Below are 576,716 nucleotides of genomic sequence, written 5' to 3'. Positions count from 1 at the left end.
CAACATCTACATCTGCTTCTTCCCTTTAAATTTGAAGTTGCTCTTGTTTGTTTTTCCATGATAGCAAATATTCTTCGTTCCCATGATCTTTTAGCTGCATTTGTTTTTCCATGTTTGACAAAATTTATGCAAATGATTGTTCTTTGGATTGTGTGCTTGAAGATGTTGCCTCTCTATTATGTGAAACTATGACCTCTTGAGCTGATTTCAAATTACTACAACACTGCAATGGATTTGAGTTTCCTGAAATCATGATTTTCTGCCCATTGTAGGGAAATTTCAGGCACTGATGACATGTTGATGGAATAGCTTGTATGTCTTGTATCCATGGTCTTCCCAAGAGTATGTTGTAGGATAAATCTAAGTCTAGAACTTGGCATGTTGTATCTTTTTGCAAAGGTCCCACTCTGATGGGTAATACCACAATTCCTTTAGAGGAATGTTGTTCTTCATTATGTGCTTTGATGTTTATCTTTTTTTGGGGATCAACTGCATCTTTTGAATAACCTAGAGCACGTACAAGACTCAAAGAGAAAATGTTTAAGCCAGCTCCTCCATCTATTAGGACACGTTTATCAAGCATTCTATGAATGAGGACTTCAATTTGCAATGAAGCGTTATGGGGATGCTGTAATGAATTAATGCTTGGATATGAAGGAGATGATCTTTGAATAGGATCCTCTGAAATAGGTGTGATGGGTATATTGTTTGGTGAGGATGCTATGGAAGGTTCTTGAAAGCTTTCAGGAGGTGTAGGAATAGATGCCTTTGGAGAATCAATTTGCTTATGAGGGGATGAGCCTTTTCTAGACATAGGTGCATAATTTTTATCTTTCTCAGCCAAATCCTTTAGGGATATCATTAAGAGTTGCATAAAAGAGCCACTTTTCTTCGGAGATGTGTTTGAATCCTTGTGAGGTTGTGACATAGTTGGATTTTGATTTTGGACTTGTTTGATTTCTTTGATATATTGGTTTGTCATGTTTTCTTCTTGTGTTTTGCTTTGGTATGTCATGTTGATATGATTTTCAGCTATTTCAAATGTTTTTGTTCCATTTCAGGGGTTTGATTGTCCAAAATTTGTTTCGATAAGTGATCAACTGTCAATGTAAATGTGATACCATGATATGACACAAAAAGATGATTCAAGTGTTTAAAAGTTTGCAAGTTTTTGATCTTCGGTTTTGGAGTGCAATAATGATGATTTGATAAGAACCAAGTCCAATAGGAATGATATATCCTACGATGTGGGACAAGATTATTCTGACCAAGCATTGTAGTTTTGTGATAAAGGATAATAGATCCTGATGAGAAACTATGTTAAGGGTGCTCAGTTTATCAAAGAGGGTGATAATGCACTTTGAGATGCTTAGATATTGAACTTGTTGAGGGTGAATACTTGAAAATCTTGAGGTGTTTATTTCTAAAGTTTGATTCGATAGATGATAACTTGACCAAGTGAACAAAGGAGATAATCCAAGCACAAAATGACAAAGAACATGCATTTATAATCACTATAAATTGATCAAGCAAAAATGATAGATCCGAAAAAGGCATGCAAGACACAACTCTGGACTGCTAAATACAAGGATTTGTACGACAGACTACACAGCCCCAAATGACAAAAGATTCAAGACCATACAACAAACTAGGATTTTCATGTGAAAAAGAATAGGCTCATATGACAAACTATACAGCCTCAAACGACAAAAGATACAAGGTCATACGACAAACTAGGATTTTCATGTGAAAAAGCATAGGCTCGTACGACAATTCCTACTAAGCCATACGACTAAAGATGAATCTCATACGACAAATGACTAGACCATACAAAAAAATTTCTTGAACCATGCGACAAGATAAATGACTCATACGACTGAGAGAAGAACAGAGGTAAATGTGTTTGTTTGGTCGAATGAGGTTTTGCTTATGTTTTCTTGTTTTAGATGTCTGATTTTTCAATTTAGGGATGAATACACAGCAAACACGCGATATGTTAAGTTACCTCAAGCATACTAAACCCTAAGGAAGTTGGCTTAGAGAGAAAGCCTTTGCTTGCAAACTTAAGTACACACCTAATAGCTAATCAGAATACGGCCACTGAGTCTCATGCAAGGGATTCTCAACATCGTATTATTCAGCTCCAAATGCTAATGGGGGCACAATATGGCAAGTATCTTGGGAGAGTTACTATCTCTCTTGCACAAAGATTATCACCCTTTCGGAGGTGAATCGGGTAGCTTTTAATTTAACTGGCACTAGTAAGGGATCTGTTCGGTGTGTCAGGGTATAATACTCAGTTAAGAGGTCTCCCAACCTTGAAAACCAAGGTTTGTTATACCCAAAGGTACAGAGGAGAGCTATTCCCGAGCACTTCCATTGACTTGATTTTCATCAAATCACATTTATTTTATAGTGGGTTGGATTACTTGGCATTAGTCATTCCCACTTAGGTCGTTCCCCTCTCACCGGCCTTAAAGGCTAAGAGTTATTAGCTCCTTGGGAGGACAGGCCTGCTAAAGATATGTACTAATGAAAGTAAAAGATGATTCTAGATTTCTAATCACCTAAGAAAGGTGAGAGCATACTCACCTATCATCAAAAACACAAAATACATGATTGTTCATTCCTTTAGCAAAAGATAAGTGTGCCTAGAAAAATTTAAGAAATACACAAAGTTTTGTTGAATTCTTCTTAGGCAACCTGCAAAATAGATCCATTAGTAATCATGATGTGTTTGGTTGAAATAAGTCTTTGGCTAGCGTATCTTTGATAATCATCCTACAAAACTAGTTAGGCTGCCAAAAAAGCTCATAAACAAACCTGAATTATCGTTAATAATGATCAGATTAAAATCTCCAAACCCTAAAATATTGTCTATTTAAAAAAGAAGCAGACAATCATACAACACGCTTTACCAGCTTGTACGACAGAACATTAGATCTTGGGAGAAAGAAGAAACAGATTCGTACGACACAGAAATGAGCTAATACAAGTAAAGAATGATTTTTGTGCCAATTCACAAAGAAGTTCGTACAAGCCAGCGGAGGAGCTCGTACGAGTTTCTGGTTCCAGCTCGATCAGAAATGAAGGTTGATGAAGCTTGGGAGGCCAATAATGATAATTCTGGCCCCACGGTGGGCACCAAAATGTCATGCCTGTGAAGTATATACCTGCAACTGTAACACAAAACACTCAATAGATCATTACAAGCATGGTTAGCAAATTTAAAACAAATAAAGATAAAACCATGGCTAATCAATCTATTGCCTCCTAATAAATGCGAGTGTAGATTTGCTCTTAGATCTAGATAAGCAAATTCCAATGACTTGACTACACCTAGATGGAGGATTTGGGATGATAATGATGCATTTAAGCTAGAAAAGAGAATGATTAAGCTACATGATTCAACAATTATGCTAGAAAGTAAGCTAGATCTAAGAATGCAATTGCCTATAATAACAATTCTCAAATGATATGCTAAGATCAATATGCCTATAGTAACAAGGCCTGAAATACAAATGAGATGGGATGATTATTGCTCCAAAATGGGGTCTATTTATAGGATTCCAAGGCCCAGGGTGAGGTGGCAAGAATCAACGATCAAGATTAAGTCTGAAGATATCAATGGTGAAATTGGAGGAGGTTGGAAAAGAGGTTGGATGAAAGGGAACATTTTCCATCTCTACGGTGACAAGTGTCAAGAATCTTCTAGAAAGGTTGGATGAAAGGGAACAGTTGCCATCTCTATGGTGACAAGTGTCAAGAAGCTTTGCTCATGATAGAGAAAGTGTCTAAGGAAAGGGGACATGTGGACCAAGAATGCCATGTGTCTCAAGGGAAGAGTAGGTTTAATTAAACCCAAAGTTAGATGGAAGGGGTTAGGTTAGGTGGTTAAAAGTTAGGAGGCATGTGAGTAATTTGAATTGAAAATTCAAATAAGACTAATTAATTCTCAACAGCTCATAAATTGATTTGTTTTAATTAATTAGAAGATTAGAAGAATTAATTGAAGATGGGGGGAAATTATTTAATTTGAATTAATTAATCAAAGGGGATTATGAAAATGAACTTATTAAATAAATCCTTAGATTTATTGATAAGTAGATGAAAGTGGGAATTTAATCAAATCGCTTAATGAATTTAACTAAATTAGGAAGGGGGATTAATTAAATAATTTCTTATTTGATTAATTATCTTCAGACCATTTTTAGATGTATACAACAATCTCTTCATATTCTTCAAGAAAATTCCAACTGCTCCATGATCACCACTTCATCGGACTTTGTAACTCATCACGCGTTGTGCATTAGTTGCAATCCACTTTTCTCCTTCCCTAGACAAAAAATAAACATGCCAAAACACTTTGAACATATCCTCATACAATGATCAAACATGTCTCCATCATTAACGCTTATCAAATAATAAACCAACAAACTTGATCGGTTAGGGTTTAATAGTTGATAGGGTTTACTGGTTACATTACATAGAAATTTTTAACCCTTTACACTGGTTCAACTCACAAACTTTACATACCGGTTTACAACATCTTCCACAAAGCTCTTCTTACCAGTTACTAGCCAATATCAAAAACAACAATATCAGCAATAACATGAATACCATTACCGGTTCAATTGACATCAATGACAACATATCATTAATGCAATCTCTATGCCAAATGCCAACAAAAACTTCTAAAATAAGACTACCCGAAAATCCATCAACCTTCAACCAAATCTACAACACAAGATAAAGACTAGAAATGAAATGCTACCCAAAATACTATTTTTTTTTCGGATACTGTGTTCTAGTTTGTCGGACTTGAACCAATCTATATTCTAACTTCTAGTAGGATCAAATCACATACTGTGGATGGGTTAACAAACTTTGGTTTCCATCAATGACAACACTAGATGATCTATGTAGTATCTCTTACCAACAATAAAATCCTATTCGAGGAGAAGTTGCATTTAACATTTCAAGGATATCATGAGATGAACCGAAAACAAGTGAGAACCTGGATGGGATTGAAGCGAACTTTATAAGAAGACTGAAGAGAGGAATTGGAAAATACAAAGGTTATTTTCCCTTAAAATTCTTTAATTATAGAAGAATTGGTCATTATTCTTCTAAAATATATATATAAAGAGGACTACAAAAAAATTGATGATGATGAAAAGAAAAGTGGATATAGAAGATAGGATTTTAGGAAAATAACATATGATAGAGATAAAGGGAAAAAGAGTTTCTACTCAATGGAGGAATATTTATTTGAAGAAGAAGATGTTGAAGACTCAAATGAAGAATCTTTATTCTTGGATATAGAAGAGAAGAATCGGGATAGGTCTAGAAGATCAGAAGAGAAGACTGCACTGAATGCTAGAGTTGAACCAAGATCATGGATCATTGATTTTAGATGTTCAAATCACATTAATGAATACAAAGACAAGTTTATCAGTCTCAAGAAGTATGATGGTGGATCGGTGAAATTTGAAAGAGAGGAAGTTGCACCGATTTGTGGAATAGGAAGTATCTCGATTGATGGTAAGCATAAAAATGATGATGTTTATTATGCAGAAGTTTTGAGACGTAGTTTGTTGAGTGTTAGTTAGATGTGAAATGGAGGTTATGAAGTTGTGTTCACCAATACCAAATGGATGATCAAAAAAGGAAAAACCAAAAATCTAGTAGCAAAAGGTATCAGGACAAGTGGAAATGTTTATTGCATAAATGACAAAAGTGGAAACAGATGTTATCTGAGTCAGGGAAATGAATCTTGGTTATGATATAAAAGGATGGGACATGTTAGCTTTGATAACATGATGAAGATCAGTAACTCTAAGGAAGTGAGAGATTTACCAAATATTATCAAGCCTATTGACACTATGTGTAGGGAATGTCAATTAGGGAAGAAAACAAAGATAAGTTTCAAGAATAAGAAGTATTCTATGTCATATTCATTGGAGATAATTCATATAGATCTGTATGGATATACAAGGACAATTTAACTTAATAGAAAAATGTATTTTATGTTACTCATTGATGATTATTCTAGGATGACACGAGTTATATTTTGAGAGAAAATTTTGAAACTTTTGAAAGATTTAAATTTTTCAAGTCAATAGTAGAAAATCAAGTTGATGCTAGAATCAAGTGATTGAGATCTGATAGAGGTGGAGAATTTACTTCACATGAATTTGACAATTTTTGTGAGAAATATAGTATTAGAAGACATCTTTCTGCTTCAAGAATTCCTCAGCAGAATGGTGTGGTAGAAAGTAAGAATAGTGTTGGAATGAATGAACACTAAGAGGGGGAGTGAATCAGTGTTCTGCAAACTTTAAACTTGTTATGCTTATTCTTCAACCACTGAATGCATAAGAAATAAAGTAAAGTGCAACAACACAAAACAAGTAACCATGCAACCATAACACCAAGATTTTAATGTGGAAACCCAAATGGGAAAATCCATGATGGGATTTGAACCCACAATATAATTCCACTATTGCCAGTAGCAAAACAATATTACATAAGGGGAATGCACTTGCATTCAAGCACACTACCTAGAGCTCACTACTCAAGTTAAAAACCAAAGCAACAACCCCAGAGGAAGGCTCGCTACCTTACAACAGATTACAAACTGATTACAATAAGTAGTAAACTAGAAAATAACATCTAATTATGCCAAAAATCAGTTCCAATTAAATGCAAAATGATCTGTTGTAACTAATCTTCTTATTTGCTCTGTTTTGTTCTGCAACTGCTGACCGGATCAACCAAGATCAAGATGCACACATGAAACTATGCTCAATCACTTCAAAATAGTATACCACATCATATCTCACACCAAATGCATCATCCAAATCAGTCTTATATATCCATACATACAAAAATTAATCTTTCACAAGTTGGCTTCACCAATTATCAAAATATAAAATGTGTAGCTGCAAGTTGGCTTGGATCTATCACCAAACCATATTCCAGGCCCAAAATAAAAAGTCAAATGCTTCCTATAGGTCTCAAATATCGCTCCAAACACATTTCTAATCACCGAAATCAACTTAAAGAATCTCAACACATGATACACAATCAAACATTAAGAATACTCTTCTTTACAACTCTACTAGATACCGAATCTTCAAACTGGCATAGGAATTAATATCGGAGGGTGGATTGTCATGATAATTTGCTTCATATACCCAACCAGCTAATCACTGATCACCAAAACCAAATCTTGCTTCACCATAAATGAGAATGACTACAAAACCGTATACTGCACTGACAATCTTAATCCAGGAACACTTTATCCAAGACATTCAGTTAGCCAAAACTTCATACCGGATTAGATCAAAAGGTTGAGTTGTCATCAATGACAACTCCTAAGAATTTATAAGTATCAGGAAACACCAATCTTCACTGAAGCATTACCGGAACATCAAATGCCAACAATCTCCCCCTTTGGCATTGATGGCAACACTGGTGAAAAATGATAAGTATCCCAAAATGTGTAAAACACCAACAAATCTGAATTTTGTATACTCAATCTGATTGACTCCCCCTAAACCACTTACTCCATTTTTCACTGCTCTCTCTCTCCTCCTTTGACATCAATGGAAAAGGGTAGGAATCCACCAAAACTTATGCACAAAATAATGAATGAACACAATTGTTTGCATGGACTTAAAGGTGTCAGAGTAAGTCACCTTTAAGTATTTCAGATACTCATTCCATCATCTTAGGAAACACTCCAAAACATTTATTAAGGAACTATACATGAATGCATGAACCTCAAGACTCCGAAGATCAGATGGAACTAGTTTACCTAAGGCAATTATTGCATCCTTTTGTGCTCCCAACAAGGTATCCATCTAGGGAGTTATTAAACTCCTCAATTCTCCTACTCTGCTCAACATTTTCTCCTTGTCTTGGTTCAATCCTTTTATTTTATGAGTATAATCCAAAATTTGTGCTTCAAGGGTATTTGGGAAGACCGACTGAGGTGCAAAAGAATGACCGATACTGGCTAACATACCCTCAAGATCTTTCATTTGTCGATCAGTGTCTACTAGGAAACTTGGGCAAAAAAAAACATGATTTGAAAATTTTCCTACCTTCATCCAATGCCTCTTCTACACTCTTCATTGTAGTTTTTAGGATTGCTCTATCTCTTTCAACTTCTTTCAATTTATTTTTTAATCTCATCTCATTAAATTTATTCTGTACAGATTCATCTGTAGCCTTCTCTAGAGATACAAAATGAGTGTTAATAGCATTTAGCATGTTATTAAGCTTTTTGTAGGGAGAAGCACTGGAATCCTGACTGAAACTGGGTAAAACCTTTTCCAAAACCTCAGTTGCAAGAGAGATGACCTCTTTATCTTCGGACTGTGATTTCAACAAATCTTCACTTACCTTGATTTGAGCTTGAGTAGCAAGTTTCAATGCTTGAAGAGGGGAAAGAGTGCTTAATTCAACCAGAACATGAGAAAAGTCATACTCAACATCAATCTCCTTACCTTTTCCAGTGATATTGGTTGCAGTCATGGTTACCAGAGGTTTCTTTGTTGACTCATCACCCTTTTCCTCTGCACTCATGCTCTTTTCAACTTTTGCAATCTCCTCTACTATCATCTCTGCAATTACTTCTATCTCAGGAGGGTCCTGAGTAGCTTCACTAGAGATATTTGTTGTTAGATTCTCAGTAGGTGCATCTTGTGTTGCTTCTTGCTCAATCAAATCAATGGGTGGTTGATCTTTCTGACCACTAGAGACTTCTACATGTACTTCCGGAATGAAAGTGTCTTCAATATTTTGTCCTTCTGAATGGGTGGCATCCTGAGATTGATTTACCTCATATCTCATCTCTAAAAAAAAGTCTTTTATTATTTCCTCTGTCTCTTTTGCAACTTCATCAAGTTTATCAAGCATTATTTTGTTGACCCTTCTCTTGCTTCTGAATTTATCTTTTGCCAATTTCAATAATCTTTCAATTTCATCCCTGGATATAACTGAATAAGTATTAACCAGTACATACTCTTGCATTTCTTCATCTTTTCGGTAGGCAGTATTTCTCCAGATATCAAGAATATCATACAACTCTTTGAGTAACTCGGATGATAATTCAATCAAAGTTATACTAAAGTTTTTCATATATTGAACAACTCCTTCTTCAATCTCTCTCCACACCTTATCATTTGCATTCTCATAATATATAGCAATATTATACAAATTTCCATACTTAATGATTTCATTCTTTATATCTTCTAAGGACTTTAGAGAGATAATATTAACCCTACCAAACTCCAAGGCTTCATCTAACTCATATTTCTACTTCTTGGTTCCTCTAGATCTTCTAGATGGCTCACCTAGAGTCTTGGTCTTCTTGGAGGGTGGAGCATCAACGGATGGATTTCTGATTACTCTAGCATAAGTAGCAGTCTTCTTAACTTTCCAGACTTCCTCATTCGACTATGTCTCCTCCTTAGATACAACATACTGCCTTGAAGGCTTCTCCTTTTTCCTTTTCTCAACTCCACTACTAGATAATGTTGGTTTGGTCTTAGGTGGAGGTATCGGTTTCTTCACTCCGGAGAGAGGGGCAAATCTGCTAAGCTTTACCTTGGATTACTTAGGAGGGTCTGCCAGTTTGGTTTGTGGCTTGATTACATCCTCTTCTCTAAGTATATTCTGAGCCCTTGCCCTCTATACAGCCTCCTTTGTCAATCTTGTCTACACTGCAACAACCTTCACTTCCTTTCTGATCTTTCTCTTCCTACCGGCATCAGTGAACTTTTGTGCAAGGAGAGGTCCTTTTTCTTTAATGTACCAAATCTTTCTTTCTTTTCATCCACCAGCTGGCTCAACATGTGTTGAGCATAGGCATCAAGGGTAACTGCATCAACTTCATAGCCCATGGGAAGGATCCACATAGTCCTTGGCTCAACAACTTCCATTAAACATTGATCTTTGGTAACCATGAAACAAATGGTTTTCTCATGCTTCTCTACAATCTCCTTAGGGATTCTTTCTTGGGCTTTCATAGAGGCTTGAAAGGTCTTGAAATATCCCCATAATGTGGATATTATCATTGTAGCATCACCAATTCTCATTATCTTTTCTTGATTTGCATGGCCACCAGTTTGTCATAAGCCCATTGGACTTTGCCAACACTGGGAATCTCATTCATGAAGTACAGGGAAAAACAAACAATAAGAGTACCAAACTTGAAGGTATTCTTTTTATCTTGTTTGATCTTCTTTAAGTTACTCAGCAATTCATTCAAGAGAACTCCACATAGATCATACCTCTTATCTTCCTTCACAATCTAATATGTTGAATAAATTGCAGTCCTGGAGACTGAATTTTGTTTGCTTGATTGATAGACTTTATAACCAACCACCATTGATGCAAATATGAAATCATGCTCCAAGATGTCACTAATAGTCATTGCTCTGTTGTCAAACTTTGAACGGGTAGTGGCTATTATAGTGCTATTTGATACCTTTCTCAGACCAGGTACTTCACCAGTTGCACTCAGGCATTTCACAGCTTGAATAGTCTGCTTAGTGTTCCTATAGGGCCTATCACACCACATGAACTTGTTGTGGACTCAATTAAGGACATACTAGATCCATTCTGGTTCATCAAATAACGGGAAATGGATTAACTATGCAAAACCCCTGTCCTGCAGATTCTAATATTTTGGTTTAAGGTTCCCCAAGTTGTCTACCAAATGCATGTTATATAGGGATAACATATCAGCACTACCAAGCTCCTTAATATCAAAATGGATGTATGCCCTAATATCCTCATTACGATTAACGTTGTAGGGTACCGAATAAAATTCTCCATCTGGATCATCTTCGACGGACTTGAAGGGGTGTTTCTTGAAAATAGATCTAGCCCTATCCTTAATCTCAACAACCAACGGGGTAGAAATTCCAAATGTTGATGCCATTTTAATTCTAGGGTCTGAAAATGGATAGCTTTGTGAAATAGATAAATACCTTTTGATTCAATCAAGCGCAAGAAATCACTTTCGGATTGCTACAAGCTCAATTTAGATCGCCAAATCTCCTCTCTTTACTGCACTGCTCTTTTCTCTTGATCGCATTGTGAAAAATAAACCTTTGAAATGCCTTTTTAACCCCTAAAAACCTAATTCTGCGTTGTAATAAATGCTTCAATCGGTTACCTTGATTTTCATGAAATTTCTTACCAAAGCCTCAAATATTCATTAGATCTTCTAAAAAATATCTACATACATGATTTAAACCTTCTAGAACCTTCTAGAATTGGTTACAGATAATCAAAGAGGGGGTTTTATGAATCCACAAGTAAAACTCCCCCTAAGGCCAAAAAGCCCTAGTTGTCGGATGAGGTTCCATCACTGGATTCAAGCGTGGAACCATTCTGCACATTGGAATCATCTTTCGTAACCCGCATTTTCTTATGCTAATCTCTAATTTCATCTACCATTGCTTTGTCTTTCTGATCTGATTTGTTCATGTTTACCAGACCATTATTCTTGCTTTTGCAATATTTTACAATGTCACCTTGTTTGTTGCATGCATGGCAAATAATGTTTCTCTACATAGGCCTAAAATTCATCTGATCTGGTCTCATCCTACATTAGTTAGAGATATGTCCAAACATCGCACAAGTATAACATCTCTTGTTCTAAAAATTATTCATTACTGCTCTACACATGTTTGACTTGTGACCAAATTGTTGCATATGAAACATCGATTGGTAAAGGTAGGACCATTGGTCACATTATTCATCATTCCATTATTCATCCTAATTCTACATTGATTTGCAATATGACCAAATTTATTCCAAGTTAAACATCTACCATTGAATTTATAAGCATTAGGTTGTGTTAGCGGAGGATTCTTGCTCTACTGATGATTAGGTTTTGCATTTCTCTATCCAGAACCAGAGGATTCTCCTTTCTCATATCCAAGTCCTCAAATGTCTTTTCCATGTCTCTAACTATCCAACATCTCATCCAGGCTTGCTGAGCTAGCATTAATTTTTTCTTTGTATTCATTTACAGTAGCAAGTTCATCTCTTAAGGCAACAATTTGTCTTTCAAGTTCTTGTCCATCATTACTAGATAGCATCAATTCAAACTTCAACTAATCATTCTCATAGGTAAGTTTGTAGCACTCATCTAATTTTCCTTTCAATGATTGATTCAAACTTTCTTCATTCTTCTTCTGGTCTTCAATCTCCTTAGTCAGCTTCACCACAATGGGTTGCATCTCATTCTTCAATACAACATTCTCTCTAGCAATCTTTTCACATTCTTCAGTTTTGCTTTGGTCTTCAATGCTTTTCTCTTGTTTCTCCTTAATCTTGTCCATCAACTCTTTCCTCTTGTCTCTTGAAGTGTTGACTTGTTCTCTCAAATCCTTAATGAAGTCTTTAGTTGCACTCAAGTTTCTCTTTAAGGGGATTATTTCATTTCTTGTTGCATCAAGATCCTCAAGTGCCACACAAAGTTGTCTCTGCAAATTGGAATCCATTGAGTCAATCTCCTAGACCTTCCTCAAGTGGTTAGGCTTCCTCAGAGGAACTAGGCTCTAATACCAAATATTGGAATCAATGAACACTGAGAGGGGGGTGAATCAGCATTCTACAAATATTACACTTGTTATGCTTATTCTTCAAGCACCAGATGCATAAGAAATAAAGTAAAGTGCAGTAACACAAAACAAGTAACCATGCAACCATAACACCAATATTTTTACATGGAAATCCAAATGGGAAAAAACATGGTAGGATTTGAACCCACAATATTATTCTACTATGGTCAGTAGAAAAACAATATTACATAAGAGGAATGCACTTGCATTCAGGCACACTGCCTATAGCTCATTGCTCAAGTTACAAAATAGGGCAACAACCCCAAAGGAAGGTTCACTACCTTACAAGAGATTACAAACTGATTACAATAAGAAGTGAACTAGAAAATAGCATCTGATTATGCCAAAAATTAGTTCCAGTTAAGTGCAAAATGATTAGTTGTAACTGATCTGCTTATCTGCTATGTTTTGTTCTGCAACTTCTTACTGGATCAACCAAGATCAAGATGCACACATTAGATTGCACTCAATCACTTCAAAACAATCTACCATATCATATCTCACACCAAATGCATCATCCAAATCGGCCTTATATATCCGTAGAAATAAAAATTAATCTTTCACAAGTTGTCTTCACCAATTATCAAAATGTGAAACATGTAGCTGCAAGTCAACTTAGGTCTATTATCGAACCATATTCTAGACCCAAAATACAAGATCACACGCTTCCTATAGGTCTCACATATCGCTCCAAACACATTTCCAATCACTATAATCAAATTAAATAATCCAGACACACAATACACCATCAAACATGAAGAGTACTCTGCTCTACGAGATACTAGATTTTCAAATAGGCATAGGAATTAACACAAGAGGGTGGATTATCATGATAATCTACTTCATATACCCAACCAACTAAGAACTAATCACCGAAACCAAAACCTGCATCACTAGAAATGAGAATAATCACAAAACTATATATTGAACTACACTAACAGTCTTAATCGAAGAACACTTTATCCAAGACATCCAGTTAGTGAAAACTTCATACAAGATCAAATCAAAAGGTTGGTTTTCCATCAATGACAACTTCTAAGAATTTGTAAGCATCGGGAAACATCAATCTTCACCAGACTATCATAGGGCAAACAAATAGGACTATTATTGAGATGGATAGAACTATGTTGAAGGATGCTAACTTGGATAATGTGTACTAGAAATAAGTTATGCATATTGTTGTTTACATTCTTAATAGGGTTTAGATAAGAGAAAATCACACTAAGACACCTTACGAGTTGTAGAATGGAAGACCACCTAATGTGAAATATTTTAGAATCTTTGGGAGTAAGTGATATATTAGAAGAGATGATAATTACCTCAAAAAAATTGATACCAGAGTAGATGAAGGAATATTCTTAGGATATGCTACAAATATCAAAGCCTGGTGGTGTTACAATAAGAGACTAAACAAGATAGTGGAGACTACAAATGTGAAAGTATGGGAGGTATTGGATCAAACTACCCTTGGAGATATTTAAGAGACCGAGTTTGAGATCATTCCCATTGCTATAGAGGAAAAGATAGATCTACAAGGAAACACTAAGGAAAAATTAGATGAAACTGAAGAAGATAAAGAAGAATTAGAAAAAGCAATCAAGACACCAAAATATGTGCAGAGGATTCATTCAGGAGATTAGATAATCAGAGACAAGAACAAAGGAGTTTAGACAAAAAGTATTACATAAGTAAATAAGCAAACTAATTGTTGTTTTCTTTGACTACTTGAACCTAAATCATATGAATAAGTGAGCAAAGATGAAATTTGGGTAAAAGAAATGGAAGAAGAATTGAATCAGATACAGAAGAATCAGACCTGGGAGCTAGCACCTAGATCAGTGGACAAAAATGTGATAGGAACTAAGTGGGTGTTCTGGAACAAACTGAATGAACAAGGAAAATTCACAAGGAACAAGGTAAGATTGGTATGTAAAAACTATTCTCAAGTAAAAGGTATTGATTTTGAAGAAACATTTTCTCCAATTGATAGGATGGAATCTATTAGAATATTTCTTATTTTTTCTTCCTACAAGAACTTCAGAGTATATTAAATGGATGTTAAGTTAGCATTCTTGAACAAAGAACTAGAAGAAAAAACATACATTGAGCAACCTGATGGATTTAGATTGTTAGAAGACCCAAAGGTGGTTTGCTGATTAAAGAAGGAAAAACAAGAACCTGGAGCTTGGTATGTGAGATTGGATAAATATTTGTTACATAAAAACTTTAAGAAAGGAACTGTAAAGAATAATCTTTATTTTAAATTTGAAGGCATTAAGTTGTTGATTGTTGTTGTTTATGTTGATGAAATTATCTTTGGAGGAAGTGATGGCTTCTATAAAGAATTCGCAAAAGAGATGCAAAACTAATTTGAGATGTCTATGTTTGTAGAGATGTCATTCTTTCTTGGTCTTCAAGTTACTCAATTGGATGATGAAATCTTTATTTCTCAAGCTAAGTATATTAAAGAGATGTTAAAGAAATTTTATATGGACAATTATAAACCTGTTACTACCCCTTTAGTTGCTGGTTGCAAATTAGGAAAAGAAGATACATCTCTAGATGTTGATCAAAATAAGTACAGATCTATGATTGGAGGGTTGTTATATCTTACTACTTCTAGAGCAGATATTATGCAATCTATATGTTTGGTTGCAAGTTTTCAAGCTATCCTGAAGAAAACTCATGAACAAGCAGTGAAGAGGATTTTTAGGTATTTAAAAGGAACTCTATATTTTGGCCTATGGTACAAAAGGGATGCAGATTTCATGTTGAAATTATATAAAGATGTTGATTGGTTCGGAAGTATTGATGACAAAAAGAGTACTAGTGGTGGTGTATTCTTTTTGGGAGACAAACTGGTTTCATTGATAAGTAAGAAAAAAGAACTAGTGTCATCATCTACTACAGAAGCTGAATATATTTCTATAGCATCTTGTTGTACTCAATTTGTGTGGATGAAGTAGACTCTTAAGGATATCCAAGTGGTATATTATGAAGTTATTACTATCATGTGTGATAATACTAGTGCTATAAACATTTCCAAGAATTTGGTTATGCATTCAAGAACTAAACATATCTCAATCCATTATCATTTCTTAAGAGAGAAGGTTGTAGAGAAAGAAGTTAGACTGGAATAGATTTCTACAACAAAGTAGGTAGAAAACTTTTTACTAAGGCATTGGTGAAGGATACTTTTGAGTATCTCAAGAAAAAGTTAGGGGTTATTGGCCCTCTTTTTTCTAACTAGATGCATTTTCAGTGGTGCATCTTTCCAGGGGGAGACTTAGTTCTTATCCTTGTCTCTTGGATTGATGTTATTGCCACTCTCAAGGGGAGTAGTGGTGTGAGTTGGTTATGTTGAATAGATCAAAATACTAAGAGAGGGGTGAATTAGTATTCCCAAAATAAAACACTTTGATAATCTGAAACTCAATTTGATCTTAGATATCCTTAGCATGAAATGAAGTATGCAATAGAAGTAAAATGCACAATAGACACAACCATAAGAGAGACACAAAATTTTATATGTGGAAAACCCAAATGGAAAAAACCATGGAGAGGGTTTACTCTCAAGATAATATAACTAGTTATATGAGATTACAAAAGAGGCTCACTATCAAAGGGCTCACAGCCCAAATTACAATGGCTCACTGCTAAAAAACAAAGAAATGAACCGAGAAAATTGCATCTACATATGCAAGGATCAGTTCTTGTTAAGCTTGAACAAAAAAACTAAGTTTTTGTAGTACATTCAATTAAGAAACTCTACAAATTACTTTGCTATCTTCTCACTCCAAAATACTATCACGCTAGATCTGTCCTTCTCCTTTTCTCATTCAACATCAACTTTCTCGCCTTTTTCACTGACCACCTTACTCTTCACTTACTTCATCACAATCCATCTATCTCATACCTCAATAATGATGTGATCATTTATATATATGTGTGTCAATAGGAATATACATCAAGTTGGCCTCAATAACATTTTCCCAAATTATATTCCAATGGTCAAATCACATGCTACAATCATCGAAGCAAAACAACAACATAATTTTTCAAGTTCAGCATGACTTGAAATGAGAATATCTTCAAATATTTATAACAACACGCTACCAAAGCATAAAGAACATGATCTAACTCACTGTTATGAGGTTAAAGACATGAACAATAAATCATTAAAAGATTATCATCAGAAATCAAGAAACAAGAGCACATAGAGCTACTCAACATTGCACAAATGAATATATTTTTGGAGAACGACTTCTAGAGCACAAAAACCATGAATACAAAAATATCAAATGATGACAATAAGCATATAAAAAATTGCACTACCATATCTTTATCAAGACACAAATGCAAAGGACTGCACCACTGAAATAAGCTAACTGAATACTATCAGACTGCATGAACAACTGGACCATGAAACCAATTGTCACAACCAACACCACATCTCGCATATCAAGATAATTGTATCCTCATACTGACAATACATATTTTCAAAGAAGTAAATGTGTATGAAATAAATCAACAACATCTAGGATCTTCCATCTTCATCATACATACCTATCTTCCACTATTTTTCATCATACATACCTATCTTCCACTATTTTGTATCATATCCAGACCAATCCAAATCACTAGGTTTGACATAAATGACAACTAAGAGATGTATTTCTAACAATCTCCCCCTTTTTCATTGATGGCAAAACATTTATATCAAAAACTTGCCATAACTCCCCCTTAGATAATGCTTCCTTATTTCTCCAAGATTCCAAATTTTAAAACTCAATATTTCTCTCCCTTTTACATCAAGGACAAAGGGTAACAACAAAAAGGTTACCAAAAAATTTGCACAGCAAAAAAAGAATGCTTTACTTACGCTTCTAAAAAAATCTTTTATGCTTCAAATTCAATTTTGGAAAGAAAGTCTTCCAAGAGTTCATTTCTAAATAGAAACTCAAACTCAAACTATCATTATTGACTATTACATCAACTAATTCATATAAGGAACCAAGAATAGAAGGGTTCCGTACACACTTCTCCACTTCAATAAGGAGACCAAAAATATGTTCTAACCTATCCTCAACAATCTCTTTTACCTTTAAGAAAACATTCACCATATCTTATTTCTACTTCTAATAAAATATAAGTTATGACTGCAGAGAATTGATCTTCTTTCTCTGAGAGCCATCTGCATCACTAAAAATGTCAAACATTTTACCCATGGAATTCAATTCAGATTCAATAGAGTCAATCTTAGATTTGAAATGTTCAATAGGTGAAGGCCACTAGAGACAATATTTGTACACTTTTCCTAATTCTGTAACATAGACTCTCATATCCTTAATATCTTCTGATAATCTCTTTTGAGCATAGGCACACTTATTTTCCATGTCATCTTGAACTATATCTTTCACAATAGATACCTCAAGAGGCTTCTTCAAGATATCTTTAATAACTTCACACAGAACATCCAGCAAGATGTACGCAAGATTACTAAGATAAATATTGTTCAAGACCAAGTAGTCAACTAGAACTTCTTTAATCTGATCATGATCATAAGAGGATCTCTCAAGCCACAAATCTCCAATCTTCTTCATTCCATCAGCTTTCTTAAGCATACTCAAAATATTCTCAATGTTGCAGGGGTCATCTTCATCTTTACTACCTTCAACTAAAGCCAATTTTCCCTTATCCAGTGAAGGTGGTTTTAGATCATCCAGGAAAATAATCTATGTTTCTTCTTCACATTTCATCTTCTTCATCAGTTCTGGAAAAGACACAACTATTATTCTTTTCAAACTTCTACTGTCGTAGGAGGGACTCCTCTTAGGAGCACTGATAATGCTAGGAACCAGACTAGAGAACAACTTCTTCTGAAGGTTTATGAAGTGATTCTTACATGCCTGATCTTTATCATCCAAACAAGCTAGATATCTATAAATTTGTTTTCCAATAGAGACATTTGATTTCCATACTACATTTTGCTGGTATTTTGGATATGTTGATATGGTTTTGTCATTGATGTCAACACCTATTAACACTTATCAACTTTGGCACTTGGAGAATTGGCAATGTTCACTGGTAAGCTAGTGACTTATGCACAATCACCGGAATCTGGTACACCAGCAGGATATATTGTTCACCGGCACTTGGAATGGCATGGAAAACACTTGGTTGTGTCGAAGACATCATTTGGACACTTTGTCTTGAAGATTTATTCATTGGTATATTCGAGTTTGCATATTTATTGTTACCAACAAATAGGTCCAGGATAAGCACCGGCAGGTTTATCTATTCTAGATCACCACAACACACTATGGAGATGATTTTGTTGTTATTGTAAATGCATTAAGCCAACATCATGCATCGGATATTTTTTTTATTTGTAAATTGATTTTATTGTAATATCCTTTAGAGCCGACCTACTAAAATTAGTCTTAGGTTATGGTATAAATGTAAGATCTCATTTGTGAGATCAGTATGCAAATGTGAAAAGGATTGTAATTCAGTATATGCAAGAATAAGCAGAGCTATACATGCAGACATCATTTGAAGATTGAAGGAAGGTTTTTGTGAAGGCAATCAGAACTGAACCAGTACTGAATCCACAATATGAAGATGCTATTTTGAGTAGTACATCTTTATTGCATTTAACCATCCAATTGTAGTCAGTGTGACTCCAATTTGTGTTTGAGCAGTGAGCTCTAGGCGCTTGGCCTTTCTGCATATGCATACCCCATTTGTATACACATACTATCTGCAATAGTATCATCTGATTGTGGGTAAGGTTTCCAACCGTGGTTTTTACCCTTACAAGGTTTCCACGTACAAATATTGGTGTTATGTGTTGTGGATGTTATTGTCTTTCTGTTTCATGCATTAATCTTTAGCGGTACTGCAATTAACTGATAAACCGTCAACCGGCATAAAGTTTGGTTTACGGTATTAAGCATTAAGGTTGGTTACGTTGTTTTTGGTTTAAATTTATTTGACAACTGATTCACCCCCTCCCCCTCTCAGTTGTCTCCAGGACCTAACAATTGGTATCAGAGCTTAGTCCTCCTTTTTTTGTAGAAGTTTAACAGCTTGAGGAGATCCAATGTCTTCTAACTATTTCAGGAAGGACAATCCTAAACTTGATGGAACCAACTATGGTATATGGAAGATCGGGATGGAGACACATCTAAATTGCATTGGAAAGGACATCTGGGATGTTGCAAAGAATGGCTATATTGCTCCTACTCAAAGTCAATCTAATCCACCTAACTTGACTAAAGATGAGGAAAATGATTGCAAAGCAAGGGAAGCACTTTTGAGTGCATTATCAAATCAGAAAATCATGGGATTATCTAATAGATCTACTACTAAACCTATTTGGGACCATTTGGAAACATTGAATGAAGGAGATTGCACAACTTGAAAGCTTCCAGGTTAGGTATGAAAATCTGAAAATGGAAGAAGATGAAAGTATTTCTTCTTTTATGGAAAGAGTTAATGAAATTGTTTTGGGTATTAAATGTTGTGGAGGAACCTTAATTGAAGATGAAATTGTTTCAAAATTTTTAAGAGGATTTCCACCAGCATGCAAAATGAAAATTACTACTATAAATGAGTTAAGAATGATGCCTAAGACATCAGTAACTAGGGACACATTGATCGGAAAACTTTCAACTTTTGAAATTGAGGGATTTGGTCTTGTTGCTACTATAAAGACAGATTTATCTTTTAAGGCATCAACATCATCTGTATCATCATTTGACAAGTCTGATTGGAAATCCTTTTATGTAAGAGAACTTGAAGAAAGTAGGAGAGAAAATGAAGAACTTGAAGAACTAGAAGCACTATTTGCAAGGAAAATGCCTAAAGGTCTAGTTGGAAGTATGTATGAAGGTAAAGCACCCTTTAAATGTTTTAACTATAATAAGATTGGTCATATGGCTTCAAGATGCCCTAATAGACATGCTAGATTGAGAGAAGAAGCTAGAAGGACATACAAGCCTAACCCTTAATATCAAAGATACAAATTTAAGAAGAATAAAGACAAATCTTGTTATCTTGTTGATGCAGGAGTCAATGATGATTCTGATGAGGATCCGGTGGGCAATGGATGGGTCTTTGTTGCTATAACATAAGATCAACTGACACCTGCTATTCAACTAGTAGAGTAGGCCCTGGCAGCTAAAGTTGAAGTTAAGGATGAATGGATCATTGATTCGGGATGTTCACATCATATGACTGGTGATAAAGGTAAATTCTTGACTTTTCAGGAATATAATGGAGGTCTAGTAAGATTTGGAGATGATAAAGCTTGTTTGATCAAAGGAAAAGGTACTATATCTCTTGATGGTAAGCATAATACTGAAAATGTTTACTATGTTGAAGGTTTAAAGCATAATCTATTGAGTGTTGGTCAATTAGTTGAAAAAGGATTTTAGTTACAATTCAAAAATGGAAAATACAAAATTATGAACATAACTAGTTTGGAAATTACAACCTGTAATCAAACTAGAGGTAATATCTTTCATTTGAATAACAATGAAAAGACATGCTTGATTGCATATATTGATGAAAGTTGGCTATGGCATAAGAGACTCTGTCATGTAAATTTTGATTGCATTGTGAAAATCAGTACAACTAAAGTAGTTAGAGATTTACCTAAGATTGTTAAACCTCACAATCCAGTATGTAAGGAATGTCAATTTGCAAAACAAGTTAGAGCATCTTTTAAAAGTATTCCAGAAAAATCCAATAATGCTCTTGACTTAATTCATACTTATTTATGTGATCCGACTAGAACTAAAAGCTTACAAGGTGATAGATATTTCATGTTAATCATTGATGACTATTCTAGAATGTGTTGGGTTACTTTTCTCAGAGAAAAATCAAAAGCACTTGGGAAATTCAAGCTATTCAAGGTGATGGTAGAAAATGTAACTGGTAAGAAAATCAAATGTCTGAGATCAGATCAAGGAGGTGAATTCACATCTAAGGAATTTAATACATTTTGTGAAGTAAATGGAATTAGAAGATAGTTGTCAGCACCCCGAACACCACAGCAGAATGGAGTTGTAGAAAGGAAAAATAGAACTATCTTGGATGTAGCTAGAAGTATGTTATCAGAAGCAAATCTACCGTATGTATATTGGAGAGAGGCAATAAGCACGGTAGTCTACACATTCAACAAAGTTCACATCAAAGGTGAAACTGGTAAGACCCCTCATGAACTATGGTTTGGTCTTACTCCTACTCTTAAATATTTCAGAATATTTGGAAGTAAATGCTATATTAGAAGAGATGAGTATATTGGAAAATTTGATCATAGAAGTGATGAAGGAATATTTCTTGGTTAATCATCTAAGAGGAAGACATATAGATATGTTTTAACAAGAGATTGCAGAAAATTTTTGAGAGTACAAATGTGAAAATTGATGAACAGTTTAGAGGAACTTTAAGATATATAGACTCTTAACTGGCAATAGCGATACTGACAAATGAACCTACATTGAACACACCGGTACATAATGAAGATCCAGTTACACCGGTATCATCTAAAAATTCCACTGTAACTAAGGAACAACAACAAACAAAGACACCTCGATATGTAAGATTGAACCACTCTGAAAATCAAATAATTGGGAAAAAATATCAAGGAGTTATGACAAGAGGAAGATTGGAAAATGAAGAGGTATGTCTTATTTCTCAAATTGAACCAGCATCAATTAATGACGCATGTGAAGATAAACATCAGATTAAAGCTATGGAAGAAGAATTAGAACAAATTGAAAAGAATAACACATGGACATTAGTTCCCCGGCCTAAAGACAAAAATGTGATTTGAACAAAATGGGTATTCAAAAACAAACGTAATGAAGATGGTAAGGTAATCAGAAATAAAGCAAGACTAGTATGTAAGGGATATTCTCAGAAAGAAGGAATTGATTATAATGAAACCTTTGCACTGGTAGCTAGAATTGAGGCAGTCAGATTATTCTTGGCTTTTGTAGCACACAAGAACTACAAAGTATATAAAATGGATATTAAATGTGCATTTTTGAATGGAGATCTTGAAGAAGAAGTTTACATTGAGAAACCTGATGGATTTTCTTTGACAGATAACAAAGATATGGTTTGCAGGTTAAGGAAAGCTTTGTATGGGTTGAAGCAAGCTCCAAGAGCTTAGTATGCTAGACTAGATAAATATCTTTTGAAAATTGGTTTTTCTAAAGGTAATGCTGACAACAATTTATACTATAAAGTGACTAATGATGACATCTTGGTTATAGAAGTTTTTGTTGATGACATAATCTTTGGAGGAGAAGATGGATTATGTAAAGACTTTTCTATTGAAATGCAGGAAGAATTTGAAATGTCTATGATTGGAGAGATAAAATTCTTTTTAGGATTGCATATTTTACAAACTGATAAATGTATATTCTTGAGTCAGTCTAAGTAGTTGAAGGAGTTACTAAAGAAATTTGGGATGGAAAACTCTAAACTGGTAAGCACACCTATGACTACAAATGACAAATTATCACTAAGGGATGAATCTACACCTGTTAATCCGACTAGGTACAAATCTATGATAGGAGGTTTACTGTATTTACACAAACAAGACCTGATATTATGAATGCAGTATGTATTGTTTCAAGATTTCAAAGTAATCCTAGAGAAAATCATGAATTAGCAGTAAAAAGGATTTTTTGGTACTTACAAGGCACTACAAATTTTGGCCTATGGTATCCTAGAGATGAAAACTTTGAATTATGTGCATACACAGATGCAAATTGGGCAGGAGATGTAGATGACAAAAAAAGCACCATCGGTGGAGCATTTTTTCTTGGAAGCAGATTGATTTCTTGGTTGAGTAAGAAACAAAGTTGCACATCTTGATCAACAGCAGAATCAGAATATGTTGCAGCAGCAACTAACTGTACACAGGTATTATGGCTTAAGCAAATGTTGAAGGACATAAAAGTAAAATGCAAGGAATCTATAACTATCTATTGTGATAACACTATAGCAATTGATATATCTCAGAATCTGGTACTACATTATAAAATTAAACATGTTTCTATCAAACTAAATTTTCTAAAGGAGAATGTTGAAGCAAAAGAAGTAAAACTAGTTTATGTAAATACTAAAGAGCAGATTGTAGATATTTTCACTAAGCCTTTGCCTAAGGAGACTTTTGAATATCTCAGAGATCAGCTTGGGGTCATACCCCCACCGGTAGTGACTTAGACAGTTGATGTTCGTCATCAACCAACAGAACTAACAAAGAAATCTTTTACTCCAGCTTTTGATGAGGAGAGCTACTTCTTAGGGGGAGTAGTTGGTATACTAAATAAGTTGGTATTTTGTATTTGAACTTGGTTTTTGTATTGCTTTGGCATTTGATGTCAAAGGGGGAGATATTTATATGTAAAACCACATGTTACTCCTAGGGGGAGAGATTGATTACTCCCTGTACCTAAATTTTGATTTCTGGTTTTGATCCCTTTTTGGGAGATTGTTGGTTTTTGGTATTTGGCATTTCTGTTTTGGCACTTTGATGGTTTTTCCATCTTGTGTTGCCATAAATTCCAAAGGGGGAGATTGTTGGTATTTTGGATATGTTGATATGGTTTTGTCATTGATGTCAACACCTATTAACACTTATCAACTCTGGCACTTGGAGAATTGGCAATGTTCACTAGCAAGCAAGTGACTTATGCATAGTCACCAGTATCTGGTACACTGGTAGGATATATTATTCACCGACACTTGTAATGACCTGGAAAACACTTGGTTATGTTGAAGACATAGTTTGGACACTTTGTCTTGAAGATTTATTCATTGGTATATTCGAGTTTGCATATTTGTTGTTACTGGCAAATAGGTCCAGGATAAGCATCGGCAGGTTTATCTATTCTAGATCAGCACAGCACACTATGGAGATGATTTTGTTGTTATTGTAAATGCATTGAGCCAACATCATGCATCGGATATTGTTTTATTTGTAAATTGATTTTATTGTAATATCCTTTAGAGTCGACCTACTAAAATTGGTCTTAGGTTATGGTATAAATGTAAGATCTCATTTGTGAGATCAGTATGTGAATGTGAGAAGGATTGTAATTCGGTATATGCGAGAATAAGAAGAGCTATACATGCAGACATCATTTGAAGGTCGAAGGAAGGTTTTTGTGAAGGCAATCAGAACTGAACCGGTACTGAATCCAGCATATGAAGATGCTATTTTGAGCAATACATCTTTATTGGATTTAACCATCCAATTGTAGTCAGTGTGACTCCTATTTGTGTTTGAGCAGTGATCTCTAGGCACTTGGCCTTTCTGCATGTCCAAACCCCATTTGTATACACATACTATCTACAATAGTATCATCTGATTTTGGTTAAGGTTCCCACCATGGTTTTTCCCCTTATAGGGTTTTCACGTACAAATATTGGTGTTATGTGTTGTGGATGTTATTGTCTTTCTATTTCATGCATTAATCTTTACTGATACTACAATTAACTGATAAATTGTCTACTGGCATAAACTTTGGTTTACCGGTATTAAGCATTAAGGTTGGTTAAGTTGTTTTTTGTTTAAATTTATTTGACAACTGATTCACCACCCCCCCCCCTCTCAGTTGTCTCTGGGACCTAACACATTCTCCTTCAAGGGTAAAGATATTGTGAAATAAAACATTAAACACACAATTAAAGAACCAAACCAAAATGATTACCCCTGATCTTTTGTCATGTTAATATTTTCTACTAATTGTGTCTACAACAACTCACACAAATCAATTTTCTTGTCTTCTTTCACCATTTTATGAGCATTATACACTATAATTATTGAATCAGATCCTTCTCTATTTCTGTAATAAATTACATATGAAACATACTTTACAATAGGGCTAATAATATTATCAATTATTAATTCCCATTGATCACCTATGATGCCAGTTAGGGCTTTGACTTCTTTGTTCTTGATTGATTTCTTCACCGGAAGGGTTCCATTATCACATAGACTAGAAACAACAAGTATTGTTTCCTTCAAAATTTGATAATCAATATATGATCATCAACAATACAATTCAAAATAAATTTAATCATGTCCTCTTTAGCAAACCACAAAAATTGGCTCCAAATATCCAAACCCTTAAGCCCTAAATCTTTGATTTCTCGCAATCCTTCACTCGACAAAGAATTTCCCAAATTTCTTTTTTTCTCATGATTGTATTCCTCTAATTGCACCTTTTCAATTTTCCAAACATTCTTACTGCTAGATTCACCTGCAACTGACTTCTTAGGATCCATAGAGAAAAGATGTGAAAAATACCTTTTATGCAAACTTTGCTCTGAATCTTCTTCTGCTCTCCAGCTACTTGGCTCTTTAAATTCCTCAATACATGATGCAAAAATTATCAAAAGATTAGATATTCACCTTGTTCGATGTGCCTAGGGTTTTGATACCAAAAAAACCATCTTATCATAGTGACGTCAACCGAACTTTGTACTTCAGCATACGCAATCCACCAAAGCATATAACAATAGATTTTTCTTTGAAGCCCCCCTAAGACAAAGCTACTAGAACAATTTGGAGGAAGAAGCACCAACACCGGACTCAAGTGCAATAGACTCAATTGTTTCTTTCTCTCTCCACCGTAGAAATATTTTTCTTAAGATCATTAGATTTCACTGAATCATTCACATTCCTTCATTTGTTAGCAAAATGTCTATACTTGTTGCAATTATAACATTTTACATTCCTCTCTCCTGAATTCACCTAATTTGTTCTAGAACTACACTAATTAGCTCTATGTTTAAAATTATAGCATACATGACAATAACCTCAAAAGGGATTATACATGAGTGATCCATCTACTCCATTAATAAACTTTATATAGCTTCTATTCATGACTTGATTACTGTAATTATTAGCCTTGTGTCCAAAAATTCTACAAGTAAAGCATTGAATAGTCTGATTTACATTGGGCTTGCAATCTATACCTTTATGTCCAAAATAATTGCATTGAAAATAATATCCATTAAATGATGAGTACCTTTCAACATTAGGTTGCCTAACTGGAGGCCTATTTATAGTAGGTCTAGGATTCTGGGCTTTGTTTGAATCTTCAAGTTTCTTCTCAACTTCCATTTTTTGTTTCCCTTTACTTTTGTCATTCAAAAATTCATCAAAAAAACCTAATCCTTATCCTTGTGATATTTCTACATGGTCAATAGTTTATCCAATAATGCACTGCTTTACTGACTTTTTCTTCTAACTTCAGCTTCAATAATTCTTGCTCCAACTTCCCATTTTCTTCTGTCTTTAGATTGATTGTATCCTTCAAGATTTCTTCAAATTTCCTTCTTTCTTCAATCTGCAACTTCAGATTCACAATAGTCTTATTCACTTGCTTCAATTCCTTGTTAACTTCCTGATGCCTTTCTTTGAACTTTCAGATCTGATCTCTTAGCTTCTTCACACATTCGTTTTCTACCTTAACATTCTCTTTCAAGTCTTCATTCTCAGATTCCAAACTCTCAAGATCTTCAAGGGTTGTCTTCAATTCTTCATCCAAATGATATTCTCCATCCATATCCATAGGAGCCACCTGTTGAAATCAAGATCTTCCTCAAGTGGTTAAGCTAGCAACAAGGGACCAAGCTCTGATATCGATTGTTGAACAAATCAGAATACTTCGAGGGGGTGGGGGGGGGGGGGGGGGTGAATCAGTATTCCCAAAATAAAACACTCAGATAATCTGAAACTCAATTGATCTTAAATATCCTTAGCATAAAATGAAGTATGCAATAGAAGTGAAATGCACAACATACATAACCATAAGAGAGACACCGGATTTTTATACATGGAAAACCCAAATGGGAAAAACCAAGGAGAGGGTTAACTCTCGAGATAATATAACTTGTTATATGGGATTAAAAAAGATGCTCACTGTCAAAGGTCTCACTACCTAGATTACAACGACTCACTGCTAGAAAGGCTCACTACCATAAAATAAAGAAATGAACTGAGAAAATTTCATCTATATATGTATAAGCTTGAACAACACAACAAATGTTTGTAGTAGATCTAGTTAACAAAATATGCAAATTACTTCACTATCTACCTACTCCAAAATACTATCATACTAGATCTTTCCTTCTCCTATTCTCATTCAGCGTCAACTTCATTACCTTTTTCTCTTACCACCTTACTCTTCACTTACTTCACTGCAATCCATCTATCTCATACCTCAAGCATGATGGGATCATTTATATATGTGTGTGTCAATAGGAATATACATCAATTCAGAATTAATAACATTTTCCCAAATGATATTTCAACAGTCAAATCACATGCTATGATCACTGAAGAAAAACAACTGTAGCTAAAAATATTGTAAAACATCAAATACATCATAAGCTATGCAACCACAAACATAACCTAGTATTTGATAATTCTAGCAAAACATTCAAAAGAAGAAGGAAATAAAAACACTATTATATTATGCAAACCATATATTTGAGCTCATTCCTTGACCTCCATTGTTTCTCTTTCTCCTCCAAATTATTGTGGATCTCACCTCCAAAATGCAAGTATATGCAAGCAAGATTATAATTCGAAAATGATAGTGTAAAGATACTAGAGACGTGGTCCTTAAATGATTGAAAGAGGCCTCCAATTTATAGAATTTGGAGAGAGATTAGACAAGAATTCGACGGATGAGATCGATTCAATCTAACAGTCGACATCACATGCAAAGGGGAGTCTCTTGAGAAATTGCCATTTTGATGGCAAGTGGAAGATGAGTTAGAAGGACAATTCCATTTTCGACACTTGGTCGAAAATGGAAACTTTGCCTTTGAGAGAGGAGACAAGTGATTCACTTTTTAGAAAGTGAATCACTTAAGTGAAGACATTTGAGTGAGGTGGAAATTAATAATTATTAATTATTAATTTCACTCATAAAATCAAATTAGCCAATTAATATTAAAAAAAATATTAATTGTGACATGGACAAAAATATGGTGAATAAATAAATATATATTTATTTATTCAAAAAGGGACATGTTAGTAAGAAAGGGGATTAATTAATTAACCTAGGGGAAATGATTTGAATAAATTAAGATACCAACCCTAATGATGAATTAAGTCCCAATAGTGATGATTGATTGGCTAATAATTGATGAAAATTAATGACAATTGACTGAATTTGACAAAAAAATAGGACAAAGGATCGAAAAAACCCAAAATTGATAATGATTTTGATAAGAGACTGATAAGATTGATTGATAACGACTTGATAATATTAATTGATATTGAGGTTGATAATTAATGACTAATTAATTATCAATAAAGAGGGAATTAAGTCTAATTGTCAAGATGATACCAATTCGAATGATTTAAAAATGTTTTAAAAAAATGCCAATTATAATGATTTAGGACCAAATGTGATTGAACGAGATTGATGAGGGTTGGATTTGAAATGAATTGAAACCACAGGAATGACACAATGCCAACATATGATGAAAATCAAATGTGACATAATAAACATGATAAGAATTAGGTTAGCAATGTAACAGTGATGACCATTTTTGAGTGACTACATTTTGCCCCTCTTTGAGACAATGTGATTATGAGCATTCTTTCAAAGAATAATTAAGAATGTCATGCCCCAGTAGATCGAGGGACGGACGTGGGTGCCCCCTCAAGAGATTTTTTATGTATGAAAGGAATGAATGATCTCTCGAAAAGAAGAGAAGAAATGTTAGAAAGTGAAAATATGATGAAAGAGAAGAATACTTAATTGATTAGAGATAAAGAGTTGAATGAATGATGTTGATACTAAACCAAGATGACTACAAGGACTGACAGAAGAAATGTTAGTAAGAGGAAACTAGATGGAGAAGTGTTAATGATGAAGAAAAATCTTGCTTTCACAAATGCACAAAGAGTAGGTGAGAACCTTTATTTGATATGGCAAAATGGATGCAACGCACCATGGCAAATGAAGGCCAAGGACGATAATGCATTCCCTTTGCATAAGATAGACATGTCATAGACAAGGAATGTTCCAAGCATCCTAAGACATAATTGCCCCAGAATTTGATGAAACGCCCCGCAGACAGAAATCAAAACAATGATGATCATGAGCCATCCCGGCCACTCTAAATCACTTGGTGACATCATCAAGCAACATAGGATCATGATCAAAGATAAATCAATAAATGATAAGACTCGCTAATTCCAACAAGTCAAACAAACATCTTGATCTTCATTGTCAAAAGTTGAAAGTGTTGATAGGACAATCATGTTGTCTGGTTTCAGGACATGCGGTACCCCGTCTAAGACAAGACACAGTCTAGTTTCGCGTATACCACACCCTATATAAGACCCATGATAATGTGACAAGGACAGATAATGTTGATGTTGATGTTCGATTGATAAGACAATGTTGATCAGTTTGAATGCTTGGTTGAACAGTTCATCTATGAATGTGTGATTTCATTAAAACACAATGTTTGAAGTGAGTGTCGTTGGAGGTATGCTCAGTGATTTGTCTATGCACAAAGGGATCATTTATTGACAAAATGCAAAATGCTTGTTTTTGGATTTGGAGTTTTTTCAAGACATTATTTGATTTTTTTTTGGATTTTTTCAGGACATTATTTGTTTTTTTTGGATTTTTTTCAGGACATTATTTGATTTTTAGGGATTTTTTCAGGACATTATTTGATTTTTTAGGGATTTTTTTCAGGACATTTTTCAATTTTTATAATTTTTTCAGGACATTTTTCAATTTTTATGATTCTTTTCAGGACATTTTTCAATTTTTATGATTTTTGCCCCCAGTGTCTAGCAAGGCAAGGAATATGATAGGTGAATAAATAGGCTTTCTGAAATGTTGGTGGATAGAGGGAAGACAAAGGCCTTTTAGTATGGAGACAATACGGATGCAATTTTCAAGGTCTATTGCGTGATGGGACAAGAGACTGGATATGACAATGTAAAGCAGGAACATGGTATGAGGGACATGTCAAGAGGTTTTTGAAACTATGTTTAAATTTTGCGTCCTTATGTCAAATCAAGATCAAGGGACAAAAAGAGTGTATGGATAGTGATAAGATATGGATAGGATAAGCAAGACCAAGAATGGATAAGGGACATGGACTGAAGGTCGAGGTAGGCTAAGGGATAGTGGCAGAAAGTTGCAATAAGCTAGGGAATATGGATGAAAAGTTATAATAAGCAAATGGATAAAGACCAAAAGCTACGATAGACTAAAAGCTGCAAACAAGATGCATGATGCTCATGACGATCCTCAGCCTTGTCAAGATCAAAGGTGGAAAGGGAAACTAGACAATAGGATATGAAGGGTAATGACAGGGGTTCGATAGGATAATGAAGGGCAATAGGATATGAAGGAGGAAACCTGCCCCCAAGTGTGGTGTGCAAGAAGTTCATAAATTATGCATGATGCCTGTTTGCCAGGTTTTCATCACGGTACTTGCCCAAGGCACCTATTTGCCAGGTTTTCACCAATGGACGAATTATTTTTGCGTTATTTTTTTCTTTTGTCTTTTTTTTTTCACTTTTTTTTGTATTTTGACTTTTTCAATAGAAGATGGACACATGATAGGGGATGGAAGAAGGACTCAAGCATCTTTTTTTTTTGGATAGTAGCCTTGAAAAAAAATGGACCATGACCTTTAAAAGTATGCTCAAAGACGTTGGTAGGATAAGGACATGGAAAAAGAGATGAAACTAAGGCAAGGATTTATGTAAAGGATTGGATCAAAGGGATCGAAGGATGGAAAATATGCACTGGATAATGGATAGGGTATTGGAAGAATTGGGCTTCAGTGGATGGAAATGAAGGCAAGATCAACATTGGCACACACCTTGAGGGGTGGTGGACTGATGGAGGAAAAATGTATTTTGGATATTGAGATTTGGATGGAGGAAAGGATATGGATTTTGGGACATAAGGGCCCAAAATGGATAAAGAAGGTGATGGAGGAATAGACTTGGAATGTTTGGATGGAGGAATAGCAATTGTAGATGCCAATTTTGATGTTTCTTTAGGCTTTTGTGCTTCAAGGAGCTGCTTAGGGATCCACATGGTTTTTGATTTTTCATGCTTTTGAGGTTCCTTGGAGTGCATTGCTTGCACAAGGGATTTAGGAACCCATATAGATTTTGACTTTGCTTTATTTTGCTCAGTGGGCCTCTGTGGCATTTTGGATATATTTTTTTCTTTATAGATCATATTGTTCTTTGTTTTGACATGTCGACTATATTGGACATGTTGATCCTTGAATACATGTGGATTTCTAGACTTGTGACTTTTATACTTGGCATCCAAATTGCTTGGAGGGGGAAAGGAATGCATGGATGGATATGAATGAAATGGACTTCTTTTGGATGGATGAAATTTGCTCAAGGATGTGTGCCTTTGTTGACCTTGCATAGAGGATGAAGGGATATAAGGACCTAAGATGGATGGAAAGTATGATGGGGAAGGTGTATGTTTTGATTTTGATGGAGGGATACCAACGTCTTGAGAGTGAGTTGTGTAGACATGACCCTTAATGTTTTCTTTAACATGAAGGGATGCTTGCTTATGGAGATCTACTCCTTTGCCTTTATGAATATCTTGACTTGTAGGATACTCTTTTCTTTGGGAAGAAGACGCGAGTCCATTATGAGGTGGATATGATATGTGAGAAATAATGAGATCTTGAAGTGGATCAAATTGGACCAAAGAGGAAGAAACCATTGTTAATGTCAGGGGTTCATGAACATCTTGCACTGACATGTTTGAATCATGAGGGGGATTAGGATCATGAGGGGGACTAGGATTGTGAGGGGGACTAGGATTGTGTGGTAGACATGGATCAATGACAGGATATTCAAGAGATGGAATGGGATAAATAATGGGATCATCAAAAGGACTGAGATCTTGGAGAGTATATGGAGCATTAAGACAAGGAGATGGAGGAACAAAAGGATCTTGTGGAGGATTTAAAGGAATAATTTGATCTTGACAAGGAGGAAGATCATTGGAATCGTCTTTAAAGTTGCTTTGCTCTTGACTTTTAATGGGATTATCGTAAAGGATGGAAAAGATATCTTGATCTTTCTTAGGAAGTGGAATGCCAATGGGATTTGAAAGGACATTTTTTTCATGAAATGGAAGGGGATCATTGGGGATTGGATGGACTGGGATATCTCGATCTTTCTCAGAGAATGGAGTGTCAATGGGACTTTGGATAGGATGGACAAGAATAGGGGAATCGTCATGAGTGTCTGGGAAGATGGGGTCTTGGTCAACAATTGGATGGGATGATAAGGTTTCAAGATCTTTATCTTCATCTATTTCAAGACATGTTTCTTCATGCTCTAAATTATCCTCTTGACATGAGGTTGGACTTTGGATATGCATGGGGGATTCTGACAAGGGATCAATGTTTTGGCATGAAGGAAATGCACTTTGAACATTTGTGATGGATTCTGGCAAGGAATCAATGCTTGAACATGAGGAAGAGGGACTTCGAATGGGGTCCTCTAAAATAGGTAATGGCAATAAAGTGCATGGTGGCATTGGGTCTTGTATTTCTGATAAAAGACAAGGATGTGCATCATGAATTGGATTATCTTGGCAATCAATTATGGATAGCCCTTGGGTAATTTCATCCTTGGGTGTATTGTTTGATGAGGACAATATGGAAGGTTCTTGTGAAACTTCTAGAGGTGTAGGGATAGATGCCACTGGAGAGTCAATTTGCTTGCGAGGGGATGAGGCATTGCTAGACATAATTGTATTATCTTGATCTTCCTCAAATAAGTCACTTGGTAATTTCCTTAAGATCATTACAATAAAGCCACCTTTCTTTCGAGGTTTTGACATGATTGGATCTGGAATTTGAACTTGTTTTTGATTTGATATCATGTTTTGATATTGGACTTGGTTCAATTGTTCCAACATGTTTGAAACTTGGGTTGGTGTGTTCTGCAACCTTTGTTTTTGAATGTTTGGTTGTGGTTGTTGACATTGATATGTTGGTTGAACTTGTTGATATTCCACCATTGGTTGAACCATTTGTTGACATTGTATAGTTGGCTAGAAATGTTGGAACTGTTGAACCATTGGTTGTGATGGTTGAAAATGTGGGAACTGTTGAACAATTGGTTGTGATGGTTGAAAATGTGATTGTTCTTGTTGTGGAGGCACATAATGTTGTTGTCTCTTTTCTTGAAATTGTTTCATCATCTCTATTTGTGAGAGGAGAGATGGTATGTCTGATCATTCAATAAGAGATCTTACATCAATTGGCTCAATCTTTGGATTTCAACCTAGAAATTTTTGAAACATTTTGGACATTTGTGATCTATTCTTCTCAATGTTTTTCACTCTTTGTTCCAATATCTCCTTTTCTTGAGCTAGTTTCTCCTCTAGTTTTTGTATTTGGACATTTACATCATTATGATAAGTTTGATCCAAGTTCTGAGACATGTAGAGATTGGATTGACATGATTGATTTCTCAATTGTGATGACATGGCTTTGTAAGAAGGTTGAGACCTCATTTCAACAAACATGTCACTATGCAATGCAACTAATGGGATTGACGAATGCATCCTAAAAGGATGTCAATGCAACTTATGTTTTTGTTGTTTTTCAAGATTTGGACAAACTTTTTGGAATGCAAACCTAAAGACTCATCCTTGGGAAGTTGAAATGAAGCCAAGACCTTAAAGGACAAAAGACCAAATGACAATAGGAGAAGTTGACAATGTCTCACCTATATGCTTGGATACTAAGCTAGGTTTGACAAAAATTATATTAATGAAAGGACAAATTTTAGACAAGGTCAAGACTCCCTTAACAACAACTTAGGGTATCATCCAAAGTTTTGATTTTTCAAGTTTGACAAACCAAATTTTTGAGACTAAATGCAAGAAGGAAACGATTATGACAATGACTTAGGATATAACATGAAAATGATCTAAGGATATGATATGACAAGATGAAGCCAAGACAAGATGACAATACAATGATAAGGATATGCGAAGACCAATGACTTGGAATATGCAAAATGCAACCTAGGCAAGTCCTAATGCAAATCTATCTTGGATATGACAATGAAATGCAAACTTAGGGAAATGATTTTAAAACCTAAGTGCAAAATGAAGACACTTGTAATGAAAAGGACTAAAATGAAAGGAGATGACAATATGCCCTAGGACCTAAGTTGGACTATGCAAAACCTAGCCTAAAGTGACATGAATGTTGAGACAAAGTTTTTCAATGTGTTTGAAAGCCATGTTTTGAAAATGTTTTGAACTTTGTTGAATGAAATAATCTTGTGTTTAATCTTGTTTTGAATCAATTTGTCTTGTTTTTGAAATGAGACACAACTCAACTTTTGACAAGCAAAGAAGACAAGATATTTTAACTTAGACTCAAGACAATCATGCTCATTCACACATTTCTTATGGTAGGTAAGGACAGTAGGTACTTGAGAGGTAGACTCGTTATGAGATTCAAGGAGAATACATAGATGCTTGACCCCATGGGCTCCCCTCCATGACACTCACTTCTCAGGGCAGCCAAGCATCAGTCCCCATGGAAATCTCCCCATGGCAAACTTAGTATCTCTTCCAAGTATCCGAACTCCTCCTTCTCAAGCAACTCCTCCTTGGTGTCACGCAAGCATGATTGAGACATAGGCCCACCAAGATACCAAACAAATGTAGTCGCACAAGCATGATTTAGACCGTGAGGCCCTACTTAGATGCTGATATGAGAAAGAGTCCAAGGGTCATCACTTCCCAAGTAACTACAATTCCCACGTAACCCTTCCTTCAAAGCTTTCGCCCATCAGGTATTTATTTATAGTGAGTTAGAATGCCAAGGTACTCTAGCTGTGCTCACTTTGGGTTGTTCCCTTCTCACGATTGTCACTTGCTTGCAAAAGAAAGCAAATGGTCGGGAAGGCAGGCCCTCTAAAGGTAACAAACAATCTAAAACATGAGAATGGTATCGAAGATCTGGATTTTTGATCACCCTAAGAAGGATGAGAGCATACTCTCCTACTCCAATGTCAAACTCGACAAGCAAAGTGAACACATGTTCATTCCATCCTACTTAGCAAACATACTAGGTGCCTAATTAAAAATCACAAACACAAAGTTTGGTTGGAATATAAGGCAACCTGCAAAATCACTAAGTTAGAAGTTTGATTTGTTTGGTCTTTGACTAGCGAACCTGCAAACAATTCATTAGTAGTTTGTGAAATAATTCTTTGTCAAGCGTTTCGCCACAAAGCTACCAACAATGTTAGAGAATCAAGAAAAATGAATCACCATCAAAATTAATCCATAAAAGTTGTGATTCTTTGTCCTCTTAGATTAATCTATGTGAAATTTATCAAATTTACCACCCTAGATTAATCTAGATAAAATTTGCATGAATGCATGATTAATTTGCCAAGCTAAATTAATCTAGATGAAGGTTGCATGATTTTGTTTTTGAAAATTTTGACCATTTACAGTAGCATAATTAAAAATGTCATGACTTCCTCAATATTTATCCAAATCACAAACTGTAAGATAATATGGAAAGGTAAAAACGTGATCTAATATACCCAGAAATCGTTTATTTTAATTCTGCACGAAATTTTTTACGTGATCAATTGATTATGACTATTTTTTTTTAGAAGAAAAATCTGCAATTTCTCCACAAAAAAATCTGCAACTTCACAAAACATTCAAAAAAAATATTAGATCCAAGCATGTTCACGTCGGGTTAACCATTTTATGTAGCTAAAAATATTGTAAAACATCAAATACATCATAAGCTATGCAACCACAAACATAACCTAGTATATGATAATTCTAGCAAAACATTCAAAAGAAGAAGGAAATAAAAACACTATTATACTATGCAAACCATATATTTGAGCTCATTCCTTGACCTCCATTGTTTCTCTTTCTCCTCCAAATTATTGTGGATCTCACCTCCAAAATGCAAGTATATGCAAGCAAGATTATAATTTGAAAATGATAGCGTAAGGATACTAGAGACGTGGTCCTTAAATGATTGAAAGAGGCCTCCAATTTATAGAATTTGGAGAGAGATTAGACAAGAATTCGACGGATGAGATCGATTCAATCTGACGGTCAACATCGCATGCAAAGGGGAGTCAATTGAGAAATTGCCATTTTGATGGCAAGTGGAAGATGAGTTAGAAGGACAATTCCATTTTCGACACTTGGTCGAAAATGGAAACTTTGCCTTTGAGAGAGGAGACAAGTGATTCACTTTCTAGAAAGTGAATCACTTAAGTGAAGACATTTGAGTGAGGTGGAAATTAATAATTAATAATTATTAATTTCACTCATAAAATCAAATTAGCCAATTAATATTAAAAAAAATATTAATTGTGACATGGACAAAAATATGGTGAATAAATAAATATATATTTATTTATTCAAAAAGGGACATGTTAGTAAGAAAGGGGATTAATTAATTAACCTAGGGGAAATGATTTGAATAAATTAAGATACCAACCCTAATGATGAATTAAGTCCCAATAGTGATGATTGATTGGCTAATAATTGATGAAAATTAATGACAATTGACTGAATTTGACAACAAAATAGGACAAAGGATCGAAAAAGACCCAAAATTGATAATGATTTTGATAAGAGACTGATAAGATTGATTGATAATGACTTGATAATATTAATTGATATTGAGGTTGATAATTAATGACTCATTAATTATCAACAAAGAGGGAATTAAGTCTAATAGTCAAGATGATACCAATTCGAATGATTTAAAAATGTTTTTAAAAAACATCAATTATAATGATTTAGGACCAAATGTGATTGAACAAGATTGATGAGGGTTGGATTTGAAATGAATTGAAACCAGAGGAATGACACAATGCCAACATATGATGAAAATCAAATGTGACATAGAAGACATGCTAAGAATTAGGTTAGCAATGTAAGAGTGATGACCATTTTTGAGTGACTACAACAACAACATAATTTTTCAAGGTCGGCCTGACCCAGAATGGGCATATCCTTGAATTTCCATACTAACATGCTATTGGAGCATAAATAACATGATCCAACTCAACATCATGAGGTTAAAGACATGAAAAATGAATCATCAAAAGGTTATCATCAGAAATCAAGAAACTGGAGGAAACCGGAGCACATAGAGCTACTCAACACTGCATAACCAAATATATTTTTGGAGCACAACATCTAGAGCATGACTTCCAAAGCACCAAAACCATAAATACATCAATCTCAAATGATGACAATAATGATATCAAAAATTGCACTACCATATATGTATCAAGACACAAATGTGGACGACTGAACCTCTGAAATAAGCTAATTGAATACTATTAGATTGCATGAATGACTGGAGCATAAAATCAATTGCCACGACCAACACCGAATCTCTTGTGTCAATATAAGCATATCCTCGTACTGACAATACATATTTCTAGAGAAATAAACATGTCTGCAATACATCAGCAACAACTAGGATCTACCATCTACATCATGCATACCTATCTTCCACTATTATGCATCATATCTAGACCAATCCGAATCACCGAGTTTGATATAAATTACAACTAAGACATATATTTCTAATAGGTCAGTATGTTTTGCATCACCCATTGTCATTTTTGTCAAAGGGGGAGAGAGTTGTTGTAAGATTGGAGAGAGAGTTTTCATTAGATATCCCGATCAAGTGATGTGTTGATGTTGTCAAGTGTTGTATTGGTGTTGTCATCAATGACAAGGGGAGATTGTTGTAAGCATGAGCTTATATGGTTGTCATTAATTTAAAACTTAGTTATCAAGATGGATGTTGGTTTGGATATGCTCTTGGTTTTTGTATATTGTGTTTTGTGTTGTAGTTAATGTTTTTGGTGTTGGTTGTGTCATCTTGTATTTAGGATAGTCCAAAAATATTTTGGTGCCCTTTGGTATGTTGTTGATTATATTGCGGCTGAGTGGATCATATTATTTTGGTCTAGATATGTGTTGGAAATTGTGTTGAGATTTTGTTTTGGGTATCACCATGGTGTGTGGAGATCTACATAAAGTATTTTGCATTGGAAGAGGTTATGTGACCGACTGGTTGTTATTTCTACATGTTACATTTGGTAATGGATTTGGAGAATATGTTAGCATGTGTGATCATTGGATCAATCATGGAAGGATGTATTACAATTTTTTTGGTCCCCTCTTTCTCCTGGAGTGGACCAATTTAAGTATTTTAGGTTCGAGTGGCTTATTTTGTGTAATATTGCTTATTCTATTTTGGTCAACCCTTAATTGAGTTTTCAATGTTGTATCTCATATTTAAGATGTGCAGATGGATGAATTGTGATCTGATGAAAATTGGATTGTGTGAGAAGTGTATGGGAATGATTTGTAAACATATTTGCACTTGTGGTTAGATGTGTGAAAGTTAGTTTGAGAAGAGCTTTGAAGGTGATTATTTTGCAAGACAATGTGTTGTGATACTAAATATTATCATATATATTTTCCATGATGTTAGTCACTTTATCTAGTTGTTCAAGGACAATTTCAAGTTAAGGAGAATCCTTCTCAATTTCAATTCAGCTATTTCATTCATTGCTAACTGACAGTGAGTTTTTCGATAGCAACTTGTATCTTGTCCTGAAGAAGTGATTTTGAATTCAGCAAGTCCTCTTTGTATCTTTCCTAAGGTTGTGCACCTTAGCTCTACAAGTCCTTTGGGTTTTGGTGCTCCTTGGTACTAAGCCTAAAACATTGTAAACATTATTATTTATAGTGAGTTAGATTCTCACTATTTTTTTTTCCTATTTGGATTTTCCACGTAAATCTAGTGTTCATTTGTTGATGGTTGATGCTTATGTGTTGGTGATTAATGTGCTATTTCTAATTTAATGTTGTCCCTCCCCCTTTCAATCCTATCAGGTGTTCAACATATGAGACTAGAGTAAGGATTTTCTTGGGAGCTTAGTCAGAGCATACACATTTGTGAGAAGATTAAATTCACCTGATTCCATATTTCAAGTAATCATAGTAATAGAAGAACTATTAGACATCCACCATAAAGAAACAACTTTTTGTGTGTCCTAGAAACAAGAAAAATCACCTAAATATCCTTGATCCCCAATACACTGACATTGTCCTCTATCTCAAATCCTAGTGGACAAATTCAACATACCTTCTATAGACATTTTAGTTTCCTATATGTAAACAAGATCTGGAGAATACAAATAGATTAAATCTCAAATAGCCTTTTGTCGAGGGACACTATTTAGACCCCTTACATTTCATGATAAAACTATCAGTTTTAAGATAAAGAGAAATGAGAATCAATGGTTTTCACTGGACTAGACTCAACCAGCATCTCACTAATTAGTTTCATTTTTTCTTGGTCTTTCTTTCAACCCACCTTGGAAGGATTCTCAAGAGAACCCTTTTTAAGAGTATTTTGTTGTATCCCAATGTAGACAAGGTACCCTTACTTTTACCATCATACAGAGCATCCTTCTCTTTAATAGTCATTGATCTAGTCAAATTTGGGTTCTCATTCACCTATGTCCTCTCCTTTATTTCTACCTCACTAGAATTCAACAAGGGAAGATCTATAACAATTTGAGTATTTAGTCCTCCATCTTCTGGAATATCCTGATTGTTCTTCTCTAGATCCTCCAAGAGAGCTTCACCTGAGGAACCAACATTAGCATGAAACTCTACTAGAATCCCTTCTTCTTGGGCCAAATAATCTAAGACATCAAAACAGTTATAGTTTCCATCTTCCTGTCTATCCTTGAGAAATATCTTTTTTCTTTTGTTCTTATTGTGAGGCTTCATGAGAATAAAAACCTCCTTATTATATACACTCTTTGCTATAGGATATTTCCCTTTATCTCCCTTAGGTGCATGATGAGGTTCTTCTTTAGCTGAATCCACTAAATGGTTGGCTCTTGGGAATCTCCTCTAAAGGTGTCCATATTAATGGCAAATCCAACATTGAAAGGGAAGTGCTTCACAACCCAACTATTGAGTCAAGGAAGAGGACCCAAGAAAATTTTCTATGGTATCTGGAAAAAGTTTATTTAAATCAATTTCAATGCAGACTTGAGCATAAGAGCTTAACTTTTCTCTAACATTTTACTCAATGGGTGAACCAGTTTTTGAATCAAAAAATTAATCATATGTAGCATGTCATTCCTTCAAAACTTCAAATAAAGTCTCAAGATCCAAACCCAGATAGACACTCTCAAAGGCAGATCTTCTATTGAATTGAATCTTGTGTTTCATGTTTCATGATTTGATAAACAGTACCACTTGATTGTAAAAGTAGGGGGCCCCTTATAAGCCTTGTTTCTATCAGCCATGCATGAAAACACTACCAAAAACTAATTATTAGTTTCCAGCATTATTTCAAAATCACTCTTAAGATTCTAGGTTCTGCAAGCCCTTGTTTCAATAAATAGGTGAGTCAAAACACAAATCCCCATAAACCTACATATAAAAGCATGACTACTTAGATAGTTGATATCTTTTATAATGAACTCGAGTTGGATAACTAGAATCTTTCGATCATAGCCTCTTTCTAAGAATCCATTCACTTTTAGAGGTTGAAACCCTTTGTTCATAGAGGACCCCTTTCAATATTTCTCCTATTCTCCAGATCCTTTGCATGCAAAGAGGATGCCAGATATGCTCTCACTAGAGCCTTGGAAAAATACATGCTTGAAACAAAGTTGTTGGTATAATTATTTATTCATGTTGGATATAATTACACTTTACTTAAGTTTACTTAGGTACATGCATATCATATTAGTTTGCATATGAGACACTTAGGAAGATGTGCATTCATTGGGAGTGTGTATGTAGGAGAATTTCCACCTTTTATGGTGTGATCTTATTGTTACTTTATCATATCCACTTATTGTGGAGTGATAATTCCATCTTCTGTGGGTGATCCACCTCATGTGGAATATTTTACTATTTCTCCTACATACCCCTACCTACCCTTGCATCTCATTGAGCCACATTTCATCATTGTGTTCTCTCTTGTCTCTTAGCATTGCCTTTATAAGCAAGCTCATCTACGTTGTATGTAACTTTTGATGATCTAGTTGACCAGTATTTGCTCTTGATAGAACACAGTTTATTCCTATCAATATTTTGTATCTCTATTTTGTACTTTTCATTGAGCTCTTGATCTTGGAAAAATATCACATGGTATCAGAGCCTTTAGGGCTTCATTGACTAGTCATTTTGGAGGCTTCAATTTTTGGATTTAGGGATTTACATTTTGGGGTGCATCCTACAGCAATTTGGACATCATGGTTGCATCCGGGAGGCCATTTCCATAAAAATTGAGTACAAACTCAACCTATTTTGGAGAAAATCAGTTTTGGGGGAAAAAATTAACCTATTTGGCTAAGTACGGTACAGTTTTTTAAAAAGAAATTAATATTATTTTTTTATTCTGTGAACTATTTTATTTCATTTATTTTAAAATTCGCATTATGTTTTTTTTATATGTAAAAGGTTTGTATTGAAAATATTTCAAAAAAGAACTATTATATATTTTGGGGGGGGATTTGTGACGTCCCCCCCCCCCCCCCCACCTGACATTGTACTATCTCGGCTATATTTTTGTGCAAGAGTCATACCCTACACTATCTACAGGGTCGTACTCCCACCGCTGAAAACATCTCCCTCATCGGTTTCTGACGCCACCACCAAGGACCTCCCGTGCTCCACCATCCTCCAGTGACCCCTCTTCACAGCGCTGCCACCCACCTCCAACCGTTTACACCTGCGTTGCTGACATCCCTCTTCGTCGACGCTATCATTTGGCAACCTCTTTTCATAGTGATGCGTTGGAAATATGTGCCATGTCACATGCACAACATAGTCACCTACCACTTGGACGTCGATTCAGATCCATATGACGTGCACAGTCAGTGCCACACAAGTGCCACATCATCGGGTTGTACCTACCACATGTAAGACCATACGATTAGTCAACAAGCACTATCATCCGCCACATCGGATTTTCCATATTGGCCATACGACACTTGGCATATTTTGATTATGCCACGTCATCATGTTCTTACAGTACGGATGCCACGTAGAGTGGAGGTGAAGTTCTCACGACAGCCAGACGGGCATCAAATGTAAGCCCATCATTTGTTGATGTTGGTATTACATCAACAATATTTTGAAAAAAATTTACCCCCCTCTCATTTCGCTTTTTTATTTCGTAGTTTGACTTCAGGAGATCGTAACTTGCTCATTTTTGCTCCTTTTTTGGTGCAATTTTTTTTATTTGGGCTAATTTTTCGTGCTCTTCACAATGGTGGAGGAATTTGCTGATTTTGATGGACATATTTTTCACAAATTTCAGTTTTAATGACTGTACCTATCTAATCCTCAATTTTGCAACTTCAAAGGCTTCATTTGGGGTCATACGACCTCCATTTCAGGTGCCATTTTTTTTTTTTGTGCATAATTTTTCATCTACTTTCATAATCTACCATTAGTTTGCAGTGATTTTGAGTAGAAATTGTACTTTCAGTATTTGGTCATTTTTGGCCTATTTGGTACTTGTATTTTGCTTGGATCTCAGCTTAGATCACTTGCAGTATTTTTTGGACTCTCTTATAGCCTATTTGAGACAATTGTAAAGTTGAAATCAGAAGTCCACCTTTCCTTGTTTTGCAAAGTTGCCCATTGTACACGCACTAAGTATAAAGTGTCAAATCATCATTTTTTTTGGCGGGGGGGAGGTTTCTTGATTGATTAATTTGGGGGGGTGTCTTTTGTGATTGTGCCTCTCTCTATCTTGTGTTTTTTCATTCTAGTGTTATGGGTTCTCCTAAATTTCCACTTTTAACTCCTGATAATTATGCATCATGGAAGATTAAGCCTTGGAGTAAACTAATGGAAAAAGGACTCATTCACTATATAAATGGAACAATATCAACACCACCTCATCCTAAAGCTGATCCTAATGCTCAAGTTGAATGGCTCACTAAAAATTCTATGGCACTTGGAACATTAAGAAAGTATGTATCAGATGACCTCATTTTTCACATTAAGAAGTGTACAACAATTAAAGAGACTTGGGATATTTGTGAAAAATTTTATGGTCAAGTTGATGAGATTAAGGGCTACAAGCTTGATAGTGAACTCACAACATTGGATCCCAAGGATTTTGATACAATCCAAGATTATGTCAGAAAAGCAAATGAGCTAAGAGCAAAGCTAAAGGATTGTGGCATTAACAAAAAGGATTCTCAATCAGTTTATAACTTGTTGGACAAGATTCCATTAGAGTATGCAACCTTTGTATCAATCTTTCACACCCATAGGTTAGCTCAAGGTGCCTCATACACTTCTCCATCATTTGATGCCTTCATGGAGATGTTGATACTTGAGCAATCTAAGTTTACCAATATGGGGATTCTCAAATCTTCAAAGTCAAAAGCATTGGTGGCTAATAAAGGGAATCAAAGAAAACAAGGAAAAGGAAAGAACCAAAAGAAACCTAAGTCTAAACTATAACAAGATGGAGCACAATCCTCCTCTCCACAACAAGGTGATTCTACATCCTCATATAAGAGTAAATCAAAGGATAATCTTTTTTTTGGCATATTGCAAGAAGTCAGGACATGATGAACAACATTGTTACAAGAAGGATATTGATGAATTGAAACATCTTCTTGAGAAGAACAAAATATGTTTGCCTTCTAGAATGTCTACATCGACTTCTTCTTCCACAGAAAAGGATAAAGGAAAGGGACAATCTCTTTATCCTACTACAAGTCATGATTTAGGAAGATGGCTTCTAGATTCAGGGGCTTCTCATCATATGTCATCTTCGCAATCTATGTTCTCTTTATTTGATCCTTGCACCATGCCAAATATTTTGATGGGCAATCATACATACATTAATGTGATTGGGAAAGGATCTATTTCCATTAGGGATAACTCCTTCAATGATGTGTTGTGTGTACCTCACTTGACAAATAATCTTCTTTCCATCTATCAAATCACACATGAGGCAACAAGGAAAATTGTGGAGTTCACACCTGATTCAGTTATCATTAGAGACTTGGAGACTAGAGCTATCATTGAGATTGGGGTGGTTGATCATGCATCTTGGTTGTACTCTTTTTCATATTTTGGTCATATTGATGAGGTTGATTCTTCCTATGTTGATGATTCATATTTTAAGGAGAACTTTGGGTACTTGAACTTGGGTGTTCTCACATGTGACCTCATTCTTGAGCCATGCATTTCATCTCCTCTTATTGATATCACACCACCTATTGTACCTGATGACGCAGATAGTGTGACAGTTTTTCCTTCTTGTGATTCAATGCAACAGGATATTTCTTGTCTTCCAGCTTCAGTTTATTAGGATGATTACTTGATAGACATTGCAAGTTTGTTTATGGAGTCCTACATTGCAAATTTGGGAGACATAATTGATGGCATTCATCTTCTCTTTGATGAATATGATCCTTCTTCAATTTTTGCAAGGGAACACTTTGACCCTCTTGTGAATTCTCTACATGATCATTCTTTGAGGTTGACATGATTGTGGATACTTTTGTACAGCAGTTGGAGGAGGTCTCTTTATCTTTGGAGGATACATGTGAGTCTTTGGATATTGTTCTACATTCATCTCCACTAGATCTTGGAATGCCTTTTTCATTAGTGTGGAGCAATTCACCACCTTTGGAGGGGGTAACTTTCAATATCGACATGGGGACACTTGAGCAGTTTTCAAAGATTCCATTCATCGTGAGTTTTTTTCCTACATCTTCCCTTCATGATTGGGGAGACTTCATTGATACACCTTTAATTTTGTTTCTTCCTAAGGGTAGGAATATTGTTCGACATTCATGGATTAGTTTCTTCATTCACCATCAACCTTCTACTATTGGTGCAGATTCTACATTGAGGTGGGGCTACCTAGTCTCTCTTTTCTCTCATATGGGGGGGACTTTTTCCTCACATGGGGTTTTGTCCTTCACATACTTCTTTGAGAGTTCCTTTATATATAGTTTTCATCTCTCTTTTGGGGGAGGGTTTTTTCCCATTGGATTTTTCTCTCTTTCCCTGCTTTATGAGAGATTGCATTTGTTTGCATGCATTTGCATTTGTACATGGGTACCTAACCTAGCCTAGTTGCATTGTAGACTTAAGTGCATTCCCCTAAGTTGCACTTAAGGGGGGGTGTTGGTGTAATTATTTATTCATGTTGGATATAATTACACTTTACTTAAGTTTACTTAGGTACAATCATATCATAGTAGTTTGCATATGAGACACTTAGGGATATGTGCATTCATTGGGAGTGTGTATGTAGGATAATTTCCACCTTTTATGGTGTAATCTTGTTGTTACTTTATCATATCCACTTATTGTGGAGTGATAATTCCACCTTCGGTGGGTGATCCACCTCATGTGGAATAGTTCACTCTTTCTTGTACCTACCCCTACCTACCCTTGCATCTCATTGAGCCACATGTCATCATTGTTTTCTCTCTTGTCTCTTATCCTTGCCTTTATAAGTAGGCTCAACTACATTGTATGTAACTTTTGATGATCCAGTTGATCAGTATTTTCTCTTGATAGAATATAGTTTATTCCTATCAATATTTTCTCTCTATTTTGTACTTTTCATTGAGCTCTTGATCTTGGCAAAATCTCACAAAATCAAATCAAACCCCACAACACACCAAAAATAGCAATACAAAACCCACACCAAATCTTCTAACAAAGGAGAAGTAAAAAATAACTTCCACTAGCAACCTCACCAACACTCACACTGATTAGGAAAGAAAGACTCAACACACACAAAAAAAGTGCAAAAAATACCAAATAAAATAGCAAACCCCACCACGAGGCCACCAAGTCACCCATGCCCCTATGGGCACCATAAAAATACAAGTCACACCCTATAGATGCAACCAAGATAATTAACAATAGTGGTTAGGGCCAAAAAGACCTATAGTATCTTGCGCCAACTGCACACAACTTCTCTCTCATTCATTTAAAATATTGGTTGAATCACATAACACTTCCATTTTTTCGGTAATATTCAGATCTTTTTTTTTTTAATTTCTACTTTTCCATTTTTTGTTCTATTTTTTTGCCTCTAGGTACATAATTATGTCTATTCTATATATGTTAGTGCTTTTTCTATTACGTTCTTAGGCTTTATAGATCAGCACTTTTTCTTATTTTCATTTTAAGCTCTTGATTTTTAGTTTTCTACTAACTATGTTATTTGATCTTGGAACTAAAAAAGTTGTGCAACTTATTTTTATTGGTCAAAGAGGAAAACACTTTCCCCTCATACTTCAACCCAAACTTTTCAAATATTCATTTCTTGGTTATATTCATTTTACCTAATCAACCATATATGCATAGTAAGATTTTTCATATTCATATACCCACAATTGTCATCCCAAATTTGCCATAATCATCCAACCCCCATATTGGACTTGGAATTTAGATCCTTCTTAATCCATTAATCTTTCATCTATACATAATTATCAAAGTTTTATAACCCATATGATCCAAATGAAAAAATAAAATCATCTTTTATTCATCAAAACCTCAATCCAAAAATCAAGTCAACCTAGAGTTTAATCTAGATCAATTTTAATCCTTCAATCTAAAGCTTGCATTTCTCTTGAGAAATTTTGTATTTCAAATAGAGTTTCAAGGTATACCTTATAAAACTTGGATATACTTAGCCTAGGAACCTTGGCAACTCCTAAGTTAGTGGACTCCAAAATCCCTACTCTATTTATGCATAGGGGCTTTCCTATACCAAGTAAGAAAGGGAAAATACATATCCTCTTTTTTCTTAGGAAATTTTCTATCCTAAGTAAAAAGGGATAAACCCCATGTTACTAAAGGATGTATATTTGCTTGAACCCATTTTAGTTTCTTCCAATAATTATCGTGATCTTTCACTCTTGATCACTATCAATCCATTAGTTAAGAATTCCAAGTCCTTCAATCAATCTATCCATATCCCATAATCATATTCACCCTCATCATCAAAATATCACATCCCAATATACTAAAATTTAATTCCATGATCCAAAATTAGTTTGCAAACTGCCTTCACCACCTTGTCTAACTTCCAATTCTTAGAATCACCTTTAATGATGGCATTGACTATGATTTTTGAATCACCCTCAGGTGAATCGACGTGTTGGTTCCCAAATGAACAAATTACAAAACCCTAAGAGTATGCCAAATTCTATAATCAGGCTTCACAAGTGATTTGGCCAACGAACAAGAATCACCCAAAGGTAGATATCTTCTTCTCTTTAGGGTCTACTTGCCTTGGCAGGTATACCTTTATCATCAATAATTATTCACTTCTTCTGATAATAATAAAGTAGATTACAGTCTGCACACAAATTATGAGAGCAAATATCTTCAATCATACAATCATTCTCCCTTATCTATTTCATTCTGGCATGAGGATACTGAAATAGATAAATCAAAATATAAAACTACTTTCTACTACTACTACTGAAATGAAAAATATATAACCTAAAAACTTAGTTGAAAGAAACCCTTAGCACACCTTAGATTGGTGCCTTTCCTACAGGGCTATGGATTCCAAATAACAAGTATCTTTCTTCTTATTATAATTCAAACTTTTTAACACTTCATTGGTTCATGCCTCACACAAATGTGTAATAATGTAATGTTTTATTTTTCTTTTCAATCCAATTGATTAATTCAAATTACTATGACTTATTAAATGAGTTTAATTCTACCTTGTAGAAGCCAATTAAATAAATCACACAAAACAAGAAAGTTGCTTTGATAAATCAAAAATTTCATTGATATATTGAATTAAATTGCAATAATGAAACTAAATTGGAGACAACCACACAACACTTATCAAGATTTACCACAAACAATTGAAATCAGAATTGAAACACAAAATTCTTTCCTTTTTATTATCGACATTGTAAAAAGGTGTTGCAGAGTATTGCATATGTTCTCCTTGAAATTTTTCTTCCAACCCCTTTATTGGTCTTGGTTTCTCCCTTATATACAAAATGGAAGAAGAAACAAGCTTCAGAACATTACAAAATGACCATTCAGTTTTTCCACCCAAAAATGAAAGGACATGCCTTTTCATTAAAAACAACAAAGCATAATTATAGTGTTTTCAAATTAGTACAATTTAAACAAAGACAATATAACAAGAGATAATTAAAACATGAGAAAATTTGATGACCATGAGTACACTCCTTATCTTTATATTGCAAATAGAAACCCATGACCAATGGGTCTAGAAAAGTTCTATTTTTAGTTGGAGCAGGCCTCATGACCATTGGCAGGCACTTCTTTGCATCATTCTTCTGAGGGCTTTAAATATTGGCTTTCCCAATGATAGACATCAAAATCACTAGGCCACTTATATTTTTGCACTTCTGGTACATTCAACATGTGATCTTTCCATTTTGTGTCTGTAATGGCACATACCTCAGAGATGAACCTAGTATATTCATTATCCATTTTTATCACTCTATCCAGAAAGAGATTGAAACTTTGCACACTAATATTCTGTTCATCCTGCATATGAGTGAGAATTTGTGGCACCATTTGATAGAATTCAATTTTCCAATCACTGAAATCTTTGATATGCTTGTCTTTATCCACAATGGAAGGGATAGTCCAATGTTTGAATGTGTGGAAGGACTCAATCTTAGCCTTCACCCTAGGTTCTTCTGTAGAGATATATTTAAGCTCTTCAATCACATTTTTCACCATTTTTTCAGTTATTTTGATGGCAGGGGAAGCACTTGGATCTCTTTGCAACACTTTGCACAATGTGATAAAAGTATGATGCACTAGTTTCCATCTCTTCGATAATGACTCCAATACAGATTTATTTTCCTTGAACATCTCTAGTATCTTTATCATTGAGTCATATCCCTTATACACATCTTCCAACTCATCAACAACGTATTTTACCCTGTGAGTCAATATCTCTTCAAATGTTGAGAGAATTTGTTGTGATAGTTTTATTGCTATCTTCATTCATTTTCCTCAACTCTTCTATTTCTTTTTCATATTTTTCCTTTTCTACAATCCAGCTCTTGGTATCAACACTTTTATCAATGACATTTGGTAGTGCATGCCTATGAAGACGTGTGCCTTGCTTTGACTAGCCTCGCCATCCTTCAACTGATCTTTCAACCTAACATTTTCAATGTACAACTTATTTACCTATTCATTCATATCAATTTGATTTTTTTCAAACTCAGCCAATTTTTGTTGCATGCCTTTTACAGCATCTCTTGTGAACATTGTAGAATGCATTTTCATGGTGGCCACCTCCAAGGGGGAGGAATCTTTAAGTGTTTTCAATACAGTAGCTCCTTTGGTTTCTTGTATCATGTCAACTAACTTTGGCTTGTCAGTGCTCTTGAATATTACCCATGCTACTAAAGTCTTTGTCTTAGGGTTGAAGCCCATCCCACTTACCCCTTGTTTTCAATAAAACTCTTCCACTAGCAATGGGTTCTCCTGATGCCTGAATTGATCCAATAGGAACATTTGTTTAACTATCATCCTAGGGATAATTAGCATATTACTTTTCAACACCATCTCTCTAACTTCATTTGGGCTTACATATATCTCATCAGATCTTAGTCCCCTAAAAGTTTTCATTAAAATTTCATTGTGTTGTGATTCATCAGCACCCATCATATTCATTTGTTTTTTCTCTTCAAACTGTTTCATCTTCATGTTTATCCAAAAATCTTTGAATTCAGGTGTTTTGATGAATTTGTCATCTTTTATAAACCTCGCAAAATTAGCAATTCTTTCATCCTCTTCATCTCCTGGTAGTGCATTCCCCTCAATCTATACCCCATTTCCATGTACTTCTTCTTCATATCTAGGGGGTGATCCTTGAGGTTGATCAACTCCCTCTCCATCTTTCAAAGTTTTCAAGGCACCAACAACTTCATCAGTATCGCTTGCTCCTTTAGTGTCATCATATGACACTAAAAGCACTGGATCATCCCTCTTCTGCCTTTTAGGTGGGGATGGATTGGGTGAAGATTACTGGACAAAAATTGCATCTAGAGCATCAGCAATTACAACCCCTTTGGGGCTTTCTCACATGCAATTTTTCCTTTTTGGGTGAAGGATCATCACCAATTGATTTTCCATATAATCTTTCATAATTATTTATCTATAAATCAATTCTCTTGAGGATATTAGGTTCCTCAGCAAAGACTCCAGGGAAAATTGGATCCGTCTTCCTCTTCTTCTCTTCCAATTGTATTAAAATATTCCATTTTCTTATTCTCTAAAAAATATCATCAAAGTTTTCACAATTTCTAATGACATCCTCATCCAACAACACTTCATGGGTGACACCTAGCCTAGTTAGCAATTTTATTTTTACAAGATTGATGTGACCCTTAGGGTCACACAACCTTTCCTTTATTTCAAATAACAGTTTGCTTTTATGTACCCTACAATTCCTCAATCACATCTGACCCAATTGAGAATCTTGCACATCTAGCAACATGGGGTAAAAAGGTCCCCTTCTTCTATCTCTCTATGGCCCCCTTCTCCATCCACATCATTTGCCACATGAATTCCAAGAAAGAAATCATGTCAGAAACAAATACTGGCAATTGGTAAGGGGCCAGTGGACATCCATACACCCTAATCAAAGTATGATCTATTATGTAGAACTAGTCACCGAAATTGTGGGTGTGCCTGCCTCGGGCTTCTTAGCCAAGGGTCTTATCATTTCTATTATTTGTTGTGACAACCTATCAACCTAGTAATTCAAATAACATAGAATTTAAACAACAAAAACATAATGGAGAGTCTTGTAATCATTTTTTGCACATTTCATATCCCACACATAGAACCATGGTTGCACAGTCATCCTATTTCCCATATTGTCCACAATACCCAATTTCAACTTCTTTTACAACACCTATCTATTTTCATACAATATTAAATAACACAACAATGAATAATGGTGAAAATAACAGTATCTTTTCTTCTCTTCAAATCCACAAACTGTACATGAATCATTCTCTCAATTTCCAAAGCAAAATCAAACTCCAAGTTTAATTCAAAATTTTGAATCCTCATAGCCATATACATCATGGAAATTGGCATATTTTCTCTAGCATCCTCACCCAATATCTAGCACAAGGAAAAATAGGTCCTCTGAAAGTAAACCTAAAACCCATCCATAGAAAAGGGCTCATTCCCCATAAACTCCACAATTTGGTTGTTAAAACCCCTTTTGCGGTATAGTGGGAACTCATCTTTTCTGTATATTTTCCTCAACCTGTTATAATCTTGTTCAAATTTTACCAACTCCATTTTATTTAAGGCCTATTTTTTCAACATGAAACAGTCCATGATAGCTGACCTTGTTACTACCAACAAAGGGTTTCCACTAGGCATTCTCATTGTCCTAGTAACAGGATGATAATTATTAGCTAGTACTTAAATCAACTCAACATCAATAAACACATTAGACTCTATTAACTTGGCCAAGTCCAAAGTCCAAGGGTTTGATACTAGAACTTTCCCATCCTAGTTTCTATAAAAGTACGAAAATAAATCTCTACCAGCTATGGGAATTACAGCATCTCTCCACCCTTGCATACTATCCCTAAAAACCTTCCTTGACCTAATATCCTCAAATTGTAGTAAATCATCTAACAAAGACTTTTGGAGAGGCCTTTTCTTCTCAGCAGGGTTTGATGAATCTCTTTTTTGTTTAGAACTCTCCCCCTTCTTAGGTATTGTTGCCTATGTATTTCTAGCTCAAATTTAGTTGGCTACCCTTTAAATTATTTGGAACTCATAGAGATTTGAGAAATTTTAGTACTTGTTAAGTTTGTAGGCAGTTTTGTGCATCCCTTTGTCGTCCCAAAGCTCCAATTTCCAACTCCTCGGGTATAGAATGAATTTCTCAAGTGGGAATTATGAATTTTGTATACACCTAAAAATGGTCTGAAAATAATTAACTAAATATGCAATTATTTAATTAATCCCCCTTCCTAATTTAATTGAATTCATTAAGAAATTTGATTAAATTCCCCCTTTCATCTTCTTATTAATAAATCTAAGGATTTATTTAATGGGTTCATTTCAATAGTCCCCTTTAATTAATTAATTCAAATTAATTAATCCTCCCCCCACTTCAATTAATTCTTCTGATCCCCTAATTAATTAAAACAAATCAATTTATGAGTTGTTGAGAATTAATTAGTCTTTTCCTATTATTTTAATTTTTAAATTCAAATTGCCCACATGCCTCCTAACTTCTAACCACCTAACCTAACCATCCCTCTAACCTAACCCATTCCACCTAACCTTGGGTTTACCTAACCTTATCCTATCTTGCAAATCCTAACCTCCTATGGTGTGGATATTTTCTTCTTGAGACACATGGCACTTTGGCCACATGTCTCCTCTCTTGGACACTTGCCCTTTTATGAGATAATCTCCTTGACACTTGTCACCACAGAGATGACAAGTGTCTCTTCCTCCAACCTCCTCCAATTTCACCCTTGATATCTTCAGACTCAATCTTAACCGTTGATTCCTGCCACCTCACCCCCGGCCTTGGAAATCCTATAAATATCTCCCATTTTGGAGCAATAAGGATCCCATCTCATTTTCATCTTATGAATTGTTACTATAGGCATATCCATTCTAGCATATCATTTGAGCATTATTATTATAGGTAATTGCATCTTAGATTTAGTTTAATTTGATCATTTTCTAGCATAATTGTTGAATCATGTAGCTTAATCAATCTCTTTTCTAGCTTAATTGCATCAATCTTTTTTATAGCTTAATCATGCATATCATTAGCTTAATTAGTCTCTTGGATCAATCTAGCATAATCACTCTCATCTTTGCATATCATTATCATTTCAAATCCTCCATGTAGGTGTAGTCAAGTCACTAAGATTGCTTATCCAGATCTGAGAGCAAATCCATACTCGCATCTCTTAGGAGGCGATAGATCGCTTTGTCATGGTTTTATCTTTCTTTTGCTTATAACTTGCTAACCATGCTTGTAATGATATATTGAGTGTTTTGTGTTGCAGCTGTAGGTATCACACTTCTCACTGAGCACGACATTTTAACGCCCATCGTGGGGCCGGATTTCTGATTTTTGGCCTCTCAAGCATCATCAAATCTTAATTTATGACCGAGCTGGAATCAGAATTTCGTATGAGCTCCTTTTCGATCTCATACGAGCTCCTTTTTGGTCTCGTATGAGCTCCTTTATGTAGTGATACGATAATTCATCTTGACTCGTACAAGCTTTTAAGGAGACTTAAGTGTCGTATGAGCTCTGTTCTTCACTCGTACGGTCCCAGAAGGGTACTCGTATAGTCAGGTAAATTGTGTCGTACGAACTTTTGTTTCTATGTTTTTAAAGAAGTTTTCATTTTAAGGGTTTCATGCTTCAATTTGGTTATTACTAATGCTAACCCTGGTCTTTTTGTGAGTTTTTTGGCAACATAACTAGTTTTTGCAGGACGATTGTCGAAGATAATGCTTGTCAAAGCTTCATTTCAACAAAACACATCATGACTACTAATGAATCTATTTTGCAGGTTGCCTAGGAGGACTCAACTAAACTCTATGTCTTCTTTAATTTTTCTCAGCACACTTGATTTTGCTAATGGAAATGAACAATCATGTTTTTTGTGTTTTGATGATAGGCGAGTATGCTCTCACCTTGCTTAGGTGATCAGAAAGCTAGACTCATCCTTTGCTTTCATTAGTGCATCTCTTTAGCGGGCCTACCCTCCCAGGGAGTTAATAACTCTTAGCTATTAAGGTCGATGAGAGGGGAACGACCTAAGTGGGAACGGCTAATGCCAAGTAATCCAACCCACTATAAAATAAATGTGATTTGATGAAAATCAAGTCAATGGCAGTGCTTGGGAATAGCTCTCCTTCGTACCTTCGGGTATATCAAACCTTGGTTTTCAAAGTTGGGAGACCTCTTAATTGAGTATTATACCCCGACACATCGAACGAATCCCTTAATAGTTCTGGTTAAATTAGAAGCTACCCGAATCACCTCCAAAAGGGTGATGATATTTGTGCAAGAGAGATAGTAACTCTCCCAAAACACTTGCCATATCGTGCCCCCATTAGCATTTGGAGTTAGATAATACGACGTTGAGAATCCATTGCATAGACTCAGCAGTCGTATTCTCATTAGCTATTGGGTGTGTACCTAAGCTTGCAAGCAAAGGTTTTCTCTCTCAGCCAACTTCCTTAGGTAGCATAATGTGCTTGAAGGTCACTTATCATATCATGTGTTTGTTGTGTATTCATCCCTTAAGCAGAAAATCAGACATTTAAAACTGGAAAACATAAGCAAAAAAATCAAACTTCACTAATCAAAATTCTGCCAAACAAACATTTTTATCTTTGTTCTGTCCTCTGTCATAGGAGTTTGTTATTCTATCGTACGTAGCATCTACTTTGTCATATGGTCTAGTGGGAATTGTCGTATGAGCCTGTTTAGCAAAAAAAATTATGTTATCTTTCATCGTCCGGTCCAGTGATAATTATTGTACGAGTCATCTTAGCTAAGGATTATATGCCATCATTTGTCATTTGGTTCTATGAGAAAGCTCGTATGAGTTAATGTCTTCTGTCATGCGAGATTTTTGGTTTGTCGTATGAGCCTATATAAATTGTCGTTTGGGGCTATGTAGTCTATCGTACGAATTTGTCTTTGTTGGTGCAGAGCTGTCTTCGTGCATGTCTTTTTCAGGTCTATCATATTTGCTCGATCAGTTTGCAGTGAGCATAAACACCCGTCATCTATCATTTTATGCTTGGATTGTCTTCTTGGTTCTCTTGGTCAAGTTATCATCTGTCAAATCAAATTCTAAAGCTAAACACCTCAAGATTTTCAAGTACTCACCCTCAACAAGTTCAAGGTCTAAACATCTCAAAGTGCATCATCAACCTCTTTGATAAACTGATCACTCAAAACATAGTTTCTCATCAAGATATATCATCCTTTATCATGAAATTACAACGTTTGGTCAGGATAATATTGTCCCACATTGTAGGATATATTGTTCCTATTGGACTTGGTTTTTATCAAAAGAATCATCATTGCTCCAAAACCGAAGATCGAAAAACTTGCAAACTTTTAAACACTTGAATCATCTTTTCATGTCATATCACTCTATCACATTTACATTGACAGTTGACCCCTTATCAAAACAACTTTTGGACAATCGAATCCTAGCACAATATCTAAGACACGTGTATGCTCATTTTAACCAAAGCTCAGAGACAAAAAATCGCAGAAACGGAAATCAAAACATTGGAAATAATTGAAGAGCATAGAACCATGGAACACGAAGATGAAATACAAGTTGAAGAAGAAATAACAGAACAAAATGTCAGAGACATCAAAAAAGATCCCCAATTTGATAAATTTATGGAGAAAATATTGGAGGGAGACAAAGAAAAATACTTCCTAATGCTAGTAAGAATTGGTGCTACATTTCCCCAAGATTTTGATATGAACAAATTGACACAAAAGAAAAGTGATCCTCCTCCTAGTAATGAACAATATGAGGATATTTTTGGTCTTAAAATGAATGACACATCAATTCCTAGTAACACCAGAACCAATGAAGAAACTTACATTCCCAAAAGAGATGAAGTAGAAATTCTGAATACCGTTCAACCCAATGAAGATACAAGAAGAACTAGAGATGACACATGAAGAGATCCAAATCCCCCTAGAATAAAAAATCATGGTTATGCAAGAACAAATCATGTTGATAATCCTATCACAACTCTCACACAACAACTACAAACACTGCAAACACAAATTCAAGATATTCAAAGAGGAAATGTTAGAAGATACTCACTTCAAGAAATCTTTCCTTATCCATTCGATAGAAATCTAAACATGATAACATTTCCTATAGTTTTTGAAACTCCTAGATATGAAAAATATGATGGAAGCACTGACCCTCAAGATCATATACGAGAATTTTGCACAATGAGTATGGAGTTTGCACATGAGGATACCTACTTAATGAGATTATTTTTTAAAAGCTTAACTAGACTAGCTATGGAATGGTTCTCCAAACTTCCACCTGGAATCAGATCATTCTCAGAATTGGTGGATAAGTTTGTTTCACAATACTCTTACAACATACAACATGAAGTAACAATGCTAGACCTATGTAACACCAAACAAAAGAGTGGAGAGCCTTTCATGACATTTTTACAATGATGAAGATGGTTAGCTTCACAATATCCTCGTATAGTGTAATGCCCCGCCAGGAAACCCCTAAGGGTTTAAGTTAAAAACACTCGAATAGAGTGTAAATAATTTTTTTTTTAATAATAATATTTAAGAGTATTACTGATAAGTTACAACATTAAGATAATTTGGAGCTATCTGCAAACTTAGGTAGCACAGCGGAAGGCTAAACGAACCTAAGGAGTTTCCCAACGTGATTACATAACCTTACACCTAGCTCAACTTGCATCAATTGATCTGATAAACTAGATGACTTAATTACGAGATAATGCATACGACATGGTCATATGTATGTTCAATGAATTGATGTCTTAGAATAGTTAGGAAGCGTTCATTTATTTTGGGTGATTAGGAGGCCGTCGTGAGGTTATTTACTCAATGCACATTAGCACCTAATTAATTTAAGAGGCCTCCCTTAAGGTTCAATGCAATTAATATAACGAAGTTCATTCATTGGTTTTAAGATAATCACCCACAACTGATATCTTTCTTTATAATTAAGAGTATGGCTAATAAGATGAGATTCGTTCATTAAGGATTAAACTTCCATTAATAGAGTGAGGTTCCCTCATTAAAGTTTAAGCATCACCAACTAAAGAGTCGTAGTTCTTTTATGGAGGGTAAAATGTAATTAGCCATAGGGTTCATTCATTGGAGTTATAATAATGCTAATAGAAGGAGCTCAAATCATTAAGGTGAAAATGTATTAGGAACACATGAGTTCATCCTTTAAATTAAGATATATTTAGCAAGATGATAATCATCATTACAGGATTTAAATATAAGTTCATAGTGACGTTCTCCCTTTAGGATTTGAATATAACTATCTTATTGCATGTCACTCCTTTTATTTAAACGAAGTTAATATGAAGAGTTACATTTACTAAGATTAAGATACAAACTACTATACGAATACTTCTCTTTTTAGTTCATTATTAGCAATCATAAGAGATTCTTTTATTAGGGTTATAGTTATGGATAAATAGTTGAGTTCACCCAATTACCAAGTTAATTTGGTAGGGATTATTTGTTGAGATTTAAAACATGTTAACAAAACAATTCATCCAATATAGTGAAACATAATTAACATGGCATTACTCATTTACTAAGATAAAAAGGTAGATATCTATATGATGTTCATCCTTTAGATTTCAATCTAGGAATTATAACATTAATTCTAGCTTTGTTTTCCATTCACATTCGTTCAATTTACATGCCTAATAACAAGTTAATCCAATGTTGGTAACCCAGCAAGATTCTTTCGACTATTACTACTCTTAATTAACATTATCAAAATACTTTTCCATAATCTTACTTACAATGTTCTATGAACCTGATTACTACATTTGTCAAGATGAATGATTTTATGCACCTTGATTTAAATTCGTTAATTTCCCATCATACACTTATACAAGATAACAACCATACATGATAACTTAAAGCATGAAACAAGGGAAGCTAAAACATCACATAACACAAATATGATCTCGAGGTTCACCCCTAAAGGGCTACATCTCCGGGTCTTCTCAACTGCAAGACCCCTATGGCATTTAATATCGTTAGGAATACTTAAATTACATGTCTTTTACATCTTTGCCACTTAGGTGCATACATCTAATATACAACTGACACCTCGGTCGGAATTTACATAATGATCCCTTTTGAAGCGGATCCAACTAAACACTTCAAAGCAATTACAAGTACTAATGACTGACAATACTCTGACTAGGGACGTAACCGGCTATGACCAACACAAGAAACTAGATGACAGGGTCCAAGAAAACCTATCTAAGCCTTGCCAGTACTTAACACAAGCGAAAACATAAAATAAACTTGCCATTTTTTTTTTCATAATCTATTTCACATCATCGGGGAAGAAATAACTAAACTATTTATTTTACTAAAAGAAGGTTTCATTTTCTTCCAAACTTCCAATCGTCACATTTTTAAGTTTCTGGTGGTCTTGTTAGCATATTATTTGAGTTTTTTCCAAAATTACCATGACGAACTTCAAATACTAATACATTTTAGATTTCTACTTCGAAGTTCTCAGAATGATCAGATAAAATCACTATGTGTTTCCTAAATACTATACTAATTAAAAATCACTAGTTATTAATTTACTATTCAATATATTCATACAAATTCCCTTAAAAACTATATATATTAAAAAAAATGTTGTTTACTAACGTTCAAATTCCAAATTAATTATTTATTAACACATATATTAACTTTCACATTAAATAAATGCATTAATAAAACAAATTAACTATTAACAAAAAAAAAACATATTTAAAAAGGAACACTGTCATAAAAACCATTTTTTTTTTTTTTTATTGTATTATTATGTTTTATTTTTTTTCTTAAAACTAATAAAAAAAATAAAACTAAAAAAAATTAAAATAAAATAAAAAGGAGGGGGCACTGCGGGGCCCACCTTCCAACCCGGAAGAGGTAGAAACCCCACAGTCTCCCTTGCTGCCGAACGGTGGCACAGGGACTACCCTGCGGGCCGCCGTGGATGCAGGGTTTCCCTGCGGACACTGTGGTCGCAGGTTTTACCCTGCGGCCACAGTGGACGTAGGGATTCCCTGCGGCCACAGTGGTCATAGGGTTTCCCTGCGGAGCCACGGGGGAGGGGAGGAAATGGGGGAGGGGGCGGCGGCGCAAGCCGAGCTTCGGCTCCTCCGCCCGCCAAACCCTAAGCCCAAAAATATATATTTATTTTTTTTTTTGTGTTTCTTCTTTATTTTTGGAAGATTCACAGTGTATAGCTAAGTCAAATCCTTTTTTTTTTTTTTTTAAATAAGGATACAAAAAAAACCAAAACACAGTCACAGCCATTCCTCCTCTCTTTTTTTTTTTTTTTCAGAATGTTTAAGCCAAGAATGGGGAAGATTTTCTCCTTTCAAAATGTCCAAGAAACCATGACAAACCTTGAATCCAAGAACAACCAAGCTATTCAAAAACTGAAACTAAATCTTAAAGACATTCATGGGCATTATCATTTCCTTTTCCAGCATTTCATGGAGAACATTCCATCACCAAATTTTTTTGATTCAGCAATAAATAAAAGGGTAGATTGGAATCCTACCTCCAAACGCATTCCAAGAAGAGTTTTGATGAAGAGCTCCACCTGCAACTCAAAGCAAATCTCCCATTTTTCCAAAATTTCCCCCATCTCCATTTTTTTCCAAAAAGCTCTCAAGAAAGAAACCCCCCAAAAATATTCAAAAACTAGGTTAAATGAGAAACCTCTTTTTTGCCCTAATTTTCAATTTTGAATTTAAGCATTTATTTTTTTTTTGAAAATAAAAGAAACATGAAAATGGAAATCATTATTTTCCACTACTCAATAAATTTAACTTGTTTTATTCTAATTAAAATTAACATGCTTCTATTTCTTATTTAATTCTAATTTTAATCTCTCAATATCAATTTAGGCCTACATTTATATTTTGAACTGTTAACAAGGGTGAGGTATTTAAATTAATTTAAATTTCAAAAATCAATCCTTTATACTATATCAATTTTGCAAGTAAAAAGAATAGTTTCCTTTTAAATAATAAAATCTACCCTTTCTATTCCAAAATGCGAAAATGATAAATTTATTTCTATTTCCCAAATGACTTTAAATCTTTCCTTTCTAAAAACACATAACTAATTGAATTTCGTTATTATTAAAATTAACTATTAAACTAACTCGCTATAACATAATAAAGTGACCTTTTTAAATAAATGACTAATCTCATGAAGGAGATCTATTTATTCTAATTTTCTCAACCACAAATGCGTAAATGAGCACATTAATCTAAGTTAAATACCTTAAGCTTGCTACAATAATAATTAAAGCAATCTCTTTAAATTAACGATTAATCGTATAAAAGAAAACTACCTATTTTAAATTTCTAAATTACAAATGCGCACATCCACACATTAAATTGAATTGAATATTTGGGATAACAAGCTCCACTTACCCCGCACTAGGCACGCAAACCGGGGAAGTCCACCAAATCACATGACACGCAACCCAATGAAAAGAAAACCACACACGATGCTCACCTGACCATGGTTAAGGCAAGACGAGAGTTTTATGACCACCAAATCTGAATTCTAAGGATGAAGGAGGCATACTCAACCTTGCAAATCCCAAAGGAGATGAACCTCGCCCTAAGCGGTGTTGTACCTGCAATCTCCTGCACCCATGAATTCATACAAGCATACATATACATATACATATTCAATGAGGGCGTTAGCTCAAGATTTATCACAAGAGTTAGGAAACAATTACATTTACACAAGAATCGGCGCAAGAGCACAATAATAAGTATGCACAATTATTTATATTATCTAAACTACACATTGCATCACGGTTAACCTACCATTCAAGAATGCCACATAGGAAGTCAACCAAGGTCAAACGGGTTTTACAAGTCCGACTAGGGTAGGACATTACATATAGTGCCAGAGTATGAAAAAATGGACATATTCATCGACAACCTAAATGATCAAATGAGTTATCATCTAAAAATACAAGAAAATCAAAGTTTTAGAAAGATGATTAATAATGAAATCAGAATGGAAGAAGCCATGATAAAGAAAGGTGAATTGAAAATATACAAAGATGGAGTTCATCCTCTTAACACCAATAACAACAATCACAATGATAAGCCAAAGTTTTGGAATAGATATCATAATATCGTCAATGATGGAATAGTGGATAACAACAATGTGAAACTAAAGCAACCGGTTTTTAATTTATCACATCACTCAGCAGCGGCTCAGCAAAACAATCATCACCAAAAAGCAACTATCAAAAATTTCTTTCGAAGGCAATTTACAAACACTGGTAAACCCCTTGGGTCAGCACTAAAGACACTTCTCACAAACAAATTGATCACTTTACTAGAAGGAACTACGAATCTCAAGTAAAACCACCTTGGTGGAATGATAACCATTATTGCGATTTCCATCGAAACAAGGGACATCACACAGATACATGTCAGTGATTGAAACATGTCATCCAAGATTTGATTGATAATGGATTAATAATAGTGGATGGATATACAACAAACAAATCTTATACAACTTTTAAAACTGCACTTCCAAACTATGAGAAAGGTCAATCATCAACAACAAATAATGGTAAGGGTAAAGCGAAGGAAAACTATGCTCATACATATGATAATGTGGTAAACGTGATTGTAGTTAAAGAAAAGAAAAATCAAGAACCTGTTCATGTTATCACAAGAAGCAAAGATAAATTTGTTTTGTCGGATCCTATGACAAACACATCATCCACTACCCAAAAATACAATCTAGTGGATCAATTATAGAAAACACCCGCCCAAATATCCATCTTAGAAATTTTAAATCTTTCACCTGCACACAAATAAATTATTGAACGAGCATTAGTAAATACCACAGTGTCTAAAGATCTTGATATCAATCAATTCCAAACCATGGTGGGACACCTCACAACCCCTCATTTCTTATCATTCACTGAATAAGATGACATGTCTCTACAACATCCCCATAATGCTCCCTTTCATATCGAAGTCATCATTCATGAGATGTGAGTTAAATGCGTCCTAATAGATGGAAGAGCTAGTTTGAATATTTGCTCTTTGAGTCTAGTCCATGCTTTGGGTTATTCAGAAGATGCAGTTGATCCCCAGAAAGATATCACCATTAAAGCCTATGATGAAGAAGAGAATTCCTCTAAAGGAATTGTGATGTTACCTGTTAGAGTGGGACCTTTGCAGAAAGACACAGCATGCCAAGTTCTAGACTTAGATTTATCATATAACATACTCTTGGGGAGACCCGGGATACATGAAATACAAGTTCTTCCATCAACATATCATCAGTGCTTAAAGTTTCCCTACAATGGGCAGGAAATCACAATCTCAGTAGATTCAAATCCATTTCAGTATTGTAGTAATCTCAAACCAGCTCAAGAAGTCATTGTTCCTCATAATAGGGAGGCATCATCTTCAAACACACAATCTAAAGAAAAATTATTTGCCTCAATTTTGTCAAGTATGGAAAAACAAATGCAGCTAAGAGATCGAGGGAATGGAGAATATTAAATATCCCAATTACCACTTTCTCCTAAATCCTTTGGAAAACCATCAAACTCTAAACAACAACCAATTGTAAAACATTTTCCGATATTTGATGGAGCATTTGTTAGTACTAGAACCTTATCAGAGGAAATAGAAGACAAAGATGTGCTACAGTGGCTATACAAGGATGAAGAAGTTCAACAAAAGATCAACAATGTCCACATACCTACAGAAAAGTATGGAAAAGGATTTAACATCCTCAGAAAAATGGGATACACTGGAACAGGTCCTATAGGGAAAAGAAAAGAAGGTATATCAGAACCTATCCAACCTTACACTCAACAGGCTACAAACAAAACAAGCTTAGGGTATGGACAAGTTACTTTACCAGAAGACACATCTTTTAGCCAACAACAAGAGGAATATGAAAATAGACAAGAACAACTAGCAATTGAAAGAGAAGAGACATCAACTAAGAAACAAACACAAGCAAAAATGAAATGTGAAAAGAAGAAAGATTCAAATCAACGGGAAAAACAAACTAAAAGCACCTCCCAAGCAGCATTAAATCTCAATCAAAACAAGAAAGAAGCTAATATAAGTCAAGTACAGCTCATAGAAAAGTTGACAGAACTCAATCTAAGTACTGAAGAAGTTGAATATGAAAGAAGAAAAGATATAACAAGAAAAGTTGAAGAAAACAATCAAATACTATATGAACAAATCTATAGATTGCAGGCTACAAGTGATACAGATTCTAATGAATGGGATTGGGATTCCTATCACTCTAAAGAATCAGCTAAAGAAAATTTCTTTGAAGGAGATGTAGGAGTCGATGTAGTTCACACGTATGCAGGGAAAACGTTAGGAACTAGCTCACTTGAATCAAAATCACATTCGGTTGACTTGGACTTAATCGAGGACAATCAAGAACTTCTTGTGCGAGATCATTCTGATGAGAGCATCATTCTAGACATCGACATACATATTGAAAACTTTGATACATCCATCATGACTCTTGATACTTTTGAAACATCTCAACCCAATGACCCCTACCTCTAATCCACCCTGAACTTATTGATTGGGAAAATGAAGGACATATTACCATTAATACCTTTCCAAATGACCATTCCATATTTGTATATCTTAATGCAATCAAACCCGCAAAAACTCTCACCAGAAATTTCAGAAACACATCTTCCAATCAAGTGGATGCCAAATCTTCTAGTCACAAAAAGAAAAATAAAGAAAACAATATCAGGTCTAATGCTGAAAACCATTGCTTGGCAACATTAGATCAGGAAAAAATAAAAAGAAAGGATGCATCTAATGGTGAAAACCTCCTCGAGGCACTGGAAGATGGGAGATTTGACACTTTACTTGCACACTATCAAGAAAGATCATCAATTTTGATCGAACCAATAGAGGGAGTTAACATTGGAACAACAGAGCAACCAAAGATCCTACATCCAGCGACTTCTCTATCAGAAGAAGAAATACAACATTATATAGAATTCTTCAAATGATGGTAAATCAATTTCGCCTGGTCATATGCAGACATGCCAGGGTTGGATCCAGAGCTTATTATGCATCACTTGAATGTTGGTCCCAGAGCTAAACCAGTCAAACAGAAGTTAAGGAAAATGCATCCACATATTGCTCTCCTGGTCAAAGCCGAACTAAAGAAATTATTGGATGTAGGATTCATCAGACCCATAGCACAGATTTAAGAGATCTTAACAACGCATGTCCAAAGGATGACTTTCCTTTGCCTAAAATTTACATCATTCTAGATTTAACCGCTAGACACTCCATGTTCTCTCTAATGGATGGTCTCTCCGGATACAATCAGATTAAAATAACACCTAAAGATCAAGAAAAGATAGCTTTTACATGCCCGTGGGGTACTTTCTGCTGGAACATCATGCCTTTTGGACTAAATAACGTAGGTGCTACATATCAAAGAGCTCTGAAAATAATATTCCATGACATGATGCATACATTCATGGAAGACTATGTGGATGACATCTTGGCAAAATCATACAATAGAGAAGACCATTTAGGAATACTAGAAAATATCTTTGACAGGTTAGAACAATACAAGCTACGACTCAATCCTAAGAAATGTACCTTTGGTGTCACTTCAGGAAAGCTATTGGGATACATTGTTTCAGCTAGAGGTATCAAAGTGGATCCAGCCAAGGTAAAAGCAATCATGGAAATGACATCTCCCCAGAATATCAGTCAACTAAGATCACTCCAAGGAAGGCTCCAGTCAATCAGAAGATTTGTTGCTCAACTAGCAGATAAATGTCAACCATTTAGTCATCTATTACACAAAAAATGTTCATTTCAAATGGGACCATCAATGTGAGGATGCGTTCAACAAGATCAAGGCATATCTCATGCAACCACCCATTCTAATGTCACCAATTCCAGGAAAGTTGTTATTACTCTATGTATCAACCACTAAAGCATCATTAGGAGTTCTGCTTGCACAATAGGATAATGAAGAAAAAGAACAAGCCATCTACTACATCAGCAGAACATTAGTGGGATACAAGATCAAGTATTCTCCAACAGAAAAAGCATGCTTGGTGGTAGTTTTTGCTTCTCAAAATTAAGACACTATCTACTATCTCACTCCATCAAGTTGATAGCTAAAATCGATCCATTAAAGTATTTACTCAGCAAAGAAACATTGATAGGACGATTAGCAAAATGGATCATGATCAACTAGTCGAGGCACCACTTCAGGATAATCGTCCTTTGCAGATTGAATTTTCTTATGCTGATATCCTAACAGTCACAACAAAAACATGGAAAATGTACTTTGATGGTTCATATACATAACATGGATCAGGAGCACGACAAATTTAATGGAGGTTTGTGAATGTCACCTCGACATTTAATTCATGTGTGCCAATTTACCTCCTTATAACCTTGCCATCCTTTTCAAAAAGCTCATCTATGATGTGTTGATGTCATCCTCCACTTGTATTACTTATTTTTCCCTTTACTTTTGTATCACAAACCTTTCCCAATCACTCTCATTGACTATTGTGGGGATGGGATAATGGTTACCACATGACCACAAAGCCTTTTATGTTAAGTTTGTGTTCTCTACGGTACTATGATATCAATGCTTTTATTCATTTCTCTACTGCAACATCATTTATTCCCAACCACTAACACCTTGTGGTTTAGTGGGGACATCATTTTAGTTTATCGCTCCACCGCAAAGTTCATTATCATGCAACATGTCACTTATGCGAGATTATGGTGACAATGTTACTTCATCCTTTGACCGCTACCCAACAGGCCACCCAAATGGTTGTGATTTAAGGCTTGCAGTAGCACTGTAAACTAGTAACTTGTCTCCTTCTTACCGCTATACTGCCAAAAGTTTAATAAGACATGGCTAAGGGTTCACATGATTGTGGTAACTGTATCAACACCTTTCTTCTTACCGCAGCCCCATAGCTTGCTAGCTATTCACAAAAATGTCATCTAAAGGATTGCAGTAACTTGTGATGGGGCAATGCTAAGATAATATAATGGGTTGACTGTGACCACAAGGGAAAAATATGAAATATAAAGGGCAAAAAAATAGGAAACTTGAGATATGAGGGATTTCACAAGGGTGATTTAGAGTTTGAAAGGTATAAAGGCAACAATATAGACTCAAAATTTATGGCTTCTCAAGGAATTTTGAGAGCACTTTGCCAAGTCAGACTACAAGGTATATTTCTCTCACTTATGACACATCATTTGAAGCCACACCAAGTCCCTGCCTACACCAACCCAAAGTTCTACCTTTGTGGTCTCAAGCAATACATCCAACACCTGCATAACCAAGATTGCCCTACAAAGTGCTATCAAAATTAATCTTAATCCAACTTGGATCAAGAGGCGCCCATACTATCATCTAGGACTTGAGGAGGATTAACCCTTCTAGGCCCATTAATAGGCCAAGGGAAGTTGAATAATTAATTTAAAATGAAAGGAGAAAATTAATTTGGAAGAATTAAATTAAATTAATTAAATAATTAAAATTATTTAATTAATATAAAAAAATAATTAGTAAAATTGGTGTTTACAGGTGCGGGACAATTTTAGGTGTCTACATTTTGCCCATCTTTGAGATAATGTTCGAAGTAGCATTCTTTCAAAGAAATAGTGAAAAATATGCCCCAATATGCCCCCTTGAGAGATTGTTTATGCATTAAAGGCATGAATGATCTCTTGAAAGAAGAAGAATGTCATCTAATAGATAGTAGAATAGTTAGTTGATGACATGTATGGGTTTGATTGGGTAGAAGAAATGGTTGGAGTGATTTGTAGGTTGATTGGATTGATGGGTAAAGATCAAGTCTGGTTTTAGGAAGGACACATCCTGTATAAGTCCAAAGATAGATGATCATCGGGTTTTAGGAAAGACACATCTTGCATAAGACCAAAGATATATCAAAACATCTAGTTTCAAGAAGGAAACATCTTGTATAAGGAAATGATAGATGAAAGTTGGATGAATGATGAAATATTATGAAAGTGACAAATGATTGGTAAGAAGTGAAGAATTTGTTGGTTGAAAATTTTGCAAACTAGATAAGTTTAAAAAATTGTGGTTTCAGCCATAGTGTGTGAGATTGAATCTCTCCTAATTTTTAAGGTAAGGCTCCCCTTTAACTTACTACTCTACCTTTCTAGAAAAATATACAACTTTTGATTTCTAATCTAAACTTGGGCGGTGCATCATCCTATCATCTTTTTCAAAATAGATGTTATTTTCTACTCTTTCTTCTAGAAAGAATTTACAATACAGAGCAGCAATAATTCTTATAATTTCAAGGTTACAAATTAACTTAAAATGTATGAATGATCAAAATACAAATAATTAAAGAAGCAAAGTTTCCATAAAGGCCCAAAATCCTCCATTGCTTCTCTGAGATGGGAAAAGGTGCTTAAGCTCAAAGTCTTAAAATTACTTATGTCCTATCAACCTTTCTTTAAATAACTTTTGTCATCCAAAGTGTTAACTAAGAAAATCAAATTAAAGCACAAAGTCTTTAGCTTGATTCCTTATTAAAAATTTTGATAATATTTTTTTGAAAATAATGATAAGGAGATCAAAGTCATCAAATCACAATCTTCTTACAAAGATGACAAAATAAAGCACAAAGTCCTTGAAATGCTATCTTACTATAATCCCAGTAATTTTAATCTTGAAAGTACCAATATGAAGCTCAAAGTATTCAAAATGATATCACTTTTGCCTATTCTTAATTCTAATAACAAGAGCTAAAATATGGCACAAAGTTCACAAGTCAACACTTATTATACTCTTTAACAATACTACTCCTACCAAGAACACAATTAAGCCAACACAAAGTTTGATTGCTAAAGGTATCTTCTTATTTGAATAATTTTCCAAAATAACAATAGGAACACAAAGTTTCACTTTTTCTCTTCACTTCGGTAGAGTTTTGTTCTAATTAATTAAAAAAGAAGGTTTTCAGGACCCAAAACCTTTAACAAGAGATATAAAGATAAGTCACCCATAGTGCTTAAGAACCGCATACAAAAAGACTGGCAAAAAGCCAGTAAACCAAAAGGACAGCAAAACAAACAACGGCAAAGAAACTGAGAGGGCACTACATAGTAATTTTCTTCAACAAGTCCTCCGCCTGCATCACCAGCTCGTCGTAAGTAGCCCCAGCAGCTTTAAGGTCTTCCAGATCCTTGTTTGGTTTTTTGTCCTTCTTTTTACCTCTGGTACGGGTTCTGGGACCTTGAACTTCTCCTGTTCCTTCCGTTTTCGAGTCAATGTTCAGAATTTCCTTATCATCATCCAGCTTGCTGATGAGAGTGTTGGTGTTGTTGGCTGAAATCTTCAAGATGCTGAGGCTCTGTTCGGTATTTATCTTCAGACACTCCTCTATTTTACCAATTTTTCTAATAGTATCCATGAGAATGTGGTCGTTGGTGTCAGCAAGATTCTTTCTTTCCAGCAAATCCTTCTCAATTTTTTCAAACCTGGGATTGAAAGCATCTCTTATGTCTTCAGCTTTGACGATGGTACTTTTCAGGTCCTTAATGAAGTTTGCCATGGTTTTCCCTTCCCCTGTATTGATGGTTTCCAGGATCAAGATTCTGTTACAAAGTTTTTTATTTTCGTCCACAGCTTTCTTGTAACCATTGATGAGCCACTCGATTATTTCCATAAAAACATGCAAACCCTCGGGGGGAGGATTAGATGGGTGGTCAACTTTTTCAGAGGTAGCCATTTCCACTTTAGGGGTGTGTAGGGTGGTGGTGTCAACAGCCCTAAGAGCCTCTTCCAATGTCTCCTTTTCTGGATTATGGTCATTATTTGGGTCCCTAACCTGCTTTTGAACTTTCGATTCCTTAACAGTCTTCTCTTTCTTCTTGTGCATTTTTCTGGCCTGGGTGTGAACTTTAGTCCTCTTCTTCAGCCACCCTTAAGGGTACTCTTCCTCAGAGTCATCTGAAGTCTCCTCTTTCAAAGAAATGCTAATCAAGGGTTTACCTTTGGGATTTTTTCCCTTGGAGGATGAGGGTCTAGTTTTGTTGTATTTCCTCTTCTTTCCACTATCATAATCCAAGACATCCATGCTATCCTTAGTGTCGGTCGTGGGGTCACTTTCAGATTCCTCATCCTCTGAGAAGGTAGGGTCAGACCCCTCATCCTCAGTATCCACAGAGGGTTGCATGCGAGCAATTTTGTTGGCCTTAAGATGGTCATAGATGAGGACCATCAAGCCTTAGTGCATGGCCGTATCACCACGTGGGTTCTCTTTGTGGGCCTTGAGGGATGCATTCATCGAACAGAGCAGAAAATAAGGAAAATTTACCTTATCATTGTGCCTAAAGTGATTCAATAGGAAAAAGTGATAACCATAGACTTTGGTGAACCTACCATCTAGCGTGATATATCACATTAAAACAAAGAGAACTTCCCGCCAGGGTTTGGCAAAAGCCCTGGGCGGGTAGTAGGTTTCGCTCAACTTTAGCAGTCGTTTCTTCTCTTTCTCCATGTCTAGGTATCTTTCTATAGCTTCCTTGCTAACTTTCCTATCTCTGTAGAAGTTTCACCCATCTCTTGTGAGGCCCATAGCTTGAGCAATTAGATCCTTGTCGATTTCTACAGTCTGATCTCCCATTCTTAGCATTCCCTTCTTCCAGTTTTTACAGAAAAAGTTGGTGACCATGGAGTCTCTCCATGAATTTCGAGAGGCCACCCTTCTGTAGAATACCCCAAACCTCCTCCTTCTGTTTCCATTCTTTACAGCTACTTGGTTCATATCGCCTCATGTTGCCACCCATTTTGTCGTTATTCAATACCAGATTTCGAAACTTGCAGAGTAAATTAGCCGGAAAGATTTTCAAAACAATAAGAGTCACCTAGAAAGCATGGGAACTTATTGTGATGATAATATAATTAATGAATATCTCATTATTACAGTGACTCGAAGTACTCAAATCAATTCTTTTCATAATTTTCCTGTCCATCGAGAATCTTAGGAGTACTTCTATAACGATCATGACAAATGATTTGCCTGACATCTTCGGGGAGTACATGTTCTCCTATCCACATGGTCATTACTTCCTTATTAACTGTCGTGGTGGCGGCCCAGTCAGCAAAACCATTGGCCTCCTAGAAAATGTGGGAAATGTGGCTTTTTTTGAAGGTGCAAAAGAGGTCTCTAGCAGAGGTAATAATGTTGTTGATCGACCAAGAAGGTTTTGAGACCCCCTTAAGACAATTTATGATATTTTTTGAATCCCCTTCGATCCAAAGGTAGGGACAATTCCATTTTTTGGCTAGGAGGATACCTTGGAGAGAAGCCATTGCTTCGGCTTTATGGTTAGTTTGAACCCCAATAGGGACATCAACCATTTCCTTGCACATTCCTTTGTCATCTCTTAGAATAGCTGCACAACCTGAAGGACCCAGGTTACCTTTGGCAGCACCGTCAAAATTAACTTTGAACCAACCTTGGGGAGGAGTTTTCCAAATAGCATCAAGCCTTTTATTATGAAAGAGGTTAGAGCTATCAGAACACTTAATGTTCCAAGCCCTAAGAATGATAGCTTCCTAAAGGTTGTTCGCAACACAAGGACCCTCATTGATCTCTATATTCTCCTAAATAGCCCATTGAATTTTCTGGAACACAATATCCTAGTTGAGTGAAACATCCCTGAAGATTCAGTTATTTCTTTCTTTCCAAAGACCCCACAGGATGTGAGGAAGCGAGAGCTGCCACAAATAACTCAAAAAAGAGTTAGACCATTTTATGTTCCAGGAGGAGAACAAATCTGAGATGGTTTTGGGGAACACCCAGCTAATACTAAAACTAATGAGGAACCTTTCCCAAATGGAGGCTGAGAAGGGGCAGTGGATGGCCAGGTTAACCACAGACTCTTCTTCCTAGAGGCAGAGAGCACATCTGTTGGGGAAAGAAAAGCCTCTACATTTCAGGTTGTCAAGGGTTAAGATTTTGTTGTGAAGGACGGTCCAGAAGAAGAAGTTGATCTTGGGGGTAAGGCCTCTAATCTATACTTTAGACTAGATGGGATTCACTGAAGGATCAAGGGTCAAGATACCAAATATGGAAGAGACAGTGAGGGTACCTTTAGGATTATGTTTCCATATCAAGGAGTCAGCTTCATTGTTCAACCAGACTGTAGACAGGTGAGTCTTAAGCTTAGAGAGGCTTGGGTGAATGCTTTCAATATTTTGCCATTCATTGCTAGTCCAAAACTCAGCAACTAAGGAGCCATAAGATCTAATACAAGAGGGAGAAAAGGGGGCCCACTCTTTTATTTCTATCAGAGGTTTTTCAAAAAGCCAGGGATCCTCCCAGAATTGAACTTTCCTACCATTTCCAACTTTCCAGATCACTCCTTTAGCAATACTTTCTTTACATTTTGAAGCATAATTCCATATGTGGGAACCATTAATACTAATTTTAGAGTTGATAAAAGAAGACAGGGAAGAGGAAAGAAGAGAGTACTTACTTCGCCAAATTTTACACCATTTAGTATCAAGATGGAACATTCTCTAGACTTGTTTGGACAGAAGTGCTTCATTTAGAGTATGGATCCTTCTCAGTCCCAGCCCGCCATGTTTCTTCGGTTTACAAACTTGATCCCAAGCCACTAGGGACATTCTTTTCTTGTCCTCAACCCCAGACCAAAGAAATCTTCTTTGTATTTTCTCAATAGCATCAGCATACTTCACAGGAATTCTGAAAATGCTGAGCGCATATATCGGAATACTTTGAAGAGAAGCTTTAAGAAGTTGGAGCTTGCCAGCCTGACTAAGGAGGGCTCCTTTCCATCCAGCTAGCTTTTTCTAGAATTTGTCCACTAGAGAGCTCCAGAAGGATTCAAGAGGAGAAATGCCCATAGGGAGACCAAGGTAATTTGTAGGAAGATCAGCAATCCTACACTCCATGATTCTACTAATTCTTTGTTGTCTTCTCTCCAGAGTGTTGATGAAAAAGACTTTGCTTTTGGTCCAATTGATAAGTTGGCCAGACGCAGAGGCAAACTTGCAAAGATTAACTCTTCAAAATTTTAGCTTTAGAGATACTAGAGTCCCCCATGATAATAGTATCATCGACAAATTGTTGATGAGAACAAATTAGATCAGCAGAGGATGGGTGGAGGCCCTTAAAGGAGCCTTGCAGCACCAAATTATCCATACTCCTTCCAAAGAATTCTGCCATAATATTAAAAAGGATAGGGGAAATAGGATCCCCTTACCTCAGACCTCTGGAAGCTTGGAAAAAAGGGGAAGGTGAACCATTGATAAGGACAGCAAAAGAAGCAGAAGAGATAAGATGGGTGATGAGATCCACAACTCTGGAGGAGAAACCAAAAGACCTGAGGACCTTCAAGAGAAAATCCTAGTCAACCCTATCATAGGCTTTGGAGAGGTCAAGCTTAAGAATAAGACCCTACTTCTTAGCTTTAACTAGAGAATGGATGTTCTCATGGACAGTGATAATAGAATCTAGAATTTGATGACCAGGGATAAAACCAGTTTGTTGGTGGTTGATAATAGTTGGAAGGACAGAAAGCAATCTAGTCGTAAGGACCTTAGATATTATCTTATAAAAGGAATTGTAGAGACTAATAGGTCTGAATTTTTCCATGGAGTCAGCCCCTTGAGATTTAGGAATGAGAGCCAGAAAAGTGTCATTAATTTCTTTCAGAATTTTCCTAGCCCCAAAAAATTCCTTGACTCCATCGGTAACATCTTTCCCGACAATGTCCCAGAAATCTTGGAAGAAGAACATTGGAAAACCATCCGAGCCTGGTGCTTTGTTACCATCAAAGGAGAAGACAACATTTTTTATTTCTTGATTAGAAGGAATGGAGGAAAGGGAAGCATTCTTATAATCATCTATGAGACAAGGGATGTTAAGGAGAAAAGAAGATTGAAGATGGTCAACAGAGTTATGTTGCATATAGATTGAAGATAGATAATTACAATAAGAAAACTCAATATATAGGTGAGGTGCATTGAGAAAATATAGGGGAAACTATGACTAAATAAAAGAAGAGTCCTATTTGATTTTGGACTCATGCATTCCCTAGATGTCAAAACTTAAATACCAAATGACACTTAAGTTGTCAAATTCTTATTACAAAAATGTATCTACAATTTTTTTAAAGTATAGAAAATGATAAGTTTCGCTAGACACTCCATTTTGATCTTGTTTCATCAAGTCTTCGAACTTCTGTAGAACTGCTTTAATATGTTCTTTATCAGGTCCTTTGGTGTGACTCGTGATAACCTTGACCTAAGTAATAGAGTCTTTGAGGCTTATGAAACATTTCTTATGCTTTTTCAAAAGAGAAGATAGATCGTCCAGATTAACTTGGATATCTATCAACTTATCAATTGAAGATAATGAGAGTTCATGTTTGTCAACTTCTTCACCAACAAGTAGATTGAATTCTTTGATGATGACATCTTCATGAAGAGGTTTCTGATTCTCATCAAGGAAGGTGTAAGGAAGTGATTATATCTTCTAAATGATGTCTTTTCCCTTGTCATTGCACTCCTTCTAATATTTTCTCATATCTTTGAGAAGTGCCTCCAGAACATTCATTTGATGTTCTAGTATCTCCCTCGGTTCAATGTACATATTTATTGAAGGGAGTACTCCATTGTCAACTAGAACATCCAATTGGAAGTCTTTTAAATTCAACCAAGCATCAAAGTCCTTCTCATATGCCTCCAATTCATCTGAAAATAAATTCAAATCTTTATCAATCTAAGTTTTTACCTCCTTCAGCTTGTTCATTAGAGTTACTGTTGAACATAAGAGATTAGTTCCTTGGCTTAACAACCCATCCATCCATTCTTTAACTACTCTCCCATGAGAATTAACATGTTCAGCTTGTTTAATGGTTTTCTCATCCACTGAAGAAGTGGCAAGCTCAACTATCTCTGATGATTTAGCTATCTTGATCAAAACTTATGTGATTTTATCTACCTGTTTCTTCAACTTGTTTTTCTTGACCTTTTCTTCATTAAACATTATCACAAGATGCTATAAATATGTTTGAGCATCCTCCTTTGTACCTTCATGTGTTAATTTGCCAAGGTTAATTCTATTGATAACATAGCCAGAGGGTTGCACTTTATCCAAATCTATGTTCGGAGGAGGAATTGACATTTCAACATACTTGTTCTTTGATTTATCCACCTTCACCCTAGATAGACTCTTGGCCTTCTTGGTACCTTTGGGCTTATTATAAATCAACTGACTGAATTTGAATTCATCTAGAGAGTGATAATATGATGAAAGTATAAAGATTCAGTCAACCACTGAGAGGGGGGTGAATCAGTAGTTGGAAAGTAAACTAAATTTTCACCAAACTTATTTTCATCTAAGAATCAACTCACAAAGTATATCGGTTTAGACACTTTAATAAATCTGCAACTGCACTATTAAACCTTATCGGTTGACCTAATACTTTAGTGATACAATGCAACAGATCTGAAACTTAAATATCCTTTGACCAGAACCTTAAACCACTTCACTAATACCAATAATAACATATTTCAGATCATTTCCAATCATTTAAATATATCTATGCAGATCTACCAATCATTCATATCAACCATACCAAAAGCACATCCACAAAATCATTCACCACTTGACACAGTGATTTTAAATGTGGAAACCGAAATGGGAAAAACCATGGTGGGGATGAATACCCACAAGTATTTTGAACTCTTCTAAAGTTCGCCTTGTTAGGAGCCAAGCCTGGTTAGAATATTTACAAGAATGTTCTGTTAGGAACAGATCTGGTTAAGGACCACCCGATTAAGGGATTGACTACAAATACCCTGTTAAAGGTAATATCGTGTTAAAGGTAACTTCAGTGGAGGATTTCAAATCCAAGGTAATGGATCACCTAGTTAGAGGATTTCAACAACAAGCCTAATAGAGCTTACCCGATTAAGGGATTTTACTATTGTAATGGTTAGAGAACAACAAGTTCTTTGATCGATCTGGAAATAGCACTTCCTTGCTGAATCAGATCCTTTATCGCTCCTATCTCCCTTCACATCATTCTGTAGACACACCTCTTGAAGTGGCAACAATCACTTTCACACTTAATCAAATTTACCAACCACTCATTCAATCAATCCATTGAACTTATAAATAAATATATTAGGTCGGTAACACAACACAAACCCTAAAATTCTCATAGAGATTACAAACACATTGGTTCAATCTTGACCGTTAGATTTCATGCAATCAACTTTACATTCTTCTACACATCTACAACCACTCCTGGATCATCGCACTTTGAATCTTGTAACACAACACATGTTTGTCACTTCATACTATGCATTTGATCATTCCAAAGACAAACGTATATCTTTACGCACCAAAAAAAAAACATTCAAAACTCACCACATGCAACATGCTTACATGGCATCTTCATCACCAGTCATCATTTAGTCATATATCATCACAACTGATCTTCGAGCTTCATCGATTAGGTTATGCTTCTCAACTGGATAGGGTCACCGGTTGATCTTCACTGCTTCATTACCGATTGCTTTACTGTTGTAGAGGTATAAATCTGACCACTTTCCTAAATGAATATTTAATATTTATTTAAACTCCATTCCTCCTAGTAATTAAATTTTATATCATTAATTTCTTTATATTCATCTATTTGATTAAATAAATTACTCAATTTATTTAATTAAGTTCACCTAAGCTTTTTCTAAAACTTTAATTAAATAAATCACTTTATTTAATTAATTCTCCTTTCTCCCCTTTTAATAAAATTTACATTTAATTAAATTGATCCTTGCAAATAAATAAATCTAATTTATTTATTTAAATCCCCCACTTGTATTATGTAAGTTGCATCTATTTGATTGAAATAAAGTAATTTTATTTTAATTAAAATCCTTTTTCGTCCACTTGCATTTTCCTACATCTCCCACTTACCTCCTAAACCCCTTCTAGATTCTTCTAATCGCTTCCAATTTAGCCTAATCCATCTCCTAAACATTGTCACAATCCTAAGCAAAGAGAAGTCACTTCTCAAAGCCTCCAAAGTCTTTGAAAACCATTAAAGGCTTAATTTCCTCAACAAGTAAAGCCTCCAAAGTCTTCCAAACCATTTAAGGCTCTTACATAACCCTTAATGGTTAACTCAACCTTCTTGCATGATTAGAGAATTTCTCTCTAACTCAACCCTCATCTAACCCAAGGGTCTCATCAAGCATTCATGGCTTTAACCTTGGTTATCTCTTTAACCCTTGCACAAGAGTTTACCCCTTGGGTAAAAGCTTTATCCAATGGATAACCCTAACCTAACCTTAACCCTTACCTCCTAGGGTAACCTTCATGTCTTCTCAAGCATTTAATGTTTCTTTCATCTCCTCTCAATCAACCTCTTGTTGACAATCATCACCAAATCATTGATGAGAATTATGAACATGGATTGATTAACTTTCAATCCTGGACCTTGTTAAGATTATTCAATCCTGACCATCCACTTCCCTATTTTTCCTATAAATAGAGCTCTCATTCTCTCATTTGATATAGAAGTCTTTGTGTATCAAACTTATAGTCATTTTGCTAGTGATATAGAAGTTTCATGCATCAAACTTATAGTCATTTTGCTAATCAATAATCTTTCATACATCAAACTTATAGTCATTTTACTAAACATTTTAGCCTCTCTTTGTTAAATCATCATAATAGCATTTAGAGGCATTCTAATATCATAGAATATCCATGTTAGACTATTATATCATTCCTAAGATAATTATCTAATCTTATCATCATCTTTATGATAGCTTAATCATTATAGATTCAATTGCATGCATGTCTTAGGAATGCATTCATGCATAATACTCAAACATCACTCGTTCTTGGAGTTGTCATTCCTAAGTCACTTTGCTCAGTGATTTGAGAGAAAAGGCATTGACTTTAGGGATCCTGTGAGATAGAGAACAATGGGACACCCCTTGGGAAGTTGAGCTATTTAGATATAGTTCCTATAACTTGCACCAAGAGTCTCATTGATGTGTGGGCCTTTTGAATCGAGCTTTTACATTTTTGTCACCCTCTTTTCCCGCACACATTTCTGGTGCCCATCATGGGGCACGTCCCAAAAAATAACATTATTTTTTATGCAGGATCAAGACTACAAGAATGCGGGAATGTTGTTTTAGTGCGTCAGGAACTTTCATTAGTGCATTTGGGGCAAACAATGGCACTTTTAGTTCACTGTTTAGTGCATCAGACCCTTTTTCTAGTGCATTTAAACTCTTTGTTAGTGCATAACAGTTCAGTTTCTTTCCTGCATGATTGGACAACAGTATAGAACATTCGGTAACCAGTGTAGTGCATAGGAGACTTTTTGTAGTGTATCTATGACTTTCTGTAGTGCATCTATGCAGAAGTCCAGCGCGTGACTTTGACAAAGATAAAAACACAATTTGTGACAGAAGTACAAATTAGGCTTGGATAAGTTCATCAGAGTTAAAGTTTTTCACTAACTATTTCTTGCAGGTTACTAATCTTTGTTCGCAAGTTGAAGGAGTTTACTTAGGCATTTTATTATTTTTATTTCTAACTTTTTTTAAGTTAGTTTAAAAATAGTTCATTTTCTTGTTGGTTAAAAAGAACTACAAACTCACTTCCTTTTGCTAGTTAAAAAGAGCTACAAACTCACTTCCTTTTTGCTGGTTAAAAAGAACTACAAACTCACTTCCTTTGGCTAGTTAAAAAGAACAACAAACTTGCTTTTCAGTTTTGCAAAGGGTAAAAAGAATCACATTTTCCTTTGGTGCATAAAACGAACTCATTTTTATTTTGCAAAGGATAAAAAGAACCTCACTTATTATTTTGCGCAAAACAAAGGACTTTTTCATTTCGCGATTTTCCTTTTGTTGACCAACATTACGATTTATTTTGTTGACCAGGATTTCACTTTCTTAGATAGAAAACATTTTTCTATAAAGAGTTAAAAAGAACGCCATGCTTTTTGGAGCAACATCTCCAAATAGGAAGTTAAAAAGTCATTGCTTTGAAGGTTAAAAACAACACTTGTTTCCTTTGTCTCGAAAGTGGAAGGTATATGCTCTCCCCTTAATTGGGTGACCAAAAATCCAAACCACTCTTATTCTTTCTTTTACTTCAAGCATTTAAATCCTTTAGAAGTTCTACTTTCCCAAGTTTCCCTTAGGGTGCCATTAATGGTCGGTGAGAGGGGAATGACCTAAGTGGGAAACGGTTTTATCGCCAAGTGTTCCAACCCACTATAATCAAATGTGGAGGCTGACGAAAGTCCCCTTCAACGGTTTTGCTTAGCGATTAGCCTTCCCCTTGTATCTTTAAGATACGTAAAGCCTTTATTCTAAAGGTTAGGAAGCATCCTGAGGGAGTTTATCACTGAAGACCGAATGAAAGTCTGATTAAGAACCTTAGCATTAGAAACTTTGAGCTAAGTTTGTTACTACTTATCAAATTTCAATTATTTTATATCCAAAGTCATTCTATATATTCTAGTCGGTTAGCATTACTGAATCATGCAGTCGGTACACACAGAGAAGTCGGTATGAACAGTCTAGTCAGTTACAGAAGAAAGCAGTCACAGAACGCAGTATACACCGAGTTGTCTACTGAGTGTTATTTCATGTCTACCGAGTAGTAAAGATAATACACTGAGTTGATATACACCGAGTGAAACGTGTTACCAGATTCATTGAACCTAGACACACATATGAAAACGTGTTACAAGATCAAGGCACATAGAACCGTTATCGCATTGGAAATTGCACATATAGATTTTGTATAATTTTGAGGTCATCTAGCCAATGAAATATTTTGCATGGTTATTCATACGAGAAATCATGTTTGTAAGATCGAAGTAATGAATCAGACCACCGACATAAGAAATCTATTTATACAGCATGAATTTAGGGTTAGAGATATATGTGAATGAGAGAAATGTGTGTGCATATGTGTATGAAGCAAGACTTATGTGATACATGAGAAATCACAGAGTATTATGACTGTTACAGAGACACAGAGGTCACCGAGAAGGTTATCAGAGAACAGTCAAAGAACAGAGTAAATAGAAGGGTTTACCGAGTTACTTTATGAGTTACCAAGGTATGATATAGGCAAGGTAATCTTATTTTGAGCATATAGAATCTGCTACAGCATTTCAGATGTAAAGTTGCAGATATTTGTAAAGTCTTATTGTAATATTTTTAAGTTGTAAGAGAAACCTTTAAAAGGGTAAAAGACTCTAATCAAGTCTATAAATTGTAAATCTTCTAGCCAGGTGCAGCATTTATATAAAGTGTTGTAAAATCCTTTAGCAAGGTAGATCTAATAGATCTTGTTACTCCTAATAGGGTAAGCTATCAGAAATAGCTAAATATGTAGGTCTAACCGAGCACTCTTTATTACTACAGTAGTGAAGTTGTGGGTGCCATCCCCACCACAGTTTTTCTCTCTAACCAAGAGTTTCTGCATATTCAAAATATATGTGTTATGGAGTGAATCATGTATGATTGTTACTTATTTGTTTTAGCTTTATGTTATGTTACAGCAGTTTTTGGTTTATGCATAACAGTAAAGATATTGTTGATAAAAGGATTTGAAGTACTGATTCACCCCTCCCCTCTCAGTACATTAGCTTTCCATATTGGGCCTAACAGAGTCAATTGCCAAACATTGGCAATATCATAGTGCAAGGGTGGGGAAGAATCCGCCCCCAAGATCACTCACCATATATCTCCCAAGATAACTACTAAATTATGAATCAATTCACTTTCAGTTAATTTTTGTCAAAAGGCAAAAAAACAAGCGCCCCCTAGGGGGTGACAAGGTTGCCTGGGCTGACAGAGTATCGAGACTAGTGGGCTATGATATTGTTGATGACCCTTGAATAAAGATTCTACTTGATTTATCTTATTTGCTATCTAAACTAGTGAAAACATCGGGGATTTGAACACATCCTCACAGAACATACACTACTTGTTTAGCATAGGCAAAAATTGTTGTTCTCTTCTATGTGTCATGTTTTCAAGTTATTTTTCAGAAAATTATCCATCAAAATTACAAGTGTTAAAAATTCAAAACTGCAGAAACAAAGAAATCAGGATAGTTAGTGCATAGGAGAAACATCCTAGCACATAGCCAGCATTCAATAATGCATTTGAACCAAACCTTAGTGCTCTCATTAGTCAACTTAGCCCATAATCAATATCATATTGGTGAAATTCCTAGTAGTTCTTTCCAACATCAATCTAGCACATTAAAACATCGGTATAGAGCATCAAAAGCATTTCATAGCGCTTTCAGTTCAAACAAAAGTGCATAAACAGTACATATTAGCACATAACCCATCCAGAATAGTCAGTTTCAAACATTCTAAGACAATGTGCAACACAGGCATCTTAGCGCATAGGGAGCATTTTGTAGCACATTCTGAACATTCTTTAGCGCATTCAATCTCTATCTTAGCGCATGATTAAAAATAGGAAAAACAAAGCGTGAATCCTGCACTTTGAGAAAATTTTATTAACAGTCTCGAATACCCTTTCGGGTCCTTTAGAAAACTCAGCAAACAAACTTTGAATCCAATCATCAGTGAGGAAAATTCCCAAATCCAACAAGGCACTTTTAGAACAAGTTTTTCAAATCATCAACTAGATTGAGATAAGACTTCATCCAACAAAATCAAGAAGTATCAGAAACAGTGATCAAAGTTTCACCATCCAACGGATTCTATCAAAAACACATACCTAGTTTAATCCTTAAGTTGTCAAATCAAGTTTCTATATCGGGAGACTTTATCTATATCATTTGACACACTTTGTCATGGAGGTGAATCTAACTAAACCTCTACTTGATAAAGTAAACTTGAGTATTCAAACAAAGTATACAAATCCAACATCAACGTCAACCTTTGATCATTCGTGTATGACCACTCCTCATATTTTGAGAAGAACAAGTCTTCATCACAAAAGTAAGTTGAAGAAGAGAAAACCTAGTTCTAAGGCACTTGCGAGAAGGAATAAATTTCTCTATATCAATCATCAACTCTTAACATCACATCGTGCATTCTTGTGTCACATGTGATTGTATATCCAAGGCAAAACAAATGAGTTTGACAAAGAACCTTTAAGAAATAGAGATTACATTCAGAAAGAAGCATTCAACCAACGCCTAAATCATGCACGAAATATTAACCCCATTTTATTCCCACAGTTTTGTATCACATATAACAAAGCTCGACCTAAACCACCAACACCACCTAGAACTCCCATAGAAGATGAAGAATTTATCATGGTAGAAATATATTAAATGCCCAATGTCACTCGATCTCAAAGAAACAAACAAAAAGAATCACAACCAAAATAGAGTATGGGTCATAGATTATCCAACCCTTTTGATGAGTATGCCAATATGGGCAAAACAGAGATCACTGAGGAACTTCTCCAAGAATGTCAAGAAAATGCAGCATTCCAAAAACTCATGGAAAGACTTATTGACGTAGATAAGGAAAAATATATACTCATGCTAAATAGCAAAGGAGTTAAACTTCCTAAAGATTTCGATACTGGAAACTTAAGGAATGTAGAGGAGAGGATTTTAAGAAAAAGGTCTAGAAATTATGCTTATCAAGACCAACAAAGAGAAGAAGAAACACATGACCCAGACAACACCCACGAGAAAGACCATACCCGCAACCAGGACAATCTTAATGAAAGAGAGGAAACTCTCCCTTGGAGGACAAATGTGCCCATGATCTCTCTTACACAACAAATCCAAATGTTGCAAACACAAATACAGGACATGCAACAAGGAACCACGGTGTGATACTCCTTGGACGAAATCTGTCCTTATCCTTTTGATAGGAGATTGAACATGGTACCTTTTCCCCCAAATTTAGATATACCAAAGTATGACAAATACGATGGTAAAAGTGATCCTCGTGAACATTTTCAAGAATTTTGTACCATAAGCCTAGAGTTTTCTCATGATGACACTTACTTAATGAGACTATTCCCAAGAAGTTTGGGAGGGCAAACCATGGAGTGCTTGTCTAAACTAACACCTCCCAACAGATCATTTGATAAGTTGGTAAACAAATTCATAACATAATACTCCTATAACATTCAACACGCAATCACCATGCTAGATGTGTGTAGCACAAAACAAAAGAGCAATGAAACATTCATGGTGTTTCTTCAGCGTTGGAGACTCATGGTTTCAAGATATCCTCGAGATGTGCCTGAAAAGGAAAATATGGAGATCTTTATCGATAATCTAAATAGTGAGATGAGTTATCAACTCAAACTCCAATGCATACCATCTTTTGCCAAGTTGATAGAAAATAGAATCCCAGTGGAGGAAGCCTGCATCAAGAAAGGAACATTGAAGTTCTTTAAGGAAGGAGTTAACTCATCAAACACTAACCCCTTTAACAATCACAAAAATAGCAACACTTTAGACAAATTCAGATTTTGGACAAGGAACAAAAATGTTGTTAATGATGGGGTAGTTGATGCTAATAATATGAAATCCAAACAACCGGTGTTAGCTTTATCAAAACTTCAACATCAAACACCAACAACAATAACCAAGACAACAACAATAACCAAGGCAACAACACTAACCAAGGCAACACCAATAACCAAGGAAACAACACTAACCGAGGGACTAATGCAAACTAGAGAGGCAACACCAACACTTTCTCATATCAACACATCTACACACCATTAGGACAAACCTTAGAATCAGCATTTCGAGAACTCTTAGCAAATTAAATTATCACATTGCCAGCCATGAAAAACTTTGAACCCCAAGTCAAACCACCTTGGTGGAATGACTCACATTTTTGTGATTTTCATCGAAACAAAGGACATCACACAAATGATTGCATGAGGCTTAAGAACATCATTCAGGACATGATCGACAGAGGTGATTTAACAATTGATATTCACAAAATGAATGGTGACCATGATGCCTTTAAAAATCCTCTTCTGAATTACAACAAGGGAGGAGCTTCAACATCAACCGATACCAGAGGAGCTTGTATAAGTCACCTATACAATAACACATCAATCACATAGCGACAGATGACAACCAAGTAAATGTCATAAAAATCAAGGACAAACAAGAACATGCGTCGATCAATGTGACAAATTGAGCACAAAAATACGTATTGAAAGGGAATACTATTGGCAAATGTACACTCCAATGAGAAATTGTAGGTGATTGAAGGTATTGTCATTGATGGAAACCTTGTAATCATGTGATACTAGTAGGTAGACACAGGCACCGGCACCGGCAGACTCTACACCGGCACATAGAACACCGGCAACGGAAAAGGAAGAATACCGGCATCCTGGCCGACAACAATTTTGTATTAATGTATTTTGTAATTCATTGTAAAATATTTTGTAAGCCGACATGGCGGATTGTAATATGACTCATATATGTATGAGATCATTGTAGATCATTTTTCTAAAAGAGATAGGATGTGAAGTATGGAAAAGTAATAGCAGACCTAATATGCGAACTATTGGTTAAAGGTTTATGTTGTAGCAGAGCTTAAAGCGGTATTGAATCTAGCATAGCAGATGCTAATCTGAAGTAGTACACGACATTGGATTAGTATAATCCATTTTTGTAAGTCAGTGTGACTTCTTTTGTAATTGAGCAGTGAGCTCTAGGCACTTGGCCTTCCTACATGTGCAAGCCCCTATTGTAAGAGTAATATTCCCTTATTGGCCAGTAAGCGAATATTGTGGGTCACAAATCCCACCGAGGTTTTTCTCACACCAAGTTTCCTCATTAAAACATTGTGTTATGGTGTGCTTTTCATGTTGTGTTTCTTGTTCTTATTTGCTACATTATTTCTAGTTTACCAGTACTCAATTTTAATATGTTTCATGTTCTAAATCAAGTAATTTGATATACCGGTTAGATACTGATTCACCCCCCCTCTCAGTATCTTTGGGAATCCTAATAATTGGTATCAGAGCTTGGTCCTCTATTTTTGAAAGCCTAACATCTTGAGGAAGATCTTGTCACCGGTAGAGATGGAAAACTTGAGAAAGCAATTGGAAACAACTCTTTCAGACTATGATGCAGAAAAAGTGAAGAATATCAAACTTGAAGATGATCTGAAGGCTGCTCAGGATATCATTCAAGCACTTCAAGAGAATTTTACTATTGCAAGGAACAAGAGGAGAGAACTTTGTGAAAAGATGCAGAATGAGGAAAATGAAAAGGAAACTCTTAATGATTTGGTAAACAAGCTAAGACAAGAAATCAGTACAATGAAGAATGAGATGCAAGATATGACTATGAGATTTTGTAAAGAAATTGAAGGCAGAAACATGAATGAAGAAGACTTGGTTAGAAGACTAAATGATGCTGGAAATGAAATCACAAGAATTAATCATGAAAATGATATGTTGAAGACAGATCTAATGCATACATAAAATGATAGAACTGAGCTCATGAGACAGAAAGGAATCTTGGAGAATGAATTGACTGCTGCAAATCAACACAAGGAGAAATTCAAGAAAAGTTCAGAAGAACTTGTTGACATGCTGAAGAATCAGAAACCTAATGGTGATACAAATGGCCTTGGCTTTGAAGTTGATGAAAGCTCTGGTACTGCAAATAATCATGATCATAGCAAACCGGTAAGACAACCTAATACTTACAAATTCAATGGGAAATGCTTTAACTGTAAAAAGTATGGTCATAGAGAAAATTAGTGTAGATCTAGAAATCATCATAACACTAATACACCCACCGATCAAAGTTCTAAATGCAACAAAGTTGGTCATAATTCAGAAAATTGTAGAATGAATGTAAGATGTTATATTTGTGGAAGATTTGGACACTTATCTAATCAATGCAGAACACATACTGGCATAGGATATGGGAAAGGTATTCAGAAGAACAATGTGACTTGTTATGCCTGTAACAAAATTGGACATATTGCAAAAATGTTGTAGAAGGCGTCACCGGCAAATACCAAAGGTCTTAGTTTGAAAGGTAAAGAAAAGGTTGAAGAGGTAAAGCAAGAATTCTCAAAACAATGGATCAGAAAGTCAGATCAAAATGTTGAAGGGAATACCCCTCCACTGACAGAACAGAGTAACACTCCACCAACAAGAGACTCTTCATCTAACTAAAGGAAAATCTTTTGGGGGTTTAGTAACAAAATGAAAAACATGTTATTATTCCCTCGGTTGATGGTGAGAAGTTGAAATTACTTCTATACCGGCACATGAGTTAAGTTGTGACTTAACCGGTGAGCATTAAATGTGGTAGTTGGAGAAAATAACATTATAAAGCAAATGTTTTGGCTCCTTTTTTCATTCACCGAGCATTCAAATCTTTGAGAGCGCAAAAATTCCTAAGCGAAGGCATTCTAAGTGAAGGAGTGAAGCAATTCATCAAAGAATTCATCCTTAAGGCAGATTCAGGTATTTATACCTATGGCATCTTCATCCACTCCTGAATTTATTGCAAACCCTACTGTTGTTGAGGTTGTTAAGTGCCCTAGACCCGTATTCCAACTGGTTCCCAAAATTGCAAAAAAGATGATAGCATAGGTGCATTTTCTCAAATTCCTAAGGGAGTAGTATATCCTGAAGACCCTAGGATGTATATACATTGTCATATTGAGGAATTAGGTGATAATGAAATCAATAATATGTATAGGACTGTGATTTGTGATGAGTCTAGAAATGTCAAGCCGGAACATAAAATAGTGGAAACCCTAGGTATTACTGAAATCCTTAGTATCCCGGATTTTCCCAAGGATATCATAAGGATTGTGTTAAGCAGAGTACATGGTGAATTTTTCTGGTTAGATTCAATTCATAAAATCACAAAAGAAGTGGTAAAAGTTGTAACAGGGTTACCTTCCACTGATAACAGACCTGACAAAACAAAGGTGGTCTCAAATGACACAGTGATAAACCTAACCGGTGCAACATTTGATAAAAGGTCTCTAAGGGTAAACGATGTAAAAGACATAAATGTCAGATTTATCAGTATGATCTTAGGTTATAAGGCGACACATGCAAATAGGTTGAACTGAGTTTCTAGCCTATGTATCAAAAGTGCCTATGATATGGTTAATGATAATGCAAGGATAGATGTATGTGAATGGCTCAAAGATGAGTTGATAGACAATCTGGGAAAGATTAAAAGAGATAAGAAAGGAACATTCAAATTTGGAAATTTGCTTGTTTGTCTAATGTGGTACATAACAAAATAAGTACTCGGTATTGGTCCAAGAGATTTTGGTTTTGACATTCCGGTAGGAAAATAACTGTTGGATCTATTGAACAATATGGGAGAAAACCGAGAGAAAAACCTAGATGAACATTTTCAATCATTGAAGGCTCGAATGAAAACTAGAGTAAGACTGTCACAAGCTATTGTGGATAAATATCATAAGGAAATTTGTTTTGTAATCAAGAAAGATGAAATCTGGATGGAGGCAGTTGTCCCTAGAACTATCTGGGTAGCTGAAATGGGCTATGAAACAGATGACAATATCATTGAAACTTATGCAAAAGCCCTCCTTGAAGCACCCAAGGAACCTACTGAGGAAGTTTTTGGAAATGCTGAAACAATAGAAAGTGGAATTCAATCAAGGAAAAGGGTTAAGAGAGTTGAAGCAACCATAAGGAAAGGAACCCGATAAGCTAAAGCAATCAAGGAAGATGTTTTGAGACAAACAGGTATAAGTGAAAGTGAGTTGGAAGCACCTCAAAAGGAAACTCATCTTTCACCGGTTGGAACTTCTTCTGAGAGTGATATACCGGCAATATTTAAAAGGGTAGAAAGGAAAAGAAAACCCACATCGGCACCCTCTCCTACACCAAAAAGAACCAGACAAAAACAATAGGCAGTAAGGCCTCCAGCAAAGAATGACTCCTAAGAAGAAGAAGGTAAAACAAGATATCGCTCCAATAGGCAAACTTCTTAGTGAAATTATAGAGGATGTAAGCTGAAGAACATCAACAAAATATATAATACACTATTAGCTGAAGATAAGGAAAGCATAGAGAATGGTGTAATTTTACACTTAGATATATACAAGAAATTTTTGATGGAAGTTGTTGATGAAATTCCAAATGATTTGTATAGGAAACTTGAAGCTAGAAGGTTAGCCATCGTTGAGCTAGACGAGAAAATTAAGATTGAAAAACTACTTGTAGTACATCCAGTCAACTCAACTGATGAAATAGATAAACTAATCAGTGAACCAAACCGGACAATATTCTCCACTACTCACTGGCATGTAGCACTGATGGCAGGTAGAGTAAAGGAATTCTCTGAGGAAACAACAGATGCGTGGGATATATTCTTTGTGGAAAAAGAAAAATAGGAAGAATTACTCAGACCAAAGACTATTAAAGTATCAAAAGGATAGAGATAAGGGGAAAGGTAAGGTAGGTGGACCTCCAAGCCTAAAAATAACTGATAATGTAAACCCACCTCCTTCGGATACTCCACTGGTAGATACTACTAACAGTCAACCGGCCACAGAGAGTATTGAGACTCCACTAGAGGATACAAATCCTGAGTCTGAAATTTTGTATACTGTGAATGTAGACACCCAAGAAGTAAATGTTGTGGTTGACAGAGAAACCACTAAAGATAAGGAGGAAGATGTGACTACTGAGTCATCGACTGCAGAGGTTAAGATAAGCGTATAAAAACCTACATAGGCAGAGCTACCGGTTGAGGATACCACTGAGAAACTAGTAGAAACAATTGAAAAACCATCTAAAGAACCGGCAAAAGAGAGTTCAGAGGTACAAACTAAGACTACATCTAAGAAATTGGTAGTTGAAAGCTCAAAGAAACCTTTTGAGACACATATAGAGAAAACAAAACCAGGACAGGTTGAAGCACAAGTTCAGACAGAGACAGTGCCACCAGCCCAAACTAAAAAGCCCAAACCCTTACTTATTGAAATGAAAACATAGACTGACCTACCAGAGGTCGAATCAAGCAAGGTAATTACCACAACTGGTAGCATGGCTATTGTAAAGAGTGTTGGACAAACATCTGGTACATCTATGGCAGAATTTAGACCTACAAATGTAACAGAGGTCTTATTGGATTCAATAAAGAAGATCACAGAATGTAATGCACAAGCCTATAAGGCTATTGATGATACAATTCCAATTCTTAAATTGATAGCACCAAAGTGCATTGTTGATAATAAGGATTCTTTAGGTCAACTAGACACATTGTCTAAGTTCATCACTGGCAACATATTGACTGTTGATCAAATAAATAAGGATACATTTAAGGAAAGAATGATTAAAGAAAAAGAGAAATTCTTTGAGGAAATTGTGAAGAACAAGGAGAAAATGGATACCCTATTACCGGAACTTGGAGAAATAATTTTTGACTTCAAGAAACTGTACAGGGACACTTGTAAGGCAAATATCTTAACAGAAGACCTTGACAAGGAAATTAGCAAAGCACAAGATAAGATTAACAATATTGCTGACAATCTGATAGGATCATCGGATTTATTTTTGGAGATAGAAAAGAAGATTGTAGAGCTAGAAGAGAAAATAAAGAAGTTAGAGAATGACAAATAGAGAATAAAGGATAAAGCAAAGGACTTGAAATGCAGACTAGGTCCAAGACTAGAATACCTCATTTCTTTGAGAAAATAAATATCTGAGGCTCTGGTTCCCAGACTAAAGACACCGGAAGAGAAAATGCACATATTCATCGGTACAGTGCAGAGAACACAAGAGACAATAAAAAATAGCAAAACATTCAGTAATGGTATAAATTTGATTTTGACAGATATCTTTCAGATTGTAACCCACCGGTTACAAGAATCCAGGCAGGACTCCACTAATGGCGAATGACAACCTTTGTCATTGATGTCAAAGGGGGAGTAGTGTGATGAGAAAAATGGTCAGAAGGAAGTAGAGATTATCTACTCAGGGGGACCATACATTTTTGGCATACATTATTGATAACACGGTTTTTTGGCAAAGATTTTTTTGGACTTCAGTTTTCGGATGCATTCTTGAATTTTTCTCATGAGTGCTGCCATCAATGCCAAAGGGGGAGATTGTTGGCAAATTCACACTCCAATGAGAAATTATAGGTGATTGAAGGTATTGTCATTGATGTAAACCTTGCAATCATGTGATACCGGAAAGAAGACATAGGCATCGGCACCAGAAGACTCTACACCGGCACACAGAACACCGACAGCGGAAAAGGAAGAATATCGGCATCCTGGTCGACAGCAATTTTGTATTAATATATTTTGTAATTAATTGTAAAATATTTGATAAGCTGACATGGTGGATTGTAATATGACTCATATATGTATGAGATCATTGTAGATCATTTTTGTAAAAGAGATAGGATGTGAAGTATGGAAAAGGAATAGCAGACCTAATATGCAAACTATTGGTTAAAGGTTTATGTTGTAGCAGAGCTTAAACCTGTACTCAATCTAGCATAGCAGATGCTAATATGAAGCAGTACAAGACATTTGATTAGTATAATCCATTTTTGTAAGTCAGTGTGACTTCTTTTGTAATTGAGCAGTGAGCTCTAGGCACTTGGCCTTCCTGCATGTGCAGGCCCCTATTGTAAGAGTAATATTCCCTTATTGGCTAGTAAGCGAATATTGTGGGTCACAAATCCCACTGAGGTTTTTCCCACATTGGGTTTCCTCATTAAAACATTGTGTTATGGTGTTCTTTTCATGTTGTGGTTCTTGTTCTTATTTGCTACATTATTTCTGGTTTACTGGTACTTAGTTTTAATATGATTTTCATGTTTTAAATCAAGTAATTTGATATACCGGTTAGATATGGATTCACCCCCCCCCCTCTCAGTATCTTTGGGAATCCTAACAAACACATAAACATCCACAACTATCCCCAAGACTCAATACAACCTGGTTAATCAACTGCGGAGAACTCCCACTCAGATATCCATACTCGAGTTGCTCAAACTCTCGCCAAAACACAAAGATATCTTAGAGAAAGAACTTGTTGAAACAAACGTTCCTAAAGATCTGGACATTGATAGATTCCAAGCCATGGTGGCTCATATGATAGGGCCTCATAACCTTACCTTTTTTGAACACAATGATGTCTCCTTGAATCATCCACATAACACTTTGCTCCATATCAAAGTCATAGTCTATAAACATTGAGTAAAAAGAGTGTTGATAGATGGAGGAGCTGGTCTCAATATCTGTACTTTAAAGCTTATACGTGCATTCAGCTTCTCTGAGCAGTCTATTGATCCAAACAAGAAGATCACCATCAAGGCCTATGATGATGAAGAAAGTTCATCCAAAGGAATAGTGGTACTACCTATTCAGGTAGGACCCATACAAAAGGACACTATGTGCCAAGTCTTGGACATAAACTTAAGAAACAATATTCTATTGATTCGTTCATGGATACATGAAATGCAAGCAGTGCCTTTGACATACCATCAATCTATCAAGTTCCCATACAATGAATAATAAATTTCTATATCAGTAGATAATAACCCTTTTTAGCATTGCAATGCTATGGGGGCAGCTCAAGATAGCCTGGTTCCACACAACAGAGAGGCCCAAGCTTCCTCAGCATTCGATCATCATCAAGAAAAACTCAAGTCTTTATCCATAGACTTCAAACAAAAGATGAAAATCAAAGATCAAGGCATGGGAGAATACTCTTTTGAACCCTTGTGTCTATCAAAATTGCCAACATCGCCAAAATCTTATGGATAACCTTCTGCATCAACACATCAAGCAACACATTCCATCACCAATTTTGATAGTAAATTTATCCAATTGGGCACACTGGCCAATGAATCAAAAGAGAAGGACATCCTTAGTTGGCTATACAAGGATGAAGAAGAAGTTAGAGCTGCTACCATAAAGGTGGCCATACCAACACAACAATATGGAAAAGGATTCAGGATCATGCAACAGATGGGATATGATGGCAAAGGACCTATCATCAAGTGTCAAGAAGGAATTACAGAATCTCTGCAACTTCCTTCACAATTTGCAAGGGATGAAACAGGACTGGGATATGGACAACAGGTACCGCCTCAATAGAAGCAAAATAACTATCAGAAACCTCAGTGGAGAGCAAAGAATAAATATAATGAAAACTCATGGCAAGAGGCACTACACCAAGTAGTAGAAATAACAAGGAAAGAGCAAGAACATCAGAAAAATGAGAAACGAAAAGAGGAACTAGCCATTCAAAGGGAAGAAGCCTCTTATAAGAAAGTGCATCATGTGCAAGAACCTAATCAAATCAAGGTAGAGCCACCACCCAAAGAAATTACTATTCACCAAAGGAAAACAATGTATGAACAAATGCAAAGGGTACAAGCAGGCTCCGATTCTGAATCAGAAAAAAATACAAGACTGGTATCAATTGTCAGAGATCTTTTCTCACCATACAACATATCTGTTAGAAGCAGCAAGATACTCTGGGACATTAATTATGAAACTGATTCTAATGAATATGAATGGGCTAGTTGTTCAGATATTACTGAGGATATTGAGGTAGATACCATCCACTCATACACACCTCTTTCTCAGGAGGGACGAGGTGTAGAATCTCAATCACTTGAATTTGGACCATGACATATCTTTGAGGCTAATGAGAATGAGCAGTAGCAATACAAACAATTCTACATCGAAGATGGTACCATCAAAGACCTTGACAATATTATAAACCTAACCAGTATCTCAAACAACTATAATGATGCCTATATCATGACACTTACCGCAACTGATCTCAACCCACCAAATGAATCCTTACCACTTGTATAACCTGATCTCATAGAATGGGAAGAACCCGAACATCATGATCTACCGATATTCCCAGATGATGAATCCATTGTCTTGTATCTATGTTTAGTCAACCCAGAAACATGCTCTACTAGCGAACAAAATAATGATATCTACAATCAGAGGAGTGCCAAGTCTCTCAGTCGCAAAAAAGAAAGAAACAAAGGATCTAATGTTGAAAACCAGTCAATGGTAGTATTAGATCACAAAAAAGTAAAAATAAAGGACGCATCTGCAGGTGAAAACCTTTTTGAGGCACCTAAAGATGGGAGACTTGACACTCTTCCTAAACATTATCAAGAAAGGTCACCCAACTCAATCAATAAACATTAGTACTGAAGCAGTAGTCAAAACCATACACCTAGCAGAATCACTGATAGAGGAAGAACAACTAGATTTTATCAAATTCTTCAAGGAAAAGCAAATCAATTTTGCTTGGTCTTATGTTGATATGCCTGGAATAGATCTAAACCTGATCATGCATCATTTATCCATCTCTCCAGCAGCTAAGTCAATCAAACAGAAATTAAGAAAGATGAATCCACATGTGGCATTATTGGTCAAAGTAGAACTAAAGAAGTTATTAGACGTCGGATTCATCTGACCTGTAGACTATGCTAAATGGATTTCAAACATTGTACCAGTTTCAAAACTTGACAAAAGCATCAGAATATGCATAGATTTTAGAGATGTCAACAAAGAATGTCCAAAGGATGACTTTCCTTTGCCAAGCATCAGCATAATTGTGGATCTAACAGCAAGCCATGCAATGTTATCATTAATGGATGGTTTCTCTGGCTATAATCAAATCAAAATTGCCCCAGAGGATCAAGATAAAACTGCATTCACTTGTTCATGGGGAACATATTGTTGGAACGTCATGCCTTTTGGCTTGAAGAATGCAGGGGAAACTTATCAAAGAGCCATGACAACAATCTTCCACGATATGATGCATACCTTCATGGAGGACTATGTGGATGATTTACTAGATAAATCATTCACCTGAGAAGAACATCTAGGCATATTAGATAAAATATTTCAAAGGTTGGAGAAATTCAAGGTCAGACTAAACCCTAAGAAGTGTGACTTTGAGGTCACATCTAGTAAACTGTTAGGCTACATTGTGTCAAAAAAGGGCATTGAAGTAGATCCAGCGAAGGTACAGGCCATCATGGAGATGCCACCTCCCAGGAACATTAGCCAACTCAGATCTTTACAGGGATGGATGCAGTCTATCAGGCATTCATAGCCCAACTAGCAGATAAATGTCTACCATTCAATCATCTACTACATAAGAATATAACTTTTAGATGGGAAGACAAGTGTGCAGAGTCATTTCATGAGCTCAAACAATATCTGATGAATCCGCTAGTTTTAGTACCACCGATAGCAGGCAAGCCGCTTAGTCTCTACATATCAACAACTGAAGTATCATTGGGGGCATTGCTAGCACAAGAAGATCCCGAAGGCAAGGAATGAGCTATATATTACATCAGTGGAACTTTGAATGGATATGAGCTAAATTATACATTCATTAAGAAGGCTTGCTTAGCCATGGTGTTTGTCTCTCAAAAGTTCCACCACTACAGGCTAGCTCACACAATCAAGCTAGTAGCAAAGATTGATCCTCTCAAGTATTTACTCAGCAAGGCAACTCTTACAATACGATTGGCAAAGTGGGTCATGATTATCAGTGATTTTGATATCTAGTACACAGAATATCGGGCTATCAAAGGATAGGTAATTGCAGATAAACAACCACTACATGTGGAATTTCCAGACATGGATGTACTCACTGTCACACCCATACAATGGACCATATACTTTGATGGATCCTATACACAACATGGATCACGTATCGGCATCTTGTTCATCACTCCAGAAGGGCACACAATTCCACAATCTTATAGACTGGTGTTTCCATGCACCAACAACATCGTTGAATATGAAGCCTTGGTAACAAGAATCAAAATGGTTATGGAGTGGAGAATTACATAATTAAGAGTCTATGGGGATTCTCAATTAGTTGTCAATCAAATCAATAATTAATATTAGACAAAGGATGATAAGATAATGCCCTATAAGAGAATGGTGGATGATTTCAAACTGTACTTTGTACATATCACCCTTGAGAAAATACCAAGATTGGACAACAGAGTTGTCGATGCAATGGCCACTATCGCTTCACTGCTACAAATTCTAGAGAAATAGAGTCGTTACGAGTTCCTGGTAGAGAAATTGTTTTCCCCAGCCTATAATAATTTTGCATCCCAAGTCATCTATGCCTTAACCAGTTCAGATTCACCTCTATATGGGACAATCTATGATTACCTTAAGAACAATACTCTTCCACTTGATCTATCTTGCAACCAAAAATGCAGCTTCATCTGGCAAGTTGCCCGTTATACCTTAATCAAGGTCCAGATGCTACTCTTCTTCGATGCCGCAATCGTAACGAATCTGACTATTCCTTGCATGAGCTTCACGAGGATATTTGTGGTATACATTCAAGTGATCCTACTCTCACCAAGAAACTTTTGAGAATGGGATATTACTGGCTCACAATGGAGAAAGAGTCTTATCAATTTGCAAAGAAATGTCCTAAGTGCCAAATTCATGGAAATCTTATCCATGCACTAGTATAGGAGCTAAAGTCGTTTACCACATCTTGGCCTTTCTGTCAGTGGGGACTCAATTTAGTAGGGAAAATTCATCCTTCTTCTTCAAATACACACAATTTCATTATCACTACAATAGACTATTTCACAAAGCGGATTTAAGCAGTCCCGATGACCACTGTAACTAGAAAATAGATCGCCTCATTTATTCTCAATTATCTTATTTGGAAATATGGCATTCCCAGTTCCATCATCATAGACAACAAGCATCCTTTCAAAAATCAACATGTACGGGAGCTATGTGAAAGATTCAAAATCCAACATCGCTTCTCTACACCTTACTACCCATAGGGGAATGATCAAGCGGAAGCATCAAATAAAACAATTCTGAAAATCCTCAAGAAAATAGTAAATGATGCGGGCAAGGATTGGCATGTACAACTCAATCCGGCACTTTGGGCATACAAGACTAATATTCAGACACCTATAGGGGCTACACCATATTCATTGGTGTATGGATCAAAATAAATTCTACCTCTTAGGATAGAAATCCCCTCTCAGAGTATTTTTGAAGGGCCTCATACTAGATGAGGAATACCGAGTAAACAGGTTGCATGAACAAGAGTTTCTTGATGAAAAACGAGAACATGCCTATGACCATCTCAAGGCATACTAGCAGTGAATGTGCAGGAGCTATAATCATGGATTCATCCCTAGGGATTTCAAAGTTGGTGATCTTGTACTAAAGGAAAATCCAAGAAATCAGCAAGATCGAGAAAAGAAGGGGAAGTTTGAACCTAACTGGTCGGGTCCTTTTGTCATCATCTCAGCCTACGGATCAGGCACCTATCAGTTAACAACTTTAGAGTAGGACGTGCTCGAAGAACCAACCAACAGTATCCATCTAAATAAATTCTACACTTGAGTCGTCCAATGCAAGGAAAAATCGAGAAAAAGCAAAAAAAATCAAAAAAACAAAAAAAAATCAAAAACAAAACAAAAAGTGCAATAAAAACTAGTGAAAACCTGGCAACAGGAACTTTTTGTGAGAGAATGGATCCTCTATCTATCAGTTCTCATATCTTTTATATCCATCTAGTCTCAGCTAAGGGCCATCTCCAGAACACTTATTCACGCAACATTATCCTGAACATACTTTGCGTAGTCATTGTCCTTGATTATCCAAAAATAGTTCTGCATATCATATCCCACCATTGCTTGGTAGCCAACGTGTATATCCACATCAATACATATATGTGACTAGGGGCAACATTCCTCTCACTTCAAGCATTCCAACAACAAACGACAAGGATCACAGCATGCTAAGAAAACTAATGTCAAACAAAGGCTCATCAGGCTAGAAAATAAGACCATTATCCAACTACAACTTTAATACACACATGATGGATGATTTTTTGAATTATGATTTGTTTACATATAGCATGAAGTTTTAACTATTTTATATCTTAGTTATTGAATCATTAGATCTCCTGAGCTACTCGAGGATGCATTGAGCTAGAGAAGCAATGAAGAAATCTGATATTTTTTGGGTTTTTTGTCTGTGATGTGATCATTCGTAAGGTGAAAATTTGTCTCCAGACATGATTGGAAACATATCATTGAAGACATTTTCCACCTTGCACATGCAAATGGTTAACTCTTGTTTGTTTTATGCAAGCAACACTCAGGTCATTGTGGTTCAATTATACCTCGATGCTTATGTCGCCTTGCAATATCAAAATATCCATGTAAGTTTTACTCAGGTCATTATGGTTCAATTATACCATTATTCTTGTATAAACTTTCAACATATCAAAATCTCAATGATGACAAACAAAAGCAGAGCATAAACAAGTGACTAAACAGGAATGACAACAACAGAATTAAAGTGATCATTTAGTTTCACATCATTTTAATCTTGCATTTTGTTGCATATCATTCTTAAAACATGCATTAGTTTCATATCATTCTTAAAACATGCATTTAGTTGCACATCATTTTAATCTTGCATTTAGTTGCATATCATTCTTAAAACATGCATTAGTTGCATGTCATTCTTAAAACATGCATTAGTTGCATATCATTCTTAAAACATGCATTTAGTTGCACATCATTTAAATCTTTCGTTTAGTTTCATATCATTCTTAAAACATGCATTAGTTGCAGATCATTCTTAAAACATGCATTTAGTTGCACATCATTTTAATCTTGCATTAGTCTCACAGCATTATCATTATCATACATCTCATTTTCAAGATACATCTCACAACATTATCATTATCATACATCTCATTTTCAAGATACATCTCACAACATTATAATTATCATACATCTCATTTTCTAGATACATCTCATAAATCACAGTAATCAATACAATACATCATCATATTCTCATCTTAGCATGAATCATACATTGTCATCAAGATCAAGAGCATTATTATCTAAGCAGCATATCATCATCATAGAATCATCATATCAATGCATATCATCAATCATTATCAATAACAAATCACATATGGATCAAAGAAAATCAGTTCCATCTATATATCTCAAAAATGGTTGAAATGTACAAGGGATATCATGTCTGTCAAAATACAAAAAAATGATCAAAATGCAACAGAGACAGGTCTCAGGTATGACTATCTCCTGAGGCTAATGGTATCACGGTAGATGCCCCAACCCTTGGATCTCCACTAGGTGGATCATGTCGAGTAGGCCTTGTAACACCTCTTCTCTCTATCCTCGTATGACTACGACCGAATCGACTAGCTACCACTATTGCATACCTAGGAGCTCTATGACCTCTAGGGACCACCTCCTCATATAGATGCCTATAATACTCAGCCTCCTTGGCCAAGTACTGTTTCTCTCTTAGTGTGTCCCAAACTGGGGCACCAGTCCTTGCTCTCTCCAATCTATCAGCAAGATCCTCTGACTGACCCCGGTGCTCTCTCTGTATCCCGCTCTGCAATGATCTACATAATCTGGCATTGTTGTGTTAACACCTATGCCTGTAGCTCCTACACTGTGACCTATAGCACTCTGATCTATGAATCATGTCGATGGATGGGTACCCTAATCTGAATGGGTGCCTGTGTCATGGTCCCACACATACCTGTTCGTGTCTGAGGCATCGGTGGAGGTAGCACATCAGATCTCCTCCTCTATGCAGGTCATCTAACATCCTCTATACCACCCATCACCACTAGCACTGCACCTACCCTACCAACCCCACCAGCACCAATAACCAGCCATCATGCTCTATCTAATCCACCACCTCCTCTATCTCCCCCTCATCCTCTATCTAATCCACCACCTCCTCTATCTCCCCCTCATCCTCTATCTAATCCACCAACCCCTATCCCACCTCCTCCATCATCTACACCTCCCTCTCCTACCTCCTCTCCCTCCTCATCTCTCTGTCTGGCTCCCTCTCACCTTTGTGGCTGATCATCCTCATCATCATCAAAGGTAGGTAACATCTCTTTCTGATGAGATATATGTGCCACTGCGTGTGCCACGAAGTAAGCTACAAACTCCTTTGTCATCCTAGCATCCACAACCCCAACCCCATGATCCAAGATCTGTCCTACCAGTTTCATATACTCCTCCACCACTACTACACTATCTAGAGTGGGTCCCCACTCTGGCACATCCTGTCTCCAACAAACATATAAACAAGCTCCATGTGGCATCCCCTGTTGTCTACCATACTGTCACTGAACATGGTTGTGCAAGAATCGCTCAATAATAAAGGGTGTCCACCCAATCAGGTACCCTGACATATACATATAGGGCATCTCTATCCCATCCTCTGCCCACACCTTGCAATCCATATACAGTCTCCAAATGACCATATCGATACCATTCAGTGTTCTCTGCTAATGCTCTGGTTTTCCCAGCTTACACTAGACAACTACACCTATATACCCGTAAGCATAAGCTCACCCAACTAGCCTATCCCTATCTACAAGCGGTCTCGACATAGGAATGTGCTCCCAGGCCCACACTTGTAACAATGTCACCCCAGCTGATAAACTAATATATCCAAGATATACCACCTGGTGAAGCTCTCTATAAAGATGGGCCAACATATAGGACCCCCATGCAAACCTGTGTCTCTGCGTCACCATGTACTCTAACACTAGTCCCCATCCCACGACTAGTCCCTTTGACCTACGGTCGGGACACATAAATCCACCAATTTACCTTGCTACTACATATGGAAATAGAGTGTAACCAAATTCCAAATTCCAAAAACTCCTGCCATGGGATCTCGTACCTGCTAATCTGATCATCCTAGAAGATGCAATGGAGAGCCTCTGTCCCACCCTCCTCAGTATTCTCATACGACAATAGGGCCCCAACTATAGGAATCTGCAGAATCTAATAACAATCCTCTTGTGTGAATATCATCTCGATTGTAACCAAGTAAAAGGTGTTTGTATCACTATGCCACCTCTCTGCCAAAGCTATCAACAAACCCCAGTTAATGATATATCAAGGCATGTCTAATAATGAGGACAACCCACATCTCTCAATCACATCTTTGTCAGCCTGTGATAAGCACGGAATCAATGACCATGGTCTGAAAAATCGCTCTCGAGATTGGAGCACGCCAAGCTCTGCCTGCAAAACAACAAGTATCCATCATCAGTTCCCAAATCTATCCGATATATCCAATCAAAGAAAAATCAACTTGAAACAACGACGCGTCTCAAGAACACAACATCAATCAAAGACTCATATCGAGAAATAAAATCAAAGTTCCATATCGCAAGCATCAAATCAGACCCATATCAAGAAATCGCAAATCTGACCCATATCGAGAAATCACAAATCTGACCCATATCAAAAATTAAGACTCATATCGAGAAATCAATCAAAGATCCATATCGCAAGCATCAAATCTAGACTCATAATGCAAGTAATCAAAGAAAAAATCCATATCGAACATCAAATCAGGACTCATAATGCAAGCAACATTAGGACCCATATCGAAAGCATCGATTCAGGAATCATATCGAAAATCAAACCAAACTCATATCACACATTAACTCAAAAGGCAAACATCAAAGATCCATATCAAACTCAAAATCAGGATCCACATCATAAATAACATCATTTTTATGCAGGATCAAGACTACAAGCACGCGGAAATGTTGTTTTAGTGCGTCAAGAACTTTCATTAGTGCATTTGGGGCAAACAATAGCACTTTTAGTTCACTGTTTAGCGCATCAGACCCTTTTTCTAGCGCATTTAAACTCTTTGTTAGCACATAATAGTTTGGTTTCTTTCTTGCATGATTGGACAACAGTATAGTGCATTCGGTAACCAGTGTAGCACATACGAGACTTTCTGTAGTGTATCTATGACTTTTTGTAGCGCATCTATGCAGAAGTCCAGCACGTGACTTTAACAAAGAGAAAAACATAATTTGTGACAGAAGTACAGATTAGGCTTGGATAAGTTCACCTCAGAGTTAAAGTTTTTCACTAACTGTTTGTTGCAGGTTACTAATCTTTGTTCGCAAGTTGAAGGAGTTTACTTAGGCATTTTATTATTTTTATTTCTAAATTTTTTTAAGTTAGTTTAAAAATAGTTCATTTTCTTGTTGGTTAAAAAGAACTACAAACTCACTTCCTTTTGCTGGTTAAAAAGAGCTACAAACTCACTTCGTTTTTGCTAGTTAAAAAGAACTACAAACTTACTTCCTTTGGCTGGTTAAAAAGAACAAACTTGCTTTTCAGTTTTGCAAAGGGAAAAAAGAATCACATTTTCCTTTGGTGCATAAAACAAACTCATTTTTATTTTGCAAAGGATAAAAAGAACCTCACCTATTATTTTGTGCAAAACAAAGGACTTTTTCATTTCGTGATTTTCCTTTTGTTGACCAACATCACAATTTATTTTGTTGACTAGGATTTCACTTTCTTAGATAGAAAATATTTCGTTGTAAAAAGTTAAAAATAACACCATGCTTTTTTAGAGCAACATCTCCAAATAGAAAGTTAGAAAATCATTGCTTTGAAGGTTAAAAACAACACTTGTTTCCTTTGTCTTGAAAGTGGAAGGTATATGCTGTCCCCTTAATTGGGTGACCAAAAAGCCAAACCACTCTTATGATTTCTTTTACTTCAAAAATTTAAATCCTTTAGAAGGTCTACCCTCTCGAATTTCCCTTAGGGTGCTTAATGGTTGGTGAGAGGGGAATGACCTAAGTGGGAAATGACTTTATCGCCAAGTGTTCCAACCTACTATAATCAAATGTGGAGGATGATGAAAGTCCCCTTCAACGGTTTTGCTCAGCGATTAGCCTTCCCCTTGCATCTTTAAGATACATAAAGCCTTTATTCTAAAGTTTAGGAAGCATCCTGAGGGAGTTTATCATGAAGACTAAACGAAAGCCTGATTAAGAACCTTAGCATTAGAAACTTTGAGCTGAGTCAATTGCCAAACATTGGCAATATCATAGTGCAAGGGTGGGGAAGAATCCGCCCCCAAGATCACTCACCATATATCTCCCAAGATAACTACTCAATTATGAATCAATTCACTTTGACTTAATTTTTGTCAAAAGCCAAAAAAATAGGCACCCCCTAGGGGGTGACAAGGTTGTTTCAACTGACGGAGTGTCAAGACTAGTGGGCTATGATATTGTTGATGACCCTTGAATAAAGAGTTTGCTTGATTTGTCTTATTTGTTATCTAAACTAGTGAAAACATCGGGGATTTGAACACATCCTCACAGAACATACACTACTTGTTTAGCATATGCAAAAAAATTTATCTCTTCTATGTGTCATGTTTTCAAGTTATTTTTCAAAAAATTATCCATCAAAATCACAAGTGTTAAAAATTCAAAAATGCAGAAACAAAGAAATTGGGACAGTTAGCGCATAGAAGCAACATCCTAGCACGTAGCCAGCATTCAATAATGCATTTGAACCAAAACTTAGCGCTCTCATCAGTCAACTTAACGCATAATCAATATCATACTGGTAAAATTCTTAGTAGTTCTTTCTAGCATCAGTCTAGCGCATTAAAACATCAGTCTAAAGCATCAAAAGCATTTCAAAGCGCTTACAGTTCAAACAAAAGCACGTAAATAGGACATATTAGCATGTAACCCATCTAGAACAATCAGTTTCAAACATTCTAAGACAGCATGCAGTAAAGGCATCTTAGTGCATAGGGAGCATTCTGTAGCGCATTCTGAACATTCTTTAGCACATTTAGTCTCTGTCTTAACGCATGATCAAAAATAGGAAAAATAAAGAGCGAATCCTGCCTTTGAGAAAATTTTATTAACAGTCTCGAATACCCTTTCAGGTCCTTTAGCAAACTCAGCAGACAAACTTTGAATCCAATCATCAGTGAGAAAAATTCCCAAATCCAACAAGGCGCTTTTAGAACAAGTTTTTCAAATCATCAACTAGATTGAGATAAGACTTCATCCAACAAAATCAGGAAGTATCAGAAACTGTGATCAAAGTTTCACCATCCAACGGATTCTATCAAAAACACATACCTAGTTTAATCCTTAAGTTGTCAAATCAAGTTTCCATATCGGGAGACTTTATCCATATCATTTGACACACTTTGTCATGGATGTGAATCTAACTAAACCTCTACTTGATAAAGTAAACTTGAGTATTCAAATGAAGTATCTAAATCCAACATCAACGTCAACCTTTGATCATTCCTGTATGACCACTCCTCATATTTTGAGAAGAACAAGTCTTCATCACAAAACTAAGTTGAAGAAGAGACAACCTAGTCCTAAGGTACTTGCGAGAAGGAATAAATTTCTCTATATCAATCCTCAACTCTTTACATCACATCGTGCATTCTTGCATCACATGTGATTGTATATCCAAGGCAAAACAAATGAGTATGACAAAGAACCCTAAAGAAGTAGAGCTTACATTCAGAAAGAAACATTCAACCAACACGTAAATCATCAAGGAAAGATTAACCCCACTTTATTCCCATAGTTCTATATCACATATAACAAAGCTCGACCTGAACAACCAACACCACCTAGAACTCCCATAGAAGATGAAGAATTTATTATGGTAGAAATATATTAAATGCTTGATGTCACTCGATCTCAAAGAAACAAACAAAAAGAATCATAACCAGAATCGAGTATGGGTCGTAGATTATCCAACCCTTTTGATGAGTATGCCAATATGGGCAAAACAGAGATCACTGAGGAACTTCTCCAAGAATGTCAAGAAAATGCAGCATTCCAAAAGCTCATGGAAAGACTTATTGAAGCAGATAAGGAAAAATATATACTCATGCTAACTAGCAAAGGAGTTCAACTTCCTGAAGATTTCAATACTGAAAACTTAAGGAATGTAGAGGAGAGAATTTTAAGAACAAGGTCTAGAAATTATGCTTATCAAGACCAACAAAGAGAAGAAGAAACACATGACCCAGACAACACCCACGAGAAAGACCATACCCGCAACCAAGACAATCTTAATGAAAGAGAGGAAAATCTCCCTTGGAGGACAAATGCACCTATGATCACTCTTACACAACAAATCCAAACGTTGCAAAGACAAATGTAGAACATGCAACAAGGAACCACGGTGCGATACTCCTTGGACGAAATCTGTCCTTATCCTTTTGACAGGAGATTGAACATGGTACTCTTCTGATTCTTTTCTTATGAATGTAAGCTTCCAGATGTAGTGGGTCATTATGAAGCAATTTATCACTAGGAATATCTTGTTCTTTGAATGCAATACGTGTGCCTTGTGTCAGATTTCCTACCATAGACTGGAAGGCATGTTCATCTATATCTCTATCCACTACGGAATCTTGAAGTGCTTTGTCCAATATAGCTTTGTGATTGGGTGAAATAAGAAATAGTTCGAATAATGATATTTGTGTCAGAGTTTTCTTAAGTTGCTCAACTACATTGTAAGTCCCTACTGCTGGTGGTTGATTTTGTGGTATCCCTTGTAAAGTTACCTTTGACCTATGAGTAACCACTGCATAGTCTCTGTCTCTGGGAGTAATTGTGATTGTAGCAATTGTATCATTTGTATCATAGGTTGTTTTATCAAGATTTATGTTAAATCCCTCTTCATAGTCTTGATGTGTATGCTTGACATCCATAATATGTCCAATGAGTTCATCTTCAAACCAACCTAAGTGAGATGGTTGATCATGTCCCTAGTCTCTGAGACAAAGATTTGTATCATCATCGTACTTTGGTGCTTCAGATATCATGCAAACTTTGTTATCATCTCTATGAGTGTCTTGGTATTAGTCCTCTTGATCAGGTGTTTCTTGTGAATCATTGTTTGTTGTATCTCCTGAGCTAATGCCATGAATAGTGTAGCTGTATGAGACCTTTGTGTAGTTAGCCGTATTGTCTTGGGTACCTAATGTGGTAGCTTTTCCCTTGTCATGATTAAAAAAAGGATCCTTAAAAATCATATGATTTGTGTTTGCTGAGGTCTTATCGGTATCAATTGTGATGTCCCCTTGGTCTATCATATCTTGGACCAAGTTTTTCAATTTGTAGCAACTTGTCGTTTTGTGACCTTTAGTCCTATGATAATCATAGAAATCATTATCATTCCACCATGTGGGTTTGAAAGGACCTGTTTAATACACTTTTACTTTAGGTAAAGTGATCATGTTTGTCTGTATTAACTTTTTGAGCACTGACTCAATTGGTTCTCCTAAAGGTGTGTAATTTCTTCTTAGAGTGTTTACCCTGGGGTATCTTGTGTTCATGTTTTGTGTAGCATTTACATTTGTTGATGTTGTGTTATTCCATGTATGTGAATTTGTTGACTGACTCGTTCCCAAAGATAAAACGAGCTGAGTTCTATTTATCGTTCTGGCGTCTACAATACCATCATTGGTCACATTTTTGTTTTTCAACCAGAACTTAAATTTGTCATTGTTGTTGGTGTTGCCATACTTAATAAGACCTTGTTCTACTAATCCCTTCTCACATTTGACAGCATTTTCTGCAATTTTTTTGAATGTGGTTAGACATTGCATTTGTATCAGATATTTAATCTTAGGAATCAAATTTTCTGTAAACATATCCACTTGCTCTATTTCTAGGATAACTGTCTTGCACCTCCTATAGAGAGCCCTCCATCGTTGTATGAAGGATGCAAATGTTTCATTCTCATATTGTTTAGTGGCACATAAGTCCATCAAAGTAACCGGGGTGTCAATGTTGTGTGAGAAGTTTTCTATAAATTGTTCAGCTAATTCTCCCCATGATGTGATGGTTGGTGGTAAATGTGAAAATCACTCTAAAGCCGGACCTCCCAGACTTTCAGGAAATAGTCTCATTAGATAAGTATCTTCTGAGGCAACTTCTATACATGCCGTAAAAAATTCTCTGACGTGATCTCTAGGATCACCCTTCCCTCGATATCTATCAAATTTGGGCGTTTCAAAATGTTGTGGGAAAGGTGGCATGTATAATGTGTGATCAAATGGATAAGGACATAGGTCCTGCATTATGTAGCTCTTTTTATCGTTACCCATTTGCATTGTCATCATTTGTTGTTGCAAATTTTGTATTTGTTCTGTCAGAATATATGTTTGTGTCAAAGGTATACCTTGTGTTTGTGTATGTCCCACAAAAGGATTTGCGGTTGCTTGACTAGGAGGTTGTTGGCAGATACCAATATTATAACCTTGTGTGTTGTGTGTTCCACTAGGTACTGTGAAATAGCTGATATGCGAACCCATGTTTGGTTGAGTCATATTTGTTGTATTGGCAATACCTAGATTTGCATTTTGTTGACTATATGTGGATCCCATAGAATAGGAAACTGGAGGTTGGGTTGCACTTATTGCTTGTGTTTGAATAGGTGTGGAGACACTTGATATTATCGGTATGCTCTGTGATGGTATACTAGCATTGATCGCTAAGGATGACACACTTGTTTGAAATTTTGCATTTGTGTTGACATTTGTTTGGATAGGTACGTTTTGAGGAAAACTAGAGGTCATTTCTTGTATTTCTGTCAAGGGTGGTGTTTGACTATTATCTTGACCTAAAGTTTTTCCTAGTGGTAAAATCTTTGTGACATCAAAATCCTTGGGTAGTTTTGCCCCATTTTGTATTAACAGTGAAAGATACTTGTCCCTATCACTATGTATAAGTGCATCTAGGATCATGAGGACATGTGGGTCTTGTTGTGCAGACTCAATTTATTCTTTTGTCAAATGTTGTTGTAATTCGTTTATGGTGGACATTGTCTGTGTACTTGAGTGTTGACCTATTGACATGTCCATGTTCCAAGTAGGGTTTATAGACTGTGTGTTGTTCAGGTCCATTATTCCTTTCACTTTCTAGGACCCTGTGACGGGCATCTAAAATTGCTTATATGAAGGTGGTTCTATACAAGACGATGGCCTAACGCTAAACTGTAGATGTAAATATGAGGTATGCAAGACTATACTAGACTCTATTGAGGATACTAGCATTGATCGCTAAGGATGACACACTTGTTTGAAATTTTGCATTTGTGTTGACATTTGTTTGGATAGGTATGTTTTGAGGAAAACTAGAGGTCATTTCTTGTATTTCTGTCAAGGGTGGTGTTTGACTATCATCTTGACCTAAAGTTTTTCCTAGTGGTAAAATCTTTGTGACATCAAAATCCTTGGGTAGTTTTGCCCCATTTTGTATTAACAGCGAAAGATACTTGTCCCTATCACTATGTATAAGTGCATCTAGGATCATGAGGACATGTGGGTCTTGTTGTGCAGACTCAATTTATTCTTTTGTCAAATGTTGTTGTAATTTGTTTATGGTGGACATTGTCTATGTACTTGAGTGTTGACCTATTGACATGTCCATGTTCCAAGTAGGGTTTATAGACTGTGTGTTGTTCAGGTCCATTATTCTTTTCGCTTTCTGAGACCTTGTGACGGGCATCTAAAATTGCTTATATGAAGGTGGTTCTATACAAGACGATGGCCTAACACTAAACTGTAGATGTAAATATGAGGTATGCAAGACTATACTAGACTCTATTGAGGAGGTTGATGTGAGACCTTTTTAGCATTTCTAGATTTCTCTAATGCACGTCTTTCCATTTGTTGATGAAGTTGTTCAGCCTCAATCTCTCTATCAATTATACAGGAAATCCTAGACTCAATGTTTATCTCGTGTATAACTCCTATATATTGAGGTGCGCTTCTTCTTAAATCCCAAGCTAAGTTAGCTAGACCATCAATGATTTCTTGTTGACCGCTGTTTGGAACTAGATTAGGTTGCTCGAAGGGGAGCAAACCATCACCTGGGAGACCCATGAATGCACATGCTATGAACCTATAACTGACAATGGACTTAGACCTATATGATAATGTAACTAATATTGATGATAATGCAAAAAAGACTTAGGATGATAATGAGGACGTAAGTGGGACTATGCAAAAGATGTAGGTCGATAATGAGGACGTAAGTGGGACTATGCAAAAGATGTAGGATGATAATGAGGATGTAAGTGGGACTATGCAAAAGACTATGTAAAAGACTACCTAAGGTCACAAGTATGTAAGGACTTTTGAGTTTTGGTTTCAAAATGGACTTTGTAACTTCGTGTGTAGGACAATGTTTTGTAGTTTTCCAAATCTGAGAATATTTGTTGGTAGGTATGTATAGCTGACTAACTCAATTTTCATACAATCTCAGAAAATTCGGAGATACGTGGGATAGGGCTTGAAATATCCCAAGGGACTGACTCAATACTGGTCTAGCACAACGATACATAAAAAAGCACAGAATACAATCTTAGGCTGGATAGTAGATACCATTCAGTGAGACCCTTACGAAATATCGAGACAAAATGAATAGATAGAGAGTCTGGCAGCACTGGCTCCACTCCACGGCACACACTTCTCAGGCATGCCAATCTCTCTTACCCTGAAGATCCGATGATCTTTTAGCTGAGTGATTCCCATATCATAGTGTAAGGTACATGAAGGGTATCTATGGGGTACGATCCGCACTCCCAAAACCACTGAATGTAGGATTTTTGGCAACTAAATTGGTTCTTAGTATTAGGTTTCGAGGGGTCCTGATCCAATGATGGATTCTTAGAGAAAGCCACTTAAGGCTTTAGTTGAGCTTATTAGTGCAGGGAAGGCCCCCACATACGTCGAATTCACTCAACACTCTAGCTGCCTTACCAGTATATTTATATAGCGGCTCGAGAAACTCGCTCGAGAGTACACTGGGAGAGATGATATCCCCAACGCATTCTAATTCAAAGTACCTCTATGGGGTGATGAAATCCCCAGTCAAAGATACCCCTCACTACGTAGAACAAATGAAAATTTGGATGTCATTGTCACCTTCCTTCTTTCTCCCAAGAGCCCGATGGCGGGTAGAAAGTCAGTTAGTGCAACTGTAGGTCCACCCCAGACACAATGAAAAGTTCTTTACCTTAAAAAACAAATAAAATGATTTAATCTAATACAGCCTGATTCACATTCATTTTATAGCCCAAATTTAGGTGTTAGATCCGCATGTGCATGTCAATTTTAACCATTTGTTTGATTTTTAAGCACCAAAACCAAGTGTAAGATGCATGCATGTCAATTTTAGCCCATGTTCATTTTAAGCACCAACAAAAAAGTGTGAGATTATCCATGCATGTCAATTTTAACTATTGTTGATTTTAAGCACTAAAAATTGAAGTGTGAGATTATCCATGCATGTCAATTTTAACTGTTGTTGATTTTAAGCACTAAAAATTGAAGTGTGAAGTGTGCATACAAAATTACTAATCGAATCCCCTCTGCAAATCCACCACAGGCTGCAAATAGAAGATTAGTAGTAAAATTAAACCGACAAAAAACATAAACTCAAAACTTGACAGAGGCGATTGCGTGATACTACCTGAGCGATTACATGGTACTTACAGACCAAATGCGTAAATCTAAGAGGCTGAATGCATGACGGTATCAAGTCGATTGCATAGCACTAACAGCTCGATTGCGTGACAGAATGCAGACAACAAAAAATGTTAAAAACTAAAAAAAAAAAAAAAAAAAAACTAAACCCGATCAGGAACCTGCGAAACCAATTATGAAGCCCTAGCCAAATCCCTCATCATCCATTCAATATTGATTAGATCATATTTAACTGTATAAGAAAGAACTAGGCTATTATATCTATCTAAGGCCGGTTGTTCTTCCGAATCCTATATCAATTTTTCTACCTGGAGAACTTTTTGATATCATTTGGCTTCTCTCCTTTGTTGTTTCGTCCTTCTTGCACCTGAAATCTTGAACTGAACTTTTCTTGCCATAAACAGTGTTAATAAAATTATGAAATAAAAATCAATTTGATCCCAGATGAACCAATTTTAAGACAAAATTAAATAGAACAAATAACAGACGGAAGAAAAAATTAAACAGCATAGTTTCCTACGAATGCGTGATCCCAAAAGGGTGATTGCGTGATCTGGACAGGGCGATTGTGTGACCCTGTCTAAATGAATGTGTGACCCCGAAGGGTTGAATGCATGATCCTATCTATGTGTTTGCATGACGATGTAAGCTCGATTGCGTGATGGAAATTTTTTTCTTGAAATTCGTGGAACCTGCAAAAAAATGAAAAATCCGCACAATTTGCAAAAATCACACAAAACACAGAAAAGGTTAAATTGTTGTTAGTTCACGTCGGGTTCACCAAAATGTGGGATGCAAAATTCATCTTCTATTAACAAAGTAATCAATTAGAAACAAGGGAAATCAGGAATCCCTATCCTAATCAAAATTTAACAAACAATACAATTGAATAACGCAATTAAGAAATAGGAATTATAAATCAAATCAATAAAAACTCCCTTTTCCGTGACTGCGTAGAACTTCCATTGCTCTTCTCCTCTTCGTGGTATGATGGCTCTCAAATATTGCACTGGTAACTTGCAAGTGACACAAAGATTCAAAGTTCGTGATTGTTGAAAATGGAGATTGGATGCTCAATTTATAGAAAACTGGAGAAAATTGATTGAAAGGTGGAACGGATTGATCAAGAGGTGTGAACTCAGGTGAGCTCAAATGAAAATTGATAGTTGAACTGTTGATTGTAGGAGTGAAACTCAATAGATTGAATAGATTAATTGAGTCAACTGATTGAGAAAAAGCTGACTGAATGAAGAAAAAGAATGATTGGTGGAAATAAAGAGGATGACAAAGAAAGCTTAATTTAGAAAAAGCTAACTGAAAGATGGAAATAGAAGTTGAAGAGATAAATGATTTAATTAATTAATTGATTTAATTAATTAATTTAGCATGTGCTTGCATTTAGATTTAGATTATCAATTTAATCTTTGCATGAGATTTATTCAAATAATTCAATTTATTAATTCAATTTAGTATTTGAATATATTTAGAACTTGACTTTGATTTTCAATTTGGTTTTTGAAATCATGCACATGTAATTGAATTTGGAAGAAATTAGAAGAATATGAAATTAAATGAAATTAGAATTTGGGGATTTGGAATTGAAGAATTAATTAATTAATTAATTTAAAGAAACTATTTAATTATTTAGAAAGTGAACTTAATTAAATAATAAAGATTATTTAATATAAAGGATTAAATCATAATTAATTAAATAATAAATATTTAATTATTATTTAGAAGAGGGTTGAATGATTAGATTATTAGAGATAGAAATTGAATAATTAGTAATTTATTTAAATAACAAAGATTATTTAAATTGGGGAATTAATCATAATTAATTAAATAATAATTATTTAATTAATATTAGAAAATGATTGATATGTTAAATAATTAAAGTGTCAAATGTGGAAGAATGGCGAGCGAAAAAAAGCCTGTAAGCGCACGAAAAAAACATAATATCAAAGGAGATCTTGGGTTTCATGCGAAGCAGAAGGAAGCAGAGGACACCAGCGATACTGGAGTATTTGGATATTGCTCTAAATGCTGGCTTTACGGGCATAAAAACATTGATTGCAGACAAAGGATTGTAAGAGCCCAACCAGATTATGATCATTGGAAACCCTTTATTGCAGAACAAAAACGAAGAAGTTTGGAAGATGATAAGTTAGCTATTGATACTCAGGTTAACAAAGCTAAGGATCTCCGGATAAATAAGCTTCCTGGGGAAACTAGGGCTTCCACAAGAAGCAAATTTTCAGAACAGGACAGCTTTCAGCTACCTAAAGTCTTCACTGTCAGCAATTTGGATGGGCAAATCACTAGGTTTGCTAAAACAAAATATTCTTTGCAGAAAACGAGCCTTCCTGGGATCGAAAGGACCCCAAAATTCAGATTTGATCCAGTCAAACGCGCTAATGAACCCCATTCTGCCTTGGGAAGAAGTGGATTTTTTGTGTCCGAGGAGGATCCCAGGAAGGCCAGGTCAAAAGACTACGAATGGCAAGAGATTAAAAGATATAAAAAGGCAAGATCACAAAAGGTGGAAAGGATTGAGATTCCTCTGAGGAATTCTTTTGATTTACTAAAGAAAAAGGAGAATGCCCTAACCAAAAGCCAGTATTCCCCCTTTCATAGGCGACCTGGGGCTTTGGGAAGCAAGGGAAATCTTAGGGTTAAACGGACAGTGCATGAAAATGCAGCTCAATTCCACACCACACCTTCCTTCTCCAAAACCCTTACCAGCAATGAAGGGCCGGCTAGGGCAGGGGAGAATATTGCAAAAGACAATTTGAAGTCTCCTACAATCAGTGGTAAGCACTACACTCCTCCTCATCGGCGGGAGATTGGTAAGTCTTTAAAGTTTGTTTCCAATCATATTTCCTTCAAAGCTAATACTTTGCAATCGAAGTTTTCCTCCCCTGTTTATACTCCGCCACACAGGAGAAACTATAATCATATGCACATGCACAATAAAAATATTTTTTCTAACAATGACTTTAACAAAGTATCCCTAGAGGATAGCCATATAGCAAGATTGCAGAAATACTTTGAGGATGCAGGTTTAATTGTCAGATGGAAAGGAGTGGGAGCGAGCAACTTGGATATCACAGAAGCATTGGCTAAAATGCTCCCTAGAGAGGTAAGTATCTCTAACCTTGTCGATTCTTTCCTTCTATTAGATTGCAAAAATTTAGAAACTAAAAAGAAGATATTAGATAACTTGGATCTGAAATATAGACATGAATCTTTTTTTGTTACTAAATGGAGACCCCTATTCAACCCACTATATCTTGAGGATTTTGAGGTAGAAAAAGCTATAGTACTAAAAAATTTACCAATTGAACTCACAAGCACAGAAACTATAAAGACTATTGGCAGCAATTTAGGCAAATTTATTAGAATTAGTGATAATATAAATAATGCAACAGAGAAAACAATTATTGTCAAAATGAGCATTCATAGAAAGTTCATTCCTCATATGCATCTAAAATTCAATGCCAACTCAATTATCATTAATCCAATCATTAATGACAACTTTTTGGAATCAAAGCATAATTATATGGTTGCTTTATCGGAACATAAGAGTATAACTAATCTTCTAGATAAAAGACAGGATGAAAACATTTATTTTCTTTCAGATAGAGGGGGATTCACTTTTACTGATATAGATGATTGCTTCACAAAAGTTGTTCTTCCCCAGCCTATCTCTGATCCCCCTTGCGAGCCTTCATTTGAAAAAAGAATCACTAACAATCAATTAATATCTATGGAATCATCTCCCCCTACGAATATGAAAATTTCCCTCCAACTTAGCAATCCACTGATAAACAACAATGACAATCCTCAGAAATTAGCACAGTCAGGAGGTTTCCTCACACCTGAGAAAGAAAGAAATATTCCAGAAATAACAGAGAATGTGTTACCCCTTGAACCCATAGCTCTGTCTAATGATATGAACTCGCCAACTAAGGAGACTTTATGTACTAAGGAAGACCTGATATGTTCTCAGATTACCTCACCGCCTATGAACTCAGTACAAGCATCTCCTTCGGAGGATGAAAAATGCTCTAAAGAAGTCAAAATTATAACAGACTACATAGGAAAAACGCTACCAGATGAACTCTTGGATCTGTTTATAAGTGAAATTGTTGATGAAGAAGAGTTGGAATATCAGAAGGAAGTCTTGATTCAAGAAATTATGTCCCTTAGAAACTCTAGAGAAGATAATGATGACACAATAGAGTTGCAGCAAGAAGTAATAGAGGTTCAAAAGGTAGACCTTTCCAATAACATTGAGAATGTGATTAATTCTGTTGAACATGAAGCCTTAGAGGTCAAAGAAGATGGTATTGAACTAGAAAAAGAATATGATGAGGAAGCAATAACAAACTTTCCTAACCCATCCTCCCCTGCGGGAGATAATGTAGATATCCTGGATGGTCTTTTTGGTATCACAAATGAGGACAGACAACTGGGAATTGCTACCAATTTGGCTGGCCTCTCTTCCCCCAAAATTGACAAGGTCAAGAAGAAAAGAGGAAGGAAATCATGCATAGCGCTTAGATCCTTAGCAGGTAATGCGGAAAACCAAATGAAAATATCTGACATTCTGAATAGCGGGAAGGGGAAGAGCCTTCCCAAGGAGCAATGAGAGTGACTACTTGGAATGTTAGGGGCCTAAATGCCCCTAACAAGCAAATACTAATTAAGAGATATCTCAAAAACTTTGACTCTGATATTATAATCTTACAAGAAACTAAGTTAAATAATGAAGATAGTAAGAAATTAAGTAACAAACTCGGCTTTTGGAATTCAGATTTTGTACCAGCAATAGGCACATCAGGAGGCCTAGCAGCATTATGGGACCCCCAGAAAATTTCCTCCTCAGCCGTGAGCAACAGTAGCAACTGGATGGCTATGAGGATATGCAGCCTCAAATCAAATCTGAGATTCACCTTAATCAACATCTATGGTCCAATCCATAATACAGACAAAAGAAGAGTTTGGCAGGAAGTTCAAGCTTTCCTTCACCTAAACAGTGGTGAGACTTTCATCTTAGGTGGAGATTTTAATGCTATACTGAATACAAATGAAAAATATGGTGGTTATAAATTCATATCACAATCACAAAAGGATTTTACCCAATGGGTGTCAAACAATAATTTAGTTAACATTGAGACCATCAACGGAACTTACACCTGGAACAATAGAAGGTCGGGCTTTAGCCACATCGCGGAAAAAATTGATAGATTTCTAGTTTCAGGTAATACGGATAATTTTAACCAACTTTTGTCAGCGGAGATTCTCCCAGAAGTGGGATCTGACCACTTCCCAATTAGACTAACAATCACTGAGGACAGTAAACCCAATAGAAATCCATTCAAATTCGAATTTATGTGGTTTCAGGATCCAGATCTCATTAATCTCTTAGAACAATGGTGGAACCAGACAATAGTGGAAGGATCCAAAATGTATAGCCTAGTAACCAAACTCAAAATTATTAAAAATAAAGTCTTGGAATGGAACAAGAACAAATTCAACAATATCTTCGAAGAAAAACTTCTTATAGAACAGGAGATAGAAAGTCTTAATAACTTAGTCATAAACCAGGGTATGGATGAAACGAGCTATCTTAAAGAGAAGGAACTTATGGCTAAATATAATGCAATTTTACTTAAAGAAGAAATATATTGGAAACAGAAATCTAGGGAAATCTGGCTGAAGGAAGGAGATAATAACACTAAATTTTTTCATAAATCAACCAATATAAGGAAAATTATTAATAGGATAACCAAGATTAAGGATGAAAGAGGGCAACTATCGGAAGACCCTAAAGTCATCGCAGACCGTATCACTAACTATTACAACTATCTTCTTAATAACTTCGAAGCAGTTATCCTTCAAGAGCAGTCTGAAATGATTAAGGCTATACCAAAGTTAATTTCGGATGAAGATAACTCCATGATGAATAGCAAATTTACTTTGGAAGATGTCAAGACTGCCTTATTTCAAATGCAGCCTAACAAAGCCCCAGGCCCGGATGGATTTCAGGCCGGTTTTTTCCAAAAATGTTGGCACTTCATGGGAACTGACATATGGCAAGCGGTGGAAGCAACCAGGAATTCTGGAGCTATTCTATCAGAAATTAACAATACTTTTTTCTCTCTCATACCGAAAAAACAAAATGACTGTATTGACCCAGGAGACTTTCGTCCTATCTCATTATGTAACACTATCTATAAAATATTATCAAAATGTATGGCAAATAGACTTAAAACTCTACTCCCGATTTTAATCTCAGAGGAACAAACGGGCTTTGTAGCCAAAAGGTCAATCCTAGATGGCATTATCATCTCCCAAGAACTTGTACACACTACACAAATCTCCAAAGAACCAAGCATGTTTATAAAAATAGATATCCAAAAGGCATATGATAAGGTGGACTGGAGATTTTTGTGCAAATGCTTGGAAGCCTTCAGCTTCTCGAAACAGTGGATCAACCTCGTATTTATATGTATATCTACCCCTAAGATCTCGGTCCTTGTCAATGGTACCCCAGAAGGTTATTTTGGGATTTCCCAAGGTATCAGGCAAGGTGACCCACTGTCGCCCTTCCTTTATGTCATCATGGCAGAAGCACTGGGTAGAACCATCTCCAAGAAACAGTTAGAAGGCAAGATTTTAGGTTTAAAAGTCGCAGACAATATCCCTTTCGTTACTCACCAACAATTTGCAGATGATACCATTCTTCCTGGTTCCGCCAACTGTAATGAGGCTAAGGCCTACAAAGCAGTTCTAAACACATATAAGAAGGCCTCAGGCCAACAAGTTAACCCTCTTAAATCAGAAATCTTCTTTATCAATACGGCCCATGATTTGGAAAAGGATATCTGTGATACCCTTGGTTATCAACGGGGCACTTTTCCGTGTAAATATCTAGGTATAGAATTGGATAAGGGTCAACACTCTTCAAAACTTTGGAAACAAGTACTATCGAAGGTTCAAGATAAGAAAAGCTCTTGGAAAGGTAAATGGCTCACCAAGCCTGGTAGATCCACTATGATTACATCAGTTTTGTCAGCTATCCCTTCTTATCATATGTCCATTCTTCCCCTCCCGACTAACATCAAGTGGGACCTAGATAAGATTATGCGTGACTTCTATTGGCAAGGCTCTGCTGAGGATAAGAAATTGGCCCTAATCAAATGGGACAACTTATGCAAACCTATTTCTATGGGGGGTCTGGGGTTTAAAAACCTTACTTGGCAAAACTGTGCCCTAGGTGCTAAGTTAGCTTGGAGACTCTTCAAGGAATACAACTCAAAATGGGCTTCTATTCTACTACACAAGTATGTTCCCGGGGCTGACCCTATAAATATTTTTAGAGCCCATTCACATGTCAAGGGTTCACGAATTTGGAACTTTATCAAAGACTCTATAGGCATAATCAGCAAATTCCTCACTTGGGATGTAGGTCTTGGGAATCAAGCTTTATTCTGGGAAGATTCCTGGGCAGGTTTTTTGGCGCTTAACACAGCGGGCTTCTCACCAAATTTCATTGAAATGTGTAAAGACACCATCAGTTCTTATCTTAAAGATTATATTAGCCTTAACAACGATTATGATACAAATTTAACCTCAAGAGGAATATTGTTTAATCTAGAAAGTCAAAAGTTATTTAGTATCTTAAAAGATAGGAATATCACTATTAAAAATAGGCCTGACTCCCTTGTATGGGCTGGCTCTAATAATGGAGAATACACAGTTAAAGATGGCTATAAAACCATTATTCGAGACGAGAAAATGGACAATCTAGACATTCCCCTTAATTTATGCTGGAACAAAGCCTGTCTTCCCAAGGCTGGGATGTTCCTGTGGGCTGCTCTGCAGGACAGAATTTTAACATCGGATAGGATTCGTAAGATAGGCTTCGAGGGTCCTACAAGGTGCCCCTTATGTGAAAGTCAGGAGGAGGATGTGAATCATCTGTTGCTTAACTGTCCCTACACTCAAAATTGTTGGATTTGGCTTCAGCAATGTCTAGATTGGAAGACAGCCCTTCCGTTTGACCTGCTAAGCCTCCTAAAAGCCTGGCCTACTCTTTACAAAGATAATCTTTATAAGGATATCTGGACCATTTCCCCATGTATATTAGCATGGGAGATTTGGAAGGAACGTAATCGCAGAATTTTTACTAACCAGAAATTAGATTGGAAAAACATAATTAACAAAATTGAGGCCTCAATTACGGAAAACATCAATAGCAAACTCCGGAATATCTTTTGCTATGAGGATTCATTTAGATCCTGGGATAATAAGATCAGACTTAAATGGCCCTCTTTAATCATTCCAAATCTTTTTGGTAGAGGAGGCACAAAGACTCAAGTTGACAGAGCTAATTGCTCCTGGGTTCCCCCCGAAGAAGGTTGGGTAAAACTGAATTTTGATGGAGCATCCAGGGGTAATCCCAGAGTGGCGGGCATTGGTGGGATTATTAGGAACTGGAAGGGAGAATCAATTTCCAAGTATGCCCACCCCATCAAGCCTACTACGAATAACATGGCGGAATGCCTTGCCGCTCTAGAAGGCCTCAAAATCTGTAAAAATCTAAACTTGTCCAAAGTTGTGATTGAAGGAGACTCCCAAATTATCGTTAATGCTATCCGCACAAAGAAGACTCCTAATTGGATTATGAATTCTAAAATTGAGGAAATCAATCTTATCATAGAAACCTTTTCCGAGGTAATTATCAAGCACACTTACCGAGAGGGTAATACTGAAGCTGACTCCTTAGCAAATCTAGGTGCTAACGGCAACCACATTATGGAATGATTGCTTATTAGTTTCTTTTTTAGTTCTAATTCTAGCTTTCAATTATATTAATATATGTCTGATAGGTCTATTAATGTATAGTATAGGTATTTGTATACTTTGAGATATCAATTGGGTATATAGATATACGTCTTTATATATATACTTAGAGTGACTTATATATCCTCAGCTATATCCTATTTTATTCTCACATTCGAAACACTCATTTGGCTATATCTATATATATATATATATATATATATATATATCTTCTAGCTCTGTCTTTCCAGATTTCTTTTTATCAGACACATATATTTCTATATATGTAGCTGAAATATATATACTGATATATGTTTAGAATTTTATCATGTAAGCATTCATGCATCCTTCCTTTTACATACACATATGTTTATACAAGATTTATGTGTTTTCTGATCTGTATATTTCCTTACTTATTAGAACAGAGCTAGATTTAATCTAGTTGAATGTTTTTTCGTTCTAGCTGAGGTAAAGATTATCACTGAGTTCTAATTGGTAGCACATATAAATGTAAGGTAATAATGTTAATTCAGGCCCATTATGGCAAGCCGGCTTTTAGAATAAGTATGGAGATCTGTAAAATAGGATTGCTATTATTTAAATTCTATTCTCTACTAACATGGGCAGATAGTGGATAGTTAATTAGAATGGATAAACAATCCATTGCTAATTCAGATATCTTGATGAGGTAATCATTTCTTTATCATTTTTAACTCATTTTTCTTATATGGGCTAATAGTCTCTTTAAATTAATATGCATCACTTTGTTATTGTGATAATGGGTAACTTTTGGAGGAGGAGACTACTTGTCTGATACTCAAGAACCTTTCTCGACAAAGCAAGAGGATAACATTTATCGAGAATATACGGGACATAGGTATGCCCATGTATGAAAGCACAGATCTTAATGAATATCAAACCGTGGGTATGCCTACGGAAATTTTGTATTTAATAAATCTCGTCATGATACGAGTCATGGGTATGCCCATGTTAATTTTGTATAAGGACAGGACCTATGGTCCCAGGCTAGGCTGGAGGTTTTCTCAACCCCGCTCTTTCCTACCAGCGCCTGCAGCGAGTGGGGTCACACTGTAAAATATTTATTTATATTAATAAAAAAATTCTTCAGGGCTTCGGCCTTTTATCGATCAAAAAAAAAAAAAAAAAAAAATATTAGAAAATGATTAAAATGTTTAAAGAATAGGAAAATAGAATAATTAATAAGATGATGAGGAAATATGAAATTAGAAGAAATAGATTAATTAAATTAATTAATAATAAAGATTATTTAATCAATTAGAGGAATAATTAGTACATTGTCAATGAGACATTTTTAGGTGTCTATATTTGCCCCTCTTTGAGACAAAGTCAGAACGACATTGTTTCAAAGAAAATGAAAAATTAGTATGCCTTGGTACTGTTGTATAGTGTAAATATGCCCCCTCGGAAAAGGTGGTCGGAAAATTCCAAAATTGAGACCATGTTTTCGATATCAGTCAAATGAGCAAGCGCGTAAAATTTCGTGTGATTTCGAGATTGTTTGAGTAGGCTACGAGGTGTTTGAAGCTGGCGGGGACCATGGGCGTCAAGGTGTCAGAAAACCCTAATTTTGAGCTATAAATAGAGATTTTTAGGTTTTCATTTGCTCATTTGCACTTTGGTAATTCCTTGGTTTTCTCTGCAATTTGTGTGCTTTTTTCTGAGTATTTGATCATCATGGCTGGTTATAGAGCTCGATTGCACCTATCTGACCGAGTACGTTCATATCAAAGACCTCCTGGGACTGGCGGCATGGTATTTTTCCAAATTTTTCCTGAAATATGCCTGTTTTATGTCTGTTTTTCAAAAAAAATTCCATGATCAATTTTTGCTATATGTTACGCAATCGCTTGTCTAATTTCACGCATTAGTGTTAAGTGTACCGCAAATTCTTTAAATGCTACACATGCATCCTAAGTGTTACACATTAGTGTTATCATGTCACATTCATGTATATCATTACACATAAGTGTTAATCGTTACGCATGCGCCCATTTCATTACACATTGGCTTTAATCAATATGCAAGAGTCTTATTTGTACCACATAAGTCATAACTGTCACGCATTCGTTGTATATGTATTTTTTGTCATGCATTTGAAAATATTTAAGTTTTTCGGGATCCGATATCTAATATTTTGATCATTTTCTCATTGCAGGAGAACATTGGAGTGTTATATTGCCGACAGAGCAGACCTAGTGGACTTGATCTTCGAGCTGACTTACCAGATGAGGAGATTGAGCATATCTGACAGCTTGGTCTATACCATGTTTTACATTTGCCAGAGGTTACGGCCAACAGGGCCATGATTACAGCTTTGATAGAGCGGTGGCATTCCGAGACTTGTTCTTTCCATCTTCCGACTGGTGAGGCATCCATTACATTAGAGGATGTATGGTGTATACTACGTATTCTCATTCATGGTGAGAGAGTTATATATGACCATGATGATGGCATTGCTAGACTATGTGCACTTTTCGAGTGTGAGATTCAGGATTTGTAGATCAGTGGCTGTTATGACATCCCTTGGGCCTGATTAGACTATGATGACCTGACTATTGTATTATGCAGTGTTGTCGGTGGTTTACTGATACCTGACAGACAAGGTCATGGGTTTCCAGTTGGATGGGGTAGAGTGCTCCATGATATGATTATGCATCATCGACTATATTCTTGGGGTCCTTGTCTACTAGCCATGTTATACTGTCAAATGCATGGTATAGTCTATCTAGGATACCGTTCTATCAGTTGTGGTGTTACTTTTCTTCAGACATGGGTTTCTAGGCCTTTCATCCATGTAGACTTGCAGCCTAGTGAGCCTTATGCTTCCAGGTATACTACAGGTATCAGACACAGGGGTTCGGGGAACACCTTGTACTGGAGACATCAATTTGACATATTGCAGCATTTTATTTGGAGACCTTACTTAGATTGCCCTGGTTGGCCTAATGATGTAGTGCATTTGTCTTTCTGCCGATAGCAAAGATATCTTATTGGGAGGACCTTTGAGACCCAATGGATTATTGAGATGTATCTTCCAGGGCGGGTTCTCAGACAATTCGGTGAGGTACAGGTGACACCTGTGGTTACTGCCTATTTTGTTCGTGTATCGCGAGAGGTATCTGATTGGGGTGTGTGCATATAGCCACATGTTGCTTCTGCTGAGTTTGATTCTCTGCAGCCATTACTCTAGGGTTGGGGTAGAGGTGAAGCGGATCCTGGGATGACAGCGGAGTACGATGCGTGCTTTGCTAAGCACAGGCCAGTGCCTTTGACTGATCCTGATGTTCTGATTACAGCACAGTAGATTCACCATCTTAGACAGCAGTTGAGGATAGACGCAGGGGAGAGAGCTGGAGGAGGAGGAGAGGGTGGAGCTGAGGGAGGAGATGGTGGAGATGAGGGAGGAGATGGTTGAGATGAGGGAGGATGTGGGGAAGATGAGGGAGGAGATGGGGGAGATGATGGAGATGAGGATGTAGACATTGGTGGGGAAACCAAGTCTATTAGCAGTGAGGATGGTGATGATTCTTCTGATTCATCGAGCAACAAGGATGGAGATGATGATGAGGATATGCCGGAACTGGAGGATGTGCCTGGTGTTGAGGATGGGAGAGGACAGGTTGATGATGAGTTGGAGACTCTCAGAGCGCAGGTTTAGAGTTTGGAGGACAAGGTTGCCAGACGAGATATCGAGCGAGATCATCTCCAAAGGGAGAGAGGTGAGGCAGTGCGGAGATGTCAGATTACTATGGATACCTTCGATCAGCTATTTAGAGTAGGTACAGATGTGCACGACTAGGTAGATAGGTATTTCACTCCTGCACAGAAGCTGCGCAGGAGTCTATTTATTATCAACAAGCATATGAGAGAGCCATCCCTGAGGGTTAGAGAGAGCCTAGCTTTAGTGCATACATGGGGAGGAGATCGAGTAGATCTACTTCACGACGGACTAGCAGTGGTGGTGTTATCTATTGGGCAGGATCTAGTGGACAGGATCCACCTGCTGACAGAGGCAGTGTTGGTTGATCATGTTATCTGAGCCTTCGGGCTTATTTGTTGTATTCACACACATTATCATTTTTGAGTTATATATATATATGGCATGCGGGTTTTGGTAATGATCTATGTATGTTTTATATGATGTTATGAGTTTTATGCTGCATATCTATTTTAAGTCTATATGATTCTAAATGCAATGGTAGTACATGTATGTAGTAATGATGTAAATGAATGCAAATGACTCTATAATGATGAAATGCAAATGAACTCTATAATGATGAAATGCAAATGAACTCGATAATGATGAAATGCAAATGAACTCTATAATGATGAATGTTTTTTGTATGATAATGGTTGAACCAATTTTAACTCAAATATAAATTGAAGAAATGTTAGTCAGATTGATAAAGAGAAAAATTGATGATAGAAAGAATGTTAGAAAGAATGTGATTTAGACAGAAGATGAGAAATCAACAAACTATCAATAAGCAATTGACATGAGAATAATAATGAAATTGAATGAATCACGAACCTGTGTCACATATTTTATTGCTTCAATATATATTCATCACTGAGCCTTATTATTGAACAATGAAGCTTTAGCACATCAGGGTATAAGGAACCAAGAAGTAAAGATATCTCATTGAAGAAACAAACACGTACCAGACAAGGAGTGAACCCTCCATTCTGGGAATTGTGTTAGGGGTCGAGGTATGTGTGGCGATTTCACCTTGATGTGAAGGCTCTTATCACAGACACCCACTAGAGAAATTTCCCTAGAATTTCATCGATTCACACCATAAACAGCAAACAAAGAAAAAAAGATAATGCCCATCATAGCTCCTCTAGTCACTTGTGGACATCCTTGAGTAGCATAGGAACAATATCTGTCACCAAATGATAAAAAGATAAAGACTGGCCCGGACAAAATTCAGCAACTATACTGACCTTGTGCCTTCGTTCTTAGTTGTTTGATGTGATGGTTGATAATGTTTGATCTCATAAAGTTGCGGACCCCGTTTAAGACTGACCTGTTTGATTTCGAGTGTATCCTCTTCTATTTAAGACAAGATAATGATCATGTTGATATGGATATGATACGATTGATAAGACAGTTTGATCAGTTGATTGCAGATGTTTGACTGGATAGTCGTATCCTTTGTTAACTTTGTGCGAAGTGTTTGTTGGATATCTGCTAGGGTATTTATTTCTCACAAGACATTTTATTGCAAGTTTTTCTGATTAATTGATTTTCAATTTTTAGTTCTTTTCCAAGAGATTTTTCAATGTTTTTGGATTATGTAGATAGAGGTTTGAATGTTTTTGGTTGATTTTTTTCAGGATCATATTTGAATGTTTTTGGTTGATCTTTTCAGGATTGTATTTAAATGTTTTGGTATTTTTAGATTTTTTTGTTTTTGGATTTTGTGGTTTTCGTTTTTTGTGGTTAGGAATTTTTTAGGACTTTATACAATTTTTTTGGATTTTTTCAGGACTCTATCTAATTTTAGGATTTTTTCAGTTATGCCCCCAGTGTGCAGGCCTATATGAGATGATGATCTGTAGAATGTATATGGAGAAAAATGAATTTTGGACATGACCTATGTGAATGCAACGTGCGGGATGAAGATGCATTTCCTATTCGAACAAGGTTGACTGTGTTTGTTTTTGCATTTGTAATACACCAATTGAAATGGAGGTGCAAAACATTTCATAGATAAGTGGTCAATCAATCTCTAAGGCCCTTCGAAACATTCATCTCAACACACTTAGTGAATAGGATTTACAAATGGAGACATGGGAAACTTCCCCACTGGTTCTTGAAACTTTGATCTTCTTTTGCCCATGTGTGTGCAAATGCGTTAATTCCCGCTCTTATGTTCACTAAAGATCCTTAGCATCCTATATGACTAGCTACATGATTTTTCTAACTTCAAAAGCATCCTGAATAGAGCCTCGCTGCCAGCAAGCCTTGAGAGCTCTGACGAGGTTATAGACTATAATTTCTCAAATATTGCTCCATTTCCAGTAGGTGTTCATAGTCCTGATGGAGTTACTTGCATGTTCCCATAGTCAAGCTTTTTATCACATTTGTATACATGATATTTCAGTTATATATCATTGCTCTATTTGCCTTTAGATGGATATTTGGCATAGCTCTTTTTCTCTTTTTTCTTTTCTTTTCTTGCCTTGACTTGTAAGTAATGAAACCTACTTGGGTGTGATAATTACAGCGGCGCTGAAGTAGAATTTTAGATTTTTCACTAGTCATATGATCAACCAGGTGTCTAGAATGAATTAGAGATCTTCTTAATGTGTGAGTTATAGCAATTGATAGATTGTGGGTTAACAAGTCTCAAATAGTGAAATCACTACCCAACCATGAGTAAAGCATCGTCATAGGGTAATGTTGAGAATGAATGACCTTAGAACCTCAAATACTTCATGTCTGAATATCTAAGAAAGGAGATGACCCTTGTTTTCCTTAGATGCAAACAGATGATAAAATTGAACAGTTGCCTTGTTTTATTGATGCTTCTATATGCAAATGTGGAAAATTGAAGAATGTGATGCAGCTAAAAAAGAAAATACATGCAATGCTATGTTTTAAATGATATGATATGCAATGCAGAAAATAAAACCTAAACTAAACAGCCCTTAGGTATAATATTGCTTAAGGTGCATGTTGTTCATAGGGTCAGAGATTGGATCTCCCTCCATGGTAGCCAAATTATAGGCTCCATTTCCTATGACCCTTGTTATAATGAAAGGACCTAGCCAGTTAGGTTCGAATTTCCTTGGCCTTTCTCGTTCTACTAGGTTCCTTTTATTCTCTTTAAGTACTAGATCTCCCACTTGAAAATTTCATGGGCGGACCCGTTTATTATAACTTCGTCTCAGTCTATTTTGATATCCTTGTAGATGGTTAAATGTTGTTTGTCTTTTTTCATCAAGGGTTTCGAGTTCTTCTAACCTTGCTACCCTATAGTCTTCCTCTGATATGATCTTTTGTAAGGAGACTCTTAGAGATGGTATTTCTATTTCAATGGGGAGTATCGCTTATGTCCCATAGACCAAGGAATATGGTGTTTCTCTTGTAGGTATGCATACTCCTGTTCTGTAGGCCCAAAGAGAGGGATTTAACTCGAGATGTCAGTCACGTCCTGTGTCGGTGACTACTTTCTTAAGAATTTTCAATATTATTTTTTTTGTAGCCTCTGCTTGCCCATTTCTTTGTGGATAATATGGCGTGGCGAATCTCTGTTGTATGTGGAATTTGTCACACAATTCTTTCACTTCCTGGTTTTTAATTGGATGCCCGTTATCTGTAATAAAGCACATTGGAATTCCGTATCTACATTTAATGTAGTTGAGCATGAATTTTGCTATCTACTTTCCAGTGGTGTATGTTAAAGGAATCGCCTCAACCCACTTAGTAAAGTATTCAGTGGTTGTCAAGATAAACTTGTGCCCAATAGAAGAAGTAGGGTTGATTTTACCCACTAGATCTAATCCCCATTGTGAAAATGGCCACGGTGATGTGATGGGTTGAAGATCTTGTGTTGGTGCATGAATAAGGTCTCCATGCATTTGGCATTGTTTACACTATTGTACATACTTGTAAGCATCTTTTTCCATTGTTGGCCAGTAATACCCTGTTCTTGGCAATTTCTTTGACAATGGTAGACCACTTTAGTGAACCCCACAGATTCCATCATGGACTTATTTTAAAGCAAGGTGTGATTTATTCTTGTCTAGACATCAGAGAAGAGTTCCATCGAAACCCTTTCTATGCAAAGTATCAACTATAATGGTGTATCTAGATGTCTGACGAATAAAGGTCTTCTTTTGATTTCTGGACAAATCTGGTGACATGTATTGGGTGTGTAAATATGTATATATTTCATTGTACCAAGGTGATTGTGGACCCACAATTGCACATACATAGTCTGATAAGGGAGTCTCATATGCAGGTAGCATTAACTGTTCTATGATAAACTCAAACTGAGTTTCGTTAGCAGGCATATTTAGAAGAGATCCTGTGGTTGTCATTGCATCTGCTGCCTTGTTTTGTATTCTTGGGATTTGTTCAAAGGTAATTTTGCTGAAGTGCTCCTTGTAATCTTCAACCAACTTCTTATAAGGCATGAGTTTGTCATCCTTCGTGTTGTAATCATCATTGACCTGGTTTACAATCAACTGCGAATCACCATAGACCTGTAACTCTTGTATTTTCTATTGTACAATTGTACAAAGCCCTATGAGGAGAGCTTCATATTCAGCCATATTGTTGGTGCATGGGAAATTGATCCTAAATGACTGGGTATAACATCCCCTTGAGGAGTAACGAAGAGAATACCTCCTCCAGATCCGTGATTTGTATATGACCCATCAAAGTATAATTTCCACATTATTGAGGTAGTTAATGTAAACATGGATTCATCTGGAAAGTCTATCAGCGACGGATGATTGTCCTGTATAGGAGCCTCTACTAATTGATTTGCTATGATTTGTCCTTTGATGGCTTTTCTATCTATGTATTCTATATCAAACTCGCTCAAGATCATAACCCACTTAGCCAATTGCCCGGTCAATGTTACTCTGCTCAATAGATACTTGAGTGGGTCAAAGCATGCAATGAGTTGTACCTTATGACTCAACATGTAATGTCTAAGCTTTTGTGATGCAAATATTACTGCTAAGAATGCTCGCTCTATGGGGGTATAATTACACTCATAGCCGATTAGAGTCCTACTTATTTAGTAAATGGCTCTTTCTTTTCCATTTTTGTCATGTTGTGCCAATAGAGCTCCTAGAGCTGAGTTTGTTGTTGATATGTATAACAATAGAGGTTGTCCTGGAGTAGGAGATATTAACACTGGTGTGTTCAAAAGATAATCTTTCAAAGCTTGGAAAGCTTCTTGGCATTGTTCTGTCCATTTAAAAGTAACTCCTTTCCTGAGTAAATGCTGGAATCGATGACACTTATCTGCTAACTGTGCTATGAATCCCCTTATGGATTTCAATCTTCCTTGTAACCCTCTGAGCTGTTTAAGTGTTGACAGAGGTTGCATATCAATGATTTCCTTGACCTTGGTAGGGTCTATTTCAATTCCTCTATTTGATACTATAAACCCTAACAGTTTATCTGTTGTTACACCAAACACACATTTCTTCGGGTTTAATATGACATTATATTGTTCCAACCAATCAAATATCTATGTAAGAACTGCAAGGTGACTTTCTCTGGTTTGTGATTTAGCCAATATGTCATCCATGTAATCTTCCATTATGTTATGGATCATGTCATGAAATAATGTTGTCATGGCTCTTTGGTATGTTACTTCGGCGTTTTTAAGACCAAATGGCATCACATTCCAGTAGTACGTTCCCCATGGGCATGTAAAGGTCATTTTATGTTGATCTTCTGGTGCAATTTTAATCTGGTTGTATCCTGAAAAACCATCCATTAATGATAGCATCTCATTTCCAGCTGTTAGGTCAACTATCATGTCAATATTGGGTAGTGGGAAGTCATCCTTAGGACAAGCTTTATTTAGATCTCGAAAAATCAGTACAGATTCTTATGTTTCCCGTGGGCTTAGTCATAGGTACCAAGTTGGATATCCATTCCGCGTAGTCAATAGGTCTAATAAAACCTACATCTAGCAACTTTTGTAGTTCTATTTTAACCAGTAATGCGATACTTGGATGCATTTTTCTCAATTTTTGCTTGTAAGGTTTAACTCCTGGTATCAATGGTAAGTGATGCAATACTAATTTAGAGTATAAGCCTGACATGTCTGAATAGGACCAAGAAAAGTTGATAAGTCGTTGCTTGAAAAAATGAATGAATCTGTCTTTTTCTTCTTTGCTCAATGATTTTGCTAGATGGATGTTATGTACAACCTCCCCTTCTACTATGTTTACTTCTTCTGTTTCCTCTGTAAGTAATGCTGAACTTTCTCTTTCCATAGGAAGATTACCCAGGTCACTTTTGACATTATGGGTAGTTTGATCCTTATCTTCTATTGGAGAAGTACTTTCATCTCCAAAGTATGCCTTTCTATTTAGGTCTATAGCAAACCCTGCTTTATGATCACCTTGCGGAAATCCCTCTCTGACTCCTAGAAATTCTGAAATTGCTTCGTCATTTTCAAATTAATCCAGCGTTGGTTTTCCTTATTGCCCCCAATCAATCAAGTGTGAATGTAGTAGGGGTAAATCATTACTCCCTTCTTTAGTAGACTTGGATAGCATGAAGACTTGATTGTTTGACTAGCTTTGTGTATCTTCATCCTGTATAAGCCTTATTTGATTCCTTAATATTACACTTTCTGGTGGGCTAGAATCATGGAGTGATAAGAATTCGTAATCATGAGAGTCTGTCTTACTTTCAATATATGTTTCATCATATGAGTTATCATCACTTATTTCTTCTTATTCCTGTCCCTGATTGTGTTGTAGATTGACTGGTCTTCATTGCACATTAGTGACCCTTCTTAAGCTTGGTATAAGCCTTTACAATCTTTCTTTATCTATTTTGTTAGGTTGAGCCTGAGTTGCTTCTCATGGTAGAAGTAGTGACAATAACCATGGGTGGGATTTAGATGGTGGGGGTAATCATGCATCTGTTGCCACATTAGCCTATACTATTGTGTCAATAAGTGCATCATTTTGTAACTCACTGGTACGTTCTTGCAAGAGTTGTCTCATGTCTTCCCCATCTGATTCTGCACTTGGTGATGTATGTACCTGATTACTCGTTTGTGATCAAGATGGAAGCGCCTGTGTGGATAAATTCCTATGTGATATGTAATCTATTGTTTTGCTTGGTCAATTTAGTATATCAAGAGTATGTTGTCTTGCTTTGGTAATATGTTGTACATGCTTGTATCCCAATCCTTGATTCCCTGGATTATCATTAGGAACAACAGGTTCTAGTCTTCCTTGTTTCTGTAGCCCCAGGCCTGTGGTACCATCATATCCATGTCTTTGGAGTATTTTGAATCCATTGCCATACTGATCTGTGTGTATTTTGGGTATTGTCATATGATCTTCTTCTATATATATCCAATGGTTAACATCTTCATTTAGGGATTCTTCTTGTAAGTCGCCCCATCTAATGAAAGAGCATGAATCTGTGTATTTAACAATTTATTTTCCTTTGTCTCGCTTTTGCACTGTAGTGTGAGGTTTCCTAAAGGACTTAGGAGAAAGAAAGAATTGTTTCCCACTTAAAGTATTTGCAATAGAGTATTCTCCACAACCCATATCCTTTATTTGTAAGGAGGATGTTGTAGGCATATATTTTTTTGTTTTTGTGATCTTTAATGTTTCCAACTTTGTAGTGAGAGGTGTAGCCTAATTGATAGGTACCTGATTATCGACACTATCTTTCAGATAATTATAATGTTGGAACAGATTTGGATCGCCCTTTATGGTGATTTCAATACCATTATATGGGAATTTGACACACTGATGAAATGTGGATGGTACTGCTTGCATGGTGTGGATCCATGGGTGGCCCAATAACATGTTATATCCTAGTTCTCTATCCAAGACTTGAAAAGCGACCTCTATTGTTATTGGTCCTACTTGTACAGGTAATTTCATAATGCCTTTAGATGGACGTTCTTCGTCATCGTAAGCCTTGATATTTATCCTTTTGGAAGAATCAATGTGAAGTTTAGAATATCCCAGTGCTTTGACTAGCTTTAAAGTACAAATGTTGAGACCGGCTCCCCCATCTATGAGTACTCTTCTGATTCTTTTCTTATGAATGTAAGCTTCCAGATGTAGTGGGTCATTATGAAGCAATTTATCACTAGGAATATCTTGTTCTTTGAATGCAATACGTGTGCCTTGTGTCAGATTTTCTACCATAGACTGGAAGGCATGTTCATCTATATCTCTATCCACTACGGAATCTTGAAGTGCTTTGTCCAATATAGCTTTGTGATTGGGTGAAATAAGAAATAGTTCGAATAATGATATTTGTGTCGGAGTTTTCTTAAGTTGCTCAACTACATTGTAAGTCCCTACTGCTGGTGGTTGATTTTGTGGTATCCCTTGTAAAGTTACCTTTGACCTATGAGTAACCACTGCATGGTCTCTGTCTCTGGGAGTAATTGTGATTGTATCAATTGTATCATTTGTATCATAGGTTGTTTTATCAAGATTTATGTTAAATCCCTCTTCATAGTCTTGATGTGTATGCTTGACATCCATAATATGTCCAATGAGTTCATCTTCAAACCAACCTAAGTGAGATGGTTGATCATGTCCCTAGTCTCTGAGACAAAGATTTGTATCATCATCGTACTTTGGTGCTTCAGATATCATGCAAACTTTGGTATCATCTCTATGAGTGTCTTGGTATTAGTCCTCTTGATCAAGTGTTTCTTGTGAATCATTGTTTGTTGTATCTCCTGAGCTAATGCCATGAATAGTGTAGTTGTATGAGACCTTTGTGTAGTTAGCCGTATTGTCTTGGGTACCTGATGTGGTAGCTTTTCCCTTGTCATGATTAAAAAAAGGATCCTTAAAAATCATATGATTTGTGTTTGCTGAGGTCTTATCGGTATCAATTGTGATGTCCCCTTGGTCTATCATATCTTGGACCAAGTTTTTCAATTTGTAGCAACTTGTCCTTTTGTGACCTTTAGTCCTATGATAATCGTAGAAATCATTATCATTCCACCATGTGGGTTTGAAAGGACCTGTTTAATACACTTTTACTTTAGGTAAAGTGATCATGTTTGTCTGTATTAACTTTTTGAGCACTGACTCAATTGGTTCTCCTAAAGGTGTGTAATTTCTTCTTAGAGTGTTTACCCTGGGGTATCTTGTGTTCGTGTTTTGTGTAGCATTTACATTTGTTGATGTTGTGTTATTCCATGTATGTGAATTTGTTGACTGACTCGTTCCCAAAGATAAAACAAGCTGAGTTCTATTTATCATTCTGGCGTCTACAATACCATCATTGGTCACATTTTTTTTATTCAACCAGAACTTAGATTTGTCATTGTTGTTGGTGTTGCCATACTTAATAAGACCTTGTTCTACTAATCCCTTCTCACATTTGAGAGCATTTTCTGCAATTTTTTTGAATGTCGTTAGACATTGCATTTGTATCGGATATTTAATCTTAGGAATCAAATTTTTTGTAAACATATCCACTTGCTTTGTTTCTGGGATAACTGTCTTGCACCTCCTATAGAGAGCCCTCCATCGTTGTATGAAGGATGCAAATGTTTCATTCTCATATTGTTTAGTGGCACATAAGTCCATCAAAGTAACCGGGGTGTCAATGTTGTGTGAGAAGTTTTCTATAAATTGTTCAGCTAATTCTCCCCATGATGTGATGGTTGGTGGTAAATGTGAAAATCACTCTAAAGCCGGACCTCCCAGACTTTTAGGAAATAGTCTCATTAGATAAGTATCTTCTAAGGCAACTTCTATACATGCCGTAAAAAATTCTCTGATGTGATCTCTAGGATCACCCTTCCCTCGATATCTATCAAATTTGGGCGTTTCAAAATGTTGTGCGAAAGGTGGCATGTATAATGTGTGATCAAATGGATAAGGACATAGGTCCTGCATTGTGTAGCTCTTTTTATCGTTACCCGTTTGCATTGTCATCATTTGTTGTTGCAAATTTTGTATTTGTTCTATCAGAATATATGTTTGTGTCAAAGGTATACCTTGTGTTTGTCTATGTCCCACAAAAGGATTTGTGGTTGCTTGACTAGGAGGTTGTTGGCAGGTACCAAGATTATAACCTTGTGTGTTGTGTGTTCCACTAGGTACTGTGAAATAGCTGATATGCGAACCCATGTTTGGTTGAGTTGTATTTGTTGTATTGGCAATACCTAGATTTGCATTTTGTTGACTATATGTAAATCCCATAGAATAGGAAACTGGAGGTTGGGTTGCACTTATTGCTTGTGTTTGAATAGGTGTGGAGACACTTGATATTATCGGTATGCTCTGTGATGGTATACTAGCATTGATCGCTAAGGATGACACACTTGTTTGAAATTTTGCATTTGTGTTGATATTTGTTTGGATAGGTACGTTTTGAGGAAAACTAGAGGTCATTTCTTGTATTTCTGTCAAGGGTGGTGTTTGACTGTTATCTTGACCTAAAGTTTTTCCTAGTGGTAAAATCTCTATGACATCAAAATCCTTGGGTAGTTTTGCCCCATTTTGTATTAACAGCGAAAGATACTTGTCCCTATCACTATGTATAAGTGCATCTAGGATCATGAGGACATGTGGGTCTTGTTGTGCAGACTCAATTTATTCTTTTGTCAAATGTTGTTGTAATTCGTTTATCGTGGACATTGTCTGTGTACTTGAGTGTTGACCTATTGACATGTCCATGTTCCAAGTAGGTTTTATAGACTGTGTGTTGTTCAGGTCCATTATTCCTTTGGCTTTCTAGGACCTGTGATGGGCATCTAAAATTGCTTATATGAAGGTGGTTCTATACAAGACGATGGCCTAACGCTAAACTGTAGATGTAAATATGAGGTATGCAAGACTATACTAGACTCTATTGAGGATACTAGCATTGATCGCTAAGGATGACACACTTGTTTGAAATTTTGCATTTGTGTTGACATTTAATTGGATAGGTATGTTTTGAGGAAAACTAGAGGTCATTTCTTGTATTTTTGTCAAGGGTGGTGTTTGACTATTATCTTGACCTAAAGTTTTTCCTAGTGGTAAAATCTTTGTGACATCAAAATCCTTGGGTAGTTTTGCCCCATTTTGTATTAACAGCGAAAGATACTTGTCCCTATCACTATGTATAAGTGCATCTAGGATCATGAGGACATGTGGGTCTTGTTGTGCAGACTCAATTTATTCTTTTGTCAAATGTTGTTGTAATTTGTTTATGGTGGACATTGTCTGTGTACTTGAGTGTTGACCTATTGACATGTCCATGTTCCAAGTAGGGTTTATAGACTGTGTGTTGTTCAGGTCCATTATTCCTTTCGCTTTCTGAGACCTTGTGACGGGCATCTAAAATTGCTTATATGAAGGTGGTTCTATACAAGATGATGGCCTAACACTAAACTGTAGATGTAAATATGAGGTATGCAAGACTATACTAGACTCTATTGAGGAGGTTGATGTGAGACCTTTTTAGCATTTCTAGATTTCTCTAATGCACGTCTTTCCATTTGTTGATGAAGTTGTTCAGCCTCAATCTCTCTATCAATTATATAGGAAATCCTAGACTCAATGTTTATCTCGTGTATAACTCCTATATATTGAGGTGTGCTTCTTCTTAAATCCCAAGCTAAGTTAGCTAGACCATCAATGATTTCTCGTTGACCGTTGTTTGGAACTAGATTAGGTTGCTCGAAGGGGAGCAAACCATCACCTGGGAGACCCATGAATGCACATGCTATGAACCTATAACTGACAATGGACTTAGACGTATATGATAATGTAACTAATATGGATGATAATGTAAAAAAGACTTAGGACGATAATGAGGACGTAAGTGGGACTATGCAAAAGATGTAGGTCGATAATGAGGACGTAAGTGGGACTATGCAAAAGATGTAGGATGATAATGAGGATGTAAGTGGGACTATGCAAAAGACTATGTAAAAGACTACCTAAGGTCACAAGTATGTAAGGACTTTTGAGTTTTGGTTTCAAAATGGACTTTGTAACTTCGTGTGTAGGACAATGTTTTGTAGTTTTCCGAATCTGAGAATATTTGTTGGTAGGTATGTATAGCTGACTAACTCAATTTTCATACAATCTCAGAAAATTCGGAGATACGTGGGATAGGGCTTGAAATATCCCAAGGGACTGACTCAATACTGGTCTAGCACAACGATACATAAAAAAGCACAGAATACAATCTTAGGCTGGATAGTAGATACCATTCAGTGAGACCCTTACGAAATATCGAGACAAAATGAATAGATAGAGAGTCTGGCAGCACTGGCTCCACTCCATGGCACACACTTCTCAGGCATGCCAATCTCTCTTACCCTGAAGATCCGATGATCTTTTAGCTGAGGGATTCCTATATCATAGTGTAAGGTACATGAAGGGTATCTATGGGGTACGATCCGCACTCCCAAAACCACTGAATGTAGGATTTTTGGCAACTAAATTGGTTCTTAGTATTAGGTTTCGAGGGGTCCCAATCCAATGATGGATTCTTAGAGAAAGCCACTTAAGGCTTTAGTTGAGCTTATTAGTGCAGGGAAGGCCCCCACATACGTCGAATTCACTCAACACTCTAGCTGCCTTACCAGTATATTTATATAGCGGCTCGAAAAACTCGCTCGAGAGTACACTGGGAGAGATGATATCCCCAACGCATCCTAATTCAAAGTACCTCTATGGGGTGATGAAATCCCCAGTCAAAGATACCCCTCACTACGTAGAACAAATGAAAATTTGGATGTCATTGTCACCTTCCTTCTTTCTCCCAAGAGCCCGATGGCGGGTAGAAAGTCAGTTAGTGCAACTGTAGGTCCACCCCAGACACAATGAAAATTTCTTTACCTTAAAAAACAAATAAAATGATTTAATCTAATACAGCCTGATTCACATTCATTTTATAGCCCAAATTTAGGTGTTAGATCCACATGTGCATGTCAATTTTAACCATTTGTTTGATTTTTAAGCACCAAAACCAAGTGTAAGATGCATGCATGTCAATTTTAGCCCATGTTCATTTTAAGCACCAACAAAAAAGTGTGAGATTATCCATGCATGTCAATTTTAACTATTGTTGATTTTAAGCACTAAAAATTGAAGTGTGAGATTATCCATGCATGTCAATTTTAACTGTTGTTGATTTTAAGCACTAATAATTGAAGTGTGAAGTGTGCATACAAAATTACTAATCGAATCCCCTCTGCAAATCCACCACAGGCTGCAAATAGAAGATTAGTAGTAAAATTAAACCGACAAAAAACATAAACTCAAAACTTGACAGAGGCGATTGCGTGATACTACCTGAGCGATTACATGGTACTTACAGACCAAATGCGTAAATCTAAGAGGCTGAATGCATGACGGTATCAAGTCGATTGCGTAGCACTAACAGCTCGATTGCGTGACAGAATGCAGACAACAAAAAAAGTTAAAAACTAAAAAAAAAAAAAAAAAACTAAACCCGATCAGGAACCTGCGAAACCAATTATGAAGCCCTAGCCAAATCCCTCATCATCCATTCAATATTGATTAGATCATATTTAACTGTATAAGAAATAACTAGGCTATTATATCTATCTAAGGCCGGTTGTTCTTCCGAATCCTGTATCAATTTTTCTACCTGGAGAACTTTTTGATATCATTTGGCTTCCCTCCTTTGTTGTTTCATCCTTCTTGCACCTGAAATCTTGAATTGAACTTTTCTTGCCATAAACAGTGTTAATAAAATTATGAAATAAAAATCAATTTGATCCCAGATTAACCAATTTTAAGACAAAATTAAACAGAACAGATAACAAACGGAAGAAAAAATTAAACAGCATAGTTTCCTACGAATGCGTGATCCCAAAAGGGTGATTGCGTGATCTGGACAGGGCGATTGTGTGACCCCAAAGGGTTGAATGCATGATCCTATCTATGTGTTTGCGTGACAATGTAAGCTCGATTGCGTGACGGAAATTTTTTTCTTGAAATTCGTGCAACCTGCAAAAAAATGAAAAATCCGCACAATTTGCAAAAATCACACAAAACACAGAAAAGGTTAAATTGTTGTTAGTTCACGTCGGGTTCACCAAAATGTGGGATGCAAAATTCATCTTCTATTAACAAAGTAATCAATTAGAAACAAGGGAAATCAGGAATCCCTATCCTAATCAAAATTTAACAAACAATACAATTGAATAACGCAATTAAGAAATAGGAATTATAAATCAAATCAATAAAAACTCCCTTTTCCGTGACTGCGTAGAACTTCCATTGCTCTTCTCCTCTTCGTGGTATGATGGCTCTCAAATATTGCACTGGTAACCTGCAAGTGACACAAAGATTCAAAGTTCGTGATTGTTGAAAATGGAGATTGGATGCTCAATTTATAGAAAACTGGAGAAAATTGATTGAAAGGTGGAACGGATTGATCAAGAGGTGTGAACTCAGGTGAGCTCAAATGAAAATTGATAGTTGAACTGTTGATTGTAGGAGTGAAACTCAATAGATTGAATAGATTAATTGAGTCAACTGATTGAGAAAAAGCTGACTGAATGAAGAAAAAGAATGATTGGTGGAAATAAAGAGGATGACAAAGAAAGCTTAATTTAGAAAAAGCTAACTGAAAGATGGAAATAGAAGTTGAAGAGATAAATGATTTAATTAATTAATTGATTTAATTAATTAATTTAGCATGTGCTTGCATTTAGATTTAGATTATCAATTTAATCTTTGCATGAGATTTATTCAAATAATTCAATTTATTAATTCAATTTAGTATTTGAATATATTTAGAACTTGACTTTGATTTTCAATTTGGTTTTTGAAATCATGCACATGTAATTGAATTTGGAAGAAATTAGAAGAATATGAAATTAAATGAAATTAGAATTTGGGGATTTGGAATTGAAGAATTAATTAATTAAATAAATAATTTAGAGAAACTATTGAATTATTTAGAAAGGGAACTTAATTAAATAATAAAGATTATTTAATTTAAAGGATTAAATCATAATTAATTAAATAATAAATATTTAATTATCATTTAGAAGAGGGTTGAATGATTAGATGATTCGAGATAGAAATTGAATAATTAGTAATTTGTTTAAATAATAAAGATTATTTAAATTGGGGAATTAATCATAATTAATTAAATAATAATTATTTAATTAATATTAGAAAATGATTAAAATGTTTAAAGAATAGGAAAATAGAATAATTAATAAGATGTTGAGGAAATATTAAATTAGAAGAAATAGATTAATTAAATAATAAAGATTATTTAATCAATTAGAGGAATAATTAGTACATGATCAATGAGACATTTTTAGATGTCTATAGTACCTTTTCCCCCAAATTCAGATATACCAAAGTATGACAAATACGATGGTAAAAGTGATCCTCATGATCATGTTCAGGAATTTTGTACCATAAGCCTAGAGTTTGCTCATGATGACACTTACTTAATGAGACTATTCCCAAGAAGTTTTGGAGGGCAAACCATGCAATGGTTGTCTAAACTCACACCTCCCAATAGATCATTTGATGAGTTAGTAAATAAATTTATAACACAATACTCCTATAACATTCAAAGCACAATCACCATGATAGATGTGTGTAACACAAAACAAAAGAGCAATGAAACATTCATGGTGTTTCTTCAGCGTTGGAGACTCATGGTTTCAAGATATCCTCGAGACGTGCCTGAAAAAGAAAATATGGAGATCTTTATCGATAATCTAAATAGTGAGATGAGTTATCAACTCAAACTCCAATACATTGTTAGGAATCCCACAGATACTGAGAGGGGGGGTGAATCAGTATCTAACCGGTAATTAGAATTTCTTAACTTAAAACATGCAGAACATATTATAACAGAGTACCAGTATGCAAGAAATAATGCAATAAACAGAATCAAGAACATCCACATGAAAAGCACACCATAACACAAGGATTTAACGAGGAAACCCGGTGTGGGAAAAACCTCGGTGGGATTTGTGACCCACAATATTCACTCACTGGCCAATAAGAGAATATTACTTACAATAGGGGCCTACACATGCAGGAAGGCCAACTACCTAGAGCTCACTTCTCAATGGGAAGTCTCACTGACTTACAATGTGGATTATACAAATCCAATATCTTGTACTTCTTTACAATAGCATCTATAATGTCAGATCCAGTACCAATTGCTGCTCTGCTTCTTACAGAAACCTTTTAGCCTATATTTCGCATAATAGGTCTGCCTTATATTTTTTTATTTTTTCCCTTACCAAATGTCTACAATGATCTCTTTTATATATAAGAGTCATTTTACAATTTGCCAAGTTTTCTTATAAATTTTTTACAATAATAAACAAAATATAATATAACAAAATCATGTCGGCCTCTGTGCCAGTATACTTCCTTTCTTTGTGTTGGTGTCAGTGTCCTGAGTGTGATCTGTTGATGCCGGTGCACTATCTTGTCGATGTAATGCCTTGTCGGTGCCATAGGATTGCAAGGTTGCCATCAATGACAAAACCTTCAATCACCTACAATGTCTCATTGGAGTGTGCATATGCCAACAATCTCCCCCTTTGGCATTGATGGCAACACTCATGAGAAATTTCAAAAGTGTATCCAAAAATTATCCAAAAAATGTGAAGTCCAAAAATGTTACCAAAAATGTGTGTGCTCCCCCTGAGCATGTGATTCCTGTGATGTTGAATTTTCTCATCCCACTACTCCCCCTTTGGCATCAATGACAAAGGTTGTCAAGATGTCAGTAGAGTTTGTGGTTTCAACCTTGTAACTGGGTAGTTACAATTTGAAATAGATCCACCAAAATCAAGTTTATACTCTCCATAAACTTTTTACTATCTCTTATTGTTGTCTTTGTTCTCTTAACTGTACCGGTGAGATGCTGCAAGTGCTCTGCCAATGTTTTCTGTCCCTGAATTAGTGCCTCAGATACTTCCTTCCATAGTGATGCTAGATAGTCCAATCTTGGACTCAGTTTTAATCTTCGATGCTTTGCCTTATTCACTATTCTTTCTTTCTCTCTTTCCAATTTAAGTAAATCTTCTTCAAAATTTGTTATCTTCTCCTCAAAAACTGATAGTGTATCTGGTGAGTTAACAAAATTATCTGCAAGTTTATTAATCTCATCTTGTACCTTTCTCATCTTCTTGTCTATATCTACAGTCAAAAGGTTTGTCTTACAGGTGTCTTTGTACAGAGTTTTGTACTCTTTTAATAAATTACACAATTTCGGTAGAAGTGTGTCAAAATCTTTGTTACACTTCTTTATTTGCTCATCACAGAATTTCTACTTTATCTTTTAATGTCTCTTCCTTTATTTTCTCAATGTTTTCTGTGATATATTTACACAAGGTATCAAGTTGCCCGAAAGAATATTTATTGTCTATATTACAATTAGGAGCAATTACCTTCAAAATTGGTATGGTGTCATCAATTGCCTTATAAGCTTGTGAGCTGCAATTTGTTATCTTTTTAATTGAGTCTAATAGTACCTCAGTCACATTAGTTGATTTGTAGCCTAATGATGAACCAACATTCTGAATACCGTCAGTGGAAGTAACCAAGCTTGTATTGACCTCTAGTAGGTCTGTTTGTATCTGCATTTCCTTAAGCAATGGTTTTTCTACTTCTCCAGTTGCCGGTGGCACTGTTTCCTTATGAACCTGTTCCTATTTCTGTTCCTGTTGTTGTTCCAGAGCCTTTTGCTATGTTTGTTTCTCTGTTTGTTGCATTGTCTCAGTCTGGGTCTGAGTCTCTACCTTTTGCTCTTTGTCTTCTACCGGTCTCTCCTGTGTGTTATCAGTTAGCTTAGCTACCAGAGGCTCACTAGCCATGTCAGTCTAATCAGTTGTATCTTTGTCTACCACAATGTTGATCTTTTGAGTATCAACATCCATAGTATATAAGACTTCAAGATTAGGATTACCATCCTCTACATCCATACTTTCAGTTGTCGGTTGATCTTCTGTAGCTATTGTTTTTACCAGTGGAGTAATCAAGGGAGGTGGGGGTAAGTTGTCTTTAACCTTGATGCTAGGTGGTCCACCAATTTTACCTTTACCCTTGTCTCTTTCTTTCTGATAAACTTTTATAGGTTTGGGGTTCCTATATTCTTCTTGTTTTTCTTTTTCCACAAGGAAAATGTCCCATGCATTTTCTGTCTCCTCGGTCACCTCATTAACTCTTCCAACCATTAAAGCAATGTGCCGGTGTGAGGTAGAAAATACTGACCAGTTGGCTTGAGAAATTAAGTCATCAATTTCTTTGGGTGAATTCACCGGATATACAGCAAGTAGCTTTTCAATCTTTATTTTCTTGTCCAGTTCTATTACTGCTTGTCTTCTTGATTCCAGTCTCTTAAATAGTTCATCTGGAATTTCATTTACTACTTCCATCAAAAATTTCTTATACATATCCATATGCAATATAACACTGTTTTCAACTTGTTCTTTTTCATCAACTGTTAGAGTGTCATATATCTTCTCTATATTTTTCAGTTTCCCTTCCTCTGTTATTTCATTCAACAGTATGTCAAGAGGGGCCAAGTCCTTATTTATCCTCTTCTTCTTTTTGGGTGTCAGTTTCTTCTTCTTTGGTGTAGCCTTTCTTACCGGAGATCTCACTGCTTGTTGTTTTTGTCTTGTCCTCCTGGGTGAGGGTGTGGTTGCCGGTGAGGGATCTCTTATCATTACAACTCTCTTGAAAGTTGCAGGCATGTCACTTTCCGAAGAAGTACCTACTGGTGATAGGTGAGTTTCAGGTTGTGCAGCTTCTAACTCATCCTTTGTTATACCGGTTTGCTTTAACACATCTTCTTTAATGGCCTTTGCTTGTCTAGAACCTTTTCTTACAACTGCCTCAACCTTTTTCACTCTTTTCTTTGATTGTATTTGGCTTTCAATAGTTTCTGCACTACCAAATATTTCTTCCTTAGGTTCTCTAGGGGCTTCCAGAAGTGCTTTAGCATAAGTTTCAATTATATGATCATCTGTTTTGTAGCCCATCTTTGTTACCCAAACAGTCCTGGGGCTGACTACTTCCATCCAGATCTCATCCTTCTTGATTATAAAGCATATTTCATCCTTATATTTGTCAACAATCTTTTGTGATAACCTGATTCTTTTCTTCATTTTGACTTTTAGTGCTTGAAAGAAATCATGAATATTAGTTTCCTTATCTTCTCCCATATTATTGAATAGTTCGGTTAACTGTTTGCCTACCGGTATATCATATCCAAGTTCTTTGTAGCCTATACTAGGAACCTGCTTGGTTATATGTAGCATCAGACATACTAGCAAATTTCCAAACCTGAAAGTTCCTTTCTTATCCTTCTTAATCTTTCCAAGGTTGTCAATTAATTCATCCTTTAACCACTCACATACATCAATCTTTGCATTATCAGTGACCATATCATAAGCACTCTTAATGCATAACTTGAAACTGAATTAAGTCTATTTGCATGAGTAGTTTTATACCCTAATATCATGCTGATAAATCTCACATTAATGTCTATTACATCATTTACTCTTAGGGACCTTTTATCGAATGTGGCACCAGTTAGGTTTGTAACTAGGTCATTGGATACCTTCTTAGTTTTGTCTGGTCTTTTACCGGTGGTCGGTAACCTTGTGACAGCTTTCACAGCTTCCTTAGTGGTTTTGTAGATTGCACCTAGCCAGAAAAATTCACCATGTACCCTACTTAAGACTATCCTAATCACATCCTTGGGGAATTCAGGAATGCTAAGGATCTCTGTAAATCCTAGGGTCTCAATGATCTTGTGTTCATCTTTTACATTGCCGGATTCATCACATATCATAGTTTTAAACATGGTTTTAATCTCTTCATCTCCTAATTCCTCAATGTTGTAGTGGATGTAAATTATGGGGTCTTCAGCATAAACAACTCCCTTAGGAATTTGGGAAAAAGCACCTAAGGTATCATCTTTATTTTCTACCTCGGGAACTAATTGAAATATGGGCCTAGGTCTTTTTATCACTTCGACAACAGTAGGATTTGCTATATATTCAATTGCAAAGGTGGATGCCATGATAAAATACCTTTTACTGCCTTTAGGATAGATGATTGCTTGAAGTGTTCTTGCCTCTTGCTCGAAAATGCCTTAGCTCAGAATCTTCGCGCTCTTCGTAGGTTTGAAATCTCGGTGAAATGAAATGGAGCCAAAACCTCAAATTTATAGTATCTTTTTGCCATCTACCACATTAAATGCATGCCGGTTAAGTATTCACTTAACATTGTCTGCCGGTAACAAGTAATTTCCAACTTCTTATCTCTAGCCGAGGGAATAATGGCACATGTGTCATTAGATTGCCAAACCCTCAAGGAAAATTCCTTCAATTTGATGAAGAACTTCCTGTCGGTGGAGAATTGCTCTGTCCTGTCGGTGAAGCATCACTATGTCCTTCCGGTGAAGCATTGCTTGGTTCTACCGGTGGAGGAGTATTCCCAATATTTAGATCAGCTTTTCTAATTCATTGTTTTGAGAATTCTTGCTTAACCTCTTCAACTTTTTCTTTGCCTTTCAAGCTATAACTTTTGTTGTCTACCAGTGATCCTTTACTTCTACAGAATTTTGCAATATTCCCAATCTTGTTACATGCATAACAAGTTACATTATTCTTCTGAATAGCTTTCTCATAACCTATGTTGGTTTGTGTTCTACATTGATTAGATAAATGTCCAAATCTTCCACAAACATAACATCTCACATTCATTCTGCAATTTTCAGAGTTGTGACCAACTTTATTGCATTTTGAACATTGACCGGTGGGTGTGTTGATATTCTAATAATTTCTAAGTCTACAATCATTTTCTCTATGACCATACTTATTACAGTTAAAGCATTTTCCATTGAATTTATAAGCATTAGGTTGTCTTACAGGTTTGTTGTGATCCTGAGTATTTGCAGTACTAGAGCTTTCACCAACTTCAAAGCCAATTCCAGAAGTGTCACCTTTAGGATGTTGATTCTTCGGCAAGGTGCCAAGTTCCTCTGAGCTTTTCTTGAATTTTTCTTTATGTTGATTTGCAGTTTCTAGTTCTCTTTCTAAGACCTCTTTCTGTCTCATTAGTTCATTTGAGTCATTCGGAGTATGCATCAGATCTGTCTTCAACATGTCATTTTCATAGCTAAGTCTTGTGTTCTCATTTGTTGCATCCCTTAGTCTTCTAGTCAATTCTTCTTCATTTTTCTTCCTATCCTCAATTTCTTTACAAAATCTCATAGTCATATCCTACATCTCATTCTTTGTTGTCATGTTCTCTTGTTTCAGCTTGCTTATCTGATCATTAAGTGATTCATTTTCATCATTCTCATTTTGCAACTTTTCACAAAGTTCTCTTCTCTTATTTCTTGCAACAGTAAGATTCTCTTGAAGTGCCTGAATGATATCTTGAGCTGCCCTTAAATCATCTTCTAGTTTGATATTTTTCAATTTCCCTGCATCATAGTATGAAAGAGCTCCTTCCAGTTGCTTCATTAGATTTTCCATCTTTACCAGTGTCAAGATCTTCCTCAAGTTGTTAGGCTTCTGAAGATAGAGGACCAAGCTTTGGTACCAATTGTTAGGAATCCCACAGATACTAAGAGGGGGGGTGAATCAATATCTAACCGGTAATTAGAATTTCTTAACTTAAAACATGTAAAACATATTATAACAGAGTACCGGTATGCAAGAAATAATGCAATAAACAGAATCAAGAACATCCACATGAAAAGCACACCATAACACAAGGATTTAACGAGGAAACCCGGTGTGGGAAAACCTCGGTGGGATTTGTGACCCACAATATTCACTCACTGGCCAATAAGAGAATATTACTTACAATAGGGGCCTGCACATGCAGGAAGGCCAACTGCCTAGAGCTCACTACTCAATGGGAAGTCTCACTGACTTACAATGTGGATTATACAAATCCAATATCTTGTACTGCTTTTCAATAGCATCTATAATGCCAGATCCAGTACCGGTTGTTGCTCTGCTTCTTACATAAACCTTTTAGCCTTTATTTCGCATAATAGGCCTGCCTTATATTTTTTTCTTTTTTCGCTTACCAAATGTCTACAATGATCTCTTTTATATATAAGAGTCATTTTACAATTTGGCAAGTTGGCTTACAAAGTTTTTACAATAATAAACAAAATATAATATAACAAAAGCCTATCGGCCTCTGTGCCGATATACTTCATTTCTTTGTGCTGGTGTCGGTGTTCTGAGTGTGATCTGTTGATGTCGATGCACTATCTTGTCAGTGTAATGTCTTGCTGGTGCCATAGGAATGCAAGGTTGCCATCAATGACAAAACCTTCAATCACCTACAATGTCTCATTAGAGTGTGCATATGCCAACATGCATACCATCTTTTTCCAAGTTGATAGAAAATAGAATCCAAGTGGAGGAAACCTACATCAAGAAAGGAACATTGAAGTTCTTTAAGGAAGGAGTTAACTCTTCAAACACTAACCCCTTTAACAATCACAAAAATAGCAACACTTTAGACAAATCCAGATTTTGGACAAGGAACAAAAAACATTGTTAACGATGGGGTAGTTGATGCTAATAATATGAAATCTAAACAACCAATGTTAGCTTTATCAAAACTTCAACATCAAACACCAACAACAATAACCAAGACAACAACAATAACCAAGGCAACACCAATAACCAAGGAAATGACACTAACCGAGGGACTAATGCAAACCAGAGAGGCAACACCAACACTTTCTCGTATCAACACATCTACACACCATTAGGACAAACCTTAAAATCAGCATTTCGGGAACACTTGGCGAATAAGATTATCACATTGCTAGCCATGAAAAACTTTGAACCCTAGGTCAAACCACCTTGGTGGAATGACTCACATTTCTGTGATTTTCATCGAAACAAAGGATATCACACAAATGATTGCATTAGGATTAAGAACATCATTCAGGACATGATCGATAGAGGCGATTTAACAATTGATAGTCACAAAATGAATGGTGACCATGACGCCTTTAAAAATCCTCTTCTGAATTACAACAAGGGAGGAGCTTCAACATCAAATGATACTAGAGGAGCTCGTATAAGTCACCTATACAATAACACCATCAATCACATAGCGATAGATGACAACCAAGTAAATGTCATAAAAATCAAGGACAAACAAGAACATGCAACGATCAATGTGAAAAATTAAGCACAAAAATACGTCTTGAAAGGGAACACATCAACATCCACAACTATCCCCAAGACTCAATACAACCTGGTTAATCAACTGTGGAGAACTCCCACTCAGATATCCATACTCGAGTTGCTCAAACTCTCACCAAAACACAAAGATATCTTAGAGCAAGCACTTGTCGAAACAAACGTTCCTAAAGATTTGGACATTGATAGATTCCAAGCCATGGTGGCTCATATGACAGGGCCTCATAACCTTACCTTTTCTAAACATGATGATGTCTCCTTGAATCATCTGCATAACACTTCACTCCATATCGAAGTCATACTCTATAAACATTGAGTAAAAAGAGTGTTGATAAATGGAGGAGCTGGTCTCAATATCTGTACTTTAAAGCTTATACGTGCATTGGGCTTCTCTGAGCAGTCTATTGATCCAAACAAGAAGATCACCATCAAGGCCTATGATGATGAAGAAAGGTCATCCAAAAGAATATTTATAATACCTATTCAAGTAGGACCCATACAAAAGGACACTATGTGCCAAGTCTTGAACATAGACTTAACATACAATATTCTATTGAATCGTCCATGGATACATGAAATGCAAGAAGTGCCTTTGATATACCATCGATGTATCAAGTTCTCATACAATGGATAATAAATTTCTATGTCAGCAGATAATAACCCTTTTCAGCATTTCAATGCTATGGGGGTAGCTCAAGACAACCTGGTTCCACACAACAGGGAGGCCCAAGCTTCCTCGGCATTCAATCATCATCAAGAAATACTCAAGTCTTTATCCATAGACTTCAAACAAAAGATGAAAATCAAAGATCAAGGCATGGGAGAATACTCTTTTGAACCCTTGTGTCTATTAAAATTTCCAACATTGCTAAAATCTTATGGACAACCTTCTGCATCAACACATCAAGCAACACAGCCCATCACCAAGTTTGATGGTAAATTTATCCAATTGGGCACACTAGCCAATGAATCAGAAAAGGACATCCTTAGTTGATTATACAAGGATGAAGAAGAAGTCGGAGCTGTTACCATAGAGGTGGCCATACCAACACAACAATATGGAAAAGGATTCAGGATCATGCAACAGATAGGATACGATAGCAAAGGACCTATCGTCAAGCATCAAGAAAGAATTACAGAACCTTTGCAATTTCCTTCATAATTTTCAAGAGACGAAACAGGACGGGGATATGGACAACAGGTACCACCTCGACAAAAGAAAAATAACTATTAGAAACCTCAGTGGAGAGAAAATAATAAATATAATGAAAACTCATGGCAAGAGGCACTACACCAAGCAGTAGAAACGTCAAGGAAAGAGCAAGAACATCAGGAAAATGAGAAACGAAAAGAGGAACTAGCCATTCAAAGGGAAGAAGCCTCTTATAAGAAAGTGCATCATGTGCAAGAACCTCATCAAATCAAGGTAGAGCCACCACCGAAAGAAATTACTATTCACTGAAGGAAAATAGTGTATGAACAAATGCAAAGGGCAGAAGCAAGCTCCGATTCCAAATCAGAAAAAAATACAAGACTGGTATCAATTGTCAGAGATCTTTTCTCACCATACAACATACCTATTAGAAGCAGCAAGATACTCTGAGACAGTAATTATGAAACTGATTCTAATCAATATGAATGGGGTAGTTGTTCAGATATTACTGAGGATATGGAGGTAGATACCATCCACTCATACACACCTCTTTCTCGGGAGGGACAAGGCATAGAATCTCGATCACTTGAATTCGGACCACGACATATTTATGAGGCTAATGAGAATGAGTAGCAGCAATACGAACAATTCTACATCGAAGATGGTACCATCGAAGACCTTGACAATATCATAAACCTAACCAGTATCTCGAACAACTATAATGATGCCTATATCATGACACTTACCGCAACAGATCTCAGACCACCAAATGAATTCTTATCGCTCGTATATCCTGATCCCATAGACTGGGAAGAACCAGAACATCATGATCTACCAATATTCCCAGATGATGAATCCATTGTCTTGTATCTATGTTCAGTCAACCCGGAAACATGCTCTACCAGTGAACAAAATAATGATATATGTAATCAGAGGAGTGCCAAGTCTCTCGGTCACAAAAAAGAAAGAAACAAAGGATCTAATATTGAAAACCAGTCAATGGCAGTATTAGATCACGAAAAAGAAAAAATAAAGGACGCATCTACAGGTGAAAACCTTTTTGAGGCACCTAAAGATGGGAGACTTAACACTCTTCCTAAACATTATCAGGAAAGGTCACCCATATTGATTGAGCCAACTCAATCAATAAACATTGGTACTGAAGCAGTAGTCAAAACCATACATCTAGCAGAATCACTGACAAAGGAAAAACAACTAGATTTTATCAAATTCTTCAAGGAAAAGCAAATCAATTCTCCTTTGTCTAATGTTGAGATGCCCGGAATAGATCCGAACCTGATCATGCATCATTTATTCATCGCTCCAGGAGCTAAGCCAGTCAAACAAAAATTAAGAAAGATGAATCCACATGTGGCATTATTGGTCAAAGCATAACTAAATAAGTTATTAGACGTCGGATTCATCCAACCTATAGACTATGTTGAATGGATTTCAAACATTGTACCAGTTTCAAAACTTGACAGAAGCATTAGAATATGGACAGATTTTAGAGATGTCAACAAAGCATGTCCAAAGGATGACTTTCCTTTGCTAAGCATCGGCATAATTGTGGATCTAACAGCAGGCCACGCAATGTTATCATTAATGGACGGTTTCTCTGGCTATAATCAAATCAAAATTACCCCAGAGGATCAAGATAAAACTAATTTCACTTGTCCATGGGGAACATATTGTTGGAACGTCATGCCTTTTAGCTTGAAGAATGCGGGGGAAACTTATCAAAGAGCCATGACAACAATCTTCCACGATATGAAGCATACCTTCATGGATGACTATGTGGATGATTTAATGGCTAAATCATTCACCTGAGTAGAACATCTGGGCATATTAGATAAAATCTTTCAAAGGTTGGAGAAATTCAAGGTCTGACTAAACCCTAAGAAGTGTGTCTTTAAGGTCACTGTTGGTCACAAATTCTGATTTCCCTCCTATCCTCTTGTAAGAAAATGAAAAACTTTGTCTACATATGAAGAGATCAGGGAAATAGAACTCAAGAACAACATAGAACAAGGTTTGAGAACCTTCTACACTTTGAACTTGTCTGAAGTTCAGGTGGGTATACCTTTTGTGAATAAATTCACACTTTTAAACAGAGATCCACATTAAACTAATGCATAAAAAACCTATGGACCTCATCACCTTTGCAAATACTTGAAAACGTTTGAAAAGAATATGCGTTTATCTTGAATATTGATCACCAAGAAGGTTTGGAACCTAGAAAAACTATACCAGTGCCTTATCCTGGGCTTCAGAGTCACCTAAGCTATACAAGAATTCTAAATTTGGACATTTCAATACATTCTATCACTTCAACTTCATTAACTTAATATATGCCTGACGTATACGTAAGTTTTTTCTTTATGCTAAACCTGTTCATCAAATTCAAGTAGAAAACACTATTGATTAACTAACAGAGGGGTTCTACATATATTTAATTCCTCCCCTTGAGAGAAAAACCTAAAATACCTCTGCAAGATTGCCTTGCAATCCTCATCCAATCAAATAACCCTGGATTATTTAGAAGAATACAGTAAATCAATAAATGCATGCAAGAAGACAACAGAAATGTGAGCTCAAAATGATATGGTCTTTATATTGATATCCATCATCAAATTCTACATCTAACTCAGAGTAATTCTTCAAATCCAAAAAAAGGCCCCCAAATATATTTTTGCCGGAGTTTTTTTACAAAATTCTTGAGATCCCTTTTTTTTACTAGTCCTGGTATCCATTTATAATAATATGGATGCATACAAACCTTTGGACTTTCCTAGAAGAGTTTGTTACAATCATTACTTCTTAAGAAGAAGTTACAAAACCTTTTCCAAATGCGGTTACAAGTCTCCTTCAACATCCGCGGCTTCTTCCACTTGTTGTTCTGTTGCAACATTTTCTAACTGCTCCACATCAAGCACTACATATTTTCTTGTCCATTCCTGATACACCTCATCAGTAGGCCATGAGAAGTTAATCAGTTTTTCTTTTGTCTTGTCTAATCTCTTCCAAGAGTTCCTCATTTTGTTGACCTCTGAATTCAGGAAACCATAATGACATTTGATTTTCTCAATCTCCTCAATTGTTTTGATAAATATGGAGGCATCCTCTGAATTAACAATTCCTTTTATTCTTAGTGACAATTTGGCTTCTAATTCCTTAAGCCATATTTGTTTGTCCTTTAATTGGGTTGGGCTAACAAAACCACCTAGGAGTAACTCAAAAACTTGATCAGTGTACTCCTTCTTGTATAGGTTGATCTTTCTATCTGCATTGTCTACCCCTTCAGCTATCTTTGCTAAATCCTTTGTCATATCATAAGTAGATTTAATAATGGGATCAGCCCCTGCCTCATCATAAGATATACAAATAAGTTCTATATCCTGCTCTCTAGGTTTCCACTTGTCAAAAAGAGGCATACCAACTTCTAAGGCAACCGCTTCTCTGCAACAACTTTTCAAAATGATGCCTTCATTCCATTGATGCGAGATCATATATGGTAGTCGGGCTCTTAACTGCGACATTGATACCATATGCTTCGGCCCTCCTTTCAGAATTGAATTCATAGAAGAATTCAAAAAATTTGCTCCAACGGGTCATAACATGCCTGTATATTTTCTTTTCACTCTTTCGCCATTTTGTAGAGCATAACATCCTAGCAATTTTGCCTAATGAAATCGCGCCAACCATCCGATCAGATGAGACTTGATTGGTCTTTACACTATTTTAACCTCTTTGCCTTAGTGTTTGGGCCCTACCTTCTTTTTCGCCATTTTGCAAGCGTTAACCCCCAAGCATTTTTCTTTTGTGAAGCTACGCCAAGTGTTAGATGGAACTCTAACCACCCGGCCTTTAACTCCTACCGGGACCGTCAACTTTTTCACTAACTGCACCTCATCTTGACGGCTAATAGTTTTTCACAATTTTGCAAGGGTTAATCTGCTTCCATCTTCGGGCCACGAAACAACGAGAAGCATTGGATCAATCTTGAGATGAACATCTTTTAAGTGAGACCTTTATCCAAACATTACTTACCCCACTTATTCACCGGTTAACAAATGCCATGCGGCATTCGGCCATTAGCCCTAGAAAACTCTTCGGGTTTAGTTCAGAGTCAGCCATGTGTCTTACTTCCCATATAACCGCCAGTTACACCTTGGTGGGCCCTTAATCACCTTTTGCAAACATGTGTCAATCGACACATCACCATCAAGCTTTACAAGAAGTAGTAGCTGTCATTCCACGTCATGCTAGAAAGAACCTCTCTTTCTCTTTCACCATTTCGTAGGTTTTAAAACACTAGCATCTTACCTTCGCGAATTCATGTGAACAGTTAGATCATATCAAACTCGCTTGATGCTTAACAACCTACTTGAATCCGGCAGACATGGGTCTTCTGACTCAGCTTTATCCATCTGGTGTTTGGTCATTCCTGAGCTGACATGTCAACTTTTTATTTGCTGAAAGAAAACATCGGGATCCACTTTATCCTTGCCACCTGTATCTGCTAGGTCACTTCTTATCTCACAGCATGACTCATCTTTTTGGACCCAACTATTAGTCCTCAAATCCAATTCACTAACCACTTTAATTTTTGGCCACATGTCATTGTCTTACTTGCCATCTCAACTAGCTAGACTGCTTGCTTGGGACGCCATGTCATTTCGCTATTTCGCAAAAGCCGTTAGATCTCGAGGACCTGCGCATCTGTTATGCCTATTATGAACCTCTTTCGCCTAGACCCAAAAAACCTTTTACTATTTCGCAGAGAAAAAATTGTGAGCATCTCCCAACCATGAAACAATGAGAGTCGTTAGATCTTGAGAACCTTGATCGCCTTTTAGCCGTGGAAAAGTCTTCACTGCTGGGTCTCGCCAAATCTTTTCGCCACTTCGCGAAAGATAACTTGCTGGCATATTTTGGCTACGAATCAACGCCAACCGTTAGATTCAAAGCGAGATGGAGTCTCGTTAAACTAGATCCAATACACACAGTCAAACATGTTTTTTCCTTTCGCTATTTCGCAGAGCATAACATCCTTGTAACTTCACCTAACGAAATAGCGAAAGTCATAGATTCATCTAAAAATTGCACGACACTTACTGGACCCAATAGCATTAGAAGGAAAAGGCATAAGGCATAGATTTTTACAATTATTTAACGACCGCCTAGGCAAAATAACAAGGGGGGACACTTCACACGACCACAAGACCCATTACTTAAGTGAATAAAGTAACGTAGGAATAGAAGTCAGAGGGTTTTTGATCAAACATTTGAGCGATTAAAAACTAAAAACCCTTAACCCTTAAAGACCTAAAACAGACTTTGAAGCAACTAATAGCACTTGACTCAAAATTTCAAAACTTAGCCAATCATGGGAAAAGAAAACCCATGTCTTAAACAGTGATAACAGTCGCATCAGGAAAACTGTTAGGCTACATTGTGTCAGAAAAGGGCATTGAAATAGATCCAGCGAAGGTATAGACTATCATGGAGATGCCATCTCCCAGGAACATTAGCTAACTTAGATCTTTGCAGGGATGGATGCAGTCTATCAAGCATTCATATCCCAACTAGTAGATAAATATCTACCATTCAATCATCTACTACATAAGAATATACCTTTTGGATGGTAAGACAAGTGTGCGGAGTCATTTCACCAGCTCAAACAATATCTGATGAATCTGCTAGTTTAAGTACCACCGATAGCAGGCAAGCCACTCATTCTCTACAAATCAACAAATGAAGTATCATTGGGGCATTGCTAGCACAAGAAGATCTGGAAGGCAAGAAACGAGCTATATATTACATCAGTGGAACTTTAAACGGATATGAGCTAAATTATACATTCATTGAGAAGGCTTCCTTAGCCATGGTGTTTGCCTCTCAAAAGTTTCGCCACTATAGGCTAGCTCACACAATCAAGCTGGTAGCAAAGATTGATCCTCTAAAGTATTTACTCAGCAAGGCATCTCTTACAAGACGATTGGCTAAGTGGGTCATGATTCTTAGTGAGTTTGATATCCAGTACACATAATATCGGGCTATCGAAGGATAGGTAATTGCAGATCAACTAGCTGAAGAACCACTACCCGATCAATAACCACTACATGTGGAATTTTCAGACATGGATGTACTCACTGTCACACCCAAACAATGGACCATGTACTTTGATGGATCCTATACACAACATAGATCAGGTATCGACATCTTGTTCATCACTCCAGAAGGGCACACAATTCCACGATCTTATAGACTGATGTTTCCATGCACCAACAACATCATTAAATATGAAGCCTTGGTAACAAGAATCAAAATGGTTGTGGAGTGGAGAATCACATAATTGAGAGTCTATGGGGATTCTCAATTAGTATTCAATCAGATCAACAATGAATATTAGATAAAGGATGATAAGCTAATGCCCTATTAGAGAATGGTGGATGATTTCAAACCGTACTTTGTACATATCACCTTTGAGAAAATACCAAGGTTGGACAACAGAGTTGCCGATGTAATGGCCACTATCGCTTCACTGCTACAAATTCCAGAGAAATAGAGTCATTATGAGTTCCTAGTAGAGAAATTGTTTTTACTAGCCTATAACAATTTTGCATCCCAAGTCATCTATGCCTTAACCAGTTCTGATTCATCTCTATACGGGACAATCTATGATTACCTTAAGAAAAATACTATTCCACTCAATCAATCTCGCAACCAAAAATGTAGCTTTATCTGGCAGGCCGCTTGTTATAGCTTAACTGCTAACACCCTTTACCGTCAAGGTCTAGATGCTACTCTTCTTCAATGCCTCAATTGTAACTAATCTGACTCTGCCTTGCATGAGCTTCACAAGGATATTTGTGGTACACATTCAAGTGGTCCTACTCTCCCCAAGAAACTTTTGAGAATGGGATATTACTAGTTGACAATGGACAAAGAGTCATATCAATTTGCAAAGAAATGTCCTTAGTGCCAAATTCATGGAAATCTTATCCATGCAACAACATAGGAGCTACAGTCATTTACCACATCTTGGCCTTTCTATCAGTGGGGACTCGATTTGGTAGGAAAAATTCATCCTTCTTCTTTAAATGGACACAAGTTAATTATCACTGCATTAGAGTATTTCACAAAGAGGATTGAAGTAGTCCCGAAGACCACTGTAACTGGAAAACAGATCGCCTCATTTATTCTTAATTATCTCATTTACAGATATGGCATTCTCAGTTCCATCATCACAGACAACGGGTGTCCTTTCAAAAATCAAGACATATGGGAGCTATGTGAAAGATTCAAAATCCAACATCGCTTCTCTACACCTTACTACCCACATGGGAATGGTCAAGCAGAAGCATCAAATAAAACAATTCTGAAAATCTTCAAGAAAACAGTAAATGATGTGGGCAAGGATTGGCATGTACAACTCAATCTGGCACTTTGGGCATACATGACTACTATTCGGACACCTACAGGGGCTACACCATATTCATTGGTGTATGGATCAAAAGCAATTCTACCTCTTGAGGTAGAAATCCCCTCTCAGAGTATCTTTGAAGGGCCTCATACTAGATGAGGAATATCGAGTAAACAGGTTGCATGAACTAGAGCTTCTTGATGAAAAATGACAACATGCCTATGACCATCTCAAGGCATACTAGCAGTGAATATGCAGGAGCTATAATCACAGAGTCATCCCTAGGGATTTCAAAGTTAGTGATCTTGTACTAAAGGAAAATCCAAGAAATCAGCAAGATCGAGAAAAGAAGGGGAAGTTTGAACCTAACTAGTTGGGTCCTTTTGTCATCATCTCAGCCTATCGATCAGGCACCTATCAGTTAACAACTTTAGAGGGAGACATGCTTGACAAACCTACCAATAGTATCCATCTGAATAAATTCTACACTTGAGTCGTCCAATGCAAGGAAAAAGCGAGAAAAAGCAAAAAAAATCAACCCCTGGATCTCCACCAGGTGGATCACATCAAGTAGGACCTATAACACCTCTTCTCTCTGTCCTCATATGACTGAAACCGGATCGACTGGCTGCCACTACTGCATAGCTAGGAGCTCTGTGACCTCTAGGGACCACCTCCTCGTATAGATGCCTATAATACTCAGCCTCCTTGGCCGAGTATTGTATCTCTCTCAGTGTGTCCCAAACTAGGGCACCAGTCGTCGCTCTCTCTAATCTATCAGCAAGATCCTCTGCCTGACCCCAGTGCTCTCTCTCTGTATCCCGCTCTGCAATTATTCTACATAATCTGGCATTGTTGTGCTAACACATGTGCTTGCAGCTCCTGAACTATGACCTATAGCACTCTGATATGTGAATCATGTCGATGGATGGGTACCCTAATCTGAACGGGTACTTGTGTCATGGTCCCACACACACCTGTCCCTATCTGAGGCATCAGTGGAGGTAGCACATCAGATCTCCTCCTCTAGGTAGGTCATCTAACATCCTCTATACCATCCCACCGCCGCTAGCACTGCACCTACCCTACCAACCCCACCAGCACCAAGAACCATCCATCATCCTCTATCTAATCTACCACCTCCTCTATCTCCCCCTTGTCTTATATCTAATCCACCACCTCCTCTATCTCCCCCTCATCCAGTATTTACTCCACCAACCCCTATCCCACCTCCTCCATCATCTCTGGTGTGCTCTATGAAGTGTACCTGTACCTGTAACCACAATGCACTCAATAAATCATTATAAGCAATGGTTAGCAAATTGAAACAATGAAAGAAAAAAACATAGCTAATCGACTTATTGCCTCCTAGTAAATGTGAGTATGAATTTTGCTCTCAGATCTTATTATGCAAATTCCAGGGACTTGACTACATTTAGATGGAGGATTTGAATGATGAAGATGCATGATCTAGCAAGAATAGCATGATTAAGCTATGTGAGTTCATGATTGATCTGGCATGATTAAGCTAAGATTTTACCTAAAATTGAGTATGATAACATTGCTAAAATTGACAAACTATAAGCTAGATTCCTATAGTAATAATGCTTGAATGCAAATGAGATGGGATCCATATTGCTCAAAATGAGGTCTATTTATAGAATTTTCCAAGGCTAGGGGTGAGGTGGCAAGAATCAATGGTTAAATTGGAGGAGGATGGCAAAATGGGGGTTGGATTAAAGGGAACATCTATCATCTCTATGGTGACAAGTGTCAAGAGGCTTCTAGAAGGAGTAGGATGAAAGGGAACACTTAGTGGCAAGTGTCACAAAGTTCTAGAAGATGTTGGATGAAAGGGGACATGGTGGTAGGTAGAATGGGTTAAGTTTAGGAATGGTTAGGTTTAGGAGTGGTAGAAGTTAGGAGAATATGAATTTAAAAATTCAAATAATATGAAAAGGCTAATTAATCTCAACAACTCATAATTGATTTGTTTTAATTAATTAGGGGATTTAGAAGAAATGATTTTGGATAGAGGGAATTAATTAATTTGAATTAATTAATTAAAGGGTTGAAATGAAATGACCCTATTTAATAAATCCTTAGATTTATTAATAAGTAGATGAAAAGGGAAATTTAATCAAATTGCTTAGTAAATTCAATTAAATTAGGGAGGAGTATTAATTAAATAATTGCTTATTTAATTAATTATCTTCAGACCATTTTTAGGTGTATACATTTTTCCCCTCTTTGAAGCGAGGTGTGATGACCCGTTGATTCAAAGAATAATCTCATTTTGATGATGATATTGATTTGATAGGATGCCCCAGCTCTTGATTGCTAAATTTCGGTATGATGATGCCCCCTCAGTAGTTCAATTGAGATAATTGATCTTTGGAGTTTTTGCGATATTGATATCCCAATAGATTTGATTTGATTTCTGCAACTGTGGTTGATGAAAATGTGAGTTCTTCGATTAGCTTCATTGCTTAGATTGATAAGATTGAAAAATCTTGATCGATTAGATTGATAAGATTGAGATTCAGTCTGGTGTCAGGAAGGATTCATCCTGTATAAGACAACAATGATCAAAGCATCTGGTTTTAGGAAGGATTCATCTTGTATAAGACATGATCAGAACGTCTGGTTTCAGGAAGGATACATCCTGTATAAGAAATGAATCAGAATCAGATCGTCTGGTTTGAGAAAGGATTCATCTTGTATAAGACATGATCAGAATAATTAGGTTTGATTGATGGATTTGATTTGATAAGGTTGATAGATAAAGAACTGACATTTTATTGATATCAAGATGCAAAAATATTTGGATATGTTGATTGTTGATTTTGTTGAGGGAGATAGCATAAGATTTTCGTTGGGTTGATAATATCATGAGAGAAATGAATCATCATTCTGATTGCGTATACACTTGTGATGATACTTTGATGATTCCTATGATAGATTTAACCTTGGATAAAAGGAGCCTTTAGGATCCCATGCATGAATGAAATGCAAGCTAAAATGCAAATGAAAATGCAATGGAATGCAAACTATGACCGGACTAGTCACTGGATTATTTTGCATTTTTGTCATCATTGAGCTTTTGAAATGTGGTAAGTGAGTGCAAACATCGATGGTATAATGAAACCATGATGACCTGAGCACTTCTTTCCTAGATTTTGATATAGCAAGTTAACACAAGCATCGAGGTATAATTGAATCGAGATGACCTGAGTGTTGTTTGCGTAAAAGGGGCAGTATTAATCATTTCAATATGCAAATCGGAAATGTCTCCAATGATATTCTAATGATCATGTCCCCAGACAAATTTGCACATATTAATGATTAATTTTCAGATAGCAAACAAGAAAAATATCATGTTCCTTCCTTGTTCCTCTAGTCAAAGACATCCTGGAGTCACTCAGAAATCACGATAGCGAAAATCAATATAGAAAAGTTGAACAATCATGTTAAAATCATTATTCAAAAAGATAGTATCCACTTAAAAATGTGTGATGTGCTTAGATTGATTTCATGATAGCTTGATAGTTGATATTTTGATCTCGTGTTCAACGTTGGATGTGTCTCAGTTTTCGCTTAAGAAGAGTTGTGTAACTGTTTGTTCTACTTGTTTGGTTAAGCTCAAAATGATCCAAAGTTTTGCCCCCAGCTAGGTGTAGGATTTTGCCCCAAGCCTAGAAACAAAGTTGTTATGATATATCCAATGATCCAAACCATGTTAAGAAGCCACCTGAGATGCTTGCATATGTACAAAGGCTTTATGATGATCCGCGCTGATGGAAGATGAATGAATGCAAGCGGAAAGAAAATGCATGAACTAATAGATGGAAGAGCTAGCTGACAGATAGCGCCTGTTTGCCAAGTTTTCACCATCTATTTTTATTGCAGTTTTTCTGATATTTGATTTTTTTTCTTTCTTTTTCTTTTTCACTTTTTTTTATTTTTCTACTTTTTCACTGTTTTTTATTTTTCTGCTTTTTCAAACATAGAATTTCTTCAGGTGCATGCTATTGATAGGTTCCTCTAGCTGATCGTCGTTCTGTGTTGATAGTTGATATGCTCCTGACCTGAATACTGTTGTGACCACAAATGGACCTAACCAATTTGGTTCAAATTTTCCTTTATTTTCTCGATCTGCCTGGTTGCATGGATTTTCTTTTAGCACTAGTTTTCTCACTTGAAAGATTCATGGTTTGACCTTATGGTTATAGCTCCAGCACATTCTTTGTTGATATACCTTTAGATGATCAAAGGCATTGTGTCTGCATTCATGGATCAGTTCTAACTCTTGTAGCCTAGATACTCTTTGTTCTTCATCTGGGATGAGACCTTTTAGTGATACACGTAGAGAAGGTATCTCTACTTCGATTGGCAATATGGCTTCTGATCCATATATAAGAGAGAAAGGTGTGGCACCTGTCAGTGTGCGGATACTAGTGCGGTAGGCCCATAGAGAAAGGTTTAGTTGGATATGCCAATCTTTGCTAGCATCGTTCACTATCTTTTAAAGGATTTTTAGAATAGTTTTGTTAGATGCTCCTGCCTGCCCATTTCCCTGTGGATAATATGGTGTGGAGAATCTGTGTTGGATTTTGAACTTCTTGCATAGCTCTTGTACATCTTGATTTTTTGAATGGTCACCCATTATCAGTGATAATGGTCATTGGTATTCCATAGCGACAGATGATATAATTCAAGATAAATGCAGCAATTTGTTTTCCTATGATATTGATGAGAGGTATCGCTTCCATCCATTTTGTGAAATATTCAATAGCTACAAGAATGAATTTGTGTCCATTAGATGAAGAAGGATTTATCTTTCCTACCAGATCAAGTCCCTATTGACAAAAAGGCCAAGATGTTGCTAAAGCATGTAGTTCTTGTGTTGGTGCATGAATCAAGTTCCCATGGATCTGACATTGTTTGCATGTTCTTGCTATTTTAAAAGAATCTCATTCCATAGTCGGCCAATAATAGCCCAAGCGTATCAGTTTTTTCGAAAGGGTAAGACCACTTGAATGAGTGCCACAAATGTCATTATGTACTTCATGTAAAGCCTTCTCAGATTCTTCTTGTTTGAGACATCTTAAGAGAGTACCATCTAGACCTCGTTTAAATAGGGTATCTGCGACGAGAGTAAAATGATATGATTGGCGGATAAAGTTTCTCTTTTGGTTTTTTGATAAGTTAGGAGGTAAAATGTTATCTTTCAGGTATGTGTAAGTTTGGCCATAGCGGGAGGATTCGTGTCCAATAAGTTGACAGATGGTTTGGGAATCAGGACAATTATAGGCGGGATGAAACAACTCTTCAACCAGGAATTCATAACATTGTTGATTTTCCTGTGTCTGTAATAGAGAAGCAAGTGTAGCCATGGCGTCTGCTGCTTTGTTGTCATTTCTTGGAATTTGTTCAAAAGTTATTTCTACAAAGTACTTCTTGATATCATCCACTATCTTTTTATAAGGCATTAGTTTGTCATCTTTTGTTTGATAGTCATCATTGATTTGATTAATGACAAGTTGTGAGTCTCCAAAGACTTGAAGTTGTTTAATGTTCCATTCTATAGTCATTTTCATACCTATTACCAACGCTTCATACTCTACTATATTGTTTGTACACGAAAAGCTTAATTTGTATGCTTTTGGGATTGTATGTCCTTGTGGCGTGATAAATAGAATTCTAGCTCCTGATCCATGTTGTGTTCCTTTATTGATGTCTACTCCTGGACTGATATTCGGGTGATGTATTGTAAGATATAGATCAAACCTTGGAAAGTCTATATATGAACAAGTAAAATTGATTTTCCATCTTTTGAATGGTTTCAAGTATTTTTGTCTTGCTAGTTCTGATAGAGAGATTGTTGGATGTAGATCAGTTGTGCCAATGATAGTTGCCTCTGCTGGTTCTATTATGATAGATAACTTCTCTTGATAACATTCAGGTATGGTGTCAAATCTCCCATCTTCCAGTGCCTCGAGGAGGTTTTCACCATTAGATGCATCCTTTATTTTTACTTTTTCTCGGTCCAATGTTGCCAATAAATGGTTTTCAGCATTAGACCTGATATGGTTTTCCTTATTTTCACTTTTGCGACTAGGACATTTGGCACCCACTTGACTGGAAGATGCGTTGCTGAAATTCCTGGTGAGAGTTGTTATGGGTTTGATTTCATCAAGATATAAGGATATGGCATGGTCATTAGGTAAGGTATCAATGTCAATATGTCCTTCATTTTCCCAGTCCATAGGTTCGGGATAGCTTAAGGATAAAGGATCTTCAGGTTGAATTGCTTCAAAGATATTAGGGGTCATGATAGAGATGTTAGAGCTTTAAATATGTATTTCCATGTCTAGAACGGTATTCTCGTCAGAATGACCTCGAATAAGAAAATCTTGATTGTCCTCGATTAAGTCCATGTCATTCGCATGTGATTCTAATTCAAGTAGGCTAGTTCCTAACATTTGTTCTGCATACGTGTGAACTACATCGACTACTATATCTACTTCTTCATCACTCTCAATTTGAAGTTGCTCTTGTTTGTTTTTCCATGATAGAAAATATTCTTCGTTCCCTCGATCTTTTAGTTGCATTTGTTCTTCTATGTTTGACAAAATTGATGCAAATGATTGTTCCTTGGATTGTGTGCTTGAAGGTGTTGCCTCTCTGTTATGTGAAATAATGATCTCTTGAGTTGATCTCAGATTACTACAACACTACAATGGATTTGATTCTGCTGATATTGTGATTTCTGCCCATTTTATGGAAATTTTAGGCATTGATGACATTTTGATGTAATAGCTTGTATGTCTTGTATCCATGATCTCCCCAAGAGTATATTGTATGGTAGGTCCATGTCTAGAACGTGGCATGTTGTGTCCTTCTACAAAGGCCCCACTGTGATGGGTAATATCACCATTCATTTAGATGAATTCTCTTCCTCATTATGTGCTTTGATTTTTATCTTTTTCTAGGGATCAACTGCATCTTCTGAATACCCTAGAGCACAGACAAGATTCATAGAGTAAATGTTCAAGCCAGCTCCCCCATCTAATAGGACACATTTAACAAGCATTCTATGAATGAGGACTTCAATTTGTAACAGAGCGTTATGGGGATGCTGCAAGGAATCAATGCTTGGATGTGAAGGAGATGAGCTTTGAATAAGATCCTCTGAAATAGGTTTGATGGCCATTATGGATATCCCTTGGGGAACTTCAGCTTTCGATACATTATTTGGCAAGGATGCCATGGAAGGTTCTTGCAAGCTTTTAGGAGGTGTAGGAATAGAAGCCTTTGGAGTGATAATTTTCTTATGGATGGATGGATCATTGTTAAATATAGGTGTACGATTTTGATCTTCTTTAGCCAAATCCTTTAGGGATCTCTTTAAGAGGTGCATAAAAGAGCCACCTTTCTTTTGAGATGTATTTAAATCCTTGTGAGGTTTTAAAATAGTTTGGTTTTGAACTTGTTTGATTTCTCTTATATGTTGGTTTGTCATGTTTTCTTCTTGTGTTTTTCTTTGGTATGTCATGTTGATATGATTTTCAACTATTTCAAATATTTTTGTTTCTGTTTCTGGGGTTTGATTGTCTAAAAGTTGTTTTGATAAGTGACCAACTATCAAGGTAGATACGATAGAGTGATAGGACATGTAAAGATGATTCAAGTGTTTAAAAGTTTGCAAGTTTTTTGATCTTTGGTTTAAGAGTGCAATGATGGTGATTTGATAAGAACTAGGTCCTGTAGGAATGATATATCCTACGATGTGGGACAAAGTTATCCTGACCAAACATTTCAGTTTCGTGATAAAGGATGATTGATCCTGATGAGAAACTAAATTTGAGTGATCAATTTATCAAAGAGGGTCATAGTGCACTTTGAGATGTTTAGATCTTGAACTTGTTGAGGGTGAGCACTTGAAAATCTTGAGGTGTTTATCTTCTAAAGTCTGATTTTGACGGGTGATAACTTGACCAAGTGAACCAAGCAGACAATCTAAGCACGGATTGATAGATAACATGTGTTTATGCTTACTGCAAATTGATCAAACAGAAATGATAAATTTGAAACAGGCATGCAGGACACAGCTCTGGATCGACAAATGCAGAGTTTCATATGACATAAGATTCAGCTTTGGATGACACAAGATACAGAGCCATATGACAGAACAGGGTTTTTCATATAAACAACAGCAACTCGTACGACTTGGGATTATAGACCATACGACAAAACAGATGACTCGTACGACACAGGATAGAAGATAGTACGACAAATGATTTTATGCAAGTTAACTTGTCTGACAAAGATTACAACTCATGCTACAAAGAATAAAAGCTCGTATGACAGGTTGCAGAGAGTGGTAAAAAGTGTTTGTTTTGCTGATTTTGATCTTTGAATTCTAATGATGTTTTGTTGATGTTTTCCAGTTTTTAGGTGTTTGATTTTCTCATTCAGGGATGAATACACAGCAAACACATGATGTGATAAATGACTCCAATCAAGCTAAACCCTAAGGAAGTTGGTTGAGAATGAAAACCTTTTCTTTCTGACTTAGGTACACACCCAATAACTAATCAGAATACGGTCGCTGAGTCTCACGCAATGGATTCTCAATGTCGTATTATCCGACTCCAAACACTAATGGGAGAATGATATGGCAAGTGTCTTGGGAGAGTTACTATCTCTCTTGCACAAAGATTATCACCCTTTCAGAGGTGAATCAGGTAGCTTCTATTTTAACTGGCACTAGTAAGGGATCTGTTCGGCGCATCGGGGTATAAACTCAATTAAGAGGTCTCCCAACCTTGAAAACCAAGGTTTGATATACCCGAAGGTACAGAGGAGAGCTATTCTTGAACACTGTCATTGCTTTGATTTTCATCAAAAACACATTTATTTTATAGTGGGTTGGATTACTTGGCGTTAGTCATTCCCACTTAGGTCGTTCCCCTCTCACCGGCCTTAAGGGCTAAGAGTTAATAACTCCTCGGGAGGGCAGGCCTGCTAAAGAGATGCACTAATGAAAGTAAAAGGATGAGTCTAGCTTTATGATCACCTAAGAAAGGTGAGAGAATACTCGCCTATCATAAAAGACATGAAATACATGGTTGTTCATTTTTAGCCCAAAATCAAGTGTGCCTAGAAATTTAAATGAATACACCAAGTTTAGTTGAATTCATAGGCAACCTGCAAAATAGATCCATTAGTAGTCATGATTATGTTTTGAATTATGTCTTTGACAAGCATATCTTCGTAAATCGTCCTGCAGAAAAGAGTTAGGCTACCAAAAATCTCACAGACAGAACAAGATTAGCATTAGTGATCCGAACTATGAAATTTTCAAAAAAAAACTATATGAAATTTTATCCTAACTTCAAATAGTCATAACTTTCTGCTCGGGACTTGAAATTACGAGTCGTTTAACTCATTGGAAAGGTCTCCAAGAGTTGTAGATAAGATTTTGAAAGAGCATGCCTAGCCAGGCTCTTACACTTTCAAGGGCTACAAATGACCAGAAGGCCTTCAAAAATGCAAATTACCAACGTATAGACAAACTTGAAAATTCTAACTTGCAGTTTGTGGAAAAACACAGAGGTAGAGAGTCGTACAACAGAGATTTCCAGTTAATACGATAGAACTTGAGATTTCACACAGAGACCAAAATGAACTCGTACGACATAGGATTTTCTAGCTAGAAATTTGTACGACGCAAATTTAGCTCTCGTACGACAATGCAATGAAGCTCGTACGAGTCAGGATGAGATAGTACGAGTAAAGAATTTGCAACATAGAAATTCGTACGACGTGCATTTAGCTCTAGTACGACAAGGAAAAGAGGCTCATACGAGTCAGGATGAAGTTTCGTACCAGACTAAAAGTTAGTTCGTACGAGTTGGAAAATCAACTTGTATGACATTCTGATTCAGGTCTGGCAGAGATAGATGTTTGTTGAAGCTTGAGAGGCCGAAAATGATGATTTTTGCCCCATGGTGGGTGCCAAAATGTCATGCTCTATGAAGTGTACCTGTACCTGCAACCACAATGCACTCAATAAATCATTATAAGCAATGGTTAGCAAATTGAAACAATGAAAGACAAAACCATAGCTAATCGACTTATTGCCTCCTAGTAAATGCGAGTATGAATTTTGCTCTCAGGTCTTATTATGCAAATTCTAGTGACTTGACTACACTTAGATGGAGGTTTGAATGATGAAGATGCATGATCTAGCAAGAATAGCATGATTAAGCTATATGAGTTCATGATTGATCTGGCATGATTAAGCTAAGATTTAAGCTAAAATTGAGCATGATAACATTGCTAAAACTAATAAACTATAAGCTAGATGCCTATAGTAATAATGCTTGAATGCAAATGAGATGGGATCCATATTGCTCAAAATGAGGTCTATTTATAGGATTTTTCAAGGCTAGGGGTGAGGTGGCAAGAATCAATGGTTGAGATTGATCTGAAGATATCAATGGTTAAATTGTAGGAGGATGGAAAAAAGGGGGTTGGATTAAAGGGAACATTTGTCATCTCTATGGTGACAAGTGTCAAGAGGCTTCTAGAAGGAGTAGGATGAAAGGGAACACTTAGTGACAAGTGTCACAAAGTTCTAGAAGATGTTGGATGAAAGGGGACATGGTGGTAGGTAGAATAGGTTAAGTTTAGGAATGGTTAGGTTTAGGAGTGGTAGAAGTTAGGAGAATTTTAGGGAATTTAGAAGAAATAATTTTGGATAGAGGGAATTAATTAATTAATTAATTAAAGGGGTGAAATGAAATTAACCTATTTAATAAATCCTTAGATTTATTAATAAGTAGATGAAAAGGGAAATTTAATCAAATTGCTTAGTAAATTCAATTAAATTAGGGAGGAGTATTAATTAAATAATTGCTTATTTAATTAACTATCTTTAGACCATTTTTAGGTGTATATAATCTCCACCTCCCTCTCCTACCTCCTCTCCCTCCTCATCTATCTGTCTGGCTCCCTCTCACCTTTGTGGCTACTCATCCTCATCATCATCAAAGGCATGTAACATCTCTATCGGATGAGATATAGGTGCCAATGCATGTGCCATGAAGTAAGCTGCAAACTCCTTTGTCAACGCAGCATCCACAACCCCAACCCCATAATCCAAGATCTGTCCTACCAGTGTCATATACTCCTCCACCACTGCTATGCTATCTAGAGTGGGTCCCCACTCTGGCACATCCTATCTCCGATGAACATATAAACAAGCTCCCTATGGCATCCCTTGTTGTCTACCATACTGTCGCTGAACACGGTTGTGCAAGAATTTCTCAATAATAAAGGGTGTTTGCCCAATCAGGTACCTTGACATATACATATAGGGCATCTATATCTCATCCTCTACCCACACCTCGCAATCCATATACGGTCTCCAAATGACTGTATCGATATCATTTAGTATTCTTCGTCAATACTCTACTTTTCCTAGCTTACACTAGACAACTACACGCATACCCGTAAGCATAAGCTCGCCCAATTGGCCTATCCTTGTCTGCAAGCAGTCTCGACATAGGAATATGCTCCCAGGCCCACACCTATAACAATGTCACCCCAGCTGATAAACTAATATATCCCAGATATACCACCTGGTGAAGCTCTCTATAAAGATGTGCCAACATATAGGACCCCCATGCAAACTTGCGTCACCATGTCCTCTAACACAATTCCCCATCCCACAGCTAGTCCCTTCGACCTATGGTTGGGACACAGAAATCCACCAATGAACCTTGCTAGTACAGATAGTAATAGAGTGTAACAAAAATCCAAAAACTCCTCCCATGGGATCTCATAACTGCTAATCTAATCATCCTAGAAGATGCAACGCAGAGCCTCTATCCCACCCTCCTCAGTATTCTCATATGACAATAGGGCCCCAACTATAGGAATCCGCAGAATCCGATAACAGTCCTCTGGTGTGACTATCATCTCGCCTATAGCCAAGTGAAAGGTGTTTGTATCATTGTGCCACCTCTCTGCCAAAGCTATCAACAAACCCTGGTTAATGATATACCGAGGCATGTCTAATAACAAGGACAACCCACATCTCTCAATCACATCTCTGTCAACCTGTGATAAGCATGGAATCAATGACCATGGTCTCGAAAATCACTCTCGAGACTGGAGCATGCCAAGATCTGCCTGCAAAACAACAAGTATCCATCATCAGTTCCCAAATCTATCCGATATATCCAATCAAAGAAAAATCAACTTGAAAAAACAATGCATCTCAAGAACACAACATCAATCAAAGATCCATATCGCAAGCATCAAATCAGACCCATATCAAGAAATCACAAATCTGACCCATATCAAGAAATCACAAATCTGACCCATATCAAAAATCTAACCCATATCAAAAATTAAGACTCATATCAATAAATCAATCAAAGATCCATATCACAAGCATCAGATCTAGACTCATAACGCGAGCAATCAAATCAAAAATCCATATCGAACATCAAATCAGGACTCATAACACAAGCAACATCAGGACCCATATCGAAAGCATTGAATCAGGAATCAGATCAGAGATCAAACCAAACTCATATCAAACATTAACTCAAAATCAGGATCCACATCAAAAATCAATCAATTTGGCACTCCTTATCAAAAGCAATTCATCTTGACAATAGCAAACTCCAATCATCATATCAGATCAAACATCATCACAAAGCAGGACTCACATTGGCTCAGGAACAATAACAGAACAATCTGCAGACATATATCGACATCTATCTAATCTATTCGACTCATGACGCATTCTTCCTCATCCCTTTTTCATCAACTTTGGCCCCTACGTGCTAAACCAGGGCTCCTAAGTGCTACACTGCCACTCATGCGCTATCCTTTTTCACCAATGTGCTAGAAATCATACTCTACGCACTAAATCCCTACCACGCGCTAATTGGTACTTCCATTGCACTAGCCTGTCAACCCTATGTGCTAACCTACCCGACGTGCAACCCAACCTACCCCATACGCTTTTATGCGGACCCTATGCGCTAGAACACCCTACGCGCTAGCCTATTTCTCACCTGCGCTATCATATCCTACTCAGACGCTAACCTACCTAGGTTAACCTTATGTGCTAACATGTCTATCGTATGCGCTACATGGTTTAACCTACGTGCTAACACGGCAAAATCCAATGCAAAAATTGAAAAACATGATCAAAATGAGAAAAATCAATCAAAAACGAGGAGAGATTTCGACCACTTACTGGTGGGCCATAGGAGGCGGGTCTCTAGTGTCTCCTAACGTGCTCAAATTAGTGTGAGGAGTATGGAATCAGCATCATTGTCAGAGAAACAAATGTCACAATCACAAAGAGACAAGTGTGCAAATGTTTTTTCAAAATCACTTTTTACCTTTTTATAAGGTAAAATCAAAAAGGTTAATAAGTGGGCCATGTATTTTCCTCACTTTTTCATTTTTAACCTTATCAACATAATTTTTCAGGAGATGAATCAATAATGTGCATTCAACACAGTCAATATTCTCAAATTGCAATTAATCCAAAAACTCTCATCAACGTGACATTTTTTTTTACTAAAATCTCTATTCATCTCCCGAGGGGGAATCATCAATATCGTTCATCAAATCTGGGGCATCATATCGACATTTTTTGACACACAGCATCATATTGACAAATTTTGACAACATATCTGACAATTTTTTCCTTGAATCAACATGTGCACACACGTCACTTCAAAGAGGGGCAAAATGTAGATGTATAATTCTGACCACTTTCCTACATGAATATTTAATATTTATTTAAACTCCATTCCCCCTATTAATTAAATTTTATTTAATTAATTTCTTTATATTCATCTATTTGATTAAATAGATTACTCAATTTATTTAATTAAGTTCACCTAAGCTTTTTCTAAACCTTTAATTAAATAAATCACTTTATTTAATTAATTCTCATTTCTCCCCTTTTAATTAAATTTACATTTAATTAAATTGATCCTTGCAAATAAATAAATCTAATTTAGTTATTTAAATCCCCCACTTGTATTTATGCAAGTTGCATCTATTTGATTGAAATAAAGTAATTTTATTTTAACTAAAATCCTTTTTCCTCCACTTGCATTTTCCTACATCTCCCACTTACCTCCTAAACCCCTTCTAGATTCTTCTAATCACTTCCAATTTATCCTAATCCATCTCCTAAATATTGTCACAATCCTAAGAAAATAGAAGTCACTTCTCAAAGCCTCCAAAGTCTTTGAAAACCATTAAAGGTTGTATGTCCTCAACAAGTTAAGCCTCCAAAGTCTTCCAAACCATTTAAGGCTCTTGCATAACCATTAATGGTTAACTCAACCTTCTTGTATGATTAGAGACTTTCTCTCTAACTCAACCCTCATCTAACCCAAGGGTCTCATCAATCATTCATGGCTTTAACCTTGGTTATCTCTTTAACCCTTGCACAAGAGTTTACCCCTTGGGTAAAAGCTTTATCCAATAGATAACCCTAACCTAACCTTAACCCTCACCTCCTAAGGTAACCTTCATGTCTTCTCAAGCACTTAATGCTTCTTTCATCTCCTCTCAATCAACCTCTTGTTGACAATTGTCACCATTTCATTGGTGAGAATTGTGAACATGGACTGATTAACTTTCAATCCTAGCCCTTGTTAAGATTATTCAATCTTGACCATCCATTGCCCTTATTTTCCTATAAATAGAGCTCTCATTCTCTCATTTGATATAGAAGTCTATGTGTATCAAACTTATAGTCATTTTTCTAGTGATATAAAAGTTTCATGCATCAAACTTATAATCATTTTGCTAATAAATAATCTTTCATGTATCAAACTTACAGTCATTCTGCTAATAAATAATCTTTCATGCATCAAACTTATAGTCATTTTACTAAGAATTTTACCCTCTCTTTGTTAAATCATCATAATAGCATTTAGAAGCATTCTAATATCATATAATATCCATGTTAGACTATTATATCATTGCTAAGATGATTAGCTAATCTTATCATCATCTTTATGCTAGCTTAATCATCATAGATTCAATAGCATACATGTCTTAGGAATGCATTCATGCATAATACTCAAACATCACTCATTCTTGGACTTGTCATTCCTAAGTCACTTTTCTCAGTGATCTGAGAGCAAAGGCATTAACTTTAAGGATCCTGTGAGATACAAAACAATGAGACACCCCTTGGGAAGTTGAGCTATTTCGATATAGTTCCTATAACTTGCACCAAGAGTCTCATTGGTGTTTGGGCCTTTTGAATCATACTTTTACATTTTTGTCGCCCTCATTTCCCGCACACAACTGTTTCATTACCGATTGCTTTACTACTTCATTACCGGTTGCTTTACTGCTTCATTATCAGTTTCTATTGACATCAATGACAACACTATACTTTTTCAATGCAATCTCCATGTAATGCCAATATTCTCCCCCTTTGGCATTGATGGCAATACAAATATCAATACGAATTGATTGTCATGATTGAGAGTAAAACATATACACAGGTATAGGAATCCTGGTTTACATTTTCAAAATAAACTATCCTTCAACTATATCTTCATGTCTTCAACTAGTAACTAGTCTACAATCTATCTTCTCTCCTTAACATATAAGGCTATCAATCATATACTATTCTCCCCTTTTGACAGCAATTCCAAAGTGAAGGTAAACCATTTTGTTTCTTATCCATGCTTCGCCGATCTGCAGTTAGATGCTCCCCCTGTGGAGTAGCTCCATTCTTCACCAATCCTTCTTCAATATTTTCAATAAGCTCCGGGATTGATGTCTTCCATGACTGCTTAATTGATTTCATGTAGGGGTACAACCCCTAACTTACCTCTAAGATATTCAAATGTAGCCTTAGGTAGAGGCTTAGTAAAAATATTTGCTAGTTGTTCTTTACTGGAAACATGCTCCAGTGATACATCTTTTCTTTGAACTTTCTCTGTTAGGAAATGATACTTCAGCTCTATATGCTTTGTCCTAGCATGCAACATCGGGTTCTTAGAAATATTTATAGCACTTGTATTATCACATAAAATTCTTACCAGTTCTGATATCTTCAACTTCAAACCTTCCAATATGTGTTTCATCCAAATTGCTTGGGTACAATTCATGTAAGCTGCAACATACTCAGCTTCTACTGTTGATTGAGAGATACAACTTTGTTTCTTTCTTTTCCAAGACACTAATCTGCCTCCAAGAAAAAATGCTCCTCCAATTGTACTCTTCCTATCATCAATATTGTCTACCTAATTTGCATCGGTATAGACTTTTAAGTCAAAGCTTCCTGCATATGGATACCACAATCCATAATCTATTGTGCCTTTCAAGTATCTAAAAATTCTTTTGGTTGCAATCATGTGTGACTCCTTCGGATTTTTCTGAAATCTAGCAACCAATCCTAATGCATGAGAAATGTCTGGTATGTTGTGGACAACATAATGTAACTTACCTATCATGGATCTGTATTATTTTTCATCAACTGGTGCAGAATCATCTTCCTTTGACAATTTGCGGCCTATAACCATTGGTGTTCCAACTGGTTTACAATCTCCCATTCCAAAAGTTCTCAACACTTCCTTCACATACTTCGATTGTGATAAAAATTCTTTCCTTCATCTATAATACATTCATACACTGCAATGAAACAATTTATTTTTCCTTTTCCTTTAAACTTCCTATATTTCTCTTGTTTTCCCTTGTTAGATTCATTAGGATAGTTAGTAGCAATATGTCCTATCTGGTTACATGCAAAACATTTTAGTGGTAATTTACCTCTATACTTATCGGTACCTCTGGGTAACCGCTTGGCCAACAATGCTTCGAGTTCCATCAAGCTATCATCATCATCTACCTCTTTGTTGGATCTAGATTCATGACTGTAACTTACTTCTCTCCTTTTCCTTACTGGTGGGGTTGAGACTTAGGCTTTAAATGCATATTCTGACCTCTAAACACTTCCATGAAAACTATTTAATTTGAATGTAGTCAATTTACCAATGATAGAGTCAAGAGTTGCCTTTGTCTTGTCAATAGATTTGAGTTCTTGAATGGTTGCAACTCTGATAGTGTAGACTGGTAGAAGGGTTCTCAATACCTTGCTAACCACAGTGGCATCCTCCACTGTACCTCCATCACTTTTGATTTCTCCAACTATCTCCTTGATTCTCTGACCATATTGTTGAATGTTTTCACCTTCAGCCATTCTCATGTCATCAAATTTTCCTCTGACACTCTCTTCCTTGGTTATCTTTACATGCTCATCACCGCCATAGATTTCTTCCAGTTTCTTTCAAAATTCATATGCAATCTCCAATCCATGAACATCAACATATTCTGAATCTGGCAAGGTAATGATGATGGCCTCCAATGCTTGGTTGTTCTCCTATTGCTCCTTCTTCTAATCATCTATCAAAATTCCACTAGGCAAGTTATACTTAGTAACAACATGATCCCAATACTGACTTCCTAAGCTCTTGATGTAAATCTTCATCCTATCACTCCATATTCTATAGTCATCTCTATTGAACTTCAAACCTTCTCTCTTCATCATTTTCTCCTGGATCTTTTCCTCAAGCTATTAGGCTTATACTCAAGAGGACCTAGAATTATCTAATACCAATTGATAATATGATGAAACTATAAAGATCTGGTCAACCACTGAGAGGGGGAGTGAATTAGTAGTTGGAAAGTAAACTAAATTTTCACCAAACTTATTTTCATCTCAGAATCAACTCACAAAGTATACTGGTCTAGACACTTTAACAAATCTGCAGTTGCATTGTTTAACCTTGTCGGTGGACCTAATACTTCAATGATATAATGCAACAAATCTGAAACTTAAATATCCTTTGACCAAAACCTTAAACCACTTCACTAATACCAATAATAACATATTTCATTTCATTTCCAATCATTTAAATATATCTATGCAGATTTACCAATCATTCATATCAACCATACCAAAAACACATCCACAAAATCATTCACCACTTGACACAATAATTTTTCACGTGGAAACCCAAATGGGAAACACCACAGTGGGGATGAATACCCACAAGTATTTTGAACTCTTTTAATGTTCGCCCTGTTAGGAGCCAAGCCTAGTTAGAATCTTATACAAGAATGTTCTATTAGGAACAGATCCGGTTAAGGACCACCCGGTTAAGGGATTGACTACAAATTCTCTATTAAAGGTAATACTCTATTAAAGGTAACCTGAGTGGAGGATTTCAAATCCAAGCTAATGGATCACCTAGTTAGAGGATTTCAACAAAAAGCCTAATAGATCTTACCTGGTTAAGAGATTTTACTGTTGTAATGGTTAGAGAACAATAGGTTCTTTGATCGATCTAGAAATAGCACTTCCTTGTTGAATCAGATCCTTTATCGCTCCTATTTGCCTTCACATCATTCTGCAGACACACCTCCTGGTTTGGCAACAATCACTTTCACACTTAATCAAATTTTCCAACCACTCATTCAATCAATCCATCAACCTTATAAACAAATACATTAGGTTAGTAACACAGCACAAACCCTAAAATTCTCATAGATTACAAACACATCGGTTCAATCTTGACCATTAGATTTCATGCAATCAACTTTATATTCTTCTAGGCATCTACAACCACTCTTGGATCATCGCACTTTGAATCTTGTAACACATCAAGTGTTTGTCACTTCATACTATGCATTTGATTATTCCCAAGATAAACGGTTATCTTTACACGCCAAAAACTTTTTCAAAACTCATCACATGCAATATGCTTATGTGGCATCTTCATCACCAATCATCATTCGGTCATATACCATCACAACCGATCTCTGAACTTCATCGGTTAGGGTTCTGCTTCTCAACTGGATAGGGTTATTGGTTGATCTTTGCTGCTTCATTACCGGTTTCTTTATCGTTTCATTACTGGTTGTTTTACTTCTTCATTACTGGTTGTTTTACTGCTTCATTACCAGTTGCTATTGACATCAATGACAACACTATACTTCTTCAATGCAATCTTCATGCAATGCCAATAGAGAGATGGCTTGCTTCTTCCTCTTAGGAGTGTTGTTCGTTAGCCAATGTGGTATAAATGTATCACCATCTACTCTTGCAATTAACACTTGTGATGCTAATTCCTAAGACTGAATACTTGTAGTAATGATGGGTGAAGTGGAGGTAACAATGGTGCATGGATTTTGAGCAATAGAAACCCTAGAGAGAACCTGATTTTTTGACATAAACTTATCAAAATCTTCCAACATGGAAGAAATAACCTCAGACAGATTAGGAAGAAAAACACTATCAAGGTTTTGATGAGTTGTGTCAAGACTCACTAGTAGTTGTGGAAGGGATAACATGAATTTTAGGAGCGTGAGATGAAAGTAAAATGGTAGAATCCAAAGGAACAGTGTCAAAAACTAAAACTGAAGTAGCATCTGTAGCATCACATGATGTAGGAGGAACACCTTCTAGTGTCTCTTGAGACTAGGAAGTACTGGGGATTTTGGGTAATCCCTCCTCATCAAATTCTCCTTCCTCTTGTTCCTATTCCTTTTTAGGTTCATCCTCTTCTTATTGTAATTCTTCATCATCTCCCTCATCAGCTTCATCATCAACTTGAGTCTCTTGAGTCGATGACTCCCCTTGATTCTTACCTTTACCCAATGTGAATTTGAACTTCGGGGCCTTTGGAGCAATAGGATCTAGTCTATTATTCATTCTCAATTCTGAAGTCCTTCCCACAAGCTCTGCAGTATCATCATCAAATTCAGTTTGAAAAGGTTTCAATTGGATACCTTGCTAGGCTAACCAAACACTAGTGTTGGCAAGGATATTCTAGAACATGGCCCTTATTGAGGTATTCTCTTTTTGAGACCATTAGATAAGAGGCAAAGGTGATATAGAAACTTTATTCTTCTTATACCTGGGGTCTAAGATATCACCATTATTTTCAAGGTCTTCAAGGATATCTACAAGGTTTAGATTATTAATTTGTTCTATTATCATACGATAATAGTCAAGCTTCCTGATATCCTCTTCAGTCCTACAATCAACCCACACCTCTTCAATCCAATGAACATGAGTGTAGCTTTTCTTGATTTTTTTCTTCATGTCCCTGTGATCAAAATAATTTATGGTCTTAAATAATTTTATTGTAACCCTCCTCATTTCATCTTCCATGGCTTGGGCCTTGTAGATAGAATTAATAAAGTATCTCCTAGTGATGATGGAGAACTTGAGACCAATCTTATGAGCACCAGACTGACGATTGTGTATTGATATCAGCTGAAGATCCATCTCCATGAGGATGATCTTATCTGATGGATACCTTGGAAGCATGAAAGGCTCTCCATCGAAGAATCCAATCCTTAGGTATGTGAATGTAGGGAACTCCAAAAAGATACATCCATATTGATTCACTACATTCTAGGCCTCATCTGACACTATATTCTTTTGAAGTTCCTTATCAAACATGCACATTTAATGGGCAAAGAAAACATCATTCACTCTCCCAAAGTGATGCAAACTCTCCTTGAGAGTTAACTAAGTGAAATATTGATAAACAAGAATCTATCTCCTATCGCATGCGGTAGATAATCCTAGAAAATTCCTCATTGAGGCGGCTGCATATACAATATATGAAATCATGTATAACTTCAAGGTGGTAGGAACTTTCATCAACTACTCACATAATGCATCTACAATCTACTTGCCCAAGTAGATTTTCTACTTGTTTTTCCTAATGATGTGAATGTACTGATACATCCACATGTGATATGTAATGGAAGTTGGGAACCCTTTTACTCTACTAAGTAGAGTAATCATATCCTTGACCTCCTCAATGAATTCACTTTGAGGAATATTTGTAGGCCACCTTGCAATTGTAGGCCTAGGAGTCTTCAACAAATACTCATTGATGTTTCTCATGCACTTGTCTGAGTTATTATCATAGTATATCATTGTCGATTACATATCAATGTTAGCATATTGATCTATGGGAAAGCACTTGAAAATGGTATCAAAGAAATCATCATCAAGCTTGATAAGAGTATTTTTCCCTTCTACATCCTTCACTGATCTAGTCATAGGATCATATCTATTAGCTATGGCTAACACAAATTCAAGATTTTGCATTGACATAAGGAATGTCATGACCAAATGAATTCCATTATTAGTGGTGGGCTCCATCTTGTAGGACACTGGCAGATCTCTGACTCTTTTTTATGAATTCATCAAGATCTACATGTCCTATTTCTATATCTCTAATATTATTAATGTTGGATGATACGAAAGAAGAAGGAAAAACTAGATGAAGCTCTTTCTTTTTTAACTTCATTATTCTTTTGCTTGGTGACGGCTCTGTCATTAGAAAATAATTGCACTGCAACATTTGAAAAATATCATCACCATATTTGAGTTGATTAGCCTCCTTACATGGATATAAGAATCTCGTTTTGGTAGAAAAAAAACTTTTGATCGATCACAAACTGGTTAAAAAACTCCCAATTTGTAAGTGTGTGTATCAAGTGCAAATCAGACTTATAAGTCTGATATGCACTTTGAAAAAGTGAAAATCAACAAGAAGTGCATATTAGACTTACAAGTTCGATTTGCACTTGGTGAAATTCAAAAGGCACAAAGGAGGTGCATATCAAACTTATAAGTCCAATATACACCTAGGGAAAACCACAAAACAAAGAGGTGCATATCAGGTTTATAACCCCGATATGCACTTGGAAAGATCAAAACTTGCAGGTGTATATCGGGGTTGTAAACCCGATATTCACTATGAAAAGAAAAAGTTCACAAAGCAACAATCAGCATGGTGTTAGTTGAGTTTATAACCCCAACTTACACCTTGGCATAAGTATATGGTGGAAGTCGGGGTATAAACCCGACTATTACCAAAAATGGGCATTGCACAAAACCCAAAGGTAAAGGTGGGTGACGAGGCCGTGGAAAAAAAGATAAATGATGTGAGTTGGGTTAGAGCTTGAAATACATTGGAGCTTAGAGCTTCAGTGTGTTTCCGGTTCTTAACCCCAATTCACACCGAAGTGGCTTCGAAAATCAATATAAATTATTAACTGTTGGAAAAAATAACTCAGGTTGAAATTCACAATATACATCGGAGTGTAAAATCTGATGTATATTGTGTGTTTTCAACCCTATGACAATGACAAACTAAAAATCAATTGAAATATAGAAAGAACGAAGGAAGGTCGAAATGACTTACCACAAAAAGAGATGAATTCGGTCTAAGTAAAAGAGCTTAGGGCTTGCAAAATCCTCCACACCATGAATGAAAAGAAAGAAAAGACTCTAATCAATTAATAAAAAGGGAGGAAGAAAGCCCAAAAAAATCAAGCACTAAAGCATTAAATGATAAATCGTGCCTCATTATGGTGTCATTCGGACTTATAGGTCCGATTTACACCATAATGACCAAAAGAGGTGTAATTCAGACTTATAAGTCCGATTTACACCTAAAAAGGTCAACCAAGTCCAATTTTGGGATTTAACTTTGATTTACATATAAGGACGTAAAATGGTGTCAAGTCGAGTTTAGAACCCGATTTTGCACCAAAACGGGGAAACCATCATTTTAAGTTAAAATTTAAATTTAAACTAATAAGGTAAGATTTTCAAGATCGAATACCAAGTATTTGAAGATGAATGAGGCAACCAAAATGCCTCAAAAACCAAAACTCAGAGAAAAGAGGATGAATTTGGTGAAAAATTCGTAGGGGGTTACCTTGTTTTCTCTTGAAATGAAAACAAGGATAATAGAATGTTAGGGAATATAATTGATTGATGAATAGAATAGTTGATATAAGGAAATGAACTATCACAAATTCTTATGCTTCTTAGGTAGTGCAACAATTTCATCAGCGAGCCTTATTATGTATCAATGGAGGTTTGCACACCGAGGTATGAAAGACTAAGGTGTTGATATTTTTCCATTACATTAACAGACATGTAGATAAGGAGAGAATCCATCCATTCCAAGGTTGTTGTACTAACACTCAAGGTATGTGTGATATTCACAAGAATAGATATCCCTAACTTCATTTTTATATAGGATACTTGTCGAATGAACATATAAACATAAACACCCAAAATACCTATGCCCCAAAACTTCATGGAAAAATACCAAAAATAGCAAACCAAGAAAATGGATCACGAATCATCCCAACTTCTCTAGTCACTTGTGGACATCCTTGAGTACCATAGGAACGTGATGTAAAGATAAATAAAATAAAAGATAAGACTCACTAGAACAAATGAGTCAACAACCATACTAATCTTCTTGCCAGGGATAACTGTTTCTTGATAGGATGATTGTTTGATAGGATGCCCATTGTAGAAAAGATGTATCCATTGGGACATGATATTCTAGGAATGATGTATCTGTAAAGGCACTTTATTTGATATATTTGTTGAAAACTGATAGGTAGTTGATCAATTAAGTTGTAGGGTAGTTTCATAGTTTGTATGATGCTCATTGTAGAAAAGATGTATCCATTGGGACATGATATTCTAGGAATGATGTATCTGTAAAGGCACTTTATTTGATAGATATGTTGAAAACTGATAGGCAGTTGATCAATTAAGTTGTAGGGTAGTTTCATAGTTGATATATTAAGCTCAATGTTTTGGATGATGTTTTGGTTGTGTTTGCTCAAATGTTTGTCTTTGCAAAGGATAATTTATTGTGAATAGTGAATGATAGATGGTTTTTGGGTTTTTGATTTATTGTTTTCTAGTTTTTAGGATTTTTAGAGTTTATTTGATGTTTTTGGATTTTTTCAGGGCTTTTTATGATTTCTATGGATTTTTTAGATTTGTTTGATTTTTTTATTTTTATTTTTTTCAAGATTTTTAGGATTTTTGAGATCTTTTTTTTTTAGTTTTTTTTTTAAGATGTCTAGATCATTGATTAAGGTAAAATATATATGTCAAGATTTTTTCTCAAGCAAGATGTATTTATTTTCCCCTAATGTCTAGCAAGGCAAGGAATATCATGAATGGATGAATGAACTGTTAAAATGGAGATGGATAGGAGAAAGATGGAGGTAGCTTATTATGAAATTAGTGTTGATTTGGTTTCCAAGGACTATCTTGCAATGAGATAATATGTTTATCCAAGCTAGGGAGCTCAATACAATGAGGTAAGGTTATAGCTTTGTGCAATGAATGGTATGGTCCATAGGCATAATATGTCAAGAGAATTCTAAAAAATGTTTTGCATTTTATATCCTTAGTTTTGATCAAGATCAAGGGATGGATTTGGATAGGATAAGAAAGGCTAAGGATGATAATGGATGATGAGAGTAAGAAATGGATAAGATAAGGGATATGGATTGAAGTGTGGATAAAGTGAAGCAAAAAGGATGTGTGATGCGTATGAAGATCCTTAGCCTTGTCAATATTAAAGGTGGAAAAACAAGATGGATGTCGATAAGGTGATGTATAGTGGATGAGAGAGAATGGGATATATGGTAGGTAGGATAGCATAGATAAAGTTTTCCCCCAATGTATAGTGCAAGGGGATGATGGATTACACATGACGCTTGTTTTCCAGGTTTTCATTATGGTACTTGCCCAAGATGCCACAAGAAGTGGTTTTCATTAGTGGATGAATTATTTTTCTTTACTTTTTTCTTTTTTTTTTGGTTTTTTTGTGATTACACAAGATGCTTGTTTGCCAAGTTTTCATCAAGGTGACATTTTTTATTTATTTTTATATTTTTTTCTTATCTCACATTAGATGCCTATTTGCTAGGTTTTCATCAAGGTGATGATTTTTTCTTTACTTTTTTTTTGGATTTTTGAATTTTCGAAAGATAATGGATGCATGATAGGAGATGGATGAAATACTCAAGCATCTCGTTCTCTTGATGGTGCCCATGAAAGGTGTTACATTGGACCATGGCTATTAAAGGTTTCCTTAAAGACGTCAGTAGTGTGATGGTAAAGGAAGATGAAATAGATGATATAATGGAATGGGGAAAGGATTGACACAAAGGGGCGTATGAAAGGATGAAAAATAGGTGTTGGATAATGGACATGATGTTGGAAAATTTTTGCATGAGTGGATGGGATTTTTTTCCATTTCAATGTTGGCACACACCTTGATGGGTAGTGGAGTGATGTAGGACAAGTGGATTTTGGACTTTGAGATTTTGAGGGAGGAGTGGATGTGGATTTTGGGACATAAGGACCCAAAATGGATGAAGGAGATGATGAGGTATTTAATATAATGTATTTTGAAACATAGGAACCCAAAATAGATTTAAAAGGTGTGATATGTTCATGGATATGTTTAGATGGATGAATGAAGGAAGCCTTCTGAATAACAAGTTTGGATGCCAATTTTGATTTTTCTTTAGGATGCAATGCTTCTATGAGTGACTTGGGAATCCACATGGTTTTTTATTTTTATTTTCTTTGTGGTTTTTTGGAATGCATTGCTTCCATGAGAGACTTAGGAATCCACATAGTTTTGGATTTTTCTTTTTGCTTAATGGCCCTTTGTGGCCTTTTGGATTTTTTATTTTACTTGTGGATCAAATGTTGTTGTATTTTTACATGTCTTTTATACTGGACAAGTTGATCTTTGGATGCATGTGGTTTTTTCAACTTATGGATTTTATGCTTAGCATCCAAATTACTTCCAAAGGGAATGGATGAATAGGAAAGATATGGAGTTCTTTTGGATGCGTTGATGTAGGTAGATGGTTGGAAGGTGCTCAAAGATGTGTGCCTTTTTTTATCTTGATTGATGAAAGTATAATTAGATTGTGGGCTAGGGGCCATATGGATAGTGGATGGAGGGATGTAGGGTCCTAAGATGGATGGAAGGGAGGAAGGATTTGATTTTAGGATACAAGGACCCAAAATGGTTTTGGAGGATGGGGAATGTGCATGTTTGGACTAATATGGAGGGATGTGGGATTTAGTAGGGACACCAACATTTTGAGAGTGATCTATGTATCCAAGGCCATGATAATTGAGATTTTTGTTTAATATGAAGTGATTATAATATACCTTGCTCATGTAGGCCTAACCTTTTTCCTTGATATTGCATTTTTTGACAAAAATTTTTAGCAATGGGATACATATTGCTTTTAAACCAAGAAGTGAGTCCATTTTAAGGAGGATATGGTATGGAAGGAATAATAGAATCATGAATTACACGGAATAAATAAGTGGTTCATGACTAGCTTTGATAGGGGTGATGGGATCTTGAGGTGAATTAGGATCATGAGGGGGATTAGAGCAAGGAGATGAAGGGATACTTTTATCTTGACTTGGAAGGTGATCATTGGAATTTGTGCTTTGGTCTTGATTTTGAATTAGATCATTGGAGGGGATGGAAGGGATATCATGATATTTCTTAGGAGGTGTGTGTTGAATGGGACTTGGAAGGACACTTTTCTCTTGAGATGGAAGGGGATCATTATGAATGGAGTACAAAAGGATAAGGGGATCTTCATAAGAATCTTGATCAAAAATTAGATTGGATTGGAGAGTCATGGTATCTTGATCTTTATTTATGCTAGGACTCCTTTATTCTGACATTGGATTATCCTCTTGACATGGGGTAGGTGTTAGGACTATCAAAATTTTGCTAAAATTTTGTTAGTATTTTTCTTCTTTTGCCCCTTATAGGGTTAGGGTTTTGAAAATTTTGCCTAAGTCCTAAGTTATTTAGTTTTTACCTACGTGTTCACCTTCCTTCTTTCTATTTTTATGTTGATTGGCTCAAGCAATTGATGGGGTCCTTATTTATGACTTTAAGGGTTTTAAAACCATTTATTTATTGGTCCCGTGTTCTAAGAAATAAATTCCTTTTCTGGCTAAATTTTGTTCATGGGTCACTCATAATTTTATCTAGGTTCTAAATTATCCTAGTGTCTAAGGTTTCTACGACCCCTTGACCCTCAAGTTTAAGTGGTCATGTGCAGAATTATTTCACTTAAGTGATGGATTTCCCTCTACCCCACAAGACCTTTTGTGATAATAAAAATACGTTGCAGGGTAGAGGGAAAACATTTTGGTTCCATCTTGTATGCTTCCCCTCACCCCCGCACAATTATCTCGATGATAGAAATGATGTCATGGGAGGGAGGGATAGACTTGTTTCATTTAAATTATTGTCACCCCTCTATCCGACAAAGATATTTGAATGATTAAGTAAATCACGAGGGGTAGCGGGGCCATGTTTTGTGCTGCCCAAAAGATATTCCCCTTGTCCCCACATGGTCTTCTACATAAGATAAATAATATTGTGGGCTAGAGGGAAACACTTATTGTTATGACTCTTGATGCTATCCCTCGGTCTCGTGAGGTTACCAAGGGAAGATGAAAAATATCAAGGGATAGCAGCGACAGATAACGCATGAGTTAAAGGGTTGTCCCCTCATGACTTAGATAAAAGGTAAGATAACATCGCGAGATGGAGGGGAAAGGAGAAAATAGAGGAATTAGAAGGAATAGTCTTCTCATATCCCCGTAATAATGAAATAAAGGTAATGTAACCCCACAAGATGGAGAGGGGATTAAAATTAAAGGGGATTCTTTCTCCTCATCCCCACAGGACCATTAATAAGAATAATATGACCCCACGGGCCAGTGGGGAAAACAAAAGAAAAGGGAAAATGCTTTCCCTCTATCTTGCAGGATAGAAGCAAAGAGTAAAGTGATCCAATGGGCTAGCAAGGAGAAATATTTAAAATATTAAGTGCTCCCCTCTACCACACTGTAATAAAATAAAGAGAAGAAAGGTAGTGAGGGGTAGTGGGAGACATGGAAAGAAATAAAAGAAAAGTGATGAAAAGAATTAAAGAGTGCCACCTCAATAGTCAAATGAATTCAGAGTAAGATCTAGGTCATCCATTCCTATATTGACAATGAAATTCAAATTTCAATGCTACCAACTCATAATGCTCGCACAAAGTAAATTAATGATGAATGAATTTTGCAATACTGGTGAGAAATAAATTTGATTTTTGCAATTCATTTATTCTCCAGGTGACCAAAAGCAATTTCCAATGATAAAATTGTGCTTGAAAGCTCTCTGAACACAAGTAGCGATTACAATCCATTGTTCTTTAATTCTATTAAAAAGTTCATTAGGTCGGTTGTAGGGTTTTTGTGTGTTTAGAAGGAGAAAATTTAGAACCCTAGTGTGTCATCATGGCCCCAAAACATAAGACCACCACTAACTTGACCATTAAGCAAGCTCTCAAGAAAAGGGAAGGCTCAAAACTGAAGCAGAAGAAGTCCACCACCCTCAACAAATCACTGAAGCCACTCCAATTATTGTCATTCCAGCTGCACCACAAATTTCCAATGAGCATGTTGTTGAGAAAACCCCAACGCCTGAGCTGAGAGCTCAAAGCCAAAGAAAAGGAGGGCTTCCACTTCCAAGAAGGCTACAACTTCATCAATTATTCAAACCCAACCACATGTTCAAGTTATGCCACCTTCACATGCCCCAATCGCTCTCATTGTAAGTGTTGAAACCCTTGACCAGTAAATTGAAAAACAATTAGCTGAGATGCAAAAGAAGAAGAAGGATGTGAGGGGACTCCACCAAGATTTGGTGGATTTGTTTAAGGGGTCTACAATGCATGATTCCCTAAAATGGATGTCCTTTGATAAAAGTGTTCAAAGTGTGGGGATGCACACACCGAAGATAGGGGCTAGGATATATTTTATTACTTGTATGCAAATAGGGACAAGGATGAACCTGTTTTAAACCCCTAGGTGTTAGATTTAGCCAAGTTGGTGATTTTGAATGTCTTTGTGGAACCTGAGCTCATAATTTTTTTGTCAAGATATTATCATCCCGAGTCTATGATAGTTAGAACTATAGAAGGAAACATTTTGGTGGATATAGGCTAGGAGACCATAATATCTTGCTTTGATCTAAATAGAAATTCTTTAAAGGAGATTGATTTAAAGAAATTTGAATATGAGTATAATGTTGTCACAAAAGTGTACCCTCTTAATAAACAACCTTGATCATCAACCCTGTAACACATTGAAACAACCTCCAAGTGTGGGACCTTGCATAGTTGAGGCTGAGTCTACAAAGAAGGTCGGTTTCCTTTCCAATTAGATGTAGGTGTTGGTCTAACCCAACACAGAATAAAACCTAATCTATCTGTCTAAGGGGGAAAAGGGGAAGAAGAGATGCTTGAAAGGGGAAAATAGGTTTGCACCTAGATTGGATTTGATCTTCGCTTCCTATGACTGCTCATAACACTAATAAAACTACCCAAGGATGCACAAAATCCTATCCTAATTAGTCTCCTAAGGGTGAGTGAAGGTTATAATTCTTGTAGGATGGCAAGAGAGAATGATTTAGTCCATAGATGACATCCACAGAAGGATTAATACAATCACTAAAGACTAAAGAAACAAATGAGAATGCATTCAAACAATAAGGTAACACATTACACAAATTGTCCAAACTGAATGAAGGCAAAAAGAGTATATTTTATTAATGCAAGGCAAGGAAAATTTACATATGCAAAGAAAAACATAAGTTTTCTCTGAAGAAAGAAAGAAGACCCTCAAAATAGGTTACAAAATTGCCTTATTAGTTTAGGCATAACTCAGGCTGGATTACAAAATATCAGAGGGGGGATCACTTCAAGAAATTGATGCGATATTGTATGTGCAACTCTCTAAAATATCTTCTTCAGTCTGGGAAGAAACAACAAATCCTTGCAAATGAAGAAATCTTTGATCCGATATGCATCGTGATGGTACCTCAAAGGCAAAAAAGTCTTCAATCTGCATTGTAGGGCCTTAAGTGACATCTGGATTCGGTCTACAAAGTCCCTTCTAGAGTAATGGAAAATGTCTAAGAGTGGGTAGATCAAAATCAAATCAGATTTGGCTGCTGACGAGGTCTAAAAGTCAATCTTGACCATCCAATCGGCAACCAGATCTAGCAAATATTTGAATTCTAATAGTCTGTGGGAGTTTCAAATTCATTCATTGATTGATCCATGATGTGCAAAGATGGATGTGCTAGATGGAGCCACATAGCGCACAAAAAGGCCCAACAAGAGTTTATGAAGTAGTCACCGATGAGGAGGGACCTCAAAGAGATCAATCTGGACCGGTTAGCAAGAGTAAACACAATGAAAACACAAAGATATGATGGAGGCAATGCAGTTAGGATTGTTTTATTGCATGAAAATTGATTACATCCAATTGGTAACAACTGGGTTACAACATACCGACTCACAACCCTGGTAGAACATACATAATAGGTCACAACTAGGACCTTGAATCATGAGATCAATCTTCTATGCACAGTCTAGCTACTTGATTCTCTCATTGATTACATTTTAATGTGCAATTACAATTTTATATATATATATATATATATATATATATATATATCGATCCAAAGGATCCAGTCGGCCCAAAAGGATCAAAACACGAAGAACAAGACCTAACGTGCAAAATAACAAGGTTGGACTCTGCCAAGAGATTCCTCTGAAAAATACAAAGGATGAAACGTAGATCATGGGAAAATGTCATCCATATGCCAAGGAACATTGAAATCAATGCCCAACGCTCCACAAGCTTCGAAAGGGGTTCTAGTAGATCACCAAAATAGGTTTAGGCAACCGGTAATCAAGAACTGCCAACTGGTAACAGGAAACTATCAAGGAAACCAATAGAGATATCATGCTGAAAAATGATCCTAAGGCGATACGTTCTAGAAGCAAGAAAGATGATCAAGTCTTCAAGTAGAATACAACTCCATAGGATCTGGTGAGCAAAAATCGGGACACACGGAAAGGAAAACTGAAATTGCAAATAGAAAGCAAAACAAAAAGGAAAATATTTTTAGTTGATGCAAGATTGCTATGAACCGGGGATGCTCCTGCATCAAACATCTGGGGTTATTGAAAAAGTGAGTATATCACTTTATCAGGGTCAAAAGGAAACCAAGGCGGTCTACCTCTCCCTGAGAAATCCAAGTTGAATCTTCAACTAGTATGTCCTTCCACTTCACAAGATATTCCTTATACTAACTACTCCATGTACTATGCCCAATCCTACTATCCAAAATCTCTTCCATCTGGTCTAGTTCCTTCTAGGGAAACTGTTTCTCCAAATCTATAACACTATCCTCACTGAATTCTTATTCTCTACAATGTTAAACACTGTTGAAATACTTAGACTATCCGGTAACTCCACTTCATATGCATTTCCAGAACTGAACTTCCTCAAAATCCTGCAAGGTCCAAACTTCTTCATCTGCAACTTATTATAAGTTCCAACCAGGAATCTTTCTTTTCTTAGATATACCATCACTTCATCACCAACTTCAAATTTCTTATGTCTCTTCCTCTCATCTACCTTCTCCTTATATTTGTTGTTCATGTCTTCCAAATGTTGCTTAACCTGAATATGCAATGTTGCCATGTGCTCTGCAAAGTCTTCTACTTCTAAACTTCTCGGGTCTTCACTGATAATGTCTCTCAATTCTAAAATACCTCTAGGATGCACTCTGGTAACAATCTCAAAAGGTATTTTTTTGGTACTTCTATTCACTGAATTATTGTAGGAAAACTCTTCTTGTGCAAAGATAAAATCCCAACCTCCATTTTTATCTCCAACTAAACATCTCAACAAATTTTCAAAACTCCAGTTAACAACTTCTGTCTATCCATCAGTCTATGGATGAAAAGTAGAACTGAACTTCATATATGTCTTCATCTTCTTCCAAAGTGTTCTCCAAAAATAGCCAACAAACTTAGTGTTTATGTCTGAAACTATGCTCCTAAGTAATCCATGCAACCTTACCACTTCTTTGAAAAATATTTCTACTACATGCAATGCATCTGATGTCTTCTTACAAGGTATGAAATGAACCATCTTCAAAAATCTATCCACTACTACAAATATAGAATCAATCCCTCTCGATGTCTTAGGCAATCCAAGTACAAATTCCATGCTTATATCCTCCCAAGGTCTTACCGGTACTGTCAAAGGTTTATACAATCCCACATTTTGACTACTACCCTTTGCAACTTGACAAAGTCTACAACTCTACACATATTTCTTAACATCCTTATGAATCTAGGACCAAAAGTACTTCTCACTCACCAATGCTACTATTTTATCAATGCCAAAATGTCCATCTAGTCCTCCACTGTGTTTATCCTTTATCAAATTCTCCCTCATAGAACTCTTAGGTATGCACAACTGAACTCGTTTGAATAACATCTCATCCTGAATGAAGTAATCCAACCACTTGCTTCTATCTACCATAACTAGTTCTCTACATGCTTTCCAAGGTTCTGCAAAATCCGGGTCATCATCATATAAGGTCTTCAAATCTTCAAATCCTAATACTGTCACTCTCATCTCTGTCAGCAAATTCCTTCTCCAACTTAATGCATCAGCAACTTTGTTAGATTTCCCACTTTTATGCTTCAACATAAAGTTGTAACTCTACAAGAATTCTACCCATCTCATATGTCTCTGATTCAACTTACTCTGACTGTTCAAATACTAAAAAGCTTAATGATATGTATACAACACAAACTCCTTAGGAAACAAGGAATATCTCCACTTCTTCAAGGCTTGAACTATGGCATAAAACTCCTGATCGTGCACTAAATATCTCCTTTGGGCATCATTCAATTTTTTACTAAAATAAGCTACTGCTCTCCCTTCGTGACTCAAGACCACTCCTATTGTTATTCCACTTGCATCACAATCCACTTGAAATACTTTATTAAAATCTGGTAAAGCTAACATAGGCTGCTTAGTCACTTTCTGCTTCAATAGTTCAAAATTGTTTGCTTTTGTGGTCCACTTGAATTCCTTCTTATCTCGTCTCATGGTCTCAGTCATAGGGTTACAAACTGAACTGAAATTTATGATAAACTTCCAGTAAAAACTAGCCAATCCATGAATGATCTTACCTCTCTAATGCTTTTCGGTGTAGGTCATTCAACAATTGCTTTCACTTTCTCAGGGTCCATCTTCAAACCATCTTCAGATATCACAAATCACAAATAAACTAACTCATCCTTCATGAAAGTGAATTTCTTCATATTGATCAGCAACTTCTCTTCTCTCAACCTCTGCAAAAGTTTTCTTAACTACAAAAAATGCTCCTCTTTTGTCCTACTGAAAATTAGAATGTCATCCAAATACAAAATAACAAACTTACCCAATAATTTCTTCAATACCTCATTCATCAGCCTCATGAAAGTACTCGATGCATTAGTCAATCCAAAAGGCATCACCAACCATTCATACAATCCTTCATTTGTCTTAAATGTTATCTTCCACTCATCACCTTCTCTGATCTTGATCTAATGATATCCACTCTTCAAATCTATCTTTGTAAAGTATTTTTCTCCACTCAAATAGTCTATTATATCATCCATCCTGGGCAAAGGAAACTAGTATTTTACTGTGCTCTTGTTTATTTCTCTAGAATTAATACATATTCTCCACTCTCCATTCTTCTTAGGTGCTAATATTGTTGGTACTAGACAAGGGCTCAGACTCTCCCTAATCAAACCTTTCTTCAATAGCTCCTGCACTTGTCTATTCAGTTCTTCATTCTCTGGCAGTGCCAACCGGTGTGCAGCTTTGTTAAGTAAACTAGCTTTGGGAACCAAGTCCATGCAATGACTAACACTTCTCATAGGTGGCAATCCATTAGATATATTATCTGAAATGATGTCCTCATATTCTTTCAGCAAATCTTTTATCTCTTCCAGGTGTTCTCCTTCTAATTCTGGTTTCTCAGTCTTCTTAGGAATTAAGGCAAAACACACATTCTCATGTCTCGATCCATCCAAGAATTTCCTTCCATCTACCAAATAGATTCTAGCTTTCGTACAGACTTCATTCTTCAAAGGTTCCTCCAAGGGTAACAAGGTTTGCTTCATCCCATTGGCCATAATAGTGTATGTATTCTTCCTCCCATCATGTACTGCATGTCTATCAAACTGCCAAGATCTACCCAAAAAAAAGTGATAGATATCCATAGGCATAATATCACACAAGACTTCATCGTGATAATTCTTAATTTTCAATTTCACCAAACATTGTTCACTTACTAACAACTTATGTTCATCCTGAATCCATGCTATCCGATAAGGTTTAGGGTGTTTCAATCTCTCCAATTTCAATTTGTTCACCATTTCTTCTGAAACAAGATTCTCTTAACTATCGCTATCAATAACAACTTTACAACACTTACCGGATACCTTACATCTGGTCTTGAATAGATTCTTCCTCTGCAAGGGCTCTTCATCTCCTCCGGTATGACACAAAGCTCTCCTCATCACCAACAGTTCTCCATCTTCCGATTTATTGTCTAATCCAGTGGGGTTTTCTTCTACCACTGCTGCTCTTTTGGTAGTTTATGTCTTCTTACACTCAAACGCATGATGTCCTTCTCCTCCAAATGTAAAGCAGGTTCCTCTAAATGTCCTCTTGTCTTCCAAAATTCTCATTCTAGTAACCATCCGATTCTCTCCTCGGTTAGAAATTTATATCATCCTTCCAGTATGAATTACCTTATTTTCTCACTTCCTTGTCCTTGTTCTTATCTGTACTGGTTCCTCTTCCTCCGGTATATCCTTTTCCTCCTTGAAATATTCCTCTGATAAACCTTCCACCTCTGTCTCTCTGCCTCTGCTCATGTCTTTTGTTTAACTTTTATTCTACCTTTAGGGCATACCAGTAAGCCTCTTCAACACTCTCCAATTTGATCACACTTATTTCATCTTGTATAGACATCCGTAATCCATTCAAATATCTTGCAACTTCTTCAAATTCATCATCAACATGTCTAGATCTGATATTCAACTTGTAAAATGCTTCGGTGTACTCCTTCACACTAGATTCCTTATGTCTCAAATTCTGCAACTTCTAGAATAAATCCACTTGATAATTCCTCGACACAAACTTTGACTTCAACTTAGCAACCATCTGATCCCATGTTTTAATCTTCTCTTTACCTCTTCTCTGTCTATCAACTTGCAAATATTCCCACAAAAGAGATGCATGACCTTTCAACTAGGTACATATATACTTCACTTTCCTCTCTTCTGTAGTGTTTTCAAAATCAAAATACTTCTCCATCTCTGAGATCCAATCCATCAATTCATCTGAACCTAACTTCCCATCATATTCTAGTGGGGTAAAATGAGTTTTAATATTTGCCCTACTCAAAAACCTTTCCTCATCCGGATCAACCGCTGGTAGGTTTGCTTGTTCTGTCGAGGCTTCTTCTCCTTCATCTTCACTTACATCTTCAATATGTCAGCCTCTTCTCTAGATTGTCTCCATGGCATCCAACTAGGCTTCTATAACTTGCAACATCTTCATCATAGCAGGGTCTGCATTCCCACGCACTCCACCATTCCTAGCTCCTTTCTGCGCCATCTTTCATGCTAGACCTCTGCTGCTGCTGGTCGGATCCACAATCCGCCACCCTACAACAAAATTTCTGGACACGCAACCTCTAGAACAAAACTTTGCTCTGATACCACTTGAAGTAGTCACCGGTGAGGAGGGACCTCAAAGAGATCAATCTGGACCAGTTAGTGAGAGTAAACATAATGGAAACAAAAAAATATGATGGAGGCAATGCAGAACGAATTGTTTTATTGCATGAAAATTTATTACATCCAACTGGTAACAATCGGGTTACAACATACCGACTCACTAGCTTGGTAGAACATACAGAATAGGTCACAACCGGGACCTTGAATCGTGAGATCTATCTTCTACGGACAGTCTAGCTACTTGATTCTCTCATTGATTACATTTTAATATGGAATTACAATTATATATATCGATCCAAAGGATCCAGTTGGCCCAAAAGGATCAAAACCCGAAGAACAAGACCTAACGTGCAAAATAACAAGGTCGGCCTCCGCCAAGAGATTCCTCCAGAAAATCCAAAGGATGAAACATAGATTGCGAGAAAAGGTCATCCATACGCCAAGGAACATCTGAATCAACACCCAAGGCTCTGCAATCTTTGGAAGGGGTTCTGATAGATCACCAAAATAGGTCTAGGCAACCAGTAATCAAGAACTACCAACCGGTAATAGGAAACTATCAAGGAAACCGATAGCGATATCATGTCGGAAAATGATCCAAAGGCAATGCATTCTAGAAGCAAGAAAGATGATCAAGTCTTCAAGTAGAATCCAACTCCATAGGATTTAGTGAGCAAAAATCAGGACACACAGAAAGGAAAACTAAAACTGCAAATAGAAAGGAAAATGTTTTTGGTTGATGCAAGATTGCTATGAACCGGGGATGCTCCTGCATCAATTTAAAACATAGCTGTCAAATTCCTTCTTTATGAAAATCCAAGGGTCGTCATCGTGTCACGTAACGGGTTGGACCCACTAGACCAAATACTTCTCATGGAAGGGGCCCCAGCATGGAATGTGGCCCTTTTCAGCAAGACAAACCATTTCGACAAGATGCTTTCTTCATTTTGTAGCCCATACGAGGTCTAGCCAAAAAGGCCCTTGCCACTCAGGGCCCACAAATCCAAGTGTCCACCGAGACCACCTGGCAACCGCCCACTTGTCCACCTAGGATGACATATCATGTGGGACCCTATAAGCCTTTTGGCCCTTTCGACAAGCCATGACTTTTTAGCCAGACGCATTTTCGCCTATATCACCCTTGGTAAGCTATATAAAAAAGCCTTGAAGTTCGCCAAGAGGAGGCTATCATCTTGTTGAAAAGACCCAGAGTTCACCAAGACAAGGCCTATGGGCAAGACCAAAAGCTTGCTCTACTGACTTTGGAAGCTTTGCCGAAAAGGCTGACGACCCCGCTAGCCGGTAGAAGGAAAAGAAGAAACCAGCCCTGCCATGGACTTTAACCCTCTAGTCAGTGGATCCTTAGTAATTCAACCTCTTGAGTCGGTCAACATCTTATTAGAATTTTAGAGCCCCAAAAGATTTAAAAGGCTTAAAATTCTTAACATTTAGGATTTAGGGTTTTAGGGCTCTAGAAAGAGGTTTACCCTCAGGGTTTAGTAACTAGTTTGAAATGTCTCAGATCTATAATCTTCAAGGCTAATAGTTGACATGAATTTACTCAACATTTTTGGCGACTTGGAGGGGAAAAAAGCCTACTTGGGAAAAAGATCAAAGGCCTTAAATATTCCATTGGGCATAGAGTCAAGGTTTGAAAGAGAACAAAATTTATATCCCTGCAACCTGTGAGACATCAAAATTCTACCATTCTGTAAAGAACAGCCTGTGCACGTGCACTTCATGAGAAAGGTGAAAAAATATTTACAAATATTTACAAGAAACCTGAAAATCACCCTAAGCATGTGCTTTGAGGTGAATACCATTAAACTGCATTAGGGAGGGCTTCACCATTCGACCTTGACAAATTGAAAGAATTTGCCTCCTTGTAGCTTGTAATCACATAAGGACCAATGTTGGCAATTTAGTGGAATTGATTATGTGTTGCATTGATATTTGTCATTGATGTCAACACTAGCTTGTTTGGTTGTCTAACGGGTTCCGGTAGAGTGGTTGGACTGTGATGTTGATCTGGAGATCATCTCCAGTATTCTTTGGTATATTTCGCTTGCTGGAATTGGTTTGGTTCGGTCATTCATTCTATTCAGATGCGTGTCACATTCAATTGGTTCTATATTTGGTGATCTGGAAGCTATCATATGTTCTAGTAAGCCTTTTGGTTACCGGTAAGGGTTTTACCGGCAAAGATTTGTTGAATATCTTTTGATGTATTCGATAAGTGGTGGTGGTGTGGCTTCTAGAAGGTTTTTAGAATGTTGATGGTTATCTTGTTCATGTTCCATTTGATCAGTGTTGTTGCATTTAGCACCAGACCTAACACTATTTTGTAAGGTTATAGACCGGTTTATGTAACGTGTTGGTGGATGCTCCCGATGTGTTACCGATTGGATTTATTGTTTGGTTAATGTTGTTTCGGTCTTAGGAAGACTTGAATTATCATTGGTTTATAGGTTTATGTAATTGATTTATTGTATTATCTTTTAGGTGGCTGACCTAATTGTTTAGGTCTTGGGTTGGTATAAATATGATGTAAGATCTCTTTGTAGATCGTGGCATGTGGTCGTGGGTTATGGGATTATTTGTGTGCGAATAAAGTTGTAATCATATGCAAAGATTTTGGTCGATCATAGGTGATAGAATTGGGTTTGTGTAAGAGGTTTAAGACGTTTGGTATTGAGCCTAACCAGAATTGTACTTAGACATAGGATATGCTATTCTTGCAGTTCATTCTTATTTCTGGATTCTAGTCCGAAGATCATTTGTAGTTAGTGAGGCTCATTTTGTGATGAGGAATGCGCTCTAGGTTGTTGGCCTTCCTACATGTGTAGGCCCCTTATTGTAATATTTATTCATATGATCAGTGGATAGATATTGTGGGTCTCCAATCCCACCGTGGTTTTTCCTCATTGAGGTTTTCCACGTATAAATCTATGGCTTTATGGTGTTCATCTTTGTGGTTGTATTACTACTTATTGTTATCTGCTTTTATGTATATCATTTTCTAAGTTGTTGTGTTAATAAGGTTAAATTTAATCATTCTAGTAGAAAACTGATTCACCCCCCCCCCTCTCAGTGTTCTTGGATTCCAACAACCACTCCATATTGCATCAAACTTTGAGTTTCTTCCTGACTTTTCTCTATCAGCATCCCACTTCAGGACAAGGTCTCCAACTTTGAAGGTCCTAAAAGTAGCCTTATTGTCAAAATATCTCTTCACTTATCCCTAATGGACACTTAGGGTTTGCATATCCTTTTCTCTGACTTCTTCCAGCTTTGTGAGCTCTGCATACCTGATTGACATGGCAACATTTTCTAGGAGCTCCAACTAGTATGCAAAATCAAGAGAAGGTAACTCAAGAGATAAGGGAAGTCTTGCTTCCCTCCCATATACCAACATAAATGGTGAGTTTCCTAATGCCCTTTTTGGAGTGATTCTATTATCCCATAGGTTTGTTCCCAACTTTAGGTGCCAAGACCTTTGATTATCATCAAGAGTCCTTTTGATGATCTTGATGAGATTCTTGTTGGAAGACTTAGCTAGGCCATTACCTTGAGGGTAATAATTTGATGATGTCTTCAATAATACATCATATTGGGCTGCCCATAAGATGATCTAAGATTCTACAAAGTCATTTTCATTATCCTATATGATTATGGAAGGAGCTCCAAATCTAGTTGCAATCCCCTCAAGGAACTGAACCACTAAATTCTTAGTTGCATCCTTTAGAGAAACTGCCTCTTTCCACCTTGTGAAATAGTTTATGGCAGCCAAAATCCACTTATGGTCTAAACTTGAAATGGGATTGATGGGACCAATGAAGTCAAGGCCCCATTGTGCAAAGGGATGATCACTTGAAAGAGGATGAAGAGGAAGAGCAGCTAACCTGTATTTCCTTGCAAAGAGTACATATTCTTCACTGTTTTAACCACCTGTGGCAACCACCAAATAAAGATGGCCAATAATAGCCTGCCCTAATGATCTTCATGGTTCTGGTTCTAGTTCTAGCTGATAAATGACCACCTGATCCTCCTTTATGCACCTTAGTAGGACACCATTTAGGTGTCTTTTGAGTAAAATGACATCCACTAAAGAATAGGGGATGGACCAGAGTCTAAGATGCCTTCTTTTGGTTCTATCAAAGTGAGGATAATAACTACCATCCCAAACTTAACCAAATTAACCTTAACTTCAAATCTGATAAGAAACACTTTGATAGAAAAGATGAACACCACATCAACAATACACATAACACAAAAAATTTTGATGTGTAAAACCCGGTCAAGGGAAAAACCACGGTGGGAACCTGCCCACAATATGATGATACTCTGCAGTAGTATGTGTAAATAGTACAATGGGGAATGTGCATGCATTTAGGCACACTACCTAGAGCTCACTGCTCAAAAGCAACAAAGGGCTACAACCTTGGGAAGGCTCACTACCTTACAAAGATCGGACAACAATCTAAATTATATGAACGGAAAGAATAGCATCTCCAAATGCCTGATCATAGTTCCAATTAAGCACACATACTCAAACATTGCTCTTCACACTTCTACACACTCTTTCATACTTCTTTTCTTTTCTCCTCTGCTACTAAAGGATCAAAATAATATTTGCACATGCAGATGTATCTCACAAATGAATATTACATGTATTTATATAATTCATCAACCTTAACCTCAAGGTCGGCTCAACACATAAGACCTTATTACAAAATTACATCACACAATACATAAATCCATATGCAGACCAATACAGTATCATCAAGGACATAGCATGGACCCAAATGAAACTCTCAAACACACAACACCACCAAATATCTATTGGCAACAACAAAAAAGGAAAACTAAGAGGGGGTGAATCAGTTTTCACCGGATCTACAAACTTAACCACAAATACAAATCTAATAAACTGCAACAATAACAAAGATAAGCAAATAGATAGCACAATACACAACACCAATATTTTGATGTGGAAAACCCGGTTAAGGGGAAAACCATGGTGGAAACCTACCCACAATAAGATGATACTCTATAGTAGTATGTGTAAATATTACAATGGGGAATGCACATGCATTCAAGCACACTGCCTAGAGCTCACTACTCAAAATATAATGACCCAGAAGGCTACAACCCTCAGGGAAGTCTCACTAACTTATAATAAGATTCGGACTACAATCTAGAAGAAATGAACTGCAATAATAGCATCTCCAAATACCTGATGACAATTTCGGTTAAGCACAATTGTTTGCTCTCCCAAACCAATCTCTGCTCAATCACAAAGCTGAAGGATGAATCACTTGTTTTCACATATACCACTCTCTGATAATGCAGACATAACCTTGACACCAAAATTACATGACAATGTCACCTATTTATACAATTAATCAACCTTGACAATAAGGTCAGCTAAACCCTCAACTCACAATTACAAAATTACATAACACGATACAAAGATCGACCACCCGACCAATACAATGATATACATGAAATAAAATGGACCTAATTCAAATCTCCAAACATGAAACACCACCAGAAATCACGCCAAGATCAACTGCAACACGCTACACCCCCAGGAAAACTGCATAACACGAAGAACATCACCGGTTTAGCAAATCACCAACAAATTGCACAAAAATCAATGCAGATCATCAAGACAAATAGGACACAATTAGGAAACACCAGAAAGCACCTTAGAATCATCAAAAATAGTTGTACCTATATCACTTATCAAATCTTCATCGATCAACACCTAAAACTCAAGAACACTCAAACAATAGCAACTGTCACGAAGAAAGATAACTTGCGAAGTACCAAATCACGAACCATCTGAAATAAAGATACACAAGACCATCCTAGACAATATCCTAAAGACTCAGATCAAGATCAGATCACACTGGAATATACCAGAGGAAATATTGAACTCTGCAAAGCATTGATCAGAAAAACAAACTGCAAAACCGGATCATATGATATGATCAATTAAGCTTCTTGGATCACCAAAACCAATACAAAAGAATATAGTGATACTCTAAATCATCCATACACAAAACCATGATCCCAATAAACCAATATGCAATCACCAGAGTAGGAATATGTTGACCTCAATGACAACAACATATCCTAGCAGCAACAATGTCCAACAATCTCCCCCTTTGGCATTGATGGCAACATATGAATGTGAAAAACAATCAATGCAAAGAAAGAAATTGACTCCAACAAACTCCCCCTAAGATCAAGTAGATAAAACAGATTTTCACATGCTTCTCTCCCCCTTTGATAGCAATGCCAAAGATATCAAAATAGAAAACCAAATTCACTTAGAATATAAAGCATGAATCTCTCCCATAAAACACATAACCAGACTACTCCACCAGAGGAGTAGAACCAACTCATCAATCCAGATAAAAGGAATAAAACTATGAAGTCCATCGTATTGATGCAACACAATGCATCTAGTTCTCATCAAGAGGGGTGGATACCCCTAACTTGTCTCTCAAATAGACTAATGTATCTACAAGCAAAGGCTTAGTGAAAATATCAGCAATTTGTTCCTTTGTAGAGCCATATTCCAGCTTTACTTCCTCTTCACTAACTTTTTTCTCTTAAGTAATGATATTTGATTGACACATGGTTAGTTTTTTAATGTTGCATAGGATTCTTTGATATGTTAATATCACTCTAATTATCACAGTATATGATAGTAGGATCATCATAGATAACTTTGATATCCTTCAACATTTTCTTCATCCAAACCACTTGAGTGCAGCTACCAGTAGCAGCAATGTACTTAGCTTCAGCAGTAGATAAGGACACTGAATCCTATTTCTTACTAGCCCATGAAACCAATTTCTTACCCAAAAAGAAAGCACCATCGGAGGTACTGTTTTGGTCATCAACATCACCAGCCCAATCAGCATCAATGTAAGAATATAACATGAAATCATCATCCCTCATATACCACAAACCATAATCCATAGTCCCCTTCAAGTATCTGAATATTCTCTTTACAATAGTCACATGACTCTCTTTCGAATCAGCTTGATATCTAGTAGCCATACACAACATGCATAATGTCTGGTCTAGTCTGAGTAAGATATAATAGTCCACCAACCATAGATCTGTAAAAGCTTTGATTAGCTTTCGGAGATTCATCATTCTTAGACAATTTGCAGCTAGTCACCATAGGAGTTCCAACCGGTTTGGAGTCATCTAACCCAAACTTCTTCAGCAGTTCCTTCACATATTTAGTTTGAGATATAAAAATACCTTTTCCAGCCTATGAAATCAACAAACGTAAGAAAAATTTCATCTCTCCTATCATAGACATCTCAAATTCTTTCTGCATATCACCGACAAACTTCATGCTCAAGTTATCATCACCTCCAAAGATAATATCATCAACAAAGACTTCAACAATTAAAATGTTATCATTCTCAATCTTAAAATACAGATTACTATCAGTACTCCCTTCATTAAATCCCAATTTCAACAAGTATTTATCCAATCTAACATACCATGCTCTAGGGGCTTGTTTCAATCCATAAAGAGCTTTCTTCGGTTTACATACCATGTCTCCATCTTCTGATAATGAAAATCCACCAGGTTGCTCAATGTAGACTTCTTCCTCAAGATCATCATTCAAAAAAGTTAACTTGACATCCATCTGATATACCTTTAAATCTTTATAGGCAGCATATGCAAGCAACAATCTAACAGCTTCAAGTCTGGCTACCGAAGCAAAAGTCTCCTCATAATCGATCCCTTCTTTATGTGAATATCCTTTGCATACCAGTCTTGCTTTATTTTTGATAACTTCACCAGCTTCATTCAATTTATTCTTGAATACCCATTTAGTACCAATCACATTCTTAGCTTTAGGTCCGGACAGAAGCTCCCATGTGTTATTCTTCTCAATCTGATCTAATTTTTCTTCCATAGCTCTCATCCAATTTTCATCTTTGCAAGCCTCAACAGCATCTTTAGGTTCAACTTTAGAAATCAAACATACCTCTTCAGCAACTAGCCTTCTTCTAGTCATCACACCTTTATTTTTTTATCTCCAATAATCTGACTTTCTGAATGATTCAATCTTACATACCTCAGAGTCTTTTGATTGTTCTTATTTTTTCAAGTTCTTGCACCTCTCTACCAGCAGAAACAACATCTGGATTAACTGTCTCTACCAAAACATTATGCTTTGATTCTTCAGTCTGAATAGGATTCACAACAATTTGTTGACCATCATCATATCCACAAGCTCTGATTTCTTTTCTGAGGTTCTCATCCACCTTCACATTTGTACTTTCTACTATCTTTTTTAGTCTCTTATTGTAGCACCAGTAGGCTTTTCTCTTTGTAGAATAACCTAAGAAAATTCCTTCATCACTTCTTGCATCAAACTTTCATATGTCATCATCTCTCTTGATATAACATTTGCTACCAAATATTCTGAAATATCTCACAGTAGGAACATGACCAAACCATAGCTCATAAGGAGTCTTACCGATATCACCTTTAATATGAACTCGGTTGAATGTGTAAACAATAGTGCTACTAGTTTCTCTCTAATAGATCTTCAGAACATTTCCTTCAATCAGCATAGTCCTTGCAACATCCAATACAGTCATGTTATTCCTTTCAACAACTCCATTCTGTTGATGAGTTTTAGGAGTAGATAATTGTCTTCTAATCCCATGCTTCTCACAGAATGAATTAAACTCACTGGAACAAAATTCACCACCTCTTTCAAATCTCAAACATTTCACCTTCAATCCTAACTCACTCTCAACCTTAGCTTTGAATATCTTGAATTTGTCTAATGCTTTAGATTTCTCCTTCAAAAAGACAACCCACATCATCCTAGAATAATCATCAATTAGCAACATAAAATATATGTCTCTCTGCACACTTCTAACATTTGTAGGTCCACATAGGTCAGTATGCACAAGATCTAGCAATTCACCAAATGTATATTATTTGCTCTTGAAAGAAATCCTTGTTTGCTTACCCAACTAACATTCCTTACATACCTGATTAGCAGGCTTAACAATATTAGGCAGATCTCTGACAGCTTATGTAGAACAAATCTTAATCATTGACTCAAAGTTAACATGACACATTCTCCTATGCCACAACCAACTTTCATCAATTTGAGCAATCAAGCAACTTTTTTCACTAGCATTCAAATGAAAAATATTACCTTGAATCTAAGTTCCCAATGCAATCTCTATACCAGAGGCATTTAGGATCTTGTATTTACCATTCTTGAATTGTAAATCATAACCTTTGTCAACCATCTATCCAACACTCAAAATATTATGCTTCAAACCTTCAACATATAGAACATCATTAGTATTATGCTTACCATCAAAGGAAATAGAACCTCTACCATAGATCACACAAGCTTTGTCATCTCCGAATCTCAATATTCCATCATCATACCTTTCCATACTCACAAATATATTTTTATCACCGGTCATATGATGTGAACAATCAATGTCAAACATCCATTCATATTTTTCTTTAACTTTAGAAACTAAAGCTTTCGCGTCAATAGTGCAGCTAGTGGAGTCAATAGGTACCGGTCCATCTTCATTAATGGAAAGAAACACAACTTCATCTCCTTCTTATTCTTCATCTATAACACCTTCATCAATAGCATAATAGCAGTTATTTTACTTCTTATACTTCTGGTTAGACTTGTAAGGCTTATCATACTTCTCATGCTTCTCATATTTATCATTTCTATCATGCTTATCAAATTTATCATGCCTATCATACTTAGCCGTTCTCTCTGGGCACCTAGAAGTAAAATGTCCTACCTTATTGCAAGAGAAACATTTCAAGGGCAATTTTCCATCATACTTACTAACTCCTATAGGCAATCAATGCTTCAAGCTCATCCAGTTCTCTTTCTTGTTCTTCCATCTCTCTTCTTTCTCTTTCATATCTAGATATTTTGCATTCTTTAGGTTCATACTTCTACTTTCCAGATACAGATTCTCTAAATGTTGTCTCAGATGTTCCATGTGATTCACCAAATTTGCTCAGCTCAAATGCACCAATCTTTCCAACCAACATATTTCTTGTTACTGTAGTCACACTTTGAATCTCATCAATAGAAGTTACCTTATGTTTATAAGCAAGAGGCAAAGATCTCATCACCTTAGCAACGATTTCATCTTCTTCAAGGGTTCCATCGGCACATCTAATACCTAGGACAAGGTCATTCACCTTAGCCATAAAGGTATTTACATTCTCATCTTTTCCCATCTTCAACATCTCATATTTTCCTTTCAAACTCTGCAACTTAGCAACTTTGACTTGTTTATCTCCTTCATATAGGGTTTCAAGCTTCTCCCAGATCTCATGTGCAGTCTGAAGTCCCATTACATTTGTCATCTCTGAATTAGTCAGGACACTCAACAATGCTTCCTCCACTCTAATGTTATGTTCAACTTCCTTGATCTCATCAGCAATAATTGGTCCATTCAAAGGAGTAGAATAGGCATTCTTTGTAATCTTCCAGTAATCTTCTCCAAGACATCAAAAGTGCACTTACATCTGGTTCTTCCATATGGCATAGTTGCTTCCATCAAATCTTGAACTCTCCTTCTTAAAGATAACACCTTCAGTTCTAATTTCCATCCCGGATCTCATTAAGTGGTTAAGATTCCAGAGGATCTAGCTCTGATACCAATTGTTGGCAACAACAATGAAGGAAAACTGAGAGGGGGGGTGAATCAGTTTTCACCAGACCTACAAACTTAACAACAAATACATATCTGATAAACTGCAACAATAAAAAAGATAAGAAAATTGATAGCACTACACACAACACCAAGATTTTGATATGGAAAACCTGGTTAAGAAAAAACCACAGTGGGAACCTACCCATAATAAGATGATACTTTGTACTAATATGTGCAAATATTACAATGGGAAATGCACATGCATTAAGGCACACTGCCTAGAGATCACTGCTCAAAAGATAATGACCTGGAAGGCTACAACCCTCAGGGAAGTCTTAATTACAATAAGATTCAGACTACAATCTGGAAGAAATGAATTGCAATAATAGCATCTCCAAACGCCTGATGACAGTTCCAGTTAAGCAGAATTATCTAGTATGCCACACCAATCTCTGCTCAATCACAAAGCCAAAGGATGAATCACTTTTTCACACATACACCACTCTCTGATATTGCAGACACAACCTTGACACCAAAATTATATGATAATATCACCTATTTATACAATTCATCAACCTTGACAACAAGGTTGGCTAAACCCTCAACTCACAATTACAAAATTACATCACACGATACAAAGATCGACCACCAGACCAATAAAATGATATACATGATATAACATGGACCTAATTCAAATCTCCAAACATGCAACACCACCGAAAATCATGCCAAGATCAACCACAACATGCTACACCACCAGGAAAACCGCACAACACGAAGAACGTCGTCGGTTCAGAAAAATCACCAATATATCACACAATGATCAATGCGGATCATTAGGACAAATAGGACACAATTAGGAAACACCAGCAACCACATTAGAATCATAAAAAATAGTTGTACCAATACCTTTTATCAAATCTTCATCGATCAACATCTGAAACTCAAGAACACTCAAACAATAGCAACTGTCACGAAGAAAGATAACTTGTGGAGCACCAAATCATGAACCATCTGAAATGAAGATACAGAAGACCATCCTAGACAATATCTTAAAGACTCAGATCAAGATCCGATCACACCAGAATATACCAAAGGAAATACTGAACTCTGCAAAGCATTAATCAGAAAAACAAACTGCAAAACCAGATCATATGATATGATCAATTAGGCTTCCCAGATCACCAAAACCAATACAGAAGAATATAGTGATACTCCAAAATACTCCATACACCAAACCATGATCCCAATAAACCAATCTACAATCACCACAGCAGGAATATGTTGACATCAATGATAACAACATATCCTAGTAGCAGCAATGTCCAACAATATCTCACCAAGATCATCTGCAACACGCAATAACCATCAAATCGGCCAGAAAGTCGTATAACATGAAGTATACCACTGGACCAATAAATATTCGATAATATGCACCACGATCAATGCAGACCACCAAAATGCATAGAACATGATCAAAGAACATTAACAAGCAATGTGAATTCCTCCACAACAACTCAGATCACAAGAATCATCAAGGATTTCCCTTTCCGAGCTCAAGAACACCAACAACAAACTGAAAGATATGCTTGTGAAGTTCCAAATCATGAACCATCTGAACTAAGGATACACATGAACATCCCAAACACTCTCCAAAATCCACACAACATAAAGAATCAATTCTGAAGCAACACAAACCTAAAATCACAACTCTATAATACAGAACCAACAGAAAAGCCAATCATCACACCAGATCACATAACTCGATCAAATCACCTTCCAAAACATTGAAACTCGTACTGAATCAACTAGAGATAAGTATCTCAAAACTCATTAATTCACATCAGCACATCTGTAATAAATCAACCAAACTAACTCTCTAAAACAAGAAACACAAGAATATGTTAACAACAATGACAACAGCACATTCCAACAACTCTAATATCCAACAAGGTCAATAACTGAAAATTCTTACAATATACTACAACCTAGGTAGGCATGTAAGGTTAAATTTAGATCCTTTATGACTCCCACAATCTGAACTGATATGCCATCTAGTTGCACAACTCCTCTTGTCACGAGCTCATACTTGATGCCTAGGCGATCAGCTACTTCTTTTGGCATAACTGAGCTTCTAGCCCCACTATCTATCATATAGTTGTGAACAAGATTATCTCCTATAATCAAAGAGAGATATAAGGGGGGAGGTTTATTTATTTGCTTGGAATTCTCTACCTCTATTGGTTTTACCAAACTTGTAGGAGTTGAAGAGCTTGGACCTTTGCTTCTGACTTCTACAACAATAATGTCCTTCAAGGCTTCTTGAAGTAGGTCTCTTTGAGATGGAATACAAAGAGCATCCCACATAGAGACATTAAGGTTGGCCTTCTTCATTTTCTCTACTATGTTGAAAGGAACCATATCCTTAGTAGGAGCCTTTTTAGTAGCAATATCTAGCTTTAATATGGTAGGATCTTTAGGTTTATCCCCTTGTTTACCCTTTTTGAGTAAAGTCTCGCTCTTTGTTTGGAGCAGTCACCTTGTTAGGAGTCTTTGGCATTGTAGTTTGTACAACAACTTGTGGAGCTTGAGTTATTGTGGCAATTGTATTATGATCTATGGCCCTACTTTTGGATATTGTATTGTTGGCCATAGGGTCACTGTTAATCTGATTTATAACATAGAAATTGGCCTCCTTCCAATTCATGAAAGAGGAATCTACCTATGGATGGTTTGGACAATCACCAAATTGTCGTTGTCCTAATGTTGTTGGTTCATTTTTTGCCAATAAGGCTTGAGAAAACTCACCATTTTGACAAGCAGTCTGATTATGAGGTTGATTGCATAAATTGCACCATTCTTTCTCTTGAGCAAGATTGTTCTGCATTGGTACCAATGCTCTTGAGGTACTTGCAGTAGTACGATTTCAACTATTCAAAGGTCTAGCATTACTCCACTAGTTTTTCCCTTAAAAGTTAGACCTCTGCTAATAGCTCTAATTTGATGGTTGGTAGGGCTTGGTAGCCTATGGTAACTGTCTCTTGGTTGAAACTAGCTCATTACCAAATCCCTGCATCATTATTTTGATTTCTGATCTAAGCTCTTGAATCTCTAGAGATTGAGGAGTTGGTGCAGGTGTGATAAATTGACTTGTTGATGTCATTGGTATTGGTGTCAAAGTAGGTTGTTGTGTAGGAGCCTCCAGGAAAAAGGGAATTAGAGGCCTAGGAGACAACTTCCTCTCCTGTATTAGACAATTCTCTGCCTTAATGGCACCATCATAGGCTCTTGGTAAGTCATTTCCTCCTAGTGACTGTATAATAGTGACAATATCACTATTTAGATCCCTTAAAAAATACAAAAAAACATGATTTGAAGATGGCTTCACCAATGTTGGGATGCTATCCCATGTTTTCTGAAATCTGTAGTTAAAATCTCCCATGAACTCATGGGATGCTCTTTTTATGGTTGTCAGTTTCTCAACTAGTGACAAATGGTCACTTTTGTCTTCAAAATGCTTACACGACTTCTCTCCTAATTCATCCCAGTTAAGAATGGAGCCAGAGGATAGACCCCTATACCATTGTAGGGCTTTCCCTTTAAATGATGAGGCAAGGAGCCTCATTGCAACATTATCTTTTTTGACATCAAATACCGTGCAAATGCTTGCAACATCTTCGATGTGTTCAGCTGGGGTAATAGAGGTTACTCCAATAAAAATTGGTGTGGCCTTTAGGGATATTATTGGAATGTCATCCTTTTGGGCTAACACCAAAGGATTGCCACCATTAAAGATGACAAAAGCATGTTCTCTAGGACTTCCATAGGGAATAGTGGCATATTAATATGAATTGGAAGGTCTCTAGGTTGTTCTACTCTTGTGAATGGTGGGGTAGAATGGGATCTTAGGGGTGTAGATGATTCTACTTGGGTTCCCCTAATGGGTGATAGAGAATGTCTACCCCTTCTTCTCCTAGAAATGTAACTTGAAAGCTCAATTTATTGGAAATTACCTCTATAAGATGCTCTAGTTTGAGTTCTTGGCATGAAAGTGGCAACTGGTCATCACCAAGAGATTGAATTTGTTCCTTATAGTCGCCAAGTGCTTTGATTGATTGCCTCCAAAGGCTGAATCACTAAGAGAAGCACTAGATTCTTAAAAAGAAGTTGAAATGTGTGTTGCATCGGGTGTGCCAGAAATTATTGTCACAAAAGTGTAAATACTTGATGAACAACCTTGATCATCAACCCTATGACACATTGAAACAACCTCCAAGTGTGGGACCTAGATTGGATTTGATCTTCTCTATGTTGGCAAGAGACATTGCACCAGTTGAGTTAAGTGCATGAGGAATGTCTCGGGATTATCATTGATGGCAACTCAGATTAGAGATCACATCTAGTATATGTAGAATTGATCTACCGGAAGTTTTGATATTCATTTTGCTTAAGTCTGGAAGGTAGAATACAGTATGTAACAGAGTATGAGTATATTGAGCGGAAATAAATTTTGGTTGTATAGTTCTAGTTGCGGTGGAAGATTTAGGTGATTGGATGTTTGAGACAACTTAATTTGCAAGCCTAGCCTCCAGTATTGATTCTCATGCAAGATAGAAGATTTGGTATCCGATATTTTCAGGAAGAACATGGTTATTTTGGTGTAGCATGTTATGTGGAATCTTTGGGATAATTTTGGTGAATAGTTTTGTGTTTTAGGTGGTCGATCCGACATGTGTGATCTGACTTATTATTACATATTTCATGCTTTATGTTATGTTGTTTTTAGGCCGACATGGAATTAATTTAATCTAATGGTGCGGATATATAAGACCGATTTATTTGAGAATTTTGGATATAGATGTGAGTGTGCGAAGATTGTGTGAGAATTGGTGCACAGCTTCACATGCGATATCTTTGGATTGGTGCTCTGGTATATGACAGAGCAGAGCATAACAAAGTAGCGAGACAAAATAGTGAAAGAAGACCCTTTGCGCTTAACCAGAATTGCATTTTGGCATTTGTAGATGCTACTCATTAGTTCATACATTCTTTTTATCATTTGTAATCATTTGTAGGACAATGAGTCCTTTGGGGTTGTATCCCTCTTTTGTAATTGAGTAGTGAGCTCTAGCCAGTATGCCTAAATACATGTGTGTTCCCCTCTTGTAATATTATTATACTCCTGATCATAGTATTATAATATTGTGGGTCTCAATCCCACCATGTTTTTTCCCTTTCCGGGTTTCCATGTAAAAATTCTGGTGTTTGGTTTTGTGTTTGTTTGCATTTACTTTCTGCACTTTGCTTTTACTCATTTGCATCCGGTGGATAAAGAATCAGCTTAAGAAATTTGTTAATTGTATAACACTAATTCACCCCCCCTCCTCTCAGTTTTCATTGATTCCAACAATTGGTATCAGATCCTAGTTCCTCCAAGGAAGCCCAACAACTTGAGGAAGATCTAGAATAGTGAATCAATGGACTTCGGTTTATAGAAACAACTTATTGTGGCACTTGAAGACCTAGATGTTGTAATACCCTAAAAATGGTCACCTAAACCATGAGCCCCTAATCTTGACAACATCACCAAGGTCCTAACCAAAGGCAACTAAATCAACCTTGAGCACCTAATTAATTAATTCTTCAATCATTAATTAATAAATCACTCTATATTAATTAAATATTTATTTAATTAATTAAATCATTTTGATCAATTATCCTATTTTATTTAATTAAATATCCTAGCATATTTAATTAATAAATAAATTTTCCATTTAATTTACAAAAAAAAAAGAGAATTAATTTACAAAGAGAGATTAATCACGAAAAGAGGAATTAATCTGCAAAAGAAAGAGTTAAATTGAAAACAAAAGAAAAGAATTAAATTGAGAGATGAAATCAAACTTAAGATATTTCTTTTTCTAAAATTGAGATAACTTGAGTAATCAGAAAAGCAATTCAATTGAATTAATCATTTTCTCTAAAATAAAACTTAAAAGCTTTTCTTGAGGAAAGAGGTTCAGTTATATTGAAAAGCCTTTTTCTAAATAAAAATCTTGAGCAAATTAAAGAAAAGTGCATGGAATCACCTATTTTTATCTCAAGTGAATGGAATCAACTAAATTTATCTCCAATGCAAACTCGGACTTATAATTTGAATGCATTCAATCAAGCTATAATTGGAATCCATCTCAAGATTAACTTTATCTGATCTCTCGATTATTTCAATTATCCTAAAATGTGCTTTTTATTGAGGAATCTCAACCGCTCATTGTTAATCGATCTTGACCGTTGGTCTCTCTTTTGAGTCTCTATAAATTCAACCTTCATCTCTCATTCAAAACACCTTGGAGATTTATTGTTATTATGCAAATTTTGCTCTAGAGTCATTGAAAATATTGTGCTTTGAGATTATTGCATCTTAGTTTAGCTTTTTGCATATTTAGTTTAAACATGATTGCTTGAATTCATCTAGCTTAATATTCATTCATCTAACTTAATCTTGAATACATTTAGCTTAATCTTGTGCTCATATAGATTAAATCCTTCATCTTGGTGTAGTCTAGTCACTGGTATTGCTTATACAAATCTGAGAGCAAGTCTATACTCGCATCTTGTAGAAGGCAATAGGTCGATTTGTTATGGTTTTTATATTCATGATTATATCTGTCTAACCATACATGCAATGACTTAATTGAAGTTTTGTGTCTTACAGCTTGCGGATAATTATCCACTTTTCACACACACATTTTTGGCGCCCACCGTGGGGCAGAAGACTACATCTTTCGGCCTCGTAGATTAGCTTACTTTTATTTTTCAGATTTTTTTTTCTGATTTTTTTTCCGTACAGTTTCTGCAAAAAATCATACGAGTTCTCACAGAGGCCCAAACGACAAACTGTGGGTATCGTATGGTCCGTCACAAATTATCGTATGACTCGGTGAGAATACTCGTACGGTATTTTGTATTTTGGTATTAAAATAGATTGCATTTGTTAGGATATTTTTTTGTTGAATTTTTATGGTACTAATGCTGACCCTGGCTTGTTGTCTTTCTGCCTGAGAGATTTTGACAACCTAACCAGTTTTTTGCAGAACGCCTGTCAAAGAACACGCTTGTCGCACAAAAACAATATGATTACTAATTCGTTGTTTTTGCAAGTTACCAGAGGAAATTCAACTGAACATCGTGTATTCTTTAAATTCATTTTTAGGCACTTAAATTTCTATCTGGTTAATGAATAAATCTGTCTTTTGTGTTTTAAGAAAATTCTAAGAGGTAGGAGAGTATGCTATTGTCTGCACAGACAATCAGAAATCTAGAACCTCAAAGCTTTTTTCTAAATTTGAGATTTGTGTACCTTTAGCGGGCTTGTCACAGTGGGAAAAAGTAATCACCCTATGAGAACAACCCAAGTGAGTACAGTTGGACCTGAGCATTCCAACTCACTATAATAAATAAGCCTCTGGTGATTAAAGTCTCAGAGGACGGGATTATTTGAGTTTTCTCTTTGATATCTCTCATATCGAACATTTTGTAGGGCCTCGCGGTCTCAATCACATTTACATGACTACAGCTTATTTCGGTACCTTGTCGGGCTATAGGCCTCAATCATTCTTGCATGACTTCAAGGGGTAATTTTGAATGAAATTCCTAACTAAGAATTATAAGATAGAGGCTACCCAATTCACCTTTGAAAGGGGGATAATCTTTGTGCAAGAGAGATAGTAACTCTCCCAAGATACTTGTCATTTCGTGCCCCCATTAGCATTTGAAGTCGGCTAATACAGTGTTGAGATTCCATTGCGTGAGACTTAGCGATCGTATTTTGATTAGCTATTGGGTGTGTACCTGAGTCTGCAAGCAAAGGTTTTCTTCTCTAAGCCAACTTCCGTAGGGTTAGCGTGTTGTTCTTAAAGTCATTGTACACCTTACGTGTTTTCTGTGTTTTCATCCCTGAAACTGAAACTAAAATACTAAAACTGGAGAAAACAATCAACAACTCAGTCATCAAAACTCTGTCTATGTCAAAAACTAGTCTTTGTCAGTCATCAAAACTATGTCTGTGTCAAAAAATAGTCTCTGTTAGTCATCAAAACTTTGGCCTAATCAAACTCTAGTCTATGTCAGTCATCAAAACTTTGTCTGTGTCATAATCTCGTCTCTGTTTAGTCCACTATTGTATGAGTTTACTAAATTATCATTTGGCTATATACGTTTTGTCGTACGAGTTTTAATTGGTCCTGTCGGTTTATCGTCTGGTCCTATCAGAATTATTGTCCGGGTTTACAGAATTGTCATTCTATTACTAGAGAATTATTGTCTAGCCTTTAGTCTACTGTCATATGAATAATCATCATCCTCATCAGATTATCGTCTATAGAGAACTAAATTATTTGTGTGAGTTTAGGTAGCAACTCGTACAAGAAATAGCCTATGTCATCTGGGAACTGTTAAATTGTCGTCTGGGTCTGAAAACTCTGTCGTACGAATTCTTGATTTTGTTAGTCCAGAAACTTGTCTGTTTGCACACTTTTCCAGAACTGTCATACTTGCCTAATCAGTCTATAGCGAGCATAAATCTAGTCATCATAATTTTGCAATTAAACAATCATGATAGTGCACCCTTGTCATTGTGTTGCATGAATTTGTTGATCATCTTTCAGCTAGTTCAATCAACTACTTACCAAACTAAATCAAACTAAGTTACTTAGGTCACGTCTTATACGGGATAGATCATTCCTAAAACCAGACTGAGTCTTAGTCACTTCTCTCAAATCACTATGTTAAACAAATAATTAGCTTCAATTTTATCTTGACTTCTGCATCACATCAGTCATAAATGCCTGCTCAAACCGGAAGTTCTCGTAAGAAAGATGCAAAAGGTAAAGGATCATCCTTTTCATTATAAGATAATCCATTCTTCGTAGAGGAACCCGTCTAGAATAAACCTTCATCATCAAATATACCAATTTTTTATCAATCCTTATCTCCCACCATGTCTGGAGAAAGGCCAGAAAGACAAGCTGCTAAACACGATACTTATGACAATATCAACACCCATGCCAATGACTGATGATTAATGATGAACAGTAAATACCCAACATATACTAAGAGGGGGGGTGAATCAGTATGGACAAAAACTTCTTCAACTTAAACTACAAAGACTGCACTAACTGGTAAACAATATCACCAATCTAAATCAAGGCACTACCGGTAAAACACAGTATGACTGTAAAAGACATAAATCAGTAACATCTAGATCTTCTCAAAACCTAATATCTCATCTCAACTTCACCCATATGCTTAAGCAAGTAATACATCATAAATACAATCACCATTGGATCAGCTTGCATTACCGCTTAACAGAAAACACTAAAACATCACATGAAAAAGCATCACACATAACACTGATTTTTCACGTGGAAAACCAACTAGGAAAAACCACGGTGGGGATGAATACCCACAAGTTGTTCTTGAACTCTTCTGAAGTTTGCTCTATTAGGAGCCTAGTCCGGTTAAAGACTTTACAACTGGTTCTGCTAGGAACCGATCCTGTTAGGGATCACCCGGTTAAGGGATGGCTAAATACCCAGTTAGAGGTTAAAACCCTGTTAAAGCTTACCGTGTAAGAGGATTTGAAGAACTCAATGATTTTGAGTCACCCTGTTAAAGCTACCCGGTAAAGGGATTTTCCATCTGCTGAAATGGTTAGAAGTCAACAGGTAATACATTGATCTGATAACAACACTTAATGCCAAGGCGGATCCACTTCTGTTTCTTTACATCTGCAATCACACTCTGTAAATCTCTGCTTACTCCTTTGGTCTGGCAAGAAACACCTCACATACATTCATTTGCCAACAACTTCAAATAAAAATCATCATCGACCTTGTAGACAACAATTAGGTCGGTGGCCAAAACCTAAAACCCTAAGCATCTAGGTTAACAATATAGTCGGTCCAATCCTAGCCGTTTAAACACATTACATAGGGTAAAACAATCTTGAACAAATCTCAAGATGTTCTCCATCGTCCATTCTTCACCGCTTCTGGAAGCTGATAACCCATCACGCGCTCTCCACCATTTATTAAGATTTTGCACATTCCCGAGGTAGATAGAATCAATCTTCTTCATGCAAGATCCTCAATGAGATCCTTCACGCGCACAAGGCTGACGTAGAAACGCGATCTAATCTTCATTTCAATGCTAGCTCATCATAGGATGTCGTCGGTTGAATCACACAGACTTGGAATGCATCAACCAAAAACCCTGAAGTTGAGACTACCAACCAGTAGTCATATCAAATGAGACCCCGATACAAACTTTGCATATACCAGTTCACACTCCAATATACCGGTTCACTTTTTGCATATACCGGTTCATACCATCATACCGGTTCACTTGCCAGTTTGCTTACTTCAATATACCGGTTCATACTTCAGCATATTGACATCAATGACAACATACAATCTCATCATGTCATCAAACTCTGCACAAATGCCAATAAATGAAAGTGATTCCTCATCTAGCGAGTCTGAAGCCTCTAAACCTGTAGAAGTTGTTATAAATAGTTGTCAAAAGGATAAAGATTTCCAAAAAATGACGAAGATTATCATGGCTAGAGAAAAGAAGATTATTTTCTAGAGCTAGCAAAAATAAGGCGCTAAACTTCCTACTGATTATAACTTTGAAACCCTTATCACTAAAGAGGAAGAGACACCCTTAGTGCTAGTAAAAAAACAATTGCAAGTGTTACAGACTAAAATCATAGAAATGAAAAACAAGGATAAATCATCAAAACAATATTCTTTGGCCCGTTCCCATTTGACAAAAACCTTTACATGCCTCCATTTCCTTCAAGAGTGGAGATTCCTAAGTTTGACAAATATGACGATAATGCAGATCCTCAGGACCATGTCAGAGAATTTTATGCTTTATGTATGGAGTTCATGCACAAACAAACATATCTCATGCGCCTTTTCCTGAGGAGTTTAGGAGGACAAGCTATGGAATGGTTTTCAAGCCTACCTATGGGGATTTAAACTTTTGAGGAATTAATCAAATTGTTTCTCCAATAATACTCCTATAACATTCATCATCCAATCACTATGATCGAGCTTTGCAATACCAAATTGAAAATAGGAGAACCTTTTCTCACTTTTCTTCAACGTTGGAGAAAGATGTTCTCTAGATATTCACGGCCTATTCCAGATTCTGAGAAGATGGACATTTTTGTCAATAATCTGATCCCTAAATTGAAATACAATATCCAAATGCAAGTGTACCCTTCATTCAACAAAATGGTAGATAGTGCCCTCAGAATGGAAGATGTGCTTATAAAGAAAGGAGATATATCACTTTGGAAAGAAACACAACAAGGCTCTAGTTCCAAAGAAAAGAACAAATACCGGAAATATGGCAAAGATAACAACATAAACGTTGTTAATGATGGAGTGGTGGACACTATTAAAACAAAATCAAAACCTACAATATTTAATCTGGCTAGCGGCACACAAGCACTCAAAGCAGCTGAAACTGTGGCAGAAAACCCTATGAAGAAATCAAAAGATTGGTTTAAAGAGAATCCTTGGCTTTCAAAGCCTATACACGATTTCACTCCTTTGGAAGAATCATATGAATTAGCTCTTAAAACTTTATTGGCAAATGATCTGATAACATTGCCAAACAACTCTAGACCATATGATCCAAAAGTTAAACCCAAATGGTGGAGGGAAAATGAGTACTGTGAATATCATTGAAACAAGGGTCATACAATAAACAATTGCATGAAACTCAAACATGATATTCAAGACCTCATCAATGCTGGCAAAATTGTTGTTGGAAATCACATGACTAATGTTGATCATAAAGATTTTAAAGATCCCTTGCCTACTTATGAACAAGGTGATTCCTCAAAAGCCAAGGGAGGTGCCAAAGTCAATTACACCTACGCTAACAATGATAATGTGATCAACATGATTGAATCTTCCCGATCTGAGTATTACAACGTGATCATAATCAAAGATAAACAACATAAAACACAAACTGCAAATGTTGTAACCCGCGCTCAAAAAAAGGTTACTCTCAAAGGAGCTAGTTCCTCAACTCCTGATCAAACAATATCAAACCTACTGACTTCTTCAAACAGACAACTAGATACAATTAGGCTAAATCTAAGCAGTTTGCTTCATCATCCTCTCCTGGTTACAACATTATCAAACAATTAAAATGAACCACCACTCAAATCTCCATTTTTGAACTGCTTAAGATCTCTTTTGCTCATGCAGATATCCTAGACAAAGCTTTTCTCACTACTAATGTCCCCAAAGATTTAGATGTAGATCAGTTTCAATCTATGGTGAGTCACTTGACTTTGCCTCATTACCTCACCTTCTCTGAAGAAGATGACAATTCACTGAATCACCCACATAACCAACCATTACACATCGAAGCTATGATCCATAAACACCAAGTCAAACGTGTTTTGATAGATGGAGGCGCTGGGTTGACTATTTGTAACTACCGTTTCTTGACATAGTTGGGATTTTTTGAACATGTCATTGATCCAACAAAGAAAATAACAATCAAAGCTTACGATGAAAAAGAAAGAACTTATAAAGGTCTAGTACTATTACTGATCAGGGTAGGACATGTGGAGAGAGATGTTATTTTCCAAGTGCTTGACCTTCCTTGTTCATACAACATCTTGTTGAGCAGGCCTTGGATTCACGAAATGCAAGCAGTACCATCTACCTATCATCAGTGCTTTAAATCTCCTTATAATGGAGTTGAAGTCAGTATTCATGCTGATACAAGTTACACCTGTAGTAAATTAAAACAATGTATTGGTACCTTTGTTCCTCATAACAAAGCAACCTCTACAGCTGAAAGTTCAGAAACTTTGATGAAAGACCTAGAAAAGAAGTTTAAAATCACAGACACTAGCATGGATGGATACAAGATAGAACTTGTACTTTCACTAATGTCTCTTCCTTCATCGCCAAGATAGTCTAGAAAACCATCAAAGTCTATGAAGCCACAAACTTCAACTCCAAATGTCATTTATGATGGTATTTTTGTACAGTCCTCTACTTCCCTTGTAGATGAAATAGAAGAGGAGGTTGTTCTCAAATGGATTTTCAAATAAGATAGTGAAAACAAAGAAGTGCAACACTATGAGATTTCTCCTTAACAATATGGTCCAGGCTATAAGATGATTCAACGTATGGGATATTTAGGTATCGGTCCTCTGGGCAAGCTTCAAGAAGGTATTGTTGAACCTATTTAGCTACAAACTAAGTCTACAAATGATAAAGCTAGACTTGGATACAATCTAGGGGATTCACCAAATCAAAAACATACTTCTCATCATCAGTCTAAGTGGAGGAAAAAGATACTACCTTCAACATCATAGGAAGTAAATACTCAGCAAACTCAAGAAGAGTATGAAAAAGAACAAGAAGAACTGGCAATCAAGAGAGAAGAAGCAACTTGTAAAAAAGTTCCAACTGCATCAGCAATAACAATGCAAGGAATAGAAATTCCAGAAGATATGAGAGAAGAAATAAAAAGAATTAAAGAGTTGTTTGCACCATTGAACATTCCAGTCATATACACAGGTAGAATGCAAATAGATAATTCAAAAACTGACTCAAATGAGTATGAATGGGGTCCAGATCCTCTCTCAGGTGCATCTATTGAAGAAACTCCTAAAGAACCTAGTGATATTACAGATGAAGCACAAGAGATAGTGCACTTAAAACTACAAAAGGAAATAGAGGAAATCAGACTAAAAAGACAACAAGACTATGAACAACAGCTAAAAGAAGAAATAAGACAAGAAAAATCTTCACCTACTATATCTCCCTCTAATGAGATAGAACCAATCAGGTATGGAACTACAAATGAATAATTGGAGGCTACAGAAGAAGGGCCAATCATTAGTCCAGAGGAAGCTGAATGGAAAAGACGATAGAGATTAACAGATTCATTAAGGTTATGTCAATAGGTATGTCAAATACAAGTGATCATTGAACCAAATCATGAAGGAACTTGCAGAATCAAAGATGTACATATTAATACTATACATGCTTTCAGTAAACCACTTGAAGAAGAGTTGGAGGCTTCATCTTCTGACTCTGATCACTCTAACATAAGCTTTATTTATGACATTACCTATTTGACGCCAAACTATGACTACTTTGTCATGAATGGCGAAACTTTGTCTGTTGAACCTGTTACTATGGAGCCACGATATGTAGTCCAGTCTGAAGTAGAGGACGGTGCTAGTGGTAGGTCTATTGGGTTAGATCCCCTAAATACTAATGTAAACTTCGATAATTATGTTATAACTCTTCCTGGTCTCGAGATGCTTACGCAAGGTAGTCTTCTAGAACTCGACTTGTTGGTCCGAGGTTGTGATGATAATACCGTGAATTCCCTTGAACCTGTCAAATCTTTATCCCCGGTACATCTTGAGTTTATTGATTGTACTCTCTAAGATCAACCTTTGAATATACCTACCCTTGCCAATGACTATACGTTAGCCTATTATCTTAATGCAGTTGAACAAATGGACTCTTGCACCAGTGAAAAAAGTGAGAATATGACAGCAGCAAATGTCAAGTATCTTAGATGCAAAAATAAAATAAAAAAGAAAAATAAATATTCTGATGGCGAAAACCACACTGTGGCGGTGTCAAAATCAAAAATAGTAAAAATAAAGGATGTACCTAATGGTGAAAACCTCTCTAAGGCGCCTGAAGGTGAGATACTTGACATTTTGCCTCATCACTTTCAAGAGAGATCATCAGTGCTAATTGAACCTACACAGCCAGTAAACATTGGTACAGAAGAAGCTCATCACACCATACATGTAGCTCAATCCTTGTCAGTCGAAGAACTAAAAGAATTTGTTGATTTCTTCATGGAAAAGAAGATCAATTTTGCATAGACATATGCTGATATGTCGGGTCTGGATCTCGACCTCATAATGCATCATCTTTCTATCACTCCCGGAGTTAGACCTGTTAAGCAAAAACTCTAAAAAATGCATCCTCATGTTGCATTACTTGTTAAGGATGAGCTAGAAAAATTACTAAAGTTTGATTCATCAAAGCAATTGATTATGCCGAATGGATATCTAATATTTTACATGTTTCCAAACCTGACAAATCAATACGTGTTTGCACAGATTTTAGAGATTTAAACAAAGCTTGTCCAGAAGATGATTTTCCACTACCCAACATAGACATGATCATGGACATGACTGCTAGCTATGAAATGTACTCTTTGATGGATAGTTTTTCCGCATACAATCAGATTAAAATTGCACCTTAGGATCAAGAGAAAACAGCATTCACCTGTGCATGGGGAACCTTATGTTGGAATGTAATGCCCTTCGGTTTAAAGAATGCAGGTGCTGCTTATCAAAGAGTTGTAACAATAATTTTTCATGATATGATGCACAAAAACATGAAGGATTGTGTTGATGAAACTCTAGTTAAATCTATGAAAAGATCAACACATCTATCAGAACTAGGTCCATTATTACACAGGATGGAAAAATTCAAACTCAGATTAAATCCCAAGAAATGTGCATTTGGGGTTACATCTGGTAAGCTCCTAGGATATATTGTTTCAGCGAAAGGAATTGAAGTGGATCCAGAAAAAGTTAAGGCTGTCATGGAAATGCCACCTCCAAAGAATGTCAGTCAAATGATAAGTTTACAAGGGTGGCTCCAATCAATAAGACGCTTTATTTCTCAACTAGAAGATAAGGCTCAACCATTCACAAAGGCATTACAGAAAGGAGTTACATACAACTGGGATAAATATTGTAAACAACATTTAAAGAAAATCAAGCAATATCTTTCTAATCCACCTATATTGATGCCACCAATTCAAGGCAAGCCCTTGATTCTCTACATATCAGCTACTGATACATCACTGGGGGCACTTTTGGCACAACGGGATAAGAATAAAAAGGAAAGAGCTATATATTATATCAGCAGGATCTTGGTGTCCTATGAGATGAACTATACTATCATAGAAAAAGCTTGTTTGGTATTAGTCTTTGCATCACAGAAATTAAGACACTACATGCTAGCACATTCTATCAAGCTGGTGGCTAAGATTGATCCACTCAAATACCTTCTCAACAAAGAAACACTTACAGGGAGATTGGCTAAATGGGTTATGGTTCTCACAGAATTTGATATTGAATATATAGAACATAAAGCTATCAAAGGATAGGTCATTACAGATCAACTTGCTAATGCTCCGCTTGAAGACAATCAACCTTTGCACATAGAATTTTTCAATAAATCCATCATGTACCTTACTCAATGATCATGGAATATGTTCTTTGATGGGTCTTTCACTCAACAAGGTTCTGGTGCTGGAATATTTTTTATCACTCCTCAAAGATATTCAATCCCAAAGGCTTACAAAATTCTCTTTCCATGCACAAACAATATTGTAGAATATGAAGCTTTGGTAAATGGAATCAAGCTAACTATTGAATGGAAGGTTGTTGAGTTACACATCTATGGAGACTCTCAGCTAATTATCAACCAAATCAATGATATATATTAGCCTCGGGATGAGAAACTGATGCCCTATAAAAGAATGGTTGATGACCTCAAGAAATACTTTACCTTTGTATCATTTCAGTAGATTCCTAGATCAGCAGATGCTATGGCTACCTTGGCATATATACCACAGCTACAAGAATCTGAGTTCTGCTATGAATTCTTGGTGGAAGAGTTACGTTATCCTGCTTATGATTTCCTTGAGTCCCAGATGGTTTGTTCTATCATTGGACATGATTCATCTCGCTATAGCCATATTTAGTCTTACTTGTGTGACCAAACTATTCCTACTAATCTTACCCGTAATGAGAAAAGGAACCTAATCTGAAACACTTCATGGTATGTCATCATCGCTAACGATATATATAGGTAAGGTTTGGATAGTACTTTACTTAGGTGTCTAGAAATTGAAGAGTCCCAACGTGCGTTATCTAAGGTACATGAAGGTATTTGTGGATCTCATTCAAACAGTCAAACTTTAGCTCGGAAACTGCTAAGGGTTGGCTACTACTGGCTAGATATGGAAAAAGATTCTATAAAATTTGTTAAAACTTGTGAGAAGTGTTAGCTACATGAGAATCTCATACATGCTCCAACAAGGGATCAAATACCTTTCACCACACATTGGCCTTTTCAACAATGGGCATTTGACCTCATTGGCCAAATCTATCATGCATCATCTAACGAACACAAGTTTATCATAACTGCCACTGAGTACTTCATTAAGTGGGTTGAAGTAGTTCTACTAATTAAAGCAACCAGTAAACAAGTAGCTTTGTTCATCCTTAACTATATCATCTGCAGGTATAGAATACCTTCTTCAATTATGACTGACATGGAGGGCGGTTCAAAAACAAAGATCTAGATGAGCTCTGTGAAAAGTTCAAAATCAAACAGCAGTGGTCATCTATATACTACCCTAAAGGTAATGGACAAGTTGAAGCATCTAACAAAAATTTGTTGACTATCTTACATAGAACAGTAAATAAATCTGAAAAGGATTGGCATCTGCAGCTCAATCCTGCACTATGGGCTTATAGAACAAGTATCAGAATGCCTACTGGGGCTACACCTTTTTCTTTGGTGTATGGATCTGAAGCAGTCTTGCTTGTTGAGGTGGAAATACCTTCTTTGAGAGTTTCTTTGCAAGGTCTTGTTACTGATGAAGACTACAAAATATCTATATTGCAAGAACTCGAGTTGTTGGATGAACATCGGCAAGTGGTGTTTGATCATCTAAGAGCCTACCAAAAAAGAATGTCTAGAGGTTATAACAAGAAAGTTAGACAAAGAGAATTTCAGGTTGGTGACCTTGTTTTGAAAGAAAATCCAGAAAATCAATGGTTTCGAGACAACAAAGGGAAGTTTGAACCCAACTGGTTGGGTCCCTACATTGTTACTACAGTCTTTGGCTCTGGTGCCTATCAACTCTCAACACCAGAAGGAGAACAACTCCGTGAACCGATCAACACAATTCACTTGAAGAAATTATTCACTTAGTATTCTTTGCTCCAACAACCTATACAACTAAAAAGTCCTAAAATAAATTTTTAAAAATTATTAAAAAAAAAAAAAATCAAATGCCTTGGTGAAAACCAGGTAAACAGGCACCTTGGTAAAAAAAAAAGGATCTTTGCCAAGCAGGTGAAAACTTGGTAAACAAGCGCCCCTTGTACTCAAGTGCTCCATCTATCAACGCAAATTTGGCATTTCTCATTTTCATTCCCACTTTCCTACATCTTTGCTTTTGCATGTACATATCTTTTAGTCGCTTTTGTGACATTTAGTTCTTTTGGAACCCTCATGGCTTGAAACCGATCAATGGCCTAGTCTTAGGGTAATCAACTGATCAATTTACATGTCCTAAGCAGTATCAAACAAGTCATCTTTTTGTTGGTAGTACTAGGTCATCCACTCTGAGTTAGTCACCTATCTCCAAACTACTGAAGAGTTTTATCACTGAGTAAACAAGCAAAACAAGACTACTGAAAACAATCACTACACTATTTGAGATATAATTGAAATTTTCTTTGTGTTGTCTTTTACATTGGTTTTTTATTATTATTCCCTCTGAGTAACTTGAGGAAGTCTATCTTGACTAAGAGGAGCAAGGATTGGGGGCATAATACTTTTCTTTGTTTTCTACTTGTAGGAATGATTCTGATGATCTGGAAACATCTAATCAGCTAGGTGTCTGTGATAAATGCCTTCACATCAAGGTGAAATCACCACAAATACCTCGACTCTACTTATTTGTATGCTATGGGAAGGTTGGAGTCATTTCTTTATCTATTTGAGGGAATTTCTTTAATGTGCAATCCGGATGCATGCGTAATTTATCCAAGGATATGAACGATAAAAGGGTCATTGCGGACAAGATAATCAATATTGCTTATGAAAAGAAAGGAACTCTATTTTGCTTCTTGTGTTTGTAAAACACTCAGTGATGAAAATTAAGCATACCAAATCCAGTGACTAAGTTTAGGTTGCATTCATTCTAAATTTTATGCATTTCAAGTGATTTCGACATGATAACAATGATCTCTTTATCTTTTGAATGAGAGTTTAAAGCAATTGTCATTTCTCAGCTAACTGGTCTCTTTTTCATCATTGTTTCTCCGATCGAGTACTTGTGTATTGAGATGTTAGCTGCATACATAAACATCTTATATAGATCCATACATTTCATTACATATTTATTTGCATTCATGTTATTGCATGAAAAATAAACATTTGCATTACTAGTTACTCAGTTTCATCATTTATTTGCATATAGAAAAAAGAAACAAAAAACAACATCCATATTCATCTCTCATTCAAAACACCCTAGATATTTATTGTTATTATGCAGTTTTTGCTCTAGAGTCATTGAAAATATTGTGCTTTGAGATTATTGCATCTTAGTTTAGCTTTTTGCATATTTAGTTTAATCATGATTTCTTGAATTCATCTAGCTTAATATTCATTCATCTAGTTTAATCTTGCATACATTTAGCTTAATCTCGTGCTCATATAGATTAAATTCTTTGTCTTGGTGTAGTCTAGTCACTGGTATTGCTTATACAAATTGAGAGAAAGTCTATACTCACATCTTTTAGAAGGAAATAGGTCGATTTGTTATGGTTTTTATATTCATGATTATATATGTCTAACCATGCATGCAATGACTTAATTGAAGTGTTGTGTCTTACAGCTTGCAGATACTTATCCACTTTTCACACACACAGATGCAACAAGGAAAGAAGAAAGTAGCCTAAGAAGAAATCTGAGTGATGTTAAAATTTTCATTGAGTTATTGAAAGAACAAGTGAACACATACAAAGAGAAGAGAAAGGAGTTGATGGACAAACTCAAGGAGAAAGAAGAGAAAAGCATTGATGATCAAGTTCTGAAAGACAAGACATATGAATGTGAAAAATGTGCAAGAGATAATCCAATCCTAAAGAATGAAATGCAATCCATTGTGATGAAGCTGGCAAAGGAGATTGAAAACAGGAAGAAGAATGAAGAAAGTCTAACATAGTCATTGAAGGATAGATCTGATGAATGTTGCAGATTGAATCATGAAAATGACTTGCTAAAGCTTGAATTGATACACTACAATAATAATGAGCAAGAGCTTAAAAGATGGATCATAATTCTAGGAGATGAACTTACCACTGCTAATGAGTACAAAGAAAATTCAATGCTAGCTCAGCTAGGCTGGATGAAATGATACAAAGCCAGAAGAATAAAGGTGATATGGGAGGTCTTGGATTTGATAAAGGAGAAAGCTTTGGATTTGGTCAAAGCAATCATCAGAACAATAAGAGATCTCTGATAAGGAAACCTAATGCTTATAAATTCAATGGGAAATGTTTTGTTTCCAATAAATTTTGTCACATGGCAAGTCAATGCAGAAATAGGAAAAATCAAAATAATTCATCATTCTCCGAACAATGTTTCAATTACAATAAATATGGTCATAAGTCAGTTGAATACACAAGAAGTATGATAAACAAGAGAAATGTAAGATGCTATGCTTGTGGAAGATTTGGACATATTGCTAACTAGTGCAGACCTAGAGTAAATCAAGGTAATTTCAGGCCTAATCAAAGAAACAACATTGTTTGTTATGCTTGCAACAAATCCACTCATATTGCAAAATTTTGTAGAAGCAAGAATATGAGCAAGAATGCTTCGATAGACAAGAACAAAGAATATAATAAGGGAAAAGTGAAGGTTGAAGAGATCAAAGAGAAACACAAGAAGATGTGGGTAAAGAAAGATGATTCAAATGTAGCAAATGGGTTGAAACTTGATTCTGGAGTTGGATCCTCATCCGGTAACTAAGGCATTTGGCCTTAGGGGGGAAGCTTTTCATGTAGATCCTTAAAACCCCCTTTTTGAGATCTGTAATCAGCTGAGAAGGTTGCAAATGATCCTAGATGGTTGTGTTGATGATCCTAAGATATATCAAGAAGATTTCATGCTAATTTGATGCTCTGGTACAATAGTCATGAGATACAGAGCATCCAGGAGAACTTTAGGCTTGAACATTTATTGCACATTAAAGTTAGGTATTCAAGAGATAAAGGCATTTTAACTTTAATTTCTCACATTGTGATCAAAGCGAAAGAGCAGAAAAGTATGGCAAAGAAGATTGTGCAGCTAAACCAAAGCTTGTGAAGACTCGGCGAAGATTTCTTGCATCTGGTTGAAGATAAAAAGGTATTTTATGAGTTTGAGTTATTTGTTCATAACCTAGAATTTGATAATGGTATCATTTGGTTCTAGTGTGGCGATTATGTTGGTTGTCGAGATAATTGATAGGGCAAGGCCGAAATTCAAGAAACATCCATACAAATCAATGGAAGATGATCCAAACGGAGCATTTTCATCTGTTATGTATGGGGTTTTGCATGTTGAAGATATTAGGGCATACATCCATTGCAATATAGAGGAGCTTGGGAATGATGAAATGCTATCTCTATACACCAAGAACATGATATATGGTATGGACAACCTTAAATCCGATTTCAAATCTCTGCAGGATAAGGGTTTCATTCAATTTGTGAACTTTCTGGTTTTTGACAAACCCGAATGGGTTAGGTACATTTTGAGTAGGATCCATGATGAATTTATATGGCTTGATAAACCATATAAGATCACTAAGAAAGCAATCCAAGTGGTGACATGTCTAAATGCAACCAGTGAAGTTCCTAGTCTTAGAAATGTGAAGAACACGATAGTGATAGAGGTAACTGGTTCCCAACATGATAGTAGATCGATGATAATAAGTGACATTATTGAAGATGATGTCAAATTTGCCTCCATGGTACAAGGTATATCAGTCTAGTAGAGAAAACTCAGTCTCCGGTATGACAATTTATGCAGCCTATCAAATTCTTAAGAAGAACAAGTTGTATGACCTGTGTGGAGTACTTATGAGTGAACTAATGAGAAATTTGAAGAAGATAAAGCGGGACAAGGAGAATCTATTTAATTTTGGTACTCTCATTATCTGTTTAGCCTTCTACTTCATGAATGATATCCCCGGTATAGGCAAATTCAATGGGCATATGACAAATCGGTGGTGGTGCAGATCAAGGAAGCCTTACAAGGATTAGAAGATGCTCAAACACAGAAAGCTATCCTATGGGATTAATTCAAAATCTTCTGAGGCATGATGCAGAGCAAGGAAAGGATCTCGAAGGAGATTGTAGAAAAGTATGAGGACACCATATGCTTCATGGTGGAAATTGACCAATGCCTAATGGAAGGTGTTGAACCAAGAACAGTGTGGATCATGCCCGTGGGGTATGAAGTTGATGCAAATACTCTTGATGCATATGCTCAACATCTTCTGAGTAAGCCAGTGGATGAAAAGGAAGAAAGATTTGGGAATTATAAGCAGAAGAGTTTAAGTCTACACTCCCAATTCACAAAGCCCAGAATGTAGAAGAGAGTGAGCAAAGAAGTAGAATAGCTTGCTAAAGACATGGTAATTACAAAGGAAGCAGTTTGAAGGGCTAGACAGTAGAACGCCCTGAAAGAGGAGGACATTGTCAAACCCAAGAAGACCAAACCAACCTCTACTCCTCCTAAGACAAGGTAAACCAATTCAACACCTTCCTCTGGTGCTCAAAAGCCTACCCCTCCACCAAAGCCTCAAACCAAATCATGTGGTAGAGTAGAGAAGAGGAAGAAAGGGAAGCCAAAGAGAGTCTACATGGTAGCCACTGCAGAAGAAGAGACAAAATCCAATGAAGCAATGAGGGAAGTGAAGAAGACTGCTACTTTTTCCAGGGTAGTCAAGAAGCCACCAACTGGTTAAGGCCAGCCAAGAAAAAAGACAAGAGTTGGAGTTGAGAAATCTGGAAGACCTCAACCTAGCAAGAAGCCCAAATTTGACGTTGATGAAGCATTGAAGTCTGGAAAACTTGAAGGTAAATACACTATTGTGCCACCCCTTTCATTAAGTCAGATAGTTGATGCAGTAGTAAAGGAAGGGAATTTGAAGAATATATCTAAATGGTATGAGAATTATGAAAAGAATGATCAAAGAGCAATAGAAGAAGTCATTGTGGAGTATATGAATGTATATAGTTAAGCCCTAATAGAATTATCATCTATGATTTCGAAGGGTCTATATGAAATTTTGGATGCCAAAAGGCATACGGCTAGTCTAGAAGATGAGAGAATGAAAGAGTATGCATTGGTTAATCTATGCTCAGTAATTTCTAAAAGTGAAGTAGACATACTTCTTAACCTTTCAAAGAGTAGATTTAGAAGTAAAACCAGAGTTAATAAGATCATGTTTGGAAAGGTTGATGAAGTGGCCAAGGAAACAGAAGTAATTTTGAAACAAGTTTTGGAAGAGCACAAGTATGACATAAATCCAATGAAAGTTGATACCCATCCAGAAGTGCATACATAGGATACCTTCATTCCAGATGAGCAAGCAAATGAACAAGATGTTGTTGCAAATGCTACTGTTGATAATCAAAAGGTTATAGACTCCAGTAAAGCTGATCAGATTCTTCTGGTGATAAATGTTGAATCAGAGAAGAATGTTGAGGAGGTTGGTGATGAAAATAGTGAAGAGGCAGAGAAGGAGAAGGATGGAGATAAGATTGAATAGGTTCCAGTGGCAAGAGACGGCGTGGACAAGGGAAAGCAAATCGTCAGTGACATAGATCTCACCAAAGGGCCTATCGATCTCAACTATCTATCTCCTATCCAAGCACTCAAGCTTACAACACTTGCACCGACCAAAGCGAGTGAAGACTTATTGAAGTATCATTTTGAGGATAAAGAACTGATATCTATGGCTACAAGTGTGCTTGAGAAAATTTTGCCATATTTTAAGAAAGATGCAACAGACTCACCCTATGATAAGTTGAGGAGTATGTTAAAGTCAGTGGATTCTCATTTTGTATGTTTAGAGAAAGCTACCAAAAGTAAGGTTCTTAGCCAATTCAATGCTATGCGATTAAGGACGATTTTGAAGATGGTTGAAGGTGATAGGTTTAGTTTCATTATCGGTTTGAAGGCCATTCAAGAGGCATTGGACGAAGGAGGTAAAATATACAAGTCATGTCTTCTTTTGCCGAAGTTCACAATTGAGATTGATAAGAAGATAAAAGAATGTGAAGGGAAATTAGCTGGTATTTCTCAATCCTTTGCTCCCCAATCAGTTTTTGCTAGTAATGTTGAAGCTCAGGTGATGGTTCTACTTGACAAAATCAAAAGCCTTAATCAGGAAAAAGGCAAAGTAGTTGGCAGAGTGGGAGAACTAAGGAACTTAATCACTCCCTCTTTGGATAATTTACTTAGCAATTAGCAAGATGCTATGAATGCTCTAAATAAGAGTGTTCCTTTAGATCTTAGAGGAGCAGAGATGCATTCCTATCTATTCAACGCTCTTAACAACATTTTAAAGAAATCGAAGCAGAGATTACTTTAGTGGTGAATATTCGCCAATGGTGAATTTTTCACGTCGGCCATGTCGGAAATGGTGAATATTTTGTACCGACTGGGGGTGTCCATGTCGCTAGAACATTATCAATTTTCGTTAAAGTCACAGCCCGATCGCCATATGTTTTATGCAATTAAATGTTTCTATGAGATGATTTCGCCAATACAATATATGGTGGACACACAGTAAATTTAATTGTTTTGCCTACACTCTCTGAGGTTGCCTTAATAGATGACCTTAATTCTCCTATAGGCATGTGAAGATTTGTTAGCCAGGGGGACCCAATTTGCCCGACATCTAGCCAACGCATGTCTCCATTCACCCCAACTTTCGCAAATTATATTATATTCGCCTATTATTTGGATGACCTATAATCACCTTGAAAATTACATAAGTCGTATTAGATGACCTATAATCGCCTTGAAAATTACATAAGTCGTGTTATAGTTACGCGGGATTCACCAAATATTTGTATACCATATAAAATTCCCGTGGAATTCACCATATAAGGATTGGTATAAATACATGCAAAGATCAAATCTATCTCAATACAATTTGGTGGGTTCTAGGCTCTAGATTTTGATCAATAGCGAAGTTTCAGACCAAGAAAAATCATTGTTGTTGACTGCATTGGTGACTGCTAGTGACCTAAAGCCTAAAGGTGAGCGGTCATATTTTTGAAGTGGTATATTATACAGTATAGTCTATTATTGCTTCTTCAACAAATTGATATTTTTTTGGTAGCCTTTATTTCGTTGGAGATGTTGAACGAGAAGAGGGGTAGGAAACTTGAATGTGGGGAAGGCTAGGAGAGGCCAACAAAAAGCAGAATGTTGTCTTCGTACTTTGGCATTGGAAAAGATTGTGGTGAAAATCAGGAAGGTACATCATCACAAGTACAAGTACAAAATTCGCCACCTGCACTGCATGTTGAAGATGGCGGCGAACCTGATATCTCAAATCAGGATGATCTTGAAGAAGATTATTTGGTAGATACCTAAGTTAGCCGAAATGATATAATCGACTTGGGTGATAATGCCATTGATGATAATGCACTGAAGGGGAAAAGAAAAGCCATATAAAAAAGGGTGAACCACAATAAAAAAAGGATCAGGAGTGGGATATGTCAGTGAGGAATTTTCAAATTAATTGGGCATCAAAGTATCCATTCATTGAACCAGTGGAGTATCCAATTGAAGGCGAGCCTCCAATAGAATGCAGGTGTAAGATTTGCACTTGGAAACATAACAAGCAAATTAGGTTGCAGCTAAAATTTGACACCATAGAAAAGTGTATGGGTAAAGTTTATGAAAAACAAATGATAGACGGGGTTGAAAAATCAATGATAAGATTGAAAACAAAGGAGGAACGTAAGCATGTGAGGAATGTCGAAGAGTATTATTTTCATGAGAAATTACAGACGAAGCCTGCTAAAGTTAAAGGTTCTATTGAAGTTGTTTTTGGAAAAGCAATGCAAATAGAACAACTAGGGAAAGTTGTTCAATTAAGCATTGTTTTTCATATTTTGAGCAGAGGGCGTGCTATGACAGATTTCTCATCAATTAGTGGTTTATTACAGTTTTTGAAAGTTCCTAACTATCCTAATAGACACTGGTCAGTAAACAGTGGATGGGAATGGGCAAGTTGTCTTGCTGAGGTTGAAAAAGAAGATGTATAGGAAAAAATAAGAGAGTCAAACTTCATTGCATTTTCTTTAGACGAAGTTATGGTAGTAGACAATACTTCATGGGTATGCATGCATGTTTATACTGTAGAGAATCATACCCACCAACCTCATCTACTATCTGTTGCTAAAATGAAGGAGAGTATGACAGCGAAAAATTTATTTCAACTAGTAAAGAGAAGTTTAATTGAATATGGAGGTATGGATGACATGATGGTAGCCAAAAAATTGGTTTGTGTTGGAGCTGATGGAGCTTCCGTAATGCAAGGTCATAGGAACGGTCTTTGTACAAAGATCAAAACTTCATTTGCACCGTACATTACTGCAATTCACTACATGGCTCATAGAATGAATCTAGCTTTTGGAATTGTGAGCAAGTTTGCTTCGGTTAAAAAAATTGAAATTTTAATCAGAGAGCTCTACTCACACTTCTATCGAAGTCCCAAGCGATTTATGGAATTTCAACACTTTGTTGATGGATTAACTGATGGGAACAAGCTTCTCAAGGATAATGATACCAGATGGATCTCTTTGGATGGCCCAGCGCATCGAGTGTTTTCAGAATATCCATCCTTGATTGGACTATTTCACACAACTCGTGACGAATCAGATCAACCAAAATTTCCTGAACTTCTTGGTAGGTTAAGTAATTTAGAGACACTCTTAACTTTAGTAGCTCTTCTGCCCATGCTAGAGGACATGAGGAATATTATGAAGGCTGCCCAAAAAAGAGCTCTGTATATTGCAAGATATGCTATGTTGCGTAAGGTGACGTGCATGACCCTCGACAATCTCTATCAAAATCAACCAACACTATCTGATGAAAAATTTGTTAAGTGGCGGACACTCATAGATTTGAACAATCCTGATAACTTTTTACAAATCGGTGCAGACAGGGAGGTATGTGCCAATGTACGGGGAGTTGAGGTACCAATGCACTTCTATGCCACGGTCGACCTCGAGGAACCACGAAAGCACCAAAGGAAGCAAAAAGCAAGAGTTACAAGGGAATATTTCGACAAGATTGTTGAGATTGTAACTACTTCTATGAAGAAAATTGCATATGATCTTTCCTCACAAATTAGAAGCAGATTCCCTCCTGACAACCTACTCGAAGCCATATCTATTGTGTTTCCTCATTATTGGAGCTTCAATAATGCAGTTGATTTTCGAAGTAAGCTGCTGACTTTGATAAAACAATTTGCATATCTAGAGAATTGAATGGAGTAACTATAAATGGAATATTAGACGAAAATCATCTTCGAGAGTAATCATCTCATTTTGCATACACTATGAAAGAACAATATGCCAAAATGGAGAACCCCCACGAAGAGGGATCAGTAACAAGGCTTTTGAAATCTATAGCTAAGAACTCAATGTTGCATGATTCAATGCCAAAAAATGTGAAGCTTGCTGATTTATGTCTTACCATGATATTGGGTTCTGTGGAAGATGAGAGAGTTTTCAGTGCTTTGGGGTTCTTAAAATCAAAGCTAAGAAACAAACTAGACAAAAATTTAGAAAATTGCTTGAGGCTCTATACATCTAGGTATGATGTCCACACTTTTCCTTACGATAGGGCACAACAAATATGGAGGTCCAAATGTGAAAGAAGAGGTTTGGGCAACACTTCAAACCAAAGTGGGACTATTGACTCATGTACTAGACCTAATGGTAGCATTAAGATGCAGTTCAGCGAAGGTGTGCAGACTCAGAGTGAAGAAACCACAGACAAGAATCAAGAAAGCACTAAATTTGATGAGGATGAATGGCAATTGTAAGAGATTGGTATTTATTAATCTTATTATTGTATCTCATCATTCATATTATAAAAGAATATTACTTTTTGCAATTAGAATCTAATATTGATTTGTAATTGTATTTTTCAACTTTCTATTTCCAGATTTAAAATAGCATAATAAAAAAAACCATAATGTGTTTATTGATACAGAGATGTTTATTGTTTATTTATACATGTTTGAGTCTCAAATCTATGTGATACATTTCAGAACCATATGATACAATTCATTCAATAGTAATACACATGTCGAGAACTTAGATTTTCATTAATTCTTTCAAAATATAGCCATATGATACAATTCATTCAATAGTAATACACCAATCTGTGTGATTCTCCATGCTAATTGCAAAAGTGAATACAAAGTTTCGGAACCCTTTGCAAATGACCCTGAATTCCCTTTTATAAAAACAAGGGAGCAACAACAGCTTCAAGTCAAATTGCAAGTTTGCAACATGTGAAGACTGAACATCAAAATCACAAACTCAGCACAGATTTATATGGCCATCACAGGTCGTATTAGCAATTTAACATTTGCTACATGTTTGATGTCTCCTGTTCAAAAAATAGAGTTCAAAATTAAATATTAATTCACGCCATGACAAATTAAACATAGATAATAGCAGTGCCTAAAACCTACTAATCAGAAATAGAGAAATGCATAAATGTTAAAGTAAGGGAGAATTTGAGAATACAAATTTACTGGCTGAAGTTTTGCAATGTGCATCATAGATTCATAGGTTGGATTAGCAAAATAGCAATAGCGAGTGTTATTTTTTTCTTATTCATAAAATAGATTCATAGGCTGGATTAGCAAAATAGCAATAGCAAGTGCATCATAGATTCATAGGCTGGATTAGCAAAATAGCAAACAGAAAAAACATAAAACCTTGAAATTAAGAATAAAAGAAGAAAATTGTGCAATACATACTATGATTCTTAAGAATTATGTGCTAGTTTTTGTAAGGTGCTCCACTCTTCATCTAATGGAAGGTCAATATTTTGTAAACTATGGAAAGTCAACTCCAAATTCATCAACAATCCATATTTAGAATATTTACTTGACATCATTGTTTCATCCAATACCGAATTTAGAGTTGTAAATGGTTGGATGAATTCCAGAAAGCTTTCAGGAGTTGTGTCCTTTGGAAGAAAGTCTAAATCAGACTTCATTTTTATCTCCATGCTTTTTTTGTAAGCTTCTTCTCCAATGAATTTATTTGATGTGTCAACAGGCTTAGGCAAACCAAGTTTAATCAAATTATTTTTCTTTTCTTGCAGCTTCAATATCTTTTTTCCACAACTTTTCATAACTTATGTTGTTTCCCTTAGCTTCTAGAATTTTTGAATGATAGATGATGTCTTAATTGTGGCATCAATGCGGCTCTTAATTCCCTTGGATGCCAAGTAGCTGTCACTGTAACTGTAGACTACTTTCAAAATCTTTTTTGCCATTTCCTCTTTTGAATAAAAATGTGTGCTCTTCTCATAGTGCCCTTTGATTTTTATAAAAATTAGTCTCATACTTTCAGTCGATTGAAACCATTCACACAACTTCTCACTCCTCTGCATTATTTGCCGCCAAATGTTTTCTTGTATATACTTCATTGTATTTTTCATATTATCTTTCAATCTATCCTCCAAAGTTTTTATTTTATCATTTGCATTGTGCAGGTCTTCTTTTATTTGTGCACATTTTTTTCTTTCTTCCTCTACTTCCTCTTGCAAATGTTTTTCTTTTTCCTTCCCATGATCCAATAGGTCCTGTAATTTTTTCATTTCGGTGGCAGCAGACTCATAACTTTTGTATAATTTTTGAAAAATGGATTTTTCCTCAACAATTTCTTTACTACTTTTAGCCAATTTTTCTGTCAGGTCCTTCAATTCTGCATCCTTCTTCTCCTGCTCTTCAATTTCTACTGCAGAGCCCGAATTTTTTATCCTTTTCTGTAAATCATTGCACTTGCTATCTGATGCTTTCCTCCTTGATTTTTTCATTTTCCAAGTTTGCCTATTACTTTTCTATTTGTTTCTCTAGTTTATTTTTTTCTCTCTCCACCTTTAGCAGTGAAGTGTAGACCACTTCTTTAGTCCTTTTTGACACACTAATTTTGTCCACATTATGTACTTTGGAAAAATCCATTTGGAGGGTGCTAACTTGAAATTGAGAGGGATCTATCTGACTGTGTGGTGGATTTTTATCTTTAGATGGGCCCAGGGGCATAACAACCATGAACTCCATCATATCTTTATGTGGGTCATATGTTGGAAATACCCTGTTCCTTGCAGGTTGTTCGTTTACAACTTCAGACACGGAAACCCTATGAAATGCTTTCTTTTTTTCTTTATTTGCTTTTGTTGTGTGTTCATATTTTTTATAGTAATCACGAAATTGAAAATCTGGGCTTGCTGAAGCAATTGAATGTTTGAAAGGTGACATAGGAATACTATAGGCTCTAGTTCCACTTATTCCTGTGGTTTTAACTAATGCTTGACCAGGATTACCAACAACAGTTCCTGATGTTGTCCCACTCCCACTGACACTTTCGTGTGTAGTTTTCATAGTCTTTTGAGGTGTGTGATTTGAAGCTGCAAATGATTGATTTGTAGTGTCAGTGACACTTGATATAGGATTCTCAATAGTATGAGATTGAGTATCTACCTCTAGTGGCCTCTTGCGAGAGATATTTTGTTGTTTCCCTTGTCTAACACCAAGACAACTAGCATCAGTAGTAGTACCCATGCCAACCCCACCAATCACAATGGTACTTGACTGAACAATGATAGGAATACTATCCCCAGATTCCCCACCAGTGGTAGTGGCACTTGATTCACCACCAATGGGAATACCATGATGTGGTGGTGGTTGTGGATTTGAACCTGAAACAAATGTAAGGTAGACCCTGAGGGTAATGATTAGTACCTATCTATGATGAATCTGAAGAATCAAGTCCAATGACTGGTTTATAAGGACCTTTTGATTTTGACTGTGATGAAAGTTGTATCTGAAGTGGATACCAAATGCCCTCTCCTCTAGCACCTAGACCACCACCTTCAAAACTCATTTTTTCCACAAGGTTTGCCCCTTTGCTATATTTTTCTTTCATGGACTCACTGACTGCACCTAATATTTTCGGGACTGTAGTAGTTGTTGGAGGGGACTCAACGACAACCTCATGCTCATCATCATCTTTAGTCCTGCCATGCTCCATATCCCACAATTTGCTAAACTCTGCATCCTTGTCGATGCCCTCAAATTCTGCACTTGTCTTTGGTTCACTGAGATTCCTCCTCATAGTCCAAAAATCATTTATTTTGGTTTGAGTGAAATAATTCTCTTTACATTCGTGCAGAATTGATTTGGGAATAGATTTGTTAGATGGATTAGCTGATTTTAGGTAGAAATTGTAGGACCTCCTATTTTAGATGCCATGGCCCTCCTCTGTTGTCCTCTCTATGTGCATTTGCAATGCCATAATTTGTGATGAAATTTCTTCTGTTGAAATGTTATTCTCAGCTGTAATTTTCTCCATCTCTTTTTTAACCTCATCCCAGGAGTCCATGTTTCTAAGCTTTTATAGCAATGGTTTACTTTCATGTTGACATAACGCTGAAGAGTTCCCATTTTTCTTAAGCCTTTCTTGAACTACACCGATTGGATCATACTGCCAGAGACCCTCATCACCAAAGTTAAAAACTGTCCAACAATCATGTGCCACATTGAATGCTTTTCTCTCAAATGTGAACCCTCCACATGAGAAAGGAAAGGAAGGAAATATGCTCTTCTTTTGCTGACCATGGAAGTTCCTATCTGTGCTCTCCAATTGTCGTACATACTCTAATGAAAATACCCTCTTTGTCACATGTATTGGAAGTCTGTATGGTTTTACTATTGATCCGTAAAACCTTAACACAGTGAATTCTTCCATGAAGAACCAGTCAACCAATTCTATTTGACTTTCGAGTTGAATGCAATCTCTACAAGACACAGGCAACCTAGGCATTGGAGTGCTTATAATTTTATTATACATTGGTGCCAAAAAGAAGTCTACAAAATGGTTGTAGTTCTTTCTGTTATCATGCATCCTTATCTTTGGTGTCCAATCATATATTGGACACTCTATTCTCTTCCCAGTCTTCTCATCAATCTTATAGCTCACAATTTGAAGCTTGCTGGTCTCAAATATTGCACGATACTTGGATAGAAGGAGATAGCACAAGTAGGATGAGAACCTAAATGTCTTACAGGAACCTTTTTTTATCATTAGTAATTGTTTTTGCATGGATTTTACAATGTGCTCAATAAAATTATATCTTACTGGCTGACCTGCACAATGGATATTATAAATCATTTCAAGAAGGCTTGCACCCACTTCCCTATCATTTTCCAATCCCAGGAAAAATGACAGCAAGGAAATAGTATCCCCAACCCATGGAACAAAAATGTTAGAATCATAAGGAGGCTTATGATTCTGATCCAACACAATACCAATACCACTTTTTATTAGACCTTTGATAAATGAATCTCTGCGACTTGGATCGAGACTCTCATAATTCCCTGCCAGCTTTTCAAGGTCAATCTGGATGTTTGAGTTTTGAGCTTCAAATCCTAGGTTCAACAAATGAGCAAATTCTCCCTCGTTTATGGATAGAATTTCCTCTTTTGTATTTTTATTGACAATTGTTTTTTTATCTTCATCATAATTTTCGATGCAGACCATGACAAAATCAGGGCAAGGGAATACTTCAGGTAACACCATGCTTCCCAATCCAACATCCCACGATGCGATTTTATTTGTTTTTTGTTGTAACATTGGGTTGAAAACAATAAATTTTGCCTTGGATGCATCTCCTGCCTTACTAGACAATGTATATCTAATATCTATGATACACTTTTCACCATGGATAGCAGGGTCATAAATATCATGGTATTCATCAATGAAACCTAGTGTTTTAACCAGTTCGGTTAGGTACATTTTGTTTTTCACTTGGCTTCTTGTTGAACTACTGCTTCCCATTTTCCCCATCACTATTATTGTTAATAATTCAAAATAATGCTAGATAAAAACCTGAAAATGCTAACCCTCAAATTGGACCATGAGATTACCAAAAGCAAAAAAGGCGGGATGTAGATATTCTAGATTTTAGCCAGAAAATGGAATTTCTATTTCACTAGATTAGCGCAGATAGTCTCTGTTGCAACTTGCATTCCTCAATCTAGTAGTTCTTTTTGAATCTCCCTCGATTTACAGTTTTGTCCAAGAAATGAAAGATGATTATGATTTACGAGTCTCTTATTTTGAAAACTCTGAAAAGTAGAAAAGTAAAACCTAAAGGGCAAAATATCTAGAATCATGTTGTAATTTTATTAATTACTATTAATAACTATTCGATGTCTAAGGACAAAACATTCATTACTTCAATATAAATTCCGAGGACATTAAGAATCATGTTGTAATTTTATTAATTATTATTAATAACTATTCGATGCCGAAGGACAAAACATTCACTACTTCGGTATAAATTCTGAGGACATTAAATGTAATACGTTCAATTCTGGGCGAAGTTCTCCCAAATGTGTTCACTTCCCACATTCGAGCCGAAATCCACCCTAAGCCGTTGATCTTTGCTCATCCAACGGACGAGGCACCAAGGTACCTGTTGTGACTTTACGGGTCTGTTTTTTAAGTTTGTTTAATAATTTTAAACTTCCACCCGAAAAAGTGCTTAATAGACTTAATAATATTTAATTAAATTTAAAACGTTTCAATTCTAGGCAAAGTTATCCCAAATGTGTTCACTTCCCACATTCGGGCCGAAATTCACCCTAAGTCATTGATCTTTTCTCATCCAACGGACGAGGGACCAAGGTACCTGTTGTGACTTTACGAGTTTGTTTTTTAATTCTGTTTAATAATTTTAAACTTTCGCTCGAAAAAGTGCTTTATAGACTTAATTATATTTAATTAAATTTCAAACATTTCAATTCCGGGCAAAGTTCTCCCAAATGTGTTCACTTCCCACATTCGGGCCGAATTCCAGCCTAAGCCATTGATCTTTGCTCATCCAACGGACGATGGTACCTATGTCAGTTGTCGTGGGTCCCATGACTTCTACCAGTTTTCGAGCACGTCACCATACTCGTGTCACTTTTACGGGCAAAGTTCTCAGAAATTTGTTCCCTTCCCACATTCGCCCCGAAATCCATCCTAAGTCGTTGATCTTTGTTCATCCAACGGTCGATGGTACCTGTTTTTAGATGTAGTGGGTCACACGACTTCTACCATTTTTCTGGCACGTCGCCATACTCATGTCACTTTTCAAGTTTAATTTTTAAGTCTATTTAATCATTTTAAACCTCCGCCCGAAAAAAAGCTTTATAGACTTAATTATATTTATTTAAATTTAAAATGTCCAATTTCGGGCGAAGTTCCCAGAAAGGTGTTCACTTCCCACATTCGGGCCGAAATCCACCCTAGCCATTGATCTTTGTTCATCCAATGGTCAATGGTACCTGTTTTCAGATGAAATGGGTCCCACGACTTCTGTCATTTTTCTAGCATGTCACCATACTCGTGTCACTTTTTGGGTCTGTTTTTAAAGTCTATTCAATCATTTTAAAATTCCGCCCGAAAAAGAGATTTATAGTCTATAGACTATAGACTTAATTCTATTTAATTAAATTTAAAATGTTCAATTCCGGGCGAAGTTCTCACAAATGTGTTCACTACCCACATTTGGGCCGAAATCCACCCTAAGCCATTGATCTTTGATCATCCGATGGATGATGATACCTGTTGAGAACTTGAGTGTTGTCAGATGTTGTCAGTCCCATAATAAGAGACATTTAAATTTTAAAGATGTGCAATAGTTTGAGATAACTATTAAATATATTGTTAATATTATTTGTAATTAAAGATGTGCAATAGTTTGAGATAACTATTAAATATAATGTTAATATTATTTGTAAAAAATTGAAATTAAAAAATAATATATAACATGAAACTTAGTTTCTAGAATAAAACAAATAACTAAATAAAAATATAAATTTTGATATACAATTTGAAAGGTAAAAGTTTAATATAAAAAAGAAAACATTCAATATTAAATCTAAAATATTAATTTAAAGTTTAACAAAATTCTTTGAAAATATGTTTACGATATATAATTTTAAAAAATAGTTTAAAAATATATATAAAAGTTCAACATAAATTTAGTGTATTAATTTAAAAAAATGTGCAGTCCTCAACCTGTTAAGGCAAGCAAATTTGGAAAGTACAAATGCCAAGGTGGTGATTAATTGTTGCAGAAGGAGTTGTCTGCGGCATGTCGCACGAACGGAGGAAGGGGAGGATGGCATGAAATCTTTTTCTTGGTCTCATGGAATTAATGCCTTATCGTGCACATTCATTACCCGACCTATAAGACGAAGGCAGAATTTATTACCATTTGATCTGTGTACCAGTTTTTGCTTTGAAGAAAAACAAATCTATAGTTCGTAGAATCGTACCTTCTTTAAGACATTTTTTGCAGGAAGTGATTTTGAAATTGCAGGTGACCATGGAGGCCAATTTCACACTTCAAATAGACAAGAAGTTGGTGCCATTTTTGGGCAAAGTATCTGATAAATGAATGCAAGGACTGTTCAGGTTTAAGGAGGAGAAGTTGTGGGTGGCATCTCAACTGATGCTTGCAGAGGAGGTGGCACATATCAGTAACCGATATCGAACTAACATGGAGGTTTACTCTCTGATTCTGGCGTGGGCCTATGAATTCGAACTAGAGGTGGAAAAGGTAAAACTCACATTGGTCAAATTGATTGATGGGGATTTTTTGATTAACCTGGATTCAATCTTGGAGTGGGTGGTGTCGGGAGTTGGCATTTGAATTAAGGAAGGGGACGACCAAGAGGAATTGCTTCCTTTTATTCGTGGCCCAGAGGATGAAATCAAATACCAGTGTCATGAACGTGCCTGAGTGGGGTGGGAAGCAATGAAACTCTTTGTGAAATTAACGAGGGTGGATGAAGTCCTGAAGGCTTTGCATGTGGTGGCAAGGATGGAGGTTGGTAGGGAATTGAGAGATAGGGCTGAAGAAGGAAGGGCCATACAGCTACTGGCAAGCTTGGAGGGTGACCCTGACTTCGGGTGCCTAAGCTGCATTCCAAAAATGAAAGCTGAAGTGGCAAAAGGGAAAGCCAAAGCATCGACCTCCGAGGAGGGAAGGGACTGGGAGGAGAAGACCCAGGGGGATAGTGAGACTGAGTGAGCGGCCTATCGACAATGAACTGGTTTTTTTGTCTGCTAGCTATAAGCTGTGGGCAGTATGGTTTTCTCTCTGTCCGCGTTTATGCATGAATGACCGCAAATTTTGTATCTTGAAACTTTTGAATTAATAGAATGAAAAAACCCTTACCGATAAACTTTTGTATCTTGAAACTTTTGAAATTTTGTATTTTGAATGACTATATAGTATATATTTATAAAATTATAATCAACCATAATCAATGTACAAATAATTAATGGAACGAACTGAATTTTTTTTATAGCATTACATAAAAAAGATCACAGTATTAAATTTTTTCCATTGTTTAACAAATAATTGAAATAACGTAGCTCATATACAAAAAAGCATTTGAAAGAAATTAATTAATAAAAATGAAATAGAATTATAGAAATCATTTTTATATCCATAAGACCGTAAGAGGCAAACTGAAACAAATGGGAATTTGAAAAATTATCATTAATATTTATGCTTTTGAAATTTACAATTTTTTCATCTCAGACTTGAGTCCCCCAAAAACTTAAAAGCCAAAATGAGTGAGTCACTGGCACTGAGCCTATTAGGGTTCGAGGACATAGGAAAAAAAAACTATAGAGGGGCAGGGCTAGGGCACAGGTAGTAGAATTGTTTACAATTTTGCCCTAAGAATTTGACCCTCCTTCCATGTAGAATTCTTCAGACAGCATAAGCTGAGAGAATTCTTCAAGCCACATGTAGTTTGGAAAGTCATCCAGGAGGAACCATTTCCGGAGGAAGTCCCTGCCAATCCGCGCCCATTTTCTGTGACGCGTCAGCTGCTCCACATTCAGGTTTAGGAGAAACGGTTGCCTAGCCACTGGCACTGTTTGGTCAGGGAGGAGAATCTTGGATAAATCACTCTCCCAGGGGATCCCCACCCCTACTTCTGCAAGAACGACAAGAGTAATATCGTCTCCGAGGAAGTCTCCCTTAAAAACCTTTCTCAATAGCATCAGCATATCCACCTTGTCTCCTCCCAGGTCCAGAAGAGACGCTAAGAAGCGAGATGTAAGGTCCATGTTAACATGGTACCTATTTTTGTTTCGCAGAAATTCTCTCCCCAGCACCATCCACACAGCCTCATTGGTGAACGACCCAACCTCCTTGCTAACTGATTGGAGGGTTGGGTCTCTAATGGAGCCTAGAAAGGCCCTCTGGTCCTCTACAGAAATGCTTCTCAAGCAGATGGGAGTGTCCATCTTGAGAAAATAGATCAACAAATTAAACAACTTGAGCAGTGAACCTATAAACCTAAAATACCGTGAGCTCCGACGATTTATCTACCAAATGGAAAAGGCTAATTGAAGATGAAAGAAGCAGAGATCGTATATAAATTGTTGACTCTCTTGATTGTAATAATTACTTCTTTAACAGTATTAACTGCTATAAAAAAATTTAAATCTTTCGTATTTCTGCAAATCTTTCCCATAAATGCACTATTGTGCGAAAATGGAAACAACTATGAACTAGTACCAAATTGGAAAGTATCACATTGGAAGTCATGGGGACAGAGTGGATTGAAATTAGTGAAAAGATAAATATTAAATGAACGAAATTATCAATCGTGATTCGTGACATTTGATACGTATCTATTGAATCCAATTCCATTCCGGACACTTTCTAGTGAGCTATGCTCTCTTCAGAAAATTGGGCCGAAATAAAACTTCAGCCATTGATCTATGATCATCGAACGGTTTAAAATCATTGATAGATATTAGGTATGTGGCACCCTTCACATGTCAAAGAGGCCACACTTATTGATACATTGTGCAGAGTCTGAACTCAATGTATTATGTGATGTGATGTAATGTGCCTTGTCTATTAATGGCAATGAATTCATGAAATTGCCAATAAATTATATATTGTACCATAAATAACAAAATATTCGCCAAAACAAATTAAATAATTTTCAAGCGATGGATAAAAATCGCCAATACATTTAAATAATTTTTCCTTCGGAGTAAACATTTTCACTCATATAATTATATATTTGTTCCTTTAAACAAAAATTATTCGCCTCCCACAATAAATATTTTCCCCATAGAACAAGGTACTATTTGCCAGAAATTTATGGAGTTTTCGTACCCTAGAAAAAAATCACCAGTACAAAATAATTTTTTTCCCCATTTAAAAAAAAAAATTCGCCATCCATATGAAAATTTCCCCCTGAAAATAATGTCTGATTCGCCATGATTTTACACAATTGCCCGAGGGTGGGTTTCTTAAAGTTATCCCTAAATCGAAGAAAGGTTGGGATGATCACCTGCAATCCCTGAAGACCATTTTTGCAGAAATTTTTAAATTTGTGTAAGTTGTTGAGTATACCCTTGTACATAGTGTAGGTATCTAAAAATGGTTAATGCTTGTGGCGTCGTACTTTAACATGTCCGCAAGACCTTCTTTTAGGGTTTTCACATATTATTAACATTTATTCTATGTTGTGCACTTGATCTTTATCATTTGTCGACATCTTGTCATTCTTCTGCACTTCTTTCCCCTTCGATTGCATTTTTCGCATTTTCAATTAGGTCTTGTCAACATCATCTTCGACTTTTAATATTTGGTCGTAATCATCTTATCATGTCAATTGGACATCGTCAATCCTAATTGATGTCGAATTAGGGTTTTTTCCTCAATCTTTGTCATTTTCAATAATCTTTGATCAATTATCATCCTTTTGGATCTCTTTCAATTGTCAATTGTCGATCGCTTATCAATTTGCGACCAATTTGTCATTGATCTTTGTCAATCAATATCGACTTTATTAATCATCAAGTCTTCATCATTTAATCATGATCGACCCTATATCAATTGCTTTAGTCTTGTCATGACCTAATTGATATCCTTTCATTTCTAATCTATCTCCTAGGGTTTTGTGATTTAATCATTTAATCCTAATTAACATTCCCCTCTAGGTTAAATAAATCAATTTATTTATTCTAGATCTCTCTTATAACAATTAAATATTTCATTTAACTGGCTAATTATGTATCCTTTGTGAATTAATTAATAAATGAGAATTTATTAATTAATGTCACCTAATTTCCTAATTTATAATTTATAATTTCTTAATTCACTAATTTCTCTTTTCCACCTATTTCCTAATTTTTGAATTTAAATTACAAATAATTATCCCTCTCTAGTTTCCCTCATTTTTGTGCTTCCTTCATCATAATATGGAAGCACGATTCTCTCATTCGTCATAAGTGTTGACATTGCAACATGCCATAGCTCTTGACATAGCAACTTGTCCTCACACCTTGCATGGGAAACTCGTCATAGGCATGACATAGAAGGTGTCATAACCCTTCCCTTTTGGAATCATTGTACCAATTTTGAATGAAATTTCTTTTCTCATCCTCTTTCATGCTAATTTCATCCTTTGATCAATTTGTCTATAAATTGGTCTCTCCCATCATTGATTTTCAACCACATTTCTAGTATCCTTACGTTGTCTAAATCATTTTATCATCTTGCTTGCATTATCTTTGTAGGTGAGAGCCACATACATTTGAAGGAGAAAGAAGAACAATGGAAGGGAATGGAAGAAGCACTTGTGTTGGTTTATATTTCTTTTAAGTGTTTTTTTTAATACTTCTATTGAATGTGTTAGGATTACATTTCATAGCTAATTAGGTTTGTGGTTGCCTAATTGTGTGTTTTTGATGTCTTATTCCTAATTCCTACATAACACAGATTTTGGCATATATCTACCTTCTCCCTTGATGTCAAAGGGGGGGAGAGAGGAATGAAAAATGTTGTATAGTCTCAGGGGGAGCTTGTTGATTTTTTGCAGTTTTGAAGTTTTGCAGTACTAGACAGTGTCATTTTTCATCAAGTGTTGTCATCAATGCCAAAGGGGGAGATTGTTGGAAAGAGACATTGTACCGGTTGAGTTAAGTGCATGAGGATTATTTTGGGGTTTCATTGATGGCAACTTAGATTAGAGATCACATCCAATATATGTAGAATTGATCTACCAGAAGTTTTGATATTCATTTTTCTTAAGTCTAGAAGGGGGAATACAATATGCAGCAGAGTATGAGTACATTGAGCAGAAATCAATTTTGGTTTTATAGTTTTGGTTGTGGTGGAATATTTAGGCGATTGGATGTTTGAGACATCTTAATTTGAAAGCCTAGCCTCTGGTATTGATTCTTTCGCAAGGTAGAAGATCCAACATTTGGTATTTCAGAAAGAATATGGTTATTTTGGTGTAGCGTGTTATGCAAAAACTTTGCGATGATTTCGGTGATTAGTTTTGAGTTCAAGGTGGTTGAGCCAAAAATTTTGAAGCATATTATTAATTTATTTAGGTCCACATATGGATTTGTAATCAGATTGAGCTGACTTATTGTTACACATTTCATGTTGTGAGTTATGCAGTTTTTAGGCTAACATGGAATTGATTTAATCTGATGGTGTGGATATATAAGACCGATTTATTTGAGCATTTTGGATATCGATGTGAGTGCTTGAATATTGTATGAGAGTTGGTACACAGTTTCATGTGCTCTATCCTTGGATTGGTGCTCCAATATATGACAAAGCAGAGCAAAACAGAGCAGTGAGACAAAACAGTGGAAGAGACCCTTTGCGCTTAACCAGAACTGCATTTTGGCATTTGTAGATGCTACTCATTAGTTCATACATTCTTTTTTATCATTTGTAATCATTTTAGGACAGTGAATCCTCTTGGGTTGTAGCCCCATATTGTAATTGAGAAGTGAGCTCTAGGCAGTGTGCGTGAATGCATGTGCATTCCCATCTTGTAATATTATTATACTTCTGATCACAGTATTATAATATTGTGGGTCTCAATCCCACCATGTTTTTTCCCTTTCTGGGTTTCCACATAAAAATTATGGTATTATCATTTTGTGCTTGTTTGCATTTAGTTTTCGCACTTTGCTTTTACTCATTTGCATCTGATGGTTTAAGAATCAATTTAAGAAATTTGTTAATTGTAGAACATTGATTCATCCCCCCCTCTCAGTGTTCATTGATTCCAACACTCTTCCTATGACTTATCATAACACCAATAAAACTACCCAAGGATACACAAAATCCTATCCTAATTATTCTCCTAAGGGTGAGTGAAGGTTATAATTCTTGTAGGATGGCAAGAGAGACTGATTCAGTCCATGAATGACATCCAAAGAGGGATTAACACAATCACTAAAGCCAAAAGAAACAAATGAGAATGCATTCAAACAAGAAGGTAACACATTACACAAATTGTCCAAACTAAATGAAGGCAAAAGGAGTAAACTTTAGTAATGCAAGGCAAGGAAAATTTACATATGCAGAGAAAAACATAATTTTTCTCTGAAGAAAGAAAGAAGACCCTCAAAACAAGTTACAAAATTGCCTTTGTATTTTAGGCATATCTCAGGTTGGACTACAAAATATCAGAGGTGGGGAATCACTGCAAGAAATTGATCTGATCTTGTCTGTACAACTCTCTGAAATATCTTCTTCAATCTAGGAAGAAACAACAAATCCCTGTAGATGAAGAAAGCTTTGATTCGATATGCATCATGGTGGTACCGCAGATGTAAAAAAATCTTCAATCCGCATTGAAGGGCCTTAAGTAACATCTAGATTTGGTCTGCAAAGTCCCTTCTGGAGTAATGGCAGATGTCTAAGAGTGGGTGGATCGAAATCAGATCAGATTTGGCTACTAACGAGGTCTGAAAGTTGGTCTTGACCATCCAGTCAACAACTAGACCTAGAAGAGATTTGAATTCTAACAGACTATGGGATTTTGAACTTCCGTCATTGATCGATCCATGTCATGTGAAGATGGACGTGCGAGATGGAGCAACAAAGCGCACAAAAAGGCCTAACCAGAGTTAAAAACATAGCCATCAGATTTCCTCTTTATGAAAATCCAAGGGTCGACATCGTGCCACATATCGGGCCGGACCCACTTGACCAATCGCAACTCGCAGAAGGGGCCCCACCATGGAATATGGCCCTTTCAGCAAGACAAGCCATTTCACCAAGATGCTTTCTTCATTTTGTAGCCCATAGGAGTTTGGTCGAAAAGGCCCTCGCCACTCGGGGCCCACCAATCCAAGTATCCATCAAGACCACCTGGAAGTCGTAGACTTGTCCACCTAGAATGACATATCACACGGGACCCTCTACGCCGTTCAGCCCTTTCAGTAAGACATGGCTTTTTGGCCAGACGCATTTTTGCCTATATTGCCCTTGCTAAGCTATGCCAAAAATCCCTGAAGTTCACCAAGATGAGGCCATCATCTTTCTGAAAAGACCTGAAGTTCACCAAGACAAGGCCTATTGGCAAGACCAAAATCTCACTCTGTCGACCTTGGAAGAATTGTCGAAAAGGCCAAGGACCCCACTAGCTGGTAGGAGGAAAAAAAGGAATCGGCCTCGCCATGGACTTTAACCCTCCAGCCAGTAGATCCTTAGTGATTCAACCTCCCGAGCCAGTCAATGTCTTATTAGAATTTTAGAGCCCCAAAATATTTAAAAGGCTTCAAAGCCTTAACATTTAGGGTTTAGGGTTTTAGGGCTCTAGAAGGAGGTTTACCCTTAGGGTTTCGTAGCCAATCTAAAATGTCTCATATTGATAATCATTAGGGATAATAGTTGACATGAATGTAGTAAATATATAACAGGAAGAGGTTGGCACTAAGAAAGGATGAAGTCCCTAGGTATAGAAAAAGACTATATCAGAGTGGAAAGAATTACTTGTTTCAATCAGAGCAAGTGCCTCTTGAATTAGTTTCTTTTGAGAATTATTTTGTGAAGACATATTATGCCCTATGTCAAGTGTTGAGAATTGATGTAGGAAGAAAAAAAATTCCCATAGGCATGATGATAATGATGGCAATGAGGATTTAGCATCCTCATTCAAATGAGTTGTATGATTTTGCTACATATGTATCAGATAAGTTGCACGAGGGTTTAATGAGGGTGAAAATCAATTAGATAAAATAGAATTTAAGCATTATTACCTCTTGTGCCACCTAATTCTTTTTCAAAATAGGTTAGAATGGGTCCTGAGCCTTAAGATTAATATGTTGGATCCTAAAGAGGGTAACAGATGGCCAGTACAAAGATGTACCCAAGTTTGGGATAAGGGGTCCAGGTGGTCGGACTATGTGGCATTCTTTGATTATTTCATCATGAAAGTTTTGAGATGGTGTGGGATTAAATTCCCAAGAATCCCAAATAATATTATAGGAGTTTTAAGGGCCAAGGATACAAGGCCAAAGGAAGGGCGATTTCTCGAAGATGCACTCACACACAATTTTGGTGTTTTTTCTTGTATGCAGATTGCCCAATAATTAGAGTTTATGGATACCCTCAAGCACCTCGTAGGTTACCAATTTTTGTTTCCCCAAGGATAGCATTCATTAACTTCATGTGTAAATTGATGTGGATGGAAAGACAGTGGGTCAAGATGAAGAGGAAGGGAACTCATCTTCTCAGGTATACTATATGTGTTGATTTTGTAGTCAACTGTGACATCATAGAAAAGGTGCAGGAATTGTTGAAAGACAATTATTGACTACAGAGTGGAAATGTTAGAGAATATGATCCTAAGGGGTATATAAATAACCTCAAAGTAAATAAAATGAAAAGGAAGGAAGTGTCTCATGAGCACTATGAATATGAGAATTTAATAAGAAATTTCACTCCTTGGGATGCTTTGACAAATAGGAAGAAGAGGAATATTTTGAATAAGATTGAAAAAGAGAGGAAGCAAAAGACCCCAATCTCAAAGGATTTTGTTCAAATATTTCAAATGAGACCATGAGAATGTACCATAAACTACAAAATTTTAACATTTTTTTGTTGAGTCATAGGGAGAATCATCCAGCCAAGCAAAAGAAGAAAGGCTTGAGTATCAGCCCCCAAGAGTTGTAGCATATGATAAGAAAGAAAAGTAGATTATGGGGAAAAAACCACATATACCAGCTCCTTCACAACAAGAGCCTCAAGAAAGAAAGCCTCCTCCGAGACAGGAGAGGCATTTTGAAAATGCTAGAGTCACTCCCTTGCATTTTGTATAAATTAAAGATGAAGAAGAAGATACAAAAGTGCTTCCTCCTTCCCTTCCTCATGAAACATTCCAGAATGTTGATTTTCCTAACAAACCCATGGATGTTGATAGACCTATTATCCCAAGTGTAATCCCATAATAAGAGACAATAGATGAAAGGATAATAATTGCTACTCAGATTTTGTCAAATGATGAATTCATTAAGACTCCTAATTTCAAGAGTTTTTGGTTGCAAGCTAAGCTAAAGGAACTGTTAGAAGATGAGATGGCAAATTTTGATAAAGATAATATATATATATCACTCCTGGTGAAGCTAGGAAAATGATCAAAGAGAGTAGTATGTTGTTGGTCCCGGGATGGGATTTAGAACAAATTTTTATTTTGGATTAGGTAATGAAGCGAGAGGATCCAATTTATGCTAGGGAGTTTGGTACGCAAGGAACTGGATTTCATCTTAGTATCAAAGAACTAGCTCAGTGGTCAAAAGTCCCATGTACTGGCTAGCCTAGAGTGCTTTATGGGGTTGAGGAAAGGGTTGGAGATGAAATTATGAGAACATTGAGGGATACATCTGTTGTTGAAGCAACAATTGCACTCCTCACCACTTTTTGGACATGCAATGGCAGAAGAAGAAGAAAAAGAGGCATGAGAAACTGAAGAAGCGGCATACCACCCTTAATGCTTCCTTAAATCAACTATATATGACAAACATCAAATTGAGGAAGGAATTGGCAAAGAGAGACATCAAAGCATCATCTTCCCCTATAATAATTGAACAATGAACTCATCTCCCTAAAGAGAAGCATGAGTAGGTTGGAATGAGAAGACTTGATGATGCTTCTTTTGTTTCTATTTTTTATCTTGAAATGCTAAGTGATGAAAATAGAGCCTTAGCAATTATAATTAAAAATAAGGATAGAATGTTGGATTTGGCTAAGGTGAAGAGCAGGGAGAATTGTTTGGATGTCAAGAAGGGCACCATTTTGCATTCACTTGAGCAAATGCAAAATAAGTTGGATGAGGTCCACACCTCGTACCAATACATTTTTAGGTCCATAAGCAAATGTAGGACCTTGTTTCATTCTTTAGACCACTAAGAGACTCATGGCACCTGAGGGCTATTTTGAAATAATTATTCTTAGCAATAAAAAATTTGCCTTTACCCTTGTTGACATTGAGTTGTCATTGATCTCAACCGATATTGCTGGCTACTGGTAGAGGTATATCAACCTGGTATGAAGAAGGTTGATCTGACATAAGGAAGATTAACGTGAAGGCTTGTCAACCGGTATGATGGAAGACAAGTAGGTATTGAGACTATCAGTGACATCACCGGTAAGAGGTGATATGAAGTCATGTGTTAGCATGACAAGTTATAACCGGTATAAAGGCTGGTTGTTTACTTGTGATAATGTTTGTGATAAAGAGGCGGAATGTCAAAGTGATCACAAACCACTGGAGGTGAAGTTGTGGTACCGGTGTAGTGTACACTATCGGTTAGTGGCAAGAGAAGGTCTCACCGGTAAGGGCTTGTGCCGGTATGAGTGTTGAATGTTCAAATTTAAACCGACCTTGTGTTGGTGAGTTGAGTGTATTTCGATGTGATGCCACATGGAGTTGAGGTGGCGAGCATGCAGAGGTCGGTGAAGTTTCCATCGACATGGGTATTGGAGTACTTAGTCGACATTAAATGAAACAACCACAAATCACGAGTCGATAACAAATTGATGCGGCTCGAGGAAGAATGAACGATAGAGAAAGATCAGGGAGTTGTTGGCACCTAGATCAAAGCAAGGAAATTAGACTACAAGAGGAGCTCGAGAAGGAAACAACTGGGTCATAAATGAGAACAAATTTCAAGGTCGGAAATCATGGTCGAGTTTGCTATTTTTGGCAAACATACTTTGGACAGATAAAAAATGCGTGATGGCTTATTCCTTCAATGCAAGTGTGTGATCCAAGGTGGATCAGATCAGATTGGATGTAGATTTGGTTGGGAGAAAGAAACCCTAGCCACAATCTGTTTGAATTAGTTTTTGGCAGGAAAGCTTTAGTTTAAATATGGCGACATAAGACAAATAGAGTTGTTGCTGCAAAAGGGAAAAGAAGAGAGTGAAATTGTTGTCTAAGAGCCAAAAAGAAAAACACTTGAAGTATTTGTGAGTGAAGATTGTACCGGTAAGAAGAAGCAAGGTAAATCGGTGTAAGGAACAAATCGACAGAGTGGGCATAGAATGCAAAGGTGACAAACTGAAAGAAGCAGAACCTGATATAAAGTGACCAAGTGTGATTTGAATTCAGCAGAACATAGGGAAAGAAGATTAAGGAGAATTAGAACTAGTAGGAAGGCTAAGTTGCGGTGTGTGTTGAGTTGATATATATCGGTATATAGAAACCAACAGTGCAAAGCTTTGAAAGGTTGCAAAACTTCATTTGCAGCAAGGATCCCAATTGTTTATTTGAGTTTTTCATATTGTTTACACTGAGTAGGTTCTTAGTGCAGGGGTTGTAGCCTATAAATTATGTAGGGGTTGGTGCTCCTTTGAGTTGATGCTCATAAATCAGGGGTTGGTGCTCCTTGGGTTGGTGCCCTAAAATTTATAATCAGATCTTTTCATTGTGAGGTTGGATTGGAGCAGAAGATCTCTAGCAACTATTCTCCTCGAGGTTTTTCCCACATTGGGTTTTCCTCGTACATTTGGTGTTATGTGGTGCATCTTCATGTGTGTGATGTATTAATCCTTTATCTATTTCTCCTACACACACTATTTGCATTGCTTTGGTAACTGGTCTCCATCTTATCAATCTCATATTGAACTGGTATAGCTTTGATTAAGTAAAAGGAGTTTAAATCTCTGATTCACCCCCTCTCAATGATCCATTGTGTCCAAAAATTGGTATCAGAGCATAGGTACCCTATTTTGTCAAAACATTCTCTAGCTTGGGTAGCTCCTGTCAAGTGTTCACAATGGCAAGAAATGAATTAGCCTCCTCAAAATCCCCTATGTTTGATGATGTCAACTATACCTTTTGGAGTAGAAGAATGGAAACCTATTTGTCCTCTCTAGGTTGTGATGTATGGATGTTGGTTGTGAATGGGTATATTGTCCCTAATAATCCTCCTACTGATCCAGATGCTAAGAAGGAATATGAGAACAATGCTAAGGCAAATAATGCTATTCTTAGTGGGCTATCTGATAATGAGTTTGTTAAGGTCATGCACTGCTCATCTACTAAAGCAACTTGGGATAAGTTGCATAAAATATTTGAAGGTGATGCTAGAGTCAAGGAAGATAAGTTACAAACATTAAGAGCACAACTTGAGGGTTTGAAGATGAGAGATGAAGAGAAGATTGTTGACTATCTCCAAAGGATTGATGAAACACCAAACAGTATTAGAGGGCTTAGAGAAGAAATAAAAGATGAGGTGGTAGTGAAGAAAGTACTTAGATCCCTTACACCTAAGTATGATACAAAGGTTTCTACAATAGAAGAAGCAAAAGATCTGAAAGTCTTTAAAATGGATGAGTTGTATGGTTCCCTAACTACTTATGAAATGAGGACTGCCAGTACTGAGTCTGTGAAGAAAGAAGCTGCATTCAAAACATCAAGAAAAGGAAAAGAAGAGTCTACTCATGATGGAACCAGTCAAGACTCTGATGATAACATGACAAACTTTGTCTGAAGACTCAAGATAGGTTCAGGCAAATATAAAGGCAAGCTGCCCCTGAAATGTTTCAACTATGGAAAGATTGGACATTTTGCTGCCAAATGTCCCTATGGTGATAGGAATGAAGATGATCAATCAAGTGGTAGCAGATCATACGACAAAGACAGGAAGAATAATGTCTATCGGTATGGTAGAAGAGGCAACCAAAAGCAAAACAGTCTCTACACACATGAAAATGATACCACCGATGAGGAAAGTGTCTCAGATGACTGTTGCAGTGAAGATGATGTCAGTGCAACCCTTTCCATGGCCTAAGAGGTTCCAGTACCTGGAGAAGGAGAAGAGGAAGAGCAAGAAGGAGAAGTAGATCTTGAAGTAGACCTCATCAGTGCCTTGGAAGAGCTGAAGAAAACAAGAAGAGATCTGAAGAAGGTGAAAAAGACTGCAGCTAAAGAACAAGAGATGTTGGAGAAATCTCTTGAAGAGTCCAAGAAAACAATTGTAGATCTAAAACTTCAATTGGAAGAAGCCAAGAGGATCTGTGAAGTTACTACTACCGGCTTGAGTAAAAAGGAGAAGGAGCATCAAAACTTAGAAGAAGAAATTGTCAAGCTCCAGAAGGATTTAGAGAAAAGCAAGGAAGAAATGAAAGTGAGAAGCAAATATGAAGGCAACATTGAAGTCTTAGACAATATGTTGAGAAAACAAAAGCAATCTAAGGATACTGGTGGCTTAAGATTTGAAGAGGTTCAAAGTTCAAATAGCAAAGACACATCCAGTAAGGAGATACTATTTACTTCTTCAAATGAAAGCGAAGAGAAGAAGACATTCACGATAAACAAAGATACCATTAAGAAGACATATACAAAGGTTATCAAGAATCGTCACACCAATCGGTATACACAATCAATGAATCGGAGACCATACTCAATGCACCGACATGCAGATCCAAGGAGAAATGGAAGAGCTGATCATGAAGGATTCACCAGAGTTAGTAGCATGAAAGGAAGACCCTCGGTGAGGCAGTCATTTGCAAGACCAAGACAATCTAACCGGTATGTTCCAAACTTTCATGGTTGTTGTCACCGGTGTAATAAGTTCGTTCATAGATTGGTAGATTGTAGGAAAATGAATGTAAATCCCAGTTTTCAGAGTAGAAACGCATTTGCTGCATTACAAGGTACAAATGTCACTTGCTACAATTGCAATGATTTTGGTCATAAGAGTTATGAGTGTAGGAGAAGTGTACAGATGTCCTACAAGAATGATTTGGATACATCTTTCAATACTAATGCGAAATGTTATAAGTGTCAAAATTTTGGTCACATAGCAAGGCATTGTAAGCTGAGAATTGGTGAGCAAAAGAAAACTGTACCGGATCAAAAGATAGAGACTAAATCGGAATACAAGATGACAGAAGATGAGAAGAAAGAAGAGAAACAGGTTTGGATAGAGAAGGAGAAGAACAAGACAGTGTTAAGATTGGTTGTGCAATCTGCTCTACACATTGAAAGGAAGAATTTATGGGTAGTTGATAGTGGTTGCTCAAATCACATGACTAGAGAAAAGAAAAAGTTTATCAAGCTTGATGATTGGAATGGTGATTCTGTCCGTTTTGGTGACAACTCCTCCATCAATATTAAAGGTCGTGGTACATTGAATATTGATGGCAAGCTCAAGGCTCATGATGTGTACTACATGGAAGGACTGAATCATAATCTGCTGAGTGTAAGTCAGATGTGTGACAAAGGGTACAAGTTCACATTTTACACTACCGATTGTCAGATAAGAAAGCAGAGTATCGGCCAGGTTGTGGCAAAAGGAAAGAGAACATATGGTAATGCCTACAATATGAGGGAATGCTATGAGTCCCAATGTATGATAGGACAAGTTGATGAAAGTTGGTTGTGGCATCGGAGATTAGGCCATGTGAACTTTGACAATCTGGTGAAGATAAGCAAGAACCGGTATGCAAGAAACATTCCACAAACAACTAAACCATCAAGTATCTTTTGTGATGAATGCATCAAAGGCAAGCAAGTCAGAGTGAGTTGCAAAACAAAAGAGTATAATACCTCAAGACCTTTGGAGTTAGTACATACATATTTGTGTGGACCATCAAGGACAAGGGCCTTGACTGGTGAGAGATACTTCATGATATTCATTGATGACTACTCAAGGATGACTTGGGTGGCATTTTTGCATGAAAAATCATAGGCATTTGAAAGATTCAAGATTTTTAGAAGGATGGTCGAAAATGACAGTGGACACCGATTAAAGTGTTTAAGATCAGACTGGGGTGGAGAATATTCTTCAAGTGATTTTATTGACTACTGTGAGAAACATGGAATCTAGAGACAATATTAAGCAACGAGAACACCACAGCAAAATGGTGTGGCAGAAAGGAAGAATAGGACAATAAAGGAAATGGCTAGAACAATGTTAAATGAGGCTAGCATACCGAATAAATACTGGAAGGAATCAATTCATACTATTGTCTAGAAATTAAATCAGGTACATCTAAGAGTAAACAGTAGAATGACTCCCTATGAGTTATGGTACAACCGGAAACCATCACTCAAGCATTTTAGAGTGTTTGGAAGTAAGTGATTCATCAAGAGAGATGCAGGTGGATTAGGAAGTTTTGATTCCAGAAGTGATGAAGGAATCTTCTTGGGTTACTCAACCAAGAGAAAAGCCTACAAATGGTACAACAAGAATTTGAGGAAAATGGTTGATAATATAAATGTGAGAATATATGAAGACCTACATAAGAAAGAATCTGCACTAGCACCCTATATTGATGTTTCAAATAATGAGCATGAAGATCAATCTGAAAATGGATCACTAGAGGAAGCACCAAGCAAGAACTCCAATAGGTATGTGCAGAAGAATCATCCGAAAGAACATATCATAGGAGATAAAAATGAAGGTGTACAAACCAGAAGAAGACTAGCCTAGAATAATGAGCAGGTAAATTTCTACCTCATGATAGAACTTGAACCCAATTTTTTTGATGAAGCTAGCAAAAGTGAGAAATGGGTAGATGCCATGGATGAAGAGTTGACACAAATTGAGAAGAATCAAACATGGGAACTTGTTCCTAGACCGATAGACAAGAATGTCATAGGCACCAAGTGGGTCTACCGGAATAAGATGAATGAAGAAGGCAAGATAATCTGGCATAAAACAAGTTTAGTTTGCAAAGGGTATGCTCAAGTGGAAGGTATTGACTTTGAAGAAACCTTTGCATCGGTTGCTAGGTTAGAGGCAATAAGAATGTTTTTATCTTTCTCTGCCTATAAAGGTTACAAAGTCTACCAAATGGACATCAAATCTGCCTTTTTGAATGGTAACCCTGAAGAGCAGGTATATATAGAACAACCATAGGGTTATCTTTTATATGATGATGAGAGTTTTGTATGCCGATTGAAGAAAGCCTTGTATGGTTTGAAGCAGGCTCCCAGAGCATGGTATTCTCGGTTGGATAAATACTTGAAGGAGCAAGGGTTCCACAAAGGGAATGCAAATAGTAACTTGTATGTCAGGGTAAATGGAGATCACATGATTATAGTGGTTGTATATGTGGATGACATTATCTTTGATGGAGACAAGGACATCATGTGCAAAAAATTTGTAGATCAGATGAAGACAAAATTTGAGATGTTTATGCTGGGTGAGTTGTCCTATTTTCTTGGTTTTCATATCTCACAATAGGAGAAAGGAATTTTCATCTCCCAAACCAAGTATGCAAAAGACATGCTGAAGAAATTTCAAATGGAGGATAGCAAACCGGTAAGTACTCCCATGGTTACCGATTGTAAGTTGAGCAAACTAGATGAGTCACCGGAAGTTGAGCAAACACTGTATAGGTCTATGATTAGTAGTCTGTTATATTTAACATCATCTAGACCGGATATTGTACAAGTTGTTTGCATGGTAGCAAGATTCCAAGCTTCTCCTAAATAGTCTCACCTAAATGCAGTCAGAAGAATCTTCAAGTATCTACAAGGAACTATCAGGTATGGCATGTGGTATCCAAAGAAAGGAAACTTTTCTTTGCAGGCTTATACTGATGCAAATTGGGCAGGAAGTATTGATGACCGAAAAAGTACAAATGGAGGTGGTTTCTCCTTAGGAGACCAATTAGTATCATGGCACAACAAGAAGCAAGACTCAGTGCCATTATCCACTGTTGAGGCCGAATATATAGCTGCTGCTACATGTTGCTCACAAGTGCTATGGATGAAGCAGACATTGAAGGACATACATGTGGAGATACCAGATCCTATTCCAATTTAGTGTGATAACTCAAGTGCAATCAACATCTCCAAGAATCTAGTAATGCACTCAAGAACAAAACACTTTTCAATCAAGTATCACTTCTTGAGGGAGAAGGTAGCAGACAAGGAGGTCATAATTGAATATGTTCCAACTGGTGAGCAGATTGCTGACATATTTACCAAGCCACTTCCTTTACATCCATTTGAGTACTTAAGACAAAAGATGGGAGTTGTCCCACCATCCGACAATACTTAAATGCATAGGAGGATGTATGATTCAGGGGGAGTCAATCTTTGTTACCCTCTTATGACTCTAGAATCATGAAGCATGGACACAGGGGGAGATTGTGTCCTAACCGGGTGTAGCCAAGGGAGAGATTATTGGTGTCAGGCTAAGGTTCCCTTTGCCATTGCTATCACAGGGGGAGAGAAACCGAAACGAACAATGTTGACATCAATGCCAAAGGGGGAGATTGTTGGCATTGAGTTGTCATTGATGTCAACCAGTATTGCAGGCTACCAGTAGAGGTATATCAACCTAAAATGAAGAAGATTGATCTGACATAAGGAAGATTAACATGAAGGCTTGTCAACCGGTATGGTGGAAGACAAGTAGGTATTGAGACTATCAGTGACATCACCGATAAGAGGTGATATGAAGTTGTGTGTTGGCATGACAAGTTATAACCGGTATAAAGGCTAGTTGTTTGCTTGTGATAATTTTTGTAATAAAGAGGCAAAATGTCAAAGTGATCACAAACCACTGGAAGTGAAGTTGTGCTACCGCTGTAGTGTACACCACTAGTTACCAACAGGAGAAGGTCTCATCGATAAGGGCTTGTGCCGGTATGAGTTTGTTGAATGTTCAAATTTAAACTGACCTTGTGTCGGTGAGATGAGTGTATGCCGATGTGATGCCACATGGAGATGAGGTAGTGAGCATATAGAGGTCGGTGAAGTTTCCATCGACATAGTTGTTGGAGCAGTTAGTCATCATTAAATGAAATAGTCACAAATCACGGGTCGATAACAAATTGATGCGGCTCAAGGAAGAATGAACGATAGAGAAAGATCAAGGAGTTGTTGGTGCCTAGATCAAAGCAAGGAAATCGGATTGCAAGAGGACCTCGAAAAGAAATAGCTGGGTCATAAATGAGTCGATAGATTTCAAGGCTGAAAATCATGGTCGGGTTTGCTATTTTTGGCAAACATACTTTGGACAAATGAAAAATGCGTGATGGCTTATTCCTCCAATGCAATCGTGTGATCCAAGGTGGATCAGATTAGATTGGATGCAAATTTGGTCGGGAGAAGGAAACCCTAGCCACCCTTTGTTTGAATTAGTTTTTGGCGGGAAAGCTTCAATTTAAATATGGCGACATAAGACAGATAGAGTTGTTGCTAAAAAAGGGAAAAGAAGAGAGTGAAATTGATGTCTGAGAGCCAAAAAGAAAAACATTTGAAGTGTTTGTGAGTGAAGATTGTACTGGTAAGAAGAAGCAGGGTAAACCGGTGTAAGGAACAAACTGACAAAGTGGGCATAAAATGCGGAGGTGACAAACTGAAAGGAGCAGTACCTCATAGAAAGTGACCAAGTGCGATTTGAATTCAACAGAATAGAGGGAAAGAAGATTAAGGAGAATTAGAACTAGCAGGAAGGCTAAGTTGCACTGTGTGTTGAGTTGACATAAACCGGTAAGATAGAAACCGACAGTGCAAAGCTTTGAAAGGTTGCAAAACTTCATTTGCAGCAAGGATCCCAATTGTTTCTCTGATTTTTTTATATTGTTTACACTGAGTAGGTTCTTAGTGTAGGGGTTGTAGCTCCTTTAGGTTGTAGCCTATACATTGTGTAGGGGTTGGTGCTCCTTTGATTTGATGCTCATAAATCAGGGGTTGGTGCCCTAAAATTTGTAATCAAATATTTTCATTGTGAGGCTGGATTAGAGCAGAAGATCTCCAACAACTATTCTCAGCGAGGTTTTTCCCACATTGGATTTTCCTCGTACATCTAGTGTTATGTGGTGCATCATAATGTGTGTGATGTATTAATCCTTTAGCTATTTCTCCTACACACACTGTTTGCATTGCTTTAGTAACTAGTCTGCATCTTGTGAATCTCATATTGAATTGGTATAGCTTTGATTAAGTAAAAACAATTTAAATCACTAATTCACCCCCCTCTCAGTAATCCATTGTGTCCAACAACCCTCTCCAATTATTGGATCTACATGGAAGAATTACAACATAATGATCAAATAGCTTCAATATATTGAAGGTCAATAGATAGAATTAAAGGAGAAAATGGATTCTTTCAAAGATTTGCAACATTGGATAATTCCCAAATTTTTGGGAAAAGATAAGCAAATAAGATCTTGGAAGAATGGAAAAGGGATTTTGAAATGACAATACAATCAATAATTGATTAGCTCACATGGGGAAGTCAACCCCTAGAGGATACATATTATTTAATTATTGACAAAATTTTAGAAGTTGATTCTTTATATCAAAAATTTGTAGTTGAGGTTAAAAATGCAATGGATAATAAGACTAGGTAAGCATTTAATAAAGTATAGGAGCCAAAATATTTTAAATGGGCCACCATTGCACAAATTGAAAACTGGCATAAAGAGCATTGCACGCTTGAGGAGGAGCAACCAAATGAGGAGTAGTTTTCCCTGTCAGTTTTTGTTTGCCACATTCTTTTGCAAGTTTCTTTTTGTAGCTGCACACCTTTTTGCATCACATTCAACACATTCCAACACGTACCTCCTGAGAGCAGCATCAACTTCAGCACAAAGTTTTGATCTTCAAAAAGAGTAGTTGTTAGAGCATGGTGACACCTCGACCCTACTCCACTTCAGTCTATAACTCTCATCCCAAGAAGTAGTTATCCCAGTCACCTTCTCTTCTCTCTCAAATTTGTTTTTTGTCTTGTACATGTAAAGATGCCTTTGGCATATTCTCATTGTAAAGCAATTATTTTTTTGACATGTGTATTGTTTCCCTGAAGCTTTTGTTTGCTCTCTTGTGCTATAAGAGGGAAATCAAGGCCAGTAGTAAATGATTCTAGAACTCAAGAAGTAGGTAGAATATATAAGGTGTAAATTCATAGAAATATAAGAAAGCTTTTGCGGATTCTTACCATCCCATTGTAATGAAAATGTACATTTTTTTTTTGAATCAATGAGAAGAAGTAGTTCAAATTGTCTCCATCTCTGTATATGCATTAAATGAATCAGTATGTCAATGATGTGGATTTGTCTTCTTTAATGGAGAATGTGTAATTTGGGTAGTGGGTCTCTTTTAATGAAAGGGTTAAATACTGCATCCCTATTACAATAATGCAAATATATTTTGTTGTGATCTTTAAGAAGAATTTTATATTTGTTTCAACAACATGTATGTAAGGCATAAATGTTGAGTTAAAGGTTAATATGTGAAGTGCAACATTACATGTGAGAGTTATTTTGCTACTTGACTCTGTTACCCAGCGAATAGGCATTGGTTTTACCTTCTTGGTTTTTCCCAGGGTTATTAAAATTATAACAATCTTCATTTTATGTCTTAGGAGTAGATTAGTGTAGGCTTTCATCTCAATCTCTGAACCAATGTTGTCAAACCAAGAGATATAATTTTAGTCAAGGAAAAATCATTTTTCTTTGGTATATTTTTTGTAATGCCCACCAAAATACCCTAGAGAAATACACAAACTAACATGCAAAATAGAGATGACAATTTAAAAAAAAAAACATCACATAAACTAATGCAACATAAACATGATCAACAACATTATACGCAAGCGGACATAAACATAGTTACATCAATAACATATGTCTTCCCTAGGGTATCTCAACGCCATTACTTAAACTAATCACTTAACAATTCCTAAACATGATAACATATTTACTTTCATGATCCAAATGCAGTCTAACTTACTATCATTAATTCCTTTCACACAATCACATATGGTTTGTTACTTAAACCTATAATGATTACGTCCATTTATGAATACTCAAACCATCCCATGAGGTTCATTTTAAAGCACCAATACGAAATGTTCTATACCAACCATTCATTTCTTTTAACATCAAATAGCCATTTCAATACCAATTACCACATTATTAAACCATAGCAATATGAACTAATTACATCATCACAAGCATATCACTAAGTACACATCCATAGATTCAATATCCATTATTCTCATTATTAATCATTCTCTAGATACACATGATACATCATTGTTTCCCCTAATAACATCTACTAGATACATGGATACAATGTCTTTTACAACAATGAGCATAGTTCTCAAATACAATTACATATACATGTCAAATGAATCATGCACAATAATCTTCTATGAATATCCATCCATAAGCTGAAGAGATAAGAGATCCACATCCACGCAAGGAATCCAAGAAAAACATCCCAATGGAAGAAAGGCACCAACCACCCGACCATGTGGAACCAAAGGAACCACCCCCGTGCTAGGAGATGACACAAGATCCCACACACACTCTAGATCTAAGCTGAGACCTAACAACCAAAGAGGAAACAAATCTAACACTAACCAAGGAAAACATACCAAACAACCAAGAAAACCTCTAGAGGCAACTCAACAACAAGACATAAGGAACTAGGACCATCATGTAGGGAAAGAGTGTCATCACATGCTACCACATAGGATACACATGCGGAACCGTCTCAACCTTTGAGGAAATCAAGGGAGTTCAGTTTACCCGATTACTAGATCTTCCACCTCACTCTGGTTTCTGATGCATGAGATGGGCACCACAAAACTCAATTCTTATCTTGATTAGATGAGTTACTCTACCCAACCCACCTAATATTAATTATTATGTTATCACTTATCAATTACAATGAAAATTTTCCAATGAGCTATCCAGATGGTCTAGACCCCGACTCTATTACTCAAGAATCCTAGCAGTCTATTGCTCATGACCTCGACATACTCATGGAAGCCCACTCCCCCTAATCATGCACCTAGGCCTCAATAACCTAAGCAATCAAGCAAGAAGGCTCACAAAATGAAATTCGGCTAACCAAGATAGAACATCATAAATGCACAATGAGCCAATAACATATACCACATAGGTCACATAGATCACACAACATCCTAGAGAAAAGAACCATTAACATAGCAAGGTATTATGCATCTTGCAACAACACAAAATATTAAACAACGCATCAAAACATCACTCTTGACACTCAAGAGCATGTCACAACCTTTGGCCAGACTCTTGAAACAACTGAGAAATCAGAAAACCCAGATTGAAACTCTAAAATCTAGAAAAATGACTCAAAACACATAAAATAGCCAGAATCGTGCATTTACATAACTGTGCCCATTTACAAGTTTCTGCAACGCATTTACAAGAGGGCTTTTTGTTTTGAATGTCAAGACCATTTCATACCTTCACATACAATAATAATGTTATCTAGAATAAATCTAGATTTTATGAAACCTGTTTGTTCAATGTGAACAGTTTGAGGGAGTAGATGATGGATTTTTAGAGCCAAGGCCTTGGCTATGATATTGTAAGAGATATTGAGGAGGGTGATCGACCACCATTTACAAATATCTTTTGAATCGTGAGGTTTAGAAATGAATTTGATATTGCCTTTATTGATTAGATTACCTAAAGTTTGGTTTTGAAAAAGCTTCCGGGTAGAACTTGTGGAGATCAGAACCAACACAAGGTGAAAGGGCTTTGTAAAACTCACATGGGAAACCATCGCAACTAGGACCTTTGTCATTTGCCATGGAAATAACAACCTATTTCAGGTCCTCTAGGGTGATAAATTGCTCACAAAAGTTAACTAGGCTATAGAGAGCTAACTCGATACAACTATAAGACAATCTCGAAGAGCTCGATCTCGGTCTAAGGAAGCATCCCGAGCTGTGAAAACTTTTGCATAATGGTGAACAAATGCCTTGAAAGATATTTGGTAGTTGAGAGAGCACTGTCAGCCGTTCTCTGATTTTTTAATGCCTAGTGGTGAGTGACAAGCACAAAAAGCCAAAAAGCTTTTTAGAAGCTCACCAAAATTTAACCAGCGGAGTTTGGCCTTGATTTGAGCACCTTTGGCGGAATGGGCATGAACAATTTCCTTCTACTAATGCAAGTGGGCCACCAAAACTTGCAAACTTGGTGATAAGGGATCAATGACAAGAGTTTCTATGACATGTCAGAGATTTGAGGTGGTAGCCTTGTAGGAGTGCCGACAGAAAATAACAAGTTGACGCCCATAAATGTGAAGGAAGCATGACGTGCACTGAGTAGCACGGTTCCACCATGTTATTCACCTAGACTATTGAGTGGGATGACATTTAAGATTCCAAACTCATTGTATGTGTACCAACACGGGTTTGTGACTTAGCATAGAAGTATTCAAGAAAAACTATATTTTGGAAGGACATGCCAAACCCACATGCCATTTAATGCCAAACTTAATGGGGTAGTGGTCTGACAATATAACCTCAAGGAGGGGTATAAAGCTTAACATGACACAAATGAAAAATTGATTGAGTTGTAATCATGGAATGATCGCGTGTACCATTCAATTTAAGGATGGCAACAATAAGAATTGGGATCATAAAGCCCTAATTTATTACACATATAAAATTATGCCTCCCTCTTGTTAGCTATCAAACGAAAAGGCAATAAGCCTTCTTTGTTAGATGCTACCTCAACCATATTGAAATCCCTGCATAGAACCCAAGTTGTTGGGGGTATTGAGTCTACAATCCATCGGTAGAGGTTAGATCTTTCAACAACATCATTGGGACCATAAACATTAATGATCCCAAAAGAATCCTAAAGGAAGCAATCTTGATAGAGAGCCTAGAGGAAGCAATCTTGATTTCCCGAAGACATAACACATCAATTGTAGAATAATTCTACAAAGTATCCTACACGAAATACTTCCTGCCAAGGTTAGTGAGACCTCTAACATTCCATGATAGAAAATACATGTAATATATTCTTGCATGCCATCATCATCCTCAATTGAGGAGAACTGGTTCTACAAGAAGATTGAAGCTAGGTGAAACCTAGGTAACCCACTCCTTCATTTTTCTGGAACAATCTCGCCTTCCTCCATATGCCCATAAGGGTTGTGAGAGTGGCATAATTGGTTACCTTGAGATGATAGCACCGAGGAATAGTTGAGGAGTTTGCACCAAAGGATGACGAATTGATGCCTCAATAGTATTGGGAACAATACTTTCTTTTCCCTTCTCTGAAGGGTTTGAAACTAGAGGTGGCAGTTGAGAAATAATTGGTTCTTGAGGCTTGGTAGACACAATTTTGGACGAGGTGGCCTTGCCCTTATGTGTCATTGTTGCCTATTTTTCTTTAGATTTTGTTGCGTCTAAAGAGGCACACAAAGGCTTTGCAACTCTAGGAGGGATTTTAGCTCTCAAAGTGGCCAAAGGGCAATCCTTGATCTTGTGCTCAATAGATTGACAAGGAAACAAGCATTGGGTAGGTTCAAATAAAACACATGCTGGGTGTGGTGAAGACCTCCTATCTGAATATCAGTTGTGTCCTTAAGGTCATGAGACACGTCGACTTCAACAATACCCTTTTTTGGGGTCAAGCATGATAGAACCGCCTTGGTTGGACACAAACAACCTTCTAAGGGAAGCAACAATGGAAGAAAGAAAATGCCATTAGGGAAGAGGAAGACTCAAGAACTCAACCCAAACTGGGACTTGGAGATGCCAACAGGGAAGAGGAAGACTCCTGAACTCAACACAAACTAGGACTTGGAGTTTTTTTCATTAGAAACACAAAAGTCTTAGGACCAAGGCTAAAAAACAAGTAAGGATGACCTAACATACCATGGGCCATTCTGAAAAATGAGCTAAATATGGTTAATCTCGACAAAACAAAACATGAAAAAGCCTTTAGTAAGGTTTTAAATGCCAATAAGGTGGATCCCATGAGGGATCCATGCCTTGGCAACCCAATTCTGGAGCATGCTTTCAGGAAGGATCCTCCCAACAAAATAACCAATAAGCGTAAATTGGTCTAACCATTGACACACAAAATTAAATTCCAGAGCGACTAAAACTACATCAAAAAATTATCGTCGTGAAAAAAATTCGAAACAAATATTCATGAACACTCGATGGAGCCATTTCAGCTAGAGACCAAAATATGAACAATAACATCAATAGCTGATTTAAAGTTAGCCATGGCCATAAAAGAAACCTAGAATGTCTCATAGTAAATGTACGAGAACAAAAAACCATCCCAAGAAGTCTCTTTTGTAAATGACTACCTGTTTTCGTTGAGTGCGTATAACAAATACAATTTTATTTTCCTTTTCCATGCATAATAAATATTATTATTAGTTTTGAGCTTATCCTAACAAGATCGCAAAATTTAATTAAACATTAGTTACACTTACCGATATGCTTGCCTCGAGTCGGGGTCTAAAATCACGTGCCAAGTAATATCAAATTAATACATGCCGACCAATCTCGGATTCACCACTCTACCAGTCATACCAGTCATACTTCGCCGTGCAAGAGATTGGCCATGAACCCGTCCGCTTAATTATAGCCCAGGTATGGCTTTAATTCAACTTATCATTCTCGATATTTTTTAAAAATTATCTCTCACAGTTGGCATTGGTTCACAGAAATTTTCGGTGCTCAATTTTATGATAAACTTAGACGAATTCAGAACTAATAATACACCCAATCGAATAATCTGGCGATCTTGCCTCAAACTTTTGTCCTGAGTTTGCTTGCCCTTTTTCTGGACTCACTATCATTTTTCACATATATGAATATGAGCTGTAGTTTTTCGTCAGATTAAATGATTCACATTATTATATGAAGAATTTTAAGTGTGAACTACAAATTTTGCACCTCATGCAGAACTTAAAATTAATTGCTCACGTGGATTAAGAAGGCGTTGCCAAATCTATATCTTTTTGGGTTTAATTTATGGATTGGACCATTACAGTTTTCCTTTCTACTGTGGTTATGAATTGGAGCATATCAGTTTTTAAAATTTTTTTTCCATGATGGGTTTATGAAAATCATCTGCATTGTTGCTTTATTTTAATAGGACCATATTTTCATACTATCATACTACTAATGCTTAAAGGCTCGCGATATATTAGAATATAGTCACCCTCCCCTTTTCACTATTCTGACTTCGTAGATGGATATTACCAACTTTATCTCTACGTTTCGAAGAGTTTATCCAGCCAGTCCCCCTTGCCCAATATTCTCCCAAATAAATCATCATACTCTTCGGCTTCCGTTGAGGTTTGATCGCATCATCCGGATTTTGAAATACCTTAAGCAGGGGTATATATCAGTCTATGTCATTCGTTTAGTCTAACATTTGTCTGAAATGAGATATATATCTTTATAGAGAGTAAAAGAAAAGCAATCCACCTTAGATTTGGTCTTTGTGTTATTTCACTCAATCCCATATGTTCCTTCTCCAATGTGTTTTGCTCCCCGTTCTTATTTGTTTTTGTTTATGTTTTAGCATTTTAGGCTCTACTCTATCATCAACCTCTAACTGTTTGTCCATTTCTTAACATTTTAGATTTTGACATAGAATAGAGCTTTGTATTGATAAGCTCCTTTGTATTGGCTCTTAGCTTTGACAAGGAACTTTTGTATCCTTTGACTGGCTTAGATTTCACTTGTTTGGGTCTAGCCTCCGATTTTTTCTATATTGCTTCGTAGGTTTTTTTTTAAAAAATAATTAATTTGATTATTATTCGGAGTTTCTTGTTAGCACTCCTGATTTGTATTGTGGCTTGATGTCCTTGTTGGATATTTTGTCATTGATGTCAAAGGATGATGATCAAGGTTTGTTTAGCAATTATTTGTTTGAGCTACTTGGTTGCTTGGTTGCTTGGTTGCTTGGATGAGCTGCTTAGTTGCTAGGTTGAGCTGCTTGGTTCCTGGCTTGACTTGCTTGAGCTACTTGTCTACTTGGTTGAGCTACTTGCTTGCCTGGTTGAGCTATTTGCCTGCCTGGTTGAGCTACTTGTGTGTTACTGATTGAAGGAGCTGGATATTTTGCTAAGTGTGTTATTTTGATTTGAAGTGCTGAGTGTATGATGTTTTCTTTAGTTTTAGTGATAATTGAATTTTGTATTTGGGTTGGTGCTCAAACTGAGGTTGTTGCCTCATATGATTGGAGTTGGTGCTCTTTGTGAGTTGGTGCACACTTACGTAATCTGGGTTGGTGCCCATTTTTTGTTAATGAAAGCTATCGTATGCTGTGGTTTTTTACCTGAAAGGGTTTTCCACGAGAAATTTGGTGGTTGCATCTTGATTGTTGCTCTCTTTATGTTTTATGTGGTTTCATGCATTTAAAATACTGATTCATGCCCCCTCCCCACTTTCAGTATTTCCTGTGTGCTCCAGTCCTTATCACTCCCGTTAACCTATTTTGTTCATTTCTGTACATTAATATGATTTCTTTCTTTTTTGGATGGTAATGCATTCTTTCCATCCAAGAAAACACGGAAACATCCTGAACCTAAGATTCTAGATACCGTTCAAATTGTAAATATTTAGTGGCTAGTTATGGACATACCTTCAAATACATGCTTAAGGTCATGCTTAATCAGTGCTTGTGTGCTTCTAAACTATAATCACGTAGAATTTTATTGCTTTACATAGTGGTTTTGGCATTTTTGTGGCGTTAAACAACATGGTTAAGAAGGCTGTGTCTATTCTTGCAAAATATTGGTCTTTTGTTGTTGCTCATTTCTTCCTTTCTTATTCCATGTTCCCACGTGGCTAGTTAAGTGCTATTTCTGCTTAAATTTAAGCAGCTGGAGTGTTCCTATGGAGATTTTTTAATTACGGGAAAAGGATAAACTGGAATCTATTCCTAAATGGAGCAGCTACTGTTTAAGAATTGAAAATAAGCTTTGAAAAAAGAGGGGGTTGGGAGGTGGGGGGGAGAGTTGGAAATAAGCAGCAACTGCATATTGGGAAAAATGACATGTGGCTCCACAATTTTTTTTTCCTCCGTTTTATTTGCCTCCAATTTTTACTCCAAATTGTACTTGCAAAAATTATTATTAAAAATTTCATCTAAAAATACGGCTTAATTTCATTTAAATTTAAGCAGCAAAATTGAATATTCATGGGGCCACCAACTCCACCATTTGCTGCCCAAAAAGTTGAGCAGTGGCTGTGTAATGTCTCCTTGTTGAAGTAGGATTTATTAATAAATAATAATAATAAATTAAAATATAAAATAATAAAAATAAAAATTAATATAATTAAAATTTAGTTAAGTTAAATGAATGGTGGCATGAAATGAAAAGTTGTGTCTCCCTCAAACATGAGATATAAAAGGGAGAGAAGAGAACTTCATTTGTGGAAAAAGGGAAGAAAGAAAGAAAGAAAGAAAGGGAGCAAAGTTATTAAGGAAGCATTAATGGGAAGATGATATGGAAGTGACTCTTTCAAAGGGGCAGCAATGATGAAGGGCTGTGACCATTTCGAAGGGTGGTACTTGTGAAAGGTTATGACCATTAAGAAAAGGTGCGACTCTCCCTCACATTGGAGGATATAAAGTGGAGAAGTTTTCATTTGAGAAAGAAGGATCCATGGAATAGTACAAAATATCTGAAGCATTAAAAGTAGATATAGGACCAGGCCTAAATCAGAGATAAGAAAATCTGGAAGAATGATATGAACATTTATCAAAGAGATCAGAACACAAATACAAATCTGCAAACAATAATAAAGTAGGCATATAAGGAAAAGAAGAGGAAACATTAAATCAATAACTAGAGAATCAGACTTGATGTAATAGAAAGGATTCTCATATACAGATATATATATCTGAGTATAGGAAGCAAATCGGATTGATATAAACAGTAGACTTGTGCATTTAAAGAGGGAAACAACATCTAATTGAATCTGTTCAAATTACCACAGCAGACTGAAAATACATAACCTGCAATTATTCTACAAGTATATTGGGCAAGATTTAGTGTCCTCTCAAAAGTGACATTGCAAGTGATATCAGAGCATGTTCTTGCCAGCCTGAGGAATTTCACCTTTTGATTACTTTTCCTTGATACCTTAGATCAGGCGCTCATCCTCTGACTGGGGCGGAATTTTCATGTGGTCAAGGAATTCTGCCTGAGGAGAAAAAAAAAATCCTCCATGCCCCTTGTTTGGCACCCCCCTTCTAGCCTAGGCCCTGAATTGACCATGTACAGGAAAATGCCTTTTGGAGGAAAATTCCTCCATGAGCCTTGTTTGACGTTGTAGTACTTGCTTGGGTGCTATTTTGATATGGTCATGGAATTTTGGGGGTGGAAGAAATTCCTCCACCACCCCATTCTAGCGCCCACTTCTCCTCTTGGGCGCCAAATACTCTATGTCATGGAAAATTCGCCATGGAGGAAAATCCTCCATGGCCTCATTTTGGCGCCCACTTGCATTTGGATGCATTTCTCTGGATTTTTGCTCTGCCAAACTTAAGAAGATTTTTCAGTGCTTTCCACTTTTAAAATGCTCTCCACACTTGGCCATTTTTCACTCAGAAGCCTGCTTTTTCAAACTTTTCGAATTTAGAAATGTTCAGTAATGCTCAGTCTTCAGTGCCGGGGCACTTGCCTGTTGATGAACCTGTTAAGAATAGACTTACTATAAATAGTAAGTATTTCAAAATGTTAAGATTAGGGCAAAACAGGACGAGATGACACTTACTAAAAATAGAAATTGCTAAAAATAGTAAGTTTGATTTTTGGTGAAATAAAGACAATTCGGGAGGGCAGTGAAATCCCCCAAAAATAGGAACTTTCTAAAAATAGAAAGTTGCTTAGACTTCGCTCAAATTTCACTGGCGGGTTCCTTGGAGGGCTCCGATTCCAATCCAACGTTCAAATTTTCAAAAATCCTAAAGGAAATGCCTCAAATCCAAGTTTGAAGGGTAAAACCCTAAAACAAACAAAATAGGTTCCAGACTTAGCCAAATTTTTTCAAACGACTTGCAGACTTAACCAAATTGACCTTTAAACACTTGCAAACCGAGAAGGCTGACAAGATTGTCGTGAAAAGACCCAACAAATCAAAGCCAAAAGACCAAGAGGACCTAAAAAGTAGGGGGTCCCCATTTGGAATGGGGTGATGTGTGAAAACGTTACAATGTACTGCAATATCACTGATCCATCTTCAACATGCTTGCGGATGAAATGACAATGAAGCTCCACATGTTTGGTCCACTCATGGAAGACTGGATTTTTGGCTAATTTCAAAACCCCTTGATTATCACAAAACAAGGGAGTAGGTCTTGGTTGATACATTTGCATGTCTGCAAGCATCCTACGTAGCCAAATTGCCTCACAAGTTGCTTTTACTTTTCCTCGAGATTCTGCTTCGGTTAGGGAAAGAGCTATTGCTTGTTGCTTGTTGCTAGTCCATGTGACTACACCTGTATCCAAGCTGAAAACATGATACCCAGAAGTTGACTTTCTGTCATCAACACAACCTGCCCAATCTGAGTTTGTGAAACCAACCAGCCTAGGATCTTTGCTTCTGTTGTACATAATGCCAAAATCAGGAGTGCCCTTTACATACCTTAGCACACGCTTCATTGCAACTCAATGTTCAGCTTTTGGGACTAACATGAAGCGAGAAATATAGCTGATAGCATAACTGATGTCAGGTCTAGTGGCGGTGTGATAGATAAGGCTGCCTACTAGTTGCCTGAATGAAGATTCATCCACTACAGGTGAATCTGATTTGGCTGATAATTTCAGCCCTATCTCCATAGGTGTAGATGTAGGTTTGCAATCTTGCATCCAAAATTTATCCAACAGGCCCTTGGCATACTTTGACTGAGAAATGAATATGTGGCTATTAGTCTGCCAAACCTCTACACTGAGACAATAATGGAGGTCCCAAATCTGTCATATCAAAATTCTTGAACAAATTTTGTTTGACTTGCTTGATCAAATTTGCTGCATTGCTAGTAATGATGAGATCATCAACATAGATGACTAGAAATATAATATCATCACTAGTATGCTTGACATACAAATTGGGATCGAAAGGACTCCTCTGAAAGCCTTGATTAATCAAGCACTTATCAATTTTTATGTACCATGCATGAGGAGCTTGTTTGAGGCCATAGAGTGCTTTGACTAGTTTGCATACCCGGTGTTCTTTATCGACAACCTTGAAACTTGGAGGCTACGTCATGTAGACTTCTTCCTGCAAATCACCATTGAGGAAGGCACTCTTGACATCCATTTGATGCACTTTCCATCCAAACTGAGCTGAAAGAGTGAGGACAAGCCGAATGGTACTCATCTTGGCTGTGGGAGGAAATGTCTCCTCATAGTCGATGCCCTCCTTCTGTGAAAACCCTTTTGCTACTAACCGAGCCTTGTACTTATCAAGGGTTCCATCAACTTTATACTTGACTTTAAACACCCATTTGCAGCCAATGGGCTTCTTCCTTGGTGGAATATTTGACAATACCCAAGTGTTGTTTTTCAGAAGACTATGTTGCTCAACTGCCATAGCCTGTCCCCCCCTCAGGTACACCTTTAGCCTCTGAATATGTTTGAGGCTCATAAATACTGTGAATGTTGGCCATAAGAGCAAAATTAATTGTGTTCTAGTTGCTCTTGCCTCTAGTTGATCTACCCTCAATGAGCTCATCATCACGAAGATCATCGATGGTCTTGGCCCACCACTTAGGCTGGAGAGTAGAAGTACCAACATCTACTATAGGATGAAGAATATTACTTGGAATATTTGGAGCAAGCTCATCTGGATTTGGATCTAGATGTTCTTGAGGAAAGTCAGGTGGTGCAATGTCATGCCTGGGAGACCCCACAATTGTAGAGTCAACTGAATCTCTCCCATCAGGTGGAGCTAAGGGAAGGCAAACACCCATATCTGTAGCCTTTGGAGGCTGATCCTCAGTGCTCAAAACAAAAGGCTGAAAAGGCCCTTGTTCTTCATCAAACACCACATATCAATTGGATATGAGACGATCGGTGTCTACATCAATCAACCGATAAGCCTTATGGTTGTCACTGTAGCCGGTGAACATCAATTTCTGACTCTTGGAATCCAGTTTGGTGCGCTTGGCATCTGGAATCCAAACATAAGTTGTAGAGCCAAAAAATTTTAGATGACTGATTTTGGGCTTCTTGTCAGACCAAGCTTCCTCTAGAGTCATCTTCTTAACGACCTTTGTGGGAGACCGGTTTAGAAGATAGACCGCAGTGAAGACTGCTTCCGCCCAAAATTGCTTTGGAACATTTCTATGCTCCAACATAGATCGAGCCATCTCAGTGACTGTACGGTTCCGTGCTCAACAACACTGTTTTGTTGAGGGGTGTAAGGTGTGGTAAGCTAATGCTTAATGCCATGTGTATCACAAAAGTTAGTGAAATCTGTAGAACAAAATTCCCCTCCATTGTCGGACCGAAGAGTGACTATTTGACAGCCAGACTCTTTTTTCCACTAAGGCCTTAAACTTCTAAAACATGGTGAACACCTATGATTTCTGCTTAAGAAAATACACCCACATGCGCTTGCTGAAATCATCAACAAACAATAGAAAATACCCGCATCCAGTGATTGGAGTGTTCATGGGACCACAGATATCCGCATGAACTAGTTGCAAGACCTTGGATGCTCTCCAATTGTCTCCATCTGAAAACGGAGTCCTATGTTGCTTTCCAGCTTGACAAGCTCCTCAAACTCCATGATTCTGAGTTTGAATCTTAGGTAATCCAACAACTAGATCCTCCCAAGCCAACTAAGAGAGATAGTGAATATTCAGGTGCCCATATCGCTGATGCCAAAGAGTGCTGATGGAAGTACTCCAAGCTGCCATGGCGTGCTCTTGAGAATCACCAGAATCAACAAGTCTATAAAGACCATGATCCTCAATGCCAACAACAATTTTAGTGCAAGTCTCCCTGTCGACAATGTGGCACGTGCAAACCAAAGACAACATCCAGCTGTGGAGAATGCTGCATAATCTAATTGGCTGATAGTAGATTGAGCTTCATACCTAGGGCATAGTATACATCGAGAAATATCAAATCTCGTCCTCCAGATGAAATCTGATGTTGCCCTTTCCGACAACATTATACTCTTTGCCTCCTCCAAAAATCACTGTATCAGTGAAAGGCGCATACTTTGTAAACCGATCTCGATGATGTGTGAAATGCCGAGAGGCGCCAGAGTCAATGTACCAGGATGATGATGTGACATCATTAGATGGACGTTGGGCCATGAATGCATAGAAGGCAATTTCCTTCTGGTTAGGATGCGTGGCATAATTTTCTGCTTAGACCCTCCTTGTTTGAATTGCGTGGATGCTATCAACTTCCTACAATCTTTCACCAAATGGCCAAACTGATGACAGTAGTTATATTGTAAACTCTTCTTCTTCGAAGACTGCTGAGGTTGATCTGGACCTTGTCCTTTTTGTTGGAAGGACTGAGCTTTACCCTTGTTCTTATCCAAAGCTTTGGCTATGAAGGCCTGTTTAGTCGATGAACTAGCGCTGCTTCCAAACTGTTGCTTCCATCTATCTTGGTGGAGAAGCTTGTTGCAGAGATTAGGAAACTTCAGATCAGCACGAGTAGAAGAGATATTGAGAGTATCAATGATATGCTCGTAGGATCGGGGTAGACTTTTCAGTGTGATCACTACTATATCTTCTTTTTCCATGGTTCGACCGATAGCCTCCAACTGGTCACAGATGTCCTTGATCTTCGTAAGATGTGCCTAGATAGATGTATTCTCATCCATCATGATAGAAAACAACATATTCTTTAGAAAGAAAGCTCGGCTCTTGTCGGATGTCTCATGAAGACCCTTCAAGAGATCCCAGATCTCTTTCGCTGTTTTACTTGAAGACATCTGAGGGAGTTGATCATCTTTGATTGATAACTTGATAAACATAACAGCCTCTCGATTGCACTCATCAAATTTATCCTGGTCTATACTTGTTGCTACAGGACGAGAAGCCTTGCCTAGAACAATTTGATCAAGGTAACGATATTCAAATATCGTCAACATGCGCTATTTCCAAGTATTGTAGTTGTGGCCGTTGAAATTTTGATTGTGCTTCAACATGATTTTGGTCAAAGATGCCATCACGGAAACCGAGGTTGAAACAAGTCAACTTGGTGAAAGCACAAAAATTGAGGTAGAAGAAGTTGATAAAAAAATCAGAATAGAAACAACTGCACAAAGAATTTGAAACTTTGGAACAAAATTCGAGGCATGAATCCCAATGCACGCATTTTGAGGTTTTTCTGAAAAACCCAGAAACTAAAATTTCCTGCAAATGTGAAACCTGAATATTTTTGAAAAATAATATTGATTAAAAAAAAAAAACAGTCTATACACATCTTTCATACCATTGGGGAAAAAATGCAGATAGAGAATAGGGTGGATCAAAATCCTAGCCACGAAACTCGGAAAGATCGCTGATAGAGAACAGGGAAAATCGTTTGCAGAAAAAAATCCCCCGTTATGAAAATTCACAAAAAAATATTGCGCAAGCATTGGAAAAAATCGTGAAAATTATCCACGATGGTAATGCCGTCGCTGGAAAAAGCGGCTAGAACAAATGCAAAAAAATTGCCGAAGCACACAGTTGCCGCATTGCAAAAAACGCGAAGAAAAAAAACGTGACCCTCAGAGACAGAGCCGACGTGGGGAGAAACACACTGCCACTAGAAAGCAAAACCCTTGTCACGGGAAAAACGTGATGTAAAAAAAATGTCTGCCGGAAAATAGAAACTTAGAGCCGCAAAAACACCTGCAAAAAAATTCACCCAGGAAGAGAAAAAAACCTGTTTTTTTTTCTTTAAAAAAATAGATTTTAAAAAAAATCTCTCCAAGAAAACTTTGAAATTTTTCAATAAAAAAAACTTTTGAAAATTTTAATTTCCATGCTTTGATACCATGAAAAATAATTGAATGAATTAATTACGAATATACAACGTATATAAAGAAATTACAAGATGGTGTTCTAAAAAGAACAAACTGTAAAGCTAAAGCTTCAACATGAAGCTAAAATGCTTAATAAAGCTAAAAAGCTAAATAATAAAAATCTAACTATGCGTCTTTATAAAAGAAGCAATAGTTGCACTTAAAAGACTAAATGAACTAAAAAGCTAAAAAGCTGAATGACCATTAATAAAAGAACTAAATATAACTGACTAAAATATAATTAAATATTCTAATAGGTTTTTGAGGGCCTCAGCAACCTCGGCCTCCAGCTGATCAAGATTCTAAGACAGATTCTTCATATCATGCAAATCATTTTTTCCTGCTCCATGAACTTCTTTAGGTTGCCTCGAGTTTGATAACACAGGCCCTTCTCATCAATACCTTGTTTACCCTTATCAACATTATCCAGATCAATAAAAGTATTATTAGAAGACTTAGAAGCTTGAAGCTTCTGACATTTTTCAATGAGAACCTTTATGCTCTTGGCACTGCTGTGAATGGTCTTGTAACTCATATTGACTAAATTAGAAGTCTTCAACCTTGTTATTAGCAACACAGATCATGGTTTCCTTGTTTTGGAATGATAAATATTTGTCATATAAGGACATATGATAAAATCCTTTAATAATGCATTTATCCAATACATCATCTGGTGTCAAGAGTTCATTTGATCATTAAACATATATTCTTCAAAATTTTAGCCTTTTAGGAAATTAAAATGATCAAACTACAAAGTTAAAATATGCTATTTTTAGATATATATGATACTGAATCATCTCTTTCACACAATAACAGAAATGATAAGAACATGAAATCATTTATATTGCTGCTAGGATTGACCAAAATAGGTAAATGGGACTTAAAAGTACGACTAATGACATTGGCATGTGGAAGCCAAAAAGAAGATTCAATCCTTGTAGTGACAAAAGACTGCAAGCTACTAGCTAAGAACACACATAAAAAGAGAGTCGCTGTTTCAAAATCCCAATGATGCTACCTGTCAGACAAGGATAGCTGTGTAATAACTAATAAGAGTGACAAAGTCATCATACTTAGATGCAAATGGCTTGCTTTTGCACCATGTGAAGATTCAATATTGTTGGAACTATGTCAGAATTCACTGCATATCAACCAAAAAGTTCAAAATTTAGCAAATACCATTACAATCCCTAAAATGTCATTTGAAGTCATCAATAATATTTGTCCGTAGGAATGCATAAGAGTTTATTATAATTCCTACAAAAAATTGCTATTTCACAATCCTGAAATTCCATTTGTTTTCAGAGAATGGTGAAGATCCGCTGCATTGGGGCAAGGCATTTGGGTGGACAGATGATGGCCATGATAGCACCCAAGTGCTAGGATTCCTTTATAAACTGAATCAAAACTGCAATGCTAAGTTTGACATTAAATGAAGTTATCATTGTCTTCATTGTCTTCCTGCAAAGCTTGAAGTGAAAGGTGCAAAGGAAAGCTGGAAAAAGTTGAAAAGCAAAGGAAACAGCTGTATGTTGATGGCTTTTCTTCTATGATGATAGAGAAGATGGCAACATTCCAAAAGTGAAATACACAAGAGAAAGTTGAGAGAAGCTAATGCAGAACTGTGGTCAGAAGCCAAGCAATCAAATTCAGATGAAGGAAATGGATGGGAGGACGACAAAATAAAAGTTCTAAAAGTAATTGTAGTCACCTTTGGCTAATGTTATAAGAGTAATAAGAGGAAACCCTGTAATAGTTATAATTTACAATAATCAGAAGGGTATTCCTGTGATTCTTGTGATCGATGGTATAAAGTTTATGATTCATATTTTCTCGTATCATTACAATCTAATAATTTATATTTTAGGTTTTAAAATTTTCATAAGATTTTATTATAATTTTTATATAGTATTATGATTTTATTATAATGTAATATATTCATAAATATATTAATATCATAATAAAATTATTAAATAATTTAGATTTATGGTTGTTGAATTTAATCATGAATTTCTTTTTTCAAATTTTATCATGGTCAAATTTAATTTGAATTTTTTCTTTACCAAACTTGCTCACGAACCCAAACCTTGCAACTTAGGTTGGAACTGTACAATGCTTTTTGAAACTAAACAACCTTGAAGTAAGTTCATCTTTGGCTAGGGTCTTATATGGTAATACATTCATTTGGATCATCCTTTCTTATCTTTTTATTAAAGTATTAGTTTGTTTTGAACTTTCCAGAGCTATCTTTGACAAGATGTTGGTTTATGTAGTGTTCATTGTCAAGTATTGATGCAGAGTGTACCAATATTAGTCAGGGAAACTATTTTGCTTCTTTGCTAACATATATTTGGTTAAGGGATGAAGTTATCTTTTGTACATGTGGGATAGTAGCTGACATTTTGAAATTTTGTGTAGCAATCTGCTCTTTGTGGGAACTGTGCTTTATTCTATTATTGATTGAGTCACAATCTGTTTTCTTGTTAAAGAAGAGCATTACAAAGTGAATTATCTTTTCTATTTTTATATAGCAGCAAATATTTAATGGAAAATTTAAATTTATTTTATACTAACTGCCAATGTAACAAATCTGTTTGAAAAACCCACAAGTTTTTGGCTTTCAAATACATAATTCAATAAGGTAGTTACAGCAGGAATTAACTTGTTATTGCTGTCAGAAGTTAATAAAGCCTTTTGGGATTCTATAGGTTGGATGTTGGCGCTTACCATGCATCAAGCTGGGTGGTTGTTGTGGTCAGAGGCATGAAGCACATGAACTAGAAAATAGTGCCGAAACAAAATAGGGGAGATAATGGCTCAAAGCGTAAGAAAGGAAACAGGTTTCCCTCAAAAATTTTGGGAGGATCCCTCTATTGTAAAGTGGAACAAAAGAACTGCTCATGTTCCCTTGCACTGTCATGCAACAGTTGAAGGTACCAATTTGTACGACTGCTTGTTTACATGAGTAATAAATAGGTTGGAGGGATTTTGGTGAACATGTAACTTGCTATTTTTCTATAGATATCGATGGTGGATAAAATCGTGCTTAATGTGTAGGTTATGGAAATTATTGTGATTCAATTCTATTGCATTGGCCTGGCAGATTTAAATGTTGACCAATGCTTTTTTGGATTAAAATCTACAATATGATAAACTTGGAAATTGGATGTTTTAACTGTATGTAGATTATATTAAACTTCAAAGTAATATCATGCAGTTATTTCTCACTTTCTCATCATAGCAGGCATGTGGGCAATACCTCCATATTTAGCTGTGCAAAAGCTAAGCCTCCACTCTAAGTTTAAAACTTAATTGCGTGCGTCATATGGAAAAGCTTTAATATTCTCAATATATTTTAATATAAAATATTTATTACTTTTTGATCACCAAGATTGTTGAAATTATACTTTCAGATTTAATGGAAAACTCAGAAACTGAATCTTAATTGATTTGCTGTTTAGTTTAGTGACTTTCAGAATTAGGCATAAACATAAAGATGAACAATAATGAAACACGACACACAAATACCCTGGGAAAACCTCCTAAGTGGAAAAACCCAGCAATAAAGACCCACAGGTCTGATTATGCATTCAATTCCAAAGGTTAACAATGTGTACTTAGCTGCAACTCAGATCTGAGATTTGTATTCTGCACACTTGCAGAAATCTGATCTGCTTCTTTATCATGAACAGGTTTGCACTAGGTTCTTACTTCCACAGGGAATAAGACTGCCCTTTCCAGTGAATATATTTGCTTCGGGTCTGTATCAGATCTGCACCTTGAAGAACTTGCTATCAACAGCAACAAAGTATCAGATCTGCACCTTGAAGGACTTGCTATCAACAGTAACAATATTCGCTATGATCTTGAACAAATTCGCTATAATCTCCTTGAACAGATTCGCTAAGTTCAGTATCAACTTTCGCACCTTTAAAGCAGATATCCTTTTTCGCTGTTTGTGTGTGTATTGAATGGCAAATGACTTTGTTATCTATGAGCTCTAACGTGCAAGTTTTCCTTTGGGGTCGGCCCCATATTTGGCACCCATATTTTATATTTAATCTTCACACATTACCTTAATTGTTCTGCCCTATTTAAGGGTCACACGCTACATGGGAATAAGACCCAGCTGAGTCTCCACGTTACATCAAGAAGAAGGGCCCAGTCCTATAAGGATTCGAATCCTTATTTATTTTCCTCACTAAGTTACAATAAACTAACACTCCCTCTTAACTAGGGAGGAAAATAAATACATAACCATATTCACATGGACAATCCCATGGCATGAATAATTACAATGTTTAAGATTAGGGCCCAGCCCTAATAGTACAATCAATATACAATTCGTGATTTGATCATGTAATTACATTACAATGAACCTTTAAATGATCTTCTCTTGCAATGCCTGTAGAGGATGAAGCGAACGCTTCATAACTTTACACTTTCTTGCGGACCTGCATGTAACACCATAATTTTTCATCATGCACATCCACAGAGGATGACAGAGACCTTTCCATATGCACACTTGCAATAATTAACACTCAAAGATATATATAACCATACAACATAAATCATGCACAACCGCAGAGGATACATAAGCTTCTTCACTGAGAAGAACAACCTGTCACCTTGCACACCGTAGAGGGTGAACTCACCTTGCACTCTGCAGAGGGTGAGAAATAACCGCCACCTTGCACTCCGCAGAGGGTGAGAAATAACCGCCACCTTGCACTCGACAGAGGGTGGATTCACCTTGCACTCCGCAGAGGGTGAGCGAGCACTGCCACCTTGCACTCGACAGAGGGTGGATGATATTGCACTCGACAGAGGGTGGATGATACACCCAGTGTATCATAGAATATAACCATAACACTTGTTAGTTTCAACATAGAATATAATAAAGGAAAACATTTGCAATAATCAAGTAACACATTTATCAATTCCATCATTAGAGCAATAGATCACAATGATTAGAAACCAGCAATAAGATTTTACTGAGATAAAGAGTATTTTAAAGATGTCACGGGACTCCCTCTAAAACCCTATCTAGAAGATAAATCCACAACAAATTTCTGACTTAAAGTTGGAACCAAACTTAAATCTAAAACAGAATTTAACTTAAGGATGGATCAACAAACCAATAGATCAAAGGAGGAAATCTTCATGATTGTGAGGATTTGATACTTCATTTATGTTTGCATTTTCTTGCTCATCCTGAATTTGACAGTCCCTTCCAAAGTGGGCACGCTTGTTGCATCGGAAGCATCGGATGTGGGATAAGTCTCTTGGTCTTTTCTTTGAAGGAGGGGCAGGAGAGCTGAAATCTCTATATCTCTTGAAATCATTCTTCTTCCACTGGCTGCCTTCCTTCTTAGCCAAGAGGACATGTTGCTCATCATAAGGGTTCTTAATTTTTCCTTTCGCAGCCAGCCGAGACTCTTCTTGAATGCAATCTCCCATTAATTGATCAAACTTAGGAAGATCAACTCTGGCACAGATTACTTGAACAAATGGTTCGCAAGAGGGAGGAAGACCATTTAGGGCAGTCATAGATAAGTCACTGTCTTCAATGCTCTTACCAATGGTGGCAAGCCGATCTCTCAGCTGAGAGATTCTCATGAAGTAAGCAGCAACAGGTTCTTCTTTCTCTAATTTGATGTAGGAGAGCTGATTCCTTAAGGCAAGGATGTAGTTGGTATTGTTGACTTCGTACATCTTTTCCAATGTAGAGAACATCTCCTTGGCGGACTTCTTCATGGAGATGGATGGCACCAAATGATTTTTGACGGAGTCTATTATTATCCTTTGAGCTTGGAAGTCCTTCTTCCAATCTTCTTTCTCACTTGCACCCTTAGGTTCCTTAGCATTCTTGCTAACATATTCAGCAAGATCATTCAATGCCATCATTATCTTGACCTTCCAAGAAGAGAAATTTGTGTGACCTTCCAACCTATCTTCAGACCTGATATAAGAAGCTATGGGGACTAAACTTTTGAACAGCAGGTTAGAAGGAAGCACAAATCTGATTACAGCCTCTATACAGACCTAGGGCTCTGATACCATGTCGAAATTGTTAGATTCTAGTAATCAGATTTGCAATCGCTTAACATATAGGTGCAGAAGTAAATAATGTACAGTAACAGAAATAAAGCACATAAATAGAGATGCACACAACACAAGACTACCCTGGGAAAACCTCCCCCTTGGAGGAAAAACCTAGCAACAACAGATCTTCAGATCTGATTATAATAGGCAGAAATTATAGTTACAAGTTTGACCCAGCTAAGGCACAATAACCGCAGATGACAATAGATAGAAACCGACTTATCTCAGTCCTTCGGATGCAAGGAAATTACAAGACAATGAATTTGCTTTCCTTCGATGATGGTTCACTGTGCTTCTATGATGATATGCTGCGCTGCCCATCAATGATGTTCACTGTCTTCATACAATAGATGCACAACAGATGAATTTCACCTAGCAGATGTAATTTGCACCATACAATGACAATTCGTTGTCCTCCTAACTGAGTTTGCAGACCTTCAAGGATAATTTGCACAGTTGGAGATTTCGCACCTAGAGCAGATTTGAATCGCACTTTTGGAGCAGAGGTATTCTGTGAACTTGCTTGAATAGTTTCCTTCCAAAATGAATCTGTATTTATACAAGGTAGAGTGAATGCATATAGGGTCGGCCCAATACATTTTGGCGCCTAAACTCACTTTAATTCACACGCCACATAATGAGGATGGGTCCACACGTTAGCCCACACGTTTGGTAAATAGGTCCATGCGTTTTGAATATTATATGTTAGGAATATAAGGGAAGTAGGGCCCAGCCCTATAATGATCCGAACAACATTGGAATAGGGCCCAGCCCTATTTGTTTTACATATTAGATTGAGATAGGGCCCAACCCTATTTAATCCTAATGGATTCGAATGTTGCCTTTGGCAATTCGAATCCATTATAAATATTTTCCAAACTAGTTACAAAACAACAGAAATTAGACTTTCAGATTTAATGGAAAACTCAGAAACTGAATCTTAATTGATTTGCTGTTTAGTTTAGTGACTTTCAGAATTAGGCATAAACATAAAGATGAACAATAATGAAACACGACACACAAATACCCTGGGAAAACCTCCTAAGAGGAAAAACCCAGCAATAAAGACCCATAGGTCTGATTGTGCATTCAATTCCAAAAGGTAACAATGTGTACTTAGCTGCAACTCAGATCTGAGATTTGTATTCTGCACACTTGCAGAAATCTGATCTGCTTCTTTATCATGAACAGGTTTGCACTAGGTTCTTACTTCCACAGGGAATAAGACTGCCCTTTCCAGTGAATATATTTGCTTCGGGTCTGTATCAGATCTGCACCTTGAAGAACTTGCTATCAATAGCAACAAAGTATCAGATCTACACCTTGAAGGACTTGCTATCAACAGCAACAATATTCGCTATGATCTTGAACAAATTCGCTATAATCTCCTTGAACAGATTCGCCAAGTTCAGTAAACCTTTAAAGCAGATATCCTTTTTCGCTGTTTGTGTGTGTATTGAATGGCAAATGACTTTGTTATATATGAGCTCTAACGTGCAAGTTTTCCTTTGGGGTTGGCCCCATATTTTGGTGACCATATTTTATATTTAACCTTCACACGTTACCTTAATTGTTCTGCCCTATTTAAGGGTCACACACTACATGGGAATAGGACCCAGCTGAGTCTCCACGTTACATCAAGAAGAAGGGCCAAGCCCTATAAGGATTCAAATCCTTATTTATTTTCCTCACTAAGTTACAATAAACTAACAAAGATCCCATAAGGGTGAAGTAAGAGCATACAATTGGTAGATATTATTAATCACCATGTGCTCACCTAAACCTTGTGAGGGCAAGGTGAGAACATACAGTAAATGAATAATGATTTTTTATTTATTATTTCCAATAATAACAGTGCCTAGAAAGATGTAACAATGGACTGCAAAAATAATAAAGATATGCTGAAGCTTCAAAGAATAACATGCATATATGAACAATGCTTCTTCCACAATAAATTGCTTCTTCAATGATTACAAAATTTATGCTTCCACAACATGTTGAATATTGAGAAATACAAAATACAAAACTTGTTGCGAATACCAAAATATATGCTGAAATCCAAACAAAGCTTGTACTACAAATACAACCTTTGTGTGAGTTGTCCTCAGTAAATCAGAGGGTTTTCATTCTCCAATCTCCAAGAAATCAAAGGTGGTTCGTCCTCTAATCTCCAGAATCCAAGAGTTTTCGTCACTGAATCCTACAGCTGAACACAAGGCTCAAACTATGACAACAAAGACTGGATAAATTGGCAGATGAGTCAAAGGCCAATGAGCTCCTCAATATATAGCATCAATAGGTCTCGTTTTCCCTCCCAAAGATAACAATTAAAAAGTTAATGAGATTCTTTTCTAAAATTAGCTCTACTCTCTTGTAATTCATTAAGTTCTTGTCATAGAATTTGTCATGAAGAAGCTGCCAAGTTTTTCTGGGGTTGCAACAATCTTTTATGGAAACCCACACCCCCATATTGTTTATTATTATTTTTTTTGTAGCTACTAAGCCATGGCCCCTTTATTAAAATTTAAAATATTTCATATCCTTATAAGGAAAATAAGGATAGAGCCCACATAAGCTAATTAATTAAAAGGGACATTACAAAAGTAGAGAGCACTCTCATATCAAACTGGAGTTGCATAGTAATTGTTGTGCTCGGCAGTTTTTCTGTAAGATGTGCAACATATTAGCTTTTATTGCTTAATGATTTGCTATGATTTGTTCACACTGTTGCTGGTTCCATTTACGACAGTGCATGTATTGATAGTTTAGGCCCCCCTTGTAATGTCCCCTATTTGGATCCCAAAGATTTTCTGTGCCTAAATTCTTAAATTGCCTGCAGCTTCTTATTTTGGTACTTAGTGTTAGCAATTTTATAAGATTTATATTGCCAGACAGGGTTCAGAAATAGAATGACTGTTATTTTAGATCTACAGTGTCATCTAAATGGAGTACTGTAATATAATAGATATCAATCTATAAGTTTAGATGCATATTAATCTTATAGATATACCACTATGATATCTGACTTGGTCGGAGTTTCTGAGACTAACGACTTGACATTTATTACAGCAATTATAACTTCAAGTGAGTAGCGAGTATTACTACTGGTCTGCTAGTATTTAAATATAACTGTATATTGTTCTGGAGGTGAGACGGTCATGGGCTGTTACCAGTTATCTCTTCGAATATAGGCGAAATATCTATTATTGATCGATCTGATTCTGTCCTTCCCTAAGTGATGTAATGGATGCAAAAATATATGTTTACTCAACCTATTGGTTGTGTCTCTTGGAGTATAGAGACACGTTCATTGGTTATGTCATAATCGCATCACTTCAATATATTACTGATTATTGTGATCCTTAATGAATTGATTTGCTTCCTTAATCATGTTTGATGTCTTTCTTATATCGATATTGTATGGAGATCAATAATTAATAGTTCGATGGTATTAATGTTATCGGCTTCATCATTCACAGTTGGAACTGTGGATGGATTGGATATGAGATATCATAGATCTGATTAAAGAGGTTCATTCATATGGACGATAATTAATTGCCATGTGATGTTCCCTTATCGACGTGGCAGAGGTCTATGTGCCTTTCAACAGGAAGGATTGTTTTGGCGATTACCAACATTAACGGCAGTAACATTGAATACTACCCAAAAACTTCTATTTGCGTCCATATACTCAGGACGAAATACCCACACAGCAGTGGAAGATTAATGGGCCTCAAGTCTAGCACTTGAATACGATTCATATTTCCACTAATTATAATATATATAATCTGATTTATTTAGATCGCTAATTCTCAGTCGATAGATGACAGTTATTCTCTCCGTAGTTAAATTGGTAATCTTTATTTTAGGAGTTTTATTTGTCTCAAAATATGTTATTATTTGATAAATATGAAATTAATATATTAAATCTTGTTTAGTATTTGTTAAGATTTAGTTCATTCTATTTATTTATTTGGTTATGTATATATATATATTTTTAATTATATTATTATTTATTGTTAAATTTTATTTTAGAGAGGGCATTATATGGGGACATTACACCCCTTGGGCCTCCCTTGCATTTGGAAATGCTATAACATGCATATTAGCTTTTATTGTTTAATGATTTGCTGTGATTTGTTCACATTGTTGCTGGCTCCATTTACAACAGTGCATGTATTGAAAGTTTAGGGCCCCCATTACATTTGGAAATGCTAGAACATCTAGGATCATAAACAGATAGTTGGAGTCACTTGATCAATATGGTCAAATAAATGGAAATGTTGCAAAATGCTGGAATTTGCCCATATTAACTGAATTTCAAATTCAGTTTGCAGTTTAGAGTACAAAATTACAAGAATGCTTAATTGAGGTCACTGGTGTGCCTTTTACCATGGTCCCACAATGCTTGGCTAATGCTCAAAGAAGATAGTCCTAATAGTAAAAACATTGTAATAATAAATTAAATCATTGTTTTTTTGTTGGTTGGAAGACGTGCTTGTGAACTTTTGTTGTTCTATAATTAGTCAATGATGGTAGATGAGTTCTCTCTTTTGTGTTTTGTGCCCATTTAATCAATCTTTGGTTATTGCAAAACAGTCTGTGTCATGACTCTTTAGAATTTGATATGTGTTCGAAATCTTGCTCCAATACCATCTTTGTTTATTTGAACTATATGTTTTGTGATTGAAAGGATTGAGATGCTCGGCTTTAGCAATTTTTTTATACATTTGGAAATGCTCTGGGACTTGTGTTTGTATAAGGAAGACAATTAAACTACATTTCTGTGATTAAGAATATAATAATTGAATTTTGTAGGTCAGTCTTCATGGTAAATTTCTATGGGATAAAGTTACATAATATCAGTGGCAATACTATGTGATATCTTGAAGTGCTTTATCTTTTACTCATGACCAGAGTGAAAAAAAATGTGTTCAATGCAGGAGCTTTAAGATTTTGGATTGAGCGCAACAATGTTGATTTCGAGGCTGCTACTCTGGCAGCATGGGGAGATGAATCTGTTTCGGCTTCTCTTGAGAGTGCTGCATTTTGGGTCAAAGAATTACCTTATGTTATGTCTTTGAGTGGCTACTGGAATTTCTTTCTAGTTCCAAATCCTGAAGAAGCTCCTCAGAAGTTTTATGAGATCAGCTTTGACGACTCTACATGGGGAACCTTGCCAGGTAAGTAACTCATCATTATAAATATTTTATCATAACTTTTCTGGCACTAATAATACAATTGGATCATTCCTTGTTTTAAGTATTTTTATATTTGTTGTCTTGACTCTTAATCCATCTCACAGCCATCTTCCCGTGCATTTTATCCTGTCCTTACTCCCATTGTTTCTCCTTGACAAACATGGATTCTAGTTGTTGATTTTGTGAAAGTGAGAAACGTAAAAAATTGAGAGTATAAGGAAGCGAGACTAATTAATAGCAGAGCTTCTGTTATGGATTCTATTCTGAGGCCCACAGATATATGTAGAAAACTTTGAAGTGTGAAATTCTCAAATAAACATACCGTTTAAGATTAGTCTACTTTTTCTAATCCATATTTTTTTCTATTGAAGTCTTATTGAAAAAATAAAGTTTCAGGAACAGAAAATGGTGCTACTAGTATAGGCTAGCTACTCTACTTGAGTGCACAAGGATATGATATGCACAAGCATTTGAAAACCCATTTGACAAGTATTCCTCCTGGAACTGGATAGGACATATTGTGACATTATACAAAAATGAAATTTGAGAATTTTCTACACTTGCGTTTTGTGATTTCAGGGACCTTTGGAACATTTGTTTGGGTACAAACTTTACTGATCAAAATGTATGCCTAAAACCATTTTGGTGGTTGTAGAGGATGGCCGAATTTCTCCAAAGCATTCTGTGGTGTGAAATTCCAACCAACAGTGAAGGACTTATGCCCTCGACTAGATGACCTCCTAGTTTTTGGCATTTTTCCAATTGCAACTTGGATGAGTCTTCCCCCCTTGGGAAGCAATGAGCCTCATTGCTTCAAAATTTGATTTGTAATGATCATAATAACTTCTTATTACAAAAGTGATTTTCTTTGACTTGAGTGCGGAGATCTGCCAAAATTCATTTTTATTAGTTGTGAAAATTCTCAAGTTGGAACTCCAACAAACCAACATTTACAATTGTTGTAGTTGCTCTTCTTGCACAATTTTAAAAGGATGAAGATTCCAACAGTGAATAGACTTCTGATTTCTTCTACCACAATTACCATGGTGGTTTGAGAAGATTCTACAATGTGCCCAATACCAAAATTCTTAGGCCTCATCTATAGCCCAAGAGATTTGAACTCCTTGATCATCTTTGCCAAGGTCTTAACCATTGCATCCCTTTTTGTCAACATCTTAATAGTTGATACTAATTCCTCTAGTGTGTTTTTCAAAATGCCAAATGAATATGAAGGATAATGTATGTGTTGGACATTAGAAAGGCTTACCATGTTCTCATTTTTTTATATTTGGACTGAAATGGTGATTGAATTATTAACAAAGGAGAGAAAACTCCTTAAATAAGCAAATTACAAACGATGTTTCTAAAACAGAAATGATCAAAACGAAAACAATAAAATAAATTTACTAAAACTAACTAAAGTACATAAATGACCATTATATGCTAAATATTAACAATATTACTTTAATACCCTCCCTCAATGGTCATTCTACTAACTACACCAAGTTGCCCCCTAAATTTTACAAACTTGTCTGGGCTTAGAGACTTGGTTAGAATGTCCGCAGTCTAATCCTTAGTTGGAACATACTGCAACATCACATATCCATCTTCAACAAGCTGTCATATGAAGTGATAATGGAGCTCTACATGCTTCATTTGCTTGTGAAAGACTGGACTCTTGGTAGGCTTTAGCACCCCTTGGTCGTCATAGAACAAGGGTGAAGGCCTTGCTTGAGACATTTTTATGTCAGAAAGCATCTGCTGAAGCCATACTGCCTGACATGCTGCTTTAACAATTCCTCGATATTCTGCTTCAGTCGAGGAAAGAGCTGCTACTGCCTACTGTTTCTTACTGGTCCATGTGTTTGCACCCGTGCCAAGACTGAAGACACACCCATAAGTAGACTTTTTGTCATCAACAAAACTTGCCCAATCTGAATCTGTAAAACCAATCAGTTGAGGATCATTGCTTGTGTTATATAGAATGCCAAGGTCACCTGTCCCTTTCACATATCTCAATACACAATTTGTTGCAACCCAATGTTCCATTTTTAGCAGTTTGGACAGGGTCCTTATCTTGTAGCAGTTCAATGGTCTTCATTGCTCAGCTTCATCCTGGATTCTGTTGATAATCAGTATTGAAGTCATAAGTGATTTAATTAAATATTATTTCCTTATCCTGAGGTTTAATATTTAATTATTTTATTACTGATTAATGTTATATTGGGTGACTTAGGAAAAGACATTTATATCTAATATCAATGTTATTATTTCCTAAGTTAGGTGTTGAAATTTGAAGAATGCATTAAGTTATTGTTGAAGACTTAGGCAAGTTCGAACTTGTTTAATTATTGGTTAAAATGCAACTTGGGTGCCCACCTTGTGAAATGAAATGAAATGTTATTTGGATGCCATGTGATTGTTGTTCTCAAATTCTGATTCCCTTGTCTCCTCTGTAAGAAAATTAGAGCTTCTGTCGCATAAAGGGAGAACAATGAGAAAATAGAAATCCAGAATAACATATAACAAGGTTTATCACAAAACCTTCTACACTTTAAGCTTATCCTAAGCTTAGGTGGGTATACCTCTTGTGAATACTTTCACAATTATAATATAAGATCCACAGTAAACCAGTGCTAGAAATCTGTAAACCTCATCACCTCAACAATACTGAAACAATAAAAGAAAACCTGTGTTCATTTTCAGTTTTGACCCCAAGAAAGATAGAAAACTCCACAAATAATATCAATGCCTTATCCGGGCTACAGAGTCACCCAAAACTAGATAAGAATTCTGAATCAGGACATTCACATACATTTTATCACTTCGGCTTCACCAACCTAATATATGCCTGACATATATATATATATATATATAAGTTTTTCCTTTATGCTAGACCTAGTCATCAAATTCAAGCAGAAAACTATTGATTTACTAACAGAAAGATTTCACGTATATTTAATTCCCCTCCTTGAGAGAAAAACCTAAAACATGTCTGTAAGATTGCCTTGCAAACCCTATCCAATCAAATAACCCTAGATTATTTAAAAGAAACCAGTAAATCAATGAATGCATACAATAAGACAACAGAGGTCTCGGCTCAAAATGCTTTGATCTGTATATTAATATTCATTTTCAAAATCGTACATAACTCAAGGTGATTTCTGAAAGAACCAGAAAACCTTCTATATATTTCGGTAGAGTTTCTTTACAAATTCTTGTGATGATTCTTTTTGAAGTCTTGGTATCCATTTATAATGATATGGATGCGAACAAGCTTCAGACTTTCCTAGGAATAGTTTTGTTACAACCATAATTTCCTCTTTAAAAGAGGTTACAACCATTTTCATTCCTAACTTCCTGAGGGTTGTTGCAAAGCTGCCACATCAATTAGCTATTCTTGAGCCTCCTCTTCTTGCATCATATATTTGTCTTTCCATTCTTGAAACTCGTCATCACTAGGCCAAGAATAACTAACAATTTTCTTCTTTAGCTTATTTAATCTTTTCCAAGTGCTTCTTAACTGCTTGACTTCTGCCTCCAAAAAACCATAATGTGACTTCATCTTTTCAATTTCTTCAATTGTTCGAATAAATAAAGATGTGTCATCTGAATTGATAACATTATTTATCCGTTGTGACAATTTATGGCCTAACTCACCAAGCCATACCTCTTCATCCTTTATCTTGCTAGTACTAACAAAACCTCCAGGAAATAATTCAAATTTCTGATCAGTGTACTCTTTCCTGTACAGGTTTGCTTTTCTTTCTAGACCAGCTCTTCCTTCTGCTAACCTGGACATACCTTTTACTAACTCACGAGTGGACTTAATGGTGGCATCAGCATCTGCCCCTTCATTGGGTGAGCACATAAGTTCCGAATCTGCTTCCCTAGCCATCCATTTATTTAGAATTGGCTCCAAAACAGCTTTATCCTCATTTAAAGAGGTCAACATATTCAAAATTCTCTTCATGTATATATATACAATAGGAGCCCCTACTGTGTCAGCAAACTTCAAGATTGTGCCTCTAACCTTCTCTTCATACTTACTTGCAAAAACAGCCTAAGCTTGTTTCAACTTTTCTATTTCATCTTGAAGAGTCTCAGATGATTGAAAACCATATGTCCCAGGGGAAGGGGGAAACTCAACGATTGGGACAGTGGGTGAAGATGTTGTTGGAGTGGAAGCAATCATCAAAATGGATGACTCACCTTTCTGCTGCGGCCCTTCAATCTGACCTTTTAACTTTGCAATTATTTTATCCTTGTGGGCTAATTCCACCTTAGCCTCATTGTATGCTTTTAAAATTACTTCCATCTTCACATGGATGTCAGCCTTCTCTTTTGCTTCTCTCTCAGCTACTGACATGTTGAACTTTGCAAACTCCAAAGTTGTACCAGCAGCCTCCACCAGCCCTGTGTCTTTCACTCTTTTTACAATCATTCCCCCTGAGTAGTTTGACTCTGAGGGGCCTTTTCTCTTCTTGATTTCTTCCCTTCTTAATGACCACATGACCAATGCAGCATGATCCTTGCTAAAGGTCAACCCTTCTAAGGGCTTTTTCTCCTTTCTGACAGCATCAAGGATTAATGCGTCAGCTATATCCCACTCAGGGAGAATTAACACTCCAACCTTTGCTATCATTTCTCTCCCCTGCTCAGGGGTAATGGCTTCAAATTCAGCCATCATTTCTTTCTTAACCTCTTCTTCAACTGCAGATGTGTCCTTATCAGGATACTCCATTTTCCTTTTCTCACATCTTTTCTTGAAGTTTTCCATGTTTGTTCTCCAAACAAACTGCATGAAAGATCCTATTTTGACAAAATTGTTATCGGCCAAAAACTCCTCACTGGCCTGTTTGATAACAGGGTCCAGTTCTTTGCCTATAAACTCCCCTGCAGTTAGGTCCATTTGGGCACTTGTCGGCTCCTCAGGCATTCCTTCTTGCAACTCCTCATAAGTGAGGGCAATTTCCCCAAGATTTCCTAATTGCAACAGTTGCTCTGCTGCTACATGTTCATCTCCCACATGAATTGGGGATTGGGATGGAGAGTATAAAGCTTCACCTTTTTGTATCTCCTTTTCTACTCTTTGCCTCTTGGGTGAATCTTGGATTTCTACCACATCTATTACAGGCCTTTTTCCTTTTGATGAGGAGGGCTCATCTCTTGCCGGCATCAACACATTGTATGTTGATCTCTTTTGTATTATATAATCTCTCAGGGGCATTGCCTTTGCAAATGCAGGGTTAGCTAAGACAAGTTTAACCTTCTCAGGGTCATTTTTCAAAATAATTTCCCTCCTTTAAAACCTGCATTAAATCCTCAAAATGGAGTATCAAAAATTTGACCTTCTCCTCAAAAGGGGTAAAACTGGGCAAAGGATCATAACTACTGTCAAACTGGTGGATGAAGTCAATGGCCTTCTTGTATGCAATCCACTTTTCTTTTCTTAGTTCCTATTCATCTAAGTTGAATTCATTCTTGATCAAATCTTCAGGAAAGTGGAATTGGTGGGCCCTCCCTCCACATTTGACTCTTTTTCTGAACATATCATTGAAAAACCCTTCTGGGTCAGCAAATCTTACCGCCGCAGTGGACAACCTATAAGGTTGAAGGAACTTGTCAAAATGTACCCATCCTCCCTTGGTAATTACAAATTGGTGAGCCATGGTTACAGTTGGGAAAATAGATCCCCTGCCTTTGTTTGTCAACTTTGCTTCCTGCAGACTTCCTAATTGTCTCAACACCTCTGCAATTCCAATCTTCAAGGGGACTTGGTAAGGGAGCAGATATGGAGCTCCTCTAAACCCATAAACTCTGAAAACAGTAGAAATAGGGTATCAGTAAATATCACCCCAGTTATGCACAATTTTGATGTCCTCAGCAAATTCTTTTGGCCTGAGGAACTCGAGAAGGGCTTTGGGAATCCTAGGGTTTTTCAGAACACATCAGGATCCTAATCCTGGATGCAAAACATCTGTCAAATTTCAGGTAGCTAGTATCCTCTCTGTCCCAAGATAGGATAGTGCTCCATAATTGTACTGGCATTTCTTTTCCATCCTTCTCTTTTAATAAATCCATCTCACTGGCAAAGTAGTCTGCACCCTTGAATAAGAACATGTGCATAAGGAGGGAATACCATCCAAAAGGCCTGATTACTTTGGCATTTTTAATTCCTATCAAACCCTCATGAATAGCATCAATGAGGTAGGGAGCAAAGTCAAATGTTATGGCCAAGGATGTGTTAAGGATTTGTGCAATCATAAGCATGTAATGTGTGGGCATGGTTGTTTCTGCATCTTCTCCAAAAATCTGGCAAAGAGACTAGTACATTCCCTTAGCCCTCAAAGTAAAAAGGTTCAGGGAGAAGGGCTCCATGGTGCTTGGGCCTACCACTGTTAATCCTCCTATCTTTATAAAGAACTCCTTCAATGGACCACTTCGGAGATGATCCCTCTGTGTCTCATAAACCTTAGCCAATGTCTCAAAATTGATAGGCTCTAAGTAATTGGAGACTTCACTGAGTCTGAAAACCTTTCTAAACTCATCATCATTTATTTCAATCAGAACCCTTCCATTCACATTTCTAATTACTTTGGCCACAGGGTCATAATTGGCTACAATCTGGGTCAAGAGGTCCACATCCATAAAAACCCCAGGCACTATCAATTTTCCTATATCTAGCTCCCACAAACTGTTGTTCAGTGCGGGAGAATGCCTTTGACCAAAAGCAACCCTGAAGAGTCCTAACCCTGTCATTCCTATCTGTGCATCCCTTAACCAATTTCCTTTGTCATACAGACCATCACTAACCCTTAGGCGGGGAGAATTGGGCACAAGTTCTTTAATCTTTGCAGCACTATTGGTTGACAGAGTCAATTGCTCAGGAAGTCATTGCAGATGGCTCTTTCCTGATAATCGACCTTCCCTTTGAATTCTCTTCGTGGAGCCATCTTAAGGAAATTTACTTTCTTTAACTAATTAACCCTTTAGCCCCCTCGGAAAATCAGAAACCTAGCACACCAAGCAGTCGACAATTACAGAGCAGGATTTCAAGAAACTTACCCGTGATTAAAGAAAATTCGCCTTGCACTTTGGTTCTTGTTCAAGAATTTTAAATGCAGATAGGAAAAACTTGGCCTTAGAGAAATTTATTGCAGTAACTGAGGACTTGACTAGGGCTAATTAAGAGGCATGCTTCAGCTATCAATTTCATAAATTCAAATTTTGGCACCAACCGATAACCAGTCGCTTCTAAAAAAAATTGTTTTTCCTTTGTCGCTGACCCGCGGACCTTAAACTTCATGCAACTTCAACCAGCGGGTCAGCGACGACCCTTAGATCCTGTGGAACTAAATTGACCTTTATCTCACCGTAACTGTTTTCCCCTTAACACTCGGTCTTAACCGTCACTTGGGCCTGCCAGTAACGGCTTGTCGCTAGGTTGGAGACCTTAAACCTCGCACAACTTCACCATGCACCTCAGCGACCACCGTAGATCTCTTCCAAACTTGTCTGACCTTTACCTTCCCCGGGCAACTTTAACTTACCCGCCAAGCACTAACCGCCGTTTGCTAACTATTTTCCTAGCCGGCCGCTGGCGGTTTGTCGCTAAAGCGCTGACTTTAAACATTGCACATCTCCGTCTCACGGTGCAGCGACAATTGTTGGATCTTCACTTAACCGCTCGATCTTTATCGTTCGCTGTAACCGCTTGCCCTTTAACTTCTATCTCACCATGACTGTGAATGGTTTGTCGCTGGGTCGCGAGCCTTAAACTTTACACGACTTCAACCAGCGGGTCAGCGACGGCCGTAGATCTCCATGAAACTCGTCCGGCTTTTAATTCCTTTAACTATCAAAGTGGGCCCTATACCTTCGATTTACTTAGCCCGCGCTTATGCCAGGTGTATCCACCTGTCATCCATTTATTTGCTCACAAGTATATCGGTTTCCACCTTCTGACAGCCACGTGTATTTCGGGCAACTGGATCATTTTCCCTTTTGGCAGAACTGCCTCGCAAACACTTCCACCTGTTATGCCACGTGTTTTACCACCTTATCGGGACCCGCCAGCTTAGTGCCACCCGGATTGATAGCTCATTGGTCGCTACTCCGTGAAGGGTAAACTTCAGATACCTTCGCATTGCGAAGTAGCGACAACCCTTGATCATCATCAAACATGCAGTCACTTTAACACCCGTAGCAACATCCTCAAAAAAGGTAGGTCCCACCATTAGTCGTTGTTTCGCAAAGAATAATCTTCGCGCATCTTAACCTTGCGACTCAGTGACCGTCGTAGATCTCCATGAAACTTACCCACGCTTTAGCATCCTCAGAAAGACTTTAAGGAAATGAGGGTCCCTTTGTTAGTCACTGTTTCGCGAAGAGTAATCTTCGCGCATCTTCTCTTTGCGGTATAGCGATATCCATAGGATCAACAAGAACTTGCACGGTGATTAAGAGACCCGACAAGGGACGCAAAAGACTTAGGAAAAAGGCGGAAAATTAAGAGAAATCATAACCCGCCTAGGAGAAAACCTAAAAAGGGCCCCTCTTCGCACGACAGACTAATGCTTCCACTTAAGTGGAAAAAGCAACAAGGAAAAAGAACGCAAGGCCTATAAGATGAAAAGGGGAAATTCCAAAACCCAAAACCCCTAGAAAGATAACCCTCAGAGGCAGAAAGAAATACTAAACCCTTGCAGTTTTTAGCGGATTGAAAGAAGAAAAATCCCAATACTCAAAATACAGACAACAGTGATAGTGAAATGAAATGCAATTGGAGAGGTGAATTTGGGAGCATTTACATTGGAATTTCAGAGGGAAAAAACTATAAATACAGGTGCTTGGCCTCCCATTTGGACATCTTGAAAAATTGCATCGTTATGCTGCCGGTTTGGCAATTGAAATCTGAGCTTCGAAGTGAGCCTTCCTAGCTAAGTGCAGTTTCGTACTTGCAAGACAATACCTAGCTGTTTTACCTGTCCTTTCAGTGATATTTGCGAGTTTGTTGAAGTGTGGAATTGCTGGTTCTGTTGTAGTTCGAGTTTTGGTGTGTTTCCAGGCTGTTGGGGAAGTCGTGGCAGAAGCATATTTTCATTCATAAGTCTCCGTGTGACCTCCTGCTGCTTCTGGGTATTGGCTCCTTGGTTTTCGATGTCCTAGGCGATTCTTCCCGTAACTTTGCATTGGAATTTATCTTGCAAATCGAACTTTTGCTTTGGTACGCCCTATGCTGGAGGTGCTTTGGGTTGTGTGTCTTGGGTTTGGTGCATTGTTAGTTGTTGTTTATCTATTCTATCCTTATCACCTTCTTTGTATCTTTCATTTGCATCTAGTTTGGGGGTTTTCCGTTGAGTATAGAGAAAGATATGAGTGATTCGGTGGGGGTTTTCAGCTTGCTGTCATAAAACTACAGATTTCCAGAAGTTGGTGTTTGGGAGTGCCTTTCGTAGTGTGAGTAGGTTAGTTGTTTTGGGAGTGATTTGGGGTGTTTTTGGGTGAGTTTGGAGAGAGAATTGAGCATTTCTTAGTTTCTTGAAGTTGTTGGTCTGCGTGTTATTGATCGTAGGATTTCATAAATTCATGTTGAAGGATCTTTTGGGAGTTAGTAACTGTTTGAAGAAATTTATCAGCATTGGACAGCATTACTTCTCTATTCTATCTCTCTATTTTATATTGTAAGGTTAAGTAGTAGTACTACTAACCATTTTTGGATTGTAAGCATTCCCACTGGAAAGTGGAAGAGGCTGGCTTGCCGCCTATATTTTGATATTTGTTACTCAGTCCTCCCGCTACATAAGCGGTTGAGTGATATTTGCTTGTAATGGTCCTCCTGCTACATGAGCAGTTGAGTGATGTTTGTTGTAATGATCCTCCCGCTGCATAAGCGGTTGAGTTGAGCTTGTTTGGTGTGATCAGTCCTCCTGCTGAAACATTGCGGTTGAGTGATTCGTGTTATGGGAGTGTTGTTCTCTTGGCTGGTTTATCGCCAAGTTTCTTGATTCACCTGCTGGATAAGCGGAAGGGGCTGGCTTGCCGCCCATTATTGTATTCAACACTTCAACAAATTATTACCAACGATCCCCTACTACCGTATGCTCTCACCCTCCCAGTCTGGGCTCTTGGTGATCAAAAGGTGTAGGGTTCCCTTCAGTTGTTTGAATTTCATTATTCTAACCTGTTGATGTGTCTTTTATACATGACCAAACACAGAATAAAATACTTAAAGGTACCTTATCCTCTCTTGAACAAAGTTCCCGACTGCTAAAGATCTCGCCAAAGGATCAGTCAGAGTAACTCCAAGGTTCTGTTATGGAGGATCTCTACGTGTGGATAAGCTCTTTGTGGTATGATGTGATTTTGCTGGAATTACAAGGGGACTTACACTTGATGACTTGAATGTTTGATTTGCTGGAATCACAAGTCCTATTTACTAACTGGAAGACAAACAAATGGCAAAAGATGCAAGGTTCAGGAAGTCTACTCTACTACCTAGAATGCGAGAAGATGGATGAACGACTAGGTGGAGTCCTACTGGGCTGGGTCTTACCATCAGGCTTGAACAATCTGACACCAACTCAGTGCAATCTTCTAAGGGATGCTTCCAATACGTTCAAATCGTACGCCATCAGACATTGATCACCATTCAAGATAATGCATGAACAATAGATGTGTACGACTTAAGATTAAGCTCGTTTTATGCCAGTTGACCATGCAGGGCGCACTTACAATCAGTAAGAGGCTAGTGGTATGGACTAGACGGATTCCACATAGGTGCATTCAACAACGTCTTTCATTCAATTTAATTATCTATCATCTAAAATGAAGATTCAACAAGAGACCATGCATATTGCAATGAAACAACACACTTCACCATAACTTCAATGAAAATGGAGTTTGTTTACAATCACTGGCAACGATTTCTTGCCTTGTCCTCCTAATTTACTCTAATTGCTATTCTATTAGCTGACTATTCACTATTTCTAACTATTCACCCCACTACTGATTATTGACTAACTATTAGCCTTTACAAATGAGGAGCCAGGGCTTATATAGCGCTCTCAATACAATTCAATGGCTCAGATCAATTTTAGATCAATGGCCAAGATTTTACAATGAAAACCCTAATTAGGGTTTGTTACAACCAACTCAATTTTGACCAATGAAATAATTGCATTATTTGGACACATGTCTTCTCTGGAATATTCGACCAATGGATAACTGGGGTAGGTACATCGAAGTTTGTGCCATCTTTGATGAGTCAGATACATTGAATCTGGACACGCTGAGGTGGACCAATCCGATTGGAGGAGTGATGACTGGGATGCCACCTTGTCTGACACTTGCAACTTGGTAGATATTCAATTTGATGATGCTGAGAAGCTAACTTTAATTAACTCTTCTGAAACTGTCTGCCTCTTCAACGAACCCTTGCTTTAACCTCCTTTGTCTTCAATGTGCAGGATGGATGGTGTACCTTTCCTTGGAATGCTGGACTGGAAGATGTTGTCCTTGATGATGCTAGACTGGAGAAGGTCGTCCCTGATGATGCTGGACTAGAGAAGGTCGTCCTTGTTGATGCTGGATTGGAGAAGGTCGTCCTTGTCTTGGCCTGGTCTTCTTTCAACTGCAAGACAAACCAAAAGATGATTAAGGACACATAATAAATTCATTTCAACATAGTATTTTACACCTTAAATCATCAACAAGAAGACATCAAAATGAAGTTTGTTCAAGATTCATTCCAGGGACAGGGTCTATAAGAATTTCACCCTGGACCCTCTGGAAGGGTCAGGAGCGAAATTAGCATTCCTGGCTCAAATTGTTCTCACTTTGCAACCGTACTTGCTTAGATACATGCCCAGGGACGCCCTCATTCTCAACCAACACCAATCTTGATGCAAATTTGGGGCAAAAGAGAGGTTTTTAAGAATTTCGCTCTGGACCCTTTGGAAGGGTCAAGAGCGAAATTCACCTTTTAGGACAAAATCTATCATGTTTCCACTCCAAAATACCTTCCAAGGCAAGCACACACTAGTTTTCCTTCCTCTAGAGCCTAGGGATCCACGCCTTGACCTCTATCTTGAGCAATTTTGAGTGAAATTGGGAATTTCGCTCTGGACCCTCTGGAAGGGTAAGGAGCGAAATTCCTGTTTTGGCTTATTCCTCCATCTTCTTCACTTTCAATTTATCTTGCAAGGCTTAAATAACCTCCCTCCAGTCTTTTCATGCCTTAGGAATCAGAATCCTATCTTGACACAGGGGAAATAGTGATTTTGATGAATTTCGCTTTGGACCCTTTGGAAGGGTCAGGAGCGAAATTCACTTTTTGCTTGCCCATTCACACCCAATTTGACTTTCTTCACTTCATTTCATCTGGATTCCCTCACATGGAATCCACTTCCCAACTTGGCAACATTGGTTTGATCTCCACAAGGCCTAAAAAGTCAAATTCGCTCAAAAAACTAGCCAGGGACAGGACCTATCCAGAATTTCGCTCTGGACCCTTTGGAAGGGTCAGGAGCGAAATTCCAATTTTAGCTCAAAATTTGCATCTTTGGTGATCAAACATCTTTCCAAGGCATTCCAAATAGCTTCTCTTACCCTAGTCTAGGCCTGACTTAGCACAAAATTTGGAGAAAAGGATGGTTTTAGTGTTTTTCGCTCTGGACCCTTTGGAAGGGTCAGGAGCGAATTTCTTGTTTTGAGCTCATTTCCTCATATTTGATGACTTCAATTCACCTCCAAGACTAAGGACACATTGCCTCACTCCTATCTAGGCCACAAAAATCAAAATTTTAACTTGTCTTGCAAAGAAAGTAGGTGATCCTAGGATTTTTCGCTCTGGACCCTTTGGAAGGGTCAGGAGCGAAATCCTTGGTTTGGGCTAATTTCCATCATTTTTCAACATCAATTAACTTCAAAAGGCAAGAACATGTCTCCTCGCACCCATCCAAGCCATGAAAACCTAATGTTTGACTAGACTTGCAAGGAAAATAGGTGATTTTAAGATTTTCGCTCTGGAGCCTCTGGAAGGGTCAGTAGCGAATTTCTTCCTCTAGCCCAAAATCATCAATCTCGGAGACAAAAATCCATTCAAGGGCAATCTCAAGAGCTTCTATCATCTTTGTCTAGGCCTGGCTTGGCACAAATGTGAGAGGAATAGGTGGATTTTAGAATTTCGCTCTGGACCCTCTGGAAGGGTCAGGAGCGAATTTCTTGATTTAGGCTTATTCTTCCATCATTTCAAGTTGAATTCACCTCAAAAGGCTAGAAAACACTTCCCCTCTCACATCCAACCCAAGTTTGACCTGATTTTGCAAGAGAAAATAGGTGGCTGAAGAATTTTCGCCCTGGACCCTTTGGAAGGGTCAGGAGCGATTTTCATCATTTGGCTCAATTCCTTCAAACTTGATAATTATTGACCATTCAAGGACATGCCTAAGGACACCTCTAATCTTGACCCACACTAGACTTGGCATAAATTTGAGGGAAAAGATAGGTTTTGCACAATTTCGCTCTGGACCCTTTCGAAGGGTCAGGAGCAATTTTCCTTTTCTAGCCCAAAATCATCGTTCTTTCAATCCCAATCTTCTTTGCAAGGTAAAATTTCATCTCTTTTCGCCTAAGGAACAAGGCTTTAAGCCCTAGCAAGGTTGAAAATATAGGTTTGGAAGGAATTTCACCCTAGACCCTTTGGAAGGGTCAGGAGCGAAATTTCCTTTCTTGGCCAAAACCCTCATTCTCCAACGCTTTCAAACATCCCCAAGGATTTCAATATGCCCATTCTCTCTTTCAACATGCCTTGGACATCAAAATTGGGTCAAACAAGGAAGGAAATGCATGTTAGGTAGATTTTCGCTCTAGACCCTTTGGAAGGGTCAGGAGCGAAAATCTCATTCTAGGTTTGATATTTCATCTTTTATTGCTTTCCATCATTTCTCAAGGCAAGAATATGTCTATCCCTCCTCCATCATGCCTTGGACACTAAGAACTTGGCCTAACAAGGAAGAGAATGAGGTCCATGAAGATTTTCGCTCTGGACCCTTTGGAAGGGTCAGGAGCGAAAATCATGTTTTGAGCTTGATTTTTTCATTTCTCCAACTCCAAACCACTTCAAGAAGGTAACTAAACATCATTCTCATGCAAGGAACAAAGTCTTAAGCCTAAGCAAGGTAAAAAAGGTAGGCTTGTAAGGAATTTCGCTTTGGACCCTTTGGAAGGGTCAAGAGCGAAATTCACCTTCTTGGCTAGAATCCTTCATTTTTTCAAAGCTTTCAAACATTTCCAAAGTCCAAAAATGTCCACTCTTCCCTTCAAGATGCCTTGCAAATCAAAATTTGGGCAAACTAGGGAGGAAATGAGCCTTAGGAGGATTTTCGCTCTGGACCCTTTGGAAGGGTCAGGAGCAAAAATCACAATTTGGGCTTGATTGTTCATTTTTCAAACTTCAATTTTCTCCTGGAGGCAAATATAGATCATTCTTCATCAAAGGAGCAAGGTTTCAAGCTAAAACAAGGGAGCAAATGAAGTATATAATGAATTTTGCTTTGGACCCTTTGGAAGGGTCAGGAGCAAAATTCTCTTTTAGGCTAAAATCTTGATCTTCAAAACCATCCAACTCCATCTCAAGGCAAAAACATACTAATTTATCTTCCAACGTGCCTTAGAGACCAACACTTAGTCAAAATTAGAAAGGAAATGAGAGCTACAAAGATTTTTGCTCTGGACCCTTTGGAAGGGTCAGGAGCGAAATTCACCTTTTGGGTTTGATCCTTGACTTTTCCAACTCTCATCCTCTTTGGGAGGCAAACATAGATCCTTCCTCATGCATCTCCACCTTGGTCCCGACTCTTGCTAAAAGAAAAATGAATGTTTTCAAGAATTTCGCTCTGGACCCTTTGGAAGGGTCAGGAGCGAAATTTGACATTTTGGTCTCTCCGTTAGGATCATTTTATGGAATATAACATTTAAGTATAAGAAATGTCACTTATACTTTAAGTTATATCCCATATATACTGTCAGGATGTTTGAAAGTGGTTTCGGACCTCCAGGAGTTATAATGCAAAATCTAGTTTTTGGAGGATTCTTCAGTTTTCCAGACTTAGTCAAATTTCAGGATCAGGACATTCCAGACTTAGCCTAATTTCAAGGCATTTGAAGATCAGGATGACATTCTAGACTTCATCACTCACCAACTCGACATAACTCAGACCTTCAAGGATGATACTCACTCACCAAGCAAGACACAATTAGCAACAAGAGCAAAACCAGGCCCTAAGGAAGAGTCCCAAAGAAACCCTAATTCTGGGGCCCCAAAGAGTCAACCTAGCTCAAGCAGAGCCTGCTATCCAGGTGATCCCCCTAGCGACACTCGAAAAGCAAAGGCTAACCGACAAAACTCTAAAAGACCCAGAAAACAAACCCTAGAAAGAAAAAAGCAGGGGTCTCCATTTGCAATGGGGCGATGTGTGAATACGTCACAACATAACCCTAACGGGTGATTGGTGTGATTGTAATCTTGCTATTGAAAAATAAAAAAAATTAAGGGGAATATTACAGCGAAGTCCCAGGAAAAGGTAAATCAATTAATTGCAAAATTGAAAATTGTTAATTATAATATGGCTTCGAGCTTGGTGAATAAGAGATCTGAAAGGATGATTGCACTGACTGACAAGTTTTGGGCCATATATTTTAGAAAGCATATTCCTTTGAAGGAGCATAATAGGTTGCAGGGAAGACTGCAGTCTATGGAGGATGAACTGAAAGAGGAGAATGTTGGAGATGTTTTGAAATCAATAAATGAATAGATAAACAAGCATGAAGTGTATCATAAGGAGCTTGTTGAGGATCTGAGCAAGTATGATTAAATGCAGGGTACACCTTCCCCATCTTTCTTTCAGCAGGAAGGCAATCTCAAAGAGGAGTGGAAGAATGAATTGCCACAAATTTTAGCCCAAGCATTGGATCTTATAAATGATGAAAAAAAAATTGTGAGCAACATAGATATTCAGTTAGAAAGGATGTTATCATTAGAGTTTGGAATGAGGGATTTCAGTGCTTCGGATGTTATGCACTGCAATTAGGAGTATATTGACCACTTGTCACAGTTAAACTTGTTCTTGGACCGATCTACTTGAAGAATAGATGCAGTTGAATGTATTGCTCGATAGTCATAGTACCTTGCCAGACCTAGAGGTCACGTTTATCTATTGAGACATGAAGGTGAAACAAGCATCATCAACGTACATCCATCACCGTGAATATTTGCATTGTTGTTTGTTCAAATTATCTTCTATGTAATTGTAAAAGTTTGTTGATTATATAAACTAATGTTGACTCTTCAAAATTGTTGATTTAGCACTCAAGAGTCAAGAGTCACTGTTTTTTTTTTTTATGGTTAAGAGGGGTAATTAGACAGTTTTGTAACCAAAGGATGTGAACAGTCTGAAGGGCTCCTTTGTTTTTCTATAAGAAGAAAATCAGGACCGTGTAGAATAAGTTAGGAGTTTTTGGGGCAGGGTATATTGTGTAAAGTTCTAATACAGCAATGGACGATGAGCTATAATTCTGTGTTTCGATAATGGTTTTAGTTGTTTGTTGTTTTTAATGAAAAGGCACCGTTGAACCGTCTCCAAATTGTATTCTTCTTTTTCATATGATTCAATATATCAAGGATATGATTGATTTGTTGTTGCACTCTCTTATGTTTCTGTGTAATTTGTTTGACGGCTTTCCTTAATGAGGAATTAAATTCTGTCGAATAGATTGCTATGATTTGGAGGATTCAGTAAGGATCAGTAAGTAGGGTTCTGTAGTTGATTTATTTGCATGTTTATGTAAGGCATAAACAGTTAAGTGCCAAGCAATTCAAATTATACCCATTGGATGAACACAAATCAATTTTGAAATCGACTCCGTTGCCCTGGATCAAGGCATCGATCAGATTTTGCTCCAAAACAATTAATTAATCAATCTATGTTTTTATTTCTATTGTAGGATTTTGTTTTAGTTTTGTTTCTGTTTCACCTCGTGCTAGTGTATGGTAGAAAACAAGGGGATAGTTGATAAAATTTTAATGAAATCGTGTGTGAGGTATCATCTGCTAAAACATCATTGATAAATATTGAAAGATGTCTAAATGATGATAATTTTGGTTCACCCGCCAAGGTACTGCAGAGCCTAAAGAGTAGAGGAATTTAACCATCTTGGTTGATCCTGTTCGTTGGTCAAATCCAACACCAAGCCTGAATATAAGAAATTGGCATATCTTTAGGGTTTGGTGAATCCGTTGATTTCGGAACCAACACCATGTATGGCTAAGGGTGAGTTATCATTGGTAGACTCAACCTCTTGATGACATCCTCCAAATGATTATTTTTTAATTACCACTATCCACAAGAAAGTGTAGTCATTCCCATCATCTGCAACTTTTAGTGGAAGATGTGTTTTGTAATGTCCCTTTTCAAAATTTCCTTATTTTCCTTTAAATAATTAAACCTAACTCTCAATTATATAAGTTTGCACAGTTAGAATAAGTATGAAATCCATATGATTCAGAAATTACTACTAATAATGAATTCTGTTAATTAGATTTAATATTCAGAAAATGGTTTCAAATGATCAAGTTGTCTATTTCCAGCAATTGATTAATCAGTTATGCAGCAATTTATTTCTCATTGAAGTGCCCTTTCTACCTTTAATAGTGCTGGATAGTTGACCTTATAGTGTCACAATTTGCTGCTGATTGTAAAAGTTTTTTAATTCAAACTCAGATTTGCACAACGGTGATTCCATGTGAGATCACCCTAAGGAATTGTAGTTTTTTGTCTTCCAATTCCAGGCCTATAAGGGTTTCATATTTAGGTTGGTTGAACCGTTGTTCTTGCTCCACAGGGAGTAATAATCAAATATAAAATGAATTCTTCATATTTGGTCCTTTCTTCTGGTTTGGTGTCTCTTATATATCTTTTTCCTTCTGATTCTTCGCATGCCCCTTCAATTTCTTTCTTCTCTCCTCATCAGCCCAGTTGCTACAACCTGTGGCATTTGCAATTGTTACCATTGGTACTTGTGAGCTTGAGGTTGTCTTGTTTTCCTCAGTGCTCTAGAGCTGATTACAGGGCTTGGACGATTTTCCCTTCACTGTTCTAGTGGTTTTTTCAGCAAGTTTTCACTCAAGGAAACTCTTTTTTCAATCCATCCCCGTTTTTGTTCATCATATCAGCTCAAGTAGATTCCTTAAAATTTGGCAGCAGGGGTTGCTATCAGTCCTACAAAATGCAGTGATGAAAATTCTTCTTTTGAATCTACCAAATCTTGTGGCACATTTTATTTAGTATAAGAAGATGACGGATGCAATGTGAATCAAGTGTTTTTCCTTATTTCGATGTTATAGTCACCTGCACACTTTGCCCAATAGCCTTGCTCTTCAAGATCTTTCACATAGGCAAACTGAGAGCCAAGTCTCTCAAATATGAAACCTCTAGTGTCATAGATTCTACTTTTATCATGGAATCTGAAGTTAAAATTAGAAATATCTTCATTTATGCTTTTAGCATTTAGGGCTGCAGAGCACTTGTACTCACCAATCTGAACAGAAAACTTAAGTCTCTGTTTATGCCTGCCTCTACAAATAAAATGTACTTTCATCAATTGTTGACAATATTCCATCAGAATCAGTTGATGACCAAGGTACCATAGAAGCTTATAAGGATATGAGTTAAACCTGCATGCTTGGATGTAGGTGAATGTGGGGAATTGGATAAACCAATCAACACACTATGAAATGACTGTGCTGGCATGATCCATTATCTTGATGTGATTCTGATTCCTCAAGTTTCTGACTTTAACATTTGAAAATTTCATTAACCCTTTTGAAGTGTTTCATGTTCATTATATGCTACAACTTAGGATACTGAATGTAGAATGACTACTCTTCTCTTGTCCTGTTTAACCATGTGAATTCTCTTGATTGTATCAGGGAGTAACCAAATATGAAACCATGTGAAAGCTATGCATTTGAAAGGAATTACAAAACTGGTATTGCTATGAGTTACCCGCAACTAATGAAGGTTTTGTCTTGACAAATAATATTGATGATGTAGAACATCTAATTCTTGAATTATCTTGCCTCACACTGCCTTGTTACCTTGTTGGCAAGGTAATGATGATGCTTAGTTACATCCTTGAGATCATATTTTGACGAAACCTTGGGCAACCTCTTTTGTCTGTTCAATTCAAGCAACCATTTCTTATCCAACTCCTTCTGGTATTTTTTCAAGTTATTACTCCTTTCTCTTTGACATGTTTCTAAATCAACAACTTAGGTCTCCTCTTATGCCCACAACCCCAAGGTAACTTTGTAGAAATCTGGATCAAACCTGCTCACAATTTGACCTTTATCTTCTATCTGGATCATAGTGATGCACACATGCCAAAACTAACTCTTAACACTCGATGGAAACTGAAAATAAGCCATCTGAACCAATCCACTGATTCTTGGTCTTTTTGCAATTTTTCTTCACTCTTTTAATCCTATCACCCAGTCTCAAACTAAGGATATTCACATGCCCAAGCAAAGTGTCGCTAACCTAGGGTCATTTGTTCACCAACAGGGATTATAGCTTCATTACATGCTCCTTCCTGAAATTCCATTCCTAAATAAACCTCTTGCAGCCCTACTTTGATTGTAAACTGAAAGAGCTGTTTTTGGTTTGCAAAGGGTCTGAAAACTGTATCTCAGACCCTCAAATGGCTTTCACCAATAGTACTCTGCTAAACCATTGTTTTAGGTTCAATAAATCATCAACAAAGATGAGGAAACTATTGACAAAAACTTCAATGAGGATCGCTGCCACAAATTGTCGTTTATTTACTTTGATGATTGAAAACTGCCTTTGAACACTGCTGAAAACCTTAGGTACAGTCAACAAATTTGCACCAAATACTGAAACCCTAGCACAAGAAGGCTAATAAAAAGGCCTTATTCAAAGGCCTCAACCAAACTTAAAATCACCATTAAAACCCTAGGTCCTTGCCATGATCAGGATCTTGTATAAAATAATCACTAACCTTGATGGCACCTGATAATGGTGAGAAAATAATAATGGAAACCCACTGTGGCATTTTGTAATCACTGCATTCTCTAGCTCTGAATGTTGAAGATGATTGCAAACCCTCCTTCAAGTGTTCACCTTTCTTTTGCTAAGAGTGCTTCTATTTGGAATGATACACAATGAAACTCCTTTGCTGATCTATAAGGATGTGTGCTTTTATACATTGTAAGGCATGAATATACATATGGTCTGAGTCATACGCATGAAAACACTTACGACATAATCATACATATGAATACACATAAGGTGTGGAACACCCATATGAATACATAAAGCATATAGGACATAGAACATATGTACAAATATGTGAGCATTCATTCAAGGCATAAATATTTTTAAAGCATGTGAAACAAATGCACATTGAATAGCTTCAAGTCATGAATCATAAATGCACGTAAGGCATGAAGTATACACACACTGACTATTCTGTACTATGTCACACTTCCTTAACTATCAAGAGGTTTAAAGAGAGGAGACCTTCTTATCTTCCTGAAATAAATAGCCTGCAATACAAGTTAGAAGATAGATTTCTAATTACAACATATAAATGATTAGCAGTCATGAAAGATAAATAAAAGAGAAAAGGAAAGAAACTAACTATGATTGATGAATCAAAAAATTGCAACTAAAGAACTACTATAATAGAATTTGTCAATTATGAAAATAGAAAGTTCTGAATTATAGTTATAAGTGTTGGTGTAAATAAATATTCATTATGGATATTATTACACTTTACTTAAGTTAACTTAAGATAATGCATTTTTTCGTAGTTTGGATTTGAGACACTTAGGGAAGTGTGCACATAGGGATAGAGCTTGTAAGAGAAATTCCACCTTTTGTGGTCTTGTTTTGTTGTTACACTCCACATTCGGTGGGTCATCCACCTCTTGTGGAATATTCTATTATTTCTCCTACCTACCCCTAGTATTTCTTACCCACTCTTGTTTCTCATTGAGCCACATGTCATGATTGTGTGCTCGTACATCCATTTGGCCTTGCCTATATAAGAAGGCCTATATTCATTGTATTGGTGAATCCAGTTGATCATTTTCATATTGATGAGAATACAGTTTGTTCTTGTCATTCTTTTGTCTCTATTTTAATACTTTTCATTGTGCCCTTGATCTTGGCAAAATCTCACATGGTATCAGAGCTATTGGGGCTTCATTGATTGGTTTTTGGAGACATCGTGGAAAACTTCTATTTTCAGATCTGAGGAACTGCGCTTTTTGGAGGCATCTTGGAGCGTTTTCAACCTCACCATTGCGTCCGGGAGGCCGTTTCCATAAAAATCGAGTATAAATTCGACCTATTCTGGCGAAATCGATTTTTGGGTGTGGAGTAAATTTTCTGCCCAATTCGGGCAGTACGTCAACAACGCACAGTCAGCAGCACCTAGTCAGCACCCAGTCAGCATTTTCTTTGGAAAATTTTAGACCCCTCTCCGTTGAGCAGTTTGGATTTTTGGGTCAACTTTGGAGGCCCATAACTTGCTCAATTTTGCTCCTTTTTGTGTGCAATTTTTTTTATTTGGGCTAATTTTTCGTGCTCTTCGTAGTGGTGTGGTTATTTTCTGGTTTTGGTGTACAGGGTTTTTGGAATTTTAAGATTCTCTTAGTTGTACCTGTCCAATCCTCAATTCTGCAACTTCAAAGGCCTCGTTTGAGATCATACGACTTCCTTTTCAGGTGCCTTTTTTTTGAAAGTGCATGTTTTTTCATCTACTTTCATAATCTATGATTAGATTTTAGAGATTTTAAGTAGAAATTGTACTTTCAGATATTGGTCTTATTTGGCCTATTTGGTACTTGTAAATTGCTTGGATCTTAGTTTAGATCTCTTGCATTATTAGTTTGAGTCTCTTTTGGCCTTATTGAGGCAGTTGTAAAATTGAAATCAGAAGTCCACTTTGCCATTTTTTGCAAGTGGCCCATTGTACATGCACTAAGTATAAAGTGCCAAATCATCACTTTTGGGGGGGTTCTTTGATTGAGTGAATTTGGGGGGGTGTCTTGTGTGATTGTGCCTCTCTTTCCTTGTGCTCTTTCTTTTTTGTTGCAATGAGTCCTCATAAATTTCCACCTTTAACTCCACATAATTATGCATCATGGAAAATTAAAGCATGGAGCAAATTAATGGAAAAAGGTCTCACGCATTACATAGATGGAACAATAGCAGCACCACCTGCTCCTAAGGCTGATCCTAATGCTCAATTAGAATGGCTCACTAAGAATTGCATGGCTCTTGGAACTTTGCGCAAGTATGTATCAAATGACCTCATCTTTCATATTAAAAAGTGTACTACAATCAAAGATGCTTGGGATATATTTCAGAAATTGTATGGTCAAGTTGATGAAATCAGAGGTTATAAGATTGACAATGAGCTCACCAACTTGGATCCCAAGAGTTTTGATACAATCTAAGATTATGTCACCAAAGCAAATGAGCTAAGAGCAAAGCTTAAGGATTGTGGAATTGACAAAAATGATGCTCAGTTGATATTCAACTTGTTGGACAAGCTTGCACCAGAATATGCAGCATTTGTGTCTAGCTTCCAAACTCATCGTTTGACAGTGGGGAGTTCCTATGTTATGCCTTCATTTGATGCTTTCACAAAAATGTTGATATTGGAACAATCTAAGTTGTTGAACATGGGGTTTCTCAAGTCTTCAAAGTCCAAGGCTTTGGTGGCTAATCAAGGGAATCAAGGAAGTCAAGGCAAAGATTCCAACAAGAAGAAGAAGCAATCTAAGTCACAGCCACAATAGGAAAAAGGACAATCATCCTCTCCATCACAAGGCGATTTTTCATCTTCTTCCAAGAAGGGGACACCACCTGAGAAAGATAAGCCAACTTGTGCATATTGCAAGAAGTATGGTCATGATGAGCATCGATGCCACACAAAGCAAGTTGATGAGTTAACTAATCTTCTTAAGAAAAACATCAACTTGCCATCCACCTACACAAAGAAGGATTCATCTCCTTCCTCTTCCTCACACTCTAAGGGAAAAGGGCAAGCATTTGTGGCTACAACAAGTTCTTCACAATAGTGGATACTTGACTCAGGTGCCTCATATCACATGGGTTCTACAAAGGAGTAGTTTTCTTCATTGGAGCCATCTAAGGTACCTCACATTTACATAGGTGATGATACACAAGTAGAGGTTGAAGGGAAAGGTTCAGTTGACATGGATGATGGAACATTTGAGAATGTTCTCTATGTTCCTAACTTGTCTACCAACCTTCTCTCTATCTACCAAATCACTCACTATGGGAATGGGAAAAAGGTTGAGTTTACACCAGATTTAGTTGTGGTAAAGGAACTTGATGATGATGCCTTGGTAGCAGTGGGACAAGTCAATGACAACTCAAGGCTTTATTCATTCTCCCACTTTGTGCCAAGTTCACCTTCTAGGGTGTTGCTTACTCATTCAAATTCAGAAAGTAAGCTATGGCATGAGCGGTTTGGTCACCTCAACTACCGCTATCTTCAGCAGCTCAGCACTAAAGACATGGTCACAGGTCTACCTCGAATCAGTTTTTCAGAGGGTGTATGTTCAGGTTGTTCCATGGGCAAGCATCTCGAGGAAAAGTTTGATAAAGGGAAAGCTTGGAGAGCTTTGGAAGTTTTTCAACTTGTTCACAGCGATGTAGCAGGTCCATTTCTAGCACCTTCATTTAGTAAGGCCCGCTATGTCCTCACCTTCATTGATGACTACTCCCGCTTCACTTGGGTCTACTTTCTTATTCGTAAGAGTGAAGTATTTGACAGATTTCAGGACTTCAAGACTCGTGTAGAGAAGCAATCCGGGAAAGTGGTGAAGATTCTTTGAATAGATAATGGAAGGGAATATGTGAACAAGAGACTTGAGGATTTTTGTACATTTGAGGGGATTGATCTTCAGCATTCTGTAGCATACACTCGACAGCAGAACGGAGTTGCAGAACACAAGAATAGAACTCTCAAAGAAATGGCTAGCTGTATGATTCATGCACGTTCTCTTGATCCCGCTTTTTGGGCCGAGGCTATCAGTTGTGCCACACACATCCAGAATCGGATTCCTCACAAAGCTTTGCAAGGTATTACTCCTTTTGAGGCTTGGGCTGGTAGGAAACCGATTGTGAGACATTTCAGAGTCTTTGGGTGTCCAGCATGGGCTCGTATACCGCCGCAAAAAGGCAAGGCATTGGAACCACAGAGTTGACCTTGCATATTTGTTGGATATCCCGAGGGTGTTAAGGCATATAGATTGATGGATCCTGAGACACATGAGGTGTTCATTGAGAGGAGTGTTCACTTTGAGGAAAGCTCTCCTAGCTTAGCCTCTCTACCTCCTCCACCTTCCTCCATTGTGGATAGTGATGCTAGTGATTCAGATGATGAGACTCTTTCAACTCCGACTCGCAGGGTTACACCTCCGCAGGGTCCACTTGTAGTTGAGGAGCCTCGTTCTCCACCTCCACCTAGACCTCGTTGGGCTCGACAGACACTTGAGTCAGCAGGTTCTCTTGTTGGGGATCCTTTAGATACATGGAGAACTCGATCACAACATCAGGATCTTCCACATGCATTCATTGCTACTGCTTCCGATCCACAGACATTTCGGGAAGCATCGGGGGTTCCTGAGTGGGACCAAGCTATGGAGGAAGAGTATAGTTCCTTGATGAGGAACAACACATGGGATTTAGTCCATCTCCCTAAGGGGAGAAAGATGGTTCGATGTAAGTGGATCTATCGGACCAAGTATGCTGCGGATGGTAGTGTGGATAAGTATAAGGCTCGGCTTGTTGCGAAAGGTTTCTCTCAGGTTGCAGGTGTTGACTATACTGAGACCTTTGCGCCCGTAGCCAAGATGAACTCCATTCGCTTGACACTTGCTATTGTTGCAGCTCATGGTTGGGTTGTACATCAGATGGATGTGAAGAGTGCTTTTCTTCATGGTGATCTTGGTGAGGAGATTTATATGGAGCAGCCACAGGGTTTCATCCAGGATACTTCCTTGGTTTGCAAACTAAGGAAATCTCTCTATGGCCTTAAGCAGGCCCCCAGGGCTTGGTATGCCAAGATGGATTCCTTTCTTCTCTTAGCAGGGTTCACCAGGTGTCATTCTGATCCGAATGTCTACATTTTGCGACAGGATGACTCTCACCTGATACTTGTGCTCTATGTTGATGATTTGATCATTACACGGAGTACCGCATCCATCATTAGCAGGGTCAAATCTGCTTTGCATGACAGATTTGCTATGACTGACTTGGGTCTTTTGCACTACTTTCTCGGGATAGAGATTTTACAGTCACCTTCCGGGATTACACTATCGCGGCCCAAGTATGCTCTTGATCTACTTGCACGCTTTCATATGGCTGATTGTAAGCCTGCACCAACTCCCTTTCTTTCCGGAGTCAAGCTTGAGGCTTAGTGTTCTTCTCCACCAGTTGATGCCACTTTGTATCGTCAACTTGTGGGTAGTCTCATCTACTTGACCCATACACGCCCTGATATTTCATTTGCAGTTGGCATGGTTTCCCGCTTCATGCAGGAACCACATGAGCTTCATTGGAAAGCCGCCAAACGCATCCTTCATTACATCCAGGGTACACATCACTATGGGATTCACTATGCAGCAGGCACAGGACTTCGCTTGGTTGGTTACACAGACTCTGATTGGGTTGGCGATCTCGATGATCGTAAGTCTACTTCCGGTTACAGTTTTCACCTTGGTTCAGGCCCCATTTGTTGGCAGAGCAAGAAGCAACATGCTATTGCTCGCTCTTCGACTGAAGCTAAGTATCGAGGCGCTGTTAACGCAGTTACTGAGACCATTTGGCTCTAGTAGATTCTCATAGAGTTTGGGTTCACCACTCCACGACCGACAGTTCTACATTGCGACAATCAGAGTGCTATTGTAATCTCGAAGAACCCGGTCCAGCACCAGCGGACCAAACACATCGAGATTCATATGCACTACATCCGAGAGCTCATTCAGGAGTAGGTCATTGATTTGCAGTATTGTCCTACAGCGGCGCAGGTTGCTAACATATTCCCCAAACCTTTCACTGAGAGTAAGTTCCAGCAGTTGCGAGCTCTCTTGGGGGTGCAGGATGTGTCATTAGGGGGGGTCAACTGACTTCTCATTCCTCTCTTATGGGGGGGTCTTTTTCCTCTTTGAGGTTTTGTCCATCTTCTTTGAGAGTCTTTTGTACTTTCATCTCTCTTTTGGGGGGGAGTTTTTTCCCACTGGGTTTTCTCCTTTTCTCCGTTTGTGAGAGATTGCTTTGCATAGTTCTACTTGCATTTGCATATTGTACATGGGTACCTATCATGGCCTAGTCGCTGGGACCCATTTTGCACTATTGACTTGAGTCTTCATTCCCCTAAGTTGCACTTAAGGGGGGGTGTTGGTGTAAATAAATATTCATTATGGATATTATTACACTTTACTTAAGTTAACTTAGGATAATGCATTTCTTCGTAGTTTGGATTTGAGACACTTAGGGAAGTGTGCACATAGGGATAGAGCTTGTAGGAGAAATTCCACCTTTTGTGGTCTTGTTTTGTTGTTACACTCCACATTTGGTGGGTCATCCACCTCTTGTGGAATATTATATTATTTCTCCTACCTACCCCTAGTATTTCTTACCTACCCTTGTTTCTCATTGAGCCACATGTCATGATTGTGTGCTCGTACATCCATTTGGCCTTGCCTATATAAGAAGGCCTATATTCATTGTATTGGTGAATCCAGTTGATCATTTTCATATTGATGAGAATACAGTTTGTTCTTGTCATTCTTTTGTCTCTATTTTAATACTTTTCATTGTGCCCTTGATCTTGGCAAAATCTCACAATAAGAAATCCAATTGCCTTGATAGGGTGTCTTAATATACGGTTCTCCCAGATCAAGGCATTCAGTGAGGGTGTCTTAATGATGGTTCTCCCTCAGGAAATACAGTGAGGGTGTCTTAATGACGGTTCTCCCTCAAGAATTACAGTGAGGGTGTCTTAGTGACAGTTCTCCCTCAAGGCATACAGTGAGGGTGTCTTAGAGATGGTTCTAAGAATTACAGTGAGGGTGTCTTAGTGACAGTTCTCCCTCAAGGAAATACAATGAGGGTGTCTTAGAGACGGTTCTCCCTTAAGGCATACAGTGAGGGTTTCTTAGTGATGGTTCTCCCTCATTTATATTTACAGGGTGCCCTATCTGCAGTTCTCCCTGATTTATATTATATTTGTAGGGTGCCCTATCAGCAGTCCTCCTAGATTTATATTATATTTGCAGGGTGCCCTATCAGCAGTTCTCCCTGATTTATATTAGGTTGTTATCAATGCCTTATGTTAGTTCTTCTTTATATCAACATTAATCATTACTTGCCCATTCAATATTATATTATATTGATGTTACTAATTTAATTACACTGAAGTTAATGATATATAAATACTATTTCAATATATATATAAATTACTGCTGTTATATTTAATAGTAACTCAGAAAATTACCCCCATACATACCCGTCACTGCTTGCTTCTCCTTTAATCCCAGCTGTCAACCTTTTTCCCCAGGTGAGCAGGAACATGCTCTGATACCACTTGTAATGTCCCTTATTTAGTTATTTGGAAAGTAGGGACAATAATATATTGATTATTAATTGTCAAGAGATGTCTTTCCTTGATGATACTAATGTTTTCTTGCAAATGATATGAATTACGGAATACAACTTTTAACTAGACTTGTGTAGAGTGGATTGCAGTGTTAGATTGACTGTTGATCAGTATGCGAATGATGTCCACTTATATCTTTGCAATATCTAATGTGTCGATTTACTTGTGCAATTATGAATATGATGATATCACCGTTTATTTGCCTTCAGCAATTGCCCTCAAAGAGTGATAGCGTTCCTTATGCAACCGGTTATTTGCCTTTGGCAATTGCTCTTAAAGAGCGATCCCCAAAACTGGAATAAGAAATAAAAATAAAACTCATTTATTGTTCCATGAAGTGGAAATAGTTGTCTTCTTATACTATGTGTTTGGGGTGATAAGACGTGCCTCAAGCTCCTTCATACTTGTTACTTTTCATAACCATTTCTAAACGCATCTTTCTATGATTAAATCATGATCGCTGTTTCTTCATATTTGCTGTTTTCTTTATTATTATAACTTGTGCCGCTTCATGACCCAATTATAATCATTGTCCATCATTCTAGTGTTCTACCTAATTATGGATGTCGATCAAGTTGCTGTTCTTCTTTTACATTCCTTCTTTTTATCACCGTATGCCCCCATCATTCGATAATCTATGACTGAGTATTAAATCTTCCCACGGCATTATAGGCTGAATGTTGCACATGCTACTAATAGATTCTTATCGTTTTGCTGTTTGTTATAGGTCCTCATGTCTAATCACCATCGTTCCTCTTCCTTCATACTAATTGCGTTATTATATGACAATTGGTAAATATATATTAATCGCTAACTTTTGTTAATACTAATTGATGTCAATTAATATCGTACCATTGGCTCCAAGACATAAACCTTTATTGCTGAAGTCTCTGCTCTTATACATCTCATTAATATCATCGCTGATTTGTTCTGAATAAGATAAGCTGGAACATAGTTGCTATTATGACTAATATTGATATATACTTGATGTCATGTCCAACTTGTCATGATGATTATAATCCCAACCAATGCCATTACTCTTTCATAGTTGAATTGTTTACTAATCTCAATAAATCATGTTTATAATATAATATCAATTTATTATTATTTGAATATTTTAAGAATATTATCAATAATAAATATTAATTATATAATAATATTTAATAAATAAATTTTAAATAATCATTAGTTGTTAACCTTGTCATACCACATTCACTTGGACCAATTTAAAGTATCAAACAAATACATGCCCTAGAACATGGCCCTAGACTTTGTTATCTTTCATGACTTAGGTAAACTGATCAACACAAATCTAGAATGACAAACCATACTCAAGACAAGGGCAAACATGGTACTTGGCATCTATATGCATTACATTGACAATGAACTCGACGAAACATGCAAGAAAGATTTCGATATGAAATTTTTACTAGGGGTACAACATTTGTCACATGAGACATTTGACTTTGAACCAACAACGAAGACAATCTGAAGGTTTGCAAGTGGAGATAGTGATTCTTTATAGTCTGACACCATTTATTGTCACATTTTGTAATGCCCCTCTTGTGAAATGTTGACCACAACTTGGAATTTGCACAATTTTAACAGCTAGGCATTTTGTCAAACAAATTGCATGCACTGATGGTTTGTGGAAGTCACAATTCTTTTCTCCGGGATAATGCAAAATGTTTGATAATATTATACTAACTTTTGCAGATATAAAATATGCTGTCCATATTGCAACACTTCTAATTCTACTGCATAAAAATAATAAGGAATTTCAATTACCAACATCAGAAACAAGCAATATCCCCCAACCTTTCAAAATAGTGAAAGCGCTTGCTGTTATAAAGGGCCAATAATTAGGTGACCAATCTTCAGGAAGAATAGCTTGAAAATACAAATAATGTGTAGGTCCAATAATTGTTGATACTTGCTTATTTGAGTTTTAAAGGGACGGCTGAGAATATGGAACCAGCGATTTTGGACGGTGCACCACAAGGGATATCCACTATTTCATAAGAGACTACTGCGATGCCTTTTAATTTGATATTCAACACTTCTGTCAACCATTCTTAATCTGCGAGCAACCCCTACTTTTATTTATTATTTCTTGTATGCTCTCTCTAGGCCATTAGTAGACTCCAATACACCTCCACCTAGTTGAAATGATTCCCAACAGATTCAAAACCTGTCTTTGATCTGGTCACGACTCCTAGGATAAGTAGTGACTCACAGTTGATGTTAATCACCAGAAATGGCACATCTCATGTTCTGGATGTCAAATCCACCAAGGGAATAAATCACGAACTGTATTTTTTCCACAGATCCTTCCCATGCAATCAACAACCCTAATGTAACCCTCTCATGCCCATCTGCAGTTATTTTCATGGCCTTCACTTGTTGATCCGTCTCATTTCCTTGGTGTTACAGGGGTTTTAAGAGCAAGTCGACCCATTAATCCTCGAAATTCCTTCCCACGTTCTTCATGCGACATGTCTAATGCTTCACGCGACTCCAATCTTCCTTACATGCCATTTAGAGTGCATATCGCGACCCCATACACTTCAACGTGACTTGCTGCAGTTTATGCGCTGGTAATAATGAGGACGTCAATAAGATTTAATCCTGATAAACAAATCCACGCGATTACTCCCTGAGTATCTTGTTCCATAAAAAATCAACAGGTTGCAACTCATCCACAAATATCTATATTTTATTGCCCATCAAACATTCCCATGTCTCTTGCTTTCGGATTTCTTCACAAATTGAATTTCTTCAAATACAAATCTGATTAAAAAATCAAAATCTTTAGTTATGATTTTCAATCACAAAATCTTTCAGCACAATGGTGACTCCTAGGTGAAATGGCTCAACTGATTAGGTGGGCTCTCGCCCAGAAAATCAAATACTGCAAGGGTTTTCATCCTCCGGCCATAAAATCCAAGCTTTCTCAGAAGCCAGGGTTTGAAGAAGCTTTCACAATAAAAATATTTTCCTGAATGCTCTTTCCTCTCCTCAACTCCTTAAACAACTTGATGGAACTTTCTGGAGGTCATAACTTAAAAATCATTTTCATGACCACCTTTAAATACTTAAAATTAGTCGTCTTTTAACTTATGAAAGCGACTAATCTCCACATAAAATGGTCCGTACGATTTTCAAAATGTGCAAAACACAACGGATTTGGACGAAATTTTCAGCATGAAATCTTCATGATCATCATCCCCATTGCTGTAAAAACGCAAAAAATTGCACAAAAAATCGTCGTGTTTTGCACATCTGGGGATTTAAAATTTTTTTTTTTCAGTGCCATTTTATGTGGAGATTAGCCTGTTCCTTAACTTATTATTCTTCTGACAATTTAATTTTAATCATTTAATTATTCTTTAAGGTCAAATAAAAGAGGACATTGCACATATAAACATGGAAAAGCTGCTTTGATACCATTGATTCTGATTAGGACTCCTGTGGGCAAGGTACCAACTAGTAGAGACTTAATGTGTTATGGAAAGAATGAACACAAGCAAAGGAAGATGAATCCAAAAAACAAAGATAAAACTGCAATGTAATTAAAGCTTTATAAAATGAGTTTTTTACAAGACTAGCAATCTAAAGGAAGAGATGCGAAGCTATTACTCTTTGATTCTCCATTTGGATGACTATTCTCTTATAGCTATTTCTGGCAACTATTTTGGTGGTTGCAGAGAATGGCCTAAGCTTTCCAATGTATTATGTGGTTTTCAATTGTAATCAACAGGGAAGGAGTCATGTTGCCAGCAAAGAACTATTAATTTTTAGTATTTTTGTAAAGTTTTGTACTGAATTGCTCCTTGGATCACAACTAAGGTGCCAAATTTTATTAATACTGTAGTGCTAGGCATTCATTTACTTAATAGGATTCTATTAATTCTGACCATACTTATTGTCTGCAACTTCGATGGAGTTAAATCACATGATGGTAACCCCTGTTACTGTTTCATTCCGAACAAAGGAATCACCTTATACATAAGGTTATTTAAAAATTCTGTAGACAATTCATGTTTTCAGGTTGCTTTAAAATACTTGCAGCAGTCTATAGTACTGTAATAGGTATATACTATTTAAAGATGCTTCCAATCATGGATAGATGCCATTTGACTTCTTTTCATGGCATCCTATTAATTTTGACTGTGTTTATTGTCTGAACTAAGATGGAGTTAAATCCCATGGGCAACCCCTGTTACTGTTTGTTTCCAAACAAAGGAACACCTTATACATAAGGTTATTTAAAAATTCTGTAGACAATCCTTGTTTTCAGTTTGCTCTAAAATACGCAGTAGTCTATAGGACTGTATTAGGTAGTTATACTATTTAAAGATGCTTCCCTTCATGGATAGATGCCATTCAACTTCTTTTCATTGCCTAAACTTCTTATCCATTGATTGTATGCTTTGATTTTGGAAATACAAATTTCTGTCTGATTTGACAAGAACTAATGAATGAAAGCTTGAATATTTTATGCTGGGACTGTGTTTATGCTTTAGAGTTTTCATTTTCTGTTATTGCTGTAAGGATTTTCTTTTTTTAATCTTTGATAGATAAATTTTCAATGAATTTCCTTCTTATCTTTTATATTTCTAAAATACCTGGACTACTGGAAATGGACAATTAAGAAGGGAAGAAATGAGGGTAGACAGAACTACATTCTTCTTTCTTCATGTCTAATGTTGTCTCTCGTTTTCTGTTTCAGTTCCATCAAATTGGCAAATGCATGGTTTTGATATTCCAATTTACACAAACACTGAGTATCCATTTCCACTCAATCCACCATTTGTCAGCACTGAAAACCCCACTGGATGCTATCGAAAATCTTTCATTCTTCCGGATGAATGGAGAGGTATGAACTACAATACAAATTATAGCATGAATGCATAGGAGTTCATGAAGCTTTTCTGTCGTGCTAATTAACAGATAAAGGCTAGAAATTGTATTAAAAAGAAAAAAACATATGCCTGCAATTCCAGAATCAAACTGCTTATCATCACTATATATTGCTGCCTATCCATGCTGACAACTTTTTTGTTTATTTGTTAACTTTTTTGAGAAATGCATATTTTAGTTATTAATGGACTTAATAATCTATACTGATCTTAACGTTTAAACAAGCCAAAGTAGAAAGCAGCTGAGTTTAGGCCCAAAGATCAATAAATCAACATCTTTGTGGAAAACATTTGACTTGAATTCTATAAGAGTTGCACCCCTGTATTCTTATTTAGGAAAAATAACTTTTTCTGATTGGAGCCGATCTACTTTTCAGGTCTAAACAGGGCTGCCCTTGTTCTGTGTCAAATGGCAGAAACTTCCATTTATTTAGGTCATTTAAACTTCACATTATTTCCCTCATTCATTCAATGAGCAACAGCACGAGTAGATACATACAGTGAACAGCAGAATAAAGAGAGTTTGAACAGCAGAAACAAGGAAGAGTGACTGGCACTTAAGTGGCTATGCCATATGTTCTGCATGATCAAGGGGGACAAGTGCCAAGTAGATGGGTTTAAGAAGCATGACTTGATACCTTAATAAGTGGTAAATTCTGAGGTTTTGAACAATGAAGTTATTTTTACCAAATTTGCATGGACATTCGGATACGGTACTTGATACGAATACTCAATGTCTATTTTTATATATATTACAGATAGAGGACCAAAAGATCAAAGTTCAGGTACAATATGAGGTGCAAGAACCAATCACCATACGAACAGCTCAAGCAGGGCACTTAGTTTCACCGATGAACAAAAAAGCTGATTACATGCAGAGACAAAAAACGATTATAGCATTACCAGAATAAGATAAACAGTCTATTCCCAGCTGCATTTTTTATTACTGTCATTTTTATAAAATTCAATACCACCAAATATACCAATGACTGGATCAGCTTCATCCTCAAGATTTAAGTCTTTCACTATTGGGACATACTCCACCTTTTTCTTTGAATTTTTACCGAGCTCTTGCAGTTCTTCTTCAACAGGCTTGGGAATGTTTTTCTTCGTATAGTTATGCAACACCTGAAGCTAGTCCTAATACACATTGTTCCTATATTGAGGCCAGAAATGAGCTCTCATGATGTCTTTCTTGCAAACCAAAGCAAGATCTTCTTTGAGCAGAATCACGAATCTCTCTTTCGGAATCTCTAGAGTCATGGAAACCTACATCATAATGTTGAAAATCACAAGCTCAAAATGAGCTTTTGTAAGATGCCTTCTAATGACCAGGAAGATGCCCTCATTCCTTGCTTTCCAAATATGCCACAAAATATCACAAGTTAACAGCAACCAAAAATGATTGAGCTGAACAGAAAACATTTTCACATAACCAAGTAAAGCCATCCTTGTTGCCTAGCCCCACAGCCATACCCAAAAAAAGAAGACTAAAGTTTGGCAGCAAACAGACAATCAAAAAATAAGTGTTCAAAGGATTCATCAATGCAACAAATATTACATTGGTTAACAGAAAAACCAGGCATGTGTTTACCATGGAAAACAGCTAATTTCTTTACAATCAATAACCATCTCCAACAAATTTTCTTGGGTTCACAAATAGGGGACTAAAGATACTTAAGCAATGAGGACAGATCAAGATCAGAGATTTCAAGATTTCGATTAATATGAATAGCATTTTAGACCTCTTTTGTGTCCACCAGCATCCATTAAGTTGTTTGGAGAATACTTTATCTAATACTGTATTATCTTGCTACTCGAGGTTACCCATAATTTCAGTATTGAATCTCAACTCAATTGCAAACTCAAAGCTGTAGAAAGCTTTTTTAAGCACAAAGAATGTTCTTCTTTGAGATTTAGGGATACCATATTTTTCTTTCAAAACATTCCAGCCCAGAAGACTTCCTAGAGTTAAGGAGTTAATAACTTTGACAATTTTATCCTTATCAAAATTTTTTCTTAACTCCTCTTTCTCTTCAACTACAATATTTGAAGGAATAATGCTTCTAATATAAGATCTAGGAGCAAAACTATTAGAACTTTCCGCAGACGAAAATAGATTCTTGTAGAAGTTCTGAAATGCATCCCTCATCAAATTTAGATCCATAGTTGATTCGTCATTAACCAAAATAGGGCCAATTTTCTCCCTATTATGTTTGGCCCTCCACTATTTTTAAGACTCTGAAGGCATCTTAATTGATGTTTTGTTTCAACTAGGCTGTTGTACAAAGACAAATTTGAGCTATTTTGCTGCAAGCTCTCCTCTAGATTCGGGAATCTCTCCTTTAGATTCGGGAATCCCTCCTCAAGATAGTTCTCAACTCTCCTTCTATCAAGAGCTCTCTTTTTCCAACTTCATATTTCGCTCCATGAAGAAATGTTATTTTCCCATCTTTCAATTGCTGAACTTGGAATAGAGAACTATTGATTAGTCCCATCCTTCTGATACTGTCCATACAGTCATTATCTTGCAGCAGATGGGTGTTCAGTTTAAATAATTGAGATCTACAAAAAACATACTTATTGCTTGAAGCAATTGTTGTCACAAAAGTTTGCACCCTTGCTGAGCTATCAACTCAATGACCTCGTGAAACATGGAAACAACCCTGAAGTGTGAGACCTTGCGCAATGGGGTTGAATCTTCGGAGAAGGCTGGCTTCCTTCTCATTCCAAGTGCAGGTGTTGAACCAACTCAACACTCCAAATTCTACTTCTAAACCTATCCTAACAGCATGCCAAGGAAAAGAGAAGAAAAAAATGCTGAAATGAAAGGAGGTGATGCACCAAGATAAGAGATGTTCCTCTACCCACCCCGAAATGACACAAAGAATAAATCGAAATACCTTGGAGATGCACAAACTTCATTTGCATGAATGATCCCAAACACATGTATGGAAAGTTAGAATTTGCTAAATGTCAAAAGGAAGGTTTCCCACAAATCACACCCAGAAACAAGTTAACACAACATATGTGTGAGAGAAATCCACAAAAGACACATTTAAAATGAAGGCAAGAGAACATACACAACATGCCTAAGTTGAAGAAAGGCAAGAATGATAATTTTAATTCATTCTTAGGCCAATGGCCAAACTTACAATTGCAGAATTGCAAGAAAATATATAAATCTTAAAAAGAAGTGAAAGAGTAGAGAGTAGCTCAAGCCAACAGGGAGAGAACCCTTTACAATGAGGCTTAACAGCCTATATATAGCAAATTGGTCACAGAGGAGAGACCAATGGTCAAGGAGAGGAAGCCTTGACCCTGGCGTGCAAAGAGGAATGTCAGTTAGGGAAGGCAGGGAGGTGCACAAACTTGACCTGGTGTGTATGCAAGCAACTTGGCCATACCCTGACAAGGCAATCCCAAGAAGAAAAGTACTTCAAGAAGGTGGATTGTTTGACATTCCAAAGTCAGAGCATGCAGTTCTGACATGAAGGCCATCAAGTAACCATAAATAAGCATGGCCTTGGACTCCACTTGATGGCAACCCAACAAAAACATTAAATGCGCCCCTATAGCTCCATGAATGAAAGTAGACAAGTTGCAAGGGTTGGTGGAGCATTAAGATCCTTGAGTGTTGATTACGTCATCTGGAAGTGTCGCAAATCATTGGAAGTTGGACGTCGGGTCTTGCCGCAAGGGGAGAGGAGTCTTGGAACCCTGGGGTTCTGGGATTCCGGGGTCATGAGGAAAAGGCTTAGAACCTGGGGGTTTTGGGATTTCGGGGTCATGAGGAAAAGGCTTGGAACCTGAGGGTTTCGGGATTCCAGGGTCATGAGGAAAAAGGCTTGGAACTTGGGGGTTCCGGGATTTCGGGTTCAAGGAAGAGAAAGGCTTGAGAATTGGGAATTCCGGGATTTCGTTTCAAGGAAGCGAAAGGCTTGAGAACTTCCGCCTTTCGACAAGACGACACTTAACATTTCACGATTCCATTGGTTTTGTCCTTGATCAACTAGGGCATAGCTGGTCCATGGAACATCTCTGATTAGTTTTCACGAATGGACCAAGGATGTCATAAAATGTCAACATTTTTGTGATCTCCGCGGCATGCTTGCCTGCTAAGCATGGAATCTTGAAACCTTAAGCATCCATTGGGCACTGAGTCACTGGAAGGACCGAAAACATGTGTGTGGCAGCACTTGTAGGGAAGTTGGAAACTAGAGCATACATTCTCTTAAGGAGAATGCAGTAGGTGCAAAAGCACTTATGAAGGAAAAACAACCTCTGATCTAATATTTACATTGTCATCAAGACCCTCTTTAGAAGCAAGGCTTAAGATGAATCCCATTCACCGGGATTGGAAGAACTTCACCATCAAGTCTAGAGAGATGAAATGCATTGGCCTCCTTGCAACTGGTGATGACATATGGACCACTCCAGATAGCATCAAATTTGGAGTGTCGCTCGGCTTTGGCTCTGTCTACATCGCACTTGAGAACTAGATCTCCCTCTTTGAAGACCCTATTAGTAGCCTTTTTGTCAAAACTTCTTTTGACTTGTTCTTCTTGAGCCTCAAGCGTACGCATAGCCTGACCTCTAACCTCTTCTACTTCCATTAGCTCAGCTGGCCTTGTTATCATGGAATCATTCTCTGTCAATTCTAGCTGATGTCCTAGTTCAAGAGAGGGTAACTCCAGTGAAAATGGGAGCCTTGCTTCCTTCCCATATACTAGCATGAAAGGGGAGTTACCAATCACCCTCTTGGGTGTGATCCTGTCAGCCCATAAGGCTGTCCTCAACTTGGTATGCCAAGACCTCTGATTGTCATCAATTGTCCTTTTGTTTATATTGATGAGGTTTTTGTTGGAAGATTCAACTAAGCCATTACCTTGAGGGTAATAACTGGATGATGTCTTTAAGTATATACCATGCTTAACTGCCCAAGAACTGATTTGGGTTCCAACAAATGCCTTGGCATTATCTGATATGATGGTGGAGGGGACACCGAATCTTGTCACAATTCCATCAAGGAATTCCAACACTAAGGCCTTAATGGCGTCTTTCAATGCAATTGCCTTTGTCCACTTGGTGAAGTAGTCTGTTGCGGCCAAGATCCACTTGTGGCCAGCACTAGAAGGTGGATTTATCATGCCAATGAATTCTAAATCGCATTGTGCGAATGGCTGATTTGCTTGAATAGGGTAGAGAGGAAGGGCAGCTAGCCTTTTCTTTCCAGAGAAGAAAGCATATTTATCGCAGTTCTTCACCCATCTATGTGAGTCACTGAATAAGGTTGGCCAGTAGTAACCAACACTCATTATTTTGATAGTTGTAGTCCTTGCAAAGAAGTGGCCCCCTGAAGAGCCATCATGAAATTCTTCTAATAATTTGCTGACTTTATTTTGCTCAATACATCTTAGCAAGACTCCATTAGAGTCTCTTTGGAAAAGGGTGCCATCCACTAAGACATAGGGGATGGAGTGCAAACTGAAGTGTCTTCTTTTGGTCTTATCTAGACCTTGGGGGTATCTACCTTCCATTAAGAAGGTGGTCATGTCACTCACCCAACTGACCTGAGTGTCATCGCTAGTTGGTTGATCCTCTTGTAACACAAGGGCGATCTTTGAAGGAGTCTCTGAAGACGAGACAAGCTATTCACATAGGCCCTTGCCTCTTACAAGCTTGGCGATGATGTTGATGTCGTATTCTTTGGCCTTGGTTATCCACCCAACCCTCTTCTCACCGATGTACTTGTTTAGAAGGAAATCTTTGACACTTGCATGTGGAACTAAGAGCTGGATCCTGTTGTTAGACAACATCTGCCTAAACATTTTCGATGCTCTTACAACAGTGAGGACCTGCTTCTCTAAATAGCTATACCTAAGCTCATAATCCTTTAATCCCTCACTGAAGAAGGCAATAGGTTGTTCCAAAATATCATTGTTCAGCTGTGTTAGGACAGCTGAGATGGTGGATTCTCCTTCAAAGGTATAGAGGATAAAATCCTTTTCATAGTTAGGATTGACAAGGGTAGGGGCCCGAGCAATTGCTTGCTTAATTTCTTCAATTTCGGCCCTCCCTTCCTTGGTCCAACTGAAAGCCAAATTTTTCTTTAGCATGGAGGTGAGGGGTTTTACCATGGTGGCAAGGTTGGGAATGAACCTCCTTACAAAGTTGATCCTACCAAGGAAACTTTGTAATCCTTTTTTGTGACTGGGGAGTTGAAGAGAAAGAATAGCCTCCACTCGCTTTGGATCAATGGCTAAGCCATCCTTGGATACAATGCGTTCTAGCAATCTTCCTTGATTAGTAGCAAATACACATTTTCTTGGGTTCAAGGAAACATCACATTCCTTGCATTTCATGAACACCTGCTCATGATGACCAAAATGATCAACTACGTGCTTCGAATAAATAGTTATATCATCAAAGTATATAATAGAATATTAAAATAATGTTAATTTTAGTATTAATGCTCAATAGTGTATATTCTATTTTGGTTAGATCGTCTTCGATCTCCTCAGCAGTTTCTTATTAGAAACTTGCTATTCTTGTAAATATTCTTGTATTATTTATGAGCGTCTTGCTCATTCTGTTAATTCAATCAATTCTTTGAAATCCATTGCGTGTCTCGCACTGTTTTATGGTATCAAAGCCTGAATAAAGAATTTGTGAATTCTTTTCCGAGATTTTTCGGGCCTCATAGTTTCGCTGCAGATTTTCGAAAAAATTGTGTTCAAAAGTCCGTTTTGGACTGTGTTTATGCCGTGTAATGGGATTCTTCCTGTTCGAGTCTGTCTAGCGAGGGTTTTCGGCATTTTTCAGCGCGGTACAAACCCGCCATTTTTTCTGCAACCTGCAACTTGGTCAAACCTGCGTTTTTTGACTTTCGGCTAGGGTTTTGACCCTCCAGATTCAGTCAAAATTTTTTTCTGAGTACATATTCGTGGTGGGTTTTTCGAGATCTCAATTGGGTCGTTAGAATTTTCTGTGTGCCTCGATTTTTGAGCCAGCGGATCCAAATTCCGACAACAGATTCTTTTTGGGTTTTTCACAAGGATTTCTGGGCTGTCTTCAGATTTTTCTGGGTGATGTTAGAAGGCAGTCAACGCTTTAATGGCCACAATTACAACATCTGGAAACAGCGTATGTTGACCATTTTTGAATATAGGCGTCTTGACCAGCTTGTTTTGGGAAAAGAGCTCAGTCCTGGTACACCTGGTGCAGATCAAGATAAGTTTGATGAACGCAATCGGGAGGCAGTTATGCTTCTCAAACTCTCAGTGACTGATGATCAGTTACCGCAGATTCCTTCCGGCAAGACAACTTCTGACATTTGGAAGCATCTGAAGGAATTGCATGAGACATCCGACAAGAGCCGAGCATTCTTTCTAAAGAATCAGCTGTTCTCCATTATGATGGACGAACGTATGTCCTTATAGGAACACCTCACGAGGATTAAGGACATTCGAGATCAGCTCGAAGCTATTGGTCGGACTATGGAGGAAGAAGACATGGTAGTAATCACTCTGAAAAGTCTTCCGAAATCGTATGAACACTTCATTGAGACCCTCAATATTACTTCCACTAATGTTGATCTGAAGTTTTCAGAATTGTGCACCAAACTTCTACAGCAGGATCGCTGGAAACAACAGTTTGGTAGTGGTACTACATCAGCCTCCTCGGAAAATGCCTTCACAGCTCAATCCTTTTAGAAGGATAAAGGCAAATTTCAGTCCTCTCAGTCTTCTCAGCAGAAAGGCTCTTCTCAGACACAGGATGGAGCTAAGAAGAAGAATGTGCAGTGCAATTACTGTCACAAGTACGGCCATATGAAGAAAGATTGCCGTCAGAGGCTCGCTTCTGAACAAAAGAAGCAGGGGGGGTCACACCAGAAGGCACATGTTGCTGAACATTCCGAGCAGAAGGAGTCTGCCTTTTATGCCTTTATGGCTAAGAGGTCTTCAGATCATACCAGGTCTTCTGCTTGGTACATCGACTCTGGTGCATCACGTCACTTTTCTCATCAGCGTGACTGGTTTACAGACTTATCTCCTTTCAGTGATTCCGTTGTATTTGGCGGAGGTGAGGAGTATACAGTTGTTGGCAGAGGCACTGTTCAGATACAGTCTGGTGGTAGGACTCTCTTTTTTCTGAATGTGTACTATGTTCCTGGAATGGAACTTAATCTGCTCTCTGTCAGCCAGATTATGAGGAATTCTCCTCAACTAGATGTGGTGTTCAGTGCTCACAAGTGCTCCATCATTGATCGGGAGACTCGTCTTACTGTTGCTGTTGGTCTAGAGGATCATGGCCGATATAGGCTTCTTGACACTGGTGATTCTTCTGAAGTGGCTCTGGCAGCTCGTGTTTCTCCTCTCAGCATTTTGTGGCATCAGAGATATGGACATCTCAACATTCAGTAGCTCTCTCAGCTATCTCGGGAGGGACTTGTTTCGGGGTTACCTGATATTCAGACTCAGCATCTTGGAGTATGTGGCGCCTGTCAAGCTGGCAAACAGCATCGGACTTCATTCACACATGGAAAGTCTTGGCGCGCATCTAAGGTACTTCAATTACTTCATGCTGATATTTGTGGTTCTATGAATACATCTTCTGTTACTGGTTGCAAATACTTTTTGCTTATTGTAGATGATTTTAGTAGAAAGATGTGGGTGTACTTTCTTAAACATAAATCAGATGTATTTAGTATCTTTCAGAAGTTTAAGTCCTTTGTTGAAAAAGAGTTTGGACATAGTATCATTACTCTTAGGACAGATAACGGGGGGGAATTTTGTTCTTCTGCATTCTCCAACTTCTGTGATACCCATGGCATCAAACGCCAATTGACTACACCCTACACTCCTCAGCAAAACAGTGTTGTCGAGCGTCGCAATCGTACGGTTGTTGAGATGGCTCGCTCTATGTTACAACACAGGAGTGTTCCGAATAAGTATTGGGCTGAAGCAGTGTTTACTGCTGTCTACCTACTTAACCGTTCTCCTACTCAGGCTGTTAAGGGGAAGACTCCAGAAGAGGTTTGGTCTGGTCGGAAGCCGAAGATCAGCCACCTGAAGGTTTTTGGCTCTGTTGCCTATGTTTGGATTCCAGATGCTAAGCGCTCCAAGTTGGATTCCAAAAGTCAGAAACTCATGATGACAGGATACAGTGATCACCATAAGGCCTACAGACTGATAGATATAGACACTGAACGTCTTATCTTCAGTCGTGATGTTGTATTTGATGAAGACAGAGGATTTTTTCAGTCCCCTTCTTCTGAGCAGAGTTCTGAGGATCAGCCTCACAGTGTTCTTATTCCATTAGGTTCGCCTGATGGGAGGGATGATGCAGAATCTATTTTTGATGATGCACTACCTGAGTTCCCTCCGGAGAACAATCCTCCTCCTGCTCCTGATCCTGAGCCTCTTCCAGCTCCTCCAGATGTTCGCACTTCTACTCTCCGGCCTAAATGGTGGGCCAAGACCATTGGTGATCTCAGGGATAATGAGCTCATTGAGGGTAGAACCTCCCGTAATAAGAGCAAATAGCAGCATACAGTCAATTTTGCTCTCATGGCTAACATACACAGTGTTTTTGAGCCTCAACATACTCAGAGGCTAAAGGTATACCTGAGTGGGAACAGGCTATGGAAGCTGAGTTCCAGAGTCTTCAGAAGAATCACACTTGGGCCCTTTCTGATCTTCCTTCAGGGAAGAAGCCCATTAGCTGCAAATGGGTGTACAAAGTAAAATACAAAGCTGATGGAACCCTAGACAAGTATAAGGCTCGTCTTGTTGCTCGTGGGTTCTCACAGAAAGAAGGCATTGACTACGAGGAGACTTTTGCTCCTACAGCCAAAATGAGTACCATACGGCTCGTTCTTGTCTTGGCAGCCCAGTTTAGTTGGAAAGTCCATCAGATGGACGTCAAGAGTGCTTTTTTGAATGGTGACTTACAGGAAGAAGTCTACATGACGCAACCCCTAGGATTCAAGGTTGCTGGTCAAGAACAGAAGGTCTGTAGACTAGTCAAAGCACTCTATGGTCTGAAACAAGCTCCTCGGGCTTGGTACATGAAAATTGATAAGTACCTGACAGATCATAACTTTCAGCGGAGTCCATCTGATGCAAACTTGTATATCAAGCATTCTAGTAATGATATTCTGTTTGTGGTTGTCTATGTGGATGACTTAATCATTACTGGCAGTTCAACACATTTGATCACTGGGATCAAACAGGATTTGTGCCGCACCTTTGATATGACAGATTTGGGACTTCTACATTACTGCTTAGGAGTTGAAGTCTGGCAGACTGAGAACAGTATCTTTCTCTCTCAGTCCAAGTATGCTAGAAGTCTTGTGGACAGGTTCAGAATGCAGGATTGCAAACCTGCCTCTACTCCTATGGAACCCGGGCTCAAACTTTCAGCTCAGTCATCTTCACCAGTTGTGGATGAATCTCTGTTCAGGCAACTAGTGGGCAGCCTCATCTATCTTATTGCCACTAGACCTGACATCAGTTTTGCAGTGAGCTACATTTCACGCTTCATGACAACTCCCAAGGCTGATCATTGGATAGCAGCGAAGCGTGTGCTGCGTTATGTGAGTGGCACTCCTGATTTTGGACTTCTGTACACTCGGAGTTCTGATCCTATACTCAGTGGTTACACAGATTCTGACTGGGCAGGTTCGGTTGATGACCGTAAGTCTACAGCAGGGTATGTGTTTAGTTTGGGATCTGGTGCTGTCACATGGACTAGTAAGAAGCAGCAGGCAGTGGCTCTCTCCTCAACAGAAGCAGAGTATCGGGGAGCAGTTAAGGCATCTTGTGAGGCGGTTTGGCTTCGACGAATGCTTGCGGATATGCATGTCTCCCAGGTAGGTCCTACTCCCTTGTTTTGTGATAATCAGGGAGTGCTCAAACTCGCCAAGAATCCAGTCTTCCATGAAAGAACCAAGCATGTGGAAACTCATTGTCACTATATTCGACAGCTGGTTGAAGACGGATCCATTCAGTTGTTGTATGTTCCTTTCTCGGAGCAGCTAGCAGACATCTTCACCAAGCCCCTTGGTCCTCATAAATTTGTAAAATTCAGGGGGTCTATAGGTGTAGTTAATAGATTGAGCATTAAGGGAGGGTAATAGAATATTAAAATAATGTTAATTTTAGTATTAATGCTCAATAGTGTATATTCTATTTTGGTTAGATCGTCTTCGATCTTCTCAGCAGTTTCTTATTAGAAACTTGCTATTCTTGTAAATATTCTTGTATTATTTATGAGCGTCTTGCTCATTCTGTTAATTCAATCAATTCTTTGAAATCCATTGCGTGTCTCGCACTGTTTTAGTATATAAGCACAAACTTTGCTAATACACCCTTGAAAGACATGTCCATTGCTCTTTGAAACGTGGCACCTGCGTTGGTTAGCCCAAAAGGCATCTTACAATAAGCATAGGTACCTGTTGTGACCATTTCACACATCGCCCCATTTGAAATGGGGACCCCCTCTTTTTGCTCGCCTTTCGCTTCGTTTTTTAGGGTTTTGTTAGTCAGTCAATTGTCTGGATTTAGGGTCAAGCCTTAGGGTTTTAATTGCCGTCTTTTCAGGCCAGAATCCAGTCAGTTTTGAGAGCTTTTTTGAGCCTCCTTTCGTAGGATGCAATTTTGAATGTAATGAGTTCGCCAAAATGGTCTATTTTCAATTGGAAATTTTGAGTGCAGAGCTTAAATTTGTCTAAGTGTTGAAGATGAAATGTGAATTTTTGTCCAATTGAGTAATTTTGACTAAATTTTGACCTGTTTGATTTTTGATCCTAGGCATTTGAAATGATTTGTTTTTGCCTTGTGAAGTGATTAAATTTGTGAAATCATGTTATTTTGGCCTGTAGGAGCAAAATCGCTCCTGTCCCTCAGTGAAGGACCGGAGCTTGTTTTCAAATATCTTACTGTTCCTGCAGAGTCAAGATGAATTTCGAATTGGAAGTGGTAGAGAAAGGCGTGATCTTTCCGTTGAATATAAATTGAAGAATTTCACGAACACGGAAATGCCTCCAGGAGTCAAAATCGCTCCTGTCCCTCAGTGAAGGACGAGAGCTAAAAATTAAATATTGCTTTGTCCTTGCAGGATTTTAATGACTTGACGATTTGAAAAGGTCCAAGGAAAGATGTTTTATCAAATGAATATAACTTGAAGTGCCGTCTTAAAGGAGAATGACTCAAAATGTAAAAATCGCTCCTGTCCCTCAGTCAGGGACCAGGGCGAAGTTCTTTGTAGCTCCCGTCCCTCTCCAAGGGACCAGAGTGAAGTTCTTCATAGGGCACGCACTGGGCAAAGATCAAGTCAGTTTTACGTTCAAAGGCAAGAAAAGAGGTGAGTTGAACCCGTTGAAGATAAATTGAAGATTATGAAACGTCAACAAGGGACTTAAATGCCTAAGTTCGCTCCTGTCCCTCAGGCAGGGACCAGAGCGAATTTTGTTTTAGACAAATTTCTTGCCAAGTTTGAAGGAATCCCAAGGCATGGATGGATGAAAGGAGGTATGATGAATCCGTTGAAGATAATTTTCGAAGATGATAAAGTAAGATGAAGCCCACAAGAGCAAGATCGCTCCTGTCCCTCTCCAAGGGACCAGGGCAATATAATGACTATGATGCCTTTTCCTCCAAGTTCAAGATACTCCAAGACGAAGAACAAGGTGGCAAGGACGTTTCGAAGCATCTTCATCAAGCACAAAACATCAAAGGTCGCCAGCATTGAAAGATTTGCACTATAATATCCCAGTTCGCTCCTGTCCCTCAGGAAGGGACCAGAGCGAAATTTGCATAAAGGCTCTAAATTTTGAAAATTGATCACGTTCCAAATGTCCAAAGGGATCGAGAGACTTTATTTTACACGATGAAAGTGATTGCAAGTTGGTCAAAACAAGGACAAGCTCAAAATGTTGAAGTTCGCTCCTGTCCCTCAGGAAGGGACCAGAGCGATATTAATCATATTGGCTAAATCTCTCAAAAATCACGTGAGGTCAAGGTTTTTGCGGATCACACAAGGTCTAAGGCATCATAACAAGGTGATATGCAAAAGGGTTAAACGTTAAATGATCATCAAATTGAACAAAGAGGCTATATCGCTCCTGTCCCTCAGGAAGGGACCAGAGCGATTTGCATAGGATCCTTCATTTTCCTTCAAATGCATGTCAAGGCAAGTTTATACAAGATCAAGGACGTCCTTTAAGAAGTAATGAACGAAGAACAAAGATCAAAAGTTTGCCAATTTGAGCCAGGACATAAGGATCGCTCCTGTCCCTCTCCAAGGGACCAGGGCGATATTTGCTAAGTTACTAGTTATCCTTCGAAGATCACGTTAAAGCAAAGTTGCAAAGGGTTTGAGACGTCTTTTGAAAGGTGATGAACGTGGAGTTAAAATCAAGAACGAAGTATTTTAAGCTAGAAGACAAGGATCGCTCCTGTCCCTCTCCAAGGGACAAGGGCGATGATCCTTCCAACGTCTAAATGCCTCATAAAAGTCAAGTGATACAAGCATGGAGTAAAGAAACAAGGTTATTATTCGCCTCGTGATGGAAATTTGAGATCAAAGATGCAAGATCAAGGAGAAAACACTAGGATCGCTCCTGTCCCTCTCCAAGGGACCAGGGCGATATTACATCCAAAGGCACTAGTTCGCACAAAGCAAGGCAATCAAGCTCGAAGGACCCAACTAAAATGCCGATTTGAACGTAAGGATCAAGACTTTGGACGTCAAAAATGCAAGGATCATGACCCAATTGATGGATCGCTCCTGTCCCTCAGTCAGGGACCAGGGCGATGAGGTTTGTATATTTCATTTTCAAATTTTGGCGCTCAAGCACACATTTTTGAATTTATTTAAATGCTAAAATTCGATAAGTTTGAAAATCCAATTAAAATGGCATTTAAATATTGCACTTGGTATTAATTAATTATTTTGCCTTGTAAAAATCGAAATTTATTAATTAAAAATGAAGGCATTTAATAATTAATTATTAATTTAATAAAAAAATCAAAGGGAGCGCTTGGTATTTTATTGTTTTATGAAGGTCCGCCCTTGTATTTATTTAAAAATCGTTTAAAATGCCTTATTTAATTACCAAGTCGGCCTATATGGAGGTGAGAGGTAAGCGCTATAAAAGGGAGGTGATGATTTTCATTTTTACATTATCATTTTATCATCTTCATTCAAGTGCGATTTGGAAGACAAAGGGAGAAGTGCGAAGTTGTGTTTGAAGAGGTGCGAATTTCATTTCAAGCTAGAAGGCGCTAGTAACATCCAAGGTGGTGCGAATCTAAAGTTTCATATTGTGCGAACTTGAAGAAGATATTGGAGATCACATCAAGGACATATCAAAGGTGGCGAGGTTGATATTTTGAAGAAGAAATCACGTTGAAGAGAGATCTAACGTCAATTTTGCCTAGGCGATTTTTATTCATTTGCATTCTAGAGTTAGCTCTCTCGTGAGGTATGGCGATTTGGTTTCATTGTTTTAAGTTTTAGATCGTCATAGCTTAAATTTTGAAATTTTGAATTTTGAATTCCTAGCTCAATCGTTTTATTTTAGGAAATGATAACTCAAAGACTTATCATGAAGTTTCCTAAAATATTCTCTAATCCATGTTATTTATTGCAGGATCTAGTTTCTCATTATGAAATGTTGTGTAGGTATGGCAACCCCGAAGGCGGGAGCATCCACCAGTCGTTCAGCTCTCATGAAAGAAGATCAGAGGACCGAAGAAGTGGAGACCAAGATCGTGTCGAAGTGGAGCAACATTGGAGATACAAACTTAGGCAACTTTAGCACGAAGAAGTTTCGAGAGGTCCCTTACATTGGCAAGCCATCACCTGTCGCCCGGAGAATAATCGAGAGTGGCATCATTAAGGCGGCCGACTTTCCTCCAGCTGTTCAGTGCCATGAGTTGATGATCGAGTGTGCTCGTCACTATGATCCACGATCCAGAACGATCGTGTCCAATGAGGGAAACACTTTGGCGTACCTTTCAGAGGAAGCTATAAGTGAAGCTTTCCATCTTCCAGAGCACAGGGACATAATATACAAGAGCATAGAAGGAGCCAGGTCAATGTACGAAGATGATCCAGATGCTTGTTTAAGCATAATTAATAAGAACTGGTTACTCAAAAGCCGTCCCCGTCTGAGCAAGATCCCGAACACACCACACAGGATTGATTTCCAGGAGGAGTACAGAGATTTGATTACAATGCTCAACCGAGTTACAGGAGCCCCTCACGCCTTCTACTTTGAGAAGTGGATGTTCTACTTCATCCAGGTGATTGTTCAGGGAAAAGGTACGATACATTGGGCTAGGATGATTAGCCATTGCTTGGACGTACAGTTGAGGAGACTCAAGGCTACTAAGTCCTTCCACATGAGTTCATACGTCATCTATGCCTTGATTAGGAGTCTTGAGTACGCAGGACTACCTCACAGAGGGGTGATTGGAAGAGGACCCGGCGAGGTCAGAGCTTGTGATTCCTATGCCTACTTGCATCATCCGCCAGGAAGCAACTACAAGCTAGTTAATGATACCTTCACGATGAACATCACAAGGACGTTGCAAGGTGGGATTCACAACAGATTATCTCAAGATGCACAGGAATTAGTCAAGAGGTACGGTGCTTGGTTTATTCAGTTTCCGAAGTTCACTTATATTAGAGTGCATGGATGTCCTTTACCTCCATACATGTTGCCGAGATATCCGACAGACAGAATTGTGTTACTTGAAGTAACAAGGCAGTTGGCAGCATATGCGAAGGCATTCAGACACAGACATCAGAATGGAGTTCCAGTACCTATCATTTTGGGCAATTCAGTTGAGGTATGTCCTAATGCTTTAGCCATGGATGACGCAGAGAAGGAGTTAGCCTTGTATTCTTTTTCATCTTTTGCTTTGAGAGAAAGCTTTGATCCACATGGACATTTAGAGGAGACGGTCGGCAGAAAGTTTAGGCATTAGTACCAAATAGAAGATTTTATGATGAATCTCTTAGATGATCTTGAAGTGAAACGGAAAATGCATTCTAGATTGCCTTTGGATTTCATCAGGAAATGCAGGATTTATAGAGTGGCCGACCAAGCTCAGGACAGTGGCAGACATATCCAGTCATCCTATGATCGAGAAAGCAAATCAATAAGGTTAGATTGGAATGAGCCTGAGGTCGTGGATCTAGATACTTTGATGGCTCCAGTTTTGTCTTATACTCGCAGATGGGTTGACGTACAGCATCAGAAGTTGAGAGAACAAGGTATAGCTATGACTTTCACTTTGGAAGAGAAACCAGCCGAAGGTGGAGCTAGTGTGAGTGAAGGCAATCCTAATCCTAGAAATTCAGGTGAAGGTAACCTTCGATGTGCCAGTGAGGGCAATCTCCATCCGAGAGGTTCGAAGAGGAAAGAGAGACCTGGAAAGAGAGAATCTTCCAAGAAGAAACAAGAGGCCAACAGAGATCGATCATCCGGTACTTCTTCTAGACCAGAGAAAAGGACACTTCAAGTGGAAGAATCCATGGAGTCGATGGTACAGAACGACAGGCAGGAAGAAGGACAGGCACAACAAGGGTCACCAGATGGATCTCTCCAGGACTATGAGTTAGATGAAGATAAAGAAGACAATGAAATGACATCTCCTCCCAGACAAGAGGAAATAGTGCATAAAGAAATTCAAGTTCAAGAGACAAGATCGGCTATCCCAGATTGGTTGAAGGAAAGATTAACCAAGGTGATCGTAGTAGAGGACGAAGATAATGCAATTGATTTAGAGAGCCTTGTTGGACGCTCACATGAAGTAACAGAAAAGAGGAAGGCTACCAAGATGTCCAAGATGATTCGAGATGAGACTGGATCCAGAAAACTGTAGATAGCTACACCGGCAGTAGACAAATATGAAGGTGAGATCTTAGCAGAGGAATATGATATACAGACATTTGAGCTAGGACCATCCACAACAGAGCAGACATTGGATGATGCCACCGATTCATTTGAAGCATTGAAGGACAAGCTTAGAGAAGAAATGGAGAAGAATAGAAAGCTTGAGAGAGAGGTCGGTGCATGGAGGACATATTTCAGTCACATCAATGAACCTTTGGGACGTCAGGATCCAGCTAGATCACCAGTGCAAGCACTTCCACTTCAATCAATCAATGAGGCAGAAAGATTCAGGAACATGGTCCAGCGTACAAGTAATTGGATGGATAAATCTCATACAGTGGCCATAGAATTTGTAACAAGGATGATGAAGATTATTCATCAAGCTATCCAGGTTCTTGAGATAATCCACAATTTGATGATAACAGTAGCTGCATTTGCTCATACTAAGGATGTTATCATTCCTGTCTTGAAAGTAATAAGACACACATCAAGGAAGGTCTTAGCACAAGAGAAGATCATGGATGGAGGACCTCACAGTTTGCTTCAGTGGTCAACCTTACTCCATATGAAGAGTGTTCTCTTCGAGGACATCAGTACTAAATGTAGCCAAGTTGAGGAGATGATCAATCCTATCCAGGACAGAGTATTTGAGGTACTTCGTACCATTCTTGGCAGAAGGATCGAGGTCGAGACAGATGTGGATATGCAGGAATTAGAGGATAGAATCAAGGTCATTTTTTGCAAGGACGCTAATGTTACAGATGAGCAATATGATCAGATGTTTGCCACCATGCCCCTGATTGAAAGAACAAAGGAACTTGAATCTACTTGGGACGCAGCTCTTCTAGATGCATTCGATCAGGTCATCCACTTGGAAGAGAGTGTGAAGAATCTTCCCGAGATTCCAATTATAGAAATCGAAGGAATCGTGACAAGATTCATTGCATATGCCAAAAAAGAACATTGGAAAGGGAATAAGATTCTAGATGAAAGGTTGTTATAGATGACATGGCATCTTATTTGTCATTGGTTTATGTCTCCTAGGTTTTTGTGCCAAATTTAATATTTGGCTATGCATTTAATATTGTTCAGTAAAAAGGAGGCCATTTGTAACAAACCCTAATTAGGGTTTAGGTGTCATGATCTTGACCGTTGATCTACTTTCGATCTGGACCTTTCATTGTAATTGGGGATGCTATTTATACCCCCATTTTTCATTTCATTTGAAAATAGTTAGATATCAAAGAGTTTATTGTATTAGAGAATTTAGAGTTAGAAGCAATTTTATTTTGTAGCAAGATTGAGTTTTGAGGAAAGGAATTCAAGCAATTGTTGTACATGATGACTTTGAAATCAATGAAATATTGAAGTTATGGTGTTTTGTTGCAACTTTCTTGGTTATCTTCATGGTTGTTTAATCTACTTGAATCATGCTCAATCAAAGTAGTGTGTTAGTTTGAAGGACATAGTGTGAAACTTGATCTTTGGTAGGATTTGTAATCCAAACCACTAGCTTCTTGCTGATTGTAGGAACGCCTTGCGTGGTCGACTGGAGAATACCTTGAATCCCTTAATCTTCAATCATTATCGTATCTTAGATATGTACCTTCGTGGTAGTACCTTTGATCTTTGATGTATTGAAATATCATTTTGTTACCTTAGAAGATCGCACTAATTTCAATTGAGTTGTTATTTTATGGCAAAATTGAAGTTGGTTGAATCTTGCCAAGTCTTGTCTACACGAAGTCATTCTTAGGGTTAGGCTAGATTAGACCTCTTTCAAACCCTACTCTTTTGTTATTTTTGAATAGTTTCTTAGTTTAGCAAATCTTTAGCTTTCGGAATGCGTAAGACCCCTTGAAGGAAACAACAAATCACATCATACCGCTGGAAGCTTGTCCACACGTAGAGACCCTACTAATCAGAACCTTGGAGTCTTCCTAACTGATCCTTTATGCGAATCTTCAGTAGTTAGAGGCTTTTTCTCAAGAGAGGATAAGATGCCTATTGGTATTTTATTCTGTGTATGATGGTGTACAAAATACACGTCAACAGTACCCCACTTAGTAGTAAATGTAGTCTTGTATTGGTCTGACTCTTGGACTAAAATCTGATTGTAGCTTGTCTACTCTTATTGCTTTGCCAGAGATATACTCACAACTTCACAGGGATAGTGCAAGCTCCAAGGGAATAAAGGATTTTTAGACTGGAGGTACTCATTTAGGCACCCCATTCTGGCGTAGCCTAAGACAAACACCTACAGTTGAACTAAGCACAATAGTAAGGTTCAGACTAACCATATACGGTGACCTACAATGAGTAGGCCCCCAATGGTATGAACCTGAAATCAAATCAAATACCCCCACATTTCGCCATCAAAATCATTTAACTCTACTTAACCAGCTGAAAGGAAATCATGCAAACAGAAGAAAACAAAGTCACAAACACCATACTTCAATGTTCATATATTGATTTCAATTGCCATTACAACAATTTCTTCCAGCAGTCCTATTCTATTCTACTTCTAATATGCAAACTGCATCTAACTATTCTAACCTACCTAAAAATCTAAACTTCTAACCCTTTACAAAAGAGAGGCATTGGCCTTTTATAGTTTTTACAATTTGAATCAAAGGTTAGGATTGAGACCATCCGACGGTTGCAATCTGCCTTCTAGAAGCTTGGTAGCTTTAGCCCATGCCTAGTAACTTCCATAACGTCCCAGTTGCTTTCTCAACCACTTCCTCAGCTACATGTAACTGTTTGACGTCAATTTTGTAGATCAAGTAGTTGGGAATAACTGACCTGTGTACCCCCTTGTTTTAAATGCATTAAATAGGGCCCATAGATAGCTATTTACATTAAAACAATTCAGTTTTGCAAACTGATTTTCTGGAATTTCTAGCTGTGCATCTTCTAAGTATTCTGCTGATGCCTTTTAGAGACTCACATCAACATCACTTTTGTCCCGACTTTATGGCACGCTCTTCAATGCTCTATGATCACCATGCTCGTGCTTCGCCTTCCTTTTCGGCTTGATCACGATCGCATCTTCAATTTGCGTTTTAGGTTTCCCTTCGACTCTTTCTAGCAGCGCTGATCTGCAAAAGAAAACGAGTTCGACTTGAATCGATTACCTTGAATATATAAATAATTGTGGCAAATATTAATTGCTTTCAAGGTAACGCTAGGCTTTTCTCTGACAAAATGACCATGCTTTACCCCTCTCATTACTTCGTTCGTCTTAACATCCAACCATTTTAAGGGTAAAGTTAGGCAGTTTAGAACAAAAGTGCCAAAAAGTTCCCTTTATGATTTCACTTAATGTTTTCTTTTTAGGGAAAAATTTGGCTATCTGGAGCAAAAGTGCCAAAAAAAAAAAAACGCCAACAACTCAAAATGTTGGCCGAATCCATTCGAACTCATACTTGGTTAGACTCCTAAACACTGTGTGGGCACCCAATACTCCGAGTCTTCTCCGACATTTCTGAGGGGATTCTTTTGGGTTTTGAAGACCCAATACAAAAGAGCGATTTCACTTCTCCCCTTTGAACGAATGGCAAAACTCATTTTTTGGTTTCAAATCTTAACACTGAGCATCGTGATTTTATCGTTAAAAATAGGGGCTCTTACAAGTCACACAAATTTCATACCGTGCCTTAAAATATTTAGAAACCCCCCTTTCTTGAGATTTTCTTTGGCTTTGGACAGGCAATAGCACCCTAAACTCACGGGGAAGTCGATTTCATAGTTCGCGATTTAAACTTCGACCCTAGTTGCATTTTAGGAAAGTTCAATTTTTTTGACAGAGCTTTTCCTTTCTCTTACGGGCAGACCGCAGACAAAAACGGGGGCCCCTTGTGAAGCAGGGGTGTGTGTGCGATACGCACAACACTACTGTCATTCTCATTGCTGCCCATGTTGTTTTGAGATTGAATGCAACTCTAAATTGAAAAAATGCAAAAAATAAAAAAAATATGAGACATTTCATGCTTCAAGCTTTGAAAAAAATTGAAAAAAATAAAATGAAAGTATAAAAGACTTACCTTTTTGAAGAATTTGCAGCTCCATTGCCCTAGATTGAATCTCTTTTCCAATTGGCTCCTTCTAATCTCGTTCAAAGAGAAGTTATCCCTTTAAACTATACTGCTCCTCGTTTTTCGTCACACACAAATGTTGAAATGAAAGAAAATAAACAACTAATGCTCCTTAAGGGTAATTTGGGAGGTTGGGGCACACATAACTATAAAAAAATGCTCTTTTTTTTTAACGTAAGAGTGTTTTTAAAAAAAATGGGAGGCTTGACGCTGGCTGTCCTTGGGGCTGTCAGAGTATGTCCCAGGCGTCACTTGTCATCCTCGATGCTATGCCTCAATGTCCCCTATTCCTGGGGACGTTTCCAGCATTTTTTTGGCAAATTGGGGATGTCTTGAGGAGTCTCCACATTGCCAGGATGTCTTAGAAACAGGGACAAGGTTTTAGGTCTGGGGATGTGTCCCCGAGTAACACAGGCAAAATAATTTTTTTTGTGTAGACTCCATTAAAATAGCTTGAAAATTCATCAATTTTCAAAAGACAAAAAATACCCTTTGGCTCCAAAAGTGCCCAACACCTCTATTTTGACATAAGATTCATGTTTTGATCATTTCTATTGTTTTTTTTGCATTATAATGGCTTTTAGGGAAAAACTCTCAAAATTTTCATCAAATAAATTACACTGCAATTTTGATAAAACGAAAAGCATAGGAGAATGGTAATACTATTCTAATTCAACTCTAACTTTTCAACGTGAAAAAGATTGGGCATAGGCAAAGGAAGGAATTAAATACCTCAAATTTAGCCAAAAATCAAAATGAGAAGGTCTACAAACACACACAACAAATGCTCGAATACATGCACATGCATACACCCTGACCAATTCCTATCCTATTGCATCTGATCTCATCCAATTCCATTCACAATAGCCCCCACAATCAACAATTCATATTTTGCAAGGAGAGTTTTCCGATTTCCAGTTTTCTTCAAAAATATTAAGTAACAAAAATGAACCCTTTTTCCTTTTTTAACCCCAATTCAAATTCTACTTTTTGAAATAAAATAAAATAAAATAATTTTTCAATTTTCAACTTAATTTCCTTAACTATTTTTTTTCAAAACACATGATAGACATACATTTATAACTATATTTCCATTTCAAACTATAAAAGCATGACTTAAAACTGTAAAAGCATACTTTCAATTTAAATTTACAAAAACCAAAATATTAAATCATTCACCGGGCATCTAAGTTGCTGAATCATGGGGTTTTCCGGGCAATTCTGGGTAGGAAACGTACTGGAATCAGATTCTGAAACGAATCTCCTGTGGATACATCCAGGGTTCACGTTTTTAGATGCCGAAATGTTTCTGAAATGTTTAGTGATTCTAGTTTGAGCTTTTTGATATTCTTAAGACCTACAATGCTGATTAGTGAACTCAAAACTTATCTATCATTACATTCTAGTTTGATCTTTTTGATATTGAAAACTGAATTTAAATTAGTATGTTATGTTTCAAAATTTGAAATTTGTAATGGTTTTGTTTAGCATATGTATTGGTATTATGACATTCTAAACTTAATTTTACTTTTTAGCTACATATATATACATACATACAATAAATGTACCGAAAACTTACCCAACTCCCAAAACAATTTCTGTCATACCGGCATTTCGTACCCACGTACCCATTCCCATTCCCATACCCAATTCGGCAACTTAGCTGGGCATTCATGTAGGTTTGGGGTTTTCAAATCATACCAAAGATGATACCTGGGGCAATTTACTGAATAAACTAATGGGAAATTGTACTTGCACCGAATACGACAGGTATGGCTAAATAGTTATGGCCAACGTGACATCTCCCATATAACCATTGTTGTGGTATAAGTTTATAACTCAGACTTGTGGAGCAAGGTGAATAAATACCCTGTACTTGTAATCATTCCACAAATGTCAAGGGTACTTGGTCAATGTATATAAATAGCTGAAGCATAGCGAAATTACCCAATGGTATGTAAACATCATATACATAATTTCATTGCATTTAGCTGATATAAGTCATCTTAACATTTAATTACTACATAAATATTAAAGCCTTACAAAATCATAAAATTATTTCCATAATAATAATAATCAGGTATGCTGCCATCTTGCATGCATCATAAGAAATATCGCCACAAAAGGATACATCAGGTCTCCGTAAGGGACTTGCAACAATAACATATACGCATCTCAATGCAAAGAATACCAGCAACCAACATGTTGAGGAATCCTCATCGCAAACATGCATATGATCCAAACACACCAAGAGAGACAAGAACATAAGCCATAAAGAAATGGTGAAGATGAAACACTGTTGTTCATTCACAACAAGAAGCACAATCATAAAGATGACCTATGTATCCCTTGACACACACAAAGAAGCAGTGCCGAGATCCACACCTCAAGGCTGCAAGCAGTAGTGGCACTACACAATTATCTTTGTTGGCAGAAATAACAATTAAATAGTTCCTTGGACATACCTAGATCTTATAGTCATTCTAGGTCTTTTAATTCTTGTATTCTCAATCTAATTGATCATTTATGGACATTTGGGCTTCCAAAAATATGCACATCAAACCTCATAGCCAGCATTTTGATAGTATCATCCAACATTTCATGATCCTGTTTAGTTTCCTCCATGGCATCCAGGCAACTAATTTGAGCTTTATATTCAGCCCTAATCTTCTGCATTTCCACTGCATTAGTAACATCCTCCAAGCTCTTCTTCCTGTCAAGACTTGTCTTGTGGGAAGCAATATGTTTTCCTTGCCTCTCAACATTCTGTTGAACATCAAAATTGTGATCTAAATGCCACAGATCTGGATATAAATGCCCAAAAAGTGAAAGCTTAGAGATCTAAGCACAACATGCACTAGATCCTAGCAGAGCTCAAACCCTAACATGCATACCTTCCACTCTGGGTCACATAACATTTATGAAATTTTGCATTCTCGATGATGAGGCGTCATTCCCCGTCCTTAATCATATTCTCTTTGTCAATATATAACATAATATTGACCCCATGTAGTGATGATACAATGGTTGATAAACATATCAATTTGTTTAAATAAGGATACCTGATCGATCAAGTGTTATGTTTATAAAAGATTAAACGAGTGATTAGTTGCAGTGTATTAACTTAAGACAAGACAGCGATTGACCTTGTTAGGAAAAGGTTTAAGACAACAATTAACATCGTACACAGCAATTGACAAATGTCCATGAAGAAATACGATTAAGGGAAAGGCATGTCCATTCCCAAGAAAAGACAACTGTTGAGTCCATAGGTTATTTAAGGGAATCGATATTCATTCCAAGAGGGGAGAAAAAGAAATCAATCAATCATCCATGGGGGGAATCAAACATGAAGGACAAGGCGTAGGCTCGACAAACCATCAAATGAATGGAAGAACATTATGGTTCGCTCCTTCTAACAGCAATCTCCACTTGTTAATCAATTATGGGTTAAGTATAAGAAACATTGATAAGGACAGATTTAATATGTTGTTAAGGAGAAGCTAAATTTTTGAAATAATTCATAGTTAAGCAACGGTTAAGCTAGAAAGAGACGTCACCTTTCAAGAAGGGATGTCCATTCAAAAGGCACAGCCTCCCAGCGATAGAGAAGGGTATAAGGAGAGACGGGCTAGATTCCATCATCAAGCAATCTACAGCGGATCAAAGGCCACACTTATACCGGCAACTGAGCATCAACACGAATCATATTAGTTAAGTTTGCAGAAGCAAGGACTATGGTACAAACTAACCTCATGTGACTAGGTGTTTAATACAAATCTGCAAATAAATATATATCTGGATATGTTTGTAAATTTAGTAGCAATATTTATATAGAATTAGTCCAAGTAAGATGTATGCACTTGAAGAAGTGGTCCAATCTGTTTGTTGCCTCTTGTGGGAAGAGGATAGAGGTGTAATCCAGTGGCGACGAGGGGCTCACAAGTGGTCATAAGAACCCTTGGAGTCAAGGAACCAGTCACGCTCTCTATGCCAGACTCACAAGATGATTTGTGTATAAGCAATGGGTTTGGAGGGACAACAACATGGGTCGCAAAGTCTAGCAAGGAGGTTAGAAGCAACCATTCCTTGGGCTTCATAGACAACGGACCCGAGCAACCCTTTCATGTCTCATATACCCACTCTTTCTGTTGTTACATGAGAGTAGATTATAACAGATTAAGAATAAGGGAATACTAGGAAGGAGAATACAAGGAAGTAAAAGCACTAGGCTCCAGCAGGTATGCCAACCCGAGTGTGGGCCAAGAGGCCAAGTTGACGAGGTCCTTGGTGCTCTTGGGCTTGTTGGAGAGGGATAGACTCGAGGCGCTTTGTGTGATTCTCCTTGAGCTCCATAATGGGAATAGGTGTAGGGAGAGAAAGGGTTGTTGAATCCTTCATATAAACTGGGCAATATATAAAGAGTGTTGAATATATGATCTATCATAGCATAATGGAAATGTTGACTTACTCGTTGTGCAGGTTCCAGACCAAGCTTTAGTTGACAATAGTGTCCGTCTATTGTATTTACTATGTACCAAAATTGTGATTCTAGGTCAGAATATAAGAGGGTTCCATTAGGGGACATTACATGAGGTTAGTTTCAAAGCTTGCTGATAACTAGCACTGTACCATTTTGTCCTTGATGGCTGATGTTGCTGTTTTAGATTTTTTGGTTCTGGTTTGATCAGTCATGCTTGCTACTTACAGTGTGGAACAAGCATTTTCTTCATTGAAACAAAAACATATAAGTTTTGAGTGGAGACATCATCTTATACTGCATCAGTCTATGACTTTAGTTTGGCATGTTTATTTTTATTTCTTCTTTGTTTACATATTTCTTTCAGTTTACATGAGATTATGGCACATGCTATAAAACCTATTCCAATTCATGTGACGAACACTTGAACTTATTCTCTATAGGCTTTCTAGTTTGGTGTCAAATTTGAAAAACAGATACAGATTAGCCAATTCTTCAAACTGAACACGTCGAATCTTTTCACAATGAACTCTTACTGAAAATTTTTTCCAGGTCCATTGAACATTTCTTGCTATCTTAGAGTTGTGATCTATTGTAGCACTTGGAAAACCTTAGAAAGATCCTGTCCATCATCTTCCATGTTAATAATATGTTCTAACTTTCTTGTTATCATGTTGTCAACGGGTTCCCACAATCAGCCAGTATGGAAGAGATTGTTGTCCTAGTTTTCTTGGGAACTCATTTGTTGCAACTTATCAATCCATCACAGTCTATCAAAAACATCTTAACTTAGGGAGCTTGTGAAGCTGATTAATAGGCCAAGGGGCATATCTAAGGCTGTAGGATAGACCAAGAAAATGATTTGGTTTGTTGATTTACTAATAAAATTGTGATACAAAGAAACAGGAGCGAGGAAATGTGATAATGGTGTAATATTTCATACTTTGCAGGCTTTCATATCTTATGTGGCTATGCCTGACTCTGAAGAATAATTTTTCCTTTTGTGTTAATCACTTAAGGAACTAACATAAGTATTTTGCAGGTCGTCGTGTGTTTTTACACTTTGAGGCAGTTGATTCAGCATTCTATGCTTGGATAAATGGTGTACTTGTGGGGTACAGGTTTGTTTTACAATTCACATTGCATGTTTAACCATCTATAAATATGATATTCAATTTTAATATTCAACTTTTTATATTCTTATTGAACCTTATATAATTGAACACCATTAATTGGAGTGAATCAGGCAGAAAGCTAGTTCAATATTTATGATGGATTTCTTAAATGGCCTGGTCTATCAAAATCTATTATTGTGACTTAAAAAATACCTTAAAAATACCTTAAAAATACCTTCATAATAGTAAAAAACAATATCAGCCAACACATTGCTTCAATCTAACCTTTCACATCTGCTACTCCATAATTACAATTAACTTTATAACAAGTTCACTTTATGAGTACTGTAATCAGTTTTCCACTCCAAGTATAATAAATAAACAATTATTTTTGGCACACATTTTTTAATAAAACAAGCAAGGAATGAACACTTTTTCTGCCTTCAGTACCCACAACTTTGCAGAGCGCTCTCTCCTATCAAAAAGAGAAAATATAATGACTGATGGAACCCATATTCTGCTGAAATTTCAGGAGTGTCAATAGTTTTGAGCCTTACTAGCAACTTCGACAAGATCAGAATTTAATGTAGAAGTTCCTGAAATCTGCACTATTCCCTCTTCATCTCTTCATAAGCCATAACAATAAAATAAAAAAATCAATAGTTCAGACTGCAAAAACAAGTATTTTCAAACAGAATTATGAGAATTGTGGTTCTTACCTTCACAGTGCAGTACTGACCTACATTCACACTCCCTACTTATTGTGGTCATGTCATGACATAGTGTTTTGTAAATTTTTTTGCCCAGATTTGGTTGATAGGCTTTTTACAAGTCCTTAGCCAACTTCGAATTTTCATATGACCTTTAATCGATAGGGAATATATTAAGAAAGAAACTTTCAAGCTGAACTGACACAAATTCCAATGTGTGTAGTCAAATCTGACCAAATTCAGATTCTTCAGTCATCTTAATTAATCTTCAGAAATTATTCCAATCAGCTTCCAACACTCCACTAATTTTTGGTTTAATTTAGTGTTCTAATCTTTCCTGGCTTATATTTTGCAATTTGGATTTAGGGTTTTGTAGAATGTGCCCTAGTTAAGGGCACGGTGAGCCCTAATAGCAACAAACACAGTCAGCTGCTTTTCTGCCCACCATTTTGCTTGTTTCTGCAACATGGCTGCTTTTCTGCCTACCACTTCGCTAGTTTTTGTATCAGTTGGCTACTTGTTTGCCTGCTGCTTTGCTAGTTTCTGCAACAGTTAGCTGATATACTTGGTATTCAGCAGCCCACCTCGCAGCAAACGACAATTTTACTTTGCCTTTCAATAGGGACTGTTGGCCCTTCCTAATATTTGGTGACAACAATTTTTGCAGTTTCTCTCAGAGATTTTTTTCTCTTTTCAAATGGATTGGTCTAGTACCCTGACCTAGGACTTTCTTGCTCTAATTTACTGTACCTTTGCTAGTGCATCCTTGCTTTGATGCTGAATGTTAGAAGAAGCAATGCAGGGAGTTTGAGAGAATTGTGTAACACACACTGCAACGAATGTCTACTTGTATATGTTATTGATAGGGGAAGTTGCAGTGGTGGTTGTTACTTACATTGTAAGTTACTTTTTTAACTTTTTAGACATAACTGGTGTGTCGTTATTACATCATGAATATAAACAATAAATGCATGTGTACAAAGCATAGAATAGCTTTATGTCAATCATTATATTATTTCTCATATGTTAGATGTTTTTAGGTGGTGAAGATTTAAAAAATGACAAATATGATTTTCATTTGTGAATTGCCCACCTTTTAATCACAAGAGGGGCTTACCTTCAGATATATCTGAATGATTGAGGGGTAACTCTTCTATAAAATTCACTCAGGATTTGCACTAGGCTTGTCCGTAGTGCTTCGTTGTACTTAATGTTGAATGCAATGTGTTAGTATTATACAGTAACATTTCTTTTAGTGATTTGAGCATGGGGCTTTGCTACAAAAAATCCACTGATTTAGGGTTTGGTCTCATCCAACTAAATGAAATGTTAGGGCAAATATGTTGTGAAGATCTCATAGAAAACATGTCATGGACTTGGGTCAATTCATTGCCATAAGTTCAACCTTGACCACATATATACAACAAGATGCCTAAGCACCTCAAAGAGTAGACTTTTGGTTTATGGTTTGCAACTTATCGTTCCCCATTTTTGTTCTCAAATTCGTTGGGCCAACTGTAGATATGATTTTGTTCAAATAGAACTGATGGAGAGTTTGATATATGCTATAAGAAGGGCAGACAGAAGCCATTGGTATTTTTTAGACATTCATGTTATCACCATGTCATTTCTTGGAAAGCTGATCAAAGAATTCTAAAACATATAAGACCCATTCATTTTGGCATAGAATACATATTCAAATTTAAATTTCAACTTGATTGCTTAAAGAAATGTAAATTTGCGAGGATCTACATCAGGTTATCCATTTGTCTAGCATTGGCAACAATATCTTGGAAGAGGGAAGCAACCTCTAATTTCATGATTGACCACTAGTGAAACGTGAAGCACGATTTGGTGTAGGTTGCAAGGTAGTAGGATCAGAGATTCATCATTGCATTAAGTCCAAGTGGTACCATTTTTTTATAAGAATCATAGTACAACTCAGTTTTTTTGACATTCTGTGTATCATTCCATTAAATTACACATTTAAGTTCATTATTATCACAAATTTTTTAAACAAAAACAAAAATTACAATATGAAAGGTATCATGAGTATTTTGTGTCAGACATGTACAAACTGTTTATAATGTTTGAATATAGTCATGAGTATGAGGCATATGCTGCTAAGGGTTAAAAAATGGTTCTATGTGCATTGATGATGGATGTTATTGTTGAACAGTCAAACAATAACTATGGTTGGACTTGAATGTACAAAACACACAGGAGATGTATGAGAGGAATTAGAGTCAAATTATTCCTTATTGTATACATGCGCCTTTTAAATCTTATGCATGAGATGAATGCATTCATATGCAAAATAAGTAATGATTCCAATAGGGCATCGGGAAGGATAGGTTATATGCAGAAGTAGCAAGACAGCATCACATGGCTACTTTGAAATGAAATTCCTTTTGTTTTCTTATAACACAATGAGAACTGAAATACTTTATGCAACATTATTTAGTTTCTTCTGTGACATATAAGAGTAACATGAAAGTAACTTTGAAGTTTCCACTTATTTTAGATTCTTGGGTCTGTATTTCCTTATGCTTAACTTTCTACTTTCTATAAAGCTATGAAATGAAATTAAAAACTCGTCAACGATTCTTAATTGTTTGGTAAAACAGCCAGGATAGTCGGCTTCCTGCAGAATTTGAGATCACTGAAATTTGTTATGAACCTGGTTCTTCCAAGGAAAATATATTAGCGGTTCAAGTGATAAGGTGGAGTGATGGGTCTTATCTGGAAGATCAAGATCATTGGTGGCTATCTGGTATTCACCGTGATGTTATTCTTCTGTCAAAGCCACAGGTGAGTTGGTTCATAACCATATGTTCTATGAGAAATGTTATGCTTTTTATGCTTGGGCCTTTGGTATCTGTCCTTGATTGCTTAAAATTGCAGCTTATTCCTTCCTCGTACTGTATAACAATGCAATGCAATGATATATGCAACAAAGAAACTAGTAGGTGGGGTAATAATGATTTTTTTGATACTCTGAATATTTTATTAATATTGGAAAAAGCAATATAGAGGTAGGCCTAAGGAGGGAAAAATCAGTCCTGTACAATATTACCTCAGATTTCAGCACCATTAATAGATATACTAGAGAAGCCCACTGCCAAAAACTAAGTGCAAAGATATCTAGAACATAGAAGGCATCACAACTAGATATTACAGTTACGAGGCTGATTAGTAATTATTTTCAGGTGATATCAAGTTACAGATTTCCAGCCTAAGTAATTAGCAACAGTCTATAAAACTATGTAGATAAGAGTCAAGACCATTCAAAAAACTCTGATATAATGACGATAAAATAAGTTCATCTGCCACAGGACAGTTTCAAAAAAGAAACTGGATTTACTATTCGTCTTTTTGCTGATATGAGTGACCATGGAGCAGAGGAAACTTTTTCTTGAGAATCGTGCTTCTGGCAGGGATTCAGGTTCATGTTGACTTGCTGTTGCATAGTTGATTGCTGCCATTTTGCTCCTCAAATAGTGGCTTTGGTAGTGCTTTCTACACTGACAACTCGGCATTTTGTGGGAGTTAATATATCCATTTTCTCATTAATGATCTCTATGATCCTTTAAGCTTGTAAAGTCTGTTAAATCTTCAGAAGGAGGGGTTAAGAGATTGAGGGAGGGGTTCCATGGAATGAGAAGTGGTGATACAGAAACACCGTAGGGGTCAAACAATCTTGTATCACCCAGAAAGAGTGTCCTATGGTTTTGCTGTTTATATTGTGAGTTTGATAGTGATTCTAGTTGTGTGTTTGGGAGTTTGAGTAATATAGATTATTATTATGAAGGCCATTAGCTATGGCACTAGTGCCACTAAAGCAAACTCTTGCTTAAGTGTTTACAGAAACAACCCTTGTGGAACTGAGGAGTTGGTTAGAGGGAGAGTGAAATGTACAGCCAGCTAGAGGGAATGAAATGTACAGTTGACTGGAGAAGTGTATGGTTGGATGAAGAGAAAGTGAAGTTTATGGTCAGTTGGAGATAGAGTGAAATGTATGGCCAATTGGGGAGGATGCAATGTATGGCCTGCTGGAAGCTAAAGCATTGGGTTTCTTGAAGCTCTGGGTGCATACAGGTGGGGCTGCAAGGTCAAGTCTTATTTTATCTACAAATAGCTGGAATGGCTGAAGAAGAGAGGGAGTGTATGAAGGGGAGAGTTGGAGCTGAGTGAAAATAGAGTGATTGTTAGGTATAGCTAAGCTTGTAAAAGAGGTTTAGATTGTACCATTGAGATTCTCTGCATGTAGGCTGAATATTCATTGGTTGGCTAGTGTTTAGATTGTCACACATTTGACTCACATTTAGGAGATTATGCTTCAACCCTTCAACATATAGGAAATTTTTACTTTTCATTTCTCCATTATCCAGACTAAGAGTACCTCGTCCTTTTATATTTGCTGTAGCATTGTATCCAAATTTTGCTGTTCCTTCATTCTCTTTCTTCAGGGTGAGAAGTTTTCTCTTGTCAACAGTCATGTGGCTTGAGCAACCACTATCAATAAATGATTGATCTTTCTCATTTTGAGCAATTTGCACAAGCATGGATCTCTCCTTCATTTTTTGCTCCTGCTTCTTCCAAACTTTTGTAGATTCCTCCTTTTGCTTGTCAGGAATATGCTCCTTGTTTTGTCTCGAATGTTCCACAAAACCAAATCTACATGTACTTGTAGCACATGATGTTGTACCCCATTAGAGGGGCAAATGAATTAAAGTTCCTCCTTGAGAAACCAAAATCGTTCCTTGTACTAATTCTACAATCCATTGCTTTATGACCAAACTGATTGCAATAGAAGCAATAGCCAAAGAAGGAAAGGACATATGAGACAGCCTTGGTGGGAATGGTCTTCTAAATCTCTCATGGTTGTCTTTGTGAGAAATGTTGTTCTTTTGTGGGATATTACTTCCTTCTTGGTGCTACTATTGTTAGAGTTCTTGGGTGCATCGGCATAACCTTTAGGCTTTTCTTCATTCATCTTCTTTGGTAGTTTTATAGCCTTAGAAATTGTGCCATCTTTGGTGGTCTTCTGCTTTTCCTCAAAGCCAAGACCAGTTTTGATGAAAGGTGATCTTTGGAAGTTGATAATGTGCTCCAGTTGTCCGGTTCTTTTTTCAAACATCATGATTCAATTTAATTGATCATCAGATTTCTCCAACTCCATCCTCAAGGAAACAATTTCAAGTTCTAATTGCTCACAATCCAATTCCTTGGCTTTAGCTGATTTCTTACAACTGATTCAATTGGTTTTGCATCCTCAATGTGAATCTTCAGATCCGCGATCATCCTTTCTGATTCTTTAAGATTTCGTGATAACTCCGCCTCAGATTCATTGTCCTCTTGAAGTTGTAGTGTTAGCTTTGAGTTCTTAAGTTTTTTGATTTCGTCTAGGGCATAAATAAGTTCTTCCTTCAGATCTACAGCATCCTTTTCTCCTTCTAACTCTTCTTTGTCTTTGTTTTCACTTTCTGGGGCATCATCTCTTGTTTGCATTGCCATGAATATAATCTCTTCTCTATCACTGTCAGAGAAACTTCCATCACTTTCTTTGTATGAGCTATTATCTTATTATATGTAGAGGCTCTTGTTATGCTTTCAGAGGTTCTTTTTCTTTTCATGCTTCCCTGCTGTGTACATTTTTCATTATGTTGATGTTTCCTTCCTTTTCTTTTTCTATAGTCTTCTTCATCTTCACTACTTTTACTCTTGACTTGTGGACACTTGGCAGCAAAGTGACCTATATTACCACAATTAAAGCATTTAAGAGTATACTTACCTTTGTGCTTGCTGGATTCTTTTTAAGCTGCCTCAAAAACTGAGCTTCTTCTTCATCACTTGGATTTTCACTTGAATTAGGTTCTTCAGTCGTCATCTTCTTGGATGCTTTGAAAGTGACTTCTTCTTTTGATGTCTTCTCCTTCTCAATCCTCATTTCGTATGCCGTGAGGATCCCTTGCAACTTGTCCATTTTCAAAGTGTCTAGATCCTTCATTTCTTTGATGGTGGAAACTTTCTCATCAAATTTCCTAGGGAGAGATCTTAATACCTTTTGCACAATTATTGTATACTCAACCTTCTTTCCAAGACCGTGGATAGGTTGCGATATTTTCTTCGTCTTTCATCTTCAAAATTTCAAATTGTGTCCTATGGGTTTGGAGCTTAGCCTTCTTCACTTTGTCAACACCCTCATAAGTCTTTTGAGCTTGTCCCACATTTTGTTTGTTGATGTGCATTGCATAACTTTGACAAATTCCTGATTTGGATAGGCCACAAAGAATTGCATTGATTATTTTAACATTAATTTCACTTGCCCTCTTTTTGGTGTGATCTGTTGGTGGAGGAGATGGTGCCACATAGCCATCCACAAATTGGTTACTGTTATCACAAAAGCTTGCACCCTTGCTAAGCTATCAACTCAGCAACCTTGTGAAACATGGAAACAACCCCGAAGTGTGGGACCTTGCGCGTGGGGTTGAATCTCCGGAGAAGGCCGGCTTCCTTGTTCAAATAGGTGCAGGTGTTGAACCAAGTCAACACTTCAAAACTAACTCCTAAGCCTAATCTAACAATTTGCAGAGGTATAGGGAAGAGAGAATGCTTGAAATAAATGGAGGTGATGCACCAAGAAGAGATTGTTCCTCTCCCTACCGAAATGACACAAGGAATCAACTGAAATACCCAAGAGATGCACAACTTCAGTTGCATGGGTGACCCAAATGCATGTATGGAGGTTAGAATTTACTAAGTGTCAAGAGGGGAGAAGGATTCCCACAAGTCACACTCAGGAAACAAGTTAACACAGCATATATGGAGAGAAGAGCCACAAAACATACACTTGTGATGAAGGTAAGGAAACATACACAACATGCATAAGTTGAAAGAAGGCAAGAATGTAATTTCAATTCATTCAAAGGCCAAAGGCCAATCTTACAGTTGTAGAAATGCAAAAAAAAAATGATTACGAGTCTTCAAGAGAAGAGAAAGAGCATAGGAAAGCTCAAGGCAGCAGGGAGAGAACCCTTTACAATGAGGCTTAACAACCTTATATAGAAAAAAGGGTTACAATGGTGATCATGACCCCTGCATGTCAGTCTGGAAGTGCAGGGAAGTGCATGCACCTGACTTGTACATGCAAGCAACCTAGCCATACCACCAAAGGCAACTCTGAGGAAGGTGGACTGATTAACCTTCCAAAGTCAGACATTACATAAGTCACCCAGCATGGCCCCCGTACCTCCCTTGATGGAAATCCTGCCAAAAACACTTAATGCACCCTTGTGGCTCCACAAAAAGTCACTGAAACTGTCGGAGCATTAAAAGCCTTGTTGATCACGCCATCCGGAAGTGTCGCCAATGGGAAGGAAGTCTGGAGACTTCGGAAGCTCGGACTCCCGAAGTGAGGAAGACAAGGGAAGAACTTCGGAACCTCGGGGTTCCGGAGTTCCGGGATAGAGAGAGAAGGCAAAAGGGGAAGTGTTGATGTGTTTTTTATGCACATGCGAACACAGAATAAAATACCGAAGTATCTTATCCTCTCTTGAACAAAGTTCCCGACTGCTGAAGATTTCGCTAAAGGATCAGTCGGAGTAATTCCAAGGTTCTGTTATGTAGGATCTCTACGTGTGGATAAGCTCTTTGTGGTATGATGTGATTTTGTTGGAATCACAAGGGGACTTACACTTGACGACCTAAACGTCTGATTTGCTGGAATCACAGGTCCTATTAACTAACTGGAAGACAAACAAATGACAAAAGATGCAGGGTTCAGGAAGTCTACTCTACTACCTAGAATGCGAGAAGATGGATGAACGACTAGGTGGAGTCCTACTGGGCTGGGTCTCACCATCAAGTTGAACAATTCAACACCAACTCAGTGCGATCTTCTGGGGGATGCTTCAAATATATTCAAATCGGACACCATCAGATATTGATCATCATTCAAGTTAATGCATGAGCAATAGACGTGTAACGACTTGAGATTAAGCTCATTTATGTCAGTTGACCACGTAGGGCGCACTTACAATCAGTAAGAGGCTAGTGGTATGGATTAGACAGATTCCATACAGGTGCATTCAACGACTTCTTTCATTCAATTTAATTATCTATCATCTAAAATGAAGATTCAACAAGAGACCATGCATATTGCAACGAAACAACATATTTCACCATATCTTCAATGAAAAAGAAGTCTTTACAATTAAGTCAACAATGTCTTGTCTTCTCTTCCTAGCCTACTCTAATTGCTATTCTATTTGCTATTCTACTACCTATTCACAGACTATCAACTATTTTCTCACTATTGTCTATTAGCTAACCATTGACTCCCTATTAGCCTTTACAAATGAGGAGCCAGGGCTTATATAGTGCCCACAATACAATTCAATGGCTTAGATCAATTTGAGATCAATGGCCAAGATTTTACAATGAAACTCTAATTAGGGTTTGTTACAACAAACTTAATTCTGACCAATAAAATAATTGCATTATTTGGACACATGTCTTCTCTGGAATATTCGACGAATGGATAGCCGGGGTAGGTACATCGAAGTTAGTGCCATCTTTGATGAGTCAGGTACATTGAATTTGGACACGTTGAGATGGACCAATCTGACTGGAGGAGTGATGACTGGGATGCCACCTTGTCTGGCGTTTGTAACTTGGTAGATGTTCAATTTGAATTTCGTACTGGACCCTTTGGAAGGGTCAGGAGCGAAATTCCAACTTTAGCTCAAAATTCACATTTTTGAAGGTCAAACATCTTTCCAAGGCATTCCAAATAGCTTTTCTCACCCTAGTCCAGGCCTGACTTAGCACAAAATTTGGAGAAAAGGATGGTTTTAGTGTTTTTCGCTCTGGACCCTTTGGAAGGGTCAGGAGCGAATTTCTTGTTTGTAGCTCATTTTTTTCATCATTTCAACTTCAATCCACCTCACAAGGCAAGGAAACACTTTTCTTCTCTCATCCAACCCAAGTTTATCTTGATTTTGCAAGGAAAAATAGGTGATTGAAGGATTTTCGCCCTGGACCCTTTGGAAGGGTCAGGAGCGAATTTCCTCTTTTGGCCTAAAATCCTCACTTCTGGAGACAACCATCGACTTAAGGGCAATCACAAGGGCATCCTTTACCTTGGTCTAGGCATAGCTTAGCATAAATTTGAAAGGAATAGGTAGATTTTAGGATTTTCGCTCTGGACCCTTTGGAAGGGTCAGGAGCAAAAATCTTGTTTTAGAGCTATTTCACCATCCTTTCAACTTCAAATCACCTCCAAGACTTAGAACACCTTGCCTCACTCCTCTCCAGGTCATAAAAACCAAAATCTTGACTTGATTTGCAAGGAAAAAGGGTGATCTTAAGAATTTCACTTTGGACCCTTTGGAAGGGTCAGGAGCGAAATTCTCATTTGGCTTCAAAATTTGCATTCTTGGCGACCAAAATTCACTTTAAGGCAATCCAAATGACTTCTCTCACCCTTGTCCAGGTTTGACTTTGCTCAAATTTTGGAAGAAAAGATGGTTTTTAGGATTTTCGCTCTGGACCCTTTGGAAGGGTCAGGAGCGAAAATCATTTTTAGGCTCAATTCCTTCATCTTTCATGGTTTCTAGCAACTTAAAGTCACTCTCAGGGGCAACTAAACATCATCCTTCACCCAAGGGATAAGGTCTTAAGCCAAAACAAGGTCAAAAGAATAGGCTTGCAAGGAATTTCGCTCTGGACCCATTGGAAGGGTCAGGAGCGAAATTCACCTTCTTGGCTAGACTCCTTCATTTTTTCAAGGCTTTCAAACATTTCCAACGTCCAAACATGTCTACTCTTCCCTTCAAAATGCCTTGCAAATCAAAATTTGGTCAAATAAGGCAAGAAATGAGTCTTAGGTTGATTTTCGCTCTAGACCCTTTGGAAGGGTCAGGAGCGAAAATCTTGATTTAGGCTTTAATTGCTCATTTTTCAAACTTCAATCTTCTCTTGGAGGCAAATATAGATTGTTTTCCACTTGAGGAACCAGGTTTTAAGCCCATTCAAGGTAGCAAATGAGGATTATAGTGAATTTCGCTCTGGACCCTTTGGAAGGGTCAGGAGTGAAATTCCTATTCTTGGCTAAAATCTTCATCTCAATCACCTTTACTCACCTCCTAAGGTCAAAACATGTCAAAAATCCCCCAAACATGCCTAAGGAACTATGAAATTGGTCTTGACAAGTGATAAATTGAGGTGCATAAGGATTTTTGCTCTGGACCCTTTGGAAGGGTCAGGAGCAAAATTCCTAATTTTGGCCAAAATCCTTCACATTTCTACGTTCCATCACCTCAAAAGGCAGAGATATGTTATTTCCTTCCCAAATTCGCCCATGGAACGAGGTTGGTATCCAAAACAAGGGAGCAAATGAGGCTTATGAAGAATTTCGCTCTGGACCCTTTGGAAGGGTCAGGAGGGAAATTCCTATTTTTGGACACAAGATCCTCACTTCAAAACACTTCTCAAGGCAAGAACACATCAAGACTCACACACAATGCCTAATAAACCAATGCCCATCCAAAACAAGGAAGGAAAATGAGGGTTATAAGGATTTTCGCTCTAGACCCTTTGGAAGGGTCAGGAGCGAAATTCCTCTCCCAGGCTAGAATCCATCATCCCAAAGTCTAAAATCTCCTCTCCAAGGCAAAGTTGCATCAAACCTTCTCAATTATGTCTCAAAAGTCTACAAACTTGGTCAAGCTAAGGAGAAAAATAGAGGAAATATGAATTTCGCTCTGGACCCTTTGGAAGGGTCAGGAGCAAAATTCACCTTAGGCCATGATCCTGACTTCATTTTTTCGCATTTCTTCATTCAAACAAGTGCTTTTGCCTTCATTCAAGCCTAGGAATGCATTAGTTCTAGGTTTTGGTCAAAGTAGAATGTCTTATGGAGAATTTCGCTCTGGAGCCTTTGGAAGGGTTAGGAGCGAAATTCGCTTTGGACCCTTTGGAAGGGTCAAGAGCGAAATTTGACATTTTGGACTCTCCGTCAGGATCATTTTATGGAATATAACATTTAAGTATAAGTACTTTAAGTTATATTCCATATATACTTCCAGGATGTTTGAGAGTGGTTTCGGACCTCCAGGAGTTATATTGCAAAATCTAGTTTTTGGAGGATTCTTCAGTTTTCCAGACTTAGTCAAATTTTGGGATCAGGACATTCCAGACTTAGCCAAATTTCAGGATCAAGGCATTCCAGACAGCCAAATTTTAGGGCATTTGAAGATCAGGATGACATTCCAGACTTCATCACTCACCAACTTGACCTAGCTCGGACCTTCAAGAATGATACCCACTCACAAAGCAAGACACAATTAGCAACAAGAGCAAAACCAGGCCCTAAGGAAGACTCTCAAAGAAACCCTAACCTGGAGCACCTGCTGACTCCCCTGGCTCAAGCAAAGCCTACCATCCTATTGATCCCCTGGCGACACTCAAAATGCAAAGGCTAATAGATAAACCCTAAACACCTAGAAAGCAAACCCCAAAAAGCAAAAAAGTAGGGGTCCCCATTTGCAATGGGGCGATGTGTGAATACGTCACAACAGGAAGGAACTTCGGAACCTTGGGGTTCCGATGTTCTCGGGAGAAGAAGGAAGAAGGGGGAGGAGGGAACCTCAGAACCTCGGGGTTTTGGGGTTTCGGGCAAGGCAAGGGAAGGGAACTTCGGAACCTCGGGGTTCTAGGAAACTGCGCAAAGGAACTTCGAAACCTCGGGGTTCTGAAGAAGAAAGGGAAAGGCTAAAGAGGAGGGGAACTTCGGAACCTCGGGGTTCCGGAGTTCCGGGCAAAGGAGAAACTTAAGAGAGGAGGCGAAGGAAAGGAAGGCTGGGAACTTCAGAACCTCAGGATTCCGGAGTTTCGGAGAGAAAGGAGAAAAGGGACAAGGAACTTCGGAACCTCGGGGTTCTGGAGTTCCGGGCAAAAGGAGAGAAAGGCTAAGGAGAGGAGGGGCTAAGCTAGGGAAGGAACTTCGGACCCTCGGGGTTCCAGAGTTCCGGAGAAACTGGAGAAAAGATGAGGGAAGGAAGGGAACTTCGAAACCTCGGGGTTCCGGAGAAGGAAGGAAAGCGGCTAAGGCAAAGAACTTCGGAACCTCGGGGTTCCGGAGTTTTGGGGAAGAAGAAAAGGCCAAGGGAGGAACTTCCTCTGGACAAGGAAACACTTCACACTTCATGATTCTTCTCTCCTTGATCAATTGGGGCTGCGTTGGTCCATGGAACATATCTCTGATTGGTTCTCTCTGATGGACCAAGGGTGTCATAAAATGACAACAATTACCATATAACAAATTCAAGAGCCATTAAATAGGTGTGGATCCTTATGCTCTAAATGGCATAGTTAGTTCCGTCGAACAATGGATAATATAGACAATCTTGGACTAATTTGAACTTTAATAATCTCAATGAAGGAATTATATAAATCCACACATAAGAGACAATATTTATGTGGAAATCCTTATGGGAGAAAACCATGACAAAACATTGCTCGAATAAAACCTTCTTACAAATTTCATAGTCACCAACCCACCAGAGACACCAATCCCCCCCACCATTGAGCACCAACACAACAAGAGACATCAATCTCTTTTAATGAGAGGCACCAACTTCCAAAATAAAATTATGATAATTATTTGGAACTGTTACCAGATTTTCACCTACAAGCTCAATCAGGTAGAGCCACTAAGTTTTTGAGCAAGTGGTATTTAATGGCCTCTCTATGTTGCATTCAAGTACAAATGAAATAACCTCAAAAGAATGCAGAAAGCAAAGATTGCAAAGAAAACATTTCATTGATATAAATGTACGAAGCATAGAAAGATTAGGCAAGTCTTTCGGAAAGAATGTAATCTTTATTAAAATGATAGAATGCATGTCTCACACAATAAGCCGTGAGACTGACCATGTTCATTCAATATGCATGATGCACATGAAAGCTAAATTATACATGAATGAGTAAATACTAAAAATGCATGTCTAGAGGGTGACCAGTCATTGCCTGAATGACTGGCGCTTGTTGGCTGATCCATAAATCTGCTGGTGTCGTCCTGCTACTCCTTGCTTCCCAGGTCCTCAATGCTCCTTTTTCCTGCATGATTCAATAGGCAATAAGTTAGAACTGTGTTCTAAGCAATGAAAGGTCATACACTATACATGAGCATTCACTTATACATGTATAAGTCAGTCTTGATGTGCAAAGAAAGGAGATGCATATTTTAGGTGTCCAGGAGGAATCAGGAAAATCACCATACATAGGCATATCTTATCTAATATGTTTGTTTCATGTGCAACTACGGATCTGATCATGTTCATTTTCAGCATGTGGGGTGAAATGGGCTCCCATAAGGGTTGAGCCCAGCGTGCTACAGGATAGCAAATGAACAAAAGAGGACAGCTCAAACATGGTTTTAACAGTCCTAAAGCATTTTAAGAAAGCAGTGGTCAGGTTGCAGCACTTCAAGGATATCAAACAAGTAGCATGTAGGGTACAGTCCTGAAGCAATAAGGGGGCATCTTTATAAAAACGTTTGACAGTGGATGTCAAAAATATCAACAGCTACAGCTATGTGAGACAGTGAGCAATGAACAATGAAGGTGCACAATGTCAGCCATAAAGGCGATAAGGGCGATCTTACAATGCTCTTATTTATCGAAAATCTCCAGAGAACATCAAAATATTAGTCACAACGACAAGAGAGCTACAAGATATCAATGCACAGATCTAGATGACGAGGATATCACAAAACTCTTAAAGGAGAATACTAAAGCAATGTTACGGAAAAATCATAGTCAAAGCATCATGGATTTCGAACAGAAATAAAGTCACAGCAAGCAACAAAATGTTACACTCATTAACAAGGGAGAATGTCTTGTCAAGGCCGACTGTAGTAAAGGATGATAACTGTAATATGGTCATAGTGCAGGAGTTACAATATGTTACAACAGAGTTTAGTGTGGCGTCTATGATGAATGCACACCTTCATGGTGGTGCAAAATATACTTTTGTATTGTCAACCACTCCAAAAGAGGAACCCACCCACTGGGCTCAAATCGTGAACCATATTTATGACCCTATAGTAATGAAGCAAGATCGAATCATCAAAGGTTCCATTACATTGTCATAAAATTGGTAAAATCGTAGTCAAGGCATAGTCTGATGTGTGTGTGAAGCAACCAAAGAAGACCAGCAAACGCCAATATTTTAGAGTTTTTTTTGAAAAGAATACGCTCAGAAGATCGAGTTTTTCAGTCCAAAAAATAAAAATAAAAATGTGCACCTGAAGCAGCCATTAATGGCGGAAAGATCTGCAGATTTTTGTTCTAAGAAGTCAGCAGCATGGCGGCCAAAGAAGGCAGCGCCCAGCTCGCAGAAGGCCATGCCCAACACACAAAATCGACTTCAAATCACAACAGTGGAGGTCAAATTCTCAAACATTTAGCAGAGAGTGCAGTCTCCACGCCTTTTACATAGCAAGAAATCCTTGTGGCGGCACCCAGAATCATCATTTTTTGACGCTCCAAACCCCTAACATGGCGTAAAAAAACATTTTTCAGCAGAGAAGGAGAAATATCGAATGAAGAAGAATGAGCTCAATTTTAGGGTTGCTTTCCCTAAGTATGTCGAATCACTAAGGTGTTTTTCTTTGCCTTATTGTATTTTTATTTCTCTCCTCAAAATGCCACGCAAAGATGCCTAGGAGGGTCGGTGTTTACATTTACCAATTTTTTTTTTTAAATTTCACACAGTGTATATATTGAATGGTTGATTTGATCTTCTCTTAATGAATATTGGTTCATATAATATTTATTAAGTTAAAATTTATAAATTACTGAATAGGTATTATATGTGAAATTATTAAAATGATAAATGTAAAAATATAATGAGTAAAATATCCATCAAGGTGAAGTTAATTTTTATCACTTTATTATTACTTGTTATATTGCTTCGCTAAAAAAGTAATAGTTGTGAGAAAATATCCATTAAAGTGAGGGAGTTATCACTTTATTAAATTTTTATCCATATCTTGACTTTATTGTAAAAATGGCATAAATGAATATCTGATAAAGTGATAATAATGAATGATCACTTTATTAGATATTTATTTACCTTTATTAGAAAGTCAAAAGGGAGATATTTTTGCAATTATGAAGGCTTGCAAGCCTGTCAGAGATATTTGAGGGTCATTTATTGTGCAATTAAGGGTTTTTATGGAAAGGCATGGGCTGACTTGACTTTTGCTCAAGTGTGTTCCCTTTTAGACATGTTTAGACCCCTAAAATGTGGGTTTTTTGAGTCTGCTCGACCTAAAAAAAGAGGAGGTGGAGTCCTTTTGACTGCCTTTGGAAAAAGCATATATACTGCAAGACTTCATTATTTCAGGGGTTATTACCTTTTGCTTCTTGCAGACTGTAATTTTTAGAGTTCTCTCTGCAGAAAGGAAGGAGTTTGTAACTCAGTTTTAGAGAGTTTGACAGCATTGTAACACCTTTTTGCAGTAATAATCAGTTCATACCTTCCCATTTTCTTCTGGTATTGTGTCCTTAATGTTAGTACAGACTTTTTGTGACATTCTTTGTCCTTAAAACTGTGTTTTTATGTGGGGATCTTATGCAGAAGTATAATTTTGCAGGTTATAAGCTTTGCGTCTAAAATAGCAGTCTTAGGTTGTGAGAAAGAGTGTTTTTTCCTCTTAAGACTGTAAATTTTAACCTTCTTATGAATTGTTGATGCAAAGATTATAATTATTGGGTTGTGTAGGAGAGTCTTTCGTTGCTGGTTTTATTCTGTGTCATTTGTTGTGAATCTTAGATTATCATTTTGGTGCATCACCTTAGGGTTAAATTTTAATTTCATATGTCTTTCTCCTCACTCTTTTCCTTGAAGAAATTGTTAGTTTAGGTGAAGAAATCGAAAAGAACCAGCTTACTCTGGAGGTCCACTTAGTTTTCAGGTTACCCGCAACCTCGAAGTGTTCCCATGTTTCAATAGGCAGCTGAAGTTCACAGCTTTAGCAGAGGGTGCAGGGCTTTATTGATAACAGGAACTTCTTCTTGGATCAACTCTAATTCATCTTCATAAATTTCCTCACGAGCTCATCAATATCTGCTTTGAATCTCTTTCAAAAATCTGTCATAAATCTCCTGAAATATCTCTCATAAATCTGCTCAAATATATTTTTAATTCTGCTCTTCATATGAATGATTTTCAATTATTTTCTTGCCTTTTACATCTCCACATTTCGTTCTTTGTATCTCATAAATATACCCTTCACCCAAGAGGATTGACTCTCCAAGGAGGTTGGCCATATGAGAGAAAACAAATTTAGTTAATCTACAAAACCCTTCCACATTTGGGCTGCAATAACAAGATGTTTATTTATAATTTTAAATCCCTTAAATGGGGCGCTAGATACCAAGGGTCGGCCTCTTAGAATAATTAAAAGTCTTTCTTTTTTTAACACCAAACAATCCTTCATCTTGGGCACTAGACATGGGTTGGCCCATGTGGGAATTAATGAAAATTTATTTATTCAAATTTAATGTAAATTAATACTTCCAATCTGAGCGCCAAACCTAATCTGATTTTTGCATTAAACTCCATTGATAATGTCAGGGGCACTGCCTTGGTTTTACTTTTGACATCAATGATGATAATTTTCCAACAATGGATGCATGTCATGTGTTGTTGGGAAGGCCGTGACAATATGTTTGAAGCGCAATTCTTAATGGGTAGAAAAACGCCTTCATCATCACAAACAATGGGAAGATGTTTTGAGATGTTGGCAAAGAAGGTGGATGAAGGCATGGTACTCAAGTGATGTTAGGTAGCAAGGATTTTTCAATGAGGCGAGGAACATAAAGGAATGTTCCACAATAGTGCTCAAGCCCGTGCAGGAGGAGAATTCATTGCACAAATTGCTATAGATTACAATGCTACTCAAGGAGTCTGCAGAAATAATCAGCTGTGAGATGCCAAAGGGATTGCCAATAGTGTGAAGCGTGCCACATTGCATCGATTCAATCCTAGGATCTTGTTAGCCAAATATAATAAGGAATTATACAAAATGAGTTCAAACAGGAGTACAAAAGTCACTAGGTAAGTATAAGAGTTCTTGGAAAGAGGTTTGATGAAAGAAAGAATGACTCTTTGCATAATACCTAGAGTACTTGTGCCAAAGAGGCAAGCTGAATGGTGAGTGGGCATAGACTCTAGGGCAAGCTAGCGAGTGAGGATGCGAGTGCCATTGTCACTACTTGTGGTTTTCTAATATGGTCGTTTCTACATTTAATATTGATGGTGGTGATGATAATTTTGAAGATCCATGTGATGCTGAAACTTGATGGCTGATTGTTGACAGTGATATTTTTAATTTTAATATTGAAGTTTAAATAATGAATATATATCATGACATTTGTTTGACTAATTGACATTGTAGCGTTTTTAATTTATGGTGAATTTGTTTATTATATGAAGTGATAAATAGTTATATATTTATTATTTTTATATATTTTTGTATGGACAAAAATAAAATGAATCCAACCCCTAATTTTTCTGACCAAATCCATGAATGGAACCCCTGAGCTGTAAACCAAACCAGTACGAGGATTGGTAACTTAGCCTCTAAACACTAATTTAGCCACGTGTGCCATTTTAGTACTTCATTGCCCTTTTCATAGTTGTAAGTTTGTGACAACTCTTGGTTTGCTCATGTCTCTGGCTTGATCCATTCCTCAATGTTGTTGTAGAAGTGTTCTAGTTGATTTGAAGTATCTGTGTATACTAAAATATTGAAGATTATCTTTGTGTGCTATGAGCTTTGAAGATGCTATTCAGATGGATTCCTCTTTTATGGCCTCAAATGATTAGAACCTTACTATGCTATTTTTGATTTTGTATTTCAGGTGTTTATATCAGATTACTTTTTTAAGACACATTTGGCTGAAGATTTTTCTTCTGCAGACATCCAAGTAAGTTATTTTGCATGCTTAATTTTATTGTAGTTCTCATGCCACTTCTCAACATAGAAAGCCCTCAATTTTATAATAGGAAAATGGTTTTGCAATTTTAGTAAGATGATGTTTCATTGCATAATAGTTTGTAAGCCTCCGTGCTTGTAAAAAGCTCTTTTTTGGAGGATGTCTGGCAATTGTTTAAAATAAATCTTGTATGCTGGCTTTAATATTGCTGAAAAATGCATTTTATGGCTATTGGAAGATGCTTATGGATTCTTGCCGTATGGGAAACTATATGCTCAGTTGGCTTATGTTATTTTTCAATGATGTAGTATGTTGTATGCTATGGCCTAAACTGTAATGCCCATTTTAATTAAGTCAGCTTATGTAGGTCCAATCCTTATTTCTTGCTAAGGATAGAGAAATATTTTTTATAAAGGAGCCATGAGAAATTAGAATTAAAAACTAAAATAAAATAAGAAAATAATAATACTTAATAATAAATAATAATAAAATAATTTCATGTAAATGGATGTGTGGGTTCCATAAAAGGTTGTTGTTACCTTTGGGACACTTGGTAGCTTCATCATGACAGATTCTATATAAGGGCTATGATAGATTCTATGACAAGAAATTAATGACTCGTAGGACAATGTGGGGCTCTCTTTATGAACGAATCTCATTAATATTTTACAAGAAAAAGTGGGGCTTATTTTAGGCAAGAATCTCATCAATATTTACAAAAGAAAGTGGTGCTATTTTTAGGTGGGATTCTCATTATAATTTAATTTCTGTTTTCTAAAAGGAAATGGGGAGTTGGAATTTGTGCCCCCAAGTTGTTCCCTTGCTGCTATATATTGAGGTGCTTGCATGCCCTTGTAAACAGTTGCCAATTTTATGACTTTTTCTGTCATAGTTTGAGCCTTGTGTTTAGCTATAGAATTCAAGGATGAAAACCTTTGGGTTTTGGAGATCCAAGGACAAAACCCTTGGGCTTTAAGGATCTAAGGATGATACTATTTTGGTTTCCTAGAGATTGGAAGATGAAAACTCATTAATTTCTTGAGGGCAATCTTACACAAGTTGTATTTGTATTGAATGTTTTTGTGTTGATGAAGAAGCTTGATTCATATTTGTGTATTATTTATTTGAAGCTTCCACATTTATATTATTTGTGCACTCTATTGCTACATCTTTGTAGGTACTATTGTTTATTTGAATAAAATAAATAAAAAATATTCTTCAGTTACCACATGCTCTCACCTTGCCTTATTGGGATTTGGGTGATCAAAAAGTGTTGAATAATAATATTTCCTCACCTTCAGATGCTGAAACAACAACACAATGTGAAACCAAGCAAACCTAATCACTGGACAACAATTAAAAATGCCTCCCAAACACATGAATGTTTGAAACTAATTGATATCAGATTGAAATAGAAATCAGACTAATTGCAAGTCTGAAGCAGGGATTAATGCTTTCGGTACAACATGCATACATCCCAGAAAAACTCACTAAAATTACCAATGTTCACATTTTTATGGATTGGCATCATAAAATCTTCAACAAAATTGCATCAAATATTTTCATTTTACCAAATATGTGGAAAGAACTCACCTTGCAGCACAAATGTGATCTCAGGGTGAAATCACCATGTCTAGTTAAGAGGTTTTTTGTATTCAAGAAATATGAAGAACTTGCATTCTTGCTCAGAGCAAATGAATGTGAAAATTAACTAGTAATCCTTCTTCGCAAGACCCAACCTCCCTTTCTAACCTTTTTAGAGCTGTTTTAGGAAAAATCATTTTGCTTTTTGTTGTTTTTAAAGTATCTTTTTTAGTTTTTGCTTTTTCATTGCTTTTTCTAGAAACCTTTTTTTCTTTTTTGTTACTTTTTCCAAGAAAAAATGTTTTATTGTTTTTTATTGTTTTTTTGAAAAATAATTTTTCCTCAATAGAATAATATCAAGTCTCCTTATGACCACTTTTCATCACCTTGAGCATAGCAACACTTTATCTACACACTTAAAACATCTTAAACAATTAAATATAAGTTGTCATTTAATTTTACTTTTTCGACAACTTTAATATTCAACCATTTAATAATTTAATTATTTTTTGCACAACTAATAAAGTTAACGAAAAATATTAAAATAGCCCAAAACATGAATTCTGACCATACCACCAATACTTTAAATGCATAGGATATTAGTCCATATAAAACTTGGCACTCTCCCAAGATGACAAACTTTTCTTAAATGTGTGGAGTGCTCTTAGAATGTTGGATCCACACGGGGAAAGTACCATTGTACTCATCTTGATTCAGAAACTCTTTGCCATTGTCAAAAAATACCTTTGCAATAAAGCTAGCACACTCTAAAAAGTTGAAGTTTCCAAAGATGTTGGAATGGACCAGAGAAAGGGACATTACAAGTCTTGAGGAACACATTAAGGCTTTCAAAGATATAGCTATTAGGGCTTGTATTGAACATGAGGATGTGGTATGTGGTTTGTTCTTCTTTTCTTTGGGAGATTTTGCATATAGCTAGTATTTATGTTTGCCTATTAGATCTGTTAGAAATTGAGAATCGTTGGAAAATGGTTTTTTGAATCAATTGAAGGTTTACATTGATCCAGCTATCTTGTATCATCAATTTGTCACTTGCAAAAGAGAGCCTAATGAACCCATCAGTCTATTTAACACTAGGTTCCACAAATTACACAGGAAATTGGTTGATGCATATCTTATGAACGAGGCTATTGCTATTCAAACATATGTGAGGGCTTTGGATTGTTTAATTGAATTAATTTTGGGAAGAACCCAAGCAAATTTGGATACTTTGGTTGTAGCTTACACAAAGATTGTGAGATTGCAACATTAGATGAATCCTCTCTTACAAGGAGCTATAGGATCTTTAGCCTCTTTTGGATGCCCATGGATTCCTAATTATATTCAGATCCTTGTTGAGCTACAACTTATATGGACGAGCTAAGAATCAAACCTAGGAAATTTGTAATGTCCCCATTTTTAGGTTCCCTAGCAGTGTAGTCATTGACTTTTTGGATGCGTGTCATCTTGTTCACAGGGGTAATTTGATGTTACCGGTGAGCTCAGATGGTTTAGAGGAGTCATATGACACTTTCAGATGTTATTTCCGACTTTTGATTGGGCTTCAAGATTCTTGGAGGGAGCGTCTATTTTTAGAAAGTCACCTAGTTAGATCTGTTTATCATATTTCATCATTGGGATCACTCCTACGCAATCAAATTTCAATTCTGATGCTTTTTGACCATTGCCACTAATTGGGTGCATTATTGAGCTATATTTAATTATTTTCACTAAGGTTGCCTTTTTAATTAAATTTATTAATTGAGCTTTAAATAATGGGTCACTTAAAAGTGACTTTAAGTGCCATAAATGTTTTAAAAGTTAATTAAATCACTTTTGGGAGTTAAAAGACATAATAAGTTAATAAAGTGATTGTAAAAGGGAGTTTTTGGAAAGTTCTCTAAAAGGCTCATAAAAAAGGGAATTGACAGCTCATTTGGTATGTTGAGTTTATTATTTCTAGTCAAGGTTACCAAGAGACGGGAGTCCTTGGAAATTCTGGAGACTGTACCAATGCCGATACGACTAATTTTCAAAAATAGAAGACATGGTGTTGTCCTATGCATTTGAAACCACTTGTCATGCCATTTGGAGGATGCATTTACTGGTTTTTCGCATTAAATCAGCAACCACGTTTTTTTATTAATGCCACATTTTGAGGGACCAAATCTCCACGAAAATGCAGTCTCCTAGTTCGTTTTTGCCTTTCATGCCAAGGCGATGAGGGTTAAGGAGGATTCAACCTTTTTCCATGCCATTTAACACTCATTTGCTACCACATTTTTTCATATAAGGCGTTTTTTGCAAAACGTGGCTAGGGTTTGGCATCTCGGTTGTCTCTATTTATTGGATGTGCTTCTTCATTCCAAAGATTGTTGCATTTTTGGAAAAGCTTTTTCAGTTTGAAGAAAGGTATGTTCACTTTCCTTTCTTTCCTTCTTTTTGTTATTTTCTTGTTTTCTTAGTTTTCTTTCTTAGTTACATTTTTGGAAATGTGTTCTTCTTCCCCCAAAAATCGGTTTTTGTGAGAGAAATCTTCCCCTTGGTATGCAATTTTTGAATTGCATTGTTCTTCCCAAATTTCCCTCTTTATTTGTATTCGGGATTTTTAATCCCGATTACAAGTTCGCTGGAAATTCTTGTTCTTCCCTTACGGTTAAGGAATTTAACCATTTTTGGTTAAAATTCCAAGTTGAAAAGTGTGAAATACCCCTCCCTTTCAAATTCGGGTTTTAAAAACTGGATTACATGTTGAAGAGTTCTTCCCATTTTCATGAAAATGACATTCCTGGATTTTCCCATTTCTATCCATTCACATTTCCCATATTCGTACTTACCATCTCTGTCATTTTCTGCAAGTCAAATTCTCATTTTCCATCCATTTCTCCATTTGCAATTTTACAAGTGTACTTGCATTTGGGTTTTAAAACCCCGATTGCATGTATGTTCTTTCCAACTTGTATACTTGCGAAAATTTCCCCAAGATCCGAAATTGGTCAAAGTCAAGATTTTCCCATTTCCATATATTTCCCCTCTTCCTCTCACAAAATCGTGAAGTTCAAGAATCAAAGTTTTTTCCATTTGGAGAAGGAAGAAGGATATTTGCAGCTGACTATGATGTTGCCTTAACTCTTTTGAGTCTTCATCACAGTATTCCAGGTTCACAATCAATGTTAGATTTGCCGGCATCCCCAGCTCCAAAGAAGATGAAATACAAATATGACAAGTATCAGAATGAGGTAGCACCTTCCCAGGTTTCTTCTCCTTTGGATCACATCAGAGACACGGAGATAGGGCACGTTGATATGTCAGAATTCGTCAAGAGGGTAGAAGATCCACAACATAATGACTTGCAGCGGCTGTTGGACAGCCATATCCACCATGCATCATCTTTCTCGGTGGCTGCCCTAGAACTTGAGTTCGTTCTTGCTTGCGCCCATCATTTTGACAAAGAGTCGAGAGTCATCAAAAATGATGATGGCGAAGCTATAATCCATCTTGATGCAGATATGATCGAGAAGGTCTTCAAAATACCTCTTGCACCTGTTTATATGAAAATCTCCAAAGAAAGTGCAGCGGAGTAATATGTGAAGAGGAAAAAAGATTGCAAGCGACACATCAATAGGTAGATCCGAGAGCCACGAGCCTCCTTCTCAAGGTGGGCGAAGTTGTATCGCTGCGATTTCAAATGGGAGATAGGAGACACCATCACTCTTCTTAACAGGATGATGGGCCTTGAGCATTCCAATGTCTTTGAGCCATGGATGTACCAGTTCATCATGTTCATAAGGCAGTCTCATCACATTTCATGGGGCGAAGAAATTAGCGATGCTTTGTGCGAACAACTTGTAGCAGTTCTTACCACCATGACCTTCTTTATGAATTCATATTTGGTATATTTGGCAGCATCACTTAGACACTTTCCAGGTCTTTCTACCAAGGGTGATCGCTCACTTATACCAGTTTGGGAGTATTATGACCAGTTGCCGTTGAGACCCAACAGACTACATTTCAGAAGTCCAAGATGCATTCTTCGGTTATTTCATGTGTCAGTTTGACAGAACTCTCAGGAACAAGAGAGTATCAGACGAGGCATGGGCAAGGGTGTGAGAGTATGGATGTTTGTTTCTTCAGTTTCTCACCTTCACCTATATGAGGATCAGATGCTATGGTGGTCAGCCATATATGCTTCCCAGATACCCAATTGATAAGATCATTCTTATGGAGTTGGGAAGACAGATCATGGCTGTTCACATTTTTCAGTCTGCTAGACACAAGGTTCGAATGGGAATCTCTACTACAAATCCATTGAAAATTGGCCGGTATTCCCTTGTCACATCTGTGAAAGCTAAGGCCATGGAGACTGAACTGCAGGAAATCAAGCTCAAAAGGTTTAAACCTAGAGCTGATTTTGATTATAGGGGTATGAAGGAGAAGATCAAGAAATCCTTTGTGCATGTGCATCGCATTGAGGACATCTGGGTAGATCTCCGCACATAAGCTGAAGTTCTGAAGATGGATTATTGCAGGCTCACTGTTGAGCAAATTGTTGATTTGAACTTAGTGGATATCCCACAAGGGATGATTGATGATGGGCACATACTTGATCCTGAATACATTTCACGGAGGGTTGAGGAAGCTCCACTTCCTTTGATCCAATGGTTGCACAAAGAGTGCATATCCATCCTTGATAGATTTCAGCCTATCTTGGTCAACACCAATGCATGGCTGAAAAGTAATGCTGTTAGACTTATAAAAATCAAGGTTGGTAAAGAAGATGATTCTACGGGGCCTCTTGGACGTAAGTCTGAGATTCAAGTTGACAACAAGGAGGGTGCATCATCTTTGGGCACAAGGATCAAGTTGCGAGTCAGTCGTGCAGTAGTGCTTCTTCCTGAGGAGACGACAGTTCGTGGGAAGGAAAAATCACGATTCCATGTTTAGGTGATCGATCTGGATAATCCAGAAGAGGGGCAGCAATCTAATGATGCTCCTAAGTCTCCAGTTTCAGACTCGGCTCATGAGATCATTCCTCTAGTTTCCATTGAGACGCCTCTTTCTCCTCCTGATTTGCTTGTGGATGAGTCGCCTCAGAAGGCTATTCCCATTTCAGCATACAAGCCATCTCCTGATCCTCAACAAGAGAGTGTGTTGGAAGTTCTTGAGGATATTCCTGCTCGTATCCAGTTATCAGAAATTGATACTTCCACTTCTGGTTTTGAAGAATTCATGAGGCAATCTTCACGCCCATTGGTAACTGAGCAAACTGTGGTCACTATCCAAACAAATATTCCTCCCAGGATAACCACGGTGATTCAAACAGAAACTGCTTCTCCTTTGCCTACGGTTGCTACTGGAGGGGAGTTGATGACTTTGCCTCCATGACTTAGTTCTTTTACCCCGGAAAGGAAGAAGCAAGAAATCTCACCTGATGCCTTTGATTACCAGCAACTGAAACAATCCAGATCCAAAGTTGCTAAGAAGACCAAGACTATCTCCAGAGTAACTGTTGACAGCAACAAGATGAAGGTAGCTGAAATTGTGGAACCTATTGCGGATAAGCCACTTGAAGAAATGTCAGCTGTCGATTATAAGGTTACAAGGATAGAGTTGGGAAAATAGACGCATGAGGTCATTAAACATGATGCTCAGTTTTCTATTGCTTCGCTGGTGCAAAGGTGTGATGAACTTCTAGCAAAGAAAGACAAGCTAGAAGGTGAAAACCGACAACTTATGACAGCCATTCATAAAATTACAAAACCTGCTACTGAAGGGAGTAACTCCATAGGTTCTTCTGGTTCCCAAGAATCAATTCGTGGAGTCGAAAGGGCTGCTCAAAAGGTACAAGCACTGGATTCTTGGGTTGATCAACTTCATGATCTATGTGCACAGGTAATGAAAGACATTTTTCAGATGATGTCTAAGTTGGAGACTGTTGAGGAGAAAATGGATCAGACTTCTAATACTTTCAAAAAGAATCTGGAAAGTGTTGAAGAAAGTTTGACAATCTGGCATACCATGCCCCAACAAAAGCTGAGTGTTCTACAGGAGCACGCCATCATCTCTTCCAGGGTCATGTACTTGGAATTTGAAGAAAATCTGGAAAACAAGACCCTTGTTCTTAAATTCCTCATTGAGGAGATCGGTGATGCAAAGAGATTCCGCGGTGAAGTTTTTCAAGATATTGTCTCACATTGTGAAGGGGGCTCTTGCAACATAGTAAGTCAGGATGGAGAGTTGATTCCAGAAGAAGAAGTTCTTGCTGATTTACAAATGAGGATTCATAATGAATGGAGGATTCAAATATGATCGAGAAGGTCTTCAGAATACCTGCTGCAATTGTTTATATGAAAATCTCCAAAGAAAGTGCAGTGGAGTAATATGTGAAGAGGGAAAAAGATTGCAAGCGACACATCAATAGGTAGATCCAAGAGCCACGAGCCTCCTTCTCAAGGTGGGCGAAGTTGTATTGCTGCGATTTCAAATGGGAGATAGGAGACACCATCACTCTTCTTAGCAGGATGATGGGCGTTGAGCATTCCAATGTCTTTGAGCCATGGATGTACCAGTTCATCATGTTCATAAGGCAGTCTCATCACATTTCATGGGGAGAAGAAATCAGCGATGCCTTGTGCGAACAACTTGTAGCAGTTCTTACCACCATGACCTTCTTTATGAATTCATATTTGGTATATTTGGCAGCATCACTTAGACACTTTCCAGGTCTTTCTACCAAGGGTGATCGCTCACTTATACCAGTTTGGGAGTATTATGACCAGTTGCCGTTCAGACCCAGCAGACTACATTTCAGAAGTCCAAGATGCATTCTTCAGTTATTTCATGTGTCAATTTGACAGAACTCTCAGGAACAAGAGAGTATCAGAAGAGGCATGGGCAAGGGTGTGCGAGTATGGATGTTTGTTTCTGCAGTTTCCCACCTTCACCTATATGAGGATCAAATGCTATGGTGGTCAGCCATATACGCTTCCCAGATACCCAATTGATAAGATCATTCTTATGGAGTTGGGAAGACAGATCATGGCTGTTCACACCTTTCAGTCTGCTAGACACAAGGTTGGAATGGGGATCTCTACTACAAATCCATTGAAAATTGGCCGGTATTCCCTTGTCACATCTGTGAAAGCTAAGGCCATGGAGACTGAATTGCAGGAAATCAAGCTCAAAAGGTTTAAACCTAGAGCTGATTTTGATTATAGGGGTATGAAGGAGAAGATCAAGAAATCCTTTGTGCATGTGCATCGCATTGAGGACATCTGGGTAGATCTCCGCACATAAGCTGAAGTTTTGAAGATGGATTATTGTAGGCTCACTGTTGAGCAAATTGTTGATTTGAACTTAGTGGATATCCCACAAGGGATGATTGATGATGGGCACATACTTGATCCTGAATACATTTCATGGAGGGTTGAGGAAGCTCCACTTCCTTTGATCCAATGGTCGCACAAAGAGTGCATATCCATCTTTGACAGATTTCAGCCTATCTTGGCCAACACCAATGCATGGCTGAAAAGTAATGCTGTTAGACTTATAAAAATCAAGGTTGGTAAAGAAGATGATTCTACGGGGCCTCTTGGACGTAAGTCTGAGATTCAAGTTGACAACAAGGAGGGTGCATCATCTTCGGGCACAAGGATCAAGTTGCGAGTCAGTCGTGCAGTAGTGCTTCTTCCTGAGGAGACGACAGTTCGTGGGAAGGAAAAATCACGATTCCATGTTTAGGTGATCGATCTGGATAATCCAGAAGAGGGGCAGCAATCTAATGATGCTCCTAAGTCTCCAGTTTCAGACTCGCCTCATGAGATCATTCCTCCAGTTTCCATTGAGACGCCTCTTTCTCCTCCTGATTTGCTTGTGGATGAGTCGCCTCAGAAGGCTATTCCCATTTCAGCATACGAGCCATCTCCTGATCCTCAACAAGAGAGTGTGTTGCAAGTTCTTGAGGATATTCCTGCTCCTATCCAGTTATCAGAAATTGATACTTCCACTTTTGGTTTTGAAGAATTCATGAGGCAATCTTCACGCCCATTGGTAACTTAGCAAACTATGGTCACTATCCAAACAAATATTCCTCCCAGGATAACCACGGTGATTCAAACAGAAACTGCTTCTCCTTTGCCTACGGTTGCTACTGGAGGGGAGTTGATGACTTTGCCTCCATGACTTAGTTCTTTTACCCCAGAAAGGAAGAAGCAAGAAATCTCACCTGATGCCTTTGATTACCAGCAACTGAAACAATCCAGATCCAAAGTTGCTAATAAGACCAAGACTATCTCCAGAGTAACTGTTGACAGCAACAAGATGAAGGTAGCTGAAATTGTGGAACCTATTGCTGATAAGCCACTTGAAGAAATGTCAGCTGTCGATTATAAGGTTACAAGGATAGAGTTGGGAAAATAGACGCATGAGGTCATTAAACATGATGCTCAGTTTTCTGTTGCGTCGCTGGTGCAAAGGTGTGATGTACTTCTAGCAAAGAAAAACAAGCTAGAAGGTGAAAACCGACAATTTATGACAGCCATTCATAAAATTACAAAACCTGTTGCTGAAGGGAGTAACTCCATAGGTTCTTCTGGTTCCCAAGAATCAATTCTTGGAGTGGAAAGGGCTGCTCAAAAGGTACAAGCACTGGATTCCTGGGTTGATCAACTTCTTGATCTATGTGCACAGGTAATGAAAGACATTTTTCAAATGATGTCTAAGTTGGAGACTGTTGAGGAGAAAATGGATCTGACTTATAATACTTTCAAAAAGAATCTGGAAAGTGTTGAAGAAAGTTTGACAATCTGGCATACCATGCCCCAACAACAGCTGAGTGTTCTACAGGAGCACGCCATCATCTCTTCCAGGGTCATGTACTTGGAATTTGAACAACTCCTGGAAAACAAGACCCTTGTTCTTAAATCCCTCATTGAGGAGATCGGTGATGCAAAGAGATTTCGGGGTGAAATTTTCCGAGATATTGTCTCACATTGTGAAGGGGCCTCTTGCAACATAGTAAGTTAGGATGGAGAGTTGATTCCAGAAGAAGAAGTTCTTGCTGATTTACAAATGAGGATTCATAATGAATGGAGGATTCAGATATGATCGAGAAGGTCTTCAGAATACCTCCTGCACCTGTTTATATGAAAATCTCCAAAGAAAGTGCAGCGGAGTACTATGTGAAGAGGGAAAAAGATTGCGAGCGACACATCAATAGGTAGATCCAAGAGCCACAAGCCTCCTTCTCAAGGTGGGTGAAGTTGTATCGCTGTGATTTCAAATGGGAGATAGGAGACACCATCACTCTTCTTAGCAGGATGATGGGCGTTGAGCATTCCAATGTCTTTGAGCCATGGATGTACCAGTTCATCATGTTCATAAGGCAGTCTCATCACATTTCATGGGGAGAAGAAATCAGCGATGCGTTGTGCGAACAACTTGTAGCAGTTCCTACCACGATGACCTTCTTTATGAATTCATATTTGGTATATTTGGCAGCATCACTTAGACACTTTCCAAGTCTTTCTACCAAGGGTGATCGCTCACTTATACCAGTTTGGGAGTATTATGACCAGTTGCCGTTGAGACCCAGCAGACTACATTTCAGAAGTCCAAGATGCATTCTTCGGTTATTTCATGTGTCAGTTTGATAGAAGTCTCAGGAACAAGAGAGTATCAGACGAGGCATGGGCAAGGGTGTGCGAGTATGGATGTTTGTTTCTGCAGTTTCCCACCTTCACCTATATGAGGATCAGATGCTATGGTGGTCAGCCATATATGCTTCCCAGATACCCAATTGATAAGATCATTCTTATGGAGTTGGGAAGACAGATCATGGCTGTTCACACTTTTCAGTCTGCTAGACACAAGGTTGGAATGGGGATCTCTACTACAAATCCATTGAAAATTGGCCGGTATTCCCTTGTCACATCTGTGAAAGCTAAGGCCATGGAGACTGAGCTGCAGGAAATCAAGCTCAAAAGGTTTAAACCTAGAGCTGATTTTGATTATAGGGGTAGGAAGGAGAAGATCAAGAAATCCTTTGTGCATGTGCATTGCATTGAGGACATCTGGGTAGATCTCCGCACATAAGCTGAAGTTCCGAAGATGGATTATTGCAGGCTCACTGTTGGGCAAACTGTTGATTTGAACTTAGTGGATATCCCACAAGGGATGATTGGTGATGGGCACATACTTGATCCTGAATACATTTCACGGAGGGTTGAGGAAGCTCCACTTCTTTTGATCCAATGGTCGCACAAAGAGTGCATATCCATCCTTGACAGATTTCAGCCTATCTTGGTCAACACCAATGCATGGCTGAAAAGTAATGCTGTTAGACTTATAAAAATCAAGGTTGGTAAAGAAGATGATTCTACGGGGCCTCTTGGACGTAAGTCTGAGATTCAAGTTGACAACAAGGAGGGTGCATCATCTTCGGGCACAAGGATCAAGTTGCGAGTCAGTCGTGCAGTAGTGCTTCTTCCTGAGGAGACGACAGTTCGTGGGAAGGAAAAATCATGATTCCATGTTTAGGTGATCGATCTGGATAATCCAGAAAAGGGGCAGCAATCTAATGATGCTCCTAAGTCTCCAGTTTCAGACTCGCCTCATGAGATCATTCCTCCAGTTTCCATTGAGACGCCTCTTTCTCCTCCTGATTTGCTTGTGGATGAGTCGCCTCAGGAGGCTATTCCCATTTCAGCATACGAGCCATCTCCTAATCCTCAACAAGAGAGTGTGTTGCAAGTTCTTGAGGATATTACTGCTCCTATCCAGTTATCAGAAATTGATACTTCCACTTTTGGTTTTGAAGAATTCATGAGGCAATCTTCACGCCCATTGGTAACTGAGCAAACTGTGGTCACTATCCAAACAAATATTCCTCTCAGGATAACCACGGTGATTCAAACAGAAACTGCTTCTCCTTTGACTACGGTTGCTACTGGAGGGGAGTTGATGACTTTGCCTCCATGAATTAGTTCTTTTACCCCGAAAAGGAAGAAGCAAGAAATCTCACCTGATGCCTTTGATTACCAGCAACTGAAACAATCCAGATCCAAAGCTGCTAAGAAGACCAAGACTATCTCCAGAGTAACTGTTGATAGCAACAAGATGAAGGTAGCTGAAATTGTGGAACCTATTGCGGATAAGCCACTTGAAGAAATGTCAGCTGTCGATTATAGGGTTACAAGGATAGAGTTGGGAAAATAGACGCATGAGGTCATTAAACATGATGCTCAGTTTTCTGTTGCCTCGCTGGTGCAACGGTGTGATGAACTTCTAGCAAAGAAAGACAAGCTAGAAGGTGAAAACCGACAACTTATGACAGCCATTCATAAAATTACAAAACCTGTTGCTGAATGGAGTAACTCCATAGGTTCTTCTGGTTCCCAAGAATCAATTCGTGGAGTGGAAAGGGCTGCTCAAAAGGTACAAGCACTGGATTCTTGGGTTGATCAACTTCATGATCTATTTGCACAGGTAATGAAAGACATTTTTCAGATGATGTCTAAGTTGGAGATTGTTGAGGAGAAAATGGATCAGACTTCTAATACTTTCAAAAAGAATCCGGAAAGTGTTGAAGAAAGTTTGACAATCTGGCATACCATGCCCCAACAACAGCTGAGTGTTCTACAGGAGCACGCCATCATTTCTTCCAGGGTCATGTACTTGGAATTTGAAGAACTCCTGGAAAACAAGACCCTTGTTCTTAAATCCCTCATTGAGGAGATCGGTGATGCAAAGAGATTCTGGGGTGAAGTTTTCTGAGATATTGTCTCACATTGTGAGGGGGCCTCTTGCAACATAGTAAGTCAGGATGGAGAGTTGATTCCAGAAGAAGAAGTTCTTGCTGATTTACAAATGAGGATTCATAATGAATGGAGGAGCGAACAATTCACGATCGCTTCAATTCAGACATTGATGAAACGCCAAGCCTTTTTGCATGAAATCCAGTCGATCCTGGATAAAAACAATTATGCACTCGTTCATTGTCATGACACTATTGTGAAGACCATGGTTGTTGCCAAGAACACCCATGGACCGAATCTCGAGGAACAAACGAGGATCCAAAAATTTCAAGGATTTGTGTCTTCACAAAATTCAACTTAAGTGTTTTTCAACACTTAGTTGAATTTTCCCTCTTTTGTAATCTTTAGTTGTATTTTTGTTTTAACAAGTTACATGTAAAAGTATTTTTTGTAAAATGCAAGTTACACATTACTTGCACTTTTGTAATTACATGTAAAGCAACTACAAGTTGTGTTCAATTAGGACTGTAGTTGGAATAAGTCTTAGTTAGTTATTGAAGAAGTCTTGGTGGTTGAGAGAATCTCTCAAGTTAGTTGGGATCCTCCCACCTTTTTCTCAAGGCTCCTCTTCTATAAATACTTGAGGGGTCTATTGTAATTTTTATCTTTTGGAAAGCAAGCAAAAACTCTGCGAAATTTACAGCAAGAAGTCTTTGAGCTTATGTATGTGAATTGAAAGTTTTGAAGAATAATAAAGAAGGATTACTCAAGTTTTGAGTCTTTGAGCTACATGTTTGAGTTTAAATGTTTTTATTTCTTCCATGCAAAGTGTTTCTAAAGGAGCTTAGTCTAATCTGATTTGAAGTCTTTGAGCAACAAGTAGAGAAGATTAATTAAAATAGGAAAATCTCTAAAAGGAGCAGCAAGTCTATGAGTTTGCGTCTATTCTTGAGGAGAAATTATTGTTTGATAAGAAATAGCAGCAAGTCTTTGAGCTTGCATTAGTTCTTGTCTTTGTGTTGAAAGAATAGTTTATTCCAGTTTTTGAGTTGTTGTCTTTTATTTGTTGTAAAATTTAGTATAGCACAGGGTAGATAGGACTTCACATAATCAAGTCTTTGATCTTGATATTGCTGTCCCGTCTCGAAGGAAGTGACGGAAGTCTTTGCGCTTTCAGGAAACTTCATTTCCTTTCTCTTATTTCACTTGGAAGTGGTTACTGCTATTCATATTCAATCGCTATCCTTTTCTGTGAAGAGAAAAGGATATTGGCTTTTTTGAAAAAAGAAGAAAGATTGCTGTCCCATCCTATTTTATTTCCAAAGTTGTAGTTAGATAGGGGGAGGCTTCCCTTAATTAGGAGAGTTTTTACTCGTGTGCTGTGGTTGAAACCACAATTTTGTATATTTCCCAAAGCGTACAAAATTTTCAACCAACACATGGGTACTACTGTAATTCAGAATTCATTTGATGGTAACATGGAACAAAATATGGAGCCAAGCATGGACCTTCTCCGAAATGAACCTGCCCGGGAAATTAAAGAAACTTCCAAGAACGCAAAGATACAACAATGACAAATTTTGGTTAGTAATCCCCCAAAGGCCCCACAAGATGAAAATTCTACCCACGAAGAGTCTAACAAAGAAATTGTCAATGGAACTAGCAATCAAAGAGAGCGTCCTATAATTTTCTATCAAGGGAAGGATGAGACTCCTCCATTCTTATTATTCGTCAGAATATTTGGAAAACTTTTACATAATTGCTTAGTGGACTCCGGTGCTTCTAGCAATGTGATGCTTCTCTCTATGTGCAAGAGACTGGGATTGATACCTCCACAGACCAATAAAAAGGTTACTCAGTTGGATAAAATGGAAGTTCGTGTGATAGGGGAACTAAACAACATTCACATGCAATTGCAGCTGATCCAAGAATTCAGAGTTGCATCGACATTTCTGTAGTAGATATTCCTGATGGATATGGCATGTTGCTGAGTAGAGAATGGTCAAGAAGACTAATTGGTTACATTTCCACCGACTTCTCACACATGTGGTTGCCATGGAAGGGAGTGCCAAACCAAATAAAGATAGACAACACATCAAGACTTCGGATGAGGATCACCAAATATGGTGGAGACAATGAGATTTTGTTTCTCGAAACAGATTTGTGTTCTTACAGGCCCAAGGCAGAAGAAATTTTGATGATCCAAGGGTCAAGCCAAGGATCAAGTCTAAAAGAAAATAATCAAGATGAACAATCAGAAGAAAATGAAGGAATGTTCGAAAATTTCAGAAATTTTGTCTAGAGAAGAGTGAATCAATAAGCTGAATTTAGCAAAGATATCCGCATTCAAGATCTATTGCTACCCAATTGGTGTTGGATTCACAACGCTTCCGGTTCAGAATCCTCATGCAAAATGTGTCAAAAGGCCATAGAAGAGGTATACAAAAGGATTTCACAAACTTCAAAAGAAATCGATGATATTGAGAGTCTTATCACAAAGTCGACTCGAAAGTCACTAGACCAAGGACAATGTTGTCAAGGAGAGCAAGAAATAGTTGATCAAGTTTGGACCTTACGGTTCGATGGATCCAGATCAAACAAAGGAGACAGAGTTGGTTTCGAACTACTAAGTCCGAATGGTGAAGCCTACCTTGTAGCACATTGGTTGCAATTTCCATGTACCAACACGTTATTGAATATGAATTATTAGTTCAGGGTTTATTGCTTACTATCAAGAAAGGAGCCAAGATTCTACATGCATTTGGAGACTCCGAAATAGTCATCAAGCAAGTGAGAAAACTGTATGTTTGTCATGATAAGAGACTGAGTCGCTATCGTAATAGGGTATGGGACCTCATTAAAAGTTTTGATGGTTTCAATATAGAATCAGTGAACTGATAAAAGAATCAGGTAGAAAACTCATTAGCACAAACGGTTGGTTCATTGGAACCACTTGCTATGGACGACGTGAAGAAATTTACAATTGAATTGATATCAGTACCTTTAGTCCTTGATAATATTACAAATTTCCAAGTTTTTGATGATGACAGACACATACTTGAGTTCTTGATGAACTCTGATGTCTTTGCTGCCCAAATCATCAATGAAGAGGAAACCGAAGAAGTAGAATTTGATACTGAAGGAATAATGAACTTGAAGTCAAATATCATTCGCAAGGGAATGGTGCAACTTGAAATAATTTTTGATCCAGACAAAATAAGTGCTCCGAGACACCAAAGTTGTGAAGGAAGTGAGTGTGACATCGTGAATTTAGGAACAAATTGTTGAAGAATAGCATAGTAATCTGATCTGATTGAGTCATCTAAACAACTTAGGTTAATAATTAATATACATTGCACTTGAATTGACTATTATATGATTCGATTTTCTTGGACAATTAACATATATCGATTAATATATTAATCGATTCATATGTAATATGCATTACATAGAATCGATTCATATATTAATCGATTCTATAATGTCAAAGTGTAAATCGATCCCTTGTTATTCCATGTTAACTAATCTATCTTTGACGTGTTAACACTTGAACCAATGCAATGATTAAACGGTTTGTTATTAACTTGCTGTTAGACATGTTTGTTATCTAATTGATCTTGGAGGGTCGTGATGGTTAAGAAGATATGTAATGACTAAGGAAGTCGTGTTGTTTGAATTAGATATAATGCTGCGTATATCTATTCAATCTCTTCCTTCACTTTGATATCGATCAACAACAGAAGATAGTATCATTAAATACAGTCCGCATTCAATATATCAGAATCATACGGTATTATTAGCAGATCAAACTCCTTGTTCTGCATACATTATATCACCTGTCAATCTGCATTACATCAGTTACAGTTAGAGCAAATTCTATCACTGTGACGTGATCACTCTGTTCAGCAGATCACCATTAACAAAGCAAATTGAACCTAGGGTTTGAACCAAGTTGAATGTCTTTAAGAGGGCAATCTTGACAACTGTCATATAACTTTGAAATTTAAAATTTGATCTCTTAAACTTAACATGGTATCAGAGCAGGATTGAGCAAAGATCAAGATCAGATTTATATAAGCTAGATTATCTTCTATTATTGTCTTCAAGTTCATCTATTTCTATCAACGTCAAGATGGTGAATGGAATTAGAGTTGAGAACAGACTTGAAGGAGCATTAAACTTCGTATCTTGGAAGTTTAGAGTTATGCTTGCCTTGGGGGAAAATGAATTAGACGAATTCGTGAAGGATGCCATACCGGAACCAAAAGAAGAGGATGAGAAGCTTCAATGGAAGAGAAAGAACAACAAAGCAATGAAAATGTTGGTTGATTCTGTGAAAGATCACATTGTGCCAATCATCTCCAAGTTGACAAAGGCATGTGACATGTTCAAGACATTAGAGGAGATGTATGAGATTAGCAACACAAGTCGAGCTCTCGCACTGAAACAACAACTTAACCACATCAAAATGACGAAAGGAGAATCCATCATGTCTTACTTCATGAGGATTACTGAATTGAGAGATCAACTCTTTACCATTGGACACACTATCAATGGCAAAGAAGTAACCATGTTGGCTCTTAATGGTCTTCCTTCATCATGGGAGCCATTTATTCAAGGGATAAGCGCAAGATCAAAACTCCCTAAGTTTGATTGATTGAAGACAGACTGCATTCAAGAAGAGTCAAGATTGGCTACAAGAGGTATCGGTCAAAGCTCCACAAATGAAGATATTCATGTTCTTGCTGCGCACTCCTCAAAGAAGGGTAAGAAAGGACACTAAAAAAGAAAGAAAGATAAGGAATGAAATGATGCTCCTATGCACAAAAGAAGGAAGGACATTTCAGAAATCCAATGCTTTAGATGTGACAAATATGGTCACTACGCAATGAAATGTCCAACTAGGACTATGCCTCAAGCTTCCATTGCAGATGTTGGTGAGACTATTCCACAAAAAGGATTCAGATGGATTCATATTCCGAGCGATAAGTTTTCTTTTTTGTTGAATAATGTTCATGAATTTAATATGTAGTTTTTTTGTTAATTCATGCAATTACATTATGTGTGTTATTTGTGAAATAACTTTGTCAGTAGATGTTCGCTTACAGCAAGCTGCATTTGGATATCTTGTGTTTTAAATTTCTTCAATTTACTATGAGAAATTTGTCCCTTACATTTAGGACATCTTTAGAATCACAGTTTGTTGCTTTTCAAGCTATAGAGTTTTGAATTTCTATTTGTAATGAAGAGATTGAAATTCAGGAGGAATATGTAGAGGACTTTAGTGGAGATTTTGAGATTTTGCATTTCCGTTTTTTTATAAAACAAATATCTACCTACAGAGGTACAACAGTTCACTTGTGAAAGCCATAGAGGCACTTGTGCTGGTAATGATAGCATCTAGGGTTACAAAGCCAAGATTGAGACAAGAGGGCTCTCTCAGTGAGAGGGAGCATACTGAAAGGGGATTGAGTTAATGGTTGAATGTGCAATGCACTATATTGCCCAAGAAAGGCAGATCATTGCGCTGGACGAGAGAGTGTTGGCTTATCTCGGAGAATTGGCCATCTAGGAAGCATTCAGGATCCCAAGTTACAACCGGACTTCATTCAAAACCAAAGAGGAAACCAAAAGAATTTATGAGGACTAGCTTGAGCCTTGCGCGACAACTGTCAATAAGCTGTGGCTGGAGAAGCCAAGGCCCACCCTCAAAAAGGTGCCAAAGAAGTTGCTTCGCATTGATTTCAAGGAGGATTATGGGGATATTATTTTGTTGTTGAATAGAGTTATGGACAGCCCTCAGGGTGCGCCATTTGAAACTTGGATGTACTATTTTATGGATGAGATTACTTCAGGGGTCAAAATGTTCAATTGGTCTTGGATAATCAGTGACAACCTTGATGAACAATTGAGAAATTTGGAAAGGACGAGGTCCTTTTACATGAGCTCCTACATTATTTACCTATTGGTAAGAAACTACAGATACACATGATTGATTTGCAAAGGTGTAGTAGGTAATGGCAAGAATGAATTCAAAGCTTATGATTGTTATCCACAGCTGCATCTTTATGACAAATCCCATTTCAAGCAAGTGAATGATGCATTTTTAATGTACATCACTAGGATAATGCAAGGAGGAACTCATTAGAGGCTCACTCAGGAAGCCAAGGACTTGATAAGCAAGTATGGATCCTGGTTTATCTGGTATTTGAGATTCACATAGGTGAGAGTCCAGGGATTTACTGGATGTCCTTACTGACTTCCAATTTATCCCACAACCGAATGATATTGCTTGAAGTTCTTAGGCAATTGGAAACATATGAGTTCTTCCAAAGAACCAAGCACGAGACTGCCATTTCGTTTTCATTTTTCATTGGAAATATGCTTGAATCCTGCTCATTGGCACAGGCAGCTGAAAGTGCAAGGCTAAAAACCTTATCTCTAAACATTTTATTCAATAAAAGAGAAGTTTAAAATAAATTCTTGCCAAATGTTAATGACTATCAATTTATTAACAAATTGTGGTTAAACAAATGAATGGTTCAATCATGATAACTTATGTAAGCTATATAATAAAATATGAAATATCACTAACATCTTATCCTTAAACATTATATTCAATAAAAGAAGAGTAAAAAAAAATTCTTGTGAATATCTAATTTATTAACTCATTGTGATTAAATGAACGAATGGTTCAATCATATGGTGTTACTCTTTTAAGTTTAACAAACAAAAGAAATAAAAAACATCAATTTTTTTTTACAATGCAAACAAATGTGGAGTGAAGAGTGGACATACCTAGAGAGATGATGGTAGACTTGCATTTAATCTTCCTTTTTCTCTCCCTTCTTCTCTTTTTATTTTGCTTCTTTCTTGTTACACATGTAAAATTAAATGGCCTTAGGGTTTAGACTCCTTTAGGGTTGCATAAAGGTGAGAGCCTTGGTGCCCCCCCCCCCCCCCCCCCCCTTTTGGTACCAGTTTTGTATGCTTTTTTATTCTTATTTTTCTAAAATAAATTTTGATAGCCACAGGGTACATTCTAACATCCTTGAGATTGTTGAGGAACATCTTGACATCCCTTGGAATGGTAGGACGCCCTTGCAGTATTTCTAAAATGGGGGACATCCCTCTTTTTTTGCGAATGGATCTAAAGGACACAATTGGTAGGCTCTGATACCAAATGATATGAAAACAACCGAAACGATAAAGGATACTAGATCGCTACAACTATATATTTTGTATGCTCATTTGTATTATCATAATATGTATATATAAGTTACATTGGATATTTAAGGGAACTTCTAGATGGAGGATGCACATAGCAATCTGTGCAACATTAAATAATATAAAACAAACTCATGAGGCAATGTAAAACATTTATTGAAGTACACTAAGCCATGTCACTACATTTAATAAAACACACCATCCCATGTTGGTATGTCTCATCGTGCAGACTATTAGGGTAGATGTAAGCAGTCAGTTTCCTTGTCAGACATTTTATAGTAATTTATAAATTAATATCAATCAGTGAATTTTTTGTTATTAGCAAAGCATATATCCTGTTTGTATATTTGGATCTTACCAGTTTCTGATGGATATTTTGTAACCTGTAATAAAGGATATAACCATACTATTATCACATTCAGTTACAGAAAAGATCGAGTCAGAATGTATAAAATTATGCGTTTCTTTCTTTATTCAATAATGGCATATTTAAGTTAAAGCAATTTTTTATCTGACATGGTGTATACATTTTGTTGTACTATTTAGGTTGAATTGGTAGTTGAAGCGCAAAGAAAAATTGTTGAAAGTGGTGATCTAGTCCTTTATTCAGCAGAAGCTTGTCTTTGTGATTCACGGAAATTGTTCAAGGACAGTGACCATTTTGATTTACATTCAACAGAATTTACTTGGTTAAATCCCTGCCAAAAGATTGAAAATAAAGTTGGTACTCAGGGTTATGGTATGCTAAGTGGAACAATTCAAAGCCCAAGTCTGTGGTCTGCAGAACATGTAAGATGCCTAGAGCTTCTTCCTATTTTCTGGATCATCTGTTTCTTCTATTTTATGTTGAGTTTTTGTGCAGATATGCACTGCATGGTATTTAATCCAAGTCAGAGTATCGAAACTTGCAGAGTTAAGCACTGTTCTATTCAAGATTGAATCAGATATATTATAACATCCAGATGCTCCTATACTTTTTTATTTGCATATCTGACATCAATAACTAGATAGCGTTACTTGAGACAAATTACATGTATTTTGATAGATTTGAATTTTAGGCTCCATATATATCTTAGAGAAAAAAATAATGTTTAGTTTGAAGGAAACAATCTGATATTATCAAAGTAAAGGCATTTAAGGTCAAACTTGGAAAATCATACAAAACCATGTACCAACCAGATCTATTAGCAATTTCATGGTTTTGAAAAAGTCACTTTCACATGGGCAGACACATTCAATGCTTTTAGAGCTAGTCAACAGATAAGATAATTATTTAGTTCTAACAAAGCTTCACTCAGTAGGCTATAACGAAAGAAACAACTGGTCAATGAGCTGTACCACTCTGCTGATAGGGTGTCAGGTGGCAGGTTGCGTGTTTGTAGGTGACATAGTAAAACAATTTTACTTTAGTCACAGGCACACCTAAGAATATTTCAGATATGAATCTTAACCTAATTGATGCAGGAGCATCTAGGGGTGTACAGCAATCCTGCATTACCCAAAAGTATTTGATTTTAATTTTCTATTAAGTTAAGGTGATTAAAAATAAATGCAAGCATCTATAGGTCTCCATGTACCTAGGAAATTTTCCAAGGGGAGATATGGGGTTAAAATTATTTAATATTTGTGGCCTATGTAAAGGCAATTGCAATTTTTCCTATCATTTATAATGCTAAAATCATAAAAATGCCCATCTTGGCGTGGGAACAAGGAAGGGGAAGAGTAATGCACTCATATTTATTGAATGGTTACATTAAAAATGGGAAAAGACACCTTTTTAGGCACCCACTTTGGAAAATTGAAGAGACGACATCTTAGGAACCCTTCTAGGGAAGTTGAAGAGTCATCTATTGGCTATTTGTTGCATTTCTTGATTGCCATGTGTTGTTCATCAAGTGGGATTTCCAAGAGGCACAATGATGTAGAGGTGAGGATGTAGATGTGAACTAGACACAAACACAAACAACTTTACAATGGAAAGGATTCACAAAGGAAGATCCCTCACCCAATTCACCTCAACAACTTTGTGACAACCAATCATGGCTACAATGGCAACATTCATGAGCAACACCCAACATCAAGTAGACAACTGGTCTGATGGCCTTTAAGGCATTAGGGGACACCAAACAACACAATGAAACACTCTGCAACTGCCCTTGTTAAGGATCATTGCATTCCCTTCACAATGCACACCTAGTCCTAGTAGCCCTCCAATCCGGGTTTTTGGCACTTAACTCTCTGATCCTTGACCTCTGACACAAAAGGACAGATTTAGACACCCATTTGGGAGTTGTACAACATACCTGGAATTGACCCTATGGTGTTTTGGAACATACTGACCAAAAATTGACTGGTAAGGGTTTTAGGGGCTCAATTAGCCCTATTTTGCAAAGCAACTACCCCACAATTGGTCTCAAGTTCTCAACCAATAGATCTAACAAATGTAGTTCATCACCAAACCAACAAATCAATAGGTTTTGGGCGCCCAAACTCTCTGGTTTGCATCATGTCTACAAATTTCTTCAATTTACCCCTATTCCTAAGCCTGTCACATAGAGATGCCAGGCTAGGGCTTCCTCAAACTTGCACCAGACTTGATCTCCCGCTCTCTACTTACCTGGATTATTGAAAGGACACATAGAACCTCCATTCCACCGGGTTTAGCAGTTTTCAACGGTGGAATGGGAAGATTTTTATGATTTTGTGACCAAAACCCTTTCTACCTAGGTTTTCAGAACAACTTCCAGTTAATGTATACAGTTTCTGGATTTGATTGTGTAAATTTTTTTAACCATCAACATTTCGAATCACACTCCATGATCCATCATCAGGATGAAGAGAGCTCAAGGTGGTGTAAAAGGGCCAACATCATGACAACATTTTCTCATATAGGGCCAATGGCCAGCATGACGCACCAATTGAGTTCAAACTCATTACAAATGGTCCATAGGACCTTGTTAAACCCTAACATAACATGAAACGTGAAAGAAAAAGAAAAAAAACTCCAACTAGGCTCATGGAGGCATGAAATCCATTGGATGCCCCTACACCACATAAGAATGCTATAAAAGAGAGGCTTGGGCTAGTTGTTTAATCATCTAGAGTTGAGTGGATCATTGAGAGTTGATCCAAGGTATAATGGATCTTCTAGAGTGTTGTGGATCATTTAAAATGGAGTGATAATTTGAAATTGAGAAGAATTCTCCTTCATTTGAGAGTTGAGTTGTAGATTTTCTTGCAGGATTGGTAAAAACCCATGATGCTAAGCATTATAATTTCCGAATATTTGTGTTTCTTTATATTGAAGTAATAGAAAATTAGATTTTTCTATTCTTGCAATTTCTATGTAATTTTATTTGTTATGCTGTGCATGAATCTTGGGTGGAGTAACCCTTGTATAGTGTAAAAGAGGATGATGGTATTAGAGCGACAGTTCCTAAGTGTGTAGATAGAGTATTGAACATGAGGCAATCCAACACTAGGACCTGTGGGTGGAGTGCATGAGTTTCTTACTATCCTCCAACATAGGTTGAGGTTGGGTAGTGTTGTGACCTTTTTCTCACATCACCCCATTGCAAATGGGGACCCTCCGTTTTTCCTGCTTTCTAGGGTTTTGTTAGAGCCTTGTAACCTTCCTGCGTCAGTATTGCCAAGTTTGTTAGTTTTGAGTGACCTGAGTTTTGAACATTACGAGTCAGTGTGTTCAAGCCATGGTTAGAACAGAGTCTAGACGTCGTCATTGTGTCTAGAAAGCCCAAAGGATGAAGATCGCAATTGATTTGAGTTAATTTGGACAAATTTCTATTTTTGGAAAGTTTTGCTTTTTGCTTTTTCCTATTTTTAGGAAGTTTCGTTTTTGGCATTTTGAGAACGATTCTTGAAATGGCTATTTTAAGAAAGTTTTTCCTATTTTTTAGGGAACCTTGCTTTTTCTATTTTTAGAAAGTGGATCTAGGGTTTGCACTATTGACATTGAGATGCATTGAAATGATCGACAAATTCCTCCAAAAATCCAAGTTCTGTTCAAAAAAGCTAAGTTCCTAAATTTTAGGGATCTTGAGAAATTTGATGGATAAATGGGAGGTGGTTTTCAAATTTCAAGATGATCCGACAAAAATTGCAGAAGTTATGGAAATTTCAAGTTTTGATCATGTGGTTCCTGAAATTCATTGTCCGCCCTACCAAATGTTACAAGTGCAAGCAAATGTCAAAGTTCGCCATGAGTGGAGAGTTGAGGTGTGAGGAATTAAGAAAGTTCACCCTGGCTTGTGAGAGGGTTCCCAAAGATGATGAAGTCCGGCCCTATCAAGAGGTTGAGTGCACAAACATTACAAATTCCGCCCTAGCAGGAGTAAAGTGGTGCACAACTTAAGTAAAGTCCGCCTTCCTATGTGGTGCATCCGTGCATCGTCTTTATGAAGTCAGCCTAAGAACATAAGTATGGTGCCTAAAGTTAACAAAGTCCGCCTAGGCTGCAAGAAACAAGTTTAATCAAGTCCGCCCAAGAGGTGTGTGAGCATGGTCATGAAACAAGGCAAGTCCGCCCTCCTAAGGTGCATAAGATAAACAAAGTCTGCCTTGAAGCTAGATAGGAGTGGCATGAACTCAACAAAGTCCGCCCTATGAAGAGGTTGAGTGCATAAGATGAACAAAGTCCGCCCTAGTTTGGAGAATGAAATCAATGAAGTCCGCCTCATGTGAAAACTCGCTAAGTCTGAAATGAAGGAATATTCCAAGGAGATGTCATCAAGATTTGATTCCCAATTTCAAACTATGACATATTTGGAAAGTTTTTAAAAAGAGAATATTGCAAATTTGGTTCGAATTATGAACTGAAAACTGAATTAGAAAGTTGCATTGGAAAGATAAGATGAGGATTTCGAACTTGATAGTGATGACAAAGCAACTAGGGATCAAAATGGAAACTTGCTTTGCAAGCCCGATAGATTGAATGTCCAAGTTTGATGTATGAAGTATAAATTAGAAACAAATTTTGAAGATCCTTTGTGTTTCTAAATGAAGAATTCGAACTCCAATACAAATGCCTTTCATTCTCTCATTTCATCATATGAGACAGACTTAGGATCGTATGCATCTAAGACGAATGAAGTCTTGATGTTGCAGACATCATCTAATGGGAAGAACACCAAAGAAGGATCAGAGCCTGCAATGATGGAAGACCAAAACAAAGATGAGAAACTATTTGAGAGTTTCAGAGATTTTATCTGGACGAGTATATTCCAGAAAGTAGAGTTGAGGAGCAAGATTCATGAGCTACTGCTAACCAACTGGTGTCGGATCCATGACACATCTCACTCAGAGTTCACTTGCAAGATGTACCACAAAGCAATTAAAGAAGCTCGTCAAATGCTCCTACAATTTGCAGATCCCGAAAGTGACATGGAGAGTAAAGAAGATCATCGGAAACGTGAATCTCAAGAAAACATAGATGAATACACAGAAGAAGATCAATTACAAGACCGTCGCAATCGTACCTTTGAAATTCAAGCTTCATCGTCCTCTCGAATGATCAAGCAAGAACTTGAAGCTGAAATAAACCAATTGCTAAATTGCCTTGATTATAGCAAGAAAGTCCCACCATCTTCCCAGATAAAAGAACAAGTTTTAGTATCATCCCAACTTGAAGAACAAGTTTGGATCCTAAGGTTTGATGGATCCCATTCAAAGAAAGGAGCAGGAATCGGGTTCAAGTTAACTAGTCCCAATGGGGAAATGTATCTCATAGCTCGCAGACTCCAGTTTCCTTGCACTAATAATGTAGCCGAATATGAATCATTGGTTCATGGGTTATTGTTCGCTATAAGCTAAGGAGCCAAAATTTTCCATGTCTTTGGAGATTCAGAGATAGTAGTGAGACAAGTGAGGAAGCAACATGTCTGCCATGACAAAAGATTATCTCATTATTGTAACCGAGTTTGGGATCTCATTGAGAGCTTTGATGCTTTTGATATTCAGTCAGTAGGGCGGGTAGATAATCAGATTGCCAATTCTTTAGCCCAGGCATCAAGTTCACTTGAACCTCTCGCTATAGAGATCATGGATTGGTTTTCCATAGAATTGTCATCAATTCCATCAATCCCAGACAATGTTACAAATTTCCAAGTGTTCGAAGATGATGATCATATTCAAGAATTTTTGACAAATTCAGATGTATTTGCCACTCAAATAATTGATGAGGACGAGACACTAGAAGAGTTTGAATTTGATGATGATGGCGTCTTGAATCTGAAAACAAACATCATCCCCAGAGGAATGATACAGCTAGAAAGGATGTTTGATCAAGACCAAATCAATGAGATGAAGAATCAAAAGACTGACGGTGACCAGTATGAAAAAGTGAATATAGGAAACGAAGATGAAATTAGGAATGTGTGTATAGGTAAAGTTTGCACACCAGAAGAAAAGAATAGAATAATTCAAAGCTTGAAGGAATTTGTTGATGTCATAGCATGGAGTTATGAAGATCTAAAAACTTACGATACCTCTACCATAACACACACAATTCCTCTCAAGCATGACAGTAAGTCCTTCAGACAATGCTAAAGGCCAATCAATCCGCTGTTAGAGCCCCTTATCGATCAGGAAGTAAAGAAATTGTTGACAAAAGGGATAATATTCCCAGTACGCCATTCAATGTGGGTTGCCAACATGGTCCCAGTCAGAAAGAAGAACGGAGAAATCAGATTGTGTTGATTTCCAGAATTTGAACAGGGCCTTAGGAAAGGACAATTACCCCTTGCCATCTCTTGATGAAGTTTTACAAATGTGAATGGGTCACAGATGATGTCCTTTTTGGACGGATACTCAGGCTACAACCAGGTACTTGTTGAATATAAAGATAGGATGAAGACAACATTCACGATAAAATGGGGAACATTTGCTTACAAAAGGATGCCCTTTGGGCTAATCAATGCAGGGGCCACATTTCAGAGGGCCATGGATATTGCCTTTAGAGAACTAATTGGAAAGTGTATAATCATCTACATGGATGATCTGACGTTGTTCTCAAAGGAGAGAAAGGATCATTTAGAAGACCTTAGAAAGATATTTCAGAGGTGTAGAAGGTATGGAATTTCCTTAAATCCGAAGAAGTGCATATTCTGAGTCATTGAAGGCAAATTGTTGGGGCACTTAATCACAAAGAAGGGTATATTAATTGATCCTAAACACATAGAAGCCATTTCAAGAATCAATTTATCCACTAGCCAAAAGGAATTGAGATCTTTTTTTGGAAAGATCAATTTTGTCAGAAAGTTTATCACCGGTTTTGCTAAGATAGTAAAACCCTTAAATGAAATGTTAAAAAAGAATGCAAGGATGGAATGGACACCACAGGCAAATAAAGCATTTGAAGAAATTAAGCAAGCCATAGCTGATGCTCCTGTCTTGGTCAGCCCAGATTACACCAGGCCATTTTACTGATATTCTTTTGCATCAGAGCATTTTTGTGTTGCAATACTCACGCATCGGACAGAGGGAAAAGACGAGCACCCTATAGCTTTCATGAGTTCACCTCTCAAGGATGCAGAATTGAGGTATCCCAATATTGAGAAACAGGTTTATGCATTGGTCAAGGCCAGTAAAAAGTTTAGGCACTATATTTTAAGCAGCAAGATTTTTGCCATAGTTCCTGATGCCACGGTTAAGACACTCCTGATGCAGAATGAGCTAGGAGAAAGACGAGGAAAGTGGATCACCACTATCCAGGAATATGATATTGAGCTACAGCCGATGAAGCTAGTTCGTGGACAAGCCTTGACACAAACTATGGCTATCGAAGGACCCGGATTCGTGCAACAAACATATGTTTTAACCAATACTCCATAAGAGGAATGGTACCATGATATAATGTCATATCTGCTGAATCATAGATATCCTACTCCCATGAACTCAACCCAGAAAAGAGCTTTTAGACTCAAGTGTCAGCGTTATATGCTTCAAGGATCAGTCCTTTATAGGAGGAATCATGAGGGGATCTACCTCAGATGTGTGGGGGATGATGAGGTGAAAAGAATCATAGAACATTTCCACTCCAAATTTGGAATAGGTCACGGAGGAAGCCAGGCAGCCGCACACCAGATCCTGAGAGCCTAATATTATTGGCCTGCTGTTTTTAAAGATGCATATGAGCATGTGAAGACCTGCCACACTTGCCAAGTTGCTGCAACACGAGAGAAGAATCCTGCTATGCCATTACAACCAATCACAAAGGTAAAACCATCTTCTATGTGGGGACTGGATTTTATCGGTGCAATAAACCCACCATCATCAACGCAACATAAATACATTTTGACTGCAACTGATTACTGCACTAGATAGTCTGAAGCTCAAGCTTTGAAGAATTGCACAACAGATGCAGTAACTAAGTTCCTTGAAGAACACATTATCACGAGGTTTGGATGCCCGAATGCTCTAGTATGTGATAATGGTTTTGCTTTCACCTCTTTGAAGTTTTCAAACTGGGCATTCGATTATGGGATCACCCTAAAGTTCTCCTCGAACTATTATCCTCAGGGTAATGGATTGGCAGAGTCAACCAACAAGAATCTGCTCAGCGTAATCAAGAAATTGTTAGAGAAGAAGTCAAAAGACTGGCATACTCAGCTAAGATTTGCTCTATGGGCAGATAGAACAAGAGCCAAAAGGTCACTGGGCACTTCTCCGTATCATTTGGTTTATGGACAGGATCCAATTTTTCCAATCCAATTAAGGATTCCAACACTAAAATTAATGCAAGAATTTTTGGATCTAGAAGAGAGAGTTCAGCTCTGTCTTTCACAACTACTGCTATTAGAAGAACAAAGAGATCAAGCCCTGGAGAATTTTGCAAAATATCAAGGGACAGTGAAGCGATGGTTTGACAGATGTGCTACTATAAAGGCATTCATAATTTTCTAAAAATAGAAAGTTGCTTTTTCTTTTTTGAGGTCTTGGATTGTTTCAGCCTTAGGTTTAGGAAAACAGTCAAGTTAGAGGAATTCATCTAGAATGCACTAAGTCTGAAATATTTTTCCAATCCAGAGGATAATTTCTAAAAAGCTGATTGAAGATCACAAGAAATTGACTAAGTTTGGAACCTTGATTGAAAAGAAAATTCCTAAATTTCCTTGGAAAAATTCCTAAATTCCTTGTTTCCATGGCAAACTTTCTTGAGCATAAGCAAAGTCCACCTAGGCAAAAATGTTCAAAAATTCAAAAATTCAAAAAATCAAAAAAGAAAAAGAATTTCAAAACAAAAAAAAAAAAAGTAAAAAAAAAAAAGCTGGAGTACAAGGAGAAATTCGCCCAACTCATGAAAGGAAAGAGTTTGAACTTGGCTAAATTGAAAAAGAAATAAAGCTTCTAGAAGAGAGAGAAGCTTCCAAGTAAAAAAACGAATTGCCAATAAGTCTTAAAACAAAATTTAGCATTCAAGGTTTCCTTGTTCAATAGAGGATAGAATACTGAGTATTTTATTTTGTGTTCGAGGTGTCCTAAAAAACACATCAACACATTGCACTTAAAAGAAATACTTTGTCAGCATTTGAAGTTTGGCAATGATTGTTGGGTAATTGTGTCTAAGTTTAGAAAGCACATGGCTTAGTCAACATCCAAAATATGTAGTCAATATGAGGAATTCATGCCATAGGAACAAGCTAATTTAGAAGAAGACAAGGAGGACTTACTAAGTAAATTGAACTGTAGAAAAAGACAAAGGGACTTCACCGAAGTAGAAGACAATTCAGAAAAGATAGATGTATTGCCTAGTCAACATTCAAATAGGAGCACTTTTCGCATTGGTTTGCCTTATTTTAAAAGTGACAATCAGGAAATAAATGTGTGCCTATTCAAAAGTTCAGAAAAAACACACTTTTTGTAAATAATTGTCACCTTTGGAAGTAGTGGTCAAAATCAGGAAATCACACTAAGGGAGAAGGAAAGAAAAAGGTGCAGATTACAAAAGATTTTGATATTTTCATAAAGTCAGATGTCAACTAATGAGAATCACACCTCCTCCCTTAGATTTATAGTCATTGTAATATGAATTTTAGACTTGACCGTCAATTTCTAAAGATAGTAATAAGTATTGACGTTTCTAGAAGTCTCCTTTGTAAGATAATTCTCACATCTAAAACATAAGCTTATTTTTAGTATTTGAAAATATAAAAAATATGCAAGTATTGATATTTTGAGATGGATTAGTCAAGCTCAAGGAAGAACTGAAGTCAAGGATGTCTATATATTAAGGGATGACTTCCGTTTAATTGGAAGTTGTAGGCTTTGACTTTAGTTTTAGTGGATGTGATAATTTGTATCAAAGCTTGCAACTCATGCAAGCAATCAGTAGTTACAATAGAAGTTTAGTTAGCTTAATTCATTTATTTTCATCCATAGCTCTGTAAACAACATAAATAAGGGCCTTTTTGCACTTAAAATGGGAATTATAATTGTTATGCTTACATATTGTTGAAATTCCTGTTCACCAAGTATTTGTGATTGCTAATCCAAAATTCAATTTTTATTTGTTCAATCAAATTCATTAGACCTATCTTGCTTCTAAGTGTTGATTGAGATGTTTTGTTGTGTATTGATATATTGTAAAGACCACCCCAATTTTCATTTTGAAAGAGACTTGCAAACTACTATGTGATATCAATTAAATTGCTTAATAATCAACATGGCATTTTATCAAACACTTGACAAACATACAACAATATATGCAAACCTGAAACTTCTTATTTGTTGTTAAATACTGATTTGCAATATCAATGTGCACATTCAACTGCCTTATGGGCTGCGACAATGATTCTGGTTTGTATTCAACAATTACAATGCTTAGTTATGAAAATATGATAGAAAAAACCTGGAATTGAATGTTGTAGTGGTCTGCAGATGTAATGGTAGCCTTCCAAACTTCTAATCAGCAGGAAAAACAATTAAACTTCATACCAACATTGTTCATGAACTATAGCAGCACTATTCATGGTACTGTAGCATTTTTACTATTCACGCGGCACTGTAGCAAAACACTATTCACGCGGCACTGTAGCAAATCACTATTCACGCGGTACTGTAGCAAAACACTATTCACGTGGCACTGTAGCAAAATCACTATCTTCAAATCTGCACTTTCAAACCCCTGTAAAGACTTCATGCGAGAGTACCAGATGAAGCCCAATATGTTCCCTGAATGAAAACACCATTAATCCTCCTGACTGTGTCTTTCAACAGCGAAGAGAATGCTAGCAAAGAGGGATTCCATCCTCCAATCCCAATAATCAAATCTCTACGAAATCCAACAGCATAACATTAATCTCATCCCAGCATACCCCAAAAGAGAGCTCGCAACCTCAATTTATATCTTCTTCCGGGATGCAAACACTTCATTTCCTCAATGTGGGATAATACATTTTAGAATAAAATATTATTTCCCACAATGTACACATTAAAGGGAACTTTTAATATTTTAAACATTACTTTATATTCCCAACCTTATAATATAACGATAAAGTTAAATATTTAATTTAACTTTACACTTTATCGTTAAATATTCAAATATTGTTGATAATCCCTTTAAATCATTGTCGCCTTCAAATATTTTTTACTGATAATTATGCCAACCAGGGAAACACTAAAAATTTCAAGTCACTGCTTGGAGACTAACTTACTATAAATAGTAAGTGTCTAGAAACCCTGTCAGAGCAGCACCGATTGGCCTGAAACTGAAAACACCTAGGCCAAAACACCTCAGGATCCCACCAATGTCCTTGTTAGCCTTCGGGACTGTGTCAGAATAGGCTAACGACACCCCATATCATGTTGCGCTAAAAAGGGGACATTACATATATATTAAATAACTTCTACCAACTTTGTGAGTGTTTTATTGTAGGTCTTTTCGAATTTGGAGCTTATGACTTTATATCGAGTCTTTCAATTACTTTACCAAAGTGATTGCATTAATTGGCATATGATTTACTGTTACTGAAAACATTAGAATTGTCTACACAGTTTCATTGTGATGATCATTTAGCTTTTGCATGGAAAAGATATTTCTCTTAATTAAATTTCTTTGTTACTGAATATACCAACAGCCAGCCCTGTATATTCTTCTAGTTATGCTGAAAGACTCATCAGGCAATTTGATAGACTGTGAAGCTTGCCAAGTTGGCATCCGGAAGATTTCGTTCAGACCAAAAGAATTACTTGTCAATGGGAAACCGATTCTCATATGTGGAGTCAATAGACATGAACATCATCCACGAGTGGGGAAAACTAACATCGAATCTTGCATGATTAAGGTAAGTTTGAGTTTATTTTCTGAAGTTAAAATTTTTGTTAATGCATATTACAGACAATGGGCCGAGCGGATATCGTGAGTGCATACTTCAGTAATTTTACTACTACAATATTTTAATTGTGTCGATTTAGCTTTCCTCATTTGTGATCCTACCTGTATTTGTTTCTAAGTTAAATCTGGAAGAAAGCATTACCTGTCAATTGTTTTGTTTCAGGACTTGGTTCTTATGAAGCAACATAACATTAATGCTGTAAGAAATAGCCATTATCCACAGCATCCTCGTTGGTATGAGCTATGTGACCTTTTTGGAATGTACATGATTGATGAAGCAAATATAGAAACACATGGTTTTTATTCTTCAATACCACTTAGCCAAAAAACACATCCTACCTCACAGCCAATCTGGGCATATTCCATGTTGGACCGTGTAATAAACATGATGGAAAGAGACAAAAACCATTCATGCATTATATCATGGTCACTAGGAAATGAATCTGGATATGGACCAAATCATTCAGCTTCAGCAGGTAATGATCAACAGATGGTTTCTGCAGCTGTATGTCAAAACTTCTATTTTTGTTGTCTAGTTTGATGATTGGGTGAGTATTGCAGATACTAAATTGAGTAGAGTACTTGTGGTATTAATTCTGTTGCCCAATTAAATCAGGTTGGCTGCGTGAAAGAGACCCCACAAGAGCACTACATTATGAGGGTGGTGGAGCTAGAACTACGGTAACAGATATTGTATGTCCTATGTACATGCGTGTCTGGGACATTGTGAAGATTGGGAAGGACCCTACTGAGGGAAGACCACTTATTCTTTGCGAGTATGGTCTACAGTTTCCTCAAGGGTTTAAAATAATTTCAGGAAAATATGTTGGTTGATTTGTTTTCTATTAAATGCTGAATTTTTAGCCTTTATTGCATGACTGTTTGCCAACCTGGTTTTAGAATACTTTATTGACATGCAGGTATTCACATTCAATGGGAAACAGTAATGGGAACATTCATAAATATTGGGAAGCAATCAATAGCACACCAGGTCTTCAGGGAGGTTTTATATGGGAGTGGGTTGATCAGGTAATTTTACTTTTTCAAGCTGATAGTCCAATGCCCTTGATCATTGAGATTCAAATAAAGAATACTTAATTATATCTTTATTTTTTCTTTTATTTATTCAAAATTTCCATATGCATGGTTAAAATAAACTCTTTCCCTAACAGTTTTTAATGCTTGGTGGAGGGTTTTATGTCAAGCCGAGAAAGACTTTGATATCAATATAATGGGTGCTTTCCCTTACCAGCTATTTACTTAACAGAAAAAGGATTCAAGTAATTCACTGCCATAATAGTGCCACCCGCCCAAGGATTCATTATAATTTAGACAAATAATCTCATTCAAAATTATGAGAAGCAGGCAATAATTGATATGGCAAACATGACAGGAAGTAATACATGTTTATTCAAATTAATGTGATCATGTCAGACAAAATTTGAATTTTAAGCAGATATTTAAAGTTCTACTGAGTACATGTATAAGTGTTTTAGATTTGTTGGACATTGCAAGTAAATATTAGAGTCAACCATATAGAGCAAGGACAGGATACACCATTGTTGATTGATGGTGGAGCTTACATGACACAAAATATGAAGGCTATTTTTTTTTTAAATGTCTTATATCCATTACTACCTTAATAATTATTGATAGAAAGTTCTTGCCAACTAACATGCAAATGAAAGAACTCAAGAAATCAAAACACATTCCAAGCTTCAAACTACCTTTCACCATCTCAATTAAGTTACAAGGTCTCGAACAGGTCATTTAAAATTTTCTAGAATATTGTTGGTGAGGCCTAATACTAGATGCTGAATTTCAATCTGCAGGTCATCCATGTTTGTGCCACAAAACCACAGACATCATTGCCAGTCACCCATTGTGAAAACTTACTATGCAAAAAAGTATCAGGATATAGCTAAAATGTCAACCAACTCAATTCCATTGCAGATATCTCTCCCAACCATCCCTATTCATTTGTCTTGCTCTGAGAAATACCCAGCCAAAAAATTAGGGAAAGGAAACTGGGAGAAAATATCTCAATAGCAATGCTATTAAATACTATTATGATGCCTTAGCAATGCTATTAAATACTACTATGATTCTTTTGTAATTAATTAATTAGTATCATATAAGATTTCATTCTGACTGCTGAAATCTGAAGGAAATCAACTCTTGCAGGGCTATTGTAATTTGAATGTCAATATTCTCAATATAGTTGCTACTTAATGCAGCTGAATCAGCTTGTAAAAAATCTTAGAATTTGTGCATGTCTTCATCCAATACACCCATTCCATAAACTTTGTGCTAATTTAATTGGTAGTCTGCCGAAGATATTGAAGCCATGCAATATAGAGAGGTATTGAATTAGATCGTTACCTATATTGCTAGGTATGCCCCCCTGGGGTCTCAGTCCTGTAACCGACTGGTCTGGATACTGGTCCAATGATAGGAATGGGCCAGAGTGTCCAGGGTGGCAGGTTTGAGCCTTACTGCTCTTCAGCACTCCCAGGTGCACCTGCAATGACAGTCACATCAACAAAATTTAAAAAAAAAAAAATGACTTTTAAAAGTATTTTTTAAACATTAAACATAAAAAGAAAAACTTGAAACACATCCATGCTAAGAGTTCTTTGACAAAAACAAATCTATTTCACAAATAGTCTAAGTTACCAGTTCAGGTTCGGGTTCAGGGATCCGGTTTGCCAGTTCAGCTGAATTTTTTTGGGGTTTTGGTTTTGTTTGGGTTCATTATGGTTCGTTAGTACAAAATGCATGTAAAAGTCATATATATATATATATAAACAATTTAAAATTAATAAATCCTCGCTTCTTGAAAACTGCATGTAATAATTAATAATAGCATCAGAGCCTGCATATAACACAATCACAAAAGTAAAAGCAATCGATGTACCATGAAAACATGTAGCCGGCTGTGGTTGTCAATCAAAAGAAAATGCTTTCCATCTGCCAACCATTGCCGCTGTTGACTAGAACCCGCAGCGAACCTAGAGCTGCACTGGGACCAGACCAGGATCCGGCTCGAACCTGGACCTGCATCCAGGCTTCCAATGCCGTAACTGGTAACATAGCAAATATTCATTCATTAATTTCATTGTATTGCCGTTTTTGCATTGGAAGATTGCTGGTATTTTTCAAAGGAGAACAATTGCAAAGTGCCAAGGGTAGGAATCTAGCTTGCACAAAGAACATCTATCAATCTAATGTAAGTAGTTTAATGAATTCTTTCAGATTTATAACAATTGTTTTCAACTTTTAATAAATTTTTTCAAATTATTTTTGAAAAAAAAAAGAAGTTTTAGGAATTTCAAAATGTTTTTGGGTGTTTTTTGTACATTTATTACTTTTATTAGTTTATACCTATTGTGGGATTGCATTTTCTTTTTAGATTAATATTTTGTAATTTCTTATAACAACAATCATCAATTTGGGGGAGGAAGGCGTCTACAATGGACAAGACAAAAATATGGATGCTTCTATTATTCTAGCACCTCAAGCACCAACTCAGACATTCTTCGTTGAAAAAGATTGATAATACCCTAAACAAATCTGCATTGTCCATACCTACTTTTGATATTTACTCCTTTTCTAATCAGCCTACTAAGGTCCTCCCTGCTTCTGATCTATTCAAAAGAACACTCTTGAAACCAAGTTGGATTATTCCCCTGTCAAAAATATGTCTGCTGCAATTATTCAGGCCCCTCAAGCACCTACTCAGACTTCTCTCTTGAAAAGGATTCATGATACCCTAACCAAATCTGATTTCTCCATACCCAATTTTGGTTTTTCTTCATTTTCTAACCAGCCCACTAAGCTCTTCTCTGCTATTGCATATATTAAAGGAACACTCATGAAACCAAATCTGATTTTTTCTTTTTCTAAAATCAAGTCCCAATTTTTCTTTTCTGAATTCCACATCCCTTATATAATCCTCCGCTCAAAAGGCTGCTAACCCCTTTCATCTCTGTTGGGACAAAGAAAGTATTGACAACATCACACCTATGCAGCTCACCCCTACTTCCCCCTCAGTTTTCCATTGCTCTTGTTGCCAATATACATCTATGCTATCATTCTTCAGTCCATACTGCTTTGTTAAACATTGATGGAAACTTGTAGGAACTCATTAATGAAATGGAAACTAAGGGGAGCAGGAGATTCAGAAAAAAATGTATCAATCTCCTTGCAACCAATATCTAGTATCTCAGAGAAAATTTGATTTCCTTCCATAATTGCCTAAGAAAGCAAACTGAATTTCTTCAACTTTTGAGATTTTAGATTGGTTTTAATATTGTGGAATAAAACTACACACTCTACATATCAAATCCAATCTGCAATCTTATTTCTTAGATGTTTTAACTTTTCAGCTCATTTGAAGGAAAGATACAGCTCTTTGAACAAACAGTTCATGTAGCCTGCATATTCCTTGTAGTAGTATTGCACACTCACAATAGATATTAACAGGACGGCATTGCTTTTATTTTTAGAATAATTGCATTTCATCCACACTCACCTCACTACCTGCACCTCTTGTGCATATAGCCATGATGCCTTTCACAAGTTTATGCTCCCAGATTGACACAAGGATCGCATTAAATTTATTTCTTAAATATTAAATCAGTTTCATGTTCTACCTTAGTTTCGGCCTATCAGATATAAGTGTAGAACTTCGTAAATTTAGCTTGTACCTTTTCCATGAAAAGTGTACCTATGATCCAAAAGGCATTCTATTTGAGATGTTGGGAGCCCATTTTTAGTAGGAGCTAAACATTGAAGACTTTTGGGCAAATTATCTAGATGAATTTGAGGTAAGGAGCGATCATAGTCAGTTTACCAAGAAAGAAACGGTTTATTTTATCCTGGAACAGGCATGTGAGGAGTTTTCAGATTCTGATTCAAAAGTTTTGTCTCTTCATTTAACTGCAGCAAAGATGGAACAACAGCCTTTAAATTTGGTGAATTGGAATATAAATTTGTTTTACTTCTATCCATGATTGGACTAGATCAGTCCTAGATAGATGTAAGATGGTGCTGTAGTAAAAATGGTCACATAGAGAACAAATTTCAGCCTGGCTCATCACATCATCACCTAAAGAAAGAAATACCTCCTTCTTCACATGTGGATCCCAAAATATGTGCCAGAAAAACAAGCGGTCACTCACAAATCAACAAGATATGCACAAACTAACTAGAAATATAAACACTTGACATCAAATTAGACAGTAAATAAATATTGCTAGAGGTAAGAAATTTAAATCATTAATGAGGCTAAACTGTTAACATAAAACTGAAGACTAAGGGCAGAATGAAAAGGCCAAAAAATCTCTTATTAAATGCTTATGAAAATACATAGTTACTCAAACTCAACTCTTCAAAGGTTGACCATTGAAGCTTGCTAAACAAAAGCAAACCGCTGCATAGGCAAGGAGAATTCACAATGCAAGCAATCCCTTGCAAAGCTAGGATGCTTTGCTTATTTATTTACATCACAAATAAATTTGAGCCATTGAAAGGGCCTTCAATATCTACCATTACCATCTTCAGCAATGCCCCTTTTTTGCTGGAAAAAAGGCGTTTAGGCCCCAAAATGGGAAGGCGAAAGCTCGTAGAATGCTTTTAATCACTGGCTTTACTTTTTCATCTGCAAAGTAATATTGTCATTCCTTTCTTAACGAGAAATATTATTTTAGCTTTTCAGTTTTATTTGTGGAAGTATTCCTCTTTTAACTTTCACCCCCTTTATAGCTTTATGAGGCTTACGCCTCAGTTTTTAATGCTTTAGGTTCAGCTTTCTTACATTTTGTGCTCCTTTTTATTTAGAGGTACTACATCATAAGGCTTGTGTAGGCAAACATAAAATTAAAATTACGATAGCACATGGCAAAAGATTTAGTTTTTAATTTTGCAAGCCTTTGTGGAAAATTGAATAATTTCCCACTCGAGACAGCCAAATGTAGAAAGCACCTCGAATAGGAGTAATTAAGCATCAGTTTCATGGTAGTGAAAACTTCATCATGGGAATTTTATAGTTCAAAGCATTATTTTGCTGTAATTTTCATCCAAGGCATACAGGAAGTCCAGGGCTTCTATGTGGATCAAGTGCCTTCTAAGAGTACGTTTGTTTCCTTTTTAGTGGACACTTATGGATGGGGACATTTGCAGTACCTTTTGTAGGTGTTTCTAATCGTCATTTCCATCCAGGATGTATTAACATGGCCCCACCCCAGGGAATGCCTCTTTGAGGTACATTAATTACATTTCCTAATAAGAGATCTGATAATTCAATATTTGAGAGGGACAATTAAGAATAGAGGAAGAGTATGTTAAACTATATTGTTTTTTGATGTCATCTTTATTCTTGATGAGCTTTTTAGATGCTTTGTTTTCATGAACTTGGTTAGATGCTTTGTCCTATGAAATATATTCAAATATTTGTCTATGTTATGTAGATTATGTCATTAATATTTTTGTTATGGTTGTTGTTGTTATTACATTTTTTAGCACATGTTCCATTAGTTGTGTATGAGTGGTGGCCCTGAAACTATAAAAAGTCAACCTATTTTAGAATGAATTGTCATCATGTTACTGAGTACCATAGCTCTCACTTCGGAGATTAATGCTGGACTTCTTGTTTTTACTTTGTTTTCATAATTCAAAAATTGAGTTTGTTCTCTATATTGTGGGCACATACTCTTCATGCATTATGGTCGCAAGCATAACCGATCCCATGACTTAGTAGATCTGTACGTAGGAAAAATCAAGAAGCAAGATGCCATCATTTATATTTACGTGCATATTGACATTTTAAAATATTATAACAAGGAACACAAGGTAAGATAGAATGCAGGAAATGCAATAATGGAGATCTGCTAGACAACAATAATGCAAGCTGTCCAGCTAATATTTAATTGGATCTAATAGACAAGTGACAACAAAATGCAAACTGTCCAGCGAATCTTTAATTGGATCTAATAGACATATGTAGTCTTTTTTTCTGGTAAAATTAAATTTTATATTGAAAATAAGTAAAATACACAATCTCATTTTAAAAGCTTATATTAAATAAATGCCTATTATATAACTTAAAATTAAAAAATGCATACATTCATGTATACATGCTACAAGTTTGAAGCTAGTTATTGGAATACAAGTAACATAATTTGAGGGACATGAAGTACAAAAGATCAAAATGTACACTTTTTTTTAATTCATAAGGCAAAAATTTATTTCTTTAAAAACAATTTTACATCCATTGCAAGTCCATCCTTTGGGCTGCGTAGCCACTGCAGATTTCTCCTATTTTCATGCTAAGATGCTATGCAGGACAAAGGTAACCACGCAATTTATTCAGACCGCGCAAGGTCCATTTAGCAAACTTCCATACTATACTAGACTTAACAAACCCTATTCACTGTCTTGTCCAAACCTCCATTCTCAATTGAGGGTCCTTAGTTACCAAATTGAGATCTTGCTCAAGCCAGACACACTGCTCTAATTGAGCTTGAGTAGCCAAAGAACAAGTCTTTGACAATTGCAAGATGGAGACCCCTCATTCATTCCTTCACTTGTTTCACAAAATCAAAGAAGTAACCAATCCAATCTCTGCCTCTAGACGATTCTAGTTTTTGGTGATTTAATTCCATATAGAGCCGCTAGTATCTGAAGTAGTCCCTTTTTGGGATTGCATCAAAGTTTGATTCTAATGATGAGTGAATCAAAAATCTCAAGATATGTAAAATCCTTGGTGACTTCCTACCTCAGAAAACTCCACATTCCTCCATACCTTTCTCTGCCAAATTAGCCAGAGAATCCACTTCCCCATTCGCTCTCCTGTAAATATGATTGGCAATGAAAGTCTCGAAAGAGCCGACCATTTGCAAGGCTTCTTCTAGAAAATCATTGAGTATCTAGTTGGGTGTTTCTCCTTTCCTAACTGTATTGATCACTATTGCTAAGTCTCCCTCAGCAATTATAGTCCCCAGCCCTAGTTCCTTGCACTTCCTTAAACCACAGATAAGAGCCCTCAACTCAACTTCATTCTTTGTGCCCCAAGGAAGAGGTTTAAACAAAATGCACAAAAGTCTTCCCATTCCAATCTCTGTTGATACATCCTACCTCAGATGACCTTGGGTTGCTCCTCGAGGCACTATCAACATTCATTTTATACACCCTGATTTGAGGCCTCTCCCACATGGCCAGCTCCAACTTTTGAAACTCCTCCCCTCCAGAACATGTGACTATTGGATTACTTAACCAATGTCGTCTCTTTTTTATCTCAGCATCCCATACTATGAAAGAGGAACAATGAGGAAAATGCTCCCTGATATTCCTATTCGCCACTTCCATGATTGCCACCTCCACATTGTTTAGAAAGGAAGCAAGTTTCAATTCCTTATCCTAAAATAATCTCCAATTCCTTTTCTTCTAAATATCCCACATCAGAATGGATGGACGTGTTATCCATAGATTTTAATAGGTTGTTGTCCTTAAAATTGGCCAACTATTGAATAAATTGAGAATATCATTTGGTAAAGCTTGGTAAAGCACTCACCAAGCCAAGTTTCACACACAACCAGAGTTCCCAAACTCGCCGCGAGTCAGGCGAGTTAGCCGAGTTGGCGAGTCGAGTCAAGCTCGGCGAGTTTTGCTGACTCAGGGCTCGGACTCGGTGGGTTTTGGGCATAACTCGCCGAGCCCGAGCTCCAGGACTCTGTCGACGACATGCCAAATTTCGTTTTTAAAAAACAAAAAAAAAAGCTTTTTCACTTTTTTTTTTTTTTCAATTTCTCTTTCATCTAACCCTAAAAGGTCTTCTAATTGCTAGTTGTGAGAAGAAGAGAGGAAAAATGAGAGAGAGGAAGGAAAAGAAGAGGCCATAGGTTTGCAATCAGCAAGGAAGAAGAGAATCAAGGAGACCACAAATCACATTGGGGAGGCCATAGGCTTGCATTGAGAGCATCAAGGAGTCCATAGCAAGACTTCTCAACTCATTTGAAAGAGGTAAGTGTTAAACTTTGTAGATTTTGTTGGTTTTTTTAGGTATGTTAATGGATTTTTTTCATTTGTTTGTTAAATTTTTTTAGTTTAACAGTTAACTTTCCAAATCTTGAATGTGTTTATTTTTTTAGCTTAACTTCACTGAGAGAAATAGAATAATAGCAAAGTGCAAACCCTACATTTTTTTAGAAAAAAATTGTAAACATGTATTTACAATTTTTTCTTAAAAAAAAGTAGGGTTTGCTGATTTTTTCTATTAGTTTATAACTTTATAAAATTTTCTTATTGCAGCAGCCTTCACGTTTAAAAAACATTCATTTTTCACAATGCCTAAGAAGGATGAGGCTTGAAAATATACTGAAGACTTTATTAGCAAACAAAAAAATCAAACAAAATGTTTTTTTTGTAAAGAAATTAATTTTGGTGGCATCAATAGATTTAAATACCATATTGCGGGCATACCTGGCCATGATATTGAGGTATGTAAGAAACAAACTGCTGAGGCAAAACGTTTTTGCTATGTCCAATTAGAAACACATGAACAAGAAAAGTTAACTAAGAAGAGGCAATTGGAAGAGTTAAGTGTTATTGGCTCCCATGCATCCACATCCGTGTCTGCATCCACATCCGCAGGCTGTGTTGGAGAGGGTTCTTCCATGCATCCCTTTCGTCCTAGTGCTAGTGCTTCTACTTCTACTCCTCCGAGTGGCACTATTACCTTTGGCCCTAGAGTTCGGAAATCCAGGTTGGATAGTTATCTTGTGCCACGCAGTACTTCTGGGGCACAACCCTTGCTTGAGAGCATGGGTTGGAACAAGGAGGTTCATGATGCTGCAAGAAAACAAATTTGCAAGTTTTGGTACTTTTGCAACATTCCATTTATTGCAGCTAGGTAATTCTTTTTTATTTGATTGCTTTAAGTTTAAAAGTAAATTTATAGTTTGAAGTTGAAGTTTTGAACTCTACTTTGTCTAATCATAATCTATTTGTGACAGGTCTCCTTATTGGCAAGGCATGGTAGATGCCATAACCATTTGTGGTGCGGGGTTTAAAGCCCCTACTAATGCTGAGTTGAGTGGCCCCCTCTTGTTAGAGATGGTTGAGGATATGAAAGTTGAGCTAGAGGACCACCGACAGTCTTGGAGCCGAAAGGGTTGCACCATCATGACAGATGGTTGGACGGATAGGAGGAATAGAACACTCCTAAATTTTCTTGTTTCCTGTGGAGGTGATTGATCATGATTCATTCTAATTTGTACTTCCCTAAATGCAGTGAATAAATTAAATTTTGATATGTTGAAACTCTATTTTCAGGATCCACCATGTTCTTGAAGTCTATTGATGCTTCCTCACATGTGAAAAATGCCACATACTTATGTGAGGCTATTGAGGAAGTCATACAAGAGGTGGGGGAAGAAAATGTGGTACAGGTGGTGACAAATAATGCAACAGGCTATGTTGTTGCAGGTAAACTTTGAACCTTTCAAGTCTTGAAGGAGAGGCGTCTATGATTATTTAAAATTTTCTTAACACATCAAAATTTCTAATTAATTTAAAATTGCTGTAGGTAAACTTTTGATGGAGAGGCACCCGAAAATTTTTTGGTCTCCATGTGCGGCCCATTGCCTTGACCTCATGTTGGAGGATATTGGTAAGCTTGAATGGGTGAGATCAATAGTTGAAAGGGCCAAAAATATCAGCAAGTTTATCTACAATCATGCATTGGTCCTTAGCATTATGAGGCAATATACGGGGCAAAAGGAGTTGGCTCGTCTTGGTATCACGAGGTTTGCCTCAAACTTCCTCACACTGAAATCCTTGATGAAATCAAAGGCGGCTTTAAGGCGTATGTTTGTTGGTGAGGAGTGGACTTCCTCATCCTATGCTATGACCACTGCAGGGATAAATGTGGTAATTTGCATTTTGGATGAGCCAAGTTTTTGGACCTCCTGTGGAGAAATCGTGTAGGTAAATTTATTACAATTTAACATTTGGTATCTAGTATCTACTATTTAGTAATTTAATTTTAATTTATTAACAATTTAACTTTGTAATTTTTCTTTTTTTTATTTAATTTGTGACTTAATTGTTTTTGTTTAACATTAGGTGTAGGTCACTGAGCCCCTCGTAGTTCTCCTACGAGTTGTTGATGGGGAGAAGCCCTTTATGGGCTATATATATGAGGGTATGGATAGGGCCAAGGAGGCCATTAGGTCCATATATGCAGGAGATGAGGATAAGTATGGCCCCATTTGGGAGATTATTGATAGGAGGTGGCAGAACCAGCTTCACAGGCCCATCCATGTAGCAGCCTATTACCTCAATCCAGCATTTCGATTCCGTGATGACTTCAAGTCGGATGAGGAGGTTCTTAGTGGCCTGTATATAGTGGTACAAAAGTTGTGTACTGATGGCACAACCTCAAGTACAACGCTCCAGCTAGATAAATATAATAATCATGAAGGGGCAATCTTCGCAAGCAACATGTGCATAGAGGCTCAGACACAATTGCAGCCAGGTAGAAATATATGTAAACTTAAGATTCTTAAGTTTATGGCTTATGCATTTTAATTTTTGATTTTATAATCTAGCCTTAAAGTTGGAAATGAGTTTGATTTTTTTTTCTTTTCGTTATTTCAGATAGATGGTGGCAAATGTTTGGGCCCTCAACCCCAAACCTTCAAAAAACTGCCATCCGTATCTTGAGTCAGCCATGCAGCGCTTCTGGATGTGAGCGCAATTGGTCCATGTTTGAGCACATCCACTCGAAGAGGCATAATAGATTGTTTGTGGAGAGGTTGAATGATCTTGTTTTTGTTCATTACAACCTCCGTCTTAGGACCAGACAGATTTTGGACACTGACTCCTCTCCGATCACTTTAGCGGAGATTGATCCAGAGTCTGAGTGGATCACTGAGTCTACCGATCCCGTCTTCACTGAGGAGGACCATGAGTGGGTTGACCAGGCAGACAGAGAGGCTGAGGCTGTGGCTATGGCAGAGGAGGAGGATAGAGCACGATCCGGCACAGGCACCTCACAGGCGGAGACTATGGCTACTCAGTCATCCAGGACCTACCTTAGACTCATTTGTAGGAGGTAGACAAACTACTCTGAGGCTGAGGATGAGCTAGAGCCTGAGCCATAGACTTGTTTTTGTTTACAGTCACATATATGTTTGGGAACATTTGATGTCATGGATTTTATATACATTTGACAACATTTATAACTCTATATATCTATGTTTTCTATTTCCTTCAGCTACAATTTACATTTCTACGCATGTGATGGATGCATGTTTATGTGTGTGATCAAATTAGCTTCTATTTGATGATGGTATAGTGTCTTTAAGCTTTATTCAATAATGGGTGCATGAAACAAGTTTTAAATCGTTAAAAATCTTTAAATTTCAAGGGTTTTTTATTTTGCCGAGTCATTGCCGAGTCATTGTCGAGTCACGAGTCGAGTCGGCCTTGCCGAGTCCGAGCCGAGTCTGAGTCTGGGAACTTTGCACACAACCATTGCCAACAATCCTATTAGAAAGGACAACCTAGGAATAGATGATCCACTGACTCCTTTGCCCCCTTGCAAAGAACACATCTACTTGGTCCCTCATAACACATTCGTTTGAATTTGTCAGTCATGAGGATTTTCTTTTGTGAAGCTGCCCAAGTGAAAATAACCGCTTTTGGTAAGCAATATTTATGCCAACACAAATGTAATGGAAGCATTGATTCGTCCCTTGCCACTTCTCTAATCAAGATACTATATCCATCCTTGGTGTTGTACTGAGCTAATTTCAACCCAATCCAAAGAATAGTGTCTTGCCCCTCCCACAGGGATACTTGTCTTCCTTGAATATGTTGCTACATCTGAGACACCCCTTCCTTCGATAGACCCAAGGAAGACAATTCCTTCTAGTGCCAGCTAACTACACCATCTTTTACTACCACTTCCATATAGTCTCTCATATGAACTCCTTATCCTTGCTTGAGAGAAGCCTTTATCACATCAATTCCATCTTGGCTATCTAGGATTGCATACCCACACCAAGAATCTTCCCAGAACAAGGCTAAGCTGCCATCATGGATATCCCATGTGAGATAATCCATGGTCAGTGGCCTACACTCTTTCATAAAGTTCCAAATTCTCAATCCATGTGGAGGGTTCGTGATGATGAGAATGTCTAATGAGTTTTCATCCTCCAAGTATTTGTTTTGAAGGAGTTTGGCCCATTTACTTTGTGGGTTCTTAAACATCCTCCAAACCAATTTGGCTCCCAATGCCTTATTTTGTAGGTTCATCCGCCTGAGACCAACTCCGTCAGCTTCTCTAGTTTGGCCGATTTTATTCCATGAAATCAAGGCTACTTTATCTTTTTCCGAATTACCTTTCCAAAAAAATTTCCTCATCTTCTAATTCAAATTATGGTTAGCCCTTGCTAAGAAAGATAAACAAGACATTAAATAGATAGGAATAGCAGATAGGATGACTTTTAGCATGGTTAGCCTTCCTACTCAAGACAGCCAGCATCCACTCCAAGATGTCTTTCAGTTGGAAACTCTTTTGCAAAGAGGATCCCAAATTTTGGTTGATCGGATACCTCTGTCCAGCGGCACTCAAGGTAAGTGTAGGGTAATTATCCCTTCTTGAATCGCCAAATTTTGGTGATTTCTAGTTCTTTTCTGTTTGAAGTGGAAAAGAAAATAATTTCTGATTTATTCACTCCCACTTCCTGATCAGCCCCCCTTGAGTATAGACTTAATATTGCATTGATTTCTCTTGCTTCCCATCTCTTTGGTGCCCCAAAAACAAGTGTCATCAGCAAACTGGTGATGTGAAATGGGAGGCATACTACTGGTAATTTTAATGACCTCCAAACTCCCTGTCAAATCAGCTTTGTTTAATGTTCTTCCCAAGGCCTCCACCATAATTATAAATAAGAAGGGGGATAACAGATCTCCTTGCCTTATTACTCATGAAGCCTCAAAAAACCCTTTAGGGGAACCATTTAAGAAAACAAAGTATCAAGGATAAATCCAATCTAGCCATGGTCTTGAAAAACCAAAGGCCTCCAATACTTTCATCATGAATCTCTAATCAACCAGATCATAGGCCTTCTTTATATCTAGTTTGATCAACATCCCTGATTTTCTTATTTTTTGAATCGAATGCATGGGCTATTGTGTTTATTCCATCCTATATGGATCTCCTAGGAACAAAACTCGTTTGTTCCTCAGATATGATGTCTGGGAGAATCCTTTTAAGTCTGTTCGCTACTACTTTTGCTATGATTTTGTAGAAACTATTGCATAATGAAATTTGTTTGAAATCTTCTAGTTGAACTACTTGATCTCTTTTTGGTATTAAAGCAAGAAAGGTGTTGCCAAGAGTTCTTAGAATCTCACTTGGGGATCTTGAATCTTCAATTGCTTCTGTCACCTTCCCGCCTACCTCTCCTCAACACTTCTAAAAAAAGGTTGTAGGAAAACTGTGTGGGCTTGGAGCCTTATTTGGATTGAGCTTGATGGCACTATCATAATTCCTTGCTCTGAAAACTTTGCCATTAACAGCTTATTTTGATCATCTGAGATTAGAATGGGAATGTTCTTATTCATTTTGCTTTGAGTTTACAGGCTAGACCCAATCCAATTGTTGAGAAGATCACAAAAATAGTCAAACACATGGGATTTTGTCTCTTCAATATTTTCCACCATTGCCCCATCTCCAAGTTTAATTTGAAATTTTGTTTGATATCCTGGGAGCTTTGGTGTTATGAAAAAATTAAGAATTTCTATCTCCATCTTTCATCCATACTTCTTTGGATTTATGCCTCCAGAAAATCTTCTTTTGCCAGTCAATCTTCATACTCCCTTTATAGACTTTTTTCCAGTGTTACTTGGAAATGCGTTTCTGGCCTTAAGGCACATGTTTCGGAAACGGAAACCGTTTCGGGGACTTGGGGACGGTCGGAAACGTTTCCAAGCCGTTTCCGATCCCCAAAAATTTTCGGAAACCGTCCCAGAAACTTGGAAACGGTCAACACTTTTTTCGGGGACCGTTGACCGTCCTTGGGATTTCTGGGGATGCCCAAGCCGTCCCCTAACCGTCTCGGGGACGGATAGCCGTTTCTGGCGGTAGGGACGATTAAAAACAATTTTTTTAATAAATTTTTTTTCCAATTTTCAAATGCTGCCATTAAAATTTTTATTAAAGAAAACAATTAATTTTTTAAAGAAAATCCCTGATCATAGCGAGTAATTTTTATTTTATTTTTAATAATTAATAATTATTAATAAATAACAAATATTATAATAATTTACAAACTGTCAAATTCAGTAAGCGATTAATTTTTTAATTTTTTTACACAGTTTTGTTTCCATTTCACTGTATTTCAATATAATATAATATTGATATACTATATGATATCGATATAGTATATCATATATGATATCAATATAATACCATATCGATATCATATAGTATATTAATATATGATATCGATAAAGTATATCGATATCATATAATACTATATCGATATTGTAATGCTTTCCCAAACAAAAAAAATAAGAACATTGCTTGGTGGACGAGAGGAGTTCACGGTAGCACTCAGGAAAATAAAAAAAATACTGGTGAAAATGTGAAGTCAGAAACTCAGAAGTGAAAGGGTTATTAGAATTAGAACCAAGACTCTAATTTGTAAATGCTCTTATGTTGCTATGATGAATGTTTACTGTGTTACAATGTTATATAAATTTCAGATATATATATATCCGAGAAAAAAAAAGTCCCAGAAACCCGTTTCCCTGTCCTGGAAACTCGGGGTAACACAACTTTTTTCTTTCAAAATTTTGTCTTGATTCATCCCTAAATCAATTTCTTCTTTATTCAAACTTTCTAACTCTGCTTCCAAGATACTCTTTGTTTCAAAAATGTCTTTGAAATGGAAGCGATTCCATTCCTTCAACTGTTGTTTAGCCGACTTCAGTTTTGTTGCTACTTTGAACAATTTATGAGCCAGCTGCACCTCCTCACACCATTTTGCAATCAGATCAATAAAGTCGAGATGTTCAAACCATATATTCTCAAATTTGAACGGTCATCTACTCCATCTCTTGTCCCCCATTATGCTTAGTTGGATTGGATAGTGATCTGAACCAAACCAATGAAGTATCTCGCTTCCAAGCCCAAATGGAAATGAACGCAAATTGCCCTTCCAAAAACACCTATCTAATTTTTTTGTTATGTTGCTAAAACCAAGATGTCTATTTGGCCATGTGAATTTCCATTTTTGAATTGCAATTCCATCAAATTATTCCTTTCTACCCAAGATTCAAAGTCCACCTACAATAGTAACTTTCTTTGCACTCTTCCTCTTTTGTTACTTCCTCGAAGCATAGCGTCAAAATGTCCCTCCAAGATACGAGAGTCCTGTTGTGCTACGCACATCATGCCCCATCTTAGACAGGGACCCCCTCGCCCCCCCCTTTTTGTCGTAGAGTGCTTTACGTAAGAGATAGGGGGCTCCTGTGAATCGAAACCTCTGGTTATTGCCTCCTACTTGTGCTGAAGAAAACCCGATAAGAAGGAAAATGTCCACACAAAAAGAGCGTTAGAGTCCGACATCCAATTCGTATTTCCTAGCCTCAAATATGCTGACGAAAATGCGAAATGGAGGTCGCGGTGAATGCAAAGGGCGAAAATGAAAATCGTAGAGGTCGAAGTTCGACATTTATTGCTTGTAGTTCTGCATTTCTTCTTATTTTCGCTCTACAATCGCTGAGAAATCTCCCCAAATTTGGATCAAGGGACCAAAGAAAGAAAATATGAAACTATTTGGGCCATTTTGAAAACTTTTTTTTTTGCTATCAAAGCCGAAACAAATGTGAAATTCGAACATCTAGGGCAAGCACGACAAAGGTTCGAATTTTTTATATCTCCTATCTTTGTGCTTTTGTCCATCAAAGCTTGAACAATCACCGAATATAATGATTGAGGTAAATCAAAACAATAAAGTTCGAATCTTTTTGTTGCTCCTCCCAGGCCAAAATTTTTCCCAAATGCCAAAGTTTCCTTTTAGAAGCCAGCAAAAATAATAAAATAGCTTCTATCTTGCCTTTATTCACCAAAGAAAGACTCGAATTAAACCCGGAAATAAGGAAGTATTGGCAAAACGATGAGAAGAGGGTCGAATATTTTAAATTTAAGACATTTTTTTAGCATCACCTCTCAAAATGCCGAACAAAGCCCTTAAACGACCAAATGCTTAATATGAGGATCAAGAAAATAAAATTTGGCCTTATTAACTTAGGTCTTTTTCAGAACAAGTTTAAGGCAAATGCGTTATTAACTTAGGATAGGGGCGCTTCTCTTTCACTTAGCCCTCAAATTGGCCTCCACTCGCCTAAAAATCCCCTTAAGTGCGAAATGTCAAATTAAAGGAAATAAGGGAAAACATTTTAAAAGAAGGAAAGGGCACTTTGCGTTTTGTCCTCAAAAGCCCGAAGTTCTCCCTTCAAAGTGGCCATGGGTTGAGTGAAATAAAGGATGGGTTTGATGACTTACATTATAAGATGCTTTTTACACTTCTTTTAATCACCGAGTTTTCTCCCTTTAAATGGCTAAGTGACAAGTTGAAAGAGATAAAACAAGAGGCGGGCGGGGGTGTTTTAAAATGTCAAGCGACTTTTACACATTTGCCTAACAATACCGAACTTTTCCCTAAATTGGCAAAATGTCGAAGGAAATGGGGCGGCAGTAAAAGAAAAGGCAAGGTGAAGTCCATACACTTGGAGAGAGAAATAAAACACTTTCCTAAGTCGCCTAGAATCACCGAAAAAGGCCCCATAGCAACTCAAAGTGAAACGGCATTTTTAAACACACATTTGCCTCTACATCGCCGGAAATGGGTTAAGGAGGAATTGTGAGCTTCGAAAGACTTGCGTTTTCACTCTAAATTGCCAAATTTTGTCCTTGAAATGCCAAGTGTTGAGATAGAGAAACGAAAAGGGGGGGACATTTTAAAACATCTTGCACTTTTCCCGCAAAATGCCTAACTTTTTCCTTAATTTGGCAAAGTGTGAAATTCAAAATAAAGGGAACTTTTTGGCACTTTTGCTTCTAAATGCCTAAGTTTTCCCTTTAAAGTTGCGCGATCTTGAGTAAAAAATGAAATGAAGTAAAGGAGGTTTGGGTTATTTTAAAAGTAAACATCTTTCATTTTCCCTTCCTATTCGCCAATATGAAGCTCAACATTGCCTTGATAACATTTAATATTTGTTAAAATTACTTAAATTTTTCAAGTTAATTGATTCAAGTTGAACTCGCTTTTGTAAGTCAACGCCACTAGAATGTGCCAAGGGTAAACCTAAAACACAGATTGAAGATGTGATTGTGATCAAGCCGGAAAGTGAAGACGAAGCACAAGCAAGGTGATCACAAAGCATTGAAGAGTGTGCCATCAAGTGGGGACCAAAGTGATGTTGTTGTGAGTCTCTGAAAGGCATCAGTAGAATACTTAGAAGTGGCAGACAACAAGTTAAAATCTAGAACTCAGAAATTACACAACAAAAATTTCCAGAAAGTCATTTTGTTTGTAAAACAATATTTCCTTATTGTAAAACAACTACCTGTGGGCCCCATCAATGCATTTAAAACAAGGGGACACAGGTCAGTTATTCCCAGCTACCTGATGGACCAAATTCATGTAGAACAGTGGCCGGTAGCTGAGGAAGTGGTTGAAAATGGTAGCTGGGGAGTTATGGAGGTTACTAGGCATGGGTTAAAGCTGCCAGGCTTCTAGAAGGAAGATTGCAGCCTCTGGATGCAGTCAATCCTGGCCTTTGAATCAAAATTGTAAAATCTATAAAAGACAGAGTGTCTCTCTTGTAAAGGGGTTAGACAACTAGAAGTTAGAAAGTTTAGACTTTAGATAGTTAGATTTTAGAGGTTAGAATAGTTAGATGTTTCAGCAGTTAGCAGATTAGGAGTAGAATAGGACTGCTGGAAGAAATTGTTGTAATGGTAGTTGAAATCAATATATGAACATTGAAATATGGTGTTTGCTATTTTGTTTTATTCTGTTTGCATGGTTTCCCTTCAGCTGGTTAGTTAGAGTTCAGTGATTTTAACGGTAAAGTGTGAGGGTATTTGATAATGTTTCCAGTTCATACCATTGGGGGCCTGCTGATTGTAGGTCACCATGTATGGTTAGTCTGAACCTCATTATTGTGCTTAGTTCAATTGTAGGTGTTTGTCTCAAGCTGCGCCAAAATTGGGTGCCTGAATGAATTCATGTAGTCTGAAAATCCTTCATTCCTTTGGAGCTTGCACTATCCCCATGAAGTTGAGTATATCTTTGGCGAAGCAGGGGTTAGTTTATGGAAATCTGTCTAGCCACAACATCAACTGTTACTACCATTGTACTTAGGATCCCTAAACCCTTCTCTTTTGTTATTTATTTCCCCAGTTTGAGAATCCCAGCATCGTTGGATGCAGACCATCTTGTTGTAAACGTAAGCCCCCTTGTGTTACCAACAAAACACATCAAATCGCTAAGTTATCCTGCAGTCAAGACTTGATGAATATGAACCTTGAGGTTGTTTTGCAGTGATTGTTTCAATAGCACTTGAACTTCTTTACGCAAGAGAGAATAGGATTGCCACTAAATTCTATTATGTGTTGATCAGAGAGAGTTGGTAACACGACTTAAGCCACATCAACAAGTCCTCGGGCCAAGACTCTATAATTTGATGATTGATCAATTTCCAGCCATGTTTCTTTCTTATTAATGCAAGCAATAGGAGCGTAGACATTTGCTAGAATGAATTGTAGATTAGAAGATAAACTGCGATCCCTACAACTTATCCAATATCTCCCTTCATCTATTTTTTCAACCAAAACTACTTGTGGCCTCTGTAAGGTGGCTAAGCCTCCAAAGGCCCCTTTTGAATGGATCCATTCCCCTTGCCAAAGTCTCAATCTTTTGTTGAAAGGAGCTCCCTCCTCTTTGGACAATTTAGTTTCTTGTAACAAAACCAAATCTACTTCCACTTTCTCCAATTGGCTTTTGACCAATCGTTGCTTGTTTGGGGTGTTTAGATCCCTAACATAATACATAAGGATCTTCATTGCCCATTGGGAAGGTGTGCTTTCTTCCCTGGTCGCAACATTTTTGTTATTTTAACTTGTCCTTCTGCATCATCATCCATATTGCACTTCTCCTGGTTAGCGATCCTACCGGTTTTCCTCTTCTCACGACAATCCAAAAAGCCTTGTTTGCCTTTTTTGGTCTAATTCCTAGGTTTTCTACCTTTTTGCTTTGAGTTGCTTCTACTTTAGGCTTCCTCATAGTCTGGCGTGATAATCTTGGTGCCCCTGCTCCCTCAATCTCACACTATTCTAACACCACTTGAATTTGAAGACCCATTCCTAGATCCGACTCCTCTAACTCAAAACGCCACAAATTATAATCCCAAACAAACCTTCTATCATTGCCAATTCCTCTTTGTTGCTCTCTCCATCATACATTCTTGGATCTGCATCAGAGAGGTTTGATAAAGAGGATCTTGTACTTTCCAGAAGATCCTCTGCTAAGATGTCTCTTATGTCACTAGCAACTAATTCTTTTCCCTTTCGGATTTGGAGTGACTGTTTTTCCCAAAGGATCGAATACTAGCCATGGCCGCCCTGGAAAATAAACCATTTTCTTTTGGCCTGTCTTCTCCCTCTCCCATAGAGGAGAACTGCTTAACATCCTACTCTATGATGCCTTCTAGGGACTGATTTTCTCACTCATATGTGGGACTGTTCTTTGTTTCCAGTGAGAGAGTTGTTGGCTCCTTTACCTCTTCTAGTTTCTTCTTATTGTTTCCATTGGGGTTTACCGACCTCGCTTTATTATCGTCTTTTCCTTGATCTTTGTAGATGTTTTGATGAGCCAGGCTGACCTTGCCTCTTGACTCATAGCTATCCTTTGGGGTTTCTAAAGTTATCCTTTGTCTCCAAGGGCTTGTTTCTATCAAAACCTCGAGCTCCTCCCATAAACCTCCATTAGGATCTACTTCCAAGCAAATTGATTCAAAAGATCTCTCTCATTTCCTATCAAAGAGTTCTCATCCACCATAATAAAGGAACCCAATTCCTATACAATTGTTTTTAGTGCTTCTTCAAACCAATGCTCCATGGGTAGATTGCGTAGTCTTACCCACATTGGGTTTTATCCATCTTCTGCGTTGTCGAGTTAAAGTTTGAAACCTAATCTTCTATGAAAAAACCCAAGCCATCGATTAATTAGTTCCTTCCAGAATTTTCTTTTTTAGATAAGGGGTTTCACATTCCATGACAAAGAAATTATTGAGAAGGATTCTTACCGCTAATTCTTCTACCCCTGCTTCTTTCCACCATTCTATTATTCTATCCTTATCCGTTGTCTTGCCCGCCCATTTGACAAAAAAGGTTGTTTCCTTCAGTCTTTCCTTGTTTTTCATCAATAGATTTGTTGAAAAGATCATGGCCTTCGTTTGCTGCGTTTTGAGATGTGTCCATCGTATTTCCTTTGGACTAGATTCTACATCTTTTGCTGCCCCAACGGAATCCTATTCATGCCAGTCAAGAAGTTTGGTATAGGGTTTTGCAAATTCTTTTGATCAGAATTCTCCTTCCATTGCTGGTCCCAAAACTCCTGTCATTTGCTAACCTCGATTGATTCCCTTTTGCAAAATGCTTCGCCTCTATAAATCGATACACCTCTTAACACCATTTTGCTCCTTCCGAATGCAGCACCATTTTTTCGCTTTTAGAGTTAGATCAAAATGAATACTTATAGACAGCTAACTAAGAAATATTTTTGGCCTTCTGTGCACTTCTTACTGAAAGAGTTAAGCAATGAGTTGGGAACTTGAACTACATGTTCCCAATCATGTCGTCAATTTCCTTCGCTAGCCAAAATCTTTATGTCAATTAGGTTGATTTTTCCTTTCTTTTATTATAATGTTTTTTGTTTATTTAAGATTTGGCTAAAGCATTATTTGTTTTAGTATATGGGCAGCTAGGATAATTGGAAGAATAGTTTAGGTGTGAAATAAATTTAAAATAGTTGCACATAACATGTTAGAGTTTAAAATTGGACAATGGTTTGGATATGAAACCATGTTGAAACTTGTGAAATGACAATGGAGATTAAATGTGAGACTGCTAAAGTATTTTGGTGTAGTCAAATATTTCTTTCTTATTATCACACCCTATAATTGTAATGTTTCAGCCACAAGGCTGGACTCCTTTTAGTCTACAGGTGAAATACCTCTGCATAAACCAAACAAATTATGCATTTTATTGTCACTGCTATATGCCTATTTTGCTATTCATTCAATTATTTTCTTTTTATAAAAGGCTGGCTGAATTATAGAAATTCCTTGTATTTGTATGGCAGTGGTGAAATATGGACATTCTTGAGTCCTGTCTTACCCACCTGAACCTTCATTGTGAGAGATAACAAATAATGATAAATGCTATAGATTGCTTATTCTTTTCCACACTTCCCCACACCATAATGTCTGATATTTTGATATTACAAATAATTTCAGGTTGTCTTATTTTGATGTCATTGTTTAGGGAATGTTCTTAAAAGGTTCATCTAACAAACATATACATACAAGGCATGGACTATATTTAGTTCTGGTAGCATTAACGAGTATGCACTTGCATTTTCCTGAATCTAATCATTCAAAACTGGAGTAACCCTTATTAATATCCTACGAGAACTTAGAAAATGTTAAGCTGAAATGAATCTTTTGTATGGTGTAATTAGAAATCAAAAATACTTTTCTGAGGTTTTTTGCTTTTAGAGATGAATGTATTTAATGGCATGGAAAATTTATACAGCATTTCATTGATCTTTTGCCTAGACTAATTTGCTGCTATATTCTAATTATATTTCCATACCTATGTTTTACATAGGGCTTGTTAAAGGAGGGAGTTGATGGGAATAAACACTGGGCATATGGAGGTGACTTTGGGGACAGTCCAAATGACCTTAACTTCTGTTTGAATGGGCTCACATGGCCAGATAGAACCCCTCATCCAGCACTTCATGGTATATGCATATGCAATCCTTGTTATAGGTTAGACCCATTAGAGTACATCTAAAAGGGGTTCAGAGGAGGCTTAATGATAGAGGACAAATGATAGATAAGGGAAAATAAAGAATTTTAAGATTGTGTTTATTTTTCATAATAGTGTGTTTATTTTTCTTAATAGTGCATACTATACTTTTCTATCAATCTTCTACATCACTGATTTAATTATGCCTTGCAACCTTTCAGAAGTAAAATATGTTTACCAACCAATAAGGATTGCACTAAGGGAGAACACCATTGAGGTATCTGTAGTAAACCTGAAAATTTGATTTTTGATGATGTGTCCCATAACCACAATATCATTACTATGTTATCTAATGCGTGTTGTACTTCTTTGCAGATACATAACCAGCAATTCTTTGGTACAACAGAAACTTTGGAATTTAATTGGTGCCTTACTAATGGGGATGGAAAGGTCTTGGGTTCTGGACTAATAGATTTGCCTTCAATAGAACCTCAAAAAACACACAAAATTTTACTAGTATCGTGTCCATGGTACTCACTCTGGCGTAATTTAGCTATTGGAGAAGTATTTCTAACTATCTCTGCTAAACTTATACATCCCACACGCTGGGTAGATGCTGGACATTTTGTTGCTTCAGAGCAACTTTGCCTTCCTGTTATCCAGAGAATTAGTAATCAAGTATGTACATGCACTTTGCTTTGAAACAACTGTGAGTCTGCAGTTGTTTAGGATCTGCTATCAACATTTTGAATTTCACATTAAAGTTTGATTTTGGTTTGATCAGCTTACCATGTCTGAAAGTACAAGATTAGAGGCTGAACGTTTCAAAGACAGCATTTACATCATTAAAGGAGATGAGTGGCAAATGGAATTTAATTCAAGCACTGGAGTTCTTCAGCAATGGAAGGTAAGTATTCTATAATATATACGTCTGGTTATGTCACTAAATGTTAAGTAAGATATCAAGGAATCCTAATAGCTTAAGCTGGATGTCTGCACTATGTCATGCCATTAATCTTTGCAAAATCTATATCCCTTTACATATCGATTTTTATAATGTATATTAATTTTTCAAACCATGTGTATGAAGCCTTCTTCTTGGAATGTATCCCAAGTAAAAAGATTGTTGCTTTTACTTGATGGAGGTTTGTAATGCCTACCTGCACCAACTAGCTCCAAAGTATGGATTTTTTTTCAGCTTCCCAACAGGTGTCTAGTCTATGGTTCCATATAGGCATTGTTTGTGTAATGTCCCCTTTTGTGATAACTTATGAAATTGGGACAGTTAACTTGCAAAAATCAATTGCAAGAGACTTCTTTCCTCAAAGCCTCACTTAACACTAAAAATGATGATCTATGATACCACTTATGAATGTTTATGTTATATAATTGATAGAATATATATGACAATATCACTGCTATCTCTAATATGACAATTGGATATATGCAAGGTGATTAGGTCTATATATAGATAATGCTAAGATTATCTTGTTAATTTGTATAATCTGCAAATAATATGTGAATTGGATTTTAGATAGCTGCTGTATCTGATATGACTCTAGGAATTATGCAAAATTAAGAGATTCCAATCTGCAGATATATAGGGATGTATGCTCTTCCTGATATATCAATATGAGTTATGCAATGAACTTCTTCCACTGATAATGCTGATATCAAATGCTATGTCTGCTTCTAATCCTTCAAATCATCCAAATATGTAATATCTTCAGGCAAGAGGCTGCTGTCTCTAAATGATTCTTTAATGTATGCAATCACTTGTCTTCGCTGCTCCTTGCATTGGTCTGCTCTGTCTGATTTGTCGATGATATAAGCAGATAATGGTTTTGCTATCACTGGATAGTGATCGGGTTGCTTTTCCGGATGGTAATTTGAATGCTTGCAACGTTAGGGGCTGTTTCTGATATGAAAGGATTTAGCTTGTGCACCCGATATAGTGCCTATGGCATTTGCTCACTAAGAGCGATCCAATCTGGATTATAAAATAAGATACAAACTTCTACAATGCCTGAATGAATGATTCTGATTGGCTTCTTATAGCTTGCAAATTGAATAGTCACCTTGTTTGGTTTTTGTAAGATTGCTTCCTTCACATGTATCCTTTCATTATCAATATGTTACATTATTTAGTTATGCAGAATCTTATGTTTGTTAACGATTCTTTGATAGATGGAATCAAGACTTGTTCATGATTCGATATGGGTTTACTGCTTTGGTGCGAGGAGACTGATGTTTGTAATGGCTGATGATCATGTCTTCCTTCATTCGATTGATTACTGGTGCACCTGATTAGTGGTTTATTATTAGCATGAATTTGATCTTATTACCGCTTTATCAATAATTGATATCATTGATCGGTATGGTTATTGATCACCAATCTGGTATTGGATACCTTATATACTTCAATGGAAATCAATCATCTTATTCACTGAAAGGTTATTGATTCCATGTTTCTTACTTGCTGCCTATTCCTTCAATTAGAGGCCAGGGGTATGTGGTGCAGACACACTTTGCTTACTGAGAGTGGCCTTTTTGTGACAGTGACATGGATGGCTCTCATACATACATAAGAGTATGACTAATAAGTTTAAATCGTTTATTGATTCGAGTTGCCTTCGGGTCCGGAATGGGGACATTACAGTTTGGAGTTGATAAACTGTTGTTAATTGGAAAACAATTAAAGTTGTGAATTGTAGTCATTTCCACTAGAACATATATAATTCAAGGTGATACATGTGTTCTCCCAATGTGTTTAACAGGCAATGTCCAACACTTGAAACATGAAGATGAGAGAAAATGAAATGGTCATTATGGATCGTAGCCTATATGAGCTCTATGTTTTACAAATATACAACATACAAGATGTAGTCATACAATACAAACAATATGCATATGAAATGCAATGGAAATAGAGATACAATATGCACACATGAAAACGATGAAATATCTACAATCTATTATAGTTGTCACCCTAATATATGAGAACACTTGTAGGTAAAAAATTGAATTCCTTCTTGATATCGATAAACATGTTGTTCATTGTCTATAGTGCAAAGTGCAAACCTTAGAACTCAATTTTTGATAATAGATCCTTGGAAATCCTTGAACATATATAGTTAAAAAATAGAATGTCTTCTTGATATCCACAAACATGATGTGCATTGTCTTTAGTGCAAACCTTAGAACTCACTTAACTAAAACAAATGTTATAAATGTCATATCATAAGTGAAATAGTTGTCTGATACTTATTTGTCTTATCATGGTAATTTGGAGGGCAGGGAGGGGGGAGAGAGAGAGAGAGTAGTGTATTGAAAAATAGTGACTGCAAGGTATAGCAGTGAAGGAAGATGCATGAGGGAAAAACCAGTTATGACAAGTAGTTGTAGAAGTTAGATTCCTGCTCCCAAGGATAGTTAGGAGCTAGGATGGATCTTGGAAGAAGTTGAAAATAAAATACATGAGGAATGGATGTACCCTAGTAGATGTTAAAGTGCACAAACTCTCAAATTTCAATGTGAATATTAAGGTATCCAAAGAATTCCTAGCATCCCAATCTTGGATAAAATGCTGAGGAACTAACCATGCCTAAATATGAAATTTTGGGGTCTATGGTTGGTACAAATCACCTTCCAATCAGAAGAGGGTAGGGACAAGATCCTAAACGGTGGCCTTGGTTCATTATGTAAGAGCCTATTCCCTAGGCTTTGATCTAAGGAATTAATCAAGGAAGTGCTAGTTTTGATCTAAATGTACAAATTGCCTCCAAAGCTATGTTTTGAAAGTAACCTTTAAGGTAATAGGTGATTTGTTGGGTGAGTACAAACTACAAATATGGCTCCAATGTCATAGACTCGAAGGAATTTGCCACATATGTAGGATACTTGTCAAGATAGACCTTAGCAAGCCCATCAAACAAGTGAAAAGACTCTATTCCTCCTTGGGCTCATGAATGCACATTTTGGATTGAGTGCCTCCAAAACATATGTTACAAATGTTGGTGAGTGGGCCACATTGCCAAGAATTGTGAAATAGTGAGAAACAATACTCCAAAGCCCAAAACTAGGAGAAGAAAGTTTGGGTTGTGTTGATGTTGCTAAAGTCGTGTTGCTACAACTTCATCCGGCCAACGCAGAATAGAATGTACTCACTGAGTATCCTATCCTCTCTTGAGATAAGGAAATCCCTAGTGCTGTTTTTTAATTGATCAATAGGGACGACCTCAAGGTTTCGATTGTCAGGTCTTGACTGCAGGATAGCTCAATAGTTGATGTGGTTTGCTGGGAGCACAAGGGGACTTACGTTTTGCAACAAGCTGGTCTGCTGCGATTTTCAGACTGGGAAATAAAAGCAAAAGAGAAGGGTTCAGGAAGCCTAAGGACAAGGATGATAACAGTTGATGCAGCGGGTAGATAGATTTCGATAAACATATTCTTGTTTTTGCCAGAGATACACTCACAACTAGACAAGAACTGTGCAATCTCCAAGGGATGAAGGATTTTCAGACCGGAGACATTCATTTAGGCACCCAAATTCTGGCACAGCCTAAAACGAACACTTGTGGTTGAATTGAGCACAGTTTGATTTCAGACTAACCATGCACGGTGACCTACAATCAGCAGACCCCCAATGGTATGAACCAGAAATGCATCAAATACTCCTCCACACTTCACCATTAAATTCCCTGCACTCTAAAATTAACCAGCTGAAAGAAACCATGCAAACAAACTAAAACAAAGACAACAAACACCATATTTCAATGTTGATATATTTGCTTCAGCTGCTATTACAACAATTTCTGCAGCATCTCTATGCTATGCCTAAAATCTAACCTATTCTAACTCTAAAATCCCTCTACAAAACTCTAACCTTTTACAATGAGAGGCATCCTGCCTTTTATAGATTTTACATGTCGAACCGGTGGCCAGGATTGACTGCAACCTGCCTTCTATAAGTTGGCAGTTTAAACCCATGCCCACTCAATTTTCAGTTATCTATCCAACCACCATTCCAACTACCTACAACTATTTGGCTTCAATTTGGGTCTATCCGGTAGTTGATCATAACTGACCTGTGTCCCTTTGTTTTAAAATATCTTGAGCAGGACCCACAGGCAACTCTTTACAATAAAACAGTTTCACTCTCTCAAATTGAATTTTTGGAATTTCTTCCAGCAGTGTATCCTTCTGGGAATGCACATACTTGCTACATTCTGTGTTCTTTCTTCAATCGTGTTGGTGGATTTCAACTTGTTATCCAGGTGGTTCAGCAACACGCTTCCCAATGCTTGGTTCCGATCTCGCGGTCCTGCATTTCATCTTCTTTCTAGCTTCTAGTGCCTAGCTTTGATCGCAATCCCTCTTCGGTTTGTGTTTTGGGCTGATGCTTTAGCTCTTCCTTGACGTCGTTTTCCTGCGAACAATCGATTTCACCTTTAATCAATCAATTTGAAAAATTAATTAAATTAATTTAACAAATATTAAATCTTGTTTAACGACTGGCTTCGTCTCGGTGGAGTTCGGGCTTGAGAAGCTCTGTGAGATGTATCTTTTAAATGCCTCTCTTGTGAGACTTTGCGTTTTACTGAGGGAATTCGGCTATTTGAGCTCAAATGCACGATTTTCACCCTTGGTTAAGGCGAAAATACAGATTCTTTCAAAAACTCGGCCTTTTAAGACAAAATGCAATAATTTTAAGATGCCTATGTTGTATGCCAAAATCGGGCTTGAGAAACCTTTTGGTCCGACTTAACAAGTTTAATTTCGGGTTGAATGATGATTTTGAGAGTTTAAGTCCTTTTCGAAATGTCTCCCTTTGTCATTTTAGCATATTAGCCAATTTGGAAGATTTAGACGTTTTTCAATTTTGGTCAATTGGCCGAATTGCGTGACTCTTACCTCCTTCAGTTTTTTTGGTTTATTGAGCCGATTTGTGAACTATCTCATATTTCGGCCTATAAAGTCTTTTGGCGAACTTAAAATTCGATTTATGAGCTCCATTTGCATGACTGTCTTTTCGTTTTCGGCTCAAATGGGCCATTTTCGCGGACGTGGAAATCTTGTTTCGGTCTGTTAAAGGTTAATCGGCCTGAATAAATGAATCGCGCGATTTCCACTTGGTCTACTTTTTCGGCTTAATAAATTGAAATGCGAACTTGTGACTCCTCTCTTTGACAAACTTCGGCTCTTTTAGGTAAAATGCAAGATGTTTATGGACGTCTTCTAAGTCGAATTTCGGGCTAGGAGCTTAAATCACGCGATTTCCACTTATTAAAATGCCTTCCTCTTGTTGCGAAATTCGGGCATTTACACCAAAATGCGCAATTTTGTTGTTGAGGACGCCCTTCGTATTGCAGATTTCGGGCCCTCTAAGCCTTTTGCGTGACTTATCTTTATCGCCTCTTTAGCCTTTGAATTTATGCCATTTTTGCTTAAATTTTAAATGCCTCCTTTTTAGAAAACTTTGTCGATTTTTGGCCTGCGGGGCCCTTTTGTAAACTTTATATCTTAATTCGGCCTAGGAGCGGATTTTGAGAGCCTTGAAATTTCGGCTTACTTGGGCTTTAGGTGTGATGTAGAACTTTGGAGTTCTTTTCCGGCATTTGGAGTGAGATAACGCGATTTAGGAGGTTTCTAAGTTTTTCGGCCTACACCATTGTTTTATGAGTTTTTTGTTTTTCGGCTTAAATGCCGATTTTGCGAGATTCTCATTTCCTGTTCTTTTGCGCGATTTTTCTCCCTCTCCCCTTTCGGGTTGGAAAACCAAAATATGCGATACTCTCTTCTTAAGTTTTCGGCCTAAGAAGTCATTTTGCTAGCTTAAGTTTATCTCGGCCTATGAGCTATTTTTGATTTTCGGGCAGATTGGGGATTCGGCGAACTTGTGTGATTTTCCTTCATTTCGGCTCTATAGGCGGAATTTTATGTTTTAAGCTCTTGACCTGAGGCTCATTGAGAATATATCGCACGACTTAGAGTTTTCGGCAAGTAATTTCAGGCAAAATGATCAGTTTGGAAGATTTTCGGCTTATGAGGGCAATTTTGAAGACATTATAAAAGAACCGGTTTGGCCGAATTTTTGTATCAACACAGGCCTTCTTCTCTCTCCTATCGGGCAGATTTAGACCAAAGATGGGGGTCCCCTGTCAATGACGGGGTGCGGTGTGCAAGCACAACAGGTTGTCATCATCATCAAAAAATATTGAATTTGAAAGATAGTAGGAAACGTGGATGTCATGGCAAATGATAACAAGAGTGGAGGTGATAACTTGGCAATGGTTTGGGTTTCATTACATAGAAGTAGGATTGACTCAACAAACCAAAAGTATATAAATGGAACTGAACTAAGGATTTAATATTAAAAAACACAAGATAAAAACACTACTTTTCCATCTAGTGCAACCCAAAACAATCTTTTCTTGTTTTTCTTTTGAAGACTAGAGCAGGGGATGAGGGGCTGTGCCTATTATGGGATCCAGGGACAGGTTGAGGGCAGAGGAGCCTTCATGGCACATGTCATTGTTTATAATTTTACTGCTTTTAACCAAGCTCCAAATTCTTTAAAAAATTCACATTTAGGGTTAGTGAAGGTTAATATCTTTTAGTTGGTTTATTGAAAATAGCATGGTTTGCTTAGGGAGCAGCCCCAGGTTTGGTCATTTGGCCCTGCTACATCTGATCCATGCCCGAACCAAAAGGTCAAGCCTAGGGCTGGACCATGTCTAGAGTCTAGACTAAGCTGGATCAAGACTAGGATCGGTTCCTGACACAGAATGGTTTGAGTTTGACAGGGATTTCTTGTAGGACAAGTATCATAGCTTTATACCATCCAGTGCCAGAACTGTCACCTTAGTAGTATTGGTACACTTTCTAGCTGAACTCTTTGCTTCCGCCTTATAGTTCTTTAACTGTGCTCTCATTTTCTCTTGTAAAGCATTTTAATGCTTTGATATGGCTGCTTATAGTGTATGTGAAATAGCCTGGGACTTCTAGTAACTCAACGAAATAAATGGAATATCAATTACAAATATATTGCTCATATGAGCATCAACATTAGACCAATACAAGCTCCTTACGAGCAAACACATTAGAAATAACCTATGGAAGATCAAGAGTCACCACTTAGAAATCCACTATTATTTAGGAACCACCTCCACATTAGAAGCCAACTATGGAAGACCAAGAGTCACAATTTAGAATTCCACTTTAGATGTCCCTATGGGAAATTGAACTTGGGTCTCCACAACGAGATCCCAATGTTTTAACCAATTAAGCTCAACTGTAATGTCCCGTTATAGGCTATCTCAGATAGCCAGGTCAATTACCTAATTCTGATTTCTTTGTCAAATAATTGCAATTAAATTCTAGTTAAGAAATCAATGGCCGATTCTGATATATATATATATATATATATATATATATAAATGAATGGGAAAAACAATATGGATGTAAATGTGCAACAATGGCTGAAATATACTGAATTACATGTGCTGGGAATATTTCTGCTTAATCCTTAAAATAAAAGAGGATTGAAATGGTGAGTAATGGTGGTACTGCTGTTTCAGAATATGATAGTTTCAAGCATGCAATGTAATAAGCTTTGTCTGATCATTATTCTGTTTGGAATACATGCCACGATATTGGGCCTACGGCCTTTATGCTTCACAATTATTATAAGAAATAGACAGTGTGGAAATGCTGTTTCTGATATAAATATGAATTGCTTGCATGAAGTGGTGCCTTCTGGGATATGGAATGTGTTCTTTCTGCAACCAATACTGGACTTGACGTCACCTGCTCAGATTGAGCTATACACGGGATATACATAAAAGAGATAAAACACATACGATGATTTGCAAATAGATTGGATGATCATTATATACGTTGAAGGAGGGGGCCCAAGAGTCTTGTCTCTTGAAATCGTTTATCTTTTCGTTCCATTAATTGCGCCTTGTCAATAGGTGACTAATTGCAAATTTTAATTATTGGTCTTGCTTTCTTATAACGTAATCAGATTATTAAGTGTATCGATCTCCTATCGACGGAAAGTAGTTATCATTGCGCCGCTTTATTGATGACACATTATTGTTGGTTTATCATTAAGCGGAATACTGGAAATGACTTATCAATCTGAAGGATTATGAATCAGATCTCCAGGCTCTTCATCGCTTGACCAATATGGCTATGATTGACACCCATGATTATCTGGTAATGTTATGCTGATGTATTTCGGATTTGATTATTATACATGCTGCTTGATATGCTGATCATTAAGCTGACAACTTGTGGTCTTGGTTATTCAGTTCGGATGTAGATGTATAATTCTGAACTTCATCCTTGATGCAATTTTGTTATCATTCATTAACTGGATAAGTCAGTCTTACTGATCTTCCTGGTTACGTCATGAATAGATACATGTATACCTTCCGATGCCGTGCATCATTGTTGTCTTGATGATTGGTTTGGAACAGCTCCTTGAAGTTATGCATCTAGCATTGGTTAAGTTGATCAAGGGTCATGGTTTCGTATGTTTGTTCCTATTTAATAATAAGTTTAAATCTTTAATTTAAACAAACTTAATCTTCTATCTTTCAAATTCTGGATTGGGAACATTACATCAATTCCTTGGACGACTACCTTTGTTTTAATCTAAATGTTCTAATGTTTTCTATTAGAGGAATTGTGTGTGTCATGCTCTGTGTTATATACTTAAAGACCCTCATGGTTCTAGGTAGAAATGTCGTTAAGTAATTGGACAAGCCCATTTTTTCTTTATGTACACAAAAAATTACTAAATTCACAGTTTGGGGATTCTAGTTGCACCCAAATTAATTTTCTTAAAGTTTTACTTTTAGAGTTATATGGGTTATCATCTAGAGACTTGTGTATGTGTTTGTCCCTAGATGAACCAAAAAGTCTAGAGAACATAGCCATGTAATGTTTTTATTGGTTTTGAAATCGAGAATACCTTGTTCCTCATCATTCTTTAGGGTTTCTGGTGTTTTTGTTAATCAATGATTTGCTTGTTAAAAAAATCCTCATTTCTAGGGAATTCTAAGATCTGAACGTCATGATTGAACATTTCTCTTATCATTTGGAACAGGTTTAGGAATTATTAATAGAAAGTTTGTTTAATTTTCTAGCTGTGAGATGAAATATAGATGCATTAGGAGAGGCTAAAGAAATAGCCATTTTTTTTTTTGCCTTGGCACTAAAAATGATGTTGAATGTATTTATTTTTTTAGTTAAATATAAAATCTTGTGGTTATATCCATAGTTATAGGACTTGCAGAGTCTAGCCCAGACTTGGCGAGTCTCGAGGCGGGTCACCTCTGTCGAGGTTAGAGGACCCTAGACTCGGACTCAGCCGAGTTTGGCTGGGTTTGTGTAGACTTGTGAGTCTATCAGACTCGGTAGACTCGCCGAGTCCTGAGCCCCAGACTCTGCTGCCCAGCAAATAAAAAAGATGCAAAAATAAATTCAAAAGTTAGTGTAGTCTCCATTAGAGACAAATTTCAAGGAAGTGAGGAGTGATAAAGCCAATGCAAACCTTGGACTTTGATGGATATTCTACAAATATTATTATCCGAGCATTAGATATCAGCCAATAGAAAAAATAACTCTCGACGTCTTTGTAAAATAATAAAAGTCGTTTGAGTTTTCGGGGGTGTTGCCTCTGAAAACCCCCATAGGGGCTCTGCCCCTCGACCTCGCTTTGTACCGCAACAGGGAGCGTGCCGGAGGCACTGCCTTGGACCCCGCAAGTTGCGTTGCCCCTTGACCCCGTCTTGGGGGCGCTGCCCCCAAACCCCTGTTGAATAATTTGGGGGGAAATTGCGCTGATAAAAGTGGGGAAAATTTAACCTTTGAGTCTGATTAGGCTCCATATAACAACATTGGTCAATATTTATATGAAACTTAAATTTATGAAATTCTCTATTAAAGTTATTTCTACAAATCTGTCCAGTAATAGTTGTTCATTTATTATGATTTAGTTGCTATTTAGTGTGCAAATATCTTTGTTTAGTTGAATAAGATTGAATGCAAATATGTTGAAAGACACAACTGATAAGGTGCACCATGTTGTAATACTCCGAGTTCTTATAAATTGTCAAGTTGTTTACAAACCAAGTCTGCTCTGCAAATATATTTTTCTGAGCATTAGACATTTTGAAAATGTTTGGAACAATGAAGCATTAATCGTTTGGGGAAAAAATCGGCAAATCAAAAGTATAAGATTTTTTGAAAAATCTTGAAAAAATCGGATAATATAATATTATGATAAAATAATATTATTATTTTTATTATAATAATATATTTTTATATTAGTATAACAAAAAAATTAACAATTTTTTATTATAATATTATATAATTACTATAGTATTAATATAATAACTATACTAAATTACTAATATATTAATAATACAATAGTATATTAATATAGTGATATATTCATACTTTAATCATTATAATTTTATTGTAGGGTTGGGGGCTTAGCTTGATTGTGGCAGTTACAAAAAAAAATTAAAATTAAAATTTTATAGTATATTATAGTATAATAATTATAATGTAATAATAATATATTAATACGAATTAAAAAAATATTAATACTATAATAGTTATTATGGTATTACTATATTATTATATTTTTTATAGTATTAATATTAATATATTATTATATTAATATTTAATAGTATTATTATAATAATATTGTTAATATATTATTATATTCTTTTGATTGATACTAATATAATAAATATTTTTTGATCATTATTAATATATCATTATATTAATATACTATTATATTATTAGTATAATAATAATGTAATAATAATATATTAATATTAAATAATATCAATATATTATTATTTTATAATAATTATTATACTATAATATATATCAGCATTATAACGATTATATTAAATATCAAAAATAAAAAAGATTAAAGGCAGGTAAAAATCAAATTGCCGAAAACAAATTAATGACAGCTAAAAATTAAATCGTTTAAAACAGATCGAGGGCATTATTGAGGGCATTCCGCAGGTGGGTGGAAGAGTTGGCGTGGCTTAACAACAGTCGTAATTATCAAGGGCAGTGGCTCGTTTAGGGTTTTTCACAGGCCCAAGACACGAACCAGATCTTCAAATCGACCTAGAATCGTTGTGTTCAAATATGCAAATCCTCAAAATTCGTCAAGGAAAATGGTCAAAGTTGTTGGTCAACGATTATTGTGATTCTTTTGGGGGAAAAAATCAGCATTCAAAAGTTTCATGATTTTTCCCGATTAATCCGATTTTTTCCTGATTTAGGCTTCTTTGGTTTGGAATATATTACAAGGACTTGGGGTGAAATTAGTAAGGGTATCTTATAGTGGTATTAGAGATTTGACCTTTCTAGCCTGTCGGGTTAAGAGTTGCAGTTGTCAAACAAAGATGAAGTCCAATCAGAATCACATTGAGGAATTCAATACAGAGTTTATAAAGTGTTTGTAGGTGTTCCACAAATATCGGGAAGATTTAATGAATTAGATTCATCAGATTTCTACAGTCCATGTTGTTGATTTACATTTATACTTATGTGATCAATGTAAACTTGTGTATGTGCTTCTATTTGATGAGATTATTGTGTCTTTAATGTTTATTTATTAAAGGATGCATGAAAATTGAATTTCTTGGGTTTTTCAATTTGCCGAGTCTTGGCCAAGTCTTTGCCAAGTTTGGGCGCCAAGTCCGAGTTTGAGTAAAACATTAGCTTTCCGAGTCCGAGTCTTGTAACTATTGAAATATCTTGAATTACACTGAATATACTTCTTACTTTTTGACAATCAATTCATCATCACCAAATACCTTGGATGCCACTTCTTTGTGTCCTGTTGCTGTATCCTAAAGTAACAAAATAAGACAGTCCATTTCTATATATTATGGTCTATTTGAGGAGCATGCATATCATGAAGCATTTAGTGAATGCTTGTTGAATTTTCCACAAGTGCATGATCAAGTTTATGATGAAAAGGTTGGGCAATGATTTGATACCAGTCAATGATATCTCACTAGCAAGGACATGCAAGCAGTATTCCACAAGGATGGATTCTCCCCAATAAAATTCAACTATTTTTGGGATAGGGATGTCCTTGAATTGGGGAGACATCAAGGGGATATACCCCCCATTGTGTTCCCACCACCATCACCACTAGGCAAGGGACATCCCTAGGATGTTTCCATTCGAGAAAGGTGGTTTTTGGGGCATCCCCTCCCCTTGGGGACATTGGGTTGTCCTTGTGACCCATAGGAAAGTTAACCATGCCCCTCGAAAGTCATGGGGATCGTTAAGTAGGTTTTTGGGGCTGTCACCACATATTTCGAAAGATTGCATAGCTCTTTGGCACAAAAGTAAATTTAGGAAAAGAAGGATGATACAATATGGAGAATGCTACGTGCACAAATGTTGAAACTATGGAAAGCCTATAACCAACTTAAAGATCTTATTTGGAATTGGCCAATCATGATGGATAATAAGGAAGATGTAATTGTTTGGTGTAAAAGCTCTGTAATAATTATCACAATTTGAGAGGCATATGTAGTGATATCCAAGAGGCTAGATGTGTATAGAAGCCTTCTTGGGAGAAAGATATGGAAAAGGCATAGCCTTCCTGAGGCCAATGCTTTCTTATGGATGGTAACCATGGGGAGGGCACTCACCTAGGATAGATTGATGAAATTGGGATGGGACGATCCATCTCAATATGCCTTGTGCAAGCAAGAGAAAGAAACCAATAAACATCTATTCTTGCATTGTCTCAAAATGGTTTATATTATAGAAGCATTTCCTAGATCTGAGATTGACTCACTCAAGATTTAATCCTAAGAGAACCCAAAACAACACTTACTTTTTTGTTTCTTGAACCTATAAAGGTGTCAAGGGGAAGTGCTTGTCATGTGGCTCAAGGACAACTAAAGGCCATAGGGACATTTAATGCACATGCCATTTTTCATAATCTTACCAGTTTTAACCAAGCTTTGAGCTCCTAAAAAAAAGCAATTTTTTGGTGAGCGATGGTTGATTTTTTTCCTTTTAAATAGCATGGTATGCCTAGGGAGGAACCCCATGCTTGGCTTTAAGCCTTTGGCCTTGCTACATTTCATCCATGCATTTGCCAAATAGTAAAGCCTAGGGCTAGATCTTATTTAGTCTAAGCTGGATCCAAACTAGGACTAGATCTCCCTAGATTGGTCTAGGTTTGGTAGGGGTTCTTATAGGACACAATATCATAGCTCTATACTATCAAGTGCCAAAATTGTCACTAAAGTAGTATTGATACACTTTCTAGCTAATCTCTTTGCTTTTGGCTTATACTTCTTTAGCTTTGCTCTTTTTTTTTGTCATTCATTCTTTGTAAGCTTTGATATGGCTACTTATAGTGTATGTGAAATAGCTTGGGACTTCTAGTAGCTAAAGGAAATATCATGTTTCTTCTATTATGTCTAATTGTTCCTATCTATGTCATAGGGTTCGCTGAATTTTCGGCTTCAGGTTTGAAATTTGGCGAACTTGTAAAAAAACACCTAAAATTCGTCTAAATTAACCTTCAAATTTGTAGGAATACAGGTGAAGATTTCTTTAATTAAAATATTTGCTTTAAATAAAATTCGTTGGTGGGTGAGTTGTCGATAGTGGTTGTCTAGAGGTATGAGGGTTGCCACTAAGTTTTAAGGGGCTGCGTGTCTACGTGATGCCTAGTCGAAATTTTTTTGTGGGCAGTTGCAGTAGGAAATATAGGGTTTTTGAGCGGCCGTGATAGGATTGGACAAGATAGGAAAAGTCTTTTTAATCGCTTTTTAGGAAGACTCTAAAAAGATGATTTCAATGTTGCACTAAAAACTCCGCACAATATAAAATATTATATATAATTAATATAATATATTATAATTTTATTGTTCTACTTTTATTTTTTACTATTAACCAAGGTTACGAGGAGATGAGGGTACTTGGAGATGCCAAATTTAAACTTTGAAAACAAGAATAGTGGTATAGTTTGTAATATCCCCCTTAATATTTTTTTATTTTTAACACAACAAGATTCACCCGTTAAGGTTAGAATAATCAAACTTGTGCAGAAAGGGAATGCTGAAAGTAACCCTTTCACTTTCTGATCATCAAGAGCCCAGCATGGGAGGGTGAGAGTATACGGTGTCAAGGGGATCGTTAGCTTTAATAATTGCTGGAAATGAAATCTCAAATACAATACTGGGCGGCAAGCCAACCCCTTTCGCTTATCTAACGGGTGTAAGAACTTCTACAACAGTGTGGCGGTGCAACCAGCCAATAAGAAGATTACAAATTGTAAGAACAACAATCACTCGACCGCTTATTTAGCAGGAGGACTAGAAATGAAATAGCAATCAACTCCACCGCTTATTAAGCAGGAGGATTGAAAATGAGTTTACAAATCAACTCTACCACTTATGCAACGGGAGGACAGTATTACAATATTCAAAATAGGCGGCAAAGCCAACCTCTTCCACTTATGTAGTGGGACTAAGAGCAATAATCCAATTAGGTAACTGTTAGTACTACTAACCAGCTTTACAATGCACAATATGGATTACAATTTAAAGGAAATCACTATTCCAAAGATAGGCGGCAAGGCCAACCTCTTCCACTTATGCAGTCGGACAAGAAAGAACAATAGAAACTACTGTTAGTACTACTACCAGCATTACAATATGAATCATAGCATATAAGAATGATGAACCAAGTGCAATAACATGACCAACAACGGCAAATGAAACCAAGTCCTTTCTCTTCACACTAATGAACTCACACCCTAAAACCAACTCCAAACACCAAAAACTCTAATTCTGATATACTCGCAGCACGCTGAAAACACACAGACCAGCAACACCAAATCCCACTAAAACACTCACAACTCACCCAATTCTTAACCAAATGACACGAAACTGAAAGCAAATGATCACTAGGAGGTAGGCTATCATTCCTAGGACAACAAAACATGCCAAACCGACTCCAATAATTTATGCACGCATTCCAAAGCGCTCAGCCACATGGTACGGCCAGCTAAGGTACGATTTTGCAAAAATAAAATCCAAAACACCATTTTAAGCTCTATAAACTTGCAAAATGAATTGCCTAAAGCAAAAAGAAAGATAGATGAAATACCCAGAACTAGGAGAATGACACATTGAGACCTGCGACCCAAAATCCACTTTAGCACACTCCGTGACTAGCAACAAGAACACACTACAACACTCCCAAAAATCAGAAATCTAATATATAAATCTGCAACATTATTTGCAATCCACTCCTCTGAATGAAGAGCAGTCTCTGGCTCGACTAGTTGTTGTATTGCAAGCTAGAAATCAAGCTATGGCTAGGAGGTAAGCGTTCCCCGAAGCTTTCACTCTGCATTTCGGCAGCATTTCATTATAAAAATTCTTGGATACCAAAAACAAGAGCCCGACACTCTCATTTATAGACTTTGTGTCTCCAAATTCAAATTCACATTCCCTCTGAATGAACGCCAAACCCAAATGCACATTCATTTCACATTATTTTGAAATTACATTTCATTTCTCCTTTCTCCAAATCGACCTTCTCATAGGAGCAAATATACTTTATAAAAATGACAATAAAATCATAATGTGGCATCCAAGGTAGATAAGTGAAATATATTATAAAATTAACTTATTTCTCCATAAGGCGTCCATCTTGCCTTATTAATATTTCACTTTATAAAGTATTGTTCCTCAACAATAAATCGCCCAATATATAATTAAGGAAATGACTTAGGTATCAATATAACTTAAGCAATTTCTTTAAAATAAATCGTCCAACCTTTGCCTTAAGTTATAAATGAATTTAAAACACCATTTTTCATCAAATATTGAATCTGCCAAAACAAGCTCCAAGGATATGGGGAAACAAGTTGAGAGAATTGCCCTGCCAGAAATAGTCACTGAATTGAGTTGAAGAACCCTTGCCAAGAATAGCACCAAAAAATGCTTGGAAGACCAATTGCTCAAACTGACCCGTCGAAAATAGCCATCTGAATAGGTCTGTTGACATCCTGCTAAAAATAGTACTTACTAAAAACAGCATACTGCTAAAAATAGTAAGTGTTTCCAAAGTGATTTTAACCACATTCTGAGCAGCCATCGCACTTACTAAAAATAGTAAGTCTGGAAAAAGTCACCCGATGTAGATGCATGTCGAACCATCTTGAAGCTCTCTGAAACCCAGAAGGAATCCAGAATCTAAACTATCAAACTCCCACATACACTCCCTAAAAACACCAAAGAATCCTCCTAGAAAATAGGAAACCCTGATTTCTGCACCTGACTAGCCTAGGGGCTTCCGAAATACGCTAACATCCAACTGAACTAATCATTGCGGAGAAGGGGACATTACATAGTTTAACATTGACTTTAAATATTTATAATATATTAAAACTAGATTAGCGTTAATGTTCAAAATTTATATTATTAAGTAGAATACATACCTCAAAAATAGATCTCTCCACATATTTTATATAAAATTTTTAAAAATATATATGTTAATAGATAATTTAAACATGTATTATTAATTTATTATCCACTATTAAAACCAAATAAAATATAAAGAAACATATGTAACATAAAATAAACTTATAATGTTAGAAACTGTATTTTAAATAAAAATGACATATCTATATGCTATTTATTTATTTGTAACAAACAATATCATTTATCTTATATATATAATACATGTTATCTAATATATATTATTAACTTATTGTTTTAAAATAATTAATAGATATGTGAAAAAATACATACATTCTAAAAAAAATCTTAAATATTTAAATGTTCTCTCTAACCCTAAAAAAGTACAAACACAAACTTTAAAAAAATACATATAACACTAAAAAAATCGAGTGTGATGAATAATGGTTTTCTGCATGTAACATTACATTAAGGCAAAACGATAAAAAAATTGAAACTTTGTTGTTTCGACAACATCTTTGTAGGATGTCCAATTGCTCCAAACTTGCAGAAACATCTTAGGTGCGGCTTCTTCTTCTTTGATGACGGCTTAGGCACAATGGGAATTTTGAGAGATGGCTTAGGTGCGATGGGAGACTTACAGAAAAGGTGAGAGACGACAACAACATGAACCTTGCAAGCCGAGATGTTTCTAGATGCGTTTCCTGTATGAGAGACGCATCCCGGTCCCCAAGACATGTCCTAGGGGGTCAGAGGCGCATCTCCCGGTAGCTATAATATTAACATTTAATAAATTTAAACCAATATATTTAAAATAAAATTAAACCCTTTTAATATTATTTAAATTGAGCATTTTGTGGATATATTATTTTTATTATAAAAAATCAAAATTTATATAAAGCGAATTTAATAATGATTTTTTTTTCGAATGTTTTCCCCTCTTGAATTTCATTCGAATTATATTGTTGTTGAATTTTAATACGAACTTGAACCTTGTGACATAGGTTCCTACATATTAGCCAAATGAGGATTAAGATGGGATATCCTAGCATCCTTGGCCTTCTTTGGTCAATTATTATATGGAGCAATTTTTGTATTTCAAAAAAATGTTGGGCTCTAGAATGGATATAACTGCCATTTTTTTAATCTAAATGGTCTGACATTTTCTTTAGAGGAATTGTGTGTGTCATGAGTTTTGGGTTATATACTTATAGATCATCATGGGTGAAGGTAAAAGTATCTTTAAACAACTAGACAAGCTTCTTTTTTACTTCATCTATGCACAAAATTCTAATTCACGTTTTGGAGTTTTTTGTTGTACCCAACTTAAATTTTATCTTTAGAATTATATGGGTTATCATTTAGAGATTTGTGTATATGTTTGCTCCTTAGATCAAGCAAATTTCCAAAGAATTTAGCCATTAGGATTTTTATTGGTTTTGAAATTGAGAATACCTTCTTCCTCATCATTCTTTAGGGACTCTTGGTGTTTTCTTTTGTAATATCCCTTGCAAATTCTGAATTCAATTTTCTGATTTTTGACTTTGAGAATTTTGTCATACACTTAGCATACAAAGGGATATCTTATTGCTATAAATTTCAGATTGCTTTCACTTGTACTTAGTCCAAAATGGTACAATAGAAAATATTTTGCAAAGACTTCTAAACATCTAAAAATGAATTAGGATGAAGATGCAATTGTTTTTGGCATTTTCCAAAAGCATATATATGACTTATCTAATGCAAATCAACACCTACAGCTAAGTGGCATTTTTACAAACACTTGTCATTCAAACTTCAATTATATTTCTCACTTTTAAAAGTGATAGTCTGCTGATATAAAATCAGATTACAATGCCTTAAACAAGCTGACTACAATGCCCATACAAATGCCCTGAAAATGTGTTTCAGATTTATACTCAGAACAATTACAATGCAATAACATGAAGATATAATGAAGGGAACCTGGGATTGATAAGCAGATTTAAATCTGATCAAAATCTACGATATACTGTAGCGGTACTGGTCATGACCACTGTAGCGACAACACTGTTCATGACCATTGTTCATGTCACCTTCAATCTTAGGAAAGCCTTCAAACCCTCCCAAAAATCATTGCCAAGATTGTCTATAAGGCTGCAGCATCAAGTACACCATATCCCCTGCCTCAAATGAGCGCTCAACTTTCTTCTGGTCTACATATTGCTTCTACTGATTCTATGCCTTTTGGATATTCTCCCTAAGAGCCCTCATGATATCCTGATTCTCTTGCAACATATCCCCAACACTAGGCACTCTACTATCACTCATTAGGAAGTCAAGAAAGCTAGGCACCTCATAAGCATGCAAGGCCATGAATGGTGTTATCTGAATAGAAAGATGGTAAGTGGTATTGTACCAGTACTCACAAAAGGTATATCCACTTAACCCAACCCTTCTGCTGCCTTGAAATGTAGTTCCTGAGATATCCCTCCACCCATTTGTTAACTATTTCTGCCTGTCCATCAGTCTGTGGGTGGTAACTCATACTCGGAGTGAGCTCAATCCCACAAAGTCTGAAAAGCTCCTACCAGAATTGATTCATAAACCGAGTGTCTCTATCACTAACAATGCTCCAAGGTAACCCACGCAATCTGAATATCTCACGGAAGAACAACTTTGCTACCTGTGTAAGTGAGTATGTAGCAGTGATTGGAAAGAAATGAGCATACTTAGTCAAACGATCAACCACCACATAAATGCAATCCTTACCCTGAGCTTTTGGCAATCTTGTAATGAAATCCATAAATATGCATTAATGTGGTGTGTTCCTGCAGGGTAGGTGTATTCCTATTTATTTTGCTGGCAAACAAGATACTCTCTGACATAGCGAAGAACATTTGATTTCAAGCCCTTCCAAGTGAACCTCTCCCATATCTGTTTGTAAGTTTTGAAGTACCCAGGATGTCCTGTCATTGGTGTATCATGAAAGGACCTTAACACCATGTTCTTCACCTCCGATCTTGGGGTCAAAAAGATCCTCCCTTTGTAAATGATGTTGGTTAAAAATTTTGTACACTCGTGAAAGCATAGAAAATTGTGGCTTCAACCACAGTGTGTAAGTATGAAACTCTCCTAATTAAGGGAAGGCTCCCCCTATCTATCTAAAATTGAAATAAAAAACAGGATGGGACAGCAGTCTTCCTTCTTTCTTCAAGGAAGCCTATATCCTTTTCTCTCCTTAGAAAAGTGATAGCAAGAAAATGTATAATAATGGTAACAACTTCAAATGAAAATGAGAGAAAGGAAATGAATTTTTCTGAAAGCTCAAAGACTCCCGTCACTTCCTTCGGGACGAGACAGCAATATCAAGCTCAAAGACTTGACTATTGGAAGTCCTATCTACCCTTTGCTATACTAAAATTTACAATGAATAAAAGACAACAGCTCAAAGACTGGAATAATCTATTCTTTCAACACAAAGACAAGAACTAATGCAAGCTCAAAGACTTGCTGCTATTTCTTATCAAACAATAATTTTTCCTCAAAGAATAGACGCAAGCTCAAAGACTTGCTGCTCCTTCTAGAGATTTTCCTATTTTAATTAATCTTCTCTACTTGCTGCTCAAAGACTTCAAATCAGATTAGACTAAGCTCCTTTAGAAACACTTTGCGTGGAAGAAATAAAAAGATTCAAACTCAAACATGTAGCTCAAAGACTCAAAATTTGAGTAATCCTTCTTTATTATTCTTCAAAACTTTCAATTCACATACATAAGCTCAAAGACTTCTTGCTGTAAATTTGGCAGAGTTTTTGCTTGCTTTCCAAAAGATAAAATTACAATAGACCCCTCAAGTATTTATAGAAGAGGAGCCTTGAGAAAAAGGTGGGAGGATCCTAACTAACTTGAGAGATTCTCTCAACCACCAAGACTTATTCAATAATTAACTAAGACTTCATTAACTAACTAAGACTTATTCCAACTACAGTCCTAATCGGACACAACTTGTAGTTGCCTTACATGTAATTACAAAAGTGCAAGTAATGAGTAACTTGCATTTTACAAAAAATACTTTTACATGTAACTTGTCAAAACAAAATTACAAATGCATAGCTAAAACTATTCCATGTGTCTAAAGACACGACTCTAACTGCATCATCCTTTGTCTTTGATGATTTTCATGTCGCTTCAGGATGCTAGAACTTGAAGTATTCAGGATTGGTAAAGACATCTTGAACTGGAACGGGAACTTGCATCCTTATCTTCTTGCTTGGGGTAGTACTAGGTTTTCAAGAGGGAAAGCGCTTCCTTCCTCTTTTCACGTCATGACCATCTTAGTCTTGAAAGCATTCTATGCTCTCAACCATGAATTGTTGTTGTATCTCTTCTTTGTATCATCCTTCATTCTTGAAATCTTCTTGCAAAATAAGGCCCATGCCTTAATCCATTGATTTGGTAGATCGTGTGTGCAAACCGGACTGACAAGGGAAGAGATAAATTGATGCAAAAATGGGCTCACAAGTGAATTTCGGGTTTTGGAAGTTGCATTACATGTGTGGGGAAAACAAGAGCATTAACTTGCAATTGCGGGGAACAAACATGCAACTTCATATGCGTAATGGGTAACTACAAGTTTGCACTTGTAATTGGACCTTTAAGACTCATTTTCAAGTGTTTTTTGAGTGCATTTTGGACCAATTTCGGGTTCTGGATGGCTGACCGCAGGTAGACTTTAAATGGAGAAAATGAATGAAGGTGTGAAATGAGTGGATGAAATGGTATGTACGGATGATGGAAATGAATATGAAAAGATTTTGGGAAGGTCATCTTCAAGAAAATGGGAAGAACTTTCAACATGTAATCTGGTTCTAAAAACCCGAAATTGAAAGAATGGGTATTTTTCATCTTTGCAACTTGGAATTTCAACAAAAGATGGTTAAATCTTTTATCTGTAAGGGAATAACAATGATTTTCATCCAACTTGTAATCGGGATTTAAAATCCCGAGTACAAGTTGTGCGTTGCACACGCTTCCTGTCGCCGACAGGGTCCCCCTTCTTGTTTTTGAGCCTTTCGTCTTTGCCCTGTTGAGTTTCGCGCGGAGTGTCTCGCGTCCTTTCGAGCGAGTCCGCGACTGGTCCGTAAAGTGATGGTATCGAAGAAAAGAGCCGATGAATCCACCCGGCTAGTCTAGCCCTCGGGCATGAATGCCGAGAGGTTTGTTTGAAATTTTGAAAATCGCCTTGGATAGGCATAAGGTGATGGAAATTGGCGAAGCCCGCCAAGCAAGAGCAGTGTGTCTAAAGGTCGCACGAGGACCAAAGTCGCCGTTTTTTCGCACAAAGAGCTATGAAGTAGATTGCATAAGGTTTGTCCCCGCGATGTTTGTGGGATTTGAGTAAAGGATGATTTTCGCTTGCTAATGAAGAAGCGAATTTCCTGACCAAAGTGCCGAGGTTGCGAAACTTGCCCAAATGCCTTGGAGTTCTGAAGCCTCCGAAATCCAAATTTGTAGAATCTGGCGAAACTTTGCTAAAGTTCCCAAAATTGTCTTATGGGCCGAATTTCGGACCCAGAGGCTAAAGGTTCAAATTTCACAAAGTTGAGAATTTGCTAAAATCGCCCAAGGGGCCGAATTTCGGACCCTGGGGCGAAAATTTCAAAATTCAAAGTTTCCTACTTGGTCCGAAAATGCTTTTTAAATATAGCAAAAGATGGGTTAGGTCCGAAAATCACTTAACACGCCCATTTTCGGACCCTGGGGCGAAAATTAGAAAATTTGAAAAAGGCGAAAAGTTGCAAAGAGACCCTCAAGGTCCGAAATTCGCTTTAGACCTCCAAATTCGGACCCTAGCTCTGAAATTTCAAAATATGACAAATTTGCCAAAAGCGCGTTTAGCTTCGAAAATACTCCCAGTTTGCCAAAAAATGGTCGAAAACTCCGAAATCACTTAAGTCTCCATTTTCGGACCCTGGGGCGAAAACTGAAAAACGTGAAATCTTGCAAAAAGTGGGTCAAGGTTCGAAAATCATTTAACACGCCCATTTTTGGACCCTGGGGCAAAAATTAGAAAATTTGAAAAAGGCGAAAAGTTGCAAAGAGACCCTCAAGGTCCGAAATTCGCTTTAGACCTCCAAATTCGAACCCTAGCTCCGAAATTTCAAAATATATCAAATTTGCAAAAGATGTTACGAGGTCCGAAGTTTTTTTTAAAAACTTGCAAAGAGTGGCGTAAGGTCCGAAATTGGTGCAAATTTGTAAAAGCGCGTTTAGGTCCGAAGTTTTTGCGAATGGCATTTAGGTCCGAAGCTTTTGCGAATGGCATTTAGGTCCAAAAACCTTTTCTAACTCACAAAAACGCTTAAATGCTCCGAAATTTGCAGAATCATACGAAAGGTCCGAAGTTTTTGGCAAAGCGTTGAACTCCAGAAATCGCCAAAATCGCAAAATGCGCTGAAGCTCCGAAGTTTGAAGATGCAAAAGCATGCGAACACGGGCCTAGGGTCCGAAGTTTTGAAAATTTGCGAAACATGTTAAGTGCTCCGAAAATCTCCAGTTAAAAAAAAGAAAACCCCAGGCGCTCCGAAATTCGCCAGAAGGTTAAAAATCTCCGAAATCCCAAAAGGCGATGAATGCTCCGAAGTTTGCATAGAAGGCGTCCAGGTCCAACTCTGAAGTCCTTGCAAAATCTCCAAAATTCGCCATAGACGCGAAAATCGCGAAGGACGCCATGGCTCCAAAGTTTGCATAGCTCGCAAGAGGCGTTATTGGGTCCGAAGTTTGCCCTTAGGATTAAATAAAAGCAAAGTTTAAATTCCAAATGGCCTCCATATCCCCAAGGCCGCGAGGTGGAAGATAGACGCAGAATTTACAAAGCTCTCCAGAAGGTCCGAAAATGAGAAGATAAACGCCATTCAAATTTGATAAACCCCCTCCACGCTGCTACATTTCGTGTAAAGGAGACCACGTCCGATTTTGGAAGGCAAAGAAAGCTAATTTCGCGCGATTCATATTCAAGGTAGAACGTTGCATTAGCTATTCCAAATCATTCAAATTCAAGTTGCCAATTACCCAGGGTAAAAACCATTTAAAATGATGAATTCTCTTTCGTCCAACAACCATGAAAAATTTAAATCAAGGAGATAACCGTTGGAATTTGAAACTTTGCAAAATCGTCCATTCGCCTTCACGCAGCAAGGCCGGGCAATTCTTCACCATCCATTTCGACAGGTAAGTACGCTCTGTCTTCCTTGATCATTTGAAATGCTTATAAATCAAACAGACGTATGTGCGAAATCTGATTAAAATGCCTAAATTTTTGAAATCTGCATCTCTTTCGCTTGTAAAACATTGTTCAAAGCAGTCAAAATTTGGAATTCACTCCTAAGGTTTAGCCAGAAATTGCATTTTGAAACTTAGGAGAATTTTTCATGTTTTGTCTCTGTTGAAAATCAATCCAAAATCCAGAAAACGTCAAGTAAATTCGCAATCAAAAATCGTTATGAATGCTGTGGTTAAAATTGATCAAGCCCTTTTTAGCTAAAAATGTCGCTCCATGTCCAATTTAAATTTTGAATTAATCTCGGCATGCTGGAATATTTTCTATCTAACCCGCCTTACTTCTTTTGTATCACCTCGTAATCCGCATCCGACTGTGCAGGATAAATGCCTAAATCGGTGGTAGAATCATAAAAAACGCCCGCTGCAGCCGAGACATCGCGAGCATCCAAATCAGATATCCCACACAAGGTTGAAAGGATGAAGTATCAATATCAAAGGGGAGGATTGAGGGAGTCAAAAGTGCAGAGTGTTTGGGACAATGTCGGTGATACCGACCTTGGCCATATTGACATTCAAGACTTCAGGAATCGGGTCTTCTCACCTAACGCATATGGCAAGCCTAGACAGATGGTGGAAAGTGGCATCGCCCAAGCGACAGGATTTCCTCCAGCAGTACAGAACTATGAGCTAGTGGTAGAGGCTGCCTGACATTATCAGCCAAATTCCAGACTGGTGCTCCTTGAGAACATGACCATCGCCAACTTCACTCTTGAGGCCATTGGCGATGCATTTGACATTCCCTTTCCAAACAATCCCACAACCACAACTATAGATGAAGCACAAGAGGCATATGATATGAATCCGACCCGATGCAAAGCATTGATCAACGAAGAGTGATACAAGGAGAAAAGGCCTCCAAGCCCCAGAATTGTGAAAAAGACCCCCAGAAGTGATTTTCATAATGAACATGGGGATATGGTCACATTACTCAGCCGAGTTATGGAACTCCCTAAATCCAACTACTTTGAAGAGTGGATGTTCTATTTCATAGAGCAAGTCTTCACAGGGAAGTCTAAATTCGACTGAGCCCAGATCATAAGCGACAACATTCACACCCAGCTGATAGAGCTTGAAACGAAGAAATACTTCACCATGACCTCTTATTTGGTCTATATGTTCGCCAAGAACTAGCCGCTACCAAGTTTGATAATGAAAGGTGAAATCGGGAATGGGCCTGATCAGGTAAAGGTCTATGATTGTTACCCACAGCTGCATTACCAAGATATAGCTCAGAGGGAAAAGAGCAGCCCAGCTTATGCAGTTGGCCAATATGAGCGCGTCAATGACGCGTTCACAATGCGCCTGGTCAGGCTAATGTAGGGAGGATTACATATAAGGCTCTCAGAGCAAGCTACTATTCTAGTACAGAGGTATGGAGCCTGGTTCATTCAGTTCCCGAAGGTTCTCCTAACATCCGAATAGCAGGCTTTGATGGTACCCCTCTCCGACTTCCACGGTACCCAACCGACAAAGTAATTCTTATGGAGGTTGCAAGGCAGTCACTTCCGATCGGCATCTTACTCAGAGAAAGTAAATAGGCTGGATTCACATTCCCCATGATCATAGGCAACCATGATGTCCACTTGAAGACCCCTACCCTAGCAGAGGAATCCCTTGCAGAGCTGGCCTCTTATGGCCTACAGGACCATTTTCCAAGAAAATACTTCGATCATGATAATCTGGCGAAGAGAGCCTGTGGCAGGCGGTACAGAGCAAAGGAATTAGTTGAAGACTATTGGAAGAATTGCTCTGATGACTACAAGGTCAGGAGGCGGGAATATTCTAGACTGAGTGTGCAGCAAATGCGACTCTTTGAATACTATCGGGTCCCAGATCAGCTCACAAATTCAGGGAATTGCCTCCAGGTCGGAGAATTTGAAGCAGTAAGACATCTCTTGCCAGGCGTTGATTGGTCCTAGGACCCAATCACTGATTTCGAGGTAGTCATGGCAGCCCCAGCAAGGTACACAGATCAATGGTTACATCAACAAATTGAGAGGCTAATTCACGAAGGAGTCCAATTCACCTACCACCTAATGGGTAGCCTTGATTCTCAATTCTTCGAAGATGGGGGAACGTCTAGTACACCCCAGGAAGAAACTGAGAAACCAGAGAAAAGAAAGAAGGCTAAGGCTTGCAGAGGGACTCGGACGTCGAAAAGAACAAGAAGGGAGAAGATTCCTATAAGGAGACCAGAGGTCACGTCATCATCAAAGGACCCCAGTTCGTCCAACGATGTAGTGGAATTAGATCATATACCTGCTCCGCCTTCTCAAAGTGACATTGATGCGTTTGGAACTGATGATCCTCCCGCGCCCGACATGCTGGAAGTTGAGCTAAGAGCCCTCGAATCGATCGAACTGGGCAACCAAATAGAGGAAGGAGAGATTCCATCCACCCAGGGGGTCAAAGTGCATGAACCCACTCAACAGAGCCGCCACGAGTTGCTGCTCCACAATACAGCCAAAGATGACTCCACCGTCGAAGGAGAGCAAAGGATAGATGAGAGTCATGAGCTCGAAAAAACTGAAAAACAACCATCACATGAAGATGTCAGACAGTTGTTCAGTGAAATAGGAGAAAATTCAGCTGCAAGCAAAGAACTTTGCACCTCTTTCACTCCTCCGGTAGCAGAGCAACTGCGAATCTGTGGTGAGTTGGCTGAGAACGTCAAAGAACAGAATGCAAACTTAACCTTATTATCAGCCCAAACAGTGCCTCAAGAATGGTTGATTGCCAGAGCCCAGCATAAGGCTGCCACCAAACCACCTATTGATCTAGAGGATATCTTTTCGCGCATAGACCAAGCAAAAGCTAAGGGGAAGAAAAAGCCCAAGGCATATTCTAGAGTGACCAAAGACGAGCAAAGGAACCGCACTCTCCACATTGCCCCTCCGCCTGTAGACAAGCCGACATATCAGATTACACTGGCAGATTATAGCATCACAACTGTCCCCATCGGACGAGCCACTAAAGAGCAAGAAAAAGAAGAATTTAAGGATTCAGTGCAGAATATACTCAGGCAGCTCGAAGAGATAACGGCTGAAAAGGACATGTATTGGGCTTGTGTTGAGCAAGCCGAGGGATACATCGATAAGCTCCTAAGGCCACTACACAATGCCTCTGAATCCCATATTCCCCCGACGACATTGGCGCAAAAGACCACAACAGAATTTGGAGGAGTACGGGACACCGCAAGGGCCGTCAGGGAATGGATACAAGACATCAAGAAAAGGGGAGAGCGAATCCTTAAGGAAGTAAAAGAAATGGCCATCCATCGAGAGCTCACTCTAGTCAAGTTATTAGATGTAAAGAGGGAATCCCTCCACATGCACGAAGTGGCTGCCACTACCCTTCCTCTCATGAGAGCTCTTTTCTGGACACACGCACAGATTCCTACATTGTCCGCCAACCTAGATCCTCATAGTATCAGTGCTCTTAAGGAATGGTACTTGACTATCACCATGAAGAACGACACCAAAGAAATTATTGACAAAGAGAGTGACGCATGTGAAGTGATTCTGGGAAACATGCAAGAACTAGGTAAGACCATCCTCCGATCAATGGTTTCGGGATGGATAAACGACTTGTCCGATAATGCAATCCAGCCGGACTGGGAAGAAAGATTGGGAACGGATAGGATTACCTATTCCGCAAAGGACTTGAGTTTTGCTGGTCAGTTCCATTCAGACATATTATGCTTTGAGCGTAATCGCTCCAGTTGGAAGGACGGTTTAAAGCACGTGGACCAGTATCTCGAAGGCATCCAATACAATATTCGCCATCCTCCCATGCCTCCGTTCAGTCTGCTTTTCTAGTTATGCATCAGGTTCCAGGAATACATTCGTGAGGAACGGGCAGCAGGTCGTGATTTATGGCGGGAATATTTGCACGGCGAAGATCAATTTCTAGAAAAGGAGTGTGGGACTGAAATAGAGAAAGTGATTTCTCAAAAGTGGTTTTTTCCCTCTAAATCTTAAAAGTGCACTTTTGCACCAAAAGGTGACATTTGACTTCTAGTCAACAAAATGTAAAACTTTATTGATACACCTTTTTGGATTATTTCAAATTGATTTAATTATCCCTTTTTGGGTAGTTATTGCCCATTTTGGGGTGGTTGTTGATATTTGCATCCCATTTATGGGTATGGGCAGCCATGCTTTATGGATGAATCTGGGCCACTTGTTTAGATTAAATCCAGGCCATTCATCCTTTTTGAAGTCTATTTAAGGGACTGGTTTTCCCTTATTTTGTAAGAAGTTCTTGGATTGTTGCAAAAGCTCTGGCGAAATTTTACAGGAATTAATGCAAAGATTAAGACTGTTTTCAACTTTCCTTGTGAGTGCATGGTCTCCTTCTTCACTTAATTTAGAAATCTTTCAGTTATGTTTATTTCCTTTACATAGCATTTTCAAGCAAGCATCTGATAGAATCCTTGCAGTCCACACCATTAGGGAACGACTGATTGCCTTTCTCTCTGCATGGTTAATCTGGACCTTTCATGCTTAGTTTGGTTATCAAACACATACTATGAATGTAAAAGTTCTAATGTTGTACTTGATAACATGAAAATCTTGTTTTTCCTTTGAAGATTGCACTGGATTTATGCAAACATTGTGCTTAAGTAGCTGGTGATGTTTAATCTAGTTTCTTGGAGGTGTCTGTCTGCTTGATTGAATTTGCTATCTTAGTTAGAATCTACATTCCATGTCTCTCTTTCTCCCTATCCTTCCCTCCTTTTTCCCCTTTTTTATCTAGAAAATCTGCAGTCCCATTAAAACAGTATCAACTTAACCGAAATCATTTGACAGAAAGATTATAAAAGTTCTGGGGAATTTATCTATAAATTACCCATTCAACGTAAGTCCCCCTTGTGTTTCCAGCATAAACACATCAGACCACTGAGAGATCCCGCAGTCAAGACCTGATGAAAGAAACCTTGAGGTTATCCCATTTGATCAAAATGTAGAAAATAGCATTAGGGATTCCCTTATTTCAAGAGAGGATAGGATACTCAGCTGGCTATTGTATTTTGTGTTGGCCGTATGGAGTTTGCAGCAATGCGATTTCAGACACGTCAACACAAGTAAAGAAGGAAAATGGGGAAGAACAATTCAATTCTAAAATTGCTTTACAAAGGGGAAAATCTCTCTCACAAAACCGATTTTCTGAGGAAGAACCAACATATTTGAAAACAAGAAAAATGAAACAAGAAGAAAAGAAATCTTACCTTGCTCCAATCTGAAAATGCCTCTTCAACAAGATGATTAATCTTTGAAAGAAGGAAGGAGAACTCTTAAAATGAAATTAACCGCATTCAAAACCCTAGCCATGTTTTTGAAAAAATGCCCAAAACTGAAAAACGTGGTGTCAAATGGATGAAAAGTGGCCAAGACTCTTTCTAACCTCAACGCCTTAGCATACCAAGACAAAACGATTCATAAGATTGCTGATTCGTGGCATCTTTAATAAAGAAAAACGTGGTTTTTTGGCAAAAATGTGTTTGCTGTTATAAACCTAAAAACCAACAATCTTAACCTCCATGTGGCGTGAAAGGTGTCTACCAATGCATGAAAATAGGAAGGAATCCTAAATGCCTTCCTCCTCCAACAAATTCTCCACAAAAATTTGCCTAAAATCCTCAAAAAAACCTTTTTCCTTGCAATTAGGGGTTTTTGGAACCAATAACAAGTTCGAAATGCATTGAAACAATGAAACTCGGGTTTTTTAGAAGATATAACAAGTTTAAAATTTTACTTTTTCAACATGTTGGGCAAAATCGGGATTTTTTGGCCAAATAGCAAGTTTAACATGTCAAAAATGCACATTATGAGCAAAATCAAGTCTTTGGAGACGAAGTGCAAGTTTTAAATTGTCACTTTTTCATTTACAAGGCAAAATCGGGATTTTTTGAGAGAGATGCAAGTTTTAGTTACTTGTAAAGGGGAAATAAAACCCCTACAACAAGTTATAACTTACTTGCACACATGTAATAGGGGTTTAAAATCCCTATTACATGTAAAAACCATTAAAGTAGGGGTTTTTGGAGAGAACTACAAGTTTACTTGTAACTTAACCAAAAAATCCCTATTTTAACTAAAAAAACCAAAAAACAATGAAAAAAATAAAAACAATAAAGGAGAAATTTAAAACAAATTACAAGTATTCATCTTTTAATAAAAATGCACATGTAATAAGCTAAAAATTTCCCTACAAAGACCAAAACAATGGACATCATTAAAACTTGTAGTTTGAAGAAAATTCTCCACTTGCAGTCGGGATTTTAAAACCCGAAATTGAAGGAAAGACATAGAAAACGAACCCAGAATTCGACGAAATTCGAAACGTAGTTCGAGGATGGACTGAGGATTAAGCTAGTCCAAGGATTAGTTGAATTTTTGCCTTGAGAAGCATGCCATAGAGTAAAATTTTTCATTTTTTCACAAATTTTTTATGTAATGTTCCTTTATTTTTGGAAACAAAAATGAGGACAACAACTGGCTCTGACTGGGGAATTCTTTCATTTTTTCTTCAAGATTGTGAAAGATAAGAATCCAAAAGTCTAAGTGCCTTAGTATCCATTGGGTTACAGAGTCAAGCAACAAAGACACGGATGACAAGACGAATGATATGACTGACGCAAAGCAACTAACTAAGACGCTAACTTGTGTAACTGCACTTATTGTATATGGAAACCTACCTATCCTAAACTAGCCACAAAGAAAAACCTTTCAAATGAAACCATTTACTGGCTCAGCAAAATAATTGCCTTTCTTCAACAACTTATAGTACCTTGCATGATCATGAGCAGCCACAACCAATTGAAGAACAAACAATTGTACTAGAACTTGGTGCAACACTCCTTGGAAAAGATAAACAAATTCACCTTCCTCTTGAAATTAATCATATGTACTGCTGCTCCAAAGTAGATTTTTGAAACTAGACTGCTCGTGCTTAGCTGAAAATGCATGTTTGGCATCTTCCTCAAGTGTATCTACAGGCTCAGGAACAAGTGGAATCTTTGGCTTTCGATTAGCTTTCAACCAAGCAAGATGTCTGATTGGACATCCTCTTGATGAGACAAAGACTGAATCTTTCTTGCTGATTACATCTTTATCGGCTGCTTATTCAGCCATAACCTTATGTTGGACAAAGAGATCTTCATGTGATTCAAATGAAACCATGACTGCATTGCATTCCTCAGTATGCTGTTTACAAACTTCAGATTTGAGAGAATCATCAACAAGACTTGAACAAGATTCTTCTATAGAGCTTTCTTGAGGACTTGAACAAATATCAAAACCTCCATCTTGGCAAATAGACTCTTGATTTTCATCTTTCTCAAGCTGCTCATGATCTTTTAACTTATAGGATACCAGTTTGACATCAAAGCTTGAACAAAACTACTCCATCTCATCCCAAAATGTATCCTCCTCAATATCTTCTTTGCTCTTTTGGATAGGAGAGCTGAAATTTGCTTCATGACAACTCTCATCAAACTTTCCAAACTTCAAAATAGAATTGTCTTTTTGTTCATAAACCATCTTTTTACATCCCGTGACATGATTATCCTCCTTTACCGACACCTTGGAAGAATGGCCTTCAACCTCTTGTTGTGCATTGTCTATGGTATCCGACATGGTCCATTCTTTTTGTTCATCGGCTTTCTGGAACTGCATAAACCAGATTTGAGAGTCGCCAGCTACGTCTGATTCCTCATCTTCTTGGAAGAGACCAGCAAGATCACTTTGTTTAAATTCAGAATCCTCCACTGCTGCATTTGTTGTTGGTGATGAAGGAAGCTTATCTTGATTTTCAGCTACATAACTAGGAGCAATATTTGGGTATGGCCTCCTTGGAATGTCTTCATAAGGGGAAGAGAATACACCTTGAGCTATTTGCCTTTTGAGGGCAACCAACTCATTAGCCAACTTCTGCAACATGGGATCTGTTCTCTTGGTAGCCCTGATCCCAATGAAGAGATTTCTTTGGACCCATTTGATTCTATCTTTATCTTACCAGCAAGGATAAGATCATCTTCAATATCAATTGCCAAAGCTTGCGCTGCTGCAAGGTCTCTCGGAACTTCCCTTCTCAACAAAAAAACATACTTCTGGCACTTGAGCATTGATGAAAAAGCACTTCAAATTTGCAGCGGTAGGCTGAGCAACAGCTGAAATTTTGTTACACAACTTATTGAATTTAGCCACAAAATCCCACATGGGTTCATGTGACTCTTTTTTCATTTGGGCCAACTGAGCTAACAATGCATGCACATCTTCTACAGTTTTGAACCTCTCTTCAAACTTGACTTTAAGTGTGGCCCAAGATACAATCGAACCAGCAGAAAGGTTATAAAATCAATCAGCTGCAATACCTTGGAGAGTCTCCACAAATAGTCTTACAGATACATCTTCGTGTTCAACACCATGAACACCACATGCAATGTAGAAAGCAGCGATGTGTTCATTAGGGTGTTGCTGTTCATCTCCAAAGAACTTGGGAAAGTTCTTCCTCGAACCATCAAGAAGAGCATGCAAAGGCGGAGTCAAATTCAAGGGACCAAAAGCATTCCCCCAAGGACCTTGAGCAGCCATTTAACATATCCTTGGTGAAAATTTGAGAAAATTACAAAAACAGGAATTACAATGAATAGCATACCGGTATACTTCAAACAAAAGCGTGAGGCTTTTGAATGCGTATTGTATCCTAGAAGAAACCCAAGAAAAGTTATTTCCTTTTTTTAAAATCGGCAAGACACTAGTCTTCAAACGAAAGCTTGAGGCTTCCGAATGCGTCCGTGTCCCCAACAGAGTCGCCAAAAACTGTTGGTTGAAAATTTTGTACACTCGTGAAAGCAAACAAAATTGTGGCTTCAACCACAGTGTGTGAGTATGAAACTTTCCTAATTAAGGGAAGGCTCCCCCTATCTATCTAAAATTGAAATAAAAACAGGATGGGACAGCAGTCTTCCTTCTTTCTTCAAGGAAGCCTATATCCTTTTCTCTCCTTAGAAAAGTGATAGCAAGAAAATGTATAATAATGGTAACAACTTCAAATGAAAACGAGAGAAAGGAAATGAATTTTCCTGAAAGCTCAAAGACTGCCGTCACTTCCTACGGGACAAGACAGCAATATCAAGCTCAAAGACTTGACTATTGGAAGTCCTATCTACCCTTTGCTATACTAAAATTTACAATGAATAAAAGACAACGACTCAAAGACTGTAATAATCTATTCTTTCAACACAAAGACAAGAACTAATGCAAGCTCAAAGACTTGCTGCTATTTCTTATCAAACAATAATTTTTCCTCAAGAATAGACGCAAGCTCAAAGACTTGCTGCTCCTTCTAGAGATTTTCTTATTTTAATTAATCTCAAAATGCCCACAATGGCATAACCACAAGCTCAAAATGCCCACAATGACAACAAAATGTTGTCTTCTCAATATTTTGCTCCTTGACACGAATCTGATGATACCCTGACCTTAAATCAATTTTGGAAAAATATTGGGCATCATGTAACTCATCTATCAACTCATCGATCTTAGGGATAGGATACCTGTTCTTAATAGTCTTCTTGTTTAACTACCTGTAGTCAATGCAAATCCGCAAGGTACCATCTTTCTTCTTGACCAAAACTATGGATGAAGCAAATGGTGAGTTACTAGGTCTGATGTGTCTCATGGCTAGTAGCTCCTTAATGGTTTTTTTCTATCTCATCCTTGAGCCGCTTGGGATGCCTGTAGGGAGTAACTATCACAGGCTTAGCACCCTCTTCCAACTCGATGATATGCTCTATCCCTCTGTCTGGAGGTCTACCAGGTGGAATCTCACTGAATACCTTGGTATGCTTGATTCTCAACTCATGTATGTTAGGAGGATAAATAGGTTTTTGCTGCTCCTCCTATGTTGGCATCAAAACACATCCTGCTGCCCACTCAACCATATCATGACACATGAGTCGTTCCATTCTCCTGAAAGATATAGTCTTGCAACTAGTGTCTTTGAGGGCCTTTAACACATGGGTCTTTCCATCCATCTGAAATCTCATTTCCATGACACGAAGGTTGAGGGTAAACTTACCTATGTCATGAAACCATGTCATCCCTAATACCATATCAGTATCTCCCATGTTCACCACATACAAATCGGCCTTGAACTCAAAGTTATTCAAATGCATGGAAAGATTTGAGATCATCTTATCACACTTGAGAGTGTAGCCATCTGCAACCTTCACTCTTATTCCTTCAAAGTCCTTTGTTCGTATACCACGCCTCTCAACCAACCTAGCATCAATGAAATTATGTGTGGAGTATCAAGCAAGGTGATGATCTTTTGTCCGGCTAGGACTCCATGCATCCTACAAGCACCTTCACGTTGGATGCTAGTGAGACGTGCCCCCTTAAGCTTCACTTCAGTTTCCACTTCTACCTCATGCTCGAACTTCTCTGTGTTGGAATCCTCATTATCTGTTTGCTGATCAGATTCTGAATCCTCATAAAAAGCCCACATAGCTCAATTAGCCTTACCCTTAGTCCTCAAGGGACAGTCATGGTTTGCATCATATGGCCCTTTGCAATAGAAACATAACATCTTCCTCAAATCATTATGTGTCTCTTGATCAAAAGGGGCTGCTGATTTCCCTTTTTGGTTTGACTTGTCTTCTTTCTTGGGAAAATTCTTGTTGTCACGATATGAAGAAGATCCTTTTGATGAGAACTTGCTTGAAGGTGCTGCAAGTTCCATGCTTCGATCCTTTTTCATTGCCTCGTACAATGTTGGTGGATCAAAGGCTTTCAACCAGCCTTTCAATAGCTCCATCAAACCTTCAGTGAACAGCACCACCAATCACCTCTCGCTAATATTGGGAACCATAACTGATAACCTCTGAAAATCAACAACATATGTTTCAAGAGTTCCATGTTGCTTCAATTGTGTCAACTCTTGGAAACTCACTTCAGGATCCTGTTGACGTGGTGAAAATCGTATCGCTACAACTCTTTCTGGGCAACGCAAAGTAGAATGTTCTCGCTAAATATTCTATCCTCTCTTGTATAAGGAAGCCCTCATGCTGTTTTAGTTGATCAAAGGGGACAACCTCAAGGTTCCAAATGTCAGTTGATGATTGCGGGATAGCTCAACGATTGATGTGTTTTGCTGGGAGCACAAGGGGCCTTATGTTTGCAACAAGCTGGTCTGCATCTTAAGATGCTGCGTTTCTCAAGCTGGGAAATAAAAGCAAAGGAGAAGGTTTTACGGATCCTAAGGAGAGCGATAAGAATGACTAGTGTAGCGAGTAGACAGATTTCCATAAACAGATTCTTGTTTCGCCAGAGATACCCTCACAACTAGACAAGAAGAGTGCAATCTCCAAGGGAGAAGGATTTTCAGACCAGAGACACTCATTTAGGCACCCAATTCTGGCGCAGCCTAAGACAAACACGTGCAGTTGAACTAAGCATAGTTTGGGTTTAGACTAACAACGCACGGTGACCTACAATCAGCAGGCCCCCAATAGTATGAACTTGAAATGTATCAAATACCCTCCACTTTTTGCCGTTGAAATCACTAAACTCTAATTCTAACTAGCTGAAAGAAACCATGCAAACAAAATTAAACCAAGATGATAAACACCAAATCAATGTCCATATATTGATTTCAGCTGCTTTTACAACAATTTCTGCAGCAGTTCTACCCTATTCCTAACTACTAAAATCTAACTTTCTACAAAAACTCTAACTTGCTCTAACTGTCTAACTCTAAAAATCTAACCCTTTACAAGAGAAAGGCCTATGCTTTTTATAGATTTTGCAATTTGAATCAAGGGTCAGAATTGATTGTATCCAAGGGCCCTGATCTGCCTTCTAGAAGCCTGGCAGCTTTAACCCATGCCCTGTTACTATCAGTTATCATCCCAACCACATTTCCAACTACCTACAACTGTTTGGCTTCAATTTGGTCAATCAGGTAGTTGGAAATAACTCACCAGTGTCCCCTCACTTTGAATACATTAGGTGGGACCCATAGGCAGTTGTCTTTTTACAATAAACAATTTCAGTTTTCAGAAACTGAATTTTTGGAATTAAATCCAGTTGTGTATTTTTCTGAGAATGCGCATTTTGTAGCATTCTGTGTTCTTGGTCTTTGGTCTTGAGGATGGATTTTCACTTGTCGTTCAGGTGATGATGTGCTTCCCCGTGCTTTGCCGCTTGGACCTTGCGCCCTACAGCACATTCCTCATTCTTGCTTCTTGGCGTTGCTTGTGATCGCGTCTCCAATTTGCGCTTCAGGTTGACTTTCTAGCTCTTGTCAATGCCGTCGATCTGCAAACATCAATTTCGACTTTTAATAATCATTTTGAAAAATTAAAATTAATTTAACAATCATATTAAATTATAAGGCGATGTTGGGCTTTGTTTTGATGCAGATGAAAAACGTTCACTTTAAAACAACTCGATCCTTTGATTTGGAATGCAAACTCGATCCCCAGGAACATTTTGGAAATTCGGCCATTTGGGACACATATTGCATGACTTTATTCCTCTATTTTAAACGCCTTTCACCTAGCTTTAAAATTTCGAATATTTTGCGTAATTGTGTGAACTCTTTGGTTTGCTAACGCCCTCCTTTCAAATGATGAAATTCGGCCCATTTAGGGAAAATGGGAGAATAACCCTTTGCCCCTTTAAACGCCCTTTTCTTGCGAAATGTTGGAAATGGGCGAGTTTAGATAAATTGAGCGATTCTGGACTTTCTATTGCGAACTCGTCCCTAATTGAAGAAATGCGCGATTTTTTTGTTTTACTTTTAAGTTAAAAAAACTCCATCTTTTAAAATTCAGGCTTTCTAGCCTTTTTGCACGGTTTTGACTTTGGGTGACTTCTTTCAAACCATGTTAAAATGTCGACTCCTTTAGAATTTCGGGATTTTGGGGTGAATTGTGCGATTTTGCTTAAGTTGTTTCCTTTTGAAATTCAGGACTTTTGGGCCTTTTGCATGATCTTGGCTTTCATTCTTCTCTTTTTTTTAAAATTCGGACCCTTTGGGCGCGATTTTGCTCTTTTCCATTTTCGGCTTATTAGATTGGAATGCGTGATTCTGTTAACCTAGCTCTAGTCGCGTGATTCTCACCTCTTTAAGTTTTTCGGCCTTTGAAGGTTAAAATGCGACTTGGAATTGCTCTTTGGTTTCTCGAGCTACGAAGTCATTTTGTGCGATTCTAACTCTTTGCAAACTTCGCGATTTTGAATCAAAATGTGCGATTTGGATGACATTTCGCCCTCTTCATTGATGATTTTCGGGCTTATTGGGGAAAATGTCCGAACTTTCATTTTAGATTCCCGCCCTATCATGTCTTCGCGAAGTCCAGGGCCGTCCTCGGCATTTCGAAGGCATGATTTGGGAGGGTTTATTTCGGATTTTATGAGCAAAATGCCCGAGATATCTTCTTCTTTCCTTTTGCATTGGCATTTGGGGGCTTTCTTCGGCGAATTGAAAGGGATCCGAGAGAAAAGAATTCATCCCCATTTCACATTATGTATCCCAGGGGATTTCATCGGGGATAGAAGGCTCATGGTCGAAAATAAGACCTCGCCTCGTCAATTCTTGAACTCAAATTTTGCTCAGACCTGTTTGGAAGATTGAATGTGACTACGGGTCTGATTCGGGATTTTGCATTGGGTTACCAACAAATGCGATTCAAGCACGAGCCTCTCTCTTCTACACGGGCAGAAATCAGGGGTCCCCTGTCAACGATGGGGTGGTGTGTGCAATACGCACAATAGAACATCAAATCTCTCTATCAATCTATTAGTGAATTCATTATAAGTAGTAATGAGATTCTGACCAAGAGTGACCAACCCGTGGTACCACCATTCATGAGCAGCTCCCTCCAAGTGTAGTGTAGCAAATTTGATGGCATCCTCTTCAGGCATTGGTCTTAATGATAGGTAGTTATCAATCTTTTGTACCCATGCCCTAGCTGTACACTTATTACTTCCATCAAAATAGGCCAATGTAAGCTTACCAAGAGCTTGCTAATAATCTGTTCTTGCTGGAGCATAATGTTCATTTCTTCCACCATTTCTCCTATTCCTTTAATTCATGAACTGATCAAAGGTCCATTGTTATCTCAGATCAGGAGGTAAGGTACTATATTCCAAGTAAGTCTGCCTTGCTTCATCTCTGAAAGGTACAGCTGCAAAAACTTGTGGTTGTTCTTCTCTTTGTGTAAAGGTAGGAAAAAGCGGTTTAGAGGCTGATCCTCTAGTGATTGCAGCGTGTTGGACAGCTCTTTCTCCTTCATAGTTACCATTGTTTCCATTGACTCCACTATGTTCAGCTGTGTTGTGATTTTGATGATGATTTTGGGCCACTTGTTGATCCATTCTTGCAAGTAAGTGTGTCATCATGTCAATCATTCCATCGAACATCTTTTCCATTCTCTCTTTCTTTTCCTCTGCAGATAGTCTAGGGCCTTCTGAAATGGTTTCAACTGCTTTACCGTTATCCCTTTCTCTTAGAGCCTCTGAAAAATGTCTCTGCTTCAGGCACTTGTGGATTTTGATACTGCTGTCTTCTTAGTTCCCTATTATAATGTCTGATATCTCTTTCACTCGTCTAACAATTGACTGATTACAGGATGGTAGGAAAATGGCTCTGATACCACTATGATATCCTTGCAAATTCTGAATTCAATTTTCTGATTTTTGACTTTGAGAATTTTGTCAAATACTTGGCATACAAAGGGATATCTTACTACTATAAATTTCAGATTGCTTTCACTTGTACTTAGTCCAAAATGGTACAATAGAAAATGTTTTGCAAAGACTTATAAATATCTAAAAATGAACTAGGATGAAGATGCAATTGTTTTTGGCATTTTCCAAAAGCATATATATGACTTATCTAATGCAAATCAACACCTACAGCTAAGTGGCATTTTTACAAATACTTGTCATGCAAACTTCAATTATATTTCAGACTTTTAAAAATGATAGTTTGCTGATATAAAATTCGGATATAAAATCAGATTACAATGACTTCAACAAGCTGACTACAATGCCCATACAAATGCCCTGAAAATGGTTTCAGGTTTATACTCAGAACAATTACAATGCAATAACATGAAGATATAATGAAGGGAATATGGGATTGATAAGCAGATTTAAATCTGATCAGAATCTACCATATACTGTAGCGGTACTGTTCACGACCACTTCACATGTCACCTTCAATCTTAGGAAAGCCTTCAAACCCTCCCAAAAATCATTGCCAAGACTCACAAAATGGAGTGCCCAACTACCTGTATGAAATCGATGCACAAACAAGCCTCCATGAGCAAAATCATGGGACCTCAACACTGCTGCAAAATGACTGAAATTTGCATTAGAATTATTCCTTCAATCATTTATCCACAAAGTTGGCCCTAGGCCACAAAAGTTGGTACAATCAGAAGACTGAGTTATCTCCTACAATAGCTGCAACCCTTCGGAGGATCTTTCACCACCTCAGTAATGTGAATCAATGGGAGTGTTTGTTCCCAATGACCAATGTAGCAAACTGCAGAAACCCTTGGCTCCACAATAAATTCATCAAAGCAAATATCAAATCTTGGATGCTTAGAAGCATGGCTGACCCCTCTATTTATACTTTTTCTCCAAGAGTTGGTGGATCCTTCAAGAAGCTTCTAGAAACATATTAGTTACTTTAGTGACTTTATGATATAATATTTTCATTCAGTCACTTAATTAAATTAATTAAATATAAAGTCAGCTTTTAATATTTTTTTATTATTTATTTGATAACTTTATAAATAATTAACTTAATTCTCCCTTATTTCTCCACTTAGCCTTCGGGAGCATAAGGCTAAGAAATCACTGAGATGGTTTACTAAGAGGGGGACATTACATCTTTGATCAATGATTTGTTTGTTGAAAGCATTTTGTAGTATGCAGCTTTGTTATGACTTCGTTTTTTTAAATTTTTGGATGTGTTTTAAGAATGTTTGATAGAGAGAATAAAAGAATGGAAAGAGCAGATTTATATTGCAATAAATACAAGACTAGAACAGCAAATACTAATGAAACACTCGCAATTTTTCAACACTATAAATCAGTCATAACCTGAAAATGAATTATAGTGCCAACAGTGAAGATGCCTAGATGGATAAATCTGATTACGAACATAAATACAACATACCCATTTGCTGGTAAGAAAAATAGAGTACTGTAGCATGAAATGAACAACAAATACAAAGCTCCAAACCCTAGACATCTAGCATGAAGGCTTCCAGATTGGATGGGATGAAGAATATGGGCAACATTACATCAAAACCGTATAAAAACCCTTTTCAAATCACCTCCAACAACCAGTAACCAGCTCACAATGCCCTCACATCCCTCCTTGGAGTGGTACGGCCCGCTCATGAAGTATGGCCAGCAGATTATGGTACGGCCCAGCCCAAGAAGATGCATGGCCAAGCTAAGGAATGAGTGCAGAAGCAGTAACTCCCAAAATACGGCCCTTCCTGATCAAATGTGCAATGCAAACCCTCTCAATATCAGAAATCTGAATTACAAATGAGCCTAGCTTTGTTTTCTGTATGAAAACACCAAGAAATTCTCCAAATTATATCTCTCAATAACGTGGAGAATGTTCCCTGCAAGGGGTTTCGTCCTCACAAACCAAAAAAGAACAATCTCCTCTAGAGAAATGACAATGTCAAAATATCAAACTCATCATAAATGAAAATAAACTCCCAAAATGCTTTTTATAGACTTCCCCAAGAGGTTAGAACTTTTTCTACAGGCACACTTTATTTAATAAAAATCATATCTTTTAAATCCCCAATGTCCCATTAACTATAAAGGGCCCATATATTTGAAATAAGTCACTTCTCACTTAATAACTGGCCCTTTAAAGTCCTTTATTAAATAAATTAAAATAATGATAAAGTTAATTTAACTTTATTAATTAATAACCTATCATTATTTTATATATATCTAGCATAAATAAAATATAATATTAAATAAAAATAAATTTAATAGTTAAAATTATAAGGGAAAAAATGGCTCGCAAGGTGCAGTAGAGGCGAAAATTTGCAGGCCAAGCTTGAAGGACACCTCAGTGTAGACCTGGTCAACGGCAGGGGTAGGCTGTCAGTAGTGGCAAAATCGGCTTGCTTACTGGGGCGAACTCGATCCCACTTGGCAAAAGATCTGCTAGCGCAGCGATTTAGGCAACTAATGGAGGCATCGGAAACATAGTGAAGCAGCAATCAGGAGGAAATCTCATAGGGGGTCCATCAGCAGGGGCATCAAGGATCGAGCCATTGAAGGAGATTCACAGCGGGTTTAAGGAGCAGTCGGTGTCAAGATCGGCATGGGAGGATTGGGAATTAATTTTTGACAAGGCAACCACCGAGAAAGAAGTAGGGATACGGAAGAAATGGCAAGCCCCCCCAAATCGATAGAGGAAAGTTAATCCTCAAATCACCATTATCAACGCCCAAAACAACAGACTCTACTCTCTGCCAGATAGAAGGCAACAAACTCTACTCTCTGCCAGATAGAAGGTGCAAGTTGATTACGATATCTTCATACTACCTCCAACCACATTGGGAGCACCTTAAAAATTGTGGATTATTTTTCAAATGGATGGGTAAGGATCCCCCGATACAGAGGATTATGGATTGGTTCAGGATGACTTTCGAAGATCGGGGAAGTGTCAAAACCCTAGCTGAAGGTTTTTTTCTTCTTGAATGTATAAATCAAAACCTTAAAAAGAAAATCCTTTATTGGGAGCCAATTTTCTTTAAGGGATTTTGCTTTTACAAGTTAGATTGGGAACCAAATTTTAACCCTGCGATGCATTGCCCAATTTACCTCCCACACTGGGTCACCCTAGTGAATCTCCCAACTGAGTATTGGAGTGCAGAAATAATAGAAAAGATTGGGAACTCAATAGGAAGAGCAATTGGATTCAAGGAGTTTTTTCTAGGGAAATATGGGGTTGTCAAGATTTTGATCGATCTAGATATGAATTTCAGATATTTAGATAATTTGGAGATCCTAACAGATAAGGGGAAAGGGCTTCAAAAGATTGTAGTCGAATCTTCAGGGGGTAAATGCATAATTAGTAAGACCTACATTGCCAGCTGCTCGATGAGCAAAGGCAAATCAATAGATCTCACCTTCGAGGAGGTTGGCAGATCTAGAGAAATCGATCCGTCATTGGCAGATGAATAATTATTCTTGCATAAAGAAAGCGTGCTTGCTTTCTGATACAAAAGTAGGTAAGGGCTTGATAACAAAACACAAAATTTCGGTGGGTAGAACATAAATGTTACACATCAAGACAAGCTCAATCAAACTTCCCTTCCTGAAATTGTAAACAGGGCCCCCTCCCAAAACAATCAATGTGAAATGAGGGAGGAGCCTCGGCCCTTTTCCCCCATTATTCTAAATTATGGTGATGGCAGTCTTCCAGATATGGACATTGATACGAAGCAGAAGGGATTGGGGTTAAAAGAATTGTTGGCGGTAATATTGTATGAGAATAAAACCGTAGTTAATTAGGTAGTACTTTACTTTGTTAGTAAGGTAACCGAGGGATGGTAGTTACGGGTGCGACAGTTGCCCCTCGCATCCCCTCGGTACCTTTATATACCATGGAAGGTAACTTGTAAAGACACACATGATTAGGAATGGAAATAGTATCTCTTATATTTGCTTGATCTTATCTGGTATCTATGGCATTATCGTCTTTCGTTAACCATTCTATCTGTATGTTCTAAACTGTTCACCCAGAGGGTAAACATTTGGCGCCGTTGCCGAAATTTATTCGGAGCACGGGAATATACTACATTGCACGTGGATAATGGGACAACCATTGGCCGAAGGGACGAGCAGTAACCCTGACGAAGAGCCTGAAGAACTATTCGAGGGAGAAATAGCACTTACGAAAGATTTCTCCTGCATCCTCCAGGTGGCGATCGAAACACACGTATGAAGAGAAGCCACCACCGATGATGTTCCAGAGGATGTTGTGTGGAGTGTGCTTGGTGTAAGCCCGACGGTAAATCGTTTGATGAGCAACTTGCCCAACCTTTTGGCACAGGCATTTTTGGCTCTTCAAAACTGCAGGGAAGACACTTATCGGGAGAACCGACGCCAACAAATCCTACAGGAGTTTCACGAGCACCATGAAGAGGAGCGCAATGAAACCGAGCGAGGGGTAAATAATCCCTGAACTGTGTACGGGTGAAGGAGAATAAACAAGAACACCCCCACTATAGTGACATACATTGTATACGAGGGATGAATTAATAAAAGTGTTCTTTTCAATATGATGTCTTGTTCCATTTCATAAGGAGAATTTAGAATTAATGCCGAATTTGCTAAATAAGGACAAAAAGGAGGAGGAATACATAGGGGACTCTGAAGCCGCTCAACGAGCGTTAATTCTGAAGCAACAAGCAAAATGAAGAAGAAGATTCAAGAGGATTGCCGAGGAAGGAAGAGGCGGAAATGGAAGCAATGGCTCTGGCGAGGGCCAAGTTTCCGTACTAATAGAAACCACCAGGAAACGGTTGGGGGACCTTCCCCTAACATTGGAGGAGATCGGTGACGGGAGTACGGTAGAGCCATACACGCCATACAGAGGTGCCTAGACCATGAGGAAGACGAGACAGAGACTGAGAACAAAGAGGCGGAGGATACCGGTGCTACCGAAGGTGTTGGGAGGACACAAGGTCACGGTAGTAGAAGCAATCTGTTCGGTGCAAGCTCATCACACCTTGGTAGTCAGAGCAACTTGGTGGGGCCCAACGGACCAAATCTCAGCGGAGTACCTTCGGGAGGACCAGTGTCTGGAGGAGTTCCTAGAGGGACAAGTTCGAGTTCCAGAGGGTAGACCAGGCCGCTGCCAAGAAATGTAATGGCGAATCGGCAAAAATTGTCGAAGTTCACCAGAGATGGGAAAGAAGACCCCGTACGACATTGTCGTACATGTGAAACAATTTGGTTGGCCAATGGCATGGCCGATAGGGCGGAATGGGTGGTGCGATTCCCCACCACCCTACAAGGAGTAGCCATCGATTGATACTCAGATGCTGACAAAACCCAACTGACAACTTGGGATGAATTGCACAAAGCCTTCGAAAAGGAGTTTCGACTCCTCAAAGATGATAATGAAATCGTAGCAGAAATCCTGAGCACCAAGCAAGGGAAAAGTGAGACCATCCGAGCATATAGACGACGCCTCAAGGAATTGTTGGGAAGAATGGATAACCAGCCGACGATGGGTTGAAGAAAAGGTGGTTTGTGGAGGGCTTAAAATCGTCACTCAGAAAAAAAATGAAAATTGTACCCCCCACATCCTTCGAAGATGCCTATAACAGGGCAATGGACCTGGAGAGTGAAGGGAAGATGTCCAAGAAAAAGAAAGACAGATCCTCTGAAGAGGAGGACTCCTTCGACGGAAGTAGCAGCGACGAGGGGTCAAGTAAAAAGGTGCAAGCCCTTCAAAAGGACATGCATCACATGATGAAGGAATTCAAGAGCATGAAGGGAAGCACCAACAAAAATGGGGAAGTATGGTGCGCAAAATGTGAGGAGGAAGGTCACACAAAAGGCTCTTGTCTAAAAAAGGCCTTTTGCGATATTTGCCAAGTGTCGGGACACTCTACCAAAGAATGTCCCTACAACATGAAGACACGCGGGAACCAAGTGCTCTTCACCTAGGAGCAGCCGTCAGTGACAACAGGCACATCGCAGCCTCAAGCCAACACAACGGCATCATCTGGTGGTTACAGAGGTAACCGAAGGGGAGGAAGAGGCAACAATAATAATAGCAATAATCGGAGTCGAATGTAGTATGATGCCAAGGGATGGCCGATGATTCAGTGTCGGGCATGCAACTAGTGGGGACACTTTGCGCGGGATTGCCAGAAAGAGGAGGCACCCCAGCACTTGTGCAAATGGTGTGGTCCTGGAGACCACGATGAGAAAAATTGCCCCAAGCCAGGGGTTAACCTCCTCAACATTGAGAAGATTGGTGATAAAGAAGTACTGGCAATCACCCGTGCTCAGACCAAAAAAGCCACTTATCCCGACCCCCGTACGGAGAAGGAGAGATTACGGGAGGCAAAAGCCAACATTGAGCGTGAGATGACGACAAAATGACGAAACAAAGAGGTGGTGAGTACATCATCCTGTACTGAAGCCAAAAATAACATAATTGGGCAAGTACTGCAAATGGAGGTGCTGATAAGGGTGAAGGACCTTCTAGACACAATGCCGCAGCTGAGAACTGCCATTTTTAGTTCCGTACAAACCACTGCACAGGCACCTTCGGGTGCGACAAAGGCGGAAGTTCCGGTCAGCCCCTCGGTTGACCCAATGTTGTTGGCCTTAAATAGTGGTCGGCATCCTGTGGCAGTAGAGATGGGAATCCTCGGGGCTACCCTCAAAGACACTATCGTGGACGGAGGTTCGGGGGTGAATGTGCTGTCGGAGGATACATGGAAGAAGTTGGGCAAGCCAACACTATGGCCACCCGCATTCAACTTGGTAGGAGGAGACCAACATGACATCAAGCCACTCGGCACCTTGATGGCCCAGCCGGTCACCATCGGCACACAACCCTTCCTACTAGATTTTGTGGTAATTCCAATCAAGAAGAAGGGGTATGACGCCATCTTAGGGAGAGGGTGGTTGGTTACAACAAAGGTGAACCACAACTCGAAGAAGAACACCCTTTCCATGGAGAAAGGGGGGTGGAAGTACACCTTTGACCCGAGGACCCAGTTTGTCGGCGAGGAGCTTGCATCATCTGACTCGGATTCAGAGGACTCAAATAGATGAGAGTGGGATTCCTATGAAGGTAAAGACGAGAGGGAACCAAACGACGGAGGGGTGCTTGAACATGGTGGATGCTCAGAAGATGACACTTCCTCATTGAATGGACTCTTCCACTGGCAAATGGAACACTATGAAGTGTTTCACCCTGCTTGTCACATGTTGCAGATTGAGGACGAGCTAGGTGAGAAGGAGGAGTTCCTGCCAGAGTACATAGAGTATAAGGAGGGAGACACCAAACTAGATGATGTCCCGGCGTACGAATTTTCAAAGGACAAACCAATGCGGTACAAAGACCCCACTGTGAAGGAGACGAACTTAGGAGAAACTGCCAACCCTAGAAATACCTGGGTAGGTGACGACTGGAGCCCGATGCTGAAGGCCGCAACATTCAAAATCTTCATGGAATACAAGGACGTATTCGCTTGGTCCTACAAGGATCTGAAGGGGGTCCCGCCAAAAATGTGCATCCATTGGATACCATTGGTTCCAGGAGCCCAACCGGTACAGAAGAGGCCATATCGAATGAATAAGAACTATGCTGCCAAAGTGAACGAAGAGATCGAACGGATGCTGGAGGTCGGCATCATATTTCGGGTGGAGACAAGTGAGTGGGTCTCGCCGATTGTGACCTCACTAAAGAAGGATGCCAACCAGATTTGCATCTGCGTGGATTTTCGGTGCCTCAACGTACTCACCATCAAAGACCCGTTTCCTATACCTTTCATAGACAGCATCCTGGAGGAGGTGGCTGGCCATGAAATGTACTCATTTCTTGACGGCTTTTCGGGATACAACCAGATTTCGATAGCTGAGGAGGACAAGTTGAAGACCACCTTTGTGGTGGAGGACGGAGTCTATGCGTACAACCGGATGCCGTTCGGGTTGTGCAATGCTCTTGCAACCTTCCACAGTATAGTCCTTCACATCTTCGATAAGATGTCTATGGGAAATTGTAAAGCTTTTTTGGATGACTGGTCGATTTTTAGTAGCAAAGACACTCACTTGGTGGCGCTAAGAGACTGCATGGAGAGATGCCAAAGGGCCAGGCTCGCCTTAAATCCACAGAAATGCAGATTTATGGTACCACAAGGAAAGTTGCTGGGCCATATCGTTTGTAAAGATGGACTGAAAACTGACCCGGATAAGGTACGGGTAATTGTAAAAATGGAGTCGCCCATTGATGTGACGGGAGTGAAGTCCTTCTTGGGACACATTGGATAGTACCGAAAGTTCATCAAGAACTTTGCCCAACTTTCTTTCCCACTAGACAAACTAACAAGGAAGGGCGAACCGTACATATGGGAATTGACACAAGGGGAAGCATTCGAGGAACTCAAGAGGAGATTGGTGGCAGCATCCATTCTGGCCTATCCAAACTGGGACCGAGAATTCCACGTGGATGCCTCAAACTATGCCATTGGGGCTACATTGGTGCAAGAAGGGGGACATGGGTTGGATCATCCCATCTATTTTGCCAGTCGGTTGATGTCGAAAGCCGAGAAGAACTACAGTACCACCGAGAGGGAAGCCCTCGGAATGGTCTATGCCGTACAAAAATTTCAACACTACTTGCTGGCGACACCCTTCACTTTCTATGTGGACCACTAGGCTTTGACGTACCTGGTAAACAAACCCATCATCCAAGGCAGGATAAGCAGGTGGCTATTGCTTCTTCAGGAGTTCACGTTCACAATAATTGTATGGCCAGGCAAGAACCATGTCATTGCTGACCAGTTGTCTCGGATTAGGTCCGGAGAGCTGCCAAAGGGGGTGAATGACAACTTTCCAGATGCTCACCTATTCAAGATCGCAGTACTGCCACCATGGTATACTGCCATCGGGGAATATCTCTTCACCTCCGTATTCCCCCAAGGTATGCCACCGGGAGAATGAAGAAAACTCGTGTTGAGAAGCCGCACGTTTCAGTTGATTAATGGATTGTTGTATAAAATGGGACTTGACCAGGTGCTACGTCGGTGTGTGATGGAGGAAGAGGTGCCAAGCGTTCCGAGGGAGGCACATGAGGGGCCTGCGAGAGGCCATATGGGACCAGACACTACGACAAGAAAGGTGCTGCTAGCGGGCCTGTGGTAGCCCACATTGTATAATGATGCTAGAGAATGGGTATTAGGTTGTGATACGTGTCAGAGAGCGGGGAAGCCGCTGAAAAGGGATTTCATGCCCCTCAACCCTTCGCATGCTCAGGAACTATTCGAACACTGGGGGTTGGATTTTGTTGGGCCACTCAAGGCCAGCTGCACTAGGAGGTGTCGCTACATTGGGGTAGCCACAAAATATTTAACCAAGTGGGTTGAAGCGCGGGCCCTACTTGACAACTCGGCCGTAAGTAAAACAAGATTCATTTATGAGCAAATCATTACACGGTATGGTATCCCTATGCAGTTGACCAGCGACAGGGGTGGACATTTTGTGAACCACGTTATTAAACTCCTCACTAATGAATTTAAAATTTTTCATTGATTGTCCAGCCCTTATTATCCGCGAGCCAATGGGCAGGCCGAGGCTACCAACAAGATTCTCGTGGGAGTAATTTAGAAGTCTTGCGGTGTCGAGGGAGAAGACTGGGAAGAAAAATTACCTTCGGTCTTGTGGGCCTACCGCACAACCTACAAGGTGACCACCGGCCAGACTTCGTTCCAACTCATGTACGGGCAGGAAGCTGTTGTGCCGGCGGAATTCATGGTACCAAGCCTTCGCATTGCAATCAAGAACAGGTGGGGGGACATGGAGTGCCTGAGGGAGAGATTGTATGTCTTGAACAAGCTGGATGAGAAAAGAATGATGGCCTAGTGGGCTACGGAGGCAGCCCAACAAAGGAGGAAGTTGTGGCACGACAAGCACTTAAAGCGAATGAGGTTTGCTCTAGGACAACTGGTACTGAAATATAATGGGCGTAATGAGATTAAACTAGGCAAATTCAAGGTACGATGGATAGGACCATATAAAGTCCACGAGGTGGCAGAGAAGTTGTGGACACTGGATGGACGAGAGGTTGCAAGCAGCACCAATGGGTCGAAATTAAAATTGTATCATGAGAAGAGGCGATCGACCGACCCCGAATCCTCCCGAAGAAATAATAATTAAAAAAAAAAAAAAAAAAGGAAAAAGGTGCACTGTATGACAAAACCTCATCGTGCGGTGGAGCCTGTGCTCCTGCACGGTGGAGCACTCCGTGCAGTGTCTCCAACCACTCCTATTTTCTTAATCAACCGCACAATCGTACGGCCAACAACAGACGACGGAGGAAATGAAGGAAATCAGCATCATACGGTTAAACACCGTACACCGTACGCCAGGCAAGATAGTAGAAACACTTCTGTACGATTGAGGCAAGGTTGTAATTACCGAATGTACGGTGGAAAGAGAGGTTGGGAAGGTTGCAAGCACCGGCCATACGGCGAGCAGGAGACAACCACGCACACTATATGCCGTACGCCATACCACACTACGCACATCGTATGACGGGGAAGCCACACACAGGTACATTGGGCCGTACAAATGTCAGTTTTTTGTATAAAAGATTTTGAGGTAGTTTTGCGTGCCATGATTGGCACCTATGATAGACACCGCTGCCAGTCCGTGTTTGAATACCAGCACCAGCGGATAACTGTTTCCTTCATGGCAAGCGAGTTCACAAGGGTTTTTGGGATACCTGGAGTGAAGGGAAAAAAAATTGATACTTAGCAGAAAATCACTCGAGATGTCTGTGCCACCTTGCTACAGTTGATGTTGCGGGATAACCTCACACAAGCAGAAAAGGATAGCCTCAAAAGTGCTGGTAAGGGAAGGGGGGTCAAGAAATCATTTTTGGCGAAAGGAGTATGCAAATGGTTATTGTCCGTGGTGAAGAGTCGCCTTACAGGTGCTAGCCGTGCGTCTGATATAGCTATTGCACAAATTGTCTTAATGAATGGGCTGCGCAATTGAGTGGTGTACGATTGGGCATCATTGCTAGCGGATAGGATGGAAGAATTCATGACCCTCCAGTATAAGAAATTCTACATGCCACATCACGCCATCTGGCTATTTCTTGATGCAATTCGCACACAAATTACCCCAGGCTCACAGCCATTGCAGCCATAGGGCCGTGTTGCACTTGACCAGCCGCCTATATTTTACTGGTCGCATTTGGATGTCTTGACACACGCCACTGAAGCATGTTTGGGCAAGAAACGGAAGAAGCCTGCCATGTCAGAAATGGAGTCAGAGACGGAGGAGTCTGATGCAGATGAGGAGGATGCTGATAGTGGCAAGGAGGAATCCGCCGACACCTCCCAGGTGAGCGGAGAGAGTTTCCGGTTGGCAGGTAGAGGGGGTGACTAGTTGCTGGATGAGGAGGTAATGGAATTGACGGGTGTTGAAGGATCCTCACCAGTAAGCACTGCTCCAGCATCAAATCCGGCTAGGGTCCAGTTTACACCAGCACGCCTACCAGTGACTTGCCAGTCGGCGGTGCCACGTTCATTTGGGATAGTTAGTACAGTCATCACCGTGCCCATACCTGGTTTTGGGCAATCTCGAGTGACGATCGCTATGACACCACCGAGGGCCAAGACCACACCAGGGACCGATTCTATTACTATTGCAATCCCTGTGGTGGGCTCCGTAGAGTAGTTGGGTATCTTGGAGGGTGCAGGGGCCTCCATTCAGCAGGATGTGCCGAGTCATATACAGGGGGAAATGGTGGAAACAGGCGCATTCCAGGATGACCTTAGTGCCTGGTTGAGCCGCTATTAGCTCACACCAGTGGCACCTATAGGCGAGGCTGCTCTATCTCCACGCAAGGAGATGCATTCTCTGGATGTTATTGATCTCGAGGAAGGGAGTTCTCCAAGTAGTAGGGAGCTTCAGAGGGCTAATTCGCCCCCCCCGGATGTAGTGATGAGTCCTTACAGAGATGAGGGGGTGACAACTGGAGTACAACAGGGTTTGGGAGAGTTTGAGCAGTTCATTCCCGATATGACTCTAGGAGCTCAGCGGCTTGTGACCTCTGCGAGGCTCTAGGAGGATGTCGCGGTGGTCGAACAGATGGAGAGATTGTTGACTTTTGTCAGCACTGGATGCAGCGAAGAGTTTGTGAGGTGTTTTTGAGTCTGATGGGTGGCCTGAGACGGAGAACCTGGGGATGCTGGAGGCTTGGCGCCTCCTTGAGGTAGTTGGAGAGACCCGGATGCAGTCCTTATTGAGACAGGTGGAGCAGGCCTTCCGAGAAGGCTACTTTGAGCTCCGAAGGACACAGCATATGGCATCCACCGCTGAGGCCTTGTGCATAGCAGCAATGATGGCTCGGGAGGAGCTGGCTGCTGGGTTTCAGGAGGTTGAGGCTACATTGGCACATACTCGGGCAGCAACAGACATTCTGGTAGTAGATAAGTCTGCCTTGGTTATGCAGTTGGAGGAGGAAAGGGCAACCAAGGCGAGGATGCAGACGCAGTTGGAGGAGGAGAGAGCATCTAGAGCTCTGTTAGAGACTCGATTGGCTAGTGCATTGGAGAGCATCAACAAGAAGGAGAGGAGGTGTTGGAGGCAGCCTATATGGTTAAGACTGCAATGGAGAGGCAGATGGTGGCAGAACGAGATCTGAAGAGGAGGACTAAGCAGGTGTACGAGCTGCGTGGGCGATTGGCTTCCACCACTACACCACCACCGACACCTTCTTCATTAGGGACACCCTCTGCACCCCCTTAGTTTTTGATTTTGGGTCCTCTTGTAGCAATGTATTCCCCATTTTGTTTGTAAGTCGTCCAGAGACGACGTTTTTGGGGGGGGGATGATGTTGGCAGTAATATTGTATGGGAATAAAACCATAGTTAATTAGGTAGTACTTTACTTTGTTAATAAGGTAACCGAGGGATGGTAGTTATGGGTGCGGCGGTTGCCCCTCGCATCCCCTCGGTACCTTTATATACCATGGAAGGTAACTTGTAAAGACACACATGATTAGGAATGGAAATAGTATCTCTTATATTTGCTTGATCTTATCTAGTATCTATGGCATTATCGTCTTTTGTAAGCATTCTATCTGTATGTTCTAAACTGTTCACCAAGAGGGTAAACAAGGATAGGTAGAACATTTGAGTCATGAGGTAGAGTTTCTGCAAGAAGAAATAAATAGCAACCTTGAAACAATGGCTCAACTAGGTAAAATTGATCCAACAAATGGATAAACAATCCATTATTTACACAAAATCAGAGTAGACACGAGGGCCTGATTGCAAGAGATTTGGAAATAGAGTCGATCCATATGGAGGAGCCCGAAGATGGAAATTTGAATGAAGAAGAAATAGAATCTGAAAGGCAAGCCTTGATTCAAAAAATAATGGAGTTGGATAATCTGAATGAAGAAGGCTTGGTGGATGCAAATACTCAGGAACTTGTTTGGGGATGTAGAGCGACTTGATCTTATCTTGCCTCCATCAGGAATTGTCCTCCAAAAATTTGCCTGATTGTGGCAAAGGTACCCCCAACAGAAGAGGAACGAAGTCTTTTTTAGAGCTTCGAACAATGGATGGGCAAGCAAGACAATGAAGATAACAACTCTTCTATCTCAGGGGCAGGGAAACTCCCTTCCCCAAGAGCAATGAAGGTCTTGTCATGGAATGTTAGGGGCTTAGGAGCCCCTAACAAGAAGTGCTTGGTCAAGCGCAAGTGCTTATCAATCCAAACTGATATTCTGCTACTCCAAGAAACAAGAATGAGTGTTGAAGAAATTGCAAACTTCACAAGAAAATTAGGTCCCTGGCAAGGAGAGGCAGTTAATGCAGAAGGTGCCTCTGGAGGATTGGCCATTTTATGGAGAAGAAATGCAATGAGCTTTGAACCAGTGATAGCTGAAAGGCATTGACAAGGAGGCCTTGTCAAATCCCTCAACAGTAATCTTAAGTTCATTCTCATAAATGTTTATGGTCCCATACCTACTGCAAGGAAAAGAGAGGTATGGTCAGAAATTGAAGGGTTTCTATCAAGATTTTCAGGCAATCGCTTCATTTTGGGGGTTGATTTCAATTCCATCTTACATTCCTCTAAAAAAAAGGGGCGGTTCTCAGTTGATGGGCCGCTCTCAGTTAGATTTCAGCAATTGGGTTAGCAGGAACAATCTACTTGAAATTGAGACAGGCAGAGGAGAGTTTACTCGGAATAATAGGAGATTGTGCTTCGGCCAGATTGCTGATAAATTGGACAAGTTCTTTATCAAAAAGGACCTATTTACCCTCCCTTTTAACCTAAAAGCTTCTATTCAACCATGGTCAGGGTCTGACTACTATCCAATTTTGCTAGAAATAATGGGAGACAAAAGACCCTGCTGGTCTACATTCAAATTTGAATTTATGTGGCTAAAACACAAAGATTTCTACAAAAATCTTCAGCAATGGTGGAGGGAGGAACAATTCTCAAGCTCAAAATCCTTCTGTTTAGTGTCCAAGCTTAAAGCCACCAAAAGCAAGCTACTAAAATGGAATAGGGAGTAGTTTAAAGATATCTTTTCAGAAAAGCTACGAATAGAAAATGAGATGACAACTTTGAATGAGCAGGTTCTTAGAATAGGGATGGATCAAGAAAGCTTCATCCTACAGAAAAATCTCTTGCAAGAATATGAAGATATTTTAGCCAAGGAAGAAATATTCTGGAAACGGAAGTCTAGGGAAACCTGGCTAGAGGATGGAGACAAAAACTCCAAATTCTTCCATAATTCAGTCAAACAAAGAAGAGCAATAAATAAAATCACAAGAATCTGCAAGGATGATGGAACGATAGTGGAGGCCCCTCCCTGATTGCGGAAAGTGGAGTAGACTACTTCAGAGGTATTCTTAACAACTTGGAAGGTTCAGATATTGCCATCCAGAGAAGATGTTTACAATTCATTCCCAAGTTGGTAACTGATGAGAAAAACAGGATGCTCAATGAGAGAATATCTAGGTCTGAGGTAGAAGCAGCCCTATCTCAGTTTCATATGGACAAGGTGTCAGGCCGAGATGGCTTCCCAGCTGGTTTTTATCAGAAATGTTGGGATATCATAGGTAATGATGTGGTGGAAACCTTAATAGCAGCTCAAAAGGTTAGGAGATTCCTAAAGGAGATCAATAACACCTATCTTGCACTAAATCCAAAAAAAGAGAATACTTCAGAGTGGGAAGACTTCAGGCCCATATCTTTGTGTAACATGATATACAAATTACTGGCCAAGGTTGTGGCTAACAGACTAAAAAAGGTTCTACCTAGCATTATCTCAGATAAACAGACTGGTTTTGTTCCGAGTAGATCAATTTTGGATGGCATAATTCTGGCCCAAGAAGCCATCCACTCAATTCAAAGTAAAAAAAGGCCAAGTATGATTATTAAATTAGATATCAAAAAAGCTTATGACAAAGTAGACTGGCTCTTCTATTGCAAATGCATGGAGTCTTTCAGTTTCAGTAAAAGATGGATAGACTGGATCTTCTTCTGCATATCAACTCCTCGTTTCCCTGTGTTAGTTAATGGCTCACCAGAAGGCTTCTTTGAAACCTCTAGAGGCTTGAGACAAGGGGATCCATTATCCCCATTTTTATTCATAATTGTGGCAGAGGCTCTAGGGAGGGGTATTATGGAATCAAAAAGATTGGGTAAGATTGAGGGCATTCAAATTTCTAGTGGGGTGGATGCTTGTACTCATCGGCAATTTGCAGATGATCCCTGTTGATGGGGCTAGGATGCAAGGACGCTTGGGAACTCAAAATGATTCTTATTCAGTATGAGAAAGCTTCAAGGCAAGAGGTGAGTAATGAGAAATTTGAGATCTTCTTTAATATGAATCCAAGAAAGGAACTTGAGATAGCCAATCGATTGAGATTCAAAATTGGTAAGCTCCCATGATCATATCTAGGAATTCCTTTAGATAGAGGCATCCAAAATACCAAATTATGGGAACCTCTAAATGAAAAAATGGAAAGAAGGTTATCTTCATGGAAAGGGAAATGACTCTCTTGGGCTGGGAGAATGATGATGCTCAAATCAGTCTTATCAGGCATGCCAATCTACATGTTATCTTGTCTTGATCTCTCCGTTGGGGCTAATAAAAAAATCATTCAAATTCTGAGAAAATTTTATTAGCAAGGAGTTTCGAAAAAAAAGATAATTGCACTAATATCTTGGATAAGTTATGTAGATCTAGGCAGGATGGGGGCACAGGCATCAGGGACTTGATATGGCAAAATTAGGCTTTGGGAGCAAAGCTTGGTTGGAGAATATACTCAACCAAATCTCAAATGGATAAGGGTCATTCAGTCGAAGTACTTAAACTCTGACAATAAAGAAGAAATTTTCAGCGTAGCAAACCCTCCAAAAGGTTCTAGAATATGGAACTTTATTCTAAACAGTAGGAAGTTGCTTCTGCAACATATATCATGGGATATTTTTTATGGCAGGATTGCACTTTTTTGGGAGGACTCCCAAGCAGGCGCCCCCCCAGTTGATAGTTTAATGGACATTGGTACATTCAAGGATATCTTCATTCAGAATTGGGGCACGACTCTTCATTGCTATGTAGAAATGGATGACTCTCACTCGTCTCTGGGTTGGAAATGGAAGGATTTCTCAGCTTTCATGAGTCAGGTTGATTGGTATAGATTGAAAGATATTCTCTCAACTAGAACTTTGTCTTTATGGGAGGCTGTGATAAGGTTGTATGGGCTAAATCAAAGAATGGACAATACAATTCTAAAGATGGATTCCAGGCGGTTTACAAAGAAGCTTTGCAGAGCAGGGATAATCTTCCCACCACTCTCTGTTGGGACAAACTATGCGTTCCAAAAGCGGGGGCCTTTGCTTGCGCAACCATTCAAGGCAGGATGCTAACCTCTGAATATGTCAAGAAAATTGGTTTTTTAGGCCCGTCAAGGTGTGTCTTATGCAAAAGGGTAGAAGAAAATCCCGATCATCTACTTCTCACTTGCTCATTTGCCTAGTCTTGTTGGATGTGGTTACTCAATAAGTTAGGATGGTCAACAACACTTCCTTCGAACATACTACAATGGTTTAGAGGGTGGCCAATCATTAAAAAATCTAGTTTGTTTGGCAATCTCTGGATTTGCAGTCCATCTATTTTGATTTGGGAATTGTGGAAAGGGAGAAACAGAAGAATCTTCAAAGATAAAGAGTTAGAAGCAGATAGACTCCTCAACAAAATCGAGGCTGCCATAGTTGAAGTGGTGAATAGTATAAATCTGAAGTATGTGAGAAAAGATTGTAAATTCTCGGATTGGGACAATCTAATGAGAAAGAATTGGAAAGGCCTTAGGATTCCCCCTTTTTTCGGCAAAGATAATGATTATAAACAAGAAAAAAGAAGGTAATGTATTTGGTCCGAGCCCAAATATGGGTGGTATAAGCTCAAGTTTGTGTAATATCCCCGACATTTTTTTTTTTGATTTTTAACAAGATTACAATCACACCAACACCCGTTAGGGATTAGAATAAGAAAACTAAACCAACTGAAAGGAACCCTACACCTTTTGATCACTGAGAGCCCAAGCTAGGAGGGTGAGAGCATATGGTAGCAAGGGATCGTTAGATGTAAACTGCTGAAAGTACTAATTACAATAATGGGCGGCAAGTCAGCCCCATCCATTTTCCAGCGGGAATAGAAAAACTAGAAAGCTTGGCGGTAAACCAACCAAGGAGAAACAAGAACATAACCAAGCACGAATCACTCTACTGCAATATTTCAGCGGGAGGGTTGAACACATACAACAAAGCTCAGCTCAACCGCTTATGCAGCGGGAGGACCATTACAAACAAAATATCACTCGACCGCTTATTCAGTGGGAGGACAAAATTACAAAGATCAAATGTAGGCGGCAAGCCAGCCTCTTCCACTTTACAACGAGGATTTGCTTTACAATCCAGAAATGGCTATTAGTACTACTATCCAGCCGTACAATAAAGAGATGCAATGCATAGAGAAGAGAGAATATTTAGTCCAATACCGATGAATATCTCCAAACTTAACACAATTAGAAAATTTAAACCCACCCATAAAGAAATAACACACCATTAATCACTAAACTGAAAATACAATCTGCTGTCCGCATAACACCCAGAAAACAGCCACTACCAAATTGACTATTATGCTCATAACTCACCCAAAACAACTCGGAATGACACAAAAACTGAAGCAAATGAAAGCTATGACAACAGCGATACAAACAGAATCTCAAACCTACACCACGAACACCACCAACACCCAGCACGAAACCCAAGGCAGCCAAGAAATGGTACGACCCAGCTGGGAAGTACGATTTGCTGCCAAAAATCATAGTGCACCAAAACAAACGCCAAGGTAGAAGAATGGTCGCCCTCCGAATATGCTTCGAACAGGCTAATACCCAAAATGATGGATTGCACAGTCAGGGAGATATGAACCAATCTTTGCTTCAGCCACACCAAAAAACAGCAACACTGAAAACCACACCACACTGAAAATCTGAAAATGCAAACTGAAAACTTCACGAACAATCCAACACTCAGCTAGGTACTATGTCTCAAGTATGAAACTGGCTAAACTAGGGAGGTACAACTCCGAAGCTCAAGTTCACTCACCATTCCGACAGCATAACGATATGATTTTTTCAAGATAACCGATTACTCCTTACTGAGAAGGGGACATTACAGTCCGCCCTCCCCAAGATTGCTTGCCCTCGAGCAATCGCAAGCCTGGATGTTGCAGAATCTCCTCATTCTCCCAAGTGGCATCCTCAACTGGTAAGTTCTTCCATTTGATCAAGTACTCCTTGATCACCCTTTTTCTCAAAGAATGCTCCCTGAAGTCAACGATACCTTCAGGAATGAAAACCAACTCTCCCTCCTCATCAAGTGGAGGCAACTCAGCTGAAGCTACAACATTATGTCCAAGAACCTTCTTAAGGCGAGACACATGAAAGACATTGTGAATTCTGCTGCTCGTCGGAAGTTCCAACTCGTATGCCACTTCCCCAATCCTCCTGCTAACTCTGAAAAGCTCGTAGAAACGTGACTTCAATTTCTCAATTCCACTCTTCTTGGGAGTAGATTGTCTGTAAGGTTGGAGCCTCAAGTAAATCATGTCGCCCACCTCAAACATGCACTCAATCCGCTGGTGATCAACATACAACTTCTATTGATTTTGTGCATGCTGGAGATTGTCCCTCAAAGACCTCAAAATATCCTGACTCTGTTGCATCATATTCTTTGCTTGAGGGGTTCTGTTATCACCAAATATCAAATCAGCGAAGCAAGGAGTTTCATAACCATAGAGTGCCATGAATGGTGATATTTTGATGGACATGTGATATGAAGAGTTGTAACAATACTCTCCTAGGTGAAGCCATCTCACCCATGTGTTCTACTGCTCCGAGACATAGTTTCTGAGATAGCCTTCCAACCACTTATTCACAATCTTGGTCTGCCCATCAATTTGTAGGTGATAACTTGTGCTTGGAGTGAGCACATTACCACATAATCTGAAGATCTCCTACCAAAAGGTACTTAGGAACCTTCTATCCCTATCACTTACAATGTTCTTCAACAATCCATGCAACCTGAACACCTCTCGAAAGAACACATTAGCAACTTGAGCTGCTATAAATGAGCAGGTGATGGCAAAAAAGTGAGCAAACTTGGTCAATCTGTCCACCACAACATATATACAATCCTTCCACATGGCCTGTAGCAACCTTGTGATGAAATCCATGGATACACTTTCCCATTTCTGACTAGGAATGGGCAAAGGTTGTAACAAACCAGCCGGTAAACTATTCTCATCCTTGTTTTTTTGGCATGTATGACACTCCTTGATGTAGTTCAAGACATCATTTTTCAATCATTTCCAAGAAAATCTTTATCGGATCTGCCTATATGTCTTGAAATAACCTTGGTGACCAGCAAGAAAAATGTCATGGAAGGTCGACAAAATCTTCTCCTTGAGCTTAGATTCAGGCACAATGAAGATCCTTCCCTTATATAAAATCAACTCACCAACCAATTCGTACTTTTCACCATGAAAAGTACCCTCAATAATACTGGTTGCAAACTGTTTTTTGGCATAATCAGCAAGCAACAAGTCCCTCCAATCTGTAGTAAGCTCACACAAAGAGCTCAAGGGTCTTCAAGACAAAGCATCGGCCACAATGTTATTCGTCCCCTTGACATACTCAATGTCAAAGTCGTAAGCCTGTAGCTTACTCACCCATTTTTGACGTCTCTCATTCAAATCCTTCTGGTGCATGAAGTGCTTAAGACTGTTATGATGAGTCTTAACAACAAACTTACTCCCCACAAGATATTGCCTAAACTTCGCAAGAGCATGCATTATGGCAAGCATTTCTTTGTCATATAATGGAATATAACCTCTCAGCTCCTCTCAACTTCTTGCTTTCAAAGGCAATAGGATGGTTGTCTTGCATGACAACCGCACCAACACCTTCTCTTGATGCATCATATTGTAGCTCGAAGGGCTTGGTGAAATCTGGTAAAGCCAAGACAGGGCATGAGCTTATAATCTCCTTAAATTGATCAAGCACAGCTTGTGCCTTTTTTGACCATTCAAAGGCTCCTTTCCTATTGAGATCCGTGAGGGGGGCAGCCAATTGAGAGTAACCCTTCACAAACCTCCGGTAGAAACCACATAGACCCAAAAATCCCTTCAAATGTGTTATGTTCTCAGGTGGAGGCCAATCAATTATAGCCCTTATCTTTTCAGAATCAACCTTCACACCCTCTGCACTGATAATGTGACCAAGATAGAGCAGTTCTTTCATTCCAAATTCACATTTGGACTCCTTAGCAAATAGGGATTCGGGCTCTAGTATATTGAGCACTTCATCCAAGTGCTTCAAATGCTCCTTCCAAGACTTGCTGAAAATGAGGATGTCATAAAAAAATGTGAGTACAAACTTCGTTAAATGCTTTTGGAAGATCTTATTCATGCAAGACTGGAATGTGGCAGGAGCGTTAGTCGAGCCAAAGGGCATGACTAGAAATTCGAAATGCCCAAAGTGGCACCTGAATGCAGTCTTCTCTACATCTAATGCCCTCATTCTGATTTGATGGTAGTCCGATCTGAGGTCAATCTTTGAAAAGAACACGACACCATGTAGCTCATTAATGAGGTCATGAATCCTCGGAATGGGGTATCAATTTTTTATGTTTTTTGATGAAGTGCCCGGTAATCCACGCACATACGCATGGTCCCATCCTTCTTCACCAATACAATAGCCGAAGCAAAATGACTCTTGCTTGGCCTGATATATCCCATGTCAAGAAGCTCCTTAATGGCTTTCTCAATATCATCCTTATGATAAGGAGTTGTCATAACAGGCTTAGTTCCTTCTAACTCAATGATGTGTTTTGTACCTCGCTTAGGAGGTCTATCAGGAGGTGGATTCTCAAACACCTTACTCCTACTTGTAATCAAAGCTTGAATGTCATCAGGATAACTTCTTTTCTCTTCAAGTGAATTAGATGGCATGATAATGCATTTAGAAAGTTTACCAAGAGGGAGATTCCCAAAAATTTTACTCTTTTTTGTGATTAATGCTTGAATGTTTGCATAGTAGTTCCCCTTTTCTTCAAGTGGACTCGATGGCATTATCAAACACTCTGCTGCCCATTCCACTTCATCATGGCGGATCAGTCGCTCGATCCTCTTCAGTGACACAATTTTGAGACCACCATTAGACATTCCTCGCAACACTACCCTCTTCCCATCGGACATGAATTTGAATTCAATGGTTTGCAGATTTAAAATGATCTCACCAAGAGATCTCAGCCACTAAATGCCAAGGACTGCATCATCAGTCCCTTCTATGCTCACCACAAAGAAGTCATCTCGAATCTCATGATTTCCCAACTTTAGAGACATGTTGGAAATCATCCTATTGCATTAAATGGTGGAGCCATCAGCTACCATAACTTTGAATCCTTCAACTTCTTCAGTCACTAGCTCTCTCTTAGCAATAATTCTTTCATCAATGAAGTTATGAGTTGCTCCCGTATCAATAAGAGCTATGACACGGTGCTCTCCCAACACTCCTCTAACTCTAAACGACTCATTCTTGTGAAGGCTCGAGAGTTGAGTAACCACACCTCTATCATCTTGTTCACTTTCAGGCCCTTCAGGAGCCTCTTCATATTCGCTGTCCTCAATCACACCTCTATCATCTTGGGAAGTGATGCATACTCCATGTAATGTGCGCGTATCTCATCAGCGACTGAGACTTCCACCACAGGTGGCGGTGCTTCCTTTGGAAGCAAAACAGGTTGCAAGGGTCTTGACACCGAACCAATTGGTACTCCATTGTTACTACTATGGTTGCTCCCATTCCCATTACCTCCTGAATTGTTAGAGGTACTGGCATGGTGTCCATTGGTGTCTTGATTTTGACTGAGGGCCCCACCACCATTCTGATTCAACGTGGCCAGCAACTGGGACATCATGTCCATCATAGTATGAAAATTTTTCTCAACTCTCTCCGGAGCCCCATTAGCACCATTCTGATCTATTGTTTTCTCAGCCATGGAATCCACTGAATCGGTTGAATCAATCTCTTTCTCTTTGTTTCTCAAAACCTCTGAAAAGGTTTTTGCCACTGGCATTGACGGTATCTGAAACTGCTGTCTTCTCTGCTCTGTGTTTTAGTATCTAGTATCTATGTCACTCATGGAGAACCTTTAATACACAGGCTGGCATGATGGATGGCTCTGATACCACTGTAATATCCCCGACAATTTTTTTTTGATTTTTAACAAGATTACAATCACACCAACACCTGTTAGGGATTAGAATAAGAAAACTAAACCATCTGAAAGGATCCCTACACCTTTTGATCACTGAGGGCCCAAACTAGGAGGGTGAGAGCATACGGTAGCAGGGGATCGTTAGATGTAAACTGCTGAAAGTATTGATTACAATAACGGGCGGCAAGCTAGCCCCTTCCACTTTCCAACAGGAATAGAAAAACTAAAAAGCTTGGCGGTAAACCAGCCAAGGAGAAACAAGAACATAACCAAGCACGAATTACTCTACTGCAATATTTCAGCGGGAGGACTCAACACTTACAACAAAGCTCAACTCAACCGCTTATGCAACGGGAGGACCATTACAAACAAAATATAACTCGACCGCTTATTCAACGGGAGAACAAAATTAGAAAGATCAAATGTAGGTGGCTAGTCAGCCTCTTCCACTTTTCAGCAGGGATTTGCTTTACAATCCAGAAATGGTTGTTAGTACTACTATCCAGCCTTACAACTGTTGGTTGAAAATTTTGTACACTTGGGAAAATATAAAAAATTGTGGTTTCAACCACAGCGTGTGAGTAAAACTCTCCTAATTAAGGGAAGGCTCCCTCTATCTAACTACAACTTTGAAAAGAAAATGGGATGGGACAACAATCTTTCTTCTTCTTTCAAGAAAGATAATATCCTTTTCTCTTCACAGAAAAGGATAGCGATTTGATATAAACAAAAGTAACCACTTTCAAAATGAAATGAGAGTAAGGAAATGAACATTCCTGAAAGTTCAAAGACTTCCGTCACTTCATTCGGGACGAGACAACAATATCAAGCTCAAAGACTTGATTATGTGAAGTCCTATCTACCCTTTTCTATACTAATGCTATCAAGAACAAATTATAACAGCTCAAAGACTGGAATATCTTATTCTGTTCTACTTAAAACAATGGGAAGTAGTATAAGCTCAAAGACTCACAGCTATTTCTCAAAAAATCTACTCCTAAATTCTCCTAAGAACAAGTTAAAGCACAAAGACTTACAACTTCTCTCAACAAAATATTTATTTTAATCTATATTAACCTCAACTACTTCCAGCACAAAGACTACAAATCAGATGTGATTAAGCTCTTTAAGAAACACTTGCAAGAAAGATAATATAGAACATAAACTCAAATATGTAGCACAAAGACTCAAAGCTTGAGCAATTTCCTTCTATTCCTTTCAATTCTTGAATTTACACATGAAAGCTCAAAGACTTCTTTGCTTTAAATTTGGCAGAGTTTTTGCTTGCTTTCTAAAAGATAAAAATTACAATAGACCCCTCAAGTATTTATAGAAGAGGAGCCTTGAGAAAAAGGTGGGAGGATCCTAACTAACTTGAGAGATTCTCTCAACCACCAAGACCTATTCAATAACTAACTAAGACTTATTTCAACTAGAGTCCTAATTGAACACAACCTGTAATTGCCTTACATGTAATTACAAAAGTGCAAGTAATGACTTAACTTGCATTTTACAAGAAGGTTTTTACATGTAACTTGTCAAAAGAAAAACTACAACTAAAGATTACAAATGTGGAAAAATACAACTAAGTGTTGAAAAACACTTAAGCTGTAGCACGTGAAGACATGAATCCTTCAAACTTTTGGATGATCATTTGTAGTTCATCGGGATCCGGTTCATGGGTGTTCTTGGCAACAACCATGGTCTTCACAATAGTATCATGACATCGGAGGAGCGCAGAGCTATTTTTCTCCAGGATGGACTGGATTTCATGCAAAAAGATTTTTTCATCAACATTTGAATTGAAGCGGCCGAGAATTGTTTGCTCCTCCATTCATTATGAATCCTCATCTGTAAATCAGCAAGAACTTCTTCTTCTGGAATCAGCTCTCCATCCTGACTTAATATGTTGCAAGAGGCCTTTTCACAATGAGAGACAATATCTCGGAAAACTTCACCTCGTAATCTCATTGTATCACCAATCTCCTCAATCAAGGATTTAAGAACAAGGTCCTTATTTTCCAGAAGTTCTTCAAATTCCAAGTACATGACCCTGGAAGAGATGATGGCATGCTCCTGTAGAACACTCAACTGTTTTTGGGGCATGGTAAGCCAGATTGTCAAACTATCTTCAACACTTTTTAGATTTTTTTTGAAAGTATCGGAGGTTTGATCCCGTTTCTCTTCAACGGTTTCCAACTTAGACATCATCTGAAAAATGTCTTTCATCACTTGTGCATATAGATTGTGAAGCTGATCAACCCAGGAATCCAATGCTTGTACCTTCTGAGCAGCCCTTTCCACTCCACGAATTGATTCTTGGGAACCGGAGGAACCTATGGAGTTACTCCCTTCAGCAGCAGGTTTTGTGATTTTATGAACAGCTGCCATAAGTTGTCGGTTTTCCTCTTCTAGCTTGTTTTTCTTTGCTTGAAGCTCATCACACCACTGTACCAATGAAGCTACAGAAAACTGAGCATCATGTTTAATCACCACATGCGTTTGCTTACCCAATTCTATCCTTGTAACTTTGTAATCAGCAGCTGACATTTCTTCAAGTGGCTTATCTGCAATGCGTTCAACAATTTCAGCTATCTTCACCTTTTTACTGTCAACAGTTACCCTGGAGATAGTCTTGGCCTTTTTAGCAACCTTGGATCTAGACTGTTTTAGTTGCTAATAATCAAAAGCATTAGGTGAGATTTCTTGCTTCTTCCTTTTTGGAGTAAAAGAACTAAGCCATGGAGGTAAAGCCATCAACTCTCCTTCAGTAGCAGCTGTAGGCAAATGAGAAGCAGTTTCTGTTTGAATAATCGTGGTCATCTTGGGAGGAATATTTGTTTGGATGGCGACCACGGTTTGCTTAGTAACCAATGGGCATGAAGATTGCCTCATGAATTCTTCAAAACCAGAAGTGGAGGTATCAACTTCTGACAGCTGGACACAAACAGGAGTATCTTCAGGAACTTCCTGCACATTCTCTTGTTGATGATCAGGAGGTGGCTCGTATGCCAAAATAGGAATGGCATTCTGAGGAGATTCATCAACAAGCAAGTCAAGAGGAGAAAGGGGTGTCTCAATGGAAATTGGAGGAATAATCTCATGAGGCGAGTTGGATGTTGGAGACTTGGGAGCATCATCAGATTGCTGCCCTTCTTCTGGATTATCCAGATTGATCACCTGGACATGAAATCGTGACTTTTCCTTCCCACGAATTGTCGCCTCCTTAGGAGGAAGCACTATTGTCCGACTAACTCGCAATTTGATCCTTGTGCCCGAAGATGATGCGCCTTCCTTGTTGTCAACCTGAATCTCAGACTTACGTCCAAGAGGCCCTGTAGAATCATCTTCTTTTCCAATCTTGATTTTTATGAGTCTAACAACATTACTTTTCAGCGAAGCGTTGGTGTTAGCCAAGATAGGCTGAAATCTCTCAAGAATGGATATGCACTCCTCATGTGACCATTGGATTAAAGGAAGTGGAGCTTCCTCAACCCTTCGTGAAATATATTCAAGATCAAGTACGTGCCCATCATCAATCATCCCTTGTGGAATCTCCACCAAGTTCAAATCGACAATCTGCTCAACAGTGAGCCTGCAATAATCCATCTTCAAAACCCCGACCTCTGTGCGAAGATCTACCCAGATATTCTCAATGCAATGCACGTGCACAAAGGATTTTTTGATCTTCTTCTTCATACCTTGGTAATCAAAATCAGCTCTGGACTTAAACCTTTTGAGTTTAATTTCCTGCATTTCGGTCTCCATGGCCTTGGCTTTAATGGATGTGACAAGAGAATACCGGCCAATTTTTAATGGGTTTGTTGTAGAGATCCCCATTCCAACCTTATGTCTGGCAGTCTGATGAGTGTGGATAGCCATGATTTGTCTTCCCAACTCCATAAGAATGAGCTTATCAGTTGGGTATCTAGGGAGCATCTATCGCTGCCCACTATAGCATCCGATTCTCATATAGGTGAAGGTCAGGAAGTGTAGAAACAAGCATCCATACTCACTCACCCTTTCCCATGCCTCATCTGATACCCTTTTGTTCTTCAGAGTCCTGTCAATCTGACACATGAAGTTACCGAAGAATACATCCTGGACTCTTCTAAAATGCAATCTGCTGGGTCTCAAAGGCAACTGATCATAATATTCCCAAATTGGTATAAGGGAGTGATCACCCTTGGTAGAAAGACCTGGAAAATGTCTAAGTGATGCTGCCAAGTACACCAAGTATGAGTTCATGTAGAAAGTCATGGTGGAAAAGACTGCTGAAAGTTGTTCACACAAAGCATCGCTGATGACTTCTCCCCATGATATATGATGGAACGGCCTTATGAACATGATGAACTGGTACATCCAGGGCTCAAAAACATTAGAGTGTTCAAGGCCCATTATCCTGCTGAGGAGGGTCACGATGTCTCCTATTTCCCATTTGAAGTCACAGCGGTACCCGTACAACTTAGCCCACCTTGAGAAGGTGGCTCGTGGCTCATGGATCCACCTGTTGATATGTCGTTTACAATCTTTTTCCCTTTTCACATAATACTCAGCTGCACTCTCTTTGGAGGTTTCCATATAAACAGGTGCGGGAGGTATTCTGAAGACCTTCTCAATTGTGTCTGCATCAAGGTGGATTATTGCTTCGCCATCATCATTTTTAATGATTCTTGTCTCCTTGTCAAAGTGATGGGTGCAAGCGAGAACAAATTCAAGTTCTAGGGCAGCCATCGGGAAAGAAGATGCGTGATGGATATGGCTGTCCAATAGTCACTGCATATTGCTATTTTGTGGATCCTCAACCCTTTTGACAAATTCTGACATGTCTACATACCCTATCTCTGTATCTCTGATACGATCCAAAGGAAAGGAAACTTGGGAAGGCGCAACCTCGCTTTGGTATTTGTCATATTTGTACTTCATCTTTTTTGGAATTGGTGATGACGACAAATTTGACATTGATGGACAACCTGAAATACTGTGATGAAGACTTAAAAGCGTTAAGGCAACATCATATTCAGCTGCAAATGACATTTTTCCTTCTTCAAATGGGAAAAACTTCGACTCTTAAACTTCGCGACTTTGTGAGAGAAAGAGGGGAAATAAATGGAAATGGGGGAATCTTGACTTTGACCAATTTCGGATCTTGGGGAAATTTTCGCAAGTATACAAGTTGGAAAGGGCATACATGCAATCGGATTTTTAAAATCCGAATGCAAGTACACTTATAAATTTGCAAATGGAGAAATGGATGGAAAATGAGAATTAGACTTGCGGAAAATAACTAAAATGGAAAGTACGGATATGGGTGACATGAATGGATAAAAATGGGAAAATCCGGGAATGTCATTTTCATGAAAATGGGAAGAACTTTTCAACATGTAATCCGGTTCTTAAAACCCAATTTTGAAAGGAAGGATATTTCACATTATTTCAACTTGGAATTTTAACCAAAAATGGTTAAATTCTTTAACCGTAAGGGAAGAACAAAGATTTCCAGCCAACTTGTAATCGGGATTTAAAATCCCGAATACAAGTAAAGAGGGAAAATGGGGAAGAACAATGCAATCCAAAAATTGCATATCAAGGGGGAAATACTCTCTCACAAAACTGATTTTTGGGGCAAGAACAACATATTTACAAATTTACAATTAGAAAGGAAAACTAAGAAAACAAGAAAAGAAGAAAATGAAACAAGAAAAGAAAAGAAATCATACCTTGTTTCAAACTGAAATTGCCTCTCCCAAAGATGCAACAATCTTGGAATGAAGAAGACAATCCAATAAATAAAGACAATCTGCAACCCAAACCCTTGCCATGTTTTTACAAAAACGCCATTTGCATAAAAACGTGGCAGCAAATCCAAGGGAAATGGTGTGGAAAGTGACCAAATCTTCCTTCAACTCCAACACATCAGCAAGAGATGCAAAAACGACTTGGGAGATTGCTGCTTCGTGGAGTGAAAATCCCTCAAAAAGTGGGTTGAAGGAATCACATGGCAAGTTTTGAAGGAGAAAAAAAACAGCAATCTAAAACCCCCAAATGGCGTGAAAGATGTTTGAATATGCACAAGAATAGGGAAGAATCCCAAACGCCTCTCCTTCCTAGAAAATCTCCACAAAAATTTGCTTGAAATCTTCAACAAAAACATTTCTCCTTGCTGGTCAGGTTTTTTGTAACAAATAGTAAGTTTGAATTTGCATGTATTGCTGAAAATCGGGTTTTTTGGAGGAAATAACAAGTTTAAAATTGCTCTTTTTCATCAATAAGGCAAAAATCGGGTTTTTAAAATGCAATTACATGTTTAAAATCCTCAAAAATGCACTTTATAGGCAAAATCGGGTTTTTTGGACCAAATAGCAAGTTTTAAATGTCACTTTTCTCATTCCTAGGCAAAATCGGGTTTTGGAGAGATATGTGCAAGTTTAAAATCACTTGTAAAGGGAAAATAAAATCACTACAACAAGTTATAATTCACTTGCACACATGTAATAGGGGTTTAAAATCCCTATTACAAGCAAAAACCATTAAAGTAGGGGTTTTAGAAAAGAATTACAAGTTTACTTGTAACTTGACCAAAAAATCCCTATTTTAATTGAAAAAACCAAAAAGCATCAAGGGGGAAATAAAAAGAAAATTACAAGTTTTTATTTTTGAATAAAGTGCATTTATAATTAGCTAAAAATTTCCCTACAAAGACCAAAACAATGAAAATCATTAAAACTTGCAGTTCAACGAAAATTCTCCACCTGCAGTCAGGGAGAAAAAACCCGAAATTGAAGGAAAGACACAGCAAACGAATCCAGAATGCGACGAAATTCGAAACGTAGTTCAAGGATGGATTGAGGATTAATACAATCTAAGGATTAGTGAAAATTTTGCCTCGAGAAGCGTGCCATAGAGTAAAATTTTCATTTTTTCACAAAATTTTTATGTAATGGTCCTTCATTTTTGAAAACAAAAATGAGGACAACAACAATAAAGAGATGGAATGCATAGAAAAGAGAGATTATACTGTCCAATACCTAAGTTACCAGTTCGGGTTCGGATTCAAATATGGATTTGCGGATTCGGAAAAAAATAAAAATTCTTGGGTACGGGTTCGTCCGTACATATATATATATATATTAATTATATATATATGTTCGAACATCAAAATTATAAAATATAATTATATAATTTATAAACTATCACTACCATTATTGATTATTACAATGATACAATCCATACAAAAATGAAATATACAATGTGACTGCTGCAATGATATATTACAGCAGTTATAAACATAAAATATTACAGAGAATAATATAATACAACATTATTCAACCACGAAAAAAGGATCCTAAGTTAGAGCACGATAAAGATGAATAAGAATAGCATTAGGACAAAAGAATGAACAGAATAAGGGCATAAATAAAAGCAGATCTGCAGTAGTCTAGAATAGCTTAGTGCGGTGGAACAAGAGAATATATGAGCAGCCTTATGTAGAGGATAAGAACAAAATTCAGAACAGACCTGTGAAGCATACTGGAAAAGATCAGTGAGACATGGGTTTACATGTTAAAAAAATATTAAAAAAAGTATTTTTTTATTGGTTTTTGTGTTTTTATGACCCGTGGGCCCCGTTTTTGGGAACCCACAGGCCTAGGTTATCCTGGGTCCACCCGGGTTCTCCCTGGGTTCCACTTAGGTCCTGCAAGAACCAGGACCCGGACCTAGCCTAAAATGCCAAGGACCGGTATCTTAGTCCAATGCTGATGAATATCTCCAAACTTAACACAATTAGCAAAATCAAACCCACCCATATAGAAATAACACACCACTGATCACTAAACTGAAAATACAATCTGTTGTCCGCATAACACGCAGAAAACAACCACTACCAAATTCACTATTATTCTCATAACTCACCCAAAACAACTCGGAATGACACAAAAACTGAAGCAAATGAAATCTATGACAAAGGTGATGCAACCACAATCTCAAACCTGCACTGCGAACACCACCAACAGCCAGCACGCAACCCAAGGCAACCAAGAAATGGTACGACCCAGTTGGGAAGTACAATTTGCTGCCAAAAATCAGAATGCACACCAAAATAAACAACAAGGTAGAAGAATGGTCACCCTCCGAGTACGCTTCCAATGGGCTAATACCCAGAATGATCGATTGTACAGTCAGGGAGATATGAACCAATCTTCGCTTCAGCCACACCTAAACCAGCAACACTGAAAATTTGAAAGTGCACACTAAAAACTTCACCAACAATCCAACACTCAACTAGGTACTATGTCTCAAGTACGAAACTGGCTAAACTAGGGAGCCACAACTCCGAAGCTCGAGTTCACTCACCATTCTAGCAGCATAACGATATGATTTCTTCTAGATAACCAAATGAGGAGCCCATCCCTTGTCTTTATAGATTTCTCCCTTTGAAATTCAAATGCAAATGGTGCCCAAACTCATTTAAATTTACTTCATTTCATTTCATGTCCCCCTCAAGACATGGCGTCCCCTTTCTAGCCTCCCTAGTCGAACTTTACTGTGATAACCCCCACGATATCACTTGATGCAAATCATTAAATAATATTAATATCCTAAAGAAGAAATAAATCATTAAATATTGTAAATAAATGATTAAAATATTAATGTATTTAATATATAAAATAATAAAGAAAAATATTATTAAATATATTATTAAATGTCAATATAAAAAAAATAATAAAGAAAATATATTTAATATATATATTAAGAAAGTATTATTTGATATTTAAAAACATTTACAAAGGCAATATTTAATATATAGTATATTTAAAAAAAGAAAACAACGAATATTTAATATATAATAAGTTCCCCCCCCCTAAAACTCATTAATACCCCACCCCCATGATCACCCCCGCACAAAGGGATGCGATGGTAAATGCAGCCTGGGTTGCGGTTACCCTCGCGCCCCTTCATGCGGAAGGGGACCCATGAAAGGGCACATCCCTTCACGAGGATTAAAGGGGAAGAGAGGGAGGAGAAGGGAGGGAAAAGAAAGGGTGATGAGGCACTGCAGAGGAGGTTACGGGCAGATAGGTAAGGGATTTGGTATAATTATAGTTTTTGCATTAATATTTAAAAAAAAAATATAAATGCTATTCTATATATTATATAGGTTAATAGGAATAGTATGTATTAATAAATATAGAGATATAAAGATAGGCAATGGATTATTATATATATTAATAGGAATAATTAATATATATACATTAATAAATACAAATGCATAAAAATAGATAGTGACATTATATATATATATATATATATATATATATATATATACGTTAATACATAGAGGAATAGTTAATATATATATATATATATTAATAAATAGGAAGGAAGAACTTGTTGTAAGCATATATAATGAATGATTCTTAAATAGTAAAGAATGATAGGTAAAATACATATCAGGGTAATAGGAATGTATGTTAAGGAATACATGTGAGTAATGGTTAATGAACATTTTATGAATATAGGTAATGAATACAAGACTATGTACATGTGGATTATGAAATAGGAAATAGTAAATGAAAATGCAAAGGAATGTATTATGAATGAAATCACATGAGGGAGGCTATAGGGAGGAAACTTTCTTAGTCTAAGGGGGGATTATGATAATCCCTAGGGCAGTATATACTGAATATCTATATGCATATATACACGGTTTGGCTGATTAAGTTCAACCAAGAAGAGAAGGATCTGGTCAATTCCCTTGAGGACTTGGATGATGGAGGCATCACTCAAGACAAGGAAAGGCAAGGGTCTTCCTTGGCTGGCTTGGGTGTAAGAGGTTCTACCCAAGACAGGACTCAAAGGTCGGGCCGATCCCCTTTGAGGACTTGGGTGATGAAGGCATCACCCAAGGCAAGGTAAGACAAGGGTCTTCCTTGGAGGGCTTGGGTGTAAGAGGTTACACCCAAGACAGGATTCGAACTCATCTTCGATTTCCTAGAGGGCTTGGAACCAAGGGGTTCCAAGAAGGCGAGCCTCACGGCCGCCTAAGGACATACTTTGTATGGCATTCGTATCCTTTTTATTAGATGAAAATTATGATTATGTTAATTGAGCATTGAAGTTAGATTGCAATTTAATTTACTTATATATATATTTATATGTTTGTTATGTTCTAACAATCTGTTCTGCAGGTTAATGATCTCTAAATAGTAGGGACATTACATTTACCAAGGTGCACAAGTTCAAACTTTGAGAAAATAATGGAGTGTAGAATGACTTCATTTGGACGCCCAGTAGACTTAGGAAATAAAATGGGACTTAGGATAAATAACATAATATTTTCCTTCCTAAGTCATTCCTCCAAAATATAATCAATGTAATGTACCCAACTGTACAGTACCCAAATTTCCACCACACGTCACGTACCACTATGATGTACCGGCGCTCTCTTATGGCACAATACCCAACGAAAGCACCAGAGGGAAGCACCCGAGGGAAGTACTCGAGGGCAAAGTACCCGAGGGCAATTACCAAGGGAAGTATACCCGAGGGCAAAGTACTTGAGGGAAGTACTCGAGGGAAAATACTCAAGGGAAGCACTTGAGGGCAAAGTACCTTCGACACCTTCGGCCCTCAATCAACGACACTCGACACCCTTTGGCTTCGGACGCAAGTTCCACTCGTACGGAAAAGTAGGCCACCACTTCCAAACACTTCGTACGGTATTGTTACTTCCACTAAAGGATCCAATTGTAGATAATTTCTCCCTCGATAAGATTATTGCAGGCACGGGAATGGATTATCAACACAGAGTATACACCAACAACATTGAATGGCCAAGAACTAGATATTTGTAATTATATTTCCACACGTTAGAGATAGATCCAACAATGAAGTACAAAGTGAAATATCAAAAATGATATCTCCAACGACAGACTAGGGTGGCTACTAACCACCGAAACTGCGAATACAGAATAGGGAGGATCTTGTACCTCTGAAACTGCAACAGTGCCAAACTCCAACTGGAATTCGTAGATACAAAGAAAATATAAAATTCACCATACCTACAACTATGCCAAACTCAGTCTTATAAAGAGCTTCGGGATGTTTCTTGAAGGGTTACAAGCAGGCCGACAATAGTTTATTATCATATTAATTTGTGACCCTTTATTTAATAATTAAATTAACTGATTAAATAAGCCCTTATGATATTATTTAAAATTTAGGACCACTTAATTAATTAACTTAATTAAGTCACTTTTTCAAAATTGGGGACACTACAGTCCTCCGACGCAAAGATTGCTTGCCCTCAAGCAATCCTTAACTATCTGCCATCTGACAAGCTCAAGGATCTGTTGTGACGTATTCACACATCGCCCCATTACAAATGGGGACCCCTACTTTTTGCCTTCTAGGGTTTGTTTTCTAGGTCTTTTAGGTTCTTGTCTATTAGCCTTTGCATTGGAGAGTTGTCAGAGGGGTCATTAAGATAGCAGGCTCTGCTTGAGCTAGGGTAAGTTAGTGAGGGATTGAGTCAGGTGGATCTCCTCAAGAGGTCAGGTTAATTGAGTGATTAGGGGTTATTTAGATCATTCCTAGGGTGTTTTTTGTATACTATCCTGTTGCACTTCAAGTTGCTAAATCAAACCTTGGTTGAATGCATAATGTTCTCCTAGGTCCCATCCCTTACATCAAGGACAGAGCGAATTTGCCTTGAGAAGTCTGGAATGTCATCTTGATCCTCAAATGTCCTGAAATTTGGCTCTATCTGGAATGTCATCTTGATCTTGAAATTTGACTAAGTCTGGAAAATTGAAGAATCCTCCAAAAGCTAGATTTTGCATTATAACTCCTGGAGGTCCGAAACCACTCTCAAACATCCTGACAATTTATATGGAATATAACTTAAAGTATAGGAAATGTTCCCTTATACTTAAATGTTATATTCCATATATGAATCTTGACGGAGAGGCTAAAATGTCAAATTTCGCTCCTGACCCTTCCAAAGGGTCCAGAGCGAAATTTCACAAAGGACCTAAGATTTCACCTAAGTCATTGGTTGGTTGGATTGATTTGCAAGGATATGGAAGGAAATGCATCAAAGGGTTGAGTCCAGGGCAAAGACAAGTTAAATTCAAGGAAAATTGAGCCAAGAATAGGAATTTCACTCCTGACCCTTCCAAAGGGTCCAGAGCGAATTCCTCTATAAGACACTCTACATTGCCCAAAGCCATGAGCTAATCCATGTCCCAGGTATTATTGTAGGCAATTCACTTTTTTAAATGAAGAAATGTGGGAAATGGAGTCAGAAATCAACCCAAAATGCAAATTTCGCTCCTGACCCTTCCAAAGGGTCCAGAGCGAAATTCATATAAGACCCTATTTCTTCACAAAATTTTGAACTAGATGCCAACTTGAGGAGCAAATTCACTTGATCATGATGGAAGGAGGCCTAAGAAGTTATATTCAAGCCAAGGAAGGGAGGAAAAAGGTGAGAAATGAGCCCAAGTAAGAATTTCGCCCCTGACCCTTCCAAAGGGTCCAAAGCGAAATTCACATAACCTTCATTTTCTTCCTTGTCATGGCCAAGTTTTGGACTTTTAAGGCATGGTTGGAGTGACCTTGAGGTGTTCTAGCCTTTGAAAGAAGGTTTGAGGTGATGAAATGGTGAAAATCAACCTAGAATGGAAATTTCGCTCCTGACCCTTCCAAAGGGTCCAGAGCGAAATTCTGCATAAACCTCATTTTTTTCCTTGTTTAGACTAAAAGCCTTGTTCCTTGGACATAGTAGGGGTAAATGGACATGTTCTTGCCTTAGGAAGAGAATGAAAGCATTGAAAAGTGAGGATTTTGTCCAAGATTGGGAATTTCACTCCTGACCCTTCCAAAGGGTCCAGAGCGAAATTCTTCATAAGCCTCATTTGCTTCCTTGCTTAGACTACCAACCTTGTTCCTTGGGCGTATTTGGAAGTAGATTAACATGTCTTTGCCTTTTGAAGTGATGGAATGTGAAGAAGTGAAAGATTTTTAGCCTAAAACTAGAATTTCGCTCCTGACCCTTCCAAAGGGTCCAAAGTGAAATTCTTGAAGAACACCTATTTTTTCTTGGAGAGGGTCAAATCCTTGGGTTTTATGGCGTTGATGGGAGTGGAGTGATGTGTCCTTGCCTTTTGAGGTGGATTGGAGTTGAAAAATTGAAGAAATGAGGTCAAGACAAGAATTTCGCTCCTGACCCTTCCAAAGGGTCCAGAGCGAAATTCCCCAAATCTATTCTTTCTTCCAATTTTTGTGTCAAGACAAACCTTGATCAGGGTGAAATGAGCTTGGAGATACCCCTAGGCATGCCTTTGAAGGGCTTGTGGCCACCAATGATGAAGATTCCAAGCTAGAACTTGAATTTCGCTCTTGACCCTTCCAAAGGGTCCAGAGCGAAATCCTAAATAGGTCCTGTCCCTAGCCATGATTTTTAGCGAAATTCTTCTTTCAAGCCATTTTGAGGTCAAACAAGTGTTGTCTTCGTGAGAGGGGGATCCAAAGTTGAGAGTCAAAGGAAAGCAAGGTATGAAGAATGAATCTAGGTGAAGGAAAACAAGCAAATCAAGAATTTCGCTCTTGACCCTTCCAAAGGGTCCAAAGCGAAATTCCCAAAATCACCTAATTTGCCCATGATTGAGATTAAGAGATGGATTCCCAAGCCTTGGTGGAGAGAAGACTAGTGCATGCTTGCCTCGGAAGGCATTTTGGAGTAGAGAAATGATAGAATTTGTCCTAGAATGTGAATTTCGCTCCTCACCCTTCCAAAGGGTCCAAAGCGAAATTCTTAAAACCTCTATTTTGCTCCAATTTCGCATCAAACCTAGTGTTGATTGAGATTAAAGGCATCCTTAGACATGCATTTGAGCAAGATGTGGTCACAAAATGTGAAGAGTTTGTCCTAAAATGCAAATTTCGTTCCTAACCCTTCCAAAGGGTCCAGAGCGAAATTCCTTATAGGTCATGTCCTTGGCCAAGGTCCAAAGCGAAATCATCTTATTTGGTCTTTTTGGAGGTCAAATCAATGATGTCTTCAGGAGAAAGCGATTCAAAGGTCAAGAGAAGTTCAAAGCAAGGAGATGATGAAATTTGAACTAAAATGCAAATTTCGTTCCTGACCCTTCCAAAGGGTCTAGAGTGAAATTCTTATAGGGCCTGTCCCTGGGGAGGATCCTAAAGCAAATTCCATTTTGATCCCTTTTTGTTAATGATTTAAGGTAAAAGTGCTATGACCAAGATAAATATATCATGTGTGCTGAATCATCTTTTGGTTTGTTTTGCAGATGGAAGAAGGTCAGGTCAGGTCAGGACAAGGACGACCTATTCCAGTCCCATCATCATCAAGGACATTCCAAATGCATAGAGGAGGACTCAAGGTGTTTTGAGCGTTGGAAGACTATAGGTGTTCAAAGAGTTGCAAGCTATCTCCAAAACCTTCATTTCGCCACATAAAGGAACCACATGATGACAGAGAAGAAGGATCTTACAAATACTTCAAGGCAAAGTATGCTATCAGAAAAAGAAATGACTTGACCATGTGAGGAAGCCTCATCAAGCACATGGAAGTCAAGGAGGTACATCATTCTTCGCATCAAGGATAGAGGAGGATCAACCAAGATACAAACGTCAAACAAGGTGGCATCCCAGTCACTTTTCCTCTAGTCGGATTGGTCCACCTCAGCATGTCCCGATTCAATGTACCTAATTTATCAGGGACGACACAAACTTCGGTGTACCTACCCCTGCTTCCTATTGGTCCACACTCATTGAATGTAATTTTCTTATTGGCTAAGGAAGTTTGTTATAACAAACCCTAATTAGGGTTTCTATCTTGTAATCCTAGCCATTGATTCTAAGTCAATTAGAGCCATCAATTTGTAAAGGGGCTCTCTATGTAAGGCCCTGCTCTTCATTTGTAACGGTTAATAGTCAGAGAATAGTTAAGAGTTAGCAAAAGAGAGATAGTCAATAATTAGTAGCTCAATAGTAGATAGCATTTTAGAGTAGAGTAGAAAGAGAAGGCAAAGATTGTTGTCAAGACATTATGCAAAAGACATATAAACTTCATTGAAGGAATGGTGAATTCTATGTGTCGATTCTACAATTTGCATGGTCTCTATACTTCTTAAATGTAATTTCATGTTATTAGATGAATGGAAGAAATTTATATATCCATACTATTAGCGATTTGTTGATTGCAAACTTGCCTTGCGTAGTCAACTGGAATCATTCAACTTAAGCTTAACTTCAATTATCGCTTCTTCATTGATATGCATCAACCTGATGGTGTCTATGCTTGTAGCGATGATCTAAACATCATAAAGCTATCCTTAGAAGATCACACTAACCTTGTGAAGATGATCATAGCATGTCAAAGCAAGACTTAGTTAGAGTTTCATCAAAGGTCATCCATTGCTCCTACATTCTTAGTGTTAGAATTAGATTCCTCTCCAACCCTTATCCTTTTTTCCCTTTTTTAAAATCAAGGATCAGTAAAGACCCACGTTCTAGTGATATCCAAAGTAAATCAGACGCTCAGGTCATCAAATGTAAGTCCCCTTGTGATTCCAGCAAAATCACATCATACCGCAAGAGCTTATCCACACGTAGAGACCCTACATATCAGAACCTTGGAGTTGCTCCAATTGATCCTTCGGCGAGCTCTTTAACAATCGGGGAAAATTTGTTCAAGAGACGATAGGATACCTTGGTAGTGTATTCTATGTTCGCATGTGCATAAAAAACACATCAACAGGATCCCAGACCATGCGCGGATGCTGGTAGCCATATCTACCGAAAGCTTGACGCCGCACCTTGACTGCGAGCACCACTTGCAAATCCCCAATCAGCTTGCGTTGTTCCACTCTGATATAAACATTGCCCTGCTCAGAGTTGAGGAATAACTCATCAAAATCCAACTTGCTTTCTTCGTATAGATGCCACTCACAAGGAGAGATGACAATCATGCATGCCTCATGCTCAACCAAATAAACTTCGTATTCAACCAATTGTAGAGATTTCTCTTGTAAGGGATTATTGCTAGAGTTCGCATCTCCATGAAGTTGATCAATCACTGTTGGCTTGACAAATTTCATTCAAACATCTTCATCCTTGCAATTATCATGAAAGTTTAAGTGTTCTCCACATGAAGGGACAATTGTTGTCTCTGGCTTGTCCATACCCTCTTGTCGCTGGGGTGAACATGTGAACTTTTCTCCATCTTTCTTTGATTCTGATTGAGTTCCTATTTCAGGATCCAACTCCTCTTTTCTTTTCCTTACACAGTACCTATCAAAGGATTCGATAGCCTTGATCTCCTCAGGTTCACTTGAGCATTAATCAAAGATTCTGATAACCTCCTCATGCACAGGTATTCTTTTTATTATCATAACTAGATATTCTTGAAATGTAAGAAGATTCTTCCTCTTTTGATATTTGTTATACCACTTGGTGATTTAATTGGCAGCAATTTCATTATCCCTTTTTTCCATTCTTGTAGTCATCCTAAGCATTCCATAGGCTGGCAGGATCTTGGCTCTGATACCACTGTAATGTACCCAACCGTACGGTACCCAAATTTCCACCACACGTCACATACTACTATGTTGTATTGGCGCTCTCTTATGACATAGTATCCGAGTGTAGCACCCGAGGGAAGTACCCGAGGGAAAAGTACCCGAGGGCAATTACCGAGGGAAGTATACCTGAGGGAAAAGTACTTGAGGGAAGCACTCGAGGGCAAAGTACCTTCGACACCTTCGACCCTCAATCAACGACACTTGATACCCTTCGGCTTCGGATGCAAGTTCCACTCGTACGGAAAAGTAGGCCGCCACTTCCAAACACTCCGTACAGTATTGTTACTTCCACTGAAGGATCCAATCATAGATAATTCCTCCGTCGATAAGATTATTGTAGGTAGGGGAATGAATTATCAACACAAAGTATGCACCAACAACATTGAATGACCAAGAACTAGATATTTGTAATTATATTTCCACACGTTAGAGATAGATGCAAAAATGAAGTACAAAGTGAAATATCAGAAATGATATCTCCAACGGCAGACTAGGGCGGCTGCTAACCACCGAAACTGCGAATACAAAATAGGGAGGATCTTGCACCTTCGAAACTACAACACTGCCAAACTCCAATTGGAATTCGTAGATACAAAGTAAATATAAAATTCACCATACCTACAATTATGCAAAACTCGGCCTTATAAAGAGCTCTAGGAAGTTTCTCGAAGGGTTACAAGCAGGATGACAATAGTTTATTATTTTACTAATTTGGGACCCTTTATTTAATAATTAAATTAATTAATCAAATAAGCCCTTATGATATTATTTAAAATTTAGGACCACATAATTAATTAACTTAATTAAGTCACTTAATTAAAATTGGGGACATTACAAAATAATATAGTGTAGAATGACTTCATTTGGACGTCCACCAGACTTGGGAAATAAAATCGGACTTAGGATAAATAACATAATATTTTCCTTCCTAAGTCATTCCTCCAAAATATAATTAATGAAATAATTAAATATTAAACTTAGAATAATGTAATAATATTTAATTAGCAATTATAAATCAACCACTGATTGCTGCCAAATCAACCATGTGAACGGAAGTGTAGAAAACACTAATCTGAACTGGATTGGAGCTTTGCTCAAGGCTGCCAAAAATAGCACTGCCTAAACTGACTCTTACTAGAAATTGTAAGTCATGAAAACATCTCCGAAAGACATGCTCATCGAACCTTGTGAGAGAGGTCAGAAAACCCAGAAAAACCTCAAAATCCAGTCAGTTGCCACCAACTTACTAAAAAGAGTAAGTTCATAAATCACTTCGGAACAAAATGCATGTTAAACCACCGTGAAGCTCTCGAAAATCCTGGAAGGAATCCTCAGTTCTATTTGCCAAACTCCAACCAGAGCATCCCTAAAAACTGCTAAGAATCCTCCTAGAAATTAGGAAACCCTAATTCCTCATTCCAATCAGCCTACGGGTCTTCGGAATAGGCCAATGGACCATTGATTACTCCTCACTGAGAAGAGGACATTACAGTTTGACAAAGCCTCTCGTGGAAATCCGGGTATGTCAAGTGCAGGGTATCATCCACTCATGTAAAAAGAAAATTATTGCATATAAAACAGTATGCCTGGGATAGGCCACAAATAACTTAGCAGAATTCCATGGCTTGATTGAAGGCCTTCTACTATGCAAGTCATTAGGTATTTCAAAAGTGGAAATTGAGGGGGATTCGACAATCATCATTAATGCCATTAGAATGAGAGATACGCCTAATTGGAAGCTAAGTGGCCTTCTTGATCTTGCTCCAGTGATCTTGGATATAATGGAAGATTACACAGTCAACCACATCTTTAGGGAAGCAAATGGACTAGTTGACAGGCCGGTTAATCGGGGTGCGGATGGAGAAAATATAGTTGTGCATGAGCTGTCAGCCAATTCAACATTATGTGCCACATAGGTCGGATTTGATACAAATACTCGAAATGACATCGACAGGGCTTGATATGAAAGCATCATTAAATGAGGTGTACATGGTAATTATTTCCTATCGAAGCCAAAGATCTAAGGATTGCGGACAGATTTAATCTCACCTCAAGGTTGCATTTTTTAAATTTTGGCAAGTTGATAAAGGCTTTACATGTATGTGACTACCTCGATATCGTTTTCATCATTGTGTGGTGGTGTCATATGAGGTTTGTAGCTTTTATAAGCAGGCTTGTAATAGAAGCTTTAAGGTGAAATTTGGCAAAGCTCAGTATTTGACTTGTTATCTCAATGGAGTCCACGTTGCGCTTACTCTCAGAGAAACGACAAATGTCATTTCTTGGCGCTATCAAGGATAAAAGATGGGCGGAGATTCTTGAGTCGGAGGATGATTTGGTTAACAGATCAGTTAGGCAAATCTTAGGGGATGAGTTAATTGAATTGGACTATCGTTATCGGGCGAACATGGACATCCCTGCGGTGTTTGTGTCTATCCTACTGGTGATGGGATTGCCAAAATTTGAGGCAATAATGCTATGTCGTGCCCTTTTTCGAAAGGAGATTTTGGGAAATTTGAATTTGGTTGTAGACAATGTGGATGAGGAGTTGAGGGCTCCATACCCAGAGGATTATCTGGTGAGGGTTGGGTCGAGGGACTTGTTGGTGTCTGTTTTATCATCTACCAAACATTAGAATAGGATACTCGAAGGTATTCTATCCTCTCCTGAAAAATCACTACTGATTCCAAGGTCTATATGTGCGAACAAGCGACTTTAGTGAAATAGCTTCTTGGGTAGTGTATGCTGAAAATATCAAGGGGGACTTACGTTAACAAATGTCTTGAACTGTTGGACTTAGATGGATTTAGCAATTTTAGGCTCTTTTTTTTTTTTGGAATTTTTGGGGATTTAGACTTCCAAAAAAGGAGAAAAGAGATAGGGTTTGAGAAAGCTAATCTAATCCTACGAACTTCGAAGACGGTATCAATTGGGCGCTCTCGAGAAACCAAACTTTGCTTCGCCACACTAGGGACAACTACACAAAGCCGGTGCAATCTTCAATGGATTGTGCTTATGATTAAGGTATTGGGATGCACAGAGGATGGGCTCAGACTAACTTTGCACGGTTAAATGGAAATCATCCATTCACCAAAAGTATGAGCGAAGATACACCATCGATTGGCACTTATCAAATCCTTCATTCAAATTAACAACAAAGGAAGCAAATCTAAATTAACTTTAACGAAGTGTTGAGGAAATTAAAACCATGCAAATCATTCAAACAATAGGGATTACAAAGCCTTAAGAGAAAGCGCACATGCAATATATTATCTGGAAATGACCTTACGCAACAATACATCAAAAAACCTCACCCTCTCCAAATGAGAGGAGGTAGCCTTATATAGTTTCTCAAAAATAAATGAACGGTCGAGATCAAACAGTGATCAAGGGCCAAGATTGAAAGCTCTAAACCCTAATTAAGGTTTCCCAAAACACTGTCAGCTTGAATGAATAAGAAAGTGACATGTGGCACAGCTGCTAATCTCACTGAGGTGAGTGTCCACTTTCCTCTTTCGCAGATTCAATGTACCTAGACACAATAAGCCTGACCTCCTCCATAGTGACACTTGGCAAACTGCTAATCTGGAAGTCGATGATGTCCACATCATCGGTACATGTGGCGAGGATGCTTTCCCACTCAACCGCTTGGGCAAGAAAGTTTTCATCGATGAAGATAAAGTTTGCAATCTCCAAAAGATCGCCCTTGTCAATCATCCCTGAATCCTTGAAGAAGCTTGACTGAATCCTGGCTCTCAGGTTCTCTTCCTGCAAATGCTTGTCCCTTATACTCTCTTTCTTCCAGATCTCAGATGCTACATGAAACACCTTGCTTAGGATCTCCCTGACACTCTCCTCTGTCTCAAAGCACTTAGTCTCGGATTTCTTCAAAACTTCAATCCGGGTGACCAAGGCATAACACCAGGTGTTGAAGTCATACCTATCTCCGGCCTGTATGATGCCTCCATCCACTAGACTTCTCTTCGACAAGCCTCGAATAACCTTCAGATGCGGAAGTATTTCATCTTGAATTTCCTCTACGTCCTCCCAATTGGTAGCTAGATCCTGGATACGGCTGATCAGCGAAGAGGCCGACTCATGTGCTGACACTAAATTTTCTACCAGTATATCAGCACGTGCTAAAGCGTCTGAAATCCACTCCTTGGCCCATGTGAACATGCCCTTCATATCTTCATAATCCTTCATCGATTCCTGCTGAAGAGGCTGTGGAGGGGTAACCGGGATCTCATGGTTAAGTGGCCTGGTAAGATGGAGAACGTACTTTCTCCATTGCTAGTTTTCTTCTTCAACCTTCTTTCTCTTCTCTCTTTTTTGAGCTAAACTTGCCTTCAGGGCGTTACAAGAGTCATCGAAATACTGGACCTCTTGGTCTTGGGTGGGTTTACCCAACTCTATAGTGGTGATCTTGTAATCATCTGCGGCAACATTGTCCCTACTTTTTCCTTCTTTAAGCACCGCTATGTGGTCTGTCTTGAATCCTGCACTATCTCTTTGAATCAAAGAAAACTTTCTGGCGGGCTTGGGTGGTTTAGCTATAGCTGGCTCTTTCACCTTCTCCAGAAATGCTGCTGTGATTTCTTCAGAACAGGCCTCCTTGGGGACCTTAGCCTTTATTCTTTCCCTTAGCCAATCAGGGATAGTTGATTGCTCTACAGTATTCTGGTCAAATCCATCATCTGTCCCTCCTAGGTTTGCAGCTATGCCATCTAAGAAGACTATGGGAGATGTAGGCGTTTCAATTTGCTCTCTGTCCGGACTTTGGACAACTTCTTTCATTACTTCCTCAATCGAAGGAGAAGGCACTCTTACTTCATCATTAACCATGCATATGTCCATCTCCTGTTCCTCAACTACATTCTGATCAGGTACGATAGAAGTGGCACTTAGGATGGATTGGCCTTCGCTGGACTCCCATCTTTCCCCTACAATCTTCTTTCCTGTGACCTTTACGGAGCTTCCAACTAACTCCTTCCTCTTCCGAGACCCAACACTTTCTGGATTCCGGGCATTACCTGCAGAGGTACAAGGATTGGAGGACAAAGAGTCATCCACTCCCATCAATTCATAGGTCAAGGCCACACCTTTGGACTTTAATTGCCTTGTCCTTTCAGATGTCCACCACCTAGAATACTCAACCACCGTCCTCATGAGGTCTGCTAGATTTGATTTCTCTCCCTTTGCCCAATCTATCAAAACTAGTGGTTCATTCTTCATCTTTTCAAAGCCCGGCTGCTAAAGCTCAAGGCTATCCTCTACTTGGTCAGCAACTCTGAATACCTTTGTTTCTCTTACCATGCTCAAAGGAATCCTCGACCAAAATCTCTTCCCGATCTTGAAACTATCGGCTGCATTAGCCCAATAATCTTCTAGATCAGCCCTTTGTTCAAATGTCATTCCTTCGACCCTCTTTATTTTGTGGAATGGATTGAAATTCCTTCTTGCCTTGTACTGATAAAAGGGATATCAGGCCAACTCCTTCTCAGTAGTTGCAGCATCTTGTGACGATGGACATGTTTCCAATCCATTACCAATTGTAAGAGAGGAAGTTCCTGCCTTCTTCTGTTTATCCCTTTGAATCGCCATATACCCCTCCAATTGCCTCATAACCTCGAGTAGCACAACTCGGTTGGTAGGGTAAGCTGGAAGCTTATAGGGAGACTCAGAGAATACCCGAATCCTAAGGTAAGTGAACTTTGGATATTGGATATACCAATACCCGAATCGACTGATGAAGTCCATAGACTCTTGAGAGAGTCTCTGGTGTAGTCCACCTTGCAACGTCTGCGTGATGTGCATGAGGAAGGTATCATTCACTCTTTTAAAATGGAACTTTTCTTCCATGTGGAACTGCGGATAGCAATCATAGACTGGAAACTGGTTCTCTTTGTTCCCTACTTCTCCTCTGCAAATGAGACCTCTATATCTGTAGGTTCTGGCCAAGGAATAAAACAGGTACGAACTCATGAAGAAGGTTCTATTTGCTTCTAGGTTCCTCAGCTGACCATCCAAGTTGTCACTTATCATCCGCGCCCAGTCTATCATTTTTACTCCATTCATTATTTCATTAATGAAATAATACATCTAGGGCTCGAATGGAGCACCTTGAGGATTTCCCATTATCCTGTTCAGCAGAACGATCATGTCTCCAATGTCTTCCTTGAAGTATGCTCTCACTAAGCTCTTCCTTTGAAGTTTGGAGGCGCCTTTCCTTGGCTTGTCCAGCCAGGAATGGTTGACAATGGCATCATATTCTTCCAAGTGGTCCTGATACATGCTATCAACTTCGTCCTTTGTCACATGCACCGTGTTGTGATACTCTGGGATCCTGAAGGCCTCTCTGATGGCCTCATCACTTATGTTCGCCAGCACTCTTCCATTAGGCGCAACAATGTCTTTACTAGTGGGGTTGTAATGCTTAGCACATTCAACTACTAGTTCAGTGCACTGCATGGCGGGGAGAAAGCCAACAACATGCATGATGCCACTCTTCATCATCTTTCATGCAGTTGTGGTAGGCACAAGGTTGTGCAGACCAAACATTCGCTTTTTAAATTCCCTCAGATTGATGTGTCGGAGGTTGGTGTCGCTAACATTTTTCCATTTCGAAGTCATCCTTGACTCAGGAGGAGCATCTTTATCCACTTGAAATTTCATAGTGCCTAGAATTTGCCATCAGACAATGAAACCTAAGTTAGGAATTGATTCGTAAATTGAAGAAAATAAAGGGGGCTGCGAATGGCTAAGTGTTTGAAGATTTCAATTTATTTGTTTTTTAACTTAGCCATAAAAACTGAATTTTCATCTGTAAACTTCTTCAATTTTCAAGGATGGCTGTGATCACAATACCATACTACGTGCTATAACTCAAAACTCTCCTATACTTAGTCAAAAAAAATGATTTTTCTTCACTAGAAATTCGAATAAATCCACTAAAAATCATTTTTCAAAACTCTGAAAAAACTTAGAAAATACAGAAATCTGCATCGTAAATTCAACTTCACCTTCGAATTGATTGAAGTAAGGCTGGAAAATTCTTTGGAAAACTCAGAAAGGATTAGCTATTCTTTCTTATACCAGCTGGCTTCACTCAAAAATCTGTGAATCCTTCGTCACGAAGTTCGTCCAACTACCAGCAGTATCGAAATTTTCTCCAGATGAACTCCAAACTGCCAACACTTTACTTTGCTCTCCTCAAGAACTTCGAACTTCTTGGTGTGTAAAAATGAAGTTACAAATGAAGTATTTGTAAATAAAGTTGAATTCCCAATTAGAAACATGCAAAATCCTCCAACTCATATTTCTAAATCTAACTCGTATTTTGGGAAAGTGTTGTCATCTTCTTTAGTTCGAAAATCCTTCACTTATGCAAGTTTCTAATTTGTTTTCAGTTGATTAATTCGAACTAGGCTCATAAAAGAATATCTTCCAAAGTTTCTAATTTAGAACTTAGTTCGAAAATCCTCTTGATTTTGCAAAATATCTTCTTTCCCATTTTACTTTTGAGTTTCCATTTTAATTTCCCAGCTCAATGATCTTTGAAAATCTCCTTTTTCCAACTTTCTAATTTGATTAGGAGTTCGATTTTCTTAGAAGATTTGATGATATCACTCAAAATTTTATTGACTTTGCTTGACTTTCATGTTTGGGCGGACTTTTGGAGGCTCATTTTACTAAGGCATAGGGCGGACTTGGATGCTACCTCCACCAAGGCAGACTTTCCAACTATCACCAAGGGGGCAGACTTTGCTTGGGCTTCAACTTCTCATGAGGGCAGACTTTCTTGACCTCTCCTTGGGCGGACTTTTGTGAAGGCTCCCACATAGGGCAGAATTTTAAGAGGGCATCTTGGAGGCTTATACACCATTATGAATGGACTTTAGACATCCCTCTACATGGCGAACTTTGGAGGTGACCCTACCTAAGGCATAGGGCGGAGTTTTAAGAGGGCTTCTTGGAGGCTTATACACCATTATGAGCGGACTTTAGACATCCCTCTACATGGCGGACTTTGGAGGTGACCCTACCAAAGGCATAGGGCGGAGTTTTGGGACCATTCTACAAGGCGGACTTTGAGCCTTTCCCATGATAGAGCGGACTTTGATGATCTCTCCTTGGGCGGACTTTTGCTTCCCCTTCACCATAGCAGACTTTGACGCACTTCCAATCATGGCGAATCTTGATCATCTCCCCATTGCTAGCATCTTGGGCGGACTTTGATGTTACCTCATCATGGCGGACTTTGAACATCTTTTGCTTGGGTGGGCTCTCTGAACCCCTGTCATGACACTCAACCTTATCCATTAGCTAGCTAGAAAAATTTTGGAAAATTTCAAAATTTCACATTTTAGCCAAATTTAACCAGATTAACTAGAAATTTGAAATCCATACTCAGGTAAATCATTTGAAGCATTATGACCCCTAAAAAGTAGGGAACTGGCTTTTTAGGTCAAAACTTGGAAATTTTCGATCCCGGTCGAAGTAGGTCAGTGGTATCAGTGCAAACCCTAGATTCCCATTCTGAAAAAGCAAAAATCAGACATCCCTAAAAAATAGGAAAAACTTTCTAAAAATAGCCATATCGGGGATTGGGCTAAAAATGCCAAAAACGAAACTTCCTAAAAAATAGGAAAAAAGAAAAAAACAATTTTTCTAAAAATAGAAAGTTGTCCGAATTTATCCAAATCATTTGCGATCTTCGTCCTTTGGCCTTTCTAAGCACTTTGGCGGTGTTCATACTTTGGAATCACGGTTTGCAAAAACTAACCTTCAATCCTTGGGACCTGAACTGCTCAAAACTGGGCAAGGCTTGGCATAACTGAAGTGGAAGGCCATGAGACACTAACAAAAACCCTAGAAAGCAGGAAAAGAGAGGGTCCCCATTTGAAATGGGGCTACGTGTGAAAAAAGGTCACAACAGGACTCGGGAGCAAATAGGGATCAAATTCCTAAAAGACCCATCCTCATTGTCAAGGATGTGGCAACCGTTGAAGAAAGGAAACCCAACATTGCTAGAAATGTCGAATTCCTATAGATGTGGCTCGGTCAGAAGGCGACCCCGGGTGGAGATTGGTGGAAGGAGTATATGATTGTAGAAGGGTATGCTCCATGGTCCCATGAGATGGCAGAAGCCAGAGAGGAAGAGGAGGTGACTGAAATTCTGCAGAATCTGATGAAGAAAAGTCATGATCGCGCTGGCCCCAGCGAGCTGCAGAAGGAGGTGATTCAAGCAGCCAAACAACCTCTCCCTCCTCACGGGGAGTGAGTCTATGTGGATCAGAGTCTGATGAAGGTGAAGGGTAAAGGCAAAAAACGAGGGCCAATTCCTAGAGGCTCTTCTACAAATAAGGCTTAATTTTCATTTGCATTTGTAGTAGTATATGCATGAATTTTTGTATAGGTAATCATGCTTAATCGCTAGTGCCAAGCACTAACACCTGATATTAGGTAAAGAGCAGTTCCCTGAAAGTGTCATATAGGGCACTCTGATATAGATTAATTTTGTTTTGAATGTGTAATTGCAAGCATGAATTTTGTATAGCTATTCATGCCCAGTAGCTAGCAATAGGCATAGGTGCCTGATATTAGATGGAGAATAGCTCTCTAGAAGTGCCGTATAGGGCATCCTGAGATAGATAGCAAGCATGAACTGCAATAGTAGTATTTTGTAAGACTTTTTATTATTAATATAATACCACTTCGGCTGTGGCTTATCAAAAATAAAAAAGTTATCATTATTTTATTGAAACCCACCAGACTATATAAAATGCTGAGATAGTCATCAAAACTAAACCCACCGACAATGCTAAAAAATAGTAACCCTGCTAGCTGGCCCAGTCGGTGCTAGAAACTTACTGAAAATAGTAAGTATTGGAAGACTAACCCAAAATTGCTCCAAAAAAGGGCATTATGCTCATAATAATGGTGGGAGCTCAACTAACCATCAAATACTATCAAACCATTGGATAAACTGCCTCCAAGGTTCCCTAACCCTGACTCATTAGCCTATGAGAACCAACTGGATAGGCTAAAGGTTCACCAACTCAACTAGTTAGGAAGGGGACATTATACATCCTCATTTCCTAGTAATTCCAAAATTTGAATATCATCATAAAAAACATGAATTTTTTTCTTATCATTTGAAACAGGTGTAGAAATTATCAACAGAAGTTTATTTAATTTAGCAGTAGTGAGAGGAAATATAGATATATTAGAAGAGACTAAAGAATTGTACTTTGATTTTTTATGTTGTGCCACTAAAAATTGATGTTGAGTGCATTAATTTTTTTAGTTAAATCTAAAATCCTATGGTTAATCTACCCAAATATCTTGAATTATACTGAATATACTTCTTACTTATCTGGCAATCAACTCGGCATCACCAATTACCTTTGATGCCTCTGCTTCGTGTCCAACTGTTGTATCTTGAAGAAACCATAGAAGACAATCCATTTCTATATACTGCTGTCTATTGGAGACTGGAGTAACATGTAATATCATAAAGCATTAAGTAAATGTTTGGGAAATTTTCCGTGACAAAAAGTTGGGAACAATTAAATAAAAACCAAAGAGATCTTTCTAACAAGGCTATAAAAGTAGTGTTCCACTAGGATGCTTCCCTCCCAAAGAAGTTAGTTGCTTCCAAGATGGGGACATTCTTGGGATGGCAAGTTGACTTATCCTTGTTTTTTCTTATGTGTATGTTGGTTGCATGCATGTTACAAGAACCAGGAGCTGTGTGCAAACCTGTGAGCATGAATGTTATGTTATTACTATGAAACAAGGAAAGTATATTATCATAAAAACTTGGATTATAATAATGTATATAAATATTTCATGGGCATATTGCATGACTGAAGCTAGTACACAGTGCACATATGTTCTTAGTTGTTCATTTACCAAGGAATGGCCGATTGAAGTTGAGGGATCATGGATGGTTGAGTTGTCTTTTGCAGCGATGTGAAAATTACATGCAGTTCTTAGCATATAGATTCTCATAGCTAGTTGGCTGGTGGATAACCATGGCAGAGTTGGAATCCAAACTAAATATAGTCTAGTAGAAGTTACAGAGATTTGAAAGGATTTTTGTTGTGAAGTACTAGATCAATAGGGGCTTGTGAATCACCTTGGTACTCTTAAAATTTCAATTTTGTTGGATTCTGATCCGCATCAAATTATAACAACAGTCAACCATGAGGGCAGGAATCTTGAATGGAACAAAATTGGATCCTTATGATGGAGCACGACTGGCTGGTTGTATTGTATGTTACATTCCATGATTTATAAATATTTAATATTTATCCATACATGAAATTATAGATGCAAACATATTTGCAAACAAATAATTTTGAAAGAGGAATCTAACACCCTAAGAAAAGAGACTGGCATCTCATTTGTTCAGTTGTTCTTTCATGCTTGTATGCTCGATGATTTTTGTTCCTACTCAGTGTTATATTTTTTCAATAGGATTTGATTGTAGGGATGTATGATGTATCAAGTATATAACAAAGCACCACTTGGAATGAATTAGAATCTGGCACAAAATGTCTCAACATTGCAATGAATGTCACATTTTACTATTGTGGTTGATTTCATGAACTTTATTCTTGAATGCAGATTAACAATTTTCCTATATTAAAAAAAGGTATTTTTCCATGCTTTTGGAGAGCACTAACTGATAATGATAAAGGAGGAGAGGAGCACAGTTATGCCTTCCGTTGGAAAGCTTTCTTCCTTGACAGACTTGAAGTTCACACTACAAGCTGCCATATTGCAAAGGTCACACGGCATGTTGTCCAAATAGAAGTGACTCATCTTATTAAACCAAAGGATGTTGAAGATGTGGCACTTATAGAGAGGATGAGCAAACAAAGTCATTATTCTTCAAAATTAGAGCAGGCACCATCGGATAAAACAACTGACCATGTTGAAGAAAAAGTAAAAGGTGACAGCCTTAAGCAGCTTGAAAGCAATCCCTTTTGGTTCAAGGTCAATGTTACATATTGGGCATATGGAACAGGAGATCTAATTCTGCAGTACAATGTAGAACCAAACAAGGAACTTCCACCTCTTCCACGCATTGGCCTAGAGTTTGGGATAGATAAGAGTTTTAAGCAAGTCGAGTGGTTTGGCAGAGGACCCTTTGAATGCTATCCAGATAGAAAGCATGCAGCTCATGTTGGAATATACAAGAAGGATGTTTCAGATATGCATGTTCCATATATTGTTCCCAGTGAGAATGGTGGCAGAGCAGATGTCAGATGGGTTGCATTCACAAATCCTCAAGGCATTGGTCTATTTGCTAGCTGCTATGATGAGTCTCCTCCAATGCAGATGAGTGCAAGCTATTATAGCACTGAGGATTTGGACAAAGCAACTCATGAGGAGGAGCTTAGAGAAGGGGATAGCATTGAGGTTAGTAGTTTCTTGCTTTGCTTCTTGTTGTATCTTGAAAAAGTAGATGAAATAAAATTGTGATTTCCTGATCCTCCAACACAAGTATCTCACTTTTATCTCCATATCTGTTTGTGTCCATTTGCTTATTTGTTATAAATAATTATCAACAAAGAAAACTTCTGGATATCAGCAGGAATCCTATACATGACAGTTTATTTCTTTGAAAATGAGAAGATTATATTTTAACAGAATCATTGCTAGTTCAAGCTAGTTTTTCTTTCTTTTAGATGATTTTTTTTAAATTGTGTATCATTTACCTGAATGTTTTTAGACAAACTTACCTGTCTTGGTTTTTACCGTAAACTATATTATAAACTTAGTAAGAGTACTTGGGAGAAGTATTGTTAAGATTTTTATAAAATGACAGTACCAGTTGAAAGACTGAAACATGTCTATTCAGCATTTTGTTCTTCGAAGTCCTTGAGTTCTCATGGTATGAATTGCATTGCAATGCACACAGATAAGATAGAGGATTAACAGCGTTAGAACTAGACTTTAATTGAAACAGCTCTATATTCTGGTTATATTAGAGCTGAGAAATATTAATCCAGAAAGAGAATATAGATGATAAATATTCGTACTTCATAAAATACTTACAAATGTTACAGTTACCAGGAAACTCTAGTTTATGACCAGGTCCTTGTCCTTGTATCCACGAAATTTGGTGACTATATATATATATATATATATAACCATACTCTTATTCGTTTATTTATGTATCCTAATTTTAATAGTGTCCTTGCTTCCCTTATTGTAACCTGTTCCCCCACATCTCCACGTCCATTTTTACAACTTAGAAGTAATCCAGAAAGAGAATATAGATGATAAATATTTGTACTTTATTAAATAATAGTAACCTAGAAAGAGAATATAGATATTATATATCTTAACATTATAAAATACTTACAAATTTCATAGTTACCAGGAAACTGTAGTTTATGACCAGGTCCCTGTCCTTGTATCGACAAATTTTGGTGACTACATTTAAATAGAATATAGTCATATTCTTACTCATCTATTTATGCATCCGAAATATAATAGTGTCCTTGTTTCCCTTATGGTAACCTGTTTCCCCACATCTCCACATAGCCATGCTTACAATTGTAGAAGTTTATTAGTCATGCTTTCATGAGTGTTATACCCTTTATAACACTTCGTTTTGTATGTGAAGGACTCTGCTTGCTGGTATATAACAATTTCTATTTTTGTTATGGCCAGTATATGGGGAATATACCAGTTATAGTAGAGAATAGCTTTAGCCCTCCTTACATAAAATCAGCTTCATCCCTTCCCGTTGTTGAAATTCTCATTCCTTCCCGTTGTTGAAATTCAGAAATGCTTTAGGCATTGATTAAAATCCAGGCTATTCTGAGAACTTGTCCTATTTTTTTGTTGCACCAATGGAATTTCGAGTTTTTTTCCGGTAGGTTCCATTGCTGTTGAAATTGGTAAGCTATTACAGATGGCTTTGACTGCAGCCAGATGTTTGTTGGCAATTATGGGTTTTGATAGGCTGAACTAAGGTTTCTGGTGCTTGGTCTGGTTCTGTATCTCTATCTGTATCGTGCAATCGTCAAGGTGAGATTGTCTGTTTATTGTGTTTGTGACATGGAGATAGGTATCGCTTTTGCTGATTTGTGGTGTGTTGCTAAAAGATTCCATTTTCTGAAAGGCATTAGTTAATTGTCCTAATAGGTGTAGGCAATGGTATCTTGAGGTGTAGAGGGATTGCTTGAGGGTTAAATGTTATTCATGGTTGAAGGATGGGCTTGGAAACCTGCAGGATTGTTATTGGTGTGGGTGGTTACCTAATCTGAAGCTATTGAGAGGCTTGTTGGTATGCATTGTGTCCATTTACAAATACTTTTAGAGCCAAGAAGGTATGACCATGTTAACTTGTGGAGATCTCTACTATATTTGAAAGAGTGGCCACGATTAAGGTTCTACCAGCAAAATTCATTGGCATGATATCTACAAGATGGTGTTGAATTAGCATCATACACTTGGACATGAAGGGGAGAAAGAAGTGCTAAAAAATCATCAAGTTCTTAGGATCTTATGAGTATGATGATGGGCAAAGTTTTCCTATTTGGTTTTTTAGTAAGTGTTTTCAGTGTAGGAACTTCGCAAGGGTTGTGCAATCTTGCATAACCCAAAAAATATATGTTTGGTTTTCTTGTGTGCTTTGTTTTTGGGAGGATTTTCAGAGTTTTTGTTAGTGTTGGATTCTCAGTTTTGATTGTAGTTTACATCAAGCTTGAGAATGCATATGCAGTGCTGCATGGTAATTGGTTGAGTTTTGTTTGTTGCATCAAGATAAAGGCCTAATTAATAGTCTTGTGTGTGTGCGGTAATGCACAAGGAATATTTTATCATCTAGAAGTTGTAGAGTAACACCATTAGGTTGAATGTGTTCATAATTCAAGATTTGCCACAGCATGAAGTTCATTTATTCAAATTATAGTGGTTTTATTTTTCTTGGAGGATAAGAGGAAAGCATCCCATGCTTTCTGGTGAAGAAAGGGCCTGATTGGGTTTGGAATCATTCTTGGGGTACAAGTGTACATGTTTGGTGATTTTGGTGCCATGACAATCCTTAGTGAAGAACTATTGCTTTGCACCAAAGAATAGAAAGATTTTTGATGCCCATGAATTGATGAAAAATGTTTTAAAAGATAATTGTTTCATGAGGCTGGCCAAATTTGGTATGAGTTTCTTTTAAAGGGTTTGTTTGATAATTGCCTATACAAACCAAATGTTTGAGACTCATTTGAATTGTGGGGTTGGAGGAGAAAGGATAGAGAGCTTGGCCATCAATGGTAAAGGGATGTTTGTTAAACTTTTGTCCACAAGTAGATCATCGGAAACATCCATTTATATACTCAAATCTACTAATTTAAAACTTTAAAAATCACAATAACATTGTTTACTCAACATCAATAATCATGCACATGAGAAGAACACAATAACACACAATATTTATGTAGAAACCCTTACAAAAGAAAACCACAACAAAATATTGCTTTATATATAGTAATCTCTTTACAAGCTTCGTACGCACCAACCCACAAGAGACACCAATCCCCTCCACTCTTTGTAGGCACCAACCTACTAGAAACACCAATCCCCAACCAAGAGTTTGCAAGCACCATGTGATGTCCCCGATATAATTAAATAATACTTTATTGTAAGGCCCAAATTTAATAACACATCTTTCGGGCCCTTAATTTAATTAGATTAGTCAAGTCTTAGTTTGGCCCTGTCGGCCTGTTTGTAACCCTTCGGGAAAGCATCCGGAGCCCACTTTTATGGCCGAGTCTGTCATTTGTGTTGGTATGCGAATTTGGTATTTTTCTTTATATGTGCGAATTCCAGTTGGAGTTCAGCTTGTCTGTCATTTCGGAGGTGAGAGATCCTCCCTACTTGGCATCCGCAGTTTCGGTGGGAGTAACTCCTCACCCTATTCTACTTCTGCTCGGAGTCTGTGTAATCTGTTGTGCGTATATTATCAATATAATTTCTCTTTGCATGTGCGAATCCTCAAATTATTTCTTTCGCAAGTAGGAATCTCCATCTAAAGTGTCTTGTGTCCAGAATATCAATAATTCATTCCATTTCCTGTGTAAACCGTACTTTCCAAGTGACAGAGGGCTCAAGGGGGAGATTGGCGGTTATTCACTCACCGTACATTCCCAGCACAACATACCGTACAGCCAACACCCCATGCATAACATACCGTACAACCAACACCTACTGTACGTCCAAACACTCACCGTACGAACAAGATCATTAACTCGCACACCAAAGGGAGGGACATCGTACAGACATCACTGTTCATCCCAAGGAGGCCATGCAAGGGACACTGTATGGACATCACCGTACATTCCAAGGAGGCCACGCAAGGGACACTGTACGGACATCACCGTACATTCCAAGGAGGCCACGCAAGGGACACCGTAGGGACATCACCGTACATTCCAAGGAGGCTGCGCAAATTATTCCAGAGGGGAGTTTACCGTACGTAGAGGAGAAGTGGTTGAAGAGTTTCGTACAGTGTACGAAATCTTACAGTGGTATCAGAGCTGGTGATCTTGCCAGCCTGTCGAGTAGTGGATGCAAGTGTACACTAGAAGGATGTACCGTTCGGCCGACCGAATGGGGGAACCATAGGATCCTACAAGAGAAGTCATGGCAGTATTAAGGGAGCTAACCAGAAGCCAAGCTCAGCTCAACGACACCATAGCCAAAGGGGAGCAACGACAACAAATCATGGAGGAAACCTTACGACAATTGGCCTTGGGAAAAACGAATGGAGAACAGAATGGGCAAGGCGACGATTCAGTCACTGAATGTTCAAACATCCAACGCTCACATTCACGGCCGCTAATGCCGACTTTTCCTCAGAAATCAGAAGCGCCACACAGGGAGCAAGAACCCACCTTTCAGGAGATGCAAGCACAGTTGAACCAAGATTGGAGGGATGCAAATCTCGAGGGGGACATATCCTTCAAGGATTATGCTGAGCTCCAGATGAAATACTCGAGCGGCAAAAGTTGGGGCCATTATGGTCACTATAACAATGATATCAAGCGGAAGGTTGGCAAGGTCAACCTATCATCCTTTGATTGGACTAGAGCAACCTCAGCATGAGCTTGGGTTCAAAAAGCAAATACCTACTGCCAACTCAATCCAATGCCTGAAGATGAAGCTATCAAGTTTGCAACACTTCACCTAGAAGGAGTTGCGCACGAATGGTGGCATCATGGGATGGTCACTCTCGACCAAGACCAGATAACTTCCTATGCCGACTTCACGGAGAATCTCATAGATCGATTTGACGGGAAGGATCCAGAACTCAACTTCAAGGAGTTTGCGCAACTAAAACAGTTGGGACCTGTGGACAGTTACATCACAGAATTCTAGAGACTATCCATGTTGGTAACAGACATCTCAGAGCGGAGATTGGTGGTCTTGTTCATAGACGGATTGATGGAACCACTGAAAGGTTGGGTGAAAGGGTTCAACCCCAGCACGCTCACGGAAGCAATCAAAAATGCCCGTAACATGGCAGCATCTTCCTCTTCCAGAAATTTTGCACATACCAAACCACCTTTCGTTCTGAAGGAGAAGGATAATAAACCCTTTCTGAAGAGGTCATCGCTCGATGAAGCCACAAGACAGAAACTCAAAAGGAAGAAGCTTTGTTTCACCTACAAGGAGCCATGGGAACCAGGACACCGATGTTTGGGCAAAGGAAAGATTCACTATATTGAAGTGATGTCCGATGGAGAAGAGGACCATGAGGAAAGTGAACCACCAAGGGAAGAATCTACCGAAGAAACCAGCCTGGCGGAGAGAATCTCTACATTGGTACGGAGGGGAGGCATCATTGCCACACTGGCGGGTACCCCGAGGTGCAGTGTATTTAGGGTACGTGGTACACTCCAAGGGCAACGAGTCCTTGTAATGCTCGATAGTGGGGCCTCACTCAACTTCATAAACTCATCACTCATCACTTGAAGGGGTTTGTGTACAAAGGAGCATGAAGGGTTCGATGTCAAGGTGGCAGGAGGCAATCTCCTATCATGCACTCACCTGGTTCCGCAACTGAGCATCACCATGGGAAATTACACCGTGACCGACGACTTCTTTGTAGTAGATTTGGATGACACGAATGTCATATTGGGCATTCAATGGATGGAGACCCTCGACCAGTACACGTAGAGCTTCAAAAGGATGGAGTTCTCATTCGAGGTGGATGGCAGGAAGGTGGTTCTCAAAGGAATGTCGAATGGTGGCTTGAGGGAGATTTCCGCCAAACGGATGGAAGCCATCTTCAGACATGATGAAGTAGTCTGGGCAGCACATTGCTTGATCTCGACAAAACTTGTGAAAGAGCAACCGACTTACTACTAGGATGAGGAACTTCAGTCGGTTTTGGATAAGCATAGTTTGGTCTTCGCTGATATTCCACCTGGTATACCCCCACACCGAGGGTTTGAGCCCACCATCGAGTTGGAGGAAGGAGCAAAACCCGTTATCACCACACCCTATCGCCACCCGAAGAAGTTCAAAGAAGAGATAGAGAAAACGATCTAGGAACTCCTCGATAAAGGATGGATCTGGCCCAGCTCTAGCCCATTTGCGTCCTCGGTGGTACTGGTGAAGAAGAAAGACAAAACTCTCGGAATGTGTGTCGATTACTGTGCACTGAACAAGAAGACTATCAAGAATAGATACCCCATCCCAAGGATTGATAAGTTGTTGGACGAACTACATGGCACAGTCTATTTCTCCAAGATTGATCTCCACTCCAGCTACCATCAGATCCGTATGAGGGAGCAAGATGTGGAAAAGACAACCTTTCGTTGCCATTACGGACACTATGAGTTCTTGGTCATGCCGTTTGGATTAACCAATGCTCCGGCCACTTTCCAGTCCTGCATGAACCACATCTTCAACAAGCAACTGCGTAAGTTCCTACTGGTATTCTTCAATGACAGACTCATCTACAGCAAGACCTGGGAGGAACATGTGGGACATTTGGATGAAGTATTGGGGATTATGGAATCGCAATCACTGTATGCCAAAAGGTCTAAATGTGAATTTGGATTGACCGAGGTCCTATACATGGGTCACATCATCAGCGCCCAGTGGGTACAAGTTCACCAGGAGAAGATTTAGGCAATTTTGGATTGGCCTACACTCAAGACTCTCTCAGAGCTGCGTGGATTTTTTGGATTGTGCAGTTATTATAGAAGGTTTGTGAAAGGATTTTCACAGCATGGGGCACCACTGACAGATCTGACAAAGAAAGGATTCTTCCATTGGAATGCACAGGCGCAACAGACCTTCAACAAATTAAAAGAAGTTATGAGTACGTGTCTGGTTCTGGCACTACCAGACTTCACTTGCCCTTTCATCTTGGAGTGCGATGCCCCGGGAGAAAGCATTGGAGCGGTGTTGATGCAAGACCATCACCCCATTGCATTCGAGAGTCGGAAGCTCTCGGGAGTTGAGCAGTTGTACTCCATCTACGACAAGGAGATGCTCGCCATCATGCACGCACTGACGAAGTTTCGGCAGTACCTCGTCAGGGCAAAGTTTGTTGTACGAACAAACCACAACAGCTTGCGATATTTCTTGGAGCAGAGGGATCTGAATGAACAACACCAGAAGTGGGTGAGCAAAGTCTAGGCATTCGATTTCGACATTGAGTATGTGAAAGGCAAGAATAACGTGGTAGTTGATGCCCTGTCAAGAAGGCCTGCCATATATTCTTTATCCCAGATTTCGGCAGATTGGAAGGAACACCTGTTGGTTGAATACTCCAAGAATACTTTTGCCTGCGAACTGTTGGATGGTTAAGTGCAGGATGACCGATACAAGGTGGTTGACGACATCATTTACAAGGACAAAATTTATTTAGTACCCGAGTCCAAGATGAAGGAAACGATTCTGAAGGAAATGCACGACTCTCCCTTGGCCGGACACCCGGGATACTTGAAAACCTACAGACAGATCCAAGAAAGATTTTCCTGGAAGGGACTTAAGAACGATGTCCTGCAGTATGTGTGGGAATGCTCCACCTGTCAGCAGAACAAATTTGAGCACACCTTACCAGCCAAACTGTTGTAACCACTGCCGATCCCTGACCAAAAATGGGATAGCATTTCAATGGATTTCATTACTAGGCTCCCCAGAGTGCACGGAAAGGATTGCATTTTCGTCGTAGTTGATCGCTTGGCCAAGTATGCTCCTTTTTTTGCCATCCCCACAGGATACCAAGCAATTCAAGTGGCCGAGTTGTTCTTCCGTGAGGTATTCCCCTTACATGGTCTATCGCAAAACATAGTCAGTGACAGGGATAGCCGTTTTATGAGTACCTTCTGGATGGAGTTCTTTCGGTTGGCAAGAACCGAGTTGTCGCCCAGTACGAGCTACCATCCGCAGACAGATGGACAGATCGAGATTGTGAACAAATGGTTGGAGGGTTATCTCAGGAACTACGTCTCAGCTCAACAGAAGGCTTGGGTTCGTTAGTTACATTTGGGTGAACACTGTTGCAACACCACTTATCACATGTCGATAGGCATGCCACTTTTCAAAGCACTGTATGGTTATGAACATTCTTCATTTGTTGATCTGGCTTTGGGAGACAGTCATGCACTGAGGGCCAAAGATTGGCTTTAGGAGAGTTTAGACATCCTGACATCTCTCAAAGATAACTTGCAGAGGGCTCAAAACCTGTTGTCCTCAATTTTTGATTTCAAAAATTGGACTATCACATAGAAATTTTTGTTAAAAAATGAAAAAAATTACTCTATGGCACGCTTCCCGAGGCAGAAATTCTCCCCATCCTTGGACTGGATCGATCGTTGATCCATCCCCAAGCTACGTTTCGAATTTCATCGCGTTTCGAGTCCGTTTGCTATGTTTTTGCTTCAATGTAGGGGAATTTTTCAATGATTACTAGTAACTGGTAATTTGTTTTTCAAAACCCCCTTGAAGCTTTTAGGCTTGTAGGGGAATTTTTCTCGAATTGCAAGTTTTTATAAAAACTTGTAATGGGGGTTTTAAAACCCCCATTACAAGTAGTTTGACTTTAAGTTAAAATAAAACTTGTAAATGGGATTTTAAAACCCCTTTACATGTCTTTGTAACTTAAAGTTATTTTATAATGTTAAAATAAAACTTGTAAATGGGATTTTAAAACCCCTTTGCATGTTTTAAGTAAAATCACTTGTAAAGGGAATTCTATTTCCCTATTACAAGTAATTTTACTTGTAATTCCTTTTCTAAAACCCGAAATTTGCCTTAGAGCCAAAAATATGAACATTTTGAAAACTTGTTGTTTTGTTCCTAAAACCCGAAATTTCTTCCATGCCTTTGCAAGCTGATTTGGGTTTGAATTCTTTGGAGGAAATATAGGGATTCTTTCCAAGTGTAGATTTGCTGCAACTTTGAAGGATTCAAACCCTTTTTCTACGCATTTATCCAATTCGTTCTTTGCCATTTGTCCTCTTGAAGCGTTTTTGTTTGAATCACGCATTTATGCGTTTGGTTATGGTTTAAGGGTTGGAATCCACCTATTTCCAAGGCGTTTTTGGCTCTTCAATAGAAACGTTGGAATCTAAACTTCATTCAAGCTATTTTATGCGCATTTTTGGTTTCGGATTTGCCAAAAAGGCCCTAAAAACCAGTCACGTTTTTTGCAAGATTTCACACCTTTCTCATTTAAGGTATGCTTTCAATGCTAAATCGTTTTTGCTTTGTCTTGTAGTTAATGATGAATCAAATCAGTTTCGAACTACTTCCTTGGCATTTTTCATGGCATTTTTATAGCAAATCGGTTTTTCTTTGGTCACCATGCGTGGCTAAGTTTCCTCCTTTGTGTAAATTCTATTTAAAGGGCATCATCTTCCATGTTGGGTTGATTCTCCAAGTTTGGATTTCTTCTTAACCTTGCAAGGTAATTTTTATTTTTTGTATTTCTTTCTTATTTCTTTCCTTGCATTTTCTTGTTTAGTTTTAGTTTTGGTCATGTTCATATTGGGTTTATGAGAGGAAATTCCCCATTTTACAAAGAAATTTGTAAAGTAAAGTTGTTCTTCCCCTTTGCAATTCTCCTTCTTTACTTGCATTCGGGTTTTAAAAACCCAATTGCAAGCAAGAGGAAAATTTGTGTTCTTCCCTTTTTGGACAAAGACTTAACCTTCTTTGATCCAAAAGATCAAGTTTCAAAGCAAGAAAGATGTGTTCTTCCCAATGTGTTCTTCCCAATTTGCAAAGAAATTTGCAAGTGTGAAAAGTTCTACCTCAAAATGTGTTCTTCCCTTTTTGGACAAAGACTTAACCTTCTTTAGTCCAAAAATCAAGTTTCAATGACGAAGAAATCAAGTTCTTCCCAATTTCGGGTTTTGAAATCCAGATTGCAAGTTGAAAGTTCTTCCCATTTTGGCATGACAAAGTTCCAAGTGATCTTCCCGAAATTCATTTTTACCTATCCGCTTCCAATTCCCTTATCTGTACTTATCATCTTCGTCATTTCCCGCATGCCTAAATACCTTTTTTTTTGTCCATTCCTTAGATTTTCAGTTTGTAAATAAGTTTGCATTTGGATTTAGAAAACCAATTGCAAATGTGTTCTTCCCAACTTCCAAACTGAAAACTCATTCTCCTTCCATTTATTCATGCTTTGTGTTTTGCAAGTATAATTGCATTCGGAATTTAAAACCTGATTGCACATTTGTACTTCCCTCTTGTGTACTTGCAAAACATGTTTCAAAACCTAAAATAAGTCAAAAGCTTATTTTTCCACCTCTTATATTTCCTCTCACAAAGCCAAAGTACGAAAGTTGAACTTTCCCATTTGGAGGAGTGAAAATGTCTAAAGATACTGACTTTGATGTTGCCTTGATACTCTTGGATTTACATTGCAGCATTCCTAGTTGTTTCCAGATGACAGATGTATCATCATCTCCCACTCCAAAAAAGATGAAATATAGGTATGATAAATACCAAAATGAAGTTCCGCGGTCACAGGTTTCCTCCTCCCTTGATCATATCAAGGATACTGAGATAGGGCATGTTGACATGTCCGAATTCATACAAAGGATTGAAGATTCGAAGGAGGGGGATATGCAATGGTTGCTGGACAGCCATATCCATCATGCCGCATCCTTTCCAATTGCTGCCCTAGAACCGGAATTTATTCTAGCATGTGCTCATCATTTTGATAAAGAGACACGAGTTATTAAAAATGATGATGGAGAAGGGATCATTCGCCTTGATGCAGAAGCTATAGAGAGGGTTTTCAAAATACTTTCTGAAACCATCTATATAGAGATCTCCAAGCAAAGTGCAGCTGAATACTTTGCCAAAAAGGAGAAAGACTGTAAGTGTCATATCAACAAATGGATTCATGAACCTCGCACTGCGCTTACCAAGTGGGCTAAGTTATATCGATCTGATTTCAAGAATGAAATCGGTGATACTATTACCCTTCTGAGCCGTATGATGGGATTGGAGCATCCAATGTTTTTGAACCTTGGATGTACCAATTTATTATGTTAATAAGGCAGTCTCAGCACATCTGTTGGGGTGAGATCATCAGTGATGCTTTGTGTGAACAACTTGCAGTCGTCTCTACTACTTTCACCTTCTACATGAATTCATATCTTGTGTATATTGCTACATCACTTAGACATTTCCCAAGTCTTTCCACCAAGGGTGACCGCATGCTTGTACCGGTTTGGGAATACTATGATCAGTTGCCTCTAAGATCAAGTAGGTCTCATTTCAGAAGGGTTCAGAACGCTTTCTTTGGTCATTATTTGTGTCAATTTGACAAGAACTTGAAGAACAAAAGAGTCTTAGATGAAGCATGGGAAAAGGTGAAAGAATATGGTTGTTTGTTTCTCCAATTTCCAACTTTTACCTACATAAGAGTTGGATGCTATGGCGGGCAGCCTTACATGCTCCCACTATACCCAACAGATAAGATTATTCTCATGGAATTGGGAAGGCAGATCATGGCTGTGCATACACATCAATCAGTCAAGCACAAGGTTGGCATGGGTATTTCTTCCAACAACCCATTGAAGATTGGTCAATATTCTCTAATGACTTCAATCAAGGCCAGGGCTATGGAGACTGAGTTGCAGGAAATTAGACTCAAAAGATTCAAACCTAGAGCTGATTTCGATTACCGAGGCATGAAGAAGAAGATCAAGAAGACCTTCATCCATGTACATCGGATAAAAGATATCTGGGTTGATCTCCGTACCGAAAAGGAGATTCGCAAGATGGATTACTGCCGACTCACTGCAAAACAGATTGTGGATCTAAACCTCGTGAACGTGCCACAAGGTATGATTGATGATGGCAACGTTCTGGAGCCTGAGTTTGTCAATCAGAATGTTGATGAGGCTCCACTTCCTTCTATCCACTAGTCCCATAAGGAAGGCACTTCTATCCTGGATAGATTTCAGTCAGTTCTTGCCAATACCAATATCTGGCTTAAGAATAATGGTGTCAAGCTCATTAAGATTAAGGTTGGGAAAGAAGATGATTCTATAGGTCCTCTTGGGCGGAAGTCTGAAATTCAAGTAGACAACAAAGAAGGTGCATCCTCTTCTAGTACGAGGATTAAATTGCGAGTCAGCCGTGCAATGGTGCTTCCTCCTCAGGAAATAACAGTTCAAGGCAAGGAGAAGCCACAGTTGGAAATTCATGTGATTGATCCTGAAGCTTCAGAGGAAGAAACTCAATCTGATAATGCTCCTCAGTCGCTTTCTACAGAGTCCCCACATAATTCTCTTTCTTCACTTCCTATTGAGGTACCCATGTTTCCTCCTGTGATAGATGTGAGCTCTCAATCTGCCCCTTCAGTTTCAGAATCTCCGCAGAACGTCCTTCAACTTTCAGCAGCAGAACCATCTCAAGGTCATTCTCAGGAAAATTTGTTGAATATCTTTTCGGAAGATCCTTCATATGTACCTGTGTCTGATATTGATACTTCTATGACCTGTTTTGATGAGTTCATGACATCTTCATCACATCTTGTCATCACTCAGCAGACTATGGTGGCTATCCAGACGGATACTTCTCCCAAGGTCACCACAGTTATTCAAACAGAAACTGCTTCTCCCTCTATCTCAGAATCAGAGTTAATGGCTTTACCTCCATGGCTCAGTTCCTTCACTGCAAAGAGGAAGAAGCAGGTGATCTCACTTGATCCCTTTGACTACCAACGGTTGAAACAATCAAAACCTAAAGCTGTTAAGAGGGCAAAGACAGTTTCAAGGGTGACCGTTGATGAAAATCGGATGAGAGTGGCAGAAATTGCTGAACCAATATCAGATAAACTAGTTGAAGAAATGCAAGCAGCTGATTATTGGATCACCAAAGTGCAACTGGGTAAGCAGACTCATGAGGTTGTCAAGCATGATGCTCAACAAACAGTGGCTACATTGGTACAACGGTATGATGAGGTGTTGACCAAGAAAGATCAATTGGAAGTAGATAATCAAAGACTCATGGCAGCCATCTAAAGTATTACTCAACCTTCAAGTGGAGAAGGCCAAGTACCTATTTCCTCCAGGGTTAGTGAACCAATCTAAGGTATCGAGAGAGCCGCCCAAAAGGTTCAAGCCTTAGACACCTAGGTTGATCAACTGCATGACTTATGTTCACAAGTCATAAGACAGGTATTTGAAACAGGGTTCCGTGACTCGCGGCGAGTCACGCGAGTCACGCGAGTCAGCGGGCCGGGTGACCCCTGCCGGGTCACAGTGACCCTGACCCGAGCTCGGACAGGTCAAAGGGCGTGACTCGCCTGACTCGCCGAGTCCGAGGGTCGTGACCCGGCTGGAGTCACTTAATAAAGTGCAGTAAAAAAAAACAAAAAAACATAACATTTTTTAATGACTTTTTTCGCCATTTCCCTTTCTTATAACACCCGACGCCTTTAGAAAATAATAAAAGTATTTTTGGCCCTTGACCCCAAGTTGGGGGCACTGCCCCCAAACCCCCGTTGAAAAATATAGGGGGAAATCGCGCTGATAGAAGTAGGGAAAATCTAACCTCTGACTCTGATTAGGCTCCATATAACAACACAACTTAGAAATCTTGGTAATTGGTATTTAGATTTAGTATTTCAAATTTCCTATAGTCTCATTTGAAAATGTAATTCTTATACTGTAATACTGTCATACATCTTTTCAAAACTAGTTTTTCAAGTACTATATGTATATATATAACTATATTAGCACCACCACCCTGCCACCCCCTCGTCGCCATCCCCCTGCCGTCCCCAAACTTAGGCCCTTGGTCCCCCCGTCCCGGAAACATGTCCCCTCGTCTCCAACACCTATGGCTACTCAGACTGGCACATCACAAGCAGAGACTTTGGCTACTCAGTCATCCAGGACCTACCTTAGATGCCTTTCTAGGAGGCAGATAGACGAGGCTGAGCCAGAGCCTGAGCCATAGACTTGTTTTTGTTTACACTTTACAGTTACATATATGTTTGGGAACATTTGAAGTCATGGATTTTATATACATTGGACAACATTTATAACTCTATATATCTATGTTTTCTAATTCCTTCAGCTACAATTTACATTTCTACGCATGTGATGGATGTATGTTTATGTATGTGATCAAATTAGCTTCTATTTGATGATGTTATAGTGTCTTTAAGCTTAATTCAATAATGGGTGTATGAAACAAGTTTTAAATCGTTAAAAATCTCTAAATTTCAAGGGTTTTCTTATTTTGCCGAGTCGTTGCCAAGTCATTGCCGAGTCCTTGCCGAGTCAGAGCCGAGTCCGAGTCTGGGAACTTTGATTTGAAACAATGGTTAAATTGGAGATCATTGAAGATAAGTTGAATCAAATCTTGGGTGCTTTCAAACTAAATTTGGAGAAGGTTGAGGGAAATTTAGTTTCTTGGCAAAAGATGCCTCAACATCAGTTGGGCGTTCTTCAGGTGCATAATGTAATTCCTTCCAGAGTCATGTACATTGAAGAAATTGATGAGACCTTAAAGTTGCGTGAAGCAGTCTTTCAAGATGTTACCTCCCATTGTAAAAAGGCATCCTGCAACATTTTAAATCAGAATGATGAGTTGCTGCCCAAGGAAGAAGTTCTTGCAGATCTGCAACTCAAGATTCATGATGAATGGAGAAATGAGCAATTCTCAGTCGCTTCCATTCAAATATTGATTAAGTATCAAACTGAGTTGCTGGAAATCCGGTCAGCATTGGAAAAGGGCAATTCCACGCTATGCCAATGCCATGATGTCATCGTAAAGACTAGGGTGGTGGCTATGAACACTCATGAACCAGATCCTGATGAATTGCAGAAAGTTATTCAGAAGTTCGAATTGTTCATATCTTCAAGAGGTGCAACTTAAGTGTTTTTAACACTTAATTGTAAAATTCAAAATTGTAATTTCAGAATTGTAGTTTCCCTTTCGGCAAGTTTACTAGTAAAAAGCATTTTTGTAATTGCAAGTTGTCATCACTTGCATTTTTGTAATTACTTGTAAGGCAACTACAAGTCGTGTCCAATTAGAATTGTAGTTGGAATAAGTTGTAGTTAGTTAATGAAGTCATAATTAGTTGTTGAATAGGTCTTGGTGGTTGAGGGAATTTCTCAAGTTATTTAGGATCCTCCCACCTTTTTCTCGAGGCTCCTCTCCTATAAATAGAAGAGAGGGTCCTTTGTAATCTTTATCTTTTGGGAAAGCAAGCAAAAACTCTGCCAAATTTACAGCAAGAAGTCTTTGAGCTTATGTATGTGAATTGAAGGTTATGGAGAATAATAAAGAAGGATTACTCAAGTTTTGAGTCTTTGAGCTACAAGTTTGAGTTTGATTCTTTTTATTTATTCTATGCAAAGTGTTTCTAAAGGAGCTTAGTCCAATCTGATTTGAAGTCTTTGAGCTGCAAGTACAGAAGATTAATTAAAATAAGAAATCTCTAGAAGGAGCAGCAAGTCTTTGAGCTTGCGTCTATTCTTGAGGAAAAATTACTGTTTGATAAGAAATAGCAGCAAGTCTTTGAGCTTGCATTAGTTCTTGTCTTTGTGTTGAAAGAATAGATTATTCCAGTCTTTGGGCTATTCATTGTAAAATTTAGTATAGCAAAGGGTACATAGGACTGCCGATAGTCAAGTCTTTGAGTTTGATATTGCTGTCCCGTCCCGAAGGAAGTGACGGAAGTCTTTGCACTTTCAGGAAACTTCATTTCCTTTCTCTCATTTTACTTAAAAGAGATTACTGCTGTTCATATTCAATCGCTATCCTTTTCTGTGAAGAGAAAAGGATATTGTCTTTCTTGAAGAAAGAAGGAAAACTACTGTCCCATCCTGTTTTTATTTCAGTTTTAGTTAGATAGGGGGAGCCTTCCCTTAATTAGGAGAGTTTTTACTCGTGTTTTGTGGTTGAAACCACAATTTTGTATATTTCCCCAAGTGTACAAAATTTTCAACCAGCAAAAGATGTATGACGATCGACACCGGGTTGAGCGAAATTTTGAGGTGGGCGATCTGGTATACCTCCGACTTCAACCGTACAGACAATCCTCCTTGAAGACAAGTGGTAAGGAGAAGCTGAAGCCTCGTTTCTGTGGACTCTACAGGGTGGTTCGGAGGGTGGGCGAAGTTGCCTATGAGTTGGAGCTTCTTGAGGGGAGTCGGATTCACAATGTTTTTCACATGTCGTGTCTCAAGAAGGTCGTCGGGTAGCGCGTCATAGTATCCAAGGATCTGCCACCCATCGACGAAGAAGGAAAACTAATTCTGGAGCCGACGAAAATCATTGATGTCAGAGAAAAAAGGTTGAGATCACGCATGGTCAACGAGTTCCTTGTGCGTTGGAAGAATCTACCTATCGAGGATACCACCTGGGAAGGCGAGCAAATTTTGGAGCATCCAAGTCTGCAATTGCTTGAGGGCAAGCAATTTTTGGCCTGGGAGGACTATGATGTCCCCGATATAATCAAATAATACTTTATTGTAAGGCCCAAATTTAATAACACATCTTTCGAGCCCTTTATTTAATTAGATTAGTCAAGTCTTAGTTTGGTCGTGTCGGCCCATTTGTAATCCTTCGGGAAAGTTCTCGGAGCCCATATTTATGGCCGAGTTTGCAATTTGTGTTGGTATGCGAATTTGGTATTTTTCTTTATATGTGCAAATTCCAGTTGGAGTTCAGCTTGTCTGTCATTTTGGAGGTGAGAGATCCTCCCTACTTGGCATCCGCAGTTTCGGTGGGAGTAACTCCTCATCCTATTCTGCTTCTGCTCGGAGTCTGTGTAATCTGTTGTGCATATATTATCAATATAATTTCTCTTTGCATGTGCGAATCCTCAGATTATTTCTTTGGCAAGTACGAATCTCCATCTAAAGTGTCGTGTGTCCAGAACATCAATAATTCATTCCATTTCCTATGTAAACCGTACTTTCCAAGTGACAGAGGGCTCAAGGGGGAGATTGGCTGTTATTCACTCACCGTACATTCCCAGCACAACATACCGTAGATTATTTCTTTGGCAAGTACGAATCTCCATCTAAAGTGTCTTGTGTCCAGAATATCAATAATTCATTCCATTTCCTGTGTAAACCGTACTTTCCAAGTGACGGAGGGCTCAAGGGGGAGATTGGCAGTTATTCACTCACCGTACATTCCCAGCACAACATACCCTACGACCAACACTCCGTGCATAACATACCATACGGCCAACACCTCGTGCATAACATACCGTACAACCAACACCCACCAACACCTACCGTACGTGCAAACACTCACTATACAAACAAGATCATTAACTTGCACACCAAAGGGAGGGACACCATACGGACATCACCATACATCCCAAGGAGGCCACACAAGGGACACCTTACAGACATCACCGTACATTCCAAGGATGCCACGCAAGGGACACCGTACGGACATCACCGTACATTCCAAGGAGGCCATGCAAGGGACACCGTAGGACATCACCATACATTCCAAGGAGGCCACACAAATTATTCCAGAGGGGAGTTTACCGTACGTAGAGGAGCAGTGGTTGAAGAGTTTCGTACAGTGTACGGAATCTTATGCACCAACCAACTGGAGACACCAATCCCCACACGTGAGCACCAACTCAGCAAGATACTTCAATCTCTTTCAATAAGAGGCACCAACCTCTCAATTTCTTAGAAAAGAGGGATTCAATTTTCAAAGTACAATATGATAGATTATGCAAACTTCCTCTTCAAATTTTTTTTACGAATCTGCTCATACCCTTATTGAAGTCTTCACAATACTTTCTCACAAGTCATACACAAGTTCATTGAATGTCTTCACAAAATGAGATCAAAAGAATCTTATAAATCTGCTTATGTATTTGACATATATATCTGCTGCAGCCTCTTCTTAATTTGGCCCTTCATGCACACAAATGATCCTTCATTATGCTGTTCAGAGGTCTGTTGTAGGCTTGTAATCTTTCATAAATCTACTCACATGCTCTTATAGTCTTTCATAAATCTACTCACATACTCTCGTAGATCTGCTTATAATCTTCCATAAATACTTTCATAGATCATTGCCAAGCTTCTTCTTAAATTTACTCAACCTTCTTGTAAATTTTCTTTGTATGCTTTCTTCAATGCAATTAATATTTCATTGTCAACTTCCTTTCATTAAACATAATATAAATGTAATTGCATGATCACGTATGCCTCATGATCACTAACTGTCACCAGCAACTACCTTTGAAGGGAAGAATTCTTTCTAACACGTGAAAACTGCATTACATTCAAGAACTCTCTTAAGAGGCTATTTAAGGAAAAGTTTTCCCCTTTGCAAGTTCTCCACAGCCACGAGCTAACAAATTTGATTCAAGGTGCACTCAATGAGTGCAAAATAGCAAAACTTAAGAAATCTATAACAGTTAGTTTCCCGGTTAATGCTTGGTTTGATGAGGAATGTAAAATCGCCAGGAAAACGCTAAAAGGATCACTCAAGAATATCAAAATGTATAAGCAGATTTTGAGGAAGAAAAAAGATGATTTCATGAATACAAGACATGAAGAACTAATTTATCTTGGTAAGAATAATCCCAAGGCCTTTTGGAAAGAACTCCAGCCTAGAAAGAAACAAACTGAAAATAAAATTTCAGATGCACAATGGTTTGAATATGCAAGACAACTCTATGAGCAGAAATTTGAGGCTGCCCCTCCTCTTGTGGTCAGCACCACAACAAAGCTTTTTACTGTGCAAGAGGTGGAGATGGATATTAAGAAGTTGGGGACTGGTAAAGCAAAGGATTTGGCTGAATTGCAAGCAGAATATCTGAAGTGGGGGATGAGATTTCTTGCACCTCACATAACGAGAATATTCAACAACATCATGCAACATGGGTTTCCTAAGGAATGGTTAACCAGCCTACCAATACCTCTTTTAAGAGCAAAGACATCAATTATCCTTCCAATTATAGAACCATCATGATAAATCCATTGTTTGCAAAGCTATTTGGTAGTATGATAGAAAAAAGAATCAGCACATGGGCTGAAGAAAATGATAAGTGGGCAAAAGGACAAGCAGGTTTTAGGCCTAAGCATTCTACAGTTGATCATGGCATCACTTTGAGGCATTTAATTGAAAAGGTTTGGGAGAACAGGGAAGAGGCCTTTTGTTGTTTTGTGGACTTCAAGAAGGCATTTGACACGGTCCCTAGGGATAAACTATGGCAGAGAATGGAAGAACTCGAGATTCCTTTGCATCTTAGGGTGGCAGTCCACAGGCTTTATGATGAGGTTAAAGTTAAAATCAAAACTTCAACTGGCATCTCAGAAAGTTTTCGGAGTGACATAGGTGTTAAACAAGGGTGCCTCTTATCCCCTACTCTTTTTGGTCTCTATATTGACAAGCTCGAGGAATGGTTAAATTCTCAAGGTGGTGATGGGGTTCATTTAGGGGAGTTTGTGATAAGGCTTCTTTTTTATGCTGGTGACCTTATTTTGATTGCAAATTCTGCTCAAGGGTTGCAAGAACACTTATTTGCACTTAAATGCTTTTGTATTGTTGTGGGGATGCAAGTTAATATTAGCAAGACTAAAATCATGATTTTCTCTAACAAAAGAAAGCCAAATCAGCGTAAGTTCTACTTCGGAGACAATATTCTTGAAGGAGTCAAGGAGTACAAATATCTTGGATTTTACTTTAACAACAAGTTAAGTTGGAAAGGCTGCAGAAATAAGAGAACTTTAGGAGGTTGGAAAGCATTATATGCTCTCCAAAACAGATGTAGAGAGGCAGAACTTTGGGATTGGAAAACTACTCAAGTTCTTTTTGGTCTTTTTGTGATCCCACTTGTGTTATATGGGTGTGAGTTATGGGCTAGCAGCACATCTATTTCAAAGTGGAAACAAATTGAGAAAATTCAAAAGGGCAGTCTGTATTGAAGCAATAGCTATGATGCGTCACATAGGATATTTAAAGAGAATCGAAAAAATGGAGGCAAGTAGATGGCCTAAGATGGTTTTTGGAGACAGCTTGAGCAAAAGAAAAAAGACATGGACGAGACAAAACAGCAAATGGTTGAGTAAATGGGAATATTTATTTAAATGCATGTCCCATAGGCAAAAAGGAGATTAAGGCTTTTGTTATAGACAAGTTTAACAAGCATATTTGGAGTAAAGAGTTGGGGAGAAAAAAGAGCTATTATATTGAAGAGTTCAATCCCACATATGATCCTTCTCAGAAAGCGTACATACAGTCTTGAATCCCTTGGAGGACCAAAATCCTTATTGCTCAATTGAGAACCAACTCTCATCAACTTCGATGTGAAACAGGACGGTGAAAGAGGCCAAAAGAAATTTGGGAAGAAAGGGTCTGCATCTTTTGTGCCTCCGGGGCAGTTGAATCTGAGAGACACTTCATTTTGGAATGTGATGCCTACAGAGACATTAGGAACAACTCTGAAAATGTTTTGACTGTCAGCTCTTGGTTCAGTCTTTTCAATGTGGGATCCGTTGAGAAATTGGGGGAGCTCATCATCAGATTGTACAAAAAAAGAACCGAACTGCAAAAGTCAATGATGGCAAGGCTGACTGTCCCATAGGCTTTCAATGTTTAGTCTCATGGATGTTAAAAGAAGTAGTTGTTGTTGTTCTTCTATCTGTATTATCATCCTTTCAATAAACTTTTTCTAATTCTTTATATGCAGATCTGACTGTGGTCTTCCTATCTTTTTTTTATTCCATACTCCTTATTCTTTTCACATATTATACTTTGCACAGAAATTATTTCTCCACATACTCCTTATTCTATAATGATATCTTCATATTTAAATGAGGAGACACAATGCTTCATAAGGTATGCATTGCTTTCCAAAGGAGGCATCCTTTCATTACTAATCATCACTCTTTCAATAAACTTACTTTTTCTTTATCGCCGCCTTATGACTTTTGTCTTTTCTGCTTTTTTGTCTTATTCAGTATTTTCTCTTTATTTGCTTTTTATCTTATGTGCTGCACATTAATTGCATTAATAAAATGTCTGCTCTTAACTCTATCGTTACCTTGTTAATTTCTGCCTTGTAAATGAATCGCTGCTTTGACAATAGTCTATGATCTTCTTTGTAATCACCAGTCTTTGTATTGATCATTTAACATATAATCATTCAAATATTCTTAACAAACAAATCTCCTTTGTAATTGCTACTTAGACATGTGCCTCTTCACTTATTGCTCTGTAATATAACCTTGGAGTATTGGCCACTTTGGAGACTTGGTTTGCCATACTTATATTTAGCTGCTGTTCATTGTATACGAAAAACTTAACATAATAATGACTGTAATCATCTGTTCTCTTGCATGATTGTGCATTAGTTTTTCCTTCAACTCATCATGATGTCAATGACAAATATTGCGAATTGTCTAACTCTATATATCTTTAACAACATTTCTATCAACAAATTTCTTCGACATTAATGATAGCAATCTCATTAATATACCTCTGACATCAATGACAACATTTCTAACACCTTGTTGTACATGAATTTCCTTGTTCCAACCCATTCTCTCAAGTGATAGTTGGGAACATAGAGTAGTGTGTAGTACAGTATATAAATATAATTTGGATCCATGTACTCTATGCTTAACAATAACATAATTACTGCCATTGCCACTAGTGTTTGAAGATCTAGTAAATAGAAAAATCAAAGAGGAATAATCTCCATAATGGCTGCCATCTCTTCTCTTGGCTTTATTTTTAGGCTCTTTTGTTTGTCAGAGGTTTGTAATTGGCTTTGTACCTTACACACAACTTCAGGAGATGCAAGTGTGGACACTTTAATATCTTGGCATGACATTTGTGCGAGGTTAATTTTAATCAGTTAATGCCTACCCCCATTAATTTTTGTTTTGCAATGTTTGCAAACCAACTCCCCTTTCATTGACCTTGGGATAATATGTTTTCAACAAGGATCCCTTCTGCTTGGAGCCGAGAACAATACTTAAATATGTAGACTGCAATAAATGTTGATGTAATAGCGTCGGTCGGGATTCTTTTGAGCCGACTTAGACAACTAAATTGTCTAATTGGCGTAATCGGCCTTAGACAATTTAGTTTCACCAATTTGCTTACATTATGTTGAATCGAACTTGTTATAAAATAATAATTAAAACGTACTTGTAATAAACCGATTAAGATGTGAATCAGTTCTATCATAAAAAGTGTTAACATAACAAATTCATAATTATGTTCAATAAGACGTGTTGATTGGAGCATAATCGATCTGTGTGAAGAGACGTGATGTTTTATGTGAGGACCGACTTTTGAAGAAAGTCGTGCTGGTTGAAGGGACTTATTATCGGTTTTATATGATTTGTCTATCCCTCCAAAAAGGGTTGAATCATTGAGACACAAACAGATCGATCCAACCTCATCCATCAGCAGTTCGGATTCTATAAGCAGATCAAATAACATATATACTCCAGCAGATTGGGCATCATCATCTACAGCAGACCAAATCAATACAATCATTCTTGGATCTAGGAGATCGATGATCTTGTTAGAAGATCCAGCAGTTCGTATGGTGTCTTCCATACCTTGCATTGGCATCTACGGTTCGTGCATTATCTTGTGCAAGCAAATTGGCTTTATCTCCAGCCCGTACATTTTCAGTTCATGTGAAATCAATCTACCTCCATCTGCAGTTCGAATATTGTGTTTATCATCAATTGTTCGAGCATTATCATTTTCAGTTTGTGGATTGGTATTTAATTCATCTAAAGGAGCAGATCGATCACATATCATTGTGTAGAGATCGATTACATATTGCATGCTCGGGGGAGACGATAGCAGTATATCGTCTATGGTTGGGAGGGCAACCATGATCTGAATCATTGCGCGTGGTTAAACGAGCACACCCGATGATTACTGTGCATGGTCATCTTCTTGTGATCCTAGTTTTGTAAGAAAATCAACAATAAAAAATAAATTAACATATAGGTTTTAGTTAAATTAAGATAAATTAAGAAAGGAAAAACTTTGGGTTTGCAGCTTAAAAATAGATTAAAAAAATTTAAAAATAGGTATGGTTTGTTCCATGAATTTAAAATGATATACATACATATATATATATATATATATATAAAAGATGACTAACAAAATAAAGATTCAATATAGGAATTCAAATTTGCTTTGACTTGATGGTGCGTTGCTTAAATCAATGGTTGCCTCTTCCAAATGCACCAAAGGCTCCTTTAAATGCACAAATGGCTGCTACAAACTTGCCCAAATATTATTCCATTGATATTTTCTGCTCAAGTTGTCTATTGGTTTGTGTTTCAATGGCATGTGATTTTGGCTCCGATACTCTTTTTCTCTCTTCTTTGTGTTTGCAAGTGAAATGAATCTTTTTTTTTTAGTTTTAGAGGTCATGTTAAATTAATAGTTTCTGTCTTTTCTTTTTTTTCTCTTTTGGCTTTGTTTTTCTAATTTTGACATTACAACTAGGCAACAGACTCTTTCCAGTGGGACTTGCCAGTTCCAACAAGTCTGACAAACTTGACTAATCTAAGTAGGTTCATTGGGTACTTGGGTCTTGAGTCATTGGGTCTAAATTTTCCTTGCTTACTGTTGTCATTTTATGACACCTTTGGTCCATCAGTGAGAACCCATTAGAAATACGCTCTATGGACCAGTTCTGCCCCAGTTGATCAAGCGCCAAGTCAAGAAATCAAGAAAATGTTTTTGTGTTCTCTAGTCATGAGGCGGACTTTGGGCCTTCTACCTTCACCCTTGCATCTTGCCTTCGTACCTTGGAGTCCATTGGTGCATTCTCCTTCCCTTTTCCTTCTTAGGAATTCCGGATTTCGGGATTCGGGGAACCAGTCTACACGTTCCCTTTTTGGGAAGAGGTATCATGTCTCCCCGAACCCCAAAACCTGAACTTCACTTGCCAGATTTCGGGATTCAGGGAACTAGTCTATCCCATCCCTTTTTGGCAAGAGGTATCCACTCTCCCCGAACCTCGAAACTCGGACTTCCCTCGTCGGATCTTGGGATTCGAGGAACCGGTCTACCCCTTCCCTTTTTGGGAAGAGGTATCCTATTCCCCCAAAGCCCGGACTTCCCTTCGTTGCTAGATTTCCGGAATTCGAGGAACCAGTTTACCCCTTCCCTTTTTGGGAAGAGTTATCCTATCTGTAATGTCCCCACAATTTTTCTTGATTTATAACACAACAAGATTCACCCATTAAGGTTAGAATAATCAAACTTGCATAGAAAGGAAATGCTGAAAATAACCCTTTCACTTTCTGATCGCCGAGAGCCCAATATGGGAGGGTGAGAGCATATGGTGTCAAGGGGATCGTTAACTCAAATAACTGCAAGAAATGAAATCTCAAATACAATACTGGGCGACAAGCTAGCCCCTTCCACTTTCCAACGGGATAATGAGAATACTGAAAGATCACTTGGCGGTAAACCAGCCAAGAAACTGAAGAAGCAATCACTCAACCGCTTATCTAGCAGGAGGACTAGAAATGGAATTACAATCAACTCTACCGCTTATGCAAGGCGAGGACAGTATTACAATATTCAAAATAGGCGGCAAAGCCAGCCTCTTCCACTTATGCAGTGGGACTAAGAGCAATAATCCAATTAGATAGCTGTTAGTACTACTAACCAGCTTTACAATGCACAATTTGGATTACAATTTAAGGGAAATCACTATTCCAAAGATAGGCGGCAAGGCCAGCCTCTTCTACTTATGCAGTGGGACAAGAAAGAACAATAGAAACTGTTGTTAGTACTACTACCAGCATTACAATATGAATCATAGCATATAAGAGTGATGACGAAGTGCAATAACATGACCAACAACTGCAAATGAAACCAAGTCCTTTCTCTTCACACCAATGAACTCACACACCCCAAAACCAACTCCAAACACCAAAAACTCTAATTCTGATATAGTCCCTGCACGCTAAAAATACACAGACCAGCAACACCAAATCCCACTAAAACACTCACAACTCACCCAATTCTTAACCAAATGACACGAAATTGAAAGCCAATGATCACTAGGAGATAGGCAATCATTCCTAGGACAACAAAACATGGCAAAACGACCCCAATAATTGATGCATGCATTCCAAAGCGCTCAGCCACATGGTACGGCCAGCTAAGGTACGATTTTGCAAAAATAAAATCCAAAACACCATTTTAAGCTCTATAAACTTGCAAAATGAATTGCCTAAACCATAAAGAAAGATAGATGAATACCCAGAACAAGGAGAGTGACACACTGAGACCTATGACCAAAAATCCACTTCAGCACACACCGCGACCAGCAACATCAAGACTCAAGAAAACACACCAAAACATCTGAAACTGACACAAATTCTGCAATATTGTTCTTCAATCCACTCCTCTGAATGAAGAGCAATCTTTGGCTCGACTAGTTGCTATATTGCAAGCAAGAAATCAAACTATTCCTAGGAGGTAAGTGTTCCCCGAAGCTTTCACTCTGCATTTCGGCAACGTTTCATTATAAAAAATTCTTGGATATCAAAACAAGAGCCCAACACTCTTATTTATAACTTTTTGGAGCCCCAAATTCAAATTCAACTCCCTCCAAATTGCCATGAAATGAAATGAAATGGCATTACACTTGGGCATCCAAACCAAAATATCTTTTATTTGGCAAAAGTCATATTTTTCCCCTAAGTGCCCGCCCAAATAATCAATCATCAAATATAATATAAAGTCATAATCCTTTTAAATGAAAAATACCTTTAAGGGCGTCTAGAATTTAGATTATAAGTTGATAATTTAAATATCAAATCGGCCCCCTTTTATGTCTTACACAAATTACGCCTAGGCCAAGGGGAAAATAATAAAGTATTAAAAAATACTTTTATTGTCATATACTGAATAGTGCTCAAAATGATCTGAAGGCTGTAATCTTAAAAAATGCACTACCCGAAATAGCTTCTGAACCGGACCACGACAACCTGCCAAAAGCAACACTGCCAAAAATAGTACTTACTATAAATAGCATACTGCTAAAAATAGTAAGTGTTTCCAAAGTGATTTTAACCACATTCCGAGAAGCTGTTACACTAACTAAAAATAGTAAGTCCGGAAATAGTCACCCGATGCAAATGCATGTCGAACCATCCTGAAGCTTTTTGAAAACCCAGAAGGAATCTAGAATCCAAACTATCAAACTCCCACATATACCCTTGAAATCACCAAGGAATCCTCCTAGAAAATAGGAAACCCTAATTCTACTCTCAACTAGCCTGCGGGCCTTTGGAATAGGCTAACGGCCAATTGAATTGTTCACTGCTAAGAAGGGGACATTATAGTTCGCCCTCCCCAAAATTGCTTGTCCTCAAGCAATTGCAAGCATGGATGCTGCAAAATCTCTTCATTCTCTGAAGTAGCATCCTCCATAGGCACATTCTTCCACTTCACCAAATACTCCTTGTTTGTTCTTCTCCTCAAAGAACGTTCTCTGAAATCAATGATCTCCTTTGGAATCAATACCAACAGTCCTTCCTCATCCAAAGGAGGCCAATTAGAAGAGACAACTACATTGTGTCCAAGGGCCTTCTTGAGGTGAGACATGTGGAAGACATTATGAACTTTGCTACTCACTGGTAGCTCCAACTCATAAGCCACTACACCAACTCTCCTAATGACTCTGAGTGGCCCATAGGAACGTGGCTTGAGTTTCTCTGCTCTACTCTTCTTGAGAGTAGACTGTTTGAAAGGCTGAAGTCTAAGATAGACCATGTCTCCAACCCCAAATGAGCGCTCTACACGCTGCTGATCAGCGTACAACTTTTGCTGATTCTGTGCAATTTGGAGGTTATCCTTCAAAGCCTTCAAAATGTCTTGACACTGCTGCACCATATCCTTTGCCTGAGGGGCTTTGCTATCACCAAACACCAACCCAGCAAAGCTAGGGGCCTCATACCCAAAGAGTGCCATGAAAGGAGACATTCTGATGGACATGTGGTAGGAAGAATTGTAGCAGTATTCCCCTAAGTGTAGCCATCTCACCCAAGCTCTCTGCTGCTCCGAGACATAATCCCTAAGATAGCTGAAATCAATGCCATGTAACATATCATGCCAAGACAACTCTATTAAATCCACATCAGCAAACTCACTGACAATCACGATCTTGAGTAAAAGAAAGAATATTCCACTCAACCAAAAAACATAAACCTAAGCATCACTTCCCATGATGTCCCCAAAATGAAGAAGATCAATCATTGTTACTACTCTAAAATCTACCAACCAAGGAATGCCTCTACTGTCACCAATCGAAATCATAACACCAACCCGTGACTTCCATGTCTCAAGGGAAGAAACTCGAGTAGCCCAACAAGCCAAATTCACTGTAGTCAACCAACCATCATCTAGAAGTATGCATACTATCACTATGAAGTGACGGCGGTGACCTAAACTCTCCCATGTATAAGTGGGGAATAACAGGACTGTACCCAGAGGATCTCCTGCGGCTGGTTGCATAATCGTTTGCAAATGCTCAAAATCAAACTGCCCAAAGTCAGAGGTCACCAAAAAGAGTGTGGAACAACTCGGACAGCTATAAACGATCTGAAATCTCACTAAATGCATAGGAGACATGAGTGTGGGAATAGCTGAAAAACTAACTCCTCTAATCAATTCATCTCTACCATCAATCCTCAACCATGAATGGCTCATCTGCTGCCTTGAAGGAACCATCCAACACATCTTCTGATCAGAATCTGAACTCATGTGTAACCTGATCAGATTGTGGACAGTAGTGGTAATGCCCATTGTCACAACTCCAAGGCTCTCTGAAATATGAGCCATAGCATAAAGAAGTTCACTGTCCTGGACCAACTTTGGAGGTAAACTGTTAAAGTTTACAACACCAACCTTCATAAAGAGAACTCCTTGAGTTTGAAAGGTCTGAAATAAACAACAACTACTGCTGTAAATGATTGAAAACAATGAAGTGCTCTGCAAAGAGGACAACAATAGTACCAATGAAATTTCCAATTATAAGCAAGAAAGTTGAGCATTCCAATGCTCAAAAATAAATCAAAAGTGGCTGGAAAACACCTCCAAGCAATCTCCAATTGAAAACCATTACTTGCATAACCCAAGAAATTGCCCCAACTCCCTTGAATGTGGTGCAGGAGCACCCTTCAAAGGGCTCCCACCATTTGTTTTTGATTGTGTTCTTGCTTCTCAATGAAGCCATTGTATATAAAATAAGAGCCATGTGCTCATTGGTTCTAGTTAGGGTCCTAGTTGAGCTCTTAGGGTCATAAGTCAAGATTGAGATTTTCTTGAAAATAGAGGGTATGTGTGCCTTTGAGGTGTTTAGGGGTCCTTCATAGCATGGTGGTGTCCTTAGGTTAACCCAATATGGGCCTAGGAGTCAAGAAAAGCAACATTGAGAAAGTTGCTCAAAAGTTGCATGACAACTTTTCCACCTAGTGGTCAAAATCTTTAGTTTAAGCGTGGACAACCCTAATATGGGCACACAAACCGAGGAAAGGGTAGTATAAGTAGTTTCAAACCCTAAGAGAAGGGGTTGGATGTCAGATGTTGTACGACCCAAGCAAGGTGACTTGATTGTGACTGCAATTTTGTTGCCAGTCGGCACAAAAGGAGTAAAAGAAGATTGTTAATGGATTGATTTTCGAGCAAAACTGTGTGGAGTGTCTTGTATGGTGTATTTACCTCCATTGTGAGCAATTAGATTAGGTTTTGTTTTGCAGGTTGTGTGTGTTTGTAAATATTTTGTGAATTTGCTTTTCACTGTCCAGTTTTGGACTGGTTTGTGTCAATGGGCTCATAACTCCATTCCCCATTGTGGAATCACCATGAAACCATGGGGAATGATAGTACAGACCCTGTACTATAATTCAATGCAAGCAGGGCCCTTGAAAATGCAAGGAGGCCATCTAAAGACCCACTCCTAGGCGAGACTGAACAGTGCCCGGCTAGGAAGGGTTAAGTTGCAGAGGTCTTGGAGAGCAAGGAAGGACAGAGGAGGAGGCACCCTTTGGAGGAGGTGTAGAGGGGTGAGTGGAGTACCAATGGTGTGAAGGAGGAGCTTCCACAAATCCAGACAAGGTGGCAAGAGCACCAAACCTACATTGTGACCCTGGCAGGGCTAAAAACCCTCTTAAAAACCCTTAAAAACCTTAAAATCCATCTAGGGCGGTGTACGGACACTTGGAGGCCTAAAACCAGAAAAATCCTTGAGCCCTTGCCAAATGAATAGCAGGTCTTTTGGGAGGTTTCACAAGCAAATGCATCGTTTGCAAGAGGGAGCCCTAAAGGACCGAGTAGGAGGCCTAATTGGTCACAATCTTTGTAGCCCTATTTTGTAGGCAAAAGACAAAATTGTGAAATCGGTAAGGGGTAGGAAGCTTGAAACCTCTTGGGGGCACATGAATGGGTGGGAAAACCATGTAATAGACCTGACCTATCCTTGCTAAGACCTAGAAAGGTGTGGAACAAGCCAAACCCTTATTAGCCTAAGTAAGGGTTCCTTGAAACTCATGAGTAGGTGAGACCTTAGGAGTAGTTTTTCAAGTTGTTGGTCGGTGGATTGGGCAAGGTCAGGGGATTCCTCAAGCAGAGGAAGTCCTAGAGACCCTAGGGGTGGTTAGAACACCTGGTGATCCAAGGAAAGGATCCAAGAGAATAGACTAGGCTAGTCTATCCCAAATCCCATCCCATCAGATTGGTATCAGAGCAAGTTAAAGATTTTGTGGACCGTGTATGTCTCTGTATTCTGGTGAATCAGTAGGGGAAAGCACAATGGTCACTAATGCAGAGCTGGCTAGGGAGGTAGAAGAGCAGAAGGAGAAGAATAGACTCCTTGAAGAAGCTATGAGTGAGATAAGGGATAAGCTGCAGGAAGTGGTGGATCAGAGGACACAAGGACCTTGGGGTGAGGACACCAAGGATAAAGGCAAGAAAACTATAGACATAGATGACATTATACCTGAACCAGATCCCTTGTTCAATGAAGAACCTTTTGTAAAGTCTATTAAGGCTTTGAACACCAAAGCTTTTGAAGGATTGCCACATTTCAGTGGAAGGATGGACATAGACACTGCCATGGAATGGATTGAGGGTATGGAGAACCACTTTGAGTGTGAGGGAGTGATAGAGGCTCAAAAGGTTAAGGTTGCCAAATCAAGATTAAGGGGAGCAGCTTTGACATGGTGGAAGTATCTGCAAGAAGAGAGAGTTAGCATGGGGAAGCTACCTATTGCAAATCGGAAGGCCATGGTGAGTAAGATCAAAGAGAACTACTTACCAGAGGATTATGAAGTCCAACTTCATAAGAAGAGACAAGGATTGAAGCAAAAAGACCTTGATGTGACCTCCTACACCGAAGAATTTCAAAAGCTTTGTCTTAGATCCAAAGTCCAAGAAGATGAATCTATTAAGGTGGCTAGGTATCTAAGCGGCCTAAAGTGGAACATTCAAGAGGAGATAAGCCTATGGACTCCTACCACCGTCCAAAAATGTCATCAGCTTGCTGCCAAGGTGGAAGAGAGGAACAAAAGGAAAGGAGACTCTAATACTAGGGGTAGAGGCAAAGGTAGAGATCAAATGAATCACCGAGGTGGTTACCAAAGCAAGGCAAATAAGTAGAAGAACCAAGGAGAAGCCAAGTTGACTGAACATGGCAGTGTAACCAATCTCAGGGGAGGCCATTCTAGAGGAAGAGGTGCACAAGGTGGTCCAAATAGGGGTAGAGGTACCGGCAGGGGTAACTCCTACTTTGCAACTATGAAATGTTACAATTGTGGTCAATTGGGACACTCGGCCTATAGATGCCCTGACAAGCCTACCTCATCTAACAGTGGAAAGAGGGTTGCTTATGCACATGAAGATTCTTCAAGCAGCAAGACACCTGAGGTGGACCATATTGAATCAGAGATTGGAGAAAATCTAATGTTCAATAGGGTCTTGATAAGACAGCCAGTTAAGAATGAACCTAAGCATAGGAGAGCATTGTTTAGGGTGAGATGCAAGATCCTTGGTAAAGTTTGCAAGGTGATAGTTGATTCAGGGTCAACTGATAACATAATATCAGAGGAGGCAACCAAGAAGTTGAAACTCACAAGGATACCCCACACTAACCCATACAAGGTGACATGGTTGAATCAAGAGCAGAGTGCGCTAGTCAATGAACAGACTTGGGTAGTGTTTTCTATTGGAGGATACAAGGATAAGATTCTTTGTGATGTGTTACCCATGGATGCCTGTCACTTATTGCTAGGTAGACCCTGGCAATTTGATAGGAAGGTGATCTATGATGGAGAGGAGAACTCCATTTCCTTCAAGAAGGATAGCAAGACCTTTAAGATTCAATCTTTGACAGAGAATGAAGAGGGAACTTCAAGAACACCTAGTGTCTTATTGGCTACTGGTAAAGAGTTCTTACACTTGCTACATGAGGAGGAGATAGTGAAGTGTGCCATCTTTGTGAAGCCAAAGGGGGAAGAAGACAAGTTGCAGGCAGAGGTACCCAAGGAGGTGAAGCAAATGTTGCAAGAGTATAAGAACATAGTGAGTGATGGAGCACCTGCAACACTCCCACCAAGAAGGTCTATAAGCCATCAAATAGACTTTGTTCCCGGTGCATCCCTACCTAACAAAGCTGCATATAAGCTCACACCTGACCAAAACAAGGAGGTAGCAAGGCAAGTGCAGGAGTTATTGGAACAAGGACTGATCAAGAAGAGCATCAGCCCATGTGCAGTCCCGGTAGTGCTAGCATCAAAGAAGGGAGGCAAGTGGAGACTTTGCACTGATTCAAGGGCAATCAATAGGATCACCATAAGGTATAGGTTTCGTATTCCTAGAATAGAGGATTTGATGGACTGTTTAGGAGGTGCTATGCATTTCACTAAATTGGACCTTAAAAGTGGTTATCACCAGATTAGAATTAAGGAGGGAGATGAGTGGAAGACTGCTTTCAAGACCACAGAAGGATTGTATGAATGGCTTGTGATGCTATTTGGACTCACCAATGCCCCAAGCACCTTCATGAGGTTGATGAATGAGGTGTTAAAAGACTTCACAGGCAGGTTTGTGGTGGTGTACCTAGATGACATTCTCATCTATAGCAGAACCAAAGAGGAGCACCTTGAGCATTTGAGGTTAGTCTTAGAGAGGTTGGATGAGGAGAATTTATCCAGCAACCTAGAGAAGTGTGACTTCTTGAAGCAAGAGCTGGTCTACTTAGGATTTGTGGTGTCAAAGGGAACCTTGAAGATGGATCCAAGCAAAGTGGAGGCAATCTTGAATTGGCCTGCACCTAGAACAGGGACTGAAGTTGGGAGTTTCCATGGTTTAGCTCAATTCTATAGGAAGTTTGTGAGGAACTTCAGTGGCATATGTGCACCAGTCCTTGACACCATAAAAGGAGGCCTTAAAACTAAGTTCAAATGGACTGAGCAGGCTGATAAAGCATTTCAATTATTGAAGCAAGAAGTAGCCACAAAACCTATCCTATTCCTACCTACTTTTGACAAGCTGTTCACATTGGAGTGTGATGCAAGTGGAATTGCAGTAGGGGGTGTATTGAGTCAAGAGGGAAGACCTGTGGCATTTTTCAGTGAGAAGCTTAATGAAGCAAAGAAGAAGTACTCAGCCTATGACCTAGAGTTGTATGCATTAGTGCAGTCTCTAAAAAAATGGAGACATTACCTACTCCCAAAGGAATTTGTGGTGTTCACAGACAACCAGGCTTTGAGTTACATTAACACTCAAGAGAAGCTTAGCAATAGACATTTGAAATGGATGGAATACCTCCAATCCTTCACCTTCACCATCAAGCATAAGAAGGGGCAACTCAACAAGGTGGCAGATGCTTTAAGCAGGAAGTTGTTGATAGTTCAAGAACTACAGTTGCAGAGCATAGGAATAGAAGGTTTCAAGGACCTCTATGAAGGATATGAAGACTTCTCATCCGCTTACAAGGTTTGCAAGGAGTTTGAGAACCATTTCCATGGTGAGTATGCAGATTACACTCTCCAAAATGGTCTCTTGTTCAAAGGTAATCAGTTGTGTGTGCCAAGAGGGTCCATGAGGGAAAACCTCATCCAAGAGAAACACAATGGCAGTCTAAGTGGACACTTTGGAATCAACAAAACCTTGGATTTAGTACAGAGGTACTGCTATTGGCCCAAGTTGCCAAGAGATGTGAAGAGATATGTGGAGCAATGTGGTGTGTGTCAAAGAGAAAAAGGAGGATCAAGTAATGCTGGTCTCTATCAACCATTACCGGTCACAAATAGGCCTTGGGAATGCGTAAGCATGGACTTTGTAGTAGGACTCCCCAAGACAAAGACAGGTATGGACAGCATCTATGTGGTAGTAGATAGATTTTCCAAGATGAGCCATTTCATTCCATGTGGAACTACGCATGATGCTAGCTATGTTGCACATTTATTCTTTAAGGAGATTGTAAGGATTCATGGACTTCCTTTAAGCATTGTTTCAAACAGGGACAGCAAGTTCATGGGCCATTTTTGGCAAACATTATGGAGGAGACTTGGAACTAACCTCTCATTTAGCTCAGCTTACCATCCACAAACTGATGGTCAAACTGAAGTCATCAATAGGGTGTTAGGCAACTTGTTGAGGTGTTTAACTAAGGAGTATGGGCAGACATGGGATCTAATCATTCCTCAAGCAGAGTATGCATATAATGATAGTGTAAATAGGACCACTGGAAGAAGTCCTTTTGAGGTTGTCTATGGCAGACATCCAAGAGGAGTGTGTGAACTCAGGGAACTTGGTTCCATGGAGATGAAGAGTGGGCAAGCAGAGGACTTCACTCAAACCATCAAGGAAGTCCAAGAGCAAGTCAAGAAAGCCATCCTTGAATCCACTCAAAAATTGAAGGCCAAAATGGATGAGAAAAGGAGAGAGGTTCAGTTCAAGGTGGGTGACTTTGTGATGGTCCATTTGAGCAAAGCTAGGATGCAAAGTGGCAAGCCTACTAAACTACAAATGAAGAGGGTAGGACCTTGTAGAATTCTGGCAAAATATGGTGAGAATGCCTATAAGGTTGAACTTCCTTCAGACTTAGCCATTTCACCAGTCTTCAATGTTGCGGATCTGATCATGTACAAGGGTGAGATAGAAGGGCAGACTGAGAACCAAGCCAAGGTACTACAAGACTTGGATGTGAATGCCTTACCTCAAGTGAAGCAGCCTATACCAAAGGAGATTTTGGAGTCAAGGGTGAAGAAGTCTACTAGACACCAGGTCTACATGGAGCACTTGGTGAAATGGGCAGGTCAACCTGTGTCTGAAGCTACTTGGGTGGAGGAGAGCAAGTTCAAGAAGCTTGGCATTGATCCGACTGTTCTCACTCCCCTAGTTCCTTAGCTTGTTGCAGAGGGGGAGTATGGTGCAGGAGCACCCTTCAAAGGGCTCCCACCATTTGTTTTTGATTGTGTTCTTGCTTCTCAATGAAGCCATTGTATATAAAATAAGAGCCATGTGCTCATTGGTCCTAGTTAGGGTCCTAGTTGAGGTCTTAGGGTCATAAGTCAAGATTGAGATTTTCTTGAAAATAGAGGGTATGTGTGCCTTTGAGGTGTTTAGGGGTCCTTCATAGCATGGTGGTGTCCTTAGGTTAACCCAATATGGGCCTAGGAGTCAAGAAAAGCAACATTGAGAAAGTTGCTCAAAAGTTGCATGACAACTTTTCCACCTAGTGGTCAAAATCTTTAGTTTAAGCGTGGACAACCCTAATATGGGCACACAGACCGAGGAAAGGGTAGTATAAGTAGTTTCAAACCCTAAGAGAAGGGGTTGGATGTCAGATGTTGTACGACCCAAGCAAGGTGACTTGATTCTGACTGCAATTTTGTTGCCAGTCGGCACAAAAGGAGTAAAAGAAGATTGTTAATGGATTGATTTTCGAGCAAAACTGTGTGGAGTGTCTTGTATGGTGTATTTACCTCCATTGTGAGCAATTAGATTAGGTTTTGTTTTGCAGGTTGTGTGTGTTTGTAAATATTTTGTGAATTTGCTTTTCACTGTCCAGTTTTGGACTGGTTTGTGTCAATGGGCTCATAACTCCATTCCCCATTGTGGAATCACCATGAAACCATGGGGAATGATAGTACAGACCCTGTACTATAATTCAATGCAAGCAGGGCCCTTGAAAATGCAAGGAGGCCATCTAAAGACCCACTCCTAGGCGAGACTGAACAGTGCCCGGCTAGGAAGGGTTAAGTTGCAGAGGTCTTGGAGAGCAAGGAAGGACAGAGGAGGAGGCACCCTTTGGAGGAGGTGTAGAGGGGTGAGTGGAGTACCAATGGTGTGAAGGAGGAGCTTCCACCAATCCAGACAAGGTGGCAAGAGCACCAAACCTACATTGTGACCCTGGCAGGGCTAAAAACCCTCTTAAAAACCCTTAAAAACCTTAAAATCCACCTAGGGCGGTGTATGGACACTTGGAGGCCTAAAACCAGAAAAATCCTTGAGCCCTTGCCAAATGAATAGTAGGTCTTTTGGGAGGTTTCACAAGCAAATGCATCGTTTGCAAGAGGGAGCCCTAAAGGACCGAGTAGGAGGCCTAATTGGTCACAATCTTTGTAGCCCTATTTTGTAGGCAAAAGACAAAATTGTGAAATCGGTAAGGGGTAGGAAGCTTGAAACCTCTTGGGGGCACATGAATGGGTGGAAAAACCATGTAATAGACCTGACCTATCCTTGCTAAGACCTAGAAAGGTGTGGAACAAGCCAAACCCTTATTAGCCTAAGTAAGGGTTCCTTGAAACTCATGAGTAGGTGAGACCTTAGGAGTAGTTTTTCAAGTTGTTGGTGGGTGGATTGGGCAAGGTCAGGGGATTCCTCAAGCAGAGGAAGTCCTAGAGACCCTAGGGGTGGTTAGAACACCTGGTGATCCAAGGAAAGGATCCAAGAGCATAGACTAGGCTAGTCTATCCCAAATCCCATCCCATCAGAATGAGAGCAAACCATAAAGTGAAGTGACTAATCTGCAACTAGTCAGCAAGCCCAAATCTGAAAATCTGATCCATTCTTTTCCAAAGAAGATGCCCAAGAGTATGCATTTGATCAATGTTCCAAACCTTACTTAGATTTCTCTCCAATCCACCTGTAGGTGAAACAATGGAAACACACAGTGGCTGGTAAAGAAAGGAACATCACCTTTAAGTCTGAAATCTTGATCCTTATCACTCCAAAGGTCACTCCTATGACTCCCTGTAATCTCTATCAGTTCTTGTTGAAAATCCCAAGAAAGGATATCCAACCGCAAAGAAGGACTAGTATATGCTAAAACATTACTCAATCCAAAGGACAGATTGTCAAGTGTATAGATTTCATATTTATATCCTTTCTCCAAATCTACACAAGAAACAAGCTGGTAACTACTTTCCCTTACTGCTGTTCTGAAAATTCCAACAAGCTTAAGAACAATGTTTGGAAACCTTTCAAAATATAAAGTGTAGAAGTCTCTATGAATCAATTCATCCCATGAAGAAGCAACATCTCCAACTATATATGAAAGGCATGCAAGACTACTCATCAATTCTGATTTGGTATGAAGTGTCCCACTTGTTGGCCAATTCCAAAACTCAAGACCACACTTACAACTCATCATGTTGTAAGGAACAATGATACTTCCTACTTTCATATCACTCCAAATGCATCCTCCTTCTATCTCTTCATTTTCATATGTCATATCTAATGGCTTCCCAAGAGGGTAGCCAATCACCTCATAAAGTGAACATGAATCAAAACCAAGCTGGAAAGCACACTCCAATTAAAGTCCTGGATCCCACACCTTGCTGTTTTCACCAAGTGCAATACTTCAATCGCGAGTGGTTCCATCATCCAACTCAAAAACTGGATTGTCATATGTCTTCTCTATACCCATCTCAAACAATGGGTTATCATTGGAAACCACAAACTGACTTCCCAAGCTGCTATGATGAATACCAAAATTAAAATCTTTGTCATACCTTTCAGCAGTGACTCCATGGCTGCCCCAAGTCTCATGTACCTCATCTTCGAAGCTTGTCTCATCATCATTATGCCCAACAAATCCCAAACTATGTTTTGATTCCTTGCCAAGATGAGGTGAAGGTGATGAAACAATGCTAGGCTCAATTAGAGAGGAACCAAAAGAATTCACACCTCCTTGTGGCTGATCTATCATGGCTGGTGCTATAATCTCAATGACAGTATCTTCTTCAATCTTCATCTGCTTTTCCTTTGAAAGCACAGGAGTGCATTCAACACCATCATTAGCTCCATAAGCAACATTAAGGGGTTCATCATGCACAACCTCAAATATTGATTTTTCTTCTTCTTGAATGACAACCTCATCAATGGTAGGTGCATGCATGACATGGGAATCATCATCAACATTCTCAAGCTCCTCACTTGAAGTTTTTCTTTCCTCTTCTTGAGCAAATAGAGTAAGAGCTATCTTATGGTATTTTTTCTTTGCAAACTCGGTCTTGTAGCATAATTTCAAATGGTGGTTCATGAAACAATTGAAAGGTAATTCTTCCTTAATGACTTGAGGAAGTGTATCATATTCCTCAAACATGCCAAGAATTTCTTCTCTAATCTTCTCCTCATATGAACGAATCATTAAACTCTGAATTTATGTTGAAAGCACAGGATGGCAGGAATAACCGATTTCTTTGTCACTCATGGAGAATTTGATCAACTGGGACATCATTTCCATCATAGTATCAAACTTTTTCTCAACTCTCTCCACAACCCCAATGGCAACATTCTGATGTGATATTCTCTCTGCCATTGAATCCACTGAATCTGCTAAATCAACTTCCTTATCTCCGTTTCTCAAAACCTCTGAAAAGGTTTCTTCTACTGGCACTGATGGTATCTGATACTGTTGCCTTCTCTGCTCCCGGTTGTAGTATCTAATATCTCCAGCACTCAAGGAACCCTTCTGTCACACAGGCTGGCAGGATGTGTGGCTTTGATACCATTGTAATATCTCCACAATTTTTCTTGATTTTTAACACAACAAGATTCACCCGTTAAGGCTAGAATAATCAAACTTGCGCAGAAAGGAAATGCTGAAAGTAACCCTTTCACTTTCTGATCACCGAGAACCCAATATGAGAGGGTGAGAGCATATGGTGTCAAGGGGATCGTTAACTCAAATAACTGCAGGAAATGAAATCTCAAATACAATACTAGGCAGCAAGCCAGCCCCTTCCACTTTCCAGCAGGATAATGAGAATACTGAAAGATCACTTGGTGGTAAACCAACCAAGGACAAGCCAAGAAACTGAAGAAGCAATCACTCAACCGCTTATCCGACGGGAGGACTAGAAATGAAATTACAATCAACTCTACTGCTTATGCAACAGGAGGACAATATTACAATATTCAAAATACGTCGCAAAGCCAGCCTCTTCCACTTATGCAGTGGGACTAAGAGCAATAATCCAACTAGATAGATATTATTACTACTATCCAGCTTTACAATACACAATATGGATTACAATTTAAGGGAAATCACTATTCCAAAGATAGGCGGCAAGGCCAGCCTCTTCCACTTATGCAGTGGGACAAGAAAGAACAATAGAAATTGTTGTTAGTACTACTACCAGCATTACAATATGAATCATAGCATATAAGAGTGATGAACCAAGTGCAATAACATGACCAACAGTTGCAAATGAAACCAAGTCCTTTCTCTTCACACCAATGAACTCACACACCCCAAAACCAACTCCAAACACCAAAAACTCTAATTCTGATATACTCCCAGCACGCTGAAAACACACAGACCAGCAACACCAAATCCCACTAAAACACTCACAACTCACCCAATTCTTAACCAAATGACACGAAACTGAAAGCAAATAAGAACTAGGAGGTAGGCGATCATTCCTAGGACAACAAAACATTGCAAAACGACCCCAATAATTTATGCTTGCATTCCAAAGTGCTCAGCCACATGGTACGGCCAGCTAAGGTAGGATTTTGCAAAAATAAAATTCAAAACACCATTTTAAGATCTATAAACTTGCAAACTGAATCGCCTAAACCATAAAGAAAGATAGATGAAATACCCAGAACGAGGAGAATGACACACTAAGACCTGCGACCAAAAATCCACTTCAGCACACACCGCAACCAGCAACATGAACACTCAAGAAAACACACCAAAACATCTGAAACTGACACAAATTCTGCAATATTGTTCTTCAATCCACTCCTCTGAATGAAGAGAAGTCTCTGGCTCGACTAGTTGCTTTATTGCAAGCAAGAAATCAAGCTATGGCTAGGAGGTAAGCGTTCCCTGAAGCTTTCACTCTACATTTCGGAGTCCCAAATTCAAATTCAACTCCCTCCAAATTGCCATGAAATGAAATGAAATGGCATTACACTTGGGCGTCCAAACCAAAATATCTTTTATTTAGCAAAAGTCATATTTTTCCCCTAAGTGGCCGCCCAAATAATCAATCATGAAATATAATATAAAGTCAATCCTTTTAAATGAAAAATACCTTCAAGGGCATCTAGACTTTAGGTTATAAGTTGATAATTTAAATATCAAATCGGCCCCCTTTCTATCTTTACACAAATTACGCCTAGGCCAAGGGGAAAATAATAAAGTATTAAAAAATACTTTAACTATCATATACTGAATACTACTCAAAATGATTTGAAGGCTGTAATCTTGAAAAATGCACTGCTCGAAATAGCTTCCAAATCAGACCACTGCAACTTGCCAACAGCGGCATTGCCAAAAATAGTACTTACTATAAATAGCATACTGCTAAAAATAGTAAGTGTTTCCAAAGTGATTTTAACCACATTCCAAGCAGCTATCACACTTACTAAAAGTAGTAAGTCCGAAAATAGTCACCCAATGTCGAACTGTCCTGAACCTTTTTGAAAACCCAGAAGGAATCCAGAATCCAAACTATCAAACTCCCACATATATACCCCTGAAATCACCAAGGAATCCTCCTAGAAAATAGGAAACCCTAATTCTACTCTCGACTAGCCTACGGGGCTCCAGAATAGGTTAACGGCCAATTGAATTGTTCACTGTTGAGAAGGGGACATTACACTATCTCCTCGAACCCCGAAACCCGAACTTCTCGTCCTTGCCAAATTTTGAGATTCGAGGAACCAGTCTCCCCCTTCCCCTTTTTGGGAAGAGGTATCCTATCTCCTCAAACCTCGAAATCCGAAGTTCTCCTATCTCCTCCCTCATCCCTTCAGACTCTAGGGTTCCCAACTCCTCTCCCTTTGCAGCAGTTTCTTGAGGGCCTAACGTCCAATCTCCAATGAACAACAACACTTCCAGATGGCATGATCAACACTCAAGGCTCTTAATGCTCCACCAACTCCTGCGACTTGTTTACTTTCATTTGTGGAGCTATAGGGGCGTATTTAATGTTTTTTGCAGTATTGCCATCAAGGGGAGTCCAAGGCCATGCTTATTTATGGCTACTTGATGGCCTTCATGTTAGGTCTATATGCTCTGACTTTGGAATGTCTGGCAATCTACCTTCTAGAAGTACTTTTCTTTGTGTGATTGCCTTGTCTGGGTATGGCCAAGTTGCTTGCACACACAACTATGTCAGGTACGACCACTTCCCTATCTTCCTGTACACACCAGGGTCAAGGTTTCTTCTCTTTGACCATCGGTCTCTTCTCTACAACCAGTTTGCTCTATATAGGTTGTTAAAAGGTTCTCTCCCTACTAGCTTGAACTACTTTCTGCTCTTTCACATCTCTTGAAGATTTGTATACTTTCTTACATTTTTGCAACTGTAAGTTTGGCCATTGGCCTGAGAATGAATTGGAATCATCATTCTTGCCACTCTTCAATTTATGTATGTTGTGTATGTTTTCTTACCTTCATTATAAGTGTATGTTTTGTGGCTTTTTCTCACATATATGCTGTGTTAATTTGTTTCCAAGTGTGACTTGTGGGAATTCTTCTTCCCTTTTGACATTCAACAAAACCTAACCTCCATATATGTGTTTGCTGCCATTCATGCAATTGAAGTTTGTGCATCTCCAGGGTATTTTGATTGATTCTTCATGTCATCTTGGGGCGAGGAGAGAGACATCTCTTATCTTGGTGCATCACCTCCTTTCATTTTTTGCACTTCCTTCTTCCCTTTTCTTCTACAAGCTGTTAGAGTAGGTTTAGAAGTAGAATTTGGAGTGTTGGGTTGGTTCAACACTTGCACCTTGATTGAGAAGGAAGCCGGCCTTCTCCGGAGATTCAAACCCCTTGTGCAAGGTCCCACACTTTGGGGTTGTTTCCATGTTTCACAAGGTTGTTAGGTTGATAGCACAGCAAGTGTGCAAACTTTTGTTACAACACTTATCTTGGGACTCACTGAGTCTCTATGAGTCTATATGAATGTTGTAGCTTTGATTGATATGCATATTAGCCATTTGGGTCTTATCATATGTTTGTAGTTCTTTTGTTGCTAAAAGGAACTAGCCTACATATAGCTTCACCCCACTCTATCAAGATGAATGTGATTAGCTCTAAGAGAGTGAAGAAGCTTGTGGCTGTACGCAATGCTTTACATTTGAAGGATCACAATATGATTGAGTGCAAAGAAAGTTTAATGACATGGTGGGATGTAGAGCTAAATGGGCTAGCATAGATTGATGAGGATCAAGTTGCACATACAAAGCTGGTCATGGTCCAGTTGTAAGAGCTAGATGAGTCTAGCAGTTCCAATGATAAGTCTACCATGATATTTGTGTCAAACAATGAGTTAGATTAGCCACTGTATTTTGTAGCTTAAACTTGATGAATAATTAATGTAATATAAATATTTTGGTCAATTCATGTCAAATTGTCAAACTTTTTATAATTCCCGTTTCTTTGTACCCATATTATTTACAGAAATGATTAATTACATAAATCATTCATCAAATTTAACCTTAAACTATTAGCCACTTTATTTTGTAGCTTAAACTTGATGAATAATTTATATAATATAAATATTTAGGTCAATTCATGTCAAATTGTCAAACTTCATATAAATTCCAGCTTCTTTTATCCATATTATATACATAAATGATTAATTGCATTTGTTTTTCTGTTTTTTGTCATTAATTTTAAAATATTAGTTTTTATATATTATTGCAAGTGTCATCCACTTATTGTCCTATGCCCAACCTGGTCCTTGAAACTGGTAGCGACACTAATTTTTTTTAATTGTCATCCAATTGTATCTATGGTAGAGAGCCCTGAAATTTGATGTATCCGAGCTAATGTTGTACTTGTTTCAAATATCATATCTACTTCCATGCAACCTTGTCACGTGTACTGGGGGTATGATATATATTATTAGTATCTTGATAGATTTAGAAATAATGCTATAGCCACATATAACCATCTATTAAATAGAACCCAATAAGTACATTAAGTATGGGACACACCCTTTTTTTTTTTTTTTTTTTGATAAAAGTGGATAGAACCACTGAACTATATTAAATTTTAAAAGTTTTTTACCATGTCTGGTTCAAAAAGCACTGAAGGGAAAGAACCAGTAAGAAAACCCTTCAGTTTTGCTCAAGTAACACAAGCCTATTCTACCCAATACCAAATGCCCATTGGCATAGTACATCAAAAAACCCATCCCAATTACATAAACCGCATTAGATATAAAGGAAGCCGCCAACAGAAGCATATAGAAGGAAGATTAAAGTATGATCACCGAAGGATGCATATCCATTGCTGCCAAAAAACACCAGTCTGAACCACTCCTGTCTATGAAACACAATTCTCCAAACCACTGGTTAGAATGATACCACATAGCAGAAATGAAACCAAAATCAGAGACCCTGTCAAAATAAACATTGTGATCAAGCATAGCAAAACCCACACCAAAGAAAAGCCACACCAAATAAGGAGGTTGATGAAGACTACATCTATGCCCTTCTTTACTTCAAATATTCCAAAACCGAGGAAGGGATCTCATCCACACTTACCTCCCGCATATTAGCTTCACTGTCAATGGCTAAGTTAGCCAAGAAATCTGCAATCTTATTCACTTCCCTATAACAGTGGGAAATCAAAAAGGAATCAAAAAAATCTAATTTTTGCAAAATATGATCAAGTATATATTGTAATTGCCAACAATTCGACTTCTTTTTCATGACACTTTGAATAATAACCATAGAATCACCCTCAATTATCAAGTCCTTAATTCCCAAAGATATAGCCATATCCAAACCAAAGGACAAAGCAAAGAATTTTGTACAATTGTTAGACTTGAAACCAATCGCATGACAACGAGCCTGAACAAATCTTACCTTATGATCATAAATTACCATACCTGCCCCTGCCAGGCCAGGGTTCCCACGAGAAGCACCATCAAAATTCAATTTAAAGTGCCCTTGCGGAGGAGGTTTCCAGCAAGCAAAATTTCTCTTACTTATAGCATTAGTCTTATTTAAAATAGATCCATGAGAAGGTAAAACTGATAACATTCTCCAAACTTGAGTTACCATACCATCCCGATGAGAAAAAGAGGTAAGGGTTTCCAAATTCTTATAGATAAAAGACAAAGCAACTTCAGAGATGGAAGATTCAATCCTCAATAAAACCTCAGCCAAGGAAGAACTTGTTTGTTTAAAAATCCTATTATTACGCTCTAACCAAATATTCCAAATCACAATAGATGGAGAAATAATCCAAAGACATGCATAGAAAGATGAGGCAAACAGGAGAGGCCAGGCTCTAAAGTGGGAAAGGAGATCCTTACCAATAACAAAGGATAGATTAAGCTTTTCAAACAACCACTGCCAGCAAGCATAGGCAAAATCACCATGAAGAAACAAGTGTGCAGAGGATTCTAAATTTTTATTACAAAAGACACAAGAAAATATTGCAGTAATACCCAACCTGTCCAACCTCATTCCTGTAAGGACCCTGTCCTGCACTACTAACCAAGCGAAAGCACCAGCCTTTGGGAGGCAAGCCATATGCCAAAACAACTTGTATGGCCAAGTAGATAAATCTTTACCAACCAAGAGAGAATTATAGCCATCCTTAACTGTGTACTTACCAGAGATATTCCTTGTCCAGATAAGCTCATCGTCGGCATCAAAAAGAATTATTACTCTCTCCCCCAACATCTTTTCATATTCCAATTTCACATTTTGATCAATATCTAAAAACTCAGTTGATTTCCATTTTGCCACCTTAAGATTCCCACTATACTCAATTTCAAAATAATCAGCCACAAAGACACCCCAAAGGGAAGAAAGAGTGGAAATTAAAGGAGACCAATCCCTCGCGTTCACCAAAGGGGGATGTCCATTCCAAACTTCCTCCCAAAATCTGACCTTTCTACCATTATGAACAATCCATGAGAGATGAGGCAAAATCACTAATCTACATTTACATAGAAAAATTCCAAATAGCTGAACGAGACGGTAAATTAGAAACTTGAAAAACATACTCTCTTGGTCTGTTATTTAAATATTTAGCAAACATAATTTGTGCCCAAAAGGAGAATGGTCTCTCATAGAATTTCCAAACCAACTTAGCACCTAAGGCTAAATTTTGACTTTCTAGACTCCTAATGCCTGTGCCCCCAAGGTTTTTAGGCAAACAAACTTTATCCCATGCTACCAGAAGGAGTTTCTTCTTACGTTTTTTATTATTACTCCAAAGGAAGGACCTAAGAGTATCTTGCAAACTAACAAGAACCGCTTTCGAAGACTGCAAAACAGACATGAGATAAATAGGAACAACATTTATGACAGACTTAATAAGAACAATCTTACCAGCCAAAGATAACCATCTATGATTCCAGAATAGGATCCTTCTAGAGATAACCAAAATGATCTTATCCCAAAACTCAACTCTATCCTTCTTAATGAAGAAAGGTATACCAAGATAAGAACAAGGAAGATTTCTAGATGCAAATCCCCAAAAACTCTTCAATCTATCCTAAACCAATTGTGAAGCATGAAGGAAAAAAATCTTTGACTTATCAACATTGACTCTCTGACCAGAAAAGGATGCATAATTCTGTATTATCCCCTTTATCACTCTTGCCTCACCCAAAGAGGCCTGACCAAATAACAAGGTATCATCTGCAAACAAGCAATGCGAAATGCTTTGTGGAACATTATGAATCCTAATTCCCTTCCAAAGCCCTCCCAGCTTAGTGGCTCTTATAGCCCAACTGAACGTTTCAACTAGAAGAATGAACAAGAAAGGAGACAGGGGATCCCCCTGCCTCAAACCCCTAGAAGAGGAGAAAAAACCACAAGGGGAGCCATTAATTAGAACCGAGAACCTTGCAGAAGAAATACAAGCACGAATCCATTTGACCCATGCCTTGGAAAAGCCCAATTTAAGTAGAACAACACACAACGCCCCCCATTCTACTCTATCATATGCTTTCATCATATCTAATTTGAGGATCATGGCCGGGATTCTCTGAGTAGAAATAGAATGCAGAACCTCATGTGCCACTATAGCTCCCTCTGCCGTCTCCCTTCCTGGAACAAAACCACCTTGTTCTAAAGAAATGATCCTAGGCAGAATTTTAGCCACCCTTAAAGAAATAGCCTTGGTAAAAATCTTGTACAAAGTATTACATAAAGCAATAGGGCGAAAATTAGCAAATGTCTTGGTAACCTCTTTTTTAGGAATAATTGCAATCATTGTAGTATTAAGCTCTTTCAAAATAGACCTATTCCTTCTAGCTTCCTCAAGGGCCAATAAAACATCATTCCTCACAAAATCCCAGCATTTCTGAAAAAATAAAGGAGTAAATCCATCTGGTCCCGGAGCCTTATCAGGGTTCATTGCAAAAACAACATTTTTAACTTCATCCAAAGAAAAAGGAGACATCAACATTTTATTATCTTCCGAAGATACCAAAGAAGGAATATTAGAAGAAATGTTATTATGAAGATCTCCATGCTCCGAAGACAATAGTGACTTAAAAAACCTAACTGCCTCTGAAGCAATATCCTCATGTTCTGTTAAAAGTCTGCCATTTGGACACTCAATACAAGATATCCTATTTCTACTTCTCTTAATTTTTGTTGAAGAGTGAAAAAATTTTGTATTTTTATCACCATCTGAAAGCCAGATCTCCCTGGATTTTTGTCTCCAATAGATTTCTTCTCTGGACAAAACTTCTTCAAGCTCTACTTTTAGCAATTTTAGTTCATCAAAAACAAGAGGCACCATACCATGTTGAATCACATGTGAATTAAGACATTCAATCATCTCTTGAATCCTCTGTTTTTCCAGAAAGATGTTCTTTAAATGCAATATATTCTATTCTCTAATATTAAATTTCAAAAATCTCGACTTCTTAGCAATCTGAAACATTCGGGATCCAGAGCAATAAGGAGCAAAACTCCACCATTTTTTGAGCAAAGGCAAAAAGGAAGAATCTCTAAACCACATAGGTTCAAATTTAAAAGGTGACTTAAAAGGAGTTTTATCTTCCATAATTGATAGAGAAATTGGAAAATGATCTGACCCCGAAACTGGAAGAATAGAGGAAAAAAATTCAAACTCTGAATCAATCCAAACATCTGATAACAAAAACCGGTCTAACCTTTCTGCAATCTAAGAAAAATCTCTTCGCATATTTGTCCATGTGAAAATCTCATTCTGAAACTGACAATCAAAAAGACGCATGTCCTTAATGAACATCCCAAAGTCTTCCATAATTTTTTTATTAAGAAGAATACCTCCTTTCTTTTCTCCCAAGTCAGTGATAGCATTAAAATCCCCCCCAAAGATTATGAAGGGACCATGCCTTAAAAGGGGAGGAAATCCTCTTAAGTTCTCCCCATAATTTAGTCTTCCTTTGAATACCAGAAGGAGCATAAATATTAAAAAGCCAAAACTTAACCTTCGAAAGCTTGCTTTTAACTAAGGCCAACATCCAGTTTACAGTAGAAGCAACTAGCTCAACCTCAATGTTATAGTTATTTCAAAGAAATGCCAAACCCCCTGACGCACCACAAGCTGGAGAGGAGAGGAATTCCCACTTTCTCCAAGAAGAAAAAACCAAATCAGCAGACTCCTTTGACAATTTTGTCTCTTGCAACATGAAAATATCACACTTAACTAAATCCATCTGGGACTTAATTAAGCGCCTCTTGTTAGGGGCATTTAAGCCCCTAACATTCCAAGATATAATTCTCATTGCTCTCGAGGAGAGACCGAGGCTCCCCTCTTTCCTTTAGACGGAGAAGACTTTCCTTCTCCAAAACTACTTTGAAGATTACGCTTCACAGCCCCTGACCTAGTCACAGGAGGACTGATAATAGACCTCTTATTCCTCTTGCCCTTAGGAGTACCACTTCCTTTCATAGCATCACCAAGAGAAACCGAATGCTTCCCTTTCCCAACACCAGGAGAAAGAGACAAAGTTTGCTAAATCCCAGCATCAATCTCCAATTGAGTCTTTCGATTCTTTGGAGGCCTACCCCTACCAGGAGAAACCACAGGTGAAGCCCTAATTAGAGTAGTTTGAACAATTGGTAAACTCTTACTTGACTTAGGAGAAGTCATGGCTAAATTATCTATGATGCCCACTTTTGATGAGGCCAAAATCTCAAAAGGGTTAGCAGATGCAGAAATAGGAAGGGTCGATTTAATTCCCCCCAAGTCATTCTCAATGGAACAGATAACCCTATTCGTAATGTCCTCATCCATCTGATGCTCATGATCTTTAAAAAGATTGTTCACTTGGTGAACCAGATTTTCATCTGGCACAATAACAGGAATGTCCCCCAACTGAATATTATTTCCTAAGGTGGCGTTATTATCCACATCCACATCAACATGCTGCGAAGAATTAGACACCAATTCTTTGACTTGTTGAGCAAGGATAGCATCATCAGGAAACCCTAGAGAAGAAACCCCAACATTAGACTCTAAAACAACCCTATCTTTCTTCGCAAAAATCTGACCAATCCCCTGACAACTTTCTAAGCATTCTTTTGACTTCACGGGACAGACAGGATTCCCACCACCATCATTTAGTGACTTATCCAAGAAATTCGAGGTAGTGAGATTTGGAAGTAGATCATCAACATTGTTGTCCCCCGAAACCACAATATTCTGGTGAGCTACTGTCTTATCCTTACTTGTAAAAAACCCTACAGACTCTGGATCGTGAGACAACATAAACCTCTCGCTTCCCAACATCCCTCATAGCCTGGTTAACCTCAAAAGTAGCGGGAGGTTCCCAGTGGAACCATTAACTAATAGTTTATCCAGAAATAGATTATCGTTACTACCCAAGCAATGTTCTGCCTTATCCAGAACAGAGGATTTCGAAAAATCCATAAGGAAAGGAGCATCTAATTGCAAGGAAGTTTTACCAAAGTCTTTCTCCAACTTATTAATTGGTTGTTTACAGATACCCTCATGAGATTTAATGATACAGGTTCGAGGGCAAACATTATTAGGGTTAGTCAAGACACAAATTTTTACCAAAACCTCCCCCTCCACAAAATCAAATCTTGATGACAAGAAAGAACCACAAGTATTACCAATTTGTTCCCAAACCTCTGGGTCCATAAATTCAAATGGTAATTTGGGCAAGCCAAACCAGAAAGGAACTAATTTAAAGCTTGACCAAGCAGGGACATAAAATGGTTTCCAAGCCGAAACAAACACTAAATTTTTACCAAACCAGTAATGTGAAGATTTTAAAACTTCATCCCTAATAGAAGAAGAGTTGAAAACAATAATAAATGCATTTGCAGAGAGTAATTGAAAATAACGCATATCAGACCACTTTTTCTGCAATTTATGATGAAATTTAGATAAACTAGTTGCATCCCCCCATATTTCCCCAGAAATAGCATGTGTATGCAAACAATGGTCTTTCAAATCCACAATAGAATCAAGTAAATCAATGCATGGAATAGGAGCCCATACCTGTGAAGACCCACCTCCTAAATCAGAGCTGGTTTGATTTTCACTTACCTTATCGTCTTTTCCTGATGTCGAAGATTCCCTTACCTTATCCCCCCTTTGATGTGACGAAGATAACTCAAGCGGGCTACTGTTAGATTGTTTGTCCATCATCTTTTCACCAGTGTTCAGCCGAGAAGCCCTAATTGCCTCATTTACAGATGAAAACTTCACAACTTTCGCATAGGAAGGTTTTCCTCCCAGCTCTGTAGATCGTTTACCCGGAAGCCCCTTTAAATGATTTGGGATAAACTTTTGCCGTGGGCCCTGACCAAAATGCCTACGATCCAAAAATCGTCGATGCCCTTCACCAAATCTGTCCATACTCCGCCAATTTCCACTGCTTGGACCTCTGAAAAAACCCCGAAAATACTTGGAGACCGGTTTGAAATTTCGTAAGTCTGCCCTCAACCAATTTTGCACTGCCATATCTACCCATTTGCCCTTCGTAAAGACCAGCTGTGGGACATGCGGCTGATCTTCCCAGCCCACATCAGCCCACGCGCAAATAACCCTAGATTCGTCCATGTCTTACAGGCAGAAGAGCAGAACTTGAAGAATACCAAAATGTGGGTATGCTGCTCTTTCAGAAAAAAACTCGGACAGTTTAATCAAACCCTAATTCTCTGGTTGATAAGCAATAATAGTAATTAATATAGGGAGGTTTTAGCTATGGTTCCATGAAGGTGGCTTAACTAAAAAATTTCAGTAGGTGCTGCTGAAACTTTGAGTCTTCTACAATCTTATCAGCCCCATAGATTTTATAGCAGTTAATGGTAGAACATTTATTGGAAAGTGGTAATCCCATGATTTGCTTAAAAACTGTACTAAGAAGGAAAATCTAAAATTTTGTTCCAAAATTTGCTGGAAGGAATCCAAAAAATTCAAATGCCTTCTAATGATATCACATGGATCAAAAATCCCTAAGAAATTTCCAGCCACACCTGATAGGCAGCCTTTAAAAGTCAAGGCAAAAAAAGTTGGGGTTCCAAGTTTTCAAGATAAGATTCCAAATAATCCTTTAGTAATTGCTTTATCATTATATGATTTTGAAACCTAAAGCCCCGTTCATGGAACTATATTCTACAATATGAATATTTTGACATTGTTTGTTAGAAAGGAGGGGTCCAGCACAATGGAAAAAAAATACAGTGAAATGATACTTTGTTATCTCATCTGTCATATTCTAGAATCAGAATTTCAATAAATTTAGTTTTGAAGGCTAGCAATGTATTAAATTATTTAGTAGTAGTTGGTTGTGCATGCATAGCCTATTCTTTATTTTCTTATGCTTATCTAGCTAGTTTATTACTTCTGTCTCATCCATGTTTATTAGAAAAGTGAAATGAGATTGTCACAGGTGCATCTTGACCACAAGCATATGGGTTTAGGAGGAGATGACAGTTGGTCACCTTGTGTACATGATGAGTATTTAGTGCCTCCAATACCTTGCAACTTTTCTGTAAGGTTCTCACCTACAAATATATCACATTCTCCATACACGGATCTTTTCTTCTCAGTACTTCCAAAATAGTGATGCAAAAGGCATCTTTAATGTTGTGACCTTTTGTTGAATGCTTCATCATGCCCAAATACTTCCTTTCCAAAGTTCTTATGTTTACATGAGATATTGTATTTGTTATTATTTAATTTTGCAAAATACCTTAGTAATATAGTGCTTGAAGCTTGTTTAATCTTATTCTTATAGTGAGATATGCAATGCATATCAGTAAGAATTTGAAACATATTTAGTTAGTAAGATAGTTACATTTTAAATGAAGTGAATTTTGCTTTACGATTTTATGTATGTTGAATAAAGAACATTTTTTCTAGAAACTTAAATACTGAATTTTTGTGTGCGTGACTTTTGCTAGTTAAAAGGTATAATTTTATAATCATATGAACCGAAGATACGAAGTTCAAGCCCCTTTCAATTGACCAGCCATTGTTCAAAAGCCACGACAAATCAAAATTTCTCCTAAACCCCATTAAAGGAGACTATTCTATCATTTGCTAATATGTCAGTTCATATGATAAATTGGGCAATCACATTCAAAGCAAAACAAGGAAAATAAATCAACGAGGTTTTTATTTTATTGATCGTTAAATACTTTTTGTGGTTTTGAAAATGGCATTGATCTTTTATTTGATAATATTATGGGAAATTGATATTTGTGGCAAAATAATTGTGATTTATGTTTTTGCAAGATAGAAGTTTCAATTTATTATTTTTGTTAAGTTGGTTTGGAGAAACTCGACAACGTTTTTTTTTTCTTAAAAAAAGGCCTTGCTAAATATTGTGTGATCCATGGACAATGTGTGAAGTCAGTTTGGTCAAGATTGTCAAATATTGATTAATGGTGCTTGTGTAACGACAGAGCTGTGTTTTAGACACCTATTCAGTGCTGAGTTCAAATCTCCTCAATATTACAGAAGAAAAAGATTGTCAATAATTATTAGTAAACCTCAGTCACACTTGAGTGTACCCTATTTCTCTTACGGCACAGCCTTGCCATTTGTCTAGTTGAAATAATCGAATAAGTCATTAATTAGAAGCTTCAAATTCAAAGATTTCATGAGAGAAATAAGCTAATAATCAAGCAAAAAATTAATATGATAGATGTTTCAGCACTTTTAAACATGCTTGCAATTGCCTTGAACTTGAACAATGATAGACACCATGTAGGGTGATGAATTCATAGTTTTTCTTCACGTAAAATTTTGCTATGTTCCCAACATGTGTGAACCTTTGGGATTGACAATTCAAAGGCAGAGTGAATATATCAATGCAATTATGAAACTTTAGGTCCTACTATGGAGGCCTATTGGTAACTAATTCCATTTGCTACACTAGAAAACATCCAATAACAATCTTGTCATAGATAAACAACTTGATCCATATCATTTTGAGATAATAATTCAGTAATATTTAGTACTCTATGTTCATTTCTTCTATGCCTATTTCTCATGAACCTACTATGAAGAGTGTAAATTAATTTGTTCCTTCTTTGGGAATGGTTTTTAAAATCCTTGAGATGTCAAAATGACTTCTCAGCTAAGAACAAGAGTTCATCTCATACAACTTTGACCAATTGATTGTTTCTCAATTCATTTGGCTTGCGCAAGAATGTTGGTTTTGGGTGCTTAAAGAAAATGAAAGATAGTCATGATCAATTTGATGAGATATATTTGTTAGGACAATTAAAGCTCCATCTTTTAAGATGGCCTTGAGGTCCATGTCATGTTCTACTAGGTTTGCTTAATATATTCTCTCGTTAGCACTTGACAATAATTTAATACCTTTATTAGTTGGGTAGTTGGAAAACCTTTTTTACTCTTTAAAAATATGTTGGATTTCATTGTTAATTATGCTCACTCTAGTTGGTAGTTTACAATAATTTAATACCTATATTGGTTGCATAGTGTGTAGGCCTATTTTGTTCCTTAAAAATCATTTAATTTTGTTAAAGAGCTCACACATAAGTAGGATTTGTTGAACCCTTCTTTTTCTTGTTATTTTCTAGGGTTCCTCTTAACAATGATCTTATGCAATCATTTTTCTTTGGAAATATTAAGCCCATCAAGTAATGCTTTGATTTTTGCTATGTTATTGGTTGGTATACCCATATCCATTGATATTGCATCACATATTTCTCTTCTGCCTTGCATTTTTCAACCTAAACCTACAAGGCGTGAGTTTCCTTTGGGGCACTAGGAAAAATTAATCATAGAATTGTTGGAGTAAGCCAAGAATCTGAAAGCATGAAAACAAACTTCTACTAGTGAAATGATAAACACAATAGGCTATCTATCATATGATATGAAGAATCTATAATATGTAAATAGATGTCTTGCATATATAGGCAAGGGAGAGGAGGTGAGAAGGTAGGAGCGAAAATTTGACTACCCCTCCAAAGGTGGCACACTTGTGAGCTCACTTGGCAAGTGTGTGTCCAAGTGGCAAGTATGCATGCACTTGGTGTCTCAAAAGATGAGGACACGTATCTCAACCACATGAGGTGAGACAAAAACATAAAATAGCTTAAGTAAACTTAAGTGTTAACAGGTCAATCGTTGAAAGATGATTAGCTCACTAGTTTAATAATAACACTATTTACACCAACGTCCCCCTTTAAATGCAACTTAGGGTGTAATGTATACATGATGATTAGTCTCAACTACTAGACCATGTTAGGTACTCGTAAAAATTTCTCACAAAGCAATGAACGGGAGAAAACCCTGTGGGAATAAAACTCCTCTCCAAAAATGAAATGGTGGAAATGAAATGTATAAGTGTGAAGAAGATAAGTGATAGAAGGAAGGACTCGTAATAATTCCTCGAGGACTACTTCTAACACAAGTACAATATTGATCCCCCATAGGAGAGAAAGGGATGTCATGTGAACCCCCAAAAATGTGAAGTAATGAAATCCATGAGAGGAAATGCTTCCTCCCAAAATTGACAAGAGAAGAAAAAAGATGTAGCCTCCCCTCAAGATGATGCATGTAGTGTTGGTAGATGCTTGACATTGGATGCTAAAGATGATCTATGAATGTTGAACAACATTTCTACCCTTAGGAAGAAACAACACCACAAATATGTGCAAGATGACTTGGCATTCTGAATAGGAAGATGTAGGAATTACTATGAATGTCTTTGAATTGTGCATATGATCCAAAGATTGAAATGATGCCAATGAGGGATGCTCAGTGATCTCCAAGACAATGTTATGAAGTGACAAATGTTGATATGATGGATTAGGTATCATATAAGATTCAAGAACATGGACAAAGGATGTATGGTGATAATTGGACCAATGTGAATCTGATACTGTTCTAGATGATGATGATTGAGTGAAATATCCCCTGCAGTAGATGGACTAAATATGCAAGGAATATTTACTAACAACTAGCTGTCTAATTGTTGTTCTAGTTATCAGTTTGTATCACTTGCGTGTTATGTGGCTTTTTGAAACCATGCATGTGTATTTGAAATTAGAAGAAATTAGAAGAATTGGAAATTTGAATGATTTAATGAAATTAAAAGAATTGGAATTTGAACTTGAATAAGAGGAATATGAAATTTAATGAAATTAGAGGAATTAAATGAAATTACAATTTGGGGATTTGGAAATGGAATTAGAAGAATTAATTAGTTAATTAAATAATTTAAAGAAACTATTTAATTATTTAGAAATTGAATTTAATTAAATAATAAAGATTACTTAAATTAAAGGATTAAAATCACAATTAATTAAATAATTAATATTTAGAAAAGGGGTTAATGATTAATTGATGATAGAAATTGAGAATGAATTTATTAGAATAATAAAGATTATTTAAATTGAAGGATTAATAATCACAATTAATTAAATAATAAATATTTAATTAATCATTAAAAAATGGGTTAATGATTAAATGATGATAGAATTGAAATTGGAATAATTAATAAGATGACAAAGAAATATGAATTTAGAAAAATAAGATTAATTAACTTAATTAAAGAATTAAAGAATTATTTAATCAATTAGACGAATAATTAGTACATGATCAATGAGACATTTTTAGGTGTCTACAACAAACACACTCCAGAAAGCCCTCGTGACCATGTCGTAGGAAAAGAAGAAGAATAAATAATTTTAATGTCCACGAGATTTAACAAAGTCTATGGGACAATCAAAATTAAATCTATGAAACAATATCCACTGCGTGCCACTAACGGAAAACCATTATTATTGGTGATGGAAAAAACTTGATTGTTGTATAGGCTTGCATTTTTTTAAGTACTATTTAACTTTAAAATAACTTGGAAAGATCACTATACTTAAAATTGAGACATAAAGACAAACTTACTCGGTTCTATTGTATATAGATTAAATATTAACACTATTTTTGATAACCTTAAATAGTGGAAGCACTATAATCCCTTAACAAGTGTTCATCTAAAGTTTGAATTTGTGTAATGGAACTTTTAAAGTGACTTTATTATCAAATCTACCGTCTATAAGAGGAGATGTACAAGATGGTGAAGCACAATCAACAAAAATAATAGGAAAGAAGTAAGGGAATTACGCATCCCTATTTAAAATTTCTCTTATGAAAAATACTATCCAATTCAAATAGGTAAGGTCTAAATTGTTAGATGATGTATGTTTAAATGTTTCCTATGACTACACCATTTGAAATAAGAGATTGGGTCATATATCCCATAAGAGTATTGACGACACAATCTAGTTGTTTGAATAATGAGAAAAAAATATAATCTCAAATGGTTTTCAAATTTTATGTAAATGTAATAAAATAAGTTATATTCATGTTCACCGAGATATATCGTAGAAACAATGATGTTGCAAAGGAAATGTGATCTTTTGTTGAGAATAAACTTCATACATTGTAGTTAGATGAATAAGAAATCTTATACAATGCACTTGAATTTTTTTGATAGAATGCCTCAAAGAGATGTCATATCAAGGAATGAAATGAAATGATTGCAGAATGTTCACAAATGGATTTTGCAACGAAACTCTTTAAAATCTTTGAATTAATGAAGAAATCTCGAACACATTGTATCATTTGCAAGCTATGTTTGTGTTCTTATTAGTGGAGTAGGATTGTACATAATCACAAGAGTGACCCTTATTGCATTACATGCATATGCTGGAGCTATCTTAAACCTTATTATTAAGATGTGAGTTAGACCTGTGGTGGTAAGCCAAATCCCCTTCCATGGAATCACATTCAAGTGTGAAAATGTATAATTTTGTTTTTCCAAGCAACTAGAGTTCTTAGTCTAGGGTTTCGGCATGGATAAACCATGATTCTATAAATCTTGGCCTACAAGCAAATGCTTAGTGGATAGGGCTTATAGGTTGAGTATTTCCAGCCCTACATTTTAAGATACCTAGATGTAGTTGGATTAAATGCTGTAATATAAAATATTACATGCATTTTGTGTAGGAGACTGTACTTAGGACATTTGAACCTAGCTATGATTTTGGTAATTCAATAGGTTCTACTGTTGGATCACTGGTCTCGATAATTTGGTGCTACTAATGTTGTTGCTATTGAATCCGCTACTATCGTGGGATATGAAACAACTGGATATGCTTATGTGTACTACTCGGATGCTAATGGGAGTGGTAGAGGATGGATCGTGAGACAAATAAAATATTCTAATGTGAAACTTCGCGGCAAATTTACTGAAGCGTGAGACTTTTGCGAGAACCGTGAGACACTTCCGGTGACAAAAGAAAAAAATATTTTTAGTACCAAATCATTATTATATTATTCTATTTTTATTAAACTCTTGACCTTGAAAACAAAAAAATTATTAAGATTCATTGTTATTATTATTATATTTAGGATTTTATGTTGAGACACTTTCAATCCCCATAATTTATAATATTATTTTTAATCTATTATTATACTACTATTTTATAGATTATTTTGTATCAATTTTTATGTGGCAAGCCTAAACTGAGAAATTCTACGATAAGAATCACACTCACAATATAATTGCAATGTTTAGGCTAGAGGCCAAGCAGCTCATTGCCCCTGAGTGGACTTGCAAATCTAAGGTGCACAAGTTTAGGTCAAGATATGATAAGGACTTACAAAAAATGAATATTACTTCTTTAGGGTAAGATACATGAGTTTTGATACAAAAATATCAAAAATGTTGAATTCCAGAAAACCACATTCATTGAAATGTTGTTCACAATTCACTATTTAAACACATCTCAAACTTCCTTCATCACTTTTATGCAATACATATGAACCTTTGTACTGCTTCACATTTGCATCGCACAATATACACAATCCATTATTTTATCTACTTAATCATTCCATCCCTTATAAACTATCCACAACCACAATATTATCAACTAGGTTGGCCAAAACAAGTGTAACATGTACATGCAAAATGGTTAGACCAAAAACCAATCTCCAAGACAATGCAAAAGACAAATGAAACATGTGAGGGATCACACCATGTCAACACACCTTCTAGAGACTTCCAAAATAGCTCTTATGCAACCACATGCTACCACATGGACCAAAATACCATAGGTCAACCTTAAATAATAACTTTGTTAACTTGCACCAACACAACTGATTCAATATTCTTTACACACCACCAAACATACTTGTAGACGACCAAAATAGCTAAACAAAACATCAATGAACCCAAAACAATGAACCACATCATTCTAACCAACTAAAGACAAAAGAATACAATGCATCTTGCACATTGTTACTCTATCATTGAACCAACTAGAACCCATACCTGAATATCTTCAACAATAAAACACATGAGCATATGAAATCTGAAAATATGATGAGCATATATATTCATAAGTATCATACTACAACCGCATGATTATCTAACTCATATCCACCACAATTCAAACCAAAGACCTGACTAACAAATTGTTCACTGGAATAGTCATACTTCTCTGAATCACAACTGTGGACCACAAAGACTACCACTAGAGGTTTGGAAACACCACAATAAATCATTATTTGTCATCTCAAACATCTACAAGCAATCTCCATACATCCACTTAAATATTTTCCATCTAGTCATTAAAAAATATTTAATTTTACTTTATTATTTATATTATATAATTTTATAATTATTAATAGTTATTTTATTAAGATCAATTATAATTAATATAACATAAACATATCTAAAATAATATACAATCTTAAACTAATAATTAAGTTTAAGATTAATTTTATTATTATAATTATAATTATACAAATTTTATATATAAATTAGGATTATATTCTTACAAAAAAATGTATATTTTTACTATAATATTTATATTATATTATGATAAATATTATTTTATTGAATTAAAAATAAATAAAATTGTAAGGTAAGTTCTACCATTATGGGAGTAGAGCCCTCTATTGACAAAAAGAAAGAGATTACATCCATGGAGAAATTTACAAATTTTTAGTGGATTTATTGAAGTAAGAGTTATAGTTAATATTACTGAAATATAATTAAAATAATATGATTTTAAAATAACAATAATTAAAAATTATAATAATTAAGAATTATAATAAATATTTTATTACAATACTATAAAAACAAGTACTCTCCACTACGTGGCACTTGTTTTTTAAGTATAAAGAAATCTCAAAAATATCTAATTCCTAAAAATATTCTCCTATAACGCTCATAATTTTAAGAAATCACATTAAATAAAAATCATTTTTTATACATTATAAGGTTAAAAAATTCACATGTTTTTATAAATAAAAGTAGCAATCTAGGGTGTTGACCTTTTACAATCAAAAGCCCCAAAGGCAAAGAAACACAAGCCAAAAATAGGAGACTTGTAGCTTCACACAGGTCATTAAAAAATCACTTACAACACTACCCAAGCCATGAATAGACCACTTACAAATTAAAAATAACCCACATCAAGAGTGGGTAGGACTCAAGCCCACAACTCAGGGAAGAGTTTGGGAAGAGGAGGAAGAATTGGAAGCCTAAAAAGTCAAGTGATCACCATTAGCATTCTTCCACCAATTAGCAATATCTTTATGATGTGAGAGAGCACAATTTGTGGCCAAGTGATCAATAGAGAAGCATCAACAGCATCGAATGGGGAGAGCCTCGTAATCTAGCAACTGAGTCCATAGACTATCCCCAACCATGAGAACCACATCCCTAGGAAGAGGTGTTGAGATGTTAATATCGATCGAAATACATGAAAATGTAGAATAAACCATGAATGGATTGGTATCATCAACCTTCAACAAGTGAGCAATAGAGTTTCCAATGGCCTTATAACAAGAATTATCCCAAAAAAGTAGGAGAATATTGTGAAGACGAACCCACATCGAATGCACATTAAGTGGTTCAATAAGAGGGTTAAAGGAAGTTGTTTAGGGTTTGATCGAGAGAGAGTTCACTCCCTAAGCCCACAACTTGCTCAACACCAAGTCATGATCATTAGAAGAAGCAAAATAAGTAAATTAAAAAACCCTTAGCATAAGGGAAGAGCTCAATGTTACCAACAACTAAGGGCTTCCAAGGATCCATCACTCAGTGATGAAGTTCTAGGATAGAAGGCTAAAGACCAACAAATATACTCACCAACCCACAACGTTGGTAGAAATCCATATTTTCTACCACATATTGGCTACAAACCACAACAGAGGAGGTCTTAGCACAAGGAAGAGGACAATCTTTCCCTCTGGGAGGATGAGCAACAACAAATTTAGCAACACAAGTAAAGCACCATTTACCAATAGTAGAAAAAGGCCTTAGCGGGCAACACTTGCAATTGCCCCATGAGGACTACCATCCACAATATAAATAGGTTTCCCAAAGGGACCACAACCAACGACCCCAATAGTAGGGTCAGCACCCAACCCACTCATAGCCTAAGGATGAGAGAAAAACGCACTCCTAATGGCTCACCTGCAAAAGCCACAGTATCCCTTAAAGACACGACAAGAGGAGGGGTAGGTAGAGGAACCTCCTAGAAAATAGTCTACAAGGCAACAACATTGATAGAGTTTGAAAATTCCTTGACCAGGAGAGTCATTCTAGGAGAAGTAAGCGCCATCTTCCAAAAAACAAAAAATTCACATGTTAACTTTATAAAATTTATTTAAAAAATAAAGAAATAAATAAAATCTTGTAATTGGTGGAAAACCAATTTATTAATAACTAGTTAATGCTTGAATGGATAAAAAAGCATCTCTATGGCAAGTACTAATAATGAATATCTTTTAATTCACCTTTAAACATGTCCAAGAATAAATAGTCACATCAAAATTGATTTTGCACTCATGCAGAAAATAAACTTGAATATTTTAATGTGTAGACTACAATTAAAATACGCAAAATAAAATCATTTTAAAAAAATGCTAATTAAATTGTTTGATTAACTTCAAAGATGGATCTCATCTAAACTATTAAAATGAAGACTATACAATACTTATCTAATAATTTCAGCTTTAGAAAGCTTTCAAAATGTTATCTAAAATTGTTTCAAGAGATGGAAACATAGAAAAATAATAATAATAGTGGAATATAACTATTTAGTTGCTTATTACAATAGTATGAAGTTACAAGAACTTAAAATAAGTGTGCATGTAAATTAAGAAACAAGAAGATAATACATTTTAAATTAAGGATAGATTTAATTTTTTTCCTAGAATACTTCTTTATTGAATACCAAATAGAGAATATTTTGTCAACTTCAATCCATAGATAGAATTTCTTATCATCCTCTTATAAGAGAATTTGCTTGGTTTCTAAGAATTTTACCTTTATGAGAACAAGGTTTCTTTTACTCACTTTCAAAAGTATAAATAAATAAATCTAGTTTTCCTAAAATAAAACGTATTTTCTATCTCTATAGGAAAATGTTTATTATAAGCTACCTAAAAGGGAAGATTCCAAATTCAAATGGTATGATCTTGCATCATTTTCCCCTTGTTTGAAGAATGAGATTGGTGGAGGATGTGGAATAATGTTAATAACTAATTTGAACATAAGCCCATCCCATGATACTTTTGATATTTATGTAAAACACATGGCCTAGAAGAAAGAAAAACAAATCTCTTTATCAATTTCCATTAACATATAATAGTTGTCACACAAAAAGCTAAATAGGAAAAAAACTAAGGTAACTTAGAGATTCAAATCTTGAGTTTAAAATTAATGTCCTAAAAATTTTGAGACCAAATCACATTCCTTAGATAAATTAGAGAAATCTCAAAGACTGAATGTGATTGAAGACTCTTATAGATGAGTAGAAACAAGAGTGGCTAAAAAAGAGTAAGAATATACTTATTTAACACCATATTCAACAAAATAAAATCTAAATCTAGCATTTCATAGTTGATTATCAAGGCTCGTGGCACACTGGCAAGTAAATTATCTTGTTTGTAATAAATAATATGTTGGAATCAATAAACGCTGAGAGGGGGGGCTGAATCAGTGTTTTGCAATTTTTAACTTTGACAATCTATCCTTTAAACCACTTAATGCATATGAAAGAAATTAAAGGGTAGAAACAACACCATAATACCAAGCTTTTTACGTGGAAACCCAATTAAAGGAAAAACAGCGGTGGGATTCTAACCCACAATATTAATATACTCTGCTAAAAGTATAGAAATATTGCATAAGGGGAATGCACATGCGTTCAGGCACACTGCCTAGAGCTCACTGCTCAATGTTTACAAATAAGGGCTACAACCCGGAAGGCTTACTGCCTTACAAATGTTTGTAAGAGAATACAATATATTTTGAACTATTAAATAGCATCAACAAGTGCCTGAGTATAGTTCTAGTTAAACACAAAATATATTCTTACTCTACTCTGCAATACTGCTCTAATCTGATATTCTACAACATATCGGAGCACCAATCTACATCTTGCGCATGTGAAATTGCGCACAATCGATCATTCACACATCTCGTACAATCTTCTATCACCAAAATGATCAAATAAACCTCTTATATATCTGCATCACCAATTTAGGTCACCACCACGTCGGCTTCAAGAACACGTCACAAAAGATAAAACGTATACACAAGTCACCTCAATTTGATCAGAAACAACTAAGCTGACTAAAACAAAATGTCCACATGATCCCCACATGCTGGCTTACCAACCTCAAACACATAAACAATCACCAAAATCGATCCACAAGATTTGCAAAATGAATTATCACATGTTACCACTAATAACCACTGTTCTAGCCAAAACATGGTTATTGGATCTTCTAACTTACACAAAACTTATAATTGGAGGCCATAAACCTAGAATAAGGTAAATTACATATCCACAACACATCTCCTAGATCCGCAAAGAAAAATACTCAACCAAAATAATCCGCCAACCAAAACACTGTACACTTTGCATTCTTACCTAACCTCACCAATACTTGATCAATCTTCAATCAATCTTCCCGAATGATGAAAACATGAACTGTGGATGCCAATTCTGATATGAGTTGGCATCAATGAAAACATCTCAACATACATGTAGTGCCTCTTGCCAACAATCTTCCCCTTTGGCATTGATGGCAACACTTAGTGAAAAATTACTAAGTGTCGGACCAAGACCAAAATATATACACTGCAACCAAAATCTAATCACCAGATTCCAAAAAATCAAAGAATTAAGGAACTCCCCCTTGGATCAACATTTTTCACTCCTATACACTCCCCCTTTGACATCAATGACAAAGGTAAAATATCAAAAATCAAGAATTGAGGCCAAAAATGCTATACAGTCTTCACAAAAACTTGAAAATATTTGCATAAAGATTCTTCAAGGAGTCCTAGTGACTATCCCAACCCTTTTGCAGATTCTCAAAAATTGTTATAAACCCACTAAGAAGATAAGACTGCACTTTTGCGGTCTTGAGAGCACTCTGAGCATCTTGAAGAGCATTTAGCATTGCATCCAACTTAAGGACAATATGATTCCTAAGTTCTCCAACTCTGCCAATTAACCTTTCCCGATCATAGCTCAAACTCTGAATATTCTCAAGCAATGAAATTACCTAATTTTCTTGTTGGCTTAATGAATTTGACAAAAGGTCAACTAACTGAGATAATATTTTCAAATGATCCTTGTACTCCGGAGGCTTCTTCTCAATATCCATAGTGAACTTGTTCAGGGATAAGCATGATTTATACAAGTTTCCTCCTACGGTTATTGCATCCTGCATGATTTTCACACAATTACTTAATGTGGGTCTGTCATTTGAGATTATTTTCTTCAAGGTGTGGAGCCTTTTAGCATCAAATTCATTTCGGACCTTTACCTCTGCAGATTTCTCAAAAGATTGAAAGTGAGAATTAATACAATCAATTAGACTTTTCAATTGCCCAAATGAAGTATCAGATGTAACCTTTTGGAATGAGGGCATTAACTTCTCCAAAGTATTGACTACCATGTTCATTAACAAGCTATCTTCAGCGTGAGATTTTAGAAGATCTTCACTGGCTTTGTCTTGAGAAAAAGATGCCAACTAAAGTTTTTGTATGGGAGATAGAGAAGCAAGATTGATTGGTCCTTGTATAAATTATGGGTTATCAATGACCTGCTTACCTTTCACAGTTTTAGTTCCAACTTCAATCTTGACCTCTTTCTTCTCCACATTTTGTTCTAGCATTGCTTCCTTTTTAAGAGTCGGAGGGATCTCCACTTTATCTATTATATCAGCTTCACCCACACCTACATCACTCTCCATTCTACTTTCTCCCGAAACATTGGCTTCTACATGTTCTGCTATTGGAACAAGAGTATTGTAGTACCCCTACCGTAATCGATCTCTAACCTTGGTTTAATCTTAATTAGTTAATCGTAATATGATGTTACAATCAGATGTTTGATTTAACGCATAGCTATTGATGTGGTTTCACACTAGTTGTATGCAGATTTTCAGTGTTCCTATTTCGTGATGTTAGTATCGGACTAATGATTTCATTAGATTTTATAAATGTATGCATGTATGATCTTTTGTTGCAGGAGATTTCAGGTACGAAGTCGCATGAGTGCGAGGTTTGTCGTCACCTGGTTTTGCAGGTTTGAGCATACCCTTTTAATCCCTAGAGTCGGATTAGGTGGTCGTAAGACCTTAGTCGACCTTAGTCGTGCTCTAGTGAGCATCGCCAGTCGTCGTCGGTAATCCCTTCTTGTTTGGGTTTGCGAGTCGTCTGTTTGGTTGACCTTCTCGGTTTGCGTGCCTGGTGTGTCTGGTTAATTGATGAATTAGTCCTTAGTAATTTCTTGATTAAATATATGCGTTTGTGCATTGAAGATTAATGGATTAAATTGATTGAGAATTCGTTATGCGACTTTCGTTGTTAATGAATTGCCTGTTTTAAATTGGGAGTAAATTTGAATTAATGTCTGATTTTGAATATTAAATGCATTATTTATATATGCTGTCGAAAAAGAAAGTTTGTTTTTATTATCGCAATAGATTGATTGTGTTCTGTTGGATTATTAAATTTGAACGGTTAAATTTAATTGATTGAAGAAATCGATTTTTAATTGAAAAAAAAGCAAGTTATATTGTCGATATTGTTGAAAAGAAAAATTTTAAGTATTATTTGTAAATAAAGATTTTTATTCCAAAATGGAATTTTTGGGGTCAACTCCTCCATATTACCCAAAATTTGGGAAATGGGAAGGAGGAACAATTTTGGAGAAGATTTTGGGGAATCTGACAGGTGGGCTCTCCCTCAGCCATGCTAGGATTGCGAATTGAGGTAGGATTCTGAATTGGTTATTGAAAATCAATTTGATTGTTCATATGAATTTGGCTGGAAATTTTGGTTTGAGTTTTTGGTTTTGAGATGCTGGTTATCCCTCCTTGATTTTGGGCGTTTGAAACCCTTAGGCGTTTGTAGAGAATGAGAAAACCCTACATGAAAACATGATATCAATCTTATTTTGTTTAATTCGAATCTAAATTGAATCGAAATTTATTTCAATTCTGTGATGGACGTTTTGCTTTATAGTTCGAGCTGTGTTTACTATGGAAAATATTTATTTATTATGCCGAGCTGGGCATGCATTTTAGTCGAACTGTGGTTTTTAATTAGCAAATTAATATTAAAATTTCGAACTGTGTGTTCGAAGCAAGTTTCGAATGCTGGCGTTCGAACCTGGGCGTCATTGTTTTTGTGCTCGGACTGTGTTTTGGGGATGGGAGGCGGGGAGCGGAGCTCCACCCGCCCCCTCCCCTCTCCCCCGCTCGCACCCCCTTCTCCCCACTTGTTCCCTCGGCTCTCCCCTTACCCGCAGGCGTTGAAAGCCCCGGCCGCGGCTCACTGCGGTGGCCGCAGGGCGCCGCGGAGCCTGCGGGCACCGCTGTGGCGCCGCCCACATGGGCTCCCCTGCTGTGTGGTGTTCGATGGCGTTAGGGTTAGGGCACGGCCCGCCCTCGCCTCCATCATTTTTTTTAAATGCGTTTTTTTTTTTTGTGTTGTTTAAAACATAGTATATTAAATGCGTTTTTTTTTTTATATAAAAAGGAGCTTAGTTTTTAATTAAATGCATTTCTTTGTTTAAATGTAGTTGTTTTAAACGAAGTTTTAAATGCGTATTCAATGTAATGTTTAGTATAAAAAAAAAAAAAAGGGAGAAAAACATATGATATTTATATCATTTAAAGGAGAGTAATTTTTAATGTTGAGTTTAATTAGTTTTAAACTGGATTAGGGTGGCATATAGTGGTAAATGATAATTAGATATGGATTCATCTTATAATGGGTTTATAAGTGAATTAATTATTCAATCCCATTTCTCGACCTATGCTCCTTTCCTGATTAAGTTTTAAAACTGTTGATTTTCGCAATTGAAAATTGTTGATGATGTTAAATTTTATCGTGGAACAGATCGTTTGAGTAACTGTATAGTAGTGAAATACTTATCGTTGGGTATTGAAATTAAATGATGTGCTTTTGGAAATGATTAGCTTCTTTAGTTTCTCTGTCTACATTTTTATTTCCGTAATTCGTATAATGCATCTGGAAGTGAAATTACGAAACTGTAGAAGTTGGTTTTAGACCAGTGTGTTAATGATGTTTTGTTGGAGATTAAATACCTTGTTTAATTGATTAATGGTTGTTTGAGTTTAATTAGTATGAATTTGGTTTAAGAACTCATTATGGCTTAAACGGCCTGTTCGATGCTTTGAACCTTAGGAGTTAGAAAACCAGGAACGACTTATCCCTTGACAAGGTAGATAACTGTAATATGTTTTTAGATCATGTAGAAAACTTGATCGTTTTTAATGTTTAAATCAACTTGAGGGAATAATGTCTTTTCTGATTATTGCATTGCGAGTTTAATTACTGTATTCGCTTTAATTATGAAATGGCATGTTTTGCTTTGTAAGTAGGACCCTGTCGTATGGATGATTTGGTGTTCCTGTATCAGTCCTCCGAGTTGATTGTTGTATTGTGATGTTGTCATAATTGGTCATATCCTCTTTGAGTGAGTCGAATAATGATTCGTGGTTAACCTTAGTTGTCAGGTCTCTAGTTAGAGTACCGTCAGTAAGTGATTACCGTTGGGTCGTGTTTGACCAGATGATTGTTCTTCTTCTTGAACTCCGTTCGTCTTACCATGTGTATTCCGTGGTTTGAGTTCGTTTGAGTCAGTCTAGTGTCGTATGGGAAAGTGGCTTTCGATTGGGGGCCACGCCCAAAGTGGCTGCTGGGTAACCCATCGAAAGTGAGTCTAATAAGTGATAACCTAAGTAGATTAGAAAATAATCTCTAAATAAGATAATGTGCCTCACACATGGGACGAATGCTATCATAGATTCGGCATGCTGTGAGAAGGCTTGAAATGGCAAACTAATTTCCTTGTCTTCACGAGAGGATGTGTGGGTCCACATGAGGCTTGGATGGGCCGGAAGTTCGGATTAGGTTGCCAGGGTTACCAGTGTATGGGCCGGGACCTATGAAGACTTGCCATGGTATCCATACCAGGTTGTGTGATGACACTTGTCCCTACGTTCGCTAGTGTGTTGTCGTTTTGTCCTGTTTTGAGTACCTTGGTGAGTCGTCCTTTTGTCTCTGCCCTTGTGAGTGTCGGTTTCATGTTAGACCTTGGGTGGTGATGGCTCAGTTTTATGGATGCTCTCTTGGACCTCTTATGTTATTAGCTTTGATTATGTTCAGCTGGATCCTGTTCCTTGTAAGGATCGTTTATGTATTTATTGACCAATGTGGTCGCTTGTATAATGTTTATGTATCGCCTTGATGGCTGGATTGTATAGTGTAACCTCTTGTACTCTTAACCTTATTATTTATCCGAGGGGGTCTTGCAGTTGCGCAGACCCGGAGATGTAGCCCTTTAGGGGTGAACTCCGAGATCATTATGGTGTTATGTGGTGTATTCTTTTATGTCCCTTATTTCAGCTTTATCATGTATGATTAATTTATGTAAAATGGTTAAGTGGATAATGGAATTAACTTTAAATGCTTATATTCAGTTCTATCTTGAATGCCATGTGGATCGAATGCATAATTGGTTGAGATGCAATTTATCGTAATGCATGTGTGAAATCGTCATTTTAATGCAATAAGTTGGTATATGAATGAATGTAACTTAGAGTAATGAATCTTACTCAGTTGATGTTAAGTAATTTAAATATGCTTGGAAAGACCTCTTATGTTTATGGTGAAATTCCTAGTGTATTAGAATGTTAGATGTTGGTTTGCAATTTTAATTGAAAAGCTTGAATGAGGTTGATGAATGGAACTTAATGGATGAATCTTTGTTATGATTTATATTTCCGTCCTTTAAAAGAAATTATCCTGATTGTGAATTATCCCGTTATTAAGATATTCAGCTTTTGGATTAATTGTGTGAGTAAAGTGTGTTGTGAAAATTTAAGTAAGCTCGTTGGGAAACTCTTTAGGAGTTAGTTGTTGTCTTCCGCTATGTAATCTGAATCTTTGTTATCTTGTTGCATCTTATGTGTTGTAACTTTAAAAAAAAAAAAAAAATTTGCTCTCTCTTCTTGTTATTTTAGCTTATCCCTTCGGGGTTTCCTGGCGGGGCATTACATTTGGTATCAGAGCCCATGTTGCAAACATTGGGATCTCTGGTGTCGCGTGTGCCCTCTAATTGTTGTGAGGTGTATCGACCTTATGTGTATGCTTGTCCTCCTTTTGCATGTGAGTGATTGAGCAGACCTTGTCGGGTGTGTAACGTGTGTGCGTTCACATCTTGTTTTCGCCTTCTTGATGTTGGTGTTTGAGTGCTTATATGTGCTTTATGTACCTTCCCTTATTGAGTGTTGAACTCTTTAGACCAATCCATTTGGGTCGGTCCGTGCTTGGCTTGAATCTGAAAGTGCGAATTGTGTTTGTTTAAAAGATCATGAATTAGCTTAATGTTGTCCACTTGAAGGACTTGTATGGCAATTTTTGAATGCTTATTTTGTAGAAAATTAAATGATCATCACTATTCCTCTCTCTCTTTCTCTCTGGAAATTAAATGATTAGGATATGTGTAATTATCCTTGATTCGAGTTTTCTTGATTGCGAAAGAAAAAAAAAGTTGTGATTTCTCATACCCTTGTGTGAGCCTTATGTCGTTTATGTTTTTAGATTATCAAAAGGGCTATGGGTTTAAAAATTTATTTTGGGTGATGGGAGAAAACTGCATGTGTATGTTTAAAGAATTCTCCATATGTATGATGGTAGGAGTAGCATGATTAAATTCTACCTTAGTAAGGTGCATTGCTATGCAAATAGATGAATTATGTGAAACTGCTTGGTTTGTAGAAGTATTAAAAAGAGCATGTTATTGTAGCTTCGAGAAAGTATTAATGTGCTCCCTGAAAGATTGTTAATGTGTTTTCCGAAAGGTTGTCTTATGTGTTTTATTAAACCAGTTGATTGAAGATATACTTTAGCAAATGCTCCATTGAACTCGCTTTGGGTATGTGTAATTACCTTAATGTGTTTAGAAAATGCGAATGGAAAAGCTTGTTTGATGTGCGTGCATTAATATGTTTTATTTGGTTAATAGCTCTTTGCTTATCTTTGATCGTAATGTGATCTTCTCTAATAGGTTGCAAATTATGACATGTGTCTATATTGTATTATCATTAAGTGAGTGTTCTTATGAGGTCTTGCATTATCGAAAAGATTGTTTCTCTTGATCTCTGTTTGGTTTGGAAAACTAGAACCTCCTGTTGCAACCAAGATTAATGGAAATGTTTGTTAGGTTGATTGTCATCCTTCTTAACGGTAGCGAAATGAAAACCGTGTAATTGAAATGATAGGCTTATAGTGAGAAATTTAATATTATAGCGTGATCTTGATTGATCTTGTGTTTCTGTAAGAAATAGTTTGGCTATCAAACTCTTTTTCCCTTCTCTTTGCCTAATCATGAGATTTTTAGAAATGATATTAAGAATGCATTGATTTAAATATAATGTTTATAAAACATGTGAAATTGTGTGTTTGCTTTTGGCTTCATAGTGATAGATGAAAGTCTTAAGCTTTAGAAGTGAATTTGCTTAGCTAGTAATTTAGTTATGAATGCTTAGTAAGATTCGAGAAAGATGTAGGAATAATGTTATTTCCTTATATAATTGTGAATTGTAATAATTTCAGTACATGAATCTAGAGTAAACTTGATTCAGTTATTTATATAGAAAGCATAATTGGAATCTTCCTCGTATAGATGTTAGCGTACTGAAAAGTACTCCCCGTAATGTGACTAAACCAGTGCTGGTGTATTTGTGTGTATTGTAAGAAACCAGTGCTTATATTATGTGCCCATGGATTGGTGAAGTAATCAACCATGGAGAATATGTTGTTTATGAGTATGGGAAACCATACTGTTTATGTAATGTTGCTTATTTGTTCCCTACTGAGTACTAAACCTCGGGTTGTGGGTAACTCAGTATGTTAAGGGGTAGTATTCGAAGCGACCGTTCCTTGATTAGTATGGATTGGCGTGCGAGTAATGTCGACGCGAAGCGACTTTAGCTTCTCTA

The 576,716-nt window shown here is 37.6% G+C and overlaps 1 protein-coding gene across 1 annotated transcript; it reads left to right on the top strand.

Annotated features, from left to right (window-relative positions):
• Positions 1–260,666: 260,666 nt before the first annotated feature.
• LOC131060759 (uncharacterized) lies at positions 260,667–557,892 on the top strand. The gene is made up of 18 exons (XM_057994137.2): positions 260,667–260,822; positions 272,942–273,166; positions 281,282–281,521; positions 314,058–314,204; positions 340,779–340,857; positions 344,189–344,372; positions 359,498–359,563; positions 380,683–380,925; positions 392,229–392,435; positions 392,649–392,961; positions 393,102–393,261; positions 393,406–393,514; positions 415,458–415,593; positions 415,823–415,878; positions 415,977–416,279; positions 416,386–416,508; positions 506,315–507,112; positions 557,554–557,892. Exons 2-18 carry the CDS (start codon positions 273,046–273,048, stop codon positions 557,725–557,727), a joined length of 3,459 nt encoding a protein of 1,152 aa, XP_057850120.2. The 5' UTR covers positions 260,667–260,822; positions 272,942–273,045; the 3' UTR covers positions 557,728–557,892.
• The last annotated feature ends 18,824 nt before the right edge of the window (positions 557,893–576,716 follow it).

The sequence above is a fragment of the Cryptomeria japonica genome, chromosome 10 (assembly GCF_030272615.1).
Source record: "Cryptomeria japonica chromosome 10, Sugi_1.0, whole genome shotgun sequence".
Taxonomy (NCBI): Eukaryota; Viridiplantae; Streptophyta; class Pinopsida; order Cupressales; family Cupressaceae; genus Cryptomeria; species Cryptomeria japonica.
Note: the sequence above shows the minus strand (reverse complement) of the source record. Positions and strands in the feature narration are given on the sequence as shown.

Coding starts and splice junctions, on each gene's coding strand:
- LOC131060759 (XM_057994137.2), top strand. CDS start 273,046: ATGGCTCAAAGCGTAAGAAAGGAAACAGGTTTCCCTCAAAAATTTTGG. Junction 392,962..393,101: donor AAATCATTCAGCTTCAGCAG/GTAATGATCAAC, acceptor CAATTAAATCAG/GTTGGCTGCGTGAAAGAGAC. Junction 416,509..506,314: donor GAGTTCTTCAGCAATGGAAG/GTAAGTATTCTA, acceptor TCTTGAATGCAG/ATTAACAATTTTCCTATATT.